Below are 482,555 nucleotides of genomic sequence, written 5' to 3'. Positions count from 1 at the left end.
CACCATGTACAGAATTTGGCCCATAGTGCCTATTCACAAGGCATACACACAGGACTTTTGTGTGTAATTTAGAGAATACTGCGAGTTGCACGCATATCTGCTGCACTTAGGTGCTTGCATTTACACCAGCTCTATGGCTGGAATAAGTGAGAGCACCTAAATATAATGAGGCTGCAATTTTAATTTTGTTTCCTTATGGAAGTGGAAATAAGAAATGGGAACTGAAGAGAATTACTTCCTTAGTGTGAAGCCCTGACCAAAATACGCACTTTTTAAAAATCAGTGCATGCTGGTGCAAAATCAGTGGAGATTTTTTTCCATATACAGTATGTGTATTCTTATTGTAAAATGGGGAATAAACATGCAGAATTTTGGCCCATGTCTCTTTTAATCTGTGTGCACTGTGGATCGCCATGTATAAAATAGTGGCTATCTGTTCATTTTAGAATTCGATTTAAATGCGCTTGTATGATATTCAAAATTATCCATGGTCTATTTTTGCCTATAGTCCCTCTAACATGGAATTCTCTTCGATCTATTGTTTCAAGGAATTCTCAGAAGTACAAACTTTAATTTCCTTCAGTGAAAGGGATAAAACTTGTTGGTAATATCTTTCGCTCCTCTTCGTATAGGTTTAAAACAATTTGGAATGAAATTCCTAGTTATATTAGCACTCTTTTCTCTCTCCAGATTTTTCATAAATCGATTAAAACAATACTATTTCAAGTTTTGGGGAAATGGTACTAAGGAGTGTTAATTGTCTTTTGTTTAGTAATTCACATATTATTTAAACTGATTCCCTGTTTATTGAAGTCTTATGTAAACCGAGTAAAGCCCCTGCTTCAGGAGATACAGTATATAAATCTAAGGATTAGATTAGAATTACACGGGTAAGCAATCTACTCATGCAAATAACCTCCCTAGTATTCTGAAATCTGGGATATACACATGAAAATCTTAATCAGATATGCTGTGACTGGATGAAGGCTCTACTATTACTAATGTTAACCTAACTTTATGAAAAACACTTTGTAATCATCGCCACTTTCAAGGTTGAACTTTTGCTGTCATGAGCTGCATCACACATGAAATTTGATCAAAGATTCTATCCTAATGATAATAAAATGAGAGAATAACAAAGCCCCATTATGTATAAGATAATGAAAGAAGAATTAGGACATTCAGGATGGGTATTCAAAGTTCAATAACAGTGCAGTATTCAAAACCATTTATTTAAATCAGGGGTATGCGAGCTGCTTGTTGAGGGTACGCAGCACTGCATGGGTCTCCCGCTCCCTTCCTTCATAATGGCTGCCACCACCGAGGATCCCATGCCCTCCTTATTGCCTGCCCGCCTCCCTTCGCTGAAGCCAACCCAGAAAGCTTCCCTCCAATATTAGAGCTGATGGAGGAAAGCCTTCTGGGTCAGCAGGGGATCCCAGTTATCTCCTTCCAGCTGGGCTGTTCCTTCCTGCCTTCAGCAGCACTTGTAGCAGGGACACATCAGCGGCTCTCTCACGCTGCACGTGGCTGACTGGTAAACCTCTCCGAAGTCAGAGGGAAGGCTTGTGTGGGTCAGCCACATGCAGTATGTGAACCGCTGCCCGCGTGTCCCTGCAATAAGTACCACTAAAGATAGAAGAAGCAACCCAGCTGGACGGCCCTGAAGGAAGCAAGTGCGGCCCTGGAGTGAGCAAGTAAGGGAAAGAGGGGACATGATCTGGGACAAAGGGAGAAAGGAGGAGCACAATTTTGGGACAAAGGCTGGAAAGCAGGGAGGAGGCATGAAATCGAGACACAGATGGAAGGGAGAGGGCACTAACTTGGGACATAGGGAGGGAATAGAAAGAATTGGGCATGAGTGTGTGAGTGAGAGGGAAAGAGATGGTGCATGTGGGGAAAGGAAGAAAGGAAAATTGGGCATAGAGAGAGAGGAGTGAGGTAGTGATGCTTATGGAAAAGAAGGATGAGGGAGAAATGGGTATGGTGGTGGAGAGGGAACAGAAGGACAGATTGAAGGAGATGCAAGGGGGAGAAATGTTGGACATAGGGATGGAGGGATGAAGGGAGAGATGTGGCATTGTGCTGGAGAGGGGTGATAGGAGAAATGGGGCTGAAGGGCAGTGGTGAAAAATGCTGCACATGATCCGGGGGAGAAATGTTGGCAGTAGAGGAGGTGGAAGAGATGCACCTTGGATCTCTCTCTTTCTCCACTCCCTTTGCAGCAAGGGAGGGAATGAGAGAAAGACAGTGAGAGTGAGAGATGTTGCCAATAGGGGTGAAGGAGAGAGGAAGAAAAGTTGGACTCATGGAGGACAGATATGTTGGTTGGGGAAGGGAATGAGGTCCAGAGGAAAAGCATGCAGAAGGCAGAAAGAAAGGAATGTTGGATGCACAGTCAGAAGGAAGTGCAACCATAGACTAATAAAATCACCAGACAACAAAGGTAGGGAAAATTATTTTAAATTTAGTGATCGAAATGTGTCAGTTTTGAGAATTTATATCTGCTGTCTATTTTGCACTATATTTTTCTATAGTTGTTACTGAGGTGACATTGCATATTTTAAAGTCATCTGCCTTGACCTTTTTGAACCCCCTCCCCGGCAAATATAAATGATAATTAACATTATCCCAGGACAAGCAGGCAGCTTATTCTCACATATGGGTGACATCATCAGCGGAGCCCGGATGCGGAAGCTCGCAAGCAGACTTGCTTGAAGAAACTAGAAGTTTTGAGTCGACTGCACTGCACATGTGTGATTGCCTTCCCGCCCAGCGTAGGGCGCGTCTCCTCAGTTCTCAGTTTCCGCGGAGCCAAGAAGTTCGTCTTTGACTCTCTACTTTTAACTTTGTTACTTCGTGCCTTCTCTACACTGCGGTTTGTGTACTTTTCTTCACAAATCGCTGTTTTTCTTTTATTTCTTTAAAAAAAAAATTTTACTTTCTTTCATTCGGCCGCTGGGGCAGGCCGTTCGGCCGCAGCCCAAGAGTTTCGATTTTGCGGTGGCTATTTTTCCTCCTTGTCCCAGCCAACAACGGGCTTCAAGAAGTGTAGCCAATGCCAGCGTGCGATTTCCCTCGGACCCACACCATTGGTGCCTCAAGTGTCTTGGGCTGGACCATCAACCGAAGTCGTGCGAGCACTGTGCTACTCTTAAACCTCGAGCCCTTAAACGTCGCATTTTGGTGCAGAAGCTGTTCAGAATGAATTCTTACTCTGATCATCGAATTCGAAGGCGGCCTCGACCTCACCTTTGACCGAGATTCATCCTGCTTCTACTGCTTCGACCTTGAGCCTCATCAGATCTTTTTCATTTGCAACGGCTCTCTCCTCAACAACTCCTGCTGTATCTTCCCCTGTATCCTCAGGTCAGATAGCTCAGAAGAAAGTTCCAGCAGTGGTGCTTAAGGTGCCTAAGACTTCCAAGTCGAAGCACATTTCCACTGCCTTTGTGGAACCTCCAGCCAAAACAGATGATCCGGTTTCAGACACGGATCCATCCTTGTCGGCTTCTTTCCAGACCATGTTGGAAAAGCAATTCATTCAGTTCCTTACTAATAAGGGACCGAAGCTTCTTCCTCTTAACCAGCCTGGGCATTCTGCAGACTCCCACGAGGTCGAGCCTCTCCCTTTGCCTCAGTCTAAGCTTGCACATTCTTTGCAGGGAGCAGAGTCTCAGCGAGTGTCTGGTCTGGCATCTAAGCACGTGAAGCAAGGAGCAGAATCCTTGCAAGTGCCTCAGCAGGAATCCTCACACTCTATCCAAGGAGCAGAGTCTTTGGGAGTGCATCGAGGTTCCTCCACCAAGCCTCTGGAACTTTGATCCACAGCCTTCCAGTCCATTCCAGTCCTCCCAGACCGCTCTGCTTCGTCTCCATGCCATTGAACCAGTTCCTTTGGCACAGCAGAACAGGGGGTTTTACTCCCGTTACTTCCTTGTTCCGAAGAAGACTAGCGATCTGCAGCCCATTCTGGATCTCAGGGCTCTCAACCAATTTTTGGTCAAAGAAAAATTTTGAATGTTGTTCCTGGCATCCCTTTATCCCCGTCTCGAGCAGAATGACTGGTTATGCTCTCTGGATCCCAAAGAGGCCTCCCGTCAATATTTTCAATACAGAGTGCTGCCCTTTGGTATGGCTTCATCTCACAGAGTGTTCACCAAGTGCCTGGTAGTGGTAGCAGCAGCTCTAAGGAACCATAGTCTTCAGGTATTTCCCTACCTCGACGACTGGCTCATCAAAGATTCAACATCTCAGGGGGTTATTGTAGGGACCTAATGGACTATGTGGTTCCTACAAAGTTTGGGATTCGAAATCAACTTTCCGAAATCCCAACTTCAGCCCTCTCAGAATCTACAGTTCAAGCTGTTCTGGATACTATCCAACTCAGAGAATTCCTTCCGCAACAACGTCTGGAGGCTCTTCTTTATCTCTGTCATGCAGTGTCTTCCCGCTCTTCAATCTCAGCGAGACACATGATGGTACTATTAGGTCACATGGCCTCCACAGTACACGTGACTCCTTTTGCCAGACTTCACCTCAGAATTTCTCAGTGGATCCTGGAATCTCAATGGATGCAGGTTTGCGATCCACTTTCTCAACACATAACAGTCACTCCGTCATTGCAGCAGTCTCTCCATTGGTGGATGCTCTCTTCCAATCTTTCCAGAGGTTTGCTTTTTCAAACGCCCCCCCCCCAATCAGAAAGTCCTCACGACAGATTCTTCGACCTACGCTTGGGGCGCTCATCTCGATGGTCTCCGTACTCAAGGCCTCTGGTCCAGTACCGATCGTCAGTGTCATATCAATCTGTTGGAACTCAGCGATCCTCAAAGCTCTCAATGCTTTTCAACATCTTCTTCACAACCAGGTAGTCCTCATTTGGATGGACAACCAAGTCGCCATGTATTATGTCAACAAACAGGGAGGGACAGGATCTGCTTCCCTTTGTCAAGAAGCTCTGAAGATTTGGGACTGGACAATCCGAAACAACACCTTCCTCAAAGCTGTCTACATACAAGGGGCGAAGAATTGCTTGAGTCGTCTTCTGCAACCTCACGAATGGACACTCCATTCCTCGCCTCTTCATCACATTTTTTCCCAATGGGAAACGCCTCAGATAGACTTCTTTGCAGCTCCCCACAACTACAAACTGCCTCAGTTCTGCTCCAGGATATACTCTCCTCATCGCCTCGAGGCAGATGCTTTTCTTCTAGAATAGACAAATGCATTCCCTCCATTCCCTCTTATTCTCAAGACTCTGGTCAAGTTGAAGAACGATCATGCCACCATGATTCTGACTGCTCCTTGGTGGCCGAGACAACCTTGGTACTCCCTTCTACTTCAACTCAGCAGCAGGGAGCCATACATTCTACCAGTTTTTCCATCTCTGCTTACACAGAGTCAAGGGTCTCTCCTTCATCCCAACCTGCAGTTGCTACACCTGACAGCTTGGTATCTCTCAACATGACTCCTCTTCAGTTTTCTCAATCTGTATGAGACATTTTAGAGGCTTCTAGGAAGACTACCACTAGACAATGCTATCACCAAAAATGGACTAGATTTTCTACGTGGTGTTTTTCTCATGATAAGGAACCTCCTTATCTTTTGTTTTGGATTCTCTTTTGCACTTATCCACTTCTGGCCTCAAGTCTACATCTATCCGAGTCCATCTCAGTGCAATTGCAGCTTTCCATCAGCCTCCATAGCCCCAGGTACGTTAGATAGATTGTGAGCCCACCAGGACAGACAGGGAAAATGCTTGAGTACCTGATTGTAAAACCGCTTAGATAACCTTGATAGGCGGTATATAAAATCCTAATAAAACTTGAATAATAATAAAACTTGAACTATTGAAGGGAAACCACTCTCTGCTATTCTGGTGGTTTCCAGATTCATGAAAGGACTTTTCAATATCAAACCTCCTCTCAAGCCGCCTCCTGAGGTTTGGTACATCAATGTTCTTGCTCAATTGATGAAGCCTCCTTTTGAACCAATAGATTCGGCTCATCTAAAGTATCTCACTTGGAAAGTGGTGTTTCTCATTGCCCTCACTTCTGCTCGAAGAGTCAGTGAGATGCAAGCTTTAGTTACTGATCCACCTTTCATTGTCTTCCATCATGACAAGGTGGTTCTCCGTACGCATCCTAAATTCCTACCTAAAGTGATTTCAGAATTTCATCTCAACCAATCCATTGTTCTTCCAGTGTTTTTTCCTAAGCCTCATTCTCATCCTGGAGAATCAGCTCTTCATACTCTGGACTGTAAACGTGCTTTGGCCTTCTATTTGGAACGCACCAAACCACACAAGTTGGGACATCCCATCTCTAAGCGTACCATCTCCAACTGGATGGCTGCTTGCATCTCTTTCTGCTATGCCCAGGCTGGATTACCCCTACACAGTAGAGTCACAGCCCATAAAATCAGAGCAATGGCAGCTTCAATAGCTTTCATCAGATCTACGCCTATTAAGGAAATTTGCAAGGCTCTACTTGGTCCTCGGTTCATACTTTCACTTCTCACTATTGTCTGGATGTTTTCTCCAGATGGGATGGCCAGTTTGGCCAGACAGTATTACAAAATTATTCTCCTGAATTGCCAACACTCCCACCATCCCATTCTGGTTAGATTGGAGGTCATCCATATGTGAAAATAGGCTGCCTGCTAGTCCTGAGATAAAGCACAGTTACTAACCGTAACTAACACCAGGGACATCAGGCAGCTATTCTCACAACCCACCCACCTCCCCTGGTTGGCTTCTCTGCTAGCTATCTGAACTGAGGAGACGCGCCCTACGCTGGGCGGGAAGGCACTCGCGCATGTGCGGTGCGGTCGACTTGAAAATTCTAGTTTCTTCAAGCAAATCTGCTTGCGAGCTTCTGCATCCGGGCTCCACTGATGACATCACCCATATGTGAGAATAGCTGCCTGCTGCCCTGGATAGCACCTGTTACGATAAGTAACTGTGCTTTTTCTCTGCATTCAGTGTGGTTTGTGTTTTTTAATTTGTGGTTACCATTATGAATTAATAAGAAAAATGGATGGAAGAAATTACATTACAATTAGTACTATTATTATGGGGGTGGGTCTGGGGCGGAGCTTGGGCTTGATATTTGTTATACTTAGGGGGTACTTGGCTTGTAGAAGTTGAGAAACACTGATCTAAATAACAGTCACTTAGCTGGATGCACTAAAAACAGTCGTTAAGACCGTGTGGGTCAATGTGGAATGATTTTTGGGCCAATTTCAAATCGGCGATTGATGTTCAAATGGCTTCCCATGCATATGAGTTTTGTGGAGATCTGCCGTAATCCCATCCTATTGATCTTTCAGAAAGTGACTCAAATGTGTGCAGAGCTGGCATGGGGAGCCCGAATAACTAAGCGTCAGTGGAAGCCCCAAAAAAGCCTACCACTCAGCTGTTCAGGGCTTTTTTTATATGGCACAGATGTGCGTGTGTTAGACATGCACAGTACTCGTCATAAAAAAAGTGCCAGCCCCCCCCCCCCCCGATGATGACTGCCCTTTCCCAAATACAGCCGCCCCCCCAAAAAATATTGCAGCAGGAGGGATGCCTACTCCCTTCTGCCACTGGGTGCTCTCCTCCTGCTGAACCGACATCCTCATGCCAGGACCCCCCTCCCCTTCCCCACTTACTGTACTTAGAAAAAAATTTGCAGGATAGATGCTCACTCCCTCCTGCCTCTGGGTGCTCTCCACCCACGTGGATAGATGCTCACTCCCTCCTGCCTCTGGGTGCTCTCCACCCACGTTGATCCAAGCCCCTCCATGCCAGGGCCCCCCTTCCCCACTTTCTGTACTTAGACTCCTGCCTCCAGCTGTCCCCCCCCCTCCTCCCGCTGATCTGACCCCTTCCATGCCAGGACCTCCCTCCTTCCCCCCTCCCCATACTTAGAAAAAAAATTGGCGGGGCCAGCACAACTTTTTTTTTTTATGGGGCAGATATTGTGCATATTTTACACACACACATCTTTGCCTATAGGAAAAAATATGGCAGACCTGTTGTTTTTTCAGTCGGTATTAGCCATCACTAAATTCAGTGCATGCTTTTACCATGTTAGGCAATCGATCAGATGGCTTGTTTTAATATTAATGACCTTATTTTAATGTTATTGAGGTCATTTGCATGGCAGAGTTGGAGAATATACGAATGCACAGAAAACCACCCAGTGAGACATTTGGAACATCAGGTCAGAAAATTAGGTCATCGCTAAACTATCCAAACTGGTTTTGCGATAATTGTTAGATGATTGGCAATTTTGTGCATCCAGCCCACTATTATCTGAATAAATGGCTTAGTTGGGCCTAGCCACTGATATGCACAGCAGCACTATCTGGAGAATGCTGCTGAATTTCCTCGCAATCTTCCTTGACACTATATGGATAATGCCAAGTTGATCTGATGGTGTACCTTGGGAGGAAATAGGCAAGATTGGCATCTATATGTGCAGTTTCCAGGGCTTACACAAGCTGCCAAGTGATGCCACTCATTTTATTTGAACATCTAAGTTTATGAAATAGCTGTTGCCATTGGACATTGCCATTGGACATTCCTGTGTATTTATTAATGTCCTTATATCAATTTAAATATTTTACAAAAGACTGTGATCAGTGGAGCCATTTATAAATACACACAGATCAACATGTCTGTTCTGGTTTAATTATATTGCCTTTTTTGTGAAACAAGTCAAGGTAGTGTATAATCTAAAACTGTTACTAAGCCAAAACTTGCAAGGAATTTAAAACTAGTACAAGTCTAATCAAGCAAAATATATATGGCCTCTGTACTAAGAAGTTTTCTCCTAGACACAAAATGGGAAAAATCATTAAAACACTGAGCTCACAGACAGACTCAATCAAAAAATCAAACATTCTAAAGTTATTCGATGCCACTATCTGGATAGTGGTGAGTTTTGAATATCCAGATTCAGTGTCTCTGGTGCCCATATCTGGATAGCAGCGATATTTGAGACTGCTTTCTTGATAGCAAACCTTAGACAAAGTTAGAAAAGCCTTTTTGCTGTTCTACCTTTATAAATATAGTCCACCGACCCAATAACTATCACTACAAATCAGATAACACCTGCCTCCACTTGAGTTACACTATCAAATCACCTCAACACTATCAAGACAATGTCAAGTCAGTCTATACAGAAATTCAGAGGTATCATCCAAATAGTGCTGCTAAATATCTGTGGCTAGGCCCTACTAAGTAATTTATTCAGATAATGGTGGCCATTATATGGATAAATAGATTTAAATTTTGTGCTGTTAATGAATTGTGAATGATCCATTCTGGATATCCTTGTTCTAACCTCATTATCCTATACAAAATCAGATTTTGTTGTTCTCTCATTTTATTATCATAATAATGGAATCTTTGATGATGAAATCTTGTATGTGATGCAGGTCATAATAGCAAACATTTCAAGTGGCAATGATTATAAAGTGTTTTTCAGAAAGGTTAAAAATAGTAATACTGGGGCCTTTGTTCAGTCATGGCATATCTGGTTAAGCTTTAACCAGATATTCAAAAATGTTTTAGATTTATTTAAGTCTCTGCCATTGGATACACCTGATTTAAAGTTAACCAGATATTTTATCCAGTTAACTTTAGGTCAAGTGTTTGTGTGGCTCACTGTAACCAGATAACTTAAATGGCCAGACCTTCCCCATAACAAAATCCTTAAAAATTCTAGGAGTGACCCTCGACCGCAGCCTTACCCTCGAAACACACACTGACCTGGTCAAAAAAGGCTTCTCCACCCTATGGAAGCTAAGATCCATTAGAAAGTACTTTGATACTTCCTCATTCCGCATACTTGTGCAAGCCTCCATCTTAAGTCTACTCGATTACTGCAATATCATCTACCTGGGATCCTTCAAAAAAACCACTCAAAGATTACGAATCATCCAGAACTCGGCAATCCGACTGATCTTTGGCCTAAAAAAATGGGAACACTTAACTCCCTATTATCAAAAACTCCATTGGCTACCCTTGGAAGCAAGAGTGCAATTCAAGTTCGCCTGTTTTTGTTTCAAATCCATCCTTGGTTTAGCCCCTCTATTCTTGGTACCCCATTTTATTCTAGACCGTCCATCCAAACTCACGCGCAGAACCCATCTGTTTAGCCATCCAACCCTAAAGGCCTGCCGGTACAAAATATATATGAATAGAACTATCGCCTTCCAAGCAGGTCAGCTTAACAATTGGTTAGCCAACATTATCCCTCGCGCTTCATCCTACCTAAACTTCAGGAAACTACTAAAAACTAACCTATTCTCTCAATTTACACCCTAAGACCTCTATGCCCTTCCTTCGTCCCCTTTTATCTCACCTTGTCCTTCTTACTCATTTAAATTCTCCTTCTGCCAATCGTTCCCCCCGTTATTCCCCTCTACCCTTTTTCTCAAACTGTACCCTTCACATTACCTTCTTCTTGGTTCTAACCGTACACAAACTGTCTAGCCCCTCTTTGTTGTACCTATCTTTTGCTCTGATTTACCACTTTCTCTGATTGTACCATTCGCTGATTGTTCCTATTTTTGCTCTGATTGTACCATACCCCTGATTGTACCATTCGCTGATTGTCCAGCCCTTCTTTGTTGTAAACCACCTCGAACTACTATTGGCTTTGGCGGTATATAAGAAATAAATTATTATTATTATTATTAAAACCACATAACCCTGAATATCGTCAACTGCTACCCCCCCACCACCACCACCACCACTTCACATAAATAAATATCCTTTTCCCATCTTACATTTAACTGGTTAACTTTTCCAGATAAAAGTTATAGGTCTGAGGTCCAAAAGTTTAAAATGTAATATTTATCCTAGCAAGCAGGCACATTCTCACATATGGGTGACATCATCCATAGAGTCCGATATAGACAGCATGAAAAGTGTACTGTCATTTTAAGATTTAAGAAACCGACTGCCCGCATGTGCAAGTACCTTCTTGCCCAACGCTCGCTCGTGGTACTTCAGTTCTTTGTTTTCCGCAGAGCGAATTTATCTGTTTTGACTGAACTCTGTTCAGCCAACATTGCCTTCCCACTTTGCGATTTTTCCTTTTTCCAAATTGTCTACTTTTTCTTTTGGTTTTTCTTTTATTTGTAAAAAAAAAAAAAAAGAAATAGAAATATATTTCTGTTTATTTTTCTCAACCTCGGGCTTTGGCCTCGAGGTTCTTCCTCTGACAGGACTTACTTCAACCATTGAGTTCAATCTCACCGATGAGATTTTTCCCATGTCAAAACCTACAAAGGGGTTTAAAAAGTGCTACAGGTGCCAGAGGCCCATTTCCATAACCGATATACATAATTGGTGTCATCAGTGTTTGGGCCCTGATCATCAAATTGAATCATGTGTTAAGTGTTCCACCTTACAAAAGTGTTCCATTGAAGCCCATCATATCCAACAGGAGAAGCTATTTGGCTCTGCTATGGACATCAGAAAAACTTCAGAGCCGTCGCCTTTGAAAACTCCTACATCGACATCGGGAAATCTAGCCTCAGGGGAAGCCAGTTTCTGAACAATCTACTTCCCAGCAAGCATTGCAGGGCTCTACAGAATCGAGTCTTTTGATGCAGACCATGCATCGAAGCCATCGATCTAAAGATCTGCAGGTTCTCTCCTCCTAGGTGTGCATCCTCGTCGAGGTCACCCTCTCAGAGACAACCTGCTGCACCTATAGTACCGGCTGGTGAGCCTTCAGTACTGGTACATGCTGTTCAGTAGGCATCACAAGCCTTGACGTCACTGAGTCTCTTGATGCAGGCCAAAAGATGTCATTCATCGTTCTACTAAGCTGCAGGTTGTTTCTCCCATATGGGGTATGTCTTCTGCCAAGTCACCCATACCGAAAAAACCTGCTGCACCAATAGTACCGGCTGTTGAGCAATCGCTACTGGTGCACTCTTTTCGAGAGAAGCTCGATGAATTATTTCACAGGAAGATTGCCACTGTTTTTAGGTCGCATTGCATGCATCTCCTACACACAGCAACCTTGGTATCAGCCCATCCTGCTCACACCACTGAGAGGCATCCAGGTACTGATAACACCAATCCATTGGAGCATCGAAATACTGCTCAGGGATCTTCTATGAAGGGTCATGATTCTTTCTCTCGGCACTGATCTTTCTCCAGGCATAATTCTTCGCATCAAAGTTCAGCTTCTCAACAATGCTCTCCTTCGAGACTTAGAGATGCTACTTCAGCCCGTTAGTCCTCATCTTTTGTGAGGCGCTCCAGGCCAAGACATCAGAGTTCCTCTTCTAGTCCAGGATCCACTTCTGCCTCTTCATCGGGCCGGTACTGAAAACATCGTAGAACCTCTTCTAGACATTTTTTCCCATAAATTTTCTTTGATTCAAAGTCTGATTCTGAGTATGGTTTTTCCCTTTCTGAACCTGAGGCTGCTGGTGCAACTATTCCCTAAAGAAGATCTATTCCTGAAGAATTCTCCTTTGCCACTTATATTAACTAATTATGCAAAGATTTGTCTCTTTCAGTGGAGGCTGATGCCTCATTTAATGCTGAATTCCACAATATATTGAACTTTCGTGTACCTTCCAAAGAGCTCTTTAAATTGCCATTGCATAAACTGTTGTTTTTTTGTGTGTGTAATTTTTTATTAAGATTTTCGATGAGTTACATACAAAACACAACAACAAAACAATCAAACAATAGCAGAACCAGTAAGGTCTTCCGTGTTAATCCTTTATGAAGACCTAAAGAATCCAAACCCCTCACCAAAAGACCCCCACCCCAGCATTCCAGTGTCAAAAGTTCAAAAGAGAACTTCTAGCTCTATGGGACAGACCCTACCAAACAGGAGCCCAGATTCTCCTAAATTTCCTCCACGGACCAGGACCACCCCGTCGAACATCCAGATATTCAAATTTTAACAAGGTAAACATTTAATTTCTCCACATAGTAATGGTGGGCGCCTCAGCTTGATGCCACAACAAGAGAATACATTTCTAAGCCAGTAAGGAGGCTTTTTGCAGTAACAAATTTCCCCCTCTAGACAAACCCAGAGTAACAACCTGAGAAAAGAGTAGAACATCTGCCCTCAAAGGAATCTGCTTATGCAGAACAGTTTGTAAATACAGTGCAACAAAAGACCAAATTGTTTGAATGCAGTCACATGACCAGAACATGTAAAGCAAGCCTGCAGTGGTGGACTGGCACATAGGACACTGAGCATGAGAGGCATATCTTGAGACATAAGCCTGGTAAGGAGACACATGCAGCCGTAGAAGAAACTTAAACTGCTGCTTTTTCAAAGCAATGTAACGAGTCAGCCGAGGAAGATGTTTCATAAGACTAACTCCATCCTGCGTAACCTGTTCTGAAGGGGAGAGATCCTGGTTCCACACAGTTGCCATGACCTCATAGTCCCATGGAGCATTGAAACTTCCCAAACTGACTTGATGAAAAGATAAACTGATCCTAGTCAGGCGGGATAAAGTCAAGGTCTCACACACCGCGTCCGCCATGTCTTCATTCAAAGTAGCAGCATTTAAAGAGAAAAGATAATGAAACACTTGATGGTAGAAAAGCCAATCTCTGGCCTCCAGGCAATCCTCCGCCTGTAAGACCTGGGCACACCCTCCGCAGACACCATATCTCGTACATAGCAAAGGCCCCAAGCACTCCATCCCTGCAAATAAAGTTTAGAAGCGTCAGGATCCAGGTCTCGGTTACCTCGCAGAAGCAGCAGAACTGTGGAGGTAAAAGGCAGATACATGCATTTACACAACCATTGCCAACATTGTCTCATGGATCTCGGCAAAGGATGAGTCCTGGTAGGAAAAATCCGATGAGTGCACTTAGCACGAAGATAATAAAGCAGATGGAGTAGGAGCCATCAACTGTTGTTCAAGAGAGACAGGAGTGTAATGCTGGGTGTTCTTGATCCAATCCACCAGGTGTCTAAGAAGGCAAGCTATGTTGTATCTCCTCAGATCCAGAAATGCCAGTCCCCCACGCCCCACAGGTAGAGATAATTGAGCAAGAGTAATGCGGGGTTTTCTATTATTCCAAAGAAATTTACATAATACAGTTTGATACATAACAAGATCCTTATTAGTAATATACATGGGAAAAGTCTGCATCACTGTACTGAGTAGTGCTGCCCGATTCACGATTCAAATTGATTCACTGATTCACTTCAGGTGAATCGATTCAAATCGATTTAAAAACAAAAAAAAATCGGCCTCTCCCTTTTGGGGACTGACACTCCCCCCTCACCCCCTAAAGCAGGAGCGGCAGCTCTGCCTCTTGCTGGCTGGCTGCTTCCGCTTCTGCTTTAGAGGGTGAGAGGGGAGGGTCAGTTGGTAAGTGCTGGTGTCCGGCTTCCTCCCTGGCCTCCCGCTGGTGTCCATTTACCTAATTCTGGTAGTGGAGCAGCCTGCAGAGCGGATCGCCAGTACTTTAGCAATCCTTGCAGTTTGCCATCGGCCTCCAGAGCTGTTTCCTCTGCCAGGATCCTGCCTCTGATGTCAGAGAAGGGGCGGGACTGCAGCAGAGGGAAGACAGCTCCGAAGGCCTATGGCAATCTGCAAGTGTCGCTAAAGTACCGGTGATCCTCTCTGCAGGCTGTTCCGCTGCTGAAATTAGGTAAATGGTTGGTGGGGAACACACAAGCCTTTGGGAGGGTGCAGTCCGGGAGGGACAGACCTTCAGGGGTGGTGTTACAGGCCTTCAGGGGGAGGTGCAGGCCTTCGGGGGGAAGGCCTTCAATGGGGGAGAGGCCTTCAGGAGTGATGGTACAGGACTTCAGGGGTAGGGTGCAGGCCTTTGGGGGAGGGGGGCCTGGTGTTGAAGTACACAGAGGGAGAGGGAAGGGGGAGTTCAAAGAGACGTGCATATGCCGGACTTTGGGGGGGAAGAAATAATGGGTCTAAAAAAGAGGAGAGAGAGAGAGATGGACAATGGGATTTAGAAAGGGAAGGAACAGAAAGGGGAAGAAGTTGGACACAAGGGATGGTGTGGAGGGGGGATAGAGATACTGGATAGGAGGATAGTTGGGAAGAGAAAGGGAGAGATGGTGGACCCTGGGGTGGTGGGGAAGGAGGGAGAGATACTGGATGAAATGGTAGTTGAGAAAAGGTGGATCTGGGGATGGAGACGAAAAAAAGGAAAGATGCCAGACCTCCGGATGAGGGAAGGGAAACGGTAGGGAAGGACAGAGATAGAAGATGGATGATTAGCACAGAGAAAGAAGAAAGAAGGAGACCCTGGCAAGCAGGTTATCAGAAGGAAACCAGAGCCTTGGACCAACAAGATCTGAATAATGACCAGACAACAAAAGGTAGAAAAACTAATTTTATTTTCTATTTTGTGATTACAATATGTCAGATTTGAAATGTGTCTCCTGCCAGAGGTGGTGTTAGACCTCTAATATGAGCTAGGATTTAACAGAGAGAGGAAAAGTCTTTTTTGTTTATTCTGTTTACATCACAGTGCCAGTATGGATAGGAGAGGCTATAAAAAGGGTGAAGAGGCTATAAAATAAACCCACCAGGATATTTGAAAAAAACACCCATTTGGGCAGGAAAATCGAATCAAATCGAAATTTTTTTTCCTGAATCGGGCAGCACTAGTACTGAGAGATTCATGTAAAGTTCAGGTATCAAAGAGAAGGTTTTTCAGTTTCTTCTAGAATATGGTGTAGCTAGGCTCCGTTCTGGTTGTTTCTGCGAGGTCATTCCAAGTTTTCACTCTCAGGAAGGTTAGCATGGAGTGAAAAATACACTTGTACTGGAGATTTTTTGTATTTGGGAGATTTATTTGTATCCTGTTGAGGGTTCTGCGAGAGGTAGACCATGCCATTGAGAAGAGTTGGATGAGTGGAGCTGCTGAATTTCCATGGAGTATGTGTAATGTAATGTAATTTATTTCTTATATACCGCTACATCCGTTAGGTTCTAAGCGGTTTGAAGAAAATATACATTAAGATTATAAATGAGAAGTAAGAAGGTACTTAAAAAATTCCCTTACTGTCCCGAAGGCTCACAATCTAACTAAAGTACCTGGAAATTAATAAAGAAGAGAAAATAAAGATGGTTGAAAAAAGAAAAATTCTATGTGAACTTATAGGATGGAAATTAAACTGACAGTGAAGAACTGTATGAAAAATACATATGGAATGCAGTTAGAGAGGGTAGGTTACAATCTATTTATGGTATTTGTTTAATTGGAAGGTGTTAAGGTGGGTAATTTGGGGGAAGGTTATCTGAAGGTAGGTGAATCTTCTGGAGGTAAAAGAGGAGGGGTTAAGATATTTGGATGAATTTTTTGAAAAGCAGGGTTTTAATTTCTTTTCTGAATGTTTTGAAGTTGTCTGATATTGTCATAAGATTGGAGATGGAATGGTTGATTTTTGCTGCTTGTGTTGCCAGAAGGTTGTCAAACATTTTCTTGCGTTGTGTGCCTTTGAGTGGGGGGAAGGCGAAAGGGTTCGAGGTTCTTCTGTGTCTTGAGGTGGAGATTTGGTTTAAGCGGTTGTTTAGATAGGAGGGGGAAGAGCCGTGTAATGCTTTGAATATCAGGCAGTGGAATTTGAATTGGATTCGTGCTTGTATGGGTAGCCAGTGAGAGTCTAAGAAGGCAGTTGTTATGTGATCATATTTTTTGAGTAAGTAGATCGATCTGAGGGCGGTGTTTTGTATGGTCTGGAGTTGTTTTATCATAGTGGCTGGACAAGGAAGATATAGGGAGTTGCAATAATCCAGCAGACCTAAGACTAGGGATTGGACGATTAGTCTAAATTGTGCTTGGTCAAAGAATTTTCTGATTTTACGGAGATTTCTCATGGTTAGAAAAGCTTTCTGGGTTGTTTTGTTGATCTGGGGCTGCATTGTGCAACATCTGTCTATCGTAACTCCTAGGAGTTTTAGTTCGGGTTGTATTGGGTATTTGGTATTTTTGATTTTCAGTTCAGTGATGGTAGGAGTTTGGGCTTTTTCGAGCAAAAGGAATTTTGTTTTTTCAGAATTTAGTTTTAGTTTGTGATCCATCATCCATTTTTCTACTGTGTCTAAGGTTGTTTCTAGCTTTGTTGTGGTGGTGGTCTCTGATGGGTCGAAGGGGAGGATTATGGTGATGTCATCAGCATAGCTGAAAGATGTGACATCTAGGGTATCTAAAGTGGCTCCTAGGGAGGAGATAAAGAGGTTGAAGAGTGTAGGTGAGAGAGGTGATCCTTGTGGAACTCCGCAGGGATTTGTCCATGGTTCTGATTTGATATCATTGTATTTTACCCTGTAGGTTCTAGATTTGAGGAACCCCTGAAACCATTTGTAGACCTTGCCTGAGATTCTTATGGCGTCGAGAATTTGTAGTAATAAGGTGTGGTCAACTAGGTCAAATGCTGCGGAGAGGTCTAATTGTATTAATATCATTTTTTTTCCTTTACTGATGTGTTGTCGGGCTGTATCTAGTAATGTGATAAGTAGTGTTTCTGTACTATGGTTAGTTCGGAATCCTGATTGTGAGGGGTGGAGTAGGTTATGTTTTTCCAGATATTCGGTGAGGTATTGTGCCACTAGGCCTTCTATTATTTTAACGTACAATGGTATTGAAGCGATAGGTCTGTAGTTGGAGGGGCTATTTATTGGGCCTTTGTGATCCTTTATGATTGGAGTGATTAAGATCTCTCCTAGGTCCTGTGGGAATTGGCCTTCTGTCAATGTGGTTTGAATCCATAGCATGAAGTTGGTTTTGAATGTGGTGGAGGCGTTTGATAATATGTAGGTGGGGCAATTATTTAGGTCACTGGAAGCATGGCTGTATTTATTGTAGAGTCGGTTCATATCCGACCAGACTAGAATTGGGAAATCGGACCAGCTTCTGTCTGCTACGATGGCTTTGCTAGTTGATGGGTTTGTTGTTATCTTTTCTAGATGGGTGTGTGTGTTGATGAATGTAGATCTGATATTGGTGATCTTGTTTTTGAAATGGTCTGCTAGATGGATGGCTGTTGGTGGGTGGATACCTTGGGTGGAGAGGTAAGGTTTGGTATCTGTGAGGTTCTTTACTAGATTAAATAGCTTTTTTGTGTCTGGGGGTTTTTTGCCTATCATATTGGAGTAGTAGGCTTTTCGTTTTTCCTTGAGTTTGGTTTTGTATTGATTAATTTGGTATCTCCATGCAGTTTTAGTGTGTTCTAAACTCTTGTTTTTTTTCCAGACTCTTTCTAGTTGTCTGCAGAGCTTTTTAGATTGGAGAAGTTCGGCGTCGAACCATTTATCAGAAGGTCTGCATATTTTGAATTTTAGTTTTTCTGGGGCTAGCTCATTTAGAATGGTTTCGCTTATGGATCTCCATTGGGATATAAATTCATTGGGAGCTATGTTGGTGGTGGCGTGGTCTGCTTTATCCCAGAATATGGAGGGTTCGATTTTTTGGCGTGTTTTGAAGGAGGTTTTTATTGGAGGTTGTTTGTTAAAGCTTTGAGGCCAGTTGATGTCAAAGGTGTATTTATAGTGATCTGACCAAAGGGAGGGGTGCCATGCCCCATTAGAGATATTGATTTTGGGTTTGTGAGGATGTTGGGTCATATAAGCAGCAAGATCTAATTGGTGTCCTTTTTCGTGTGTGGATTGGGGATTGAGGATCTGGTAGTTTAGTGCATTGAGGTATGAGAGTAAATTTATTACTTGTTTTGAGGTGTGATCTTCTAGATGGAGGTTTATGTCTCCTAGGAGAAGGTTATGAGGTGATGTTAGGGAGTTCTGGTAAATAAATTCTTCAAGCGCTTGTTTGTTGTCATTCCATTTTCTTGGTGTTGAGTAACAGAGGATGCATGTTAGAGTTTCTATGAGAGAATCATCGGATAGTTGACAGGCTAGGAGATCTAGGTGGGGAGTGGAATGTTTGTCTAGGGTCTTTATATTGATGTTGTTTTTGAGTATGATGGCTAGGCCTCCACCACGTTTTTTTTTCCTGCAGATTAATTCAATTTTATAACCCATTGGGCAGAGTTCTGTGATGGAGGGATCGGATTCTGAGGTTAACCAGGTTTCGGATAGGAATAAGCAGCTTAGTTGTTTTTTAATTATCCAGTCCTTAATAAGGTCTGCTTTTGTGCTTATTGATCTGATGTTCATATATGCACAGGATAATGTAGTGTTAAGTGTTTGGGGAGTGGGTGAGCAGTTTGGGTGGAGGAGATTTTCTTTGGTTAGTGGGTGATAGTTGTGGTTTACCGATTTTGGTTTTAGGGTTGGTCTATTTCTCCAGTTGGTTGGTATGCTGATATGGTTGAGTGAGGAGCAGTCTATCAAGTTTCTGGGCGAGTATAGTTTTCTGGTAGGTGGAGGGAATCTATGGGATTTTGTTAAGGTTGGGATAGAGGATGTATGATATCCTTCTGCTTTTCTGTTGGTTAGGAGTAGGAAGAATATTAAATGTAGGAGTGTGATTGTAGATAAATTGGGAGGCATAGTGATTTTTGTTTAGGGAGTTAGAGAGTCTGGAGTTAGGTACTTGGTGTGCGGTTATCAATATTATGTAGGGTACTGCTGGTTCATGGGGAGCTAATAGTGTTAAGTAGGATTAAGGAGATCTATCAGTGGGATATAAGAGTATCGACAGTAGCAATTTGTCTATGCTTGTCAGGTAGTTTTGGAGATAAACAGTACTATCAATTTAACAGGATCTATGAGGTTATGCAGAAATACAGTACTATCAGCTTGACAGGCTATATAAAGATATATGATTATTTAGAGGATATCTAGTATTAATAGCTATCAGGCTCTAAGAGTGTATGTAGGTTCTTTTGGAGATAAATAGTATTATCATTTATCAATCTATATGTAGATTTATAGGTTATTAAACAGTATTATCACTTATTAATCTATATGTAGAAATACAAGTTAGTTAAGTAATACTATCACTTATCTAGCTATATGAAGAAATACATCTAGTAATTGTATGTCTCTAATGGAAATATATGCTTAACAGTTATTTATGTAGGAAGGCAGTTTTATTTTCAAGTCTATGGGCTCCTGGTAGTAGCGGCTGGACCCGCTGCTGCTTAGGTGTATAAGCAATTGATTTCCCACTGCTGCTGATGTTTAAAGGCAGGCAGATTGATCTCTCCAACGGATTGCATGGGGAGGAGCTCACATGCCTAGCTGTATCGTGGTAAAGGGCTCCCGGTAGTGGCGGCTGGTCTTGCTGCTGCTTAGGTGTAAAAGCAGTTGATCTTCTTAGCGGATTGCAGGGGGGGAAGAGTTCACACTCTTGGTAGGATCGGGTCTGTGGGCTCTTGGTGGTTGTGGCTGGTCTCGTTGCTGCTTAGGTGTAAAAGCAGTTGATCTCCACTGCTGCTGATATTTAAAAGCAGGCAGATTGATCTCTCCAATGGACTGCAGGGGGAGGAGTTCACACTCCTGACAGGATCGGGTCTGTGGGCTCTTGGTGGTTGCGGTAGGTCTCGCTGCTGCTTGGATGTAAAAGCAGTTGTTTTTCTACTGCTGCTGATATTTAAAGCAGGTAGATTGATCTCTTAAACGGGATATAGGGGGAGGAGCTCACATGCCTGGCTGGATCGGGGCAAGGGCTCCTATTATAGGCAGCTGGTCTTGCTGCTACTTAGGTGTTAAAGCAGTTGATCTTCCTAGCGGACTGCAGGAGGTGTGGAGCTCACACTCCTGTCATGATCTGGTCTATGGGCTCTTGGTAGTTGCGGTTGGTCCCAATGCTGCTTAGGTGTAAAAGCAGTTGTTCTCCCACTGCTGCTGATATTTAAAAGCAGGTAGATTGATCTATCCAATGGACTGCTGGGGGAAGATCTTATATGTCTGGCTGGATCGTGGCAAAGGGTTCCCGGTAGTGGCGGCTGGTCTTATTGCTGCTTAGGTGTAAAAACAGTTGATCTTCTTATCGGATTGTAGGAGGGGCAGATCTCACATTCCTGGCAGGTTCGGGTCTGTGGGTTCTTGGTGGTTGCGGATGGACCCGCTGCTGCTTAGGTGTAAAAGCAGTTGTTTTCCCAATGCTGCTGATATTTAAAAGCAGGCAGATTGATCTCTCCAACGAATTGTATGGTGAAGAGCATACACGTCTGGCTGGATTGGGACAAAAGCTCTCGATAGTGGCGGCTGGTCTTGATGCTGCTTAGGTGTAAAAGCAGTTGATCTCCTACTTCTGATGATATTTAAAAGCAAGCATATTGATTTTTCCAACGGAATGCTGGGGGAAGAGCTTACTTGTCTGGCTGGATCAGGGCAAAGGGCTCTCGGTAGTGGTGGCTGGTCCTGTTGCTGCTTAGATGTAAAAAACAGTTGATCTTCCTAGTGGACTGCAGGGGGAGGTGGAGCTCACACTCTTGGCTGGATCGGGTCTGTGGGCTCTTGGTAGTTGCGGATAGTTCCGCTGCTGCTGAGGTGTAAAAGCAGTTGATTTCCCACTGTTGCTGATATTTAAAAGCAGGTAGATTGATCTCTCCAATGGACTGCAGAGGGAGGAGCTCACATGCCTGGCTGGATCGGGGCAAAGGGCTCTTGGTAGTGGTGGCTGGTCCTGCTGCTGCTTAGGTGTAAAAGCAGTTGATTTTCCTAGCGGACTGCAGGGAGGGTGGAGCTCATATTTTTGCAGGATCGGGACTGTGGGTTTTTGGTGGGTTGGTCCCGTTGCTGCTTAGGTGTAAAAGCAATTGATCTCCCACTGCTTCTGATATTTAAAAGCAGGCAGATTGTCCAGGGAGAGGAGCTCTGCACTCAAACTGCCATCCTCCTCGCCTCCAAGTGATGAATGATATATGATATTTTGAATTTTATTCACGATAGGATGGGTAACTAATGCAGTTTCTTGATGAAGGCTGAAACTGAGTTGTATTTTTTCAGGTATAAAATTAGTCTTACAGCTGTGCTTTGAATATGCTTCATTTTGTAGACTAGAGTAGTGTTGATTCCCATGTAGGCAGAGTTACAGTAGTCCAGTTGTGGTAGAATCATCTGTACAATTAGGGCACAATGGTGCCAATGAAAGTATGGTCTGATGAGACTTAATTGTGTCATGGTGAAGAGGGATTTCTTCCGGAAATTGAAGATTTGTGGTTCCATAGTACGTGTGGAGTCTCTTGAATGCAGCCTAGGATTTTGAAGGTTTTATCTACTGTGAGGATGTTGCCCGATTGAAGAGTGATGCTTGTCAGTGCCGTCTGCTGGGCAATATGGAAGTATAGAACTTTGGTTTTGGTGGCATTTAACTTTAACTTGTTAATTGTTGCCCAATTTTGGATTTTTTCAATGTTGACTGAGATTTTGTTGGTAATGTCTGAGTGGTTGTTGGTTGTAGGAAAAAGGAGAAGAATGTCATCTGCATAGGACATTATGCTTTTATCTTAAAATCTGATGTTTCCAAGAGAACTCATGAAAAGGTTAACTAGAATGGAGAGCGGAGAGCCTTGTGGAACTCACAGGGGTTGGACATCTCTCCATCCTTTTTGACAATGTATTCTCTATTCTGAAGGAAGTCGGTGAACCATTTTAGCACTGTACCTGTTATTCCAATCTCTGACAGTTTTGTTAGGAGTAGGTGGTGTTCCATGGAATCGAAGGCTGCAGAAATGTCGAATTGAAGGAGTATTGCCTGACGGCCCGTATTGAGTAATTGTTTGGTTTTAGTGATTAAGGTGAGGATGTGAAGTTCTGTGCTGTTTTGTCGGAATCCGAACTAGGATGGATGAAGGCTTGAATGCTACTCAATGTAAGTTGCTTACGTGGGTTTCAGGGAGTTTGGTAAGAATGGGAATGTCGACAATAGGCCTGTAGTTTGAGGCTGCAGAAAGATCTGCCTTTGATGTTTTTGGTATAGGGGTGAGTGCTATTTTTTTCCATTATTTCTGGTAAATGGCCTTGGTTTAGGGAGCCATTTAGGAGGTTGGTGATCCAGATGATGATTCGTTCAGTTGCGGCCGTGAGGAGATATGAGGGGCAGTTGTCCAGGGGGCTGCAGTGTGTGGATAGTTTGGATATTAGTTTGGACTTCTCCTTTATCAAAACTCTATGCTGTTGAGCAGAATCCTTAATTACATTTTCCACATGTCCTTGTATCTTCTACAACATGTTCAATGGTTGACCGACTTTGAGCAATACATTCTTTCAGAGCATCTTCTGAAATTTCAGCAGACTACCGTATTTTCACTCATATACTGCGCACCTGTGTAAAACGCACACACGGGTATAGCGCACGGGAAACTGTAATTTATGTAAGAAATTTTTATATACCGCGCATGCCGCCCCGACTCTCCCGTCACCGCCCGACTCGCCTTTCGCCCGCCCCGATTCTCCTCTGGCCACCCCGACTCTCCTTTCGCCCGCCCCGACTCTCCTCTGGCCGCCCCGACTCTCCTTTCACCCGCCCCGACTCTCCTCTGGCCGCCCCGACTCTCCTTTCGCCCGCCCCGACTCTTCTCTCCCCCTTGAAGTCCTGTCCCCACCCTGAAAGCCTGATGCCCCCCCGACGTCCGATTCACCCACCCCGAAGGACCGCTCGCACCCCCACAGCCTCCCCACCCCCCCATCATGGAGAAGCTCCTACCGTTGTCCTGCTGCTTCCTCTGCCGGTGGTCTCGCCCCTTCTGTGAGCCCTGCGTCTGCGCTGCTTCCTCTTCTGGCTGTCCCGCCCTTTCTCTGATGTCAGTGAAAGGGCGGGACCGCCGGAAGAGGAAGCAGCGCAGGCGCAGGGCTCACAGAAGAGCTGGGACCGCCGGCAGAGGAAGCAGCAGGACAACGGTAGGAGCTTCTCCATGATGGGGGGGAGGCTGTGGGGGTGCGTGCGGTCCTTCGGGGTGGGGGTGCGAGCGATCCTGTGGGGTAAATCGGACGTCGGGGGGGGGGAACTATGTAAAAAAAAGTTGTAAAACGCGCTCACGCGTATAACGCGCATGGTTATGCACGGTTTGTAAAACCGTGTATAACGCGTGCGTTATATGCGTGAAAATACGGTAGTCATACTCTGTCACAGACCGCGACGTATCTTCCAAGATCACTCTCTGATGCTTTTCAACTGTCTTCCAGAGCATCTGCTATGTCAGTAGCTATGAGACACCTAGCTTGGCTCAGACTTTCTGATATAGACCTCAATCTTCAAAATAGATTGGCCAATATTCCATGCATAGGGAAGGAGCTTTTTAGCAAGCCCATCGAGGTTGCTGCACAAAAATTAGCTCAACATGAGCAGACTTAGAATATTTTAAATGAAGCAGTCAGCTTTTCACTAAATTACTGGCAAACCGCCTTGCTCGGGTTCTTCATCGGTTGATTGCGGACCCATAGGTGGGCTTTGTTATAGGTCGGACTATACCACGGAATCTTCATACTATCTTGACGTCTCTAGAGTAGGTAGAAAGGGAGAGTATCCCCTCCTTGGTCAGTTTTGATGCCAACAAGGCATTTGATAGGGTGGAGTGGGCCTTCTTATTTAGTACCTTACAGCATTATGGCTTGGGATTTTTTAGCAAGCAGTGGAGGCGTTATATAGTCAGCCTCAGATGACAGTTCATGTAAATGGAGTCCCCTCTTCGGTCTTCCCTATACTGCAGGGCACGCGGCAGGGCTGCCCTCTTTCACCCCTTCTGTTTGTGTTATCTTTAGATCCGTTGATACGCAACATTATTTCTAATCCAGAGGTTAGGGAAGTGCGACTTAGGGGTCATGAATTTAAAATCTCAGCCTTTGCGGATGATTTACTTGTTCATCTAACTACGCCCTGGGACTCCTTTCCAATTCTTTTATTGCTTTTCAAGGAATATGGTGATTACTCTGGCTTTCAGCTTAACTATGATAAATCTTTAGCTATGGCACCTGAGGCATCAGTTTGTTTGGAATGGCCAGGGGATTTTCTATTATGCTGGGTTGAGGGCTCGTTTCATTATTTGGAGGTATTACTTGTTCTGTCCGGACTCTTTATGACTCCAATGTCACTGCTTTGTTGGCTTCGACTTCCCAATGTTTGGAGAGGTAGATGAATCTTCCTCTTTCTTTTTATGGTAGAGCTCAGTTATATAAAATGATCATCTTTCCCAGATGTCTTTACATGCTTCAGCTTTTGCCTCTTCGTCTCAAGTGGGTGGATGTTCAGCAGCTCCATCGGCGGTTGGCCCGGTTACTTTGGCAGGGGAAAAAGTCTAAAATTTCTATAAAATTTTTGTTTGGCCCGTGGCGTGTGTGTGGGGGGGGTATGGGTCTCCCTCATATCGCTGAATGCAATGTGGCTTGCTTGCTTCGTTATCTGGGGACTGGTATTTGGTCACTGAGGATTTTCTTTCTAGGGATTTTGAATCTGCTTTGTTCTGTCTGTGGCATCTTTCTTCTTTGCTTCAGGTCCCGGCGCGGCTGATACCCTCGGTAATGAAATCAAGTGTTCTTTTACACTCATGGCGTTCTAGCTGGAAGGTCCCAAGTGCATCACCACTTTAAGAACTTTAGAAAGTTCATGACCGACTGCACTGCACAACGTAGGAGCTTGGCGGGGATTTTCGGGAGTTTGATCAGTTATCTATTCAGGGTAATCCTCAATTTCTTCCTGGACTTGATAACCTTAATTTTGCACTCTGGACTCGGAAGGGTTTGCTCCTTCTTGAACATCTCCTGGATGGGGAGGGTAGAATTAAACCTTGGGTAGATTTTCCTGCTTTCAACCACTCTGGTCTGGGAGTATGTTTGCTTATAAGCAGATACAACACTATGTGGATTCCTTATCGTTAACTTGACTGCAGTTTTGTTTGGGCCATAAAATTCGTACTTTCTTTGCTCAGTTTTCAGAGGTTGGGGTGTCGGTGTCTACGTTGCATGGTGCCTTGACTATCTTGGGCCCTTCTAAGACCGATGGGACGCTGGGCCAGTGATGGGGAAGAGATATAGGGGTACCTGTGGATTCCCTTGATTTTTCTTCCCTCATTAATCGTATCTCAGGGATCTCTCTTAGTGCTGAACTTAGGGCGTGCCAGTTCCGGGTGCTTCACAGAGCATATTTTTCCCAGGAACAGGTCCACAGGGTGGGTGGGGTTCTATTCCATTATGCCCTAAATGTCATCAGGGGGTTAACTCCTTTTTTCACGCTTTTTGGGCTTGCCCAAAGGTTAAGGCATTTTGGAGGGCTATTCTTTGTTTCTTGGAGAGGCTCTTTGGCTATTCTTTACCGCTATCCCCCGGAGGCCTCCTCCTGGATCATTATGAATCTTTTTGTATTCCCAACAGGAAGCATCGGTTGCTGATGCGGAAGGCTGCTGTGATGGGGAAAAAAATAATTATTACTGTATAGATGTTGGAGACAGCACCTGCTTTTTGGGCCTGGTGTAATCGTTTTCACGGATTGATGTTACTGGATCAACGACATGCCCATCTCACTTTTAAACGTAAGTTACTCTTTTTGCAAATTTGGGATGCCTACATACAGATTTTGTCTCCTAGAGCTTGGAGCCTAGTTTTTAATTCCTTTTAAGTTTGTTTTTCTCTTCTTTCCTTTTTTCTCTTTTTCTTTTGCTTGTGGTACTGTAGTAAGATTTACTACAGTACTCTGGGGTGTGATTCGGGGAGGGGGGGTGAGGATAGTGGGTATGGCTGTGGGAATGCTTGGTTTCTTAACGGGGGTTGGTTAAAAGGGGAGTGGATCCATTGGTGGAGGGGTTTCTCTCAGGGGGATTGGGGAGTTCATTGATTGTCGGGGAGTATCAGAGTACAGCTCGCCGACAACTGTGCCTGTTGGTTTTCTCGATTGCTGGGGGAGTGAGGGATCTGTGGTTTTTTTTTGTGGGGGGGCAAGGGAGGCGTTTTGGGGGGTGTTGTAGGTGGGATGGGGGCACTCACCATATGAAAATTCTTGATGATTATCTCTTTGTTGACTAACATTAGTTGCTTGTTCTCTTTGTATTTGGAAGTGTGGTTCCGGCTTTGTTTGGTTCTGTTATGGATATGTCTTCAATAAAATAATATTTGACATAAAAAAATAAAGCAAAGTCTCTGTCTTTTTCTTCAAGGAGATCTACTAAACAACTTCCTTCACATTGGAGACATTCTCCTTCTATGCCTTCTGGTTCTGGGCAGCCTCTGAAAGAGCAGCAGATATGTTAAAGGCCTTGAACTGATTCAGTATAACTTGTTCATAACTCTGCCTAGTTCTTCTAGATCCATCAGGGCTTGCCTTACTATACCATCAACATTGGTCTCTCATATCAACCAACCTATGACTTTTCATAGTCCTTATTGAGGAAGGAAGGGAAAAAAGGCCTATACAGGTGCGTACAGGTAAAGATTTTAAGATCTCCATGATACTGAAGGTGAAGACAGACCCCCTTGAAATCCTAAGATTAATAGAAAAATGACAATACATTTTACAGGCCTGAAAAACACCCTGAGACTGTCAGCTCTCACATAATCTCTGTGTTTGCTAAAATAAGCAAGTCAAGCGAAACTTATCCTACACACATAAACTAACATCTGCTGAGTATCATAATAATAAAAGAAGTTTATTTTGTGAGAATGAAAATTACTGACATTAAGACAGAAGGGGATTACCACATATCTTAATTAAGGATATAAAATTGACTACTGAGCAAATATATTTTTGAAATTGACAGGCCTTGCTTGGAAATTGATTACCTTGATATTAAAATGGCATATGTCGTGAATTAGTGGACTTTTTAGTAAACAGGACATCACGTGCAATATGACTTAGAAAAGTAAAAATATTGTCCAATCAATGAACTGATAAGTGAAATGGCAATTGTAAGTAACTAATAAAAACTAGAAACGTAATATGTACTAACGTGATCTCAGGCTGTCAAAAATGTATAAAAAGACAGGCTTTTTGATAACTCAGGAGGACAGATTCCAGGTTTTCTCAAGCCGGCTTGACGTACCTATGCTCTGTTGACTCTTTATGCTGAAAGACTTGTTCTTGTAAGCTGTTATTGATTATTAATAAAAATATATATTACTTATACCAGCATATTGAGTGTTGTGAGGTCATTCAGTGAAGGCCTAGTAACAGGGTGGTCTTCACTTATGGAAGGTTTCGCTTTTCTTTTTATACCATAACTGCCTAAAAAAATCTTCAGTTGATTGCAACATGGATTCTATCTCAAGTTTCTTGATTTCCATCAGTATTTATAATTCATATTCCTATGAGCTCCGCTGCGAAAACTCACATTAGTAGGAAATCCACCATGGGTGTATTGCCTGTAAAGTGATTTTTTTTTTTTCCTATTACCTGGACTCTATTCCACTAAGAGGGGAATCTAACATGAGTGTAGAGTCTATAAAGTTGGATTCCTCTATAGGTTTTCAACAAGAATAATATAAATTTGCATGAATCAATCAAGCTGTAGTTGCTTTGAGATTCTACCATGGGGTGTAGAGCCTGTAAGATGGTTATTTTTCTGGTTGCTGGGATAAATGAGTATAAGGTTATGACAGGATCCAACAGAGGTGTAGAGCCTGTAAGTTAGATCCCTCCCATATCAGAACTTACCACTGCTTTGTTTTTGAAGCAAGACCAACCAAGTTTTTCTTGAAACATGTCTTCCACTGTACCATCAATGTTTATACAGTACCTTCCAAAAGACATCTATTTACTTCAACTATTTTCCCCTACACCTGTTCATTCTCGAACATTCCCCACAAAACTTTTTACTCCATCTCCTTTTGAATCCAAAAGGCCCAGAGGTTTGGGAGTGGCTGTAGGGGAGAGGGGGCTACTACATCCTTTTTAGGGTGTTTTTCTTTTTGCTCCAGTTTATCTCAGTCATAGTCTCTGGACTGACGGTTTCTTCTTTATAGTCTACAATTAGATGCTTATGCATTCTGGAGTCAGTATGTGCATTACAATCTTGTTCCTACTGGGATTCCCCTAAAGGTCTCTTACATTTCTTTCACTTTTGCTTTATGCACACATATTTTCTGTTCTCGGACATACTTCATCTCAACTTATCCTTGTTGCTGAGTCGTTCAAGTTGCACTTTACTGTATACTTCATAAGAACATAAGAATTGCCGCTGCTGGGTCAGATCAGTGGTCCATCGTGCTCAGCAGTCCGCTCACGTGGTGGCCTTCTGATCAAAGACTGAGATTAGCCCTACCTGCGTACATTCCGGTTCTTGTCTAACTTTGTCTTGAATCCCTGGAGGGTGTTTTCCCCTATGGCAGACTCCGGAAGAGCGTTCCAGTTTTCTACCACTCTCTGGGTGAAGAACTTCCTTACGTTCGTACGAAATCTATCCCCTTTCAATTTTAGAGAGTGCCCTCTCATTCTCTTTACCTTGGAGAGGGTGAACAACCTGTCCTTATCTACTAAGTCTATTCCCTTCAGTACCTTGAATGTTTCGATCATGTCCCCTCTCAATCTCCTCTATTCGAGGGAGAAGAGGCCCAGTTTCTCTAATCTTTCGCTGTACGGCAACTCCTCCAGTCCCTTAACCATCTTAGTCGCTCTTCTCTGGACCCTTTTGTGTCCTTCTTTATGTACGGCGACCAGTGCTGGATGCAGTACTCCAGGTGAGGGCTCATCATGGCCCGGTACAGCGGCATGATAATCTTTTCCGATCTGTCCTTGATCCCCTTCTTTATCATTCCAAGCATTCTGTTCACCCTTTTTGCCGTCGCCACACATTGCGCGGACGGCTTCATCAACTTGTCGATCAGAATTCCCAAGTCTTTTTCCTGGGAGGTCTCTCCAAGTACCGCCCCCAGACATCCTGTATTTGTGCATGAGATTTTTGTTACCGACATGCATCACTTTACACTTATCCACATTGAACCTCATCTGCCATGTTGATGCCCATTCCTCAAGCCTGATTATGTCACGTTGCAGATCTTCGCAATCCCCCTGTGTCTTCACTACTCTGAATAACTTTGTATCATCCACAAATTTAATCACCTCACTCGTACCTTGTCCATATCGTTTATAAGATGTTGAAGAGCACGGAAGAGCTGGAGATTCTAGTTCTCGGGTTCTCTGTCAGCGGTCCGAGAATATCTTGCTCTAGGAAAGTATTTGACATACATCTTTCAATCACAAATTACTATTTTGTTCTAGACCAGGGGTGGGCAACTCCGGTCCTCGAGGGCCGTAATCCAATCGGATTTTCAGGATTTCCCCAATGAATATGTATTGAAAGCAGTGCATGCAAATAGATCTCATGCATATTCATTGGGGAAATCCTGAAAACCTCACTGGATTCCAGCCCTCGAGGACCGGAGTTGCCCACCCCTGTTCTAGGTAATCTTCGCCTCATTGTCTAGCAATAGTGGCCTTTCTCCTGGATGGAACGTACTAATCCCTCTATGCGTTTCCTCCAATTCCTCTCTTGCTCAATTAGCTAATTCAGCTTAGACAGGAATCGGCCTTCAGGCTTCTTGAAGCCCCTAGTGGGCCATAATACTACTTTTTATTCTAGCCATAGACAAAAGTTTTTTCTCTCAGGAGTCGGAAGTCTGTTTCACCTTTTAGCTCCGTTTGAGGTGACCTCAGCAAACACTTGTTTTTTTCTCATTCATCCAGACTTTTTTTTTAGCTGCATCCAGACAACCTTCTTGTAGCAGCCCTCTCCTTCTCGCGTGGTCAGAAAAGCAAAAAAAGAATACGAAGAGAGACTAGCCAGGGAAGCATGAAATTATAAACCGTTCTTCCGATATGAGAAAGGAAAGCAGCTGGCAAGGGAGGAGGTGGGACCTCTGGATGAGGGAGACAGGAAGGGAGTGGTGAAGGAGGAAAAAGAGGTGGCAGACAGACTAAACATGTTCTTCTCGTCGGTCTTTACAAGAGAGGACACATCCAACGTGCCGGAACCAGAAAAAATCTTCAAGGGAGATCAAGAGGAAAAATTATCATGCATGGAGGTAAGCCTCGAAGACGTACTCAAACAGATTAAAAACTGACAAATCTCCAGGCCCAGACGGAATCCACCCGAGAATAATGAAAGAGCTCGGAGACGAAACAGCGGAGTTACTGCAGTAGATTTATAACCTATCCTTGAAAACAGGGGTAATCCCAGAGGAGTGGAGAATAGCGAATGTTACACCTATCTTCAAAAAAGGATCAAGAGGCAACCCGGGGAACTACAGACCGGTGAGCTTGACCTCAGTTCCGGGGAAGATGGCCGAATCATTGATCAAGGACAGTATCAATGAGCATATAGAAAAAAATAAACTGATGAGAACAAGCCAGCATGGTTTTTGTAAAGGAAGATCATGCCAAACGAACCTACTGCACTTCTTTGAGGGGATAAGCGAACAATTGGACAAAGGTGGCCCCATAGACATCGTATATCTGGATTTCCAAAAAGCCTTCGATAAGGTACCCCATGAGCGCCTACTAAGGAAACTGTGGAGCCACAGGGTGGAAAGGGATGTGCACAGATGGATCAAAAATTGGCTGGTGGACAGGAAACAGGGTAGGGGTAAAGGACACTACTCTGACTGCAAAAGGGGTCACGATTGGTGTCCCACAGGGGTCAATACTGGGACCACTGCTGTTCAATATATTCATTAATGACCTGGAAACAGGGATGAAGTGCGAAGTTATAAAATTCGCGGATGACACAAAACTCTCCAGTAGGGTTAGAACTGTTGAGGAATGTAAAGAACTACAAAGAAACCTGAACAAACTGAGTGAGTGGGCAAAAAAATGGCAGATGAGCTTCAATGTAGAGAAATGTAAAGTCTTGCACATAGGGAAAGGGAACCTGATGTATAGCTATACGATGGGAGGGATGGTACTGAGGGAAGGCAACCTAGAAAAGGACTTGGGGGTATTGGTGGATATAACAATGAAGCCGGCGGCACAATGCGCAGCGGCCTCAAAGAAGGCGAACAGAATGTTGGGCATTATCAAAAAAGGTATCACGACTAGAACGAAGGAAGTTATCCTGCCACTGTATTGGGCGATGGTGCGCCCGCATCTGGAGTACTGCATCCAATACTGGTCGCCATACCTTAAGAAGGATAGGGCGATACTCGAGAGGGTCCAGAGAAGAGCAACAAGGATGATTAAAGGCATGGAAAATCTTTCATATGCTGAAAGGCTAGAGAAGCTGGGGCTCTTTTCCCTGGAAAAGCGGAGACTTAGAAGGGACATGATAGAGACTTATAAGATCATGAAAGGCATAGAGAAGGTGGAGAGGGACAGATTCTTTAGACTAGCGGGGACAACAAAAACAAGAGGGCATTCAGAAAAATTGAAAGGAGACAGATTCAGAACAAATGCTAGGAAGTTCTTCTTCACTCATAGGGTGGTAGACACCTGGAATGCGCTTCCAGAAGAGGTGATAGGACAGAGTACGATATTGGGTTTCAAAAAGGGATTGGATGATTTCCTGAAGGAGAAGGGATTGAAGGGTATAGATAGAAGGTTATTATACAGGATATTAAATGATTAGGGAATAAAAGGTTTAGGTAAAGGATCACTTACTGGTCATGGACCTGGAGGGCCGCTGTGGGAGCGGACTGCTGGGCACGATGGACTCCTGGTCTGACCTGGCAGAGGCAATGCTTATGTTCTTATGGCTCTTGACTTCATTTCAGTCAGAGTTTTCCTTAGGGTTATAAGTATTTTCCATGTTCAGGTCAACAAATTGTTCATCCTCTGATTTCCATCTTTGCACAAGTCTTGTTGACCTCCACCGGTCTCTAGTAATTTGGGATCCTCAACTTGTTCTCACTTCACTGTTGCTCCCTTCTTTTGAGTTGTACAGTTTTTGCACCATGATACAGTAGTTTCGCTGTACCCCTCCTTTTTGTCTAGACATCAGAGGTCAGGAGGTGACATATACATCTCATCATGGTGCTTCTATTTTTATGTAAAGCCCCATTCTCACCCTGGAGAAATGGCTCTTCATCCCTTGGACTGCAAAACTGTGGTTATTTACCGTAACAGGTGTTATCAGGAGACAACAGGCAGATATTCTCACATATGGGCAACGTCATCCACGGAGCCTGGTACAGACAGCATGGAAAGTGTACTGTCACTTTAAGTTTTAAGAAACTGTGACTGCCCACACTGCGCATTCTTGTGTGCCTTTCTACCTGATGCTCGCTTGTGGTATCTCAGTTCCATAAGCAAGCTAAGAAGCCAATCTGGAGGGGTGGGGAGGTTGTGAGAATATCTGCTTCCTGTCTCCGGATAACACCTGTTATAGTAAGTAACTGTGCTTTATCCTAGGACCAGCAGGCAGCATATTCTCACAGATGGGACTCCCTAGCTTATTAGAATAGGATGGAGGGAGAGTTGGCCAAAGAAGTAAAGAAATTTTGTAGAAAACTACTTGGCCAAAGCGACCCTCTCTTAAGGAAAAGGTTCCAGACAGGAGAGGTGCATGAATAAGTAGACTGAGGACCAAGTAGTTGTATTGCAGAGTGCACCTGTAGAAGAGGAACGTAATAATACAACTGAAGCCACAATGGCTGAGATCTTACGTGCTATCAGAGATGCTCCAAGTTGGAGTATAGCCTAAACATGGCATAAAAGATACAGATTGTGAATTAATAAGTAGAACTAACCCTTGGAAAGGAAGGGGATGAACCAGAGAGAAGAGGTTCTGTAGAGCATAGTTATTTGTAAAACTGTGCTTTATCTGTATAACTTGGAAAATTATTGTATGTATTTATTTATTTTTACAAAAATATCACTCCAAAACAAAAGTATCACACAAGTTTGTGCGAAAGTTTTTTGTCTATGATGCTTTGGTGGAAGAGTGTGGGTACACCTCTCCGTTTGTCTGAGGCTTTTCTTTCGCTTAAGTAATAAGCTGGCTTTCTTGGCTTGTGTGGTGCTTTTGTTTTGGAGTGATATTTTTGAATTTTTGTACTATACTGTACTTCCCTCCATTTCTCCCTGTTTTTTGTGTTAATTTATTTATTTTATTCAAATCAATTACTTCACACTATCTACAATTCTAGGTGGTTTACAAAAAAAAAACCCCATACACAATAAATAGTATATATTGACCTCAAAGTAATTGTAAGAGTTATCATTAATGTCATCTAGATTTTATCACCAAATTATTTTATGAAACCTTTTTCGTGTATAAAGCCTTTTTACATGTCAAAAAGGGCTTTTATAAAATTGTATATACTTATATGCATAACATATAGACCTTCCTAGGGGTGTAGTTTAGATAAAGCAGGGGTAGAGTTACAATGCAGATATGCAGGCAAACAGAGAACACGTACACATTTATACCTTCGTCAGAGCTGGTACAAGTTTACATATGAGTATTTGCATACCATGGGGCAGATTCTGTAACCTGTGCCATGATTACTAAGTACAATTAATCATCTGAGAGAAGAGAGAACTACCCAGGAGGAATAGATTAAAAACATCAAAAATAGAAAGTTGCAGGCAGGGGATGCCAGAAAGTGAGAGAGACCTTGGCAGGATAAGAATGATCATTTCAACGTTCCAGACAGGGGGCTGGAGAGAGGAGACTCAGAAACTGGTGGCCACACAAGGTCAAGAAGCCAACTGTGGAGGAGACGGGAGCAAATGAGCACTTGCTAAGAAGGATGTGAGAAACTGACATATTAAAGTACCTTATATATTTTTTTCTTAGGTCTACTCTGCCTTCCAGATTTCTGCCTGAATCTCATTCCAGGGCTGGGCTGTGATCACCCAACTAGAAGATAAGATGATGCCATACTGCTTCAGACTAATGGTCCATCTAGCCCAATATCCTGATTCTAACAGTGACCGATCCTGTTTATAAGTATCCAGGAGAAATCCAAATAGTATTGTGAGAAATATATTTTCTAATGGTGTTAATTGTTGCAAAAATAATACAAAGATGTGAACATATAGGATATAACACTTACATATAATACATTTAACCAGATGTGATAAACCAAAAGCAGAGAAACTACAAACTAAAAGATATTACTAATACTGTACATATAATTTTAATAAGGCAGACAACATCCTAATTGTCTTTCAGCATTGTTCTTCATGCAGTAAATTAAACTAAATCTTAAATTTATAGACCGAGTCATCTTTATGAGAATAAAGCTCAACTCAGTTTACAGCATTTGATGTAAGGAGAAAAAACAGAACAAGCAAGATTTACAATTTAGTAAATAACCAGGTTTTTAGACATTTACGGAAGAGTTGAAGGGAACCCAATACTCTCAGCCACAGAGCAATATAATTCCAAAATTCAGTTAAATTGAAGGAGAGGGACTTCCCCAGTTTACTAGTTGACACTATGCCTTTCAGAGAAGGAAATGATCATTTAAGTTTATGCATAGTTCTAGCCTGTCCAAATTTTTTTGAGATCCAAGACAGAGGAATTAATAAAGGACAAATGCATCTCAAGGAAGCAGTGCATGCAAATCCATCTCACATGTATTAATTGTGGATATCCTGAAAACCTGACCTGCCTGTGACTCGAGCAGTGGCATACCAAGGGGGAGGGGGGACGGTCCGCTCCGGGTGCACACCTTGGGGGGGGTGCACAGCCAGCCAGGTTTTGAAGGTGACATTGGACGCTTAGCTGTCCTGTTTTCACTGCCTCTAACGCCGGCCCTGCAGCTCTGGACTTCCCCACACCTGCTCCCCCCCGGATTGCTATTATTTTAAATGTTATGGCAGCCGCGGCACTGTATCCATCAGAGGAGACTTCTAACCTCGGCCTGCCCCGGAACTCTTCCTGCAACAGTGACTTCCTGTTCCTGCCTAGGCGGGTGGCTGCTGCAGGAAAAGTTCCGGGGCAAGCCGAGGTTAGAAGTCTCCTCTGATGGATACAGTGCCGCTGCTGCCATAACATTTAAAATAATAGCGATCTGAGAGGGGGGAGCAGGTGTGGGGGGAAGTCCGGAGCTGCAGGGCCGGCGTTAGAGGGAGTAAGAGCTGATGGTGCCGTAGGGTCCCGCGGGGGGAGGGAGGAAGGAAGAAGAGGAACCGAAGCATGGCAATTTTGGGGGAGCAGATGTGGGGAAGTCCAGAGCTGCAGGGGAGAGTGTTGCTGTACCCAGATGGAGAGAGAAGGAAGATGAGGGAGGGAATGAAAGGAGATGCCAGGGCTTGGAGGAAGGTATGCCAGACTAAGGGAAGAGGAAGGGGGAGATGTCAGAGCATGGAGGGGGAGGGAAAGATGGAAGAAAAAAAAAGGAGAAGCCAGAGAATCAGGGAAGGGAAGATACCAGACTGTGGGGTGTGAAGGAAAGAAAGGAGAAGAGAGAGATGCCAGAGCATAGGGGATGGGGTGGTGACAGAGAGAAAAAAATGGAGAGGTGGCAGAGCTGAAATCAATCATGTACAAAGGAGAGAAGGGGCACAGGATAGATAGTTATGAAAGGAGCTTAGAAAGAAGGAAGATGTCATATGGGAGAGAGAGAGAGAGAGAGAGAGGGAAGGCAGACATTGGATGGAAAGGGCAGAGAGGGCAGTGACTGGAAGGGGTGAGACAGAAGGTGAACAGTAGATGGAAGGGGTAGAGAGAGGGACAGACACTGAATGGAAGTGTGGGGGAGAGGAGGGACAGCCACTGAATGGAAGTATGAGGGAGAGGGGGATCAGACGCTGAAAGAAAGTGGGGAGAAAGAAAAAAGGGCACATGCTGGATTGAGGGACAAGGATAGAGTTAGATACTGGAAGGAGTGAGGGAAAGAGGTGGCAAGCTATAGGTAGACACAGTGAAAGAGGGAAATTGAGGACTGAATAATAAAAAAGAATTTAGACAGAGACAGAAAATAAATTGAGAAGGAAGATCAGGGAAGAATGGGAGAAAGGGAACGGAGAGAGAGATGCCAGAGCAGGGGGGAAGGGGAGGAGACAGATACCAGACCTAGGAGGAGGAAAAGAGGAAGGAGACAGATACTGGATCTGAGGGGGGGAAAGGAGGAGATATGCTAAAATCTGTTGGAAGGGAGGAAGGAAATGAGAGAAAGAGGCAGAGAAAAGGGGGGGGGGTGTTGTAAGCAGATTAGAAAGACCACAGAAAGGCCTGGATGAAAGGGGAAAGACAGGAAAATGCAGGACTATGGGAGGTTTAGACAGAGAGGGAGGGAGAGAGAGGGAGACCTGGAACAACGGTACAAAGGAGAACTGACACTGGATTTGGGGAGGGTAATAGAAGGAAAAGAGAGAGAGATCTGGACCCAAAGGCTGGATTGTGAAAGAAATGTTGGATGCAAAAGAAAGAAAGATTGGATGCAGTCAGAAGGAAGTGCAACCAAGAGACTCATGAAATCACCAGACAACAAAGGTAGGAAAAATGATTTTATTTTCAATTTAGTGATCAAAATGTGTCTGTTTTGAAAATTTATATCTGCTGTCTATATTTTGCACTATATATGTCTATTTTTCTATAGTTACTGAGGTGACATTGCATATTTTAAAGTAATCTGTTTATATTATCTAAAATCTCAGCTTTATTAATTTTTCTTTGTTAAAAATTTTGAAACTCGAATCGGGGGGTAGAAGAAAACCAAAGGAGTCATGTTTACAGCACCATAACACTTTTTGCACAAGTTCACTTTCATTGTATGTCCAGTGGTTACGACAAAAATCCAACCTAAGGAGAGACTACAGATAAGTAGAATATATACATTTTTTACTATCTGGTAGGAGGTTGGTAATGGGGTAGTAAAGTCTATGATGGCCCCAGATTAACCACTGCAGCATGTTATCATTGCACTAATGGTTACACGGACTGAGCACTTTACTAATTTATAAGTACTTTAATAACTGTATTGTTAAACAAAGAAAAATTAATAAAGCTGAGATTTTAGATAATATAAGTATATATTATCCAGCAGTATAAGTGATAACTCTCATTGTGTGACATATAAAGTAATCTGTTTGACATCTTTGAAAAAATCCCTGAAACTCATAAATGATAATTAACATTTTCTCTGTGTACCGTGTGCTTTTTTAATATATTTGTTTACCATTATGAATTAATAAGATATTGTGTGTACATGAAAATGAATGGAAGAAATTGGTGGCAGGGCTGGAGGGTGGGGCTAGGGCGGGACTGAATATTAATAGATGTCCTGTTTTGATGACGTTGGAGAGGACGTTCTGGACCAGCCAATCACTGCCTGGCTGGCCCGGAACGTCCTCTCCGACATCAGAAATGACGTCGGAAAGAAGACTTCTTGTCGGCGATTAGCAGCAGCAGTGGGGCGGTAAGACTGCAGCAGCGCGGACCGGGGGAAAGGAAGGAGAGGCTTTTTTTTTTCCATGGCAGGGAGGGAAGGATGTAGGCAGGCAAGCTGGCTGGCTTTAGCGCGGCAGGGAGGGAGGGAGATAGGCAGGCAGGCAGGCTGGCTGGCTTTAGGTGTGGACAAAATCTGGAAGGCAGTGGGGGACATAAGAAGGAGGCACTGGGGGCACTATGGACACGGACGGAGGCACTGGGGGTACTATGGACACGGGACGGAGGCACTGGGGGTACTATGGACATGGGACGGAGGCACTGGGGGCACTATGGACATGGGAAGGAAGGAGGGAGAGAGGGAAGGAATAGAAAGGGACAATTGTTGGGCCTGAGTGCAGAAAGAAAAGAAAGGATACAAAGTCAATAGATGTCCCCTTTTGATGAAAAAATAAATGGTCACGTTACCTCTGACTTACTTTCTCTTCAGCAGTCGGCAGCCGTGCTGAGGTGCAGGAAGGTCCCGCAATGACTTGTCTACTGGCTCTGCTCTGGAAAAAGTAAGTTACGTCAGAAGGGGTGGACCCGGCAGATGCAGTCATTGTGGGACTTTGCCACAACTCCCTGCGTCTGTCGGGTCCACCCCCTCTGACATAACTTACTTCTTCCGGAGCAGAGCCAGCAGAATAGTCATCGTGGGACCTTCCAGCATGCGGCTGCCGAGTCCACTCCAGAGCAAGTACGTCGGAGTGGGGTGGACTGGCAGCCAGCAGCTACAGTCATCGCGGGACCTTGCTGCATGAAGGGAGAGAAAGGAGCAGGACTGCTGGAATGGAAGAGTGGTGGAGGGAAAGAAAGGGGGCAGGGTGGTATGGAAGGGTGGTGCTGATGGAATTGATGTACAAAGAAAGGGGAGAGACTTAAGGGGGGAAGGATATTGGAGGGAAAGAAAGGGGGCAGATGCTGATTGAAGAGGGGTGGATGGAGAGAGAAAGGGAAGACATTGGATGGTAGTGGGGAGCCTATGCTGGATGGAAGTGCAGATGGGAGAGATAAGGGAGCAAATGCAGGAAGGAAATGGGAGGAGAGAAAGAGGGGAGCAGACACTAGATGGAAGTGGACAGAGAGAGAAGGTACTAGATGGAAGGGTTGGAGAAAGAGGGTACATGATGGAAAGAGGGGATAAATAAAAGGAGGGCACATGATGGGGAGAAAAGGATTGAGTTAGGGAAACACTGGAGGGGTGAGGGAAAGAGGTGACAAGCTTTAGGTAGACAGTAAAAAAGGACATTGATGAGAGGGTAGTAAGAACGTAATCTAGACAGATGCAGAAAATAAATTGAAAAAGAAAATGAGGGGAAAAAGGGAGAGGGATTGCAGAGGAGAGGTGTGGGAGAGGGAAGGAGAGGAGAGAGATGCCAGACTAATGGGGGTGAAAGGAGGGATGGAAGGGGAGGCATACAGTTTCTGGAAGGAGCATAGAAGGAGAGAAGATGCCATATAGGGGAAGAGAGACGGCATATAGTGGATGGAAGGAAGAGAGTTACAAGAAGATGAGGAAAGCAGAAACCACAGAAGACAAAGGTAGAAAAAAAAATTTCTATTTATTTATTGCTTTAAGAGACATGTGTCACTGTTTCTGTGGAGCATTGTATGCAGAGTCCAGCTTCTTGCTGGTTCAATTTAACCTTTGTCTATGTATTTTTATTTTATCCCCCCTTTTACAAAACTGTGGAGCGTTTTTTAGCATCAGCCATGGTGGTAGCAGCTCTGACGCTCAGAATTCTATGAGCGTTAGAGCTGTTACCTCCATAGCTAAAATCCACACTACAGTTTTGTAAAAGACGGAGGGGTTAGTTTGTGATTACATATTCCATACTAGGCGAAGGTGTTTTCTGTGTTCTGTGTGTTCAAAAGACATGGTTTTCTGTTAGGATTGACTGCAGGATTGATCTGTACTAGTCTGGCTTGTTTAATTTTACAATGGGTGTATTGATGTTGTACTGCTCATTGCAGTATGTATGATGCTGCCTTTTCCTAGGTACTCATGTGTGATGTGTGGATTGTTACTAAAAATCATGTTTTCATACAGATGGGGGGTGTCAAAAAATGATGGGTCCTGGGTGTCACATATGCTAGGTACGCCACTGCTCTCGAGAACCAGATGGCTTGGTTTTTGGGTTAAAAACACCCTCCTAGAGCCCTTGGATAGTGACTCAGCAGATTTGGTGAAGCACAGGTGCACAGATGCCGCTGGGCTCATGAGGAGATAAGGTAAGTCCCTTCAGGAGTCTTTGGGGCATCCTGTACAGGGCTTTACTCCTGATTTTGTTGAGTTTAATGTTCACATCCTATCTGAATTATCAAGGTCTTCCTGCACCATCTGCGGTCATGTCAGAGTTTGCAGGGAGGGTGTGTGTGTGTGTGTGTGTGGAGAGAGCACAGAGTGTAATTCCCCTGGTTAAGGTTCACCACAGGAACCAGAGGCTGGGATGTCAGGTTCAATGTTCATCTTATTACATTGTGTGTGACCGTTAGTTTTACGGCCTAACGGCTTCAACAGCAATCTACTTATCTTTTGCCGGGTGATAGGGAGCAGAGATGGGGAGATCTCTGCGCAGCTTGCCAGTGTGAGAGCGGAACATTGTGCGCCAGCAGAGGAGGCAGCCCTTGGTGACATTCAGCTGCCGGGGAGGGCACATTTATTCTGCTTCAGATCCAGCTCTCTGGATTTCGGACTTCTTCTGCTATGCAGTGGCCTGCTCTGATTCTCTTGGTCTCTGCCTGGTGGTGTGGTTTGGCAGGGATTGGGATGGTGGCATTGGATCCTTTCCGCTGGCTTCACCCCCTACCTAATGTTGAAGAACTGCAGGTGGAGACGAAAACGGGATAGCGGAGGCAAAGCATCACATGGCTGTAGATCCCGACTAATTGGCTCTGTTGGGAACAGCTGATCGTTGGGCCCTCTTCCATTGGCGATGGCAATTTTGTCATCTGATGTGTGCTGGCCTGTCCTGTCCATTGGGGCAGATGGTTTGCTGGATTCTACAGGGCTTGGCATCTGGAGGTCATCTGTGGGCAGCCTGCTCTCCTGTCCTTGTAGATTAGATGATGGTCACTTTACATAGACTGAACTAAGCCTTTATTTTTCTCTTTCTCTGAAAGTATTTCTTTTTACTACCTGTTTTATTTTTTTTCCACATTTGTTTTTATTATTACTATTTTTTATTCATTTTATTTATATAGTTTTTCTTTTTTCATTAATTTATTTGGTTATGTTAGTATGTTAATAAATGTTTAATATGGTGCTTTAGTTAGATTGTGAGCCTTTTTGGACAGATAGAAAAGTTTTTAGCACCTGGTGCCTATTACTATAACCCGTTCTGGGCTCCTGTGGAGGACGGGCTATAAAAATGAATAAATAAATAAATGTCTTTAATTCTTCAGTCTGAATCCTCAGTTTTGGAGGATTCAGTATCACAGAGGCTACCAGCCAGGAGTTTGTGGAAGCCTGGACAAGAGGGAGGACCAACAGTGTGTCGCTTTTTTAAGCCGGTGGCTTTGCTAGAGGTCATTACGGAATTTTGAGGGAATTGAAACTTGAAGCCCTACAGACCTCTGATACTCAGTTTTCAGTCATGAAAAGCTCAGGCTCAAACGATATTTTTCCCTTTGCATTGTGATATTGCAAAATGCTGACAGAGCATTGGGAGATTGCATTGGGAGATTCCTGAGGGCCCTCTGCAGGTGACTAGGACTATGATGAAGTTATATCTAATGGCTCCTGATTTTCAGCAGCTGTTTATCCAGCTCAATGTGATTTTAAAGGATGCACAAGTCTGAAGAGTGGCTTTAGTCCTTAAAAGGTAGTCGAGGCCTTGGCTTTGGGACTAAAAGTAGCAGTTGCACTTACTTTGGTTATTTTATGTCTGCCTGTAGAATGCTCCGATTGCACACGCCTGCCATACCAGATTGTGTTGGGCTCCATTGACGGAGGATGACGCCTACCCTTAGTTGCTGCTTTTGGGGGTGAATTATATAGCAGATGCTTGCTTGTTGTCAGAGTCATGAACAAGGTTTCTGCTGTCTACCTGTAGAATGCTCTGGATCAGGCAATGGGGTTTTCAAGGCCATTTTGAGCAGGCTTAATTTTCTAGAGTCAAATACTCTTTGGTAAGGGGGATGGACGACCTTATGGTCAGTGTGGCAGTTCGTTGTCCTAAGTATTTGCCACATAATAGACCATGTACCCCTGGGGAGTCAGGTTATAGTACCTTTCATGGTTCTAGACATTATGTCAGTCCTCAGCGGGGACTTCTGCTCATATAATGTTTCAAGATTGTGGCAGCTTTGGAGGTTCCAGGCAGTCATCCCTCTGGGTCGTACCCCGCAGCAGCCTCCAAGAAGTCACAATGACACCATGCCAGCTGCTGAAGCCCCTCAGACAGGAGGCAGGTTGTCTTACTGGGAGGCCTGGGTGAGAATTTATTTGGTTCTGGATACTGGATATCATTCGAGAAGCTTGTAGCCTACAAGCTTGAGCTTTTTCATCCTCTACTGGACCTCTTTGTGGACTTGCTGACCAGACAACCAGAAAAGGAGTTCAATATCCAAGCAAAAATACATCAGCTACTGGATATTCGGGCTACAGAAACCATACTGACTTGGGCAAATACTCTATACTTTATTATGCGCAAGAAGGACTTAAGACAACTAGAAATCAATTGTGGATCTGGTCTGTTAATGCAGCGCTGAAAGCGCTCTGACTCTGGCTTGAGACCATTCATTCAGTTATAGCTGGGTTGGTCTAGTTTAGATATATTCTCTTATCTTCAACTCAAATATTATGTAACTTCTCTGCCTTAATCAGCTTTACTTCTTAAAGTTTCTGAATGTTTATTAGATGTTTATTGGTTGGAAGCTCAGCTCATAGTGCCTCTTAAATATTTTTGTCATTCAATGTTGAATTTTTCCTCCGTTTCTCATTATGACAAAATAGCCCAGGATTGGAATGCTGAATTACATATTAATCTACAGGGATCTCATATTCAGCACTTTATACAAATACTTCATGGTTTGTTACCTGCTATTACTGATTTTGAAATGGGATATAAATTTATTTGTCGCCTATATATAGCACCTTGGCGTGCATAAGTACGGTCATCCTAAGGCTACCCTGGCCCACATGGTCTGGATTTGTTCTAGGGTAAATTATTTTTGATTTGTGTTTTTTTTTTTTTTCTAAGGTTAGTGGAATGTGGAACATCAACTGGTACTGTAATAGCTATAGTCAATTTTAGCTTTTTGATATTTCTCATCCTAAATCTCGAGGACTAAAAGGTTTTCTTTGTAGAGTGATTGTAGTAGGCCTGAAGGTTATACTATCCCTTTGGATAGGATCTCTGAGTCCAGAATATAATCAATGGCGATTGAGTATGATTCATTTATTGACTATGGAAAGTATGCGATTGTCTGAATGGGATGCCAAACAGGGACAAATGTTGCTTACAATTTGGCAACCTATTTTGACACTGTAACTTCCCATACTGAGCTTGTCCTGTGCCTTAAGTAGACCTGAGGAGGGCCAGCTTGGTTTACCTGGACAGGTGGATGTGGTGAAATGAGCAAACATGGAGTAAAAATTCAGCCATTACACTTTCTCACATTGCACCAGGATTTACTAGTTAGAAAAACCTGTTGATAAGGCTTAATCCAAGAGCAGGTGAGAATGTGCTATTAGTGGCTATATTCACTAGTTAAATGAAACTAGAACATATTGGATAAGCCAGAATATTACATTCAGAGAAGCAAAGCAAAAGGGCATAATGCTAGTGCAGACTAGAGCTAGGAGCAAGATTACAAAAGAACAAGAAGAGAATAGGCGATTGCTCCTAGATGGCGTAACAGAGGAAGAAATTCAGCAATGGAAAAATTTACAGTGTAAGTGCATAGAAGGTATATGGTATAACTCGTCAGGTTTGCCATGTATGGCACAGGTACCTCTGGTGATAATGATCCAACAAATGCACAATGCCTTAATGAAAGTGCAGCTACTTTGATTAGTCAATTGTCACAGCAGATCTGGCATCCTAATTTAGGAAAATTAGTAAGGCAGACTGTATCACGCTGTGCTGTATGTGTTAAAACTAATCCTAGGTGTACTTGTGTCGCACCAGGCACTCTACCTATCCCGCAGGGACCTTTTCAGAAGTGGCATGTGGATTTTACGGACATGATTACACCATGAAGAGGTATCTTTTACTTTGTGTTTGTTTTTTTTAGGGCTGGATTGAAGCCTACCCCTGTAGAAAAGCGGGAGAAGTGGCAAAAGTATTCTTAAATGAAATTATTGCAAGGCATGGAATTCCTTATGAGATAGCCACAGATAATGCCAGCCACTTCAAAAATGCATTATTACAAGAATTGGCAAATTCACTATTGATTAAGCACAAATTTATAATAGTTTACCATCCTGAATCAAATAGTTTTGTTGAAAAATTGAATGATTTAATAAAAACTGCGTTGCGTAAAATTATGCCATTGGAGTCTAAAGACTGGCTGAAATATTTGCCAGCAGCACTCTATGTAGTGCGCAATAGGCATATGCCTAGATTTGCTTTGACTCCTTTCCAAATTGCCACTGGAAGGATGCCCCTTGCTTTTGTGAAACCTGGGAATTGTACTAATGATGCTTTATTTTCTGATTATATTGTAGCATTACAGACAGCTATAGCAGAGATCTATTCTCGACGGACTCCGAGTAGCATGGATCAAGCACTTCCAGTTTACAAGTTCTACCAGGATCAGTGGGTGTATAAAAGGTTACATACAAGAAATATATGGACTCAGCCATACTTTTATGGACCTTTTCAAGTGGAAATGGTGTTCCCTTATGCAGTGAAATTAAAAGGGTATACACCATTGGTACACGTGAGACATTAAACCAGCACCCATTGCTAAAACCTGATTACCTGAGCATATCTATTGTTCCTGTAAGGAAATCAAGGACTAGAGACACTATTAGTACTTCATCTCATTGCTATTATTATATTTGCATATTTTTGATACTGTTTATCTTTTTGTTATACTGAATAGGTGCTAATTTTAGTCATGTTACTTATTTGGTGTTCTCCATTTCTGTTCTTTGCTTTCTTCCCCCACACTTTTGCAGAATGGAACCTTTTCCTACCTACAGTGGGTCAGGGAAATTCCTACGAACAAAAGAAATTTTGTGTAGCTAGGTATGCTAATGTAAGCAATTGCTGGGTTTGTGCCCAGCTTCCACAGCACTCTGGTGGGTTACCTCTTCGACCTATTGCATGGAATGTTTCTGATCTTTGTTATTATTCTCTTTACCTTATGGCACGCAGTGGATTAGTTGCACCTCAGTTTAGTCACGAGGGAAATTGTTCCTCTATGGTTCAATATTCTCTTCTTCAGACATTATCTTGTTATGTTTTTAGTTTTGACCCAAATACACCACCAGCCCCAGTTTTAGTTAGACCCATGCAAGGATTTCTTTACCATTCTAAAAGGACAGATAAAACCACCTGGTATGCTGTAAAGAGTTCATGTCAATATTGTTTTTTCTGATGGTCCAAATATTTCTCTTTCACTGGGAAATATTACTGTTTCTACCTATTTTACTGACAGGCAACAATTTGCCTGCTTAGTGGTGTTAGTAATTATTTATTACCTTCTTATGCTAACTGCTGGTGGATTTGTGGCCCATATGCATACAGATGGCTTCACGAGAGTTGGTATGGGACCTGCTATATCGGGTTCCTATTACTCCCTGTGAGAATCCTTTCTGACTTGCCTCCTACCTGACCAAAAAGAAACACTCCTCTCATTTCTGAAGGGGAAAGGTTTGGTATGATCCTCCTACCTGCTTATGGAGTAGGTAAATTAGTCCAAATTGTAAAACAATTATCCACCCTTATTGAAACTATGGGTAATGAAACAACAGCAGTTACTCAATCTCTTTCACTAGAGCTCAGACAAACATGTATTGTAACTCTTCAAAATAGGATGGCACTTGATTATCTTCTTGCGGCCCAGGGGGATACATGCGCCATCATTGGGCAGGAGTGTTGCACTTATATTCCTGACTCCTTCTCTGACCAGCAAGCACATATCACATCTCTGGACAAGGCATTGCAGAATTGAGAACAATTTAAGGTAGAGGATAAAGGTTGGGTTGATTGGCTAACTGTAGGGATGCCTAACATATCATGGGTAAAAGGCCTATTGGTTATTTTAATAGGCCTGGCATTTGTCTTTCTGGTTGTGTGTTGTAGTTTATCCTGTATAATTGGCACTGGAAAAACATGTTTGCAGAAAGTGACTCCCAATCTTACGCTGATCCAGAGGACAAGTCATACCCAAAGCAACCTCAGAGTAGAGCAAGGTAAGGCCACTAAAGCCCCAGGTGTGGGTCCTGGAGTGGTAAACCAATCCAGGCCCCAAGGGGGGGCTGAGCTTGTTCTGTGCCTTAAGTAGACCTGAGGAGGGCCAGCTTGGTTTACCTGGACAGGTGGATGTGGTGAAATGAGCAAACATGGAGTAAAAATTCAGTCATTACACTTTCTCACATTGCACCAGGATTTACTAGTTAGATAGGGCCTAATCCAAGAGCAGGTGAGAATGTGTTATTAGTGGCTATATTCACTAGATGAAACTAGAACATATTGAATAAGCCAGAATATTACAATCAGAGAGGCAAAGCAAAAAATGGGAATCTTAACATATTGATTTGACACGTGTTATGTGCTTGAGGGTACAGGAAGGCAGACTGGGACAATAACATGATTGATAAGCACCATAGCAAATTTACCCCAGATGGCAAAGCTTAAGTTTTATAAAGCTTCTTTGTTCTGAAGAGTGCCCAGCCTGGACTAGGCTGGTCCTCAGGGAAGTTATAGGCAGACAGGAGTTGGCCTCTGACCTGGTTGCCTGCATTCCAAGGGGCTCTGATTTTGCAGTGAGAAAACAAATCGAGTCCATATGTGTATCATTGTATGTATAGATCCAGAATTAAGTTTTAGTAAGTCAGTAAGTCACTAAAACTACACAATAGGAATTTACTTATGTAGCTATAGGTAACAAGTGTAGATTAGAATACATTTTACTTTGATTTCATATATTTGAAATCTGAGGAAATTCTGAGAAGACTACATCTGGTATTTAACCTCTGACCTTAAGCAGCTTTTTTCTACTCTGTGAAACTCTGATGGGAGGGGGGATTAATCTCTCTTTCCCTCCTCCTCTCCTCTAGTTTTAGTTAGACAAAGTAACATGCTTATGCTTATTTTAGGGGTGTTAGATGCCTTAAGGAAGAGTTGGATGTTAGGGGAGGGTAATGCAAGGAGGTAGAGTGATGCTGCACGATCAGGGTATACAAACAGATTGGGGAGCAGCAATCATATAAAGCTGGGTTGCACAGTTTTCTTGTCCCATGGATAACTTTTTTTTAATCATTTTTAATTACATTTAAAGATAAAAGTGCGGTGAGTGAGTTGCAGTGAAGCGTGTAAGAAGATCGGGACGTTTTGCCGGACGTTTGCAGGAGTATTTTCCTCTTACCTCTCTTTTGAGTGCAATGCCGCCGAAAAGGAAAGGGGTGTTGAGGGCTGTTTCCTCGCCAGCCCTCTCTTCGACACCCATGCAGCAAACTATTCAGCAATCGCTGGAACGCTTCTTCACGACTCAATCGACGGCAACCCGAGTTAACGGAGGTGGTGACCCGGTTTTGGGAGAAGGCGGTGGAGAGCTTTTCTCCCTTTCGGGGAGTGAAATATCTCTGTCCCCTCCGGATCCTTTCGTCCCCGGGTGTCCTGCTATAGCCGGGATTCAGCAGCGGGAGAAACATGACCCCGGAAGGGAAACCATGGAGCTGCCTGGTGAGGGCGCTGGACCGGAACGAGCAAGTGCAGGGAAGCTGAAAGAACCAACAATCAGCATATCTACACCAACATCATCGGAGGCTTCCTTGGGAGATATCTGGGTGCTTCTACAACGTATGGAGGCTTCTATGGCTAAAAATACTGTGGAGGTAACAAATATTAACTCTAAAATTGATACTTTAACTAAATCTATTGACTCAGTTAAGCTGGATTTCTCAAACCAAAACAAACAGATACAGGAGGATATACAACAGCTTCAAATGTTTAAAACAGCAATAATTAAAGATAATTCCTCTATACATAGGAAATTAGAGCAATTTGAAAATTATAATAGGAGATTGAATCTTCGTATATTGAATTTCCCAATTTCACCTGGTATTCCGCCTATTGATTTCTTCAAAAGATATTTGATTGAAAAATTGGGAATTTCTCCTGAAAATATTCCTCCTTTAAATAAGATTTATTATTTGCCAAACAAAAAATTTCCCCAGGAAAAAAATGTTGAACAAGAGAAAAATAATGGACAAGAGGAACAGATTGACTTTGCCAATGTTACTGCTCTTTTGGAACAAACCTTGAATCCAGATACTGCAAGATCTACACTTCTAATATCTTTTGTTTTTGAGCAAGATTTAAATATGATCTTAAGATTATACTTTAAAAATTCTCAAAAATTATTTGGGGCACAACGTATTTGGATTTATCCAGATGTTTCTAAAGTGACTCAGGAGCGAAGGAAAGAATTTCTTTCCCTACGACAAGAAACTCTAAAATTGGGTGCTACATTTCTTTTAGCATACCCCTGTAAATGTTTGGTAAGGTATTTGGGAGTCAAATATGTTTTCTTTTCATCAGAACATTTAAAGGAGTTTCTAAAAGTTAAAAAGATTACCAAGAGCTAAAGGATTACCAAGGTATGATGTAGAAAGGAATAAAATAATTGGAGGGTAGCCGTGCCTCATTAAGCCTTTTCCTTTAAATTAAATTCTTAAATTTATGTCTCCAACTAGTATATGATTATCACAACCCTCTTTAGTGGTCTAAGGAAGGGATAAAAATGTATTTTTTTTAATTTTTCAATTTGAATTGTTTTGTTCAAATTTGATATATTACTTTGGTGGAACTTGCTTTCTTTCTCTGTATTTCATGGAACAAGATTATGCTTGTGAATTGTTGTTTTGAAAAATTTAAATAAAGAATTAAAAAAAAAAAATAAAGATAAAAGTACAATCAAATTGAGTAAACAAAACATGAATCATTCAAGAAAATTCTCAGTACAGAGATAATACCAGGAAGAGATTTTAAAAGCTGTATGTGGACATTAGTTTGGTGAGTACATTACAATATCTATGTATTTCTTTTTTATAAAATACGTAAGCTTAATATGAGAATGTAACATTTTAGGTATAAGAATGTAATTTTTAGGAATGCTTTTGTGACACGCCCATATGACAAAATAGAAGTCAGCCTTATAGGGAAGCAAATAATTTGGACCAATTGTAGCAAAGGAATGTCATCATTTAGGATATATATGGATGTGTAACTAGTAAAACGTTGGAATTTGTTACTAGCAAGGCCAGCTTTTGGCTTCTGTAATAATTCTCATGATGCAATTACCTTATGATTAACCATACCTGATAATGAATAAAAAATAATTTTCTTTTGGAAAATATTTGCATCATTTTCATTATTCATATTTACAAATCTAGAGTAAAGCTACAAGTGCGCTTGTGTGCAATTACCCTGGTCAATACTTATAGTCATGTATTCCTTGGTCATCTCTAATATAAATAGAAATTTGGAGGGGGGATATTCTTTTGTATTGTAGTTCTAAGATGGATTAGGATGGAAAGGGGAGGTTTTAGTTGGGTGGGATTGTTTTTTGTATAATTGTTTTATCTAATTGTATTAATTTTGAGATTTATTTTCTTGAATGATTCATGTTTTGTTTACTCAATTTGATTGTACTTTCATCTTTAAATGTAATTAAAAATGATAAAAAAGTTATCCATGGGATAAGAAAACTGTGCAACCCAGCTTTATATGATTGCTGCTCCCCAATCTGTTTGTATACCCTGATCGTGCAGCATCACTCTACCTACCTGCATTACCCTCCCCTAACATCCAAATCTTCCTTAAGGCATCTAACACCCCTAAAATAAGCATAAGCCTGACCCCTAAAACCCTGCACTGCTTCCAATGACCCTGGGGAGATCACTTAATCCTTCACTGCCAGGTACATTAGATTGTGAGACCATCAAGACAGATTGGGCTTGAAGCACCTGTCTGTCAACCACTTTGAGTGTGGTTGTAAAACTACAAAAAGGCGGTATACAAGTCCCTATCCCTAATAGAACAAGGGGCAGGTCAGGTGAGCCATTCTGAAACCTGTGTCAAAAAGAGCAAGAGCAACTGGAGGTTGCTTCTAATTACATTAGATTCCAAGTAGGGTTGGGAGGGTTTAAATATTATGATTTAAGTTAAATTGATAGAGAATCAAGTGATATTGTATAAGTTTAAATGTTATTTTATGATACACTTGTTGTAAGATGTAAAATGAATAAAGAATTAAAAAAAACAAAACAAGATTCCAAGGATCATGGTAATGCCGGGGATGCAGTCAGGGGTCTTAGGGTGGAAGTGGAGAATAAGAATGGCCTCATTAGCCATTACACTTATTCGTGCTTCAGAGCAGGTGCAAAGGCTGCCCCTTGTAAGAAAGGGAATCTATGGCCATAAAAGACCCACCTTAACCCCTCCCTTTCCAAGCCTCCAGGAAAGCTAAACAGCATGTGCATTATTGCGTGTAAATAGCCTCTTTACTAGAATGACATTAAGATTGGCATAATCTACAACTGTAAATGCTGTTACTCATAAAGATGCTTTTAAATAATATCCTAAATCAATTAGTAACAAACTGGTTGGTCTTTTTAGACAGCTGGGTGAGAAGAACTTATGTGATCCAGTCTGAAAAACACCAGTCCAAACTTGCACTGCATAACCTTCCTGACCAGTAGTGACTTTTGTGATATGATATGCCACTCAGTTATTTGCTAATGCTGACATAGGGGAGAGGGGGGGAAGGTCAAGAACTCTCAAACTGAAAGATAGCAAACAGCAGAACCTCAAGCATAGAAACAAAGAGGAGACAAGTGATATTAGAAGTTGTCACCTTCTGACCATTTTACATTTAAAACACTTTGCATCCATATTATTCTTTGTACAAAGCTGCATCCTGCCTACATACTGGGCTGTATTCACATGAAAGCACAACTCAGGTTTTTTCTTCTCTAACCCAGTCAATAAACTGAGCAGAAACCTGATATATTACATTACATTGGTGTCTTCTATCCCACCAATACCTTTCAATTCTAGGCGGTTTACAACAAGAAATTAGTCTGGACATTCCTGGGGAAATTACAAGGTTGATATCTATAGTTTGCCTCAGGATCTGGGAAGGGTCGATACAGTTTGGTTAGATCATTTGACAAATTTCTTGAATAGTATTGTTTTCAGTTCTTTTCCATAAGGCTCCAGTGCTGTCAGGAGAACTTGGAGGTGCTCTGTGAAGACAAAGTGAATTTTTTCATCATTTGGTGACTAGAGATGAGACTTGGTCTATCACAAAGATCCTAAGTCCAAAATGGAGTCAATGCAGTGGAAGCACAAGTCATCCCCCACCCTAAAAAAATTCAAGACAGAAAAATCTGCAGGTAAAGTCATGGAAACGGTCTTGTGGGATGATGGACACATGTTGCTGGAGTTCATACTACAAAAGACAACCACAATTGGAGAGAGTTACACCAACACAATGATCGCTTTGCGGTAGTCAATCAAGAAGAGACAAGGAAAACTCATGTGTGTGTGTGTGTGTGTGTGCATATCCTATAAAAAGGACTGAAAAAATGATTTCAACAAGTCACCATCAACAATCCAATTGTTAGGGTGGCAATTTTTAAACTATCTCATTGGTATTTTTTAACCCTTGAGCTTTGTATTGATTTGGAATAAGGAAGTACGATATATGCATAAATTCACTATGGTGGATTTTATCGCAGGCAGTGTTCAAAACGCAGTTAAAAGCCCACCTCTTATAAAGTGCTTTTGATGCCTAACTCCTCTCACCTTGAGTTCTGCATCCCCCAACCCTCAGTCATGTCTGTCTGCCCAAGTTAGAATGTAAGCTCTTCCGAGCAAGGACCATCTATAAATATCCTTTCAGCGTTATATAAGTAGTAGTAGTAGTAGTAGTTTTGAAACTTCTTGTTGCTACATACCTGTAGCCTTTTGCTACTCCTGGATGTGTACAAACCTGAAAATATACTCCCTTACATTATTTCCATCATCCCTTCTTGGATAAATGTTGAATAACAATGCTCCTACTTTAAATGCAGACAGGAAAGGCATTTTCCAATCTACACACATAAAGTATAATTTACCAGCACAAATGGCTTGCAATTGTAGCCCCTGCATTTTGTACAGGACTCTGGCATTACAGATGCTATTTCTTCTATTAATTTAATTAAACTCTTCTTTAGGGATATCTGCATCACATATACACTATTATTCATCACATGAAGCAGTGGTTCTTAAACCTGTCCTGGGGGACCTCCAGCCAGTCAGATTTTCAAGATTTCCCTAATGAATATACATGAGCAAGATTTGCCTATAAAGTAGGTAGTAGGCATGTAAATTTCTCTCATACATATTCATTGGGTCTTCAAGAAATCCTTATCTGGCTAGGGGGCCACAGGACAGGTTTAAGACCCACTGCTATGAAAAATGGCACTTCAGTTTCCTTAGGCTTCCAACTATTGCTCTCTCACTCTGATTCCTGTCAAGGGTCTAGTTGGCAAACAATAAAGGGATGGGCAGGCTATAAGTGCAGGAAAACTCATACCAGCTAAAAATCTTAGTTGTGGTCTTTTGTTTTGCTCTCTAAAGATAAAAGGAAACAACAAAATTGATCTAGCACTGCCATATATGTAAAGAAATATAAACCCTTTTGTGAAACAGCTGCAATGGTAGTAAGTCTAGAGCTACAGCCTTTTGCCAAGGTCATTACACCAGTAATATGATAGACAGCCTAGCCACTGCTCGATAGAGTTGTAGGTGAACACTATAGCGAACGGAAGCTATCGTCTTTGCTCCTGCTATGGAAAATGGGCTGCAGCCTTCCACAGCATTTGTGTACATACATGGCACACTTTCCTGGTATGTGAAAAAAAAAATTGTTGATAACATTTTACTTCAGTTTATTTAACAAAGGTAAGTTAAAATCTACCATTCCTACATATAAAATACATTTAGTTTGTCAGTAGTGTTAGAAAAAGCCAAACTATTTTTAATGACTTCAACAGATTGTGCCTATATGTGCTGAATAGGGGGGAAGTTAGGACTTTGTTGTGTCTGCAAACTACAAATACTAACTTAGTGTTATCATGCTCACCACCACCAAGTTTAATAGCACCGTGTGGGTACATTAGACCTAGTTCTGCTGTTTTTCAAACCATGCACTGTGAGACTCTTCCCTTCCACACACTCCTCTTATACATGATCCAGACTCATGCTTCCATATATTCATGTACAAATGGAGTATGCTATTCTGTGATCCCCATGACAGTAAACTGGTTCTTGGATGAAACAGTTAGGACAACAGAAAGGATGTGTAAATTATAAGATAAAACATGGTCTGAATGCAAGGAAATCAAATCAGCCTCCAAATTATTAGCAGTGTCGTTAAATAACAACTATGTCCCTCTGTCACTCCTTTACAAAATATCCAATAATAATTTTTAAAAAATTTTCCTAGTGTATCACAAACTGGAAGCTAAGAGTGATACTGATAGCTTAGCCGAACCGTGCAAATCAATAAAAATCTCTCACTATGCAGATTATATGTTCTGTCGCCAACAAAAAATATATTTGGGTCATTATTTGTTACTTAGTTAAAGGCAAAGGATACCCAAGAGTCAAGTAAAAGGCAGTAATATAGACCAAGTTCACAGCTGAAGTCTTTCAGCAGTAAGACACAGCAGAGCTGTTCCTTTGGGCTCATCTAGTTGTGGGTTACTAACAGACACCTTCCCCCGAAACAATCTAACAAGTGTTCTATTAGAAACAAAAAATAAAGGCATGAAGAAGCTCAGTGCCAACCGATTCTGGCAAAAGACAATTTATACTGTGCTTTCAAAGGCTTGAAACTGAATTCAACAACATTATTTATGGTTTTATTACTGCTGTGAGAACATATTTGTTATGACCAAGTCACAGAAAAAAAAACAAGACACGGAAGAAATAAAGCTTGCTACCATCACACTCAAACAGTACCCCCCAAAAATAAAAAAGTCACAGAACTTGAGGTCCAGGCTATTTGTAGAAATGCACATTCTCAGCTCACTTTGTATTAAATGTTTAACGAAGACCCAGGTTTAAGTAGCTGCCTGAAATGTACAAAATACATCTTGCTGTACCTTGATCTGAAATGGAGATGTTTATTATGGAAGCTGAGTTAACAGTACAGTGTTGAACGCTACATTGCAAATGCATCTGAAAGAAAACATGTCCAGTTTGTAATATATGTCTCCTGAGGCTCCTCAACACACACTAGGTGACTAGTGAATGTCTTTTTGCCAGTCATCTTAAGATAGGAACAGTGAGACACGTTTTACATAGTAAATGACAGCAGACCTGAACAGTCCATCCAGCCTGCCCATTAGTTATACCCATTAAAAATACATGATTAAATTTAACTTGTCCCTTCTTTGATATTTCTGGGCATAGACAGTAAAGTCCACCTGGTATTGTCCTAGGTTTCAAATGCTGAAGTTGCCGTCCAAGCTCACTCCAGCCTATTCTACCATCCTGTTTGCAGGATATCTACCATAAAGTCTGGCCAATAACATCCTCATGTTCCAAGTTAGTGGAGTTCCTACTTATGCCCTCCCCAGCCGATCATACATCACATATGGGACACAGACTGTACAAGTCTGTCCAGTACTGGCCTTAGTTATTTAATTTACATCCTTCATTTTCTAATTAAAGATTTTCTATGTTTATCCCATGCTTTTTGAATTCCATCACCGCTTTCATATCAACCACTTCCCTCGGGAGGACATTCCAGGTATCTATCACCCTCTCTGCATCTTCCTCCCTGCAACATCAAATTATGTCCTCTAGTTATACCATTTTTCTCTTCTTTGGAAAAGATTTGGTTCTATATTAATACCTTTCAAGTATTTAAACTTCTGCATCATATCTCCCCATCCCTCCTCCAGAGTATACATATTTAGGTCTTCCAGTCTGTTCTCATACTTCTTTTGGTCAAACCCCTTACCATTTTCTTTGCCTTCCTCTGGACTGCTTTAAGTCTTTTTATATTATATCCTTCACCAGATATGGCCTCCAAAACTGAACACAATACTCCATTTGCTGCCTCACCAGGGGAACACCTCCCTTCTTCTGCTGGTTATTCCTGTCTATACAGCCTAGCATCCTTCTGGCTACAGCCATCGCCTTATCACATTGTTGCCTTTAGATCATCAAACACAATCACCCCAAGGTCCCTCTCTCAGTCAGGGTTTATCAGCCCATATGATTCCCTCGGATTTCTACCCCCCAAATGCATCACTCTGCACTTCACATTGAATTTTAGTTGCCAGACATTAGACCATTCTTCTAAGTTTTGCAGATCTTTTTTCATGTTTTCCACTTCCTCTGGGGTGTCCGTTGTTACAAATCTTGGTATCATACGCAAAAAGGATAACCTTACCTTCTAACCTTTTAGCAATATCACTCACAAACATATTGAACAGAATCGGTCCCCGAGGCACTCCACTACTCACCTTTCCCTCCTCTGAGTGAATTCCATTAACTACCGCCCTCTGGTGTCTGTCCATCAACCAGCTTCTAATCCAGTTCACCACTTTGGGGCCTAACTTCAGCCCATGGAGCCTCCTATAAGGAATCGCATCAAAGGCTTTGCTGAAATCTAAGTAAATAACATCTAGTGCACGTTGATCCAATTCTCTAGTCACCCAATCAAAGAATTCAATCAGATTTGTTTGGCATGATTTACCTTTAGTAAACCCATGTTGTCTCGCATCTTGTAATCCATTAGATTCTAAGTATTTCACTATCCTTCAGCAACATTTCCATTATTTTTCCACTAACTGAAGTGAGGCTTACTGGCCTGCAGTTTGCCGCTTCATCTCTGCAACCACTTTTGTGAAGAGGGACTACACCCGCTCTTCTCCAGTCCTGTCTGTAAAGATTTATTGAACAAATCTTTAACAGGACTCACCAGAATCTTTTGGAGCTCCCTCAATATCCAGTCTCATAGCTTTATCCACTTTCAGTTTTTCACATTGTTCATAAACACTTTCTTCTGTGAACGATGCATAGCCATTCCATTCTCAGGTGTAACCTAATTGTGGTCCTTCTCCATGTTTTTCTTCTTTGAATACTTAACAGAAGTATTTGTTTCGCACATTTACTTTGTCCTCATCACTCTCCACATAACGGTTTATACCTTCTTTCAGTCTTGTAATTCCATTTTTTGTCTTTCTCCATTAACTAATATACCTGAAAATATTTGTGTCTCCCTTTTTTATATTTATAGCCATTTGCTCTTCCACTTTCGCCAGACGTACCTCTCTTGACTTCTTTCAGTTTCATCTGATGTTCCTTTCTGTACTCCTCTTCTTGAGTTTTTTTTATATCTCATGAATGCCAATTCCTTTGTCTTTATTTTTTCTACCACTAGTTTGGAGAACCATATCGGTTTCCTTTTTCTCTTATTTTTATTTATTTTCTTCACATAAAGGTCAGTAGCTCTTTTTACTGCACCTTTCAACTTGAACCACTATTTTTCCACTTCTCTTATGTCTTCCCATCCAATCAGTTCTATCTTTAGGTATTCTCCCATGCTACTAAAGTCCATACCTGGCAGCAAAATGCATAGAGTTCCATATTTTCTCCTTTTTTTTCAGTTCCACTACTCCCATACTACCTGCAGTTTCTGGTCAACATTCACTGACTTCCAGTGAGAGAGAGCAAAAGAACCATCACCATTTGTGGAAGGACTGAGGCTATAGGCACCAAGAGAAACAGTCAGTGGCAAACTGGGTATTTAGGAAGAAAGATATGCATTTTACAAAAATATAAGAAAATAAAGTACAGGATGTTGTTGAAATACAATAATTCCGGTCAACCATGCTATTACATTTTGATATGCAAACGAATGAGCTTTCCTCCTGAACCCTATAGCTTTCTCCTGATTCTATGAGCTTCTAGTTCCATCAGAACCAGTTCCCACCTTTCACCTCTACTATCCTCTTACAGGCTAGTCCAGTCATAATGGTTAAGTCTTTTTGGCATGGACCTGGTCAAAAGATTACACTTAGGCAGCCCATGCACATCACTGAGTTCAGAATGATCGGGCACTTTCCCCTTTCCTAGGAGTCTGTGAATACTAGTGAATTGCTAAATTCAAACCAGGCACATATGCTACATACATAAAATGGCTAAGTGGTACAAGTCCTACCTTGTACTTCAGTCCCTAACATGAGTTACAGAAACATACTTTTTATGAAGCAACTGTCAAAGTAAATGATTAAAAAATATGGCTAAGCATACTCAAACCATATTAGTTTTCTGCAGATATTATGTGCCACTTAATAATGCCTTTTAAAAGGCTTCACATCCTTGTACATTTTCTATATTCTGCATTAAAGCAGGAGTTTGTTTCACTGTTCTATACTTTCAATATGAAAGAATAATTATAGCAGTACTCAAAAAGTAGTTAATAATAATAAATAAAAAAAATGCTCGATTGTATACGTCTTCATCGAAAACCCAAACTAGATCTGGTTCCAAAAATTGCTTTAACAAGACCCTTAATAAGTTAAACAGAGCTTATCTGTGCCAAGTTGATTTGAATACTCCTATATGAAGAATTAAGTTACTAGTTCTGTTTGAAATAAATTTGAAACAAAGGCTAAATATGTTGAACACAGAGTTACTGAAAGAACTTGGGAATAAAAAGCTATTCAAAAGGTTCATATTAAGGAACACTCTAAAATAAGTTTCAAACTATTTAGCATCACTTGGGCACAGTCAGATCCAACAGTGTAAAGTAGAATTAGTCTAGCATCAAAAAATCAGTGGCCACTAGAAGCGATCACCCCATTAAACACTAACCTTTCATATTTTTCATAATATGAGGATGGAAATTTTAAAAAATGCTTTAAAAAACTTTTTCAATCACCTGTAATGCATTTTTCTTTTTGTGAATAGTATAGCATGTGTTGTATATTGAATATGCCTAGTCATGTCCTTGAAACATTTCTATAATTAAACAGGTGGGTGGCTACCTTTGCTAAAGATGAGATCACTAAGAGGCAGATTCTCAAAACTAAAATCTGCCTTTAATGTGCTCACTAAACTAATTCCAGCTGGTTTATCATTCAAGTATTTTAGCAGTGGATTATCCAAACGGTTTACTGAGGTCTTTACTGAGTTTTCTCGCAGTCTCCGATACTGCCATACAAAGGTAGTACAAGGTCATTAATATTAAAATGATCACTCCCCCAGGGCTTTGTAACGCTACATCTTTTATTTACATAGGGGTCTCATCTCAGGGAAGGGTGATGGGATAGATGTTCCAATTGTTTTGGTTACACCAGATGATAATTATCTTGCCATGATCATATTATAGATCCATGATTTGTTTTCTATGTGTAGCTTCTGTACATTATATTGATCTTTCAGGTTGTACTGTTTGCATGTTCATCGATTAAATTGTTTGCAAGGCAGCAGATAGCACATTAAGGGAGGAGTAAGTAAATATTGGAATATGCATGTTTTAATATTTTCTGTTTTGATGTACATTTACACAATCACCTATAACATTGTTCACTGTTAAGTGAGAGGGGGTAGGGAGTTTATGCAAGATATTGGAAAATGGATGACATGTGATGGCTTGTATTCTGTTTCCGGTTGTACTTTTGTGTTGTCATCAATAAAACCTGTTAAAAGTAAAATGATCACTCTTAAGTGATTCTAATCTCAGTGGAGCCATGCTGTCCTATGGCGCTTTTAGAAAAGAAATCAAGACAATATTATTTGATAAATTTATCTCTTAATCTGTGATTTCATTTTTAACATAATTAATTTTATTCCATTAATGTTAAATTTTTAATGTCTTTTTAATACAATAGGTTGTATTCATTTTTTACTATTTTGTATTTCACTGATTGTCCAGTTTTTTCTCTTTTGTGGAAACTGCCTAGAATTCTTTTGATTAAGACGGTATAGAAAAATAAAGTTATGTTATGTTATGTATGTTGTGCCACATTTGCAGCCAAAATTTACTGACAAATCTGAGCTGTCATTGTCTTACTTTCTTATCAGTGCCTGAGCACTGATTGGCTCAGGCACTGACAGGTTTGACAGCTCACAACCCCCACGCCCAAAAAAAAAAATAATTTTAATAATAATTTTAAAAAAACACAAACTGAAGATAGGCAGGAGAGATGCCTACTCTCTGCTGCTGGGTTGCACAATTATCCAACATTAATAACTGCCCCACTACACCGTCCTCGGCAGCAGGAGAGATGCCCACCACCTCCCATTGTCAATCAATGCTCCCCCACCCACTACCAAGTGATGCCCACTCTCTCCCACAGCCACTTAACCTCCCCCCTATGCCTCCGATGACCCCCGCCCTGTCCCCCTTATCTTACTTAGATGGCTGGTCAGAGGGATGCCTACTTCCATTGGTCAGCTGGCCTGCCTCTTTAAAAGGGCGAGCCCTCCCTTTCCCGGTGCATCCTCCTATGGGAAGGGCCCATTAGAGCCTTAGGCCCCTCCCCAGATACACCGGGGAGAAGACCAAGGCTCAAAATGGCCAAGACACCTAAGGCCCTACCCATAGGAGGGGCTTTAAACAACCTGGGCCAATCAGAGCCTTAGGCCCCTTCCCGGCGCATCTGGGGAGGGGCCAATGGGAGCCTTAAACAACCTGGACCAATCAGAGCCTCAGTCCCCTCCCTGGTGCATCCAAGGATGCACTTGGGAGGGGAAGGTCCACCATTTTGAAGAGGTGAGCCTGCTGGCTGGAGGGAGTAGGCATCCCTCTGGCCAACCATCTTAAGAAAGGTAAAGGATAGAGGGCGGGGGTCAGAGGCATAGTGGGGGGTTGCGTGGAGGCGGAAGAGAGTGGGCATCTCTTCCACTGCCGAGGAGGCTGTTGTTTGGCGATGGGAGAGAGTGGGCATCTCTCCTGCTGTCGGGTGAAGAGTTGCTTAACTTCGGCGGCTCAATTTGCTGAGGTTTGGTGTTTTTTTTGGGGGGAGGGGGGTTGCATTTATTCTGCACATGTGCCCATTGCCATCACCAACGATGGGCACATGCAAATTTAGCAAATCTTTGCTACTCTCTGCCAACCTCATTTGCATGAGCATTTGGGGGAGAATGACTCGCTTTTTTAAAATTGCTATTATAACAGCTGCGATAGCGGCTCGTCAGTTTTAATGCAAATTTTTTAGAATCTAGCCCTAAATAAACACAGGGTAGGAAATTTTCATAGGTTGGTGCTCCATCCAGTGCTTTACCAATCAAAATGTGCACATTTTGTTCAATGTGAGTAAAAATATGCACATATAGCCTTAAGACACATAAGAGGGCTGAATGAAAAATAATGAGACTGCCTGTATTTTTCTTTCCAAAGTAGACATGGCAATGCTGTGCTGGTTCTTGTGAAGCTCATATATCAACGTTTCTGAACCTGCAGTTGGACTGCCGTAGTCTTCATTGTTGGGTCACAGTGAGAGGAAGAACTTCATATGTTTCATCTTGGCAGATGAGGAAGACATGTCTGTGAGAATACGCAGCACAGCCAATTGTTTCACCACCATATCTTTGCCGTACCATTTCAAGAGTTTCATTACCATTCGTTCCAAGTTTAACACAAAATTCAAATCACACACTTGTGGTATACTCTCACAGACCTGTTTTCCTCATCTGCCATGACAAAATATACAAAGTTCTTCTTGCTGTGACTCAACAATGAAGACTATGGCAGTCCAACTGAAGATTCAGAAATGACGTATGAGCCTCACAAGAAAAACAGAAACAGTCATTATTTTTCAATCAATCAGCCCTCGTACATTTACTCAGAACAGAGGTGTTCGCGAGAGGAGGGATTTTGCCTATGCAAAGGCTTTTGAAAATTCAGGCAGTCCCCAGGTTAAGATTGAGTTACATTTTTAAAGATGCTCTTAAGTTGGATTTATATGTAACTCAGAACTTGTAGATTTTAAGATTCTTGCTGCTTACCTCTGCTCCCAGGTGACAAAAGGGCCAACTGCCCCTACCAATGTAGCCTCTAACGTACAGCATACACAACCACACACTGTTCTTAATGTGGCAATGCATCATTCCTGAATCTGCTATAGAAGTGTAGGAGTCTATTCCACTGGAAATACTGCTCAGTGAAATCAAATGAAGCTGCGACCGAATTCTTAAGTACGAGCTGTACTTAAGTCAAACGTCTAACTTGGGGACTGCCTGTATCTGTATATAAACAAACTTACAAAATGTGTGTGCCCTGGAGAGCATATGTAAATGTGAGCATTTAAATGGGTAAAAAGAGCTCCTATTTTTATAAGTGCTGCTCACAAAGACTGTACCCAGATGTTCAGTGGCAGTATCTGGATAAAGCCACTGAAAAGCTTTATTGACTACCCTGCTGCTATCTGGGTAGGGCAGTGGTTCTTAAACCTGTCCTGGGGGACCTCCAGTCAATCAGGGTTTTCAAGATATCCTTAATTAATATGCATGAGGCAGATATGCATATGATAGAGGTGACAGGCATGCACATCTGCCTCATGCATACTCATTAAAAATATCTTGAAAACCCGACTGGCTAGGGGTCCCCCAAGACAGGTTTAGGAACCACTTGTCTAGGGGAAATTGGATGTTATTTGAATTTTAATACTAAACATTGATGGTACCTGGATAACCTTTGGTGGTCAAAACTGGTATTCAACATTGGTATCCAGATATTAGCCAGTGCTCAATATTTAGGTATAGATTTAAATACCACAGTCAGTATTTAAATCCCATGGTAACTGCAGTGTTTAAATATCAGGAAATAATTTTTTCTAGGATTGATTTTCAAAAGTACATTCCCAAATCCTGCAAAGAGAAAAATATGCATATACAGTATGTTTACCCATGTGCAGTTACAAACAGACCTCCAAAATGAACTTTGGTCAGTGGTTGAAATACCAAGAAACAATTAACAAAATAGAAAATTTGGGAACAGTCAAGAATTTCTTGGAGATATTGGCATTTCTCTATATTTTTCTTCTAAATGTTTTCTCAATTTTAGTCTCTTTCAAAATTTTGCTCTCACCCACCCTCCTCTTTTCTGACCCTGATTTTCTCTCTCTCATCTCTTCCCCTTCCTTTAACTATTTTTCTCAATGTGGTGGCTCCTCTGCCCAGGATAGTTTTTCTTGGTTAGGGCTTGGTCCCAAATCCTCCTGGAATATTTCCAGCCCCGTTCATCACTCTTTCTTTTCTGTGCATACATTAAAACAAAAAAACTAAAAATAGTCACAATCATTCAATAATAAAAATATATTAGCCTTGTAATATGGGACACTGATCTTCACAAGAAATACAATTCTAAGTTTTTCAGGAATATAAATCTATCAATCACAATTCCCTCCACTTGGACCAGTGTTTTTTTTTTTATTCTAGAATTAAAATAGCAGCCTAAAGTTGACATACGTTTTGGCACACTTCACTCCAACATGAGAAAAACTGGGTTCTATATATTCATTTCACCACGTGATGTACCGTAAAGTCCATAAGGGTCAAAATCCTACATCCAAAGTCATTTGCTCAAAAAAAATGTGCACTTCACTTTATATGAAATGACTTACTTTAAAAGAACGCAAGCTTTATTTCTTTCGCTCTATTTAAAAAATAAAAGGTAAAACACTACCTTTCCAGATTTTATATGAAGTAATTTCCATATATTTTTAATGCTTCCTCAAGGCATATTATTCAGAGGGCAAGGAACCACTTTGTTTGCTAGACAAAATGTTCAAACCAGAATACAATATAATAATGCATACTTAGCAACCAGTCAGATGATTCCCTCAGTCCAAGTCATGGAAGAATACCTTTTACTTGACTCATTTGCACCTATTTTCCTTGAAGTTGTTCAGTGAATACTATCCGTTTGCACTGAGAGTCCACGCATGTGCTCATAAGGCCCATTTAACAAGGCCTCATGCCAAAGCACCATAGGGACTGCTTGTTTTCACTCTTCTCCCAGCAGTACCACACTAACTAAGGAGAACTGGGAAAAGGCCTATTAAATGAGGAGACAGGCCACTCTTTTGTTATAGTTTGCAGTTTTCTCTCCCAGTACATTTTCTTTTTATTTAGCACTTCCATTTTTATCCGGTGTTGTTCTTCCGCCATCTCACACTCTCTCTCTATTTGCTGCATCTTGGCCACGTGCACTTCATTCATCTGTATCAGTTGCAGCTGTAAAATGGACATCTGCTGCTGATGCTCCTCTTCATGCATTTTTTTTACAACACCCTCCTGGGCCACTTTACTTCTGTAGTTTTTGTTACCTGTTGTTCTAGCAGCTGAACATGAGGGCTCAGGCTGGGAGGTGCCTTCACAAACTGGCAAGTTTGTCATCTCTTTATCTTCATCACACAGTTCTCTGTCTGACACATGCGACTCTAAAACAATCCCAGAAAGATAGTTATGTTAAAAAAACCCCAAATACTCAACATGCATCCAACATTTTCATTTCTCTACTAGACAGATATACATTCAAACCCACTTGCTCATTTTTTTTGCCTGAACACTACCATTGAGACTTGTATGTTAGATTTACAAAGGGCCAATGCAAACAACTGGGTAAATAATATACAAAAAATATTTGTGCCGGATCATCGCTACATGGACATTTAAGTTAAGTTTTTGGTTTCACTATTTTTGGAGTCTCAAGTTGTTTGGACATTTAATTTTTGGACATTTAACTTTTGTATTGCATATCACTACATTCACTATGAAGTATTTTTAATCACCTTTCTACTACAAAAGTTGGTGCAATGATAGATTCAGTGAAAGACTCTATAGGGGCTTGTCCCCCGTTTTGAGAATTTCCATTCCATTCTTGGATTCTGAGCACCATCTTGGTTTAAAAGGTATTAAAAGTCTTTTTTTGTTCCTTTTTGTTTTTTGTAGATTTACAAAGGGCACATACTTCAGCTCAAGCTTTTTTTTTTAATCTTATATTTTAACATTCAATATGAAATCAGGCCTCATTTTTAATCTTTCTCCCTTTTTCATTATTCTTAATTTTTTGCCCCCTCCCCCGATGTGTTACCCATATATGTTCTCTTTTTTCTTTAATTATTGTAGTTCATCCCACCCTTCCTTTTGTACCTATATTGAATTTTTGTATGTATACAGTGGTGCCTCACACAACGAACTTAATTGGTTCCAGGAGCAAGTTTGTTATGCGAAACGTTCGTTATGTGAAACGCGTTTTCCCATAAGAATACATGTAAAAAAAAATAATTCGTTCTGCAGCATTAAATATGCTAAGATGACATAAAAAAAGATAAATTTTTGGTTATTATTTTTATTTAGATACATCTAAAAACATAATTGTTTTTTAAAACAACACACATTTTTTAAATTTAAAGACAGACTAAGTAGAGTCTAATTTTACAGTGAGAGAGGGCAGAGTCTCAGCGGCAAAAACTGGGACTTAACTGTTCATTTTTTTTTTTTTTCTACCGTGTTTCCCCGATGATAAGGCAGGGCCATCAAATAAGACAGCCCCCCCTTTTTAGAAAAAAATGTAAAATAAGGCACCCCCCCCCCCGCAAATAAGCCACCCACCGATACCTGCGCTTACCCGAATCGGGTGGTACGGTGGGTGACTCCGTGTGGTCCCTGGCACCCCCGACACGATCGGGGCAAGAGGGGGCCCAAGCCCTCTTGCCCCCCCGACTCCCCGACACGATCGGGGCAAGAGGGAGCCCAAGCCCTCTTGCCCCCCGACTCCCCGACACGATCGGGGCAAGAGGGAGCCCAAGCCCTCTTGCCCCCCCGACTCCCCGACACGATCGGGGCAAGAGGGAGCCCAAGCCCTCTTGCCCCCCCCCCCCCGACTCCCCGACACGATCGGGGCAAGAGGGAGCCCAAGCCCTCTTGCCCCCCCGACTCCCCGACACGATCGGGGCAAGAGGGAGCCCAAGCCCTCTTGCCCCGCCGATTCCCCAACTCCCCGACAATATCGGGCCAGGAGGGAGCCCAAGTCCTCCTGGCCACGGCGACCCCCTAACCCCACCCTGCACTACATTACGGGCAGGAGGGATCCCAGGCCCTCCTGCCCTCGACGCAAACCCCCCCTCCCCCCAACGACCGCCCCCCCAAGAACCTCCGACCGCCCCCCCAGCCGACCCGCGACCCCCCTGGCCGACCCCCACGACACCCCCAACCCCCTTCCCCGTACCTTTCTGTAGTTGGCCGGACAGACGGGAGCCAAACCCGCCTGTCCGGCAGGCAGCCAACGACGGAATGAGGCCGGATTGGCCCATCCGTCCCAAAGCTCCGCCTACTGGTGGGGCCTAAGGCGCCTGGGCCAATCAGAATAGGCCCGGGAGCCTTAGGTCCCTCCTGTGGGCAGGGCCTGAGGCACATGGTCGGGTTGGGCCCATGTGCCTCAGGCCCCGCCCCCAGGAGGGACCTAAGGCTCCCGGGCCTATTCTGATTGGCCCAGGCGCCTTAGGCCCCACCAGTAGGCGGAGCTTTGGGACGGATGGGCCAATCCGGCCTCATTCCGTCGTTGGCTGCCTGCCGGACAGGCGGGTTTGGCTCCCGTCTGTCCGGCCAACTACAGAAAGGTACGGGGAAGGGGGTTGGGGGTGTCGTGGGGGTCGGCCAGGGGGGTCGCGGGTCGGCTGGGGGGCGGTCGGAGGTTCTTGGGGGGGGCGGTCGTTGGGGGGAGGGGGGGTTTGCGTCGAGGGCAGGAGGGCCTAGGATCCCTCCTGCCCGTAATGTAGTGCAGGGTGGGGTTAGGGGGTCGCCGTGGCCAGGAGGACTTGGGCTCCCTCCTGGCCCGATCGTGTCGGGGAGTCGGGGGGGCAAGAGGGCTTGAGCTCCCTCTTGCCCCGATCGTGTCGGGGAGTCGGGGGGGCAAGAGGGCTTGGGCTCCCTCTTGCCCCGATCGTGTCGGGGAGTCGGGGGGGCAAGAGGGCTTGAGCTCCCTCTTGCCCCGATCGTGTCGGGGAGTCGGGGGGGCAAGAGGGCTTGGGCTCCCTCTTGCCCCGATCGTGTCGGGGAGTCGGGGGGGCAAGAGGGCTTGGGCTCCCTCTTGCCCCGATCGTGTCGGGGAGTCGGGGGGGGCAAGAGGGAGCCAGGCGGAGAGAGGGCAGTTAAGCGCAGTGCCTGCGCGGAAGGATGCAGCTCGGGCGACTTCGTTGTGTGAAACGAAGTTCGTTGTACGAATCAAGACATAAAGTTCGTTGTGCGCAGCGTTCGCTGTGCGAGGCGTCCGTTATGCGAGGCACCACTGTATATTGGTTTGTACTTATCTACTACAATGTTATTCCCCCATTTTAAAATCTGTAATACGCTTTGAAATATTTGATAATGCGTGCACATCAAATTTTTAATAAAAACTTGAAACTTTTCTTTTTGTCTGCTGATTTCTATAAAGTATAGATTTTTCAACCCAGTCTTTGGTACACAGGGGTCAGGGGTTTTCAGGATAACCACAATGAATTTGTTTGAGATTGGTATGACTACATCCATTTTATGCAGATCTATTTATTTTGTGCATATTCTGTGAATATCTTGAAAAACTTATCTGACTACTGTGTGTCCTGAGTTGAGAACCCCCTGTCATAAAGAATAAAACACACTCAACTGTGCATCTACTCATAACCTCTTTACTCATAACCATTATTGCTATGGTTCTCATTTCCAAACCTGTCCTGAGGATCCCACAGCCAGTTGGGTTTTAGGATATCCTGCATTATTAGTCATTAAATAAATCTGCATATGTTGGGTTTCCAACAATGGTTCTCACACACACATATTCTTTAGATCCTTAGTGGCTCTAAGGTCCCCAGAAAAAGTCTGGAATGACAGTGCAGCTTGCACAAAAATCCCAGTAAGTTGTCCAAAGAGCCTTATGACACGAGTCTACTGAACTCAAGAATGACTATCTCCCACCCACTAGGGTGATCTAGCTTTCAATTCCTGTTTAGTCAAGAACCCTCAAATTTTATGTACATTTACCATAGAGTTCTTAGTTCTTTTTTCAGAGGGAAGGGTTAGAATCGTTTGTGTTATCTTAACTCTTTCAGAACAAACATTTGGTGGCACTTGTATATTTTGGTATTTCATCCAAAACTGAAAATGAGTTTTCAAAAATTGCTTTAAAAAATATATATTTGAAACCTCTGAAATGCTTTTATTCAACAGTTTAAGACATATTCCAGTACAATAGGTGAGACATTCTAGACAGTAGGGTTATCAAAAGATTAGGTTATTTACCTCTGCTAATCTTTCTTGTAAATATCCTCTGGAAGCTTCACAATAGGGTTGTGTATTTCTTTCAGTCTTGAACTGCAGGGAACTAAAAATCAAATTCTAGCCCCTCCCTCTGTGGTCATATCCCTGTACTCACCCCTGGAACTCCAGTTGGTACCAAAGCCAGGCAGATCTAGTACAAACAGGAAATGCAAGAAAAGACAGAGAGGGGGTGCGGGGACTTCCCGCTACTTATCAATTCTGCTCATGAGAAACAAATTTAAAACAATTAGCACCAAAAGGCTAAACTTGGCTTATCATCAAATTTTTATCATCAAACAATTTGAAAACAGTATAAATTTGGATAAAGGAGACACAGCCATAGGTTGTAGAAAGGGCCACCACCCGAGGAACCCTCTAACCTACCATTATTTTCAGTGAAACTGGTCAAAGACAGAAATCCAGCTTACCAGTTAGGCAGAATAGACAGGTGTGATGCTTCCAGAAGATATTTACAAGAAAGAAGATTAGCAGAGGTAAATATCTTTCATTCTTGTATAACCACCTCTGGAAGCTTCACGATAGGCAGAAGTGGCCGCAACAAGGAAAACTGTCTTGATGGTAAGATCCTTCAGAGAGATCCCATCCAGGGGTTCATAGGGCGGACGTGCCAGCGAGTGGAGAACCAAGTTCAAATTCCACATCGGACAAAGCAGTCACAAGGGAGGTCTCAGTCTCCCTGCCCCCAGCAAGAAGTGGACAACATCCAGATGAGACACCAAGGAACCTGAGAACAGCGGGATCCAAACACGAGAGTCCCACAATCTGAACTTGAAGTGAGGAAACCACAAGACCCTTCCTGAGGCCAGCCTGCAAAGAATCCAGCACATCTGCCACGGAAGGAACTGAGGGATCTACCTGAAACCCCCTCACACCAAGCCTGGAAGCATTTCCAGGTCTTGGCATAGGCTGACACAATGGATTTCCGTTTACTCTGAAGGAGCGTAGTGACAATCACAGATAAGTAGCCCCTAGCTGTCAATGCTGCACACTCAAGCATCAAGCTGTAAGACCAATGCGATCAGGATCTTGGATCACTATGGGGCCCTGTGTGAGCAGCCACCGATGGCAGGGGAGGCACAGACCCCTCTCCATGCTCAACCTCACCAGGTCTGCATACCAGTCCGGGGCCACCAGAAACACCTGACCCGCGTGAGAGGCCACCCGGCGCAGAACACGCCCTATCATGGGCCACGGGGGGAGACAGAGAAGTTCTCCCTCGGGCCAAGGTTGTACCAGGGCATCCAGCCCTTCACTGCCGACTTCTCTGCGGCAGCTGAAGAATCTGTCTGCCTTCCATTTCTTAGCTGATGCCATCAGATCGCATGATGGATGGCCCCACTGCCAGACTATGGACTCAAACGCTAGCCTGGATCCAGAATCTGTCATAGAAACATAGAAATAGACGGCAGATAAGAGCCACGACCCATCAAGTCTACCCACTCCAATGACCCTCCCTATCTATCTTTGCGGATAGATCACACATGTTTGTCCCATTTGGCCTTAAAATCTGGCACGCTTCTGGCCTCAATAACCTGAAGTGGAAGACTATTCCAGCGATCAACCACCCTTTCGGTGAAGAAGAACTTCCTAGTGTCACCGTGCAGTTTCCCGCCCCTGATTTTCCACTGATGCCCCCTTGTTGCTGCGGGACCCTTGAAAAAGATATCCTCTTCCACCTCGATGCGACCTGTGAGGTACTTGAATGTCTCGATCATATCTCCCCTCTCTCTACGTTCCTTGAGTGAGTAGAGCTGCAACTTCCCTAACCGCTCCTCGTATGGGAGCTCCTTGAGTCCCGAGACCATCCTGGTGGCCATTCTCTGGACCGATTCCAGTCTCAGCACATCCTTGCGGTAATGTGGCTTCCAAAATTGCACACAGTACTCCAGGTGCGGTCTCACCATGGATCTATACAGTGGCATAATGACTTCAAGTTTACGGCTGACGAAACTCCTGCGTATGCAACCTATGATTTGCCTTGCTTTGGATGAAGCTTGCTCAACTTGATTTGCAGACTTCATGTTTTCCCTGACAATCACCCCTAAGTCTCTTTCTGCTTCAGTTTTTGTCAAAATCTCGCCATTTAGGGTGTAAATCTTGCATGGATTTCGGCTTCCCAGGTGCATGACTTTGCATTTTTTGGCATTGAAACTGAGTTGCCAGGACCTAGACCAGTGCTCCAGTAGAGGTAGGTCATGCATCATATCATCTGCCATTGAATTATTGTCTGTTGTGCTCTTGTTCACTACATTGCTTAGCTTGGCATCATCGGCGAATAATGTTATTCTTCCTCGGAGCCCTTCTGTCAAGTCTCTTATGTAGATGTTGAACAAGATTGGGCCCAGGACGGAGCCCTGTGGCACTCCACTTATCACCTCTGACATTTCGGAGGGGGTGCCATTCACCACTACCCTCTGAAGCCTACCTCCAAGCCAGTTCCCAACCCAATTTGTCAATGTGTCGCCCAAACCTAAAGAACTCATCTTGCTTAGCAACCTGCGGTGTGGTACACTATCAAATGCTTTGCTGAAATCCAGGTAGACGATGTCCAGGGACTCACCAGCATCCAGCTTCCTCGTCACCCAGTCAAAGAAGCTGATCAGGTTGGATTGCCAGGATCTCCCCTTAGTAAATCCATGCTGGTGGGGATCCCGTAGTTTCTCCTCGTCCATGATTCTATCCAATTGGTGTTTGATTAGGGTTTCCATTAGTTTGCTCACTATCGATGTGAGACTCACTGGTCTGTAATTTGCCATCTCCATCTTGGAGCCTTTCTTGTGGAGTGGGATGACGTTAGCTGTCTTCCAGTCCATCGGGACGTTACCTGTACTAAGGGAGAGATTGAAGAGCGCGGATAGCGGTTCCGCTAGGACATCACCCAACTCCCTGAGCACCCTAGGGTGTAGGTTGTCAGGCCCCATTGCCTTGTTGACCTTGATTTTTGACAGCTCGCAATAGACGCTGCTAGGTGTAAACTTGAAATTACTAAACGGGTCAACTGATTTAACCCTTGTCTGTGGCTGAGGGCCGATTCCCGGCGCCTCGCGGATGAAGACTGAGCAGAAGTATTTATTTAACAGTTGGGCTTTTTCCGAGTCCGTTTCTACATAGTCTCCGTCTGGTTTTCTGAGACGTACTATCCCGCCCGAGTTCTTATTTCTGTCACTGATATACCTGAAGAAAGATGTATCTCCTTTCTGGATGTTCTTTGCTAGAGACTCCTCCATGCGGAATTTGGCCTCCCTAACTGCTGCTTTGATGGCCCTTGACTTGGCCAGATATTTTACTCTAGAGTCCTGTGTCCCTGATTGTCGACTTAGAAAGTCTGCCTGAACGTTGTCTATGCCTGCCACATGGGCCATGGATAAAGCCACCAAATGATTTTCCGCCCAGGAAAAGAATCCAGGCCTCCAGACTCAGCAGGGGACCCTTTGTGCACTGTCTGAAAAAACTCAAACAGCCTTCCAATGGAGACACTGTTGAAACCACAACAAGGCCAAACAGATTGCTCAAAGTTCCAGGCGATTGATCGACCAAGTGCTCTCCAGCACAGACCACCAACCTTGAGCCAGGACAGATCTACAGACTGCCCCCAACTGGACAGACTTGCATCCGTTGTAAGGGTCACCCAGTTCAAGACTCGCAGAGGAAGCCCTCTGTCCAGAGTCACAGGATTCAACCACCACATCATGCTGCTGCAGGCCTCCGCCATCCAAGGCAGCTTCACACCCAGCGAATCCCGCTGGGGATTTCATCGAGTCAGGAGGGACAGCTGAAGAGGTCGGAGTCGTCTCTGACCCATGGAATCACATCTATGATCGAAACCATGAGACACAGTACCTGTAGGTACTGCCAGGCCATCAGAGCCTGAACCTCCAACATGTTCCGAATGGCACTCCGAAAATTGAGCTTCATGGAGTCAGACAGAAACACTTGGTTCCTGCCCATGTGGAACTGGACTCCCAGATACTCCAGGTCCTCGTTGGCTCGAGGTGACTCTTCTTCAGACTGATCACCCAGCCGAGACACTCCAGCAGATGCACCATCTGGAGAACCGCCCTGCGGCCTTCCTCCAGCGAGGGAGCTCTGATCAGCCAGTCGCCCAGGTACGGATGAACTAGCACAGCCTGTGAGCGCAGGTGGGCAGCAACGACCACCATGACCTTGGTGAAGGATCTGGGCACTGATGCCAGTCCGAAGAGCAGAGCCACGAATTGGAAGTGCCACCTGAGCGCATGGAATCTCAGTTTGGAATGTGGAGGTACGCTTCCGTGAGATCCAAGGAAGCCAAGAATTCCCCGGTCGCCACTGCTGCTACAAAGGAACGCACTGTTTCCATCCAGAAACACGGAACTCGCAGAAAAGCATTCACTGCCTTTAGGTCTCCAATCTTCGGAGTCTTTCTTTGGCACGATGAAGTATATCGAGTATCTCTCTAAGCCCAAGTCGCCTTTTGGTACAGGTTCTATGGCTGCTAGATCTAGCAGTCTGCGAATCGCCTAGAATGTAGATTAGGCGATTAATCAAACTATATAATAAACTTGGAAACTTGGAACCGTGGACTGCACGCGCCGGGTCCTTTTTGGATTTCCCATGGAAGAAGTCGGGAAGAAATCCGAAGTGGGTTGGAAAAATTGTAGACGAAGACCTCCGAGTACTTTGAGGACCCACTGGTCCAAAGTCACCCTCTGCCTCTCTGCACCCTCTGCCACTCTGGTAGGAAGGCCAAAAGGCGGCCCTCAATCTGAGGGAGAGGCGCCAGAGACCTGGCGTCAGAACTTTCTTGGGTGGGGCAGGAGGACAGTTGTTTGAAGACTGTTGTCGGACTAGATCTCCAAAGCGAGGTCTGGAAGGGGCTCCAAACCTTTGCCCCATCACCAGGGGGCCTGTCATACTGGTGGGGTCTCCTGTAGGGATGAAAATTCAGCCATCCTGAACCCTGAGTCGGGCGAGATTTTGACCTGGGAAGCACCTTACGCTTACGATTCTGAACACTGGCCATGAGGTCATCCAGACCTTGGCCAAACAAGAGCAACCCTTGAAAGGCAACCAGCTCAACGTAGCTTTAGAAGAGTCACCCTACCAATGGCGAATTCAGAGCATTTGCTGGGCTGAGACAGAATAAGCTCCAAGCTTAGCAAAAACCTTCATCATGTTATAGAGGGCATCCGCCAAATAATTCACCCACAAGACTAGGAAGTCAAGGTTCCGCAGGACCTGGCGGAGCTTGGTGTGACACGCCTGGGCCACAAAGGAAGTGGCTACCGTAGCTCTCACTCCTGCTGCCGCGGAATCAAAAAGGCATTTGAGTACAAAATCCACCTGCTGTCCTGAACATCTTTCAGGCAACTCCTCCATCAGAGGGTAAGGAAATGCGTTTAGTGACCTGAGCAACAGCTGAATCCACCTTCGGTGGCACAAATTGTTTGGTGAAATCCGGGTCCATGGGATACAATCGCGCCATGGCCCTAGTACATTAAATGGACACTCCGGGGATTCCCAGACCTCTAAAAGAATCCAAGCCAAATCCGGATAGGAAGCAGAGAGCAGATGCTGATCACTCATAATGGAACATTCTGCCTGTTCCACACAGTCTGAATTAAGGTTCAGTGCCCTTAGGAACTCAGAAATAATGTCAGGCAGGTGGCTAGTCTTAAAAAGCCTATGCACTGCCGGGTTATCCCCCAAATCTCTGTGCCCACTTTCCTGGGGATCACTAAGATCTGCTAGGTTAGCCACATCTGTGGACTCCGCCGAAGAAATATGTGAGACAGCAAAGACACAGAAACCGAAGCAGAAGCAATGTCGGGAACCGCCCATCTACTTTCTGGAGTCCTAGAAACATGCTGGAATTCAGAGGAAGAGTAGACCCCATCTGCTGCACTGGATTCTGAGTGGAAGTAGCAGGCATAGACCTTTTATGCATAAAAGCCTGATACATCATATCTACAAATTCTGGGAGAAAATATCCAGGCCTCAGATTTTGAATGCTTAGCAGACTTATGAAACTTTTCCCCGGAATTGAGCTTGCATTTTGTGGGAGCACCCTCCACGCCCAATTTAGGCGCCCTGGACACAGCAACTGCATCTCCGGTGGAATTGAAGGAAAGCAGGGCCTCTTCGGAGGAAGTGTGAAAACTGGGCATCGGAGGAAGTGTGAAAACTGGGCATGCTTCACCCTCTTCATGGGCCGCGGCACACGTAATACATGACTGCGAATCTGGAAGCCATCCACTGCAAAGATGGCATGAATCTGTGCTATCCTGTCCTGAGGAGGCCATCTGTGAAGTTTGAAGCAAAAACGAAGCTCCTAATGTAAAAAAAAAAAAATACACTTTAAAAAGTTTTAATAAAAATCTAAGATGGCTCCGTGGATGCTGATTTTGCCCTAAAACAGCCCGGGAAAATCACAGGGAACCTGGAAAAACAGCAATTTTTCAATTTTACAAGTGTGGGCATGCAGGGAAACTACCCCAAAACCCGATATTAGAACCCCCCCCCCCCAAAATCGCCAAACTTGAGGGCACACAGACACCACAGAGACATGTGTTGTAATAGAAATCAATGGCAGCCAGCTAAACACAGAGCAAGGAGATCAGTACCTCAGGAGCAGAGAAAACTGTTATTTCAGATCTTCTGACCACCTCACCTTCCCAGTCACCCCAGACAGCGACTACCAGGACCTCTAAGGAAAATAAGGGAAGCCACGCGGTCCGGTTCCGATCTCGGCGCACCTCCACAGAACTGAGCAGCCTGTGCTCTACCCCTTAGTGGACGAACCCAGGGTGAGATGGCTCCCAATCCTGGAGACCGGATCTGACCTGCAGGCTGTCCAGGGGGCTTACTGCAGGTTAGCTAACAGGTAACCCCCCCAGAAGCAGGTAATATTAAAGCACAAGTCTGCGATCTCCCACCAAAGGATGGCCCCGCAGGGTGAATCCACAGCACTAGGGCAAGACCCGGTCAAAAAACAAACTGAAGTGACAAGAGGTAAGTACCCTCACTGCTAAAGGTTCACTAGAAGACACTTTGAGTCAGACAAGAATCTCTCTACAGGGATTTAACAAACGCACAGAGTGGAGAGCTATGTATGTTAACGCACATAGTTTAGGGAATAAAATTTTAGAACTGGAAACAGAAATTGTGAATGCCGACTTAGACGTGGTGGCTATATCAGAAACATGGTTCACGGACTCCCATGGGTGGGATACAACTATACCAGGATACAACCTGATTCGACAAGACAGGGAGGGTAAGCTAGGAGGAGGGGTAGCACTTTACATCAAAGAGAACATCAAAATAACCAGGATCACAGATGTTAAGTACACCGGGGAATCCATCTGGGTTAACCTGGCCAGAGGTGGAGAAAAGTGCCTGTACCTTGGTGTGGTATACAGACCTCCAAGACAAACAGAGGACAAGGATAACGAATTGACTGAAGACATTGAAAATATTACTCTACGGGAAGGACACCGTTCTGCTAGGGGACTTCAACATGCCCGATGTAGACTGGAACACACTCTCAGCAACAACTTGTGGTAGCAGGAGGATTTTGACGTCCATGATGGGAGTACAGCTCAAACAAATGGTACTAGAGCCCACTAGGGCCGAGGCCATCCTAGACCTCGTACTTACAAACGGCGAGAGTGTCTCGGAGGTCTCAGTGGGAGAAAAGCTAGCTACCAGTGACCATAACATGGTATGGTTCAACCTCAGGAAAGGTTTCCCTAAATCACAAACTAAAACGAGGGTACTCAATTTCCGGGGAGCTGATTTCGCACGTATGGGAAATTTCGTCCAGCAGACGCTGCAGGATCAAGAAGCAACTGATAATGTGGAAACCATGTGGTCAAACCTGAAATTGACCCTACACGAGGCAACTATCCGCTACATAAAATTGGTACATAAACAACAAAGACACAAAAAACCCCAATGGTTCACTGAAGAGGTCTCGCACCTCGTCAGGGAGAAAAAAAGAGCATTTCTTTCATACAAACGCACGGGAACAGATGAAGCTAACATTGAATATAGGACCAGGTCTGCAGCAGTCAAAACAGCAGTCAGGGAGGCCAAGCTCGCAGTGGAAGAAACTCTAGCAAAGAACATTAAGAAAGGGGACAAATCCTTCTTCAGGTACATTAGTGACAGGAAAAAAAACACAAACGGGATAGTACGCCTCAAAACTCTGGATGGGAATTACGCGGAAACAGATCCCGATAAAGCCAAACTGCTGAATGAATACTTCTGCTCGGTTTTTACCTGCGAGGCTCCAGGGAATGGGCCACATCTGGAAGCAACGTCAAGCGTGGAAGACCCATTTCAGAATTTTGAGATCACACCAGCTGATGTCTACAGCGAATTGTCAAGACTCAAGGTGAGCAAAGCCATGGGTCCAGACGAATTGCACCCAAGAGTGCTCAGAGAGCTGTGCGAGGTCCTGGCGGAACCATTAGCCATGCTCTTCAATCTCTCCCTAGAGAAGGGGAGAGTCCCCCTGGATTGGAAAACAGCGAACGTTGTTCCTCTGCATAAAAAGGGATGTAGGGCAGAGGCAGCAAATTACCGACCAGTGAGTCTCACATCGATCGTATGTAAACTCATGGAAACACTAATTAAACGTAAGTTGGACACTATCTTGGATGAGGGGAATCTTAGGGATCCTAGTCAACATGGATTCACTAAGGGTAGGTCGTGTCAATCCAACCTCATCAGCTTCTTTGATTGGGTAACAGGAAAGTTGGACTCAGGAGAGTCTCTGGACATAGTGTATTTGGATTTCAGCAAAGCTTTTGACAGCGTCCCACACTGCAGGTTACTAAACAAGATGAAATCAATGGGGTTGGGTGAGACGATAACTGCATGGGTCAATGATTGGCTGAGTGGTAGACTTCAGAGGGTGATGGTCAACGGTACCCTCTCTGAAACATCAGAGGTGACCAGCGGAGTGCCACAGGGCTCGGTCCTGGGTCCTCTCCTTTTTAATATATTCATAAGGGACTTGACACGAGGGCTGCAGGGTAAAGTGACATTATTCGCCGACGACGCAAAACTGTGCAACATAGTAAGTGATGGCGTTTTACATGATAGTATGACACAGGACCTTCGTATGTTGGAAATCTGGTCCTCGACATGGCAGCTAGGCTTCAATGCTACGAAGTGTAAGGTCATGCACCTCGGTAGCAGAAATCCGTGCAGAACTTACACCTTAAATGGAGTAACATTAGCTAGAACCTCAGTAGAAAGAGATTTGGGAGTAGTCATCAGTGCAGACATGAAGGCTGCCAAGCAGGTAGAGAAAGCCACATCCAAGGCAAGGCAAATGATGGGATGTATCAATAGAAGCTCCGTCAGTCGGAAACCAGGAGTCATAATACCGCTGTACAAGACCATGGTGAGACCTCATCTGGAATACTGTGTGCAATTCTGGAGACCACATTACCGTAAGGACGTGCTTAGAGTCGAGTCGGTTCAGAGGATGGCCACTAGGACGATCTTGGGATTCAAGGGTCTCTCGTACGAAGAGAGACTGAGCAGACTGCGGCTCTACACTCTTGAGGAGCGCAGGGAGAGGGGGGACATGATTGAGACATTTAAATACATCACAGGACGTGTCGAGGTGGAAGATGACATCCTCTTCCCCAGGGGACCCTCGACCACAAGAGGGCATCCGCTTAAACTCAAAGGGGGGAAATTTAGGGGTGACACCAGGAAGTATTTTTTCACGGAAAGGGTGGTAGATCACTGGAATAAGCTTCCGGTGCAGGTAGTCAAGGCCACAGGCGTGCTTGACTTTAAGAGCAAATGGGACATGTACGTGGGATCCCTACGTAAGACGATTCACTAGCATCTAGACTTATTGGGGTGGGTCAGTAGTGTGGGCAGACTTGATGGGCTATGGCCCTTTTCTGCCGTCATCTTTCTATGTTTCTATGTTTCTATGAAATTGCAAATCAATCACGAGCAGAAGAGACAAGACCCTGCAGCTAAGGCTTCAGAGAACAAGACTGGGATTCTAGGGGTGAGTACAGGGATATGACCACAGAGGGAGGGGCTAGAATTTGATTTTTAGTTCCCTGCAGTTTAAAGGCTGAAATAGATACACAACCCTATTGTGAAGCTTCCAGAGGTTATTGTACAAGAATTCCCTTAGTCACATGGTTGCAGAAGGAATCCACTCTGGATTTTTCACTCTGCCTCTATAGTACTTCACTGATCAGTTTAGTGCCCTCTACAGTTTTTTCCTTCTGCACGCATAGATGCAGTTGTATGTGTTCTATTTTTCCCATTTTATTGTTTAAATTCAATGTAATTTTGTATCCCTTTGCTAGGCTGGCCTGCCTCCGATCATACAACTTCCTCTTTCATCGGAGGTAGGCCAGCCTAGCAAAGATCCCGAGGCTGCCTGATGGAACCGCGGCTAAACTAACGCTAGCGGCAGCTGTGTGGGGAAGTTAAAAGCACGCAGTGAGTTGCCACTAGGGAGAGGAGAGGTACTGCTGAGCCGGCCCACTTCTGATGATGCAACTTTCTTTTTCGTCGGAGGCGGGCCAAGGCTGCCTGATGGAATCACTGCCAAAACTAACACTAGCGGCAGCTGTGTGGAGAATTTAAAAGCACACAGTGAGCTGATGATCCAGGGTGGGGGTGGCTGGGAAGAGAAGACGAGGAAGGCAGGAGATACACGACGGCATAAGGAAGTTGGGAAACATACAGCACTGCTGCCATGTATCCACTGGGGTACATGTATTGAGAAATACTGCATTAGATATTGCACCTAAGATGACCCTTATGATCTACACTGTGATGCCATTTTCTTGAATAAATCAAGTATGCGTAAAAAGACCTTTCAGTACTTAAAATAAAAACAAAGTAGACAGAAGGCAGACATCCATGATTCTGGAAACAGTATAAATGAACAGTACCTCTTGGGGCTTTCTATTAAATTTTATCATAAATACAGCACATCCTAATTTTTTGTTTCGTACAGCTTTTTGATCTCTTTCATTCCTATATGCTTTTTCTGTCCTTCGGTTAGCCAACATTTTTTTATAGTGTATCCCTTTTTTCTGCAATCCTCGTCTAAAACATCGTTCACTTGAGATACCTTTAATCAAAGATCTTGGAGGGGAGTTTCCATCAAATAACACCGAGTTGGTCGCAGGTGATCTCCTAAATGATTTGGTTTGGATCTTGCCTTTTTCATCAATAAATAGTTCCAGATCTAAGACATTTTTCTTGCAGTCGAGATCTAAAATTAAAAAAAGATGAAATCAAGAATTTAAACAGCACCATATGCAGTTGTCAAACTGCTCTTAATCTAAATAATTATTTATATAGGTGGTATTGGTAACTTTCTATAAATTGCCTAAAGTTAGGTACCAGGATGATGTGTGCTGGGATGCAAATTCTATATTGACAATTGCATGCACAATTGTTTTTATAGTATACTAGTACAAGTCTACAATTACGCACTTGACTTTAGGCACAAGCATTTACGACAGCTGAATGGCTGGTGCATATATTCGTAACTACTGGTATTCTATCTTGCACACCCCTAAACAACCCATACCACCTTACAAATTAGGCACTTTGGATTTTGCACATAGTTTATAGAATACCAGCTCAGAGCAGTTACATGCATAACTAGCAATTAGAACCATTTAGCCCAATTGACACCAAATATAGGCAATTGGTTATTAATGACAATTAGCTCATCAATCAACTTACACATAGTTCTGACAAATGTTCTATAACTTACAAACACAACTTTGCGCATTAAGCATAAAGCTGTATTCACAAGTTTATAGAATTAGGGGGAAAAGCTTTAAATATTCAACACTAGCATTTAAAGCAATAATTCCAGAAACTATCATCAACCTGCCACTCTGTTCCAAAACAATTAGGCAGGCCAAACATTCTACTTTTATTGATTACTCAATGTTTACTTCAAGTCCAAAATATAATGTCTTGAGCAATAACATTTTAAAACACACAGGGCTAGATCTACCAATGTACAAAGGGCATTCAAAAATTTATCTACCTCAGTAGGAAAGAAAAGCGTTTTCAAAAATGTTAGCTTTATTTTTCAGTATAGTGCCATACACTTCATCCACTTTTTCTGCAATGGTTTTAACCGCTTTGAAAAGAATTATTCTGTTTCACCTTGAAACCAGGACGTCACAGCTTCCTTGACTTCTTCATCACTTGAAAACCGCTGTCCACCAAGAGATTCTTCAAAACTCAGAAGAGGAAATAATCTGAGGGAGATCAGGACTGTAGGGTGGATGGTTCAGCTGAAACCCACATTCTCAGATGGCAGCCTATGATTGTTGTGACTTGTGCACCAGCACAATGTCTGAAGCAGCAGCAAGCCTGCTATGAGTTTTCCTTGTCTTTTCTTCTTGATTAACTACTGTAAAGCTATCATTGTGTGGTTATGGTTGTCTTCTGTGGCATGAACCCTAGAAGCAAAAGTCCTTCATCATCCCAGAAGACAGTTGCCATGATTTTGCCTGCAGATGTTTCTGTCTTGAACTTTTATGGGGTGGGGAATGATTTGTGCCTCCCCTGCAATGACTCAGGATCTCTTCTGATAGACCAAAGTCTCATCTCCATTCACCAAATGATGAAAAAAATTCACTTGTTCTTCACAAAGCATCTCCAAGTTCTCCTGACAACACTGGAGCCTCGTGGCCTTGTGACATGGTATCAGTATTCTTGGAACCCATCTTGCACTAACCTTGGACATGCCCAAAGTTTCATTAATTGATTTCCAAACTGTACATGTTGAGATGCCCATTTCTTCAACTATTCGTGAAACTAATTCTTCTGTCTAACAAAAATCCTTGAATTTCTAACACATTTCTGTGGAAGTTGCTTCCATAGATTGTCCATAGAAACATGATGGCAGATAAAGGCCAAATGGCCCATCTAGTCTGCTCATCTGCAGTAACCACTATTTACGAAGCTTATGGAAGGATTAGTAAATGTTGAACTAGTAAACTATCTGGATAAATTTGAAGTTCTCCATTGTTTTCAATCAGGATTCCATTCAGGATTTATCAAAGAAATGATATTGGCCTCATTGATTGATTGATCATCTTAATGGCCTATTTAGTTTGGTGGACTAGTGCACTGATTCTTCAGATGCATTTAAGTGATGCTTTTGACTTGGTAGACCATGAGATTTTACTAAATTGCCTGGATTCAATTGGAATCTCGGGAAATGGTTCCAAGGTTTCTTGAAAAATCGATTATATCAAGTATTTAGTGCTGATGAATATTTATCTTCGTAGAGTAACCCGTGTGGTATACCACAAGGTTCACCACATTTGCCAACACTATTTAATTTCTATCTAGAATCATTGGGAAATCTACTACACAGCTCGCAGGTCAAATTTTACATCTATGCCGATGATATAACAATACTTATTCCTTTAACATCATTCATGACTGAAGTAAAAAATCAGATCTCATTTATCCAGGCACAAATAAAAAAATAGAACACTAAATTTAAATTGTAGGGGTTTTAGTGAGGTTTTTAATAAAATTTGAAGCCCATTGACTAAATTTGTAAAAATATAATAATGTATTTTCATCATATCTTTCCTTTGGTTTAGTTATCTTTACACATCCAGGGGGGTGGGGGGTTGGAGGGAGGGGAGTAAATATTGATAGGGATAAGGTTATATTGTGCTATAATTATATGCAAGAAAATGAAATTATTGAATGATATTTATGTTACCTATACAGATATTAGTGTAATGTATTTAATACCTATTGTTCTTTCTTTTGTATGACACTGTTTTTGATTAAAAATCAATAAAAAATTTAAATTGAAGCTTAATCCGGAAAAAACAAAGTTTTTTTTTTCTTGCTAGTCCTAATGAAAATGTACTCCATTTAAATGGTCAAAATTATTCAGTAGCTACTAAGATTAAAATATTAGGCGTTACGCTAGATCGATTGTTATCTTTTAACGACCATACTGATGTATTTATCTGTACTATTAAAAATATTTTAGCTTACTGGTTCAGTCATCAATTTTGTCTATTCTGGACTACTGTAATATTGTTTATCTGGGATCTTATTAAAAAAAACAACCAACAACCTTAATAGACTCAGAATAATACAGAATGCAGCAATCTGTCTGATTTTTGGCCTTAAAAAATATGACCATATAAGCCCCTATTATCTAAAGCGTCACTGGTTGCCATTCGAGGCTAGAGTTTTGTTTTAATTTGGCTGTATCTGTTTTAAAGTTTTATTTGGATCGACTCCAACCTACCTCTCTTCCCACTTTGAATTTTACAATTCAAATAAGAATACACGAAAAACCTATTGGTTTATGTTCCCACTGGTAAAAGCATGTTGCAGCAAAAGATTCTTAGGAAAACCTTTTGCATTCCAGGCTAGTGCAATGAATTCATGTTGGAATGTTCTTATTCTCCAAGCTCAGTCTTACTATTTATTCAGAAAAATTCTTAAAACTTACCTGTTTGATAAACATTGACTTAATTACCATTTGTATTTTCTGAGAAATATTTTATATGCTCATATATGTAATTCACTGTTTGTACAGCACCTTCTTGTTATGAATCGCCTTGAACTGACGGTTTGGCGGCATATAAGAATAAATTATCTCTTTCTCTCTCCAAGAGATCCCACGTGCCTATCCCAGGCCCTTTTGAATTCAGACACACTCTGTCTCTACCACCTCTTCTGGGAGACTGTTCCATGCATCTACACCCTTTCTGTTAAAAAGTATTTCCTTAGATTACTCCGGAGCCTACCACCTCTTAACTTCATCCTATGCCCTCTCGTTGCAGAGTTTCCTTTTAAATTAAAGAGATTCAACTCATGCGCATTTACATTACGTAGGTATTTAAGTGTCTCTATCATATCTCCCCTCTCCCGCCTTTCCTCCAAAGTATACAGATTGAGATCTTTAAGTCTGTCCCCATACGCCTTATGATGAAGACCACATACCATTTTAGTAGCCTTCCTCTGGACCGACTCCATCCTTTTTATATCTTTTTGAAGGTGCGGCCTACAGAATTGTACACAATATTCTAAATGAGGTCTCACTAAAGTTTTATACAAGGGCAGCAATACCTCCTTTTTCCTACTAGCCATACCTCTCCCTATGCAACCTAGCATCCTTCTAGCTTTCACCATCACCTTTTCAACCTGTTCGGTCACCTTAAGATCACATACAGTCACACCCAAGTCCCGCTCTTCTGTCGTGCACATAAGCTCTTCACTCCCTAATCTATACCATTCCCTCGGGTTTTTGCAGCCCAAATGCATGACCTTGCATTTCTTAGCATTAAATTTTAGCTGCCAAATTTCAGACCATTCTTCAAGCTTCACCAGGTCTTTCTTCATGTTATTCACAATAACCGGCGTGTCTACTCTATTGCAGATTTTGGTATTATCTGCAAAGAGACAAATCAGTTTGAGGGTCATCTTCAATTGACTCTCTACAAGAGAGCTGCATGGGAATGGGGATGACGGGAATCCCATGGGGGTCACGGGGATCCCGCGGGGTTAGAAGTACCTCGAGAGGCTTGAATAGCTTAGTGCATCTCCTTTTCCAATCCTCCATCTGCACTCACTACTCTCCAAAGCAGCATACAGTGCTCCCAGCATGCCATCCATAGCTGACCTGGAAGCCTTCCTCCGATGTCAGAGCCGAAGTCAGAAGGAAGGTTTCGGGTCAGCCACATGCAGCGCCTGCGCCCCTGTGAAGTTTGTGAACTCATCCTAGAAAAAGTACTACACATCTCATAAATTACTGAGCACCCTCATGTCTAAAGCCTCACTGATTTGAGTCCATTAACTCAAAATGCTTTAAATACAAGGGGCGTTCAATAATTTATCTACCTGAGGCAAACATGTTATGCATGTTGTGACATGTCTCAAGGTTGCAGCTCAGGCGAGTCTAGCATTCCAAGAGACAGGATGTCAGAAGCATCCTCTTGTGAATCAAGGAAGAAGCTGCTAGATCTGGATAAAATTTCTCACAAAAGGAGGGGAAAAAGTCAAAGGAGACTCAAAATGATCCAGAACACCACTGTCCGCCTCATATTCAGCCTGAAAAAATGGGAACACATCACCCCTTTCTACCACAAACTCCACTGGCTACCATTAGAATCCAGAGTCCTATTCAAATTCGCCTGCTTCTGCTATAAAACAGTATTTGGTTTATCCCCAAGCTACATCATCCCTCACTTCTCCCTGAATCACAGCATCAAGAACTCCCGCAGAATCCAACTCTTCGCCTACCCCTCCCTAAAACTTTGCCACTCTAAAAAATTCCTTGACAAAACCTTCGCCTTCCAAGCCACCAAGCCCTCACGGCCCCCAACTACCTTGGCTTTAGAAAACTACTCAAAACCCACCTCTTCCAAGACCAGGATCCTAATGCCCCTTCCTAACTAAATAATCCTCTCCCCTCTACTTCCTCTCCCTCACCCCCCCTGGCAACTTTGATCAATTTGATATTGAACCGCTTGTAACCCCGCTCAATTGATGTAAACCACTTGTAACTCTGTTTAATTGATGTGAACCGCCTAGAACTCTTCTGGGTATGGCGGTATACAAAAATAAAGTTATTATTATTATTACTAGTCTTTAAGCCCGTTAGATTAACGGGTGCTAGAACATATGTGTGTGTGTCTGTCTTTTTTTCTCTCTCTCTCCTTAGCCGCTTTCTTTCTTTCTGCCTTTCTTTTTCTTTGGCTGTCCATCACCACCCCTTGCCTGCTCCCCCTGTCCATTTTCCCTTCCTTTTACCTCCACTGTGTCCACCACCACCCCTTCACTGCTCTCCTTATGCAGCAGCAGCCCTTCTCCCTTTGTTTTACCTCCCCCCTGTCCAGCAGCACCTCTTTCCTTCTCCCCCTGTCCAACATTAGTCCTCCGTTATTTTTTCTTCACCTCCCCTGTCCATCAGCATCTCTTTCCTTCTCCCCCTGTCCAGCAGTAGGCATCCCTTCCTTTTTTATCCTCCCTCCTCCTTCTTATCCCTATGATACTCTTACCTTGCTCTGCCCCTGATCAGAGGTTCCCGACAGCTGCCCAGTTGCACCCATTGGAAAAGTTCCCACTGCCGCATCCCGCACCCCTCCTGACGCGGCTCCCGCTGTCCTTTCTGTCTGTCTCTGTCCCTGGCCCCCTTTGCCTGTCTGTCTTTCTGTGTATCTCCCTGACCCTGTGTCTTTCTTCTTTCCTTTCTGTCTCCCTTCCTCCCTCTGTCTGTCTGTCCAAAGCAGCATTCCATCCCCCTCCCCCCACACCAGTTCCCTGTGCACCTGCCCCTGTGTCTTTCTTATTTTCTTTGTGTTTCCCTTCCTCTCTCTGTCTGTCCAAAGCAGCATTCCATCCCCCTCCATTTCCCTCCCCCCACACCAGTTCCCTGAGCACCTGCCCCTGTGTATTTCTTATTTTCTTTGTGTTTCCCTTCCTCTCTCTGTCTGTCCGTCCAAAGCAGCATTCCCTTCCCCTCCCCCCCCCCACCAGTTCCCTGTGCAGCAGCATTAGCGTTTCCTCTACCCGCCCCTGTCCCTTCCCCTTCCCCTTCCCGCGGGCCGGACTACAAAGGTGGTGATTCCAGCAGCGCTTTTATCAGTCTCCACACGCTGCTTCGGGCCCTTCTGCCCTGATTTACTCTGGCACGTCCCTGATGACATCATCAGAGACGCGGCAGAGCAAATCAGGGCAGTAGAAGGGCCCGAAGCAGCGTGTGGAGACTGATAAAAGCGCTGCTTGAATCGCCATTCGGACCCGCGGGAAGAGAAGGGGGTGGGCGGCAAAGGAGAAACGGAGATCAGCGGCGGCGACAGGAGAAACGGATAACGTCGTCTGGCTGCGGTCCGGCTTGTGGAGGCGATCGGGTGGTGACGTATTCGCGCGCATGCGCACTCCTTCGGCCACAGACCTACAGCGCACGGAACACGAAAATAGGACTGCGCATGCGCGAGTTAGCCTTTTATTATATAGGATAATAATGTCCAAGGTTAGTGTTCCAAGAATACTGATGCCATGTCAGAAGGCCACGAAGCTCCAGTGCTGACAGGAGAACTTGCTCTGTGAAGACCAAGTGAATTTTTTTCATCATTTGGTGACTAGAGATGAGACTTGGGTCTATCACAGAGATCCCTAGTCAAACATGGAGTCAATTCAATAGAAGTACAAGTCATCCCCCACCCCAAAAAAGTTCAAGACAGAAAAGACTGAGGGCAAAGTCATGGCAACTGTCTTCTGGGATGAAGGACTTTTGCTTCTGGAGTTCATGCCGCACAAGACAACCATAACCGTGGAGAGTTACGCCCACATGATTGCTTTGCAGGAGTCAATCAAGGAGAAAAGACAATGAAATCTCACAGCAGGCATGCTGCTTCTTCACGACAATTCGCCGGTGCATATGTTACGACAATCACAGGCTGCCTTCTGAGAATATGGATTTCAGCAGCTGAACCATCCACCCCTACAGTTTTGACCTGGTACTCTTGGATTATTTCCTGTTCCGAGTTTTAAAGAAATCTCTCTGTGGACAGAGGTTTTCAAGTGATGAAGACATCAAGGAAGCTGCGACATCCTGGTTTGAAGGTCAAACAGAATTCTTTTAAAAAGGGTTTAAATCATTGCAAGAAAAGTGGATGAAGTGTATGGAGCTATCAGGGGACTATACTGAAAAATAAAACAAACATTTTTTGAAAACTCTTTTTCTTTACTACTGAGGTAGATAAATCATTGAATGCCCTTTGTACCTCTGCAATTAAGAGGCTACAACTGCTTCGACATCTTAGCAAACCAGGGATATTGAACTATTCTGTCTAAACCATTTGACCTCAGCTACCTGATCTACAACATTGGACAATTAGAAGTTCTAATCATTTACTATTTTTAACTTTTTAGAATGTCTAAAGATTGGACAAACAAGCTGAGCAAAACAAAATCTTTGTCTATCTTTCCCTTCCTTATTTCCTGAGCCCTTAGTTTTTTGACATTTAAAACTCTCTGAAGACAAAAAAAAATTCAACAAATTAAAATCCAACTTAAATTGGTGACCAGATCACTTGTGTAGTGGTCACGTTCGTTATCCATTAAAACTTCTTCTCATCACATTGCTGGTATCAAACAAGACATCTAAAGTTGTGTAATATATTTCATGCATTCAAAATTGAAGACATTCCTGTGGTTTTTGAAAGTCAAAATAATAAATGCTCTTGCCTGAATTTTGGCAATTTCTTCATATTTTTGAAAGAAAAAAAGTATTTCCAAATGAAAGTGACCTGAAATTTAAAACAGATTAGACCTTTTTTAAATTTACTACCACTTCAGTTTGCAACATTACAGGCATATATTAGATATAGAATTTTTTTAGGGGATCAAATGTTTATTATATAAATGGACCCTTCTTTGAATAAATCATTCAATGATATGTTTGTGGGAAGAGCAGATTTTGTATCTGTTTTAGCAGTTCACCAGCATATGTACAGCAAAGGTGAAATGGATGCAATGTTCACAAGTGGGAGACCAAGAGAGCCTGGAAAGCGCAAAGAACACTGGCTGAGAAGAACCCACAGGGGTTTGAGGAGAGAGCACAAGATACCAAAGAAAAAACAATGTAATTAACGTAGAGCAGTAAGTATCCTTATTTTAAATCAGTTATGACAGCAGGTAAAGACAACATGTCCTATCCAGCCTGCCCAGAAAGATGGCTAGGTTTGTAGAGTTGTACTTGTCACTAGGTATCCCCAATTCTCTTTTTTTCAGGTCTCTTTAGGATAAAAGGGATGGGACTTGTATACCGCTTTTTCTGTGTGGTTTTTACACATTTTAGACAAGTACTTATATCTCTACCTTTATGCCCAACAATTTTCATTTCTTCCTTTCCCCATGTGCACCATCTCTAACCCTCTCACTCACACACTCATGCCCAACAATTCTCCCTTTCTATTCCCTCCTTCCCTTGTGTCCCAAGTTCATGCCCCCTCCCTTCCTTCTTTGTCCTGAGTTCGTGTTCTCCTTCCTGTCTTTGTCCCAAATTTGTGTTCCTCCCATGTCCCGCGTTATCCCCTCTCTCCTTTACTTGTTCCCTTCAGGGCCATCCAGCTGGGCATACCCCCCTCTGCCGAAGCAGAAGGCTTCTCTCCGATGTTAGAGCTGACATCGGAGGAAAGCTTTCCGGGTCAGCCAGGTATCCAGCCAGGGATTTCTCCAGGTCAGCCACATGTAGTGTGCAAGAGCCACTGCACGTGTCCCTGCAAACAAATGTCGCTGAAGTCAGAAAGGAGCAACTCAGCTGGAAGGAAGACTATTGAGGTAACTGGGATCCCCAGCTGACCCGGAAGGCTTCCCTCTGATGTCAGCTCTGACATTGGAAGGAAGCCTTCTGGGTCAGCTTTAGTGGAGGGGGGCCTGTTTATAAATGGAATCCCTGCTGGTGGTGAATGTTTTGGGTGCGAGGAGGGGTGACTGTTCGACCCGCGAGAGGAAAGGAGGGTGGCTGCTGAACTTGCGCAAGGGGGGGGCTGCTGCTACACCCGCAATGGTGAAGGGGCTGCTCACCCGGAGGGGTGGGAGAAAGAGGCAACTTGCAGCAGATCCTTTACTGTGGGGACAAGGCCATTCACTGCTCCATGGGATGGTGAATGGCATTGTCCCCTTACCCATGGCAAGCAGTTGATTTTTTTGGCTGTTCCAGCGGGCTAGCTGCGGGTAACAGTCACCGTATCATTCTCTATATGGATACACTAGGCCATGCCAGAAGGAAAGCTTCAGAGCAGGCAGCAGGAGACATACACATGCTAGCTCCAAGATTTTATAGAAAAAGCAATATACTGTACTTAATTATAGTAATTTTATCTTCATTTTTAAGTCATTAAGATTCTCTCCAAAGTTTTAGTGAAAAATGGAGATGTGTATGTGAAAGAAGCTCAGCAGACTTCAGAGTGCATATATATTTTAAGAGCAGACTGTGCTTAATAAATAGATGCAGTATATTTTGCAGGGATATAAGATAAGTTCAGTGCCAGCTTTTTTTTAGATGTTACTGAAGGTTCAAATTATGAAGGTTTTTCCCCACATGTGAAGCCTATTTTACACATAAAAATTGGCTTTCATTAAACATACACACAATATACAGCTGTGCAATGCTTCCAAGTATATTTTGTATTTGATATACCACCCATCAGCACAGCCAAAGTATATGCACTATTGTAGGGTCAAAATGTAGGGTCATGAAATAGTTAACTGTTGTTTAAAATATTGCTCTGGCCTACATAGCTAAAAACAGTGTATAATCTATTGACTGCATCTGCCTGAAATGTATGTCCTTGCCCTACCACATTGTAAGCTGAATAGATAAGAGTTTGAGCCATGATGTGCCCTGCCCTTCTGTACATGTAGCCTTTAGACCTGTAAGATTTAGATAAGCAGAGAAATGAGCTAGTTTCCTATAGGACTATAAGTTGTATCCCTGAGCCTATCATAAGTGCTGGCTTAGGACCAATAATAATTGTAGAAAGTTATAGAAGTAACAAAAGAAAATTGTAGTTTTTGCATATATTAGTTTGCGAAAAGGGCATAAAAGTCCGTGTATTTCCTGTTTCTGACACTCTAGTAGGCAGGCTATTAACTGCACTAGAGTCCCGGCATGCTGTGAATAAAACTTGTATTTTCTTCACGCCTCTGACTTTGTGTATCCAAGTGACCTTTCATTTGGCGCCCGAACAGGGACTTGAAGGTCTCTTGACCACTGGTTACTCGATTGGTCACTTGTTTCTGGTCCTACGGCTGATATGTCTGCTTAGCCGGCTGCCTTCCTTTTGGGGGGTTGGCAGACCTCAGGACGTTGGACCACTTCAACTGACTTATCTAGTCTCAGTTTAAAGTACAAGAATCTGTATCTGTATCTGTACCTGGAGTGGCCACTATCTGGTAAGTGGGGATTGATCATCCCTATCCTGTCTCTCGTCTCCTGCCTAGTAAGCCACGTGATCTGTCGCTGAAGTCGTGGGAAAGGGATTCTAGGAACTGTTATTTTCTGGTTGAGTAACTGAACTGAAATCTGTTGTGTTTTGTGTGTTTGAGAGTGTCTGAGACGTCCTTGAGGACGAAGCGAGTGTGGACCTGTTAGTACTGCGTTTCCCTAGTCCAGAGATGGGCGGGGCCAGGAATTCAGGGAAGTGTTTTTGTCCTCCATTGCACAATGGGGGGATGTCTGTCTACCTGTGGGGATCCCTTGATATGTTAGCTAATTTTAAAAAAGGAATTTGTCTTTGATTATACTTAACAAATCAACCCTTATTTGTCTGTGCCAGTTAGAATGGCCGATATTTGGTGTGGGCTGGCCCCCTGGAAGAGGACATAACCCGTCAAGTTTTTATGCATTCGTTTGCTGTCGGTTCCTCTTCCAGTCAGCCTATTTTGCATTCCAATTGGAAAATCCTTCACCGTCCTTGCTTCAGACCTTGCCAAATTCTTCCCTTCATCTGATTCCCAAGTCCTGCAGTATCCCGGGTTTTTTATGAGTTCTGTCTGTCCAAATGTATTAGTGAAGTTTAAACTGTCAGTTGTTCACAGCATGAGAGGAGAGTACTTTTCCTTTTGTGCTGATAAGGGCCATGAAGTGTTTAGCACTTCAAATGCGGTTTCTCCTGAAACAGATAAGTAGTTTTAGATTTAAAGTTTTTGGCTATGTTATAAAATGTTTATATATATTTAGAAATGTATATAAACGAAAAATATGATTTCTGGAACTTATATTCCATGCTAAAAAGAAGTTCTTTGTCCAAATTTAGTAGTTATTTGTCTAAATTTAAAAGTTCTGAAAAGGACTACATCTGTAATTTGATCTCTTTGATCTTTATGCACTTCTCTCTCTCCTTTGTGAAATTCTGTAGGAAGGGGGAGTAAGTCTCTACTGAGACCCATGTTGATTGTAACAAAAAAAGAAAAAAATGAAGTGTTTAAACTTGTGAGTACAGTAAAACCTTGGTTTGGGAGCATAATTTGTTCCAGAAGTATGCTTGTATTCCAGGGCACTAGTGTACAAAAATATACATACTTGTATTGAAAGCCCTTGCTCGTTTGGAACAGTCACTGTATTCCTGCAGCGTCATATAGAGAGGAACCATTGGCTCAGTTGTGAAAATGTGATGCTTCTATACTGTATGTACGTGTATTGCAAGACGTTGCTGGTATAGCAAGTTAAAATTTAATCATTGCTTGTCTTATAGAACACTTGCAAACCAAGTTATTTGCAATCCAAAGTTTTACTGTATATTCCAATCTTTGTTTTGTATTTCTGTTTATAAATCATGTAAGTTTAGGTAAGAATGTAATTTTTAGGAATGCTTTTATAAGGAAGTAAATATTTTTGCCAGTCAGCTGATAGTGAAGGGACTGCTGCTTTAGAGAGCGCTTGTGTCAGACTACCCTGCTTAGTGGGTGGATCCAGAACTGCATTTTACTTAATTTTTACAAGTCAGCTCTTTGGGATAGGAACCTGATATAGAATAGGGATTGAGAACAATTCCTATGTGTTAGTAGACATCTTAAGTTCAATTATTTTGTACCTTCTCTAATCTTTTGTAAACCACATAGCTCTTCACGGTATTGCGGTATATAAACTGTTATTATTATTTATCTGAGACTTTCAGATAGTGGGTCTGACTTTTAAATTTTCCTGTGGCCATATTTACATTGATTTCAAGTATGCCTTCCTCGTGTCACCTTCCTTGGCTTTCAAATCTCCAAGGGTACCAGGTCCCTTCCTACACCGAGGTCCAGGCTGTCTGTAGTCTCCCTGTCCCTGATAACTGCAAGGCTCTGAGCACCTTTCTCAGTATTGCAGGATACTGTCCCATCTGGATCCCTGATTTCTCTACTATTGCTCGTCCTCTGTATGATTCCACCAAAGGCGCTGACTCAGCCCCTTTTGTCTGGACCCAGCTTCAGGAGCGGTCTTTTCGCTGCCTCCAAAAACTTCTGACTCAGGCCCCTGCCTTCTGGCCCTTCTGCCCAAGAAGCTGAGCTTTATGCCCTCACTTTTGCCCTGCGCCACTCTGCCTCTCAGTCTTGCAATATATATATACTGACTCCAAATATGCTTTCCTTAACTTGCATTCCCATAGGGCCATCTGGAAACATCGAGGTTTCATTATAGCCTCCGGCCGCCTGATCCATCATGCTCCCCTCATTCTTGACCTTCTTGAGGCCGTACAACTACCCTCACGTGTTTCTGTTATGCTCTGCCATGCTTACAGATGCGTGACGGACCTTGTCTCTCGTGGCAATGCCCTTGCCGACCGCACAGCCCGAGCTGCCAGTCTCTGCCCCCTCTTTCGGCCCCTCTGTATACAATCATTCCTTTTCTGGATTCCCTTACACCCCAGTACGCTTCTCAGGAACAGACTTGGGCATGCATTATTTTGGGCCAGTCTGTCCTGAAAGGGGGGTGGATACAAAATGCGCCAATTCAAGTGCCAATCCAGACCCACACACTGATACTTCAAACGCAAGCACAGCGGGTACCCTCATATTCATTCCTCAACACCTGGCCCTCATGATTGTCAAAAGATGCCATGATCTGGCACACTCTGGAGAACCCGCTATGAAAATTGACTCTCAAGAGACATTTCTTTATCAATCACCTTGATCAGCTAGTCCGGAATATGGTCCGACAGTGTGTTGTCGGTTCTAGAATAAAATTCCCAATCAGATGACTGCCACCTCTTGGATACCAACCTATTGGAACATATCCGATGCAGGTTCTGTCTGTAGATTTTACCCACATGCCCATTTCCCGTTCCCTCAGTCACTTCCTAGTCTTCACAGACACCCTGACTAGATGGGTCAAAGCCTTCCTTACTTGCACTGAACGCGCCAGAGACGTAACCAAACAACTCCTGAATAATTCCGTGCCTTGATCTCCTTGTTTTTATAGGCAGTAACAATGGCCCTGCTTTCATTGCCGATGTTGTCCAACAAATTGCTCAGGCCCTCCAAATTGAATAGAAATTATATGCTGCTTACCATCCTGAGAGCTCTGGTCAGGTCGAAAGAATAAACAGAACTCTTAAGACCCTTCTCACAAAATGAATTGAAAAAACTAATCTGTCCTGACCTGTCCTGCTGCCTTCTGTTCTTTTTCAGATTAGATGCATCCCATCTAAGCCCCATTTGAGCTCATGTTCGGCCGGCAACCACCCATTGTGAACCCAGATCCTGGTTCCTTTGCTACTCTGGGATCAGATATCCTCCAGAGTCAGGTCCAGTCTTTAGCTAAAGCCCTTCAAGAGCTCCATAAATGGGTCCTGGAAAGGGCCCCACTATCGATAGCTACACAAGTCCATGGGTAATTCCCTGGAAATACAGTATGGCTAAAACTTGGAAGTCAGACCCCCTGAAACCTAGGTGGATAGGTCCTTTTACTGTCCTAATTTCTTCTCTTACAGTTGTCAAAGGTGTCCGGACATGAAACTTGGTTCCACTACAACACGGATCTTCAGCTGAAACTTTCTAAGACCTCAAAAGATCTGAATATTTACCACTGTACTTAGCAGGTGTTCTGAATATAATTCTTTATAAGTGTTTGAGTTTAATTGACTGCCTGTGGTTCACCACTGCCTTTAGCAAGTGTCTTGAGTATAACTGTTTGAAGTTTTCTAAGTTGTGCCTGAAAGAAAAATGAGTTTCCTATGTTAGTATATATATATATATGATATTTGTGTTGCCCTCACTTATGTTTCTTTCTTCTGTATTTTGTACTTAACAAGTGCAGCCCCTTTGCCTGATGTTTGTTTGCATGAAGGAGTTAAGTACAGAAAGTGTCAAACATTTGAGGGTATTTTCTGTTTCCAACCTACTGGTGATGAAGTTTAAAAGTGGGCGGAAATCTGCATTGATAATGTTGAGGGTCCACTTATCAACTAGACTCTTATTGTAGACCCCACTCGCCCGGTGTCTTTGTATTGTGATACATGTGTGCTATTTGATGTTTCTCAAGGTCATGGTACTACCCCTAATTCAGTTTTGTGTGGCTCCCTAGATTGACAGCGTTATTATACCAAATGTGCTAAGTATTTAGGTCTGTATAACCTGATGCCTTTAAGAACTGCCCCTATGAGGAAACCTTCACTAATGGTGGAGCCTGTCCTTTATGAGAAAGAATACCCCGTCTGCCTCCCTTACTATAGGTCCTAGCTCCGGCCCCTTGTGTACTACAGGCTACTGTAATCCCATGGTTTTCACTATCACTGACCCATATAACTGGAATGCCAATGTCCAAGTCCAGAAGGCCAGAGACTGCATGGCATTGTATATTGATGGTAAAAGGTGAGACTCAGGTACTGATGTATATGTCCGAATTGTATCCCACTCATGTGCTCCTGTCTATCACTCTGTGGTGTTTCCCCAGTTTTATGAAAGTAGATACTGATATCCTGTAATCACTAGAAATCTGTTTATATAGTTTGCTGAAACTATAGGTCAGACTCTTAATGTTAGCAATTATTTTGTATGAGGAGGGACTGGTATGGGAGAACAGTGGCTATGGGAGGCAATGCAGCTGGACATGTTAAACCTGACTTCACAGACCCTCACTTTTACGTTAGGTCCACGACCTTCACGATGGGCCTTGTGAACCTCCATTGTTGCTTCCCACTGTCTTCAGCCCTTCAGACACTGCTTAATGGAACTTCCTATGAATTATGGTCAGCTCCTGATAGTTGATATTGGCTCTGTGATCCGTTTGCCTACTCTTGGTTGCCTGCTTAATGGACTGGTACATGTGTGCTTTGCATGATTCGTCCCAGCTTCTTCCCGATGGTGAACACCTGGGAGCCCCTGTATTCAACACCAGAGGTCGCCAAAAGCGGTCTACTTCCACCAATTCCCTTAAAATAGGTGAATGGGATGATGACTGGCCTGCAGGACGGATCATTGCTGCTTATGGACCTGCCACATGGACCGAGGATGACACCTGGGGCTATCGGACCCCAATCTATATGCTGAACTGCATTATTTGTCTATAAGCTGTACTTGAACTGATAACCAATGAGACCTCCCGAGCTTTGAGTACCATTGGCAGAGCGAATGCTAAAATGCGCACTGCTATTTATCAGAATCGTCTAGCTTTGGACTATTTACTAGCTGCTGTGCCTGTGATAAATTCAACCTCTCCAACTGCTGCCTTGAACTTGAGTAAAATGATCGAGGATGTTGTGGATCGTATCACCAAACTGGCTCATGTTCCCTGACGTGATCTTACTGCAGACTGGATCTCTGGTACCTTCAGCTCCTGGTTGCCCTCTGGTTCAGCATTGAATATCATCTTGCTAGTTGCCGCCCTGTCTTCTCTGCTCCTTTGCTGCCTGCCCTGTATGGTCCCCATAGCCATAAAGCTGCTCCACTGAACTATGGACTCTGTTGTCAAACGTTCCACTGCTGCATTGGCCCTCTCCCAGTATCGTCCCTTACCCACTGGGGACCCCGACTTTTCTGACCCCTAACTTTATTTTGTCAGGCTTGGCTCCTTAGGTACGCCAGCCTGAAAGGGGGGAATGTAGGGTCAAAATGTAGGGTCATGAAATAGTTAACTGTTGTTTAAAATATTGCTCTGGCCTACATAGCTAAAAACAGTGTATAATCTATTGACTGCATCTGCCTGAAATGTATGTCCTTGCCCTACCACATTGTAAGCTGAATAGATAAGAGTTTGAGCCATGATGTGCCCTGCCCTTCTGTACATGTAGCCTTTAGACCTGTAAGATTTAGATAAGCAGAGAAATGAGCTAGTTTCCTATAGGACTATAAGTTGTATCCCTGAGCCTATCATAAGTGCTGGCTTAGGACCAATAATAATTGTAGAAAGTTATAGAAGTAACAAATGAAAATTGTAGTTTTTGCATATATTAGTTTGCGAAAAGGGCATAAAAGTCCGTGTATTTCCTGTTTCTGACACTCTAGTAGGCAGGCTATTAACTGCACTAGAGTCCCGGCATGCTGTGAATAAAACTTGTATTTTCTTCACGCCTCTGACTTTGTGTATCCAAGTGACCTTTCACTATGACAGGTACTTACATGCACACTGTGCATAGGTGTATGGGGAGGGAGATGTGGAGTTAGGGTGGAGTTGTAGTTTATACCCACATTCTACAAAATACACAAATATGCACATGTAGCTCTCTACCTGCCCTGCTGCAGGTGTAAATCTGTGAGCCACTGAAGATAATCCTGGACAGCTATACAGCTGCCTTTCTGGACTTTCCACACAGGTTTCCTCTTATATGATCACCCTTAAGATGTTTTTCTCAGTTTGTATCTATGGAAAAATGCTTAGTTATAGAAGCAGGCAGATAAGAACCTTATGATGTACTGATTATGTTAATGCAATATTTTAAACAAGTATACACAACCTTTGAAAAACATAATGAATCTATTCCATGGATTCTAGTTAATTCAAAAGTCTATGTTATTGATTTAAATAATTACCACTGGAAGCTATGGCCATCCTTACACTTGGCATTGGAACAAGCAGGATACTACTATGACCCTGTAAGCACACCTACATGTTTTGCATCTCTAAACTAAATACCTTGATCAGAAGCATAGCCAGGTTTTGATGTCAGGAGGAGCAGACCTTTTTGTAAAATAAGTAACAGGGTGATGCCACAGGCCTAATCCACATAAGTGCCTTTTCATTCAAAATCTGTTTGGGGAGCAACCACTCCCCTTGCACCCCTCCTAGCTATGCCTTTGACCTTGATGATCCCAAGTGCAGCAAGAAGTGGCCATGCTTCTCATCGATAAGAATTTGTTTGATCACAAACCTACCAATTATGCATAATTTCAGGAGTTTAGAAATGTAGAACTATAGCAAGGGTCTCTTTCTCCTGAAGTGTATGCTACCTGACCAAAGAAAACCAATCTTGGAAGCAAATGATTTGGGGATGCTACAGAAGGATGAAGCTACACTGAGTGGAGATGAACACTGTTTCTTCATTTGAGCTTTCACACCAAAGTGATGCAGACATCTTTAGTGATTGGCTCAATGACCTTGAATGACAACAGAGTTGTAGATTTGGTACACCAAACCTTAGATACCATATCTTCTATTTTTCTGCTATTTGAATCTGACTCCTGCTATGTATAGTAAATCTAAGAAATTTGATTACAGAAACATGGGATATTTCTTTATGTACAAAGTTAAGACTAATAGACCACAAATATTTCAATTTTCAACAAAGAACGAAAGATTAGGTTCTTACCTCGGAAATCTGGGTTCTGTTAGGATACGCAGGAATCCATACTTGAGCTGCTGATTCCCATTTCCCGTGAACTACAGAAGGCTATCCCTTTAAGAACTTGAGAACTCTCCTTCTGCAGTGAAGCACAGCACCTTCCTCAGTTGGTAACAAAGCAATCAAACTCCACTGAAAACATAAGAAAAGAGAAGGAGAGGCAAGGGGAACTTCCCTGACAAGAAATACATCGTTCTATTTTCTAAGTTTTAGAGTACAGCAGAAACATTTAACAAGTAAACAGAGAACAAACAACACTTGCATGAGTAACTCAGATCCAACCTGCTAAAGGTAACAAGCAGGAGCTATGTGACTCTCCCAGGAAGAAAGAGAAAGGGGAACCCCCAATACTTGAAATAAATCTTTTGTCTTAGGTATAATAGCAGAGGTTCAGAGACGGACACTGACAATGTCTGAGGCAGAAATCAGGCAAATCAAAACAAGCTCACACAGGGAGGGTAGTATGGACTCTTGTGTATCCTAACAGAACCAGGATTACCGAGATAAGAACCTAATCTGTCGTTCCATTGCAGATACATAGGCGTCCATACTTGAGCTGACATACCAAAGTAGTGCAATACTTCTAGGGAGGGGCAGATGAGCCTGCCCGCAGAACTGAGGACCCAAAGGTAGCATCTTCTCAAGCCGCCACATCCACTCTGTAAAACTTTGTAAAGTGTGAAGAGTAGCCCAAGTAGCATCTCTGCAGATTTCATCAGGCGAAATGGCCTGGGATTCCGCCCAGGAGGTCACTCTAATAGAATGCACTGCCAGGGGCATAGGCAGCTGTTTCCTGGCAGAAATGTAGGAAGAAGAAATCACCATATGGATCCATCCGGCAACGGATGCTTTGGAGGCTAGCCTGTCCTGTCTCGAATTACTGTTAGTACAAAAAGATGATCAGAAAGCCTGGAGTCATTAGTCCTTTCCAGGTAGATGAGTAGGGTCCTGTGCACATATAGCTTGCGAAGAAGTTTATCTTGTGTGGCCGAACCTGTAGGCTAAAAGGTGGGCAGACGAAGTTCTTTAACAATATGGAAAGCAGAAACCGCCTTCGGAAGAAAGGAAGGAAGCGTATGCAGCAAAACACCCGACTCCATGAAACAGAGAAATGGTTCCCTGCAGGAGAGAGCCTGCAATTCTGGAATCCTTCTTGCCAAGACTATGGCAACCAAAACACTGTCTTGACCATAAGGTCTAGCAGGTTTGCCTCCAAAAGAGGCTCATAAGGAGCAGGGGCTAGGCCAGGGTCAGCAACCTTTTTACAACAAAGAGCCAATTTATCCAAAATGTTTGAACCAAGATGTACAAAGAGCCGCAAAGTGTAGCTTCTCTTCCCTCCCTCTCTTCACCAGGCTCCGACCCTTTAATTTGCCTCCCAACCCCACGATTTCCACCACCGAGGTACCTAGTGGTCCAGCAGGATCCTTTGTGGCAGGAGCATGGCCCTCTCACTCCTGCCTCCTCATGGCTGCCTTCTAAAATGTCTGCTATGATCTTTCACGGCAGCTTGTTGTACTACAAGAAATGCCACCAGCAGCTGCAAGAGGTCACGGCAGCTATTTTAGAAGGCAGCCATGAGGAGGCAGAAGCAAGAGGACTGTGCTCCTGCCACAAAGACCCCTGCTGAACCACCAGGTACCTCGATAGGCCCGGCGGAAGGGGGATTGTGGGGTTGGGAGAGAGAGATTAAAGGATTGCCACATGTGGCTCGTGAGCCGCAGGTTTCTGACCCCTGGGCTAGGCCCTTCAAGACCACATTGAGATCCCAAGATGGGAGACAGACTGTGCAATGGGGATCTCAGCCTGAGAGTCTCCCCTCAAAAACCAAGTGAAGTCCGGGTGAGAAGCAACCGACCAAAGGCCATCCTGAGCCCAAAAGCACTGGCTATCTGCATTTTGAGGGTCAAAATTGCAAGTCCCTTTTCGAAGCCAGATTGCAAGAAAGCAAAGATCACTGGAACAGGAGCTCTCTTTGGTTTCACCTGCATCTTGGTACACCATACTAGAAGGTCTTTCAAGTCTTAGCATAAACCGTAGCCATCGCAGGTTTCTTGGCCCTAAGGAGAGTTGTAACTACAACCACCAAATAACCCTTCCAAATCAAAGCCGTGCACTCAAGAGCCATGCTATAAGATCAAAGCGTTCTGGCTTCTCCGTTGGAACAGGGCCTTGACTGAGAAGCTCCGGATAGACAGACAACTTCAGGGGTCTGCTTCTCTGTAGATTCACCAGGTCTGTGTACCAAGGTCTTTGAGGCCAGTCCAGTGTCACCAAGTTCACCATATCCAGATAGATGGCTATCCTGCGGATGATCCAAGCCACCATGGCCCTTGGCGGAAATACAGAGAAGCAGATCTGTGGGCCAAGGTTGGACCAGGGCATCCAGCCCTGTGCTTCTCCGCTCAACTCTGCTACTGTAGAAGTGGACTGCTTTCAGATTCTTGGCTGTGGCCATAAGATCCATGCCTGGTTTGCCCCAAGTCTGGACTATGAGAGAAAACACCCTTTGAAACAGAGACCACTCTCTGGGGTCCAGGGTTTGCTGGTTGAGAAAGCTGGCTTGGACATTCTGTACTCCTGCCACGAGGGCTACTGAGAGGGCCTGCAAGTGAAAATCTGCCTACTGGATCAGCATCCGAGCCTCCAAGTAAAGGGCCTTGGTTCTGGTGCTCCCCTGTCTGTTCTCGTAAGACATCATAGTAGTGTTGTCTGAAAATGTCCTTTTTTCCCTGTCAGGAAAAGAATGCAATTGTAGCAAGGCCAACCAAATGGCTCTCAGTTCCAGAAGATTGATGGATCATCTGCTCTCCGAAGGGGACCACCTGCCCTGGGAGAAGGCAACTGCAGCAGAGGGCCTCCCAGTCACTGAGGTTGGTGTCAGCTGTGAGGGTCACCCATGCATCAATTCAGATTGGCTTGCCACTTACCAAATTCTCCCCTTGAAGCCACCAATGCAGGCTGCACTTTGCCTCTGCCCTCCAGGAGAGCCACATCTGCAGGGAGTGATGTTGTAGGGATCATTTGGACAGAAAGGAGAGCTTTCTTCCAGGGCACCAATTCCGAGGCTGCTATCGAGCCCAGCACCTGCAGACACTGCCAGACCATGGGGCTCAGAAGGGCCAAGACTGTGAGGATTTATGTCCTGAGCTTCTGTTTACATGGCTTATGAAGAAAAACACGGCCCTGTGATATGCCAAAAGAGGACTCCCAGATACTCCAAAACACTGAGTCGGCTGAAGATAATTTTTCTGAAAGTGGACTATCCAGCCCAGTTCTAAGAGACTCAACTCCTACTGGACCACACCCTTGCAGTCCATCAGCGAAGGGGCCCTGATCAGCCAATCATCAGGTAAGGATGCTCCTGGTCCTCCATGCAGTGAAGGTAAGCCACTACAACCACCATCACCTTGGTAAAGGTACAGGGAGCTGTGGCCAAACCGAAGGGGAACATCACAAATTGGAAGCGGCGCTGAAGCATATGAAATCTCAGATATTTCCTGTGAGCTGGAAAAATGGGGATGTGAAGATACGCCTCCATCAAATCCAGAGAAGCAAAAAATTCTCCCAGAGCCACAACTGCTATGATGGAGCAGACAGTTTCCATGCGAAAGTGGGGAACTTTCAGGGTCTCATTCATGGACTTCAAATCCAGAATGAGCCTCCAATCTTTTGTGCCTTTCTTGAGCACTATGAAGTATAAAGAGTATTTGCCTGAGCCCAATTCTTCTTCGGGAACTGGTTCTATGGCACGAATGTCTTCGAATCTTTGCAGTGTCACTTGGACTCTGATCTGCTTTTCCAGCCATCTGGCTGGGGAAATTGAGGAACAGGTCTGGAAGGGGCCAATAAAACTCGATCCTATGCCCCTCCCTGATAATGTCCAGCATCCAATGGTCAGACAAGATCTGTTTCCATTTGTCCCTGAATGCTGACAGTTGCCCTCCGATAAGAAGAGGATCTGCTGCTTCTTTGAGGCCAAACCATCATGGGAACCTGCGGATTGCTGGCGCCAATAACTGCCAAATCCCTGTCTGAACCTCTGAAAGGGCCTCTGTGAGGAATAGCTGGAGAAAAATTGGCAAGCTCTCCTGAAAGCATGAAAATTACTTCTATTGCCTCCGGCAGATCAACGGTTTCTACTATCTGGGAAGGATGTAGGGAAGCGATCCACCACACTGGCCAAGAGGTTGTCTAGCCCTTTGCCAAACAGCATCTGCCGAGAGTGGCCTTGGAGGCTGAGTTGCCCACCCTCTGTCTGGACCACAGCATCCAGTGGGCAAAAATGGAGTAAACTTAAAACCTTACCCAGGACACTGATGTCATAAAGAGCATCAGCTACATAATATATGCCCTCCTTAAACATGTGGGGACAGGAGTCCCCAAGCTCCGAGAAACTAGTCTGCAATCTGGTATGGCAGGTGCATGCCACAAAGGAGGCAGCTGCGATATCCAACACCAGCGCTTCAAACTGTCTTTTCAGGACTGCATCCACTCTGTGGTCCTGTGCATCCTTCAGCATCACTCTACCTTCACTAAGAAGGAAGGAGCGCTTGGTCACGTGCGTCACTGCAGAGTCCACCTTTGGTTGGACAGTTGCTAAAGTCTGGAGCCATAGGATAGAGACATAGCTTTGACCACCTTAAGTAAGCTTTCAGTATTCTCCCACTGGTCAGTAACCAAAGAGGTAAGATCCGGCTGAGCCGGAATAAAGCTTATCTGTGGATTAGTGCCGCACATGATGTAGCACTATGAAGTGGAAGGCTGCTGGGCAACCAGCTTCAGTATAGACAGGGAGTCAGAAATGAGATGGAAGACTGAAGCTGACCTGAAAAGGCGACACACGGAAGAATCATAATTGTGATCCACCACCGCACCTGCCCTCTGGATACTGGATCCTGAAAAGTGATCCCAAATCATCCACTGTTGCTGAAGAGCCCAGCGAAAACAAAGGCATGGAAAGGGATTTCCAATCATCCCAATCCTGCTCTGAAGGGTCACTGAAACTGGGAGCAGACATGATATGAGATGGGGACACCTGAGAGAAGAATTCCCCTTTTAAGCGGAGTAGGCATGTCCTTAGGCAGTGCATTTCCTGGTCCCATTAAATAGGCTTTCCATAAAAGTCTGATAAAATCTGAGAAGCCTTGCATTAGGGGGGGACTTGAGGCTCCTTGCATAACTTCACAATGGAGAAGAGGAGATGCATCTTCCACCACCATGTGCTTACATTTCATCCCATCGCCGCTCGGTTCATCTGAACAGGATATCTTCCCCTTCAACTGGTTCTTCTGGGATTTCAAGGGTTCCAAAGACCTTGGAGGGCTGACTGGGGGTTGAACCCAAAGCTCCCGCCCCTTTCTCCCACATCCCGTAGAACACAGCAGCTAATTAACCAGCAACTCTACACAAACGACACAGGATCTGGGACTAGAAAGGCCTAGGACATCCATCAGAGGCAGTCACTTGTAAAAATGAGCAGTTTTGAAGTAGAAAAATGGAGTTTAAAATCAGATTGCTAAGAATCCAAGATGTCTGCCGGCAAAAAATTCACGCCAAAAACTACATGCAAAAATTTAAAAAATAGCAATTTAGAGTTTTAGAGGAAGAAAACCCAAGTACTAATCACAGAAACCACTAAAACTCCAAATTTCAGACTCTCCCTGATAGATTGCGAGTCCATCGGAACAGAAAGGGAAAATGCTTTAAGTGCCTGTAAGGATCCTGCTTTGAGTGTGGTTGTAAAACTACAAAAAGGCAGTACGCAAGTCCCATTCCCTTTCTCTATATACCTGATAGCCCTTTCCAGACCAACTTTTGATTTGCCAATATGTGCCAGTGAGCTGAGGTATATCAATTTGGGATATTTTATAATCACTTTATATGTATCCTGAAAGAAAAAAAAAAAAGTTTAAAGGATGCTCCCGGTCAAAGGAAAAGGCGCCACCTTTAAGATTCCTCCAACATGCATGCCTGCCTGCTGCCAAACTCCAACCTTTAATAATTCTCTGTGCATGTTAGCTGTTACAAAAGTTCTCTGACCCACAGCTTGAGCAGGCACCAAAGACAACGTGCAAGGGACACATGATGGTGGTTTATTCCAGTTTAAAAAAGGGATAATTAGCAAGTGCAGAGAGTAGCTACAGAGACACAATGATCTTTATAAACTTTTACAGGAACCTAGCTTAAACCAAAATAATTTTGTTTGCATTTTTGTTTTTTTGTCTGTCGACACTATAGTTTATACAGAAGTTTTTGTCCCCCTCTTGATTTCCCCTATTATCGCTTGTATGTCATCCTGAATGATTTTGATCTTTAACCAAATTTATTGTTAGACCAAAGGATGCTGAGCCAAAACAGAACAGTTTTTACATTCAAGTTTTTAAGTTTTATTTATACTTAATACACTGTGCCTATGGCAATCCTTCAGGATGGTTTACAATAACTTATGTAAAATCCAGGAGAGAATCAGAAAGAAATAACATATTGACAGGATAGAATGAGAATGATAGAAAGGGGAAGGGTAATGGATTACAGATTCATCAAACACACTGGAATGGTCTTGATTAGCTACCAAGGTACTTGTGTAGTTCAGAAGGAAAAATTATGTTCTTACCTGTTAATCAGTTTCTCTATCTCCGCCTGCTGAAAATTAACAGGTGGTCCTATTGGCTGGCACTCCTCCTGTTTATCTAGTATAGCTCCTTGCCCAAGCATCCGTAACCATCAATAGCATGTAAAAAACTTCTTTCCCATAACAAATCTCAAAATGCAATAATACAGAAAACAACCTGCCATAATAACAAACTGCGAAAGTTGCAAAAGAAAAAACCGAGAGACAATATCCAGAAAGGGTGGGGCTCTGGATTCATCTGCTGCGTCTAAGGGAAAGAAAATTAACAGGTAAGAACATAATTTTTCCTTCCCTAGCAACAGCAGCAGATGAATCCAGAGACCAATGGGATGTAGCAAAGCAATCCTCAATCTGGGTGGGAAGCAAACGCCGCCTCCGCAACAACCGAAGCACAAAACGCCCCTACCGCATGCGCTCCCACATCCAAGCAGAAATGCGGAGAGAAAGCACTCTTGGAAGACCAATTAGCCGCGAGACAAATCTCCTCCAAGGAAAAAAACCTCTGGGCCGAGCCCAAGAAGTAGCCATCGCTCCGGCGGAATGGTCATGAAGTTCTTTCGCCACCCGCTTCCCTGCCAGCAAGCAAGCATAAAGAATGTCCTCCTGGACCCATTGAGCGATGGAGGCTTCGAACGCCGCCATACGTTTGAGGCGTCCCTTGACGAATACAAAAAGGAGATATAAACAACTAAAAGTCGTTAGAAACCGAGCTCGCGGAGAACGCTACGTACGTATCAAAACATGCAGTGAATAAAAGCACTGCTCCCAATTTCTCATCCCAGGAAGAAGGAAGGAAAAGCGAGCATGACATAAAAGAAAGGATGACACCCCCCTAGAAAGAAATAGTGGTACCATCCGAACTGATATCCCATATTTCGGAAATCAGAAATAGGAATCCCCGTTGCACAAGGCCTACAACATAGAAAACTGCAGAGCTGAAGCCATGGCCACAAGAAACCCCATGTTCAACGGCATAGCCCTTTAGAATCCCAAAAGACAAGGATGAAATGAAGCCTTCGGTAAACTTAGAAGAAGTACGTGAAGATTGTACTCCAAACCGGGCTTTCTAAGAGGCGCATGAATATACCACACTCTGTTTAGGAACTGAACTACATGAAGCTGAGAAGTAAGGTAAGAGCAATATACCTAGCCATTGTAACAAGCCAAGAATGGCACCAGAAGCTGAAGGGAATTGAACGCTAAGCCCTCGGCAATACACTTGTGCCAAAAAGGAACTCTTCAAACGTTAAGAAGCACCCAAGAAAGGAAAAACCTCCAAAAGGAAGCAGAAGCCACAGGAGAAGACATCCGTAGCACCTGGATAAGAGAAGAAACAACCTGCTTCGCATAACCCTTACACGTCAGCCAAGATTTTTCAAAAAACTAGGTCGTAATACTAAAGTAGTACAAATATCCATGTTGATCGGACCCTAGGCGAGCAAAGCCGGAGATACCCGGAAACTTCTTAGTCCGGCTGTCGAAAGACTCATCAAATCCGTATAGTAAAGGATGGCGCCGCCAATCCAGAGATTCTACAAATACTGTGCCCGGAAAGCAAGCTCGAGATGGCAAATCCAAGCCATCATCAGCCAGCGGAAAACACTGAAAAAGAGAAAGCAGAGGCGAGAAAGGAGCCATGCAGCTACCCCCTCTAACTCCCACTCCCTGGGCCCGCCGAAGAAGCTAGGAAGCTTAGAATTGAGAGACGAGACCATGAGGTCTAGGTCAAGGAGATCTCACGTTCATAAAAGGAGCTAGAACGCCTGAGCCACAAATCTCCAGGATGCAGAAGATTACACTATTACTAACATGCACACTTTCCAGAGCGTACACAGCGCTGTACACTGTAACATACAAGAAATGGGCCATGCTCAGATTCCGCCGAGAGAAAGTCTATCCAAACTCTTATCCTGATCCATAAAAGGATCTGCCAACAGAAGACGAAGATGAGAGTCCACCCATTGAAGCAGACCAACTTCACCTGCCAACTGAGTACAACACCTACTGCCCAAGCTGTAGAGAAATACCCCCATCCTAATACTGACCAAAAGGACCCTCAGCGGCAATCCGGAAGAATGATCTGAAGCTCCAGAAAGGTAGCCTGACCCTGCTTAAGAGTAGAAGAATGAACAAGTACCGAGTCGCCTCTGAAGACCAGAATCCTGGAGCTGAGGATGGAAGCCACCGAGCCCCCCAACCCGACAGCCCGGGATGGTCGGTGGTCATGAGCTAGTCCAGCAAAGACCGAGACATGCCTTGAAAAGAGAAATCGCGCTGAGCCACCAAATCATACAGAGCGATGCAGGAGGAGCATACCAAATAATTGGAGCCCTGAGATACCGGGAACCACCGGAACAAAAGCGACTGCTGTAGCGTAAGAAGGGGAAAGCAAGCCGAAGTTCCCAGTGGAGTCAGCAATATGGATCCCAGAAACTGTACAGAATCCCATACTCTTGGTCATGGTAAGCGAAGAAGAATACCAATCTGAGACCGAGACCCCACGCCCCAATCTCCGGAAAGAAACACGTCTCTCCTATATGAATAAAAACATTACCCCGATATACCTATAAATAGTACAGGAGAAAAGAGCGCTGTGCAAATTCGAAGATGCACGTGTAAAGAACTGAGGAAAAAATACCACCCTTTTCGTGTCAGTCAAATGGCCCGACTGGAAGTCATCCGAATCAAGCAGGCAGTCAAGAAGAAATTAGATGAATTGCCTGGTAGCGCCAAAACGGTACCACCACCCACATCACCTAAAACGTTAGTGAAGCCTTGGGTAGACGAAATGGCATGTGCCAAAACCGAAAGCGCTGCTCCAAGAGAGGCAGGCAAACCAAGTGCCGATTCGGAGTCCATAGAGAAAATGTAAATATACTCCCAGGTTGTCTACAGAAATGTGTAACCCCCGAGAAACTAATTCAGCAGAATGGGATCCAGCCTGCCCAATGCCCCCGTCTCGGGCACCATGCAGTAAGTGGAACAACGTCCTTTAGTTCCCGAAGAACTACAAGAACTGTCCTGAGCACCAGTAACACTGATAAGGGAAACACAAAACAGAGACTCCAAGAACGAACTGGAAAACCTGAGGAGAATGCAAAGATGCAAGCATCCTGAAAAATCTTCACAGCCCTCTGACCTGACATTATAGTGTCTTCTCCCTCATGAGAAAGCCTGAAGAATCATTGGAAGAAGTCAAGATCCCCTCAGAATGAAGTGCAGAAGGTCAGGGAATGGCAGAATGAGACTGTAGGATCTGCAAGAAGATTCTCCTAGGAAAAATCAAGTTTCACAATGTAAAGAGGAATATACTGGAACCATGAACAGTACTAACCCCATGCAACATGAGCGAAATATGTATGTCCTTTAAAGTGAATACGTACTAGACTCAATCAAGATGCTGCATCTACCGCCCCGTGAAAAACAACAGCATCCTTACAGGTATCGGACAAAGCTCACATCGTTAATGAGAGCTTCAGGGATGAGGCTAACAGCCACATAGTGCGTGATCCTCCACAGGTTTGATAGAATAGGTAACTGGCTCCTGGTTAAAAGGAGCTGTACAACCCTTTCTGTCTGGTCAGGGGGCCCGTCTAGCATGTGCCATGAGAAAATGGTGACAGGAGAAACCAGCTTGATAAGCATGGAAATCTGAAGTCCAGGCCCCCTCAGAAATAGAGAAAGAGAGTCCTGGCCGCAGGAAGATGCGCAGTGTCATTATGCCCATAGAGACAGCCCGAACTTGGAAACTGCTTGTACTACCTTTAGGCATAAATATCCTGTGCCACTATAAGACACATGCAGCTCAGCACAGAGGCCCAAATAAGGACAGTTACCAATAGACAAAGGCTCAATCTGCAGGGACCCCAAGAGAGACAATGAGATACCTGTGTGAAATACAGGGCACTATCTTACTGCTGATCTCACTGTGCCGTGAGTTGCCGTATGTCGCCCCAATCTGGAGACAAACCGAGACTGGGTGACCTAGCACAGGTCAGAGTCTCTCTGGTAAACCCCTTGAGTGCTAACCCCAGAGTCCGATTAAACAAGCAGCTTCCTTCAAGGGAGTACAGCAGGAACACAGACATAGACATATAAAGCTGCCCAAGCTTGTCCCAAAGCTGGTGAAACACATACAACTTGTCTGAACCGGAAAGGAGAGAAGCCCTGGCATACCCTGACCAAAGTCAGCTGGAAACAAACTACCGGAACGCTGCAGCTCTCCCGCCATCGCCGGAGACCCATGCGCACGCCTGATTCTCGCTGACACGTGGCCACTGCATCAACGCTCCTAGAAACATAGTCGGATTCGAGCCCCGCAAAATTTACCCTGCCGCGGCTTGCATAGAAAGAAAATCAGACTCGGGGAATAACCAGAAGAACGGCCCACAGCGCCGGAAAAAAACATATCCCATCTCATGCGCGCTGCTATAAACCGGCACCTGCACAATCAGCTGCACATGGCCGTGACAAACACTGATGAAAGAGAGCCTCAGAATAAACAGGACTACTGCTGCACTGAAACCCAACAATGAGAACAAGTACGAGCATGAAATCGCATCGCTACTGCTGCGCTGTAACCAACAAGGAAACAAAGCGCGTGCATGCAAAGGGCGGGAAGTCCCAGCTCCCTCCACGGATTTCTAGTCATAAAACTTAGCCTCAATAAAATATCCATACCTTAAATGTATGATGACCGAACCCACAGTACTAAGACTCCCAAACAGAACCTGAAGTTCAAACAACCGTAAAAGCCAGACATACTCACAAGCTAGTTGTTAGGGCCAGTTGAAGCCAGTTTGCAGCAAAAGCATGGCAGAATGTAACAACTGCGGTCTCTTTTTTTTTTTTTTTTTTACAGAGAAGGGAAAGAAGAAAAAAATTGAGACCCAGTCAGTCCCTCTAGCAATGGAGGGAGGGTGAGGCAGGGACAAGGGGGGGCCCAAGTGTAACCTCTAAAGCCGGCACCATTCAGCCGGACACCCCTGTCTCACTGAAGAGAGACCTCAACAGGAGAAAATAAAGTTCCAGCCACAACTAGAATTCAGGAGCTAGTTGAATAGCGACATTTTCCTGCTGGGAGATAGAGAATACTAGATAAACAGGAGGAGTGCCAGCCAATAGGACCAACTGTTAATCAGTTTCTCTATCTCCGCCTGCTGGTAGATGTGAGCTATCCCATTGGTCTCTGGATTCATCTGCTGCTGTTGCTAGGGAAAAGCCTCCGTGAACGTAAGAGTCTTCAGATTTGATTTAAAGCGCTTAAGAGAATACTCCAAACAAAGATGCAAAGAATGTAGAATAGGCGATTAATCAAATTGCATAATAAACTTGATAAACTTGATAAAGGGAGAGTATTTCACAACATGAGTCCAATGACATTGAAGATTTTGTTACAGATGGAGTCTTGGTACAGGTGGTGACAAGAGGATGGTGAGATAATTGTACTGCACCAAATAGAGAGATCTAGGGGGCGAACATGGTATTAGGACTCGCAACAATACACGAGAACATAAGAATACTGGGTCAGACAAATGGTCCATCAAGCCCAGTAGTCCATTCTCACGGTGGCCAATTCAGGTCACTAGAACCTGGCCAAAACCCAAGGAACAGCAATATTCCATGCTACCGGCCAGATACATGTTGATGGTCGGTATATTAAACACAATAAAACTTGAAACTACCGATCCAGGGCAAGCAGTGGCTTCCCCCTATGTCTGTTGTATTTTATAAGTCAGAAAATGATCTTTTAGGTCAGCGGTCTCAAACATGCGGCTCTCCAGGTGTTATTTTGTGGCCCGCAGTCTGGACGCGATGATCAACTGCTTCCTTGCTGCAGTTGATTGTTCCGGTTAAAGCTGCGGCCGGTGGCGGCTCCTCGCGCCATCCACACCAGCATTTCTCTTCCCCCTTCCCTTCCTTCTGGAGCAGCAGCATGTTTGGCTGGTTCCCTCGCTCAGTCGATCGTTCCGTTCAAAGCCGCGGGTGGCGGCTCCTCGCGCTATCCACTCCTGCATCGGAAGCCTCTCTGATGTCACAACATCAGAGAGGCTTCTGACTCAGGCGCGGATCTCGCGAGGAGCCCCCACCCACGGCTTTAAACGGAACGATCGACTGAGTAAGGGAGCCAGCCAGACATGCTGCTGCTCCACAAGGAAGAGAAGGGGAGGGGAAAGAGAAATGCTTCTGCTGCATAGGAAAGGAGGACCCTAGGGAAATGCTGCTGCTGCACAGGGAAAGGGAGAGAGAGGGAAGGGGGAAGAGAAATGCCTCTCCTGCACAGGAAAGGGGGGAGGGAAATGCTGCTTCTGCTGCATAGGGAAAGGGAGGGGGAGGGAAAGAGGAAGAGAAATGCTTCTGCTGCATAGGAAAGGGGGAAGGGAAATGCTGCTTCTGTTGCTGCTGCACCCAATTGGGGAAAGAGAGGGAAGGAAGGAGAAGGAAGAGGAACAAGAAATGCCAAATTCATGGGAGGGAGGGAAGGAAAGGAAATATCAGACCATAGAGGGGGAGGGAGAGATGCCAGGGCATTGGGGGAGGTTAGGAGACAGATGCCAGACCAGGGGAAAGGAAGGAAAGAGATGTCAGACCATGGAAATAGGACGGAAGAAGAGAGAGATAGGAAGGGAAGGTAAGACATGGAAACGTAGATTTTGAAAAGAAAGCAGAAAAATTGAATATTAAGTTAATGCCAAAGATGGATGAAAGGCAGAAAGTGAAGACGGAGAGAAAAACAGTTAAAGGACAAGAAGGCCCTGGAAACATAGTTAAAAGCACAGAAAAATAAAGTCACCAGCCAACAAAGGTAGGGAAAATGATTTTATTTTCAATATAGTGATTGAAATGTGTCAGTTTTGAGAAAGAAAAGATATTAAACTTTAAATGTGAGGTCTGCAGAAAAAAATAGAGTACTTGGAGGGCCGCAGAAAAAATAGTTAATGTCTTATTAAAGAAATGACAATTTTGCATAAGGTAAAACTCTTTATAGTTTATATATCTTTCCTTTTAACTGTTAAAGGAAAGTTTTATAAACTATAAAGAGTTTTACCTCATGCAAAATTGTCATTTCTTTAATAAGACATTAACTATTTTTTCTGCAGCCCTCCAAGTACCTACAAATCCAAAATGTAGTCCCACAAAGGGTTTGAGTTTGAGACCACTGTTTTAGGTGATGCTGCATGATATCTGTTCAAAGGAAGCGAAATGTAATCAAACTTCTGGGAGTCAGTAATTAAATGCAGTGCTTGTTCCGCCTATGCACAGGAACTAACTATACTGGAGGCATGCAAATGAAAGGACATACTGATACCAAATGATACTCCTAAAACCTTTGATGTGTGCGACAGACAAATGCATAAGCCTACTGTGGTGATAGCAGAGGAGAGAGATGTGTTGCTTGTACAACTTATGATTAATACCTTGGACTTTTTGGGGTTCAGTTTCAATCTGTGAGTTTGAAGCCTCTCAGCAATCTGGTTTAGAACTAAGGGCACAAATTTCTGAAAGACTGTCACCAGATAAGAGATATTTTCAGTATTTGTGCTGGCCTACCCAGAGTGTCAGCAATGCTTCTGGGGATAGTTCCCATTCTCCCAGACTCAAGGTAGTGTGGCTGAGAAAGTCTGTATGGATGTTGGACATCCCCTGTATACAGGCCACTGATATGAGAGAAACATGAGCTTCTACCCACTGGAATAGAAGTTGCAACTCCTGTGCCAGGCAAGTACTTCGTATTCCGCCCTACCAGTTGATATAAGCCACTGTGGCAACGTTGTCAGAGAGTACTCGAATGGGCCGCTCCTCCAGGAGAGAATGAAAGGCTAAGAGAGCTAGCTGAATTGCCCGTAGTTCTAGGCAGTTGATGGGCCAGAAAACTTCTGCCGAATTCCACTTGCCCTGAGCATTGTGGTGAAGGCGATGGGCGCCAGAATCTCTTTGAATGGCATCCGTGACTACCACCATCCTTTCGGGGACTGCGAGTGACATCCCTTTAGCTAGATTGGCAGACCAAAGCCACCAGCGCATACTGGTTTGGACAGTTCATGCCCAAGGGAGATGATAGGCATAATCCTGAGATCTAAGAGACCAATGAGCCAAGAGCAACCACTGAAGTAGTCGCATATGCGCTATTGCCCAGGGAACTACTTCTAACGAGAGCACCATGGACTCTAGGATCTGGGTGTAGTCCCATGCCATTGGGTTAGGAACACATAATAAGGCTCAAACTCGATTTTGTAATGTGACTCGAGACACCCTTTCAATGTGGGTATCAAAGCATGTTCCCAAATACTCTAAGGTGTGTAAGAGAGCAACCATATTCTTGGAAAGGTTGAGAACCCGATGACTCTGGCTGTGGCCTGCCGACCTTCTGCTTCAGAAGAAGCTCTGATAAGCCAATTGTCAAGATACAGATGCACTCTGATAAGCCAATTGTCAAGATACAGATGCACTCTGATGTCTTGTTCGTGAAAGAATGCGGCAACCACCACCATCACCTTGGTGAAGGTTCATGGGTCCGTGGCCAGACCGAAGGGCATAGCTCAAAACTGGAAGTGCTGACCAACTCCGCAAAGCATAAGAAATGCTGATGGGTATGTGAAGATATGCTTTCTTCAGGTCAAGTAGTTAAAAACTCTCCTGATTGTACTGCCCGCTATGAAAGAGCGCAGAGTTTCCATCTGAAACCTGAGGATTTCCAGAAAGCGATCGACTCCTTTGAGGTCCAGTACAGGGTGGAAGGAGCCCCCTTTCTTCTCTAACATGAAATAGATGGAATATCTGTCGAGGCCTTGCTCGGCTCTTAGAACCAGGATGAGAGCCTGCAGCTGGAGAAGGCCTTATAATGTGAATAACATTGCCATTAAAGCAGAGGGAACCCTGAGCCAAAAATGAGGGGGCCCAAACCCCCCTAAGGCTAAGCTACTGCTCTTGAATATCAGCGGTTTGCATCTTGCTACTCTCCTATGAATCCCATTTTTGCCCAGTATCTCTCTTATTCTGGCTACAGAGACCTGCAGCTCTTTGGACAATATTACATTACATTACATTAGGAATTTCTATTCCGCCATTACCTTGCGGTTCAAGGCGGATTACAAAAGGTTAATTTAAAAAGAACAGAGTTACAATGATTAGCTAGAGAGGTAAATTTTAGATCTTATGGACATTTTGCGGGTTGTTGAGGGTGAGGTGGTTTGTAAAAGAGTTAATAGGTGGTCATAGTGGAGATTCTTTTGTTATTATTAGTGCAGTAATGGGTAGATCAAATGTCAGTTTTAGAGTTACTAAGATGTCGTGGTGTTATTGCTGTTTCAGGAATTTCTTGAAAAGTGTGGTTTTTATTTCTTTTCTGAACGTCCTATAGTCTGGGGTGGTCATCAGAAGGTTGGAGATCTGGTTGTCCAGCCTTGCGGCTTGAGTGGCTAGGAGGCCGTCGTGTAGTTTTGTTCTTTTTACTTCCTTGATTGGGGGGGGGTATGAATGGGGAGTGCGTTTTTCTGTGTCTGGTAGTGGGTGCTTGGATGAGGCGATTGTTCAAGTATGATGGGCTGTCTCCGTGTAGGGTTTTAAATAATATGCAGTAGAATTTGAATTGGATTCTTTCTTGGATTGGAAGCCAATGTGAGTTGATGAAGGCTTCAGTGATGTGGTCATGTTTTTTCAATGAGTAGATGAGTCTCAGAGCTGTATTTTGGATTGTTTGGAGTTGTCTTATCGTAGTTGCAGGGCAAGGAAGGAAGAGGATGTTACAGTAGTCCAATATACCTAGTATTAGGGATTGTACTATAAGTTGGAATTGTGTTCTTTCAAAGAATTTTCGGACTTGTCTCAGATTTCTCATGATTGCGAATGATTTCTGAATTGTTTTATTTATTTGCGGTTGCATAGTGCAGCATCTGTCTATGGTCATGCCAAGTAGTTTTATGGTGGTTTGGATGGGATATTTGATTGCGTTTATATCTAAGTTGGTTGTGGTTTGGACCTTGTCATTTTCGAGGAGGATGAATTTGGTTTTGTCTTGGTTGAGTTTAAGTTTGTGATTTTTCATCCAGGTTGTGACTGTTTCAAGTGTTTGGTGAATTTTGTCTATCATGGTAGGTTTAGAATGATCGTATGGGATGAGGATGGTGATGTCATCAGCATAACTATAGGTGGTTATGTCCAGATTGTCCAGATGCGTTCCTAGAGAAGCAGTGTAGAGATTGAAGAGGGTAGGGGATAGTGGAGATCCTTGTGGTACGCCGCAGGGGTTTGACCAGGATTCTGACTTTTCTTTGTTTGATTTTACACTATAGGTTCTGAGTTTTAAGAATCCTTCAAACCAAGAGTATACTTTATCTGAGATGCCTATTGCGTCTAAGATCTGTAGAAGGATGTTGTGGTCCACTAAGTCGAATGCCGCAGTTAGGTCCAGTTGTATGAGAAGCATTTTTTTCCCTGTACTAAGTTGTTGTCTGACGGTATCCATAAGGGAGCCTAGTAGTGTCTCTGTACTGAAGTTTGTTCTGAAGCCTGATTGCATGGGGTGGAGTAGGTTGTGGTCATCTATGTAATCGGTGAGGAGTTTGGCTACTAGGCCTTCTATAATTTTGACATATAGAGGAATTGAGGCTATAGGTCTAAAGTTAGATGGGTGGTTTTGTGGTGCTTTTGGGTCTTTTTGGATTGGGGTGATGACGATTTCGCTGAGGTCAGCAGGGAATGTGCCTTCTGTGAGCGTGAATTGAATCCATTGTAGAATTTTGGTGCGGAATTTTACACTAGAGGTGGTAAGAAGATATGAGGGGCAATGGTTGAGGTCACAGGAGGCATGGCTGTATTTTTTATAGAATTTGTTGAATTCTGACCATTGTATGTTGGGGAATTGAGTCCAAATTCTGTCTGCTGCGGTTGCCTCTTTTCCTGTAGGGTGGATTGTGATTGGGTTTTGATGGGATGGGTTAAGTATGAGAGTGGCTCTGGTGTTGGTAATTTTGTTCTTTTAGTGTTCTGCTAAGAGGGTGGGTGATGGTGGAGGGGTGTTTGTGATGGTAGTGTATGGTTTGGTGTCTGTTAATTCTTTCAGGATTTGGAATATTTTTTTGGAATCTTGGGTTTCCGTGCCTATGAGATTGGTATAGTAGCTTTTCCTTTTATCCCTTAGTAGAGTTTTGTATTGTTTGTTGATTTTTTTCCAGTCGGTTTTTGTTTGATCTTGGTTCTTTTTTCTCCATTTTCTTTCTAATCTTCTACACTGTCTTTTGAGTTGGAGTAATTCATTATCAAACCATTGGTCTGATTTCCTGCTGGTTCTGGTTTTGGTTTGTAGGGGGGCCAGATCATCAAGGATGTTGGTGGACACATTTTTCCAGTGGAGGATGAAGTTTTTTGGGTCGCAGTCTTGGATAGTTTCGTCTACATTTGACCAAAAAATGGTTGGGTCGATATGTTTGCGTGTGGTATATGTGGTTTTTTTTGATTGAGGTGTGTGTTTGGTCTTGGTCCAATTGATGTTGAAGTTGTATGTGTAGTGATCTGACCATAGGGATGGGGACCATGTTCCGTTAGGAGTTTGGATTGCTGGATTGGATGGTTGGTGAGTCATGAATGCAGCAATGTCCAGTTGATGACCTTTTTCATGTGTGGTTTGTGGGTTTAGGATCTGGAAGGATAAGGCATTGAGGAAGGATAGACAGTTATTTGCTGGTGTGGAGGTTGTGTCTTCTAGGTGTAGGTTTAGGTCTCCTGGGATGACTTATGATGTCCTAGATCAGAGGTGCCCACACTTTTTGGCTTGCGAGCTACTTTTAAAATGGCCAAGACTAAATGATCTACCAACAATAAAATAAAAAAAAAACCACAAAGCACACTGTATACAGAGAAAATGTTAATTATCAATTGTATTCGGGGATTTTTCAGAGGTCAAGGCAGATGACTTTAAAACATGCAATGTCACCTCAGTAACAACTATACAAAAATAGGCAAATATACCCTCTCCCCTTTTACTAAACCGCAATAGCGGTTTTTAGTGCAAGGAGCTGCACTGAATGCCCCTCGCAGCTCCTGACGCTCACAGGCTCCCTGCGCTAAAAACCACTATCGCAGTTTAGTAAAAGGGGGCCATAGTGCAAAATATAGACAGCAGATATAAATTCTCAAAACGGACACATTTTGATCACTAAATTAAAAATAAAATCATTTTTCCTACCTTTTTGTCTGGTGATTTCATGAGTCTCTGGTTGCACTTCCTTCTGTAAATCCAATATTTCTTTCTTTCTGCCTTCCTTTCTTTCTGTCCCCTCCCCTTTTCTTTCTGTCTCTCTCCACCCTGCCCCCCCTCTTTATTTCTGTCTTTCTCTCTCCCCCTGCCCCCTCTTTATTTCTATCTTTCTCTCTCCCCTGCCCCCTCTTTAATTGTCTTCCTCTCTCCCCCTGCCTGCCTTTCTTTCTTTCTCCCCCTGCCCCCCCAAGCCATCGCGCTTTCTCCACTTCCCCAATTCTTTCTCTCTCCCTGCCCCCCCAAGCCATCGCGCCAATTTCTCCGCTTCCTTGTTTCTTTCTCTCTCCCCCTGCACCCCCCCCCAAGCCACCACGCTGATTTTTCCCTGCTTCCCCGAGCCAGGCCTGACACGTACAAGCACCGGCTGGCCCAGAACTTCCTCTCTGACGTCAGAATTGACGTTAGAGGTGAAGGCTTGTGGGTCTGGTGCTTGTACGCGCCTGGCCTGGCTCGGGGAGGCAGGAAGATCGCAAAGGCAATGCGATCAACTCAAGTTGCCTTTGTGATCGACCCACGTTGCCTTTGCGATTGACCATTTGGGCATCCCTGCCCTAGATGAATTGTTGCTACCCTCTTGGAGTAATTTGGACAGGCCACCCACTCCTTGGAAGATTCACCACTGTTTCAAGTCTTCTCCATTTGGAGATAATGGTTCTCACTGTGGTTCACAGAGGAATTCCAGAACATTAAAATAACTCTGTAACCCTTTATAGACTGATTTATTTTCTTCTAGAATTTCCTTTGATAGTGGCATAGCATTCTTCTAGAAACTTTGAGGGAACTACTTCACTCATGTTAAGGTTCAATATAGAGTCAAGTTTAGATTCAACTGGGCTGGCTGAAATCAAACCTGGTTGTTTTCAATCAGCTGAATCTAATTATTAATTAAATGCTGTCAGTGGTCAGTGCACCAATTTAGTCAATTGGTTGCTTGAGGAAGGAGTGGCCTAGTGGTTAAAGCTACAGCCGCAGCACCCTCAGGCTGTGGGTTCAAGCCCAACACTGCTCCCTGTGCTGTGACCCTGGGCAAGTCACTTAATCCTCTATTGCCCTAGGTACTCTAAGTAGATTGTGAGCCTGCTGTGACAGATTGAGAAAAATGCTTGAGTATCTGAATGTAAAACCACTTAAGACAACCTGGTATATAAACAATTAATAAACTTGGAATCTAGGAACTGAGGCCTAGATTCTCAAAACAAACAAAAAAAACCAGGCATTTAACGCAGTCACTAAACCAGTTCCAGCCGGTTTAGCCTGCATGCATTTTAGCGATGTATTATCAAAATGGCTTATGACAGTCTTTTCTGAGCTTAATAGCAGTCTCCGACACTGCCATGCAAATGGGCTTTTCAGTATTCAAGTGAGCACTCCGGTGGATTCTTAAACATCGCCAAGCCATTCTCCAAGAGCAGCAACAAAAATCATCAACTGGTCCGGGGGTGCCAAGCGTGCATTTGACTGTGGCTAATGACCAAAAAAAATTACAGTTTTTTTTAGTGGGAGTAGTAAAAGCATACTTCTTGAGCGCGTGCATTATAGCCCCCCCCCTCGGCAGTGGGAGATGCCCACTCTCTCACTTTGCCAACTGACACACCCCTCTGGCAGCAAGAGAGATGCCTAATCTCTCCCGCCGCTGACACAACCTCCTTGGCAGTGGGAGAGATGCTCACGCTCTCCCGCCACCATGCTATATCTGCCCCCCCCGTGCTTCCAACTACTCCCGCCCTCTCCCCTTACCTTTCTTTAGATAGCAGGCTGGAGGGATGCCTATTCCCTCCAGCCAGCTGGCCTGCCTCTTCAAAATGGGCCTTCCCCTCCCCAGTGCATCCTGGGATGCACTGGGGTGGGGCGGCTCTGATTGGCCCAGGTTGTTTAAGGCCCTTCCTATGGGTGAGGCTTTAGGCGTCCGGGCCAATCGGAGCCTTAGGCTCCTCGCCGATGCATCTGGGGAGGGGCCTAAGGCTCTGACTGGCCTAGATTGTTTAAGGCCCCTCCCATAGGAGGGGCCTTAAACAATCTGGGCCAGAGCCTCAGGATGCACCAGGGAAGGATAGGCTATTTTGACGTGGCAGGCCAGCTGGCCGGGGTAGGCATCCCTCCGGCCAGTCATTTAAAGAAAGGTAAGGGAGAGAGAAAGGGGATCCTTGGAGGAACCGGGGGGGAGGGGGGGTGTAGCATGACAGCAGGACAGCGTGGGCATCTCTTCCTCTGCCTAGGAGGGTTGGGGATTGAGCTGGTTGGCCGATGCTGAGGAGAGTTGGGGGTTGGGTCGGTTGACAGTGGGAAAGATTGGGCATCTCTTCTGCTGTCGGAGCGGTGTGTCAGTTGGTGGCGGGATTGGGCATCTCTCTTGCTGCCGGGGGGGGAGGGGTGTTGCTTGGTGGCAGGAGAGGATTACTTGCGGCTTGATTTTTTGTCATTTTTACTTTTTTGCCTTTATTCTGCACATATGCCCATAGCTATCATCAGTGATAGGCACATACAAATTTAGCAAATCTTCACTACTGTCCGCCAACCTCATTTACATGAGCAATTTTTTTAAGAATGATTCGCATTTTTAAAATCTCTACAAGAACGCCTGCGACAGCACCCTGTCAGTATTTAACACCAATTTTTGAGAATCTGGCCCTAAGAGCAGTTACTTTTTTACATGGGTGATAAGGGTGCTAGATAATTGTGTTCCTTAAATAAATAAAATTGTGTTAATATGTTTACTCAGGTCCCTTTGTTTAATATTACATTTTGTTTCAAAATCAGAAACTATTCAGTGTGACACATTATAAGCAATAATAGGGGAAATCAGGAGGGGAACAAAAGTTTTTCAAATCACCATATTTCTTTTTTCTTTTATTTTAAACAAGGAGTCCTTATTGAACCAATCAAAAAGGACAAAAATCACCATATTTCTATAAAACTTATAAAGCCTTTGTCCTAAACATCTTATTACTACATAACAACCTAAAATCTTGGACTGGTAATTAGGTAAAGGTTGTACTAATTCTTACAATATTATTATATTATCTACATATTATATTATCTACAGAATGCAGTGTGTTGATAACTTAAATAGATGCTAGGGAAAATTCCATTCTTTGTAGATCCTAATGCTTCATCAAATGCTTTGAGAGTCTAAAATCCACATTGTACTGCACAGGCTTTCATCATCAATCATTTTAGGCAGCATGGCTTGCTACTCACTTTACCAAAACAGCACAATAGTAAGAACCCTAAATGGATAGAAGCCAATAATATCCAAAAAACAAAAATAACACTAAAGAATTGGCTCACACACCTGGTCCTTGGAAGAAAAAAGTCTAGAGGAGTGAGGCAAATCTATAAATTTATAAACAATGGACATCAGTATGAGCCCTTAATGAATCAACGTAAACCTCTGGCTCAGGCAATATCTCAAAAGGTGACCAGCACCAGACCGCAGTCTAAATGAGAATAGCCTCATACATCACATAGTCTATAATAAATTGGTGAAAATGCAAATCAAATCACATTCCCAGGAAGAAAATAGACTTTTACACCAAGGAAAAGGGGTTATAAAGGCATAATAAATACATACACTCCCTGAAAACACACCTAGTGAATAAGAACCTACCTAATGAATAAAACAATAACAATAATAATAAATAGGTTAATACTATAAAAATAGTAGACCTTACAATGAACATATGATGAGACAATACCTATGTATAAAGTGCAAGAGATGAGAGAGAAATGCCTTACAAATACAGTGGAACCTTGGTTTACGAGCATAATTCGTTCCAGAAGCATGCTCGTAAACCAAATTGCTCGTATATCAAACCAAGTTTCCCCATAGGAAGTAAGGGAAACTGCTTTGATTGGTTCCACCTCCTCCCCGCCCCCCCACGAGGCTACCGGCACTGCTCCATTCTCCCTCCCCCCCTTGAGGAATCCGATGCTGTTCCAAACCCCTCCCCGCGATCCAGCTTCCCCCCCGCTCGCGTTGTCCCCCCTCCACCGCGATCCTACTTTCCCCCCTCCCGAGCAGTCAATGACACCCTTTACCCGACTTGGCACCAGTGCCGGTGCCCGAAGATCCTCCCTCTTCTGGCGCGGCTAGGCGGTGCGTCGGAGATCCTCCTTCTTCTGGGCTGGGCTGGGCTGGACTGGCTTTGAGCATTTGCGCATGCTCAAAGCCTTCTAGTCTCGCTCTCTCCGAGATTGAGAGTGAGATCAGAAGGCTTTGAGCATGCGCAAATGCTCAAAGCCAGTCCAGCCCAGCCCAGCCCAGAAGAAGGAGGATCTCCGATGCACAGCCCAGCCCAGGCCGCGCCAGAAGAGGGAGGATCTTCGGGCGCCGGCACTGGAGCCAAGTCGGATAAAGGGTGTCATTGACTGCTCGGGGGGGGGGGGGGGGTAGTAGGATCGCGGTGGAGGGGGGGGCAACGCGAGCGGGGGGATGCCGGATCGCGGGGGGGGGGGGCGCTCATACAGCGAGGCAAGCTCGGTTTACGAGGCACCAAGTTTGCAAATGTTTTGCTCGTCTTGCAAAACACTCGCAAACTGGTGCACTCGTAAACCGAGGTACCACTGTAATTCTAAAGAGAAATATAAGTGCAAAGTGCCTATTAATAATTCATAAAGTGCAAATATGTATATGTCAATAGGATATAACAAGGCAAAGGACAATATATATTGGCTCACCAGGTGTGTGAGCCAATTCTTTAGTGTTATTGTTACTCACTTAACATTTTTGATCTTCATTATAACTCTGTATTCTATCTACATCAGTGGTCTCAAACTCAAACCCTTTGCAGGGCCACATTTTAGACTTGGAGGTACTTGGAAGGCCTCAGAAAAAATAGTTAATGTCTTATTAAAGAAATGACAATTTTGCATGAGGTAAAAACTCTTTATAGTTTATTAATCTTTCCTTTTAGCTAAGTCTTATAATAATATTGTAATTTATAGCTAGAGACATATGATCAAGAAACTGTTTTATTTTACTTTTGCGATTATGATAAACATACCGAGGGCCTCAAAATAGTACCTGGAGGGCCGCAAGTTTGAGACCACTGATCTACATGGTTAAGTTTCTCCCCTCCCCTGATTCAAAATGTCTCTAAAATCTACCTTTCCAGATTGCAAGATTTTGCAATAAGTACCTGGCCTTAAAATAAATCTAGAATTCATCAGAATTGTTGATTCAAGAGCCACCTTGATAGCTAAGTGCTGTGTGCTACCATGCAGAGAATCTGGGTTTGATTTGCAGCCTGGCTCAGGTTAATGTGGAAGCAGCATTCAGAGTTCCTGGGGAAGAAGGAGTTTCAGCCATAGTTTAACAACTATACCTAGAGGCCAGGCTGAAAAGGCCAGTTAAGCTGAATTCTGAAGGGTACCACAAGGCTGGATTTATGGCATGCTAGCACACATTAACACATTTATTGATGGCTCCATTTTTAGCAATGGGACCTACAGTATTTATTACTAGTGCATATCAATGATGGAAGTACACTACTGCAATGCAATAGCAAACTTTAGTAATTCTAGCCTACGGTGTGGTCCCTGGATGTTTGCAGTGATGTCTAGGTTGAGGTGGGAAAGGGAATAAACCATGAATAGTTGTAAATGAAAGGTCATGACACAATCCCCAACAGATGCCAGTTCTGACTGAACAGGAACACTTGCTGAGCCAACCCTTCCCTAACAAAACACATATACAATTATTGATTCATAGACTATATGCCTCTCTCCCTCACACTACCAAAGCATTTTTTTATTACTACCGATTGTTGTTGCTCATTTTAATATTAAACAAAAGAAGTATCTTACTTTTACTTTCCCTATGCAAATCTGTGATAAACAGAAGAAAATCTGAAGAGTGATAAACACCTCTTTTGGCATTACCTCTGCCATTGGAAACCTAAGAGCTGACTCCCACCTGTGCGCACACACACGTGCAGCTGCGTTTATACCTTGGTTAGAAGTATCCTGCTGGAACTCAGAATCTTCCTCCTGGGGATTCTGCAAAAAGTAAATCTGCTCCGGAATCATGCTGGCAACTCTCTCTTTCAGCGACTCATGACTGTTCATAGCTGGGCCAACACTCCACTTGACCTTTTCTCTTCTCTCGTGCGCCATGATTTTTTTGGTCCTTGCTTTGATATTCTCCCAGCATTTTTTCAGCTGCTTGAAATCTCTCAATGACACACTAGGCTGAGAATTATATTCATAGGCAAGTGCTTGCCAGGTGCGCTGTTTCAGTGCAATGGTTCTCGCGTCACTCTTTTTACACTCAAGAACATATTTGTACTTCTCGACTAGCGCAAGTAGCACACTCTTCTCTAGTTCCGAGAAGTATTTGGCAGGCTTCAGTATTTCGTTATTTTGCATTTTCCACTATGTTTTGCCAGCAAGACAAAATTCCTGAAAAAGAAAAGAAATGTGTGCATCTTAACTTTAAAGCCTTTCGGATCTGGGGCTCAGTTCATACACTGGAAGAATGTGCACACCAGGGGCATAGCCACAGCTTGGCCTGGGTGCATCATGGCATCACTAGTTTGGAGCCAGTTGCATGAATCTCAGGCCAATGAGCAGAGAACTGAAGGCGGTGTCAACATCCACACTACCTAGTGTCTTCCAGGTTAATTTCAGGCCCCACCAAAAAGTCAATCCTGTCTATGCCACTGGTGCACACCCTCCTCAACAGAGAGATATTTATTGTGTAAAGCCAAAATTTGCATCACAAAGGCCATGAACCACATTTTCATGTTGACTGTACAATGTCTACACTTATAAGAGAGCGTGGTGGGGAGGGGGGGGGAAAGAAGAACCAGTGATAACAAAGAGCAAAATATGGAGACTGAGGATGAAACAAGAGGAATAGAAATGACAGCTGCTATGAAAGAAAAAATAATAATAAAAGGCCCAGATGGACCAAAAACTTCATTTTTTTTTGTCCTGTAAAGAAATCCCTACCTTCTGAAATCCCAGTCCTTGCCCATATTCAAATAATGCACAGTGTTTGTGTTTTGAATCGTGCAGTAAACAGAGGCAATTATGTTGAAATTATGATGCCTTTCTAAAAATGACTTTCCTTTGCTTATATCAAATCATATGTAACTATGTTTGCACCCATCAATCTTTTAAAAATACTGCTATCCCGGAACATATACTACTTCCCTATAACCTCAGTGATATGGAACTGGAAGCCACTGATGGCCTCAGAAACAATCCTATCATTACCAAAGAAACAAGCCATAGTTACCACAGGCTACACAAGATAGGCAAAGAGACAATTCTTTAACACATTTTACAAGTTCCTTCATACCTCATGGAGTAATACTAGAAGAAAACTACAGGTAGTCCCCGGGTTAAGAACAAGTTACATTTTTAAAGCTGTCTTTAAGTCAGATTTGTATGCAACTCAGAACTTGTAGATTTTTAAGATTCTCACTGCTTATCTCTGCTCCCAGCTGACAAAAGGGCCAGTACAGAGCACATGACCACAGTGCTCTTAATGTGGCCATGCATCATTTCTGAATCTACTACAGGAGAAGTGTAGGAGTCTATGCCACTGGAAATACTGATCAGTGAAATCAAATGAAGCTGTAACCGCGTTCTTAAGTACGAGTTATACTTAAGTCGGGCATCTGTAACTTGGAGACTCCCTGTATAGTCTCCTGAAATGATTTCTATTGGTGTGCACCAAAGAATTAAACTTGACACAGGCCATGAGTCTTGACCAAGTATTTTCTACCTATTACCCAAAATACAAAGACACCTACTGGTTCTAGCATTACCACCACCACATTAAGAATGTCTGGCTACATGGACTCTATCCTCAGACCCTATGTTGTCAGCACTCCCAGTTACCTATATGACACCATTAATTTCCAAAGAAAACTACTACTGCTAATTTATCATTTCTATAGCACTGAAAGGCATATGCAGCCAGGGAAGGATTAATTCTTCGAGGGCCCCTAGGGAACACAAGTACTCTGGGCCCCCTAGCCCACCCATGCCCCACCCCCATTTATCTATCTGTTTTCTTATTTACTTCTTTATTTCCACTTGTATTTCTTTTATTATAAAATTCAAAACAAAGATTACCTTACCAGTGCCAGTGTAATTTTAATTCTATGCAAGCCCCAAACATCTCTGAACAAATCCCCCCTTCCTTCCCTTCCCACCTACTTGCCCAAGACTTTAACTCTGAACCTTTCCATACGTATATAAAAGTGTTCAAATGCATTGTACATCAGTAATACTATCCGAAACATAAGTCTATATTAATAACAAAGTTCGTAACTCCTCTTAACTGCCTCACTCTATGTCATCCAATTTTAACCCATATGTATGTATAAACAACCAAATCTGTAGCTCCACTCCATGTATGTTAATTTGTAACAAAACAACAAGGCAAGCGGTCCACCAAAAAAATCCAACATGGAACAAAAGAAGATCAGCAGACAATAAGGAGATTCAAATCAGATTTATTCAAGGTGCTCCGAGGAACCATGCCTGTTGCATTTCACCAAACAAGGCTGGTCAACGCTAACAGAAAACCTCACCCAGTATGGAATAAGTAATCATAAGCACAGAAAAGATTTTTAGCACTGACTGGCGGGCTGAACGTTCTGCGCTGTTCTGATGATCATAGAAATTCTATGACCATCGGAGCAGTGCAGAGCATTCAGCATGCTGGCTTGTGCTACAAACCAAAGGAACAGTACAGTTTAGGGGGTGAAGAAACAGTGGTGCATATCCCCCAATACTAAACGTCTGGGACACTGTGCTACCGGGATACAAACTATATCGCAGAGACAGAGTGGCTCAAAAAGGTGGGGGCATTGCCATATATGTCAAAGAGGGAATTGAATCTACTGGAGAGAACACGCCACAACTGACGGATAAGTTAGAGTCTCTATGGGTCAAAATTTCAGGAACAAATGGCCTGGAAATGAAGATCGGCATCTACTACCGACCTCCAGGGCAGTCCGAAGAAATTGACGGAGAAATGACGGACGAGATTAAACACAACTGCAAGGGAGGCAACACAGTTATCAAGAGTGACTTCAACTATCCGGGAATAGACTGGAACCTAGGCACCTCTGACTGCGTAAGAGAGACCAAGTTCTTGGATTCTGTAGGCGATTGCTTCCTGGAACAATTTGTCAAGGAAAATACTAGAAGAAATGCAATTCTGGACTTAATTCTAAATGGTCCGCTTCGATCTGGATGCAGGGGAGAAACATTGGTCCAAAACGATAGCCACGGCACTGAACTTCTGAAAAGGGAATTATGAAGGGAAAAGACTCAAGGTAGGGAAGAAGATCAAGAAGAGGATTAAGCATTGTAAAAATGCTACAGCAAGCTTGGTCCCTCTTTTTAAGGACACAGTCACCGAGGCGCAAAATCTATATATAACGCGTATCAAGAAGGGATCCAAGAGGAAAAAGAACAAGGAACCGGTGTGGCTCAGTGTAGAAGTGAGGGAAGCGATCAGAGACAAGAAAGCTTTGTTTAAGGAATGGAAAAGGTCAAAAACGGATGAAAACTGGAGCAAGCACAAACAACATCAACGCAGGTGCCATAAGGCGGTAAAAGGGGCCAAAAGAGACTACGAGGAAAAAATAGCCAAGGAGGCAAAGAACTTCAAGCCATTCTTTTGATATATTAAGGGGAAACGACCCACGAAGGAAGCAGTGGGACCACTGAATGACCATGGAATAAAGGGAGCGCTAAAGAAGGACAAAGCAATCGCTGACAAACTGAACACATTTTTTGCATCTGTATTTACCGAAGAAGATCTACACAGCATACCGGAACCCATCAGGCTATATGCTGGAAACGAAGACGGAAAGCTGACAGGATTGACAGTCAGTCTAGAGGAGGTGTGTAGGCAGATTGATAGGCTTAAGAGCGATAAATCCCCAGGACCGGATGGCATCCATCCGAGGGTCATCAAGTAAGTGAAAGGGACCATAGCTGAACTGCTTCAACTAATAGCCAATCTGTCAATCAAATCGGGAAAGATTCCGGAAGACTGGAAGGTGGTGAATGTTACACCAATGTTCAAGAAAGGTTCGAAGGGAGATCCGGGAAACTACAGACCGGTGAGTCTGACTTCGGTACCGGGAAAGATGGTAGAGTCACTGATAAAGGACTGCATCATTGATCATCTTGATGGACACAGGCTGATGAGGACCAGTCAGCATGGTTTTAGCAAAGGCAGATCGTGTTTGATGAACTTGCTGCACTTCTTTGAAGGAGTAAACAGACAGATAGACATGGTCGACATTATATATCTGGATTTCTAGAAGGCGTTTGACAAGGTTCTGCATGAACGACTACTTCGGAAAATTGTGAGCCATGGAATCGAGGGTGAAACACTCACGTGGATTAAAAACTGGCTGGAGCATAAGAAACAGAGAGTGGGGGTAAATGGGCAATACTCGGACTGGAAGAGCGTCACCAGTGGGGTGCCGCAGGGCTCAGTGGTTGGACCTGTGCTCTTTAACACCATTATAAATGATCTGGACATTGGTACGATGAGTGAGGTGATTAAATTTGTGGACAATACAAAGTTATTCAGAGTAGTGAAGACACAGGGGGATTGCGAAGATCTGCAAAGTGACATAATCAGGCTCGAGGAATGGGCATCAACATGGCAGATGAGGTTCAATGTGGATAAATATAAAGTGATGCATGTAGGTAACAAAAATCTCATGCATAAATACAGGATGTCCGGGGCGGTACTTGGAGAGGCCTCCCAGGAAAGAGACTTGGGAGTTATGATCAACAAGTCGATGAAGCCATCCACGCAATGTGTGGCGGCGGTGAAAAGGGCGAACAGAATGCTAGGAATGATGAAGAAGAGGATCATGAACAGATCAGAGAAGGTTATCATGCCACTGTACCCGGCCATGGTGCGCCCTCACCTGGAGTACTGTGTCCAGCACTAGTCGCCGTACATGAAGAAGGACACGGTACTACTCGAAAGGGTCCAGAGAAGAGTGACTAAGATGGTTAAGGGGCTGGAGGAGTTGCCATACAGTGAAAGATTAGAGAGGGGACATGATCAAAACATTCAAGGTACTGAAGGGAATAGACTTAGTAGAAAAGGACAGGTTGTTCACCCTCTCCAAGGTAGGGAGAACGAGAAGGCACTCTCTAAAATTGAAAGGGGATAGATTCCGTACGAACCTAAGGAAGTTCTTCTTCACCCAGAGAGTGGTAAAAAACTGGAACGCTCTTCCAGAGTCTGACATAAGGGAAAACACCCTCCAGGGATTCAAGACAAAGTTAGACAAGTTCCTGATGAACCGGAACATGCTCAGGTAGGGCTAGTTTCAGGGTACTGATCTTTGATCAGAGGGCCGCCGCGTGAGCGGACTGCTGGGCATGATGGACCACTGGTCTGACCCAGCGGCGGCAATTCTTATGTTCTTAAACAAAATATAAAGATAGATGTAAATTTGAAAAAAAAGAGAAACAACAAATCACTTTATAAATTAACAAATAAAAATAAAACAAAAAATGGTAAAAGATAATACCATTTTATTGGACTAATACATTTTTTAAAAATCTTTATTCATTTTTAAAACTCACAATAAGTGTAACATAAAATACATACATTTTATACTTTAACATCACTTAATATATCTTCAAATTCTAACTCATGTCAATTATTCCCCCTCCCAACAATTATTCATAAGCGAAAGAAATCATAAAATATTCCCACCCACCCTCACCCTGGATGTGTATGAAAAGGAAAAAGAATGTAATATTTATTCTATGCTGTAATTTCAATCTTTACAGTATCTTGTTAATTGCTCCCAAATATCCTGAAATTTCTTAAAATTTCCCTGCTGCATGGCAATTATCCTTTCCATTTTAAATATGTGATACAAAGAGTTCCACCAAAAGCTATAATTCAGCCTATCCCAATTTTTCCAATTATTCGTTGTCTGTTGTAAGCAGTGGCGTACCAAGGGGGGGGCGGGGGGGCGGTGCGCCCCGGGTGCCAGCCCTAAGGGGGTGTTCCCGGCCTTGCCGTTCAGTCCCCCGCCACCCCCGAAGGACCGCTCGCCCCACTGACCTTCCTGCACCACCTGTGAAGCAGCCCGCAGCAGGATCGCGAAGTCAGCGTCAGCGATCCCTGCGCCGCGATCCCGCCCCTTCTCTGACGTCAGAGGAGGGGCGGGAACGTAGCGCAGGGATCGCTGACGCTGACTTCGCGATCCTGCTGCGGCTGCTTCATAGGTGGTGCGGGGAGGCCAGGGGGGCGAGCGGTCCTTCGGGGTGGGTCGGGGCATCAGGCCTTCAGGGTGGGGCGGGCGGGCAGGCAAGCAGGCTTTCAAGGGGGATGGGGTGACAGGCAGGCAGGCAGGCCTTCAAGGGGGGACAGGCCTTGGGGGGGGGTGCAGACCTTCAAGGGGTGCAGGCCTTTAAGGGGGGGACAGGCCTACAAGGGGGGGACAGGCCTACAAGGGGGTGGGACAGGCCTTCAATGGGGGGTGCAGGCCTTCAAGGGGTGCAGGCCTTCAAGGGGGGGACAGGCCTACAAGGGGGTGGGACAGGCCTTCAAGGGGGGGTGCAGGCCTTCAAGGGGGGGTGCAGGCCTTCAAGGGGGGGTGCAGGCCTTCAAGGGGGAGACAGCCCTTCAAGGGGGGGAAAGGCAGGCAGGCAGGCCTTAAAGGGGGGACAGGCCTACAAGGGGGGGACAGGCCTACAAGGGGGTGGGACAGGCCTTCAAGGGGGGGGACAGGCCTTCAAGGGGGGGGAGAGGCCTTCGGGGGGGGTGCAGACCTTCAAGGGAGTGCAGGCCTTCGGGGGGGGGGAGTGCAGGCCTTCGGGGGGGGGTGCAGGCCTTCAAGGGGGGCAGGCAGGCCTTCAGGGGGGGTGCAGGCCTTCAAGGGGGGGAACAGGCCTTCAAGGGGGGAAAGGCAGGCAGGCCTTCAAGGGGGGAAAGGCAGGCAGGCCTTCAAGGGGGGGACAGGCCTACAAGGGGGGGACAGGCCTTCAAGGGGGGGTGCAGGCCTTCAAGGGGGGGGTGCAGGCCTTCAAGGGGGGGTGCAGGCCTTCAAGGGGGGGAAAGGCAGGCAGGCAGGCCTTAAAGGGGGGACAGGCCTACAAGGGGGGGACAGGCCTACAAGGGGGTGAGACAGGCCTTCAAGGGGGGGACAGGCCTTCGGGGGGGGTGCAGACCTTCAAGGGAGTGCAGGCCTTCGGGGGGGTGCAGGCCTTCAAGGGGGTGCAGGCCTTCAAGGGGGTGCAGGCCTTCAAGGGGGGGAAAGGCAGGCAGGCAGGCCTTCAAGGGGGGGGCAGGCCTACAAGGGGGGGAGAAGCTACAAGGTGGTGGGACAGGCCTTCAAGTGGGGGACAGGCCTTCGGGGGGGAGGGTGCAGACCTTCAAGGGAGTGCAGGCCTTCGAGGGGGGGGTGCAGGCCTTCAAGGGAGTGCAGGCCTTCGAGGGGGGGTGCAGGCCTTCAGGGGGGGTGCAGGCCTACAAGGGGGTGGGACAGGCCTTCAAGGGGGGACAGGCCTTTGGAGGGGACCATGATTTAGAAGTACACGGAGGGAAGGAGGTGTTCAAAGAGACGTGCATATGCCAAACTTTGGGGGGGGGAAGAAATAATGGGTCTGAAAATAGAGGAGAGGGAGAGAGATGATGGACCATGGGATTTAGGGAGGGAAGGAACAGAAAGGGAGAGAAATTGGACACAAGGGATGGTGTGGAGGAGGGATAGAGATACTGGATAGGAGGGTAATTAGGAAAAGAAAGGGAGAGATGGTGGACTCTGGGATGGTGGGGAAGGAGGGAGAGATGCCGGATGAAAGGGTATTTAAGAAAAAGTGGATCTGTGGAGGGAGATGAAAAAATGGAAAGATACCAGACTTCCTGGGAAGGGAAGGGAAATGGAAAGGGAGGACAGAGTTGGCAGATGGATGGTTAGCATGCAGAAAGAAGGAGACCCTGGCAAGCAAGTTATCAGAAGAAAACCAGAGCCTTGGACCAACAAGATTTGAAATATAACCAGACAACAAAAGGTAGAAAAATTAATTTTATTTTCTGTTTTGTGATTATAATATGTCAGATTTGAAATGTGTATCCTGCCAGAGCTGGTGTTGGACTGCAAACGTGAGCTAGGATTTAACAGAGAGAGGAAAAGTCCTTTTTGTTTCTTTATTTTATTTACACCACAGCGCCAGTGTGGTTAGGAGAAGCCAAAGGGGGTGAAAAAACTATAAAACCCACCAGGAGTTTTGAAAAAAATCACTCAACTGGGCAGGAAAATCGAATTGAAAAACCAATTCAATAGGGCTGAATCGAATCAAAATTTTTTTTTCCTGTATCTGGCAGCATTAGTTTGCGCTACTGTCTTAGACTTTAGGACCTGGGATTGGGAAGAGATGGCATCCTCAGTACTTTATAATGCAAGTGAAACGAGGATTTGGTCAGACTTTTAAAGGGTCTGCAGAAAAAAAATATTGTATAGGCCGGGGACATGAGACAGCAGGAAATGGGAACTTTTCTTCCTTCTATTTTTGTGAATGGAAAGGCTGAGGATGTCAGAGAGTTCAGTTAAAATATGTGCTTTATAAGAAAATATAATAATGTGTTTTATAAAGTTTATAGCATAGCTGGCCTACCCAGTGAGGTGTTCCTAGTGGTGATGGTGGCAGCGTGTCAATGTGTTGAGAGGAAGAGGTGGTCTGGGAAATTCTGCTGAGCAAACTCCGGGCCCATTTCCACCCCCCAGTTAGTCCACTCCACTCAACTGGTTCACACACTGAGTGGGTCTTTGGGTGTTGTTTTGGGATCTCTTCCAGTGGTTTATCTCCTTCTGGTCCAAGGAAGGAAACTTTGTTATCCTTAGCATTGACCTACAGAATATGTTTGTAACAGTGCTGCTTGTGTGGCATTAGGCTATGTAGTGATCGAAAGAAAAAAACAGACCTTTGCACATTTTTGCACTATATGGTGAGTGTATGAGGAGATTCACATTTCCTGCACAGCTAAGTCCATGTGAAGTTACCTTGTGCTGTATTTGACATCTAGCAAGGTCTCTGTTTGAAAGGAAAGATCTAAACTTAAAAATGAAGTGGCCAGAAGTTATGGTAAAAGCAGATAGTGTAGCTGGTTTTAAGAAAGATTTGGACAAATTCCTGGAGGAAAAGTCCATAATCTGTTATTAAGACATGGGGGAAGTGTCTGCTTGCCCTGGATCGGTAGCATGGAATGTTGCTACTCTTTGGGTTTTGACCAGGTATTAGTGTCCTGGATTGGCTACCATGAGAATGGGCTACTGGGCATGATGGACCATTGGTCTGACCCAGTTAGGCTATTCTTATGTTATGTTCTCATCTGTAGGGGCCTTTGTTTTCACTTCTTATTTTAATGTATTTTTTTTCTGGGAACTTATCAGTGTTTTTTATAATGGGAACAAAAATGGAAGAGAATTAATGTGTGTGGGATGAGGGGGTAACTAATTTCTTCAGCTAAATAATTCAATCCACCTCAACCAGACATAGGAGAACTCACGCACCATTCACACACCCTCCAACCAAAAACGTCAAAAGAAAAAAACTGTTCGACAACCTCCTAGCCATTCGAGCTGCAACACTCGACCCCCAACTCTACAACCAATTGACATCGACCACAGACTGCAAAACCTTCAAAAAGAAATAAAAACCCTTCTATTCAAAAAACACATAAAACCGAACTAACACAATCAGAACTGTCCCAAGCATCACCTGCAACTACTCCATATGTACTTCTCATGTCATGACAATTCAGACATAATTTATGTTATGTTATGTTTGGAATATAAGAAAATTTTCACTGCCTGTTTCTATTCTGACCATTTATTCTGTTTCATGGTCATTACAAAAAATATTTTTTTACATAGGGGGGGGTATCAAAAAATGATGGGCCCCGGGTGCCACATACCCTAGGTACGCCACTGGTTGTAAGGCAACCCCTGTCATAATGAGTAGAAGCTTATTATTATTAGAGGATATTTGGCTCTTAGCCCTCATTGACATGCCAAACAATAAGGTGTCATAGGATTATCTAACAAACTATTTATTTGACCCCATATTGATTTCCAAAAAGCAAGTATCAATGGACAGTAGAATAACAAATGATCTAAATGTCCCAGCTACAAGATCAAAAAACTATACCAAAAAATATATAAATGGATACCAATATACGTAACAATACAACTATGAAAAATTGGTATCTCACATGAAAATCACTCCTGGAATGCCCCTGGGGATAATGCACGTGTGTACAAGAGTGTGAATACACCCTAACTCAAATGAAAAAAACCTTAATTAAATTAAATTAAATTAAATGGATCAAAGGGATCAATCAGTACGGGCCCGATGCCCTTATTTCAACCATTGGCCCCAGGCGGAGTTTATACAGTGATAAACACTTAGAAATAAATCTAAATAAACCCAGCCTCGTACATCACATTGTCCCTTTGAAACCTACAAAAATATTTAAAAGGTCCACACATGAAACAAGGCTACTAAAATCCCCAGGTGCAGACCCCAGAAGAGAAAGTCATGAGACAAAAAATCTCTCTGAAACCTCCCTTACAAAAAACAAAAATGTGAAAAAATATAATAATAATAAGAAATGAGAATCCAAGGTCTAACAAAAAATTATTATAAATGCTACCAAAAAAATTCAAAAGTGAAAGAAAAATCCTCAATGCATATAAACGAAAAAGTAAATGTATCAAAAGGTGAAACTCAAACGTGACAAGATAAAAAATGTGCAAACATGTACTTAGCTCTGTAATTCCACATCGAGATGAACTTCCGAGATATCCAATGACGACTCTGTAATGTTCTTTGTTAGAAAAGTCCCGCTCGTCTAAAGCGTATTCATTAAGGGAATAAAGTTGTCAATGCAATGTTCTCTTAAGTTCTCATTCAGTTCACTCGCCAGCAATGCGGTACAAAGTTCATGAAGGTAAAGTTCCAATCAGAAAAGCTATTCAATAAAAGTCCATAAAGCTTTTCACTCACTCCATACACAATCAAAAGTTTCACTCATTCTGCTCACTCGACAGGTCCTGTTTCAATTTCCTCATCAGGAGGGAGCAAAAGATTTAGTTAGATGACTGAAGAATTTGTCAAAAACACCACAATCTCAAAAATATAGAGACCGAAATGACTCTTGGCAGCGGCACAATCAGGCTGCACTGGCAAATGAATGCCTGAAACAGAGAGTTCTTATAATACAATTTAAAGAGCTCCACCTGGGTATACGCAAGCGTCATGACGGGAGCGTCATGACGTGAGAAAACGTCAAAAAAAATAAAAAAGATGTTAATGAGTCAAAAAGAATTATAAGAAGACAAAACACACTAATAAGTGTCAATCTTTATGTGAAACATTTGTCAACGTTCTCATTGAGACCAAAAGGAGAGGATGCTCGTAAAGTGAAAATCCAGAAATTTTCTCTAACCAGAAGATGACTTTGTTTATCTCCCTTGTAGGTGCTGGGGATTTGTTCCAACACGCACCACCTGAGTTGGACAAATGTATGGTGGTGTTTCAAATTATGAGCCACCATAGGAGCCGTTAGTTTTTCAGTCTTTAGGCAACTACGATGTTCAATTATTCTTGCTCTGATAGCCCGGGTAGTACAACCCACATAATATAATCCACATGGGCAGGAAATCACATAAACAACGTATGATGAAGCACACGATGTCACAGCTCGCAATTGATACCTCCGTAAAGTTTTGGGATGTATCCAAAAAGATCCTTGATACGAGGTAGAACACACAGAACAACGGCCACACGGGCCGTGACTGCCTGTCATTATCTGGGAGGAATGATGTACAGTAAAGTCCGAAGAGACCAAATGTTCGGATAAATTTCTGCCTCTGGTGAATGCAATGCAAGGATGTTCTTTAAAAATTGGATGTAACTGTAAAACATGCCAGTGTTTATGTAAGCTTTGGGCTATCAGAGCAGATTGATTAGAATGGGAGATAACACAAATTTGATTTGTGGATGTTTCTTTCTTTCTTTGAGCAAGAAGTAAATCCCTGTTCGCATAACGAGCGCGTAAATAAGCCTTTCGTATAACAGATTCAGGATAGCCCCTACTAAGGAATTTCTCTCTTAGATTTTTTGCTTCCATTTGAAAATCATGAAGATTAGTGCAAATCCTTCGTGCCCGTAAGTATTGGCCTATCGGGATTGCCGTTTTAAGGCGTCTGGGATGGCAACTAGCATAGGATAACAGATTGTTTTTTTCAGTATGTTTATGATGCATCCTCGTAGAAAGAATGCCATTCTCACAGATGACCTCAGTATCTAAAAACGAGATACTATGAGTATGACAGGTATGAGTGAATTTAAGGTTTATTGTAAGAGAGTTGATCCAGGAAATAAACAACTGTAAAGACTCCCCTGATGATGTCCAGATGAAAAAGATATCATCTATAAACCTAAACCAACATACCATGTGTTGGAAATAAGGATGAACATACAAGTGTTGTTCTTCAAATTTGGTCATGTATAAATTAGCTATGCTAGGAGCCGCCGTAGTACCCATGGCCACCCCTTGATTTTGTTGGAAAAAATCTTGGTCAAACTTAAAGTAGTTCCTAGTGAGAACTAAAGTGGCTAGATCCACCAGGAACTTAGTGGAAACTCTATCTAGAACATCCCGTCGGTTCAAGGTGGACTCCACAACTTGAAGAGCTTCATTCTGTGGTATACTCGTATATAGGGACACTACGTCCAGGGTCACCATAATGCTGTCAATAGGAAGGAGACCAATCTGTTCAATGTTTCGAAGGAAGTCCGAGGTATCTTTGATGTAGGATTTGGCCTGGCGTACAAAGGGTTGCAAAAAGTGATCCAGAAATTGGGACAAGGGCTCTAGTATAGAATTTTTTAACGAGACAATAGGTCTGCCTGGAGGCATAGTAAGAGACTTGTGAATTTTGGGGACAGTGTAAAAAACAGGGGTTCTAGGACGACTAGGTAATAAGAAACGTTTTTCAGCTTTTGTAATCATCCCCTGTGTCCATGCAGCGTCAACTAATTGAGTTATAATTTCTTGTAAACCCTTAATGGGATCACCACAGAGACGACTGTAGTTAACAGTATCCCCTAATTGTCTGAGAACCTCCCTTGAATATTGGTCCCTATTCTGAATCACTATTGAGCCCCCCTTATCGGCAGGTTTGAATATAAGGTGAGAATTCAGCTACAAGATGACAGTGCCAGCATCTATTACTAATACATTTTTTAATTAGCTTTCAGAGGTCAAAACCTCTTTCCTTAGGTCAGTAAAATATACTGCTGTTAAGAGTATCCTGTCCTGACCTGAGGAAGGAGAATTTGGTCTCTGAAAGTTAGTCAAAAATGTATTAAAATTAGTCCCATAAAATGATCACCGTATTTCCATTTTCTATTTGTAAACATTTATCAACACAGCTACAATACTACTTTATCCTAAAGCAAAAAATTATAATTTTTTTCTACCTTTGTCATGTGATTTCTGTTTTCCTCATCTTCTTGACATTCTCTTCCTTCCATCCACAGTCTGCCCCTTCCAGAAACTGTCTGTCTACCCCTGCCATCTCTCCCCCTGCCCCCCCCCCTTGGTCTGGAATCCATCATCTTCCCTCTGTTTTCCTCATGGTCTGGCATATCTCTCCTTTCCTCCCCCCTGTGGTTTTTAACATCTCTCTCTTCTCGTTTCCTCCACTCAGATCTGATATCTCTGTCTCCTTCCCTGTTCTCTGGCATCTTTCTCTCCTCTCTTCCCTTTCCTTCTCTGATCTTCCTTCTTTATTTTCTGCCTCTGTCTAAATTAAATTCTTTCTTACTATTCAGCCCTCAGTTTCTCTCTTTTCACTGCGTCTACTCACAGCTTGCCATCCCTTTCTTCACCCCTCCACTATCTCACTAACTCTTATCTTTTTCCCCCCATCCAGCATGTGGGAAAGCAGCAGCAGTGTGAGGTGGGAGGGCTGGGCACAAGTTCTCCCCACTTCCATCATCTGCCCTGCTCCATTCTGTCTCCCTTATCCCCACTTCCATCTTCTGCCCTGCCCTTTTCTTCCCACATCCATCATCTGCCCTGCCCCCTTCTCTCTCTTCCTCCACCCCAGGCCCATCTCACTACTCACCTTTCACTCCGATTTTTTTCAAACGGCGAAGGCCCCCCCAGCATCGATCGGCAATGGACCCCCCCAGTCAACAGAAAGTAAGATAAGCAAGCAATGCAGGTAAGAAAGGCAACAGCAACTGTAATTTTGCAAGTGGTGCTAAGCCCAAAGCTTCCCCTCCGACGCAGCTTCCTGTTTCTGCCTGGGTGTGTCAGAGGGAAGCTTTGGGCAAGCAGCACCGCTTGCAAAATTTCAGCTGCCATTGCCAATCTTACCCGCGTTGCTTGCTGATTTTACGTTACATTGAAGGGGGGGCTCGCGTTGCCAATCAGTCCGTCGATGGGGGGGGGGGGGGGGGCATGTTGCCAATCAATGCTGAGAGGGCCCCGTCGGTGTTTGGAAAAAAAATTTGCATTGATACCCTCCTTCATCGGGCCCCCTTGACCATTTTGGGCTCTAGGTACATGCTTACTGGGCCTATCCTTTAATCCAGCCCTGTATGCAGCTCTTTACATTTAACATGTTTCTATCAGTATTCAAATCCAAGCTAAAAGCCCATTTCTTTGAGGCTGCTTTCAACTCCTAACTCACATTTGCCATAAGATACCTATGCCCATCCTATCATTCTCTCTGCAAGGAAACTTCATTCTATTGACTCCACCTGATCCCTTCCATTCTGGCAACCATGGATTCTGAATCCCTTGTCCACCAAGAGGAAACTATAAGCCAACAGGAATATCATCCCAGATAATGCTTTAGCCAATTTAAACACCAAATTCTACTACTCTGTCCACAACTACTTTAAGAGTACTTTATTGTCAATGGGGAAACCCACATGGCTCCAACATGTTCATTGTTGACTCATAACACTTTCTCTGCTCCTACACCTAAAAAAACCTCATGACAATACTGTATACCAAATGATATCCCCATCATCAGGGCTAAAAACTTGAACCACTAAAGAAATTCCACCTCACCCACCATCAACCTGAGGCTAGAACAGTCCAACACAGCATGTTCATGTTATATGATACCAGTGAGGGACACAAGAGCCACATTTTAAATGGAAACCTGTTGACTGCTACACAAACCTGCTTGCTTGCTGCTTCTATCCATCATCTATGGAATTGGTGGACTGGGGACTGATGGGACTTGGGATAGTTGAAAAACACATAAAACTCCCAGTCTGCATAGACGGGCTACAACTACTGCTAGATACAGTAGTACCTCGGAATCCGAACGCCCCAGAACTCAAACAACTTGGAATCTGAACTATTTTTTTTTAATTAAATTTTGCCCCGGAATCTGAACACTGCTTTGGAATCCGAACGTATGGGAACTGCAAGCAGTGCTCAACCCAAAAGCTTTCCCTCTGATGCTGCTTCTTGTTTTTGCCTGGTAGGTTTGCATCAGAGGAAAGCTTTGGGCTGAGCACCGTTTACAGTTGCTGATCTTGCTGTCTATGCCGGTTGGGGTGCCCGATCTTGCCGTCTATGATACAGCGCATTGTTCCTGCATAGCCCTGCCGTCTATGATACAGCGCATTGTTCCTGCACAGCCCTCAGGCTATTTATATTAGCCATATGTCTAGCGGAAAATTTATTTGAAAATCTGAGTTTGTGGGACCAAGGAACGGATTAGTCCAGTTTCTATTATTTTCAATGGTAAAAATTGCCATGGAACTTGTTCTGGAATGGATTAAGTTTGGATTCTGAGATATCATTGTATTTAGTAAAGACCCTGGGAGCTGATGCGAGACCAAAGGGTAAAATGTAATACTGGAAGTGATGTGTTCCCCACCTAAAATCTGATACACTTTCCAGGCCACAGGAAGTATCAAGATACATGTATACTGACACACGCAGGACTTTGCACCAGAGGGCAGGGCTACCAGGACATCAGGGAAGCTCCCCAGCAAACCATGGAGCAGGCTTCCTCAGGCAGATTAACTCAGCAATACCAGTTTAATTTTTCCACATTTTAGGTACAACAGAGGACATCTGACCAAGTTACAGTTCAAACTTCAAACAGGGTTTTAAACATAATGCAGTCCTCGAAAAGTTCAGCAAATAGCTATTGCACTGTGCCTGCTGGGAGTTCAGACTAGGTAAAAACAGCCTGTGTTTTATCACATTCAGTTCAATTCAGACAAAAAGCAAAACCTGCGCAACTCAGTTCAAAGGAAACCCCTCCCAACTTAAAAGCAAACCATTCCAAGGTCTACTGCCCCTCCAGGAGTGAGCCTAAGGGTCCACCTTTCCAGGCAAAAATACAGTAAACAAGCACAGTCCAGCCTTCCGGCTAAAACTAAACTAAACTAAACCTTAGGCTTATATACCGCATCTTCTCTATAAAAAAAGAGCTTGGCATGGTTTACAAAAATTAGAAAAGAGAACAAGTACAATATGAATTTGGAATAGTATGGAGAGGAACGGAATTTACAACTTTGAAAATAGCCAAGTTTTCAGATGTTTTCGAAATAGTTGGACAGAAAAATTATTCCACAACTCAATAATTTTGAAAAGTAGAGATTTCTTTAGTTTATCAATGCAGATAATGCCTTTCGATGTTGGAAAGGACAATTTAAATTTTTGAGTAGATCTGGTGATATCAGATCTTACAGGACAGGGGAATTAAAGGGGGAAGGATGCTATGCAAGATCTTGAATGTTAAGCAGGTGCATTTAAAAGAAACCCTGGAAATTATTGGAAGCCAATGAAGTTTTCGCAGAAGCGGAGAGACATGATCAAATTTACTTTTTGCAAAGATGGCCTGGCTGTAGCATTCTGGATCATTTGAAGTCTTTTCTTGGTCAGGCTTAAATAGACCGAATTACAATAGCCCAGCCTCAAAAGAATGATTAATTGAATAAGGACAGTAAAATGTTGTTGATGGAAACAGGATCTCACTTTCCTGAACATATGGGAAACAAACACTTGCCCTATTTGGGAACACCTATGCCAAAAGTTCTCCAGCTTCTGTCAGCATAGCACAGCAAAATAATACTTCAAATTAGGGAAACGAAGCCTGCCAAAAGGACCATGGACCTTGCAAACAGGTTGCTGTGGAACAATGCACCCCCCCCCCCACTCACTCTTCAGATCTTTTTCTCTCTGCTAACCACATTAGGCAAGAGACCCACCCCCCAAGGTGCAACCAGCCATATCAGCTATATTCAGACCCAAACCCACAAACCAAACCTGCTTAAAAAGGCAACATTCACAGGAAGCAAGGAACCTTTCTCATAGGTCTCCATTTCAAAATGGGGTGCAAGCAGAGACTTCCATTTGTCTCCTCCTGTCTAACTAGGCTACTCTTAAACAAGATTCCAAATCAGTCACAGCTGGAACTTGGGAACACTTCTAAGCTCTGGAATTGAACATGTATGGATCCTCCACCCCCAGGGACTAACTGGGTTTGTCCCTCAACAGTGGATCCAAAACTCCACTCTAGCTTTTAGTTTCACCCCACCAAGGACTGCACTCTCTTCACTCTCCTCCCAGGGAACTCAGCTTTCTATGTCAATTCTCAGGAAGAGTAGATAATCCAAAGTTGCTTCTTACAGAGTCGGGGCTAATGGAATGGGTTGGGGAAAGAAAAATGGGATTTGTATACCACTTTTTTGTGGTTACAAATTCAAAGTGGTTTACTTATATACAGGTACTTATTTGTAACCGGGGAAAAGGAGGATTAAATGACTTGCCCAGGGTCTCAAGGAGCAGCACTGGGATTCGATCCCACAACCTTAGGGTACTGAGGCAGCAGCTCTACCACTAGGCCACCTCACCTCCAACAGCATCATAGTGTCCATGTCGGAAACCTACAACACCTATTTATATGGACAGGGATATCTGCTCCAAAGAACACCCACACTGCAATTCACCACAGCACAGACAACAGAAACAAGGGGTAACCTTCCCCAAGCTGTCTCATCACAGCACAAGTGTAAGCTCCTCCTATACACACCAATTCACCAAGGAATGGGCAGCAGAACTAAAGGTACCGTAACCTTCCTAAGCTATCTTGAACCAGAACCATGGGTCCACAAACTGCTTTGCCACATACACATACCTTATTCCAGCCTCCTAGGGCACCATATAGGCTACTAAGCCACTTCTCATTAGGAAGGATCTTTCTCAGGTTTTCTAGAGCATCCCTATCCTTATACAGCCACTCACCAGGCATTCTGGGACTCGTAGTTCCAAATATATTTTGTATCTGATATAACACCCACCAGCATAGCCATCTGAGCACTTCACAATTGTTTCTGGATCTTCCTGCTGCCATTTCAAGCCATAGCTGCATGCTTGTCACAATAGGTATCCTTTAAGTCTAGAGAGCATAGCCATTATATTCCTGACTTACTGGGAGAAGGGAGCCAAAGGAAACCATCCTGAACTTTTCTTTGACAAAATATTTATTCAGGTCTAGGACTGGATGCATCCCATCTTCTTTGGAACAAGTAAGTGTTTGGAACAGCATCTCAGCCCTTCCTCCCCTTGTAGAATGGGTTTGATTACATTGGCCTTTGAAGGACAGAAGGCTAGATGCACAAAACATGGTCATTAAGAGTGTGTGAATCACTCTTGGCCAATTTTTTGGGCAACTCTGGAACAGCGATTGATGCACCAAAAAACCTCCATGGAAAATATTGGGGTTTGGAAGCTTCCACAGAAACCACCTTTAAGCCACTCTCTGGCTCTAAGGCTCCCAAAAGATCTGAGGGGAGGGGTACGATCTAGGGCGCTTAATGAAGTCCCAGATATTGACCCACTTCTATAGGACCTATCTATTGGTATTGCTGAAAAAGTCAAGTGTCTATCCATTGGTCCTGAAATTACTAAGGTTGAGACTCTAGATTTACCCTTTCACTTCACCATATTTCAATGCTCTTCTTGTCTCTTTGTGGCTCTAAAGGGGCTCTCAAGGGGCATGACCTGCCCCTCAGGGCATGCCCCTCCGGCCACGCCCTGTGGCTGCATGCCACAGGAGTGATTGCATCTTATCTCCCAGGACCCGACATTAAGTGCCTGTTGGCAATTAGGCACTACAATCTCAGGGGAGCCCTCTTGGAGAAAAGCAGGAAAAGTAATTGAAAGTAAGTAATATCAGAGCCACAACTCCCCAACTCACTGCGCTCTTGCCATAACACTTCTTCCAAAGACTCCAGGAGTGTCTTATCTCCTGGGCTCAGGACCCAAGCATCTCAATATTAATGTCCGTATTTCCATGGCCGGACTGGAGAATGAGCTATCATGCAGAAAACTACGCTGTGAGCCGTTTTCTGCATCGGGTCAGCAAATTTCTCTAGCAGTATTGCCTTGTTTTAAGAGCTGTATTAAGTTACTTCTGGGGGACAATTTGGTGGTTTCTGTTAGCAATGAAGAGTATAACCAAAATGGACTATTTGTAAAACCCACTGGTCAGAGCTTACAAGGGGACACCTATCTTGGAAAAAAATTCAGCCTCCCTCCTACTGGTAGGTCATCGGAACAGTTACTTTTTCAGTGACTATGCACTGCTGGAGCTGGTCAAAAATCCATCCCCTATTTTGATTGGGGAGCCAGTTGGGGCTTCTGCACACACTATTGATGAGAACGAGCACACTGGGGCTGACCCTGTTGAGTAGGCGAGATTAAGGAGGGTACTTACATCTCTGACAGTAGTAAGGCCCCCCTCTTCGACTTGCCCAAAAAACTCTTAAAAAAGGAAGATGCAAAAGGTTTTCACCAAGAAAGTGTTGATGGTTATCGGTATACTTTGTGATAAGGTCCACGACTTCCTCAACTTCTGGATCCAAGTCAGACACATGCAGCCAGAGATCCTGGATGCCACATCTAAAGTTATCATATGTGCCTCTGGCCAGAAACTTTCTACATGCCTCCTGCAGATCCCCAGCCTTGGAATACTCGAAGGAGGCTGAGTCCGAGGCTCCTGCCCCTCCCCCACGTTTGGTACATGGCAATTCCTCAGATGGCCAGCATAAACCTGGCATGATATAGGGGTACCAAGGCCTGAGGAGTCCATCCCAGTTGATTTTGAGCAAAATCAAGGTTTTTTTTTTTGAGCCAGATGGAGGCTAGAGAAAAAAAAAAGATAGTTTAAAATTCAAAATGGCCACCATCAGAAAAATTACAACAAAAATGGCCTGTGTAAATCTCCCCGAAGGAAATAAATCACAAAGAAAGGTATTTTAGAGATGGGAGACCTAGACTCTGGGGCCAGAAACCTTTAAATACAAATTTTGGGGAACAACCCCCCCCCCCCTCCAAATGGAACCCAAACAGAGTACTAGGCATAGCTTTGGGTTCTGGCCCAGAAATAGCTAAGAAAAAGGAAAATTTAAATTAAATCAGTAATTTAAAGAGAGGATAAGGTTAGGCAGACCAGATGGGCCATTCGGGTCTTTATCTGCCATCATTTACTATGCTACTATTCACCTACTGTCACTACTCATGTGCCCCTTTTCCAGAAAGAATATCATCGAGGTAAGTACCAATCTTCCCATATAGAAACTTTCTATAGTAATTTTGTTTACAGTTCTAAGGATTCAAACTGTCAGCTCACATGCACTTTGTGTTTTGCTTCTGCTTTTAATTCCTAGGCTTTGGTACAATTCAGTCCCGTGACCCAGTTTGCACAAGTGAATAAAGCTATCACTTGATTATATAATCATCTCATTAACACCCAAGTGGCAACTGGAAGCTAGTCATGTTACAGTCAGACAAATATCTAGTTTCCTTCTGCTGTAAAATAATTTTTTTTTTTGTTCAAAAATTTTTATTGGGTGTTCAAAATTTTTTATTAACATGGAACCTGCATACCAAGAATACAGTTCATTCTCAAATTCTTCATTTGCCTATCAGAAACATAGACATGAGGATCACACAAACTACCTTCAGAAATCACCAAAATGCCATGAATGGTACCGACTTTTCAACACTTCATAGCAATGGAAGCACACTCATGTTATCTTCCTGAAGAAGTCACCTCTGCCCTACAACAGGCTTGGTGAAACCCTGCCAAACTATTTGGTTGACTCTTGATTTAAGCTGTTTTATCTTTGGCAAGTATTCTAATATTATTTCATTTCAATAACTAGCATCAAGTAACATCTCATTAGTGCAAAATCACAGCTATTAATCTTAATTCTATTAAGATATATTCATGGAGTTTAAAATCTATTGTTCCACAGCCACAACAATCAATAAATCCAATATTGGCTTCCAGTCCCAAATCTAGAATAAGCTGTTCATTATTTAATGAGAATATAAATCCATTAGTTATAGACATTACACGCCAATATAATCTATTAAACTAAACTAAGGCTGAGAGTGTGCAAATTGTTAATGAAAGAAGTGAAACAAGCAGATACAAGAGTGCAAAAAAAACATTACATACAGAAAGCACTGCAATTTAACAGATTAAAAAACCAATTCACTTGAAATGTTATGGGATCAATATATGTGTCAGTACAATATTATAGCACTCTGCATTCATTATAGGATTGCTTCTGGAAAAGATATGAAGAAAAGCTTTCAAGAAAAGAGCTCATCTGTTAACAAGTTGGGTGTATTTCTGTGTTAAGACCTAAGGGATCTTTTACTAACACTTAATATGCATTAACACCGTTTTAAGTGTTACATTTTGCAAAGTCCATTGCCTGCCCTCCCCCACCATACACAAATTAAGTCTTGAGGTCTGCCCTCTATAGAATAAATGGAAAAGCATGAACATGGAATTTTTTCCAGCTCCATGTGTGTGCATGCACACTACTATGTGTGTTGCCTCAATATGAGTCTCTGATTCAGGGGTATCTAAATGGGGGACTACCCACACATTCCATTGGTTTGAAAAGAATAAAACCAAGTGTGACAATATATCTAACCATTAGATGTCACTGTCAACAAATTTCAACGCATAGGTTTTGCAGGGTGTCACTGTTACATTACATTAGTATTTACAATTTAGAAGAGCCTCGCCTTATCCAGGGATTACATTATTTCATAAGGATTCATGACGCAGATAATTTGGTTTATGTTCATGTAGGTGTATGCTTATGGTTTGGAGAGATTACCGATTATATCTGGTGTTGTAGTCTTGATATTACGTGTTCTGGTATGGATGACCTTTTCATGGTTTGTGGGGTGATGGCTAAGTAGAGAGCTTGATCATGTATCAAGGTAGGGGAGGTGATTTATGTCTTTTTGGTTTCTGGTGATTGTAGCCTGTTTGGGGGGGGGGGAGGAGTAATGTATTTTCCAAATAGGTTTTGAGACTTTTACAAAGGTTCTGATAGGAGGGGGTGTTCCTTAACTGTGCTGCCAGGTATGGGAAGGTTGTAGAGTGAATGGTTTTGAATTTAAATTCCTCTAGGATTTGGGAATCTTATTCTTATATGGTTGCTGATCAGGTTGTATTTGTCTTTGAGTGATATTTCTATTAACTCCAACATGGTGTTTCACCATGGAAGATTAAAAAGATCAGTGTACATAAGATTAAAAACACACCTTGCTTCAAAGGGGAGCCAATGTAGTTCGAGGTAAAGGGATGTTACTTCATCATATTTACTTGCTGAGAAAATGTGCTTCTCCACCACTAAACAGCTGTACACATAGCAACCTGCATTAAACTATACTTCTGAGGGAATTTTGCAATTGCTGTGCAGAATTCAACACAAGAGCTGCTGGAGAGCGATGTCCGTGCAAGTATTGCTGAGTGGTTCCACATTGATCCCATAGTTTATTTTTACTGGGCATCAGGGCCTTTATTGGCAAGATCTGCATAGCCTTAGCCAATCATCGATCACGCAACTGACAGAAAAGTAAGGCTACAACAGCTCAGACCTAAGTTTGCATAAGAAACAATGTGTTTCCCTGCTGTGCATTAAGCACAGTTACTTACCGTAATAGTTGTTATCCAGGGACAGCAGGCAGATATAATCAACATCTGGGTGACATCATCCTTAGAGCCCTGTAGCGGACAGCCTCACAAGCAGACTTGCTTGAAGAACTTTCAGAAAGTTCACGAATGATGCACCGCGTATGTGCGAGTGCCTTCCCGTCAAACGTAGGTTGTGCGTCTCCTGTGAGGTACCTCAGTTCAGATAGCTAGCTAAGAAGCCCACCAGGTGGAGGTGAGTGGGTTGTGAGAATATCTGCCTGCTGTCTCTGGATAACAATTGTTACGGTAAGTAACTGTGCTTTATCCCAGGACGAGCAGGAAGCATATTCTCAACATGTGGTTGACCCCCATGATAACCAGAATGGGATGGTGGGAGTGTTGGCAATTTAGGAGAATAAATGTTATAAAACTGCCTGGCCAAAATGGCCATCCCATCTGGAGAAAGTATCCAGGTAATAATGAGAGGTGAATGCATGAAGCAAGGACCAAGTGGCAGCCTTGCAGATATCCTCAATAGGAGTTGATCTGAGGAAAGCTACAGACGCCGCCATAGCTCACACTTTAAGGCCCCTGACTTGACCTTGCAGAGGGAGACCAGCCTTTGAGCATAGCAGAAAGAGATGCAAGCAGCCATCCAGTTGGAGATGGTTCGCTTGGAAACAGGATGCCCCAACTTATTTGGAACGAATGAGATAAAAAGTTGAGGAGCTGTTCTGTGAAGTTGAGTGTGTTGCAACTAGAAAGTCAAAGCACATTGACAGTCCAGAGTATGAAGAGATGTTTCTCCAGGATGAGAATGAGGCTTTGGAAAAAACACTGGAAGAACAATGGATTGATTAAGATGAAATTCTGAAAACACTTTAGGTAAGAATTTAGGATGAGTACGGAGAACCATCTTGTCATGATGGAATACTGTGAAAGGTGGATCTACCACTAGAGCTTGTAGCTGACTGACTCATCTAGCAGAGGTGAATGCAATGAGAAAAACCACTTTCCATGTGAGATATTTAAGATGAGCCGAATCTATTGGTTTGAAAAGAGGCTTCATCAATTGAGCAAGAACAACATTGAGATCCCACACCACTGGAGGTGGCTTGAAAGGTGGCTTGGCATTGAAAAGTCCTTTCATAAATCTGGAAACCACAGGATGAGCAGACAGGGGTTTCCCTTCGATAGGCTGATGAAAAGCAGCAATTGCACTTAGGTAGACTCGAATGGATGTGGATTTGAGGCCAGATTGAGATAAGTGCAGCAAGTAATCCAAAACCGAAGACAAGGAGGTAGATTGCGGGTTCTTGTGATAAACAGTACACCAAGCAGAGAATCTAGTCCATTTCTGGGTGTAACACTGCCTAGTGGACGGCTTCCTGGAAGCCTCTAGAATGTCCTGTACAGATTGAGAGAACTCTTCATACTCTATAGTGGCAGTTAGGTTGAGAGGTACCAAGCTATTAGGTGTAAAGACTGTAGGTTTGGACAAAGCAGAGACCCTTGACCCTTTGTAAGCAGAGAGGTAGAATTAGAGGCTCCCTGGTGCTGAGTTGAAGTAGAAGGGAGCACCATGGTTGTCTGGGCCACCGAGGAGCTATCAGAATCATGATGGCATGCTCCATCTTGAGTTTGACAAGTCTTGAGAATCATAGGGAATGGAGGGAACGCATAGAGAAACTGTTTCGCCCATTCCAGAAGAAACATCTGCCTCGAGGTGGTGAGGAAAGTATATCCTGGAGCAGAACTGGGGCAGTTTGTTTTGTGGGGAGATGTAAAGAGGTCTATCTGAGAAGTTCCCCATTGAACAAAAATGTGATGTAGAGGTGAGGAATTGAGTGTCCATTCATGAGGTTGTAGATGACGACTCAATTTGTCTGCCAGACATTTTGCTGCCCTTGGATGTAGACAGCTCTCAGGAAAGTGTTGTGAAGTATTGTCCAATTCCAAAGCTTCAGAGCTTCCTGGCAAAGAGGGAGAGATCCTGTTCCTCCCTGCTTGTTCACATAATACATAGCGACTTGATTGTCTGTTCGAATGAGGAAAACTGTGTTGTGGAAAAAATGCCGAAAAGCTTTGAGAGCATAGAAAATAGCTCTGAGTTCCAACAGACTGATATGAAATCGACAATCTACGCTGGACCAGTGACCTTGACTACGGAGACCATCTAGGTGCGCCCTCCAAGCGTAGGTCGAGGAATCTGTCCTGAGAATCTTCTGATGAAGGGGCGTGTGAAATAGCAAACCTCTGGAAAGCCTGGAAGAGAGCATCCACCAGTGGAGACACTGTCTCAACGAAGGAGTCACTGTAATATGTTGAGAGAGTGGGTCACAAGCTTGCTGCCACTGAGATTCCAGGGTCCACTGAGGAATTCAGAGGTGACGTCTGGCAAAAGGAGTCACGTGAACTGTAGAGGCCATGTGACCGAGAAGAACCATCATGTGTCCTGCCGAGATTGACATGAGGGAAGACACTTGTTGACAAAGGTGAATGAGAGCATCTTGATGTGGTTGAGGCAAGAATGCTCCAAGTTGAACAGTGTCCAGTATGGCTCCAATAAACTGTAGAGTTTGGGAGAGACGTAACTGGGATTTTGGAAAATTGATTTTGAACCCAAGACTTTGAAGAAACAATATAGTCCGTTGGGTTGCTACAACAACCTCCTGTTGAGATGATGCTTTGATGAGCCAGTCGTCCAGATATGGAAAGACTTGAAGACCCTGCATCTGCAGGGCTGCAGCCACCACCAGGCATTTTGTGAAGATTCTGGGAGATGAGGTGAGGCCGAAAGGAAGGACTCGGTACTGAAGATGATGGTTCCCCGCCCGAAATCTTAGGAATCTGCGAGAGGCTGGATGAATTGGAATGAGTATAAGCCTCTTTGAGATCTAGGGAGCATAACCAATCTCCTTGATCCATCAGGGGATACAGAATTGGAAGAGAGAGCATCCAAAACTTCTTTGATAAGAAATTTGTTGAGAGCTCTGAGGTCCAGGATAGGTCACAAATCCCCCGTCTTCTTAGGAACCAGAAAATAACGGGAATAAAACCCCATGTCCTGTTGGGTCAAGGGAACCTCCTCGACAGCACGGAGGTGAAGAAGAGCCTGAGCCTCCCGAAGAAGAAGAGGAAGTTGCGACATGTTGGAAGGAAACTCTTTTGGAGGGAGATCTGGTGGAATTTAAGAAATTGAAGCGAGTAACCCTCTCTGACGATAGTGAGAACCCAGAGGTCTGATGTATTCTGCTCCCACTGTTGGTAAAAGTGATAGGAGACGACTTCCTATGGGGAAGGACAGAAGACTGATGGACGGAGATGGACGTTTATGCTCAGATTCAAATTATCAAAAAGACTGTGCAGGCTTAGCTACAGCAGGAGTGTGGGGTTTTTGTTGACGCTGCTGCTGTGGCTGTTTTCTAGATGGAGGCCTGGAGAAAGCCGGAGTAGATTTCTGAGGATAGTGATGTGGAGGTGGCCTATAAGGCTTAGAAGCTGGAGGCTTAGCTTTAGGTCGAATCAAAGAGGCAAAGGACCGCTCATGCTCTGACAGACGCTTAGTGGCAGCCTCAATGGAGTCGAACAGCGCATTACCTTGGCATGGTATATTGACTAGACGATCTTGCAGGTTAGGATCCATGTCCACAATGCGTAGCCAAGCCAGACGTTGCATTGCCACACAAAAAGCAGTGACTCGAGATGACATTTCAAATGCATCATAAGTCACTTGAAGCATAAAGAGACGTATTTGTGATAGAGTATGGTGGAGTTGTTGAAACTCAGGGAACCGATGCTCAGGTAAATCGAAGAAGCAGGGCATGGTCTTTATGCAGTACTTCAGATAAGATGTGAACATGAAGTTGTAATTCAAAATCCTGTTTGCCATCATTGAATTTTGATACAGACGGCATCCAAATTTATCCATTGTCCGTCCTTCTCTGCCTGGAGGGACTGCCGCATAAACCTTGGTGGGATTAGATTTTTTGAGAGATGATTCTACCACCAAAGATTGGCGAGACAATTGCGGCTTCTCAAACCCTTTACAAGGAACCGTACGGTAACGAGATTCCATTTTTGAGGGTATAGCCGGAATTGAATAAGGAGTCTCGAGATTTCTTAAAAAAAGTTTGCTTCAAAACAGGATTCGTGGGAAGTCTCATGGTGTCCTTTGACGGGTGGGGCAATTCCATCTCAGCCAAATATTCAGGAGTATACTTAGACTCAGATTGAAGATCAACTTGAAGAGCTTTACTCATGTCAAATATGAATCTTGAAAAAAAAAAATGTGTATTTCGAAAATGAAGAGCCCTCGGGAGAAAAAGTGGAACGAGACCGAGGCGTTGCTGAATAAGAAGGAGAAGCCTCCCTGGAGTACTTGGAAGGGACGTCTGTATCCAACATAAGAGTCACAGAAGAAGCTCTGCTGTGTGATATAGGCGGAGTCAGAGAGTGCTTACATTTGAGATGTCTCGATGGAGAGGTCCCAGGAGTATGAGGAACTGAATGTCTTGATTCGTGCCTTGTAGAAACAGGCAAACGAGGATCCCTCGTAGTATGCCTCGACAGAGGAGTCCGGTTACCTGGATGAGCCTCAAGATGGAGAAGCATTGAAAGCTTCGGAGTTCGAGACCTATGCCTGGTTTGTGAAGGGGTCTCGATGGGCCTCCAAAAACGAGGTAGAGAAGACTCCTTATCCTTTTTTGAAGCCAGGTGCCTCGATGACGAGGAATGCTTCGAGTGGGGTCTCGATCAAGGCTTCTCCTCCACCACTCAAATAGGTTGAGTAGCCGGAGACCCGGACCTGGAAGGACGAGGCGAGGAGTCACTGGAGGACAAAGGCTGAGACCTAACAGGTTTTGCTTGTTGTGCCTCGACAGTATGCTCGTTGTGCCTCGACAGGGTCGAGGCAGGGGCAAGCTTGGCAAAAACAGAGCTGAGCTGCCTGATCAATATGGCTATAAAATAAGAAACTGACTATAATGGTAATAATTGCCAGTGAGGAGAGAGCTAATGACTCTTAGAAAAATGCTCAGAGAAGTGAAACTCTGAAGAGGAGGTGTAAGGGGGCATAACCCGTGCGGACACTGCAGAATGTGCCAGCACTGTGTTTCATTACAAGAAATGAATCTTACCACCAAAAAGAAATTCATTTCAACAACTTCAGATTGCAACACAAAACACGTGGTGTATATAATACAGTGCCCGTGCGGGCTACGATATGTGGGTTGCACTATCCGTAGTGTCAAAACTCGGATAGATGAACATATCAGCAGAATTCTATCAGGTATCCAAGAAGCCCCCCTAGTGCAACACTGGACTCAACAGCAACATAATATAGTGGATCTGAAATTTTCAGTGTTGGATTCAGTAACCACTACCAGAGGGGGTGACATACCTAAATTGCTCTGGCGCAAAGAACAAAAGTGGATTTATTAATTAAACACGCTCCACCCCCATGGGTTAAACAATGAGATAGAGTGGGTTGCCTTCCTGTAAAATCTCAAAAAATGCTTTTCTCAAAAGATTTTTTCCATTTTTTAATTTTTAACAGCCTTTATTTACAGTGACAGTGGATCACTCGCTACAATAACCTTTATTGACGTTATGATGTCATCACGTTCCGTCGGAGGTCACCCTTCCCCCTTCCTCCTCACTGTAGTATAAATTTGGTGAGGCGGATAGCGGTCTCCGTCGTTTGGAATCTCCGAATTTCGTGACCGGTATGTGATTTTTCAGTGCCTTCTTTCTTCTCCTTTTTGCCAATAAGTAGCTAAGTTTCCTCACAACGCAGTTTGTTTGAGTTTTCTTCTGCGCTGTGAGAGATATTGATTAAGATTTGTTGTATTTCAGATCATCTCTTGGAAAGAAATTACAGAGGGTTAAAAAGTGTGTAGAACATTGTTTCTGGGTGTCCTGAAGCAGACATTTGAAACGGGGCCGCGTTGAGACCCCTAAGAGCCCTAACAACTACAAACCTTAAGAATTATAAGAGTTTGCTACAGATAAGTGTACAGCATCATTTTTCCAATGAGAGAGAGATCTTGGTGCATGAGAACTTTTTGAATATGAACATTTTTTGAACATTTTATGTCGATTTTGCAAGTACTTTTCAAATAATTAAGACCTTTTGCCAGTGGTCAGAGAGCGATGTTTCACAAGTTAATGCAATGACTGGACGGTAAACTCTTTTCCTCAAGAGGAGGTATCCACCTCCTCTTCAGAGTTTCACTTCTCTGAGCATTTTTCTAAGAGTCATTAGCTCTCTCCTCACTGGCAATTATTACCATTATAGTCAGTTTCTTATTTTATTATCAAACTACTTCACTGACTAGTGTTTATATATGAGTCCCTGTATGTCTTCTTAACGAAGTTGTGATCAATATGGCTAGCAGCATTTCCTCGAAAGCAGGCACAGAGACCAATGACTCTGGTCTAGAAGATGCAGCAGTGCGCACCACAGAGGGCGACCTTGTGGATGAGTATTCCCTATTTTTGGAGGCACGCTTTGAAGGAGGTCTCATAGAGGCTGGCACGACTGCACTCGTTGCCTGGACTGCCTGAGACTCAGCTGGAGGCTTCTTAGCTAGCGTACCTGTGGAGGGAAGAGCAGACTTGCCTGAGGACAAGACCTTAAGAAGCACAGCAGACGAGGCCTTCACGGACAAGGGCGACTTGGTCGAGGACTTGCCGACGAGGCCACCACCGAGATCGAGGCCTGTTTTGCAGATGGCTCCATGGAACCAAAGAGATGCTGGATCTGACACGACGTCTCCGGTGAGCTCTCTTTTGAAGGGTAGCACAGCGCGGGCAAGACTCAGAACAATGTTCGGGTCCCAAGTACTTAATACACCAATGGTGCGGGTCGGTGAGAGAAATCGCCCGGTTACACTGGCTACACTTTTTGAAACTCGTAAGAGGACGGGACACAGAAAAAAATACAGCCGCAGCCAAACGAGAGTCAGAAGCAGGGCCTGAGCCCAAGCCCCCCTCCGGATGAGAACCGACAAAAAAATAAAGAAAACTTTTTTTTAAAGAGATGAGCTACACAGCGACTATTAAAAATAAACAATTAAACATAGGAGATAAAAAAAGCCTAACGCGGTTTCATAAAAGGGGGGGTATATGTAACGTATAAAACGATATTTGTAAATTATGTTATAAGTTTTTACAAGGGTGAATAAAAAAATAAAGGCAATTGTTAAATTACGTGATAACTGGAACATAGTAGTAAATAACCCTATGCTTCCCCCCTCCCCCCTCCGTGATCTCTGCTCATTGGGCAAGCCCCTATCATCTGTACACTTTTCTTCCACTGCAATTCCAGACTCCATCCCTTCTTTCTTGCGGCGCAGTATGCCTGAACAGGCTGCCTGAATCAATATAATGTGCTCCGTCCCTGGAAGTGTTCAAATCCAAGCTAAAGGCCCACTTTTTTGAAACTGCTTTCAACTCTTAACCCTCCCTCACTGCTGTCAGATACCTATACCCACTATAACCTCCCCAACCCTGAAATGTCCTGTCTAAATTAGCTTGTAAGCTCTTCTGAGCAGGAACTGTCTATTGTATGTTAAAATGTACAGTGATGTGTACGCCTTTCAGTGCTATAGAAATAATAAATAGTAATAGCTAGCGAAATGCAACATATTTATTCATACATTGCCTGTTGAATAGTTCATCCATGCAGAGTGCAGCGCTCAGTCTTTAGTCAGGTGGCAGCCACAAGCTCAGAAACATGGATGCTCCATTGCAAGATTGCATCATTGAAGACAGTGTGCAGTAGTGCGCTCTCTTTGGGCAGAGGGAGTGAAACCTGTAAAAATTCACCATTGGATATTGACTCAGTATGAATCAATGAAAATTATGAATGGGTAAAAAGTTTTAAAGCGGTAAGATTAGATGTAACTGACAAGGGTCATTCTGGTCACCCATAAACATCATGCACACAAGAGCACATTGACAGGGCGGATGCCTTGATTAGAGACCGACAGATAACGGTGTCTCAATTGGTTGCATATTTGGATATCAGCTATGGATTTGTATTTGTCATAATGCATGATGACTTGGGATACAGGAAAGTCTGCGCACGATGGGCTCTCAAACAGCTTACTGATCTGCACAACCATCAGTGTGCAGAGGTTGTGATCAGCTATTTTTCATCATGTGTGACCTCAATGAGCAGTGCTTCAGCGTGAAGTTCTGTTTTTAATTGGGTAAGACCACAACAGAAACTTATGAAATGTTGAAAGTGGCTTATGGGGGAACATGTCATGAGTTGTGGAAGGTGTTTTGAATGGCATTCACACTTCAAAAGTGGTTGTGAATCACTAGAAGACGATTTGCAAACTGGAAGACCATCAATGTCAACTAATGATGATCATATTGATCAAATGAGTATTCTTGTGCAGCTAATCGTCATTTCATTTTAGAGAATTGGCAGAGGAATGCTGCATCTCCATTGGTTCATGCCACAACATTTTAACAGAGAAGTTATGGATGTCTTGCGTTGCAGCAAAGTTTGTTCTACAGTTGATGACCTAAGACCAGAAGAACAACCACAAAAAATGCGATGACAGTTCTTCCCCAGCTACCTTACTCTCCTGACTTAGCCCCTGCTGACTTCTCATTTCCTAAACAAATCCACACTGAAAGGAAAGCAATTTGACACCATTGAAGATATACAGCAAAATTTGATGCAGCAACTTTTGGCGATTCCTGAAGATGCGTTTACGGACTGTTTCCAGAAGTGGAAACGACGTTGGGAAAAGTGTATAAGTAGGAAAGGTGAGTACTTTGAAGGGGACCCAATGGAATAAGTTGTAAGACTGTTAATACATTTTTATAAAATCAGTCTTGGAACTTTTTAAACAGACCTTGTAAGGGAAGAGGTGCTCACCTGGATTTGAGAGCAGCCAAAAAACTTCTCTGCAGGAATGCAGAAGATAGTTGAATGATACAACAAATTGTCATCTTGCAAGGGGACTATGTGGAAAAGTGATATGTTCAATTGCTCACAGTTACTTTTATTAAAGCTGTTAAATGTATTTTGCCTTTATTTTTTTATTTATCCTCGTATTATGAAACTGGAGTTCAGTTAGTATATATTTACCAACCAGTAACAAATAAAGGAGTACAATTAAAACCCTCTCTTGTCAATACAACTGCATAAACTACCATGTAAGGGGTTTAATAACCCACATTAGGCTTTTTCATGAGCGTCGGAGCTAATGCTACCATGGCTGGCGATAAAAAAGCCTAACATGGCCTCATAAAAGGAGTGTGAGGTAATTTTTTTTAACAATATGAGTACTAAGAACCCAAACCTTCCTGCAATGGTGCCGCCTTGATTGCCTGCTTGTATATGACAGAATTGAAGAACAGTATATACAGTATATGTGTCTCAATAAAGTCATCATATCAAATTATGGAAGCAGTTCATTAATGGTGTTATGTTTTAGAGTGGGAGTATTAAGTTTTTTGCAAGAATTTACACCATGGGTCAATGAGATTAATGAGATAAACAATATCATGTTTACATCACATTCGTACAAGATTATGATTTTAGACATTCAGTTTGAAAAAAACATTATAAATTAAGCACTACTATACATCGTAAAAGTACAGATATAAATACCTTACTTCATTACTCAAGCTCCCACCCCAGATCATTAGGTTAAGCAGATTATGTTCAAATGTTAGTGAATATAAAAACCAAGCAAAAGATATGTATCAAACATTTATAGAACAGGGATACCCCAGCAAAAACGCCTATAAACAAGCATTATATTGTCATCAAGATTGTTGTTTTGGTCGATCGCCTAGTACAGTGGTTCCCAAACCTGTCCTGGGGGACCCCCAGCCAGTCAGGTTTTCAAGATATCCCTAATGAATATGCATGAGAGAGATTTGCATACCTGTCACTTCCATTATATGCAAATCTCTCTCATGAATATTCATTAGGGATATCTTGAAAACCTGACTGGCTGGGGGTCCCCCAGGACAGGTTTGGGAACCACTGGCCTAGTAGCTAATCTCAAGATTTAGTTCATGTGTTGCCTTTCTTTCCTCAGATACATAAAATTATAAAGATTTTGTAGCGGTATTGGCCAATTTAGGTGTGTACCCTAGATTAAAAATGTTTCCAAAGGTGGCACCGCAGACAAAAAATATCAGGGAGTTATTTATGTATCAACATTCCCAGCACAATTTTCAGTCCCCTTGGGGTCACTCTAAATGTGGATGGTGTATTTATGGTGGCTATATGATGGAGACCATTGTGGTAGCAATACTTCATAGTAACAGGTGGTTTCAGTTGTGGGCTCATACAGACTAACACTATTAAGGTAATATATTGAATAGTTTGCCCATGTGGACTTTTGCATTGGCCACACTAAGAGACCTTTCAAAATCAGAATTGGAGAGCATATAAGTTGTTTTAAACATCAATGGCAGCAGGCTCCACTGAGTGAACATTGGACTGAAAAGGGACATCCCTAAAATGATTTAAGAGCATTGCTGTTTCAGATCACGTCACGATATGAGGAGATTGTCTCTCAGGCTATGTTACAAAGGGAGCAGTGATTAGTATATGAATGGGACACAGTGGCCATGTAGGGACTTAATAAGAATGTAGGGTGGTATAATTTGTAAAGGAAAGGTGGCATTGAGATAGATTGTCACTCTGGTTGAAGACAGGTAGACCAATGGTAATGCACACCCCATGAGGTGTGCATGGCATATTTTCGATGGTGCTTTTGACCCTTCACCGTTTTCGATAGGTATAAATTCAAACGTCAGGGAAGTCTTCTGATGAACGTGTTGGCATTTTATGTTCATTGAGCACAGGGTTATCTCAGACTCCTTGCTGGTGAGTGAAAGAGTTTAGTTATATATTAAAATGTAAGGTTATGATGTTAATTTATTGATTAGGTTTTGTTTGATTTGTTCATTTAGTCACTCATCCTAAGAAAGCAGTAGAGAAACCCAGCTTGGGTTGAGGAGCAATTTTGTTGAACATTTATATTTATGCGTTACTGATTTTTCCCTGGTTGACTATATGAGGTGTATCAGTGGGATTATTGATTTGACCACAGTCCACCATGCAACTACAAGATAAGTGATTCATTTTTTAGTACTAAAGAAAGGTTCATTTCTTGTATGTGGCTGGTGGTATTATCAAGGGAACTTGATGTTGCTATGATGGTTCCCATTCTCCCATGACAAATCGTTGCAGGAAGGTTCAGATTCTGAGCACATCAATAAAAAAATTTAATTTTGGTTTTGTATTTAACCGCTTATATGATATTTTTACCAACTCCAGCTCTACACCCCTGCTAAAATATAAGCAGGCTTTTGGTTTTGTGAATCAAAAATTTTAGGCTCAGCTTTACAGGAAAGCATGCTGAAATTATGCTTTCAAATTGTCAATCATTTGTATTAGAATAGCATTTTGATTAAAATTGAAAGCACTTAATTTTCAATCATGAATATTCACACAATTAAAGGTATTTTATTGCCTATTGCACCTCCTTGCGATTCTAGGCAAGTCATTTAACCCTCCATTGCTAAGGTATAAAATAAGTACCTGTATATAATGCTCTTTTCTTTCATTACAATCAAAGTAGTTTACCTATCTAATCTCATCCTCTTTCCCAGAGGACTAATAATCTCCTTCCCTCCTACACCTAGATCCATCATCTCTCCCTCCCTCTTCTCTTCCCCCAGGTCCATTATCTCTTTCTTTTCTTTTCACTTGTACCCTCCCTCCTTCCCCTTCATCTCCTTCAACAGCAACAAGCTCTTCTCCTGGCTACTTGAGCTCACTATCTCAGCATAGCTTCCACCGATGGTATCTCCAGCTCTACTTGGGGGTCTGTAGCTCCCTCTCCCCAACCAAGGTTTGGCAGCTACCCCTCTCAATTCTCCTCCCACACACAGTCTATATAAAAGATGATCTTCTGTTGGTCCCCAGGTCAGGTCAGAGAGAAAGCAGTTTGGATCAGGCTACAGGAAACATATGTGCAATAATGCCATTGACCGAGACCAACAGAAGTCCACATTAAGATAGACCAGCGTAAGGGGGTGAATCTGCCAGATTACACCAAGGACAGAGGTTGGGAGTAAAAATAGAGATGAGATTTTGGAGGACACGTCACAATGTGATTATTTTAATCACATTTAATAATTAATGCATTAAGCAAAGAGTTAACTATGATCAACTTGCAACCCTAATTTTTTTCCAAAGAAAAGAAAACTACATAAAAAGGTTCCAGAATGTGTAGTTACTGCTTTACACAAAACAATCCATTCTTCTCCCCTCCAAGTGAGATGCATCAGGAAACAAAACAAAGAATCCCATGAGCCTCGAAATGCATGCTCTCCCCTCTTGTTAATATCATTATAAAAGATTTTTCATACTACCGGTAACTTTTCATAGTAGAAACACACACAATTTCCCTTTTATCACTGTGCAAAGTTAAACAAATGAATCCTAAGCCTTGCTTCAAAAATACACCTAAGCTTCTAAGTATACTTATATTTATGGACAGAAACAGTGAACCTGTGGCTCAGGTATCTTAGCTGACAGTGACAATCTTGAAATAGAGCCACTTACTGAAAAAGAATAAAGTTGCATTAATTCCTGTATTCAAACTATTAATACTACATGACTGGGTTTTATGGTACCTGAGTATCCCCAAGCTAGGGTGCTTTTCAAATACAACACACATTTAATCACATTTTTCTTGTGGGAAAAAAAATCCCATATTAAGAGACCCTTACCTACAAAACTGCTCTTGTATCCTGAAAATGAAGAGGACTTATCATTACAGGATTAGCATTACAGATCTGAATCAAAATCCTTTGTCAATCAAAGGAAAATGGGGTGTGTTCAGGCCCAGAGAGGAAGATATCTGGGGCCTAGAGACAACCCCTGCCAAAGGCTGAGGTGGGGGTACCCCTTGGACAACACAGCTCTGGGGCCAGCGAGGGTTCCCTAGAAACACTACAGCAATGTACAGCATTTCATCTGGGGTGGGTGATAACTGAAGAAGGAGGGTGAAAAAGAAAGCAATAAAAATTACTGTGAATTAATTTAATGATCATATAAAATTAGTAATTAAGAAATTCAGTTAAAAAATGCATATAAAAATACTGCATAGGCATTAAAACCTTCTAGGTGGTGAAGCCCTGCCACGGCATCTAACTCTTTGATTGAAACTTGTTGCTAGCCCAGCATTTCCCAGCTAATTTAATACTAGCGCTAAACTGTTAAATTAGAGAACTGATTAAGTTCTACAACCTGGCATGTTCCCAACTATCTCATCTGTGGTGGAGCAGGTCTACATTCTTGAGGTGTCTCTGGAGATCTCACACAGAGAAGAAACACGTTTAGTAAAAATAGTCTTTGCATCAGGGCACGTTTTCCTAGCTCTCACCTAACAACAGCTTTAGGCTGTAGTATACACTGTTGATTGCACAATTAAAATCAATCAAAAGCGAACTTGTAAAATCTGCTCACATCCCAGTGCTAGTCCTCCAGCCTTTGCCGAATGCCAGCTATACACTATAGTATACACTTACTGATTATACAATTAAAATCGCCATACACTAAACTTAAAAAAAAGTAAAAGCAGTTCTAGTGGGAGGAGGAGAAGGGAGGAAGGAAGGGAGGGGGAAAAGGAGGAGGTGATCACTATTTCAAAGTGTACACTTGGATCCCGACCACAGCGCAAATCTGAACGGATCCTACCGGGCTCTGGTGCATGGGGCCGGGGCTCGGGCAGGCTCCCGGCTGCTACAGCAGCGGAAGGCAGGAGCTGGGACAAAGGCAAGAGCGCGGGCACCGGCGAGGAAGAGGAGGAGCAGGAGCACGGGGTGCCCCCGCCACAGCCTTTCGCCGCTTTTATCCTACAAAATCGCTGTTTCCCCCTCCTGCCCAAACAAAGGCCAACTCAACACATTCCTCCCACAGCAGCTCCTGACATGCTCGGCTCTTCAATCAAGTGCATGCCGAGGGGCCTTCCTCCCCAGAGCAAGCTGAGCCGCTTACAAAGCCCGGCCTGGATCGCACCACTGCGGCCCGGGAGGAAGTGGCTTGTGTTTCCGGTTCATGCACAGACACATATATGCATGAATGGAGGTGAGAAGGAACCTCATATCACCTAGAGCAGTGATTCGCTTCCAATGCTAACGCGTGCTTGGAGCTATTATTCTCTGCTAGCTGTGGATTAGAGAGGGCACTGCGGAGTATACAATTAAAATCGCTGAAACCTTTGCATTTTAATAAGTAAAAGCAGACCTAGGAGAAGTGGTGGATATGTTAGAGGAGGTGCAGGCGTGGGTCCGGGCTGCAGTGAATCTGCACAGATGTCGGCCAATGGTGGCCAGTCTTTATTAAGAGTGTTTCACATGCAGTTTGAGGCTTAGTCTCATACTCTTGAGCACAGGGGGAACCTCAGCGCCAGTTTACTGATCCTGATCACGTCCAGGGAGGAGTAATTTCCATTTTGAAAAGTTGACTTCATGATGTGTATAATTTTAGCTACTGAAAAGGAGGGTAACATTTAGACTGGATAATTTACCCAGCTAACGGGGTAATATAGTTTCAGAGTGGAATTAGATGATTCATCATGGTTATTTCAGTGCAGATCATGTCAACATGGCCGCATTGAAACATCTACAGTGAATTGTCCTCTCCATGTCACTGTTGGTGCTTTTCCACCTCTCCGCCCCAATGGCATAGTAAGGGGGTGTAGGCCATGCCCCTTGGTAACGGCTTGCTGGGGGTCTGTCACCATATGCCTTTTGACGAAGACCAGGCACCATTTTATAAGCCTTCCTCTGGACCGACTACATCCTTTTAATATCTTTTTGAAGGTGTAGCCTCCAGAATTGTACACAATATTCTAAATGAGATTTCACCAGAGTCTTATACAGGGGCATCAATACCTCCTTTTTCCTACTGGCCATACCTTTTCCTATGCACCATCCTAGCATCCTTCTAGCTTTCGCCGTCACCTTTTCAACCGGTTTGGCTACCTTAACATCACACGAATATTAGGACCAGCAATTTGGATATTTTTATGCATTCTGTTTAACAACTTTTTGCCTAATTAAAATTCCTGTACATCTTCCTGCAGTTTTGTTTGCTTATTGTGTACCTGTACTGCAGGTTTTGTTGGTTCTCTTTTGCTTTACAATCATCATCACATACAATCACACCCAAGTCCTGCTCTTCTCTCGTGCACATAAGTTCTTCACTCCCTAAACTGTACCCTTCCTTCGGGGTTTTGCGGCCAAAATGTATGACCTTACATATTTTAACTGCCAAATTTCAGACCATTCTTCAAGCTCCGCCAGGTTTTTCTTCATGTTATTCACACCATCCGTGGTGTCTACTTTATTGCTGATTTTCATATCATCCGCAAAGAGATTAATCTTATCCGACAGCCCTTCAGCAGTATTACTTATACAAATGTTAAAAAGAACAGAACCTTCAGGCACACCCCTGGTAACATCCCATTCCTAAGTATGATCTCCATTGACCACTACCCTCTGTTGTCTTCTACTCAACCAGTTTCTGACCCAGCTCACTTTGGGACCCATCCCGAGGGCACTCAGTTTATTTATTAGACAGCTGTGTGGAACACTCAAAGGGTTTGCAAAAATCTAAATATACACACTCCCTCTATCCAATTCTCTGGTCACACAGTCAAAGAAATTAATCAGATTTGTTGCCTCTGGTCCTGTAATCCACAGAATTCCAGAAACTTCACCATTCTCTGATTTAAAAGCGTTCCCTTTAATTTGCTTACCAGAAGTCAGACTTCTTTCTTGCTTCTACTTTTGTGTAGAGGGACCACATCCGCCCTTCTCCAGTCCTCCAGTACCACTCCCGACTCTAAAGAAGCATTGAAAAAGTCAGTCAGTGGAGCCACCAGAACTTCCCTAAGTTCTTGGATATCTATCATCCAGATCCATTACTTTGTCTATCCTTAATTTAGCTAGCTCCTCAAGAACACAATCCTCTGAAAATTGATCATCCCTATTCGTGTTTGTCTTCTGTGGTGCTGCTCCCGGTGCTTTAGCCATGAAAACAGAAATATTTGTTAAGCAATTCAGCCTTTTCTTTATCAGCTACTACATATTTTTCCCTTTCACTTCTGAGTTTCACAATGCCACTTTTGCACTTCTTCCTATCACTGATATATCTAAAAAATGTCTTGTCTCCCTGTTTTACCATATTGGCTATTTTTCTTCCATTTGTAACTTTGCTTTCCTTACTATTCGACCAGCCTCTCTTAACTGTTCCAGATAGGTTTGCTTGTCTTCCTCTTTCTGCGATCTTTTGTAGTTTATGAAAGCTAACCTCTTCTTATTCCTTATCTTCTCAGCTACTACATTTGAGAACCAAAGAAGCCTTCTTTTCCTCTTACTTTTACTTACTTGCCTTACAAAAAGCTCCATTGCCCTTACAATAACTCCTTTCAGTTTTGCCCACTGCATTTCTACTCCTTCCAGATGTTCCCATCCAGACAATTCCTTGATGTAATCCCCATCCGAATATAGTTTTTTAAAAAGTCTAGAACCTTTACTTTTGAATGAACCCTCTCTATACCCGTCTCAATATTAAACCTTACCATGCAGTGATCACTGGATGCCAGATGAACACTTTCCCCGTTTTGTAAGCACCATGTGGGTTCCATTACCAACTGCTGGAACAGTTCTCCTTGAAGAGAATCCAGGATCTCCCTACTTCTAGAAGACCCCATAATAGGGATACCCCAATCAGCATTCGGTATGTTAAAATCACCTATTAGTAAAACTTCCCATTTTTTTAGATATATTCTGAATGTCTACTATTAAATTTCTGTCCATTTCTTCCATCTGTGAAGAAGGCCTTTATATCATACCAATGTAAATATATTTACTATTCACTCTTTCCAAATTGATCCACAGTGCTTCTTCCTTGCCCTGCAGATCTTACAATTGTGTGGCTTTAATATGATACAATTGTGTGGCTTTAATATGATCTTTAACATATAACGCTACTCCCCTTCCTTTTCTCCTACCCTGTCTTTCCTGAACAGATTATAACTCAGTATAACTTATGATGAAGTTATGCTACATCCCAGTCGTAGTTTTCTGTGAATGTCTCCGTGATCACCACTATATCCTACTCATCTTCTTCCATCACAGCTTTTAGATCCAGAATCTTGTTTCCCTTACTTTGAGCATTAGTATATACTGCTTTCCAGACATTGCCCCCTTTTCCCATCCATGTAGAGGTATTCAGTGATTTATTCACCCGGAGGCTTTGATTACCCTGCCCCATCACTTCTAGTTTAAAACCCTCTTCAGTAGATTAGCAAGCTTGCTGCTGATGACACTTCTTCCATTCTTTGATAGCTGGATACCATCCCTGCTCAGCAGCCCTTGGAAAATCATCCCACGGTCCAGGAAGCCAAAACGTTCTCAACGGCATCATTTCTGTAGCCACACATTCATCTCCAGGATGCATGCTTCTCTGATCTAGCCATTACCCTCAACAGGGAGGATGGATGAGAATACCACCTGCACACTTGACTGCTTCACCTTCCCTCCCAGAGCCACAAAGTCACTTTTGATACATTTGCAGAGGTACCTGGTAGTATCAGTATCAACGTGGATGAGCAGCATCAGATAACAGTCATCAGCCTTGATGAGTCTTGGCAATCTTTCCATATCATTTTGGCACCAGGCAGACAGCATACCTCCCAGGACATCATGTCTGGTCTACATCATGTCTGGTCTGTACCCCTCAGAAAGGAATCACCAACTACCACTACCTTATGCCTCCTAGTGGTCATAGATCCAGTAATTTTTGGGATTTCAAGCTTTGGTTCTTCCTCTCCTTGGGATGCTCTCATCTCCTCCACTTCCAGGACAGTATACCTGTTCTTCAGTTCAAGGGCGGGGGAGTCACAGTCCCAATCTTGCAGTGTTCCATAATGTGAGTCCAGCTATCTTCCTTCAGCACAGCCTCTTCTTCCCCACTGCTGGAAATCTTTGAACATAAGAATTGCCGCTGCTGGGTCAGACTAGGCCCAGCAGTCCGCTCCCACGGTGGCCCTTAGGTCAAAGACCAGTGCCCTGAGACTAGCCTTACCTGCGTACATTCTGATTCAGCAGGAACTTGTCTAACTTTGTCTTGAATCCTTGGAAGGCGTTTTCCCCAATAACAGCCTCTGGAAGAGCGTTCCAGTTTTCTACCACTCTGTGGGTGAAGAAGAACTTCCTTACGTTTGTACGGAATCTATCCCCTTTTAACTTTAGAGAGTGCCCTCTCGTTCTCTCTACCTTGAAAAGGGTGAACAACCTGTCTTTATCTACTAAGTCTATTCCCTTCATTATCTTGAATGTTTCGATCATGTCCCCTCTCAGTTTCCTCTTTTCAAGGGAGAAGAGGCCCAGTTTCTCTAATCTCTCACTGTACAGCAACTCCTCCAGCCCCTTAACCATTTTAGTTGCTCTTCTCTGGACCCTTTCAAGTAGTACTGTATCCTTCTTCATGACGTCATCATAGACAGCCAGTATTCCAGGTGGGGGCGTACCATGGCCCGGTACAGATGCATGATAATCTTCTCCAATCTGTTCGTGATCCCCTTCTAAATCATTCCTAGCATTCTTTTCACCGCCATTGTGCATTGCGTGGTCAGCTTCATTGACTTGTCGACCAGTACTCCCAAGTCTCTTTCCTGGGGGGTCTCTCTGAGTACTGCACCGGACATCCTGTATTTGTGTATAAGATTTTTCGTTCTGACATGCATCACCTTACACTTATCCACATTAAATCTCATTTGCTATGTTGCGGCCCATTTCTTGAGTGTGTTTATGTCACATTGCAGGTCTTCGCAAGCCTTCTGTGTCTTCACTACTCTGAATAACTTCGTATCGTTTGCAAATTTAATCACCTCGCTCGTTGTATCAATTTCCAGGTCGTTTATAAATATATTGAAGAGCACGGGTCCAAGCACCGAACCCTGCGGTACTCCACTCGTGATACTTTTCCAGTCCGAATATTGTCCATTTACCCCCACTCTCGGTTTCCTATCCACCAGCTAGTTTTTATGTTCAAACAATTTTATTGATGAAAACCACAAATCAACAGAAGCAGACAGATGATATCAACATCAAGAAAAGAACACAGGAACAATATCCACAACATAAGAACAGATATCAACATTTTGTTGTCCATTGGGACATAATACACATCTCCTACCTACCATATTCCCCAACAGATGTAGTTCCAAAAACACAACACAAACCAGGGCCCTGGACTCTGATGAGCCCTGGAGCAATCCATCCATCATCCACCTCCCACCAAACCCAGAAAGTGTCCTGGAACGAAACGTGGAAACTGTATACCCCTCTCCCCCACCCACACTCCCAATCCAAATGCAACAACCAAAAAGACCCTACCCCCCACCTATCCCTCCCCCACCTAAAACTCTCCACCCCTGGAATTGCAAACTGCCCAAATTAGGACAACCATCTTAATGTATTACGGCCCTTTGGGTTCAAGGACTGCAAATAGGGTTCCCAGATGTTCAGGAACAAAAGCTTCCTTTTCCTTGACCCCCTCCCCCTGCATCCCTTGCCTCCCAAGTAGCCAACTGATGCAATTGGTTCCACCAATGCCAAACACCAGAGGGTCCTGAACCGTCCAGTATTGAAGGATACATTTACGGGCCAGACTCATCTTCCTACATAAAGTCAATTGGCCCCGGGGCAAACGGCCATAAGCCTCTGGTAAATCCAGAACCATATGGGCCGGTGTGCTCCGCAGTACTCTCCCTATCAAGCCTGACATGTAAGAGATGATACGGCTCCAGAAGCGCTGTAGTATAGGGCAGGACCAGAATGCATGTCCTAAGGTGTACTCCCCCGGTCCACACTTATGACATATTGGTGTAGGGTGACTCCCACTGTAATATAATTGTGTGCGAGTATAAATATGCTCTTAATGTCACCCTATAATGGTTTTCCACAACCATGCGCACAGTGTTACCCCTGTTGTCACCCTGAGAGTGCGGGCAACATCCCAATGTCCCAAAGCAACCTGTAACTCCTGTTCCCAGTGACCCTTAACCGATTGGTAGTCTTTATCGGGCTGTAAATCCTGCAAACTGGTATGTATGCTCGAAACTGAAAGAGGGGTCCCCTCCTCCCTAAAGAAAAACCTCCGCAAACTAGCCCCCATATGTTTCACCAGCTAGTTTTTAATCCACGTGACTATATCATCCTCGATTCTGTGGCTTGCAATTTTTCAAAGTAGTCGTTCATACGAAACTTTGTCGAATGCCTACTGAAAATCCAGATATACAATGCCAACCGGGTCACAATTGTCTATCTGACTGTTTACTCCCTCAAAGAAGTGCAGCAAGTTCATCAAGCAAGATCTTCCTTTGCTGAAGCCGTGCTGGCTGGTCCTCATCAGATTGTGTCCGTCAAGGTGCCTCTACCATCTTTACCGGTACCGAGGTCAGACTCACTAGTCTGTAGTTTCCTAGATCTCCCCTCGAACCTTTCTTTTTTTTTTTTTACTTTTTTTCTTTATTGAATTTTCACTTCAGTTCACAAGAATAATCTTGTTCCATGCAACACAGAGAAAGAAACAATTTTTTCTAATTATGCAAATACAAAGTTATCCCCTCCTTAAACCACAATATAGGGGGTGTGATAATCAAATAATATTGGAGACATTAATTTAAAAATAAATTCAAAGGCCCATCACCCCTAAAGAACTACATAAGGCTATCCACAATCAACAAAATTTTTCGGCTCCAGGGCCGGATGGCTTTACGGAAGAATTTTATAAACTGCTCTCAGGGCAGCTTAGTCCTTTTTTAAGGGACTATTACTCCCAGGTAATCCAGGATGAACATTTCCCTGGAGAAGCGAATGAGGCTTTAATCACGTTGATATTGAAGCCTGGCAAAGACAGTTCTGCTCCCGAGTCCTATCGCCCAATTTCTTTGCTGAATGTAGACATCAAAATTCTGTCCAAAATCTTAGCTGATAGATTAGCGACCCTTCTCCCCGATGTGATTGCATCCACACAAGTCGGCTTTGTACAGGGTAGACAAGCAGTACACAACGTAAGTAAAGCATTGATAGGCTTAGTGCACACGCAATTCCATCACACTCCTATGCTTCTACTCAGTTTGGATGCGGCACAGGCATTCGACCAGGTCAATTGGACGTACCTCTTTGAAGTGTTAAATTGTATGGGGATATCTGGCTGGTTCGCCTTGGCATTACGCACTTTATATTCCACTCCAACAGCAATGACATTATTACTGACCCAATACCTATTGAGAGGGGAACTCGACAGGACTGTCCCCTGTCACCCCTCTTATTTCTAATGTACCTCGAACTCTTTCTTCGCACAGTGTCTCAGGAACCCGACATAGTGGGTGTGGACTTCGGGACTCATTCACTCAAAGTGTTGGCCTTTGCAGATGACCTATTATTTTTGCTAACTGACCCCGCTCACTCTGTTCAATATTTATTGCAAGCGCTTGACGAATTCAAATTTTATTCGGGATTTACGTTGAACTACCAGAAATCTATGGCCCTAGCTAGCCCCATGACACTACAACAGACATGGAGCGGTCACTTCCCATTTACGTGGGCTCAGACTTCAATTCGCTATTTGGGGATACAGATCCCCCGAGACCTTACGACCCTGTATACCAGCAATATCACACCATTGCTTCAAGACACCTCACAACATCTACAGAATTGGTCCACTTTTCCCTTATCGGTGGCGGGCCAGGTAGCCCTTTTTAATATGGTGCTCTTTCCCAAATGGTTATATCGCTTTCAGGTTTTACCTCTGCTGCTGTCCCATGCCCATAACATTCATTTAACGAAAGAGCTACAGCGTTTTCTATGGGGTGGTAAGTGACCACGTATGCCCTTGCTACGGATGTGTCTGCCCAGGGATAGGGGGGCTATGGTTTATTAAATGTACGTTGGTATGCTATGGCTTGTCAGATGAAACATATTGATTGGTTTAGAGGAACATCTGATTTTTCTGCTATACCACTGGAGTTATCTTTGCTGGCTCTGTTCCATGTGAGCTATTTTCTACATGTGGCAGATCCGAGGATGCGTCCTTTGGTGTCTCACTACCCCATTTTTACGCCGGCCAGAAGGACATGGAGATGGGTCTGTAAAACAGCCAAATTGTCTTCTAGGGTGTCTTTATATTTTCCTATACAGGGCAATGGAGCTTTCCAGCCAGGCATGCAAAATGCCACCTTTCTTAGGTGGCAAGCACAAGGTCTACAATATCTTTTTCACCTGTTTTCGGAGGAGGGGAGCCTGGTCACATTTGCCGAGCTGCAATGAACTTTTGACCTACAGGCTAATGATCTCTTCGTCTATTACCAGATCCGTCACTATGTTCAGTCCCTCCCAGTGGCTGCCCTTACTGAAGTTTGCAGGGAGGCGCTTTCGGAACTCTTCAGCCTTTCAGCCCAACAGAGGATTCCTCTAAGATTTCATATTGTGGGGATCCGGGATTGCCAACCAATTACGAATCTCTACCGTATCCTGTAACATACTTGAATCTTTGTTATGTAATTCTCTCGGAAATGTCCAGATATCTTCTAATTTGTAATCCGCTTAGAACCGCAAGGCACAGGCGGAATAGAAATCACTAATGTAATGTAATGTAATATATTAGTGACAGCGTGGGCTGAGGACTTGCATTGCCAGTTGACTGCTCAACAGGACAACGGGTCCTGAACATTCAAAAGGTGTCACCCAATATTACTCACTGGGAAATGCAATTGAAAATTGTTCTTACACTTTACATTCCACCGAAACGTGCAGCCCGGATGGGGATTACTGAGTCGCATTCTTACCCGAAATGCAATCAGGCTCACGCATCACTGAGTCACATGTTTTGGGCCTGCCCCGCAATCCAACAGTTTTGGAGACATCTTGGCCTATATACCATATCGCTTTGGGGAAGGCGATGGCTTCCGCAACCGAGGGCGTTATTTGGATTTTATAATATAGCCTCGCCCAAACCCAGGGGAATGTCAGCATTTATCTCCAGAGCCCTTTTGGTGGGAAAAAAGCTATCCTCACCAACTGGCTCTCCCGTGATCCCCCGTCATATGCACAATGGAGATCCCTAATGATAGTGCACGCAACACTGGAGAGACGCATGGTGGGACACTTGACTCTTGGCTCGGGTCGCAAATTTTGTCAGGTGTGGGAGGACCTCACACCGCGTGCTCGCAGTAGACTTTTGAATCTTTAAGATTTTATTCCCACTCTCAGCTGTTGGACTGGCCATGGATTCTTGGGGAGGGGGGGATGGGTGGGAAACTGATTATATTGTTGAAAATGTTATTTCCTGACTGGTACTACTGTTTGTATTTGCTTCTTACTACTGGAATAATAAAAATCATTTAAACATAAAAATAAATTCAAAGGAAAAAGCTTAGTGTGGCACGGCTACCATCTAATTTTAATCCATTCTTAATCAGTCCTTAATGATCTTTTTGACTTTTAGGAATTCCTTCAAGTGGTCTGGAGAAAAAAATACGTACTTAATTCCCAAATACCTCACCAGACATTTACAGGGATAAGCTAATAGGAACGTAGTCCCCAATTTAAGAGTTTCTTGACATAGGGAAAGGAAATCTTTCCTTCGCTCTTGAGTAACTTTTGAAACATCTGGATAGATCCAAATCTGTTGTTCTCCAAATAGTTTTTGAGAATTCTTAAAGTATAGTCTTAAAATCATATTTAGATCTTGCTCAAAAATAGAAGATGTTAGAAGCGTAGCTCTTTCAGTGTCTGAATTCAAAGATTGTTCCAAAAGAGCAGTAACATTACCAAAATCAATCTGTTTCTCTCGTCCATTATTTTTCTCCGTTTCTTTATGAGGAATCTTTTTATTCGGTAGGTAATAAATCTTGTTTAAAGGAGGAATATTGTCAGGGGAAATTTCCAAATTCTCCATCAGGTATCTTTTGAAAAAAATCTATAGGCGGAGTTCCAGGTGAAATTGGGAAATTCAATATGCGAAGATTTAATCTCTTATTATGATTTTCAATTTGTTTTAATTTTCTATATATCAAGGAATTATCTTTGATTGTTGCTATTTTAAATAGTTGCAGCTGCTGTATATCATCCTGCATCTGTTTGGTTTGGTTTGAGAAATCCATTTTTACTGAGTCGACAGTTTTAGTAAGCGTGTCAATCTTAGAGTTAATATCTGTTACCTCCTCAGTAGTTTTGGCCATTTCAGTCTCCAGCCATTGTAGGAGTAACCAAATGTCTCCTAAGGACATCTCTGTGAAAGCAGGGTTAATTCCCTCTCTCTCTGTTGGTTTCTTCAGCTGCCCTGCCATTGCTGGCTCAGCACCCTCACTAGGAAACCCTGTTGATTCCCTTCCGGGATCATAGCTCCCCTGCAACTGAGTCCCGGCAGAGGCTGGACACACGGGGTTAGATGAAACCAGAGGGGATAAGGATATTTCGAGCCCCGAAAGGGGAAAAGGCTCTCCACCACCTTCCCCCAAAGCCGGGTCACTTCCTCTGGTAGCTTGAGTAGCCGTCGGCAGAGCCACAAAGAAGCAGTTGACGGTTTGCTGGATGGGTGTTGAAGAAAGGGCCGGTGAAGGTACAGCCCTTATCACCCCCTTCTGCTTTGAATGTGGCATCAGGAAAGCAAAGCAAGGTAAAACGTGTCAGTGGAAGGTGCCTGCGACCGTCAGATCTTCTCACTGCTCCGTAGCGATTCTCACACCGCCGCTATCTTGTCACACCCCCTCAACCAGCCCTTGAACCTTTCTTGAAGATCGGAGTAACATTCGCCACTTTCCAGTCTTCCGGAATCCTTCCTGATTTGATCGACAGATTGGCTATTAGTTGAAGCAGTTCAGCTACAGCCCCTTTCAGTTCTTTGCTCATCCCTTGCACCCCAAGGTTTGTTGACGGAGCCCTCAGCAATAGTGCAGCAAGGGCTACTGAAGGAAGCTTTGGGAAAGATGTCACTAGATTCATCTGAGGTACCAGTACCAACAAAGTGGGGAAAATTAGAAGCTGCTTCCTCTTTATGGGATAGAAAGTTAGGCCAAGAAGGAAAAGCTGTTTTCACCTTGCAGAAGTCTTCTGAAGTTACTTTAGACTCCATTTGGCAAGTTCTCTTTACAAAGTTATTTTTGCAGTCCTACCTGCAGTTCTTCAGAATTCTGATCAGATACAAAAACTGGAGACAAACTTTGATGCATCATCTGCATAAAAGGAAAGAGAGAGAATTTGTACGTGTATGTTCCTTTGGCTGAAATAGGAAGAAGAGGACATTGTCTCCAAAGTCACCTACTTATATCACCATGCATGTAAAGATGATTACATAGCCTTTATGAAAAATCAAGGGATATGTCCTTTTGCTCCTGCTAGAATTCTTCTCTGTTACATTACTCAATTATCAATAACTAGTTAACATGGACACATTTAATCTAAAGGCAGATAAGCTCTTCTTGCCAGGGAGGCTCAAGCCCTGCCAGACATATCTGTCTCTTTCAATTTTTATTTATTACTACACATCACTGTTCTTAAATATTCAAATCTTGCTTGAGTTACTACCGCCTTATGATTATTCCAAATTAAGTTTGCGCTGGTCAGCAGATTTAGAGGTGCCTTTCTTGATCGTGCAGATTCAGCGCTATTTTCGATGGATGTCTCAGCTTCGTCTACCTATGACCCTTTGGGAAATTGCTTATAAATTGGTGATATGTCATATATCGCTGAGCTGGGCAATGCTCATGACTTTGCAAGCAGATTCTGTTTGTCTTAAATGTGGTGGCTCTGGCGCAACTTTGGGCCATATGCTATACCACTGTCCAGTGATTTATTATTTTTGAAGATTGTGCAACATATATCCCAACTCTGGCATGCCTGCTGTTTATTAACATCTTTAATTCTTTTTGCTCAGAGTCCCATAGTCACCCTGGGAGAAGGGCTACTGCTGGACAGGGGGAGTAGGCAAGGGGTGGTGGTGGACAACCGAGGAAAAAGAGACAAAAAGACAGACAGAAAGCGGCCAAGGAGAAAGAGAGAAAGAAAGACAGACACACACATCTATTCTAGCACCTATTAATGTAACGGGCTTAAAGACTCGTATATACTATATTGTGATTGGGCCTAGCGAGCACTACCCGGCCCCTCTCCACTCCCCAGGACAACTCTGTTCTGGACACTGTTCTAACACCTACATGACCTCCCTGGTTTCTTGGCCCACCTCTTCACTGGTCTATCTGGTCACCACTGGTCACTCACTCTCAGGCCATCTCTCTAGATTATCAGGCTGCTTCCTAGGGGGTCCTATGACAGCTTCCTGTACCATTTATCGGTCTCTCTGCCGGTGTATGATGACATCATCAGTACACAGATGGCCCCATCAAGAAGGCCGTGAAGCAGCCTGTGAGTGCTGCTGGCCCGAAGCTCCTCTGCAGCAGGGTATTTATGGTCGCAGTCGGCGGGGATCGGGTGGGAGGGAAGGATGGAGGGTCATCGGCGGTTCGGCTGCACGGCGGGGAGCGGCAGGTGCTCAAGGATTCTGCACGATGAAAGCTGGGCAAGGGTTCTGCTGCATAAGGTAATGGGAGGGATAGACAGATGCTGCAGAGGGAAGGCACAAGGGGATGGATGAGAGGGGAGGAAAGATGTTGCACATGTGGGGAAAAGCAAAGAGGAAGAATTGGGGTGAAAGAGGAAGGGAGAGATGATCATTAGAGAATGACACGGGGAGCGATCCCCGCAGCGAACCGCTGCGTGGCTGCGGTTTGGCTGCGGGTTATGGTGACCTCATTAGCAAATCGCCGCAGACGCGGGGACAAATCCTTTCACCGCCCGCAAAAACGGTGAATAGATTTGTCCCCGCAGGCCAATGTCCCCCCTTCTAGGAACCGCTATTTACCTGTGTTTCACCGTGTTCGTGACCGGGTGTTAGATGTCTCCGCCATGTTGTCTGTCTCCTCCAACTTTCGATCCAACTCGCACGTTGCCGCATTTACTCTCGATCCAACTTGCATTTGTCAGATCAACCCTTCCTGCCAATAGAACCCGCCCCCCCCCGACGATCGCCGGCAGGAAGGTGCTCAGCCCTTCATGCCGACAGAACCAGCCCTCCCCAACGATCGCGGCAGGAGGATATCCAACCCCTCCTGCCAGCTCCCCAACAGCCCCCCTATGATCACTGATAGGAGGGTGCCCAACCCCTCCTGCCGGCCCCCCCAACGGCCCCCTATATCGCCAATAGGAGGGTGCCCAACCCCTCCTGCCGGACCCTCCCCCAACAAACCCCGCCATCCCGAAAAACCACCCTTAGTCTTACTTTCCAAGTTGGACCGGACAGCTCCTCGCTCGTCTGGCCAGGCCTGCCTCCGTCCAAATGAGGCGGGCCCGCCCCTCCTCTCCCCTGCCTAACCCACAGGATCCTAGGGCCTGATTGGCCCAAGCACCTAAGGCCCCTCCTATAGCGGGAGTGGCTTTAGGTGCCTAGACCAATCAGGCCCTAGGATCCTGTGGGTTGGGCAGGGTAGGGGCGAGCCCGCCTCATTTGGACGGAGGTAAGCCTGCTGGCCATACGTGTGAGGAGCCGTCCGGTCCAACTTGGAAAGTAAGACTAAGGGGGTTCCGGGGTGGGAGGGTTCGTTGGGGGGGTCCAGCAGGAGGGGTTAGGTACCCTCCTGCCGGCGATCTTAGGGGAGGCCATTGGGAGGACCGGAAGGAGGGGTTGGGTACCCTTCTGCTGCGATTGTCGGGAGGGCCTTTGGGGGGGGTCTACAGGAATACACAGTCTAGTACCCGAACTCGCAATCTGGGCAACTGCAACTGGGCAACCTGATCCCGAAATCTGAGCAACTGCCTGCTGCCGTCGCGTATGCTGGGACTCCTGCCTTCGTGTATCTGCCGGATACGCAAAGGCAGAAGTCCCGGCATACGCGACGGCAGCAGGCAGTTGCAAATCAGCTGACGCTGGCGCAATCTTGCACACTGGGAAAGAAGAGAATCTCCGGCGTCAGCTGACTAGCAACCCCCCATCGTATGGGACACCTGCCTTCGCATATCTGCGGATACACGAAGACAGGAGTCCCAGCAAAAGATGCAGCTGCAGAAGTTGCTAGTCAGCTGACGCTGATGCCGGAGCTTCTCTTCCTGCCCAGTGTACACCAGGTACTGCTGGACAAGGGGAGGAGGGGAAGAAGGAAGGGAGAAAGGATACTGTTGGACAGGAGGGAAGGGGTACTGCTGGACAATGGGAACAGGGAAGGGAGAAGGGGTACTGCTGGACAAGGGGGAAGTAAAAGGAAGGGAGAAGAGGTACTGCTGAACCTGGCAGAAAAGGAGGGAAAGGAAAGGTGCTACACACTGGAGGGGAAGGTGAGATGGTGCATGGGGAGAGAGCATGTTGGGTTGTGGGGTGCGAAGGAGGGATACCACTGAGGGAAGAGGCAAGGACAGAGAGAGAAAGTGTGCAGGAGGCAGAAAGTGTTGGACTCATGGAGAGGGCAAGAGCGCAGAGAGTGAAAAGTTGGACTCATGGAGGGAGAGAGAGAGATGCTTGGTTGAGGGAAGGAGGATCAGAGGAGAAGCATACAGGAGGGGTTGGGTGCCCTCCTGTCGTGATCGCTGGGGGGAGGGGAGACTTGCAGCCGTAGCCGCGGTCACTATGCTAATCACGGCAGGGAGATCTTTGCCACGATTAGGTACAGCGGCCGCGTCTACTTACCATGTAGGCTAACATTGTAAGCATTAAAAGTACATGTCGTGTTTGTTTTTGTATAGTTATTAACTAATATTTAACTAAGTTTTAAAGTTTTAAAGAATGTTTCCTTTATACGTAAATAAAGAAAAGTATATAAAATCGTACCCGTTTGAGGCTTTTATGTATGCAGCGGTGACGGTGACGGGGCGGTGAATGGGGTTGCAGTGGCGGTGACGGGGCGGTGAATGGGGTGGCAGTGGCGGTGACGGGGCGGTGAAGGGAATGGCGGTGACGGGGCGGTGCAGAGGATGGTGAGACGGGGACGGGGACCAATTTTTTCACCGTGTCATTCTCTAATGATCATGTACATGAAAAAATAAGCCCTTCCCGAAAATAAGACCTAGTGCCTTTTTTGGGCCCCAAATTAATATAAGACACTCTTTATTTTCGGGGAAGCACAGTATATATTGATAGGTAGATAGATACAGATAAAGAGCTCCTTACAAAGCCGCTCTAGCAATTCCCACACAGCAAGCGTGATGAAGTGCTTAGAGAGTTGTGTGATGACCTGGCAGAACCGTTATCCGTGCTCTTCAATCTTTCCCTGAGTACAGGAAGAGTCCCGTTGAATTGGAAGACAGCTAACGTCATTCCACTCCACAAAAAGGGTTGCAGGACGGAGGCTGCGAATTACAGATCGGCGAGTCAATAGTGGAAACACTAATTAAGCATAAATTAGAAACGATCCTGAACGAGGAGCATCTACGGGATCCCCATCAACATGGATTTACAAAGGGAAGGTCCTGCCAATCCAATCTAATCAGCTTCTTTGACTGGGTAACAAGAAAGCTGGATATGGGGGAGTCCCTGGACGTCATGTACTTGGACTTCAGTAAAGCTTTTGATAGCAGGTTATTGAGCAAGATGAATTAGATGGGTTTAGGAGAAACATTAACTGCATGGGTCAATGACTGGCTAAGCGGTAGACTTCAGAGGGTGGTGGTTAACGGTACCCTCTCCGAAACGTCAAAGGTGACCAGTGGAATGCCGCAGTGCTCGGTCTTGGGCCCAATCCTCTTTAACATATTCATAGGAGATCTGACTCGGGGGCTTCAAGGTAAAATAACATTATTCGCCGATGATGCCAAACTATGCAACATAGTAGGTAAAAGCACTTTGCCCCGACAGTATGATGCGGGACCTACTCTTACTGGAACATTGGTCCTCGACTTGGCAGCTAAGCTTCAATGCTAAAAAATGTAAGGTCATGCACCTTGGCAGCAGAAATCCGTGCAGAACTTACACCCTAAATGGTGAGACCTTAGCTAGGACTACAGCAGAACGAGATTTAGGAGTGAGCATTAGTGAAGATATGAAAACTGCCAATCAAGTGGAGAAGGCTTCATCCAAGGCTAGACAAATGATGGGTTGTACCCGCAGAAGTTTCGTCAGCTGGAAGCCCGAAGTCATAATGCCGTTGTACAGATCCATGGTGAGACCTCATCTGGAATATTGTGTACAATTCTGGAGGCCACATTACCAAAAAGATGTGCTGAGAGTTGAGTCGGTTCAACAAATGGCCACCAGGATGGTCTCGGGACTCAAGGATCTCCCATATGAGGAAAGGCTGAGTAAATTGCAGCTATATTCACTCGAGGAACCTAGAGAGAGAGGAGACATGATTGAGACGTTTAAATATATCATGGGCCGTATCAAGGTGGAAGATGATATCTTCTTTCTTAAAGGTCCCATGGCCACAAGAGGGCATCCGCTGAAAATCAGGGGCAGTAAATTTCATGGTGACATCAGGAAGTATTTCTTCACCGAAAGGGTGGTTGATCATTAGAATGAACTTCCATGCAGGTGATTGAGGCCAGCAGCATGCCAGATTTTAAGCAAAAATGGGTTAGGCATGTGGGATCTCTTGGGGGGTGAAGTTGGGGTGTGGGTCATTAGAGTGGGCAGACTTGATGGACCCTTTTCTGCCGTCATTTTCTATATTTCTAAGTTCATAGGAACTGAATGGACTTTGTTGCATTTGCCATGTGGGAATCACTAAGCGGGGCTTTGTAAAAGAAGCCTATAGTATTAGAGGAAAGTTGCAGCCTAGCTTTTTAAAAAATATTTACCATTTATAATTTGCTAAAAGTCAAAGTCAGATCATTAGCAATGTATTTCTCCTTCAATTTCTTTCTTGTATAGTGTTTCCTGAATTTATTTGGAAATCTGTTTAAATCATTTTTATTAAACATTTCCATTTCAACTTCCAACAATATGCAATAAAAAAACACAACAAAAACAATCCTGTCAACCAACCCAGCCCACTCCTCAACCTATCCCCCCATCCCCCAACTCTCCCTCCCACTCCACCATCCCATCTACCCAGGGAACAACAGCTTAATCAGTATATGGGACTGAAACCTGAAAGTGTAATAGCACTCAAACATTCAATGCCATATTTTCCCTCTGATATATATGGTTAACGTCACACAAAATGGAGTCCAACAATGGTCAAATAGGCACCCCTCTCGTGTGTCCATATCTGGAATGGCTTGCCTCTCAAGTAACACCTGTTGTATCATCAAAGTTCTCCAAAGCTGAAATGTAGGCGGCTTTGCAGATAGCCAGCAATGCAAAATGCTTTTTCTACCCATAACGATAGTGCATCGGAGAAAGGCTTTACAACCAGGTCTAATTGGGTGTAGACGGACAGCCAATGTAAAAAGAAAACTAGGGTGCAGTCGCCAAATGCAGCCCCAAAGGCCTGCCTTGTATGCTATAAGGTGAGTCCAGAACTGAGAGATATAAGGACAAAGCCAAAACATGTGGCCAAGAGTACATTACATTACAGATTTCTATTCCGCCATTTCCTTTCGGTTCAAAGCAGATTACATTAAGAGTTGTGGAGGGAAGGGTTACAAAGTTAGATCAGAGGTCGTTTCTGAGAGACGGTAAGGTAGGATCAGGGGTAGGGGAGAGGGAGGTATTCGTGGTATTAGGCTTTATTCAGGGATTTCTTGAAGAGTATAGTTTTTATTTCCTTTCTGAACATCTTGTAGTCAGGGGTTGATATCAATAGGTTGGAGATTTGGTTATCTAGTTTTGCTGTTTGAGTGGCTAGTAGTGAAATGATAGCAAGCGGCAGTAGTGAAATGAAAAAAAAGTTTACTCTTAATCTTTGTTCCCCCGACCTTGAAAAAGAAATGCGAAACGCGTCGGGAAGGGGAACCGATGATAAAAGATAAAAAGATAAGTTATTCTAATTTATAACAAAAAGTTTTATAAAAAAAGATTAATAATTCTAATATAAAGATGGAATGATGAAGAGTACCACATAACATCACCAATTCTATTATGAAAAGGTGGATTCTGAATGTCCATTGATAAAGTATTAGTCCATTCAACAGTATCTGGTTGAGTGTGGAGTTGAAAGTGGGGAAAGATTTAATTATTGTATGGTGAATCAGCTAATTGTGGTAGAGTTGTAACTGGCATATTAAGGGGAACAGACCCATGGTTGTTTTCAATGTGTCCAGCCATTTGATTGCAGGTCACCCTCTTCAGCTGGTTCCTTCAATCTTCCCAAACATGATGTCTTTCTTCAGTGATCTCTCTCTTCTGATGGTGTGACCAAAATAAGACAGTCATCATTTGGACTTTGACACAGCCAATTTGATCTCTTCCAGAATCGATTTGTTAGTTCTTCTAGCGATCCACAGCATGCCTACAATCCTTCTCATGCACCAAAGCTCAAATGAGTCAATCTTCTTTCTGTCTTATTTCCATAGTGTCTACCAAAATAATTAATCGAAAGCTCAGAAGATGCTCTCATGGCCTTCACGCAACTGTGTCAATGTGTTTGGAAGGAAAAAACATGTACAACCAATTGGAGAAGATAATTGTTCATACTTATACTGAAGAAAGGCAATGCCAAGAACTGTAACAACTACAGAATGATTGGATTAATTCTACATGCCAGCATAATTTGCTGAAAATGATACAATGAAGGATATAATCATACATTGAGCAAGAACAACCCGAATTTCAGGCTGGTGTCAGAAAAGGTCAAGGAATAAGAAACATTATTATCAATATTAGATGGATATTGGAGAAGATCAAAGAATATCAAAAGCCCCTATACTTTTGCTTCATTGACTACAGCAAAGCTTTTGACTGTGTGGATCATGATGAACTATGGGTATTCCAATTTGTTTGGAGAACTCAGCTGATAAAGAGCTTCTACGAAAATCAAGAAGCTGTAGTAAGAACAGAATATGGCAACAATGATTGTTTCCAATAAATGTGGCATCAGGCAAAGATGCATCTTGTCATCTTACCTGTTCAACTTTTATGGCGAAGCCATCTTAAAAAAGTAAATTTGGAAGAAGAGTGTTGGTTTCAAAGTTGGTGGTTGAAATATAAACAACCTGTGCTATGCAGATGATACAATGCTCATCACCAGCAGCAACGAAGGCTTGCTGTATGTACTGAGAAAAGTCAAAGCCGAAAGTCATAACATGGGATTGGAACTGAACATAAACAAGACAAAGATCATGAGCATGGAAAATGATGAATATTTTGAGCTCGAAGGCAATAGAATAGAAGTTGTAAAGGATTTCAATCTCATGGTCTCTTTTGTAAATAAATAAGTAACAAGCAGGGAAGAAATACTCCACAGAATAGCACTTGGTTGCTCTTCAATGAAGGCTCTCAACAAAGAATTCAAAAGCAAGGAAATAACACTCCAAATGAAGATCAGACTTGTCCGCGTACTCATTGACTCGGTGGTCAGTTATGGATGTGAAAGCTGGACACTACAGAAACAAGAGAGAAAGACTGACTCATTTGAGCTTTAGTGTTGGAGAAGGATTTTATGCGTGCCATGGACCACTATAAAAACAAAGTCATGGTTTCAGCAAAGGCAGATCTTGTTTGACGAACTTGCCGCACTTCTTCAAGGGAGTAAACAGGCAGATAGACAAGGGCGACCCGGTCGACATTGTATATCTGGATTTTCAGAAGGTGTTCGACAAGGTTCCACATGAATGACTACTTCGGAAAATTGCGAGCCATGGAATCGAGGGTGAAATACTCACGTGGATTAAAAACTAGCTGGAGCATAGGAAATAGAAAGTGGGGGGTAAATGGACAATAATGGAGTGGAAGAGCGTCACCAGTAGAGAGCTGCACGGGAACGGGGATGACGGGAATCCCGCGGGACCCGCGGGTTCCCCCTTCGGGTCACAGGGATCCCGTGGCGACGCCCCCTAGGGTCGTGGGAATCCCATGGGGACACCCCCTAGGGTCGCGGGGTTCCTGCGGGGCTGGATGTACTAAGTCGCGTGTATTTTCTCCCTACCTGCTCTGCCTGCAGCACAGAGCCGAACGGAAGTCTTCCCGACGTCAGCGCTGACGTCAGGAAGACTTCCGTTCGGCTCTGTGCTGCAGGCAGGGTAGGTAAGGAGGAGTAGCCTCGCGGCTCCAGTGGCTACCAAGGGAGGGAGCGGTCCGCCCCGCCCTGGGTACAGCACAGCCGGCCAGGTCCCCTTACTTTTGTGGCGCTTTCCCGACCGACCGACAACAGCTCTGGTCCGACAAACCTCCCTGCCCTTAACCACAGCAGCTGTAAGAAGGAAATTTAGATTCGCGTTTAAGGGCAGGGAGGTTTGTCAGACCGGGGCTGTTGTCAGTCGGTCGGTCGGGAAAGCGCCACAAAAGTAAGGGGACCTGGCCGGCTGTGCTGCACCCGGGGCGGGAGAGGAGGAGGGGGGAGAAGGACGCTGAAAGCACTGGGGAAGACAAAAGGGTGGAGAAGGACGCTGAAAAGCCATGGGGAAGACAGAGGGGGGAGAAGGACACTGAAAGGACATGGGGAAAACAGAGGGGGGAGAAGGACGCTGACAGGACATGGGGAAGATAGGGGAGGAGAAGGACGCTGAAAGGAAATTGGGAAGAGAGAGTGGGGAGAAGACGCTGGCAGGGAAGAAGACAGAGATGCCAGACTATGGGGGGAGCGGAGGGAAGAAGATGGGTGCCAGACTAATTTGGAAGGGGGGAGAAAGGGAGAGGCACAGCAACAGAGCAAATGGAAGACGCAGAAGGAAGAGAGACAGTGGATGGAAGGAACTGAATGAGAACATGAGGAAAGCAGAAACCAGGCAACAAAGGTAGGAAAAGAATTCTATTTCTTTTTTTTTTTTTTGCTTCAGGATAAAGTAGTATATTAGTTGTGTTGATAAAAATTTATAAACAAAAGAGGCTCTGGTAGAAACCCATTTACAAAGTATGTATTCTTCCTAATTAATATTTCCAAATTGATAAATTCTTTTTGCTTATTTGTAAATGGGTTTCTACCAGAGCCTTTAATTCAGTAGCATAATTAAATGAAATAACTATTTCTGAAGTTTATAGGGACGGTCGGGGACGGAGGGAATTCCTCACGGGGACGGAGGGGATTCCTCGCGGGGACGGAGGGGATTCCTCATGGGGACGGGTGGGATTTCTGTCCCCGCGCAACTCTCTAGTCACCAGTGGGGTGCCACAGGGCTCGTTGCTTGGACCTGTGCTCTTTAACATCTTTATAAACGATCTGGACATAGGTATAACGAGCGAGGTTATTAAATTTGCGGACAATATGAAGTTATTCAGAGTAGTGAAGACGCAGGGAGATTGCGAAGATCTGCAATGTGATATAATTAGGCTCGAGGAATGGGCATCGACATTGCAGATGAGATTCATCGTGGATAAGTGTAAAGTGATGCATGTCGGTAACAAAAATCTCATGCATGAATACAGGATGTCCAGGGCGGTACTTGGAGAGGCCTCCCAGAAAGTTCTGATCGACAAGTCGATGAAGCTGTCCGCGCAATGTGTGTTGGCAGCGAAAAGGGCGAATAGAATGCTAGGAATGATAAAGAAGGGGATCACGAACAGATTGGAGAGGTTATCATGCCGCTGTACCGGGCCATGGTGCGCCCTCACCTGGAGTACTGTGTACAGCACTGGTCGCCGTACATGAAGAAGGACACGGTACTACTCGAAAGGGTCCAGAAAAGAGCGACTAAGATGGTTAAGGGGTTGGAGGAGCTGCCGTACAGTGAAAGATTAGAGAAATTGGGCCTCTTCTCCCTCGAACAGAGGGGACATGATCGAAACATTCAAGGTACTGAAGGGGTAGACTTAGTAAAGGACAGGCTGTTCACCCTCTCAAGGTAGGGAAAATGAGAGGGCACTCTCTAAAGTTGAAAGGGGACAGATTCCATACAAACATAAGGAAGTTCTTCACCCAGAGTGGTAGAAAACTGGAATGCTCTTCCGGAGTCTGTTATAGGGGATAACACCCTCCAGGGATTCAAGACATAGTTGGACAAGTTCCTGCTAAATTGGAACGTACGCAAGTGAGGCTGGACTCATTTAGAGCACTGGTTTTTGACCTGGGGGCCGCCGCGTGAGAGGACTGCTGGACACGATGGACCACTGGTCTGATCCAGCAGCGGCAATTCTTATGTTCTTAGTTTGTCATTTAGCCAGTTGGAAATTTGTGAAGAGGAACCACATCCGCTTTTCTCCAATTACATGGAACCACTTCCGTCTCCAGGGATTTATTGAACAAACCTTTAAGTGAAGCCACCTGAACCACTCTAAATTCCCTCAATATCCTAAGATGGATCTCATCTGGTCCCATAGCTTTGTCCACCTTCAATTTTTCAAGTTGTTCAAAAAACACTTTCATCTGTGAATGGCGTGGTATCCACTCCATTCTCACTTGTAATTTTGCCTGCCAATCATGGTCCTTCTCCAGGATTTTCCTCCTTGAACAGTAGAAGTATTTGTTTAGCACATTTGCTTTTTCCTGATGAGTCTCCACATAGCAGTTCATAGCATCTTTCAGTCAGCATCCAGCAAGTTGAAATCACCCAGCAACAGTACCTCTCCTTTCTTCCCCAGCTTTTGGATATCTGCAACAAGATCTTCATCAGTTTGCTGCTCTTGAGTCGGAGGTCTGTAGACAACATCCATGAAGATAAAAGTTACATCTTCTCTTTTCAAAGCTATCCATATTGCTTCTTCTTTTGCCTAGGCCCCCTGCATTTCAGCTGCTTGGATATCGGTCTTCACATAGAGGGCTACTCCTCCACATTTTTGACCATCTCTGTCCTTCCTTAAAAGAATTATAGCCCGGTATGTTTGCATCCCATCCATGGGAATCACTGAACCCATGTCCTTCCTAAAAAGAATTATAGCCCGGTACGTTTACATTCCATCACTGAACCATGTCTCTGTGATCGCTACGATATCCAAGTCTGCTTCCAACATTAAGGCTTGCACAGAACAGAAGCACAGTTCAACTCGCACCAATGGCAGGCATAGTAAGGGTGAGTGGCTCCCTGCCCCCTACCACACCCCCTATTCCCCCATACCTTTAACTTCTCTGGAGTGAGCATGCCTACATCGGTGTCCAATCACCCTTTGACATCACTTCCTAAGCGCAGGTCCCAGAAGTGACATCAGAGAGAGCGCTGATACCAAAGTGGGCAGCAACCGCGTGCCGGGGAAGTAAAAAAGGTACAGGAGAAGGCAAGGGGCACGCGCAGAGAGGAGGAAGGGTGCTGCACCCTTAGGAAGACCGCCCCCACCTTACTATGCCACTGACTCACAGTACTTGTGATCTTGGGCTAATCATTTAACCCTTCACAGCCTCAGATACAAAATAGAACTTTAAATTTAATTTAATGCACTGTCATATCTTAATGCACTGCTAAATCTTCCAAAGGATTTGGAGTGGAGGTACTTTTAATTTCCTTCTCTGTCCCAACAGGCTCACAATCTAACTACAGTATCTATGAAATAAATAATTACTTACATTTACCTATATAAAGAGAAGGAAGAAGGAATAGATAATATAATAAATTCAATACTATAGATGCGCGAAAGACTCAACAGAAGGGAAAACTTCAATATCAAAGAACCCCAAAGAAAAATCCTAAAAATAAAAGCAGGAAAAAATAGCAAAATTAAACAAGTTGAATAAAAATAAACCCCAGTCATTTTCAGCTTCTAATTCCATGTCCCCAATCGAGCCAGGCTGGCCTGGGCCAGTACCACAAAGGTGACTCGTCCGCTTCAATTTCCCTGCTCCCGAAAAGCTGGAACCAAACACTCAAGCTCTGCCAGCCTGTTCCGAGATAGCAGAACTAAGAAAGTTGGACCGTCCTCCCATGGAACTCTAGAAGAAGTCATGGGTTCGGAGCTAAATACAAGCAGAGGCTCTGGACTGAAAGCTGGCTGTAAGAAGCATTCTCCATGCCACAATCTTTTTGTTTGTATACCGCCAATACGTCGTAGAAGCTCACCGTGATTTATAGATATTAAAATAAAAATAGATAGGTACTATTAAACTTCCCTCACTGTCCCAATAACGGGCTCCCACTCTAACTTTTAGAGTGTAAGTAAGCCTGCAAAGGGAAGAATACCACTCGCACCTGTTGTCCTACTATCTTAAAATTCAAATAAATTAAATAATAACTAACGAGCCTCATGCCAGTCTGTTTGTGAGGCCCCACCCCACGGATAAACAAAACTCTCCAAGAGCATAAGTCTTACACCTCGCTCCCTCCGAAGAAGTCCACAAGGAAAAACCTGACTACGGAAGCGCCAAGAGCTATTTCTAGAAAAGTACGACAGCCGAACCGGAAGGAGCACTGGTGGCGCATGCGCAGAAGCGTGTAGCTTTCGACTCACGTTTCCCGTCGTTGGCTGTGGCCAGAGAAAAAGGGTAAAGCGTGAAAACGGCTCACCGGAGAATGTCTCTGTGTCCTTATTCACGTTAGTTCAGCAGTCTCGCTCTTCCAAGCTCAGCGCACAGGTATTCGTGCGCATCGTTTTCGAGGTGAGGTCGCAGGGAGGCAGGAAAACTGCTCGCCCCTGAGAATAGATGTTAGTGCGTAGTGAGGGGGTTGTTAGGCGCGTTGCGTTAAGTAGAGTCGCTGCGATCGCCTGCGCTTTCCTCATAGGTCGCAGCCACAGGCTAAAAGTTGTTGGGCCTACCCCCCCCCCCCCCTTTTTTTTTTTTTTTACAAAACCGCGATAGTCTTTTTTTTTTAGCGCAGGCCGGCGCGCTGAATGCGGCTGTATTAAGGCAAACTGTATCTCGCGCTCCTTTGTATAGGATTTAATCGGAGGCGCTGTCCAGCAGCAGGCTCAGGCGCTCTGCTTTTTCCATTATTTCACCTCACTGGGCTGATGGTTTACGCTGGAGTTGATGCCGTGAAAAGCTCTTTGCAGGTTGGGTGAGCGGATGGTTCTTAACTGGAAGACCCCAAAGTAGGACGGAACGGCAATGTTGAAATTCTGTGGGTTAGAAGGTGGGTGGAAGGGAGACTTTAAACAGTCGGCGTTTAAAAACTCCCCCTTCCACTAAAGCTTAAAAGAGCGGAGAGGTAATCTCTCCAGAGATCTTAAGGAAATATTTTAGAAATTTTTGTATCTGGGCAAAGAAAATTTAAATAACTTTACATGCCACTGCAATTGACTGATCAAAGCCAGCATTCTGACTTCCTCAAAGCTGCTGTTAGCAGTAAGATACACTCTATTGATAACTAATCACATTTTCATTTAATTTGACGTTTAATTCGATCATGTTATTTTTTTAGATTTAACAGCTATTTGTTTTCCAAATAATTTGTTGTTGTTGTTTTAACTTTTCTTCTCAGCAGATCCTGGAAGATTTTTTTTATATTGTTGACCTAGAATAAGAAATTGCTAGGTTGAGTATATAACTTGCTCAATATAATCAGCATGGATGAAGAGTCGAATGTGAGACACCCAAATCTGAATCCTTATTGGTGTAATGTGAGTAACACCTTGTCTGATTTTTTTTTTTAAACAATCGTATGTATTTGAATAATGAGCTGGAAAACACATCAGGCACCTAAAATTAATTTTAGGTTCTTTATGCTGGGCCCAAGGGTTGCTTTTGGAATTTGGTTGGGCTTAGGTCAGAGGAGTCTACTGGGCTGCAGAAGAAGAAAGGAATGGGGGGCAGAGGTTGAAGAAAGAGGGAAAGGAGGGAAAAAGTGGAAGGGCAAATAAAATCTCTCCCCCTACTGCTATAAACTACTCCCTCCACAGCTCTTAGCAGTTTTGGGTGGTAACTTAAGTTTTCTCAAAAATTTCTACTCTGGTTGCATGTATGAGCACCTGTGTATGTGTAACAGCAATTCAACAAAATAAGCAAAATGTCCACCAATATGTTTCTCACAATTTTCTTCATAATATTCTACACAGGATCTTTACTTTAACCTTTATAGGCGGTAGTCTAATTTTAGATGTATTGGGGAACACAGACTGTTTCAAAAGAGATTTGGAGATGGTTCGTAGAGGTAGTGAATTTTTGAAGTAAAGGGTCATAGATTTGATAATACTGCTTTTCTGTAATACTTCCAAAGCAGTTTACATATACGAGGGGAAGCTGAAATGTTCTTAGTTCAACCAAGAAGAGTGACGTGGAGCCATGAAACTTACAAGTTATTTCACACTTTTCTTAACACTTTTCGTTTCATTTCATATTATTGAAACGAAAAGTGTAAAAAAAAAAGTGTGGCATAACTTGTAAATTTCATGGCTCCACATCACTCTCTTCTTGGTTGGGCTGAGAACTTTACAGTGGCCCGTCATATGTGCAGGTACTTTTTCTGTCCCTAATAGGCTCACTGTCTAAGGACTCCTTTTACAAAGCTGTGATAGCAATTCCCCCGGGGCAAATGCACCAAATCCCATTCAGTTCCTATGGGCTTCGGTGCATTTGTCATGGAAGAATCGCTACTGTAGCTTTGTAAAAGGGGCCCTAAGTTTTTGTATCTGGGGTAACGGAGGATTAAATGACTTGCCTAGTCACAGAGAGAGAATCAAACCCAGTTCCCCAGGTTCCATTAAGCTACTCCTTCACTCCAGGTCTTGTATTCTTGAAAAGATGTATGTGACTCCTAAATATCTAACCAAGCATTTGCAGGGATATGCTAAAAGAAACATGGCTCCTAATTTATTAGTTAGAGATAAATTATTTCCTCCATTCTTGAGTGGTCTTAGCGACATCCGGATAAATCCATATTTTCTGTTCCCCAAATAATTTTTGGGAATTTTTGAAATACAATTTCAGAATCATGTTAACATCTTGCTCAAATACAAATGATACTAAGAGCGTTGCTTTATCAGTGTCTGCTGTTATTGTTTGTTCAAGGAGAGCAGTTGCGTTAGCAAAGTCTCTAAAATCCTATTTTCATGTTTTTGCAGAATTAGTTTTGTTCCCATGGGCTGTTTTTTTTAGTGCCATAAAGCACCTGCAGCGGCCATCTTGGATTTTCCTATTTTATTTTAAGATTAGTCTTTAAGCCCGTTACATTAATGGGTGCTAGAATAGATCTGTCTTTCTGTGTTTCTTTATCTCTCTCTCCTTGGCCGCTGTCTGTATCCTTCTGTCTCTCTCCCCCCCCCCCCCCCCCGAGCACAGCTGTCTGCCCCCAGGACACACCTCCCCCCCAAAGCAGCCCCCTTTCCCTCTCCCTGTCTCTCCATGGCCCCTTCTGTCTTCTCCCCCAGAGCAAAGCTGGCTGTCCCCAGCACACCTCCCCCCAAAGTAGCCCCCTTTCCCTCTTCCTATCTCTCCATGGCCCCTTCTGTCTCCTCCCAGAGCAAAGCTGGCCCCAGCACACCTCCCCCCCAAAGCAGCCCCCTTTCCCTTTCCCTCTCCATGGCCCCTTCTGTCTCCCCCCAGCACAACCCTCCCCCCCCCCAAAGCAGCCCTCTTTCCCTTTCCCTCTGGCTCCCAGTATTGATCCCCTTCTTATCCTCCCCTCCATCCCGGCGTCTTCTGGCCTGCTCCTCTTCAAAGCAGCCTGCGATCTTGGTGGCCGGCTTTAGCGAACCTAGCAGGCCGCTCTCCAACTAGGTAGCACGTTCCCTCTGACGCGATCCCGTGCGTCAGAGGGAGCGTGCTACTGAGGTTGAAGAGCGGCCTGCGAGGTTCTTTAAAGCCGGCCACGATCGCAGGTTGCTCTGAAGAGGAGGATCAGAGGCGGCGGCGAGTGAGGTGACACGGCGAGGACGCGGGCAGGCAGCGAGTGAGAGGCAGCGGCGAGTGAGGGCGGGCGATGACGCGCCGAGGACAGGGAGAGAGCACAGTCGCGTGCCTTCAGCCCCCGCATGCGCCGTGAGGTTAGAATGTTGCCACAGAAGCACACCTCACGGCGCCACACCTCACAAATTTTCGAGAGCGCATGCGTGCTCTAGCGTTTTATTATTATTGAAGCCTATATCTGCTTCAAAATACCTTGATTTTGGTTTAAATGAATTATAATGGACTCATCAAAGTGGTTTGACCCTTATTTCATGCCAAGAATGTGCTGGATGGTTGCATGAGAAGCATCCATATACCGTATATCACGGGGGGTGGGAACTGTGGGCGTAGCTCCCTCTGGCCCCTCCATGAGTTTGGAGTTGCTGAAGCCTCCAGAGCTGGGCAATAAAGCCCTGCTAGAGCTGTGTAGGGGTGACTCTGTTGCCTCGGACCTTGTACAGAGGTATGTGGTAGACCGCCAGAGGTCCGTGGAAGATCCAGGTCAGGTCTGTGACCCTGATTTTGTGACCTTGATGTATGTAGCATACCTGAATTATAAACGGTGGTCTGCACCCTTGGGGTGCCAGCCAGTAAGTGCTCAGAGGGATTTCGCTTCTCAAAGAGATCCTAGGGCAGCTGGTAGTACGGCAGGACCAGGAGGTCCAGTCTGAAGGGGATTGGGATGATTTAGGGTCGGATTCCATTCCACTGCTCTCCACAAAGATGACATTGGTGGATGAGTCTGAGTTTCGGTTGAGTAAGACAAACATTTTTGGCAAATTTTGTCTCCATACTGCTGCTGGTAGGTAAGTCAGCTGAGGGTACAACTTTACCAGCAGACATGTACCATGAGGTACTTCCAAGATTTGCAATATGAGCTTTTTTTTTTTTTAATTATTATTTTTATTTAAACTTTTTATTAAAGGTTTAGAAAAGTACAAAACAGCATAAAAGGGATAACAGTACACCAGTAAATACAATATACAATGTTAATAAACAAGCGACAAATCTGAAAAACTCAATATACAGCGCTTAGAACCCCACCCTGTACCAAGATATCCACTCGCAAATAGTACAAAACATGTCCAACAGATAGCCCCCAGTTGTTTCTTCAGGGGACTACCCAAACAGCTCCATGGCCCTCCCCCCACCCCTGCTGCCCTACTGGTAAACTTAAGTTAGCGATTCCACTTTAGCCATAATCAAGGACCAAGTATGGGCATGAGAATCATAGTGTCCATGACTTTTTGCTATTGAAAGTTCCATGGAGGGGCATAATTGAAAGGGACTTCTAAGTCCATTTACATCCATCTTGCAAGTCGTCCAAAGTTAAAAAGATCTTAAGACACATTTTCGAAAGATACGTCAAACTTTTTTTTTACTTTCGAAAATCGTCTAATTATATGTCCTGCCGATCTGATCGTCCAAGCCGCTAAATCGTCCATCTTTATACCACATTTCCGTCCAACTTTCCGTCCAAGTCCAAAACACCTAAATCAAGCCCTGTTGGACGTGGGAGGGGTCTACAAAGTGATGGACTGCACACCCAGACATGCCACCTAAATAGTGGGGTACCTTACAGGGCACTGCTATGAATGTCACAAAAAGGGTGCCATGGCTTCTCCTCACTACAGCTCCCTTATAGGTGATGGTGAGACCTCCAAACCACCTCCAGAATTCCCTAGACCCACTTATCTACCACCCCAATAGCCCTTATGGCAGCAGGTGCCACTTATATGCCAGTAAAAAGTTTCAAGTTTCAAGTTTAATGATTTTTTGATTAATCGCTTAATCATAATTCAAAGCAATGTACAATTTAAAATACATTCAGAGGGAAACAATACAATACAAACTTTAAAAAAGATTATACATATAATACAAATCAAACTTGAATAATAACATAATATTAGAAGTTCAACATATTCGTAACAAAAGGTAAAAAGGGGAAGTGAAATACAATTCATGATAGAAAAGTAGAACAAACAAAGGAAAAAAACATTGGGAAGGTATGTAACAGTAAAATTTAAGATTTAAAACAACAGTTTAAAAATTAATAAATCAAATGCCAAATGCATCTTTAAAAAGAAATGTTTTTAGATTACTTTTAAATTTTCCCAGATCATGCTCATTTCGTAGATAGATTGGGAGGAAGTTCCAAATCTGTGGAGCAGTTACTGAAAAAATGAATTGCTGTCTTGTATTAATGATTTTGAGTGAAGGAATGGTTAGTAAATTTTGCTCATTGGACCTTAATGTTCTAGTCGGATTGTATGGGATTAATAATTTATAGATAAAAGCTGGAGTTTTATTGAGTAAAGCCTTGAAGGTGAGTAGACAGAGTTTATAAGTTATTCGATGAGTGACTGGGAGCCAATGTGGGGGTGAATAGGGGAGTGCACATGTTTCAGTATCAATGCAATGATTACAGGGGCTTATGGGCATGGGTCCTCCTCTCTATGGGTCCCTAACCCACCCCCAAGATGACTTCAGCTGCCTCTGGGCTGGACGATTAGACTTTCCAATGCCAGATGATGATGGTCTGGTGGCTAAAATTTAAAGTTGTGAATAACATTTTTATGGGGGGGGGTTCGTGATCACAGGGGTAGTGTGTGGGGGTCTGTTTTATGTGTTTGCAGTGCTTTTCTGGTGAATTTAGGTGGGTGTTTGTGACTTAGACCAGTGTTCTTCAACCTTTTTACACCTATGGACCGGCGGAAATAAAATAATTATTTCGTGGACCAGCAAACTACTAAGACTGAAATTTTTTTTAAAAAACCATCGCCGCCCCGTCCCCGCGAGGTCGGTCCCACAAACCATCTGATCCCATCCGCACAAGCCTCAAATAGTTATGATTTTATATTGAACATATTTTATTAAAGTATAAAAAGAAACAATATTCTATACAATTGTCATTTTATAAATACAAATAATACAGGGCAAAGATCAACAAAACCCCTGTCTCCCCTCCCCTTCACATATATCCCCTCTACTATCAAGAAAACTGAATAAGCCAAATTATTACAGAATGCTACACAAATATCAAGTAACAATACCACAGTCACACATGACAGGAATGGTGTTAGGGGAGTGGAACTAGGGCAACTGCCCCCTGGTCAGAGAGAGCCCTAAGCCAGCTGGAAGCTAAAGAAGCACTGCCTGGGCTTTGCACTCCCCAGTTATGTCTAGCAAGATACATATTTCAAATCTGATATATTTGAATCACAAGATAGAAATAAAATTATTTTTTTCTACCTTTTGTCGTCTCTGGTTTCTGCTTTCATTGCCTTTTCACTCTCTTCCAGCCAGTGTCTGCCCTAAGAACATAAGAATTGCCACTGCTGGGTCAGACCAGAGGTCCATCATGACCAGCAGTCCGCTCATGCGGCGGCCCTCTGGTCTAAGACCAGCACCCTAACTGAGATTAGCCCTATCAGCGCACGTTCTTGTTCAGCAGGAACTTGTCTAACTTTGTCTTGAATCCTTGGAGGGTGTTTTCCCCTATAACATCCTCTGGAAGAGCGTTCCAGCTTTCTACCACTGAACTTCCTTACGTTTGTACGGAATCTATCCCCTTTCAACTTTAGAGAGTGCCCTCTCGTTTTCCCTGCCTTGCAGAGGGTGAACAACCTGTCCTTAGCTACTAAGTCTATTCCCTTCAGTACCTTGAATGTTTCTATCATGTCCCCTCTCAATCTCCTCTGCTCAAGGGAGAAGAGGCCTAGTTTCTCTAATCTTTCGCTGTACGGCAACTCCTCCAGCCCCTTAACCATTTTAGTCGCTCTTCTCTGGACCCTTTCGAGTAGTACCGTGTCCTTCTTCATGTACGGTGACCAGTGCTGGACGCAGTACTCCAGGTGAGGGCATACCATGGCCCAGTACAGCAGCATGATAACCTTCTCTTTCTCTTCAGTCCAGCATCTGCCCCTTCCATTCACTGTCTGTTTTTCCCTGCCATCTTTCCTCCTGCCCCCCCCCCCCCCCCCAATTTGGTCTGGCATCCATCATCTTCCTTCTGTTCCCCTCATGGTCTGGCATCTCTGTCCTTCCCTCCCCCCTGTGGTTTTTAGCATCTCTCTCTTCTCATTTCCTCCACTCAGATCTGATATCGTTCTGTGCTCTCTCTTCCCTTTTCTTCTCTGGTCTTCCTTCTCTATTTTCTGCCTCCATCTAAATTAAATTCTTTCTTACTATTTAGTCCTGTTTCCCTCTTTTCACCATGTCTACCCACAGCTTGTCACCCCTTTCCCTCACCCCTCCATTATCTTACTATTTTCTTCCCCCTTTATTTATCTCCTCCTTCCATCCAGTATGTGTTCTTTCCCCACTTCCATTCAGCATCTGCTCTTCCCTCTCAACTGACATCCATCTGCCTTCTGCTCTCTCTCCCTTCTTCTCACTTCCATCATCTGTCCCCTTCTCTCTCTCATCTCCTCCATTCCATCATCTGCCCCTTCTCTCTCTCTCTCTCCCCCCCCCCAACTTCCATCATCTGCCCCCTTCCCCTCACCTTTGTGGGTCACTTTCTTTCCCCTAAGGGTGGCTCATGTCAGAGGGGAAGCTTTGGCCGAGCAGAACCGCTTGCAAGGAACAGTGGAACTTACTTGATTGATGTCGATGCTGAGGCCCGTTGCCGCTTGAAGGAAAAAAAAAAAGGGACCTGCAAAGGCGAGAGGAAGGGAAACCACCAGGACAGCTGCTCTTTGCCCTCCTTCAGCGGCCCAAGAGTCCAGACCATCAGCGGCAGCTCTGTGTACTTTTAACTTCGGCACAGAGCTGCCCCTAAGCAGTAGTTTAGCACGGTTTCATGAGGCAGCCTCGGGGCCTTTGCTAGGCCGGCTCGCTTAGATGATGCGATGTGGGCCGGCCTAGCAAAGGCCCCGAGGCTGCCTCATGAAACTGCGCTAAACTACTGCTTAGGGGCAGCTCTATGCTAAAGTTAAAAGTACACAGAGCTGCCGCTGCTGGTCTGGAGGTGCGGAGACAAGGCAGGAGGCAAACGCGGTGGAAGGCAGGAGTCCCAACACAGCGACTGCAACAAGAAGTTGCAAGTCAGCTGACGCCGGCCTTTCGTTGCGGCGGGGACCGAATCCTTTGCGGACCGGCACCGGTCCGCGGACCGGCGGTTGAAGAACTGTGACTTAGACCATGTTTTACATGGTCTAAGTCACAACGTCCAAGTTCCGTCTAGGCTCTGTCTAAGCCGGCCCGCGTCCCGCCCAACTCCCGCCCTCAACACGCCTCCCGAAATGCCCCTTTTAGCTTTGGACGTTGAGCGGCACTATGAAGACCTAGGTCATTTAGAAATACGTCCAAATCCTGGTTTTATTATCGGCGCTTGGACGTTTTTGAGAAATGTTCGTCCAAGTGCTGACTTAGGCCGGTTTTTGGACCTTTTTCTCTTTTGATTATGAGCCCCATAGCGCATATTGTTTGTAGTTTCAAAAGGCCATTCCAGGTGCTCATTATGCAGCTGGGATCCCATATCCCACCCACGGGATTGTAGAAAATGCCGGATTTGGAAATACAGTGTTTCCCCGGTCGTCCGTGGTCCCGGTCATTCGTGGTATTTTCCGACCGCGAAGGGGAAGCTGGGGGCAGCTGGAACACAAGCGAGTGAAGGAAATCACTCGCGGTATGCTCCAACCGCCTCTTCCCCACAAAATGCTGCTCCATCCTAACCCCCAATTTATGATCCGCAATCTCCCAGTCGAACAGAAACCTTAGCTGTGCCGCCCTATAGTACCAAAACAAATAAGGAAGAGTGCGACCAGGGGGGCGTGGCTTAGCGCACACACAAAATGGACGTGTGATCGCGGCGCTCCTCTTACCTAGGTAACGGTTGACAAAAAAAGATTTCCCCTTTAAACCGATTTCGATGAAAAATATCGGAGAGAAGAGCGGGAGCATGGCGAGCACCCGACAGAACAAAAGTGAAACTGGTGGGGCGGCGAAAAGGCAAGATCAAATTACCCCGAGTAAGGTTCCGCTTCCTGCTGAAGAGTCTGAGGAGTTAAGCAAAGCCTAAGTTATGGAGGAACTGAGGCAAATTAAACAAATGCTGAAAGAAAATGTGAGTAATATGGCAGAAATGAAGGAAGAAATACTGAACATCCACAGACAAATGGAAGTAACTAACAAAAGAACAACAGAGTTAGAAGCTAAAATGGAGGGTTTAGAATGTGAAGGAAAAAGATGTAAAAATGACAGTTTGGAAATTATTCAATTGAAAAATCAGCTGGAAGATTACGAAAACCGTGGAAGAAGAAAGAATATAAAACTTTTTGGAATACAGGAAAATTTGGAAGGGAAAAATGCCATACAGTTTTTAGAAAATCTAATTCCTAAAATACTGCAGTTGGATTTCAAACAGCCTTTGGAAATAGAAAGGGTGCACAGGATTCCAATAAAAAATATGGAAAATCAAGGGAGACCAAGACCATTAATATTCAAGATGTTAAGATACCAGCAAGCAATAGAAATTTTAAATGCTGCCAAAAAAGATAAAAATTTAAACTATAAAGGGTCCAAAATATGGTTTTTACCAGACTTTGCAAAAAATACAGCAAATATTAGGAAGAAATTCCTTGAACTGAGACCTCAATTAAAGGAAAAAGGATATAAGTATGGGTTATATTACCCAGCAAAAATGAGAGTATCTAGTGGGGAAAAATCCTTGTATTTTGTTGACCCAGAAAAGCTAAAGACCTTTCTTTCAAAGTCAGAACCTATGTCATTTTAGCACAATGGTGGTTGAAATGAAGGGATAAATATTAGGACTGGATTGATGGATATTGAACAAAAAATTTAATATAAGGAGCTATGGGACTTTTGTTTGTTGGAGAAAGAGAAATATACAATAAAGAACAGGAAATAAAAATGGACAAGTGAAAAAGACAAAAAAAGAATGTAAAGAAGCAAGAAGAATGGACTGGAAAGTTTATTAAGTGAAGTTATTTGACTGAACTTTAGGAGAATGAAGGATGGATGGCTGGAGTAAAGAATGAACAGGAAGGAAGAATGGATTTGACAAATTAACAAAAGGGGAAAAGTGAAGAATGGACAAGAAAATAAATAGATGTTAAGAAGAAAAAGCAGGATTGATAGACTAAAAGGATATTAAAAAAAAAGACAACTGGCAGTGAAGAGAGGATGGATGTAGCTAAGAAATAAATATAAAAGTTCAATTAATGTAATAAGTCAGTAAAGGAGAAAGTACAGAATGAAAGGACAACAAGAAGAAGAATGCAGAAAGGACTAATTATAGACAGGACAAGTTATATGACATTTTGATGAAAGGAAAGGAAATTGAATAATATATAAAGAAAGATACAAAATAAGAATTTATTGGTAGCTGTAGGGGATGAATAAAGGATCAAATGTAAAGATTGATTTTGTGATATTTTAGCTTTAAAAAAAAAAAAGGGAAAATTTTATTTTTGAAAATGAAATAAAAATGTTTATATATAAATAGAAGATAAAAACTTATAAAATTGAAAACAATTTTTAAAGAAATATATGAAGATATGGATATTGGTTGTTGGGTATTAAAAGGATGATAGGGGTTGATGGATTGGATAGTATGTGATATAGGGAAAATGATACTCATTTATTAAATATATGTTTATGATAAAATTTTGTTGAATGAAATAAATACTGGGGGAATGAATTAGAGATTGGTGAGAAGATAAAGATGCATTAAAGGAATGTTAGGATTTAATTATGTGACCAAAGGTTAAATAACAGAGAAATTAAATACTTTAAAATGGTAAAAAAAAAGGGTTTATGATCAGAAGAGAGTGATAAGTAGTTACATTGAAGAGGGTTAGTGAGATTGTCTTAATAAATGATAAAGGGGATATTAATAAATATTGGTTGCCTGGGCGGAGGGGGAAAGTTGGGAATACTGGTCCAATGTGTGTCCTTAAGCAGTCATTATATTGGGGGGGGAGGGGGGGGAAGGAGATGGGCATTAAAGGTATTACTAGAATGATTAAGGAAATGACTAATAAGGGATTGGGTAATTTAGGGGTAATAATGTGTGCCATAGGGAGAAGTTCTTTAAATCTTAAATATGAAAGAAGGGAAGAAGAGGATTATGATGAGGAGTTTAAAATATATTATGTCTTAAGATATTTTCTATTAATGTCAATGGCCTGAATCATGTAATCAAAAGGAAAAAGGTATTATCATTTTTAAAAAAGCAAAATGTGGATGTTTATTGTTTGCAAGAGACTCATCTGAATATAAAGGAATCACAGAAACTAGTGGGTGGGTGGGTGGGTGAAGGAATGTTTTTTTGCTCCAGCAGCAGGTAAAAAAGCAGGGGTAGCAGTTCTTATAAATAAAAAATGTATGGCCAATTTTAAGGTAATAAATTCGGATCCACATGGAAGATGGTTACATGTCGATATGAGAATGGGAAATAATACCCTGACGTTGTTCAATATATATGCCCCTAATTCGAATCAATCAGAATTTTTTAAAAAGTTGCAGAGTATGTTGTTACCACTGGCTGCTTCTAATTTAGTGGTGGCTGGAGATTTTAATGCTGTAATGGATCCATTAATGGATAAAAAACCAGGTAAAAGTATAAAATCTTTAGGCTTAGATAATTTGGTTCAATCATGTGATTTGAAGGATATATGGCGTATTCTTCATTTTAATGATCAGGAATTTTCATTTTGTTCACAGGTTCATAAATCATTTTCAAGAATAGATTATATTTTTATTTCATCACATAAGGTGCAACAAGTGATTAAGGCTTCCATTGATTCCATTATTATTTTGGATCATGCGGGAGTATGGATAGAATTACAATTAGATCAATTAGAGAATAGAAGACCTCTTTGGAGATTTGATAATGCATTGCTTGTGGATGACAAATTTTTGGAAGATTTTAAAACACAAATTAGTGATTTCTTTCAAATTAATTTAGTGGAGGATACATCTATTGAAAATGTATGGGACGCATTTAAAGCGGCTGAGAGGTCATATATCTTATTCGGCTTTTGTTAGGAAACAGATTAAAATACAGTATATAGAGTTAGAAAAAGAAATTAAAGTACTAGAAACTAAATTGGTAAGTAAATGGGAACATGAGGTATTGCAAGCTCTTTTGAAAGCAAAAGGTAAATATAATGAATTAGCTTCAAAAATGATAAGAGATTTGTTTTCCAAACAGACAATGTATTATGGAAATTCTAATAAGGCGGGAAGATTATTGGCAAATTATCTTAAAGCAAAAAAAAGAAGAACTAACATTAATGGGATAAAAGATGATAATGGTATAATAACCAATCAAACGGATATAATTTTAAAACAATTTCTAAAATTTTATAAGGACCTGTATTCTTCTGAGCCTTATTTGGAGAGGCAAAAAGATGGTAAAAATTTTGTAGATTTAATTAATGGACCTAAGGTTCCTGATCATATAAAACTGAGTTTAGATGAACCTATATCATTAAAAGAATTAGAAACAGCATTGAGATCTCTTAGAGTTGGATCCGCTCCAGGTGGTGATGGTTATACAGTAGAATTTTATAAAACATTTCAAAATGTCCTTTCCCCATATTTATTAAATTTATATCAGACACAACTTATAAAAGGTGATATTAAAGGTACTATGGCTGAATCAGTAGTAATTGTTTTGCCTAAGCCAAATAAAGATCCTACTTTGGTTTCGAACTACAGGCCTATATCTTTAATAAATGTGGATAATAAACTTTTGGCGAAAATTTTGGCTTTGAGATTAGCCAAAGCTCTCCCACATATTATAGACAAGCATCAGACTGGTTTTGTTGCTAAAAGGCATTCTTCTAATAACTCTAGATTATTGTTTCATATGTTAAATTTATCAAAAAAAATGGATGAACCGGCTTTTACAGTTTCATTGGATGCAGAAAAAGCGTTTGATAGGGTAGAATGGAATTTTATGTATCAGGCTTTAGAATGGTTTGGTATAGGTTCTGGATTTATACAAATGGTAAAAACATTGTATAGCTTCCCGATTGCAAGATTAAATATTAACAATATGTTATCTGAAGGTTTTAAATTACAGAGGGGAGTTAGACAAGGTTGTCCTTTATCTCCTTTGTTATTTGATGTTTTATTAGAACCCTTATTGTTAGCAATACAGCAAGCAAGGAGGATACAGGGTATTCCATATTCTGATATGGAATATAAAATTTCGGCATATGCGGATGATATTTTACTTTATTTGAGAAATCCAGAGTCTACCTTATCTTGTCTATTGGAATTAATTGATATGTTTGGTAAATTTTCAGGATATAAAATTAACTGGAGTAAGTCTGAATTTATACCTTTAAATGTTCATTGTGTAAAAGGTCTATTTGACGCTTTTCCGTTCATATGGAAGGAAGAAGGATTTAAATATCTTGGCATTCAAGTTAAAAATACAATTGAAGATACAGTAAAAGAAAGTGAAAAATTTGTATTAAAAAAAGTTACGGAGTTATGTGAGCAATGGAACCCTTTACATCTCTCTTGGTGGGGGAGAGTTCAAACTATTAAAATGATGATGTTGCCTGTAGTTTGCTACCAAATGAGTATGATACCTATTTATTTTCAGGGGTCCTTTTATAAAAAGCTTAATAGCATTTTAACGAAATTTCTTTGGCTTGGTAAAATACCTAGAATAGCTTTAGTAACTTTGCAAAAATCAATTAAGGAGGGAGGGGTAAATTTTCCAAATTTTTATAGGTATCATCAAGCCTATATTTTACGTCAGGGTATGTATTGGATCCTCCCAGAACTTATAGATAATGCACCGGATTGGTTATATTTGGAATGACGCCTTATGTTTCCCCTAAATTTAGTTCATCTTCCAAGTATCAACATGCCTAGAAGATACAAGGAAAATAAGATATTAATGGATACTTGGAAAACATTGAGGTTTATTAGTAAATTAACACCTATCCCAATAAACAAGTCAACTAATCAGTCTTTATGGATAAACTCCAAGATTAAAATTGGCGGAGCTCAAATCCTTTGGAAGAACTGGATTATTGCAGGCATTCAGTCTCTAAATGATGTTATTTCAGAAGGTAAACTGCTGGAGTTTTCACAATTGCAACATAGATTTGGTCTTAGTAAAACACAAAGTTTTAAATGGTTGCAAAATTGAAGCAGGCCATTCAGGTTGGGTTCCCTGAATGGAAAACATTGAATAATCAATATAGTTTAGAGTTCTTATGTTTCCAAGCAGATTTCCAAGGGCATCAAGCCGCTTTGTGGTATAAATTAATATCTGGATATTTGAATAAAAAACCAAAAAATGGTCTAAGAGACATTTGGAGCATTGAGATTAAGCACCAAATTACTGCATCTCAATGGCCACTAATTTGGTCTTGGAGAATGAGATGTACAGTGTCAGCATCTATGGGACAAACTTGGTTATTTTTGTTACATAGAGTGTTTTGGACCCCTACACGTTTGCAAAAATTAGATAGTTCCAAGTCCAATAAATGCTGGCACTGTAATCTGGAACCTGGGACATTGGATCATTTACTGCAGGGGTGCCCAACGCGTCGATCGCGATCGACCAGTAGCTCAGGAAGGCAACGCGAGTCGATCGCGGAGCCTATCCCGGGCTCTGTGATAGACTCGTGTTGCCGTCCTGATCTACGGGCCGATCAGCCTTCCTCTCCAGTTTTCTTTCTCCCTAGGGCCTTTTAGCTGGGCGATCCGCCCAGCTGTCATCTGCCGCTGCTGAACAAAAAACCGGGTCCTGCCTTCGCGGAAACAGAAAGTAGGCAGGACCCGGCAGGAAGAAGAACAAATGCTTGTCTCCCGCATTAGCCCGTAGCGAACGCTTGCTTCAGGGCTCTCAACATGTGCGTGCCGGCTTCTCTTCTCTTCCCTCCGAAACCGGAAGTTATGTCCGGGGGGGGGAGGGGAGAAGGGAAGCCGGCGCGCACATGTTGAGAGCCCTGAAGCAAGCGTTCGCTACGGGCTAATGCGGGAGACAAGCATTTGTTCTTCTTCCTGCCGGGTCCTGCCTACTTTCTGTTTCCGCGAAGGCAGGACCCGGCAGCATTTCCCCTAATAGGTCGATCGCGATCTTGGGCTGATCAGCCTTCCTCTTCCCGATGGCAGAATTGACGTCAGGGAGAGGAATGCTGGTTGGCCGAAGCAGGGAGAGCTTGGGGCCTGTTATTGGTGGCGTTTGGGTCCTGGTCCCCGATGGCAATGGCAGTGGCAGTGGCTTGGGGGAGGGCAGGGAGAAAGAAAGAAAAATGGCAGGCAGGGAGACAGAAGGAAAGAAGAGAAACAGAAAAAAATGAAAGGGAGGCAGAGAGAAAGAAAGGGCAGGGAAGAGGAAGGAAAAGTTGGGGGAAGAAATGAGGTCTGGAGGAGAAGAAGCATACAGGCTAAAAGAAGGGAAGAAAGATTGTATGCACAGTCAGAAGAAGAAAGTGCAACCAGAGACTCATGAAATCACCAGACAAGGTAGGGAAAATGATTTTATTTTAAATTTTGTGATCAAAATGTGTCTGAATTTATATCTGCTGTCTATATTTTACACTAAGGTCCCCTTTTACTAAACCGCAATAGAGGTTTTTAGCGCAGGGAGCCTAGGAGTGTCGAGAGCAGCGCTGGGCATTCAGCGCAGCTCCCTGCGCTAAAAACTGCTAACGTGGTTTAGTAAAAAGGGAGGGAGTATATTTGTCTATTTTTGTATGGTTGTTACTGAAGTGATAGTGCATAGAGTCATCTGCTTTGACCTCTTTGAAAACCCTGGAATAGGAATAATGATTAACATTTTCTATGCGTACAGTGTGCGTTGTGTTTTTTTAAAATTTTATTGTTGGTAGGCACCCCTGATTTACTGTGTCATTGTCCCCACATTAAAAGTTTTTGGAATGCAATTTGACCACAAATTAATACATTGATGGAAAACCATGTAGCCCTATCATATGATACTGTGTTATTTGGAATGATGATGAGGAAAAAAAGTCAAATTTCACCAGAAAATAACAAGCTTTTATTAGTCATGACAGGGGTTGCCATTCAGCATATAACCAACAATTGGAAGAATCATAGTAACCTTAATTATACATTTTGGTGGAATACAATATGTCATATATTCAAAATGGAAAGAGCAATAGCAATACAAAGAGGGACATATACTAAATTTATAAAAATATGGGGGCCATTGACAAAATATTGTAATGAATGAATAGTAGGATTTCTCTTCTTCTTTTCTTTTTTCGTTGTCTTCTTTATGGCACATATGGAGGGGTGGGTAATGAAAATAATTGTACATAACATGTTATAATATGGTATATAATGTGTATAAGGTGATTGGAAAGTACTTGAAGGGTGGGGGGTGGGAGAAGGGATAAAAATATGCTTAGAATTTTATGTAGTAGATATAAAAGTGATATTGTGTATTCATTTGTTGTAATTCAATATTTTGTGCACTTGATGTAAAATATGAAAATGAATAAAGAATTAAAAAAAAAAAAAAAAAAGAAGAGTGCGACCCCAATCCGACCTGGCGGCCCGTACGCCCTGTCGGGAGATACATGGAGGTCTCCCCTGCCAAATAAATGGAAAAAAAAAAAAAAGAATCTAATTGATGCAGTATCAAAGATGGGACAGGAATTGGTAAAGTTTGAAACAAAAAGAGTAAGCGGGGTAAAACATTCTTTTTGAGAACAGCTGTTCTGCCCCTCCAAGACACCCATAGCCCATTCCACTACTGTAAATCACCTCGAATCTGCTGAACTATTTTGGCATAATTCAAATCCTATAATTGGGATAGGTCACTTGATAATCAGATCCCCAAATATCGTATGGCCCCAGAAACCCAGTGGAATGGGTAAAGCGCAGTTAGCTGTTGAACAACATCATCACCCAAGGTAACCCTCAACATCTCCGACTTGTCCATATTTACTTTGAATCCCGACACTTCCCCAAACCTCAATAAAAGCTCAATTAAAATAGATAGAGACCTCCAGATCCCACATATATAGTAAAATATCCGATGGTCCACATCCCCCCACCCAAACCCTCCCGCAAGTCCAAATGCTCCCGTATCCAAATAGCTAAAGGTTCCATTGAGATGGCAAAGAGAAGGGGGGGATAGTGGACAGCCTTGCCAAGTTCCCCGAGCAATAGTGAAAAAATCCATATAGCCCCCATTAATGCGAATAGTCGCTCGAGGTGCCCTATAAAATGCCTGCACCCAAGCAAGAAAATAAAGAACCCAAACCCATCCCCTCCATCACCTGTCAAAGAAACTCTCAACCCACCCGGTCGAACGCTTTCTCTGCATCTATAGTCAAGAAAGCAGTCTTGTCCGAGGACTGGCTCACCGCTCATAACAAGTGCAACGTCTGCCTAATGTTATCATGAACCTGACAATGTTGGATAAATCCAGATTGATCCATATGAACTAAAGTAGGTAACATCTTGCCCAATCAAAAAGCTAACACTTTTGCTAGAATTTTTGCATCAGTGTTCAAGAGCGATATGGGCCAATATGCTCCACAACCCAGTGGGTCCTTCCCAGGCTTAAGTAAGATAGAAATATCCACTTCTCCCATGGACGAATGCAAAGAGTTACCCCCCTTGCACGCCATTGGCTACCTGCACAAGCAAAGGAGCTAAGATATCACAAAACTATTTATAAAACTGGCTGGTGTACCCATCTAGTCCCAGTGATTTCCCAGCCTTCACATACCAGACAACCCCCACAACTTCTCCCAGTGAAATGGGCTCATTAAGGAGCTCTGAATCTGAAGGAGACAGCCTAGGAAGATGTACCACGTCCTAATAAGACAACAGGGGACGAGCTCAGCTCATATGAGTGTTGCTATAAAGTTCAGAATAGTAAGACAGAAACTTCTGTCAAATAGCCCTACCTGTATGATTTTCCAACCCAGCTGAGTCCCGAATACGTAATAGCCGTCCGAGCTTACCAAAGCTTAATAAACCGAGCCAATCTCAAACCCATTCTATTATTATACTCGTACATCGTTTGGAGGGATCTAGATCATAGAAAATCCAATTCTTCCATCTGTAAAATAGAGAGCTTGGCTCCCAGCTTTAAAAGTTGCTCATAAATATGAGGATCCTGGTGTCTCTGATGTAAGCTCCCCAGGTTCGACAATTTCTCTCTCAAGGACAAAGATAGCTGCATTCGCTCCCGCTTACGATGAGCTCCCCATTTAACAAATAACTCTCCGGATCACCACCTTCAGAGCATCCCATAATATGGGATCTCTGTTTCGTTATCATTATACTGAAGATACTGGTCAAAAGCCGCCCCCACCTCTTTACAATATGAGCTTTTACAGTCAAGCGAAGCTGAAGATATGACCATACCCCCAAAATGGCTTTATGCATTTTTGCAAATTTTCACTGTTTTACAGATTCAAATATCTCTGTGTCGTTTTTTGTTGTTTGTTTGTTTTTTAAAATATCATTTGAAAGAGCATGTTTTTTGCTAAAGAAGCTATCCCGCGGGGACAGTTCTGGTTTTTAGTACACTGCTTATAAATGGTTTATAAATGTAGCAAATAATTATTTCTAAAAATATTGCTTTAAAATGAGGATGACTATAATAAACTGTTTTCAATTAAAAGTAAAGTTGAATTGTATGTCCTTGAAGTAAAGATTAAACTGTAGTGTGTCTTTTTTTATTTAGATTTGCAAAATATCCTGTGCATCTGCATTAAATTTGCAAACCCACTTCCTTGGATTTAAACACAAGAAGGTAAACTAATTTTTATGAATTCAAGGGTCATGTTTAGAAAATTATTTCAGTATTATTCTGAACTTTTACTCCTGGTGAAATTCTGCAAGTGCAGAATTCCTCACTCCCTCAGGATGCGTTGAGGGGCATAATAAAAAAACTAAGTCCCCTTTTGGCCTAGGCACTAAACTATGAAAGTAGAAGCAGGAAAATGTCCATTCTAAAAAAAAAAAAAAACGTCCAAAAGGAGTTTAAAAAAAAAAATAATGGCCTACCTCTACGTTCAGCTGTTTAAACGCCCAGACCACCACTACATCTACACTTACAACATATAATAAACCAAAAATAAGCCTAACTCCTGAACGCCCAAAGCCAGGCCTTTTAGGTGAAGGAGGAGCCAGTCTTTCGCCTAAAAGCTGGATTCTATAACCAGTGTCTGCCAAAATCAACACTGGTTATACAATACACCCCCCCAGCAATGATCGCGGCAGGAGAGATGGCTTATCTCCCCTGCTGCGATAGCGATACTATGAAGTGCCACTAAATGTGGCACTTGGGATCGCTATTGCAGCAGGAGAGATAGCCAATCTCTCCTGCGATCTAAACCCCCCCCCCCCCCCCGGTCAAGATCGGGCAGGAGGGAGCTCAACCCTTCCTGCTCCAACGCAGCCTTGCGATTGGCTGGGGCAGGAGGGAGCCCAACCCCTCCTGCCTGGCGTCCACCCCCCTGCCCGAAATGATGTGGGCAGAAGGGAGCCCAACCCCTCCTGCCCTGGTGCCCCCCCTACCCCTTGTCCCCACTAAGATACAGGCAGGAGGGCTCCTAAGCCCTCCTGCCCCGACGCAGCCCCCCCCCCCCCCCCGACTGCCCCCTGTGGTCACCACTTTAACCTAGCATAGGCTAGGCAAAGATACAGGTGACTACAAACACAGTTCACTTTTCGTGTGACCCGACATGGAGTCATCCTGCAGGCTGGACTGGAGTTAATATTCAAAATAAAAAAAAACTTAACCAAACGGGTGAAACAACATTCAGCTTTACTATGGTTCAATATACAGGTAAGCAGTTCATCAGCAGTGATATCAATGTCAGCAGCCAAAGGAACAGTCCAGGAAAAAGATCCGAAAAAAATAGGACAAAATAAAGTTCAACATAAACTCAGGCTGAAAATTCAGCTTCTCTTGGTCAGTCTCAAAATTCACTCAAGTCATTTGGGTAGTAGACCAAAACACAGTCCAATGCACTGTTTAACAATACTACAGTGTTTCAAACAAAAATCAAGCCTCTGGCAGGTTTGTGACAACTGCCAGGAAATAGGGAGAAAGCCCTAGGTTTTGCAATTTAAAGCCCAAAAAAACAGCTTTACAAATTTCCCTCCCAGCTGGAAGCAAAACCTCTCCCTGCTTCTCCAAGCTTTTCCACAATAATTCCAACTAGTGATTTAGAGAACAAAACCAAAACACTACCCAACCATTTCACTGGAAATCTCACTCACAGTTTGTGGCAACCGGCTAAGTCCACCTGCATTCTTTCAGGGTAATCAATTCCCACATCAGCACAGACTTCTTCAAACTCCATAGGCTCTTCACTGAGCCTGGATAAGTCCTCGGCTGTGTCAGTCTCACTCCATTCCATAGGGACAGGACAATTGACCCTGTTTGGCTTGGGAAGAACCCTAGGGAGGCAAGGCTCAAACTTCCTCCCTAACCTGTTGCTTTGTTTGAAAGCCACTGTTGGCTTTTCTACTCTCGGGGCGTGGCCTGACCTAGCAGTGTCAGCTGACGACCAGGGACCTCTAGAGCTCCCCTGGTGGCGATTCATATTATCTTCCTCACCTTCATCTTTCAAGATCCTGGACTTTCCCTGCCGGGTTTCTAGTTTAACCCTGGAGGTTTTTACTTTCTCTAGAGCTTTGGTCGGGCTTACAACTGCTGGGTCACACCCCGAGAACCTGATCGGCCCCCCAAACACCTGCAAGACCTCCTGCCAACCCCGCAACACCCCACCCCTCCCGCAACACCCCCTTTTACCTTAAAAAACTTGGATGGATGGACGGGTCCCAAGCCCATCCGTCCAGCAGGCCTTCAATCCTGAGAATGGCGGGCCTTAGGGCCTAATTGGCCCAGGCACCTTAAACCCCACCCGCAGGAGAGACCTTAGGCACCTGAGCAAACCGGAATTGGCCCAGTTTCCTTAGGCCCCTCCTGTGGGTGGGGCCTTAGGCACATGGGCTGGGATAGGCCCATGTGGGGGCCTAAGGAAACTGGGCATATTCCGGTTGGTCCAGGTGCCTAAGGCTCCTGTGTGCGGGGCTTGAGGTGCCTGGGCCAATCAGGCCCTAAGGTCCGCCATTCTGAGGATGGCCGGCCTGCCAGGCTTGGGACCCATCTGTCCGGCCAACTTCGTTTCTAGTTGCATCAGAGGAGTACTTTCCAGCAGCTGCAAGCAACTTCAAGGCTCGCCTCCGGCTGTTTGTTAAAGAGAAAATTATGGAGTAAACGCACGAGCTGCCTGCTGCCACTTTGTAGCATGTTTTTCTCCCACCCCTTTCCACACTGGTCACTTGCCCAATGACAGCCGTCAGTGCTCAGGAGCTGCGTGCGCAGCAGCTGGATGTAGATATTGTATAATGTCACCGCTGCCGCCACCTGAATCAATATTGGTGACAAACAAAACTATAATTCTATTTGTATAATAAGTTGATCATTTAATTAAAAAAAATGCAACTGGAAATAAAGCCTCTTTAAAAAATAAACACCTTCAACCTTTGTATGCCTAGAAAGTCTAGCTAAGTTTGGAATTATGGGTCTCATTAAAATATATGTGTGGACGGGGACCGAGCTTGCGATGACAGAACAGGGATGATTACAAGCTGATTGGGTAGAGACGGGGACAAATTATTTCTCCGTGTCATTCTCTACTTCAGGCTATATACACACAATGATCCCAAGACTTGTGGAGTATTCTGTCCAAAAGGTTTTACTTTTTTCATTTTTGCTGCTTGCTCCTCGCTCCTCCCTCCTCACACTTAACTCCTTGTGATGATATATAAACAGTACTTAAGAGGTTATGGTTTGATTTTGTGTACATAGATTTGCAAAGGAACAATGGGGCTAAGATCTTTTTCTCAACTTTGTATATTTTATAACATTTTTGCTGTTAAGAAGCATGTTATCTCTCCAGACTCAGATTCACGTTTTTGAGAAATGCAAAACCAAGCATCTGTGATATCTTCTTGATGAAAAAATTGCCTGTGACATTATGAATAGATTAATGGAATTCGTTTACCAAAAAATTTAAACATTGCATGAATATACAGCCTCATGCTTCATAATTAAAAACTAATCCTTGTTTATTGATGAATATCTTTTGGACTATGATGTTTCTTAAATAGAAAAAAACTCTTTAGATAAGTTTTCTCAAAAAAAGCATTTAATTTAAAAATATCCAATTTAAATTAAAAAAAATTATATTAAAATAAAAACCCATTTTTAAAAAGAAAGCATTGATTTTTATACACCCTGTTTCTAACCATTCCTTGGGACATATTTAGCTTAGTCAGTTTTTTAGGATATCCAAAATGAATATGTATGTGACAAATTTGTATGCAGTACCCCCATTGTGTGCAACTGTATCATGCATATTCATTGTGGGTGTCTTGAAAAACCTGACTATGTGAGTGCCAAAGACTTTGTTGAGAACCAGTGTTCCAAAGGAAAATTTATATTTCATCATTTAGCAACCAGTAGAATAACTTCCATGAAGAAATATTTGTGACCTCATATTACCCAGGAGCTACATCTTTTTGGAGAGGGACATTTTTTAGAGCAGAAGTTTAATTTTATGTGTATACCTGTCCTGAGACAGTGTTTATGCAACAGCATTGCCTACTAAAATTTACTGAGAAAGTGCCAGTATGTGTGTTTTATACTGGAAATGCCTGCACAGGGATTGCCCATTCTAGTCAGGTTTTGGTGGATGCAAGTGTTTATATTATGAATGAAGATTAACACTTACTCTTCTTTTTAATTTCTTTCCCCATATTTTTCTTCCTGTGGAAAAAATTGTCATGATCAAACCAGGTTGAAGAAGCCCTTAAAGCCCATGGCATTGGTAAGTTCTGAGTTAACGTTTAAGACAGACACTGGTCAGAGAGTTTATAAACCTAGATTTCAGCTCAATAGACATTGATTTTATATATAGCATTGAGATTCTTGTCACATTTGTAAATTTGTTTCACAGTTGTAATTGCTAGAGACTTCATTGCTCAGAGCCAGTGTGGAGGGCACCTAATGAGCTAAAGGCAGTTACTATGAACATAGTTTTCTCCAAAGATAAACAGGATATCAAGTCTTCACAAATGAGTGATATAATCCAATAAAACCCATGCAAGAAAAAGCCTCTTCAGCTAAAAAAATGTTGTGGAACAGTTGAAAGGCCCTATCACACATGCATGCAAGTTCTTATCTTGTGTAGTTGTATAGGAACAGGGTTTTTTTTTTTTCTGCAGACCTGGTCAGACATATTCATATTCATCTTTCTCTCTCTCTCATGGAGATATAAGTGTATTTTAAGTTTGGTTTTGTTGGGTTGGGTTTAAAAAAAAAAATTCTTATTTGCTTTTTCTTTTTTGGAAGCTTTATGATCCTAGCTTGAGCCTTTTTTTTTTTTTAATCAAATTGTTTTTAATTTCACTTAGTATGTTCATAAAAAGGTTTCAAGTAACTTAAAAAAAATTGCTGTCAGTGTGGCAAGATCATATAGATACCCACAATTGTATAGATGGTGGACAGAAGATAGCTTTGCATTGACATCATCACTGCTGATAAGAGCTGTGTCATTAGGTATCTTGCTAGTTTGTCCTGTCTCCAGAAGATAGTGGTATGTGCTGGTCTAGTCAAGCAGTTTTGAGCTCCCTGGTTCTCCTTCTAGGGCAGTGGCTTGCAAGGCATCTCCGTGGTTAAAATCTGAAATGAAGTTGTTTAATGTTGGGCTGAGGGATTGGTGAGTCTCCTATTTCCTCCAGGGTTTTGTTGGGGAGCAGTTGTAGGTGGTACATTGGGACCCTAGCTGAACTGGACATGGAAGGCAGCTTGCTTAACTTTCACTGCTGTTCTTCTCTGTGTGATGTTGTGTGAGTGAGTAGGCCCCCTATATCACTAAGACTTAAATATCCAAAAAGCTTTTGTACATTTTAAAAGGTGCAACTGGTGTGCCAAGACTGTATTGAAAACCAGTACCCATAATTGGTGTTTGACATGCTTGGGGTCACAGTCATGTTGCCGCTGTTTTGCTATTGGGGAAACACTGCCTGTCATAAGATGTCCAAGAGAAAAATCGAGTTGAGAGCAGCATAAAAGTGTTTTTGGTGCTGAGAAGTCTGGTTCATCAATTTTGGCATTAAAAGAATCTGTCCCCATGGCCCTGAGAGCTGCAGACACGGGGATGCTTTGACATTCAGGAGGTCTCTGCCTGCCTCGACATCGAGTGTCGGCAGCACCCATCAGAGCTGATCATCCTTGAATCCAGCACTGAGGACTCATTGAGATTTGACATAATCCTTATTTGTTTTGAGGTAGTCTGATGTGGTGCGTTGGACAGAGACCAAGAAGCACCAACATTGGCTCACTTTGAGGCACAGTGCAAGGAGCACTAGGGCATTGGCATCACCAACACCAAAGAGGTTCTCACATTGTAAATAGTGTGGCAGAATTTGTGTACAGCCTACCACCTGAGAAGACTGCAGTTAGTAGCCAAGCAGCAGGAGTGTTAAGAACGTAAGAGTTGCCATACTGGGACAGACCAAAGGTCCATCAAGTCCAGTATTCTGTTTCCAACAGTGGCCATACTGACAAGAGCCCGAGGAGTAAAACAGATTTTTTGCTGCTTATTATAGGAATAAGCAGTGGATTTCCCCACCCCATCTCAATAATTACTTATGAACTTTTGTTTTAGTAAATTATTCAAACGTTTTTTAAACTCTGCTAAGCTAACTGCTTTCACCACATTCTCCTCAATGAAGTCCAGAGTTTAATTACATATTGAGTGAAGAAATATTTTCCCTCCAAGTTCATTGTGCAGCGGCAGCTAAGAAAGCAAATAGAATGTTGGGAATTAATCAAGAAAGGAATGGAAAAGATGAGTGTTTTAATGCCCCTGTATCGTTCCATTGTATGGCTGCACCTTGAATATTGTGTGTAATTCTGGTCGCTACATCTCAAAAAAGATATAACTGAATTAGAAAAGGTCCAGAGAAGGGCGACAAAAATGATAAAGGAAATGGGATGACTTCCCTATGAGGACAGGCTAAAGCGGTTAGGGCTCTTGAGCCTGAAGAAGATATGTCAGGGGAGATATGTTAGAGATCTAAATACTAAGTGGATAAGATAATTCTGGATTGTGACCAGCTGCTGCATCATCACATTCCTCATGCTGATTCTTACTCACTAAACCACTTTTGTGTACATGTTCCGTAATTTTATTTTTTATAATAGTTTCCACTATCTTGCCCAGAATTGAAGTCAGGCTTAACCGGTCTGTAATTACCTGGATCATCTCTTGAACCCTTTTTAAAAATTGGCTTTACTTTGACCACCCTCCAATCTTCAGGGAATGTGGATGATTTTAATGACAGGTTACAATCACTAGCAGCAGATCAGCAGTTTCATATTTGAGTTATTTCAGTGCCATGGGGTGTGTACCTTCCTGTCCAGGTGATTTAATACTCTAACTCAGGGGTGTCAAACCCAATCACATAAGGGGCCAAAATCTAAAACACAGGCTAAGTCGCGGGTCAAATTTGTATTAAGATACTTAGTAGAAGTATAGATCCTTCCTCACCCTCAGACACCTGTGTTGTGTTTGGGCACTGTGTGGTGCACCCTGCTCCAACCTAGCTTTTACACTGGGTCTGGGTCCTTCTGCCTGCAAATGGATACCGAGACAGCGTGGTGAAGGGCTTGGAGCATCGCTGGAATGGAAAAGATGAGTCTTTTAATGCCCCTGTATCGTTCCACTGTATGGCTGCACCTTGAATATTGTGGGTAATTCTGGTCGCCACATCTCAAAAAAGACATAACAGAATTAGAAAAGGTACAGGTGCTTGGAGCGCCACTGGGACTGGGGCTGAATGGTCAGATTCGGCCCCCAGGCCTTATGTTTGACATGTGTGCACTAACTTGTCAGTTTGGCTCAGTACATCTTTCAAGTTCACAGAGTTTTTTCTTTCACTTCCTTTGCATCGTCACCCTTGAAAACCATTTCTTTTAAGACCGAAGCAAAGAATTCATTTAGTCTCTCTGCTATGGCCTTATCCTCTTACAGTGTCCCTTCTGCTCCTTGGTGATCTAAAAATCACACAGATTCCCTCAAAGTCACTGGTTTTTGTCTATGACAAGTTTCTCTTCATAGTCTCTTTTAGCTGCCTTTATCAGTGCTTTGCATCTAACTTGCCAGTGCTTATGTTGCTTCTTGTTTTCTTCATTCGGATAATTTTTCCATTCTTTGATGATATTAATGATATGATTTGCTTCACGCCAGATCATTTATGCAAAATTTATGCTAACTTTTGTGAAGTGGACTTTCATGAAGTTTACTACTGTGAAATGTACTGTTTTGTAAAGAGACTGCAAAAATATGCATTTTACAAAAAAAAAAAAAAAGCGCAGAACATCTAAAAATGGCCAAAAACAATTTTAATGTTTTTGCACTATTTTTTATATAGTCACTTTGCATTATAGTGCATAAGGATTTGTCTCCAGTTTAGAAGTAGAGTATGACATGGGGACAAGTAGAGAATGACATGGGGACAAATTTTTTCTCATCCCCATCCCATCTCCATGTGTTCTGTCCTCAACTAGGGATAGGGACAGAACTTGCGATAATGGGGATGGGAACAGATTAGTCCCTGTGTCATTTTCTAGTTTACAGCTCCCATGTGGTTTGGGAAATCCCACTCTGGTCTCTCAAGACTCAAGATCTTAAGACCACTGCTTGCACTGCACTGCTCAAACTTGTGGATCATTTGTTCAGGGAAGAAACAAACCACTAGATGAGGGAGGGATGAGAGAAGGGACTTTAGGGAGCTCCTGGTGGCTGGAAGTTTAGAAGGGTAACTGATCTTTAGGTGGATAGGGAGTTGGAGTTTTTAGTATCTAGGAATAAAGGGTGGACTGGTGGATTAGGTGGATGAGAGAATAAAGACAATGGAATTGAGAGAGGGAGACTTGGGGATAGATGAGGATGAAAGATTGAAGACGCTGTGATTGGGTATGAGAGAATCTCGTTGAGGTCAAGGTGGGAGATCAAAAAGACCGATTTGGTTGAAGGTTGTTGACTGTGTGCTGTTGTAGCATCATGCGATGGTGTATTAAGAGGCCTCAAAAACAAGGAAAACAACTGTGGAACCGATGATCTTAATAGTCTTTAATTCAACCAATTGTAGTATACACAATGCAGTACATAGGCAACACAGTAAAAGAATTGTGGTATGGACCCAACACGGCCCGTGTTAGCCCAGGACAAGCAGGCAGGTATTCTCACAAGTGGGTGACATGATCCAACAGAGCCCCAATGCGGACGCCTCACAAGCAGACTTGCTTGAAGAAACTCAAAGTTTCAAGTCGCCCGCACCGCGCATGCGCGAGTGCCTTCCCGCCCAGCACAGGGCATGTCTCCTCAGTTCTTACTTTTCCGCGGAGCCAAGAAGTCCATCTTCAACTCTCTATGTGAAGTGTTTTCACTTGTGCCTTCTTTTGTCCGCGGTTTTGGGTTATTTTTTCTCAGAAACGCAGTGTTTCATCGTTATTTTCTTGTTTAAAAAAAAAAAAAAAAAAATTATTCCGTTCGTTCGACCGGGCAGGCCACGTGGCCGCAACCCTGCGGCTTCGATCTTGCGGCGGAGCTTTTTCAGCCTATGTCCTGGCCTGAAACTGGTTTTAAAAAGTGTTCCAAGTGCCAGCGCGCAATTTCTCTGATGGACCCTCATTGATGCTGTCTTCGGTGTCTCGGGCCTCAACATCTCCCAAAATCGTGCTGGCCTTGCTCAACACTTACGTCTTGTGCTTTCAAGCGTCGTTGCATCCTGTGGGAGCAGCTTTTCAGCATGGAGTCTTCGATGGAGCTTTCGTCCTTGAAGGGTGCTTCGCCCTCGACATCATCCAATGCTCTCCAGGCTTCCACAGTTTCTGCTCCGAGCCTCATCAAACTTGCCTCGTTTGTACTGGCTATGTCTTCGACGCCTGCTGTGGTGCCTTCCTCTGTCTCTTCATGTCAGCTAGCACAGCAGCCCATTCCCCCGTGGTGTTTAAAGTGCCCAAGGCTTCTAAGTCCAAGCACTCTCATACTGCCTCGAGGGAGAACGAAGCCCGTGCAGGTGGTCCCTTTGGAGATGCGGATCCATCCTTGCCAACTTCGTTCCAGACCTTATTGGAGAAGCAATTCATTCAGCTCTTTACTACCATGGGGCCGAAGCCTCTCTCACAAATCCAGCCTGGGCATGCGGAGGTCTCCCGCGAGGTCGAGCCGCCTCCTGTGCCTCAGTCGTACGTACACTCTCTACAGGGAGCAGAGTCTCTGCGAGTGTCTGGTCTGGCATCGCGGCATGCATCGCAAGGAGCAGAGTCTTTGCCCATGCCTTCATTGGAACCCGTATACTCGATGCAAGGAGCAGAGTCTTTGCGAGTACCTCGAGGTTCTTCCACTCAGCCTCCTCTGCTTTGTTCCACAGCCTCCAGCCCTATCCATTCTCTGGGGGCTTTGGCGGGGACATACTCTCCTCGATTGTCGAGGCCTGCTTCGAGGCACAGCTCGCTTCATCGATCGAGGCATTCTTCGAAGCATTCATCCAGGCATGCCTCGCCTCATCGGAAGCAGCCTTTTCTTCAATATTTCCCACCGCCTGCTTCGACCCTTCCGCTTATGGATCTCGAAGACCCGGTGAGTTCTTTTTCTCCATCCAGGTCTCCTTCTTCATTGGAGCAAGCCGCCTCGACATCCTCGAGTCCCTCTCGAGGCCAGGCTATGGTAGATCAGCTGTCTTTTTCATCTTTTCTGCGTCAGATGGCAGCTGATTTGGATATTCAACTTGACACTGGATCTAAGTTTTCCAAGGAGTATCTCGAGACCATGCATCTTCCTTAACCTCCTGCTGAATCCCTCAAGCTTCCTCTCCACAAGCTTTTGGATCAAACCTTTGTTTGCTGTCTGGAAACTCCTTATTCCATTCCAGCTGTTCCAGGCAAATTGGATTCCAGATACAGGACTGTTCATCACAAGAGGTTTGACAGTGCTCAATTGTCTCATCAATCCCTTCTGGTTGAGTCTTCTTTAAAAAGATCTCATCCTTCCCAGGTGTATGCCACTGTTCCTCCGGGCAGGGAAGGCAAAACGATGGACAGATTTGGTCGTCGCATCTACCAAAACTCCATGATGACCTCCAGAGTCCTCAACTATAATTTTCATTTCATCACCTATTTTGAGTTCTTTCTCTCCATCCTTCAAAAGTTCATGCCTTATCTGGATTCTCATGCGCATTTTGAATATCAGGAAGACCTTGCATCCTTGTCCCAACTTCGGCTGCAGCTTCTTCAGTCCTCCTATGATGCTTTTGAGCTGTCTGCTCGAGCTAGTGCTTGCTCGGTGGCCACGCGGCGTCTGGCGTGGCTCCGTACCATTGACATGGATCCTAACTTGCAGGACCGGCTAGCTAATGTTCCTTGCGCTGGCAATGACCTCTTTGATGACTCTATAGAGGCTGCAACCAAGAAGCTTTCGGACCACGAGAAGTCTTTTTGCATCCATTCTCCGCCCGAAGCCGGCTCCTCCTCGCCCTCCTCTGATTTACCAATGGCGTTTCCCACCGAAGCAGACTCCTTCCATTTGTCAGCCTGTCAAGAGGCAACATCCTCAGAAGCAGCAGAAGCCTCAGCCACCTGCTGTACCCAAGGCTCTTCACCCTTTTTGACTGTCTAGTAGAAAGCATAACTTCAGTCATTCTGCCTTTTCCCGTTTTTCCTCCTATCGGAGGTCGTCTCCATCATTTTTACCACCGATGGACGACTATTACCACCGACCTCTGGGTCCTTTCCATCGTCAGGGAGGGCTACTCTCTTCAGTTCCATCAAGTTCCTCCGGAACATCCTCCAAGAGAGTATCCTTCCAATTCTGCCCAGACCGCCCTTCTTCTTCAGGAAGCTCAGACTTTGCTTCAGCTCCGAGCTATCGAGCCTGTTCCTCTGGCTCAGCAGAACAAGGGATTTTACTCCCGGTACTTCCTTGTTCCGAAGAAGACGGGCGATCTGCGTCCTATTTTGGATCTCGGGGTGCTCAACAAATTTCTGGTCAGAGAAAAATTTCGTATGTTGACCCTAGCATCTTTGTATCCCCTTCTCGAGCAGAACGACTGGTTATGCTCACTAAATCTCAAGGAGGCCTACACGCATATTCCCATCCATCCGGCCTCCCGTCAATACCTCAGATTTCAGGTGGGAAATCTTCATTATCAATACAGTGTGCTCCCTTTCGACCTGGCCTCGTCACACAGATTCTTCACCAATTGCCTGGTAGTGGTGGCCGCTGCGCTCAGGAACCATGGTCTTCAGGTGTTTCCATACCTGGACGACTGGCTCATCAAGGATTCAACGTCTCAAGGAGTTGTCCTAGCTACCCAGCGAACTATCTGGTTCCTGCAGAGTCTGGGATTCGAAATCAACTTTACGAAATCCCATCTCCAGCCTTCTCAGACTCTTCCATTCATCGGAGCTGTTCTGGATACTGTCCAACTCAGAGCGTTCCTTCCTCAACAACGTCTGGAGGCTCTTCTCCATCTTTGTCATTCGGTCTCCTCTCGCCCGACCATCTTGGCGAGACACATGATGGTTCTTCTGGGTCACATGGCTTCCACAGTACATGTGACTCCTTTTGCCAGACTTCACCTCAGAATTCCTCAGTGGACCCTGGCATCTCAATGGACGCAGGTTTCCGACCCTCTGACTAGACACATCCAGGTCACTCCTGCTTCGACACAGTCGCTTCGGTGGTGGATGCTCTCTTCCAATATATCCAGAGGCTTACTTTTTCACACGCCCCCCCCCATCAGAAGGTTCTCATGACCGATTCTTCAACTTACGCTTGGGGGGCTCATCTAGATGGTCTCCGTGCTCAAGGATATTGGACCAGTACGGATTGTCAGTGTCACATCAATCTCCTGGAACTCAGGGCGATTTTCAGTGCTCTCAATGCTTTTCAGCATATGCTTCACGACCGTGTAGTCCTCATTCACATGGACAATCAAGTCGCAATGTATTATGTCAACAAACAGGGAGGCAAGGGATCTGCCTTAGCAGACAACTTGAGTTGTCTTCTACAACCTCACGAATGGACTCTCCATTCCACGCCCCTTCATCATGTCTTCTCTCAGTGTGGCACGCCTCAGATAGATCTCTTTGCAGCCCCTCCCCCCCCAACTTCAAACTGCCTCAGTTCTGCTCCAGGATCTACACTCCTCATTGCCTCGAGGCGGATGCTTTTCTTCTGGACTGGACGAATCTCTTTCTATATGCGTTTCCTCCGTTTCCTCTCATTCAAAAGACACTGGTCAAGCTGAAGTCCGACCATGCCACCATGATTCTGGTTGCTCCTCGGTGGTGCAGACAACCCTGGTACTCCCTTCTACTTCAACTCAGCAGCAGGGAGCCATACCTTCTACCAGTTTTTCCCTCTCTACTTTCACAGCATCAGGGATCTCTGCTTCATGCCAACCTACAGTCTACACCTGACAGCTTGGTTCCTCTCAACATAGCTCCTCTCCAGTTTTCTCAATCTGTGAGGGATGTTTTGGAAGCTTCACGAAAGCCTACTACTAGACAATGCTATCACCAAAAATGGACTAGATTTTCTACTTGGTGTTTTTCTCATCATAAGGAGCCTCAACATTCCTCCTTATCTTCAGTTTTGGACTATCTTTTGCACCTTTCTCATTCTGGCCTCAAGTCTACATCGATACGAGTCCATCTTAGTGCAAATGCTGCTTTCCATCAGCCTATTGAAGGGAAACCTCTCTCTGCTCATCTTGTGGTTTCCAGATTCATGAAAGGACTTTTCAATGTCAAACCTCCTCCTGTGGTTTTGGACCTCAATATTGTTCTTACTCAGCTGATAAAACCTTCATTTGAACCAATGGACAAAGCTCATCTGAAGAATCTCACTTGGAAAGTGGTATTTCTTATTGACCTCACTTCCGCTCGACGAGTCAGTGAGCTCCAAGCGTTAATTGCGGATCCACCTTTTACAGTGTTCCATCATGACAAGGTGGTTCTTCGCACTGATCCGAAATTCCTTCCTAAAGTGGTCTCTGAATTTCATCTCAACCAATCCATTGTTCTTCCAGTATTCTTTCCAAAGCCTCATTCTCATCCTGGAGAATCAGCTCTTCATACTCTGGACTGTAAACATGCTTTGGCTTTCTATTTGGAACGCACCAAACCACACAGAACTGCTCCTCAACTTTTTGTCTCCTTTGATCCGAACAAGTTGGGATGTCCTATTTCTAAGCGTACCATCTCCAATTGGATGGCGGCTTGCATCTCTTTCTGCTATGCCCAGGCTGCAGTACCCCTTCACCGTAAAGTCACAGCCCATAAGGTCAGAGCAATGGCAGCTTCAGTAGCTTTCTTCAGATCCACTCCTATTGAGGAAATTTGTAGAACTGCTACTTGGTCCTCGGTTCATACCTTCACTTTTCACTATTGTCTGGATACTTTTTCCAGACGGGATGGACAGTTTGGCCAAACAGTATTGCAAAATTTATTCTCCTAAGTTGCCAACTCTCCCACCATCCCACTTTGGTGAGCTTGGAGGTCACCCACTTGTGAGAATACCTGCCTGCTTGTCCTGGGATAAAGCACAGTTACTTACCGTAACAGTTGTTATCCCAGGACAAGCAGGCAGCATATTCTTGACTGATGGGTGACGGCACCGACGGAGCCCCGGTACGGACAATTTTAGAGTGATTGCACTCTAAGAACTTGGAAAGTTCTAGTAGGCCGCACCGCGCACGCGCGAGTGCCTTCCCGCCCAACAGAGGCGCGCGGTCCCCAGTTTCTTAGTTTCCACGGAGCTAAGAAGACGCATGTTTCAACGGCTGTTGAAAACTTTTGTTCCTTTCGCCTTCCCGCTCGCGTAAACTTGGTTGGAAATATTGTTTCCTTCTTTTTCTTTTCTTTTCTTTGTTAAAAAAAAAAAACTAATTTGTGTTTTCTTTTCTTTTTGTTTCGGTTTCGCCCCGGCGGGGCCTGTTGCCACCATTGAGGCCTCGGCCTTCGATTTGGCAGAAGCCGTTTTTACCTTCATGCCCCCTCAACCCGGGTTTAAGGAGTGCCAGCGGTGCGCTCGACCAATTTCACTCACAGACCCACACAACTGATGTCTGCAATGTCTTGGTCCTGACCATCGAGCGTCTACCTGCACCCGCTGTGCGACTTTAAAAAAGAGAACTCTTAAAAACCGCCAGATCCAACAGCGGTTATTATTTGGCGCCGAGATGTCTGATTCCGCAGCACTGGCACCGACATCGGCCCCATCTCAGTCGGCACCTACTTCATCGACACCGCGCCGGCGTCGCACCCCGCAGGTAAGCCGGCTAAGAAGCCTTCCCCGTTGGAGCGTCCTCCGGTCTCAGTAGCAGCGAGTCCAGTCCTGCCAGCCTCAAGGCGCCCACGGAAGCGCTCCGCTCCTATCGAGGTGAGCCCCTCGACATCGGGTTCCTCATCCTCGGAGCGTAGAGCGGCACCACAGGTACCGCAGAAGAAAAAGGCGGTACCGGTGCCTTCACTGGACGAGCGGATTGCTGCTGTCCTGCAAGTGCAACTTAAGGAGCAGTTACAACAACTCCTTCCCGCACTTTTGACACCGAACCTTCCAGTCCCGGTCCGGTCTGAGCCACCGTTACCGACAGTGGAGCGCCCTCTTTTATCGGCATCCACTTTGTCGGTACCGGTCCACACTGCTTCATCTACTTCGATGCCAATTTTAGCACCGGAACCGAGAGCTCAGCACCAGGCGGTGCAGACTTTGTTGCCGATGCAACATGTCACATCTCCCGGTACCGTGTCTATGAGATCGGGTAAGTCAGCGCGCAAAACCCGACACCTGGAACCCTCCACTCCGGAATCTCGAGACCGTGGCTCTCATATTAGGGATCCTGATTTGTGGGGTGACTCTGAAGACCCTTTTCTGTCTGAGGGCGACTGTTCCTCTGACGAAGAGGATCACCTTATTGCAGATCCCTCTTCTAAACAAGATTCCACATCCTTTACCTCTTTCTTAAAAGAGATGTGTGAATCTCTTTCGATTCCCTTGGAGGCTGAGTCTAAGAAATCCAAGGCATTCCTTGATGCTCTGGACTTTGACCAGCCTCCAAGGGAATTTCTCAAACTTCCTCTCCATGACATCTTACGAGAGACGTTTTATAAAAATCTAGAGACTCCCCTGACTGTACCAGGAGTTCCTCGTAAACTGGACTCCTTATACAGGGTTATTCCCATTCCTGGTTTTGACAAACCTCAGCTCCCGCATGAGTCTCTTTTGGTAGAATCCACACTAAAGAAATCAGTGGGAGCTAGTGTGTATGCCTCAGTCCCTCCTGGCAGAGAAGGAAAGTCAATGGACAAATTTGGCAAACGTTTATATCAAAATGCCATGTTAGCCAATAGGTCAGGAAACTATGCTTTTCATTTTTCATTTTATTTAAAGCACCTCATTCAACACATGGCTGCTTTTGAAAAGTACCTCCCTGACCGCAAGAAATCTGCTTTTCATGCCTGTTCTTCCTCTCTTCTCCAGTTGCGAAAGTTCCTAGTTCGGTCAATTTATGACACTTTTGAATTGACTTCTAGGGCCACGGCTATGTCTGTTGCCATGCGTCGGTTGGCATGGCTCAGAGTCTCAGAGCTCGATGTAAATCATCAGGACCGCCTAGCAAATGCTCCCTGCTTAGGTGATGAGCTCTTCGGAGAGTCCATGGATTCCACTACACAAAAGCTATCTGCCCATGAGACTCGGTGGGATACTCTCCTGAAGACTAAGAAAAAGACTCCACCTGCTCGGCCTTTTTGCCAACAATCCGCCTACCAGCGCCGCTATGCTGCCCGTCCCTTGCCACCGGCTACTCAACAGCCTAGACGTCAGCGCCAGCAACAGCGACATCCACCTAGGCCAGCCCAGCAGCAACAGGTGAAACCTCCTCCACCACAAAAGTCTACCCAACCCTTTTGACGTGGTTCTCCAAAGCATAGCCAGTATTCCACCATCTGCTCTTCTCCCTCGACCCATAGGAGGACGTCTTTCTTGTTACATCAGCCGTTGGGAGAACATCACATCGGATCAGTGGGTCCTCAACATCATCCACCATGGCTACTCTCTCAACTTTCAGACACGTCCTGCACAAAGTCTGCCGAGAGAGTCTGCTTTGAACACCTCTCAGTCTTCTCTCCTTCTTCAAGAGGTTCAATCCCTCCTCCTCCTGAACGCCATAGAGGAAGTTCCTCTAGATCAGAAGGGGCAGGGATTCTACTCCCGTTATTTTCTGGTCCCCAAAAAAACAGGGGATCTCAGACCCATCCTAGATCTTCGCGATCTCAACAAATGCTTGGTCAAGAAGAAATTCAAGATGCTTTCTCTGGCAACTCTTTATCCTCTTCTCCATCAAGACGACTGGCTATGCTCCCTCGATCTCAAAGAGGCATACACTCATGTACCCGTCAATCTGGCCTCCAGACAGTACCTCTGCTTCATGATCAATCATTGTCATTACCAATACAAGGTGCTGCCCTTCGGTCTTGCCTCCTCTCCGAGAGTGTTCACCAAATGTCTGATTGTGGTGGCTGCCTTTCTACGTTCCCACCACCTTCAGGTGTTTCCTTATCTGGACGATTGGTTAATCAAGGCCAATTCATCTCAAACAGTACTCCTGGCCACCAAACAAACCATCCTGTTTCTACAACTTCTGGGGTTCGAGACCAATCTACCCAAATCTCATCTCATCCCCTCTCAGAGACTTCAATTCATTGGAGCGGTGCTGGACACAGTCCTCATGAGATCATTCCTGCCGTCCAACCGTCTTCAAACTCTTCAATCTCTATGTCAGCAGGTACTTCCACAACGTTCCATCTCTGCCAAGCAAATGATGATACTCTTGGGTCACATGGCCTCCACAGTCCATGTCACACCCTTCGCACGTCTTCACCTGCGCACTCCTCAATGGACCCTAGCTACCCAGTGGTCCCAAGCAACGGATCCTTGCTCACGACACATATCTGTGACATCATCTCTTCGTCAGTCTCTACAATGGTGGTTGATATCCTCAAATCTCTCCAGAGGTCTTCTGTTCCATCTACCTCCTCATCAACTTGTCATCACCACCGACGCCTCCCCTTATGCCTGGGGAGCTCATTTGAACGAATTCCAAACTCAAGGACTTTGGACAGGCCAGGAAATGAAACATCACATCAATTTCCTGGAACTCAGAGCGATGTTTTATGCCCTCAAGGCCTTCCAACATCTTCTCTTTCCTCAAGTCCTCCTGCTGTGCACAGACAATCAAGTTGCAATGTACTACATCAACAAGCAGGGTGAGACAGGCTCTCGCCTCTTGTGCCAGGAAGCCCAGAAGATTTGGGCTTGGGCAACAAATCACCAACTATTCCTGAAAGCTATCTACATTCAGGGAGAACAGAATTCCTTAGCGGACAAGCTCAGCAGAATTCTCCAGCCTCACGAGTGGACACTCGATCCTTTAACTCTACAGTCCATCTTCGCTCAATGGGGCACTCCTCAGATAGACCTCTTTGCAGCTCCTCACAATCACCAGCTGCCCCTCTTCTGCTCCAGACTCTACTCTCCTCACCGTCTGGCAGCGGATGCATTTCTCGATTGGTCCAATCTGTTCCTGTACGCTTTCCCTCCTCTGCCTCTCATGTTAAGAACCTTGTTCAAGCTCAAGAGGGAACGAGCCACCATGAGTCTGATTGCTCCACGGTGGCCCAGGCAACATTGGTTCTCCCTTCTACTTCAACTCAGTTCCAGGGAGCCTTTTCTTCTTCCACTGTTTCCTTCTCTGCTTACGCAACATCAGGAGACCCTTCTGCATCCCAACCTTCCGTCTCTGCACCTGACAGCTTGGTTTCTCTCGGGCTGACTTCTCATGATACTCTTTTGTCTCAGCCCGTTCGTTCCATTCTGGATGCCTCCAGGAAACCGGCCACTCTGCAATGTTACCATCAGAAGTGGACACGGTTTTCTTCCTGGTGTCTTCTTCATCATCATGATCCCTCTTCCCTTGCAGTGGAGACCTTGTTAGATTATCTTCTTTCTTTGTCTGACTCTGGCCTCAAGTCTACTTCCATCAGAGTCCACCTCAGTGCTATTGCTGCTTTTCATGAGCCAGTCCATGGAAAAATTCTCTCGGCTCATCCCTTGGTGTCCAGATTCATGCGGGGTCTTTTCAATATGAAACCACCTCTCAAAGCCCCTCCTGTGATCTGGGATCTCAATGTGGTTCTTTCCGCCTTAATGAAGCCTCCATTTGAACCTTTGGCTACCGCTCCTTTCAAGTTTCTTACTTGGAAGGTACTTTTTCTTATTGCTCTTACCTCTGCCAGAAGGGTCAGTGAGCTACATGCACTAGTTGCTGATCCACCGTTTACAGTCTTTCATCATGACAAGGTGGTTCTGCGTACACATCCAAAGTTTCTCCCTAAGGTTGTCTCGGAATTCCATCTCAACCAATCCATTGTTCTGCCTGTCTTCTTTCCGAAACCTCACTCTCATTCTGGAGAACAGGCTCTGCATACTTTGGACTGTAAGAGGGCTCTAGCTTACTATTTAGAGCGTACTAAGCCCCACAGATCAGCTCCCCAACTATTTCTGTCCTTTGATCCGAATAAATTGGGACGTCCTGTTATGCTCAGACCGGACTGACACTGGAAGGTTCTGTCACGGCCCATAGAGTTCGAGCTATGGCAGCATCTGTAGCTTTCCTCCGTTCCACTCCTATTGAGGAAATCTGCAAGGCTGCTACTTGGTCCTCAGTTCATACTTTTACATCTCACTATTGTCTGGATGCTTTCTCCAGACGGGATGGACACTTCGGCCAATCTGTTTTGCAAAATTTGTTTTCCTAATGGCCAAACTTCCCTCCATCCCTCTTTTTGTTAGCTTGGAGGTCACCCATCAGTCAAGAATATGCTGCCTGCTTGTCCTGGGATAAAGCACAGTTACTTACCGTAACAGGTGTTATCCAGGGACAGCAGGCAGATATTCTTGCGTCCCACCCACCTCCCCGGGTTGGCTTCTTAGCTGGCTTATCCTAACTGGGGACAGCGCGCCTCTGTCGGGCGGGAAGGCACTCGCGCGTCCGCGTGCGGCCTACTAGAACTTTCCAAGTTCTTAGAGTGCAATCACTCTAAAATTGTCCGTACCGGGGCTCCGTCGGTGCTGTCACCCATCAGTCAAGAATATCTGCCTGCTGTCCCTGGATAACACCTGTTACGGTAAGTAACTGTGCTTTATCCAGAGACAGCAGGCAGCTATCCTCACATCTCACCCACCTCCCCGGGTTGGCTTCTCTGCTGGTTATCTGAACTGAGGAGACGCGCCCTGCGCTGGGTGGGAAGGCACTCGCGCATGCGTGGTGCGGGCGACTCGAAAGTTCGAGTTTCTTCAAGCAAGTCTGCTTGTGAGGCATCCGCATCGAGGCTCTGTCGGATAACGTCACCCACTTGTGAGAATAGCTGCCTGCTGTCCCTGGATAACAACTGTTACTAAACTAAACTAAACCTTAGGTTTGTAAACCGCACCATCTCCGCATGCGCAGAGCTCGGCACGGTTTACAGAGGTTGAGAGGAAAGGAACTACAAAGAAGGGATATAGGAGAGGGACTGAGAAGATAGAGAGGGGCAGGGTACTAGAGAACGGGAGGTGATTAGATTTTTGAGAAGAGCCAAGTTTTCAAGCATTTACGGAAGGATTGGAAGGAGCTAGAATTTCTGAGCGGGGATGAGAGTTTGTTCCAGAGTTCCGTGGTTCTGAAGGGGAGGGATGTTCCAAGTTTTCCTGTGCGGGATATACCTTTTATAGATGGGAAAGATAGTTTCAGTTTTTGGGAGGGTCTAGAAGAGAGCGGGTTTGAGGAATTCCAAAAGAGTGGGATAACGGGAGGAAGGACGCCATGTAGAATCTTGAAGGCTAAGCAGGCACATTTATAGAGGACTCTGGAGTATACTGGGAGCCAGTGAAGCCTGGAGAGGAGTGGGGAAACGTGATCGAACTTGCCTTTTGCGAAAATAAGCTTGGCCGTGGCGTTCTGAATTAGCTGAAGTCTATAGAGGTTTTTCTTAGTTAGGCTTATATAGATGGAGTTGCAGTAGTCTAGTCTAGAGAGGATGGTGGATTGAACGAGGATGGCGAAATGAGAATGATGAAAGCAAGATCTTACTTTCCTCAACATATGGAGGCTAAAGAAGCATTTTTGTACCAGGGAGTTGAGGTGATCGTTGAAGGAGAGAGAGGAGTCTAAGATGATGCTTAGGACTTTGCTTGAAAACTCAAGCTGAAGAGTGGGGCCGGAAGGTAGAGGGATGGAGGTGGGTAAATGATCTGAAATTGGGCCGAGCCAAAGTAGTTTGGTTTTGGACTCATTCAGTTTCATTTGTACAGATTGGGCCCAGGATTGGAGGTTCGTAATACATGTGGAGATGTTCTCAGCGAGGTTCGAGAGGTTCGCGTCGGTTTCGAGGAGGATGAGGATGTCGTCAGCATAGGAGTAGAGAGTTTCTAGGGGGGATAGATGAAGGAGTTTCAGAGAGGACATGTAGAAGTTGAAAAGGATAGGGGAGAGGGGTGAGCCTTGCGGGACTCCACATTTCGGCTTCCAGGCAGGGGATGAGGAACCGTTTGTGTTAACGGTGTAGGAGCGGAAGCGTAGGAATTTCGAGAACCAATCAAGGACTGTGGAGCTTATGCCTATTTAGGAGAGTTGGAAGATTAGGATGTCGTGGTGAATGACATCGAAGGCTGTGGAGAGGTCGAATTGAAGAAGAACAGCGAATTTGTTGCGAGAATGGAGTTGTTGTACCTTAGAGATTAGTGAGGCCAAGAGGGATTCGGTGCTGAAGTTGGGTCTGAAGCCGAATTGGTGGGGTAGGAGGATAGAGAATCGTTCTAGGTAGGATGAGAGTTGGGTGGATATGATGGATTCTAATAACTTGGTTAGGAGAGGGATATTTGCTATATACGGTAAGTAACCTGTGCTATATACCATGTGCAGAAAAATGTTGCCAACCAAGTGATATGCCGGATAACATGAGAAGGCATTATTAAGAGGCCTGCCTTACTAGACATTTTTCCTAGACACAATGAAATAGATTTACACTATGCACTAACCAGCAATCTAATTTTAAGATTTTCAAAAAGACCTATCTATTTTAAGAATTTGTTATTAATAATTCCTTACTATTGTATTACTATTTAATAATTTGTATCTTAATTATTTATATAAACCTCTGTGAATTTCATGGAGGTATTGGCAGTATATAAATAAAAATTGTATTAATACATTTTATTTACTGCAGGTCCCATATTCACTAATAATTTGCATTAATGGTATTTATGCACATCAGTAAGTCTAGCCCAACTTTAGTACAACAATATTTGAACAGAATTTCCCCTCCCTTTGGCCTGGCTCATGCATTCTAAAAAAAAAAAATAGAGTCAAGATCTAAACATAGGTACTAGTACTTCCAGATTTCTGACTCGAATCAGGTTCCAACAGAATTTTTTTTTTTTTTTTTTAACCGGCTTCCCCAATTTTAAATCGGCCTCCCTAAAGCAGGAGCAGCAGCACTGAATCTTGTTGGCTTGCTGCTGCTGCTTTAGGGGGCGAGGGGGGAGGTTCAGTCAGGAAGTGCTGTCTTGGCCCTTTGCAGCTTCCCCCCTGGCCTCCCTACTCTTACCTAAAGATAATCGGCAGCTTGCAGGGAGGATCGCGGTGCTGTAGTGATGTTTGCAGGCTGCCATCATCCTCAGCACCTTGTTGACTCTGCTGCGATCCTGCCCCTGATGTCAGAGGAGGGGCAGGACTGCGGTAGAGCGAACGTGGTGCTGAGGATGATGGCAGCTTGCAAAGATTGCTACAGCAACACGATCCTCTCTGCAGGCTGCCAATTATCTTAAGATAAGAGCGAGAGGCCAGGGGGAAACATGCAAGCCTTCAGCGGGGATTCAGGCCTTCAGAGGGGGTGCAGACTTTCAGGGGGTCAGGCCTTCGGAGGAGGGGTCCCTGGTGTAGAAGTACATGGAGGGAGGGAGGGAAGGGGGGTTCAAAGAGACGTGCATATACCAGACTAGGGGGGAGGGGAAGAAATAATTGGTCTAAAAACAGAGAGAGATGGTGTATAATGAGATTTAGGGAGGGAAGGAACAGAAAGGGAGAGAAGGGCACAAGGGATGGTATGGAGGGGGGTGGGGGATTGAGATACTGGATAGGAGGGTAGTTGGGACGAGAAAGGGAGAGCTGGTGAACCCTGGGGTGATGGGGAAGGAGAGAGAGATACTGGATGAAGGGTAGTTGAGTGGATCTGGGTTTGGTGGGTCCATCGCTGCAGCTGTGGGGATGGAGATGGAAAAAAGGAAAGATGCCAGGCCTCCGGGTGAGGGAAGGGAAACAGAAGGGGAAGACAAAGATGAAAGGTGGATGTTTAGCAAGAAGAAGAAGGAGTCCCTGATCAGAAGACAACCAGAGCCTGGGACTAACATGACCAGACAACAAAAGATAGAGAAAATTATTTTATTTTCTGTTTTGTGATTACAATAAACCCAAAAGAATAACTTGAGGGCAGTATTTATTTGTGTTCCTGATTATTAAGCCTTGTCGTTACAAGAGATTCTTTGATAAATTGCTTGGTTTTCAGGCAGGTAAAATGGATTCATGGTTAAGTTCTATTATTTCTCAGGCCTATTCATACATGTCTTTTAGGAAACTATTGAAAACTGATTTATTTGAGAAATTTGTAAATTGATGTTTCAGAATATTGATGGGAAATTTGCACATCGATTTTATAGTTGAACATTTTTAAGGAATATCTATCCATTTTCGCAAATGCATTTTATTTAATTATTGTATAATCTTAGTCGTTCTTAGGTTTTAAATTTTTATTCACTGTTTATATACTTTTAGTACTGTATGTGAATCGCCTAGAACAGTGGTTCCCAACCCTATCCTGGAGGACCACCAGGCCAATCGGGTTTTCAGGCTTGCCCTAATGAATATGCATGAGAGAGATTTGCATATAATGGAAGTAACAGGCATGCAAATCTGCTCCTTGCATATTCATTAGGGCTATGCAGAAAACCCAATTGGCCTGGTGGTCCTCCAGGACAGTGTTGGGACCACTGGCCTAGAACTATGTGGTAGGACGGTATATAAAAATAAAATTATTATATGTTAGATTTGAAATGGGTATCCTGCCAGAGCTGGTGTTAGACCATGAACGTGAGCTAGGATTTAACAGAGAGAGGAAAAGTCTTTTTTGTTTATTTTGTTTACACCACAGCGCCAGTGTGAGTAGGAGAGGGCAAAGGGGGTGAAGAGGTTATAAAATAACCAACCAGGATGTTTGAAAAAACACGCTATTGGGCAGAAAAGTTGAATCAAAAAATCGATTCAATAGGCTGAATCGAATTGAATATTTTTTTCCTGAATCAGGTGTACTTGTGGTGGTCCTGCATTCAGGTGCTAAATACTTTTTACTTTTTTGTAGTTCCATGCTTATTGCACAGAAGGAAAGGTTTTTTTTAAATTTTTAGCTTCTAAAAAACAGTAAGTACTGTATTTAGATATGTTACTTATCTTGAATAAAATTATTACTGTATATATGAATTTATTTTATTTTATTTTTAGTTAAGTCCATTAACCCACTGAATGAAGAACCTATAAAGGAAGCTTCAGAGGAGGGTAAGCTTATTTTCCTTTGGTTATTTATAAATTAATCCCTATTTTTTTATTGATTATGTATAATTATAAACCACTTGCCCCCTCTTCTATTAAACTGCGATAGCAGTTTTTAGTGCAGAGAGCCACGCTGAATGGCTCACACTGCTCCCAATGCTCATAGGAACTCTATGAGCGTCGGGAGCAGCGCGAGCCATTCAATGTGGCTCACCATGCTAAAAACTGCTATCACAGTTTTATAGAAGAGGGGGTTGGTTTTCCACCTGATAGAGCAGGAAGTGAATCTTTCGTTTGGAGTGTGACCATCTTCAAGCTATACCTACAATTGTAGTCATAGGTTTATATACCTCTGGCACAATTTGTAAGATGTACACCATTTGTGGAAAATATGAGTGATCCTTTAATTTAGGAATATTGGTCAGGTGACACTACCATGTTTTGCTTTTACTGGCGAGGTAATGCTATCTGCATTGAATGTTGCTACTTTCAAATTAACCATAATCACTCAAAATGAACTATGATCCATAGCAAAGGCTGAAATACATTGTTGGTTGATCCCCCAGCTAGACCCACCCCCACAAATCCAGGCTGCTCAATCCACCACCCCTGCTCAACACACCACTGCTCCCATCTCCCCACCAAGCAAACACTAAACACCAATCCATCAGTCATCTCCTCAGATGCTACACCCCTATCCCATCCCCCGATGTACAACCAGGCTTTCCCCACCCATCCCCCCATCCTGCCTTCCCCTATAGTCCCCCCTACGTCTCAAAAGCCCCAGATCTACTGCCATCTCCCCTCTCTCAACTCAACCACAGTACAATCACCAGCCTTCCACCACTGCAGGTAATCCATGTCTTCACACTACCAGCCCTATGCAAGCAGAACGAGAATTCCTGAGGAACAGTGCTGCCAAGTCCACCTCTGCTCAGTGGAAACAACGCAACGTCCTCACCCCACAATTTAGTGTAAAATGAAGAAAAAGTATATGTTCAAAGCAAAATGTCCCTGGAGATCAAATCCAACTGAAAAAGTAAAACAACCGCTGCTTCTGCTTTGGGTGTAAACCAACTATGGTCTTAGTATGGTATCCCACAAACTGTTTTCTCAATAGATCCCATAGTAGTCAAACTGGAAAAATCCACAAGGCCTCCAATATCCAGCTCTCAGTAGATTACTGCAGCTGAGCCAGGAAATCTTTTAACTCTGATTTTGTTAGAATCAAGGTATGATTTTCAGGAGTAACTAGCACCTGAGCCAGGAACTGCAAGACAAACTTAATTTTCTTTTGAAATAACCAAGTACAATATGGGGCTAAAGCCCTCCTCTGTTCAGAGATCTTAACAGACTAGTCCTGAAAAAGCAATACTTTGTGATCTCTAGACAGCAGATCTCTCTTATTTTTATAAAGGCTCATAACATGATGCTTATCGGAGTAGTTCAGTATCTGGGTGATGACAGCTCTCGGGCATTTATCATTTGCTCTGTGGCTTCCCATGTGGTGCACTTGTTCCACTTGTACTGTCCGCTTTCCTTCACCTTTCCCCAGTGCAGTTAAAAGCCACATGGTGACCAAGTCCCAAAGCTCTCTCTCCATTATCATTTCAGGGAGCCCAGTTAGTCGAGCGTTATTTCTGCGGCTCTGATTTTCTTGGTCCTCAGTCCGCTCCTCCAACAGGTGACATTTCTCCTCTCCTGCTTGCAAAGCAGTTTCCATCATTCCAGCCCAGTCCTCCTGGTGAGAAATGCGATTCTTGGCATGCTGAAGTTGAGAAGCCTACATTTCCAAAGTGTCCTTAATCTCATCAACAGATGATTGGAGCTTGGTCGACCGGTCAACCAATACTGCCTCCAAATGTTTTTTTCAATTCTTGGACAGCCTTGTCATGTAAGTGAGTCAAGGGCCTGCCTGCCATCGGATTAGGTTACGCCATCTTGTGTCCTGTGGAGCTGATATTAGATTTGCTCACCCATGGCGTGTGGGTCAGCATACCGGTGCCACAGCTGCCGAAAGTGTATCTTTCCATTCGGTGGCCAATTCCCATTTAGTCCAGGACTTCCAAAGATTGCAGTATACATAGTAACATAGTAAATGACGGCAGATAAAGACCATTATCCCAGGACAAGCAGGCATGATATTCTCACATGTGGTTGCTCTCTATCACCGATCCACACCGGTGGTGCTTGCTCTGCCTGGGCCCTGAGCATCCTACGGAGTCCTGCGATAGGTGCTCGACTTTTCAGTCTCGAGCGCTCCGCAGACGCCGTGCCCGATTGGCAGAGCTCTTTGCTGCGGACGCGGCGGCAAAGGCCTCGACGTCGGCCTCGGCTTCGGCCCCGGCCTTGACCTCGGCCTCGGGTACCTCGACCTCGCCGCGACCTTCGACTTCATCTAAGCCTGCTGCCTCGACGAAGCCTGCCCAGGGTAAGTCCTCGCTTCCTTCCTCGACTCCAGGGTCTGTGAAGAAGCCATCCTCGGGCTCCTCGACGGCGGATGGGTCGTCCTCGGCCCCGCCCCGAGTGTCGAAGTCGGGTACCCCGAGGGAATACTCGAGACCGAGGTCGCCCTCCAGGGAGCACCCGACGGCCCCGGACCTACCCGCCATGATGGGGGTTCCGGTCTTCCAGGACCTGCTCCGAGCGCTGATTGCCTCGGAGCTGTCCGGGGCCCTTGCATACCTGCAGCCGGCTTCGGCCTCGACTGCCTCGTCCTCGACTGCTCCAGCATCAGCAGCCTCAGCCTCAGTCCCCTCGGCTTCGGCCCCCGGGGTTCTCCCGGCCTCGACCCCGACCTTGCCCTCGGCCTCGGTTGACCAACCTGAGCGGAGCGTGCGGCCTCGGGACAAGGTGCGTCGAGTTAGGAGGATCTCTTCTTCTTCCTCTTCCTCGAGGTCCTCCCGGGGCTCCTCGCCCTTGGGCCGGCCTCGGGCGAGGCATCGGCCGAGGAAGCCCAAGCGTTCTTGGGGTTCTTCTCGGAGACGCGGTCGCTCCTCGCCGACCGGGGGTGAGATGTTGCGGGTCTCGGAGCTCCGCCTCGACAACCCGAGGCTTTTCCGTTCATCTGAGGGCAGGGGTTCGAGAGGCTCATCGCCGAGACGGAGGGGGCGTGCCTCGGTGCCTCGTACCCCGGGGACTTCTCCCAAGGGCTCCTCGGGGCATAGGCGATCCCCGACCCTTTCAAGGTCCCTGGATGTGGCCTCCTGGGGGTCGAGGTCTAGTAGGGAACCTCAGTATTCCCGTGAGGTTTCCCCCTCCTTTTTGGCGGCGCGAGCTTCTCGAACTCCTTCCCCGCCTTCCAGGCCCTCCTCATTCTCCAGATTCGTGCAGGATATGGCAAGTGCTTTGGACCTGGACTTACTCGAGGGTTCTCAATTTACGAAAGAGTTTTTGGAGGAGCAAGACTTGCCCACTCCCCAGAGAGAAATTCCTCGGCTGCCTCTCAGTAAGGTCCTCCACCAAACCTTCCTGAGAAATTTGGAATCCCCTCTTACAGTCACAGCGGTGCCGTCTAAGATGGAGTCCAAGTACCGGACCATCCCATGTAAGGGCTTCGAGAAGACACAACTGTCTCACCAGTCGTTACTTGTCGAGTCGGCGCTGAAGAAATCGCAGCCCTCGAGGGTTTCGGCGGCAGCTCCTCCCGGACGGGAAGGGCGGACCCTGGACAAGTTTGGTCGCCGCCTCTATTCCAATTCATTGATGGCTACAAGGGTCCTCAATTATGCCTTTACATTTTCCTCCTATCTTCGACACATGGTGAAAGACTTGCCCCGTTATCATGGGGTCATGCCAGATTCCCATAAGGAGGGGTTTGCTACTTTCATGGCCAATTTGTCTCAATTGCGTCTGTACCTGTTCCACGCTGTTTACGACGCATTTGAACTGGCCTCGAGGGTCTCCGCCTTTGCGGTGGCGATGCGCCGGCTGGCATGGCTCCGGACAGTTGATATGGACCCGAACTTGCAGGAGCATCTGGCCAATCTACCGTGTGTTGGATCGGAATTATTCGACGAGTCCCTGGAGGCGGCGACCAAACGACTGTCGGAACATGAGCGCTCCATCGCCTCCTTGGTCCGTCCTAAACCCCGGGTCCCGCCGCTGAAGCCATTCAGACCTCCCCCGCGGCGATACCCGCAAAAGTCCACGCCGGCTTTCTCGAGGCCCCCGCCCCGGCGCCCCCCGTGACAGGGTAGAGCGGGCCAACCAAAACCTCAGGCCCAGGGGGTGTCCAAGCCGGCGCCGTCTTTTTGACGTGATGTGCGGAAGGGGGCGGGCCCCCTCCGCACTCTCGCCGGACCCCCTTCCCATCGGGGGTCGGCTGCGGGCCTTTTATGCGGCCTGGACCGGGATCACCTCAGACACTTGGGTGCTTCGGATCATCTCCGAGGGCTACTCGCTAAATTTCTTAGCCACGCTGCCGGAACATCCGCCGGAGGCTTCTCCGTGCAATCGTGCCCAGCTTCCTCTACTCCTCGCGGAAGCCAGGGCCTTGTTGAGCCTTCGGGCGGTGGAGCGGGTTCCCCCCGAACAGCGGGGGCGGGGGTTTTACTCCCGCTACTTTTTGGTCCCAAAGAAGACCGGGGACTTACGCCCCATTTCGGACCTCCGGAAGCTCAACAAGTTCCTGGTCCGGGAGAAGTTCCGTATGTTGTCGCTTCCGGTTTTATACCCTCTTTTGGAGGAAGGGGACTGGATGTGCTCCCTGGACTTGAAGGAAGCATATACTCATGTCCCGGTGCATCCAGCCTTCCGCAAGTTCCTACTGTTTCAGGTGGGGGAGTTGCACCTTCAATATCGGGTCCTCCCCTTCGGACTAGCTTCGTCCCCTCGAGTCTTCACGAAGTGTATGGTGGTGGTCGCTGCAGCCCTGAGATCTCGGGGGGCTACAGGTCTTTCCCTACCTGGACGATTGGCTGATCAAGGCGCCGACCAGGGAGGGGGTTATCTCAGCGACCCAACAGACTATCATCTTCCTTCAACGTCTGGGGTTCAAAGTGAACTTCCCCAAGTCTCAATTGTGCCCGACTCAATCCTTTCAGTTTATTGGGGCCGTGCTGGACACGGTTCGCCTCCGTTCGTTCCTCCCCCCCCCTCGGTTGGAGGCCCTACTTCAATTGAGTCGCCAGGTTTCGCTGATGCCTGTAGTATCGGCTCAGCGCATGATGGTTCTTCTGGGTCACATGGCATCGACGGTCCACATTACTCCGTTCGCCCGCTTGCATCTGAGGCTTCCTCAGTGGACCTTGGCCTCGCAGTGGCGTCAAGATCGCGATCCAGTCTCTTGTCCAATAACGGTGACTCCTTCTTTGAGACGCTCGCTCCGTTGGTGGACCAACTCTTCCAATCTTTCCGGGGGGTTTGCTCTTTCTCGTTCCTCCGCATCGCAAGGTCCTGACCACGGACTCCTCGGAGTACGCGTGGGGGGCTCATCTCGACGGTCTGCGGACTCAGGGTCTATGGTCGGCAGAGGACCGTCTTTGTCACATCAATGTGTTGGAGCTTCGGGCCATTTTTCTGGCGGCTCGAGCGTTCTGCCACTTGCTACACGATCAGGTAGTCCTCGTACGGACGGACAACCAGGTGGCAATGTATTATGTGAACAAACAGGGAGGAACGGGCTCTTGGTCCCTGTGCCGGGAAGCCCTGCGCCTTTGGGAATGGGCGGTCTCCCAGAACATTTTCCTACGTGCGGTTTACATTCAGGGAGAGAGGAACTGTCTGGCAGACAAACTCAGTCGTCTTCTCCAGCCGCACGAGTGGTCGCTGAACTCCCGGGTTCTACGCGAGGTCTTCGACCGCTGGGGGACTCCTCAGGTGGATCTGTTTGCCTCCCCGGAGACTCACAAACTGCCCCTCTATTGTTCTCGGATGTACTCCCGGGACCGTCTCGAGGCCGATGCCTTCCTTCTCGACTGGGGGGGGAGGTTCCTTTATGCGTTCCCTCCTTTTCCTCTGATCTTGAGAACCTTGGTACATCTCAAATCGACCAGGGCCACTATGATTCTCATTGCGCCTCGTTGGCCTCGTCAGCACTGGTTCTCCCTGCTCCTTCAACTCAGTGCCAGGGAGCCTCTACTTCTGCCTGTTTTTCCCTCTCTGCTGTCTCAGAGTCGGGGTTCGCTGTTGCATCCCAATCTTCAGTCCTTACATCTGACCGCTTGGTTCCTTTCCCCTTGACTTCGGTTTCTGTTTCTCAGTCGGTGAGGGAGATTTTGGAAGCCTTGCGCAAGGTCTCGACTAGGCTTTGTTATTCCCAGAAGTGGACCAGATTTTCTTCCTGGTGCTCCTCGAACCATCTGGACCCGAGTTCGGTTCCGGTGTCTTCGGTGCTGGAATATTTGTTGCATCTGTCTAAGTCTGGGCTGAAGACGACTTCCATTCGGGTGCATCTTAGCGCCATTGCGGCGTTCCATCGGCATCTCGAGGGTCGGTCTCTTTCTCTTCATCCTCTGGTGACTCGTTTCATGAGGGGTCTCGTGAATGTTCACCCTCCTCTGAAACCTCCTCCTGTAGTTCGGGATCTTAATGTGGTCTTAGCTCAACTGATGAAGCCTCCTTTTGAGCCTATCGACAAATCTCATCTTAAGTTTCTCACTTGGAAGGTGGTTTTTTTGCTTGCGCTCACGTCCGCTCGTCGGATTAGTGAGCTGCAGGCTTTGGTTGCGGATCCACCTTTTACTGTGTTTCATCATGACAAGGTGGTTCTACGCACCCATCCTAAATTTCTGCCTAAGGTTGTGTCTGATTTCCACCTCAATCAGTCCATTGTCCTTCCGGTGTTCTTCCCGAAGCCCCACTCCCATCCTGGTGAGGCGGCGCTTCACACGCTTTACTGTAAGAGGGCGTTGGCCTTTTATCTTCAAAGTACCAAGTCTCATCGGAAGGTTCCTCAATTGTTTTTGTCCTTTGATCCTAATCGGTTGGGACGTCCTGTTTCCAAGCGCACCTTGTCCAACTGGTTGGCTGCTTGTATCTCTTTTTGCTACGCTCAGGCTGGTCTCACGCTCCATGGTCGAGTCACGGGGCATAAGGTCAGGGCTATGGCAGCTTCTGTTGCTTTCCTCCGGTCTACTCCTGTGGAGGACATATGTAAAGCTGCCACTTGGTCTTCGGTTCATACGTTCACCTCCCACTACTGTCTGGACACTTTGTCCAGAAGCGACGGCCGGTTTGGCCAGTCGGTGTTACGTAACCTGTTTTCCTAATTGCCATCCTCCCACCTGCCCTTTTTTGGTTAGCTTGGAGGTCACCCACATGTGAGAATATCATGCCTGCTTGTCCTGGGATAAAGCAGAGTTACTTACCATAACAGGTATCCAGGGACAGCAGGCATATATTCTCACAACCCGCCCTCCTCCCCGGGGATGGCTTCTTTGCTGGTTATGGAACTGAGGACCACGAGGTGGGGATGCGCCCTCTAGTGGGCAAGAAGGCATGCACATGCGTGGTGCAGTGTAGCAAACTTGAAACTTCAATCAAGTTTGCTTGAAAAGCTGTCCGCGCTGGGGCTCCGTAGATGACGTCACCCACATGTGAGAATATATGCCTGCTGTCCCTGGATAACACCTGTTACGGTAAGTAACTGTGCTGAATGGTCCATCCAGTCTGCCCCAACCGTACACGCTCAATAAATTAATCATTTAATTTAAATGGTCCTTAGATATTTCTGGGCCAGAAACCCAGAGCTCTGCCTGGTAGTGTGCTTAGGTTCTATCTACTGGCGTCTCTGTCAATTCACTCCAGCCCATCTAAACCATCTCAGCCATTGAAGCCCTTTGTAGCCTGTCCTCAACTGAATGTCCATATACAGGACACAGACCATGCAAGTCTGCCCAGTATTGGCCTTAGTTCCTTCAATATATACTCATTATTTTCTGGTTAGAGATCTTCTGTGTTCATACCACGTTTGTTTGAACTCTGTCACTGTTTCCCTCTCCACCACTTCCCTTGGGAGCACATTTTGTGCATCAGTCACCCTCTCCGTAAAGAAGAATTTCCTAACATTATTCTTGAGTCTACCACCCCTCAACCTGAAATTATGCCCTCTGGTATTACCATTTTCCTTTCTCTGGAAAAGATTTTGTTCTACGTATTTGAACATCTGAATCATATCTCCCCTGTTCCTCCTTTTCTCTAGGGCAGGGGTGTCCAATGTTGGTCCTCGAGGGCCGCAATCCAGTCGGGTTTTTAGGATTTCCCCAATGAATATGCATGAGATCTATGTGCTTGCACTGCTTTCAATGCATATTCAGTGGGGAAATCCTGAAAACCCGACTGGATTGCGGCCCTCGAGGACCGACATTGGACACCCCTGCTCTAGGGTATACATATTCAGGGCTTCCTTATGTGTCTTTTGGTGCAAACCTACCATTTTCATCACCTTCCTCTGGACTGCTTCAAGTTGTCTTATGTCCTTTGCCAGATACGGTCTCCAAAATTGAACACAATATTCCAAGTGGGACCTCACCAATGATCTGTACAGGGGCATCAACACCTTCCTTCTTCCGTGGTTTCGGAGGAAGAAGTATGGTTGATGAAGCAGAATTATAGGGGCTTTTGGTATTCTTTGCTCTTCTCCAATATCCATCTAACATTGGCAATAATATCTCTTGTTCCTTGACCTTTTCTGAAACCAGCCTGAACTTCAGGTAGTTTTAGCTGAATGTATGATTGCAGCCTTTGTTGTATTTTCAGCAATATTTTGGTGGTGTGGAATTAATGTAATTGTTCTATAATTGTTATAGTCCTTGGCATCCCCTTTCTTCAGTATAGGTATGAACAATGATATTTTCCAATCGTTGGCCATTTTTTTGTTTCCAGATTTGTTGAGTCAAGTGAGGGCCAAGATAGTACCTTCTGAGCCTTTGATTAATTCAGTTGAAATACTGTCGATGCCAAGTGATTTGTTTTTCGATAAAGCTTTAATTATCCCAGGACAAGCAGGCAGCTATTCTTGACTGATGGGTGACGGCACCGACGGAGCCCCGGTACGGACAATTTTAGAGTGATTGCACTCTAAGAACTTGGAAAGTTCTGGCATGCCGCACCGCGCACGCGCGAGTGCCTTCCCGCCCGACAGAGGCGCGCGGTCCCCAGTTTCTTAGTTTCCGCGGAGCTAAGAAGATGCGTTTTTTCAACGGCTGTTGAAAATTTTTTGAACTTGCCTTCCCGCTCGCGTAAACCTTTTTGGCTTTTGCCTCTTTCTTTTTCTTTCATTATTTTCAAAAAAAAAAACAACTTTTGTTTTTTCATTCAATTTGGCTTTTCCCCTGCGGGGCCCTCTGCCACCATCGAAGCCTCGGCCTTCGATTTGGCTGAAGCGGTGTTCACGTTCATGCCCCCTCAGCCAGGTTTTAAAAAGTGCCAGCGGTGTGCTCGGCCCATATCTCTCACGGACCCACACAACTGGTGCTTACAGTGTTTGGGTCCTGAGCATCAGGCCTCCACCTGCACCCGCTGTGCCACACTGAAAAAGAGAACATTAAAAAATCGCCAAATACAACAGCGATTACTTTTCGGTGCCGAGATGTCCGATCCCGTTCCATCGACTCCGACTTCGGCACCGGTTCAGTCGGCACCCTCTTCTTCGACGCCGCGAGATTCCGCACCGGCGTCCCAACATGCAGGTAAGCCGGCTAAGAAGCCTTCCCCGCTGGAACGTCCTCCGGTCTCGAGTGCAGTGAGTCCAATCCTGCCGACTGTGAGGCGCCAGCGGAAGCGCTCCGCCCCTATTGAGGTGAGTCCCTCGACATCGGGCTCCTCATCTCCGGGGCGTCGAGCGGCACCGCAGGCACCGCAGAAGAAAAAAGCGGTACCGGTGCCATCCCTTGATGACCGTATTACGGCCATTCTCCAGGAACAGCTCAAGCAGCAATTGCAACAGCTCCTTCCATTGATCCTGGCACCGAACCTTCCGGTGCCGGTCCGCACTGAGCCGGTACCGATAGTGGAGCAACCTATATTGTCGGTATCCACTCCCTCGGTACCGATTCACTCCACCTCATCGACATCGATGCCAGTCCTTGCGCCGGAGCCGAGAGCTCAGCATCAATCGGTGCAAACTTCGGCTCCGGTACAACCGATTACATCGCCTGGGTCGATGTCGATGAGATCGGGTAAGTCGGTGCGCAAGACCCGGCATGCAGACCCAACTACCCCTGAGTCTCGAGATCGTTCTCCCCATGTCAGGGATCCTGATCTGTGGGGAGATTCAGAAGAGCCTTTTCTCTCTGAAGGAGAATGTTCCTCAGATGAGGAGGAGTCTGCTGTACATGACCCGTCCTCTAAGCATGACACTTCATCTTTCTCCAGTTTCCTGAAAGATATGTGTGATTCTCTGTCTATTCCTTTGGAGGCTGAATCCAAAAAGTCTAAAGCTTTTCTGGACACCCTGGACTTTGACCAACCTCCAAAGGAATATTTGAAGCTCCCTCTTCACGATATCTTGAGGGAGACTTTTTACAAGAATTTAGAGACTCCCTTAACGGTTCCAGGGGCCCCACGTAAGTTAGACTCTCTGTACAAAGTAATTCCCATTCCTGGGTTCGACAAACCACAACTTCCTCATGAATCTTTACTTGTCGAATCCACCCTTAAAAAATCTGCAGGAGCCAGTGTATATGCTTCTGTTCCTCCTGGCAGAGAGGGCAAAGCCATGGATAAATTTGGTAAGAGGCTCTACCAAAATGCAATGTTGGCAAATAGAGCTGGAAATTATGGCTTTCATTTTTCTTTCTATTTGAAACATCTCCTTACCACCATGGCTTCCTTTGAAAAATACCTTCCTCAACGGAAACAACAATCTTTCCACCATTGCTTGTCTTCTCTGTTTCAGTTGCGTAAGTTCATGGTTAGATCCATTTATGACACCTTCGAACTTACATCCAGAGCGACAGCAATGTCTGTGGCAATGCGTCGCCTGGCCTGGCTTCGGGTATCTGAACTTGATGTTAATCATCAAGATCGGTTAGCCAACACCCCATGCCTAGGGGATGAGCTTTTCGGTGAATCCATGGATTCGACTACTCAAAAGCTGTCGGCTCATGAAACACGTTGGGATACCCTTCTTAAAAATAAGAAAAAGCCTCCCCCAACAAGGCCTTTTAGACAACAGTCAGCCTATCAACGCCGTTTCACAGCTCGGCCATTGCCAACAACTGCTCAGCAACCCAGGCGTCAACGGCAGCAACAGCGTCAGCCTCCCAGGCAACAACAGCAACAGCAGCCTGTTAAGCCAACTCCACAGCAGAAGACACAACCCTTTTGACTTACTTCTCCAAAGTATAGCCAGTACTCCTATATCTGCTCTCCTGCCTCAACCTATAGGAGGTCGTCTCTCTCTATTCTTCAGCCGGTGGGAAGTTATCACTTCGGACCAATGGGTCCTCAACATCATCCGCCACGGCTACTCTCTCAACTTTCAGACTCTTCCATCCCAAAACCTGCCAAAAGAGTCTGCTTTGAACAGTCCTCAATCTGCCCTCCTCATTCAGGAAGTTCAATCCCTCCTTCTTCTAAACGCTATAGAAGAAGTGCCTCTAGATCAAAAGGGTCAGGGATTCTACTCCCGTTATTTTCTAGTCCCCAAAAAAACAGGAGATCTCAGACCAATTCTAGATCTTCGCGATCTCAACAAACATCTGGTAAAGGAAAAATTCAAGATGCTTTCCTTAGCCATTCTTTATCCTCTTCTCAACCAAGACGACTGGCTATGCTCTCTCGATCTCAAAGAAGCATACACTCACATTCCAATCAATGTAACCTCCAGACAGTATCTCCGTTTCATGATCAATCAGTGTCATTACCAGTACAAGTGCTGCCCTTCGGTCTTGCTTCCTCTCCAAGGGTGTTCACCAAATGTCTCATCGTGGTAGCTGCTTTTCTGCGCGCTCACCACCTTCAGGTATTTCCTTACCTGGACGACTGGTTAATCAAGGCCACATCCGCTCCAGCAGTTCTCCTGGCCACCAACCAAACCATCCAGTTTCTTCAAATATTAGGATTCGAGATCAATCTACCCAAGTCTCATCTCATTCCCACTCAAAGACTCCAATTCATTGGAGCAATATTGGACACACTCCTCATGAGAGCATTTCTACCATCCAACCGTCTTCAGACTCTTCAGTCTCTATGTCAGCAGGTACTTCCACAACATTCCATCTCTGCCAAACAAATGATGATACTCTTGGGTCACATGGCATCCACAGTTCATGTCGCACCCCTCGTACGTCTTCACCTGCGAACTCCTCAATGGACCCTTGCTACTCAGTGGTCCCAAGCGACGGATCCTTGCTCACGACACATCTCTGTGACATCATCTCTTCGTCAATCTCTACAATGGTGGTTGGTATCCTCAAATCTATCCAGAGGTCTTCTGTTCCATCAGCCTCCTCATCAACTAGTCATCACCACCGACGCCTCTCCTTATGCATGGGGAGCTCATTTGAACGAGTTCCAGACTCAAGGTCTTTGGACAGCCCAGGAAAAGAAACATCACATCAATTTCCTGGAACTCAGAGCGATGTTTTATGCCCTCAAGGCCTTCCAACATCTTCTCTTTCCTCAGGTCCTTCTGCTGTGCACGGACAATCAAGTGGCCATGTACTACATCAACAAGCAAGGGGGGACAGGTTCTCGCCTCTTGTGCCAGGAAGCACAGAAGATCTGGACTTGGGCCATAGATCACCATCTCTTCCTGAAAGCTATCTACATTCAGGGAGAACAGAATTCCTTAGCGGACAAGCTCAGCAGAATTCTCCAACCTCACGAGTGGACACTCGATCCTGTAACTCTACAGTCTATCTTCGCTCAATGGGGCACTCCTCAGATAGACCTCTTTGCAGCTCCTCACAATCACCAGCTGCCCCTATTCTGCTCCAGACTCTACTCTCCTCACCATCTGGCAGCGGATGCATTTCTCCTCGATTGGTCAAATCTGTTCCTGTACGCTTTCCCTCCTCTGCCTCTCATGTTGAGAACCTTATTCAAGCTCAAGAGGGAACGAGCCACCATGATTCTGATTGCTCCGAGGTGGCCCAGACAACATTGGTTCTCCCTTCTACTTCAACTCAGTTCCAGGGAACCTTTTCTTCTTCCACTGTATCCTTCTCTGCTTACACAGCATCAGGAGACCCTTCTACATCCCAACCTCCAGTCTCTGCACCTGACGGCTTGGTATCTCTCGGGCTGACTTCTCATGATACGCTTTTGTCTCAGCCCGTTCGTTCCATTCTAGATGCCTCCAGGAAGCCAGCCACTCTGCAATGTTACCATCAGAAGTGGACGAGATTTTCTTCCTGGTGTCTTCTTCATCATCTTGATCCAACTTCCCTGGCAGTGGAGACGTTGTTGGATTATTTGCTTTCTTTGTCTGACTCTGGCCTTAAGTCTTCCATCAGAGTCCACCTCAGTGCCATTGCTGCTTTTCATGAGCCGATCCATGGAAAACTTCTATCAGCTCATCCCCTGGTGTCCAGGTTCATGCGGGGTCTTTTTAATGTGAAACCACCTCTTAAAGCCCCTCCTGTTATCTGGGATCTCAATGTGGTTCTTTCCGCCTTGATGAAGCCTCCATTCGAACCTTTGGCTACCGCTTCTTTCAAGTTTCTCACTTGGAAGGTACTTTTTCTTATTGCTCTTACCTCTGCCAGGAGGGTCAGTGAGCTTCATGCACTGGTTGCAGATCCACCTTTTACGGTCTTTCACCATGACAAGGTGGTTCTGCGTACGCATCCAAAGTTTTTCCCTAAGGTTGTCTCTGAATTCCATCTCAACCAATCCATTGTTTTGCCTGTTTTCTTTCCAAAACCTCATTCTCATTCTGGGGAACAAGCTCTGCATACTTTGGATTGTAAGAGGGCTCTAGCTTACTATCTAGAGCGTACGAAACCCCACAGATCAGTTCCCCAACTCTTTCTGTCCTTTGATCCGAATAAATTGGGACGTCCTGTTTCTAAACGTACGTTGTCTAATTGACTGGCAGCGTGCATTTCATTTTGTTATGCTCAGACCGGACTGACACTGGAAGGTTCTGTCACGGCCCATAAAGTCCGAGCTATGGCAGCATCTGTAGCTTTCCTCCGTTCCACTCCTATTGAGGAAATCTGCAAGGCTGCTACTTGGTCCTCAGTTCATACTTTTACATCTCATTATTGTCTGGATGCTTTCTCCAGACGGGATGGACACTTCGGCCAATCTGTTTTGCAAAATTTGTTTTCATAATGGCCAACCTTCCCTCCATCCCTCTTTTTGTTAGCTTGGAGGTCACCCATCAGTCAAGAATAGCTGCCTGCTTGTCCTGGGATAAAGCACAGTTACTTACCGTAACAGGTGTTATCCAGGGACAGCAGGCAGATATTCTTGCGTCCCTCCCACCTCCCTGGGTTGGCTTCTTAGCTGGCTTATCTTAACTGGGGACCCGCGCGCCTCTGTCGGGCGGGAAGGCACTCGCGCGTGCGCGGTGCGGCATGCCAGAACTTTCCAAGTTCTTAGAGTGCAATCACTCTAAAATTGTCCGTACCGGGGCTCCGTCGGTGCCGTCACCCATCAGTCAAGAATATCTGCCTGCTGTCCCTGGATAACACCTGTTACGGTAAGTAACTGTGCTTTGTTGCTATGACTTCTTTAAAATATCTTTTTCTTATTCAGCATCTGTTTGCAGTTCAGTTTCCCATTGTTATCCTCATTGCCTTTTTTGTATAGATTTTCTGTATATTCTTTCCATCTCTTGAATGCTTTTTGAATCATTCAATATGATTCCATTGGCTTCTTTAAGCATCCTCAATCATTTCTGCCGCAATCTCTTAACATCCTGATAATGCTAATCTGTTTTTTGCATTTACGTTTCTGACAAATATCCTTGAGATACCATTCTTTGTCTTGCCAAACTTAACGTTGAAACACTCGGTTCATTTGTGTTTTTAATCACCGGAAAATTTTGCTTGTCTTTGTTCTGCTACTTTTTCTGGTTTCTTCCGAGATCCAAGGCGATTTTTTGGATTTCTTTCTCTTCTGGAGTGGATTGGTTTTTTGGGTTTTGTTTGTTTTTTGCTTCATCACTTATGGTTTTTATGTCATTCCATAACTTTTTGGGCTTTCTATCTCCTGTATCAAGAAAGGCAAATCTGTTGTCTATTTTTATCCAATAGTCTGCTGGAATATTTTCAATCTCATATTTTGAGAGGTATCTAATGATCATCTTCTTGTGAAGCTTTACCTTGATCTTGCATGTCAAAATCCCTTGCTCACTTCCACAATCAGCTCCTGGTTTAGTTCTTGCAATCAAAACTGTAGCTTTCCATCTCTGTTCTATGCAGATTTAGTCAATTTGATTTTGATACATGCCATTTGGAGAGATGTATGTGTACTGGCAACATTTGTGGTGTTGAACATGTGTATTCATGACTGACAGAGTCAGTTTATTTTGCAAAACTAAGTTATCGCCTGCTTCATTTCTTTCTCATCTCCTATGCCGTGCTTTCCAACCACTGCATTTTTAGTGTACGTCTACTTTTGCATTGAATTCCTCCAGAATGATCAGTAGATCTTGTTTCGGCACTTGATCTATTAAATTTTGAAGTTGTTTGTAGAACAACTCTACATCCTCATCTTCGTGTCTTTTATTGGAGCATATACTTGGATCAAGGTGACATTGATTGGCTTTCCCTGTAGACAGATTGACATGACTCTTGTCACTGATAACTTTGTATTTTAGTACTGTCTTCGAAAACTTATTGGTCAGGCTGAATGCTATTCCATTTTTCCTGTGCATTTCATGACCAGAGTAGCAGATCCAATGCTCATTTGATTGAAAATGGCCCTGTCCTGTCCATTTCAGTTCACTGATCCCTTTCAAATTGCTTTTGTTTTTTTTCCATTTGATCTTAAACAATTTCCAATTATCTGAGCAAGCTTCATGCTTCGTACATTCCATGTTCCTAGATTGAGAATATCTTTACAGCTTCTGTTCTCCCTTTCTGTCTAGCAACATCAGCATCAGTATGTCCTGGTGGCTTTGATCCGTCAGCTTCTCAAACACTGGGCATACTCTGAGTGATGATCAGCTCTTCTCTAGTAGCATGGTGAGTGCCTTCCAACCTAGGGGATCATCTTCCAGCATTATACATCGATTCTTTGTCTCGTCATCATCAAGTTTTCTTGGCAGAAGACAGAACTAGATTGCCGGTCCTTCTGCGCAGTATAAATTCAATGATGTCGCATCAAATGTGATCCTCCGCCTCTAACACTACCCATCTGCTGCTGCCCAGATGGGTGGTATATCGTTAGAGTGAGATCTCTGCTGAAACCTGTCCACCTTTGAGGCCCTGCTAGAAGTGAAACTACCAGCGGCATAGCTTTCAGCTTCTCTGAGAGGCACAAGCCCCAGTTGCATGACAAGCCCATGTACCATGACTGGAGGTGATTTAGGAGTGATCATTAGCGACGATATGAAGGATGTCAATCAGGTGGAGAAGGCTTCGTCCAGGGCAAGACAAATGATGGGCTGCATCCGTAGGGGTTTTGTCAGCAGAAAACCTGAAGTCATAATGCCACTGTACAGATCCATGGTGAGACCTCATCTCGAGTATTGTGTTCAATTCTGGAGACCACACTACCGGAAAGATGTGTTGAGAATTGAATCGGTTCAGCGAATGGCTACCAGGATGGTCTTGGGGCTCAGGGATCTCACGTATGAAGAAAGGCTAAAAAAACTGCGGATGTACTCACTGGAGGAGCGAAGAGAGAGGGGGGACATGATTGAGACCTTTAAGTATATCACGGGGCATATAGAGGTGAAAGATGATATCTTCAGTCTTACAGGGCCCTCGGTAACCAGAGGACACTCGATGAAAATCAGGGGAGGGAAATTTCAAGGTGATGCTAGGAAGTACTTCTTCACCGAAAGGGTGGTCGATCATTGGAACGAGCTGCCTCAGCAGGTGATTGAGGCCAACAGCGTGTCAGATTTTAAGAGAAAATGGGATATTCACGTGGGATCTATAGGGGAGTAAAAGTCAGGGAGTGGGTCATTGGTATGGGCAGACTCGATGGGCTATAGCCCTTTTCTGCCGTCAATTTCTATGTTTCTATGAGGTGTAAGCTAAATCTAATAATATATTTTTCTCTTTGGCTCCAATTGTTACCACCTCAATTTTATAATTCTCCCAAAGATGCACGTTCCCACTGGGTTCAGTATGTGAAATGACTGGTTGCCACTGTTGAGAGGGTGATTTGGTTTCTTACCTCCATGAAGTGTCAGAACCTGGGTTATAGTGTGATGGAGATAAATTTCTTAATTTGTTTATGGAAAATACAATATACTAGTTTAGTGAAACTATGGATGGCTTAGCTTTCAGCTTCTCAGAAGTGCACAAGCTCCAGTGGCACAAAAAGCTCATGTACCATGGCTTGAGGTAATGGACATTAGCATGCTCTAAATGCTGCACATCCTATTTTATACCTGTGAACCACATGGAATGTAGGTTCTGACTCTGGAAATGGCGCTTGCCATGTGTCAATCACAGACAGGAGCCACTTCCAGAATCACGGTGAGTGGGGACCCTAGGTGCTAGAAACATAGACCACAGTTTAACAGGCCTATATTCCCAGCGTCTTTGGTCCTGTCAGAATTGCAGCATAGTGACACCAAAGTCCAGTGCCACACCTAAACGCCCACTTCCAGGTTTTGGAGTCACTATGTGCTGCTAGTCGCCAGGGACCTAGGTGCTGGTCCTGGAGGTCACGTAGCAGCGGCTATTTTTTTAAATCGAGGGTTTAATGGCATGATCAATTATTGTATAATATTGTGATCACAGCTATAATCTATTATTAATAATGTTATTTTCATTGATTTATTTTAAATATTATTGTGAAGTGCTCAGACCAAGTAACCCAAGATATAGTGAAATAACTACAATGAGGTTAACAAGAAGACCATCATCGCCTTCACCTGTCCCCTGCTCTCCCTACATGACCAAAAACTATTACAGATCAACTTGATGTACTTATCTGAATAGGGGGGTAGTTGGTTTTGTTAATTCTCATTGATGACTGTATGCTAGTAAAATTTGTGTGCTCCGTTAAAATCCTAGAACTGTTCGTTCATTCTTCCAATCCCGTCCCGTCCATGATCAATTATTGTACCACTTCAACCCAATTAAACCACTCACGTTAGGCACCGTGAATCCAGGTCTTAGCGCATGCCAATATCCACTATTGTGCACTGAGCTTTAATAATTAGGGTCCCAAAATAAAGAGATGGGAGCTGTGCCAGTATCCACTCTCCAGTTCCCACTCTCATCAGTGATGCAGTGGCATAGTGAAGGCCCCAGCGGGGAAGGCAGCAAAGCAGCCTGTTCAGTGCTACCACCGCTGCTGTTTGGAACGGAGGTATGTTAGCCTCGCGGTGGGAGGGGTTCTGCTGTGCGGGATGGAAAGATGTTGCGCAAGGGGATCTCTCACGGCCGCAGTCCGCTAGTGGGCCGCGGACCGGGGGTTTGGGACCCCCTGCCCTAGAGTACCAGGATTTATTTCTATAACAGATTCTTTTGTGACTCTCCTAGTTTGTTAGAAAATAATCAACATTTTTCTTTTCAGAAGTTGAAATTGAGACTCCTAAACATGAGTCTCGGACTTTGGATGAATGGTTTGCATCCTGCAAAGGAACAGAACCTGCTCTTGGTAAGTTGTTTGGAGGGGGGGGGGGGGGTTTCCTGTAGATATTAAAGTGGAACAATTATAATATTTTTATATTTCATAGAAAGATAGCATTGTTGCTTTGGCTTTGTTTTGTGATTTTTGCCTACATGAATGTGCAGTCACATGCATGGCTTAAGGAAATGGAACAAAGTTTTCAGTAGCTACATTTGATCATTTGGAATGCAAAATTGTATTCATCCTTCAAAAAGAATGCACAATGAGCCAGAATCTCAAAACTCGCAGTAAAATCAGGCGAGTTGTTGTAGTGCCTGTAGTGGGAGTGACTTTTATTTTATGGGCAATTCTTAGCATAACAGCATGCAAATTATATGCACACTGTTTGAGTAGAGAATCACCGGTAAAGAGCAGGAGGAACTGCCTGGCACAGCTCCTCCTTCCTGTCAAAGTTACTCTCCTGCCCCAATCAACTGAGCCACAGGGAGCCCTCCACCCGTCACCCACCACTGTGAGAAGGTTGCTCAACATTCAGGCCATAAAGCTGGTGTCGCTGAACTCTCAGGCGGATTCTTTTTATACTTTATCGTACCGAAGTAAGGCTTGAAGATTTTCTTGGACCTTACTCAAGTCAATGCAGCGCTCACATTTCTGCGCTTTTACATGGAAATGATTCAGTTTGTCATAGCGGCCGTCCGCAGGGGTGGAGGTCCAGTCAGACATGGAATCTGACTGGCATCCCGAAGATCAGTTTCATGGAGATATTCCAAGCATCAGGCAGTGGTTCTCTGATTCCAGCTATTGTAAGAGAGCCATGGCAGGCTGCAGCACATTTCCAGCATTTCAGCACAGGTCACAGTGAGTAAAGGCTGTCGCAGCCTGTGAGGTGATTTGGGGGGGGGGTGCAGTTTTGAAGGTTTCTGCTTGTCCCCTGTGTTCCCCCACTTAAAAAATCATAAAATCGCTGTTTTAAGGTTTGTTTTACATGAAAAAAATTGTAATTTTGGTGTGAATTTAGTGGCAGCCATCTTGGATTTTTTGTGATCTTTTTTTCAAAAGCTCCCTACTTCTCTCTAAAACTACAAATTTTTCCTCCAAACCTTGGGCTCTCCTGATGTGGAGTCATGCCAGGATTGCACAAATTGGGCGCTTTTGGTGCATTTTTATGCCACATATTGCGTGGCGCAGTCGGGAGTGGCAGCAGCGTAAGGCTTAGCCTCTTCCCTGGTTCAGCAGATGACTAAATACTTGGCTAGCCTGTCGGGGCAACTTCTTTTGTGATCGGAGCTAGGCACAGCTGTTGGTTCCTTGCAGAAGGCTGCGGACACTCTGCAGTCTCCGAACCGCATTCTTCTGTCATTTTAAAAAAACTTCTGAAAACACATCTATGTGATAAATTTTTACAAAATTAGAACTGGATAATTTGTGAATCTGTATTTCCTGAGATTGTCTCAGCTTCTTCTAGCTGTAAATTGCATAGAACTGCAAGGTTATACAGTATATAAACAACAATGTAATATAATCTGAGGAGCTGGAGTCCTTCGCAGACTTTATGGTATATTTACGGAATGCATCTTGCAGCAGGCATTCTTCCCTGTGCAGTCCTACTTCATCTCTGCTCTGTCTGTAAGTGGCATTGCTTCTATGAGCGTATTTTCCTCTCAATTTGCCGCTGTTTCAGCGCTACTTGATCCTGTTCTGGGTGATCCTTCAGATGATGACCAGCTCGCTGGCCCTTTATGCGCCAGCACAGCGCTTCAGGGCACGGGAGTTCAGGGACTATTCTGGCTCCTCAGTTGGGAGCAGCTTTGCCAGATCTTATGTCTGCGTCTCTGCAGGAGTTGAATTTGGTCTCTTAGCTGGCTCTCCACTTTTTATTCCTGGCTTTGTGGAGTGTGCTCCCAGTCTTCCGCTTTTCCCTATTATGATCTTGTTAATCTCAGAGCAGTATGTCTTTTGGGAAGTGTGGGGAGGGTGATGTTCCAAGCTTCGGGTTCCAGAGAGAGAGAGAAAGAGGGGTGTTGCAGAGAGGAGGCATTTATATTTTGGAATCTTATTCTAAATATAGAAACTATTGTATTTCCCAGTATCTTTCTGTTTATAATTTGTAAACTATTTGAAACAATGGTTAGTTTAATTGATAAGGAAGGTGTGACACTTGTAAGCATGGTAGATGGGATTAGTCTCTGGCTTCTTTGTCCCATTCAAATAGCCTATCTTCTAGATAAACAATCTAGTCTTCCTGGATGCTTAATGTATGTGAATTCTGTGCAGGAGCATTTAGGGTCTATCTGCATCAACATTCCAGAGTCAGATTGATATAATGTCCCATAGGCCTTTGCTGACATTGGTTAGGCCAACTGAAAATGCTGACTGATAGCAATGCTAGGCTGAGAGGAAGGAGCTCTTATGATAGCGTGGACAGTGTCTCAGTTTTATCCACGAGCACAGGAATGCCAGCAGCTTCTGAGTCGGCTTAGGGTAGATTTTTTTAGTTGTGCAGGTGTCCTCCAGCATCTCTTTTTCCCATGGCAGGTGGTGTATGATTACAGATATGCAGGACAGCCAGGTTGGATGTTGTCCTCCAGAGACTTTTGCTGCAGCTGCTTTAAGCATTAAGGCTGCTTCAGCAGCATCCTTTGTCACTCGCATCTGTTTGTCATGGAGACTGAGACTGTGGCGCTTCATCCTCGCCTTCTTTTGCCTTCTTATGTGAGTACTAGCTAAGGTGCTGGCATATTCTGTTTTTGCTTGCTGGATGCTCTTGATCTGACAATGAGTTGCTCATTCCATTTACAAGGCTCCTTTGGATAACTTTCCTTTAAGAAGCGGTTTTGGTTTGGCAGGGGACTGGATGACCTCATGAATTCTGTTGTAGACCATTGCCCTATGTCCTTGCCTGAAAGCATGCCCAGATTCTTCAGAGATTCTGGTCACTCTTATTGTTTGTGGCTCCATGGGATTCTGCCCGTATATGACTGCCAAGTCTCAAGAGATTTTCCCAGAGTTCCCGGCAATGGTACTCCAACTGCAGGTGCTTCCAGCCATCTGCCTCCTGTTTTGCACACAAAGGTGCAATGACGCCAGGCTGAGGTATGCCCCTCTACAGATAGGGGGAAGACTATCAGTTGCCTGCTGGCCTTGGCTCACCTTTCATCCAACCTATGAGTCTTGGACATTCTAGGGTCAAGCTTCATTTTGGACTTGCCTGTCTTCTGATGGATTGGTTTGTGGATTCTCTCGCAGGTCGACCTGCCACAGCACTCATGGTGCAAAGTCACTGTACAATGTTTGCTGGATATTCAAGCTACAGTCATGTGAAAAAATTAGGACACCCCATGAAATATTCAAGATCTTTCTTACAGCACCTCAAATATGGAACTCGTTACCAGCTTATATTAGGGAAGAAAGGATCCTCAATAGATTCAAAGGAGCACTAAAATATGATTCTATAAAGATATGGAGAAAGCCACTGCTTGCCCTGGATCGGTAGCATGGAATATTGCTGCTCCTTGGGTTTTGGCCAGGTACTAGTGACCTGAATTGGCCACTGTGAGAATAGGCTACTGGGCTTGATGGACCATTGGTCTGACTCAATAAGGCTAATCTTATGTTCTTAAGATGCATTTGAAACTTTCACGAGGCTAGCTTAATTTTAATGAATAAAGTTACCCCTTCCTTTTTGTTTTAACCTTTTTTTTTCTCTCTTTTCTTTAATTTAATTTGCAGTTCCACCCATTTTCCCTTTTGTACTTGTCTGTTTTGTCCATGTCTGTTTTGTACATCACTTTGAAATATGAAACTGCAATTAAATCAAACTTTTAATTAAACTTGAAATTTGATATCGATGTCAAATCTTTTTTTGTTTGTTTGTTTAAATCTCTGGAAAAGAAAGTGATGTAATTGCAGGTAAACAACAAAAATTTTCCTTGATTTACTCATGAAACAAGATATCCACAAAAATGTGTATTCTAACTGAGGAATTAATTAGGACACCCCCACATATCTTTCCACTTAAAGTAGCTCTCAAATCACACACAGGTGTATCACATCAGGTGCACATGATTAGAACATCGTTACTCAGTATTTTGAAGGAGATTTGCTCTACTTAACTTCAGACATTTAATTTGGTGTGCTTATGACTGCTGCGGTGAGAGTGAACACTATGTTGAGATCAAAAGAGTTGTCTGAGGCCTTCAGAAAGAAGATTGTAGCAGCTTATAAGTTTGGTGAGGGATTTAAAAATATCTCGCAAGAATTTGACATTAGCCATTTCATGGTCTGGAAAATAGTGTACAAGTAGAGGACTTTCCAAACAGCCAACATGCCCAGGTCTGGATGTCCAAGCAAGTTGACCCCCAGAGTAGACCGCAAGATGCTCTACCATCTTGAACTGAAAAGGTATGACGGGTTATAAATAAAGCTTTATTATTCAAAGAAACCTCCCAAAACCCTAAAATGTCATCACAGGAACTTATGCACTAAATGGTGAGACCCTGGTTACGACCACGGCAGAACGTGATCTAGGGGTGATCATTAGTGATGACCTGAAGGCTGCCAATCAGGTGGAGAAAGCTTCCTCCAGGGCAAGACAAATGATGGGTTGTATCCGTAGAGGTTTTGTCAGCAGGAGACCTGAAGTCATCATGCCGCTGTACAGATCCATGGTGAGGCCTCACTTGGAGTACTGTGTTCAGTTTTGGAAACCACACTACCGAAAAGACGTGATGAGGATCGAGTCGGTTCAGCGAACGGCCACCAGGATGGTCTTGGGGCTCAAGGATCTAACATATGAAGAAAGACTAAAAAAATTGCGGCTGTACTCACTTGAGGAACGAAGAGAGAGGGGAGACATGATTGAAACGTTTAAGTACATCACGGGACGCAACGAGTCGGAAGATAATATCTTCTGTCTTGTGGGACCCTCGACCACCAGAGGTCATCCGCTGAAAATCAGGGGAGGGAAGTTTCATAGCGACTCCAGAAAGTACTTCTTCACCGAAAGAGTGGTGGATCAGTGGAACAGACTCCCACTGCAGGTGATTGAGGCCAGCAACGTGACAGATTTTAAGAGAAAATGGGATGCTCACGTGGGATCTTTAAGGGAATAAATTCAGGGGGGCGGATACTTGGCAGCGGCAGACTCGATGGGCTATGGCCCTTTTCTGCCACCATTTTCTATGTTTCTATGAACTACAACAGGCTCTTGCTACTGGTGATGTGAAAGTGCATGCCTCTACAATCAGAAAGAGACTGCACAAATTTAACTTGCATGGGAGGTATACAAGGAGGAAACCTTTGCTCTCCAAGAGAAACATCAAGGCCAGATTGAAGTTTGTCAGACAGAATATAGACAAACACCAGGACTACTGGAATAATGTTCTATGGACAGATGAGTCTAAAAGTGAATTATTTGGAACCAGAAAAGAGGACATGTTTGGCGTACACCAAATACAGCATTTCAGGAAAATAACCTCATTCCAACTGTGAAGTATGGAGGTGGAAGTGTCATGGTTTGGGGATGCTTTGCTGCAGCAGGACCTGGCCAGCTCACCATCATAGAATCCACCATAAATTCTACCATGTATCAGAGGCTGCTTCAGGAACATATGAGACCATCTGTAAGAAAATTAAAGCTGAAGCGAAACTAGACCCTGCAACACGACAATGACCCAAAACATACCAGTAAATCCAACAAGGACTGGCTAAGAAATGGAGAGTCTTAGAGTGGCCGAGTCAAAGCCCTGATCTTAATCCCATTGAGATGCTGTGGGGTGATTTTAAACGGGCTGTACATGCAAGAAACCCCTCAAACATCTCACAGCTGAAAGAATTCTGCATTGAGGAGTGGGCCAAACTTTCCTTAGACCAATGTCAGAGACTGGTAGATGGCTACAAAAAGCATCTCGCTGCTGTTATTTCAGTCAAAGGGGGTAACACTAGCTATTAGGGTGTAGGGGGGTCCTAATTTATTCCTCTTTCAGATTGCCTTCCTTTAAAGTAATAACATGGATAGTTCTCATCCTCCAAAGACACTTTGATAGGATGTCTAACTATGAGTTTGGATGTTTTGGGAAAGACACCCAGAAATCCAGTAGAGAAAAATGTCCATTTTCATAACAGTAAGACGTCTTATTATTATTTTTTTTAATGACCTATTTAGACGTGTTGGCCCTTAGTATATCTGTCTTTTATGACTATTTTTCATTACAAAGATGTCCAAATAAAAAACACACAAACATAAACTATTGGAACTAGAGAATGATAAGGGGGGGGGGAAATTTGTCCCCGTCCTTGTGGACTCTGTTCCCATTCTTGCCTCATCCTCACGGACTCTGTCCCCATTCCTGCCCTGTCTCCATGGACTCTATTTGATCCCATCCACACAAGTCTTGAATAGCTATTTTATATTGAAATCATTTTATTAAAGTATAAAAAAGGAACAATATGCTGTACAACTGTAATTTTATAAATCACAAATACAGAAAAAGGATAGAACACAAATGCCAAATACATAATAACTGACCAAAATCCCAAGAAGCCACACCTTCCATATAGTACAACACCAAATAAATAAGAAGATTCATTTTCTTCTATACTGTGCAAAAAATAAAGATCACACATGCCAGGGATGGTGTTAGACTAATGAGTGCAATTAGGGCAACTGCTCCCTGGCTAGAGAAAGCCACTAAGCCTGTTGGAAGCTGAAGATGGCAGGGGCTAGTAGAGGGCTTTGGGGTTCCCTCCCAAATTTCTGCCCTGGGCCTTACCCATGTTTAACACCAGCAGGATAAACATTTCAGTTCTCATATATGCTAATCACAAAATAGAAGATAAAATTATTTTTTACCTTTTGTTGTCTGGTCATTTTATTTTTCAGACAATGTTGGTTGCAAGCTCTAATTTCTATTTCCCTCTGTTATCGCTTAACTCACTCGCCAGGGTCATTTGACATTTCTTCTTCTCTGTGCTCACCATCAATCTTCCATCTCTATGTATCTATTTTTCCCTTCTCTGGGTCCCCTATAACCTCCTTGTCCAGCATCTCCCCTCTGCCCATTTCCCTGTATTTATCATCACTTTCCTGCATTATTCATCTCCCTTCTGTATTCCTATTATCCCAGGACAAGCAGGCAGCATATTCTTTACGCATGGGTGACGTCACCGACGGAGCCCTCGGTACGGACCTTTTTAACTAGAAAGTTCTAGTTGGCCGCACCGCGCGTGCGCGAGTGCCTTCCCGCCCGACGGAGGAGTGCGTGGTCCCCAGTTTCTTCGTTTCCGCGGAGCGAAGAAGACGCGTGTGTTTTTTCAACGGCCGTTGAAATCACTTTTTGCCTTCCCGCTCGCGATTTTTTCCATTTTTTTCTTCTTTTTTGCCTTCGGGTTTCTTTTTTCTTTGATTTGTAAAAAAAAAAAAACTTATATTTTTTTTCCCTTTTTTCGACTTTGCCCCGGCGGGGCCTGTTGCCATTATACAGGCCTCGGGGTTCGATTTTGCGGAGGCTGTTTTCCCCTTCATGCCCCCGCAAGTCGGTTTTAAGAAGTGCCAGCGGTGTGCACGCCCGATCTCCCTCACTGACCCACACAATTGGTGTTTACAGTGTTTGGGTCCGGAGCATCGGGCGGACTCCTGCACCCGCTGTGCCACTCTTAAAAAGCGGACGCTTAAAAACCGACAAATCCAACAAAATCTTTTGTTCGGCACCGGGTCAACGATGGACTCCTCGGCATCGACAGCGGTACCACAGAAATCGGCACCGTCTACTTCGACGACGCCCGACCCCACATCGGCGTCTCTGGCGCCAGGTAAGCTGGCTAAGAAGCCTCCCTCTTCCCTCGAGCGTCCACCAGCCACAGTGGCGACACCGACCTTGCCGGCCTCGCGCCGACCCCGCAAGCGCTCCGCCCCGATTTCGGTGAGTGCCTCATCATCGGCCTCCTCATCGCCGGGGCGTGGAGCGGCACCTAAGGAACCGAAGCAAAAGAAAGCGGTTCCGGTGCCACACCTGGATGACCGTATTACGGCCATCCTCCAAGTTCAACTCCAGGAACAGTTGCAGCGTCAGCTCGAGCACCTGTTACCCACTATCCTGGCACTGCTCCTTTCGGTACCAGACCGGCCCGAGCCCCCGGTATCCACCCCATCGGTACCTATCAACACCTCCATGCCGATTCTTTCGGCTGAGCAACTTCATGCCCATCCGGTGGTTCACTCCCATACCACGACGGATCCTCCTCGGGACCGGGCAGGGCACCATACTTCCCGGGACCGGGATCGACGCCGGTCCTCTTCTCCCGGTACCGTTTCGGTGCGCTCTGGAAAATCTTTATCCAAGACTCACCATACCGCACCTTCCACCCCGGTGTCTCGGCATGCACACCCAGAGGTCCGGGACCCAGACTTAAGGGAAGAGTCCCCCCCCCGGTACCGAGGAGGATCTCTCCTCATCTGATGAGGATCCATCGGCACCCGATGCCACCTCCAAACCTGAGCAGTCCTCCTTTTCAAAGTTCCTCAGGGAGATGTCTGCAGCCTTATCCCTTCCTCTGGAATCAGACTCTAAAAAATCTCAAGCCTTCCTCGAGGCTTTAGATTTTGAACAACCTCCTAAGGAGTTCCTCAAGCTCCCCGTACATGACATCCTACGGGAGACCTTTTACAAAAATTGGGAGAACCCCCTTACGGTACCGGGGGCCCCCCGTAAACTGGACAACCTCTATCGTGTCATCCCTATTCCAGGGTTCGACAAGTCTCAATTGCCCCATGAGTCCCTTCTTGTTGAATCCACCTTAAAAAAGACTCAGGGCTCCAGTGTCTATGCCTCTACCCCTCCTGGCAGAGAGGGTAAGACCATGGACAAGTTTGGCAAGAGGCTCTACCAGAATGCCATGCTGGCCAACAGGGCGAACAATTATTCATTCCATTTTTCATTTTACATGAAACATTTGGTTCAGCAGCTGTCCGCCCTCCAAAAATACCTCCCGGAGCGCAAGGTTCCACTTTTTCAGCAACACATCTCTGGCCTCCTTCAGTTGCGAAAATTTATGGTCCGCTCGATATACGATTCATTCGAGCTCACCTCCCGTGCCTCTGCCATGGCCGTAGCCATGCGCCGCCTGGCCTGGCTGAGAGTCTCAGACTTGGACATCAACCACCAGGATCGTCTGGCCAACGCCCCCTGTCTCGGGGATGAACTTTTTGGAGAGTCCCTGGATTCCACCACCCAGGAACTCTCGGCCCATGAAACCAGGTGGGACACCCTGATTAAGCCGAAGAAAAAGGCTCCACCTGCCCGACCTTATAGACCTCAATCCTCTTATCAGCGCAGGTTCTCAGCCAGGCCACTCAATCCGCCTTCTCAACAACCTCGGCGGCCCCGTCAGCAACAACACCATGCCCAGGCTCGTTCTCAGCCCAATCAACCCAACAAGCCTCTTCAACCTGCAAAGCCTTCTCAGCCCTTTTGACTCTTCTCTCCAGGGCATAGCCAGTCTTCCGCCTTCGCTACCTCTTCCACAACCAATCGGAGGTCGTCTCAGCATATTCTTCAGCCGTTGGGAGGTCATCACATCGGATCAGTGGGTCCTCAACATCATCCACCACGGCTACTCTCTCAACTTCCAGACTCTTCCACCGGACAACCCTCCCGTAGAGTCTGCTTCACACTCATCTCAAACCCCCCTCCTCCTGAGGGAGGTTCAATCCCTCCTCCTTCTCTATGCCATCGAAGAAGTACCTCCAGAACAAAGGGGTCAGGGATTCTACTCCCGCTACTTCCTGGTACCCAAAAAGACGGGAGACCTCCGTCCCATTCTCGATCTCAGGGACCTCAACAAGTGTCTGGTCAAGGAGAAGTTCAGAATGCTCTCCCTTGCCACGCTCTACCCTCTTCTTTCTCAACACGACTGGCTATGTTCCCTGGACCTCAAGGAGGCCTACACTCACATCTCCATCAATCCGAATTCTCGCCGCTACCTGCGTTTCCAGGTACTACACCGCCACTATCAGTACAAGGTGCTACCGTTTGGCCTCGCTTCCTCACCCAGGGTATTCACCAAGTACCTTATAGTAGTAGCAGCCTTCCTCAGGTCTCACAACCTCCAGGTGTTCCCCTACTTGGACGATTGGTTGGTGAAAGCACCTACGTCTCAACTTGTGCTACGGGCTACTCATCACACCATCTCTCTCCTCCACCTCCTGGGGTTCGAGATCAACTACCCCAAGTCGCATCTACTTCCCACCCAGCGACTTCAATTCATCGGAGCTGTTCTGGACACCACACTAATGAGGGCTTTTCTTCCCTCCGATCGTCAGTGGACTCTGCTCCATCTCTGTCGTCAAGTCCTCAGGCATCTTTCCATTCCTGCCCGATAGATGATGGTCCTCCTGGGGCACATGGCCTCGACAGTACATGTCCTTCCTCTGGCACGTCTCCACCTCCGCACACCTCAATGGACTCTCGCCAACCAATGGTCACAGACTACGGATCTTCTTTCTCATCCCATCTCTGTGACATCATCTCTTCAGCAATCTCTCCAATGGTGGTTGAACTCCTCAAATCTTTCCAGGGGTCTACTCTTTCATCTGCCCCCTCACTCTATGATCATCACCACGGATGTATCCCCCTATGCGTGGGGAGCTCACCTAGGAGATCTACGCACCCAGGGACTTTGGACCCCACAGGAGCGTCAACATCACATCAATTTCCTGGAACTCAGAGCCATGTTCTACGCCCTCAAGGCTTTCCAGCACCTTCTCTGTCCTCAGGTTCTTCTCCTGTGCACAGACAATCAAGTCGCCATGTACTACATAAACAAGCAAGGCGGCACCGGATCTCGCCTCCTTTGTTTGGAGGCTCTACGCATCTGGACCTGGGCCACGGCCCGCAATCTCTTCCTCAAGGCTGTCTATATCCAAGGCGAACAGAACTCCCTGGCCGACAATCTCAGCCGCATCCTTCAACCTCACGAGTGGACGCTGGACCCTCCAACACTCCACTCCATCTTTGCTCGCTGGGGCACTCCGCAGGTGGACCTCTTTGCAGCACCTCACAATCATCAGCTGCCCCAATTCTGTTCCAGACTCTTCTCTCCTCATCGTCTGGCCCCAGATGCATTCCTGCTCGATTGGAGAGATCGGTTCCTGTATGCCTTCCCTCCACTTCCTCTGATGTTGCGGACCTTGTCCAAACTCCGCAAGGACAGGGCCACCATGATTCTCTTCGCCCCTCGGTGGCCTCGACAACACTGGTTCTCCCTCCTGCTCCAACTCAGCTCCAGGGAGCCCATTCCTCTTCCTGTGTTTCCTACTCTACTTACGCAGCAGCATCAATCTCTACTGCATCCCAATCTGTCTTCGCTCCACCTGACAGCTTGGTTTCTCTCGGGCTGACCTCTCCAGAGAATCTATCTCAGCCTGTCCATCTCATTTTGGACGCCTCCAGGAAACCGGCCACCCTCCAATGTTACCATCAGAAGTGGACCAGGTTCTCCTCGTGGTGTCTACGGCATCATCATGAACCCACCTCTTTAGCGGTGGAAACTGTACTGGAATATTTGCTCTCGCTATCCAATGCTGGCCTCAAATCTACCTCCATCAGAGTCCACCTCAGTGCCATCACTGCGTTTCACGAGCCTATCCTCGGAAAACCTCTCAAGGCTCATCCACTGGTTTCCCGGTTCATGAGAGGTCTCTTCAATGTCAAACCACCTCTGAAGCCTCCTCCTGTCGTGTGGGACCTAAATGTGGTTTTATCAGCACTCATGAAACCTCCGTTTGAGCCTCTTGCCACAACTTCGCTCAATCTTCTTACCTGGAAGGTGCTTTTCCTAATTGCCATCACCTCTGCCAGGAGGGTTAGCGAACTGCATGCACTGGTCGCTGATCCACCTTTCACTGTTTTTCACCATGACAAGGTGGTCCTGCGTACCCATCCCAAATTCCTTCCTAAGGTGGTCTCAGCTTTTCACCTCAACCAGTCCATTGTGTTGCCCGTCTTTTTCCCTAAACCTCATTCTCATCCTGGGGAACAGGCGCTGCACACGCTGGATTGTAAGCGTGCCCTTGCCTACTACCTTGACCGTACCAGGGCTCACCGCTCATCGCCTCAGCTCTTTTTGTCATTCGACCCGAACCGTCTAGGTCGTCCTGTCTCCAAACGGACGCTTTCCAATTGGCTTGCTGCCTGTATTGCGTTCTGTTATGCTCGGGCCGGTCTCTCACTGGAAGGTGCTGTCACGGCCCACAGAGTCCGAGCTATGGCTGCTTCTGTGGCTTTCCTCCGTTCCACGCCCATCGAGGAAATCTGCAAGGCAGCCACTTGGTCCTCAGTTCACACGTTCACTACTCACTACTGTCTGGATGCCTTCTCCAGACGGGATGGACACTTCGGCCAATCTGTGTTACAAAATTTATTTTCCTAATGGCCAACCATCCCCCCTCCCTCTTTGTTAGCTTGGAGGTCACCCATGCGTAAAGAATATGCTGCCTGCTTGTCCTGGGATAAAGCACAGTTACTTACCGTAACAGGTGTTATCCAGGGACAGCAGGCAGATATTCTTACGTCCCACCCACCTCCCCGGGTTGGCTTCTTAGCTGGCTTATCCTAACTGGGGACCACGCACTCCTCCGTCGGGCGGGAAGGCACTCGCGCACGCGCGGTGCGGCCAACTAGAACTTTCTAGTTAAAAAGGTCCGTACCGAGGGCTCCGTCGGTGACGTCACCCATGCGTAAAGAATATCTGCCTGCTGTCCCTGGATAACACCTGTTACGGTAAGTAACTGTGCTTTCTCTCCTACTGTACATATAGCACTTTCCCTCTGTGTCTATATACCCCCTCCCATGTCTGGCATTATCCCTCTCTTCCATGTACCATTCCCATGCAGCATATGCCTTTATGTCCCTATCCCTATTCTCCTCTCCATGCCCATTATTTTCCCTCTTTCTGGTAACTCCGTGTCTCTCCCTCTCTCTGTTGTGTTTAGTATTTCATTCCCTATTCCTTCATTCGCTTAATATAGCATTTTGTTTTCCCTTCAGCCCCTTCACCAACACATCCAGCACCTCTTCCCCATCCCTCCAGCTCCCCTCCTGCAGATCCTGTAGCTCTCTCCCTTCCCTTCAGCTTCAGCCCTCCCCTCCATAGATAAGCACCTCTCACTGCCTTACCCTTCAGCTCCAGCCCCACTCCTGTGCCCTTTCATCCAGCCCCAACCCCTCTCCTGGTCCAATTCCTCCTACTTTGCCTTACATTTTCATCGGGGCCGACGGCTCCAGCTTCCTCACTCACTCATGGGTCCAGACAGCTTCCCTCCCTGCCGCTGACACACACCTTGCAGAGTGAGCCAATCTCTACACAGGCTTGCTTCATAGTGGTTTGCGGCCTTTCCTCTTACAGGCTCCTCTGTATGATGCAACTTACTGTGTTTGCAAAAAAAAAAAAAAAAGGGAAGTTGCGTCATAAGGAGAAGCCCAGCAGGGGGAAGGTCACGAGCAGTGTCGAGCAGGCCTGGCTAGAGAATGGCTTGTAACGCAAGGTGTGTGCTATAAAATTTAGCCCCCCAAATGTAAGGTTTGGAGGGGTAATGTTGAGGTGGCCTTAAAATACGCCAGGTCCCAGGTTCAATACCCTCACAGAAGATTCATTAGGAAGTAAAATCAAATGACAAGCACAGCCAGAAGTGATTACATGGAGAATATATATATTGTGCAGAAATAAGCTTAATATTACAGCTTAATATTATAAAGCTTAATATTATAAAGATACATCAAGCATTACAATTGTAGAAATAAATTTTCTGTCCTCTTGTGGATGAGAGACAAAGAAAGAGAGAGGGGGGGTGATGTTCCAGACAGAGAAGAAATATTGCAGAGAGGGCCAGAGGGGTTGATGTTGAGAGGGGGCTTTTATAGATTGGAGTCTTATTCTAAAAAAAATAGAATCTATTGAACTTCAATAGAATCTACTGAAGTTAAGTACCCCTATCTTTTGTAAACTGTTTGAAACAATGGTTAGTTTCATTGATAAGGAAGGTGAGTGAGGTGTGAGACTGGAGAAAAATATAGGGAGAACCTGTTTCTTACAGACTGGAGTCAAATGTAATTTCCAGTATGCCTCTGACAGTGGTTTCTGATTAATCTTAGATATCTGTGTACCTGGACTTATCCCAGGACAAGCAGGCAGCATATTCTCACATGTGGGTGACGTCATCCACGGAGCCCCGACGCGGACAGCTTTTCAAGCAAACTTGATTGAAGCTTTCAAGTTTGCTAGTGCTGCACCACGCATGTGTGTGCCTTCCTGATCCACTAGAGGGCGCATACCCTCCTCATGGTCCTCAGTTCTTAGTTTTCCGCGGAGCCAGAAAGCCCTGTCTCTCTTCTCTCCGTTCTTCTATGTGCCTTTCTAGCACCGCGGCTTCTTTATTTTGTTAGGGTGTCGCTGTGCGTGGTTACTTGATCGTGTATTTCTTTGTTTTACAAAAAAAATAAAAATAATTAAAACGGACTTTTTATTGTGTTTCTACCGGCAGGCCCTTTTTGGGCCTTAGCCATGCGGCTAGGCCTCGTTGGCTGTAGCTGTATTTTCTTCTTCCCTGGCCTCTCTCGGCTCACCTCGTGTGAGCAGGATGGCCGGGACCCGGGTTTCTTCGTTGGAATCGGACTGAGTAACTTCGATCCCTGGTAAGTCTTCTTTCTTCCTTTTGTTTTTAGCTGCATTACCTCGGTAATGCCATCGGCTGAGTCTCAGGCATTCCAGGCACCTTCAAAGCGTGCCTCCTCCCATGGGAATACTCAGATCGAGGTTGCCCTTATGGAGCGCACTGCTGCACCTTTCTTACCAGTTCATTGGTACGGTGCTGACTTCGGAACCTCGATGTGCCTCGACGTCGCCGGGAGCTTCGTGCCTCGATGTCGACTGGAGCTTCGGGCCTCGATGTCAACGAGGGCTTCTTGCCTCGACGTCGACTGAGGCTTCGTGCCTAGACGTCGACGAGGGCTTCGTGCCTCGACCTCGACGGAGGCTTCGTGCCTCGCCCTCGACTGAGGCTTTGTGCCTCGACGTCGACTGAGGCTTCGTGCCTCGCCCTCGACTGAGGCTTCGTGCCTTGACCTAGACTGAGGCTTCGTGGGAAGGAGGCACTGGGGCACTAAAGACATGGGAAGGAGGCACTGGGGGCACTAAAGACAGAAAGGGGCACTAAGGACATGGGAAGGAGGCACTGGGGCACTAAAGACATGGGAAGGAGGCACTGGGGGCACTAAAGACAAAAAGGGGCACTAAGGACATGGGAAGGAGGCACTGGGGCACTAAAGACATGGGAAGGAGGCACTGGGGGCACTAAAGACTGGAAGGAGGCACTAAGGACATGGGAAGAAGGCACTGGGGGCACTAAAGACATGGGGAGGAGGCACTGGGGGCACTAAAGACTGGAAGGAGGCACTAAGACATGGGAAGGTGGCACTGGGGCACTAAAGACAGGAAGGGGCACTAAGGACATGGGAAGGAGGCACCGGGGGCACTAAGGACATAGGAAGGAAAGAGGGAGGGAATAGAAAGGGACAATGCTTGGGCCTGAGTGCAGAAAGAAAGAAATGAAAGAAAGGATACACAGACAGAAGGAAACGCAACCAGAGACTCATGAAATCAATCACCAGACAGCAAAGGTAGGAAAAATGATTTTATTTTCAATTCAGTGATCAAAATGTGTCAATTTTGAGAAGTTATATCTGCTGTCTATATTTTGCACTATATTTGTCTATTTTTCTATAGTTACTGAGGTGACCGAGCTTGCGGAGATGGGGCGGAAACAGGCTTTTAAAATTTTAGTCCTAGTAGTTTGCCGGTCCACAAAATAATTATTTTATTTCTGCCGGTTCACGGGTGTAAAAAGGTTGAAAAACACTGATGTAGAGTATGCCGGCTTTCTTTTTCGCCCAGCCGCATGCGTTCAAAAAGCCACGCTTGCGCGGCTGCTCGAGTTGATCAATCTTCTCCTCTCTTACAACTTCCTGTTTCCGGTTGCGTCAGAGGAGAATATTGAACAAATGAGCCCGCACGTGCGGCTGGGCAAAAAAGAAAGCCGGCATACTAAGGTGAGATGGAGGGAGAGAGATGGCGGAACACTGCAATCGGTCGGGTGTCTGCTGTTTTTGTATTACTGCCTGCCTGCGCTCACGTTCCAGATCCTCCTGCATTTTTAGTGTGCACAATTGATCTGATTCGAGCTATAGGTGAACATGGGGGACACGTCATTGCAAGGGAGGACAAGTCAATTGATTTATTTTATGTTCTGTTTTTACTACAGGGCAGATTCTCAGTGCAATAGTAGTAGTGGCAGGACTCTCTTCTGTCTTCATGGTGTTTTGCAGTACTGAGGCTTATATGGATGCTGCGGGGACGGTGACGGGATGGTGAATGGGATGGCAGTGGTGGTGACGGGGTGGTGAAGGGAACGGCGGTGACGGGGTGGTGCAGAGGATGGTGGGCCGGGGACGGTGCAGTGACGGGGACAGATTTTTTCCCCGTGTCATTCTCTAATGGGTGGTCAACCTTTCCAAGAGTCAGTTGGTCCCATCTCAGTGTCTGGAGTACCTTGGGGTTCTGTTCAACACCTCCTTTGGGAAGGTCTTCCTTCCAGAGGCCCGGGTAAGCAATTTGCAATCTCAGATTCGCCTGCTTATGGCGTCCCGGTGTCCTCGGACGCAGGATTTCCTTCAAGTCTTGGGGTTGATGGCAGCTTCCCTAGACATGGTAAGGTGGGCGCAAGTCCACATGTGTCCTCTTCAGTATGCTCTGCTTCGGAGGTGGTCGCCGCAGAAGCACAGTTTGGATCTCCTTGTTCCTTTGAGAGGCTTAGTGCACTGCAGTCTTCGTTGGTGGCTCCAGACCTCTCATCTTTTTCAAGGGATGAGTCTGGATCAGCCACAATGGACGGTGCTTCTCACGGATGCCAGTCTGCTCGGTTGGGGAGCTCAGTGTCTAGGTCACTCAGCTCAGGGCACCTGGTCCACAGAGGAGGCATCCTGGTCAATCAATGTGCTGGAGACCAGAGCCATCTGGCTGACCCTGTTAACCTTCCGCTCCTTGTCGGGCAAGTCAGAATTTTGTCAGACAATGCCACGGCGGTGGCCTATGTCAATCGTCAGGGGGACACCAAGAGCACTAAGGTAACGCAGGAGGCGGCTCTGCTCATGGTTTGGGCAGAGTCCCACCTTCAGGATATCTCAGCCTCTCAAATAGCTGTTGTGGAGAATGTTCAAGCAGACTTCCTCAGTCGTCATGTGCTGGATCCCGGAGAGTGGTGTCTAAGCCCTGTGGCCTTTCAGTTGATAGTGCAGTCTTGGGGTCAGCTGCTGATGGCTACAAGTGTCAACACAAAAATGTTCCGCGTTTTCAGTCATCGCAGAGACGGTCAGGTGTTCCCTCCGTGGCCATTAGTGGTATAATATACAGCATTTTTCGCTCCATAAGACACACTTTCTTTCCACCCAAAAGTGGGTGGAAATCTCCGTGCATCTTATGAAGCGAAGGTAAAAATAATTTAAATCCCCCGCATAGCTGTAAATTATACGAGTGTGTGTGTATATATATATATTTTTAATGTAGTGTGATGGGGATCTGATGCACGCAATTGCAGCAGGCTGTTTCAGACCTTGAGTCCTTGGAATTCAAAGGTGGACTCAAATAGTTTTTTCCAGCAAATATATACAGGAGATGGAAAGGTCAGTTCATGCTGCTGTGTAGATTTTGAATTGTTGAAAGAGCATGTTCCCTTTTATTGTCCATCACAACGATAAGATCCATAAGATCGATGGATAAGTTATGTTTGTAAATGCCATCTTTGAGTATGGTGAAACTTTCTGGTCACCGTAAAACCATGCTTGCAGTATGGGGCCAAGTGGTCCCATACCTTGCCTCTTGAGATAAGGCAGTCTGGTATTTTGCAGTTCAGAAAAATGGTTAAAACTAGGCTATTTGAGCTAAGTTTCTCATAATTTTGGGGTTTTAGCCTATGGTTTTGTATTCTTACTGAGAGTTGTAGTTTGACTTACTACATTTTTGTTTTAATGATTCTTTTAGTATTATTTTTAGTTTGGTTATATGTTTGTAAGTTATTTTATTATGTATGTTATTCTGTTAACTGCCTAGAATTGTAGGATAGGCGGGTTATAAATTTTCTCCATATATTGCCTTGTAGGCCATACAAGCAGTCTTAAAATTGTGTTCTTTTTCTCATTTGCAACCAGTGGAGTTCTTGCAGCAGTGGACTAGCCTTTTCAAATCGGCTTACTTGAAAGATTAGCCTGGCTGCAGTGTTCTGGAGCAGTTGTGATTGTTTAGGTTCCTTTTCTATAATACTGGAATATAAAGTGGATAGAGGAGAGCCTTGTGGTACCTCACAGAAGGCGCTCCACTTTTGGGAACTCTTGAACTTTTTCTTGCTTCATATGTTCTCTTTTTTTTTTTTTTTTTAGGAATTCTACAAACCATTTGACTGCCGCATTGAAGAAGTGACTTGTTTGTTTTCACCTTGTTATGTATGGCAAATGGTTAAGTTTTGTTTCATCTGGTATATGTTAATGATATGAGCAGAACCGATACGTTTATTGGGGAGAGTCTCCTTACCCCTCCCTATTCTATTTCCTATCCAAGGCTGACCATCTGCTTTGGTACGAACTAAGGAATTGGAGGACAGCCCAGACGGATGGGAGGTGGAGCAAAAGAATGCTAATGAGGCTCTCTACAAGAATTCTTGCAGGAAGGTTCTGTAATAAAGTGTCTGTCTATTAGAAATAAGATTACCAAAATAAGAACCTAATCTTTCCAAATGACAAAATTCTGCCTAAGCACCATTCAGTAAATGCATACATCTCTTGCCATAGTATGTATTTTACAGGTGAGCATACACATGAACAGAATCTGGGTAGGACTTCCACACCATTTAGGCACAAGCATCTACACTGACTTTATGGGTGGTGTGTTTGTCATTTATTCTATGAATGTAGGGTTTTATCAAACATCAAGTTACAGATTTGCCTCTATATTGTCCTTAGAATGAAAACACTATTTATGTACACATGCGAAAAAAGCAGCAATACTGGATCTGTACTGATATCAAGTTTAAGGGAACTTCTTGTAAAATTGGGAGCTGACATGATGTCATGGTTAACATTGATCAAGGTGAAAAGTATGGAGTAAGCATCACAAAAGAGTATATTTCAGGGTTAATGCTGATTTATTTTAAAGCAATCACTTGATAAATCTTAACCAATTGTTAGTGTAGTCCTTAGTCACTTCTCTCTAAATCACTAACTGTTCTCTGTCCTCTTTTAAATCTCTAATCTAATAAAACTGTATGGTGCCTATTTACATATTGCGGCACCATATACACTGTAAAGAAGAAAGACTGCACATATTCGATTGTTCTCCTCGACCCTGAAGAAAAATCTTGTTTGAAACATGCATGTCGGGAGAGGTGGCATTGATGAATATTTGAGAGCTAACCTCGAAGCTAAGTAGCTAAGTAATAAGATTAAATTAGAAGAAAAAGATATTAAGTAAGGAAGTGAAGTGAACTAAAATGAAATACAATGAAGAAATATTTATGGAGTTATGAAATTAAGAATAAGTATGAAACTAAATGAATTTTAGAGTTTTGAGTAAATAAACAATAAAGTGGACTGATGAAGACAAGAGATTGCTGGGCATTACTCATGATCCAGTTGATATCTGAAGGTCCATACAAATGAAAAAGTGAAGAATTTATATATATATATATATATATATAAATTCTTCACAGTGTTCTCCCCAGAAATTTTTTCCAGCCGGGTGGCATGAAAAAGTAGCCGGGTGGGGCGGGACGGGGAAATTTGGTGGTGGGGAAAATTAAGGGCTCCTTTTACTAAGCTGCAATAGCGTTTTTAGCGCATGCAGAATTGCCGCGCTACACGGCTAGAACTAACGCCAGCTCAATGCTGGCATTAGTGTTTAGCACGTGCGGCAATTCTGCGCGAGCTAAACGCGTGGTAAAACTGCTAGCGCAGCTTAGTAAAAAGAGCCCTAAATGTGTACTATTTGTATTAGTTAATTATTATTAGTTATTTTCCAATGCTCAGTATGACTGCCTTTCTTAAGGTTTGACACTTGTTCCATAATTTTTTATTAAATTTAAGAAGTATGCAATTCTAGAAGTGAATAATTAGATATTTGCGCTCTTTCAAATGGTATAGAGTAGCGCGTCTCAAACTTTTTTAACTCCGGCACACTAAACAGAGCAAATGTTTTTTGTGGCATTTAAATGCAGCAAATAGTTTTCATGGCTGGAAAAAATTTCTGGGAAGAACACTGTTGCCATTAGTTTTCAAGGTCCAATCACGTCAAAGAATGATGCTTATCTGAGCAGTTGTATAATAAAAAGAATGGATAAGATAACATGAGAAGTGAAATTGTCATGAATCAGAGGGATACATACCCTGTAGGTCCTAAAAGCAGGTTTGTGGATTAGATATAAACTATGAAGGCAGTGGTGTACTTAGCATATGTGACACCCAAGGCCCATCATTTTTTTACACCCCCCCATCTGTATGAAAAACATGATTTTTAGTAACAATCCACACATCACACAAGAGTGTACCTAGGAAAAAGCAGCATCTTTCATACTGCACTGAGCAGTACAAAATCAATGCACCCATTGTAAAACTAAACAAGCCAGACTAGTACAGATCAATCCTACACAGTGAATACTAACTGAAAACCATGTCTTTCGAACACACAGAACACAGAAAACACCTTCGCCTAGTATGGAATATGTAATCACAACTAACCCCTCTCCCTTTTACAAAACTAAACAATTTTAGCCATGGATTTTAGCCATGGTGGTAACAGCTCAGACTCTCATAGAATTCTGAGCAATTACCACCATGGCCGGTGCTAAAAAAAACCCTCTACAGTTTTGTAAAAGGGGGGATAAAATAGAAAAACGTAGACAAAGGTTAAATTGAACCACCATGAAGCTGGACTCTGTATACAATGCAATACCACAGAAACAGCGATGCATCTCCCCTAAAGCAAAAAAAATAAATATAATTTTTTTCTACATTTGTCTTCTCTGGTTTCTGCTTTCCTCATAGTCTTGTCACTCTCTTCCTTTCATCCACTGTCTACCCTCTGCCCCTTCTATATGGCATCTTCTCTCCTTGTATTCCCCTTCCATCTCTCCCTTCACCCCTATTATTCTGGCATCCATCTTCTTCCCTTCCCTCCTCCAATGGTCTGGCATCTCTCTCCTGTTCTTCCCTTCCCTCTCCCACACGCCCATTGTCTGGCATTTCACTCTCTCCTCTCCCTTCCCCCCACTTCCATCAGCATCTGCCCCCTTTCTTTCCCTCCAACCCAATTCCATCCAGTATCCTTCTCCCTTATGTCTCTCTCTCCTTTCCCTGCACACCAATTCCATCAGCATCTGCCCCCTTTCTCTCCCTCCACCACCATTCCATACCACCCTGACCCCCTTTTTCTCCCTCTAACACCCTTCTATGCTCCTCTCTCCCTCCAAACCAGCAAGGTCCCATGATGACTGCTTCTGTTGCCTCTGCCTCTGGAAGATGTAAGTGATGTTGGATGGCGTGGGCCGGCAGACACAGGGAGTTGTGGCAAGGTTCCGCAATAACTGCAGCTGCCAGTCCACCCCTTCCGACGCCACTTACGTCTTCCGGAGGCAGAGGCGGCAAATGCAGTCATCGCAGGACCTTCCTGCACTTCAGTGTGGCTGCCGACTATGCTTCGGAATAAGTACGGCAGCCGCGCTGAGGCGCAGGTGCTGTTTAGAGCAGCTCGGAAGTTCTGGATCCAGCCAGCTGTGTACCCCTCTAAGGCTGGCACCCGGGGCGGTCTGCCACTGTATGAGGGGACAAAAAATAATAAAAAGAATGGATAACTTGACCGAATTAGACATGCCATACAATTATAACCACAAAAATATGTCATAAAATGTAATTCTAAACTCAAAAGACTCCAGACGAAAAGCAGACTATAGAAAGGAAACCAGAAAAGACCGGGTAGATGAAAAGTGAAACCTGGGAAAGATCTAAATTATTGTTCAAATGAGCTTCTATTAAAACCAAAGAATAAAACCACAGCACTCAGAAAAGTAAAAAAGGGAGAGTAAAATGGACTTACCGAAAAGGTCTCTGCACTGATGAGATAAACTCGTACGCAGAATAAATGTGAACATGTGACAGTGGAGCAATGATGTTTGATCTGTTGAAAGAGGCGCCAAAACAGTGTCGGCAGTGGATTGAATGCACACTGATAGGGGAGGGGCATCAGGCTGTTAAAAAAGGCTGCTTTAATAAATAAATACTGGTGAAAAACTAAATAAAAAACCAAAACCATGATAAAATGCCGAACCTGACTGCAAGTGGTAGTGAAAGTAGCATAAGGCACCCGTAGTACTGTTAGTGCCAGAGCTGCTTAGAATAAAGAACCGTGCTGTACATGAGGAGAAAAAAGAAAGAATGAGGTGATAAGATGTAAAGTGCTGGCCCCTCACTGAACCACTTGATAAAACTAAGGAGTGATGTTCTAGAGCAGGGGTGCCCACACTTTTTGGGCTTGCGAGCTACTTTTAAAATGACCAAGTCAAAATGATCTACCAACAATAAAATTAAAAAAAAAACACAAAGCACACTGTACGCATAGAAAATGTTAATTATCATTCCTATTCCAGGGTTTTTCAAAGAGGTCAAAGCAGATGACTCTATGCATTGTCACCTCAGTAACAACCATACAAAAATAGACAAATATACCCCCTCCCTTTTTACTAAACCACGATAGCAGTTTTTAGCGCAGGGAGCTGCGCTGAATGCCCAGCACTGCTCTCGACACTCATAGGCTCCCTGCGCTAAAAACCTCTATTGTGGTTTAGTAAAAGGGGACCTTAGTGTAAAATATAGACAGCTGATATAAATTCAGACACATTTTGGTCACTAAATTTAAAATAAAATCATTTTTCCTACCTTGTCTGGTTATTTCATGATTCTCTGGTTGCATTTTCTTCTTCTGACTGTGCATCCAATCTTTCTTCCCTTTTAGCCTACATGCTTCCTCTCCTCCAGACCTCATTCCCTCCCCCAAACTTTCCTTCCTCTCTCCCTGCCCTTTCTTTCTCTCTGCCTCCCTTTCTTTTTTTTCTGTTTCTCTTCTTTCCTTCTGTCTCCCTGCCTGCCCTTTTTCTTTCTTTCTCCCTGCCCTCCCCCAAGCCACTGCCACTGCCATCGGGGACCAGGACCCAAACCGCCACCAATAACAGGCCCGAAATCCGACGCTGCCCCATGCTCTCCCTGCTTCGGCCGACCAGTATTCCTCTCCCCGAAGTCAATTCTGCAGTCGGACTTCGGGGAGAGGAAGGCTGATTGGCTCAAGATCACGATCCACCTATTGGGGGAAATGCTGTTGGGTCCTGCCTTCCCGGAAACAGAAAGTAGGCAGGACCCGGCAGCAAGAAGAGCAAATGCTTCACTAACCTGTCTCCCGCCTTAGCCTGTAGCGAACGCTTGCTTCAGGGCTCTCAACATGTGCGTGCCGGCTTCCCTTCTCCCCCCCCCCCCCGAACATAACTTCCGGTTTTGGAGGGAAGAGAAGGGAAGCCGGCACGAATATGTTGAGAGCCCTGAAGCAAACGTTCGCTACGGGCTAAGGCGGGAGATAGGTTAGTGAAGCATTTGCTCTTCTTGCTGCCGGGTCCTGCCTACTTTCTGTTTCCGTGAAGGCAGGACCCGGCAGCATTTCCCCCAATAGAGCCCCGGAGCATAAGTTAGCTACGGGCTGAAATCTCCAAGCTGGGTTTTTTTTTTTTGTTTTTTTTTTTAATGTTCAGCAGCGGCGGAGGCAGCAGATGATAGCCGGGCGCTGGTCTAAATTAGCTGGGCGAACCGCCCAGCTAAAAGGTCCTAGATAGAACACTGTATGTGTATATATATATATATATATATATATATATACATACATATATATATACATACATACATACAGACCGCCAGTAATTTAAAAAACTGGTTGATTTTTCACTTCACACCCAGTTTTACAGTTGTATTCACACATTTATGAAAAATGTAATTATGCCACAAATATAGCTTTCTGGATGTAGATTATTTTAAGGCATTCATTCTGTTTGTCTGTTTTACAGGTCTTGAGTACATAGTTGAATATCGATCACAGAACAATATTCCTATAATATATGAATGCAAGCTGTGTGAATGTGAGGCAGGATTGACCAATATGTTCATGCATGTTGGTGGCGTTAAACACAGACTGGCATACCTGGTAAGTCACTGGAGTCTGAGAGATACTTGACAGATTTTTGTGGACTTACTTGAAAGGGAGAGGGGATTGGCCAGTTGCCAGTTTATAGTAATTTACAGTTTTTCCCCAGGTTTGGAAAAAACTTTTATTCATTGGGAAAAATAAATATATTTGGTTGAGCACATGATGACAGGGCTCCTGTGAATCTTCAACATAGATTAACAATTCAATGGGGAGATCAAATGCTTATTGTCAAATCAGGCATTATATGCAATTTTAACACCATTATTAGTAGATAGATTATCTATTTCTTTTATACATAAAACATTACAATCATTGGGAGGATTGAAGGATTTTATTGGGTTAAAGGCCAAATGGGTGCTGGATGTGGGGGTTACATTGGAATCTTGGAATTTGGGAGCACACATCAACAGAATATTCCAATTTATAAACAGTGCAGATCTTAGAAAGTGTTACTTAGGACACTTGGAGAGTGTTACTTGTCCTGAGTGTTACTCAGGACAAGCAGGCAATCAATATATTCTTATATGTAGGTGATTGTCATCCAAGGATCCCCAGTATGGACAGCTTTAAAAGTGCATCGCCACTTTAAGAACTTAAGAAAGTTCATGAATTGCTCACACCGTGCATGGGCGAGTGCCTTCTCACCCGACGCAGGCTCGCAGCTCCTCAGTTCTTAGTTTTCCATGGAGCCAAGAAGTCGTGCCTCTGAATGTTCAGTATTTTGCCATTTGTCTTCCCGCTCACGCATTTTTTTCTTAATTTATTTTTAAGTTTACTTCTTTTAAAAGGAAAAGAGAAACATTTTTTCCTCAGGGGGCTTTGGCCACCGAGACTTTCATTTTTCATTAGCCATCAATTTGGCTGACGCAGTCTTTTCAACCTTTTTGCAGGCCATTAATGGGCTAAAAAATAAAAAAATGTTGCAGATGCCCAACGCACTCTCGCTTCCTGACAGTTGGTGCTTCAAGTCCCTTTGCCCAGAACACCCAGTGGAACTTATGCCCGGTGTACTACCCTGTAGAAAGGTTCGATAATCAGCTGGAAACTTCAGTAGAAAAGATTGTTCAGGACTGGCATGTGCATCGATTAGAAACCTTCATTGTCGAAAACATTTACATCGACACCGGTGTCGGGAGACATCGTTCCGTCTGGTAAGCCAGTTCAGAGGCCGCCAACTTCCCAGTCGACTTCGTTGGTCACTTTGCATCAAGTCTAATGCTGACCAAGCAGTAACGACCACCTTCCGGCTTGCCTCACCTCAAGGTGTGCAGTCTCATTGAGGTCACCCTCTTCGGGGCAAGCCATGGCACCAATGGTACTGGCAGATAAGCCAGAGGTACCAGTGCTTTTCTTCTGGGTACAGCTTGATGCGCTGTTCTGAAGGGATTTGGATGATGCATGTAAACTGCTTACCACAGTATCTACTCCCTTGGTATCGGTCTAACCTAAGTACATTGCTACCAGATCCTACGGTACTGCAGCTGGTTTCTCCAGCGCGACATCGACGTTCCACTCTCACCACTGGTCTAGTTCTTTATCGACAATTCAGTAAGCATTGTTCCTCCTTGCATGCTTCGAAGAGAAATTGCTCTATCACGTTCTTCGAAGAGAACTGCTTCGCATCATACCTCTTTCTACTCAGTGGACCGGTACTGGATTCGATGTAAGCATCGATCTTCTCGACGCATTTCTTTGCAGAGGCCTTCATATCCCTCAGGTTTATAGTCTGATTCAGTTGAGGACTTCTCTGGGTCTACAACAGTCTCCACTCAAGTGTCCATCAGGGGCTTAAGCTTCTACTGAAAGACTTTTTGTCACTGTATTTATAAGGCAATTGGGGAAAGAGCTACCACTCGAGCTAGAAGCTGATTCTGTCTACAGTGCTGAATACTTGAAGGACTTAGATTATGATCAACCTCCTAAAAGAATTTCTCTGCTGTTCCTCTTTCTCAGCCTCTTCCTCAACCAATCAGAGCTCCAACTGTATTATCTGAGTTGCATTTTTTTTACTTTCTCCATGTTCCTTTGGAGGCTTGGTGCCCAGAGGTTCACATTTTTTGGGACCTCTGCCTGAGAGAAGACGCAGATCCATATAGCAAAGGTCAGCCCTTGGAGACGCTTAGCTAGCCAGCCTGCTTTTATATTTTTTGAGCTCAAGGGCTGTCCCCAGTTAGCTGCTCACATCCTTGATTTAATCAGGAGCTTCAGTGCAGGCTGTTTGGCTCCTTCCTGGCTCGGCTGAGATTTATAGTGGACCAGCTGCGTTTTTTTGGAGGTTGAGGCTTTCTCCAATTGGCAGTCAGAAGATCAGGTTTTTCAGTGAATCTGTGAGGCAGATTTCTTCTCCATTGATGCCAGCTAAAATCCTATACTGAACTAGGTAGGCACTACATAAGGATATTGAAGCCTATGGGAAAAATCGAGAGGGGGTGGTCTCTGAAAGTTCTGAACCCAGAGCCTTTCCCTGTAATTTTTTTTTTCCCTTCAAGGAGGTCTCCACAGTCCATTGAATTGGCCAAGTGCAGTTGTGTCGGTGCCTCAAACCCCAGGAGGACTGGCAGGGGATCCCTGCCAGGGTTGGCGAGACCCCCAGCATAAGGCTTCACCCTGGATTTTGTGAGCCTTATGTGCAATGCCTATTTGAACTGCTAAGAACATAAGAATAGCCTTACTGGGTCAGACCAATGGTCCATCTTGCCCAGTAGCCTGTCTTTATGGTAGCCAATCCAGATTCGGAGAGAGTGGGAGCCAGAAGGCCTTGAGCATGCGCAGATGCTCAAGGCCCAGCCCAGGCAAGAGGCAGGATATTTGGGAACCGGCATGTCCTGTGGGTTGGTGCTGCGTGCCGGTGCCAGATCGAGGTAAGGGTTTGTGTTTGGGTGGGCGGGGGATGCCGGTTCATGAGGGGGAGGGGGGGGGGTGGAAGCGCACCAGTGGCCTCGGTGGTGGGGGTGAGGTGGAGCAGTGCCCGTGGCCTTGGGGGGGGAATCAAGCGAGATTACCTTACTTCCTATGGGAAACTCGCTTTGATATATGAGCACTTTGGTTTACGAGTATGCTTCTGGAACAAATTATGTTCGTAAACCAAAGTTCTACTGTAGTAGCAACATTCCATGCTACAGGTCCAGGGCAAGCAGTGGCTTCCCTCATGTCTGTCTCAATAACAGATAATGGACTTTTTCTTCAGAAAATTGTCCAAACCTTTCTTAAAACCATCTACGTTAATCGCTCTTACCACAACCTCTGGCAACGTGTTCCAGAGCTTAACTCTTCTCTTGAGTGAAAAAAATATTTCCTCATAACTTCAAGTGTCCCTTAGTCTTTGTAAAAAAATTGATTAACTTGTACCTGTTGTACAGCAGTCAGGATTTTGTAGACTTAATCATATCTCCCCTTAGCCATCTCTCTTCCAAGCTAAAGAACCCTAACCTTTTTAGTCTTTCCTCATATGAGATGAGTTCCATCCCCTTTATCATCTTGGTCGCTCTTCTTTGAACCTTTTTTAATGCTGCTATATCTTTCTTGAGATAAGGTGACCAGAATTGAGCGCAATGCTCTAGGTGAGGTTATATCATGGAGTGATACAGACCTCGGCGGCGTTTGAACTCACTTTTTCTGAGCTTTTTCTTGCAGCAGGAGAGCAGACCGGGAGGCAGAGGGGAGAAAGGAAGCCGGGCCTGCAAGGGAGAAACAGAGGGGCGGAAGCCAGTAAGGAGGGGCGGAAGGTTGATCGGGGTAGCGGCGAGAGGAAGCTCCGCCCACCCCCACCGCGTCAGAGGTCGTCTCGGCGCCCGGGCTCCCCCTTAAGAGGAAGGGAGCCGGAGCACGAGGCAGACCTCGGCGGCGTTTGAACTCACGTTTTCTGAGCTTTTTCTTGCAGCAGGAGAGCAGACCGGGAGGCAGAGGGGAGAAAGGAAGCCGGGCCTGCAAGGGAGAAACAGAGGGGCGGAAGCCAGTAAGGAAGGGGCGGAAGGTTGATCAGGGTAGCGGCGAGAGGAAGCTCCGCCCTTAAGAGGAAGGGAGCCAACGGCGCACGGCCGTTCGGCGCGCGGTAAAGGCGCTCGCCTTAGCGAGAGCGCCTTTGCGAAGGAGCCTTGGAAGGAGCCCAGACAGCCCAGCAGCAAATTCTAACTTCTAACTCAACTCAATAAAAAAAAAAAATACTTTTCTTCTGTTCTCATTCTTCTCATCTCTCTCTTTTTTAAGCTAGCAGCACGCCGAGCACCACTTCTACACACCAAGTGACTTCAGGTACGAGAAAGGAGAAATGGAGGCTACAGGAACCCAGCGAAGCTATCCAGTATACTGCACCGAGTGTCATATGTATGACTACCTCCCCTCCGGGAGGCAGGCGTACATATGCGGTCGATGTCAGGAACTGGATAGCCTGAAGAAGGAGATCGGGAGACTACAGGTGAAGGTCCAGGAGCTGGAGGGACTCCGCACCGTAGAGGAACCAGGCTGGGTAACTGAGGATACCACCAGAGAGTGCCACATCAATGAGCAGGTTAGAGAGCTCGAAATATTCATTGAGGAGGCCTGCAGGATGGTGGAGGCGCACGATCACCAACAAGTCGGAAGGGAACCAACAGTTGGAAGACGGAATCCACCAGATGCCGGGGGACAGGAACCAATATATGGAAGACAGATTCTACCAGATTCCAGAAGAGAAGGACAGATTCTACCAGATTCCAGGAGGGAAGGACGGATTCCAACAGGACCTTGCGGAGGAACTGAGCAGACAGAGGAGGCGGAGGCCCAACAGAATCTGGAGGAAGGATTGGCGGATCGAGCCACTGACATAGACCTGAGACCCAGGAGGAAACTGAGAAAGGGGAAATCCGCAATCATAGTGGGAGACTCAATCCTGAGAGAGGTGGACAGTCACATAGCAGGAGGCAGAGATGACCGACTAGTGATATGTCTCCCAGGGGCGAGAACTAAGGACATCACAGACAGAATCACAGACACAAAAAGAAAAAAGGAGACTACAGATAATTCAGAACACGGCCATAAAATTAATTTACAATGCGAAAAAATATGACCACGTTTCCCCACTATTAATAGATGCTCACTGGTTACCGATTGGTCACAGGATTTTGTTTAAAATAATGCTTCTCACTTTTAAGACCTTAGCATCTGGCGAACCACAATTTATTTCAAGGACACTAATCCCATATAAAACCCAACACTTACTGCGATCATCAGATCAAAATTTACTGTCAGTACCTTCTTTGAAAATCATAGGAACAAGAAGATTGGATATGTTCACAGTGACGGGACCCCAATGGTGGAATGCCCTCCCCCAGTATATTAGATCTGAACACGATATCGTAACATTTAAAAAACTTTAAAAAACATATTTATTTAAAGATGCTTTTAATTCTTGAAACTTTTACTTGTTTTAGAGATACTCCTTGAATTGTGCTTTTGTAATTTGTACCCTTTCCTCTTGTTTTTCCCTTTTTTTTTTTTTTTTAGTTCCATACCCAACATTGTAACTTTTTAACTCCTTTCCTAACCCCTTCTGTACGTTTTTATTGAAATTATATTGTTAATGTGTTAGTTTCTTTATTTTCTCTGCTTAGACTATGTACGTCGCCTAGCAATTTTAATAGGCGATTCATCAAATACTAAAATAAACTTGAAACTTGAATCGAGAGAATCCTGGAAGGAGCTGAGACGGAAGAAACAGCAGTGATAATCCACGTTGGAACCAACGTCGTTAGCAGAAGGAACTACAACAGGACAACACTGACCGAACAGTTCAAGATACTGGGGAGGAAACTGAAGCTGAGGACAAGGAAGATAGCTTTCTCAGAGATCTTGCCAGTACCGAGGGCGGATGCAAGGAGGCAGACCGAGCTGCAAGCAATTAACGGTTGGCTGAGGAGGTGGTGCGAAGAGGAAGGTTTTCACTTTGTACGGAACAGGACAACTTTCCTGGGAAAGAACAAGCTCTACAGGAGGGACGGACTGCACCTGAGCACCGATGGGACGAGGAGGCTGGCGCACAACATCTAGAACAACATAGACATGGCTTTAAACTGAGGAAAAGGGGAAAGCCGATAGTCGATCTGACATCGACACATCGGACTAGTGTATCAAAAAAGGATACTGGACCAGGAAAAGGCAATAGAGGGATCGAGACTTGAGTGGACATTTTTTGATAAAAAATCCAAGGACGCAAAGCAGGGACCCAGGGAACTAATGAAACCAAAGAATAGGAAATGGAGGAAACAGCCGGAGGAACATCCAAAAATGGGGAAGCAGGCTGAGGACGAGATAAACACACCACAGGAGGGAGATGAGGACGAGATAAACACACCACAGGAGGGAGATGAGGATGACATAGACACATCACAGGAGGAGGATAAACAAAACGAGGCCCAGGGACTGGCAGCCCATGAGGGGGTAGGCAGGAACACCAAACCACGAGGAAAACCAACAAGGAAGGTAAGCAACCGTGACTTAAATTGCCTATACACTAATGCTAGGAGCCTAAGAGCCAAAATGGGGGAGCTAGAAGTCATAGCCAGAAAGAAGGACATAGACATAATTGAAGTCACTGAAACATGGTGGTCCGAGGACAACAAATGGGATGTGGTCATACCAGGGTACAAACTTTACAGGAGAGACAGGACATACAAGAAGGGTGGAGGAATAGCGCTATACATAAAGGACTCCATTCTTTCAACCAGGATGGAAACAGCAATAGGGGTGGACAACTTGGAATTACTATGGGTTAAGCTACCAGGAGGAAATGAAGCAGACATTAAATTAGGACTGTACTATCGCCCACCAGGACAACCGGAAGCAAACGACCAGGACTTAGAGGCTGAATTAAGGCAGGTAAGCAAAAGCGGAAGTGTGGTGGTGATGGGGGATTTCAACTACTCTGGCATAGACTGGAAAATTGGATACTCAAGCTGCACAAGGGAAACAAAATTGCTGGAGGCTATAAGGGACTGCTTCATGGAACAGCTGGTCATGGAACCAACAAGAGGAGAAGCCACTCTTGATCTAATCCTCAACGGGCTAGGGGGACCCGCAAAGGAGGTGGTAGTACTAGAGCCACTAGGAAACAGCGACCACAACATGATCCAGTGCAAGCTAGAAATAGGAACACCAAAAGTGAAGAGAACCACAACGACAGCACTCAATTACAGAAAAGGGAACTACGAGGCCATGAGGAAATTGGTGGGAAAGAAACTCAGCAGCAGCTCAGGGAAGATGGAGACCGTAGAAAAAGCCTGGTCCCTGCTCAAGGGCACGATGCACGAAGCACAGAACCTGTACGTCCCCAGGTTTAGGAAAGGGTGCAAAAAGAATAGAACAAAAAACCCGGTGTGGATAACAAATGCAGTGAGAAAGGCGATAAGTGACAAGAAAGCATCGTTCAGAAAATGGAAAAAGGACCAAACCAAGGACAACCAGGATGAACACAAAAGGCACCAAAAGGAATGTCACCGAGTGGTAAGGAAAGCAAAAAGAGAATATGAGGAAAGACTGGCAGAGAAAGCAGGAAACTTCAAACCATTCTTCAAGTATGTGAAGGGGAGACAACCGGCCAGGGAGGAAGTGGGACCCTTGGATGATGGAGACAGGAAGGGAGTGGTAAAGGAGGAAACAGAGATAGCTGACAGGTTAAACAAGTTCTTCTCGTCAGTCTTCACGAGGGAGGACACATCCAATATTCCAGAACCTGAGGAGATCTTACATGGAGACCGGGATGGGAAGCTAGTCAAACTAGAGGTAAGCCGGGAGGATGTCCTCCGTCAGATAGACAGACTAAAGAGCGACAAATCACCAGGTCCGGACGGCATCCACCCAAGGGAACTAAAAGAGCTGAGGAACGAAATAGCAGAAACATTTCGCCAAATATGTAACCTTTCCTTAGAAACAGGGGAGATCCCAGAGGACTGGAAAATAGCAAATGTCACGCCCATCTTCAAGAAGGGATCAAGGGGTGACCCGGGAAACTACAGGCCGGTGAGTTTGACCTCAGTTCCGGGAAAGATGATGGAAGCACTGATTAAGGACACCATCTGCGATCACATAGTAAACAATGGGCAGCTGAAGGCAAGCCAGCACAGCTTCTGCAAGGGAAGGTCATGCCTCACAAACTTGCTGTACTTCTTTGAGGGAATAAACAGCCAGATGGATAAAGGGAAATCCATAGACATCATTTACCTTGACTTCCAAAAAGCCTTTGACAAGGTACCCCATGAACGGTTGCTTAAGAAGCTGTGGAACCACGGGGTGCAAGGGGATATCCACCGATGGATCAAACACTGGCTGGCAGGCAAGAAACAAAGGGTTGGAGTAAAGGGCCATTACTCAGAATGGCAATGGGTCACGAGTGGAATCCCACAGGGGTCGGTGCTGGAACCGCTCCTGTTCAATATATTTATTAACGACTTGGAGACAGGGACAAACTGTGAGGTTATTAAATTTGCGGACGACACCAAACTCTACAGCAGGGTTAGAACCAAGGAAGACTGTGAATGCCTGCAAAGGGACTTAACAAGGTTAGAAGACTGGGCAAGAAAATGGCAAATGAGTTTTTACACTGAGAAATGCAAAGTCATGCACGTAGGGAAAAAGAACCCGATGTTCGACTATAAAATGGGGGGATCATTGCTGGGGGTGAGCAACCTTGAAAGAGACCTGGGAGTGATGGTGGACACAACATTGAAAGCATCAGCACAGTGTGCAACAGCCTCAAAGAAAGCGAACAGAATGTTGGGTATCCAGGACGAAGGAAGTCATTTTGCCGCTGTATCGGGCAATGGTGCGCCCACATCTGGAGTACTGTATCCAGTACTGGTCGCCGTACCTCAAGAAGGACATGGCGGTACTTGAGGGAGTCCAGAGAAGAGCGACAAAACTGATAAAAGGTATGGAAAACTTCTCATACGCTGACAGATTGGAAATGCTGGGGCTATTCTCCCTGGAAAAGCAGAGACTTAGAGGAGACATGATAGAAACCTTCAAAATCATGAAGGGCATAGAGAAGGTAGACAGGGACAAATTCTTCAAGCTATGGGGAGCCACAAGTACAAGGGGGCACTCGGATAAATTGAAAAAGGACAGGTTTAGAACAAATGCTAGGAAGTTCTTTTTCACTCAGAGGGTGGTGGACACATGGAACGCGCTCCCGGAGGCTGTGATAGGCCAGAGCACGCTACAGGGGTTCAAGGAGGGTCTAGATAGGTTCCTAAAAGAAAAGGGGATTGAGGGCTACAGATAGAAGTAGAGATAGCTTATAGGAATAGTCAGAAACCACGTCGCAGGTCATGGACCTGATGGGCCGCCGTGGGAGGGGACCGCTGGGCACGATGGACCTCTGGTCTGACCCAGTGGAGGCAACTTCTTATGTTCTTAGAGGCATTAAAACATTCTTAGTCTTGTTAACCATCCCTTTTTTAATAATTCTTAGCATTTTGTTTGCTTTTTTTGGCCGCCACTGCACATTGGGCTGTAATTACACTACTCCTCAAAAAAACGTTCACCAGACCATACCTGCATGTCCGACATTGTTGCCTAGATGTCTCACCACCACTTAAAACTGAACTTGATCAAGACTGAGCTAGTTATCCTTACACCTAAACCTACCTCTCTTCTCTGCCCACTCTTTTTTTTTTTTTAATTAATTTTCCTTTATTAAATAATTCAAATGAATTTTAAAAACATCCAACATATATAATCAGACATAAAGCAATACATTAAGTCATGGTACACCCAGTTTCTTGGTACATACTAAAAGTGTCAATTATCTATAAACCTTCTATAATCCAGCCCTCCCATCCCCCCAAACCACCCCCCCTCCTGCCCCGGTGGAAGGATGTGTGCAGAAGAATCATGAAATATAAAGTAGAAGTTTAGAATTCAGAAATCAATAGCATTACCCGCTTGGGAGCTGGTTCAAGCATCATATGCACCCCAAATGGTATTGTAACTGTGTATCCGATTTCTCTGGAGAACAGTCAATTTAGACATCTTTTGTATAAATTGTACTTTGGTCAACAATACTCGAAGCGCTGGAAGATCTGGTTGTTTCCAAGCAGATGCCAAAACAAGTTGACCTGCTGTCAGTATCTGATGTATCCATTTCTTCTGTCTGGTAGGCAAAACAGCAGGCCCCACAATCAATAAGCAACACTCTATAGTCTTGGGTATTGAAATGCCCAACACTGCCTCAATAAAGGCAATCACTCTGTCCAAATAAGTCTGAGCTTTTATACAATGCCAACAGATATGTTCAAAAGTACCCACTTCCCCACATCCTCTCCAGTATTCATCCGGTCCTTCCCCATATATAGCTTGTAATCACGCTGGAGTGTAGTACCAACAAAAAAACATCTTATAACCATTTTCTATCATATTACTAGAAATAGAGCCATGGAGAAGGGAATGAAATATTATAGCCCATTCTTTTAACATTTGCCAATGATCTTTTTTTTTCCCAACATCGTCTATATTTCAGATGAGGATGAAGATGCTCCGATTGTGCATTATATAATCTAGTGATACTACCCCTCCCACTCTTTCATCAGAGCCCTCCCCAAAGACAGGTGTTTAAGGTAATTCTCTGCCCACTCTCTATCTTTGTGGATATCTCCCTTAACCTCTCTCTCTTTCTCTGCACAAATCCAACAACCACCAAAACCTGTCGTTTCTTTCTCTATAATATCTCCAAAATCCAACTCTTCCTCCCTGAGCACACTACCAAAACCCTTACCTACAACCTTATCACCTCTCACCTGGAATACTGCATTTTGCTTCTCACAGATCTTCATGTATCCATCTCTCTCCCTTTCAATCCATTCAAAATTCTGTTGCATGACATATTTTGACAGAATTGCTATGCTCACATCACCCCTATCCTCAAGTCACTTCATTGGCTCCCTATCCATTTCCAAATACAATTCAAACTCCTCTTATTGACTTACAAATGCATTTACTCTGCAGCTTCTCAATATCTCTCCTCTCTTATCTTTTCAATACTCCTCCCTGAGATCTCTGTTTATAGGGAAAGTGTCTCTACAGATAAGAGACTCTGTACCCTTCTCCTCTACTGCCAACTCCAGACTATGTTCCTTCTCTTTTGGTGCACCATACGCTTGGAACAGACTGTCTGAGTCAGTATGTCAAGTTCCGTCCCTGACAGTATTCAAATCCAGGCTAAAAGCCCACTTTTTCAAAGTTGCTTTTAACTCGTAACCCCCACTCGCTTGTGAAGTACCCATGACTGAGAAACGCCCTAACCCCCTACTTGTCTTGTTTCACTATTAGATTAGATTGTAAACTCTACTAAGCAGGGATTGTCTCTCTTGAATATTTTAATGTACAGCGCTTCATACATCTAGCAACATTATAGAAATTAGTAGCAGTAGTATAATGATGACATTGTGTACAATTATATATAACACATCACAGGAGATTGTCCAAAGACTGAACAAAAAGAGGAACTGAAGAGAGTAAAGGAAATAATAAATAAAAATGAACTATTAGAATCAAAGAGACAAATGGACAAAACTATGTGCTGAAAAATTGAGAAGCCTATGTATGATAATGGCCATGAGATAGAGAAGTTAGGAGGAAGTCTGCAAAATGGGAAAATCAGCCAAGGACAGGTTCTAAGAAAAACAGTAGATGGTTTTGGGCCCAACAAGACTGTGTAAGAGTGTAACTGTCTAAAATCATAATGTATTGCTCAGCATAATCTAAAAACTGGATCTGGGGACCAAACGGTAGCCTTAAGGTTTATAAGGTTAGATTCAGTAAATGGTACCAAGAATTACGTGCTGGTAAAAATCAGTGTTCAGCACTATTTCATAAAGAACACTCTGGGGTGAGTACTCTTTATAGAATCGTGTAGAGCAGTGTTCTTCAACCTTTTTACACCTATGGACCGGCAGAAATAAAATAATTATTTGGTGGACCGGCATTGGTCTGCGGACTGGTGGTTGAAGAACACTGAGCTAAGTTGTGGGCCATCTGGAAGCCTTCCCTCTGATGTTGCGACATCAGAGAGAAGGCTTCCAGTTCAGGGGCAGGAAGTGCGAAGGAGCCACTGCCCGTGGCTTTGTGCACTGAGTCAGTGAGGAAGAGGGAGCCAGCCCAAAGATAACACCGCATCAGTCGCACCGCGAACCAGCGATTGAAGAACACTGTTTTGGGCCTGATGCACATGCCGGCCCTGTGGACCGGCAGGAAATTTCTATGGACCGGCACTGGTCCATGGACCGGTAGTTGAAGAACACTGGTGTAGAGCACTATTTCCCATGCCCAATGTTGGTCATGAGGATTTACACTACATCAGCTGAAACCTAGTATAAATTCTGGTGCATACGCTGTGCTTCCACTGAATTCCATAACTCAGCACTGAAATTTTTGGAATGCTTCTGACCCACCCACACCCCTCCTATGGCCATTACTTCATTGGGTTACGCAGAATTGAATTTGTGTGATCTATGTTACAGAATAGTATGCAGCAAGCTGCATGCACAAATCCCAATTTATGCGAATTGTTATCCAATTATTGAATGTTAATTGCCTGTTAACCACTGTGTTGTGTATGCAATTCAAGATCATGCCTAATTTTTGGTGTGCAAATTTCAGCAACCGTTAAAGAATCTGAGAGATAATGTGTACTTTAAGCTGGAAGATGGATACTGGTCTATCAGTCACCCAGTTTCTCACTTGTAAACATCATATTCTATAATAATAAAAAAGATTTTCTTACCTGCAGTGCTGGCTCAAAGGATTACGGTACCCTGAGCCAATTTTGATGGAGGTACCCCTGACCCAGCCCCCAAAGCTTAAGCTTTCTCCCCTTATCTCTCCAGTCCAGCATCGCTCCTTCCCTTCTCCCCCCACAGCCCTCCAAACATTACCTTCCTTTTTGGCAGCAACAGCATGCAGAGCAAGCAACCCTTAACCAGCCCTGGATCTTCTCTCCTCTAAGTCCCGACGACAGGAAATTGCAGGAAAATGTCCAAGCCTTTCTTCAAACCAGCTATACTATCCGCTCTTACCACAACCTCTGGCAATGCATTCCAGAGCTTAACTATTTTCTGAGTGAAAAAATATTTCCTCCTATTGGTTTTAAAAGTATTTCCCTGTAATTTTGAGTGTTCCCTAATCTTAGTAATTTTTAATGGAGTGAAAAATCGATCCACTTGTACCAGTTCTACTCCACTCAGGATTTTGTAGACTTCAATCATATCTCCAATTAGCCATCTCTTTTTCAAGCTGAACAGCCCTAACCTTTTTTTAGTCTTTCCTCATACGAGAGGAGTACCATCCCTTTTATCATCTTGGTCACATTTCCTTGAACCTTTATGAGTACCAGTATATCTTTCTTGAGATAAGGAGACCAGAATTGAACGCAATACACCAGGTGAAGTTGCACTATGGAGCGATACAGAGGCATTAAAACATTCTTTAGCACTCTCCAGACCGGTAGAGGTTAATCTTACAAGTGGGTATATATCTCATCATGACCAGCAGGTGGCGACTGAAACAAAACTGTGGAATAGTACATAAGAGGTACCTTCCCCTATTCCTATCAGTCTTCTTTCAGTCTCCAGCAGGTTCGTGAGTGAGCTGTACCCATCTCCCTTGGTAGGGCTGTTGGAATTTGTTTAGGGTTTCTAGTCCCCGTTTTGGGCCGAATTGAGCTTGGGTGGGTCCTGTTTGGGGGTCCAACTGACCTCGGGGGTGTCAAACCTGGCGGGTCTCGTGCTGGGTCCCTCCCCCCGTTTCCTCCACCTCCCCACATTTTTTTAGAGGAGCCTTAGCAGTAAGCCTCACACCCTAATTCAAGCAAGGCATATTGCTTTGAGAGTCTATGGAGTCTCCTCTATTTAAAAAAAAAAAATCCTGAGGTGGTGTCAGTCTGAAGGGTTGCTGTCCCTTTAACTTTGCTGTATTTTACTGTATTTTTTTTTTTGCTAACCGGCACTTTTTGTTTAGCTAGGTTACATATGGAACAGAGGAAAAAATGCTCATTGTGCTCCAGATGCAAGGCACTCACAGCTGGAATGTGCAAGCAGTGTTCAAGCCAGTGCGGTAGTGGAGCTCCGTTGGCAGCGGCTACAGGCGCACAGAGCTCCCCGCCGCTAGTGCCTCACGAGTCGACTGGAAGCGGTGGAGAAGCCCAGTCTTCCTTCACCGCCCACGGAGGGTTTTCCTCAACCGCCGACAGTAGGGGTACAAAGGATTCTTTTTTCTGCCGGTTCGGCTCAGGACTCCCTCTCAGATTATTTTTTTAACAGCTGATTCTGGCTTGCCTTCTTTAGCGGCTGGGATAGTTCAGGCTTCCCAGCAGCTACAGGCCCTGGAGGGGTTGTTTATGGCTGGAACTTCGCCATTTTCTCAGTCTGGCCCCTCCATTTGGTCTGCAATCTCAGGTGACCTTCTCCCTGTATTGGAAAACAGGGGCAGGTTTCATCTGGGTCCCCTGCTGTGGCAAGGAGTTCCTTGGGACCCCTGGAGGGTTTTTCCCCTGATTTAATTTTTGCATTGTGCAGAGCCTATTTTCAGGCGACTGGGGGTCCCACGTGCTTTCAGGAGGGGGTTTCCTCCGCACTCCCAGTGGCTTTGGCACCCTCTTCTTTTTTGACGTCCCCTCTTCCTCCTCCCTCGTCCAAGCGCCTGAGGGTGGCTTGGGATGAGGATTGGTGGTCCGAGGAGTGTGGCGGCCTGGATGAGGATCTGGACCCTTTTGAGGAATTCCAGGATCCTCTCGAGGTGGAGGCGGGTTTCCCGCCTTCTGGCGAAGAGGTGTCTGTGGTGCGCCTTTTTCAGAGGGATGAGCTTCCAGACCTGATTCAGCAGGTCTCCTTGGTGCTGCGTATTGAAGAAGTGCCACTGGAGACCCTGTGTGTGGGGGACCCTCTTAGGGGCATCCATATGGTTTCCCGTTCTTTTCCTATGCATCAGAATATTTGGGATATTGTACTGGCGTAGTGGAATACACCAGAGGCGCTGTTTCTGTTAGCACGCGCCATGGCTCGTTTGTATCCCATCCTGGAGGAGGATAGGGCTACTTTATGTTCAAATATGTTTTATTGAGCTCAGCAAAAACACCAGTGAACAAAACTAATTACAGACAAGCTCAACATTTTAGGTAACAGAATCCAGCCCCCACAGATCACTGCCCCCCGAGCAACCCCACCCCAAACAAACCCTCCTAAAATACCCCCCCCCCCCCCCCCGGGTCCTTCTTCCAAATACAACATGACCATGGAAAAAACATAAAAGGAACAGGCATACCAAGTGCAACAGAATGGGACAGAAAACAAGGATTCAACAGTTAAGCAAACGGCTTCGAGCCATCGGAGTCATAGTTGTCTAAAATGGTTCCCAAGTGCGTTGAAAGATGTGGCCTGGGAGAGAGGAAAGGTCCGGTACATCCCTCCTTGCCCAACATCAAGAGAGTAATCATCCGACAGCGCCAAAGAGAGTAATCCGGAGCAGCATCCTCAAGCCAGTGCAACAAAATACATTTCAGGGCCACGAGGACAGTCCACTTAAGGAAAGCAGCAGCCCCCCTTATACGAGGGAAATAGTGGGGAACAGCGCCAAATAAGAACAAAGGGGAGCGGCGAATGGTAATTTTTCAAATGTGCTCCACAAAAACAGCATTCCAAAAAGCTTAAACATTAGGGCAAGTCCAAAACATGTGTCCTAAGCCCGCTTCTGGAGCTTGGCATCGGAGACAGGCAGCGGTTTCACGAAGTCCGGATAAATAAGCCCTCTTTGGAGAGATGAACAAACGGAAAACCAACTTATAGTATTGTTCCCAAAAGGTGGTATACTTTCGAAAGGCAGGCAACCTACGGGACAGCCTGCAAATGCACATCCTCTGGCAACTCCACTGCAAGGTCACGAGCCCAAGCATCCCGTAATTTAGAATGGTGATAGGGCTACTTTAAAATCGCCAGTGGTGGACGTGGTGGTGTCGGCTATTTCTAAGCCAATATAAACGACTGGGGAAAATTCAAAAGAAACAGGAAACAGAAAAATCACTTTTTGAATCAGGACATTCACTGCATTGAACTTTTCCAGCAATTTAGCGGGTTCTCTGAGGAAGCCAGGGCGGCGAAACGCGTCAGAACCCAGCTGAACTTACGCTGTTGATATTTTTCAAGCTAAGTCTACCTTTGAAATTATAATTCTTATAGTTGGACATTACGTTTCTTTATGGACTAGTGAATCATGAACACTTTTCAAATAGCACTTTAAACCACCTTTAACCATTATATGGTGCAATGATAGATACCATAAGAATTTCTACAGGGGCTTGTCCCCATATTGAGTTCTTACGATCCATCTTTGGAGTCTGAGCACTTCTCAAGGTTAAAAGGCATTTAAAGTAGCTTTATTGTTCCTTTATCAGTGTCAGGCTATTTCTAAGCGGCATACCGTGCCTGTTGAGGGCGGTTTCACCTTACGGGACTCTGAGGAGCATAAGTTAGAGACCATTCTTAAGCAGAATTTTGATGTCTCTGCATTGGGGGTACAGGTGGCTATTTGTGGGGGCTAGTGGCTCGCGCCCTGTTTCGGTAGGCCAAGCGCATCCTGGATCGTTAGTCTGATGACTGGTCTTTAGTGTATCAGGTGGTGGCAAAGATTGAGATGGCTGCCTTGTTCCTCTCAGATGCTCTCTATGACTTGGTGCGGACATCAGCTAAGTCTATGGCGTTTGGAGTGGCCGCGCAACATACCTTGTGGCTTCGCGCTTGGTCGGCAGATGCCGTGTCCAAAACTAAACTTACCAAATTTCCCTTTCGGGGGTCTTTTTTGTTTGGAGAGGACTTGGATAAGTTGGTTCAGACTCTGACAGACTCTAAGGTGCCCCACCTGCCTGAGGACCATGCTCGCCCGGCATCTCGGGGTGGCACTGCTCGCGGGCATCTGTGGGAGTTCTGCAAGTATCGCCCTGTGTGTGGGGCTGCTGCTTTTCAGGCTTTGGGGTTTTCCCAGGTTCGGTTTTATCAGCGCATGCAGTCCTTTTGGGGGTCCATCGGGGGCTGGGAATTCCTCCGCCAGTTCCCCCCGCTGCCCATCTTGCCCAATGACTCTTTGCCAGCCCCCCTCTTTGGTTCCGGTGAGTGCTCGTCTGCACAAATATTTTCCCAAGTGGACCGATATCACGTCCGTTCAGTGGGTCCTGGAGGTGGTGCGGAACAGTTATGCTCTGGAGTTTGCCAGATCAGTTTCTAGCCTCTCCATGTCAGGCGGCATGGAAAATGCAGACCTTTCGCCAGACCCATCGGCGCTTACTAGATCTGAAAGCAGTTGTTCTAGTGCCCCCCTCAGGAGTACACCAGTTGTTCCAGTGCACCATCAAGTACTCGATTTACTTTGTGGTGCCCAATAAGGAAGGGACCTTTTGGTCCATCCTAGATTTAAAAGGGGTCAACGGGGCTCTCAGAATTCCCTCTTTTCACATGGAAACACTGAGGTCTGTCATTCTGGCGATTCAGTCGGGGGAGTTCCTGACTTCACTTGATATGACGGAGGCCTACTTGCATGTTTTCATTCGGGCCTCCCTTAAGCGCTTCCTTCACTTTGCGATTCTTGGCCTGGCCACGGCTCCCTGGACGTTCACCAAGGTTATGGTGGTCATCGTGGCAGCCTTGCAGTCAGAGGGCGTTCTGGTACATCCCTACCTGGACAACTGTTTGATTCGAGTGAAGTTGTTGCAGGAGAGCACCCAGGTTACAGCTCGGGTGGTGGAGTTTCTCCAGTCACTGGGATGAGTGGTCAACCTTTCCAAAAGTCAGTTGGTCCTGTCTCAGTGTCTGGAGTACCTTGGGGTTCTGTTTGACACCTCCTTGAGGAAGGTCTTCCTTCCAGAGGCCTGGGTAAGCAAATTGCAATCTCAGATTCGCCTCCTTATGGCATCCCAGTGTACTCGGGCACAGGATTTCCTCTAAGTCTTGGGGGTCGATGGTGGCTTTCCTAGATGTAGTGCGGTGGGCGCAGACCCACATGCGTCCTTTTCAGTTTGCTCTGCTCCGGAGGTGGTCGTCTCGGAGGCACAGCTTGGATCTCCCTGTTCCTCTGCAAGGCTTGGCGCACTGCAGTCTTCGATGGTGGCTCCAGACCTCTCATCTCGTTCAGGGGACGAGTCTGGATCAACCACAGTGGACGGTCCTTCGCAAGGATGCCAGTCTCCTCGGTTGGGAAGCTCAGTGTCTAGGTCACTCAGCTCAGGACACCTGGTCCATAGAGGAGGTGTCCTGGTCGATCACTGTGTGTCAAGTTTCAAGTTTCTTTATTTTTGATATACTGTCTATAAAAATACATGTCTAGACGGTGTTTGAGACCAGAGCCGTCCATCTGGTGCTGTTAGCCTTCCGCTCCTTCTTGTCGGACAAGTCAGTCAGAGTTCTGTCGGACAGTGCCACGGTGGTGGCTTACATCAATCATCAGGGAGGCACCAAGAGCACTCAGCGCAGGAGGCGGCTCTACATCTCGGCCTCTCACATAGCCGGTGTGGAGAATGTTCAGGTGGACTTCCTCAGTCGTCACGTGCTGGATCCCAGAGAGTGGTGTCTAAGCCCTGTCGCCTTTTAGTTGATAGTGCAGCCTTGGGGTCAGCCCCTCATGGACCTGATGGCCATGAGTGTCAATGTCAAACTGATGTGATTCGCTTCTTGCAGGCGGCCAAATTGCTCAAACCTCACGTACAACCCTCTGTTGCATCTTGGGATCTGAATCTGGCTCTTTCAGTGCTAGTGCGCTCTCCTTTTGAACCGTTGGGCGACTGCTCTTTGAAGGACCTTACTCTTAAAGCGGTCTTCTTGGAGGCCATTACTTCAGCTAGGCGTGTTTCTGATGCTGCAGGCTTTCTCTTGTAGGGCTCCCTTCTTGGAGTTTTCTAGGGAGTGGGTTGTCTTAAGGCCTGTTTCTTCCTTTCTGCCTAAGGTAGTTTCTCCTTTTCATGTCAATCGGGCAGTGGTCCTCCCAGTGTTGGGTAGTCGGGAGGGATCTTCTGAGCAGAAGCAGTTGTGAAGGACCCAGGAGATCCGGAAATCAGATAATCTCTTTGTCCTTCTAGCAGGACCTTGTCAGGGGGATGGCTCTTCTAAGGCTACTATTGCGTGCTGGATCAAGGAGACTATTGCTTCCGCTTATCTTTTGAAGAAGAAACCTGTTCCAGAATTTCTCAAGGCTCATTTCACTAGGGGTCAGGCAGCTTCTTGGGTTGAATCTTTGCTAGGGCCTCCAGTGGACATTTGTAAGGTTGTGGTTTGGTCTTCCTTGCATTCCTTTGTCAGACTCTACTGGGTAGACTTTTAGGCACGTCGGGATGCAGTGTTAGTTGAGCGTGTTCTATGGGGTCCCACCCATGATGAGGACTGCTTTGGTATGCCCCACTTGTAAGATTAACCTCTACTAGTCTGGAGAGTGCTAAAAAAGGAGAAATTAGGTTCTTACCTGCTAATTTACTTTCTTTTAGCTTCTCCAGGCTAGTAGAGGTCCCCACCATGTCTATTGTTGTATTGTCGTGTTGTTGTGGCTGTTGCGTGGGCAGTTTTTGTTTTTTGCTGCGGGTTCTAGTATTTTTCTAGGGCTGGGAAGAATTGAAGAACAGCAGCTGTGGCTCGGCTGGCGAGCTGTGGGGACGGTTTTCTTTCTGGGATCTCTCCTCTGCATTTTCCAACAGCATTTGGGTATAAGAACATAAGAAAAGCCTTCACCGGATCAGACCGAGGTCCATCCAGTCTGGTGATCCGCACACGCGGCGGCCCATTTAGGTACTCCTGATTGGAGTCCCAGATATACCGTAGCCCTCAATATGATTTGCAAGAAGGTGTGCATCCAACTTGCGCTTGAATCCCAGAACAGTAATCTCTGTCACAACATCCTCTGGGAGAGCATTCCAAATTCCCAGCACTCGCTGTGTGAAAAAGAACTTCCTGACATTCGTCCTGAACCTGCTGCCTCTCAGTTTCAGTCTGTGACCTCTTGTCCGTGTCACCTCCGAAAAAGTTAGTAAAGCTTTATCTTGGTCCATTTTATCAAATCCCTTTATTAATTTAAAAGTCTCTATTAGATCCCCTCTCAGTCTTCTCTGCTCGAGGGTAAACAGTCCCAATTTCATAAGGCGCTCTTTGTAGCTCAAATTCTCCAATCCCTTGACAAGTTTCGTGGCTCTCCTCTGTACCCTCTCCAGCAGAATTATATCTTTCTTGAGGTATGGAGACCAGTGTTGTACACAGTACTCCAATTGCGGTCTAACCATTGCTCTATAAAGTGACATTATTACATCTTCCAATCTACTCATGATCCCCTTCTTAATCATGCCCAACATCCGGTTTGCTTTCTTCGCCGCTGCCACGCATTGTGCCGTAGGCTTTAGGGTTCTGTCAATCAGTACCCCCAAATCTCTTTCTTGTTCGCATTTTGCTAATGTCGCCCCCAGCATCTTATATTCGTGTTCTTTGTTTTTTTTCCTAGATGCATCACCTTGCATTTGTTTATGTTAAAATTCATCTGCCACTTTGATGCCCATGCTTCCAGCTTGTTCAGATCCTTCTGGAGTTCCTCGCAGTCCCTTTGAGAGTCAACCGCCCGACATAGTTTTGTATCGTCTGCAAACTTTATTATATGTGCGGCGGCGGCGAAGAAAGCAAACAGGATGTTAGGCGTAATTAAGAAGGGGATCACAAGTAGATCGGAAGATGTCATAATGCCACTTTATAAAACAATGGTCAGACCGCATTTAGAATATTGTGTCCAACACTGGTCTTCATACCACAAGAGGGATATAACTCTGTTGGAGAAAGTGCAGAGGCGAGCCATGAAACTTGTCAAAGGAATGGAGCATTTGAGCTATAAAGAATGACTCAGGAAACTGGGATTGTTTACCCTCGAGAAGAGAAGACTGAGAGGGGATTTGATAGAGACTTTTAAAATATTAAAAGGATTTGATATAATAGACCAAGAAGCAGCATTGCTAACATTTTCTGATGTGACATGGACAAGAGGTCATAGCCTGAAACTGAGTGGCAGCAGGTTCAGGACAAATGTCAGGAAGTTTTGTTTCACACAGCGAGTGGTGGGTGCTTGGAATGCACTCCCGGAGGAGGTTGTGGCGGAGACTACTGTACTGGGATTCAAGCGCAGGTTGGATGCACACCTTCTTGCATATCATATTGAGGGATACGGTAATGTCGGGTCTCCAAAAAGGAGTACCTAAATGGGCCGCCGCGAGTGCGGAGCACCGGACTAGATGGACCTCGGTCTGATCCGGTGAAGGCGTTTCTTATGTTCTTATGTAAGAAACTAATTTCTCCTTAGACTTGTTAACCACTCCATTTTTAATAATTCCTAGCATCTTGTTTGCTTTTTTCACCACCACCACACATTGGGTGGAAGGTTTCATTGTATTGTCTACAATGACATCCAGATCTTTTTCATGGGTGCTAACCCCCAAGGTGAACCCTAGCATCCGGTAACTGTGATTTGGGTTATTCTTTCCAATGTGCATTACTTTGCATTTGTCCACATTAAATTTCATCTGCCACTTGGACACTCAGGCCCAGATTCTCTAAAATTGCGTCCCGATTTTAGGCAGCTGTAGGCGTCAGCCAATCGGGATGCACTAATCAGCCAATCGGGATGCACGTTTTTTAAAAAAAAATGCTCCCCAGGCAGGCCGCCTATATTGAAGGCGAGGCCCGCAAGACACCTAGGCCCTGATTCTGTATAGGACGCCCGGGAGAGGCGTCCTATTCAGAATCGGCCTAAACTAAACCCCGATTCTGTAACCGGCGTCCATGTTACAGACACGGGTTAGAGAATCGGGTTAGATTAGACACGGCCCGCTACACTTATCGCGGCAAGGGATCTCTCTGCCGCTATAAATATAGCGGGCCGTGGCCCCCTGACTGATCACTGGCAGGAGGGTGCCCAAACCCTCCTGGCCGAAGACGCACCCCCCTCCCCGACACTACCGACCGCCCCCCCCCCCCCCCGACACTACCGATCCCCCCCCCCCCCCGACATTACCGATCTCCCCCCCCGACAATATCGGTCGCTGGCAGGAGGGTGCCCAATCCCTCCTGCCTGAAGACGCACCCCCCCCCCCCGGCGCTAACAACCCCCACTCCACCAAACCTGTTCTTACAGATGGGTCTTGCACGTCGAGCAAGCAGGCACGCCTCGTCGAAATGAGGCGGGCCCGCCCCTTCCCGGCCCATCCCGCCGAAGCCTAAGGTCTGATTGGCCCAGGCTCTAGAAGCCTGGACCAATCAGGCCTTAGGAATAGCGGGTCCGCCCATCCCTACTAAGTCTAAGGTCTGATTGGCCAATCAGGCCTTAGATTAAGTGGGGATGGGCGGACCCGCTATGCCTAAGGCCTGATTGGTCCAGGCTTCTAGAGCCTGGGCCAATCAGGCCTTAGGCTTCGGCAGGATAGGCCGGGAAGGGGCGGGCCCGCCTCATTTCGACGAGGCGTGCCTGCTTGCTCGACGTGCAAGACCCATCTGTAAGAACAGGTTTGGTGGAGTGGGGGTTGTTAGCGCCGGGGGGGGTGCGTCTTTGGGCAGGAGGGATTGGGCACCCTCCTGCCAGCGACTGATATTGTTGGGGGGGGGGATCGGTAATGTCGGGGGGGGGGGGCGGTCGGTAGTGTCAGGGGGGGGGGCGGTTGGTAGTGTCGGGGGGGGGGTGCGTCTTCGGGCAGGAGGGTTTGGGCACCTTCCTGCCAGTGATCGGTCAGGGGCCACGGCCCGCTATACTTATAGCGGCAGAGAGATCCCTTGCCGCGATAAGTATAGCGGCCGCGTTTACTTACAATGTAGACCAGCATTTTGCTGGCCTACATTTTTAAGCTTCTCATCTACTAGGGAGACGCGTAGGGCCACCTAGGTTCAGCCTAAGGCCCTTAGACGAGCTTAGGCATCTTGCGGGTCTCCCTAGGCTCCCGGAGATGCCTTCAGGCCTGCCTGGGGAGCATTTTTTTTTTTTAAAACGTGCATCCTGATTGGCTGATTAGACAGCTGTAGGACGCCTACTGCTGCCTAAAATCGGGACACACTTTTAGAGAATCTGGGCCTCAGTCTTCCAATTTCCTAAGGTCTTCCTGCAATTTTTCACAATCTGCATGCATTTTAACTACTTTGAACAGTTTAGTGTCATCTGCAAATTTAATCACCTCACTCCGTTGTTCCAATTTCCAAATCATTTATAATTAAATTAAATAGCACCACTCCACTGTTTACTCTCCTCCATTGAGAAAATGGACCATTTAACCCTACTCTCTGTTTTGTATCCAATAACCAATTCATTTTCCACAATTTAACTTTGCCACCTTTCCTATGATACTTTAATTTTCTCTGGAGCCTCTCATGAGGAACTTGTCAAAAGCTTTCTGAAAATCTAGATACACTATATCAACCAGCTCACCTTCATCCACATGTTTATTCACACCTTCAAAGAAGTCAAATGGTGAAGCATGATGTCCCTCGTCTGAACCCATGCTGACTCTGTCCCATTAAATCATGTTTGTCTATGTGTTTCACAATTTTATTTTTTTATAATTGTTTCCACCATTTTGCCTGGCATTCCAAGTTTCCAAATTTTATTTACATTTGATATATTGCATTGGTAATAATATCTATGCAGTTTATATATTAAAATTAAATTATAATTTCCCAGATCTCCCTTGGAACCCTTTTAAAAATTGGCATAACATTGGCTACCCTCCATTCTTCAGGTACTACAGATAATTTCAGCAACAGATTACTAAAAGCAGGTCAGTAATTTCATGTTTGCGTTCTTTTAGTACCCTGCGGTGTATACTATCTGGTCCAGGTGATTTATCACTTTTTAATTTGTCAGTTTGACTTAGTAAATCTTCCAGATTCACCAAGATTTCTTTTGGTTCCTCCACATCACACTTGAAAACCATTTCCAGTTCAGGTAGACCTCTTACATCGTCTTTGATAAAGATTGAAGCAAGAATTAATTCAGTCTCACCGCTATGACCTTATCTTCCCTGAGTTTTCCTTTTGCTCCTTGATCATTCAACAGTCCCATAGGTTCTCTCACAGGTTTTCTGCTTCTGGTGTACCTAATAAAAACAGTTATTAGTTTTTGCTTATTTGGCAAGTTTCTCTTCATATTTTTCTTAGCTTTCTTTATCAATGCTTCACATCTAACTTGTCATTGCTTGTGTATTTTCTTATATTCTTCATTCGGAATCCATTATTATACTGTTGCTTAATTTGGCAGCTTTTCTAATCTTTGAAAACATTTCTTCATATGTCTGCTCATTATGTCCCGGGGGATGGTAGTATAACCTTATCTTTATATTCCTTCCCTTCACACACATGATTTCTATTTATATGGATTCCAAACTGCTATCTATGTCATGTAGAATGTTTGTTTTATTTGATTCAGTTCCCTCTTTAACATATAGCACAACTCCCCCTCCAATTTGATCCACTCTATCCTTGCAATATAATTTGTACCCAGGTAATACAATGTTGCATTGATTGTCCTCCTTTCACCAGGTCTCTGAGATGCCTGTTATATCTACCTCATCATTCAATGCTATATTCTCTAACTCTGCTATTTTAATTTTTAGGTTTCTAGCATTTGTATACAGACACTTCAAATTGTGTTTTTTCCTTGTATATACAGGCTGCTGAGAAGATGACAGGGATAAATTGACATCTTTACCCTTCTTTCCTCTTAAGCACTCTTGGCTTTCTTTCACTATTTTTGAAACCTCTATTGGGACTCCCTAAATGTTCCGATTCAACAGTATCCTTCAAGGATACTCGATACCGAACCATCTGCTCCTGGGCTACTGTCTAAGGTTTTCTGGATGCAGCTATAATGGCTTGAACTGGGGCAAAGAGATTAAATTATGCTGGAATGAAGTTGAGAGAGGTATCAAGCTGTTAGGTGTAGAGACTGCAGGTGGGATGTAAAAGAGAACCTTGACTCAGAGATAGAAAAAAAGATCTGTAATGAATTGGATTCTTGTCATTCATTTGAAGTAGAAGGGAGAACCAAGGCTGCCTGGGCCACTGATTCACTATGTGAATCATGGTGGCTGATTCTCGTTTGAGTTTGACTAACGTCTTCAGAACTAGAGGGATTGCTGGAAACACATATAGGAACTTTTGTGACCAATCAAGAAGAAATGCATCTGATTGAGGGTAGACACAAACAGGTCTGTGAGGAGTCCCCCAAAGTGAGAAAATGTGGCTCAAGGCTTTGGAGTTGAGGATCCACTCGTGCAGCTGAAGATATCTGCTGAGCTTGTTGGCCAGAGCATTTTGCTTCCCTTGCACATATAACGCCTTGAGAAATATATTTTGAGAAATTGCCCATTTCCAAATATGAAGCTTTTCCTGAGAGAGCCCGCTCCCCCTTATTTGTTGATATAGTACATTGCAACTTGATTGTCTGTTCTGACAAGGAGAACTTGGTTGAGAAGACGACCCTGAAATATTTTTAGAGCTTTGTGAACTGCCAGAAGCTCTAACAGGATCATGAAGGGCATAGAGAGGGTGGAAAGGGACAGATTCTTCAGATTATTGGGAACCACAAGCACAAGGGGGCACTCAGAGAAGCTGAAAGGGGACAATTTTAGAACCAATGCTAGGAAGTTCTTTTTTACACAGAGGGTGGTGGACACCTGGAATGCGCTTCCGGAGGTTGTGATAGGATAGAGTACACTACGGGGGTTCAAGGAAGGATTGGATAAATTCCTGAACGATAGGGGGATTGAAGGATTCAGATAGAGGTAGAGATAGGTTTTAGACAGAGTATGGATAGAAGGATAAAAGGGATTAGAGAAGGATCACATTACAGGTCATGGGCCTGATGGGCCGCCACGGGTGCGGACTGCTGGGCATGATGGACCTCGGGTCTGACCCAGAGGAGGCAACTTTTATGTTCTTATGTTGATGTGGCATGCTCTCCCCCATTCCCTGAGTCCACAGACCATCTGGGTGAGCTCCCCATGCATACATTGTAAGTACTCTCTGATGTGGAGGGATGTGAAACAGAAAACCTTTGGATAGGTTTGTCAGTTGTAACCACCATTGGAGAGAATGTTGAATAGGGCAACGAGACTTTAATCTGCTGGGATAATGGATCCATGGCTTGAGACCACTGAGACATTAGGTTCCATTGAGCTGATCTAAGATGGAGTTGGGCGAAGGGGGTGACATGTATTGACATGTGACCCATGAGACACATCATTTGTCTTACTGAAATTTTCTGCAGAGTAGATACATGATTGCAAAGTTTGAAGCAAGGTGTTTTGTTTCTGCTGGGGCAAGAAAGCTTGTAAAAGATTTGTGTTGAGTACGGCTCCTAGAAACTCCGTGATGGTTAAAGATGAGATTTTGGATAATTGAACTTGAATCCTAGAAGCTCCAAAAGAGTTATTGTCGCCCATGTAGCTGACTGGACTGCTTGAGGCGAGGTAACTTTGATCAACCAATCATCCAGATAAGAAAACACTTGAAACCTGGAACCGATGGCAGAAGTGAAAGATCTCCTGCATGAAATTAGAACTGACCTTAAATCGGTGCGGGAAGAGTTCTCCATTGCTGGCGGCTGATCTCAGAGTTGAGTTAGCAGAGTCTCCTCCCATACCATGCATAACTGCATGTCAAATACTATAACTTGGGTCATGTGGCTTTGACAGTTCGTGTCACTCCGTTCTCATGTTTACACCTCTGAGTTCCCCAATGGACTTTTTCGACCCAGTGGTCACAAGACACCGAATCTTTGTCTGCACTAATACAAGTGACTTCAGATATTCATTACTCCCTTCAGTGGTGGATGCTTCTGTCCATCTTTATCGGCCTTCCCTTCCAGCCTCCTCCACACCAGAAGCTACTTGTCACAGACATTTCTATTCTAGGCTACTAAGCCCATCTCTATGGTCTCCATACTCAGGAAGTCTGGACTCTTCATGAGAAAACTCTCCATATCAATCTCCTGGAGCTTTGAGTAATTTGCACAGCCCTATGCATCTTCCAGGATTGCTCGCAGAACCAGATAGTCCTCATACACATTCACAACAGATATGGGGGTCTCCCCTCTGCAAGGAAGCAATTGAAATTTGGACTTGGGCAATTCCTCACAACATACTTCTCAGAGCAGTTTATCTAGCAGGGAAGCAGAAAGTCTTAGACAACCATGCAGACTCCTTCAACCTCATGAGTGGTCTCTTAACACATATATCTTACATTAGATCTTCTCCGATTGGGGAACCTCCAAAATTAGGCCTCTTTGCTTCCCCCAAACAACAAACTTCTGCTTTTCTACTCCAGACTGTATTCTCCCAGTCGCCTAGTTGAATGCCTTTCTGGTGGACTGGAGAAACAAGTTGTTATATGAATTCCATCCAATACCTCTCATGGGGAAAACTCAACTCAAACTTTGCCAAGATCAGGGCACCATGATTCTCATCGCATCCCATTGGCCATGTCAACCATGGTTCCCTCTCCTACAGCTCGCTCTTTGGGATCCAATCATACTTCATCTATTTACAGTGTTATTCACACAGAATGAAGGATCTCTCCTCCCATCACAATCTGCACTCATTAGCATTCATAACATTGTATCTCCAAACAGGTAAAAATGTCGTTACCCTGTCTGCTTCGGTATCTAATATCATTGAAGTTTCTAGAAAACCATCCACACAATGATTTTATTGTTTCAAGTGGACTTGCTTCACTGTATGGTGCGACTTCCACTCTCTGGACCCCATCACTTCTCCTCTTCCATCTGTTTTGGTATACTTTCTTCACCTTTCCAATTCTGGGCCTAAAGACTAACTAGTTTGGGTTTATCTCTGTGCCATCAGTGCTTTCCATTTTCCATTAGAAAAGAAACCATCATCTGCACATACCTTGGTTTCCAGATTCATAAAAGGACTTTACCATACCAATTCGCCTGCTATTGCCCAGGACTTCAGTATCATTCTCTCTGTACTGATGAAATCTCCCTTTGAGGCTCTTTCAACGTGCTCACTCAAAACACCTTACTTGGAAAGTGGTATTCCATAGCTCTTTCATCTGCACACCGGGTTAGTGAACTACAAGCATTTGTTTCGGATGCACCCTACAAAAGATTTTACCATAATAGTTGTTTTCTGAATATATCTGAAATGCCTCCTGAAAGTCATCTTGAGTTTCATCTCAACCAGTCCATAGTTCTTCCTATCTTCTTCCCAAAGTCGCATTTCTGCTTATCTGCCCTGCCTGCAGCACAGAGCCGAACGGAAGTCTTCCCGACGTCAGCACTGACGTCGGAGGGAGGGAGGGCTTTGTTTAAGCCCTCCCTCCCTTCCGACGTCAGCGCTGACATTGGGAAGACTTCCATTCGGCTCTGTGCTGCAAGCAGAGCAGGTAGGGAGAAGAAGAGCCGCGCGACTGAGTACATCCAGCCCCGCAGGAACCCCACGACCCTCGGAGGCGTCCCCAAGGGATCCCTGCGACCCTAGGGGGCGTCCCCACGGGATTCCTGTGACCCTAGAGGCATCCCCACGGGATCCTCGTGACCCGAAGGGGGAACCCGCGGGATGCCCGTCGTCCCCGTTCCCGTGCAGCTCTCTATTATTGAACTGTATTGTCAGGTGAGAAGGCAGCAGCACGCGCATAGTACAGGCAGTGTCTTAACATTTAAAGTGACAATACACTTAGGGCTCCTTTTAGTAAGCTGCGCTAGACACTAACGCCTCCATAGAGCTGGCGTTAGTTTTCCGCATAGCGCATGGGTTAGTGTGCGCTAATCTTCAGCACACGCTAAAAACGCTACCGCAGCTTAGTAAAAGGAGCCCTTAGTATCTGTCCATACAGGGTTCCATGGATGATGTCACCCGCATATTATATACCTGTTGTCCTTGGAAAGCATCTGTTCTACAAGTAACTTTGCTTTTCTTGAACCCCAAACTCTAGTGGCAGTGTAACTACCTAATTGGCTAGCATCCTGTATCCAGTACTGATATGAGCAGACTGGTGTTCCTCAAACTACTGCTCCCATTGATTCTTGAAATATTTGCAGAACACTTGACTGATCACAACTGCATTTCACATTGTTACCTGGATAAGTCTTCAGTAAGAGTACTGAGATTACTGAGTAATCTGTCTTAATTTACTCAATTTATCATTTGACTTGTTTGCTCCCCAACACTGAGAAGGTTATTTGGGAACTGGACTGGCCAACTCTAAACTTGGAAGTGACCAACTTTCCTGATTTGATTCTGTTTGCCAATTTAGAAATTAAAATTGCTTACCTATAACAAGCACATAATTCTAACTACATTTGTAAGAATAAAAATCTTAGTAAATGAGGCCCAACGTAACAGCTGTGAGATGAAGAGGAAGAAAGTCAGATAAGTAAACATTCTTCTACAACTTCCAGTATCTTCTAAAATTATAATGTGGACTATGATAAAGACAATTATGCTGCAGCATAAAATATTCATAATTATGCTGCAGCATAAAATATTCTTTAGTCAACAAATGCATTAGGTTTAATAAGAAGGCATCTTGTTTTACATGTTCTGTGAGAAAATATTTCATGAAACAATTTCAAGTTTTTCAGAAATTTCTTTTTCATTTCCTCTTCCTAATTATCACTTTTCTTTACAAAAAAAATGTTATATTTCAGAAAAAACATCATCCTGTTATTGCAAATTCTAGTGCAATTCGAGGTAAGGGATCAGAACTGAGTAAGCGACTTAGTCAGATTGCAATGGAAATTGAAAAGAAGGAAGGACGGAAAAAAATAGAGGTAATTTTCTCTTTCACCTTATGTTTTATGTTTGGTTTATTAAAACTTCATAGACTGCTTAAACTTATTCAGCACACAGCAATTTACAATAATATACAATATAAAAGGATACCATCCAAAAAAGGAACTCCAAAATTTATTAAAAGAAAACTTATAGATCCAGTCATTCAAAATCATCAAATGAAACTATAATAAAATTGTCATGCAGATTCACTAATGTATCTGACCATCTGCATCCAGATCAAGACAAATGGCTTGTCTAAAGAAATATAATGGCCTCATTACCATTCAATATAACTTGTACCAAATAGAATTATATAGATCAGACCTTAATCTGAATCTAGAAACCAGGTCCAAAGGAAGGGGTAAAAGAATAGCCCAGTATCTCCTTCTCAAATCTACTCATTTCCAGTAATTTTTCCTGTTTCTCAGTGTTCCTTTTTTTTTACCAGCACTCATTCTATTATTTCCCCTCCCCAAGCCATCTTATTCTCAGCAATTTTCCTTTCACTCAGTCCCCACATAATTCTGAGTAGTATCTCCTTCCCCCACTGTCCCCTCTGGGTCAGTGCAGTAAACTACCACATGGTTTTATGCACATATTATTGAGTGCACAATGCACATTGGCGTACAGCTCAGACGTTAACTTGCACAGTTTATGTGGGCATATTAAAATGAATGGTACTGAGGCCATAAGGCAGTGGTTCCCAACCCTGTCCTGGAGGAACACCAGGCCAATTGGGTTTTCAGGCTAGCCCTAATGAATATGCATGAAGCAAATTTGCATGCCTATCACTTCCATCATATGCAAATCTCTCTCATGCATATTCATTAGGGCTAGCCTGAAAACCCGATTGACCTGGTGTTCCTCCAGGACAGGGTTGGGAATCACTGCCATAAGGTATTTCTCTGAAATGGGGGATTTTAATCCGCACAATGCTAGAAATTTGACACCAGGTCCTGGGCAGTATAGAACGGTTAGTTGAAAAAATTTAGTGCCAGTATTTGGGATTTACTGCCAGTTTATTTTTTGTTTTTGGTATTTTATTGTGACCATAGCCAAATACCTGCAACTTTAAAAGACAAAATTGGGGATAATAGCACGCTCTTCATGTCTGAAGAAAAAAAATGTACCAGCACACATTTGCATGTGAGCTGGAATTTTGTTCTTTACATAAATATTAGCCTTGTAAATATTTAAATGCAATAAATTTTTGTAAGACTAACATTTGCAAAACAGTATTCTGGTTCATGTACAGTTGTGTGCTGGCACTTTGCACATTGAAGCTGTCTTTATCTGAAAATCTTTGAGCTCATGTGCCTTACATGTTTTCCCAGATTAGCATGCAACTTCTGCACCCTATGCATTTGCATCTTATTAGCATTGTTGTGGAATATTTTCTCATTAATCACACATTAGAAGCTGTGCACTCAGCTTCATACCCCATCCCTAATGATATTTCCAGTACAATAGGTGAGACATTCTAGACAAAAGGGTTATTTCCCCATATTTGCATGGACTGCAGAAGGAATCCACTCTGGATTTTTCACTCTTCCTCCAGTGTACTTCACAGATCAACTTAGAACCTTTTAGCAGTCTTTATTTCTGCACACATGGCTGCAGCTGTGTGTGTTCTGCTCTCCTCATTTTTTTAATTAATTAATTCATTAATTTATTTATTTATTTATAGATTTTAAATTTACATTCAAGTAGTCACTTGTACAGAAAGTAGGATAGTGGAGATATGACATAACCAATATAAATCACAATCAACATATTTAAATTTTTTTAAAAAAAGGAAAATTCTGATGTTTTTAAGATTTCAGAAACATGTAATAGTGTTTGGTTCGATATTTTAGACTGCAATTGAGCCCCATCTTTATTTGGCAAGTAATACACTTGAGTAAATGGTGGTAAAGTTTCCTCAGAAACTTGCAATATTTCAATCAGGTATGTCCTAAGCATTTCCCTAGGAGTAACCATGGTTAATCTAGGAGAATCCAGGCTCCCTTATGCCCTAGGAAAGCTGTCTTCAGAGAGAACCCAGCTGGGAGAATGAGAGTTCCTAAAGCTAAGGGGTGCAGAGAGTGGGGGATAGGTTTTGAAGCCCTGCAGAACCACGGCTTAACCCCACAGGCAGGAAGCAGGGAGGAACTGGCTGGAGCTGACTGTTTGATGGAATTAGAAATAGATGAAGCAGTCTTCAGTGACCCAGAACAGTGTATGGAATGGCTGGATACAGAGGGAAACAGTCTGAATAAAGGTATAGATGAATAAAGCCTCATTGAGTGAAAACTATTGTTTGCAAGTAAATAAGGAAGTTGGTTCTAAAATATAGAATGGGCTCTGAATAGGAGTAAAATTTCCCTGGGTGTGAAAGGGAATAAAGTGTGTTACTACTTAAGTGAATACAGCCCCAGGAAAGGACAGGGTGTGGAGAGATGGGAAAATTGTCCTTGTTCTAGGCTAGCTAAAACACTTGTATGGGGACTTGGGAGGGCATTGAGCCAGCTAATTACTTGGGTGCAATGTCCCCTGCATTCTGGTCCCATTTAAAACCGGCCAGTAGTGCTATAGCCCAGGATGGGCACATGTGCTGTTCAGAATTTTCCAGTGTGCTAAGCTCTGGCATGTGCCAGAAGGAAATTTTTTTTTTTTAAATTTTTTTAAAAACCCTTATAAAGCATGGAAATATAAAAAGAGAAGCAGTGTACTAACCCAAAAGGCAGGGCCCCTCCCACCAGAGGGGACAGGAAGGGGACTGCTGAAACTGCGCTGAATAAGGCTGCCCAATTAGCCAAGGGATTACCAGTTTAACTAAGACTGTGTTATCACTGGTTTGTGGAGATTATTGTTTTGCCTTTTTGCAAGTTCCTCTGACTGTTGGAAACTGTGCTAAGTATAATTTGTGGAATCTTTCTCTAAGGAAGAGGGTTTTGACAGAAAATAAAGAGTTTTTCTTTGATACTGTGAAGACTGGGAGCTTTTTGTTTAGTGGCTTCAGGAGCCTGAGTACCACTGGCACTCCCAGGGAGGCGCAAGATCAACAGTATGGGGTGGGAGCCGTAGACTGTTCTCAAGCACCCACGGCCCTGCTACAACATCCAACAAGAGAAGATCTTCAGCTTGGCCATGGACTCTGGGTTGTTCTGAGCCTTCGGTACCGGCGACACCAGCATCGACATCGGAAGTTATTCCAGCATCGGGGAAGCCTGCTCAGAAACCATCCTTTTCCCAGCAAGTGTTGCAGGCCTCTATTGTTTTGAGTCCCTTGATGCAGGCCAAGCATGAATGCCAACTCTCTCCTTCAGTAGAGGGCGTGCATTCTTTTTGAGGTCACCCACCCCTCGACACCCTACTGCACTGATGGTACCAGCTATTGACCAAAGGGTGCAAATTTTCAAGGAACTCAATGAGTTTATGCAGAGGGAGATCATCAATATGTTCAAATTGCACTCGACATTGACTCCCTCGGTACCGGCCCAGCTTCAGGGTAGATTCCAGGTCTACACCGACACGTCGCTCTGCTTCCTATCAGCACTCCTCCAGTAGACAACGATGCTATCCATTTAGGCACTATTCCGTCTCTTCAACGCATCATCGATATGCATCGAAATCTCAAAGATCACCATCAAAGCACCGACGCTCTTCAACAAAACATCAAAGTTCTTCATTGAAGCATCGTCGCTCTCCTGTATGTCCAGGTATAGAAGATCTTACATAGTAACATAGTAAATGATGGCAGATAAAGACCTGAATGGTCCAACCAGTCTGCCCAACCCTACATGCTCCATAAAAATCAATCATTTAATTAAAATTGTCCTTTTTCTTAGTTATTTCTGGGCCAGAGACCCAGAGGCCTGCCCGGTAGTGTGCTTAGTTTCCATCAAAGCTCACCCCAGCCCGTCTTAATCATTTCAGCCATCAAAGCCCTCCCCAGCCTGTCCTCAACTGAATGTGGACACATACCATACTAGACTGCCCAGCACCAACCCTAGTTCCTTCAATGTATACCCATTGTTTTCTGATTAGAAATCCTCTGTGTTCATCTCACGCTCATTTGAACTCTCTCACCATTTTCTTCTCCACCACCTCCCTCGGGAGCGCATTCCACGGATCAACCACCCTCTCCATAAAGAATAATTTCCTAACATTACTCTTGAATCTACCACCGCTCAACCACAAATGCCCTCTGGTTTTACCATTTTCCTTTCTCCGGAATAGATTTTGTTCTTCGTTAATACCTTTGAAGTATTTGAATGTCTGAATCATATCTCCCCTATTCCTTCTTTCCTCTAGAGTATACATATTCAGGGCTTCCACTCTCCTCATACGTTTTCTGTCACAAACCTACCATTTTCGTCACCTTCCTCTGGATTGCTTCAAGTCTTTTTATGTCCTTCGCCAGATACGGTCTCCAAAATTGAACACAGTACTCCAAGTGGGGCCTCACCATCAACCTGTACAGGGGCATCAACACCTTCTTTCTTCTACTGCTCATGCCTCTCTCTCTATACAGCCTAGCATCCTTCTGGCAACAGCCACCGCCTTGTCACACTGTTTCTTCGCCTTTAGATCTTCAGACATTATCACCCCAAGGTCCCTCTCCCCATCCGTGCACATCAGCCTCTCACCTCCCAGCACATACGACTCCTTCCGATTTCTAAACCCCAAATGCATTACTCTTCACTTCTTTGCGTTGAATTTTAGTTGGCAGATATTGGACCATTCCTCTAACTTTTGCAGATCCTTTTTCATGTTTTCCACTCCCTCCTCGGTGCCTACTCTGTTACAAATCTTGTTATCATCTGCAAAAAGGCAAACTTTTCCTTCTAACCCTTCGGCAATGTCGTTCACAAACATATTGAACAGGATCGGCCCCAGCACCGATCCCTGAGGGACTCCACTACTCACCATTCCCTCCGAGCAAATTCCATTAACCACCACCCTCTGACGTCTCCCCATCAACCAGTTTCTAATCCAATTCACCACTTTGGGTCTTAACTTCAGCCCATCAAGTTTGTTCAAGAGCCTTCTATGAGGAACCGTGTCAAAAGCTTTGCTGAAATCTAAGTAAATTACATTTAGCACATGCCCTTGATCTTTTTTTTATTTTTTTTAGCATTTATATACCATTTATAGCCTGAGTGGTTTACATTCAATCAAAAAATTCAATCAGATTCGTTTGGCACAACTTACCTTTAGTAAAACCATTTGACTCAAGGAATTTCACTATCCTTTCAGCAACGCTTCCATTATTTTTCCAATAACCGAAGTGAGGCTTTATCACTGTGAACACTTTTGTAAATCGGCATCACATTTTTTTTCACATTTGCTCTTCTCCAATCCCCAGGAACCATTCCCGTCTCCATAGATTTGTTGAATAAATCTTTTAATAGGATCCGCCAGAACCTCTCTGAGCTCCCTCAATATCCTGGGATGGATCCCGTACGGTCCCATTGCTTTGTCCACCTTCAATTTTTCAAGTTGTTCATAAATACTTTCTTCCATGAACAGCATGGTATCTACTCCATTCTCATGTGTAACTTTGCCAAACAATCTTGGTCCTTCTCCAGGATCTTCTTCTGTGAACACAGAACAGAAGTATTTGTTTAACATGTTTGATTTTTCCTCATCGCTCTCCACATATTGATACATATCATCTTTTAGTCTCGCAATTCCATTTTTCATCTTCTTCCTTTCTCTAATATATCTGAAAAAAATTTTGTTTCCCTTTTTTACATTTCTACCATTTGCTCTTCTGCTTGTGCTTTCACCAGACGTTTCTCTTTCTTGACTTCTTTCAGTTTCACCCAGTAGTCCTTTCTCTACTCCTCTTCTTGGGTATTTTAATATTTCACAAATGCAGGTCTTTTGCCACAAATGCAGGTCTTTTGCCTTTATTTTTCTTCACCACAAGTTTAAAGAACCATTTCGGTTTCCTTTTTCTCTTGTTTTTATTTATTTTCTTCGTATTATAATAATAATAATAATAATAATTTTATTCTTATATACCGCCAAAGCCATGGTAGTTCAAGGCGGTTTACAACAAGAAGAGCTGGACAATTAGCGCAAATAATTACAATGACATCGTCAAGTACTAGTAGAGAGGGCGGATACAAGTTGAGTGGGAGTAAGTAGGAGTGATAGATACAGTAGAGGCGTCGCGTAAATGTAGGAAGCATACATGGTAAGGCATTAAGAGTTCTTGGTTACAAATCGGTTGAACAGGTTTGTTTTAACTAGTTTTCTAAAGTTAAGGTAGGATGAGGCATGCTTAATGATGTTACCCAGCCAACCGTTCTGTTGGCCTGCCTGGAAGGCAAGAGTTCTGCCCAGATATCTCTTGAATCGGCAGGCCTTTAATGTTGGGTGGCTAAACATGTGTACCTGTTAGTAGGCCTGGTGGAACAGTCCAAGTTGAAGTGAGAAACCAGATAAATAGGGGCCAAACCTTGAATGGATTTGAAACATAGACAGGCACATTTGAACAGTACTCTTACTTCCAGGGGCAGCCAGTGAAGATTTTGGTAGTAGAGGGTTATATGTTCCCATTTTTTATACCAAAAATCAATCGAACTGCTGAATTTTGTATGATTCAGAATCTTTGGATGGTTTTCTTGAAGGACCCTAGATAAATGATGTTGCAATAGTTAAGCAGGCTTAAAATGGAAGATTGCACCAGTAAGCGGAATGATGCTGCATCAAAGTACTTTCTGATGGTTCTTAGTTTCCACAATGTCGAGAAGCCTTTTCTAACCAGTAACTCAGTGTGAACATCTAGAGTGAGGTAGTGGTCCAGCATCACTCCCAGAATTTTTATGGTGTCAGCAATAGGAAAAATCTGACCATTCAAGGAAATTAAGGTATCTTTTATTTTGTCATTCGTACTCGCCAGGAAGAATTTGTTTTTTTCTGAGTTGAGTTTGAGTTTGAATTCGGCCATCCATGATTCGATTTGTTTTTTTCTGAGTTGAGTTTGAGTTTGAATTTGGCCATCCATGATTTGATTTGCTTTAAAGTTGATGACAGGTGATTCTTGGTCTCAGAAGTCAGGCTTGTTAGGGGAAGAATTATGGTGATGTCGTCAGCATAGATATAGAATTTGACTTTTAAGCTTTGCAGCAGATTTCCCAAAGGGGCTAGGTAAATGTTAAACAGAGTGGTGGATAGGGGGGAGCCCTGTGGGACTACCCAGCTGGTGGATAGATTATTATCGCTATAGACTCGGTACGAACGTGTAGTCAAGAAACCTCGAAACCATTTTAATACATTACCTGAGAGACCAATAGACTCCAAACAGTCAATTAGGATGGTATGATCGACTAAGTCGAAGGCGCTACTCAAGTCTAGCTGCAGGATTAGTGCGCTTGTAACCTGGCTGAATAAGTTCAGGAGGGAATCTAGCAATGAGGCAGTAACTGTTTCCAAGCTGAACCCAGATCGAAAACCTGATTGGTTGTCATGTAATATGTTGTGTTTGTCCAGGTACGTTGCTGAGTTCTGGTTTACCAAACCTTCCATCAGCTTTACAAATAAGGGAATGCTCGCAATGGGTCTGTAATTCGATGTCAGCTTGATAGATTCTTTGGGGGGTTTTACAATTGGTGTGATTAAGATCTGACCTGACTCCTCGGGGAAGGTGCCTGACAGTAAAAGAGAAGAGAGCCAATCGTGTAACCTGGCTTTGAAGGTGACTGGGGCGGCTTTCATGATGTTTGGAGGGCAACAGTCTAATCTGCAGTGGGAATCAACATATTTTGAGTAGAATTTGCAGAATTATTGCCAGGTGGGGATAGAAAATTTGTTCCAGGACATGTCTACCCGAGGTTCGACTATGTGTTGAGCCACTGGGTAGTTCAGGTGGTTGTGTGTAGTGACTGGTAGGTTGGATCTTAGGACGTTAATTTTGTTATTGAAGAATACAGCCAGAGCATCAGCCGATGGTGGGGAGTCTGTGGTGGGGCGGGAGAAGGACTGTATGTCATTGAGATTGTTAACTAATTTAAAGAGATTTCTAATATTGGTGTTGGGAGAGTCAATTTTTTGCACATAAAAATTAGTGCGTTTTGTAGTTATTCGTTTTTTGTATTCTTTTAGTTTGAGTCTCCAGTTTGCTCTCCCTTTGCTATCTCCGGATTTCAGCCATTGTCTTTCAAGTTTACGCAGCTCTCGTTTCACTGAGCCTAGCTTGGCATCAAACCAGCCATCCAGGTTTTTATTTCTTGTTTTTCTTAATTTGATGGGGGCATTGTGTTTAGTATCTGTGTGCTCGTATTGGTCCAGGAGTCTACTGAGAGGGAATTGGAGTTTGCGGTGGAAGTAATGTCATAGTGTGACCAGAATTCCACTGGATTTACTAAGCCTCTGGTGGCTATCATTTTCCTGTTCCTTTTTGCCTCCTTGGGTTTGGTTGGGGAGTGTCTGGCTTACCAGCTAAGTTGGAGGTTGCATAATCGGTGGTCCGACCATAAAGAATCAGTCCAAGTGGGTTGGTGCCAGCGTATTTTGAGATGGGCTAGCTCTTTGGAAGAAAAGAACTAGATGTAACTGGTGTCCTTTTTGGTGAGTCTTTTCTGAGGGTGGCATAGGGAAGAGATGAAGGTTAGTAGTTCTATGGCATCACCCTGATCATATAAAGGTCAGTAGCCATTTATATTGCTCCTTTCAGCTTAGACCACTATTTTTCCACTTCCTTAATGTCCTCCCATCCTAACAGCTTTCTTCAGGTACTCTCCCATTTTATTAAAGTCTGTACGTTTGAAATATAAGACTTTGAGTTTTGTGTGGCCGTCCTCCACTTTAGCCATTATATCAAACCAAACCGTTTGGTGATCGCTATTTCCTAGGTGGGCACCCACTCGAACATTAGAGATACTCTCCCCATTTGTGAGGACCAAATCCAGTATCGCTTTTTCCCTCATGGGTTCTGTCACCATTTGTCTGTGCAGAGCCTCTTGAAAGGCATCCACAATCTCCCTACTTCTTTCCAATTCCGCAGATGGAACATTCTAGTCTGCATACGGCAGATTGAAGTCACCCAACAGCAGCACCTCCTCTTTCTTTCCGAACTTTTGGATATCAGATCCTTGTCAATTTGCTGCAATTGAGTCGGAGGTCTATAAACTTATACCCACATAGATAGAAGTTTGTGATCCATATCGCTTCTTCCTCTCAAGTTTCAAGTTTATTAATACATTTGATGAATCGCCTATTAAAATTTACTAAGCGATGTACAAAATCCAAGTAAAGAATAATAAAGAGAAACTAACATTTTAACAATACAATTACACAAGATACAAACATGAGTCGGGAGGGAAAAAGTAAAAGTTACAATTTTCAATTTTTGGTAGAAAAAAGGAAAAAACAAGAAGGTAAGGGGTAGTTAAAACCATAGCACGATTAGAAACCTCTCTAAAAAATTTAAAAAGTTTTAGATATTAAAAGCATCTTTAAACAAGTAGGTTTTTAAAGATTTTTTACATTTTGTGACGTCATTTTCAATTCTAATATATTGAGGCAGAGCGTTCCACCATTGAGGTCCCATCACAGTGAACATATAATAATAATAATAACTTTATTTTGTATACCACCATACCCAGAGAGTTCTAGGCGGTTCACAGCAATTAATAATATTACAAAAGAAAATAACATTGGGAATTAACATTTTTTGGAATGAACATGTCATTTAAGTTGACAAGAATTAACATTTTTTGGGGTGTACAGGTCAATGAAGTTGACAGAATATACAATGGAGTACAATAGGAATATACAAGCGTGTACAATAGGAGGGAAAAATACCGGTCAGTGAAGTTAGTTGGTTTGGAGGGTACATTAGGAGGGGAAGGTGGAGGTTCATGTGTATTGAAGGGAGTAGAAGGAGCGAGTGGGAGTGTTAGGGATTCTGTCCATGGAATAAGTGAGTTTTGAGTTTTTTTCTGAAGTCCAGGTAAGTGGGGGCATCAAGTATAATTTGGGCAAGCCATGAGTTTAGTTTGGCTGCCTGGAAGGAGAAGGTTTTGTCGACGAATCGTTTGAGTTGACATAGTTTTAGGGAGGAGAAGGCGAATAGATGAATTCTGCGAGAGTTCTTATTGTTGTGATCTAATTTAAAGTGGGGGATGAGGTAGCTTGGGAATAGACCAAACACCGTTTTGTAGCTGAGGCATGCAAACTTGAACAGTACTCTGGATTCGATATCAGATCTTCTTGTTCCTATAATTTTCAGAGAGGGAACTGAAAGGAGATTTTGACCAGATGAACGAAGTGGGCAACAGAAATGCAGATTCCCTGCATTTCTGTTGCTTGGATCTCAATCTTTGCATAGAGAGCTACTTCTTCACCCCTTTGACCATCTGTGTCCTTCCTAAAAAGATTATATACTGGTATGTTTGCATCCCATCCATGGGAGTTACTAAACCATGTCTCTGTGATAGCAATGATATCCAGGTCTGCCTGCAGATTGTGAACTTTGTTGCTTAGACTGTGAGCGTTTGTGGTCATCGCTTTCCAGCTATCTTTCAGTGGTAAACTCATAGGTTTATGTTTAGTTTCATTTCCTGTTAGATTGCTAAGAAGCGAGTTGCTGATATTGTTTACGTTGCTATCTGTACTGCTATCACATCTTGTCTTTTGCTGGGGGGTGGCTTCCAAAATTGTATTTCATACATCTGCCACCCCCACCTTCTAGTTTTAATGTCTAGAAACATATTGTCTAAATTTCTCAGCAATGATTCTTTTTCCTGACATAGTAAGATGTTCATCCTCATTGGATCGGTACTGACATCGAGGACGTTCTTCTCGCCGTTCCCATATGTCACCTGAAACTTACGACTCTGATCTTTCTCATGACCACTCTGATTCTGAATGTGAGCCTACTTTATCAGCTCCTGAATCTTATGGTTGTCTTTCAGATCAGTCTCCTCTTCCTCCTAGAGCAGTGGTCTCAAACTCGTAGCCCGGGGGGGCCACATGCAGCTCGCCAGGTACTATTTTGAGGCCCTTGGTATGTTTATCATAATCACAAAAGTGAAATAAAACAGTTTCTTGATCATATGTCTCTTTAGCTATAAATTACAATTAATAAATTATTATAAATTAATAAATTATTATTAAGACTTAGCCAAAAGGAAAGATTTATAAACTGTTGACAATTTTGCATGAGGTAAAACTCTTATTTCTTTACTAAGACATTAACTATTTTTTCTGAGGCCCTCCAAATACCTACAAATCCAAAATGTGGCCCTGCAAAGGGTTTGAGTTTGAGACCACTGTCCTAGAAGGTCTCTACCTGAAGAACTGTCTTTCACTAAATATATTAGACAGTTGGGAAAGGTGCTCTCTGTCAAGTTGGAGGCTGACATTGAACCCAGAGCAGAACTTCTGGATGCTTTAGATTTTAATGAGCCTCCTAAGGAGCTACTTAAGTTTTGCTTACATGGTCTCCTCAAGGACGTCTTCTTAAAAATTGGGAAACTCTTTTTTTCTGTCACTATTTCTCCAAGAAAAATTAATTCCCTCTAGAGAATAATATCCTGTTTGGGTTTTGACAAGCCACAACTTCAGTCCTTGCTTGTATAATTAACCTTTAAAAAAGCCAACTCTAGGGTTTATGCCTCAGTACCACTGGGAGGGGAAGACTATGGATAAATTTGGTCATCGCCTTTACCAGAATTTTATGTTGACCAACAGAGTTTTAAATTATAACTTCTACATGTCCTTTTATCTTAAACATCTGACATGACATTTGTCTGAGTATCAACAACATCTTCCCTCGGATTGTCTGGAGGATTTTCAGAACACAGTTAACAATATCCTACAAACCAGAAAGTATATAGCAAGAACTACATTTGATGCATTTGAGCTAACATCCAGAGCTTTGACCATGTCTGTGACTGAGGCATCTTGCTTGGTTTGGGTTGGGTTGGCTCAGTTGACCCGTTTAGTATCTTTGAGTTTACGCCCAGCAGTGTCTACGGTGAGCTGTCAAAGCTCAAGGTTAACAAAGCAATGGGGCCGGACAACCTGCACCCCAGGGTGCTTAGGGAGCTGAGTGATGTCTTGGCAGAGCCACTGTCCGCGCTCTTCAACCTCTCCCTTAGTACAGGCAGCGTCCCGTTGGACTGGAGGACGGCTAACGTCATTCCACTCCACAAGAAAGGCTCAAAGATGGAGACAGCAAACTACAGACCAGTGAGTCTAACATCGATAGTGAGCAAACTAATGGAAACTCTAATCAAACACCAATTAGATAAGATCCTGGATGAGGAGAATCTACGGGATCCCCGACAACATGGATTTACTAAGGGGAGATCCTGCCAATCCAACCTGATCAGCTTCTTTGACTGGGTAACGGGGAAGCTGGATATTGGGGAGTCCCTGGACATCGTGTACCTGGACTTTAGCAAAGCATTCGATAGCGTACCACACCGCAGGTTACTGAGCAAGATGAGTTCTATAGGATTAGGTAACACATTGACGAAATGGGTTGGGAGCTGGCTTGGAGGTAGGCTCCAAAGGGTGGTGGTGAACGGCACCCCCTCCGAAATGACGGAGGTGATTAGTGGAGTACCACAGGGCTCAGTCTTGGGCCCAATCCTATTCAACATCTTTATAAGAGACTTGGCAGAAGGGCTATAACATTATTCGCCGATGACGCCAAACTGAGTAATGTAGTGGGCAAATGCACAACAGACGAAGATTCAGTGCCCGACAACATGATGCATGACCTACTCCTACTGGAGCGATGGTCTAGGACATGGCAACTCAACTTCAATGCCAAAAAATGCAAAGTTATGCACCTGGGCAGCCAGAATCCATGCAAGTCTTATACCCTTAATGGCGAGATCCTAGCAAAAACGGTAGCAGAACGAGACTTGGGGGTAATCGTCAGTGAGGACATGAAGTCTGCCAATCAAGTGGAGCAGGCTTCGTCCAAGGCAAGACAAATCATGGGCTGCATACGAAGGGGTTTCGTCAGTCGTAAGGCGGAAGTCATTATGCCATTGTATAGATCCATGGTGAGGCCCCACCTGGAATACTGTGTGCAATTCTGGAGGCCGCATTATCGCAAGGATGTGCTGAGACTGGAGTCGGTGCAAAGAATGGCCACCCGGATGGTCTCGGGACTCAAGGATCTACCATACGAAAAACGGCTTGACAAATTACAGCTATACTCGCTCGAGGAGCGCAGAGAGAGGGGGGACATGATCGAGACGTTCAAGTATCTTACGGGCCGCATCGAGGCGGAGGAAGATATCTTCTTTTTCAAGGGTCCCACGACAACAAGAGGGCATCTGTTGAAAATCAGGGGCGGGAAACTACGAGGTGATACCAGGAAATTCTTTTTCACTGAAAGAGTGGTTGATCGCTGGAATAGTCTTCCACTACAGGTGATTGAGGCCAGCAGCGTGCCTGATTTTAAGGCCAAATGGGATCGGCACATGGGATCTATTCACAGGGCAAAGGTAGGGGAGGGACATTAAGGTGGGCAGACTAGATGGGCCATGGGCCCTTATCTGCCGTCTATTTCTATGTTTCTATGCTTAGCCAACATTCCATGTCTGGGTGAAGAGCTCTTTGGTGACCGGATAGAGTCAGCTACTCAAAAGCTTACTCAGCATCAGCAAAACTGGAACTCTTTAAACAGATCTAAAGCTAAAGCTCAACAGTCTAAGACTGCTGCAAAATCTACTTCTTATTCCTACAAAAGGAAATATCCAGCATCCTCTTTTTCTAAGCGTCCACCACAGAAGAGGCAAAAACAGCAGAGGCCTGAAAAGTCTCAGCCTTCGGCCCAGCAAAAACCAGCTGTCTTTTTGACGTGTTTTTAGAGAACATGGCCAAGATGCCTTCTCTTCAATCTCTTCTCCAACTAATCGGAGGTCGTCTTCAATTGTTTCATCAGCATTGGACTCTCATCACAATGGACTCTTGGGTCCTCAAAGCCATCAAGGAAGGTTACTTGCTCAATTTCGTTATCACTCCCCCAAGCAACCCTTCTAGAGAGTCTTCTTTCACATATCAGCAGATGTCTCTTCTTCAGGAAATTGAAGCTCTTCTTCAACTAAATGCCATAGAAGTGGTTCCCCCTTCTCAGAAAAATCAGGGGTTTTACTCCAAAGAAGATGGGAGGTGTTCGTCCAATTCTCAATCTCCGAGACTTTAACAAATATCTAGTCAAAGAGAAGTTTCACATTCTGTCTTCAGGGTTTTTATACCCTCTCCTAAAACAAAACAACTGGCTGTGCTCTCTAGACCTCAAAGATGCTTACACACACACATCCATACATCCCCTTCACAGAAAATTCCTGTGCTTTCAGATAGCTCATCAACACTTTCAATACAAAGTTCTGCTGTTTGGCCTGGCTTCATATCTAAGAGTATTCACCAAGTGCCTAGTGGTCATGGGAGCAACTCTTTGTACTGGCTGATAAAGGCTGCATCTCCTCCAGCAGTCAATGTACAAGGAAAGCTGAATGCTCTAGCCAACATACTAAGCAGATTTCTTTAGCCACATGAATGGACTCTCAACTCCAAAGTCTTACACTGCATCTTCTTACTATTCTCAAATAGACCTGTTTGCATCTCCCCACAATTACAAATTGCCTCAATTCTGCTTGCAACAGTACTCTTCTCATTGTCTCGAGTTTCAAAGAATGTCCATCTGCACCTTACAATTTCTGCAGATTCTGAATCAACTCCATTGCTAACCACATTTTTGCCAAGGTACTTGTCAAGATGATGTGACAGACATTTCACTTCAATTGCTGTTATTCAGAAAGAACTCTTACAGCATGACATCTCTTCCTAAGGGTACCAGCTGGCTTCATGTTCTCAGAATAGCTTAATCTAAACCTTGTTCAAGTTTCAAGTTTTTATTAAAATTTGATGTGCATGCATTGTCAATTATTTCAAAGCATATTACAAATTTAAAAATGGGGGAAAAACAATATAGTACATTAATATAAAATAATATATACGTACAAAATTCAATACAGGTACAAAAGGAGAAGGGGATGAACTACAATAATTAAAGCAAAGAGAGAACATATATGGGTAACACATTGGGGCAGGGGCAAAAAGTGAAAAGAAATAAAAAAGGGGGGAAGATAAAAAATTGAATCCTGCAAATGAAGACTGATTAGAAATTGGAAATTAAAATATAAAATTTTAAACATAGAATGATCGTTTACTCCACTGGTTACTATAAACTTGTTGTTCCACAAGGATATGAGAAATGCCATGCTGAATCAGACAAAAGTCCAAATCTCAAGTACTGTATTGTAACACTATAACACTGTATTGTAACACTAGTTCTTTGCTAGGTCTCTTCAGCTTGGAGAAGAGATGGCTCAGGGGTGATATGATAGAAGTCTATATAATAATGAGTGAGAAGGGTAAATGTGAATCACTTGTTCACTCTTTCCAAAAATACTAGGACTACAGGGCATGTGATGAAGCTACTAAGTAGTAGATTTAAAACAAGCCAGAGAACATATTTCTTCATACAACGTGTAATTAAACTCTGGAATTCATTGCAGTAGAATGTGGTGAAATCAGTTAGCTTTAATAAAGGTTTAATAAAGGGATTTAATAAAGGTTTGGATAATTTCCTAAAAGAGAAGTCCATAGGCCGTTATTGAGATGGCTTGGGGAAATCCACAGCTTATTCCTAGGATAAGCAGCATAAACTCTGTTTACTTGGGATCTAGCTAGGTATTTAGGACCTGGATTGGCTACTGTTGGAAACAGGATACTGGACTAGATGAACCTTAGGTCTGTCCCAGAATGGCAATTCTTATGTACATTAGCTGCCCATAACTGCAAGGATCAAGTTTAAATTAGGCATCACTGCCTTCAAGATCCTGAGAAGGAATGCTCCCGACTACCTAACAAAGTTGGCCATCTTACTCCAGGGTGCCTCCACCAAAAAACCTTTCCACTTAAAATTCCCAGCATGCAACACTATAAAATCTACCAGGCAAATTATCTTATCCATCCAATACCAATTAGCAAAATGTTAGAACCAACTACCACTTAACACTATGATCTTGTGACTACTATCTCAGGTTCAGAAAACTTTTAAAAGCATCTCTGTACCAAGTCAGGGAGCCAACCCTGAAGTAACTGAAATGGTAATTGTGAAAGTTCATTTCTAAACTGTCTAATGTAACTCCTGGAACATAACGATGAGCCAACGATGACTTTATTTAACTTGTAACTATGTATTTGTAACTATGACCTAACTGTACTAATCTACCTGAATTGGCAACTCTATTGAATGTCCGTGTAAATTGTTCATTGTAACTTCCTGGATAACTGACCCAATCTCTTGTAATGTAATCTGACTTTGAACTCGATAGATAAAGATAGAATAGAAAACCTGATTAACATAAAATACCCCATACTTCTCAAAAAGCAGATCTATTTCACATAGAGCCAGATTTAATAAATGGCTCCCAAAATTAGATGCTGTGATGATCCTTGTTAGGTGGCCTTTACTGAATACTATCTTAATTTTGGGCATGAACACTTATGCCTGCCAAAAGTTTATGTAAATGATCGTGCCCAACTTGTTTGGTGTTCAAATGCAGGTATTCTATAACACTGTGTCTAAATTCTGAGAACACCCCTGACCTACTCATGGCCACACCCCTTTTTGAGTTCCACGCTATCTTAGTTGTTCATAGGACATAGGGCAGATCTGCATATAACTCCTAATTTCTGCCAATTAAATGCTAGGCTAGTTAACTCTAATAATTGTTAGTATCTAACTGACTCATTTGCTTACATGAAGATCTGAGATCCGTGCCCAAATTTGGGTGACTTATACAGAAGAGCTCTTCCAAGACTATGTGATTAATACATTTTATGGGCTTCTCCCCCCTCTCCCCCCCCAAAAAAAAAGAACTTGTTCAAATCTCTTTTTAATCCTGCAAGGTTAGTTCCTTTGACTACATTTTCTACTAACTCAAGGGTGGGCAACCTCAGTCCTCAAAGGCCTCTCTACTCAGTTGGGTTTTAAGGATTTCCCCAATGATTATGCTTGATATTTTCAGTATTTTCATGTAGTGCCTGTATGCAAATAGATCTCATGCATTGTCTTTGGAGAAATCCTGATAACTGAACTGGGCTGTGACCCTTGAGGACTGAGATTGCCCATCCCTGTGCTAATTAATTTAATTTCTTCAAATAGCTGCTTTGAAGGGATGAATACTGTCCCCTATTTAACTGTTTTACCACTTCATGATTTTATTACATTACATTAATGGCTTATATTCCGCCTGTACCTTGCAGTTCTAAGCGGATTACATCAAAAAGATAACTGGACATTTCCAGGAAGAGAAATACAATTAAAGAAGTTGGACCTAGTACAACAAAAAAGATAGCTGAACTTTTCCAGTAAGAGGAATACAATTAAAGGCGTAAGGTCTAAAACAATTTTGATATGAGGATTCTAAGAGGGGGCGAGAGGGGAAAAGGAAGGGGTTAGGACGTTTGGGTGAATTTCTTGAATAGTAGGGTCTTGATTTCTTTGCGGAAAGCCTTGAGGTCAGTTGAAGCTGTCAGTAGGTTGGTGATGGTGGGATCCAATTTAGCTGCATGTGTTGCTAGAAAGTTGTCATACATCTTTTTGCGTTTAGTTCCTTTAAAAGGGGGGTAGGAGAAAGGGGATTGGGTTCTCCTCTGTCTAGTTGAGAGGTTCCTGTTTAGACGGTTGTTTAGGTGGGTAGGTGCCGTTCCGTTTAATGTTTTGAATAACATGCAGTATAGTTTGAATTGGATGCGGGCTTGTATTGTAAGCCAATGTGAGTCTAGGAAGGCGTTGGTGATGTGGTCAAATTTTCCAAGGGAATAGATCATTCTGAGGGCAGTGTTCTGCACAGTCTGTAGTTGTTTTATTAGGTAGGTGGGACAAGAAAGGTAGAGGATATTGCAATAATCCAATAGACTTAGGACTAGGTATTGGACTATGAGTCTGAATTGTTCTTTTTCAAAGAATTTTCTGATTTTGCGAAGGTTGCGCATGGTGAAGAATGCTTTTTGTGTGATTTTGTTGATTTGCACCTGAAGAGTGCAACCTCTGTCTACTGTTACTCCAAGGAGTTTGAGAGTGGGTTGTATGGGATATTTGGTGGTTTTTATTTCTAGTTCAGTTAAAGAAGGGGTTTTGTCCTTTTCAAGCAGTAGAAATTTAGTTTTATCTGGGTTGAGCTTCAGTTTGTGTTCTGTCATCCAATTTTCCACTGCTTCTAGAGTTTTTTCCAGGATGTCTGATGTGGTGGGGTCTTGTGTGTCAAAGGGGAGGAGTATGGTGATATCGTCTGCATAGCTGAATGAAGTTACTTTGAGTTTGTCTAACAGGGTACCGAGGGAGGAAATGAAAAGATTGAAGAGCATGGGTGACAGTGGGGAACCTTGGGGTACTCCTCAGGGATTGGTCCAAGGTTCCGATATAAGATCCTTTGTTTTTATTCTGTATGTTCTTGTTTTAAGGAATCCTTGAAACCAGTTGTATACTTCGCCTGAGATCCCTATTGCTTCTAATATCTGAAGAAGTATAGTGTGGTCGACCAGGTCAAATGCGGCAGAGAGGTCGAGTTGAATTATCAGCATCCTTCTTCCTTTGCTAAGGTGCTGTCTGGCTATATCTAGAAGGGAAACTAGCAGTGTCTCGGTGCTGTGGTTAGATCTGAAATTTCTATCGTATCCCCTCTTAGTTGTCTCTTCAAAGTTGAAGAGCCCAAATCTGTTTAGTCTTACTTCATCAAGGAGAGTTCTATCCCCACTATTTAATTTTTTTTTTGCTCCTTTTCTCCATTTATCCAATTCTGGGCTAAAAACCACTTCGGTCAGAGTTCATTGCAGTGCTATTAGTGCTTTTCATATTCCTGTCAACCATAAATTTCTGGCCACTCATCCACTTGTTTCCAGGTTTCCAAACTCTGGTCAAACCACCTCCAGTTGTCTGGGATCTAAATGTAGTTCTCACCGGTTTGATGAAGCCACCATTTGAACCTCTGTCATCTACTCATCTTCTCACTTGGAAAATGGTCTTCTTGAGTTTGTTCTCTTCTGCTCGTCGAGTGAGTGAACTTCAAGCATAAGTCTCCAAGCCACCGTACACAGTATTTCATCAAGATAAGGTGGTTCTCTGGACCCAACCTAAATTCCTTCCAAAAGTAGTCTTGGAATTTCACCTTAATCCATTGTACTTCTGGTCTTCCCAAACCAGTCTTCTTCCCGAAGCCTCATTCTCATCCTGGAGAAACAGCTCTTCATACATTGGACTTTAAGCGTGCCTTGGCTTACTACATATAATGGACTAAGCTATAAAGGACTTCATCTCAACTGTTCATTTCTTTTGATCCTAATAGAGTAGGCCAGCCTGTAACTATTTTCCACATGGTTAGCGGTCTGTATTTCCTTCTGCTATTCTCAGTCTGGGCTGCAGTTGGTGGGACGCATTATAGCACACAAGGCTATGGCAACCTCAGTGACTTTTTTATGTTCCACTCCCACTGATGAAATTTGCAAAGCAGCTACTTGGTCCTCAATTCACATATTCACATCTCACTACTGTCTGGATTCCTGTTCCAGGCGAGATGGTCATTTCAGCCAAGTAGTATTACAGAATTTATTTTCTTCTTAATGGCCAACTCTATTCAGCTAGGAAGTCCCACATGTGAGAATATGCTGCCTGCTTGTCTTAGGATAAAGTACAGTTACTTAACAGCTGTTATCCGGGGTCAGCAGGCAGATATTCTCATATCCCTCCCACCTTCCCTGGTTGGCTTCTAAGCTTGCTTACGGAACTGAGGTACCATGAGCTGGCATCAGGCAGCATTCGCGAAGTTTCTAAAAACTTAGTGGCAATACTCTTTTACCAGTGACGGGACAAAAGCGCATGAGACAATCAAGTGCCAACAATACGGAGGAGACAATCGCACGCAGGACATCAGCACACCGGAATTAAACTTAATTTTAAAGTGCTCTGAGGGGATGTGTGTAGGGGTACCCCCCACTTAAGTTAGCACTGTTGCCACTGCCGTTGAGGGGGGTGTGGGGGGGAACCCCCACACATTACAGAGAAATTGACTGTTTTCCCTAAAAAAAGGGAAAAACGCCTCCTCTCTATAATGGGGGGTTCTCCTTCCAACAGCCCCACCCAACGGCAGTGCAAACAATACTAACTTAACTGCGGGGGTTCCCTCTCCAAACCCCCACTCGGAGCACTTTAAAATTAAATTTAAGTCCGGCGCGCTGATGTCCTGCGTGTGATTGTCTGCTCTGTATTGTTGGCACTCGATTGTCTTGTGCGTTTTTGACTATGAACCTTACGGTGACAGGACAAAAGTGTGCGAGACATACTGTGCTCCTTGGATGACTTCACCCACATGTGAGAATATCAGTCTCCTGAACCCGGATAACACCTTTAAGGTAAGTAAATGTGCTTTTTATGCCTTTGTCCTAGGAATAAGCAGTGGATTTTCACAAGTCCATCTTAATCATGGCTTATGAATTTTTAGGAAATTATCCAAACCTCTTTTAAACCCTGCTAATCTGCTTTCACTACATTCTCTGGCAATAAATTTCAGAGTTTAATTATATGTTGAGTGAAGAAATATTTTCTCCTGTTTTAATTCTATTCCTAAGTAGTTTTAATTTCATGCCCCCTAGTTCTAGTGTTTTGGGAAAGAATAAACAAGCAATTCGGGTCTACCCATTCCACCTTACTCAGTGTTTTATAGACCTCTATCATATCTCCCCTGAGCCGTCTCTTCTCCAGGCTGTAGAGTTCTAGCCGATTTAGCCTTTCCACGTAGGGAAGTTGTCCCATCCCATTTATCATTTTTTTCACCCTTCTCTATACTTTTTCTAATTCTGCTGTATCTTTATTTGAAATTTGGCGACTAGAATTAAAGGCATTATATAACTAGTATTAATTAAAGGCATTATATAACATTCTCATCTTTGTTTACCGTTCCATTCCTGATAATTCCTAACATTCTAGTTGCTTTCTTAGGCACTGGACACTGAGCTAAGGGTTTCAGTGTGTCATCAACAATGATACCTAGATTGTTTTCCTGGGCGTTGGATCCTAATGAGGAACCCTGCATCACATAGCTATAGTTCAGGTTCCTCTTTCCCACGTGTATCACTTTGTACTTACTCACATTAAATATCATCTTTTACTTTGATGCCTAGTCTCACAAAGTCCTCTTGTAATTTTTCACAATCGTTTTGCGATTTAACAACTTTAACAAGCTTGTGTCATCAGCTTACATTAAAAAGCAGCAGTCCCAGCACAGACCTCTGGGGAACCCCACTATTTATCCTTCTTCATTGAGAGTATTGACCATGATACTTAATCCCAGATCTACCTTAATAATTGTTAATAGACTTTTCCTTCAGGAATTTTTCCAATCCTTTTTTTTTTTTTTAACCAAGCTATATTGAATGTTTTACCATTTGCTCTGGCAACAAGTTCCAGAACTTAACTGTATATTAACCCCCCTCCTTTACAAAGTCATAGAATTCCTATGAGCGTCCGTGCTGTGTATCAAAACAAGAGAACCTGATGGATAACAACTGAATAAAAACTGGAAACAACCGTGAATAGCGCAAGAGCACTAATGGTTGTTTCCAGTTTTTATTCAGTTGTTATCCATCAGGTTCTATTGTTTTGATACACATTAGGACCCCTGAGGAAAAAGTGTTTCTTTGAAACATGGACTGTGTCGGGTCCGGTCTCATCCATCCTTTTGGAAACACTGTTTTATGTTTTTTATGATTGTTTATTAAAGACTTGACGTCCTGTACATCATCACTGCAGTTTCTGCTTTTGTTCTTCCACTCCGATTAGAAACATGTGAAACCTCCACTGAACAGAGAGATGCCTTAATAAGCTTTATGCATCTGCATGGCCCAGCAAGTTCCTTTTATTGGTCTTCAAGAAGTGATACTTGTTGGGTTCTAGAGCAGCATATCATTGCAGTTGCTCCATCAGTGACATCATCTAGTCGGCAGTATAGTTTTCCTGAAATTAATCAACTGCAGATTAATGAAGCCTCACAAAAGTTCAAGTAGTCCAGATAATGCAGGCTTAAGATCCTAAGTGAGACCCACAATCAGGCTTTGGAATACTGTGGTAAAGAAACCCACAAATAGGCTTTGGAAATTGCAGAAAAGAAACCCATCCGTGGCTTTTGTTGCATGGCTATTGGGCGTGGCCCCTATGGAGATGGGGGATACTGGTTACCTTGAGGCCATGGACCAACACAACACCTATTTCATATACATTTTCTAGCCTTGTTATATGTGTATATCAAGGGCCGTGCTGTGCACACAAAATATCCCACACTATTAAGCAAATTTATATTTCAATAAGGGTTACATTGCAAAACAAATATAAATCTTGTAGAGTAATATTTACTTTTTCAGATGGTACAAGTTAGAAAAAGATTCAGGCAGACACTGAAAATTGACAAAATTCAACCCTTGTGTCAATGGTGCAAAATTTGAAGGAATGTTCTGATGCAGCTATTAATACTGAATTGCTTGAGATTTGACAGTGTAGTTTTCAGTGCAAGGATAATCTATGATAAAAATTTGAAGTCTGTATCTACTTTTGCTCTGGAGCTATAGCAGCTGATAAATTGGTCAAAATCAGTTGCAACAAACTGCAAAATTTGAGCAAGATTTTAAAGTGGACTTTTGCATCCATGATGCTCATACTAGCATCGCTGAAACTAGCATAAAAAGTTGTGCTGGTCTTCCAAAAAATTAGTATTTTCCATCAATTATTGTCAGCTTTATGAGCAGCTAAAAATGACATTTTATTCACTGCTGTGCATGATGCTACCAGCATCCAGTAAAACAGTCACTATTGCAACCAAGGATCTGATATTTTGAACAAAATCTGAGGTATAATGGTGGGGAGCTTTTTTTTTTAAATTTTGGACCACCTGATATGGAATATCCACGTGTATAACTTAACACATTCAGATTTTTCATTAGCCTAGGATTTTTCTTATTTGGAATCTTAGCTGAGAACCTGAGGATCTGGGTTCAATTCCCACTGCAGCTCTTTGCAACTCTGGTCAAGTCACTTAACCCTCTAGGTACAAAAACACATTGTGAGTCCAATAGGGACAGAGAAAGTAATTGCATATGATAATGTAAACTGCTTCAATTAAGAACATAAGAAGTTGCCTCCGCTGGGTCAGACCAGAGGTCCATCCCGCCCAGCGGTCCGCTCCCGCGGCGGCCCATCAGGCCTATCACCTGTGCAGTGGTCCCTGACTATTCCTATCCCTGACCTCAACTCCTATCTGTACCCCTCAATCCCCTTATCCTCTAGGAACCTATCCAAACCTTCTTTGAAGCCCTGTAGCGTTCTCTGGCTTATCATGGCCTCCGGAAGCGCGTTCCATGTGTCCACCACCCTCTGGGTAAAAAAAGAACTTCCTAGCGTTTGTTCTAAACCTGTCCCCTTTTAATTTCTCTGAGTGCCCCCTTGTACTTGTGGTTCCCCACAGTGTGAAGAATCTGTCCCTGTCTACCTTTTCAATGCCCTTCAGGATTTTGAACCATAGAAAAGCGGTATATCAAATCTTGTTACCCTTTACCTCTTCACCTGACTGTTAACAGCATAAATTTCTTGCTGATAGCTTTGGCAACTAAATGGATCGGCATAATGTAAATCTCTGGGCTGCAGGGATAACCTTACTAGGAGAATCTAGGGTAGTCATCAAGGGCACTGGAATTTAAGGGAGGGATGGAAAGCAGCCAACAGTGTAGAGCAGCATGATTGGCAGAGTTTCCACATCCTGCCAGCCAAAACCAGAATTGTTTAGGCCAGGCAGGGCGGTGGGAGCTTATATTATGGCTTCCCACCACTCTTCTTAAGGCTTGCACTGTGAACGCATTCAAGAACAAGTAGTCAAGGGTTCAGCACTTCCTGATGCTGATGTCATGCATTGCAATATTAATATCAGAAAGACATAGCCTTGTGACTTTGTTTGATCATAGTTGTGATGCCTGTCTTGAGGAAGAGCAGCAAGCAAGTTTGGGCTAGCAGGTCAGGCACAAGGCTGATTTGCCTTGTGCCTGATTTGCCCAATACCCTTGCTCTCATGGACTGCAGCTTTTGGCTGTTTTAGGAGCTGCACTTACCTTGCCCCAAAAACACAAAGTTTGAATTATAGTTAATTTTAATCAAATAAGAATTATCTAATATTTGGTTATATTTATATTCATATTCTAGTTACTTAATTAAAGGTTTTTGTTTACTTAATAGATTGTAATGGACTACCCAGGACGAAAGCGAAAATATGAAGAAGGTAAGTGCTAAAAGATGCCCTATTAATTCATTTTGCTATAAAAATAATGGCCTTGATATTCAAAAGGAATTATCAAGATAGTGGCAACTGTTTTTCCCCTAACCAGTGCGCGCTCATGAATTTTCACCAGTACAAATCTGTATTTGGGGTTAATTCTATAAATTGGGCACTAATTATTGAAAAACTATTAAAAAAAGGGGGGGTAGTCTATCACAGAAACCCCCCCAAAAACAGGGGGACAGAGAAACAAAAGACAAATCGGGGAACTGTGAGAGAGAAGATGAACTGGAACTTTTTCTCTCTTCATCAAACAGTGCGGGCTTTAGGACCGCAAAGAAACTAAAATTTACTCTTCACAGCTGACATGACATCATAGACAGTAGCTTGCTCAGTGCCGCTTTGTGCTGAAACAGCGAAGAAAACTTCGAAGCCGCTGACTTCATCATTAGCTCCCCCCTCAAGGATTCTGACGGGGGAGGAAAGCTCACTGCCATCAATGCCAACAGAAAAGAAAAAAACGGCAACGGTGGCAGCTCACAAAAAGAAACTCCCGGTGTTAGAGATCTAATCCTCCCTCTCCACCGGCATCAGCAGTAACGATATGTCCCTCATAGAAAGATACGGGGACTATTTTGTTAAATATGGATACTTTAGAGAAGGCTCCCATGGATCCAGTTTTGGCCTCGCGATCCTCTCCTGGCATCATTCTTCAGGATTTACCTTCGATTTCAGGAACCTCATCAAAACAGGCAAAATCCCAGGCTAAGACCAAATGTCCCAGTCAATAATGAGTATGTTAAATGTCCTCCCCTTTTTATATTTATATTATAAAACGCTTAGAATTATGATTATCGTTTCATCAAATTTTAATAAACTTGAAGCTTTCTAGATGTTTATTTGGATAAAGTTAAAACTGCAAAAAAAAAAAAATTAAAAGATTGTTTCAGGTACTGTATTTTGAAACTGGAGTGGAAGGTGGATTGTCACACACACGGAAATTAACCTAGCTGTTCTTTTAATACAATCAAATTCAGAACTAATGTACCCTTCAGCTGTTCCTCCTCCCTCGTGTAGGCTACAAAATTTCCTAGCAAATCAAGAACATAAGAATTGCCATACTGGGACAGACCAAAGGCTTTCAAGCCCAGTATCCAGAATTATGTTAGCCTGCTAGTAGCGGTGCTTCATCTCTCTGCAGACCCACAATCAGTGTCCCAATGTCTATATTGCAAGAGTAAACCTCATTATCTCATTGCTTCCTTAAATAGTAATAATAATAATAATAGCTTTATTTATATCCCGTCATACCTTTTCAGTTCAAGACAAAAGTACAAAAGTTGCAGACACCATAGATACTGATTTAGGAGCCTATGGTACTTATAATGGTCTTAGGTTAACATATGCTGCTGTGAGCATATAGTAACATAGTAGATGATGGCAGATAAAGACTCGAATGGTCCATCCAGTCTGCCCAACTTGATTCAATTTAAATTTTTTTAAATTTTTTCTTCTTAGCTATTTCTGGGCAAGAATCCAAAGCTCTACCTGGTACTGTGCTTGGGTTCCAACTGCCGAAATCTCCGTCAAAACCTACTCCAACCCATATACACCCTCCCAGCCATTGAAGCCCTCTCCAGCTTATCCTCTCCCAAATTGCCATATACAGACACACAGACCATGCAAGTCTGCCCAGTATTGGCCTTAGTTCAATATTTAATATTATTTTCTGATTTAGATCCTCTGTGTTCATCCTATGCTTCTTTGAACTCAGTCACCGTTTTCCTCTTCACCACCTCTCTCGTGAGTGCATTCCAGGCATCCACCACCCTCTCCATAAAGTAGAATTTCCTAACATTGCTCTTGAATCTACCACTCCTCTACTGGTTTTACCATTTTCCTTTCTCTGGAAAAGATTTTGTTCTACGTTAATACCCTTCAACTACAACTGACCCACTCATCTTCTTTCTCCTCCATAGTGATTCCTCTGTTCTATTAATCTCTTTCTTCTCAACAACGCATTTCCGGTCCTATTAACTCTCCTCTTCCCCCCTCTTAAATTCAATCAATTTGTACCTCGCTTAATCTATTGTAAACCGCATAGAACTTAACGGTATTGCGGTATATAAACTGTTATTATTATTATTCAAGTATTTGAATGTCTGAATCATATCTCCCCTGTCCCTCCTTTCATCTAGGGTGTACATATTAAGGGCTTCCAGTCTCTCCTGAGTCGTGGCGCATGGCGCGTGGCTCGTGGCCAGCGTGCTGTTTATGGTACGATGCAATGGATGTCAGAAGCATGATAGTGCAGTATTTTTGTAGCGCCAGTCTTTCGTATGATTCTGGGTAATTCTAGTTAGACAAACATCTGTGTTAGTTAAGGACTGCGCCCAAATAGAAGCGTACGGAAAAACAGGTGAATAAAACATTTAAATATAATGTAGCTAAGGCCAGAGAAAAATATACTAAGGATTAATATAAGGGAAAGCATAATAATATCTGTGTATGTACTTTGCTGTTGAGCCAAATCATGGTGGAAATCAGGATTACATGGAATCCATTTTAGGTTCTTTGTATGTACTATGACTGTCCTGTCTTAGGCCAGCATCTTGTGCCAGTGAATAGTTTCTGTTCTTTGTTCAGCTTCCCGCCTTTAGCCTCGTGGTTCTAATTGAAAACAGATGTGCTCAGGCTAGTTAGAAAAAAGCATATTAGATTCCTTATTCCAAACTGAGATATAAAATGTATGAAGTATGAATGGCCAAGATATGAATGAAATTATGAATGTTTGGGGCCCATGGATGTGATATGTGGAAATATAAATGGTTTTATAAGCATAAACATTAAGAAAAAATCTTGAGCACAACATCTGGAAGTGATTAGAGTCAGTCTCAAGAATAGGGAAAAGGGGGGCATTGGAAGCCCATGCTTCAGGAAGAGGAGAGGGGGATTTAACCCCCCCTTTTTCTCCTGAGTAAGATTTCTGTGTAAGGCTGTGCAATTTGAATCTGTCAGCTTAGGAGTTTTTTTTCCTTTAAGGCTCAGAACTTGTCAGCATGGAAGGACTGAGAATTTACCATGTTAATAATTGTGAATTCTCTTGAATGTTATAATGTTAATTCAGAAATCAAAAGTAATTTTCTGAAAACTTTGTATAACTTTTAAACATGGAGGAATGTTTCTTTGTCTAAACTTTAAGACCACCCATAGAAATGTTATTGGTCGTCAAACTTGATGATGTCACTAAACCAAAAGTTATATAATAGACTGTAATGAGATAGAAAGACGAGACCATTGTGAGAAGGCCAGTCTTTGGCCACGATGATGATCTCCCATGAGCGCAACGTAAGCAATTATGCTATTCTTTTGATCTAATAATGGGAAAATAGAACCAATCCTGGTTATAATTTTAAAACCTTGCGCTGGTGTCATTTTGCATGTAGAATTATTTTCAAACCTGAAGCTTTCACAAATGGCGTCAATGCCCCATGCTCACTCCTCATACGTCTTCTGGCGCAAGCCTCCTATCATTTTCGTCGCCCTCCTCTGGACTGCTTCAAATCTTCTTACGTCCTTCTCCAGATACGGTCTCCAAAACTGAACACAATACTCCAAGTGGGGCCTCACCAATGACCTGTACAGGGGCATCAACACCTTCTTCCTTCTACTGGCTATGCCTCTCTTTATTGCGTTAGGTGCTATGTATTAGGTGTTTGCACTATTTTTTCTGGACCTGCCCTGGCAAGGGTGGCACTCACATTCTGTTAGTTTCTGGCAACATACTTGGGAAGGGCTAGACTTCAGCAGTTGGAGTGGAGCAGGAGAAAGGAAAACATTGTAACAACTTAGGAGCAGATCAGAAAATCACCCAGGTAAAACCAGGTGCAGGTGAGGAGCAAGAACCAGAAACAAGAATTGCCGTAGCAATCATGAACTTAAGATCGCAGCAAGGCTAGGTGTACATCGTATGCACAGGACAACTTCACTGGAAGAGGACACAACCTGACTTGAGCCAGTGAGGACTTTTGGGAGTATGTTTTTTCTGCAGACCTAGATGTCCTAATCTATAGCATATATGTGGGTGTGTTAAATTTTAAAACAATTGTATATGCATGATGCTAAAATAGCATGTTGGTAACCTAATTAGTCATACAGTGCTCTTAATATGCTCTTTGATTGTAGTAGTCCAAAGTTGTAGTAAACTGCCATCAAGCCAAGTTGAACTGTTTAAAAGATGGGGATACAGTGCCCTGAGCATTTTACTTACTTGCCTCATCTATTACAAAAGTTAAACTTAAACTATTACATTTATGCAGATGACATTTCTTCTTAATTCCCTTAAGTTGAATCAATTTTTATTTTTCAAACAACAAAAATCCAACCAACAAAGGCTAACAGTAGAAACACTGGACAAATCCCAATACAAAGCATCAGATCCAACTATCCCACCCCAAACCTCCCAATCCAAAAACCAAGAAAAACCGTACAGCAGTAGGTTTGGACTCTTATAACCCACTGAGAAGAACTAGGAAGAAAACTCCAATACTGAAGAGAAGAAGAAAAAAAAAAAAAAAAGAAGAAATAAGGTACAGGGACTCCCACGCACCCCTGGCGCCCCAGCAAGAACGCTAAAGAGAGCTCAGACCTCGGAGAGGTTCACAAGGAATTCAAAATGTCACTTCGAGCCCTTGACGATAGAGAATGGAGATAAGAATCCCAAATCCGAAGAAACTGTCGCTTTCTTCGCAAGCTATGATATACATCCTTCCTTTCCAACAGCAGCAGAGCATGCAAACGATTCCTCCAAGCCCAAAAGGATGGCAAAGCGTCTCCAATCCAGACAGACAGAATCACCTTCTTCCCCAAGGTACCCACCCGCCGCATAAACTGATGCTGACCCGGATCAGGCAAGCAGAAGGCTTCATATTTATCCAGCAAAAGACCAGCTGCAGAAAAAGGAAGCGTACAACCCAAAACACCCTCCAAGTAAGATAAAAACTGCCTCCAAAAATGTTTAATTTTCACACAGGACCAAAAAGCATGGATAAACGAATGGGGCTGCATGAGACACTTAGGGCACAAAGGGGAATCCGCGTAACCCGAGTAACATAACTGACTCTTCGTAAAATAGCCACGATAAAGTACCCAAAATTGACATTCACGCAGATCAGCGTTAACTTAATTCCCTTAAATAACATAACAAATGAAATTCTAGACCACATCTCTCACCGAAATTGAAAAATGGATAATCAACTTCAAACTGAAACTAAACACAGAAAAGACAAAAGTCTTTTTGGCAAGCCCCAAATTTAAAATTACCAGAACATCGTTACAATTAAACGGCCACGAATACCCAATTTCCCAAACCATAAAAATACTGGGAATCACACTAGACACACATCTAACCATGGCTGACCACACGAACTTAGTGGTGAAGAAATGCTTTTGTACACTGTGGAAACTAAGGACCATCAAAAAATACTTTGATGCTACATCCTTTAGATTACTGGTGCAGTCTCTGATCCTATCAATTCTGGACTACTGCAACATGGTTATCTAGGTATCCCAAAGAAAACAGTACAAAAATTAAGAATAGTGCAAAACACCGCGGTTCGCTTGATCTTCGGATTGAGGAAAAATGACCACATTAGCCCTTACTACAGAAGGTTGCACTGGTTGCCAATGGAGGCGGGAATAATGTTCAAGTTTGCCTGTATTTGTTTCAAGCAGGTCTGGGGACTAGTACCTTCTTACCTACTACCACATTTCGTACTACACAACCCCACACAGTCAACCAGAAACTGTAACATATTTACATCCCCCTATTTACCAAAATAGCGGAAGGGTTGGTAAAGACGGAACTTTCCGCATACCTTGAAAAATTCAACATTCTATGTGACAACCAATCAGGATTTCGCGCGGACCACAGCACTGAAACCATCATAGCCTCCCTTCTCGACTACCTCCACACGCTCTTCAGTCAGGGCTCAAGTGCCCTGATCATACAATTCGACCTGAGCAGTGCTTTTGACCTGGTCGACCACACCATTCTCCTTGAATGCCTAGCTCACATTGGCATCTCAGACCAGGTCCTCAATTGGTTTCAGGGGTTCCTACAAAATAGATCATACAAGGTACTCAAGAATAACTCTTTCTCTTACTGCTGGGACAACACCTGTGGGGTCCCGCAGGGCTCCCCCTTATCCCCCATCCTCTTCAACATATACCTAGCCTCCCTAGGTAAACTCTTACACAACCTAAATCTCAAATTCTTCATTTATGCAGACTATATCACAATAGCCATCCCACTAACCAACTTCTCACAAGAACTACTCGACCACATCACAAACATTCTCAACCAGATAGAACTCTGGATGCTATCATTCAGACTGAAATTAAACCCCGACAAATCAAAATTTTTCCTAGCCTCCCCCAAAGATAAAATCAAGGAAATCACAATTCAACTAAAAGGAGTGACCTTCCCCCTCGATCCGACCATAAAAATTCTGGGAGTCACGCTGGACAAAAACCTATCCCTAAATAACCATACTGACCTCATCGTTAGGAAAAGCTTCTCGGTACTTTGGAAACTTCGCACCATAAAAAAATACTTCAATGACACTGCATTCCGTCTACTTGTACAATCCTCCATCCTCAGCATTCTCGACTACTGCAATATCATCTTCCTCAACGCCACAAAGAAAACTACCAGGAGACTAAAAATAATCCAAAATACCGCAGTGCGCCTCATCTTTGGCCTAAAGAAATGGGAACATGTCACCCCTTTCTATCACCAACTACACTGGCTACCATTTGAATCTAGAGTTCTTTTTAAATTCGCATGCTTCTGCTACAAATCGATTAACGGCTCTTCTCCAAGTTACATAAATACCCACTTTAACCTTTACTGCAATAACAGGACATCACGCAGAATTCAACTGTTCACCTTCCCTTCGCCAAAACACTGTCCTCTCAAAAGATTCCTCGATAGAACTTTCGCCTTCCAAGCAGCCAAGTCGAACCCATGGCTAGCCCAGATGATACTCGAGGCCCCCACTTACCTTGCCTTCAGAAAACTACTAAAAACTTACCTATTCAGAAAACACAACCCTTAATATTCCGTTCACCCCACATAACACTTACCCCACCCCTGCCCCCTTCCTCCTTCACCAGACCCTCCCGTCCACACTCTCTACTTCCCTTATCTAGTTCGACCAAACCTACAATTTCTGTTATACTGATGTAAATCTTCCCCTCATTGCAGACAGTTGTAAATCGCTGTAATTTCACTGCTGACTACTGTAAATCGTTGTAATTTATCGTAAATCTGCTTGTAATTTGTTGTAAATCTGCTTCAAATTTTGTTGTAAATCTGCTTGTCAATGCAGATCATTTGCTAATTGATGTAAACCGCCTAGAACTCACTGGGTATGGCGGTATATAAGAATAAAGAATAATAATAATAATACATACCCAAAGATCATAGGCTGCTAATACAAATACTTTTTGGACAGGTCCTTCATGTTCCAAGTAAGTAAACAGCAGTCCTGGCTGGGTAATTACATCAATGGAGCCAGGCTGACCTACGGCGCCTTCCAGAGAGCAATTAAAACCGTACTGTTTGACAAATTCATCTCCTAAACAGTAGCCTCACTACCTACAAAGTTATATTTTCCTTCTGTCAAATTCTGTGTAATATGTTCCCTCACTTTCTGCATTTTGTAATTCGCTGATTGTCCAGCATTACTCCTTGGGTTGCATTCATGAGACCTAAATTACATACTTAAGATTCATATTTCCCTTTTAACTATTTCTTGTTAATAAGTTGTACCCTTACTACCGTATTTTCACGTAGATAACGCGCACCCGTGTAAAACGCGCACACGGTTATAGCGCGCGGGGAACACAAATTTATGTAAAGAAATTTTTATATACCGCGCATGCCGCCCCGACTCCGTTCGCTGCCCCGACTCTCCTCTGGCTGCCCCGACTCTCCTTTCACCCGCTCCGACTTTCCATTCACTGCCCCGACTCTCCGTTCGCTGCCCCGACTTTCCGTTCGCTGCCCCGACTCTCCGTTCGCTGCCCCGACTCTCCTTTCGCCCGCCCTGCTCTGCTCCCAGCTCTGTAAGCATGTGCAATGGTCTGAGCATGCTTGCCACTCAGTTTTCTGCGCCGGGTTGTGGGGGCGCGCTTTTGACCTGTCACCAAGGCAGTTTTTCTGGCGGTGTGCTTTTCACCACGTGGCTGTGGCCCCCCTCTATCTGGCCTTGTAATTTGCCCAGTGAATACTATTTTGACTATACAACAGCATCTCAGCCTTTGGGTAAGCCTATAAAAGATTAATGCTGCATGTAGAGCCCACATTTTAATTTGATCTCTTCAGATTGGTATTCTGCATTTATCTACCCGGTAGTAGAGTTTATCAATTAAATTTAAATTTACCGCCATAATGGCAGGAATGAGACGAAAGTCATATACAGCGGACTTTAAGCTTCAAGTCGTTGCGAAAGCTGAGGAAATAGGCAACTGGGCCACAGAGAGAGAGTTTGATGTTGGAGAAACATTGGTGCGTGAATGGAGAAAAGATAAGAAGGAACTGGGGAAATGCAATCTGCGAAAACGGGCACGTCGTGGGGCCAAACCAAAATGGCCTCAGCTGGAGGATGACTTGAAGCAGTGGATTCTGGCGAGAAGGGAGCAAAATCAATCAGTCTCTACTGTTGCGATTCAGATGAAGGCAAAACTACTTGCCAATGGAAGAGGAATACCCAACTTCAAAGCTGGTTTCACATGGATCTCAAAATTTATGAAAAGGAACGGACTATCAGTTAGAATGAGAACAACTGTTGGCCAGCGACTTCCGGATGACTGGCAGCAAAAATTGATTGATTTCCGTGACTTTGTCGCCAAAGAAATATCTGAACTTGGCATCACTGCAAAGGACGTCATCAACATGGATGAAATTCCAATGGCATTCGACATTCCAGCGACAAGAACCGAAGCCCCCCCCCCTGGTACTAAATCTGTTGCCATCACCACAACTGGGCATAAAAAAACGTGTTTTACAGTCGTTCTTGGTTGCTCAGCTAGCGGGGTTAAATTAAAGCCCATGCTCATTTTCAAAAGGGTCACTATGCCCCGTGAAAAGCTGCCCACCAGTGTGGTTGTGCACTGCAACAAGAAGGGATGGATGGACTGCAACGTAATGAGATTGTGGGTAGATAAATGCTTTAGGGCAAGACAGGGTGGATTCTTTGCAAAAAAATCCTTGTTAATTTTTGATGCCATGGCTGCCCACAAAGAAAAAAATGTTCAGACCTACATTAATTCTACTCGTGCCCACATCGCTGTGATACCTGGAGGCCTGACGTGTAAGCTGCAGCCACTTGACATCGCAGTGAATCATCCATTCAAGACTTTTATTAGAAAGGAGTGGGAGGAGTGGATGCAGAGCAGCACGCACGAATACACACCCGCGGGGCGGTTGAAGCGGGCAACTTTCACAGAAGTCTGCAAGTGGGTGGCTTCAGCATGGGACAAAATAACACCAGATACCATTCGAAACGGATTTAGAAAAGCGGGCATTGTTTATGAAACCAATGACACTACGGGTACTACCAGTGCAGCGGAAGGAGGCAACAACACGGATATCAGCGATGATGATGACGATATCACTTCGGAAATAAACGAGGATCGTCTGCAGGCCGTGCTCACTTTATTTAATGACGATGATGACAGTTCGGATTTTGATGGATTCAAGAATTCAGATGACTGTGATGATGATGACTGAATAAACCTGTAAACTTTGTTTATTTACAACTTTACCATAACTACGGTAACTGTATTTAGATTATTTTGTCCTCGATACTTCGTTTGATCTACCGGTTAATGTTATAGTTTATAAGAATGAACATGTGATTTCTGTTCTTGTTGCTGAATTCATACTCACTAACTCTAGATTAAAAGTTATACGGTTGTTTATAAGAATGAACAGTTTTTTTTCTTTTCACGTGTTTGGTTGGAGGGTGTGTGAATGGTGCATGAGTTCTCCTATGTCTTGTTGAGGTGGATTGAATTACCGGTATTTAGCTGAAGAAATTATGGTAGTTAACCCCCCCCCATTCCACACACATTACGGTAATTCTCTTCCATTTTTGTTCCCATTATAAAAAACACTGATAAGTTCCCAAAAAAAAATACATTAAAATAAGAAGTGAAAACAAAAGCCCCTACAGATGAGAACTTAACATAAGAATAGCCTAACTGGGTCAGTCCAATGGTCCATCATGCCCAGTAGCCCATTCTCATGGTAGCCAATCCAGGTCACTAATACCTGGTCAAAACCCAAAGAATAGCAACCATTCCATGCTACAGATCCAGGGCAAGCAGACGCTTCCCCCATGTCTTAATAACAGACTATGGACTTTTCCTCCAGGAATTTGTCCAAATCTTTTTAAAACCAGCAACGCTATCTGCTTTTACCATAACTTAAATCTTTCCTTCCAAACAGAGACCTTGCTAGTTGTCAAATACAGAAAAAACAAGGTAACTTCACAAGGACTTAGCTGTGCAGGAAATGTGAATCTCCTCATACACCCACCATATACCGTACCTAGTGCAAAAATGTGCAAAGGTCTGTTTTTTTCTTTCGATCACTACATAGCCTAATGCCACACACATATATTCTGAAGGTCAATGCTAAGGTTAACAAAGTTTCCTTCCTTGGACCACAAGGAGATACTGACAAACCACTAGAAGAGATCCCAAAACAACTACGCAGGCACAACACCACTCAGTGTGTGAACCAGTTCAGTGGAGTGGACTAAGGTAACTGGGGGGTGGAAATGGACCCGGAGTTTTCTCAGCAGAATTTCCCAAAACATCTCTTATCCCAGGACAAGCAGGCAGCATATTCTTAACGTATGGGTGACGTCACCGACGGAGCCCCGGTACGGACCTTTTAACTAGAAAGTTCTAGTTGGCCGCACCGCGCATGCGCGGGTGCCTTCCCGCTCGACGGAGGAGAGCGTGGTCTCCAGTTTCTTCGTTTCCGCGGAGCGAAGAAGACGCATGTGCTTTCAACGGCCGTTGAAAACTCTATTTTTGCCTTCCCGCTCGCGATTTTTTGATTCCTTTTGATTTTATATTTTGTCTTTCGACTTTAATTGCCTTAAAAAAAAAAAAAAATAAACTCGTGTCTTTTTCTTTTGCTTTTTGCTGCCGGCCCCGGCGGGGCCTGTTGTAATCATACAAGCCTCCGGGTTTGATTTCGCGGAGGCCGTGTTTCCCTTCATGCCCCCCCAACCGGGCTTCAAGAAGTGCCAGCAGTGTGCACACCCGATCTCTCTAACTGACCCACACAATTGGTGCCTTCAGTGTTTGGGTCCAGAGCATCGGGCTGACACCTGCACCCGCTGTGCAACTCTAAAGAAACGCACTCTTAAGAACCGGCAAATCCAACAGAATATCCTTTTCGGCACCGGTTCTGCCATGGATCAGGCCCCGACGTCGACGGCACCGCCTAAATCGGCACCGACCACATCGACACCGCCTGATCCTTCTTCGGGGTCGATAGCGCCAGGTAAGCCGGCTAAGAAGCCTTCCACTTCCCTAGAGCGCCCTCCAACTACAGCGGCGACTCCGGTCCTTCCGGCGTCCCGCCGATCCCGCAAGCGCTCCGCTCCGATCTCGGTGAGTGCCTCGTCATCGGCCTCCTCATCGCCGGAGCGTCGAGCAGCACCTATGGTACCGAAGAAAACTAAAACGGTACCGGTGCCCCCATTGGAAGACCGCATCTCGGCCATCCTCCAGGACAAATTACAGGAGCAGCTACAAAAGCAACTCCAACAGCTCCTTCCGACTATACTGGCACCGCTCCTTACGGTACCAGACTGGCCCGAGCCTCGCACCATTCCTTCGGTGTCCACCCCCTCGGTACCGATGAACACTTCCATGCCGGTCTTATCTGCACAACCTGAACTCCAGACTTGTTCTGCAGAGGACCCTTCCCGGGCCCAAGATCGACGCCGGTCGTCTCGGGACCGGGATCGGCACCATTCCTCCCGGGACAGGGATCGACACCGGTCTTCATCCCCCGGCACCGTATCCATGCGATCTGGCAAGTCCCTTTCTAAAACCCACCATACTGAGCCGGCTATCAGGGACCCAGACTTATGGGAGCAATCCCCACTCGGTACCGAGGAGGATGCCTCTTCTACTGATGAGGAACCCTCCATGGCTGAAACCACTTCCAAGCCTGAGCAATCCTCCTTCACGAAATTCCTTCAGGAGATGTCTGCGGCTCTCTCAATACCACTTGAGTCCGACTCTAAGAAGTCCCAGGCCTTTTTAGATGCCTTGGACTTCGACCAACCTCCCAAGGAATTTCTTAAACTACCCGTACATGATATCCTACGGGAAACGTTTTATAAAAATTTGGAAAATCCCCTTACTGTTCCGGGTGCCCCCAAAAAACTGGACAATTTATACCGGGTCATCCCTATTCCGGGATTTGACAAACCCCAATTGCCCCATGAGAGCCTCCTCGTAGAGTCCACTCTCAAAAAATCCCAGGGTTCCAGTGTCTATGCCTCCACCCCTCCTGGCAGAGAAGGGAAGACAATGGACAAATTTGGAAAGCGCCTGTACCAGAATGCCATGCTGGCCAACAGGGCGAACAATTACACCTTCCATTTTTCATTTTATATGAAATACCTGGTCCAACAACTTTCTGCTCTACAAAAATATGTTCCTGAGCGTAAGGTCCCACTCTTCCAACAACAGATTTCCAACCTCCTCCAGCTCAGGAAATTCATGGTGCGCTCGATTTACGATTCCTTCGAGCTCACTTCTCGAGCTTCCGCACTGGCAGTGGCCATGCGACGCCTAGCCTGGCTGAGAGTGTCTGACCTTGATGTGAACCACCAAGACCGCCTCGCCAACGCACCCTGCCTTGGGGATGAACTTTTTGGGGAGTCTCTAGACTCCACAACACAGAAGCTTTCGGCTCATGAGACCAGATGGGACACCCTCATTAAGCCTAAGAAAAAGACTCCACCTGCGCGACCATACAGGCCTCAGTCCTCTTATCAACGTCGATTCTCTGCCAGACCGCTGAATCCTCCTCAGCAGCAATCTCGCCGTCCTCGCCAACAACAGCACACTCAGGCTCGCTCTCAGTCTCACCAAGCGACCAAGCCTCTCCATCAGACTAAACCGCCTCAGCCCTTTTGACTCCTTTCTCCAGGGCATAGCCAGTCTCCACCCTTCGATGCCTCTTCCTCAACCTATCGGAGGCCGCCTCACCATCTTTCTCCAACGCTGGGAGGCCATCACATCAGACCTGTGGGTTCTCAACATCATCCGTCACGGATACTCACTAAGGTTCCAGACTCTTCCCATAGATCATCCTCCCGTAGAGTCTGCTTCTCACTCCTCCCAAACTCCACTCCTCCTCAGGGAGGTCCAATCCCTTCTCCTCCTCAATGCCATCGAAGAAGTTCCACTGGACCAAAGAGGTCAGGGGTTTTACTCCCGCTACTTCCTGGTACCCAAGAAAACGGGAGATCTTCGTCCTATCCTCGACCTCAGGAACCTCAACAAGTGTTTGGTCAAGGAGAAGTTCAGAATGCTCTCCCTTGCCACACTTTATCCTCTTCTATCTCAGCACGACTGGCTATGTTCCCTGGACCTCAAAGAGGCCTACACTCACATTCCAATCCATCAGGTTTCACGTCGCTACCTCCGATTCCAGATACAGAATCACCACTATCAGTACAAAGTGCTGCCCTTTGGTCTCGCATCATCACCCAGGGTGTTCACCAAGTGCCTGATTGTGGTAGCAGCCTTTCTCAGGTCCCACAACCTACAAGTGTTCCCCTACTTGGACGACTGGTTGGTGAAAGCAACTACGTCCCCACTTGTACTGCAAGCCACTCATCACACCATCTCTTTCCTCCATCTCTTGGGGTTCGAGATCAATTATCCAAAGTCACATCTGCTTCCCACGCAGCGCCTTCAGTTCATCGGAGCAGTTCTCGATACCAATCAGATGAGGGCGTTCCTCCCTGCCGATCGGCACCGGACTCTGCTTCACCTCTGCCGGCAGGTGCTCCTCCATCCATCCATCCCTGCTCGCCAGATGATGGTCCTTCTGGGCCACATGGCCTCGACAGTCCATGTGATTCCTCTGGCACGACTTCACCTCAGGATACCTCAATGGACCCTTGCCAACCAATGGTCCCAAACCACGAATCTTCTTTCTCATCCCATCTCTGTTACATCGTCTCTTCAGCAATCTCTTCAATGGTGGTTGAACTCCTCAAATCTTTCCAAGGGCCTCCTCTTTCATCCGCCCCCTCATTCCATGATCATAACCACAGATGCCTCCCCCTATGCATGGGGGGCTCACATGGGGGATCTCCGCACCCAGGGACTCTGGACCCCTCAGGCGCGTCAACATCACATCAATTTCCTGGAGCTCAGAGCCATGTTTTACGCCCTGAAGGCCTTCCAGCACCTCCTCTACCCTCAGGTTCTTCTCCTCTGCACGGACAACCAAGTCGCCATGTACTACATAAACAAACAAGGCGGCACCGGATCTCGTCTCCTTTGTCAGGAGGCCCTCCGTATCTGGACCTGGGCCACGGCCCGCAATCTTTACCTCAAGGCTGTCTATATCCAGGGCGAACAGAACTCCCTGGCCGACCAACTCAGCCGCATCCTTCAACCTCACGAGTGGAGCCTGGACCCCCCCCACACTCCACTCCGTCTTTGCTCGCTGGGGCACTCCGCAGGTGGATCTCTTTGCAGCTCCTCACAACCATCAGCTGCCCCAGTTCTGCTCCAGACTCTTCTCTCCGCATCGTCTGGCCCCGGATGCATTCCTGCTCGACTGGACGGATCGGTTCCTCTATGCCTTTCCTCCACTGCCTCTAATGTTGCGGACCTTATTCAAACTCCGCAAGGACAGGGCCACCATGATTCTCATCGCTCCCCGGTGGCCCCGACAACACTGGTTCTCCCTCCTGCTTCAGCTCAGCTCCAGGGAGCCCATTCCTCTTCCTGTGTTTCCTACTCTACTTACACAGCAGCATCAGTCTCTACTACATCCCAATCTGTCTTCACTCCACCTGACAGCTTGGTTTCTCTCGGGCTGACCTCTCCAGGGAATCTGTCTCAGCCTGTCCGTCGCATTTTGGATGCCTCCAGGAAACCTGCCACTCTCCAATGTTACCATCAGAAGTAGACCCGGTTTTCCTCTTGGTGCCTCCTGCACCATCACAATCCCACCTCATTGGCGGTGGAGACCGTACTGGACTATTTGCTCTCTCTATCCAATGCTGGCCTCAAGTCTACCTCAATCAGAGTTCACCTCAGTGCCATCACTGCTTTTCATGAGCCTATCCTCGGAAAACCTCTCACGGCTCATCCTCTGGTTTCCCGATTCATGAGAGGCCTCTTCAACATCAAACCACCCCTACAGCCTCCTCCTGTCGTCTGGGACCTAAATGTGGTTTTGTCAGCCCTCATGAAACCTCCCTTTGAGCCTCTTGCTACTACTTCGCTCAAATTTCTCACATGGAAGGTACTTTTCCTCATTGCCATCACCTCTGCCAGGAGGGTCAGTGAACTGCATGCACTGGTCGCTGATCCACCGTTCACTGTTTTTCACCATGACAAGGTGGTTCTGCGTACCCATCCTAAATTCCTTCCCAAGGTGGTTTCGGCTTTCCACCTCAACCAATCTATTGTATTGCCTGTCTTCTTCCCGAAACCCCATTCTCATCCCGGAGAACAGGCGTTACACACACTGGATTGTAAACGTGCCCTTGCTTACTACCTTGACCGTACCAGGGCTCACCGTTCCTCCCCTCAACTTTTTCTGACCTTCGATCCCAACCGCCTGGGTCGTCCTGTCTCTAAACGAACGCTGTCCAATTGGCTTGCTGCCTGTATTGCGTTCTGTTATGCTCGGGCCGGCCTGTCGCTGGAAGGAGCTGTCACGGCCCACAGTGACAGAGCCATGGCTGCTTCTGTGGCTTTCCTCCGTTCCACGCCTATTGAGGAAATCTGCAAGGCGGCCACTTGGTCTTCAGTTCACACGTTCACTACTCACTACTGTTTGGATACCTTCTCCAGACGGGATGGACACTTCGGCCAATCTGTGTTACAAAATTTATTTTCCTAATGGCCAACCATCCCCCCTCCCTCTCTGTTAGCTTGGAGGTCACCCATACGTTAAGAATATGCTGCCTGCTTGTCCTGGGATAAAGCACAGTTACTTACCGTAACAGGTGTTATCCAGGGACAGCAGGCAGATATTCTTACGACCCACCCTCCTCCCCGGGTTGGCTTCTTAGCTGGCTTATCTTAACTGGAGACCACGCTCTCCTCCGTCGAGCGGGAAGGCACCCGCGCATGCGCGGTGCGGCCAACTAGAACTTTCTAGTTAAAAGGTCCGTACCGGGGCTCCGTCGGTGACGTCACCCATACGTTAAGAATATCTGCCTGCTGTCCCTGGATAACACCTGTTACGGTAAGTAACTGTGCTTTCCTCTCAATACATTGACACGCTGGTGGGTTTATTTTATAGCTTTTTCACCCCCTTCGGTCTGCCTGTCCTCCCTTGAAGTCCTGTCCCCCGTTGAAGGTCTGCCTGTCCCCCCTTGAAGTCCTGCCCCCGTTGAAGTCCTGTCCCCCCCTTGAAGGTCTGCCTGTCCCCCCCTTGAAGTCCTGTCCCCATCCTGAAAGCCTGATGCCACCCCCCCGACGCCCAATTCATCATCCGGAAGGACCGCTCGCACCCCCACCGCTCGCACTCCCACCCCGATGGACCGCTCGCACTCCCACCCGAAGGACCGCTCGCACCCCCACAGCCTCCCCCCCTCCCCCATGGTGAAGCTGTCTACCTTGTTTCCGGATGCCAGTGAGCCCAGCTGCTTCCTCTGCCGGCGGTCCCGCCTATTCTCTGAGCCCTGCGCTACGCTGCTTCCTCTTCCGGCGGTCCCGCCCTTTCTCTGACATCAGAGAAAGGGTGGGACCGCCGGAAGAGGAAGCAGCGCAGCAGGGCTCAGAGAAGGGGCAGGACCACCGGCAGAGGAAGCAGCTGGGCTCACTGGCATCCGGAAACAAGGTAGACAGCTTCTCCATGGGGGAGGGGGGGAGGCTGTGTGGGTGCGAGCGGTTCCTCAAGTGGGAGGTGCGAGCGGTCCATCGGGGGTGGGAGTGCGAGCGGTCCTTCCGGATGATGAATCGGGCGTCGGGGGGGGTGGGAACTATGTAAAAAAAATTTTATATAGCGCGCTCACGCGTATAACGCGCAAGGTTATGCACGGTTTGTAAAATCGTGTATAACGCGCACGTTATATGCGTGAAAATATGGTACTTGTATCCTGTAATTCGCTTATCCAGTAATTTGCTTTATCCTGTAATCCGCCTTATTCTGTAACTCACTTTATTCTGTAATTCACTTCATTCTGCAATTCGCCTCATTGTCCAGCTCTATTCTAAATTTCGCAGATTGATTAGCTTTATTCCTTGGGTTGCATACATGAGATCTATACCACATACTTAAGATTCATATTTTCCTTTTATCTATTTTTTATATAATAAATTGTACTCGCACTTCTTGCATTCTATAATTTGCTGATTGTCCAGCCTTCTTCGATGTGAACCGCCTAGAAGTCATTGGACTGTGGCGGTATAGAAGAATAAAGTTATTATTATTCTAATTATTTTCCTGCCCACACCCTTTCCCAGACTAGCTGGCAGAAGGATAATCTCTTACTTTCTGGTGGCTTATCCCCCATTGTTAGTCTGGCACTATAAAATTTGAATCACATGCAGATGTTTTGGGGGTTTTTTATACCATACATTTTGCTATGGAGACCCATTAATCATCAACTGGCATCTACTTTGTAAATGATTACATAACACCCATTAATGAGTCATGCCCAAGATGGCGGCAATAGAAGCTTGGTGTCCGAAGTTCTTAATTTTTTTCTCAGCTATTTTTTCAGTGGGGAAAAAGGATGGTTAGGAGATGGGTCTTCACTGAAGCCCCGGTATCTTTACCTTTGAGTGATCTGACATCCAAGCATGTCTGCTATTTCTGCTCCAGTGCCAGTGCTGGGAGACTTGATGGGAAAAAGTTTATTCATCTCTTCCCTGAATGACTAGACATCTTCTTTGAGTTCGGATTAGTGGACTTGGACAGATCAGCCAGATCAGCAGAGTGAGGCAGTGTCCTTTCTGAGAGTACCACAGTTGGATGGCCTCAATCCCTTGCTCAGTGTGGGGAATGGAGCTACTTCCATGACACCCATTGAAATACTCCAGCAATGCGGAGACACTGTGAAGCTGGCTGACTACAGATGTATTGTCATGAAAGCTGTGAAAGATAAGCTGAAAGGAATGAACTTCCCTCAGATTTTCTTTAAACTTGAGAAGCCAACTCAGATAAGTTTGTAGGTATTTCTGTTGGTTTTGGTTAAATATGAGACCCTTTCCTTAGAAAATATTTGGGAAGCTGTTATCAGATTAGATTGCATTCTTTCAATAAATATCTGATATATCTGATAAACTGATATGCTTGGAAAAAGATAAATGTGTAGGTGACTTGAAGGTTATGTAGTATAATATATATGCCTTTAACTGTTTTGTCAGCATTAAGAATTTACCATCCTGTTATATCTTTACACTCAGTGGAGAAGTTCCTTTTAGAGATACTTTCCTTTTCATCAGATTAGGCTGAAAGAATGTAGGATCTCTATTTTCTATGTTGCAGGACCCAAGGTGTAGAATGTCCAACTGTGTTTCATTCAGGAAGCTGTTTAAAGTCCATAAGAACACAACCAAGGATAGCTATTTGATTGAGAGGCTTATTATGAATCCAGCATGGCAAAGAATTAGATGCATTAATAATCTTATAATAATGGTTTGTAGATGAATTTTGTGTTGTAATTTAATAATTGAAGTATTTTGTTATTATCTTTACTTTTATGCATGTTTTACTGTAACCTGCCTAGGATTTCAGACAGTGGCGGCTACAAATACATAAATAACTAACTACAGGTGTGAGCTAAATCATTTGTGTATGTATATTGTAGGGAGTGCTCAGCAGCCAGGAAAAAAACCAACATTTCTAGGTAAACCAACAGACTTTACATTCTTCACTTACAGGAGTACTTATTTTCCTCACTTTCATAGTCAGAGTGCATGAATAACAAGTTCAAAACTTTGCAGTAGCACAGTCACTTTCTACTACTGGATTGGCACTCTAATCTGTCTTTTTGTTATGTCTCTTCCGGAATCAATACAAAAGGTGTTTCACTTCAACCTGTGAACTGGGACTTGCAGAAATACACACATTCTTTTCTCTATTGCTCCTCCCACTTAGCTGAGGAATAGAGAGCCCCCTGTAATTTTCATTTGTGCAGTCGAACCATGCAGAAGTCTTTCTGATCTGCTCTGCTTCTTTTCTTGTTTTTCTTCGCTAAAGTCCATCTCTTTCGGTGACATCGGTGCCTTGAGACCTCTTTGGAGGGGTTCTCTGCCTGGGAAAGAAAATAGTTCCAGAGAACCAGACTGCTGCTCCACAGGGCAAGCTTTGTGTGAACTTGTGGAGTCAGCCTGCTGTGTACTGCCTTCAGAGCTCAGGGGTCCATCCTCCTGGGACTGTGCTTCCCTGGTGACCCTGTCGGAGGTTTAAGCACAGGCTGTTTGTGCCCTGATTAAGATTCCTTGGGGTATCAGGGTGAAGGCTGCATTTTTCTCGCCCCTGGTCAAGTGAGGAGGTTCCTTGGGGGTAGAGGTCAAGGTCGGGGGTCTGTCTGACTGGCAGGATGAAGAGCCTGAAGATTCTGTGAGTTGGAGAAATTCTGAAGCACTTCGCTTCAGTTACACAGACAGAACTGACAGGCAGGCAGGCACAGTGGAGACTGTAAGTACAGTCCCATTACTTCTATGGGAGATTCGGAGGGTTTGCAGCTATTTCTAGGGATAGAGATCAGGTCTTCTTCAGAAGCTCAATTGGTAGATCAGAAGACTGTAGATTTGTACTCATTGCTGATATCCTTAGGTCACTGGTTCGATTCTGATCTGAAGGAGTTTGTGTTTTTAGGCCTCACCTCCTCTGGTCCTCTAGGGCTGGGGTACCTGATTGGGTCTGGGAAATGAGCAGAAAATCTCACCCAGTGCCGTTTTCAGGCAGGGATGCAAAGCCTAGGTGTATGGAGTCTGGGGACCTTTCGCAGTCCTTCTCTTGACCTCGCAGGGAGCCGATGGCTTTTCCCCAGAATTTGTGCAGCTCATGTGGAGAGCATATCTTACCAACCTGACCCACGCAGTGCAGCCTTTGGGTGCTGTACAAGCCTTTTAGGTAGGGCCTTCCAATGCAGAGGTACCTGTTCAGGCCCCTGGTGCCCCTGTTCATTCAGACCTGGCCATCTTTCCCTGGCGCACTGAGTCTATGGATACTGCATCCACCTTAGATAACCTGGATACTGTATACGATACGGTAATTCAAGTGTTTTCTGTGAGCCCTGATGTGGGTGATGACCCCTCTGTCTGTCAGCAATTTAAGTCAGCCATCGTTCACTGTTATAGTGAGGATACTATTAAGGAGCTGAAGCTGGAAGCTCAGCCCTCCACTTCTTGGTGTACTGTCTTGAGTCGTACTAATACTCTTTTTTATTCTATCGCATCTAGATCTCACAGCTCTGGTTTCTGAACATTGGGAGACTCTGGAGCAGGGGTGCCCACACTTTTTGGGCTTGCGAGCTACTTTTTAAATGACCAAGTCAAAATGATCTACCAACAATAAAATTTAAAAAAAAAACACAAAGCACACTGTACGCATAGAAAATGTTAATTATCATTCCTATTCCAGGGTTTTTCAAAGAGGTCAAAGCAGATGACTCTATGCACTATCACCTCAGTAACAACCATACAAAAATAGACAAATATACCCCCCTCCCTTTTTACTAAACCACGATAGCAGTTTTTAGCGCAGGGAGCTACGCTGAATGCTCAGCGCTGCTCTCGACACTCATAGGCTCCCTGCGCTAAAAACCTCTATTGCGGTTTAGTAAAAGGGGACCTTAGTGTAAAATATAGACAGCAGATATAAATTCAGACACATTTTGATCACTAAATTTAAAATAAAATCATTTTTCCTACCTTGTTTGGTGATTTCATGAGTCTCTGGTTGCACTTTCTTCTTCTGACTGTGCATACAATCTTTCTTCCCTTCTTTTAGCCTGTATGCTTCCTCTCCTCCAGACCTCATTCCTTCCCCAAACTTTTCCTTCCTCTTCCCTGCCCTTTCTTTCTCTCTGCCTCCCTTTATTTTTTTTCTGTTTCTCTTCTTTCCTTCTGTCTCCCTGCCTGCCCTTTTTCTTTCTTTCTCCCTGCCCTCCCCCAAGCCACTGCCATTAACATCGGGGACCAGGACCCAAACGCCACCAATAACAGGCCCCAAGCTCTCCCTGCTTCGGCCAACCAGCATTCCTCTCCCCGACGTCAATTCTGCCGTCGGGAAGAGGAAGGCTGATCAGCCCAAGATCGTGATCAACCTATTGGGGGAAAGCAAGCGTTCGCTACGGGCTAATGCGGGAGACAGATTAGTGAAGCATTTGTTCTTCTTCCTGCCGGGTCCTGCCTTCGCGGAAACAGAAAGTAGGCAGGACCCGGCAGGAAGAAGAGGAAATGCTTCACTAACCTGTCTCCCGCATTAGCCCGTAGCGAACGCTTGCTTCAGGGCTCTAAACATGTGCGTGCCAGCTTCCCTTCTCCCCCCCCCCCCTCCCGGGATATAACTTCCGGTTTCGGAGGGAAGAGAAGAGAAGCCGGCACACACACGTTAGAGCCCGGAGCATAAGTTCGCTATGGGCTGAAATCTCCAAGCCGGTTTTTTTGGGGGGGTTTTTAATGTTCAGCAGCGGCAGATAACAGCTGGGCGGACTGTCCAGCTAAAAGGCCCTAGGGAGAACACTGGAGAGGAAGGCTGATTGGCCCGTAGATCAGGATGGCAACACGAGTCTATCACGGAGCCCGGGATGGGCTCCGCGATCGACTCGCGTTGCCTTCCTGAGCTACTGGTCGATCGCGATCGACATATTGGGTACCCCTGCTCTGGAGAGTTAGACTGACCAAGACCATGGCTAAGCTTTATCCTATGGCACTAGATTCCCACCTGCTATTTGATCAGCCGAAGGTGGATTCGGAAGTAGCACAGATGACCAAGCGCACAGCCTTCCCAAATGAAGGAGGAGTGATGCTGAAAGATTCTCAAGACCCGCAGGGTAGACATGGTCTTGAAGAAGTTTTTTGAAGTGGCTTCTTCAGGTATTAAGGCAGCAACAGCTGCCTCCTTTGCAGCACATAATTGTCACACGAGGTTGCTCCGAGATCCTTCAGTGAAAGATGACTCCAGCCTCCAACTGATGCTTGAGGGGGTCAATTATGTGGCAGCTGCCTTTTATGACCTTATTCGGGTTCTAGGCAAGGTTTCAGCTTATGCTGTTTCTGCCTGCAGAACACTTTGGATCTACCACTGGACTTGAGGATTCATCCTCCAATGCGACTCTCAGCAGAATCCCCTTTAACGTTCAGATGCTGTTTGGCAAATGAATGGATTAACTTATGGCCAGTATGGCTGACCATCATCCTAAATACCTCCCAGATAACAGGCCTTGGCTTACTCTGGGAGGAAGTTGCAGCAATTTTCACCCCTCACAAATGTTTTGCCAAAATTCTTTGGGCTCGTCTAGCCAGAGATATTCCAAGATGTCTAAACAGTTCTATAATAATCCCAGGTGCCAGCAGCTTTCTGGTTCTTGCACAAGCAACACTTCTAAGAAGTCCCAATAATGCCAGGGACTCGGCTGCGCTTCCATGCACTTATCTCTAGTATACATCTTGTCTGAATTAGCAGAAGAGAAAGACATAGGGCTCCTTTTACGAAGGTGCGCTAGCATTTTTAGCGCACGGACCAGATTAGTGCGCGCTCTAGCTGAAAAATTACCGCCTGCTCAAGAGTAGGCGGTAGCTGCTAGCGCACGCGGCATTTTAGCGCGCGCTATTCTGCGCATTAAGGCTCTAACGAGCCTTCGTAAAAGGAGCCCATAGTGCCTCCACTTTGATCCTAGTTCTTGATTTAAGAAATACCAATTTACAATGTAGTACCAATTTACAAAGCAAGACAAAAGAACAAAATATAAGCAACAATTATTACTGCAAATATCTCATGTTTTGCCTCTGTACTATTTCTGTTTGTAATTCAGGTGGATCCTATAATCCAGATAATAAATTAGCAAAAATAGATTTCACTAGTGATGATGTAGATGGAAGTTTCACTGAGAAGTGTGATCCTGCTACTCCTGCTTCTACTAAAGAGTCCCCATCAAATCCATCTTTTCAAGGTGAGCTAAAATACTATACTAAAAAAACCCAAATATACCCTCTAATTTTCAGCCCAGAGGAGATCGCTGGTAATCTCCTGCGGTCTACAACAAACTCAGAAATTCAGAGCTGGTGCTGCAACCGGCATTGAATTTGTGGTCTTATTCTTGGCCGGCCAAGACATAACTGGCTAGACCAGTATTCAGGGGCTAGCTGGCAATGTCTTGGTGGCCAAACATAGAACTGCCTAATAGGGTGTTGTATCTGGCCATCGACTTTAGCCAGTGAGCTGCTGAATTGGTGGTCACTGGCCAATTCACTAACCAGATATTCAGCAAGAGATAGGTGGCTATGTGCTATTTAGCTGGCTGGGAGTGTGTGGTACCCTGAGGTTGTGGGTTTGAATCCCACACTGCCCCAGGTACATTAGACAGAATGGGAGCCCGCCAGGGCTGTTAGGGAAAAACGCTTGCGTACCTGAATAATTTGTAATCCGCATAGAATTGTAGGATATGTGGAATATAAATTATAAATAAATAGCGTTGAATATCAGCCTCATAGAATTAAATTCTGTGGACACAGATTTATGTATTTAATTTATTCAAATTCATTTACACTTAAATACACTCAAGACTTGGTACAAGACAGCAAACAAGTCTAATATTGTTAGGGACTTTCATCATTTTTTCACGTATTGTTCTTGTGGTTTCCATCTATATATTTATTGTCAAATATATTTTATTGAGCCCAACAGGGTAAGGTACAAAAGCATCAGGAAACATATAAAACAAGCTTGCTTTTAGTTAACAAGAAACATCACTTTGCAATCACCCCTACCCACAATACCCCACTTACCCCTTAGTATCTTCAACATTGATAGAAAGTAAGACAGACCAATAACGAGCAACAAGATTCAGTAAACAACAAAGGTAGCTCAAGACAAAGTCAAATTATGTCGTCCCCCACCCCACCCTCTTCCCCAGTCCTCCTTCGAGTCCAACCCAGAATATCCAAACAAGAGAAGAAAGCATATATATCCAAAACAATCAACAGGTTTGGGAAGTCATTCAAAGCAATAAATCAGCAATTCAGGAGGCGGCTACATTCCACCGGAGTCATAGTGTTCCAAAAGGGCTCCCAGGTATGTTGAAAAGTGCGTCCCAAGAGTGAGGAGAAGTCCTGTACATCTCTACGTTCCCACATCAACAGGGGATCAGGCGATATCGCCAAAGGGAATAATCAGGTCCCTCCCTCTCCAGCCACTTGAGGGTGATCACCACAGTCCACCTAAGAAATGCAGCAGTACCTGGTCGTTGAGGTGAAAAATGTAGGCGAACACCAAAAAGAAGCAAGGGGACAACAACATTCCAAATACTTTCCACAAAAAGAAAAATAGCTTCCCAAAAGGACTGGATAATTCCAGAACATATGTCCCAAACCTGCTTCAGGAGCGTCACAGCGGGGACAAGCAGCAGAGACTCAGAACCCTGAAAGGTGAGCCCTTTTAGGAGAGCTATACAAACGTAAAACCACTTTGCAATGTTGTTCCCAAAAGGTAGTATATTTGCGAAAAGCAGGCAGTTTGCGTACAGCGCAAAGAATAACATCATCAGGCAATACCACAAAGAGATCACGATCCCAAGTGTCTCTCAGTTTGACATGGTCAAGCAAGGGGGATTCATCCTTCAAATGTCTATGATGAAATTTAAGGGAAACAGAGAGCTGAGATCCAAGGGTAAAAGCCATAGACAGTAGCTCCTGACAAGAGGATGTCAGATGGCAGGGTGGCAAAGAAGCAATATAATGATGATGGAGTTGTAAGTAAGCAAAGCCATCAGTACGAGGGATGTTAAATTCTAGATATAACGTGTCAAAAGACTTAATCTTCCCCTCATCATCCACCAATTGAAACAAATAATGAATCCCCCTCGCTTCTCAGCGAACAAAACTGACCCCATCCACCCCAGATAGGAAATTCCCATTAAAGCGGAGAGGCAAGAAGGGGGAGATAGTAGAGCTGAGAGAGTGAAATTTACAAGCCCATTGCCAAGCCTTCCGCAAAGGGTAGTGTAAAACCATAAGAGGAAGGGGAAGAGATTCAGGTTGAGCCAAAGGCACAGAATGAAGATTGGCACTAAAGTGGGTTTTAGTAAAACAAGAAAGCTCCAAAGAACTGTTAGTGAAATGGGCAGTACCCCTAAAGAGATCATTTATGTGACGCATACTGCAACCAACAGTCAGATGGTGAAGATTCAGTAAGTCTAAACCCCCCTTATACCAGGGGGTAGCCGCCAGGCGATAGGGCAAACAGACATGCTTACCCACCCAAAGAAATCGCTTAACCAGCCGCTCCAATCGTTTCTCATCCCTAGAAGTCAAGTAAAGTGGGAGGACCTGAAAAACATACAACCAGCATGGAACAACAAGCATATTATATAAACTTACTCTGCCCAGAAGCGATAATGGAAGTCCTTGCATAGCTGCAAATGAGGTATAAGAGCCTGAAACAATGGCTCCACATTCAAAGAATATAAACGAGAGAGGTCAAGTGGAATGAAAACACCCAAGAATTTCACCCCAGTCTCCGCCCACCGAAGAGGAAACGAACCCCTCCACTTCGTACGAACCGCAGGGCAAGAAGGGAGGGCCATCGACTTGTCTAAATTAAGCGAAAGGCTGGTGTAAAACCCATATTCAGAGACCTCCGGGCAAGTAAGAATGAGAAACATATCATCAGCAAAAGCCAAGGTCTTCAAGTCCCTACCCAATATACTGAGGCCCCGTACATCGTGGAAAAGACGTAAGGTGCAAAGCAAAGGTTCCAAAGAAAGGAGAACGAGGACAACCTTGTCTGGTGCCCCTAAGGATGGGAAAGGAGTCTGTACGGGTGCCATTAACCAGCAAGGACGTCCGAGGATTAGAATATAAGGAACGAATAGCCCTAAGGAAAAATCCCGGAAGCCCAACAAACTCAAGAGTACGAAATAGAAAGGACCAATGCACACTATCAAATGCTTTGGAAGCATCTAAACTAACAAATAAAGCAGGGATCTGGTGATGTTGACAATGGGCAACCGCAAATAGGACCTTTCAAACATTGCAAACCGATTGGCAGCCACTAACAAAACCCACTTGGTTCTCATGGATTATGGCAGGAAGATGAGGAGTCAAACGGTCGGCCAGCATACGGGACAGAAGCTTAAGATCAACGTTTATCAGGGAGATCGGGCGATAGGACCCAGGATCATCTGCTTCTTTACCTGGTTTTTAACAACAAGGTGATAAGCGCCTCATTCGCAAAACAGGGAAAGGACCCACGGTCAATAGCAGTATTAAATTAAACCAACAAAGGACCACACAAGTGAGGGGAGAGAAGTTTATAGAATTCACCAGAGAAGCAGTCCGGTCCCGGGGCTCGTCCAGAGCATAAAGTCTTGATGGCAGACTGCAATTCACTCACCTGGAATGGATGATCAAGTGCAGTCACAGCATCCTCGGAGAGGCGTGGCATCCCAGACGAGTGAAGATAATCCATCAAGAGCTCCGGGGGGGCATCATCCGGAGCAGCATATAACCTATTCACCTTCCCCCCTCATAAAGATACCCGACGTAAGAAACTTTACGACAGCCTTCTAGCGACACAGGCAGCGAAAATTGACCCCACCATCACCAATCTGATGATCAATACAACAGACATCAAAGTATTTCGAAAAGAAATCAAAACATTCCTATTCAAAAAAACACGTCCTTACTTACTAAGCTCCTCCCTAATCGCACACGCTCTCTCCCCCGTGAATAACACATCAGTCAACTCCTCGAACTTCACCAGCCAAAAATATTAGATTCCCAAATAAGCATCACCCATCGCTATCCAACAATCCTATCACTTCAAGTAAGGTAACTTTCTTCTGTTACCTGAATATATTGTTATTCTCCACTGTATCCTGTAATTACTGAATCTAGCTAAGTAATTCTATCGGAAAAACTCCAGATATCCTCTAATTTGTAATTCTCTACCACAATATGTAAACTACTTGTTTCGTTGTTATGTAATTCTCTCGGTAATGTCCAGATCTCTTCTAATTGTAATCCGCCTAGAACCGCAAGGCACAGGCGGAATAGAAATCACTAATGTAATGTAATGTAATAAGCGTTCAAAGAAATTGAGGAGCACCACAGATATTTCAGTAGTACGAGACACCCTGCCCCCCCACCCCCCGGAGCCCGAAATGTCAAAATCGGTTTCCTAGATGTCTTGATGTCAATCAGGCGCGCTAGCAAGCAGCCAAGTTTACCTCCAAATCTTTGGAGGCGATGTTTATGGTAAGCTGTCCATCGCTTATAGCGAGAATGAAGCAGAGTTGAGGGCTTCCTGAGTAGAGAGATAGCGCCCCCTCGTCGACTGAAGGGGCAGAGGAAAAAGCCTTCTTAGCAGCCCGTAATCCAATGATCGACCACCCTCTCAGTGAAGAAATACTTTCTGGAGTCACCATGAAATTTCCCTCCCCTGATTTTCAGTGGATGCCCTCTGGTGGAAGAAGGTCCTATAAGACGGAAGATATCCTCTTCCACCTCGATACGACCCGTGATATATTTAAATGTCTCGATCATGTCCCCTCTCTCTCTTCGTTCTTCAAGTGAGTACAGCTGCAATTTATTCAGCCTTACTTCATACGGAAGATCTTTGAGCCCCGAGACCATCCTGGTGGCCATCCGCTGAACTGACTCCATTCTCAGCACATCTTTCCAGTAATGTGGTCTCCAGAATTGAACACAATATTCCAAATGAGGTCTCGCCATGGATCTGTACAGTGGCATTATGACCTCTGGCATCCTGCTGATAAAACCTCAGCGCTTTCATAATCGGCAGGGCCAACCTGGTCAGCTCTCCTGCATAGGAGTTTACTGCTCTTCCTATCTAACGCTGTGCCAAAGCTAGAAAGAGATCTAGATTTGTCACAATATAGATATATATATATAGAGAGAGAGAACATAGTCTGTTTTACATCTCAGCATGACATGCGAGTAGCTACAAGCTCTATATATGATTAGTGCTGGTTGCACAGTTTTTGTACTTGTTTTGATCAGTTACTTAAATGTTAATGCATATGTTTGTTAAAGAGCAGAACTGAATTGTAGTGTTGTGGATTTGTCCCCATTAGAGAATGACACGGTGAAAAAATTGGTCCCCGTCACCGCCCCGTCCCCGTCTCACCATCCCCGTCACCGCCCCGTCCCCGTCTCACCATCCCCGTCACCGCCCCGTCCCCGTCTCACCATCCTCTTCACCGCCCCGTCACCGCCACTGCCACCCCATTCACCGCCCCGTCACCGCCACTGCAATCCCACTCACTTTTCTTTATTTACGTATAAAGGAAACATTCTTTAAAACTTTAAAACTTAGTTAAATATTAGTTAATAACTATACAAAAACAAAACACGCAGAGAAAAAATTAATTAATATAAATTCCCTGACTTCCCTGCACTGTCCCCCCTTGAAGGTCTGTCCCCATCCTGAAAGCCTGATGCCCCTCCCCCCGACGTCCGATACATCCCTCCCCCCGAAGGACCGCCGACTCCCCAACAATATCGGGCCAGGAGGGAGCCCAAATCCTCCTGGCCACGGCGACCCCCTAACCCCACCCCGCACTACATTACGGGCAGGAGGGATCCCAGGCCCTCCTGCCCTCGACGCAAACCCCCCTCCCCCCAACGACCGCCCCCCCCCAGCCGACCCGCGACCCCCCTGGCGACCCCCACGACCCCCCCCACCCCCCTTCCCCGTACCTTTGGTAGTTGGCCGGACAGACGGGAGCCAAAACCGCCTGTCCGGCAGGCAGCCAACGAAGGAATGAGGCCGGATTGGCCCATCCATCCTAAAGCTCCGCCTACTGGTGGGGCCTAAGGCGCGTGGGCCAATCAGAATAGGCCCTGGAGCCTTAGGTCCCACCTGGGGGCGCGGCCTGAGGCACATGGTCGGGTTGGGCCCATGTGCCTCAGGCCGCGCCCCCAGGTGGGACCTAAGGCTCCAGGGCCTATTCTGATTGGCCCACGCGCCTTAGGCCCCACCAGTAGGCGGAGCTTTAGGATGGATGGGCCAATCCGGCCTCATTCCTTCGTTGGCTGCCTGCCGGACAGGCGGGTTTGGCTCCCGTCTGTCCGGCCAACTACCAAAGGTACGGGGAAGGGGGGGGGGGGGGTCGTGGGGGTCACCAGGGGGATCGCGGGTCGGCTGGGGGGGCGGTCGGAGGTTCTTGGGGGGGGCGGTCGTTGGGGGGGAGGGGGGTTTGCGTCGAGGGCAGGAGGGCCTGGGATCCCTCCTGCCCGTAATGTAGTGCGGGGTGGGGTTAGGGGGTCGCCGTGGCCAGGAGGGTTTGGGCTCCCTTCTGGCCCGATATTGTCGGGAAGTCGGCGGTCCTTCGGGGTGGGGGTGCGAGTGGTCCTGCCGGGGGGGGGATGTATCGGACGTCGGGGAGTCGGCCGGGCAAGAGGGCTTGGGCTCCCTCTTGCTCCGATCGCGGGTGCGGGTGGGAGCGCGTGCGAGCGGTCGTTCGGGGTGGGGGTGCGAGCGGTCCTGCTGGGGGGGTGAATCGGGCGTCGGGCGGTAAATAGCGGTTCCTAGAAGGGGGTACATTGGCCCGCGGGGACAAACCTGTTCACCGTTTCCGCGGTCGGTGAATGGCCTTGTCCCCGTCACCGCAGCGACTGCTAGTTTTCTTCCCCGTTTTCGGCGGTGACCCGCGGCTTAAATGCGGTGGCCGCGGGTAAACCGTCACCGTGTCATTCTCTAGTCCCCATTTCCCGCCTTCCAGTTGTATATCTTATTTACAGTCAACTTGCGGGTTCAGATGCAAATAAGAATCACTAGGCATGTCTACAAGAAAGAAGATTATCGAATTAATAACCTAATCGTTCTTTCATTGTTTTCTGTGTAGATTTAAAGAAAGCTTATTCTGAAATCGTAAAGCTACTACCAGATCAAAGAGTTGAACCCATAGAGATCAGGTAAGTTTGAATTGCATTTATTTCCAGTATGCATTTTTAGGTGTTTTTCTGCATAAAAATGTCTGATGTCCTGTTCTCTCACTACTGTGGAGTGTGCTTGTTGAGGGCACTATCAGTAGGAACACTGAGCCTGAATAAAAAATTTTTCATTAATTGAAGTTAAGGTAATTCTGCATGTCATCTCAGTAAGTTGTTTTTTTTTGTTTGTTTTTTGTTTTTAAGTTAAGCAAATTCTATACATAAAAGGATAGTGTTTGAAAGAGTTTTCCAAAGGATTCACTCCTGTGATAAGGTCTAAGAACAATGTTACTATAAAGTAATGCTCTTTGATAGATTTTTCCCATCTTCCCAGTTCCTACACTCCAGGTATGTACTGTGTTAGGCTATTACTCTGGTTAGGAAGTGAGAGAGAGGTTATTTTGATTTGATTTGGTTTTTGTATATAGCAAGAGTATGTCAGGGATATTTTGATCAAAGGGTGAGAGATCCGGCCCTTATCAGTAGTGTTTTCCAGGTCCTTTGTGTAACTAACCTAAAGACATCAAATTTAAAGGACTTCACAATAGATTAAACATTAAAGTCAATGGGAATATAAAACTTTACTTCGCTGCCAGAGAGAGTTTGTGTTATAGGGGAAGTTAAAAAAAAAATTGCACTAAGTTTAGCCTTGGGTGTGCCGCCTTCCAGAATTGGAGAGGAGAAGGGAGTCTTCTGTACATGCTTACTCCTTTTCTGCTCCTAGTGAAGATACCCAAAACTCAAGCAGGGTCGGGTGATTCTCAGAGCTCTCTTTTGGCCAGTGCGTGTTTGAATTTCCTCCTCTTTTGTGAGTTATCCATAAGCCCAAACTAGGGAATTCTATGTTGATCACACTGCCATAGGGAAAAGTGTTGCATCAATTCTTTCCCTCACAGCCTGGATGTTGAGAGAATAAACCATAGCTGTTCTATATCTGCCTGATGGCTTATCTCAAATGCTTTGGTCTTCTAAAATTCCGCTACCATATATACTCGAATATAAACTGATCCAAATATAAACCAAGTATCCTTTTTTGCCCTCCAAAAAGGTGGGGAAGAAAGATTGACTTGAATATAAACCAAGGTTAGAAATTTGGGTCATGGTGAGCCAATCTATAAAGACTGTTCAACCTCCCTCCCCATCAGCTATCTCATAAGTCACTAACATAATACAAATATCTGTGATGAATATATCCCAAAGCTAACATATTCACATCAAGGCCCCTACATAAGAAAACGCAACTACAAGCAACCATAAACTTAAATAAATGTAGACAAAAATCAAACTTAAACCTCAAGAAGCCTTATGCAGTTTAACACCAGAGAAAGAGAAACAGCACTCTACACTTTGGAATATAAAAAGAAAGCAATGTAAATTTACAGTAAAACTGCATTTTCTGTTCATGTAATTAAAAATAAAATTATTTTTTTCTAACTTTGTTGTCTGGCCATTTTATTCATATTTATCCAAGTTTCTGCTTTCTTCTGTCTACCTCCTAAGCTTAAATTCAATCCTGTCATTAGGCACTCCTTTGAACAACTAACTCATTTATCAGAGAGAGCTCTATTAATACATGAAGACTTTACAGGTGTCCATAGAGCCCTGTGTAGTGTAAAATAGAGTGATTGGCATGTAGAGGCTAATCTGGAGGACTTAAACAGGTTATGCCACAGACAGTGCCAAGAATCGTCAGAAATATCTTGACCGATATCTAGGGACCACTGTTTTTGAAGGCCTATTAGATTGGAGGAGAGGGTGAGCTTAAAGTATTTATAAAGCTTTAAAGCCATATGACCACCCACGAACAAAGTGGTAGAAAGGTGATAAATATCTGGAAGTTAAAAATGAGACGAAATTGAGATGGAACTTTTATGAATTGCTGATCTTAGTTGGAGCCAAACGAAGAATTGGGAAGCAGGTAAAAGAAATTCAGATTGAACTTGAGAAAAGGATTTCTATTGGGCAGTGGAAGGATATATAAAGGCATTAAGATCCCATATGTTAGCCTTCTGCCATATTTGCCAAGAAACAGTCTTTTTGTCAATAAGTATGAGTGGATTATACCAGAGAGGAATATAAAAGATGGCAGAAATAGGAGATTTCTGTAAGGAGTCAAAATTAGTTAGTTGTTCAAAGGAGTGCCTTAATGACAGGATTGAATTTAAGCTTAGGAGGTAGAGTCATTCCAAGTAGTCTGGAGGGAGGAATGGGAAACATCAAGTTGTGTTCAAGGGATAGCCAACGAGGGACATCCGCAGAGTCGGTGGGGTTGAGCCAAAGGGGACTGACGAAGAATGAAAGCCTTATGGATAAGAAAGAGATCAGGGAAATTGACACCTCCAAGGGATTTGGGGAGTTTTAATTTCTTCAAAGAGATCCTGGAATTCTTATCTTTCCATAGGAATCCTGAAAGGATGCGCTCCACTGTGGTATAAAAAGCTTTAGGGAACAGGATTAGAAACATTCTTAACAGGTATGTTATTTTGGGAACAATCATCATTTTAAGTGAGTCTAATCGTCCCCACCAAGAGAGGTGAAGCGGTGACCAGGGGGAAATGGACTGTTTAATTCTAGCGATAATGGATTCCCTATTAATGGCAGAGGTGATAAGCAAATCTCTATCGAAAAGAACCCCTATATATTTGATAGAGGTGGGGACCCACTTAAGAGAGAAGTTAGAAATGGAAAACAGGTGGCAAAGATCGGAGAAGCGGAGAAGCATATAATAAATGCAACATGAGTGGATCAAGTGACAGAATAATCTGGAGTTATCAGATCCGTACCTATTCTTAACGAAACCTTGCGAGAAGGAATATTCAGTTCTAACCTTTTACATAGGATTTTCGCATATAATTTATAGTCCACATTCAGCAGAGATATAGGTCTGTAGTTTTTAACCTGCTGAGTGTCTTTTTTTTTTTTAAATTAGATTTAATGCATTTACAATATCATAATGATATCAAGGAAAAAAATTTTCAATACAACAAATAATACAAAAAACAATCCTTTACAAGCCCACTAAAAGGGGAAACATATTGCTTATATCAACTAAGTTTTAAGGAAAAACAAGGAAATGAATTGAGTTCCAATGAACCCAATCATTCCCAACTAAATTAGGACATTTTGGACATTCCTACCCTAATTCCTCATCGATAAATGAAAAAAAGAAAAGAAATCTCATTTCTGTTCACGAGCTACCAAAAATTGTTGCAATTGAATGGGATCCCAAAAAACAAATTCAGTATCTTAACCAAACATTTACAAGGAAACTTCAAATAAAATGATGCCTCAAGTGCCAGTACTCTAGATCTCAATTTCAAAAATTCTTTTCTTCTAAACTGGGTAGCTCTTGAGACATCTGGAAACATACTAACCAAATCCCCACAGAACTTGGTCAGTCTATTTTTAAAGTAAAGTTTCATTAACAACATTTTATCTATCTCACTCATACATGTTAGAATCATTGTGGACCGAGTCTGAATAACATCTTGAGAATCTTCTAAAAACTCTGTCAAATTAACATCATCTGTTACCAGATGGTCCACATCCTGTACAGTTTCCTTTTTCTTCTGGGGAATATGATAGCAATTATTTATTGGAAAACTATCCGCATTGGGTAATCCCAGTATTTCCTTAAAATATTTTCTTAATAATATTTCTGGTAGTAACAAATGAGTCACTGGGAAATTAACCAAGCGGAGGTTCTTCCCTCGATGCATATTTTCTAACATTTCAATTTTTAAATGCAATGACGTAGAATCTTTTACAGCAGATAGTGAGACAGCTTGCAATGTGTTACTTTGCATTTCAATCACACCTAATCTAGTTTCCAGACAATTTAAATTTGCATCCACATTCTCAAACTTTTGAACCACAGGCTGTGAGTAATCAGATGTTTGTTTCATTGATTCTCTGAGAAACCCCTCAACTCTAGAAATACCTAACCATAGATCCTTTAAGGTGATATCCTGTTTTTCCACAGCTAGTGGTTGTTCATCCGCTACTCTGGTAAACTCAAGTGGTTTAGGTATATCAGTAAAAATCAATTTACTAGTTGAAGTGGATGATACCACAAGACCTGTGGAACTAGTGGGAGTTATGTTCCCACTTACACCGGATATTGGATGAAGGGGAGGGGTGTCCTTTGTAGAGGACTCATCGATGCTCCGGATATGGGAGAATTCAAATCAGATACATTTTGTGCTGGAGAGTCTAAGGAAAAAGTCAAATGTCTATCCATAGGACCTAATACAAGAGGTGTCGAACTTTTAGATTTGACTTTCCTTTTCCCCATGATCAATTAGCTTATACGACCTGGTATCCTGCTCCACGGTGCTCCAAGGGGCGGCCACGCCCTGCGGCCACCTCCGCGGCAGCAGGCAGCAATTTAAAGCAGAAGCCCGAGGCACAGAAGACGGACCCGGTGACGTTAGGGGTCCATCCTCAGGGTTGCCTGTCCGATTTTTCAAACAACTGCTGCTACAGAGGGCTGGTCGGGGCAACGAAAACGATCCTCCGGCATCCCAGGTAGTAACAACAACTAGCTCCCGGTCTCTACGCAGCAGCAGGCAGCAATTTAAAGCAGAAGCCCGAGGCACAGAAGACGGATCCGGTGACGTCAGGGGTCCGTCCTCAGGGTTGCCTGTCCGATTTTTCAAACAACTGCTGCTACAGAGGGCTGGTCGGGGCAACGAAAACGATCCTCCGGCGTCCCAGGTAGTAACAACAACTACCCTGTTTCCCCGATGGTAAGACACTGTCTTATTTTTTTTGGAAGGCCAAAATATGCTCTAGGGCTTATTTTCGGGGGGATGCCTTATTTACCCATGAAGAAGACTACAGTACACAGTTATTGTTGAAAAAAAACAGAATTTTATTACGTTCGCGATAGGTACGTTCGCAATGCGTTCGTTGGAGGAAGAAAACGGTCGGCTGAATAATCGGTCGGCCAAAAAATCGTACCGTGTATGGCCAGCTTTATCCATCATACCATATATTGTACCATTTAATGTCCCCAATGTTCTCCATCAGGGAAACACAGTAAAGAGATTATTCTGTAGTGCAGCATCAGAGGGGACTTGACAATGTGAAACCATTGTTTATATACCGTATGCATTTTAAACAGGCTTTATATACAGTAAGTGGTATTGCTCACAGCAAAAGAAACCTGTCTGCGTGTCTCACTTTTGGATGTTCTGGCCGTGAACAAACTCCTGCAGTCTCCGTTAGGGAGGGATGAGGGAAGCTGCCTGTGTTTCCTTGCGCGGAGTCACGTGCGCGCGCTGCAGTCCTGACACTTCCTCCTCTTCACTTCATGACTAGGCGCGGCACGCAGCCATGGAGGCAAATACGGTAGACGGAGGGACCACACGGAGTCACCTAGAGAGTTGCGCGGGGACAGAAATCCCACCCGTCCCCGCCAAAGTCCCACCCGTCCCCGTGAGGAATCCCACCCGTCCCCGTGAGGAATCCCTCCGTCCCCACCCGTCCCCGTGAGGAATCCCTCCGTCCCCACCCGTCCCCGCGAGGAATCCCCTCCGTCCCCACCCGTCCCCGCGAGGAATCCCCTCCGTCCCCGCCCGTCCATATAAACTTCAGAAATAGTTATTTCATTTAATTATGCTACTGAATTAAAGGCTCTGGTAGAAACCCATTTACAAATAAGCAAAAAGACTTTATTAATTTGAAAATATTAATTGGGAAGAATACATACTTTGCAAATGGGTTTCTACCAGAGCCTCTAATGTTTATAAATTTTTATCAACACAACTAATATACTACTTTATCCTGAAGCAAAATTAAAAAAAAGAAATATAATTCTTTTCCTACCTTTGTTGCCTGGTTTCTGCTTTCCTCATGTTCTCATTCAATTCCTTCCATCCATCCACTGTCTCTCTTCCTTCTGCATCTTCCATTTGCTCTATTACTGTGCCTCTCCCTTTCTTCCCCCTTCCAAATTGGTCTGGCACCCATCTTCTTCTCTCCGCTCCCCCCATAGTCTGGCATCTGTCTTCTTCCCTGCCAGCGTCTTCTCCCTACTCTCTCTTCCCCATTTCCTTTCAGCGTCCTTCTCCCCCCATCTTCCCCATGTCCTGTCAGCGTCCTTCTCCCCCCTCTGTCTTCCACATGTGCTTTCAGTGTCCTTCTCCCCCCTCTGCTTCCCCATGTCCTTTCAGCGTCCTTCTCCACCCCTTTGTCTTCCCCATGTGCTTTCAGCATCCTTCTCCCCCCCTCTGTCTTCCACAAGTGCTTTCAGAGTCCTTCCCCCCCCCGCCCTTCCCATGGCCTTTCAGCGTCCTTCTCCACCCCTTTGTCTTCCCCATGTCCTTTCAGCGTCCTTCTCCACCCCTTTGTCTTCCCCATGTGCTTTCAGCATCCTTCTCCCCCCTCTGTCTTCCACAAGTGCTTTCAGAGTCCTTCCCCCCCCCGCCCTTCCCATGGCCTTTCAGCGTCCTTCTCCACCCCTTTGTCTTCCCCATGTCCTTTCAGCATCCTTCTCCACCCCTTTGTCTTCCCCATGTGCTTTCAGCATCCTTCTCCCACCTCTGTCTTCCACAAGTGCTTTCAGAGTCTTTCCCCCCCCCCCCCCCACCCTTCCCATGGCCTTTCAGCGTCCTTCTCCACCCCTTTGTATTCCCCATGTGCTTTCAGCGTCCTTCTCCCTCCTCTGTCTTCAAGTGCTTTCAGAGTCCTTCCCCCCCTCCTCCCGTCTTCCCCATGGCCTTTCAGCGTCCTTCTCCCCACTCCTCTACCGCCCCGTGTGCAGCACAGCCGGCCAGGTCCCCTTACTTTTGTGGCACTTCCCCGACCGACTGACAACAGCCCCGGTCCGACAAACCTCCCTGCCCTTAACTGCGAATCTAAATTACCTTATTACAGCTGCTGTAAGAAGATAATTTAGATTCGCGGCTACAGGGCAGGGAGGATTGTCGGACCGGGGCTGTTGTCGGTCGGTCGGGGAAGTGCCACAAAAGTAAGGGGACCTGGCCGGCTGTGCTGCAACCGGGGCGGGGTGTGGCGGGGCGGACCGCCCCCTCCCTTGGTAGCCACTCGAACCGCGAGGCTACTCTCCTCCTTACCTGCACTGCCTGCAACACAGAGCCAAACGGAAGTCTTCCCGACGTCAGCGCTGACGTCGGAGGGAGGGAGGGCTTTGTTTAAGCCCTCCCTCCCCTCCGACGTCAGCGCTGACTTCGGGAAGACTTCCGTTCGGCTCTGTGCTGCAAGCAGAGAAGGTAGGGAGAAGAGCCGCGCGACTGAGTACATCCAGCCCCGCAGGAACCCCGCGACCCTCGGAGGCGTCCCCATGGGATCCCCGCGACCCTAGGGGCGTCCCCACGGGATCCCCGTGACCCAAAGGGTAAGCGCAGGTATCGGTGGGTGGCTTATTTGCGGGGGGGTGCCTTATTTTACATTTTTTTCTAAAAAGGGGGGGCTGTCTTATTTGATGGCCCTGCCTTATCATCGGGGAAACACGGTAGCTCCCTGCTGAGTGTCTTTTAAGTATCTTTTAAGGAAATATCACCCTCAGGAACATCTTGAGTAGAGACCATGTCAACTGTATCAAAACTGACCAGTTGCATTTTAGCTAATTTATCAGTCCCTTGAGATGCTACAGTGGGATTTTGCACTATGTATTTGCACTACGTATGTCCTGCAACCATTAGGTACGAACTCCATCTGAATATTTACATCTGCAGGCAGGGGTGGAGGAGATCTAGTGTTGGGACTCGGAGAAAATCCATCCAGAGAGAGAGGGTGAAAAAGTACTTGCTGTTTGAGTAATTCCAATCAAATGTTTGTCCATAGGACCTTTTAATAACAGGTGTAAATGCAGCAAGTTTTTTCACATATCCCCTTTGTTTCCCCATAACTTACGCAGTGGCTAATATACCTCACACTTTCCAGAATCTCCTGTCCTCAAACTCTCTGACCTCACTCTGAAACAGAGCTAGCTGATATACTGGGAGAGAGGGGTGGAGTCTTTAAATACTGCAGGCAGAGATGGAAGGTTCTTTTCTCAATTCCAGCACTTTCTAGAACTTCCTGTCCTCAAACTCTCTCTTTGAAGCTGCTTTTAATTCCTATCCCATGTCTGTTTTATCATTCCCTCTGAGAAATTCCCTAACCACTATTTGTCCTGTTTGTTTATTTTAATTAGATTGTAAGTTCTTTTGAGCAGGGATTGTCTCTAACATGTTTAATGTATAGCACTGCATATGTTTTATAAATTATAAGTTGTAGTAGTAGAATCTTCACTATAGCTAAGTACATTACTGGTATATATTCAAATTCTGTCATTACAGTCGTCCTGGTGCATCAACAGCAGAGATCAGCCATTCATTGATTTTATGTAGCATCTATCAGTAGCACAGATATAGCACAAAGCTTATCTGGCTCTCAATTTCAGCTCCAGTCTTCTGTGCAGTAACTACTGAAGCAACCTCCAAGATCTCCAATTCTATTTCCACTTCTACACTGTAGGAATGGAAACTCATCTCTGGCATATTGGTTGACCTTTTCCAAAGCATCCTTCCACACACAACAGTCAGCATCTTATATCCAGCTCATGAACAAAACTGGTGCTTTGTTAACCAATTAAGTATAATTTCATCAGACCAGAGCCACTGGATCTACCATAGCTTTCTAAAGTGTACTTCACTGTATTCTAAATGCAAAGTAGCGACTTAGTTCTTGCTTCTTATTTCAGCTACATACTACTGCTTTGATCAGTCCAATCAGAAACTGCATTCTGTTAAGCTGTGCTGGCCAAATGGTCTAACATTAACAATTTGCACTTTTCTGGCAATCGGGCTACACCTGAGCAATGGACAGTTCATAATGAGATGAGCAGCCCTGAGGTTGGGAGTAGAGTTGCGCGGGGACAGAAATCCCGCCCGTCCCCACCAGGATCCTTTCTGACCCCGCCCATCCCCATAAAAACAGCAATTACTTCTGACAGGATCATCAATTCCACAGTTTCTTTTGTGTTTGCGCTGCTGTTTTCCTTGTGGAATCTCTTTGGTGGAACCCTTTTTTTGTTTTCTGTTCAGGTAATTAACTAATATTCCCCCTCTTTTACTAAGGAGTGCTAGCCAATTTAGCGTGCGCTAAATGCTAACGTGCCCATATAATATAATGGACACGTCAGCATTTAGCACGCACTAAATCGGCTATCATGCCTTAAGGTTTATAAGTTAATTACCTGAACAGAAAACAAAAAAAGGGTTCCGCCAAAGAGATTCCACAAGGAAAACAGCAGCGCAAACACAACAGAAACTGTGGAATTGATGATCCTGATGAAATCTTTATTTGAAAAAGGTGCAGATAAATTAAAAAATAAAACACAATATGAAAATATAAAACACAGTAAAAGATTTCATCAAGATTATCAGTGCCACAGTTTCTTTTATGTTTAAGTTAATTACCTGCCTTCCAGCTGCCGAATCCTCCTGCTTCTCTGAAGCACCTCCTCCTGCCCGCTGGCTGCTGAATCCTCCTGCTTCTCTGAAGACATATTGGATAATGGGTGTGAAGGGGAGGACAGCAGGGAAGATGGAAGGGAGGAAAGAGATGGGACAAAAAGATGTTGGTGGGTGAAGGGGAAGAAATAAGGAAAAGTAAAGCTACTAGAGAAGGAGTGAGGAGAAGTGGAAATGGTAGAACTATGTGGTTATTGGGGGAATAGAAAGGACATGAGTGAGAGGAAGATAGCAAACACAAGTGGTAGAAATGAGGTAATGGGGAATAGGAGACCAAGTAAAAGTGAAACAGGATATGGGAGAATTGGAGCATGAGCTAAAGAGAAGGAAAATTGATAAGCAGCACCTCCTCCTGCCTGCTGTGCTCACTGCTGCTCCGTCCTCAGCTCGGGTCTGAAAAAGAATTGCTCTATTCCATGTCTCCTGCCTCAGGTCACCCTCTTCAAGTTCGAGTCTCGCCATTATCAGGCCTTCAGGGTGCCTCAGTAAGTTGAACCCTGCTTCCATCCCTGTGGGAGTCCCGTGGGCCAGAGGGGGATACCCGCGGGATTCCCGCGATCCCCATTCCCATGCAGATCTCTAGTTGGGAGTGACCTTTGTGCATGCCTAAATCAATGCTGCTTGCTTTATTTGATGGGCTATGAAACTGAGGAGACTGTTGTGCTTAGAAAGGGCTACATAGTTTTAGAACATTCTGTGTTCCAGAAGAGTTGTTAGGACCTGGCAGCGTAAAATGATGCCATCTCCATGTGTCCAGATCATTCCTGCATTAAACAACAACAAAAAATTAACAGTTAAGAAACAATGCATTCACTTTTATTGTGCTAATGTTACATTAATGGAAATAAATCACTATGAGTTTTCATACTTAAGTACCAGGTTTCAGTGAAAGGAACATTTTAAGTAATATTGAAATACTTTTGATTGTTATTTATTTTTCTAATCTTTTTTTTTTAATGGCAAACAGTCGTAAGAATGCTACAATGAGAAAAAGTGGGGACCTGTCAGATGAGGTGAGTAGTGGTCTGTTAACTGATTACAACTCTAGCTTTTAAGACACTAATTTAATTTCAGGTCTAGCTGTGCTGGGGTTTTTAAGTCATAAAATATTTTTAGCCTCTAGGTGCTAATAGAAGTTTCCCAGATACCAGTGTTGAAGAATGAAACACATTCTCATCTCAATCTTTAAAATTGTTTTAAAAACTCAGCCAGCATTTAAAGTATACTATGTTCTCTGGGAGCCCATTGTGAGCAACGATTGGAATCTTGAAGTGTTTGCACCACAGGTTGAATCATTTCATGATAAAGTTGTTTAGAATTTTTCCCCCAAAATCATTTCTTGACAGAGAAGTTTTGATTTTTTTCCCCTGAATCAGGCATTTTGGGCCGGATTCTGTAACCGGTGCCTATGTCGGTGGCCACCTAAAAAGCGGCCACCGATTGTGTGTCAATTACTCAACAGTGCCGGTTACAGAATTGCGCTTAAATTCAGCCAAGATAGGCGGCTAAAATGTAGGCCCAGAAAACCCTGGCTTACAGATCAGCCACTTACCTGTGCTGCCGTGGGATCCTAAAATCAGGCCGCAGCAGCTGTTAAGCTGATTGCAGCAGGGGAAGTTATCCCCAATCAGCTGAGCCAGCAGTGCTCCCCAAAGCCATGGCTTCAAAGAGTTCTGTCTGCTCAGCTGATCGGGGGAGAAATAACCCTGCCACAATCAGTTGAGCGGCAGGGGACCCCCTTTGACATTGGCAAGAGGGGTGCCCACTTGCTCCGGCCCTCAGGCCCCACGCCCCCCCTGGTATCTTTTGCTGTAAGGCCAACCAGCAGGCCCACCTCTTCACAACGGCAGGCCTTCCTTTTCCTGGTACATTCTGGGATGCACTGGGGAGTGGCCTAAGGCCCTGATTGGTCCAGATGCTTAAGGTCCTTTCCATAGTAACCTTGAAAGAGACCTGGGAGTGATGGTAGACAAAACACTGAAGGCGTCGGTGCAGTGCACCACAGCCTCAAGGAAAGCAAACAAAATGTTGGGTATCATTAAGGGTATCACGACCAGGACAAAGGAAGTCATCCTGCCACTGTATCGTGCAATGGTGCAGCCGCATCTGGAGTACTGTGTCCAGTACTGGTCGCCGTACCTCAAGAAGGACATGGCGGTACTTGAGGGAGTCCAGCGAAGAGCAACTAAAGTGATAAAGGGTATGGAAAATCTCCCATATACTGACAGATTGAAACAGTTAGAGCTTTTCTCCCTGGAGAAGCGGAGACTTAGAGGAGACATGATAGAAACCTTCAAGATCCTGAAGGGCATAGAAAAAGACAGGGACAGATTTTTCAAATTATGGGGAACCACAAGTACAAGGGGGCACTCAGAGAAATTGAAAGGGGACAGGTTTAGAACAAACGCTAGGAAGTTCTTTTTCACTCAGAGGGTGGTGGATACATGGAACGCGCTTCCAGAGGCTGTGGTAGACAGGAGCACGTTAAATGGCTTCAAAGAAGGTTTGGATAGATTCCTAGAAGACAAAGGGATTGAGGGGTATAGATAGGTATAGACCACTACTCAGGCAATGGGCCTGAGGGGCCGCCATGGGAGCGGACCGCTGGGCGAGATGGACCTCTGGTCTGCCTCAGCGGAGGCAACTTCTTATGTTCTTATGTTCTTTAGGCACCTGGGCCAATCGGAATCTCAAGCCTGCATTCTGGGATGCACTGGGAGTGACCTAAGACTCCGATTGGCCAGATACCTAAGGCCCATAGTGAGGGTCATCAGTTCAGAGGAGGGAGAGCTTGCAGGCAGGAAGGAGTGAGCATCCCTCCTGCCTATCGTAGTTGGAAGGGGGTGTTTCAGGGGTTCCGGCAGGAGGGAGTAGGCATCCCTCCTGTCTCGGGACTTCAAAGGGTGGTTTGGGGGTTCCAGCAGCAGGGAGTGGACATCACTCTTGCCAATGTCAGGGGAGAGGGTCCCCAGCTGCTCAGCTGATTACAGCAGAATTATTCTTCTCACCCCCCTCCCCAATCAGCTGAGCCAGTTGGGGATAACTATATCTACTGTGGCCTGACTTTAGGATCCCGTGGCGGCATAGATAGGTGGCTGAAATATAGGCCAGGTTTTTCCGGGCCTACATTTCAGCCACCTATTTTGCTATGAATCGCAGCTAGGTAGCCGCTTTAGCCCACCTAACACCACTTCTAGAATTGGCTAGGCCTACTTTGGCATTCCACAGCCTAAAACGGCTACCTAGCCACGATGCTAACTGCCTTTTATTTAGGTGACAGTAGGCACTTAAACACTGCCGATTTTTATTCGTTTTTTCAGTTTTCTATACCGTGCTCCTAGGGGAGCTCAGAAGGTTTACATGAATTTATTCAGGTTCTCAAGCATTTTTTTTAAGAACATAAAAATTGCCTTACTGGGTCAGACCAATGGTTCATCAAGGCCAGTAGCCCATTCTCCTTAGTACCTGGCCAAAACCCAAGGAGTAGCAACATTCCATGCAGTGGCTTCCCCCGTGTCTTTCTCAATAACAGACTATGGACGTTTTCTCCAGGAAATTGTCCAAACTCTTCTTAAAACCAGCTATGTTATCTGCTTTTACCACATCCTATGGCAATGCGTTCCAGAGCTTAACTATTATTTGAGTGAAAAAATAGTTCCTCCTGTTGGTTTTAAAAGTATCTCCTTGTAACTTCGACTGTCCCCTAATCTTTGCAATTTTTGATGGAGTGAAAAATCGATCGACTTTTACCCGTTTTCTACTCAGGATTTTATAGACTTCAATCATATCTTCCCTCAGCCATTTCTCTGCCAAGCTGAAGAGCCCTAACCTTTTTAGTCTTTCCTCATACGAGAGGCGTTCCATACCCTTTATCATCTTGGTCGCTTTTCTTTGAACCTTTTCTAGTGCCACTGCAGTACTTCCCCGAAATTCACGGGGTTCCGTTCAGGAATCCCTACGAATTTCAAAAAACCGCAAATGCGGTTTTTTGCATGTCAAAAGGCAGGAGAGGGCAGCTGGAGCTCTGGCTGGTGAAGAAAATCACTTGCGGTCTTCTCCGACCGCCTCTTTCTGTAGTAAAGTGGGGCTATACCAATCAGGAGCTACTTTGACATGCAGCTCCTGATTGGTGTAGCCTGAATTTACTTCAGGAAGAGGTGGTCGGAGCATACCGTGAATCCACAGTTTATCCCAGGACAAGCAGGCAGCATATTCATAACTGATGGGTGACGGCACCGACGGAGCCCCGGTATGGACAATTTTAGAGTGATTACACTCCAAGAACTTTGAAAGTTCTAGTAGGCCACACCGCACATGCGCGAGTGCCTTCCCGCCCGACGGAGGCGCGCGGTCCCCAGTTTCTTAGTTTCTGCGGAGTTAAGAAGACGCATTTTTCAACGACTGTTGAAACTTTTTTTCACTTGCCTTCCCGCTCGCGCGAAATTTTCTTCACGGAAGTTCTCTTCCTTTTTTTCTATTTCTATTTAAAAAAAAAAAAAAAAACATAATAATTTGTACTTTTCTTTCTTTTTTCGGATTCGCCCCAGCGGGGCCTGTTGCCATCATCGAAGCCTCCGCCTTAGATTTAGCGGAGGCCGTTTTTACATTCATGCCCCCTCAGCCTGGTTTTAAAAATTGCCAACGGTACGCACGCCCAATTTCTCTGACCGACCCGCACAATTGGTGTCTTCAGTGCCTGGGTCCGGATCACAGGGCTTCCACCTGCACCCGTTGTACTACACTTAAAAAAACGTACCTTAAAAAATCGCCAAATCCAACAGAAATTTCTGTTCGGTACCGCGATGGCTGAAACCTCGGCGTCCACACCGGCGTCGATGACATCTAAGCCGGCACCCAATTCATCGACACCGCGGCGGCGTCACACCCCTCAGGTAAGCCGGCTAAGAAGCCTTCCTCACTGGAGCGCCCTCCGGTCGCTGTGACAGAGAGTCCAATCCTGCCGACCGCGAGGCGCCCTCGTAAACGCTCCGCCCCTATAGAGGTGAGTGCATCCTCCTCGGCCTCCTCATCCTCTGGGCGTCGAGCAGCACCCCAGGTACCACAGTAAAAGAAAGCGGTACCGGTGCCCTCCTTGGACGACCGTATTGCGGCCGTCCTTCAGGTGCAGCTTAAAGAGTAGTTGCAACAGCTCCTTCCTGCTCTCTTAGCACCGAGCCTTCCAGTCCCAGTCCGGTCTGAGCCACCGGTACCAGCCGTGGAGCAGCCTTTATTGTCGGCTTCTGCTCTGTCGGTACCGTTTTCTTCTTCTGCTTCAGCCTCCATGCCGGTATTGTCTGCTGAGCCGAGAGGTCTCCATCGTGCGGTCCAAACAACTGACCCCACACCGGTGTCTGATTCTTCTCGACACCGCCAACCTCTCACTTCCCCAGGTACCGCTTCACTGCGCTCCGGTAAGTCAGCACGCAAAACTAGACATACTGAGCCTTCTACACCGGAGTCCCGGGGTCGTGCCTCCCAAGTCAGAGATTCTGATCTTTGGGACGACTCCGAAGAACCTTTGTTGTCTGAAGAAGAGGTGTCCTCCCCTGAGGAAGACCCCGCTGGCCGAGATCCTTCTGCCAAGCATGATTCTTCCTCCTTTACGTCTTTCTTAAAGGAGATGTGTGAGTCTCTCTCTATTCCTTTGGAGGCTGAATCTAAAAAGTCTAAAGCTTTTCTTGAAGCTTTGGATTTTGATCAGCCACCAAAGGAATTTCTCAAGCTGCCCTTGCATGATATTTTACGAGAGACTTTCTATAAAAATCTGGAGACACCCTTGACCATCACAGGTGCTCCTCGGAAATTAGACACCTTATACAAAGTGATTCCCATCCCGGGTTTTGACAAACCTCAGCTTCCACACGAATCATTGCTGGTAGAATCCACCTTGAAAAAGTCTACAGGCGCTAGTGTCTATGCATCTGTCCCTCCTGGCAGAGAGGGCAAAGCTGTGGATAAGTTTGGCAAGCGTCTCTATCAAAACGCTATGCTAGCTAACCGCTCAGGTAATTATGCCTTTCATTTTTCATTTTACCTGAAGCATCTTATCCAGCAGCTTTCCTCTTTTCATAAATATCTTCCTGATCGAAAACTCCCTTTATTTCAACAATACACTTCTAGTCTGTTGCAACTTCGTAAGTTCATGGTGCGTTTAATTTACGACACCTTCGAGCTCACTTCTAGGGCCACGGCCATGGCGGTTGCAATGAGACGTCTAGCTTGGCTTAGAGTCTCTGAACTTGACGTGAACCACCAGGACCGCCTTGCCAACGCTCCATGTTTGGGGGACGAGCTGTTTGAAGACTTTTTGGATTCTACCACTCAGAAGCTTTATGCCCATGAGACTCGCTGGGACACACTCTTAAAGAACAAGAAGAAGCCTCCACCTTCTCGTTCTTTTCGCCAGCAAGCCTCCTACCAACGTCGCTACTCAGCTCGTCCTCTTCCTCCAGCTCAACAACAACTGCGGCGTCCACGTCAATCACAACGCCAACAACCTAGAGCTCAGCAACAACAGGTGGTAAAACAACCTGTACCACCTAAACCAACTCAACCCTTTTGACTTTCTTCTCCAGGACATAGAAACATAGAAATAGACGGCAGATAAGGGCCACGGCCCATCTAGTCTGCCCACCCTAATGTCCCTCCCCTACCTTTGCCCTGTGAATAGATCCCATGTGCCGATCCCATTTGGCCTTAAAATCAGGCATGCTGCTGGCCTCAATCACCTGCAGTGGAAGATTATTCCAGCGATCAACTACCCTTTCAGTGAAAAAGAGTTTCCGGGTGTCACCTTGTAGTTTCCCGCCCCTGAGGGAACATAGCCAGTCTTCCTCCGTCCTCTCTACTGCCCCAGCCTATCAGAGGTCGTCTATCCTTTTTTCTCAGCCGTTGGGAGATCACCTCAGACCAGTGGGTTCTCAACATCATTCGCCATGGCTACTCTCTCAGTTTTCAGACTCTTCCCATTCCATGTCCTCCAAAAGAGTCTGCTTTGAACATATCTCAGTCCTCTCTTCTCCTTCAAGAGATCCAATCCCTTCTTCTTCTGAACGCCATAGAAGAAGTTCCTCTAGATCAGAAGGGGCAGGGATTCTACTCTCGATATTTTCTGGTTCCCAAAAAAACCAGAGACCTCAGACCCATTCTAGATCTCAACAAATGCTTGGTCAAAGAAAAGTTCAAAATGCTTTCTCTGGCCACACTTTATCCTCTTCTCACTCAGGGCGACTGGCTATGTTCCCTCGATCTCAAAGAGGCCTATACGCACATCCCGGTCAATCTGGCCTCCAGACATTATCTCCATTTCATGATCAATCGCTGCCATTACCAGTACAAGGTGTTACCCTTCGGCCTTGCCTCCTCTCCCAGGGTCTTCACAAAGTGTCTCATCGTGGTGGCTGCTTTTCTACGTTCCCACCATCTTCAGGTCTTCCCTTATCTAGACGACTGGTTAATCAAGGCTCCTTCCTCTCAGGCAGTGCTTCATGCCACCAACCAGACCATCCTCTTTCTCCAACTTCTGGGTTTCGAGATCAATCTGCCCAAATCACATCTCATCCCCACTCAGAGACTTCAGTTCATAGGAGCAATCCTGGACACGGTCCTCATGAGGGCGTTTCTTCCATCCAACCACCTTCAGACTCTTCATCATCTCTGTCAGCAGGTGCTTCCACAGCTCTCCATCTCTGCCAAGCAAATGATGATACTCTTGGGTCACATGGCCTCGACAGTTCATGTCACCCCCTTCGCACGTCTTCACCTGCGCACTCCTCAATGGACCCTAGCTACCCAGTGGTCCCAGGTGACGGATCCTTGCTCACGGCACATATCTGTGACATCATCTCTTTATCAATCTCTACAATGGTGGTTGAAATCTTACAATCTCTCCAGAGGCTTCCTGTTCCATCTGCCTCCTCATCATCTGGTCATCACCACAGACGCCTCCCCCTATGCCTGGGGAGCTCACTTGAACGAATTCCAAACTCAGGGTCTTTGGACTGCCCAGGAAAAGAAACATCACATCAATTTCCTGGAACTCCGAGCGATATTTTATGCCCTCAAGGCTTTCCAGCATCTCCTCTCTCCTCAAGTTCTACTATTTTGCACAGACAATCAAATTGCAATGTACTACATCAACAAACAGGGTGGGACAGGCTCTCACCTGTTGTGTCAGGAGGCCCAAAAGATTTGGTCTTGGGCGACAGCTCACCATTTATTCCTAAAGGCTGTCTACATTCAGGGAGAGCAGAATTCCTTAGCAGACAATCTCAGCAGAATTCTCCAACCCCACGAATGGACTCTCGATCCCATGACTCTCCAGTCCATTTTCGCTCAATGGGGCACTCCTCAAGTGGACCTTTTTGCAGCTCCTCACAATCATCAGCTGCCCCACTTTTGCTCCAGACTCTATTCCCCTCACTGTCTGGCACCAGATGCGTTTCTCCTGGATTGGACCAATCTATTCCTTTATGCTTTTCCTCCTCTACCTCTCATGTTGCGGACCTTGTTCAAACTCAAGAGGGAACAAGCCACCATGATTCTCATCACTCCACAGTGGCCCAGGCAACATTGGTTCTCCCTTCTACTTCAACTCAGTTCCAGGGAGCCCATACTTCTACCACTGTTTCCTTCTCTGCTTACTCAGCCTCAGCAGTCCCTCCTTCATCCCAACCTACAATCTCTGCACCTGACAGCTTGGTATCTCTCGGGCTGACCTCAGCTCATTCATTTCTTTCCCAGCCTGTCCGATCTATTCTTGATGCTTCCAGGAAACCGGCCACTCTTCAATGTTATCACCAGAAGTGGTCTCGATTTTCTTCCTGGTGCCTTCTGCATCATCATGATCCAACTTCTCTAGCAGTAGAACTAGTGTTGGATTATCTCCTTTCTCTGTCTAACTCTGGTCTCAAATCTACTTCTATCAGAGTCCACCTCAGTGCCATTACTGCTTTTCATGAGCCAGTTCACGGAAAACCTCTTACTGCTCATCCTTTGGTTTCCAGATTCATGCGGGGACTTTTCAATGTGAAACCACCTCTTAAACCCCCTCCTGTGGTCTGGGATCTTAATGTGGTTCTTTCCGCCTTAATGAAGCCTCCTTTTGAACCTTTGGCCACGACTCATTTCAAATTTCTCACTTGGAAAGTGGTCTTCCTTATTGCTCTCACCTCTGCCAGGAGGGTCAGTGAGTTGCATGCACTAGTTGCTGATCCCCCTTTCACAATTTTTCATCATGACAAGGTGGTTTTGCGTACACATCCAAAGTTTCTCCCTAAGGTTGTTTCTGACTTTCATCTTAATCAATCTATTGTCCTGCCTGTTTTAATAATAATAATAATAATTTTATTCTTATATACCGCCATACCCAGCGAGTTCTAGGCGGTTTACATTAAATTAGATCCCGAAACCTCATTCCCATCCTGGGGAACAGGCGTTGCATACTTTGGACTGTAAGCGTGCTTTGGCTTAATATCTCGAGCGCACTAAGCCCCACAGATTGTCTCCCCAACTTTTTCTCTCCTTTGATCCAAATAAGTTGGGACATCCTGTATCTAAACGTACATTATCCAATTGGCTGGCTGCTTGCATCTCGTTCTGTTATGCTCAGGCCGGACGGCCACTGGAAGGTTCTTTCACGGCCCATAGGGTCAGAGCTATGGCAGCGTCTGTAGCTTTCCTTCGATCAACTCCTATTGAGGAAATCTGTAAAGCTGCTACTTGGTCCTCAGTTCATACTTTCACATCTCATTATTGTCTAGATGCATTCTCCAGACGGGATGGACATTTCGGCCAATCTGTTTTACAAAATTTATTTTCCTAATGGCCAACCATCCTTCCATCCCTCTTTTTGTTAGCTTGGAGGTCACCCATCAGTTAAGAATATGCTGCCTGCTTGTCCTGGGATAAAGCACAGTTACTTACCGTAACAGGTGTTATCCAGGGACAGCAGGCAGATATTCTTACGTCCCACCCACCTCTCCAGGTTGGCTTCTTAGCTGGCTTATCCTAACTGGGGACCGCGCGCCTCCGTCGGGCGGGAAGGCACTCGCGCATGCGCGGTTAGGCCTACTAGAACTTTCCAAGTTCTTAGAGTGCAATCACTCTAAAATTGTCCGTACCGGGGCTCCGTCGGTGCCGTCACCCATCAGTTAAGAATATCTGCCTGCTGTCCCTGAATAACACCTGTTATGGTAAGTAACTGTGCTTCGCGGGAGAACACTGTATATCTTTCTTGAGATAAGGAGACCAGAATTGAATGCAATATTCCAGATGAGGTCGCACCATGGAGTGATACAGGGGCTTTATAACATTCTTAGTCTTGTTAACCATCCCTTTTTTAATAATTCCTAGCACAGTGGTATAAATTATCTGGATTTATGAATAAAAAACCAAAAAAATGGTCTTAGAGACATTTGGAGCATTGAGATTAAGCATCAAATTTTTGCATCTCAATGGCCACGAATTTGGTCTTAGAGAATGAGATGTCCAGTGTCTGTGTCTATGAGACAAACTTGGTTCTTTTTGTTACATAGAGCATTTTGGACCCCAGTTAGATTACAAAAGTTGGATAGCTTTAAGTCTAATAGATGCTGGCATTGTAATCTAGAAGCAGGGACTCTAGATCATTTACTTTATTTTTGTCCCTGTATTATGGCCTTTTGGAAATCAATTTGGTCTCAAATTAATTGTTTATTAGAAAACCATGTAGCTCTTATCATATGATACAATTCTATTCACTCGGCAGTCTTTTCAGCGCGTCACTAACGTCGCAGTTTCCACAGTGTGTCACCAGCGGTTTTAGTTCCTACAGCGTGTCACTTTTACCGGACCCCTGATGAAGATTATACGAAACATGGACCGTGTTGGGTCCCTTGCCTAGAAAGAGGTTTTTAATTAATGATTTACTTGTTATAAATAAAGTCTGCCTGCATCGTGTACAAGGTCTGCAGTCTTCTGTTTTGTTTGCTTTGGATTGTTTTTTACTGCAGACAGTTGGACCTCTGACTCCTATTTTTGGTTGTGTTTACAATTCTATTTGGGACATCTATGAGAATAAAAAGTCAAATTTCATCAAGAAAATGTGCCAAAACTGAACTGGAAACCCCAAAACAAACTGAGCAAGTACTTAATTTTGTACTAAACACAACTGGTGACATAACCATGAGAGGGGGCTGGACCTCCCACTTTGAGCTTAACCCCCCTCAAAATGAACATCTCCCTTGCTGTAGTTGGTGGGACATTTTTTTTTCCATGAACCAGAGTGGAATTGTCCAGATAAGAATGATGTGCGACAAAAAAGTGGTCCTCCGATTTGTCTGGTTATACGAATATCTTTATTGTTCAAACATCAAAATGACACATTCACCAACTCAATGACTTGACTTCACATGTACATGTTTCGGCCATCACGCCTCCCTCAGGAGTCTTAGAAATTGCAAATGAAAACATACAAATTATACTGGCTCTCAGACAGATTTGACCGAAAACAAAAATGGAGTGTCATCTAATTGTATGAAAAACTGCTGATGATACAAATGCTGAATCATCAAATGTGCTCTTATTAGGCATACTTAAGAAATCTATGCCTGTGGTCACCCCCTCAATGTCTGGGCCATCCGTGGGGACTTCACCTTCGCTCGGCTCGAGTCTTTCGCTTGGTTCCCCGGTGGGGATCCTAGAGTGTAAAAGGTTGATGCCCACAATTGCGTCGGGCACTCTCAATCCTGCTATCGCTGGGAGATTCGGCGGTGTCCACTGATGCAGCAAATTTGGCGGCGCTCCACAATCAGGATCTGTGTGGGTCTTAGAGCGTTTCTTTTCTTTATCTCTCTCTCCTTGTCCCACTGGTCCATCTTGTCCCCCCAGTCCGCTGTAAGATAAGAAAGCAATATAAGTCATTGTTTCTAATGCGCATCTTGCTACACACTTCATTGTAGTCATTGAATGTACAACACAAAGAATAACGATTTATGAAACAAGGTTTGTATGAGTAGACTCTGAATAAGCAGGTGAATAAGAAGCGAGGAGGTTTTTAAGCCGATGAGGTGCTTTCCCTATAAGAACATAAGAATTGCCGCTGCTGGGTCAGACCAGTGGTCCATCGTGCCCAGCAGTCTGCTCACACGACGGCCCTCTGGTCAAATCCCAGCGCCCTAACTGAGACTAGCCCTACCTGCGTACGTTCTGGTTCAGCAGGAACTTGTCTAACTTTGTCTTGAATCCCTGGAGGGTGTTTCCCCTATGACAGACTCCATAAGAGCGTTCCAGTTTTCTACCACTCTCTGGGTGAAAAAGAACTTCCTTACGTTCGTACGGAATCTATCCCCTTTCAATTTTAGAGAGTGCCCTCTTATTCTCCCTAACTTGGAGAGGCTGAACAACTAAGTCTATTCCCTTCAGTACTTTGAATGTTTCGAACATGTCCCCTCTCAATCTCCTCTGTTCGAGGGAGAAGAGGCCCAGTTTCTGTAATCTTTCACTGTATGGCAACTTCTCCAGCCCCTTAACCATCTTAGTCGCTCTTCTCTGGACCCTTTCGAGTAGTACCGTGCCCTTCTCCATGTACGGCGACCAGTGCTGGACGCAGTACTCCAGGTGAGGGCACACCATGGCCCAGTACAGTGGCATGATAACCTTCTCTGATCTGTTCGTGATCCCCTTCTTTATCATTCCTAGCATTCTGTTCGCCCTTTTCACCGCTGCTGCGCATTGCGCGGACAGCTTCATCGACTTGTCGATCAGAACCCCCAAGTCTCTTTCCTGGGAGGTTTCTCCAAGTACCGCCCCGGATATCCTGTATTCGTGCATGAGATTTTTGTTACCTACATGCATCGCTTTACACTTATCCACGTTGAACCTCATCTGCCATGTTGATGCCTATTCTTCGAGCCTGATTATGTCACGTTGCAGATCTTCGCAATCCCCCTGTGTCTTCACTACTCTGAATAACTTCATATCATCCACAAATTTAATCATCTCACTCGTCATACCAGTGTCCAGATCGTTTATAAAGATGTTGAAGAGCAAGGGTCCAAGCACCGAGCCTTGCAGCACCCCACTGGTGACGCTCTTCCATTCAGAGTATTGTCCATTTACCTCGACTCTCTGTTTCCTATGTTCCAGCCAGTTTTTAATCCACGTGAGTATTTCACCCTCAATTCCATGGCTCGCAATTTTCCGAAGTAGTCGTTCAAGCGGAGCCTTGTCAAACGCCTTCTGAAAATCCAGATATACAATGTCGACCGGATCGCCCTTGTCTGTCTATGTGTTTACGCCCTCAAAGAAGTGTTGCAATTTTGTCAAACATGATCTGCCTTTGCTAAAATCGTGCTGACTGGTCCTCATCAGCCCATGTCCGTCAAGGTGATCAATGATGCGGTCCTTTATCAGCGACTCTACCATCTTTCCCAGTACCGAGGTCAGACTCACCGGTCTGTAGTTTTCCAGATCTCCCCTCGAACCTTTCTTGAAGATCGGTTTAACATTTGCTACCTTCCAGTCTTCCGGAATCTTTCCCGATTTGATCAACAGCTTGGCTATTAGTTGAAGCAGTTCAGCTAAGGTCCCTTTCAGTTCCTTGATGACCCTCGAATGGATTCCATCCGGTCCTGGGGTTTTATCGCTCTTAAGCCTATCAATCTGCCTACACACCTCCTCTAGACTGACCGTCAATCCTGTCATCTTTCCGTCTTCATTTCCAGCATATAGCCTGATGGGTTCCGGTATGCTGTGGATATCATCTTCGGTAAATACAGATGCAAAAAATGTGTTCAGTTTGTCGGCGATTGCTTTGTCCTCCTTTAGCACTCCCTTTATTCCATGGTCATCCAACCGTCCCACTGCTTCATTTCGCAGGTCGTTTCCCCTTAATATATCGAAAGAACGGCTTGAAATTCTTCGCCTCCTTGGCTATTTTTTCCTCGTAGTCTCTTTTGGCCTCTTTTACTGCCTTATGGCACCTGCGTTGATGTTGTTTGTGCTTGTTCTAGTTTTCATCCGTTTTTGACCTTTTCCATTCCTTAAATAAAGTTTTCTTGTCTTTGATCGCTTCCTTCACCTCTACAGTGAGCCATGCCGGTTCTTTGTTCTTTTCCTCTTTGATCCCTTGTTGATACGCGGTATATATAGATTTTGCGTCTCGGTGACTGTTTCCTTAAAAAGGGTCCAAGCTTGCTCTAGCGTTTTTACTGCCTGCAAGTATTTAACTGGCCAATTCAAGATTATGGTGAAGTGGGAAAATTTAATTATTAAAGTGCAAAAAAACTCCACTTGTAAGGCTAAGAGTCCCAATCCAACGGAAGAAAAAGCCTCAGGTCTTACTGGTAGAGCTCATTGGTCAAACTACCTCCGCCCACATCATCGGCAAAAAAACTTCCGTTAGAAGTGGCTATATGCCATAGCAGTCATCTTTTAAGGGACAGATTCTAAACAGCGTTATGAAAAACTGTGTCTAAAAATATAAATTAGAGGAGTCCTGCTTTTAGCCAACGTTTCACAGAGTCAAGTCATTTCTTCAGGGCTTATGAACTTCTACTATATCCATACAGTTCTGTGAAGGTAATTAAAAATGATATGTAATGTATCATTCTATTATTCCATCTTTCAGTCTCTTAACATGAGAAATTTAACATTAATCACTGAGCAGTTGTTCTCACGGTCTCTTCATCGTCCTGCTATAACTGCGGCATCTCAGCTGTCTTAAAGAGAGAATAGCCAGTCCTTACCTGTCATGTCAGTTCTAGGGAAAGTGCTGGCCTCTCTTCATTGGATGTCTAACTCGGCCATTACAATACCAGGTTTGTTCTCTGAATTAGTGGTAAATTTGAAATTCAAGTTACTGTGAAACTACCAGTCTATACTCGCATTTAACCCTTTCGGAGTGCAATCTCTAATTCATAGATCCAGCGTTGTTCTCTTTGATAAAGACACATCTGTCTGTTACCTCCATGGATGTCCAATTCTATGTGATCTATCACAGTGTTCTTCAACCTTTTTACACCTATGGACCAGTGGAAATAAAAGAATTATTTTGTGGACCGGCAAACTACTAGAACTGAAATTTTAAAACCCCGTTTCTGCCCCGTCTCCGCAAGTCTGCAAACCACCTGATCCCATCCACACAAGCCTCAGTTATGATTTTATATTGAATGTATTTTATTAAAGTATAAAAAAAACAATATTCTGTACAATTGTCATTTTATAAATACAAATAATATAGAACAAAGATCAACAAAACCCCTGTCTTCCCTCCTTTCACATATATCCCCACTACTATCAAGAAAACTTAATAAGCCAAATTATTACAGAATTCTTAACAGAATACCGCAGTCACACATGACAGGAATAATGTTAGGGGAGTGCAACTAGGGCAACTACCTCCTGGTCAGAGAGAGCCCTAAGCCAGCTGGAAGCTAAAGAAGCACTGCCTGGGCTTTGCAGTCCCCAGTTATATCTAACACCAGCTCTAGCAGGATATATATTTCAAATCTGATATATTCTAATCACAAAATAGAAATAAAATTATTTTTTCTACCTTTTTTATCTCTGGTTTCTGCTTTCATCTTCTTTTCACTCTCTTCCTTCCAGCGTCTGCCCCTTCCATCCACTGTCTGCCCTCTCCCCCTTCCATATGGTATCTGTCTTCTTTCTATGCCCCTCTCCTCTTTCCATCCAGCCTGCGCCCCATCTCCTTTTTACATGATTCATTCCAGCTTCACTGCTCTCTTCATTTTTATTACCTACACCAGATCTAGCATCTTTGTCCCTCTCTGCTTATTTCTTTGCTGACCCCCTTCCCATCAATAATCTCTCTACTTTTTCATTCCTGTCTCTCCCCTTCCCCTTCTCTAATCTCCCTGCCAGCTGTTTCCTTCCTTTTTTCCTTCTCCCTTCCCTCCTCCTGTCCAGTAATAACTCTCTTCCCTTCCCTTTCCCTCCTCCCCTCCCAGCAGCATCTCTCCTTCTCCTTTCCTCCAGGTCCAGTAGTAGCTGTCCCTTTATTTTCCCTTGTCCAGCAGCTTCCCAGACTTCTTTCCCTCCTCCCCTCCCAGCAGCATCTCTCTTCCTTCCCTCCAAGTCCAGTAGCAGCTGTCCCTTTTTCCCCCTTGTCCAGCAGTTTCCCAGCCTTCAACAGTGGTTTTCTCTCCTCCCAGCAGCTCTCCGTACTTGCCAGCGCAGATCATCTTTCACAGCATATCTCTGTCACATTATCTCTTCTGCAGTCGCTTTAATGGTGGATGACCTCCAATCTATCCAGAGGTCTCCTTTTCTACTTGCCTTCTCATCTCAGGGTGATCATGATAGATGCATCTCCTTATGCTTAGGGAGCATATATAGACGGCCTTCAAACCCAGGGTCACTGGTCCACCAGAGAATGGAAATTTCACATCAATTTCTTAGAACTCAGAGCAATGTATTATTCCCTCAAGGCTTTTCAACATCTTCTGTGGCCTCAAGCCCTCCTCCATTGCACAGACATCCAAGTAGCAATGTACTACATAAACAAGCAAGGAGGTATGGGCTGTCTCCTCCTATGCCAAGAAGCCCAGAAAATCTGGTTTTGGGTGACAGCTCGCAATCTTCTTAAAGACTGTCTACATTCAAGGGGAGAAGAATTCCCTAGCAGACAACCTCAGCAGAATTCTTCAACCTCACAAATGGACTCTCAACTCTGCAGCTCTTCATCCAATATTTGCTCAATGGGGCACTCCTCAAGTAGACTTATTTGCAGCTCCCCACAATCACAAGCTGCCCTAGTTCTGCTCCAGACTATACTTTCCTCATCATCTGGAAGCAGATGTATTTCTTCTGGATTGGACATGTTTCTCTATGCATTTCCACCCACTTGTCTCGTACTCAAAACTCTGTTCAAACTCAAACGAGAGTCAGCCACAATAATTCTCATTGCTCTACGATGGCCCAGGCAGCATTGGTTCTCCCTTCCCTTCTACTTCAACTCAGCTCCAGGGGCCAATACCTCTGCAAATTTTTCCTACTCTGTTCTACATCCCAACCTGCACTCATTACACCTATCAGTTTGGTTTCTCTTGGGCTGAATACATCTCAGTTACTTCTCTCTCAGCCTGTACGCAATATTGAGGCGTACTTTGTCCTATCTCTATGGAGTGTCATGGCTCTATCCACATAGTCTTGGGCTGGAGCTAGAAGTCATATAAGTATTACCAATTCGTATACAGCACTGGTACACAATAATCTATTCTATTGACGCCTCCAAGAAACCAACCACTCAACAATGTTATCAACAGAAGTGCACTCGGTTTTCTTCCTGGTGTCGTCTTCATCATCACAATCCAACTTCCTTGTCAGTGGAATTGTTGTTGGATTATCTTCTTCATCTGTAGGACTCTGGCCTCAAGTCTACATCTGTCAGAGTCCATATCAGTGCTATTACAGCTTTTCACATGCCAGTCGAGGGAAAACCTCTTACTGCTTATCCTTTGGTCTCCAGATTCATGAAAGGACTTTTCAATGCGAAACTATCTCAAGCCTTCTCCTGAAGTCTGGGACCTTAATGTAGTTCTTTCCAGGTTGATGAAGCCACCATTTGAACCAGTGGCCTCAGCTCATCTCAAATTTAATTACCTGGAAAGTTGTTTTTCTTAGCTCGCTCAATTCTGCCAGGAGGATCAGTGAGTTACAAGCGTTGGTGGCAGATCCACCCTTCACAGTTTTTCACCATGATAAAGTGGTTCTATGCCCACATCCAAAGTTTCTACTGAAAGTTGTCACGGAGTTTCATCTCAATCAGTTGATTGCTCTTCCAGTTTTTTTTCCCTAAGCCTCATTCTCATGCTGGTGAAACGGTGCTGCAAGCGTGTTTTGGTCTATTAAATCGAAAGGACAAAGCCACATAGAACATCTCCCCAACTTTTCATCTCCCCAACTTTTCATCTCATTTGATCCTAACAAGTTGGGGCATCCTGTTTCCAAGAAAACGATTTCCAACTGGATAGCAGCCTGTATATCATTCTGCTATGCTCAGACTGGTCTGCACCTGGAAAGTCGCGTCACAGCTCACAAAGTGGCAGCTTCTGTAGCTTTCCTTAGATCTACTCCTATTGAGGAAATCTGTAAAGCTACCACCTGGTCCTCACATTATTGTCTGGAGTCTTTCTCCAGACGGGTTGGGCACTTCAGCCAGTCAATATTACAAAATTTATTTTCTTAAAGGCCAACTCTCCCACCATCCCATTCTAGTTAGCTTGGAGGTCACCCATGTGTGAGAATATGCTGCCTGCTTGTCCTGGGATAAAGCACAGTTACTTACCATAACAGGTGTTATCCAGGGATAGCAGGCAAATATTTTCACAACCCACCCACCTCCCCTGGTTGGTTTCTTAGCTGGCTTATCCTAACTAAGGGACTGTGCGCCTACATTGGGCGGGAAGGCACTTGCGCATGCGCGGTGCGGACTGATCACAAACTTTCTAAAACTTAAAGTTGCAATTCACTTTTTAAGTGTCCATACTGAGGTTCCGTCGGTGACGTCACCCACATATGGGAATATCTGCCTGCTGTCCCTGGATAAGAACATAATAACATAAGAATTGCCGCTGCTGGGTCAGACCAATGGTCCATCGTGCCCAGCAGTCCGCTCACGCAGCGGCCCTTAGGTCAAAGACCAGTGCCCTATTTGAGTCTAGCCTTACCTGCATACGTTCTGGTTCCGCAGGAACTTATCTAACCTTTTCTTGAATCCCTGGAATGTGCTTTCCCTTATTTATTTATTTTTAATTACATTACATTACATTAGGGATTTCTATTCCGCCATTACCTTGCGGATCAAGGCGGATTACAAAAGATTAATAAAAACGGTGTTACAATGGGAAAACTATTGATTAGCTAGAGAGGTAAGTAGTAGATCTTTTAAACATTTCACGGGTTGTTAAGGATAAGGCGGTTTGCAAAAGAATTAAGAAGGGGGTCACAATGGAAGTTCTGTTGTTATTACTAGTGAAGTAAAGGGTAGATCAATTGTCAGTTTTAGAGTTATTAAGAGTACGTGGTGTTATGGTTGCTTCAGGAATTTCTTGAAAAGTATAGTTTTTATTTATTTTCTGAATGTCTTGTAGTCTGGGGTGGTCGTCGGAAGGTTGGAAATCTGGTTGTCCAGCCTTGCGGCTTGAGTGGCTAGGAGGCCGTCATGTAGTTTTGTTCGTTTTACTTCCTTGATTGGGGGAGGTACGAATGGGGAGTGAGTTTTTCTGTGTCTGGTAGTGGGTGCTTGGATGAGACGATTGTTCAAGTAAGATGGGCTGTCTCTGTTTAGGGTTTTAAATAACATGCAGTAGAATTTAAATTGGATTCTTTCTTGGATTGGAAGCCAATGTGAGTTGATGTAGGATTCTGTGATATGGTCATATTTTCTCAATGAGTAGATGAGTCTCAAAGCTGTATTTTGGATTGTTTGAAGTTGTCTAATCATAGTAACAGGGCAAGGAAGGAAGAGGATGCTGCAGTAGTCCAGTAGACCTAATATTAGGGATTGAACTATAAGTTGGAATTGTGTTCTTTCAAAGAATTTCCGGACTAGTCTCAGATTTCTCATGATTGCGAAGGATTTCTGAATTGTTTTGTTTATTTGCGGTTGCATGGTGCAGCATCTGTCTATGGTCATGCCAAGTAGTTTTATGGTGGTTTGGATGGGATAGTTGATTGCGTTGAGTTCTAAGTTGGTTGTGGTTTGGACCTTGTCATTTTCGAGAAGGATGAATTTGGTTTTGTCTGGGTTGAGTTTAAGTTTGTGATCTTTCATCCAGGTTGTGACTGTTTCAAGTGTTCGGTGAAGTGTGTCTGTCATGGTAGGTTTAGAATGATCATATGGGATGAGGATGGTGATGTCATCTGCATAACTATAGGTGGTTATGCCTAGATTGTCCAGATGTGTTCCTAGAGAAGTAGTGTAAAGGTTGAAGAGAGTAGGGGATAGTGGAGATCCTTGTGGTACGCCACAGGGGTTTGACCAAGGTTCTGATTTTTCTTTGTTTGATTTTACACTGTAGGTTCTGGATTTTAGGAAGCCTTCAAACCAAGAGTATACTTTATCTGAGATGTCTATTGCATCTATGATCTGTAGAAGGATATTGTGATCTACTAAGTCGAATGCAGAAGTTAGGTCCAGTTGTATGAGAAGCATTTTTTTCCCTGTACTAAGATGTTGTCTGACAGTGTCCATAAGGGAGCCTAGTAGTGTCTCTGTGCTGAAGTTGGTTCAAGAACATCAAGAACAAAAAACACTTTGATAAAGGAAATTAAATATACATTGAAGAAATTATTATCAAAACAGAAGAAAAGGGGTGAAACCTTCACTCCTATTACCAATACCATGATCATAGTCCACATTTAGGTGAGGTAGAGCCATACCCAGTCAAGGGGATTTGACTTTAAGAAATCAATCACGGTCATATTAACACATGTCCTTCAGAAATGCAGGGTTCTTTTGGATATTTACATTTAGGCCTGAGTGGCAGAAATTACGGAGGGGTCTGGAGCCTTAATGGCAGCCTTTCCTTCCAAAAAAAATTGCAATTGTTCTGGTTCATAGAAGATATATTTGTTTGCCTGATAAGTAATGCAACATTTACAAGGAAATCTAAGCTGATAGGTTGCTCCCAAACCCAGAACTAACTGACGGAACGTCAGAAATTTCTTACATCTAGCCTGCGTCCACTTTGAAACATCAGGAAAAATAGCAATCTTGTGATCATAAAATTCAACATTTTCAGTTCTGTAAAAAAGATGGAGAACAGCTTCTTTGTCTTGCAAGAAAACAGAGGTCACAAGCAGAGTTCTGTTGCTGAAATTTCAAACTGTGAGAATTTCAACATCCCGGTAAAATCCAATTCTCCAGGATGCGGAGATGACTTATCTTTTTCCTCTTTCGAAATGTTAAGATAGTACAATTTCTGCAGCGGAGGCATATTAGTCTCTGAAAATTTTAATACTGAAGTCAGGAAAGAATGGAAAACAATCTAGGAGATTGTATTCTAGATACAGGAAAATTTAGAAGTCTCAAATTCAAATTCCTATTAGCATTTTCTAAATTTTCAATTTTCCTGATTAATAGATTTTTATCTTTCATCTGAAAATTAGATGCAGCTTTTAATTCTAAGACTGTTTTCTCTACTTGATCCAGTCTACCTGATTGTAGTTGAATTTTTCCTTCACAGTTTTTAATTTGAATTGCAGTTTGTTGAGTCGACAACTGACCTGTTCTTCTCCCTCGTACTCACTCACTCTTTCCGCTCTTAAGTCCAATTATTCTGTACCTTCTCTAATCTTTTGTAAACCGCATAGAACTTCACTGTATTGCGGTATATAAACTGTTGTTATTATTACTAGTCTTATAGCCCGTTACATTAACGGGTGCTAGAATATGTGTGTGTGTCTGTCTTTATTTCTTTTTCTCTCTCCTTAGCGCTTTCTGCATTCTACTCCCCGTCCATTATCCTTTCCTTTTACCTCCCCTGTGTCCTCCACCATCCCATCACTGCTCACCTTATCCAGCAGCAGCTCTTCTCCCTTTGTTTTACCTCCCCCCTGTCTTTCTTTCTGTCTGTCTCTCTGGCCCCATCTGTCATTGTTTCTCTCTGCCTCAGCACTGTGAGGTTCTAGAGAATGACACGGTGACAGATTCCGTCACTGCCACCGTCCCCACACATAACCGTGGGAAACCATCCCATGCTATTCTTTAGTGTTTATGTCAACTTCAGTCTTTTTACACCAGCATTCTTCAATGCAAGGCTTGAGGGTTAGTGGTTGTGTCCATTCATACTCTTGATTCTTCCCTCTCTCCTGAAAGAGTGCAGATGGTTTATAGCGGTTATCCGCAGGGATGGGGACAAATTCTGTCACCGTGTCATTCTCTAGAACCTCACAGTGCTGAGGCAGCAGCTTTAACCACATCAAATTTGGTACCTTTCCATTATATTTTCAGAGAATAGTTTTGCCCCCAGTTATCCAGTCACTGGTCTGTTTTTCTTCCCCCAACCTAACTAAAGCAAATTAGCTCTGACATTCCTGCATCTGAGGCATATGACTCCTGCCATTGAAAGGCAATGTTTCAAGAAACAGATTGATCTTACAAAAGTTAACACCAGCCTTTTTGTGAGGGGGAGGAGTTGGGGGGGTGATGATTTGGATAACCAAGTCTACTTCTACCTTTGTAGTTACCCTGGAAGACTGTTTATAAGCATCTTAAATAAAGTAAAACCCACAGGCAAAGCCAGGATCTCTCTCTGTTAACAGGCTACTTCGGTGTGTTTGTAGAGTGCTAGGAAGCCTCTGTCAATAATTTGAAGGTGGGCTGTCTAGGACCTCCACAGGGCTCCCTCACCGCGGGGAAAGTGCCTCCGGGTGGGTTATTTGGTCACGCCTTACCATCACTCCGTACTTGAGCGCGATGCCCTGCAGCGTATCGCCGTCGCCAACCCGGTGCGCCACGTATCTCTCGGCCAGAGGCGCCCTCACGCCAGCCGTACTGCCGTAGGAGCGCGCAGACCTCCATCAAGCAAAAACAGCACTACCGGCCAAAGTTTATTTTAAAGTTTAAAGCCGCTGCGGCAGCTCCTCACACTATCACTGCCTGCGTTGGAAGCCTCATGAGAGGAGCCGCTGCAGTGGCTTTAAACTTTAAAATAAACTTTGGGCAGTAGTGCTGTTTTTGCTTGATGGAGGTCTGCGCGAGCAGAGAGGCGGTGTGGGGCCATTTATTTTTAATTTTGAAGGCGGCACAAGCTGACTCGGAATCGGGGCCTTCCGCTGTTGCAGGAGTGGAGCGGGCTTCTGGAGGCGATCAGCGGGTGGCTGCGGTCCCGTGCTGAAGTCCTCTATCCCAACTGTCTGGCAGACGCGGTAAGAGCTGAGAGGGCCGGCGGAATAAATATTTAGCCTTCCCCCCTCCAGCGCGGTGTCAGAACTGGTTCAGTGTCATCCACCTCGGGGGAGGGAGAGAGATAGTTTCACGCGCATGCGCACTTCCTATGTGTCGCTACAGCTCACAGAAAACCGGCGCACACATAGGAAATGCGCATGCGCGGCCTAGCGTTTTATTATATTAGATTATTATTAAATTGGGAGCATACCTGATGAAGGCTCTCCATGGCTCCCCACAACGCCTCCATATCCTCCACTTCTTGGTTAATCAGGGGTTACAGAGGCCGAATTGGAGAAACTACTCCATTTTCTGCACTCGTCACTCCCTGAGTGCCTCCTTCTCCCCCTGCCACTTGTTGGTAACCCGGCAAAGATCGAACCACCTCCGGGGTCAAAGGCAACACCATCGACTCTGACGGAGACTCGCTTCCCGTTGAGTAGAGGGACTGCCCAACATCATCCCAGGACGGGTAGGCATTACAGGCCCGAGCGGGCTCAATGAGAAATCACTGTCTAGCTCCGAGGTCTGCCCCCCTCGGAGAGCAGATCCGCCCGATCCAAAAGGGACAGCATAAACTGTAATAGCTGTCTGACGTGTGACTGAAGAGGCAGAGGAGGCCGGGAGATCTCTCCTCTGTTTCCCCCTACGTTTCAGCATTCCAAAAATCAAATTCCGCTATTAAAGCAGGTAAGAAAGTCTTCACAAAAAGAAAAAAAACGCCGCAAGTAGGGGAGCCTCTTACAACACGTCTCTCCCTGACGCCATCTTGGCTCCAACCATGTGTGCTTTCCCTTATAGCAGCCTAAGTAACTGTGCTTTCTCTCCGGACGTGCTTCCATTTCTGCCACATCTGCCAATTAAAGCTATTTAAAGGCTCTTAATTAAAGGGTCTACTAGAGTCGGTGGAAACCAGGTGGAATGAGGTCTAAAATTAGTAATTTCTGTTATTTCTGTTGTCTCATCTACCACTTAAGATGTAGTATTCTAATAAATTTCTCAATGTCTACTTGTGTTTGAAAGGAATCATGTTTATAGGTGTTAACAAAGGACAAACCTTTCTGTAAAGCTTGTTGTTATGCGCTTGTGAGTGTTTGTTGAGATCAATTAATGACCACATCATTTTCAAAAAGGGATTGGACGACTTCCTGGAGGAAAAGGGGATTGAAGGGTATAATTAGAGGGATACTATACAGGACAAAATGTTTTAAGAGGATGATCACTTATAGGTCATTGACCTGGGGGGCCGTCGCGGGAGCAGACTGCTGGGCATGATGGACCTATGGTCTGACTTGGCAGAGGCGATGCTTATGTTCTTATGTGTTAAGTTTGTTTTTGAGACTGCATCTGTATTCCTCGGAACATTGCTCTTTTCCTTTCTCTTCTGGTACCATGCTGTAAAAAAGCCTTCTGTCTCATCTTCGGAGGTCTATCCACTTCCTACAGAACTTGTGGATCCACTAAAAACTACTTTTTTATTGCTTTCATTGCTCGAGACACCTACTGGTTGTTTTTTCTTCCAGGAATACACTTAACAGTTTTGTAGTCTTCTTCGTCCTCCTTGTATTTTCTCAACTTCATTCTTTGTATATCTAATTGAAATTGCTCTAGTTTCTTCTTGGTTTCACTCAGTTGCATTTCAAAATGATCTAATCCTAGTGTTCTCATTTTTTTCAACTTCTTTTCTAATATCATCTACCTCCTTTGTTCTTTGTATTAACACCATTAGATCCAATGAACATTTGTTCAGGATTTGGTGCCATTTCACTACAAATTCTTCATCATCGCTGAATAATCTGGGTTCAAGGTTTACTCTTAACCCCCTCGGGATATATTCTTGTTTATAATATTCTCTTAATGTTGCCCCGTGCAAATCATCTTTAATGAGGCGTTTGCTGTTACTTATAAAGTTAGCCCACTGATCTCCAGAGAACTGATTTTCTGTATACTGTTTTAAAGACATTCCTTTGAGTGCATCTGCCACTAATTCTGAAGAGAAGCTTCAACCGGATTGCCATGACTGGCTAGCCATCGTCACCATTATTTGTAGTGAAACTAATCAATTCAAGATTATGGTGAAGTGGGTCCTGTGGCAGATAACGTGCTAATCTTTAGTAAAAGATCCCATTCGATAGCTACAAAATATGTAATATTCAGCTGGACTTTCATAATCATTTAACCAGTTTATATATACATACCTTTTGTCACAAAAATGATAGTAACTCATTTTCTGCCTTATTATTTTCTTATGTTGTCTGCATTGTAGGAAATAAAGGAAATAAATTCATCCTCTTCCGATTTTACTTGCAACAAAGATTTACTTGATTATGTGGTGAGTATCGTATTTTATTTTTACATATTGTATTATGCTAAAGATGAAAGCAACATCCTGGGTGGGCGGAGTCAGAGAGAAAGGCCCAGCGTAGGCCACAGGCAGCCTTTGAGTATGGCTGTTGCTGTTGTTGCAGGGCCGAAGACTAGCTGCAAAGGTACACCGGGTGTAAGGGACTTGAGAGAGAAAGCCAGTTGGTTGAATGGCCGACTGTTTTTACAAAAAATTACTGTTGCAGTAAAAATATTTTAGAACTGCATCTTGGTCTGAGAGTTCCAAAATGCCACCAGGAAAATAAGATGATGTGGACAACTAAAGGCATATTTCTTCTCCTTGGCTTTCTGTTCTTAATCTTCTAGGTAACCTTTCTCTAATGTTCCATCTTTGGCTTTATCTCAACTAATGTGGACAGAAGTATCTTCAGTTTTTTTCCTAACCATATTGTTCATTTCTTCCCTTTCCCCAACCTTTTTTTGTTTATTGTAACCTACCGACTCCATCCTTTCTTCATATTTCCTAGTTGGTTTGATTGATTAACTGTATTTTATGTTCCTTACCCTATTTAATTTTTATATTTACTTATTTACAATTTTTATTGTAAACCGCTTAGATTTACCCTTGGTTTTATATTTGCGGTATATTAAATAAACTAGTTTTATAGCCCGTTACATTAACGGGTGCTAGAATATGTGTGTGTGTGTCTGTCTTTATTTCTTTCTCTCTCTGTCTCCTTAGCCGCTTTCTGTATTTCTGTCATTCTTTCTTTTGGCTGTCCACCACCACCCCTTGCATGCTCCCCCTGTCCATTCTCCCTTCTTTATACCTCCCCTGTGTCCACCACCACCCCTTCACTGCTCCCCTTATCCAGCAGCAGCCCTTCTCCCGTTGTTCTAACTCCCCCCTATCCATCAGCACCTCTTCCTGCTACCCCTGTCCAGCAGTAGGCCTCCCTTCCTTTTTTCCCCCCCTGTCCATCAGCACCTTTTCCTGCTCCCCCTGTCCAGCAGTAGGCCTCCCTTCCTTTTTTCCCCACCCTGTCCATCAGCACCTCTTTGTGCTCCCCCTGTCCAGCAGTAGGCCTCCCTTTCTTTCCCCCCCTCCCCGTCCATCAGCACCTCTTCGTGCTCCCCCTGTCCAGCAGTAGGCCTCCCTTTCTTTTTCCCCCCATGTCCATCAGCACCTCTTCCTGCTCTTCCTGTCCAGCAGTAGGCCTCCCTTTCTTTTCCCCCCTGTCCATCAGCACTTCTTCCTGCTACCCCTGTCCAGCAGTAGGCCTCCCTTCCTTTTCCCCCCCCCCCATCCAGCAGCACCTCTTCCTGCTCCCTCTGTCCAGCAGTAGGCCTCCCTTCCTTTTTTCCTCCCCTGTCCATCAACACCTCTTCCTGCTCTTCCTGTCCAGCAGTAGGCCTCCCTTTCTTTCCCCCCCTGTCCATCAGCACTTCTTCCTGCTACCCCTGTCCAGCAGTAGGCCTCCCTTCCTTTTCCCCCCCCCCCCATCCAGCAGCACCTCTTCCTGCTCCCTCTGTCCAGCAGTAGGCCTCCCTTCCTTTTTCCCCCCCTTTCTCTATCCCCCAACAGTCCAGCATCTCCCTTCTCTCTGTCTCCTCCTGTCAGCCGCTGCCATTTGCCATCTGGTCGAGCCGCTGCCGACAGGCGGTGTCCAGCTCCGGCGCGTTGCTCAAAGGCACAGCAGCGGGAGCAGCACCACCAGCAGCAGCGCTGCCATCTCCGCTTCCGGACACTGCGGGAGCCCTTCTCAAGGGGGCGGGACAGGCTGCTGAGGAGCTTCGGGGGCTGCTGCTGTTAGCCCTGGCAGAGACGGAGTGGCCAAGCTGAGCTGGCGGCAGTGCCAGCACCGCTCTCCCTCTCGCCGGGCCAGAAAAGGAGGAGAGTTACGGTTGGGTGCAGTCCGTCTGTTATATGGTGACGTATAAGCGCGCATGCGCACTCTTGTGGCCACATCGCAACGGATCAGGGAACTCGGCTTTAGAGTGCGCATGCGCGCTTACCATTTTATTATTATAGATTGAACTGCTGTTGTGAATTATTCATCTGTAAACTTTTCTTGCTATGGAATCGCTCCTATTCAGTTAAATACACAGTCAAGTCACATTATTATGTCCACCTGCTATTATCCAGAATAACTGCCTCTAGCAGCACAGACGGCAGCCTGACACCGTGGGAGGACTCAGTAAGATTCTGGGTGGTTGCTAGAGGTATCTGGAGTTATGCAGACTGCAGTGCTTCCGACAGTTAGTGACAGGTACATGGTGGTGGATCCAGTCATCGAACATGTTGATCGAGGTGGTCCCAATTGTGCTCAATTGGGTTAAGGGCTGAGCAATTCGGAGGCCAGGGAAGTAGCTGGAAGTCTTGGTAGTGCTCTGTGAACCACTCACAAACAATTCTGACAGTATGACATGTCACATTGTCCTGTTAAAAGATTCCATAGGAAAGACATGTATGGGTAAGGATGGAGAGATACCCATATCGGTTGGGAGTGCCTTCCAGAGCTATCAAGGGACCCAGACCATACCAAGAAAACATTCCCCAGACCATAGCGCTGCCGCCACTAGCTTGTGTACATCCAACAGTGTTTGGTAGTGGTTCTCGGCGGTTTCACACTTGACATGCCAAAATCCATCTGTTCCATGGAGCTCAATTAGTGACTCATTGGAGAAGGCAACCATCTGCCACCAATGTCGGTACTCCTGTGCAAATTGCAGCTGTTTTTTGCAATGAACCCTCGTGAGCATGTGTGCAGTCACCAGGCATCTGCTCCAGAGCCCCATTCGCAACAGGATTTGTTTCACTGCTACAGTTGCAATATTATCAACTTGCTAACATCCCACCTTATATACCCACAAAACCTGAGCGCGACACTTGCATTCGTTCATTGACTATGCGTCCTTGACGTCAGAGGTAGGCAGTAGCGCTGCCCGATTCAATATTCAAATCAATTCACTGATTCACTTCGGGTGAATCGATTCAAATCGATTTACCACGACAAAAAATCGGCCTCCCGATTTGTTGACTGACCCTCGCCCCTAAAGCTGCCTCTTGCTGGCCTGCCGCTCCTGCTTTAGAGTGCGAGTGGGGAGGGTCAGTCGGGAAATGGCTTCCCCGCTGGTGGCCGGCTTCCCCGCATCAATTTACCTAATTTCAGCAGCCTGCCCTGCATAAGATCGCTGACTCTAGTGATCTTTGCAATCTGCCATACGTCGTCCGAGTTGTCTTCTCTCTGCCATGGTCCCGCCCCTTCTCTGAAGTCAGAGGAGAGGTGGGACCGCGGCAGAGAGAAGACAACTCGGATGACGTATGGCAGCTTGCAAAGATCGCTAGTGCCAGCGATCTTATGCAGGGCAGGCTGCTGAAATTAGGTAAATTGAACAAGCAGGCCTTCCGGGGGGAGGTGTAGTCCTTCAGGGGGGGGGGTGCAGGCCTTCCGGGGGGGGAGTTGCAGCCTTCCGTGGGTACAGGCTTCAGAAGGGACAGGTCTTCAGGAGGGGACATGCAGGCCTTCAGGGGGGAACATGCAAGCCTTCAGGGGTGGAGTATAGGCCTTCAGGGGAGGCATGCAGACCTTCAGGAGTGGGGTGTAGGCCTTCAGGGGGGGTGCAGGCCTTCAGGGGTGGGGGGTGCAGGCCTTCAGGGGGAACATGCAGGTCTTCAGGGGGGACATGTAGGCCTTCAGGGGGTTACAGGTCTTCAGGAGGGACAGGCTGGCCTTTAGGGGTGGTGTATAGGCCTTCAGGGGTGGGGTATAGGCCTTCATGGGGGTGCAGACATTCAGGGTAGGGGGCCCTGGTGTAGAAGTACACGGAGGGAGGGAGGGAAGGGGGGGTTCAAAGAGACGAGCATATGCCGGACTTTGGGGAGAAGAAATAATGGGTCTAAAATCAGAGGAGAGGTAGAGAGATGGTGGACAATGGGATTTAGGGATGAAAGGAACAGAAAGGGAGAGATGGTGGACCCTGGGGTGTTGGGAAAGGAGAGTAGTTGAGAAAAGGTAGATCTGTAGATGGAGATGAAAAAAAGGAAAGATGCCAGACCTCCAGGGGAGGGAAGGGAAACAGAAAGGGAGGACAGAGATGGCAGATGGATGGTTAGCATGGAGAAAGAAGAAAGAAGGAGACCCTGGCAAGCAAGTTATCAGAAGACAACCAGAGCCTGGGACCAACAAGATGTGAATAATGACCAGACAACAAAAGGTAGAAAAGCTAATTTTATTTTCTGTTTTGTGATTACAATATGTCAGATTTGAAATGTGTATCCTGCCAGAGCTGGTGTTAGACTGCAAATGTGAGCTAGGATTTAACAGAGAGAGGAAAAATCTTTTTGTTTGTTTGTTTTGTTTACACCACAGCGCCAGTGTGGTTAGGAGAAGGCAAAGGGGGTGAAGAGGCTATAAAATAACCCGCCAGGATGTTTTAAAAAAACACCCAATTGGGAAGGAAAATAGAATCGAAAAATCAATTCAATAGGCTGAATTGAATCAAAATTTTTTTTCCTGAATCGGGCCGCACTAGTAGGCAGTGGTCATAATAATGTGGTATGTCTCAATCAGTTTTAAATTTTTTTCTATCTGCTCAGTCTACTCATACTATTGTAAAGCTCCCAATAAGATAATATAGTTATCCCAACACTCTGAAGACCAACATTTTTAACTAACCCCAACATGAGTATAGTTCTGGATTTATCTTATCCAAAAATGTGGAGTATACCATGTGGGACCTCACCTTCTTCGACTTGCTTATGATCTGAGTTTTTCATTTTTTCAGCTCCATCTTGCTAGTGTTATTATCTGTTCTGTTCTTTCTATCATTGACTTCTGTGGTAGACTTCTATGTTCACTGGAGGCTTAAGCAGATCTCAGGTGGTTGTTTTTTGAGGGGTTTTTTTTTTATAAGAATGGAAGAAAAGGAGGATCTCCACAAAAGTTGCCATTAGTGACCAATACAGTTTCATCTTTTCTCTGGGAAAATAAACATGAAATTTGATTGGTCACTATGGGTAAGTTCTCTCACACACATCCCACCTACCACTCTGTCTTTCTCTCTCTCTCTCTTACACACACATCCCACCTGCCACTCTGCCTCTCTCTCGCTCTTCTTATGTGTGAAAAAATGCACTGTAAATATTACACCAGGAACTAGAACATTTAGTGAGAAAACAAGACAATGGGACTGCTGCAAGATTTCTATGCTGAAATATTCCAATAAACAAATTTAGAATTAAATTCTTTTCTCAGAGGACTAGCAGACATAATATTCTCACATCTTGGTGACAACATCCATTGAACCTGGCACGGACAGTTCTTAGTTTTCTGTAGAGCTGAAAAGCCGTGTCTCAAAGCATGTCCAATTTTAGCCTTATTGTGTCCTCCCTTTGATGTTTTTCTTCAGTTTTCTCAATAATATTGGGGGGGGGGGTTATATTCTCTTATTTTTTGTCAAAATTTCTTTTTTCCAAATTTTGGTTTTTCAAGCTTTTGGGCACTTTTCAGCCCTTTCCCTTGCCATTAGTTTCAGTTCTACTCAACCTCTCTATGTCATTGAGCCTTTTGACTTTGCATCAGTGGTTTTTCCATCAAAGTCCCAGACACCTAGTAGCTTCAAACGGTGCACTTGGATGTAGTAGGACCATTTCAGGCACTGACCCTCACTACTGGTGTGTTCATTGCATAGGTACTGATCATCAGGATATTTCCTGCACACTCTGCTCTTATAGGCAGAAGAGGTCACTTAAAGCCAGAAAATTTTAAAGCCAGAAAATTGTAGTTTGAAAAACTTTTCAGTACAACTTTAGGGACATTAAGCATGGTTGGAGATGCTGACCACAACGCTCAATCACATTCAACTGCAGCATCGACACCAGCACCAGCTGCATCAATGACTCACTCCACTTCCTCATCTTCAACGAATCATCAGCGGAGTCTCATAAGTGAACATAAGTGTCTCCCCTATCAGACATGCATCTTCTCAGGTGTCTACTCCATCAGCATACTCCAAGCATCAACACACTGATGACCGATCACCATCTTTACAGTTGGTGTTTCCTCAGAGGTTTGTCTTGGCATCAAGGTCCCCAAAGCCTTGACACCCAACTCTACAAGCGCCTATTGTAACCTTGTCAACATAGGTACCGATGCCACTACTGTAAGAGCAGCTTTGAACGCTGCTACATCAAGAACTGGCTGGGTTACTGTATTTTTGCCTTGTACAACCTCCTGTATTGTCACTCCTGGCCTCAAACCAGTCCAAGCATCAGCCATGAAGTCCTTCAAGGCATCAATCTTAGATGCTTCGACGTTGAACTTCCATGCGCATGTGTCGTCGTCCAGGGAGTCAACGGTCTACTTCCAGAAGAGCTGACATCAAGGAATCTGACTCGTATTTGTCACCACACTCTTCTAATCATTTCCCAGAGTTTTCTGCAGATGAGTCCTATGGGATACCATCAGATCCTTCACTACCTCCTCCTCCTCGACATGGGTCCCCACCTGTAAGTGTCCTTTCCCAATTTTATTAGATAGATGGGACAAGCACTGCCTATTAGAATGGATTCTGAAGAGGAGCCTCGTGCAGAGCTCATGGGGTCTTGGACTATGAAAAGTGGCCTAAGATTTGTATCAAAGTGACATTACACAAACTCATGAAAGAAGTCCTCTTTAAAAACTGGAAAACTCCACTAACTGTCCCAGTGGTTCCATATAAATTGGACTCTTTATAGAGAATCTAGACATCCTGAATTTGATAGGCCTCAACTTCAATACCAATCTCTAATGGTTGAGTAAGCCCTGAAGCAAAGCAAACAATTCTTGTACATAGGAGGTCTGGCAATTAAGTTCACAAACTTGCCTCCGTATGCTTACATTGGCAGAACAATTCGATACACTTTGTCACCAGCCGTCTCAGGACAATGGGCCCTGAGCGACTGGGACAAGAAAACTCTTGTGGGCCGCTGCGGGCAGCACAAGGATAAGAAAGGAAAAGAAACACTGCCACACCAGGTAAGTAAGGTTTCTGGACAAACAAAACTTGGAATTTATTCTTTCATTCAAAATAAACATAAAGCTTGTCAGGATGTTTCTGCGTGCAAGGATAATCCCAAGAAATCAATAAACAAAAATATATCAGCAAACAGTCTCAAAATAGATTCGGTTCAAATATGGTTCTCAACTCCAATAAGCACAAGGCTTTCTCAAAACTGGGCTGTTCCCACAGTCAATACTCAGTTCATACATTTGCAAAGAAAAAAAAAAAAACTCCCAAAAACACAGACAGTCTTTAGGGCTGAACACTGCAGCCTTAGTCAGAGCTACAGCTATGAGTACACCAGCAGCTGGCGTGCTGGTCAGGCAGTGTGCTCCACGTGGTGACAAACTGCCAAAATAGGCCCACTATCCCACCACTGAATATGTGGGGCAAACCCCACTGCCTGGGATTGCAACAGTCTCTCTTTCACAAAGAGAAACAGCAAATGGCAAAAAAAACCCAAACTAGTTAAGTCTTTTCAGTTCTCATGAGCTTCTTCGCTCTTCAGCTTCCACAGGATTAACATAAAACCTGGAAGTAACTTAAACAGCAAGGCATCAGCTACTCACTCAGGTAATACCAGCTGCTTGCTTTTCATGCAACAAACCTCCACTGGAAGTACTTCACTCAAAGGCTCAGCAATTGGCTCCGGGTCTAGCTCCTTATCATGAGACTCTTCAGTCATACAGAAAGGGGCTTCCTCTCCAGCCTCTGTAAGCTCCATGCATTCTGGCAGTGGACCGTTATCAAGAGCTCCCAGCCCTGAGCGCTGCTGCCTGTCCTTCCCCTGTCTTTTCTCCTTCTGACTCTTTAGTAGCTTAGTCCGGTGAGCAAGCAGTCTGCAGCCCTGCCCCCAACCCTCAGGTGAAAAGGATTTCCTGTGAGCAACCTTAGGAATGTGAGGGGGCTGGGCAACCTGCACCTCTGCTCTCTGACTCCCTCTAGAGGTCAAGGAAGAAAAGTCACCTACTGGTTCAGAAAGAGGTTTAAGTGGATCAGTAGAGGGGGGACACTCCTAGCAGGCATAGGCTGCATACCACAGGTTTCATAACCTTGGTATATCAGTTTCTCATATCTGTGTTTGTGTCAATATATAGTGTTGTCTTGCTGATTGGTGTTCCAATCCGGAGGATTGGAAGATAGCCAACGTTACGCCCATCTTTAAAAAGGGATCAAGAGGTGATCCGGGAAACTACAGGCCAGTGAACCTGACTTCAGTTCCTGGGAAAATGGCAGAAACACTGATAAAAGAAAGCATTGATCAACATTTTGAAAAACACGAACTTCTGATAGCCAGCCAGCATGGTTTCTGCAAGGGAAGATTGTGCCAAACAAACTTATTGCACTTCTTCGAAGGGATTAACAAACAGAGGACAAAGGAGACCCCATTGACATCATATATCTAGATTTCCAAAAAGCCTTTGACAAGGTGCCCCATGAACGTCTACTCCGGAAACTGAAGAACCATGGGGTGGAAGGAGACATACATAGATGGATCAGAAACTGGTTGGAGGGTAGAAAACAAAGGGTAGGAGTGAAGGGCCACTACTCCGACTAGAGGAGGGTCACGAGTGGTGTCCCGCAGGGCTCGGTGCTCGGGCCGCTACTATTTAATATCTTCATAAATGATCTAGAAACAGGGACGAAGTGCGAGATAATAAAATTTGCGGATGACACTAAACTATTTAATGGAGCTCGGACTACAGAGGAATGCGAAGAATTGCAAAGGGACTTGAACAAACTAGAAGATTGGGCGACGAGATGGCAGATGAAGTTCAAAGTTGAGAAATGTAAGGTATTACATGTGGGGAGCAGAAACTCGAGGTACAACTATACAATGGGAGGGATATTATTGAATAAGAGTACCCAGGAAAGGGACTTGGGGGTACTGGTGGACATGACAATGAAGCCGACGGCACAGTGTGCAGCGGCCGCTAAGAGAGCGAATAGAATGCTTGGTATAATCAAAAAGGGTATTACAGCCAGAACGAAAGAGGTTATCCTGCCGTTGTATCGGGCAATGGTGCGCCCGCATTTGGAGTACTGCGTCCAATATTGGTCGCCGTACCTTAAGAAGGATATGGCGTTAGTTGAGAGGGTTCAGAGGAGAGCGACGCGTCTGATAAAAGGTATGGAAAACCTGTCATATGCTGAGAGATTGGAGAAGCTGGGTCTCTTTTCCCTGAAGAAGAGGAGACTTAGAGGGGATATGATAGAGACTTATAAGATCATGAAGGGCATAGAGAGAGTAGAGAGGGACAGATTCTTCAAACTTTTGAATAATAAAAGAACAAGAGGGCACTCGGAAAAGTTGATAGGAGACAGATTCAAAACAAATACTAGGAAGTTCTTTTTTACCCAACGTGTGGTGGACACCTGGAATGCGCTTCCAGAGGACGTGATTGGGCAGAGTACGGTACTGGGGTTCAAGAAAGGATTAGACAAATTCCTACTGGAAAAGAGGATAGAGGGGTATAGATAGAAGATTACTGCACAGATCCTGGACCTGCTGAGCCATCGCGTGAGCGGACTGCTAGGCACGATGGACCTCGGGTCTGACTCAGCAGAGGCATTTCTTATGTTCTTATGTTGCTTGTTTTTGTGTGCTATTGCGAGAATGTTAGAACTTGAATTAAATCAATGAACAAACATTACTTTTGTTAAACTTAGTAGGAATTGAAGTGAAATCGGGGACATGTTAGTCCAAGTTTATAGGAATAATGGCATGGAGTAAACATTTTTCTGAGGGGCGGCCAGTAACGAGCAGAACTGATAAAAGCATTGTAAAAATTTGTCAAATTGTGTGTCAAAATCATTGACTGACTGTGAGAAGCATAGCAGACCAAGTAAACATCGATAGAGAAGCAGGAAAATCTTAACTGAAAATCTTGGCATGAGAAAGATGTGTGCAAAAATGGTCCCAAAGGAGCTCGCTGATGAACAGAAGAAAAGGAGAGTCAGTTCGCCAAGACCTCTAGGCAAGATGATGTTTTGGGCCGTGTTATCTTTGGAACATTGCTGTACAAGGCTGCCCTTTGAACTTCTAAAAGCTAAGTTACTCAGCATTTCATATTCTGCTCTTTTCACTGGTTTTCAGCATTATATCTGCTTAATTTCTCTTCTCCTCCCTGTTTCTTACTAAAAAAAAATATAAAAAAGCACAAAAAAATAAATCCTTCTCTTTCCTCTGTTAAATCTTATTTCCTCTTCCTGCATTTTTGTTTAAAATACTGTGTTTTAGGTGGTATAGAGCCTATATTTCTGGTGCCTGTGGCTCAGGGTGACTAAAGTAGGGAAAATCCTGTTATAAATCCTGTGTTTTAGGGTAGCACTGATAGAACCTGCATTTTTGTTTAAAATACTGTGTTTTAGGTGGTATAGAGCCTATATTTCTGGTGCCTGTGGCTCAGGGTGACTAAAGTAGGGAAAATCCTGTTATAAATCCTGTGTTTTAGGGTAGCACTGATAGAACCTGCATTTTTGTTTAAAATACTGTGTTTTAGGTGGTATAGAGCCTATATTTCTGGTGCCTGTGGCTCAGGGTGACTAAAGTAGGGAAAATCCTGTTATAAATCCTGTGTTTTAGGGTAGCACTGATAGAACCTGCATTTTTGTTTAAAATACTGTGTTTTAGGTGGTATAGAGCCTATATTTCTGACCCACTAGTTTTTAGCCATTGTGTCTGATTAGGTGGAGAAGGGAGGGGCTCTGTTTTACTTCTAAGGTTAATTGCATTATCTTTGGGACATTGCTGTGCAAGGCTGCCCTGTGAACTTCTAAAAGCTAAGTTACTCAGCATTTCATATTCTGCTCTTTTCACTGGTTTTCAGCATTATATCTGCTTAATTTCTCTTCTCCTCCCTGTTTCTTACTAAAAAAAAAATATAAAAAAGCACAAAAAAATAAATCCTTCTCTTTCCTCTGTTAAATCTTATTTCCTCTTCCTGCATTTTTGTTTAAAATACTGTGTTTTAGGTGGTATAGAGCCTATATTTCTGGTGCCTGTGGCTCAGGGTGACTAAAGTAGGGAAAATCTGTTATAAATCCTGTGTTTTAGGGTAGCACTGATAGAACCTGCAGTTTTGTTTAAAATACTGTGTTTTAGGTGGTATAGAGCCTATATTTCTGCCTTACTTGTAGTCTTACTTATAGTCCCACCAACCCCAGGGACCACTATTCATATATAGAGACCCATATAATCAGGACTACTCAAATCAAGTCACTTCACAACCAATCAAGATGACCTTTATTCTATGCAATCACTGTGGTGCTTTAATTCCAAGACATACTATTTGGAGGCTTAAGGCTTGCCCCATCTGTCTTCAACTTGCCAGTATTAAGGAGGAGCTCTGCAAACTTAAACAGGAATTGAATACAATTAAAGCAGCTTCCATCACTCCACAAAATCATACCAACTTACCACCTCTACCTCAAAGAATAAAACAGCCCAGGAATAAATGGGTCACAGTAGGCTCAGGAAGACTGCTACATGTAACACAGAAACATCCACCTTCACTTATATTACCTCTACAGAATTCCTTTGCTCCACTAGTGCACTGCGATACTCAGGAAAACAGAAGGGAGGTGGGACTGGAACCAATGAAGGAAACTCAAGAGAACAAGAGCACCCTAAGTACAAATAAAAAAGCCAAAAACAGAAAACTATTACTGTTGGGGGATTCCATCATCAGAGGCATTAACCTTGGAATACAGGGCGAGGAGACCAAAATAGTGAAATGTCTTCCAGGATCCTCAGCTACCAGGAGTTCCAGGCAAATACTGACTATAATTAAGGAAGAAACTAAGGATTTTAACACTGATGTTGTTATCCATCTGGGAACAAATGACCTGGCCAACAACTCCACACTTGCAGCACAGAAAGCTTTTTGGGAGCTTGGTGAGGGCGTGAAACCTTTTGTAAAGACTTTAGCTTTTTCTGAAATACTGCCTGCATATGGAAAAGGAGAGCAAAGAGTGAAAAACACAGAGGACTTTAATAGATGGCTCAGAGCCTGGTGTCATCAAGAAGGCTTCAGGTACATAGGAGGATGGGGAAATACATGGAAGGACAAGAAGCTATATTGCACTGATGGGCTACATATTACTACAGCAGGAAAAAGAAACCTTGCAGAGAAATTTAGATAATATTTTTCTAGGCATTTAAACTAGAAGGTGGGGGTGGTGTATGTACGAAAGGCAATTATAGAGACCACCCCCGGCAAAAGAAAAGATGTGATAGTAGTAAAGGCTGCAACATAAGCAATATCAGCAACTCATTTCATGAAAAAGGTCATCAACTGGACATTGCAGCATTCATGACTCACCAACCAACCAATCAAGAAATCCAAACTCCTAACGGAACATGGTCCCCATCCCTATGGTCAGACCACTACGTCTTCAACTTCAACATCAACTGGACCAAAACCAAACACACACCTCAAACAAAAAAAACCACATATACCTCACGCAAACATATCGACCCAACCATCTTCTGGGCAAAGGTAGACGAAACCATCCAAGACTGCGACCCAAAAAATTTCATCTCCCACTGGAAAAATGCATCCACCAACATACTTGATAATCTGGCACCCCTACAAACCAAAACCAGAATCAGAAGGAAATCAGACCAATGGTTTGATAATGAATTACTCCAACTCAAAAGACAGTGTAGAAGATTAGAAAGAAAATGGAGAAAAAAGAATCAAGAACAAACAAAAACCGACTGGAAAAAAATCAACAAACAATACAAAAATCTACTAAAAGACAAGAGGAAAAGTTACTATACCAAGCTCATAGGCACAGAAACACAAGATTCCAAAAAAATCTTCCAAATACTAAAAGAACTAACAGACACCAAACCATACACTACCACCACCAACACACCTCCACCATCACCCACCATCTTAGCAGAACATTTCAAGAATAAAATCACCAACACCAGAGCCACACTCATACTCAACCCATCCAACCAAAATCCTATCACAATCCACCCCACAGGAAAAGAAGCAATCGCAGCAGACAGAACTTGGTCTCAATTCCCAAACATAACATGGCCAGAATTTAACAAATTATACAAAAAATACAGCCATGCCTCCTGTGACCTCAACCATTGCCCCTCATATCTCCTTACCACCTCAAGTATAAAGTTCCGCACCATAATTCTACAATGGATCCAATTCACACTCACAGAGGGCACATTCCCTGACAACCTCAGCGAAATTGTCATCACCCCAATCCAAAAAGACCCAAAGGCACCACAAAACCTCCCTTCCAACTATAGACCCATAGCCTCAATACCGCTATATGTCAAAATTACAGAAGGCCTAGTAGCCAAACTCCTCACCAATTACATAGAGGACCACAACCTACTACACCCCATGCAATCAGGATTCAGAATAAATTTCAGCACAGAGACACTACTAGGCTCCCTCATGGATACCGCCAGACAACAACTTAGTATAGGGAAAAAAATGCTACTCATACAACTGGACCTATCGGCAGCATTTGACCTAGTAGACCACAACATCCTTCTACAGATACTAGATGCAATAGGCATCTCAGACAAAGTATACGCCTGGTTCAAAGGATTCCTAAAACTCAGAACCTACAGTGTAAAATCAAACAAAGAAAAATCAGAATCCTGGTCAAACCCATGCGGCGTACCACAAGGATCTCCACTGTCCCCCACCCTCTTCAATCTATACACTGCCTCTCTAGGAACCCATCTGGATAATCAAGGCATAACATCCTATAGCTATGCAGATGACATCACCATCCTCATCCCATACGATCATTCCAAACCTACCATGACAGAGGAACTTCACCAAACACTGGAAGCGGTCACAACCTGGATGGAAAATCACAAACTTAAACTCAATCAAGACAAAACCAAATTCATCCTCCTAGAAAACGACAGGATCCAAACCACAACCATCCTAGAAATAAACACAACCAAATATCCCATCCAAACAACAATAAAACTACTAGGCATGACCATAGATAGATGCTGCACAATGCAGCCACAAATAAACAAAACAACTCAAAAATCATTCGCAATCATGAGAAACCTGAGACAAGTACGGAAATTCTTTGAAAGCACACAATTCCTACTTATAGTACAATCCCTAGTACTAGGAATACTGGACTACTGTAACATTCTCTTCCTCCCATGTCCGGCAACCACGATAAAACAACTCCAAACAATCCAAAATACAGCCTTAAGACTCGTCTATTCATTGAAAAAACACGACCACATCACTGAAGCCTACATCAACTCACACTGGCTCCCAATCCAAGAAAGAATCCAATTTAAATTTTACTGCATATTATTTAAAACACTACATGGAGACAGCCCATCATACCTGAACAATCGCCTCATCCAAGCAACCAGCACCAGACACAGAAAAACGCACTCCCCATTCATACCCCCCCCATCCAAAGAAGTGAAAAGAACAAAACTACATGACGGCCTCCTAGCCACACAAGCTGCAAGACTGGATAACCAAATCTCCAACCTTCTGATGACCACCCCAGACTATAAGACGTTCAGAAAAGAAATAAAAACCACACTTTTCAAGAAATTCCTAAAACAGAAATAACAACACGACCACTAAAAACCCTCAAGATCTTCATATTACCTCTCTAGCTATTCTCTACAATTCATATAAGTCTGTCATTCAGTAACACTGTAATTCTTTATTCATTGTAATTCTTTATTCATTGTAATTCTGTCCTTAAACTAACCTTTTGTAATCCGCCTTGAACCGCAAGGTAATGGCGGAATAGAAATCCCTGATGTAATGTAATGTAATGTAATGTAATTTCTTAGTATTGCAACGGAAAGTGAAACGACACAAAAATCCATACGAAAAAGGAGATTATCGCTGAAAAAGAGCTGGAAAGCGATGACCACAAATGCTCGCAGTCTAAGCAACAAAGTTCATGATCTGCAAGCCCTGATATTAGAGGCAGATCTAGATATTGTTGCTATCACAGAGACATGGTTCAGTGAATCACATGGATGGGATGCAAACATACCGGGATATAATCTTTTTAGGAAGGACAGAGATGGTCATAAAGGTGGAGGAGTAGCTCTCTATGTAAAGATCAATATCCAAGCGACCGAAATGCAAGGGACCTGGGGAGAGGAAGAAGCGATATGGATTGCTCTGAAAAGAGAAGATGGAACTTCTATCTACGTGGGTATAGTCTACAGACCTCCGACTCAATCGCAGCAAATTGATAAGGATCTGATTGTGGATATCCAAAAGTTTGGAAGGAAAGAGGAGGTTCTGCTGTTGGGAGATTTCAACCTGCCAGATGCGGACTGGAATGTTCCGTCTGCGGAATCGGAAAGAAGTAGGGAGATTGTGGATGCCTTTCAAGAGGCTCTGCTCAGACAAATGGTGACGGAACCCACAAGGGAAAAAGCGATATTGGATCTGGTCCTCACAAATGGAGAGAGTATCTCTAATGTTCGAGTGGGTGCTCACCTGTGTAGTAGCGATCATCAAACAGTTTGGTTTGATATAACGGCTAAAGTGGAGAGCGGCCGCACGATACTTAAAGTCCTAGATTTCAAACGTACGGACTTTAATGCAATGGGAAAGTACCTGAAGAAAGAGTTGTTAGGATGGGAGGACATAAGAGAAGTGGAAAGACAGTGGTCTAAGCTGAAAGGAGCGATAAAAATGGCTACGGACCTTTATGTGAAGAAAATCAATAAAAACAAGAGAAAAAGGAAGCCGATATGGTTTTCCAACCTAGTGGCTGAGAAAATAAAGGCGAAAGAGTTGGCGTTCATGAAATATAAAAAAACCCAAGAAGAGGAGAGCAGAAAGGACTACAGGGTGAAACTGAAAGAAGCCAAGAGAGAGATACGTTTGGCGAAGGCACAGGCGGAAGAACAAATGGCTAAAAATGTAAAAAAGGGAGATAAAAATATATTCAGATATATTAGTGAAAGGAGGAAGATAAAAAATGGAATTGCTAGGCTAAAAGATGCTGGGAACAAATATGTGGAGAGTGATGAGGAGAAAGCAAATGTGCTAAACAAATACTTCTGTTCTGTGTTCACAGAAGAAAATCCTGGAGAAGGACCGAGATTGTCTGGCAAAGTTACACGAGAAAATGGAGTAGATTCTGCGCCGTTCACGGAGGAGGGTGTTTATGAGCAACTTGAAAAAACTGAAGGTGGACAAAGCGATGGGACCAGATGGGATCCATCCCAGGATACTAAGGGAGCTCAGAGAGGTTCTGGCGAGTCCTATTAAAGACTTGTTCAACAAATCTCTGGAGACGGGAGTGATTCCTGGGGATTGGAGGAGAGCGGATGTGGTCCCTATTCATAAAAGTGGTCACAGGGATGAAGCAGGAAACTACAGGCCGGTGAGCCTCACTTCAGTTGTTGGAAAAATAATGGAAGTGTTGCTGAAAGAAAGAATAGTGTATTTCCTTGAATCTAATGGGTTACAGGATCCGAGGCAACATGGCTTTACAAAAGGTAAATCGTGCCAAACGAACCTGATTGAATTTTTTGATTGGGTGACCAGAGAGCTGGATCGAGGACATATGCTAGATGTAATTTACTTGGATTTCAGCAAAGCCTTTGATACAGTTCCTCATAGGAGGCTGTTGAACAAACTTGAAGGGCTGAAGTTAGGACCCAAAGTGGTGAACTGGGTCATAAACTGGCTGTCGGACAGACGCCAGAGAGTGGTGGTTAATGGAAGTCGCTCGAAGGAAGGAAAGGTGACTAGTGGAGTCCCTCAGGGTTCGGTGCTGGGGCCAATCCTGTTCAATATGTATGTAAGTGACATTGCTGAAGGGTTGTTTTTTTTAGTTCAATAATTTTTTATTGAAAATTTTAAGAAATATACAGATAGCAGTTCACATACATAAAATCTGAATAAGAAACATTGGTATAAAATAAGACCATGTCTACAGTCATTAGCATACAACCAGATTAATAAAAGATTGCAAGGTATGTGCAACTGCTAATAGAAAATAAAGGAAAGGCAGAGAAGCAAGAAGAGTGAATAAAAGAAAAGGAGAGAGAGAGAGAGAGAAATAAAGATAAGGAGAGAGATAGATAAATAGATAAAGAGGCAGAAGTGTCTATGGGGTAGAATGAACATATGAATCTAAGAATGACCAAGGTGATCTTTTTTTCACCATGTTCGTGGAGATTCGAGAAATCATGTTCTTCTCATATGCATAAGATTCAAATTTGTGATACATGCTTAGAGAGTTCCACCAAAAGGTGTAGTCAAGTAGCGAGGATGATTTCCAATTTTTTAGAATATGCATAAGAGCAGTTACAAACATGGCATCAATGAGCTTAGGTGGGCAGTTTGTTTGTGCAAAACAAGGGTGTTGAGAACGAAGAATTACAATGTCCAAGGAAATCTCTTCTGAGCATTTAGTTATAGATTTTATAGTGTCCCAAATACGAATCCAGAAGGAGTGAACCATAGTGCAATGAAAAAACATGTGATCAAGAGTTCCAGATTATTTTAAACAGTTCCAGCAGGTAGAATCTTGTTTTAGTTTCGCTTTCCACATGCGAAATGGGGTCCATACCGCATTCCACATAACGAAGAACATTGATTGCGATACTCTGGAAGATAGGAGAGGACGATTTGTGGAAGACCAGAAAAGTTCCCAATCTGTACCAGAAAGTGCAGTCTGCAGAATCGAGTCCCAATGGTTCATTGATTGAGGTGAAAAGGTAAAAGAGTGATCCCTTAGAATACTATAGAAAAGAGATATCGCTCTACCTTTCATTAAGGCCAGAATAGACCAGTGACGAACAGTGTGGATAGAGGTCATAAAGTCAAGACGCATATGCACTTTAGACAGTATTCTAGTAAGCATAAGCCATTGGGGATGTATAGAGACATTGCTGAAGGGTTAGAAGGAAAAGTGTGCCTTTTTGCAGATGATACTAAGATTTGTAACAGAGTAGACACCGAAGAGGGAGTGGAAAATATGAAAAAGGATCTGCAAAAGTTAGAGGAATGGTCTAATGCCTGGCAACTAAAATTCAATGCAAAGAAATGCAGAGTAATGCATTTGGGGATTAATAATAGGAAGGAACCGTATATGCTGGGAGGAGAGAAGCTGATATGCACGGACGGGGAGAGGGACCTTGGGGTGATAGTGTCCGAAGATCTAAAGGCGAAAAAACTGTGACAAGGCAGTGGCTGCTGCCAGAAGGATTCTGGGCTGTATAAAGAGAGGCGTAGTCAGTAGAAGGAAGAAGGTGTTGATGCCCCTGTACAGGTCATTGGTGAGGCCCCACTTGGAGTATTGTGTTCAGTTTTGGAGACCGTATCTGGCGAAAGATGTAAGAAGACTTGAGGCGGTCCAGAGGAGGGCGACGAAAATGATAGGAGGCTTGGAGAGACTGGAAGCCCTGAATATGTATACCCTAGAGGAAAGGAGAGACAGGGGAGATATGATTCAGACGTTCAAATACTTAAAGGGTATTAACATAGAACAAAATCTTTTCCAGAGAAAGGAAAATGGTAAAACCAGAGGACATAATTTGAGGTTGAGGGGTGGTAGATTCAGGGGCAATGTTAGGAAATTCTACTTTACGGAGAGAGTGGTGGATGCCTGGAATGCGCTCCCGAGAGAGGTGGTGGAGAGTAAAACTGTGACTGAGTTCAAAGAAGCGTGGGATGAACACAGAAGATTTAGAATCAGAAAATAATATTAAAGATTGAACTAGGCCAGTTACTGGGCAGACTTGTACGGTCTGTGTCTGTGTATGGCCGTTTGGAGGAGGATGGGCAGGGAAGGGCTTCAATGGCTGGGAGGGTGTAGATGGGCTGGAGTAAGTCTTAACAGAGATTTCGGCAGTTGGAACCCAAGCACAGTACCGGGTAAAGCTTTGGATTCTCGCCCAGAAATAGCTAAGAAGAAAAAAAAAAATTAAATTGAATCAGGTTGGGCAGACTGGATGGACCATTCGGGTCTTTATCTGCCGTCATCTACTATGTTACTATGTGATGAAACATGGGTGTACCAATGCAACCCTGAAACACAGTATCAAAGTGCATAGTGGAAGTCAGCCAATTTTCCATGGCCAAAAATTTCCATCAGTCTAAATCAAGAGTCAAAATGATGTTGCTAGCATTTTTTTTTTATCAGAGGGATTGTTCATTATTGTTCATTTTGAATTTTTGTACCAACTGGATAAACAGTTAACCAAGTTTACTATTTAAAAGTACTGAAAAGGCTGCGTGAAGAAGTTAGACGACATGACCTGAATTTTTCTCCAACAGCTCATGGCTCTTGCATCATGACAATACACCAGCCCACATGGCACCATCTGTGAGGGAGTTTTTAGCCAGAAAACAATTAACTATTTTTTGCACAGAATTCCACCAGGAGTAATCAATGCAGAAAATCAAACACATTAGAGATTTTAAAAAATGCTAATTAGACTTGAGAAATAAAACTTGAAGTGTTTCAGAGAAAGGTGACATAAATGGTATAGTGCATGCACTAAAAAATGTATGAGAAAAGACTTGATGCCCTGAATATGCATACACTAGAGAAGGAGGGATAAGAGAGAAATGAAACAGACATTTAAATAGTTGGAAGGAATGAATATAGAACATTTTTCCAGAGAAAGGGGAAACAGAAGACATGAGATTAGATTTCAGTGCAGTAAACTTAGTATGAACATCAGGAAATTCTTCACTGAGAAGGTGGTGGTGTATGCCTTGAATTTCTTCTCGGCAGAAATGGCAGAGGTAAAAACAGTAACAGAATTCAACACAGAGGATCCATATTATAGAAGGAGAATGGAATCACAACAAAAAACAGCCTTAGACTGCAACTCTAGTAGTTAAAAAGTAAAGCCTGTGCCAGACAGATCTCTACATTATGTGTCAAAAATTACAGTCAAAGCAGGAATTGTTATTCATCTCTTATTTCATATTATCCCAGGACAAGCAGGCAGCATATTCTCATGTATGGGTGACAAAGTTTCAAGTTTATTATGGATTTGATTAATCGCTTATTCAAAATGGAGCCCCAGTATGGACCACTTTAAAGGTGCATCGCTACTTTAGAAAGTTTGCGATAGCCTGAACTTCCCATGCGCGAATGCCTTCCTGCCTGACATTGGGCGCGCAGTCCCTCAGTTTCTTAGTTTCCGCGGAACTAAGAAGACATGTCTTGTCAACGGCTGTTTATCTTTTTTTTGCCGCCTTCCCAGTTTTTGTTTTCTTTTGTTCCTTTATTCTTTCCACAGTAACAACAAAAAAATTTTTTTACTTTTTCGCTTTCGCGGGTTCAGCCCGGCAGGGTCTGTTCCACCCCCACAGCCTCGGACTTCGATTTTGCCAAGGCTGTATTTCCCTCAATGTCCTGTCCGCAAACGGGTTTTGAAAACTGCGGACGCTGTGCTTGCCCCATTTCCATCACTGACCCGCACCACTGGTGTCTCCAGTGTTTGGGTCCTCAGCACCAGCCTGAATCTTGTACCCATTGTACCTCCTTCCAGAAGCGGACTCTTAAAAATCATTTGATTCAGCAGCGCCTCATCTTCGGCATCGCAATGGAGGATGAGTCAACCCTGTTATCAATGTTGGCGGCACCAATTAAATCAACACCGCATCATATGACATCCCCCACCCCTTCGGGTCCTCAGGTCAAACCGGCAGTGAGCCAAGTCCTGTCGACCTCGATGAGACCCAAGAAACGCTCGGCTCCGATTTTGGTGATTGCCTCAACATTGGCCTCCTCATCACCGGAGCGCAGAGCGGCAAAAAATCCAGCGGTACTGGTGCATTCTCTTAAGCAGCAGATTAAAGAAGTCCTGCAGGAGGAGTTAAAAAAGCAGTTACAACTGTTCCTTCCCATCATGTCGACACCAGTTTCTCTGGTGCCAGTCACATCTGAGCCCCCAACACAGGCAGCGACCTTTTGTGAGTCTCCATCGGTACCGCTTCACCTTCCTAAGGAACTGGTATCGGGAACGACCTGACACCGCTTACCTTCATAGACATCTCCTGATATGGTGTTGGTACGATCAGGCAAGGCTTTGCAGAAAATGAAGCATCTCGAGCCTTTGACACCCAGTGCTTGACACTGATCTCGAACAACTCAAGATTCAGATCTTTGGGGATATTCTGACCAAGAACCCCTTTTATCTGATGAAGAGGGTTCTTCAGAAGAAGATTCTCATTTACACTCTTCTCAAGAGCCTAATCTCAAGTCTGATAAGTTATCTTTTTCCAGAATTTTACAGGAAATGTCTGAGACTCTTTCTATCCTTCTAGAAGCTGACTCCAAGAAATCTAAATAATTTTTAGATGCTTTGGATTATGACCAGCCGCCCAAGGAGTTTCTCAAACTTCCCCTCCTTGACATTTTGAGGGAGACTTTTTACAAAAACGTAGAAACTCCCACTACCTTCCCTATGGCTCCTCACAAGCTCGTTTCACTCTATAGGGTGGTTCCCATTCCAGGGTTTGACAAATCTCAGCTCCCCCATGAATCCCTCCTGGTGGAGTCAACCTCTAATGAGCTGCTCCATGAAGCAATCTTGTGTAGCCTCCAGAAATTCTGTCTCCCTAGCGCATCTTGAGCTTCCAAGACTCCAGTCTATCCCGGGGTAGTTGAAGTCTCCCATAATAACCGTGTTACCGCTTTTGCATTCTCGCTTCATCTCGGCTTCCATTTCTTCCTCGATATCTCTGGTTTGCCCGGGTAGACGATAATATAGGCCCATCTTTATTTCAGGTCCTTTTCTTCCCGTATTTTAACCCATAGCGATTCCAGTTTATTAGTCGTCTCTGCTGTGTCCATTCTTTTCGATTGTATGCTTTCTTTTATGTATAGTGCTATTCCACCTCTTTTCTGTCCTGACCTATCCTGGCGATAGAGCTTGTATCCCGGCAGTGCTGTATCCCATTTGCTTTCCTCATTCCACCATATTTCAGAGATTCCAATGATTTCTATGTCCTCTGCATTGGCCATGGCCTCTAATTCCCCCATTTTGTTTCTTAGGCTCCTTGCATTAGTATATATGCAATTTAGATTCTGGTATTTTGTTGTCTTCATTTTCTTTCCCTGTGCTTCGGTCTTTAATGTCTTCTCATTTGCCACAATCCTTCTATCCTCCTCTTCTGGGTTAGTTGACTCCTGTAATTTGTCTCTTGTTTCCCCTTAGTATCTCCATGGGATACCTTCTTCCGAATCATCGACGCTTGGTCGACTGTCAACTTTCCCCTTCCTCTTAGTTTAAAGCCTGTTCTATTCCTCTCGACGTTGTTTGCTAGAAGTCTGGTTCCCGCCGCACTCAGATGTTGTCCATCCCTCCTGTAGTGCTTGCTCTTGCCCCAGAACGTTGTCCAGTTCCTCATGAAGTGGAATCCTTCTTCCTCACACCATTTCCTCATCCACGCATTTATTGATTGTAGTTCCTCCTGTCACTTTGGCAAACGACTGTTCCAGAATGCCATGCTGGCCAATCAATCTGGCAACTACACTTTTCAGTTTTCTTTTTACCTAAAGCACTTAGTCAACCAAGTTACCACCTTTCAAAAATATTTACCTGACCGTAAAATTTCGTCTCTGACTTACTGCAGCTTCGTAAATACATGGTCCTCTCTATTTATGATACCTTTGAGCTCACCTCACATGCGGTGGCTATGTCAGTGGCTATGCGGCGCCTTGATGTCAATCATCAGGATAGGTTGGCTAATGCCCCTTGTTTGGGGGACAAACTTTTTGGTGCATCTTTGGATACGACTACTCAGAAGTTATCGGCACATGAGACCAGGTGGGATACTCTGGTGAGGCCCAAAAAGAAACCTTCACCTTCTCGTCCTTTCAGACAATAATCCTCATATCAATGACAATTTACAGCAAAGCCTATGCCCCCACCTCAGTCTAAACCTCGGAGACAGAGACAGCAGCAACCACATCAACAACAACAGGCTGCACCTCCAAAGTTGACACAGCCTTTTTGACATGTTTCTTCGGAGTATAGTCAATGTCACCATTTTACAACCTATGCCTCAACTCATCGGAGGCTGTGTTCAGTTTTTTATCAGCTGTTGGGAACTCATAACATCATACCTCTGGGTCCTCAACATTATTCGTCAGGGTTACTCTCAATTTTCACACCCTACCATCTTCTAAGAGAGTGCTTTGAACCCTGCACAGTCCTCCCTTCTTCTGCAGGAGGTTCAATCCCTTCTGCTGAATGCCATCGAGGAAGTTCCCCTCAATCAGCAGAAGCAGGGATTTTACTCCCGTTACTTTTTAGTTCTCAAGAAGACGGGGGGACTGAGACCCATCCTGGATCTCAGAACTCTCAACAAATTTCTGGTCAAGGAAAAATTCAGGATGCTGTCCCTCACCCTGCTTTATCCTCTTCTCAATCAGAGCGACTGGCTATGCTCCCTAGATCTCAAGGAAGCCTACACCCATATTCCAATTCATCTGGCATCCAAAAAGTATCTTCATTTCCAGATCAATCACTGTCATTACCAGTACAAGGTACTTCCATTCAGCCTGACATCTTCTCCCAGGGTCTTCATGAAGTCCCTTGTTGTAGTGGCCGCATCTCTCCGTTCCCACGGCCTTCAAGTCTTCCCTTACCTGGACGACTGGTTGATCAAAGCTATTTCATCTCAGGAAGTGGTCCAAGCAACATCTCAGACCATTTCTTTTCTTCAGATACGAGGATTTTAAGTCAACTGCGCGCAGGACCGGACCTTGTGGCAGTAGATACCTTGCAGTGGTGGATTGTTTTTGTCCCGGACTTGGCGGTGGAGGATACTGTTTTTGTCCTGGAACGATCCCACTACTTTCGTTCTCCGGCAGCCCTTCACCCATAACACAATTTCTCTCCCGCTGAGGCGTCCCGCCTTGCCGGAAACAGGAACTGGCGTCAAAGGAGGGCAGGTCACCGGACAAGAAAGTGGTGGGGCGTGTCGTGGACGAGCAGCACTAAGGGTCAGTTGATTGACTGGCACATGCCTGTGGCAAACTCCACCTGAAGCCAGATGCTACTTGTAGCAGTCACTAGCCACACCCAAGTGCAAAAAATAGCTGATGACTTTTCATGTTGCTGCATCAGTCTGGGCAGAGATACAATACCGAGATGAAAGCCGGGCACTCGCCTAAATTAGCCAGGCGGAGTGCCCGGCTAAAACGCGCTAGGGAGAGCACTGAAGGTGTTAAAAGTTATGAAAGAAATAGCAGTGGGAAATGAAAATAAAGCTCAAATTGACCCTATTTTCACATCAGTGCTGAATGCTGTTCTAAGTTTAAAAAAAAAAAAAAAAAGGTCCAAATTAGAGCTGGGTGAAAATCCATTGATATTTTATTTAAACTGTTTTGAAGGAAGTGGGGAGATATGTTGCACCATGATAGGGGAAGGGGGTGCAGGACTATTAACCTTTACTCTAAGCATCCTCAAACTATGGCCCCAGAACCTCACCCTTCTGCATGGGGCTGCATGATAGGAGATAGGAGAAAGAACCATTTTTCTGAAGAGAACCCCTCCCCCCCAGGAGAGGAATCAGAAGGAGAGTTACTGTCACATGTGCACTCAAAAGGGAGGGTTATTGATGTTTGGGATGAGGGGTGTGTCCTTAAATTTTGCACTTGCCTTTCATGCAGACCTTTATGCATGCCTTAGGGCAGATATGTGAAACTCTGGCCCGCGGGCCAAATCTGGCCAGTGGGGTAATGAAATATGGCCCATCAGACAATTTCCAATTTCCCCTAAAGCTGGCCCTCCGGTACAAGCGCCACATCATTTGTAGATTCAAGCCGCATCATCTGTAGGTTCATGTGGCCTGCAGAGGATCGCTGGTCGGCAGTAGCGATCCTAGCAGGCTGCCATAGCCTCAACTGCATGTTCCCTCTGGCATTGTCCCGCCCTTCCTCTGACGTACGGGACCGCGCCAGAGGGAACATGCAGCTGAGACTACGGTGGCCTGCTAGGATTGCTACTGCCGACCAGCGATCCTCTGCAGGCCATGTAAACCTACAGATGATGCAGCATGAAAGCCCAACCTACTGGAATAACTGACTAAATCAATCCTCCTCAACCAGACACAGAAGAACCCACTCACTATTCTCTCATCCATCATCCAAAAATGTCAAACGAAAAAAACTTTATGACAACCTAATAGCCTCCAAAGCAGCTAAACTGGACAGACAAATCACCACCCTGTTATCTTCAACTACAAACTACAACACCTTCAAGAGAGATACTAAAACCATACTCTTCAAAAAACACATAAAACCTATCCAGCAGGACTAATCCCAACCCAACATCCAACACTCTCTATACCCTTAGTACTCTCTAATATTCTTGCATTGCAGCAAGGGGAAGCTAGGAGGTGCTGTGCTGAACTGCAACCCAAACCACGAGGCAGGCAGGCAGTGGAGGAAGCTGCGGGGTTTGAGGAATCGGAAAGCGGGCAGAGAGAGGAGAATAGAGGGCTGAGAACGGTGCAGACTGAGGCAGGTGGCCAGAGAGCGGAGCGGACAGAGAGAGGAGGTTAAAAGCAGTCAAGAGAGAGGAGACAGAGAGCGGAGCGGACAGAGACCAGAGCGGACAGAGTGAGAGGGTTAAAAACAGGCGACCGGAAAGCGGAGCTGAAAGCAGGGGAGGAGAGCCAAGGGGCGAAACCATACAAAGCGGAGCCAAGGGGAGGAGGCGAGAGATAGCTCCGCCCACCCCCGATGTCACCAGCCGAACTCCCCCATAAAAGGGGAGGAGCCAACGGCGCGCGGCGAAGGCAAGCGGCAAAGGCACTCGCCTTAGCGAGAGCGCCTTTGCGAAGGAGCCTTGAGAAGGAGGCAGGAGACCGGGCAGCCCAGCATCGACATCTAACTTCTTGAAAATAAACCACAGGTACCTCTTCTATACTCATTTCTCTCTTCTCTCTCTACTCTTTCAGCTAGCTGCGCACCAGGCACCACCATACACACGTGGGACATAGGAACGAGAAAGAAGTAATGGAGGCTGTAGGAACACAGCAGAGCTACCCAGTATACTGCATCGAATGTCATATGTATGACTACCTCCCCTCCGGGAGGCGGGCATACATATGCAGTCGATGCCAGGAACTGGATAGCCTGAAGAAGGAGGTCGGGAGATTGCAGGTTCGAGTACAGGAGCTGGAGGGACTCTGCACCATAGAGGAACAATGCTGGGCAACGGAGGACACCGCCAGAGTGGAGCACATCACAGAACAAGTTAGAGAGTTCGAGAATTTCATCGAGGAGGCCTGGAGGATGGTGGAGGCACGGGACCACCAGCTCATCAGGAGGGAACCAACGGGCGGACAACAGAATCCACCAGACACCATGGGAGTAGGACCTTGCGGAGAATATGGACAGGCAGATGAGGAGGAGACCCAACAGAACCCGGAGGAGGGAATTGAGGACTGCGCCACTGACACAGACCTGAGACCAGAGAGACAGTTGAGGAAGGTGAGATCTGCTATCGTAGTGGGAGATCAATCCTGAGAGGAGTGGACAGTCACATAGCTGGAGGGAGAGAGGACCGTCTAATGACATGTCTCCCGGGGGCAAGAACAAAGGACATCATGGACAGAGTTGAGAGGATCCTGGAAGGGGCCCAGACGGAGGAGACAGCTGTAGTAATCCATGTTGGAACCAACGACGTCAGCAGGAGGGACTACAACAGGACTGCACTAACTGATCAGTTCAGGATCCTGGGGAGGAAACTGAAACTGAGGGCAAGGAAGATAGCCTTCTCGGAGATCCTGCCAGTACCGAGAGTGGACGCAAGGAGGCAGAGCGAACTACAAGCAATAAACGGTTGGCTCAGGAGATGGTGCGAAGAGGAGGGTTTCCTTTTTGCACGGAACTGGACAACTTTCTTGGGAAAGAATAAGCTCTACAGGAGAGATGGACTGCACCTGAGCACGACGGGGACGAGGATGCTGGCACACAACGCACAGAGCGTCATAGATTTGGCTTTAAACTGAGGAAGAGGGGAAAGCCGACAGTCGATCTGACACATCGGACAAAAGTATCAAGTAAGGATACTGAGCAAGGACATTGTAAAAGAGGGCTCGGGACTGAATGGAAATTTTTGGAACAAGGGCCTAAGGATGCATTACAGGGGCCCAGAGCCATGGACATGGAGCAAGGACATTGTAAAAATGGGATCGGGACTGAGAGGGAATTTTTGGAAAAAGAACCTAAGGACGCAATGCAGGGGACATGGGCCAAAGATATTGAGCAATGACACTGTAAAAGAGGGCTCAGGACTGAGTGGGAACTTTTTGAAAAAGGACCTAAGGGAGAAATGCAGGGGTATAGTGCACGAATAAAACTGGCAAGCAGCACTAATAGAGAACAACGGAATCCAGAGGGACAACCAAAAACAGGGAAACAAGCTGAGGACGAAACAGACACACCACAGGAGGAGGATGACCGAGACAAGGCTTGGGGTCTGGCTACTCACGAGGGGGACGCCAGGAGCGCCAAACCACGAGGAAAAACAGCAAGAAAGGCGAACAAACAGGACTTACTTTGCTTATACACTAATGCTAGGAGCCTAAGGGCTAAAATGGGAGAGCTGGAAGTCCTAGCCAGCAAAAAGGGACTAGACATAATTGGAGTCACAGAAACGTGGTGGACTGATGAAAATGAATGGGATGTGGCTTTACCAGGTTTCAAACTCTACAAGAGAGATAGGTCACACAAAAAGGGTGGAGGAATAGCGTTATACATAAAAGAATTCATACCTTTAACCAGGATGGAAACAGCAGTAAGGGCGGGCGACTTGGAATCACTATGGGTTAAGCTACCAGGAGGAACTGGAGCAGACACAAAATTGGGTCTGTACTATCGCCCACCTGGACAAACGGAAGAAATCGACCAGGATCTGGAGGCTGAACTGAGGCAGGTATGCAAAAGCGGAAGTGTGGTGGTGATGGGAGACTTCAACTTCCCGGGAATTGGGCACTCAAACTGCATGAGGGAGACCAAATTCCTGGAGGTCACGAGGGATTGTTTCATGGAACAGCTGGTCACGGAACCAACACGGGGTGATGTCACTCTTGACCTCAACAGACTAGGGGGACCCGCTAAGGAGGTGGTGGTACTAGCCCCACTAGGAAACAGCGATCACAACACGATCCAGTACAGGCTAGAAATTGGATCATCAAAGGTAAAAAGAACTACAACGACTGCACTTAACTTCAAAAAAGGGAATTATGATGCCATGAGGAGAATGGTGAGAAAGAAACTCAACGACAGCGCAAGGAAGATGGACTCCGTAGAAAATGCCTGGACCCTACTCAAGGGCACAGTACACGAAGCACAGAACCTGTGCATTCCCAAGTACAGGAAAGGGTGCAAAAAAAATAGAACAAAAAACCCAGTGTGGATAACAAATGCAGTGAAAAAGGCGATAAGAGACAAGAAAGCATCATTCAAAAAATGGAAAAAGGACAAAACAGAGGAGAACCAAAAGGAGCATAAAAAACACCAAAAGAAATGTCACCGAGTGGTTAGGAAAGCAAAAAGAGAATATGAAGAGAGACTGGCGGGGGAAGCAACAAACTTCAAATCATTCTTCAGGTACATTAAGGGGAAGCAACCAGAAAGGGAGGAAGTGGGACCCTTGGATGATGGGGACAGAAAGGGAGTGGTAAAAGAGGAAAAGGAGATAGCTGACAGGCTAAATAAGTTCTTCACGTCAGTCTTCACGAGGGAGGACACAACCAACATTCCGGAACCTGTGGAGATCGTAATGGGGGAGCAGGATGCAAATCTGGTCCAACTAGAGGTAAGCAAGGTGGATGTCCTCCGGCAGATAGACAGGCTAAAGAGCGACAAATCGCCAGGTTCGGATGGCATTCACCCAAGGGTACTCAAGGAACTAAGGAACGAAATAGCTGAACCACTTAGACAAATATGCAACCTATCCTTAAAAACTGGAGAGATTCCGGAAGACTGGAAAATAGCAAATGTCACACCCATCTTCAAGAAAGGCTCAAGGGGAGACCCAGGAAACTACAGGCCGGTGAGCTTGACCTCGGTCCCGGGAAAGATGATGGAAGCACTGATTAAAGACAGCATCTGGGAACACATCGACAACTATGGGCAGCTAAAGTCGAGCCAGCATGGCTTCTGCAAAGGCAGGTCATGCCTCATGAACTTACTATACTTCTTTGAGGGGGTAACCAGCCAGATGGATAAAGGGGAATCCATAGATATCATTTACCTTGACTTCCAAAAAGCCTTCGACAAGGTGCCACATGAAAGACTACTAAGGAAGCTATGGAACCACGGGGTGCAAGGGGAGGTCCACCGATGGATCAAAAACTGGTTGGCGGACAGGAAACAGAGGGTTGGAGTAAAGGGCCATTACTCAGACTGGCAATGGGTCACTAGCGGAGTTCCACAGGGGTCGGTGCTGGGACCGCTACTTTTCAACATATTCATTAACGACCTGGAGGCAGGAACAAAATGTGAGGTTATTAAATTTGCGGATGACACCAAACTATATCGCAAGGTAAATAACATGGAGGACTGCGAAGATCTCCAAAAAGATCTGACAACACTGGAAGAATGGGCCAAAAAATGGCAAATGAGTTTCAACATAGGGAAGTGCAAAGTCATACATATTGGGGAAAAAAACCCGATGTTCACTTACAAAATGGGGGGATCAGCGTTAGGGGTGAGCGACCTTGAAAGAGACCTGGGAGTGATGGTAGACACAACATTGAAGGTGTCAGCGCAGTGTGCAACAGCCTCAAGGAAAGCAAACAAAATGTTGGGTATCATTAAGAAGGGTATCACGACCAGGAAGAAGAAAGTCATCCTGCCACTGTATCGTGCTATGGTGCGCCCGCACCTGGAGTACTGTGTTCAATTCTGGTCGCCGTACCTCATGAAGGACATGGAGGTACTTGAGAGAGTCCAGAGAAGAGCAACTAAGCTAATAAAGGGCATGGAGGACCTCTCATATACTGACAGACTGAAAAGGCTAGGGCTTTTCTCCCTGGAAAAGCGGAGACTTAGAGGAGACATGATAGAAACCTTCAAGATCATGAAGGGAATAGAAAAAATAGACAGGGACAGATTTTTCAAATTAAGGGGATCAACAAGTACAAGGGGGCACTCAGAGAAATTGAAAGGGGAGAAGTTTAGAACAAACGCTAGGAAGTTCTTTTTCACACAGAGGGTGGTAGATACATGGAACGCGCTACCGGAGGATGTGATAAACAGGAGCACGCTACAGGTGTTCAAAGAAGCTTTGGATAGGTACTTGGAAGACAAAGGGATTGAGGGGTACAGGTAAGAGTAGAGGTAGATTATAGGGATGGGATTAGAGGTAAAATTATAAAATTAATCAGGGATCACTGTTCAGGCACTAGGCCTGATGGGCCGCCGCGGGAGCGGACCGCTGAGCAAGATGGACCTCTGGTCTGACTCAGCGGGGGCAACTTCTTATGTTCTAACCTAATGTCATCTAAAACCACATAATTCACCCCATTCTTATCTCCTAAAGACTTCTACTTCCAGTTGGTAACTCTTTACCCAATTTTTTTTTTTTTTTTATTACCTTAAAAATTTTATATCATCGCTTATTCTATTCTTTAAAATTTTGCATGTAATTCTTGTTTTTAGTTTGAATGTAATCCGCCTTGAACCGCAAGGTAATAGCGGAATAGAAATCACTAATGTAATGTAATGTAACCTGCAGAGTCAGGTCCCAAGCAGACCTGCAGCTGAGGAAAGGTATTTTGGGGCTGATGTTCTTAGGAAGATATAATTTAGTCAGGCAAAAATCATAACAAAATTATATATAACTATTCAATATAAAAGCATTAGAGGTATCATATTAAATAAGCTTGACATATTTCATGTGCTCCCACCATTAATTAAGCACAAGTTTTTTCATCATTTACTCCAAAGTAAGTGAATAATTATGCAACATTAAATAATACACTTATCTGAGCTCAGTTAACAATCTTGATACTGGTGTTTCAGAAACAGCACAACTTTGTCTTTTTAATTTATTTTGTTTGCATCAAAGAACTGATGTGGGGATGGAAAGGTTGAACCCTATACTTCTACTAAGACTAAGGGGTCCTTTTATTAACGTGCACATTTAGTGTGCGCTAAATTGGTTAGCGTACCTTAATAAAAGGACCCATAAGTTTCTTTAAAAAAAAATTCTGGCCGTGACTTAGCCTTTTTTCAGTTTTCGGCCCCTTATGTGATTGTTTGACACCCCTGCCTTAGGGCATGTGTAAATGCCAGCGTATAAATGTTTCCATATCCATATATATTCCCCTTATAAAATGGTGAATACTTGGCAGTATGTCAGACTTACCTAAACTACTCCCTCTTCATGCCCTAGCCACACCTCTTTGCGAACTTTTATGGATTGCACATGTGGTTAACAGCTTTCTAAAATCTCTTTGCACATGTGGACAATTTACACTTTTAAGTGTCACTATTTACATGTGAAGATGCTTCTAAAATAAGGGCCTTAGGGCCTGATTATATATATATATAGGGTTACCATATGGCTCCGGAAAAAAGAGGACAGATTGAGATATCCGAGTTTTACTTCATTTGAAAGCAATGGTAGTAAGGAAGATGGATAGAGACATCTGGGTTTTACTTCCATTGATGTCTCAATCCGTCCTCCTTTTTCTGGAGCCATATGGTAACCCTATGTATATAGCATCTAAAAATTGGTATTGATCATAACAGCATAATTCTATAAAAGGCACATGCCATATATAGAATCATGCTTTGTGGCCATATATGGCATAACATTTATATGCACCCATTTAAGCCATGGCCTACATAACTGCACCTAAGTTGTGCATGGATTAGATATATTCTATAACAGGGCACATAACTTTTAGGAACACTCATGATTCTCCCATGCTCTTCCCTGGCCATACCCCTTTATGAGATTTGCATACTAGAACTGACCACTGCGCATAACTTCTAATTAGTATCAATTTTGAGGTTAATTGCCAATTTTAGGTGATGATAGGTCTTAAGTTATGCACGCAAATTGGTTGTGGACACGGATTTGAATGCACAAATTAAGGCGCTGAATAAAGAATTTGGGCCTTAGTGTCTAAAATTTATAAGCTAGTAATATTTGAAAAAAATTTCATCTTTTTAAACAAAATAACACATTTTTCTAATGCAATTTGTCTAGTAGTCCTGAGCGGTTGGGTTTTGTCCCTGAGCCCACAATTTGCTGCAGAAAGATGTTACACATATTTCAACTCTGCCTCCTTCCCAGAGAGCTGTGTCATGCTCCCTCAGTTTTTCCTTCTGAAAGCCTTTCTGATCTGCTCTGTGTTTTTTTATTTTCTGGTGCTTTTCACATCCGAAGTTCAAGGCTTTCATGCTCAGAGGTTCCCACGTGGTTGGATCTCTGCCTAAGAGAAGATGCAGACTCATGCAGTGGAAGTCTGCTGCTAGCAGGATCAGCCCTCGGGGTCACTTACCTAGCCAGCCTGCTTTAATATTTTTGGAACTTGGTGCCTGTTCCCCAACAGCTTGTTTGCATCCCTGATTTATCAGAGCTTGAGTGCAGGTTGTTTGTCTCTATGTCCGGCTGTTTGGGCTTTATCAGAGCCAGATGGTTTTTTTCTACTTTCATCCCCATGATGCGAGGGGTGTAGGGGGTTGAGTCTCTGTCCGACATTGGTCAGACTGGCAGCCAGAAGATCACACTTTCTGTGTAGAATTTAAGGCACAGTCTTCTCCAGCTTCCCAGCTGCAGGATCTGAGTTGACAATGACAGGCTCCACATGGCACTGTAAGTAAGGCTACTATAACCTAAAGGGGAAAATAAGGGGAGGTGAATTTTGTAGTTTTTGAGCTTTCTGGGACCAGGGATAGGGTCCCCTACCTTCAAAAAACCTTTTCTGACATTTTTTGATTTTTCAATTTTCTCTCCTGTGCTGTTTCTGGCACCAGACTCACTGCTGGGGCAGCCATCTTGGATTTCTCAATTATCTTTTAAAAGCATCTATTTACCTCAAACCCCCTCAGTTTTGCTTAAAATCAACCAGGATGGACTTCTCAGGCTTTTCTACCCTTATATCATGCCAGGTTTGCGCTGGTTGGTCAGCTAAGGAGCATCTGTGTACCATGTAAGGGGGGGAACAATGTACTGAGCCATCGCTGAGTCCTCTAGGGCAGGGGATCCGCAGGAGGCTCATTTTTCAGGGAAGAGACCCCTTCTGGAGCCATCTGATTATGAATTGGCAAACAACAGTCCCATATTTGCCACAGAGCCCACAAGGAGGAAGAATGGGTCTCTCCAAGGGTCCTTTGACCTGTCCAGTCAGGGGTTCACTCCTGATTTTGTGAGTCTGATATGGAGTGCATATTTAAATTGTTGGGGTTGGCCCGTTTTCTCTGCAGGCATGTCCCAGGTGGAGTACTTTCACTCAGGTGGCTCCCTGATTACAGGCAGACCTGTCATCGGACCTGGAGGCCCAGTCTGTCAAAAACTGGAACAGATGAGGTTCTGGCTCCATGCCCTTATTATCCCAGAGAACTACTTATCTCCTGGAAGATTTTGGCTCTCAGCATGAGGCTGGCAGGCAGGAGGCAGTGGTCACCCTGGACCAAGGAGAGGATTTGATGGTTGGCACCTATTTAAGGCAACAGCGCTTTCTGGTCTTATTGTGGATTTGTTGCGTGAATTGAAACTGGAATGCCCGCAAGTCTCCACTTCTCAGTGCTCAGTTATGTGCAGCTTCATAGCTCAGATGATGCACTTTCCCTCACATCCAGATATTATGATCATCACAGATTATTGGGAGGCCCTGGAGGGATCCCTGAGGGTAGCAAGGTCTAAGCTCTACCCATTGATTCCTGATTTCCAGCAGAAGTTTGATCAGCCTAAGGTGAATTTGCTGGTAGCCTAAATTACCAAGCGGATCTCATTACCCAGTGAAGGGGGTGTGATAATAAAGGACACACAGGATCATAAGGTGGAGGCCCAGGAGCAAATATCCTCAAATCACTGAATCCTAGAGATCATTTGAAAAGGTTACAAGATCACCCTCCTCTCTTGAACCTTTTTGTAGATTCGCCAGTCAGCCAGAAAAGGCAAGCAGAGTATGAGCAATGGTGTATCTCTTGGATATTCGTGCCATAGAGCCCTTACCAGACAAAGAATTGAACTTGGGCAGATACTCCATATAAATTCATTGTACCCAAGAAAGGCTCAGACGATTGGAGACCAAAACTATATCTGAAATCCATCAATGTAGTGCTGAAACTGCCTAGTTTTCACATGGAGACAGTTCAGTCAGTCATTGCAGTGGTGACCCTGGGGGGAATTCTTAGCCTCCTTGAATTTAGCGGAGGCCTACCTTCATAATCTCATCTGTTCAGCCCACAGAAAGTACTTAAGATTTTGTGCCTTGGAACAACATTCCCAGTTTTCCACACTGCTGTTTAGACTAGCCACGGCACCATGTACCTGTATGAATGTGATGGAAGTGGTGGCCACTCATCTCTGCAAGACAGGGATCCAGGTGCACTTGTACTTGTACAACTGGCTGATCCAAGCCCCATCCGAAAAGGAAAACAGGCAGTGATGCAAGTGGTCCATATTTTGGAGGACCTGAGCTGCTGGAAAGTCATTTTCAAGAAGTCATATGGTTCCAACCCAACTGGGAGTTTGGGAGTTTGGTTCGACACTGCAGTGGGCCATGTTTTTCTGCAAGAACCACACAAACAGAAGCTCCAACAGCAAATAATGGAGCTACTGGTGAGGCCAGCGCCTACTGTGTGGCATTACCTCCAGGTTCTAGAGTCAATGGCGATGACTGTAAAGGTGGCACCATGGGCGAAGGCTCATATGCGTTTCCTGTAGGACTCCCTACTGTCTCGCTGGTTGCCCCAGTCAGACTCACTCCATTAGTAACTTCTGTGGCAGACAAAGGCTAGGAGCAGCTTGCGATAATGGCATTCACCAGCCTCTCTCTCGAAGGGCATGCCGCTCCGCTTAAACTCGTGGGTCATCCTAATGACAGATGCTAGCCTTTACAGCTGGGGTGGTCATTGCAACAGGCATCTGGTTCAAGTTCATTGATCTTCCTCTCATAGAAAATGGTCCATCAATCTCCTGAAGCTGTGAGCCATTCAGTTGGTATTGCAGACAATAGCAGCTTCCTTGGAAGGGAAGGCAGTCAAAGTCTCTTCGAACAACAGTACAGCGGTGGCTTATGTCATATGACAGGGGCACACCAAGAGTGCTCTGCTATGGCTAGAGGTTCATCTCCTGTTTAGATGGGCAGAGGACATCTGCAGATGATCTCTGCAGCCAACGTAGCAGGAGTGGAGAACATTCAAGTCAACTTCCTCAGCTGGCAGACGCTGGACCTGGGAGGTTTAGTCACTGTCTCCACAGATGTTTGACTGCATTGTTCAGTAGTGGGGTCATCCGCAGATAGAACTCAGGGCCTCAGCAGTGGGAAAAAAGGCAGATTGCTACTACAGCCGAAGGTTTGAGCCTGGGGGCTCAGGGTTGGACGCATTAGTTCAACCATGGCTGAGAACAGGAATCTTTGTATGTGTTTCCCCCATGGCCCATGATAGGGCAGGTCATTCGCAGGATTGTGAGTCACCCGGGCCTGGTGGTTCTTGTGGCACCAGACTGGACCCACAGGCCTTAGTACGCAGACCTGGTTCATCTGCAAAGGGACAAGAGTCTCAGGTTGCTAGTCCACATTGATTTGTTGACTCAGGGCCCAGTACTCGGAGATAATCCAGAATGTTATGGGCTTATGGCATGCCTCTTGAACAGGCAGCCCTAGTGAGGAAAGGTTACTCGGAGGTGGTCATAGTCACTCTCCTTAGAACTAAAAAGCTTTCAACCGTTGTGGCCTGGAAACTTTCAGCACTGGTGTGCCATAGACAACATGGAGCCTTTGAAAGCTCTAATTTCAGAGATTTTCACGTTCTTATAGGCAGGCCTTGAGAAGGGCCTTGTAGTTGCTTTGTTGAAAATTCAGGTTGCAGCTCTCTCATGCTTCAGAGCTCGTGGGAACAAAGTCTCTCTGGCCTCGCATCCAGATATTATAAGAGAGCTCTTTGCATCCTCTGGTGAGATCGCCCTTCCCATCCTGGAGTCTTAATTTGGTCCTTAAAGGGCTCAGTAATGCTACCTTTGAATCTTTGCAGGAGGCTTCTCTTCTGGACCTCAGATTCAAGACGGTGTTTCTGGTAGCTTTCACATCTGCTAGAAAACTCTCAGAATTGCAGGCTCTCTCATGCAGGGAGCCATTCCTTAAGATTACAAAAGTATGGCTTTCTTTATGCACAGTTCCTTCATTTTTGCCCAAGGTTGTTTCGGCCTTCCATGTCAACCAAGAAGTCCGATTACCCAGGTTTCATCCCACAGGGTCGAAGAAAAAGGATCAGGTGATGAAACTCCTGGACGTTCAGAGAACTCGTCTCCTTTATCTGGAAGTGACTAATGACTTTTGGGTCTCAGATCACCTCTTTGTTCTCACTAGTCAGGCCAAGCATGGTAAGATGGCATCTAAGATGTCTATTTCCAGATGGATCAAACTGGCAATCTCTTCAGCATATGTTGGCTATGGTAAATAGTAGTGCTACCCGATTTGCGATTTGAATCGATTCACTTCAGGTAAATCAATTCGAACCGATCTTGTTTTTGTAAAAAAATCAAACTCACCGATTCGTCGGCCCCCTTGCTAGAGATCCGTTTGGGCTTTTCCTCTGCCACTGGAATCCTTCCATCTAATGTAACTTCCAGTTTTGCGAAACCAGAAGTTACATCAGAAGCAAGGACTCCGGTGGCAGAGGGAAAGCCGAGCGGACCTCTACATGCAGATCGGCGGCATCAAGGTGATTTTTAATTGTTTGGCTGGCAACCGATGCCCATGCCTCATCTTCCCGCATGCACGCTCATGCTTCCCCCATAGCCCGGCAAACGCTCTGATCCGCCATCTACATGCACCACTCTTGCTGCTGCTGCTCCTTAGTGGCACACCTGCTCTCCTGGGCCCTGCCAGTGGCTGGCTTTTCATTGGCCGCCACATGATGGCCAGAGCCCCGCACACCGAGCGCTGGGTGACGTGATGGCGCACAGGGGCTTGCGAGGAGTGACGCAAGCTGTTGGCTTTTGCAAGGCTGCACCTTCTGCTCATGGGAAAAGCGTTTATCCACTGTGCGAAGTGCCCGGAGCTCTTGGTAGGAGCCACAATACATGAGTGTTGCCCTGTGCCAGTCAAATACTGGGCTTCTTTGTTGGGAGTCAGCTGGGGGAGAGGGACGACTGGAGAAGGAGAGATGGGGAGAAGATGGATAGGAGAGAGGAACTAGGTAGGGGGGAGATGGATGGTGGAGGAGGGCGATCATGGAGAGGGGAGATGGACTTGGGGGAGAGGGAGAGATGGACGGGGGAGTTGGTGGACTGGAGAGGTAGAGATGGGGAGGAGATGGATGGGAGAGATGAACTTGGTGGAGGGGGAAAATGGATGGTAATGGGGGGATGGACTTGGGGGAGGCAGAGAAGAACTTGGGGGGGGATCATGGAGAGGAGAGATGGTGGAGGGATAGAAGAAATAATGGATCTAAAAACAGGAGAGGGAGAGAGATGGTAGATAATGGGATTTAGGGAGGGAAGGAACAGAAAGGGAAAGAAGCAGTACACAAGGGATGGTGTGGGGGGGATAGAGATACTGGATAGGAGGGTAGTTGGGAAGAGATAGGGAGAGCTGGTGGAACCTGGGATGGTGGGGAAGGAGGGAGAGATGCTGAAAGGGTAGTTGAGAAAAGGAGAGATAGTGGATCTGGGGATGGTGGGGTCCATTGCTGCAGCTATGGGAATAGAGATGAAAGAAAGGAAAGATGCCAGACCTCCGGGGGAGGGAAGGGGAGGACAGAGATGGAAGATGGATGGTTATCACAGAGAAAGAAGAAAACGACAAATAGGCAAGAGACCCTGGCAAGTGAGTTATCAGAAAATGTTTATCACAGAGCCTGAGACCAACATGATTTGAATAATGACCAGACAACAAAAGGTAGAAAAAATAATTTTATTTTCTATTTTGTGATTACAATATGTCAGATTTGAAATGTGTATCCTGCCAGAGCTGGTGTTGGACTGTGAACGTGAGCTAGAATTTAACAGAGAGGAAAAGTCTTTTTTGTTTGTTTATTTTGTTTACACCACAGCGCTAGTGTGGGTAGGAAAGGGCAAAGTGGTGGGTGAAGAGGCTATAAAATAAACCCACCAGGATGTTTGGGAAAAATTACCCAATTGGGCAGAAAATCGAATCAAAAAATCGATTTAATAGGCTGAATTGAATCAAAATATTTTTTCCTCAATCGGGCAGCACTAGTAAAAAGCCATCTATTTTGGTTTGAGCACATTCTACCAGAAATGTAGCTGCTTCATGGGCGAAGTCTCAGCGGTCTCGCCTGAGGAGATTTTAGGGCAGCCACATTGTTGCAAGCTTCATACTTTCATTAAGTTTAATAGAGTGGACATGGCATCCAGGAAGGATGCCGCCTTTGGGTGTTCTGTACTGAAGGCAGGCTTAGCAGTCCCACCCTAGATTCAGAGGGACTGCTTTTTTTATGTCCATAGTGTCTAGTATTTCTAAGGCCTCATCCTGTCATTGTTTTGAGCCTGCTTTCTGACTGAGTCAAAGTGTGTGTTGAGACTGAAATATGCTTCTGCCACTCAGCTAGGATGAATCTTTTAAAATAATAAAACAGGTATTTTTACCTGTGAAATAGTTATGTGAGTAGCTACGAGCTGCAAAAATGTTAATGCTGGTTGCATGCCATTTCTATTTTGAACTTTGTTAAACTTGTTACAGAGCAGAACAGAATTGGACAGTTGGGGATATTTCCCATACCCTTCTTTATGTCTTCCTTTAAGAGTATTTTGCACTGATTTGGGACGAACTGAGAGAGCATGGCTCAGCCCTCTGGGAAGGATGTGAAGTTGAAAGATGTGCGACATCCTTCCACAGCAACTTATGGGATCAGGGACAAAATCACCATTTAGGACTTTTAGTCACATCTACAAGAAAGATGATTATTGAAGTAAGAATCTAATCTTTCTTTATGCCTTTTTTTTTTTTTTTTAAGCAAAACTTTAAGATACTGTCCAGTGAAGATGCAGTGTTCATCCTAAAGGTTACCCAGAAGTTTACAGAAGCATTAGTTAAGTATCGGAAAGACATTAACACACAGGTAAGCTTTATATTGGTACAAATAATTTGTTTGTGTGTAGCATGTGAAGTATACCAGCATCTTGCCATTTGTTTTCAAACCTATCCACTGGAATTTGCTGAAAACTGCCAGTACAGAAAATTATTATTTCCAGTGCAATAGGTAAGACATTCTAGACATGTGCCATATGCAGAAGGAATCCACTCCAGATTTTTTCTGTGACTCTCCTCTACTTCACTGAAGCTCTAGCACAGGGGTAGGGAACTCCGGTCCTCGAGAGCCGTATTCCAGTCGGGTTTTCAGGATTTCCCCAATGAATATGCATGAGATCTATTTGCATGCACTGTTTCAATGCATATTCATTAGGGAAATCCTGAAAACCTGACTGGAATACGGCTCTCGAGGACCGGAGTTCCCTACCCCTGCTCTAGCACTACCTGCAGTTTTTCCCTTCTGAACACATGCCTAAAGGAGTGTTTCTGTTCTGCTCTCCTTTTTTTCTTATTTTCTTCAATGTTTTTGTCCCTTTTTGGGGATTTCTTTGTGCTCTGGTGATTCTTCAGCTCTGCCTGCATAGAGAGCACACAGACTTCTGTCTGCAGCTGATAGATTAGTCCTTGGTGGAACCTGTTAGGCAGCCTGCCTTTGTTTCTTAGGAGCTTTGGGCCATCCACGCTTTTTTCTCTCCTACTGCCAAATAAGTGTTCGAGCACAGGCTGTTTGCAATACCTAAGACTCAGCGGTGTTTTGCAGGGTGCTGGTTGCATTTTTTCGCCTCTGCCCTTCCCTGAGCGCATCCACCAGTACACGGGGTGGAGATACGGTCAGGCACTGTGTCTGACTGGCAGCCCGAAGATCAGCATCGCAAAGGCATCCCCAACATGACACAATAATTCTTTGATCCAGTTACTGTAAGAGGGCTAAGGCAGGCTGCAGCACATTTCCAGCACAGGTCACAGTAAGTAAAGGCTGTCACAGCCTGTGAAGTGAATCGGGAGGGGGGGGTCTGAATTTCAATGTTTTGGAGATTTCTACTTGTTCCCCTTTGTTCCAACACCTCTAAAATTGCCATTTTGGGGCTTTGCTGGATATTAAAAATATCGCAATTTTAGCATGAATTTCTTAGCAGTAGCCATCTTGGAATTTTAGCATCTTTTTTCAAAAGTTTCCTGCTCTCCCAAATCTGCAAATTTTGCCTAAAAACTTGTTGGGATGGAGTCCTTAAGCTCTCCTAATGTGGATACTTGCCAGGATTGCACAAATTTAGTGCCTCAGAAGCATCCTTGCGCCATGTGGCACAGCTGGGAGAGACGTCAATGCAAAGCTTAGCCTCTCCTTTGACTAAGCAGGTGCTAAAATGCTTGGCTAGCCCTTTGGGGTGACCTTCCTTATTTTGGGGGCTTGGCACAGCTGCAAGTTCCGTGCACAAGGCTGCAGACCCAACACAGCCCAAGAAATGCAAGGTGAAATCATCACAGGGTGATTCTACGCCGCAGTGGCCGGAGGCCTTTGCAGAATTTATGAAATATTTGTAGAATACGTTTCAGAATAGCCATATTTCCCCTACACAGTCCCACTTCACCTCAGACTTGTCTCTCAGCGGTTTTGCCTCTTTAGGCATGTCCTCTTCTCAGTCTGCCGCTGTTCCTGAGTTAGCTGACCTTGATCTGGGATGCTTATAATGATGTAATCAAACCGTCACTTCAAAAACACTTGTGAAACACACTAGACCAGGGGTCTCAAAGTCCCTCCTTGAGGGCCGCAATCCAGTCGGGTTTTCAGGATTTCCCCAATGAATATGCATAAGATCTATGTGCATGCACTGCTTTCAATGCATATTCATTGGGGAAATCCTGAAAACCTGACTGGATTGCGGCCTTCAAGGAGGGACTTTGAGATCCCTGCACTAGACCCTTCCAAAAAGGACTGTTGTTAGACCCAAAAAATTCATACACTTACTTTGATTTAAATTGAATATATTTGATGAAATAGGATCTCAAGCGCTCGCAGTCTACAAGCTAACAGAGCTAGTCTTGGCATGTGACTATTTCGCGAGCTATCATCGGTCCTTATATCTTCTTTATTCAATTTAAAGTGTATGACTTGTATTATTAATTAAATTAATTTTTCCTTATTTCAATTTTATAATGTAGTATAAATATAATAATACTTAGCTCAGGTGTATTCTTTCATATCCGGCTCTCTGACCACAATAGCAATAATGACAGAAGATCTCCGTTTCACTCTCATTTATGTTAAGAGAGCTTCATCAGGACCAGAGTGGTAAGTGAATTAACACTATAAAACAAAAACAATGTCCCTTGCTTTTGCATGGAGACAATGCAGTCTGTCATAGTAGCGGTGGCCCCAGGAGAGTTCCTTACCTCTCTAGATCTCACAGAGGCTTACTTACATATTCCCATTTATCAGGTGCACCGGAAATTCCTCCAGTTTCATTTTTCTGGAAAACCATTACCAGTTTTCAACTCTGCCTTTTGGCCTGGCCTTTTGGCCTAGTGGTCATGGCAGCTCACTTGAGGAAGATGGGACTGCAGGTGCACCCATACTTAGATGATTGGCTGATCAGAGCCCCTTCATTTGCCAAGGGTCAGCGCACGGTGAATCAGGTGATCCAGTTCCTGGGAAGCCTGGGTTGGATTGTGAACTACAGGAAAAGCAATTTGACCCTGATGCAGTCCTTGGAATATCTAGGGGTCTTGTTTGACACAGCAGCTAGCCGAGTTTATCTTGTAGAAGCACGCAGACAGAAACTGTGCTCTCAGATTTCTTGTCTTCTGGACAGAGTAACTCCGTCTACGTGGGACTATCTCCAGGTCCATGGCAGCCTCCATAAATGTTTTTCCTTGGGCAAGGACACATATGCATCTTCTACAGCACGCATTGCTCTCTTGCTGGGCTCTGCAAACAGAAACTTTGCATATTGCTCTTCCTTGAACTCTGGAGGCCCGGGCCAGCATAAATTGGTGGCTCCTTCTGCAGTCCCTCTCCAGGGACATGCCACTGCGGATTTTGTCTTGGGTGGTTGTGATTGATGAGGGGAGAGTGTGGCGCAGTGGTTAAAGTTGCAGCCTCAGCACCCTGAGGTTGTGGGTTCAAACCCACGCTGCTCCTTGTGACCTGGGCAAGTCACTTAATCCCCCCATTGCCCCAGGTACGTTAGATAGATTGTGAGCCTGCCAAGACACAAAGGGAAAACTGCTTGAGTACCTGAATAAATGTATGTAAACTGTTCTGAGCTCCCCTGGGAGAATTGTATAGAAAATTGAATTAAAAAAAAAAGATGCCGGTCTCCGTGCCTGGGGTGCCCATTGCAACAGTCATCCCATTCAAGGGTGTTGGAAACCTCTCGAAAGGAAATGGTTCATCAACCGATTGGAATTGCGGACCATTCGCTTAGCACTGGTGACATTGCAGACAACTCTGGAAGATCAAGCGGTCCAAGTATTCTCTGACAATGCAACAGCAGTAAAATATGTCAATCGCTAGGGTGGAACCAAGAGTTCTTCTCTGCCTCAGGAAGCCCACCTGCTCTTTCTCTGGGCAGAGCGTCATCTCCAGGCCCTTTCGTCAGGACATGCGACGGGAGTCGACAATGTTCAAGCAGACAAATCTTGGATCCGGGCAAGTGGGTACTGTCCTTGACAGCACTTCAAGCCATTGTGTGACGCTGGTGTTGGCCTCACTTCGACCTCATGGCCGCCCAATTCTTCAGTTGAATATCCAAGTCCGGAAGCAAGGGCCTAGATGCTCTAGTACAGCCATGGCTGCTGGGAGTTCTACTGGATGTTTTTCCTCCTGGGCCTACAATAGGTCGGGTCCTTCGCCGTATTGAGACTCATCAGAGAAGGGTAATTTTGGTGGCTCCAGATTGGCTTCACAGACTGTGATACACAGATCTGATGCATCTAAGCATGGGGTCGTGACCTTCAGCTGCAGGCTCTTCCAGATCACCTCTCTCAGGGTCCAGTATACATGGAGGATCCCAATCGCTTTGCTCTTACGGCATAGCTATTGAGTATGAAGCGTTACAACACAAAGGATATTCTGATGTCATTTCTACTCTTCTGAAATTTAAGAAGTTGACTACTGTTTGCCCTCACTAAGGCATGGAAGACTTTCCAACATTGTTGTGACCAGGAAGGTGTGGAACTGTATTCTGCTTGTGGTGCTTGCCTTTCTTCATTTGGGTCTTCACAAGGACCTCACCATGGCTTCCCTTCATCAAACTTCATTAGACTTCAGCCATCAAACGTCATAAACCCAAAACAATTACATTCCCAGATTATAACAAATTAGATACTCCATCCATCTCTTCAAACTTTCAGATGAAAAAAGACGACCAATCTAACCTCTCAATAGACGATCAAATCAAGGAATGGGATATATCAATATGCAAACATTTAGACAAACTTGCACTGCTCACCTCCCACACTATCTCATCATGTTGCATTAGGAACCACTGATACACTGCTGAATATCACTAATTAAAAACAATTAAGCTCACTAGAAAGGAAATGGAGACCCGAAAAAAACTCTTACTACCCTAAATAAATACAAGGAACAAGCAAACTACTACAAGCTCAAGATTAGCCAAGCTAAAAAGAAATACTATACTAAATGCTTATCAAAACAAAAAAAAATTCATCCGCTCTATGCTCAATTGTAAAATCTCTAATAAACAACAAAATCCAACACCAGAAAACAACCTCTCAGCTGAAGAACTCGCAAGATATTTTACAGATAAAATAAAAAACATAAGAAAAGAACTTATACCATGTTCCCCTGAAAATAAGACCTACCCCGAAAATAAGCCCTAGCATGATTTTCGAGGTAGGTCTTAATATAAGCTCTAGCCCCAAAAATAAGACCTAGTCGCTGGCAGCAGCGCAGCCCCCGCCTCCCGCTGACCCTTCCATCTCTCCCTCCCATCCAAACCCCAACCGCAAGCCGAAATACCTGGTAACAAATGGCAACGACGGCAGCACAGGCTGCATCACGGCCCGCCCTTCTCACACCCGGCCATTCCATGCCATGTTACTGATGACATCATCAGTTATGCGACAGAGGAACACCCGGAAGTGAGAAGAGCAGGCCACAATGCAGCCTTTGCTGCTGTTTGTTTCCAGATATTTTGGCTCACGGTGAGGTTCGAACGGCAGAGAGAGATGAAAGGGTCAGCGGGGGGTACGGGGTGCGCAGCGGTGGGGAGGGAGAATGGGAGGGGTAGAAAAATACTGCACGGGGGGATGGGAGGAAGGGAGGGATAGAAGCTTCAAGGGTTCTGCTGCACAAGGGATGGGAGGGATAGATCCTGCAAGGGTTCTGCTGCACAAAGGATGGGAGGGATAGAAGCTGCAAGGATTCTGCTGCACATGGGGATGGGAGGGCGGGATAGAAAGATACTGCACAAAGAGATGGGTGAGAGGGGAGGAAAGATGCTGCACATGTGGGGAGAGAAAGGAAATAGGAAGAATTGGGGTGGAGGAGCGTAAGGAAGAAATGATCATTGTACATGGAAAAAAATAAAACCTAGTGCCTTTTTTGGGCCCAAAATTAATATAAGACAATGCCTTATTTTCAGAGAAACACGGTACAACATTCCTTTAACAACTCCCACATCCCCAACAGACGATTATACTAACCTGCCTTTCTCTAAATGTTCTCACTTCTCCATTTCCTCGTTGGCTGATATACAGCATATAATTCAATCTTTGAACCTTATCTTCCTCAGACTCAATCCCCCCATTCATCTTAAGGCAATATTTTTCAATCTTTGGCACCTACATCCACCAAATGATCCCAACCAGCTTAACATCAGGGACACTGCCAAAAGCTTGGAAGCAGGCAACAATCTACTCCAAAATTAAACACCATAAGGACAAACTATCTGACAAATCCAACTATCGACCCGATAGCAAAGATAACAAAAAAATAGTCTTCAACCAGAGCTCAGAATTCATAGAAAAAACAAAAGTCCTACACCCAAATCAGACAGGATTCAGATAAAAGCATTCCATAGTAACATAGTAGACGATGGCAAATAAAGACCCAAATGGTCCATCCAGTCTGCCCAACCTTACTCACTCTTTAATTACTGAATCAATTTAAATTTTTTTTCTTCTTCTTAGCTATTTTTGGGCAAGAATCCAAAGCTCTGCCTGGTACTGTGCTTAGGTTTCATCTACTGAAGTCTCCATCAAAGCTCACTCCAGCCCATCCCACCTATCAAAGCCTTCCCCAGTCCATCCTCAACCGAGCGGCCATATACTGACACAGACCGTGCAAGTCTGCCTAGTACTGGCCTTAGTTCTTCAATATTTACTATTATTTTCTGATTCGAGATCCTCTGTGTGCATCCCATGTTTCTTTGAACTCCGTCACCATTTTCCTCTTGGAAGCGCATTCCAGGCATCTACCACCCTCTCCATAAAGTAGAATTTCCTAACATTGCTCTTGAATCTACCACCCCTCAACCTCAAATTATGTCCTCTGGTTTTACCATTTTCCTTTCTCTGGAAAATATTTTATTTTACGTTAATACCTTTTAAATATTTGTATGTCTGAATCATATCTCCCCTGTCCCTCATTTCCTCTAGGGTATACATATTCAGGGCTTCCAGTCTCTCCTCATATGTCTTTTGGCGCAAACCTCCTATCATTTTCCTCTGGACAGCTTCAAGTCGTCTTATGTCCTTCGTCAAATACGATCTCCAAAACTGAACACAATACTCCAAGTGGGGCTTCACCAAAGACCTGTACAGGGGCATCAACACCTTTCTTCTACTGGTTATGCCTCTCTATACAGCCCTTGTTCAACATGCAAAAGTATGGAAGGTCTCAAAACTTTTTCAAAGTAAACAATAACTTGTATCTCACGGACCTCAGTAGTACCAACTGCATGCCACTAAACTTTAGAACATGCAGAATCAATGGCACCCCTAATCGTCATTGGTCCCTTGTAAGTTTTATCATTTTTAGAAATAATTTTGAAACAAAATTATTTCTAAAAATGATAAAACTTACAAGGGACCAATGACGATTAGGGGTGCCATTGATTCTGCATGTTCTAAAGTTTAGTGGCATGCAGTTGGTACTACTGAGGTCCGTGAGATACAAGTTATTGTTTACTTTGAAAAAGTTTTGAGACCTTCCATACTTTTGCATGTTGAACAAGATATTATAAAGGAAGGCTTTAAGAGTGTTATAGCCATAGTTGAAAATTTGTATTCTCTATACAGCCCAGCATCCTTCTGGCAAGAGCCACTGCCTTATCGCACTGTTTTTTCGCCTTTAGATCTTCGGACACTATCACCCTAAGGTTCCTCTCCCCATCCATACATATCAGCCTTTCACCTCACAGCACATATAGCTCCTTCCGATTATTAATCCCAAAATGCATTACTCTGAATTTCTTTGCATTGAATTTTAGTTGCCAGATATTAGACCATTTCTGTAACTTTTGTAGATCCTTTTTCATGTTTTCCACTCCCTCCTTGGTGTCTACTCTGTTACAAATCTTGGTATCATCCGCAAAAAAGCAAACCTTTTCTTCTAACCCTTCAGCAATATCATTCACAAGCATATTGAACAGGATCAGTCCCAGCACCGAACCCTGAGGGACTCCACTACTCATCTTTTCTTCCTTCGAGTGACTTCCATTAACCACCACCCTCAGGCGTCTATCCGCCAACCAGTTTCTAATCCATTTTACTACTTTGGGTCCTAACTTCAGCCCGTCAAGTTTTAACAATAGCCTGCCCATCCTAGTGACAGCACATTGGATACCTTGGACTGCAAAAGAACATATGAACATAAGAATAACTTTACTAGGTCAGACCAATGGTCCATCTAGCCTAGTAGCCCATTTTCAGTGTGGTCAATCCAGGTCATTAGTACCTGACCAAAATCCAAATAGTAGCAACATTCCTTATTACCAATCCAGGGAAAGCAGTGGCTTCCCCCATGTATGTTTCAATAACAGACTATGGACTTTTCCTCCAGGAACTTGTCCAAACCTTTCTTAAAACCAGCTATGTTAACCGCTCTGACAATGTGTTCCAGAGTTTTAACTATTCTCTATTCTCTTGAGTGAAAAAATGTTTCCTCCTATTGGTTTTAAAAGTATTTTCCTGTTTATTGAGTGTTCCTTAATCTTTGTAATTTTTGATGGTTTAAAAAATCAATCCACTTGTACCCATTCTACACCACTCAGGATTTTGTAGACTTCAATCATATGTCCCCTCATCCGTCTCTTTTCCAATCTGAAGAGCCCTAACCTCTTTAGTCTTTCCTCATACGAAAGGAATTCCATCCCCTTTATCATCTTGGTCGCTGTTCTTTAAACCTTTTCTAGTTACACTATATCTTTTTTGACCAGAATTGAATACAATACTCATGGCACACTCTCCACCACTTTATCATCCCTCCGTTCATCAACTATGTCATTCAAGACTGTCGACAAAGCCATCTTCTCCTATAACACCATTCTCTCCTCTGATCTAGATACCCTCACTCCTCCCATCTCACATCCTGTAAAGTGCACCAAACCCCCAACCCTGGCTGACCTCCAACATCCGCTACATGCACTCCTGTGTCCGATCTCTTGAACATCTTTGGCTTAAGTCCTGCATATATGCTGTCTTCATGCACTTCAAATTCCTGCTAACATCCTTCCATTCTGCCCCCCTCACTTACTAAACAAGAATACTGTGTCCATTTAACTAAATCTCTTACCTCTAATCCTCGCAGTCTTTGCTACACTGAACTCTCGACTCAGCATGCCCTTACTTCCAATCCCCCTTCACTTCCCCTCAGACGATGGCCAAGTTCTTCTACAACAAATTTCAGAAAAATTCACGTTGATTTATCAACCAGGTCACACACACACCCTTCCTTCCATCTGTCCCCCTTGCCAAACTTTCCTCAACCCCTCCCACCTTTTCCTCCTTTTCTGACATTACTGACAAGGAAACTGCACTTTTCTTCTCCAAACCCACTACCTGCTCCTCTGATCCAATTCCCACCAACCTTCTTAGCACTCTCTCTCCCACTGTCAACCCTCCTATCTGTCACATCCTCAATCTTATCACTCTCCAGTGCAACTATTCCCATTATCTTCAAATATGCTGTAGTTATACCTCTCCTCAAAAAAAACCCCACTAGACCACATATGCTCCTCAAATTATCACCTCATCTCCCCCCTTCTTATCCAAACTACTTGAACATTCTGTTCACCAACACTGCCAGGACTTCTGCTGTTTGGACATCTGCCCAGCCAATATGCTACAACATACACCTACGATTTCTCCAGTGGCTGACAAATTTTGCTAACATATGCTTGAGTAGTAGTATGTACCCTAGAACAATATCTTCCATCACCCTGAACCCCATACCTAAGGCACTGGGATTAGATCTATCCAGAGTTGAAAACTTTAGGCTGGTTGCAGGGATACCGTGACCTGCAAAACTATTAGAATTCTGTGTCAATATACAACTGACTGACGTCTTAAATCTGACAGATGGATTCCACAGTTCACAGCCTGGTTTCAGGGAGTTGCACAGTACAGAATCATTACTGCTTGAATTGATGTCAAAGGCAAAATCATGTTTATGCAGGGGTAGACAATCCGTGTTGCTATAGTTTGGCATTTCTGCTGCATTTGACGTGGTAGACCACTCACTGCTCCTAAAATTGAATGAATTGGGCATATATGGATTTGTCCTTAAATGGTTTTGCTGAATTTCTAGGAAACAGGACCTACGAGGTAAGAAAGGGAAATAAGAGGTCCCAAAAATGGGCTGCAGCTTGCAGAGAGTCACAGGGATCTCCGCTGTCTCCTTCCCTGATCAACATCTACTAAGAGCCTTCGTGCAAAGATTCTCCTCCCCTCATATCTAATCTAATCCTTAGGTTTGTATACCGCATCATCTCCACGTTCGTAGAGCTCGACGCGGTTTACAGTAGGAAAAATAGGAAAGAACTACAACAGAGGGTTAGAGGTAGAAGTGTGAAGAAAATTTAGAGGACTTGGGATGCCAAGATATAAGAGTTTCCTTGATTCCTAAGTTGGAGGGAGACTTACATTTTTTGAGAAAAGCCAGGTTTTCAGATGTTTGCGGAAAACTTGGAGAGAGCTCAAGTTCCGAAGAGGGGAGGTAAGGTTGTTCCAGAGCTCAGTGATTTTGAAGTGGAGGGAGGTCCCTAGCTTTCCTGTGTGGGAAATGCCTTTTAGAGAGGGAAAGGATAGTTTTAATTTGTGGGAGGATCTGGTGGTATTAGGGTTTGAGGAATTCCAAGAAAGAGGGATAAAGGGAGAGAGGATACCATATAGGATTTTGAAAGTTAAACAGGCGCATTTATAGTAGACCCTGGCAATTATCGGAAGCCAGTGGAGCTTGGCCAGGAGCGGGGAGACATGGTCAAATTTACTTTTAGCGAAGATGAACTTGGCCGCGGCATTCTGAATCCGTTGGAGTCTGTGGAGGTTTTTCTTAGTTAGGCTTAAGTAGATAGAATTGCAATCTGGAGAGGATGATGGATTGGACAAGGAGGGTAAAATGTTTTTGATGGAAGCAGGATCTAACTTTCCTCAGCATGTGAAGGCTGAAAAAGCATTTTTTTTACCAAGGATTGGAGGTGGTCATTGAAGGACAATGTGGAATCAATGATGATGCCCAAGACCTTGCTCGAGAACTCAAGCTGCAGAGAGGAGCCAGAAGATGCTTTTGAGGCTACCCTACAATACCTAAGTAGCATGGATCTGAATATAAGGACACAAAAGAACTTCCTCAAACTTAACAGAAGACCAAAGTAGAGAGTTGCGCAGGGACAGAAATCAAACCCGTCCCCGCTGGAATCAAATCCACGTCCATCCGTCCCTGCTGGAATCAATTCTTTCCCCACCTGTCCCTACAAACTTCAGAAGTAGTTATTCATTTAATTATGCTACTGAATTAAAGGCTCTGGTAGAGACCCATTTACAAATAAGCAAAGACACTTTATTAATTTGGAAATATTAATTGGGAAGAATACATACTTTGCAAAAGGGCTTCTGCCAGAGCCTCTAATGTAAATATAAAATACTCAGCTGATGAGGTCCCCCAAGCTGTCAGCTGAGGACTTCTTCTGCAGTTGGCCGGGGGTCCATTTTGCCAAGCTTGGCAGGCAGCAGTAGCGTCCCTGAATCACAGATGCTGGCACCTCAGTGGCTTATGGATGCTGCCAGCAACTGCTGCACTTGGTGGAGGGGAGTTCTGGCCGTCTCTAGATGAGGTCCTCTGCTGGCGGTGCTTGGGGATACCCATCAGCCACAGCAAGGGTCGTCAGCAAGTAATTCAACACTATAGAAATAAAATCAGAAATGCATTTCCTTTTCTTTTGAACACAATACAAAGACATCTGCTATAAACATTTCCCAAAGCCAACATATTTTAGTCAATAAATTCTGATTTTTACCTTTGATGTCTGGAGACTTATTTTTCCATCAAGTTGGTCCCAGCTTCTTTTTTCCGCTTTCCCATCTTCTGTAAATTCTTCTGTTGCTGTCCATTGGTCTCTCCTACCCTGGTCCAGCATTTATCCCTCTCTCATCAGCCGGACCATGTGCAGCATCTTTCACTCCTGCCAACCAGCCCCATGCCCAACATTTTTCCAACATTTTTCCTTCTATCACCCCTCTCCAGCACCATGCCACATCTCTCCCTCCATTCCCTTCACCACTATGTCCAACATTTCTCCCTTTTGCATCCCTTTCAATCTGTCCCACTGTTACCTTTCCACCACAACATTTCTCCCTCACCTTTCTCTTCCCTATCATCTGTACCTCACTCCCTCCCTATGACCAAAAATTCTCCTCTTTTTTCCATTCCCCGTGTACACAACCATCTCTCTTCCCCTCTCACTGACACACCCATTCCCAATTCTCCCTTTCTATTCCCTCCCCACCTCAGCATCTTTCCCTTTATCCTCTCTCCCAAGTTCATGTCTTCTGTGTCCAAAAATGCACTCCCTCTCTCCCCCCTCCCTTCTGTGTCCCGTGTTGACCTCCCACATTCAAGTCCAGATAACAGCAGGGATTGGAGGCAGCTCGAGCCGAGATGCTCGTCTTTTTTTCCTGCCTGCAGCACGTCATACGACCCAGAAGTCTTCCTCTGACGTCGGAGAGAAGGCTTCGAGTCAGTCACGTGCAGCGAAACTTGGGATCACCAAAGATGAAACTTCAAAACCTTTTTCTGGGTCAGACCATATTCTAAAACTGTGCAATCAATGCACAGCATAGCTATCAGTAACTTATTTCTTTGGTTCTTGATGTATAGAAATTCTACCCAACCCCATAAGGAGCAGCATTGAGTGGAGGGAGTTTCATACTGAAGGAGATAGCAGAGAGGTAGATTTGAGGAGGTGGAGCGCTCCTTCTCTGTACTAGCACTTTGCCCTCTCCTCGAGCATAAAACTCCGCCCACTCAATGCAGTTTCTAATGACAATGACCATAGCAACAGAATTGAAAGGTAGGCGGCCCTGGGCAATTAGCCAGGTTCGCTCTGTTATAGCTACACCCCTTTGTACAAACCTTGTGAAATTGGAAAATATTGATTTGAAGACTCTCTCAAAGTCTATGCCCCCTTTTCTAGTAGTAGCAGCAGCTGACTCCACCAAGGAAGTGACATTATTAAAAACCTGCACGGCAGAGAGCTTGTCATATGTTTTCTTTCACAGGGAACCTACCGCATCACATACTACTCCGATCAATGCATTCTGTACTAATAATAACAGGGGGGGTTCTACTCTCTGTCTTTTTTACCTGCTGCCAGAACTTTCAACTGCTACATTAGAGAAAAATTGTGCAGGTCCGCCAAGTCGTAAAGCTTAGCAGTGTCGACATTCTGCCCTGCACGCTGCACGTGACTGACACGAAGCCTTCCCTCCGATGTCAGGGGAAACGTCTGGGTCAGCTACGTGTGGCGTGCTGCAGGCAGGAAAAGATGAGCCTTTCGGCTCGAGCTGTCTCCAACCCCACAGGATCCCCTAGACCACAAGGGGGATCCCGATGGGATCCCTGTGACCCAAGGGGGATCCCCAAGGTATCCTGGTCCACCCTTACTTGAACGACTGGCTCATCAGAGCGCCCTCGCAGGAGGAAGTGGAAAGAGTGGTTCAGACCACCTTGACAACACATCAAGGTCTGGGATGGATTGTCAATCTGAAGAAGAGCCAGTTGCAGGCCATCCAGTCCATAGAGTATCTGGGTGTCCGATTCAACACAGAGAACAAACGTGTGTTCCTTCCAGAGGTATGCAGACTGAAACTTGGGAACCAAATCTCAGCTCTCTTGGCACAGCCAGTTCCATCGACCTGGGATAAACTTCAGGTCCTGGGCTTGATGGCGGCCACAATGGAAGTGGTTACTTGGGTGAGAGCACATATATGCCCCCTACAGCATTCCCTTCTCTCTCACTGGTCTCTGCAGAGGGATCTTCTGCATGTTTGACTGCCCTGGACGACAGAGGCCTACTACAGCATGACCTGGTGGCTTCGTCCTCAGTCGCTGTCTAGGATTGACTTGTGGACCACACTGACGACAGATGACAGCCTCCTGGGCAGGGGAGTGCATTGCGAGGATCGCCCAGTGCAAGGGCAATGTCCCTATCACAGTGCTGATGGTCCTTCAACAGGCTGGAACTCCAAGCCATCCAGTTGGCACTGATTCATTTTCAGCCCTGGCTATCAAACTAAGTGGTCAGAGTTTTTTCTGACAATGCAACAGTAGTAGCTTACGTCAACAGGCAAGGAGGCACCAGGAGCGTCGTCCCCCAGAAGGACGCAAAAGCTGTCTTCCTTTGGGCAGAGATTCATCTTCTGGTCATTACTGCAGCTTACGTTGCTAGAATACTAAACACGCTGGCGGACTTTATCAGCAGGCAAACTCTGGATCTGGGAGAGTGGTCCTTCTCAAACCAGGCATATCAGAGCATTGTAAAATGTTGGAGCAGCCCTGCATTCAATCTCATGGCAATGGCAAGCAATAAGAAAGCAGTGTGATTCTTCAGCTGCAGATACGGACAAAGAAGTGCTGGGATCAATGCACTGGTACAAATTTGGCCAGTGGACAAACTCTTGTTTGTGTTTCCTCCCTGGCCTATAGTAGGAAGGGTCCTGAGAAGAGTGGCCAGACATCAAGGACAGGTTATCCTAGTGACCCCGATACCCATGGTATGTGGACCTGGTGCATCTTCAGATTGGCCACCCTCTGAGACTTCAGCCATTCTGGGGATTTCTCTCATAAGGTCCAATCATCCTGCAAGATCTGGAGCACTTTGGTCTCACAGCAAGGCTCTTGAACACGCAAATAAGCCAGAAAAGCTGCTTGAATCCAGTTGTGTGCACTCTCTTGAGATCCAAGAATCCTGCCATTTTTGTGGCCTATGCCAAGGCACGGGATACCTTCCATCATTGCTGTAGCAAGGATCAACTGGATCTTGCCACGGCTTCAGTATCGGCTGTTCTGTAATTTCTTCAAGAAGGCCTGGATATGGGGCTGGCGGTTTCCTCTCTGAAAGTTCAAATGGCTGGAGTTTCCTGTTTCAGGTCTCAGGGTGCCAGAGGTTCTCTCTATGCATCTGGATGTTGTCAGATTCTTTCGGGGAACTCTGAGGTGACCACCTCTGGTTTTCCAGCCCTTTCCGTCCTGGAACCTGACATTGTGTTGGAAGGGTTCTCAAGGTCTCCATTTGAGCCCTTGCAGGATGCCACCCTCATGGACCTGACTATCAAGCAGTGTTTCTAGTTGCCATCACTTCTGAGAGACATGTTTCTGAACTGCAAGCCTTGTCATGCAGGGACGCTTACCTATGTATCACAGAGATCAAAGGTGGTTTCAGCATTTCACATCAACCAGGAAGTTCAACTTCCAGCTTTCCAGCCCTTGGGATCTAAGAAGAAGGTCAAAGTCTAGAAAGTGCTTGTTTGCTCTGCTCACCTCTGCCGCCGCAAAGCGGCGGCACGCCGGACTCCTCCCCCCAATCAGGTCAGCGCATGTGCTATTTAACAAGACCCTTTGCGGCGCACGCCGAAGGAGCGCGCAAAAGGAGCAGGGCCTGCTCCTTTGTTCGCTCCTTCGGTCGCCTCCCGAGGGCGCCTCCAAAAACCATCGCTCTAGTATCTCTTCAATACGGCCAACTCTTAATATCACACACATTACTCACACAGCTCTGATATTTCTTTTCCTCTCTTTTCATATTTCAAAGCTTCTCATTCAAACAAAAGAACCCATAAATATGAATCATCAACAAATTCAAGTTCAATTAAATAATAGACCTACTTTTTATAAACCCCCCAGATCAATCCCATGTACAATCCTACCTATTCCTACCTTCTTTCCTCTTTCAACTGATTTAACGCTAAAAACTATCCTATCTCCTCAAACATTCAACCATACCAAATCCTCAAATTTAAAATTAGGATTAATCAACACAAGATCACTCAAATCCAAATATCATCTCATTAAAGTTGCCATTCTCCAACAAAACTTACATATTCTTTGTATTACTGAAACATGGTTATCTGACAGAGAGAGGAAGCCTATCTTTCTTTTTGCTGTCCCCCTAATTATGATTTTATATGGAACCACCGCCATAAACGTAAGGGCGGTGGACTAGCCATAATCTTTCTTAAAGATCTAATTAAACCTCAGGATCAATCTGTTATTAATTCCACTATTGAATACCTCCATGTCAAAATAAATTCTACAAAAAATGACCTTCTTCTACTATATATCCCCCCTCCAATAGACTACTCAAAATTATCATTATTTCATAACTTACTCTTTGAATTCTGCTCAACCACCAATTGTCCAATCATACTGGGTGATTTTAATATCCATTTTGATAATTACAATAACCCACAAACCTTAGATACTATCAAGCTTTTCAACGATCTAGACCTGCAAATATTGATACACGAACCTACTCACCAAGCCAAACATATACTAGATATGATTCTAATTTCTTCCTCTCAATCGATATCCCACTCTATCCCAAATATTCTCTCAGTTCCTTGGTCTGATCATTGTCTGATCTCATTAAATCTACACTTCCCCCAGCAACTGATATCAAACCATTCTTCCAAAACTAAAACATTCTCATACAGGGATTTTTCTCAATTAGAAAGTTCTGATATTTCGTCTAAATTCAGCCCTTCCATCACTATTCCGTCATTTGAAACTATCGACGATCAACTTCAATATTGGAACTCAAACTTAGAATCCATATTAAACACTAAGATACCATTAATCACTAAAACAATAATCACCAGAAAACTAAAAAATCCGTGGTATTCTAAAAAACTATCTCTAATAAAAACTCAACTCCGAGCTGCAGAAAGGAAATGGCGTTCTTCTAAAACCCCTACCAATCTCCAAAAATTTAAGGATACTTCTCTTTATTATAAAAAGGAAATTACTCAGGCAAAAAAATCTTACTATAATAACAAAATCCAAAAAGCCAAAAATATTAATATTCTAAAATTGGTAAATCCGGAAAAAAATAAAAATACATCTAAGCAAAAATCATTATTAAAATCACAAGATTTCGCAGATTTTTTCTGCCAAAAGATAGCCAAAATAAGACAAAAATTCTCAATTAACACATCTATCTCATCGGCTTTTGAAATCTCAACCACTAACAACTTTATTCCAACAGCCAAATGTACAAACTTCAGAATTCCAACCATAAACGACATCGAAAGACATCTTAAATCTATCAACTTAAAAGGTTCTTCTACAGAACTTATTCCGCCGTTTTATCTAAAAAAAATTTTCTCTTATTTTGGTCCTTTTATTCAATCGATCATACAAAAAAGTTTCTCTTCTGCTACTGTCCCTACCATTTGGAAAACCTCTATTGTCACACCATTATTAAAAAACTTCAAATCAAGTCCAGATGACTCATCCAATTACCGCCCCATTTCAAACTTACCATTCCTAATGAAACTGACTGAAAAACTAGTTTTTGAACAGCTCTCAGAATTCATCGAATCCTCTAACGCATTACATCCCAACCAAACAGGCTTTCGAAAACATCATAGCACTGAATATTCTATGATCGGTCTCGTCACAAATATTCACTACTTTCTTGACCATCATAAATCTGTAGCTCTCTTTTCTCTAGACCTATCCGCAGCTTTCGATACCATAGATCATGAAATTCTTCTCAATCGTCTGCAATCATTAAGGATAGAAGGTCAAGTCTTACAATGGTTAACATCTTTTCTGTCAGATCGTACCTCGCGAGTCAAATTCAATGATTCCTATTCTCAAAACTTCTCTTTATCTTCTGGAGTTCCACAAGGATCAATATTATCTCCACTTCTATTTAACATTTTTCTATCCCCGCTTATCACCATGTCACAGTCACTAGGATTTACAACTTTTTCATACGCTGATGACATTCAGCTCATGCACCCTTTCAACCCAGAAAACGCAGAAGAAATAAAAATTATCAATGATAAATTAGAAAAAATGAATAACTGGTTAAACAATAACAAACTGGTCTTGAACATCCAAAAAACAAAAACTATGCTTTTCACTTGGAAGGGAGATATATTTCAAAACATACCATTCATACTTGATAACACTCCTATAGAATCGGTATCAAAGCTGAAAATCCTTGGTGTAATAATAGATGTAGATCTATCATTTCATGACCATATCAGCGAAATAGTTAAATCATGCTTTTACAGATTACGGCTCTTACGTTCAATTTCTACTTTCTTAGATGCTAAATCACTCAATATTTTAGTTCACTCTCTTATCATCTCTAAATTGGACTACTGTAATTCTCTCCTAATCAACATAACTCAAAAAGAAAATAGACGTCTCCAAATCATCCAAAATACATCAGTCAAATTAATTCACAATGCAAAGAAATTTGACCATGTTACCCCTTTATTAATCAAATCACATTGGCTTCCCATAACTCATCGAATTACCTTTAAAATTTTATTTTTGGTTTACAAAACGCTGACCTTCAACGAACCCCAATATATTGCAAAAATGATTGTCCCATACAAATCCTCTCGTTCGTTAAGATCCTCTTCATTACAATTGCTTTCAATCCCTTCGCTAAGAATCATAGGTACAAGACGAAATGATATGTTTTCTGTGAAAGCCCCTACATTGTGGAACTCCCTTCCTAATTATATTAAAAACGAAACAGACCTTGTCACGTTTAAGAAAATTTTAAAAACATATCTATTTCAAGACGCATTCGATTCATAAAACATAACATTTTAAGTTTTCACATTCTTCTTATATCATCTTAACCCATTACTACCCAATGTGCTTCCCTTTTGATGTTAATTTCTAACATAAAACAAAATTGTAACTTTTCCCCTTCCTTCCCACCCCTTCTTGTTAGTCCAATATTGTCTGTCTTTTAATTGACTTTTGTAAACTAAATGTATTACCACAATCTGATGGTTTTTATACTGTACATCGCTTAGATATTGTTATAAGCGATTCATCAAATAAAGATTAAACTTGAAACTTCAAACTTGATGTCCGGAGGGCTATATTATGTTACCTGAAAGTTACGAATGATTTTCGTCTCTCGGACTATCTCTTTCTGTTGACAGATCTGGCTAAGAAGGAGAGGCTGACTACCAAGGCTACCATTTCAAGATGGATCAGGTTAGCTATTTCATCCTACTACGTTGTCTGCGGTAGGCAGCCTCCCTTTGCTCTTCGAGCACATTTGACAAGAGACATTGCTTCTTCCTGGACTGAAGCCAGGACAGTTTCTCCTGATAAGATTTACTAGGCTGCAACTTGGTCAGTTGTCCCTTCACACTTTCACCAAATTTTGTAGGGTGAATGTAGCAGCTTGAGAGAATTTCTCCTTTGGAGCATCAGTTTTGATTGCAGACATATCTTTCCCATCCGGAGTTTCTGGGACTGCTTAGGTTCGTCTCTTGGTTCAGCATACCATCCATATTGTACTGGAAAAAGAGGTTAGGCTCTTACCTTGATAATATCTTTTCCAGTAAATAGGGCTGGTATGCTGAGACCCTCTGCCCATCATTGTCGATGTGCCTACCGGGACCTCCTGCTACATGAAAACTGCGTCTCTGACCTTTCTGCCAGTTATTATAAGTTGGAAGATGTTATATATTGAATGTATATAATTACTTGGGATTTCCTCCGAGTTCCACAGTTTATTACGTTTTTTTGCTAAGATTATTTGTTCCTTTCCTCTCCATGTGTTGAGTTATGTGTTTAGATTTATGAGAAGATCAAAGTGTTGTGGGGGGGGGTCTCCCTGTTCTCCTTATGTTTTCTCCTGTAGGGCTGCTGCTGGCTTTGAAACTAACTGACTGGGGGCAGCAGAGAGCAGGGAGAAGGAGGAAATACTGAAAACAGTAATAAGTATCTCCTGTGACGGACTCAGGGAATGGATGCAAGACCTTTGGTTCAGCATACCATCCCTATCTACTAGAGAATACAGTGGTACCTTGGATTACGAGCATAATCCGTTCCAGGAGCATGCTCGTAATACAAAATGCTCGTTTATCAAAGCGAGTTTCCCCATAGGAAATAATGGAAACTCACTTTGATAGGTTCCCATCTCCCCCCCCCGAGGCCAGCAGCGCTACTCCCCCCCCCTGAGAACCGGCATTGCTCCCCCCCGTGAACCGGCACCCCCCCCCCCCCCGCGATCCGCACCCCCGCCGCCGCCATCATCAGGCACCCCCTCCCCCCGCCGTTACCTGAGGTCCCCCCAACCCACCCGAACCCTCTTCTTACTTTGCTGTAGCCTCCGCAGTGGCACCGGCACCAGCATGTCCTGTGCGTGGTGCCGGTGCTTGAAGATCTGCTTCCTGTGCTGGGCCTTGAGAGTTCACGTTCGACGTGAGAGTTCACGTTCGACGTGAACTCTCAGGCCTTGAGCATGCGCACATGCTCAAGGCCCAGCACAGGAAGCAGATCTTCAGGCACCAGCACCATCCACAGGACATGCTGGTGCCGGTGCCGCTGCGGAGGCTACAGCAAAGTAAGAAGATGGTTCGAGGGGGTTGGGGGGAACTCAGGTCGCGGCGGGGGGGTGCCCGATGGCAGCGGGGGGTGCCGGATCGCGGGGGGAGGGTGCCGGTTCGCAGGGGGGGGTGCTCGCAAATCGAAGCGCGCTCAGTTTCTGAGGCGCCGATTTTGCGAATGTTTTGCTCGTCTTGCAAAACACTCGCAAACCGGTGTACTCGTAAACCGAGGTACCACTGTATATTATCAAGGTAAGGACCTAATCTCTTTGTTCCAGCCTATGTACATCTGTTTTGTTGTTGGTTTTTTTTTTTGGTGGGGCGGTAAATGTAAATATAGCATTTACTGCACTAAGCATCTTGAAAACTTGAAACAGAGAAGCTCAAGTCCATACTTGTATATTTTTTGTCACCACGACTCACATTGGCTCCCAATACAAGCAAGAATACACTTCAAATTTTACTGCCTACTATTTAAAGCAATAAACGGAGACAGCCCAGCCTATTGGAGCAATCGACTAGTTCAGTACACCTCAACCAGACATGGGAGAACCCACACACCCTCCAACCAAAAATGTCAGAAGAAAAAAACTGTACAACAACCTCCTAGCCACTTGAGCTGCAACACTCGACCCCCAACTCTACAACCTATTGACCTCGACCACAACCTTCAAAAAAGAAGTAAAAACCCTTCTATTCATAAAACACATAAAATTGAACTAACTCAATCAGAAATGTCCCAAGCATCACCTGCAACTACTCCATATGTACTTCTAATACCATGACAATTCAAATGTAATCCTTAGCAACTCAAAGAAATGTACAAACTACTCCCTAAATACTTCTAATATCTGGACAATCCATTTGTAATCCGCCTTGAACCGCAAGGTAATGGCGGAATAGAAATCCCTAATGTAATGTAATATAATGTAATGTAATTCAAGAATAACTTTGATTTCTAGTTCACAGAGATTTTAATAATCTGAAACTGAACTGACTATAGTGAATCACAAATGTTTGTATTTCTTTAGGTACCAAATCCTAAACCAGTTCAGAAGAAGGCTGGGAAGAAAAAAAAAAAAAAACAGCAACAGCAGCAGCAGCAGCAGCAACAACAACAACAACAATCATCTGCTCCAATCGTATATTGTGGTAAAAATAGCCTTTAAAAATTAGCAATTATCATATTTCCCAATCCCACCCCACCTATATCTTATATAAAACAAGGTGTTTAAGGTGTCTGATCATTAGAATATGTAATCAATGGCCCCCAAATCTTTTTAAAATTGTGATAATTTCCTTGCTGTATAGCAAACACCCTCTCCATTTTATAAATATGGCATACTGAATTTCACCAAAAGGTATAATTAAGTTTAGTATAATCTTTCCAGTTTTCAGTAATATGTTGAATGGCAACCCCGGTCAATATTAATAAAAGTTTATTATTATTTGCTGAAATTGGGCTCTTAAATCTCATAGATGTACCAAATAATATAGTATCGTATGAAAGGGCAACATGATTTTCTAACAATGAATTAATTTGGCCCCAAATTAACTTCCAAAAGGCAGCACTTTAGGTTCCCTGGCTGGTGTTAAAAAATAGAAGAAGAAAACCCCCCAACTCCGACGGCCCGGAGGTCCCGCGCATGCTCAGACCATCTACAGATGGCCTGCGCATGCGCGGGGATCGCTATAGTGCGATCCGTGCCTGTAGATGGGGGCGTTCCTCCGATCGCCTCATGTGCATGTTAGAGTTTGCAGAATTCGTCGGACCTGCCAGGATCGGGCCCGGATCAGGCCCGATCAGGCAGGTTAGTGAATCCTGGCCTATGATGGCAATTCTATAAGTGAGTACCTCACAGAAGGCACTCCAATGCTGCATGGTGAGTGCCCATTCTGTAATGGCTTCTGGGCATCCAGATTCCATTACAAAATACTAGCATTAGCCGGCCCTAACCTAATATCGGCGCACCTTACATTTAGGCATCCACAGTTACACCAACCATTGACTTGGTGTACAATAGTGTAGCAAGAGTGTTTGTAACTGACAGTATTCTGTAAATTACAAGTGTAATTGGGAGCCCTACCCATGCTGCTCCATGCCCATCTCTTGCATTTGTGTTCTATTGCATTTGCACATGCCTTTATAGATAGCACTTAGGGCACTAATACCTATAAATGATACTTTTTGTGCACTGGCATACACAAAGGATTGCCTATCTGCAGGCACTTCGTTCTAGAATTGCCATTCATATGTTATAGAAATGTTTTTTAAGCAGTTGTTAGTGGGTCTGGAGGCTACAGAGTTTGTGGGTGTGGTGGATGGTTAATGATCCTCTCTATAGAACTATAAACTGACTTCATATAGGTTATCTTTTCTTAGTTTGTTGTAATTTGGTTTGTTTGTTTTTTAATGGTTTTACTTTACCCTTCTCTTTAGTAGGGACTAGGCTCAAACATAATGAACTTGATACATAATTTAATGCCTGCATTGTTTTCCTTAATGTTAATTTTGTTTGTTTATAATGTACTTTGTAAATATTTGTGATATGTCAGAAAAAAGCACTATTAGTAAAATTGTATATCATTTTCCTTTTCATACTTAAAATCTTTGTATATCATTTGGTCTTTACAGGGCAGCCAGTAAAGTACAACATCAACCAGCAGGCTCAACCACCACAGAAAACAGCCACCATCCCTAGTACAAAGGCTAGTACATCAGAAATGAATAAAAATACCCTTTCTTCAGTCTTTAGTGCTGCTTCAAATAAACCTCTGGGTCAACAATTCCAAAAACCTGCTGGGCAGCCATTCTCTTTGTCACCTTCTCAGGGTCTTTTCTCCAGACAGAATCCAGTCACATCTTTTCACACAGATGTTCCAGGGAACATTCCGTTTGCCTTTCCAAATGCATCAAAGGACAAGAGCGAAGCCATGTTTGAATTCTTTAATAGCATCAAAGACATGGAGGTTTCTGAAGTGACCGCTACACTTAATCAAATTGCTTCCACAAATCCAGCTTTCAGAGGTAATCTAACTACATATAAAGCTGCTTACCCCAGATGACCAGCTTTTTGGGGGGAGGGGGGTGGGGGTGGAAGGGATAGCTCATTCTTAGACATGAGCCCTCCTTTGGATTTCTTTTTGTTGCCTACAAATAGATAAGGCCTAGGAAAATCAAGATTTATTATATGGTAAAACTTGGAAATTACTGACAAGCATGATGATTGGTTTGCTATGCTGCAGAGAGCAAACAGAAGTAGTCACACCAGGCAGTTAAGAGGCTTGTTAGTTTTCAAATACTACAAAGTAATCCCCTTTTCAAGTGCAATAGGTGAGACATTCTAGACAGATGAGTTATATCACTTTAGCCATGTGCCTCTGCAGAAGGATTCCCCTCCAGATTTTTCACTTTGCCTCTGCTGTAGATCACTGGGCTCCTTAACTCTACCAACAGTTCTTCTGCATGTGTGCCTGCAGGAGTGTTTGTTCTATTCTCCCCATTTTATTATTTTATTCAGTGTATTTTTGTCCCTTTTTGGAGGATTCTGGTGCTTGGAGCATTTCTTCAGCTCTGCCTGCTTTGAGAATATCAGTCTGTAGCTGACAGGCCGATCCCACTGGATATCTGTTAGTTTTTACTGAAGCTCAGGGTTGTCCCTGACGTGGTTTCACCTACTGTTAAGCAGGGTCGAGTGCAGGTTGTGGGGTGCCCTTAGGAGACTCGGCAGCATCTGCAGGGTGCCAGCTGCATCTTTTCATCTCCACCCGTGTCTATGCGCATCTGCTGATCGCAGGGCTGGAGGTAAAGTCAGGCATGCAGTCTGATTGGCAACTCGAAGATCAGCTTTGCCGAAGCATTCCCAGCATTGAGACAGAGAATTTCTCATCCAGCTATTGTGAGAGAGCTGAGGCAGGCTATAGCACAGATTTTCAGACAGGTCACAGTGAATACAGGCTGTCAGCCTGTGAGGTGAATCAGGGGAGGTTGGAAAAGCTGGGTTTTAAGTGTTTCTGCATGTTCCCCTGTGTTCCCTCTTCTAAAATAAATCCTAAAATTGCCGGTTTTTGCCTTTGGAAAATGTGAAAAAAAAATCACAATTTTTGCATTAATTTCATGACAGCGGCCATCTTGAATTTTATAGTGACCTTTTTTTTCTAAAACTCCTTATCCAAAGCTGCAAATTTTACCTAGAAACTTGTTGGGATGGAGTCCTTGGGCTCTCATCATATGGATTCTTGCATTCATTATTGGAGCTCCAATCAACATTCACTTCATATTTCACAGATTCAATAAATATAATTATTATAAGAAGGCTTTAGAGAAAGCTAAAGACAGGAAAACTCTGTTTAGTACTAGGACTAGAAAAAAAAGGGGGGAGGAAGAGCAGCCCACTTAGCCAGAACAAAGAAAAAGTATTTAAATTTTTTATCTCTACAAAGAAAATTTTTAATACATTTAAGGCTCCTTTTACGAAGATGCGCTAGCGTTTTTAGCGCATGCACCGGATTAGCGCACGCTAGCCGAAAAACTACCACCTGCTCAAGAGGAGGCGGTAGCGGCTAACGTGCATGGCATTTTAGCACGCATTATTCCGCACATTAAGGCCCTAACGCGCCTTCTTAAAAGGAGCCCTTAGTCTTTCCTAAATCCTGCTTAACCAGCAAATCACATAATTATATATAAATTATTTTCCTTCTCTAATATTGTCTTCCTGGTCCTCTGTTAACAATATCCTTCTTATTTATTCAACTTTCTTTTTGTCCCAGGGCAGTTTTAACATAAGCCACTTACTCCATTCAAGATTTTTTTCTTAACTTTTCTGATAGGCACTTTTCTATCTAGTATACCTGGAAAGGAGTAGAAATTCATGTAACTGTATGTAAAAAGATCCACATTAGCCTAGGCCTTATATGCCAAGACCTGGTTTTCCTGGGACACTGTTCTCTGCCATGTTAGCCAGAGCAACATCTCAGGGTATGCTTTGCTCTCACTGGGCTCTGCACAAGGATGCCTTACAAGTCTGTCTTCCTTGGACTCTGGAAGCTCGAGCATGCATGGACTGGTGGCTTCTTCCGCAAGAGCATACCATGAAACATTGCCTTCTGGATTGTAGTGATAACAGATGCCAGCCTTCAAAGTTGAGGAGCCCACTGCAATCATTGAACCTGCAGCCGGCAAAGTTCGCAGTCTTTGGGCCGGTTCTTCCACAGAACCTCTGCAGGCACCCACAGCTGCAATCGGCAGCAAACTCAGCTCGGGGACGGCTCCTCCACGGAGTCTCCAGCGAAACTGCCCCTTCCAATCTGGGCATGTGAGCCAGCTCTGCTCCCCCATTGGCGAAACCAATGGCGCGCAGCCGTTCGGCGCGCCTGCTAAGGCGCATGGCAAAGGCACGTGCGCCTTAGCACGCGCCTTTGTGAAGCGTCCGTGTGAAACGTCCAAAACCAGAACAAACAATAAGTACTCCTTTATTGTATAATTTACAGTTAAGAGTCTGCTTGTATAAACTGCACGCATAGCCAGCTTGTACAGCCTGATAACGCATGTATAGCTTAAGTCCGCATGTATAACCTGTTACTGCATGAACAGCCTGCAACCGCATGTACAACCTGTTACTGCATGAACATCCTGCGACTGCATGTATAACCTGTTACCGCATATATTATCAGTTACAACCTGTTTACCGTATATTTAACCTGTCACAACCTGTGTACTGGATGTTTAACCAGGTATAATCTTTTACTGCATATATACCGTATGTTTACCTTATGCTTAACCTGCTACCTCAATTATAACCTATTACTGCACGTATAACATACACCTCCTGCACTTACAGTCCGTAAGTCAACCTGTTTCTGACTGTCTCCGACTGTTACCACCTGCAACCAGTAAGCTCAACCCTCTAATGTCAACCAAACATTCACCAAATTTAACCCATCTCTCCCAACTACACATTCCCATAAGTAGAGTCCTGTCGATCCCCGTCCCTACCTTCTATACGATTCGTATCTCAAATCTCATCACACAACACGGCAATCTTTAACAAACACCAACTACTACTACTAGGGATACTGTACCTAATATGCTCTAAATGCTGGGGCACTGAAGACAACCCTCCCCAATCTATTCACACTTATCCCTCTTGGCACAGGCCAGTTGAACCAACTAAATCTACCAACACCCTCCAACTCCTACAATACCATCCAGAACAAGGCCCACATCAAATCACAGTGCTGAACAACACCGCAAACCATACAGGAACAAGACCAACAAAAGAAACCTAAAAAAGCTAACATATTCCGAAACTCCAACCCCAAACAGCTACAAAAAGATTAAGGGATACTACCTAAATACCCACTCCGTGAAAAACAAAGCACACATAATAAACGACTGGATACTGCAAACAAAGCCAGATCTCCTGTTTCTGACAGAAACATGGATGATGTCTGACAGACATTATCAAGTCCTACCACAGGAATACAAAATAATCCCACTATCAAGAAGCTGGAAAAAAGGAGGAGGCCTAGCGATTATTCTAAAAGAACACCTTGACTACATCAAGACTGACTCCAAAACTTCAGAAAACCTTGAAATACTAACTTGCAAAATCACTAACGCCCAGTTAGAAGAATCACTAACTACAACTCTATTCTATATCCCACCCAAAAAATGGTCAAATGCAAATTCGAATTCCTAACCATAACTACCCTAAAAGGATCATACAACCTACTTCTGGGGGACATAAACATACACCTAGAACAAAAGACAAAACCAGAAGTAACTGAAATCGCCAACTTACTAATGTCACTCGACTTTCCAAATCCTGACGCAGAAATAACTCATGAAAAGGACATAAACTAGACATAATCACCTTCTCCCACAAAGAAACAATAGACCCTAAGATACAATACTACACAGGGTCCTGGGATAAATACATCTGGTCAGATCACTATATTGGCAAGTTCAGCCTACGCTGGCAAAAACAGAGTACACAACCAAAACACAAAAGCGACAACACGAAGACAATAACCAGTCGTGGTACTATAAACCCAACCGAATTCTGGGCTCACTATGAGCTATGTCCCACAACCAAAGAAATTCAAGACTTCCCAACAAGATGGGAAAATTTCAGCAAAGGACTTTTAGACCAAATAGCCCCATACCAAACATACATAAAAAAAGATAGACCACAAAATGAATGGTTTGACTCAGAACTACTAACCACCAAACAGGAACTAAGAAAATTGGAGAGAATCTGGCAAAAAACAAAGAAACAGACAAGACATACTGGAAACAAAAAATGAAAATATACAAAAATCTGATCAAAGAAAAACGCACAAAGCACTATGCACAAAAAATAGGTACTACAAAAATAAACAGTAAAGAATTGTTCAAACTAGTAAAAACGCTAACAGATACAACACGAATCCTGAAAAAGGACAATGAGTGCACCCCATCTTACCAAATCCTAGCCAACTTTTTAAAAAATAAAATCACAGACCTAAGAGCAACTCTACCCACACCCACAACAAATACACTTCACTACCTCGAACCCCATAACCAAGACTCCAGAGCAGACATGATCTGGGACCACTTCGAGTTCCCAAACTGGCATCAGTTCCTAATCAAACTGTCTACTTGACGCATGTCCCCCAAAATCATGACAGTTGCCCCACCAGACTTCAAAAAGGATCTATTTATATGGCTAACAACTGCCCTTACAAACAGAACATTAAACAAGGACATGGGACACATACTGATTACTCCTATCCCCAAAGATCAGAAAACCTCTACAGCACTGACATCCAATTACAGACCCATAGCAAGTATTCCCCTTTTCACAAAGATACAGGAAGGATTGGTCAATCTACAACTAGTAAAATACCTAGACAAATTTAACATCCTTAGTGAACACCAATCAGGATTCAGGAAAGGATACAACACAGAAACTGTCATAGCCTCCATACTAAACCACCTTTATAATCTTTTTAGCAAAGGTAAAAAGTGCACTGATCCTACAACTAGATCTCAGCAGTGCGTTTAACTTGGTAGACCATGAGATCATGCTACTGTGCCTTGATGCAATGGGAATTTCGGGAAAGGTAAAGAAATGGTTCCAAGAATTCCTAACAAACAGATCCTACCAAGTAACCAGCAATGGACATTACTCCAATCCATGGAATAACCCGTCGAGCATGCCCAAAGGCTCCCACTGTTCAACATCTACGTCGCATCCTTAGGTCACCTCCTACAAAAACTAAATTTAAAGCACTACATATACACAGACGACATATCCATTTTAATCCCTTTAACTGACATCACAAATGAAATTATAGACGACCTCTCAAACACAATGACAGAAATCAAAAAATGGACCACCACCTTCAAACTGAAACTAAACACAGAGAAAACAAAAGTCTTTTTGGCAAGCCCCAATGACAAAATTATGAGAAAATCGTTAAAAATAAACAACCACGAATATCCAATACCATAAAAATACTGGGTATCACTCTAGATACACACCTAACCATGGCTGACCATACAAACTTACTGGTGAAAAAATGTTTTTACACGCTGTGGAAGCTAAGGACCATTAAAAAATACTTCGACCCAACATCCTTCAGGTTCCTGGTGCAGCCGCTGATGCTATCCATCCTTGACTACTGCAACATCATCTACCTGGGTATCCCACAAAAAAAACAATAAAAATTGAGATTAGTACAAAACACCGCTGTTCGCTTAATCTTCGGACTGAGAAAAAAAGACCACATTAGCCCCTACTATAAAAAACTGCACTGGCTACCAATAGAAGTGCGAATACTATTCAAATTTACAAGTCTGGGGACTAGCACCTTCCTACCTGCAAACTCACTTCATTCTGCATAACCCCTCACGAACAATCAGAAACAAAAATATTTTTGCATACCCAAAGATCTCAGGCTTCAGATACAAATGCTTCCTGGATAGAACCTTCATGTTCCAAGCGAATAGACAGCAAGTCTGGCTGAGAAACTGCATAAATGAACCCAAACTGACTTACAATGCATTCAGAAAATTAATTAAAACCGCCCTATTCGACAAATTCATTGACTAAAACAGACCATCCTCTCTCTCTATGATATTCCCCTCTGTACACGCTATTACAATCTCTCAGGAAGCTCCAATTTTCATGTATTCTTTACCCATAGAACTTAAATTACATAAGAACATAAGCAATGCCTCTGCCGGGTCAGACCCGAGGTCCATCGTGCCCAGCAGTCCGCTCACGCGGCAGCCCAACAGGTCCAGGACCTGTGCAGTAATCCTCTATCTATACCCCTCTATCCCCTTTTCCAACAGGAAATTGTCCAATCCTTTCTTAAACCCCAGTACCGTACTCTGCCCTATTACGTCCTCTGGAAGCGCATTCCAGGTATCCACCACCCGCTGAGTAAAGAAAAACTTCCTAGCATTTGTTTTGAATCTATCCCCTTCCAATTTTTCCGAATGCCCTCTTGTTCTTTTATGTTTTGAAAATTTGAAGAATCTATCTCTCTCTACTTTCTCTATGCCCTTCATGATCTTGTAGGTTTCTATCATGTCTCCTCTGAGTCTCCGCTTTTCCAGGGAGAAGAGCTCCAGCCTCTCCAATCTTTCAGTGTATGAAAGGTTTTCCATGCCCTTAATCATTCGTGTCGCTCTCCTCTGGACCCTCTCAAGTATTGCCATATCCTTCTTAAGGTACGGTGACCAATACTGAACACAGTACTCCAGGTGCGGGCGCACCATTGCCCGATACAACGGCAGGATGACTTCTTTCGTTCTGGTCGTAATACCATTTTTAATAATACCCAACATTCTGTTTGCCTTCTTCGCGGCTGCTGCGCATTGCGCCGTTGACTTCATTTTTGTATCCACCAGTACACCCAAATCTCTTTCAAGGTTACTTTCCTCTAATACTAATCCCCCCATTTGGTAGCTGAACATCGGGTTTTTTCTCCCTATATGCATGACTTTGCATTTCCCTACATTGAATTTCATCTGCCATTTATTCGCCCACTCCTCCAGTTTGTTTAGGTCCCTTTGTAGGTCCTCACACTCTTCCGTAGTTCTAACCCTTCTACAGAGTTTAGTGTCGTCCGCAAATTTTATAACTTCACAATTTGTCCCCGTTTCCAGGTCATTTATAAATATATTGAACAGCAGCGGTCCAAGTACAGACCCCTGCGGAACTCCGCTCGTGACTTTCCTCCAGCCCGAGTAGTGACCCTTCACTCCAACCCTCTGTCTCCTGCCTGCCAACCAGTGTTTGATCCATCTGTGTACGTCCCCTTCCACCCCGTGGTTCCACAGCTTCCTAAGTAGCCGCTCATGGGGTACCTTGTCAAAGGCCTTTTGGAAGTCAAGGTAAATGATGTCTACAGGTTCCCCTTTGTCCAACTGGCTGTTTACCCCCTCAAAGAAGTGCAGTAAGTTTGTTTGGCACGATCTTCCCTTGCAGAAGCCATGTTGGCTCGCTTTCATCAGCCCATTTTTTTCGATGTGCTCACAGATGCTGTCCTTTATCAGTGCTTCCACCATCTTGCCCGGAACCGATGTCAAACTTACCGGCCTATAGTTTCCCGGGTCTCCTCTTGACCCCTTTGTAAAGATAGGTGTAACATTTGCTATCTTCCAGTCCTCCGGAATCTCTCCAGTTTTCAAGGATAGGTTGCAAACTCGTTGGAGTATGTAACTTTTCTATTTTAGGCTTCTTGTTATTCGCTGACTGTCCAGTCTTCTTTCATTGTGAACCGCCTAGAAGTCGCTTGACTATGGCGGTATAGAAAAATATTATTATACTTATTATTATTATATTATCTAAAATAATAAAACGCTAGCCGCGCATGCGCACTCAACTGTGTGCTTCTGTAATCCCTGTTCCGTGAGATGTAGGTCCGTGGCTTTGCAGGAGTGTGCATGCGCGAGTCCCCAGCCTTACTTAAGTTTCCAGCACCTACAACTCACTGCTATCGCTGGACTTCCTGCTCTCCGTGTCGGCTCCTCTCACCCTACCTCGGACTTAAACTGCTGTTGTGAATGTCAGGCGGGGATCGACAGAGGAGCCGCGGCACCTTTTCAAACCCTCCCCAGCACTGCCGCCATCGTTGCTAAGTTTTTAAAGTCCGGAAAAGCCGTTGGTAGCATACTTCACGGCCGATGGCTTTTCAAACCGCCCCCCCCTCCCCCCCTCCAGCACCGCCGCCATCGTTGGTAAGTTTTTTTTGTTTGTTTTTTTTTAAACCTGTAAGTCCAGCAGTATCCCTACCTCGCTCTCGCGGCTGCCAATGCTGGAGGGAGCTTCGTTGTTAAGGCCTGGCTTCTTCGGGCAGCAGCAGCATTTAAAATTCGCTGCTGTTGCCGACTTCAGGCCTTACTCTCTGGCGGGTCCTGCCTACTTCCTGTTTTCATGAAGACAGGACCGGCCAGAGAGGAAGACCTGAAGCCTGGCAACAGCAATGAATTATAAATGCTGCTGCTGCCCGATGAAGTTCAAGAAGGAAAGGGAGCAGAGGGGGAGAGAATGGCTTAGAGGGAAGAAGACATGGCAGGGCATGCAGGGAAGGAGGAAGGTATGCCACACCAAGTGAAAAGGAAGGGGGAAAGGAAGGAGGAGATGCCATATGGAACAGAGAGAGACAGAAGGCGGACACTGGATGGAAAGAGAAGAGAAGGCAGTGAATGGAAGGGGAAAAACAAGAGGGTGAACAGTAGATAAAAGGGGTGAGAGAGGGAGACAGACACTGCATGGAAGTGTGGGGGAGAGGAGGGATATCCGCTGAATGGAAGTCTGAGGGACAGGGGGAGCAGACGTTGGAAAGAAGTGGGGAGAGAAAGAAAGACAGATAGTGGGAGGGAGGGAGACAGAAAGGAAAGAAAAAAGAGACAGCGGCAGGGAGAGAGACAGAAAGAAAGAAAGACAGCAGCAGAGAGAGACAGAAATAAAGAAAGACAGACAAACATATATTCTAGCACCCGTTAATGTAACGGGCTTAAAGACTAGTTATATATATATATTATATTATTATATATATTATTATACTTTTCAAGAAATTCCTGAAGCAGCCCTAACTTCACGTTCTCTTAATAACTCTAAATTTGACAAACGTGCTTCCATTGTTACCCCCTTTCAAATCTTTTGTAAGCCGCCTTACTCTTAACAACCCAAGAAATGTCAAAAGATCCACCATTTACCACTCTAGTAAATCAATAATTCTCCCAATGTAACCCCCGTTTATAAATCTTTTGTAAGCCGCCTTGAACCGCAAGGTAATGGCGGAATAGAAATCCGTAATGTAATGTAATGTAATTGTTCTCTTCAGGGGTGTTGAACACCCTCTCAGCAGAAATGGACATTCAACCGGTTGGAGCTCAGATCCATCTGGCTGGCTCTGATGCGATTGCAGAAGACTCTGGAGGGCTAGACAGTCACAGTCTTCTCCGACAATGTGACGGCAGTAGTTAGTTGCCAGGGAGGGACCAAGAGCACCCCTCTGGCTCAAGAATCCCACCTTCTTTTTCTTTGGATGGAACGTCATTTCCAAGCTCTATCAGCGGCACATTTGGCTGGAGTCGACAATATTCAAGCAGACTTCCTCAGCAGACAGACTGGATCCGGGTGAGTGGGTCCTGTTTGCAGCGGCATGCCAAGCCACAGTGCAATGCTGGGGTCAGCCTCGCTTCAAATTCATGGCCACAGCAAGAAACAAGAAAGCAGATTGCTTCTTCAGTTGAAGAGCCGAGCCTGGAAGCAAGGTGCTCGATGCTCTAGTGCAGCTGTGTCCTCTGGAGATTCTCCTGTATGTCTTTTCTCCTTGGCCAGTGATAAGTTGGATCATTTAGCGGATCGTGGTCCATCCGGGTCGCGTCATTCTGGTGGTTCCAGATTGGTCTCACAGACCGTGGTATACAGATCTGATGCATCTGCGCAGGGGTTGCAGCTTTCAGCTGAGCATCCATCCAGACCTATTCACGCACAGTCTAGTCTGCATGAAGGATCCGGTCACTTTGCTCTTACGGTATGGCTCTCGATCGAGCAGCCTTAAAGCACAAGGGATATTCTCCTAAGGTGATTGATACTCTTCTCAAGTCTAAGAAGTTGTCCACAGTTTCTGCTTATGCTAAGGTGTGGAAGGCCTTCCAACATTGATGTGCCCAGGACCAGGTGGACTCTTATTTAACTCCAACTTCGCTGATTCTCACCTTTTTTCAGGCTGGCCTGGATAACGGCCTCACTGTGGCATTTCTTCGGGTTCAGGTGGTCAGGCTGTCTTGTTTTAGATCCCAGGATTGTTGGTCCTCATTTGCGTCTCATCCTAATGTCACTAGATTTCTGAAGGTGGCTCTTCATGTCAAACTGCCAGTTAAGCAACCTTTCCCTTCCTGGGACTTTAACCTGGTGCTGTCTAGCCTTAGCAAGGTTTCTCTCTTGGACTTGACACTCAGGACTGTTTTTTCTGGTTGCCATTACTTCGACACGATGTGTCAGAACTACAGGCTCTTTCTCGCAGAGAATTGTTTCTCCTTATCTCAAGAGACTGGAATTCTCTATGGATGGTTCCTTCCCTCCTGCTGAAAGTGGTTTCAGCTTTCCATGTTAATCAGGAAGTGCGTTGGACTGCCTTTCAACCTACTGGTTCTAGAACTCAAGATCGCCTGTTAAAGAAACTGGATGTGCGCAGAGTGCTTCTGCGTTATCTAGAGGTCACTAACAAGTTTTGCGTCTCTGACCATTTGTTTGTGCTGACTCATTCGGTTAGGCGGAGTACTTCCGCTTCCAAGGCCACGATTTCCAGATGGATCTGTGGGGCCATTTCATCAGCCTACATTCTTTCTGGGAAACAGTCCCCTGTTTCCGTCAAGGCACATTCTACCAGGAATGTGGCTTCTTTGTGGGCTGCAGCTGGAGCTGTCTTCCCTGCGGTGATTTACAGGGTGGCAAATTGGTCTTCTCATCACAAACAATAGAATAGGTGAGACATTCTAGACAGATCTGTCTAGAATGTCTCACCTATTGCACTGGAAAAAGAGATTATGTACTTAACCTGGTAAGCTCTTTTCCAGTAGATAGGTGAGACATTCTAGACTCTCGCCCAGTCCTTCCTGCTCTTGTCTACTGTTTCAATCTGTTTATGCTTCTGCAAGTTGATTCTTGGATGCCCGTCCCTTGGGGGCTGGGAGGACTACTGTATATATGTTTCCGTTTTATATGGAGTAATTCTGAGCTCCTTTCAAGTCTTTGTTGGCAGTTGACATTACTATCAGATTTACTTCTTGAGCAGAGCAGTTTGTTGCTAAGCCTGTTGCTACAGGTGCCTCTACTTCACGTATATTGGATGGCTCTCAGTACTTGGGTACTAACTGAAGGTGGAGCCAAGAAGTACAATGAAGTACAGCAGAGGCAAAGTGAAAAATCCAGAGTGAATTCCTTCTGCAGATGCATGCTGAATTACTCATCTGTCTACAATGTCTCATTTATCTACTGGAAAAGAGCTTACCAGGGTAAGTACATAATCTCTTTTTCTCTAAAATCTAATCATAAAGCATATATTATACATCAGTGTTATGCCAATTATAAAAATGGCAATTTTGACAAAACATTCTCTTTGTGGTGAGTGTAAGATGGCATGTGCCTGCAGAATTTTTACAGATGAAAATTTTGCAGAGCAGCAGTTGTCTATTAAGAGTTACAAGGAAAACAATATTTTAAGTGGGCTTATGTTATAGTATCTTCTATATGTTACAACTAGGGTCTGCTCAAATTCTAAGTGTGAAAAATTTGTTTGCCACAGGCAAGTTTTACAATAAAATATTACTTGGATAAAATTGGCAGCTGTAAATCACCCTTCCCCACTGGGTGTAAAATGTATTCTTCAAAGGTTGGAGGCAGACGTGCAGGGCCAGCAAGCAGTATCCTGAAATTTCATTTTGAAATACAGTGGAACCTTGGTATGCGAGCATAATTCGTTCTAGAAGCATGCTCGTAAACCAAAGTGCTCGTATATCAAAGCAACTTTCTCTATAGGAATTAATGGAAACGCGGACGATTCGTTCCATATCCCAAAAACTTACCATTAGCGACACCTCCACTGCTGTTCATGTAGCTCTGGGAACCGGAGAGGGGGCTGTAATGCAGGGCGCTCATGTCGTAACGGTGCATGTTGTAACGATGGTATGTGTGATGATGGTGCGCCCTGGCTCCAGGGTGCTGGCTGCACTTCTTGTATCATGGCCGCTGCTGCCAACCCCAGATAGCACCGTTGGCCCAGTTCTTGTGTGCATAGCCCTCGGACACCACTGCTGCCCCGCCAGAACTCTCCAGGCACTGGCCTACCCCTGCTGGATTCACCCCGACTCCCATGCTGACCGTGGGGCCTCCGTGCCAGCTGCCAGCAGCCCACCAGCCTTGCTCATATGTCAAGAACCCAGTCTGCCATTGCATCCATGTTGTCGTCAAGCTCCACCCCCTTTTGATTGCACTTCCTGTTTCCATTGGAGCTGGATGTGGCATGGGCAAGGCAATGGTGTCCACTGGAGGTAAGGGTTTGGGGGTGGGCCGCGCTCAATGGTGGTGTCTGCTGGAGGTAAGAGTTTGGGGGTGGCCACGCTCGCTTATCGAGTCAACACTCGTTTTGCGAGTTAAAGTTTGCTCGAGTGTTTTGTCCGTCTTGCAAAACACTCGCAAACCGCATTACTCGCAAACCGAGGTTTGACTGTACTCTCATATCCTTTACAGCACTGATATTGCAACTGCAGAGCTCTGGAGGTGTATAATTGCTTGACAGCCCATGTCTTTTCAGTGAGAAACTCTGCAGAGAGTTTCCTTTCTAAAGTTAATTGCAGACCTATGGCTGCAAAATACTACAGTGATTTTTTTAAATGATTCCTTCACCCTCAAGGAATCTATTCTAAAATTTATTTATTTAGTTTTATATCCTGTCTTCCCAGAAAGCTCAGAATGGGTTACAAGTAAAATGTACAAGTACAAAGCAGCAAACTGGAAGGGATATGGTTACATACTGGCTTTATTTACATTGTAAAAAAAATGATAAAACATAGTACTGTAAAATTTGCTCTTTGATACATAAATTAGGATAAAATCCATTAAATAATTTCACTTTCTAAAACCTTTGGCATCATAAACTGTTTTAGTTGTATTTAGTCTAAAAGAGTAATATTAGTACAGTATGTCAGAAATTATGAATAATTTGCCTTCCCCCTCTCTTTGTTTCCCCCCGTAAAGGAATTGATGTCTCAAATGTGATCAGGATCCTAGTTGAAAGTGGAAGACTGAAATCAACAGGTGGAATACTGTAAATTAATTCTGGAAAAGAGAAAGAGAACTTGTGCATTCAGTTTTATGTGGAACTGTGCTTTTAGTTTTGTCAAAGAAGTTGATTTTATTGTAAACAAGAAATCAGCGGTTTTGTTTAATATCAGTAGGCATAGATTGCTTTACATGGTCTGTTCCTGCAGTAATCTCGTTCTTTTCATTTTATTTTTTCTGGTTATAAAAGTGCTTATTTAGCTTAAATTTATGCAGTTTAAAGAAAAGCTGACTGAGGAAAAAAAATCTGTAACCAGTGATTGTATATAATACTGCACTGTTCTTACTTACACTTTTGTGGAGCCCTTTTGAAATATAGTATTGCATGAAATGGAATAAACCAAACTTTGTGAAACAACTGTTTTGGATTCTTCTTTTAATCTGCCTCCACTTTTTTCCTAGCCCATTCTGGCCTTATGACATAAGTCCTCTCTACCAAAAGATGCATCACTTATTGCAGTGGTTTCCAAACCTGGTCTTGGAGGCACCCCATAGATTTGCATGCACTGCTTCTACTGCATGCAGATCTGTCTCATGAATATTCATTGTGGATATCCTGGAACCTGACTGGCTGGGGTGCCTCCAGGACCAGGTTTGGGAACAACTGCATTATTGTAATAAAGATTTTCTCCTACTGCTCTTAGTATGGTCCCTTCTGCAGTGATTGTGAGGCTGGAACACATGTTGTGTTGCATTTATATTCAGGTACAAGATCTTTTATCCAAAATCCTTGGGACCAGGCATATTTTGGGGTTTTTGAACTTTTTGGATTTTGGAATGATAATGTTAAGTCAGAAAAAGACAGACTATAAAATAGCCACCAGACTTTTATAAGCTAATATTGGACGATTGTGGAGAATGGTATATAGTGACTAACAAGTATAGAAGTTATAATGGGGAACAGCAGGTATGGGTGTTTGGCACCGATTAAAGAATGTAAAAGAGAAATTCCTGGTGTAACAAGCTATTTAACAGAAATAAAACTATTTTCGTGTCAAGAGTTACAGTCCAGGATTTGTAAATATTGATATAGTGAAACTAAATAATGCAAAATTGGTGAAGTGGAAAAATATAAATATTAAAGTGCTGAGACTCAACTCTTAACGGAAGAAAAAGCCTCAGATCTTTTTGGTAGAGCCCAATGCTCAAACCACCTTCGCCCACATCATTGGCCAAAAAACTTCCGTTGAAAGTGACTATATGCCACCATAGTTATTCTTCAAGGGACTGAGATAAGAACATAAGAATTGCCGCTCCTGGGTCTGATCAGTGGTCTATCGTGCCCAGCAGTCCGCTCACGCGGCAGCCCTTAGTTCAAAGACCAGTGCACTGAGTTTAGCCTTACCTGCGGACGTTCTGTTCCAATAGGAACCTTTTCTTGAATCCCTGAAGGGTGCTTTCCTCTATAACAGCCTCCGGAAGAGCGTTCCAGATTTCTGCCACTCTCTGGGTGAAGAAGAACTTCCTTACGTTTGTGCGGAATCTTTTCCCTTCTAACTTTAACAAGTACCATTTTGTTCTCTTCACCTTGGAGAGGGTGAACAATCTCTCTTTCTCTACTAAGTCAATTCCCTTCAATATCTTGAATGTTTCGATCTTGTCCCCTCTCAGTCTCCTCTTTTCAAGGGAGAAGAGGCCCAGTTTCTCTAGCCTCTCATTGTACGGCAACTCACCCAGTCCCTTAACCATTTTTGTCGCTCTTCTCTGTACTCTTTCGAGTAGTACTATGTCATTTTTCATGTACTGCGACCAGTGTTAGATGCAGTATTCCAGGTGGCGGTGTATCATGGCCCAGTACAACGGCATGATAACCTTTTCAGATCTGTTTGTGATCCCCTTCTTAATCATTCCTAGCATTCTGTTAGCCCTTTTTGCCGCTGCCGCTGCACATTGCACGGACAGTTTCATTGACTTGTCTAAAGTACTCCCAAGTCTCTTTCCTGGGGGCTCTCTCCGAGTATAGTACTGGACATTCTCTATTTGTGCACTTTTCCACGTTGAACCTCATTTGCCATTTCACAGCCCATTCCTCGAGTGTATCTATGTCTCTCTGTAGGTCTTCGCAATCCTTCTGTGTCCTCACTACTCTGAATAACTTTGTATCGTCTGCAAATTTAATCACCTCACTCGTCATGCTAATTTCTAGGTCGTTTATAAATATGTTGAAGAGCACAGACCCGAGCACCAAACCCCGCGGCACTCCACTCGCAACGCTTTTCCAATCCAAGTATTGTCCATTTACCCCCCACTCTCTGTTTTCTATCTGAGAACCAGTTTTTAATCCATGCTAGTATATCACCCTCGATTCCATGGCTCGCAATTTTTCGAAGTAGACGTTCATGCGGGACCTTTTCGAACGCCTTCTGAAAATCTAGATATACAGTGTCGACTGGGTCACCCTTGTCTATCTGCCCATTTACTCCTTCGAAGAAGTGCAGTAAGTTTGTCAAGCAAGATCTTCCTTTGCTGAAGCCGTGCTGGCTGGTCCTCATCAGTTTGTGTCCGTCAAGGTGATCGATGATGCGGTTCTTTATTAGCGCCTCTACCATCTTTCCCGGTACCGAAGTTAGACTCGCTGATCTGTAGTTTCCCGGATCTCCCTTTGAACCCTTCTTGAAGATTGGCATAACATTCGCCACTTTCCAGTCTTCCAGAATCTTTCCTGATTTGATCTACAAATTGGCTATTAGTTGAACCAGGTCAGCTATAACCCCTTTCAGTTCCTTGATTACCCTCGGATGGATGCTGTTCGGTCCCTGGGATTTATCATTTTTAAGCCTATCAATCTGTCTGCATACCTTTTCTAGACTGACCATCAGTTTCCCATCTTCATTTCTTGTGTATAGCCTGTTGGCTTCTGATATATTGTATATATCGTTTTCGGTAAATACAGACGCAAAACATATGTTAAGTTTGTCTGCAATGGCTTTGTCTTCATTTAGTACTCCCTTTATTCCATGGTCATCTAACAGCCCCACTGCTTCCTTCGCGGGTCATTTCCCCTTAATATATCGAAAGAACGGCTTAAAGTTTTTGGCCTCCTTGGCTATTTTTTCTCGTAGTCTCTTTTGGCCCCTCTTACCGCCTTATGGCATTTGCTTTGATGATGTTTGTGCTTTTTCCAGTTTTCATCTGGTTTTGTCCTTTTCTTAAACGAAGTCTTCTTGTCTCTGATTGCTTCTTTCATTGCTACAGTGAGCCACACCGGTTCCTTGTTCTTCCTCTTGGAACCCTTGTTGATATGCGGTATATATGGATTTTGCGCCTCTGTGACTGTGTCCTTAAAAAGGGACCATGCTTGCTCTAACGTATTTACAGTGCTTATCCTCTTCCTAATCTTCTTCCTCACCATGACTCTCATCCCTTAGTAGTTCCCTTTTCGGAAGTTCAGTGCTGTGGCCATTGTTCTGGATCAATTTTTTGTTCCTGTGTCTAGGTTGAAGTGGATCATGTTGTGATCAGTTTTCCTGCATCCCTTCTACTTCTATATCTTGTGCCGGTCCTCGTAGTCCATTTAGAATTAAGTCCAGAATTGCAGAGAGGTCACGTGGTGTCATGAGCGCGTGAGGACGTCTCCTCGCTCGCTCCGGGGCTGCCCTGCCGAATTTTCACTGAAAACGGACAAACGAACCCCACTCGTTGCGCGCACGCCGCGGATTAGGCTAGCGCTAGTGCATGGAAAAATATTTGACCAGATCCAGAGATCTAATGCAGGCAAAATCGGCGCGCAAGGACCGAGATCGGGTACGGCCTGGTGACTCCAAGATGGCGGCGAGTCCCGCGGCGGCGGTCTCGAGCCTGACAGAAGCCGCGTTGGGCGACATAAAGGAAGCCCTTGCCCAGGTCTTGGGGCCGAAATTGGAGGTGCTAACGGCGCAGATAGCTAACATCGAGACGCTACTGGAAACAGCGTCGGCTCGCACAACAGAGCTTGAGCAACGGGTTTCCTCCCTGGAGGACGCAGGTACTACCCAGAGTGCTGACCTCCTTGCATTGCAGGCGCAGGTTCGAGCCCAAGCTGACAAGTTGGATGACCTGGAGAACCGGTCCCGTCACTCGAACCTGCGCCTGATGGGTGTCCCGGAAACGCTCTCGGATCGCTCGCTGCCGGAGTTGCTGGAGGGGTGGCTGCGAGAGGAGCTGCCGATCTCTTCTGCTGCGGGGCCTGTGCGCATTGAAAAAGCGCATCGTTTGGGCCCTCGCCCTGGCCTGGAAGCCAGACCACGTGTGGTCATATTAAAGCTCCTGAACTTTAGACACAAAGTGGAGATACTACAACTGTACAGAACCAAGAAAGACACCTTGAAATATGATGGCTCACCGATTCGCATTAGCCAAGATTACTCCATGGCCCTGCAGGAGAGGAGGAAGCCTTTTTATCCTCTGTGTGCGCAGTTATCGGAGCTCAAGCAAAGATTCCAATTCAACTACCCAGCTATATTGAGGATCCAGCGGAATAATAATAATAATAATAATAACTTTATTCTTGTATACCGCAATACCATGGAAGTTCTATGCGGTTAACAATAGAAGAGACTGTACATTTACAGCGAAATTACATTTACAGCGTTGTTACATTTACAGCGAAGTTACATAAATGGCAGTGAAAATTAACAGCGAAGTTACATACATTTACAGTGAAGTTACATATTACAGCGTTTTTACAATTACAGCGATGTTGCATATATGGCAGTGAAAAGGCATGTGCTAAGAAGAGGCTGTACATTTACAGCGATGTTACAAATTATAACGGTGTTACATTTACAGCGTTGTTGAATATAAGGCCGTGAAAAGGCATATGCTATGGAGGCCTGAGGGGCCTTTAGATCAAAACTGAGATTGGGTAAGAGGGTCATATCGAGGTAGGGAGGGAGCAGGGAAGGAGGGAAGGCAGAGTTAGCGGAATTTGTCGAAGAGGAAGGTTTTTAGTGACTTCCTGAACAGGTGATAAGGCGGGGAGTTGGAGATGAGGTCAGTTAGGCAATTGTTCCATTTGCCCGCTTGGAATGCTAGGGTTCTATCAATGAATCTCTTATAGAGGCAGCCTTTTAGGGAGGGAAAGGTGAATAAATGAGTGTTTCGTGTGCGAGAGGGGCCTGCTATTTCAAGATGCTCAGACAGGTAGATTGGGGAGGAGCCAGTTAGAGTTTTGAAACAAAGGCAGGCGAACTTAAAGATGATCCTTGCCTCAACTGGGAGCCAGTGGAGTTTGGTGTAGTAGGGGCTGACATGGTCATATTTTTTGAGATCGTAAATGAGGCGGACAGCTGCATTTTGGACTATTCTTAGACGTTTGATGGTGTTTTTATAGGTTCCGAGGTAAATAATGTTGCAGTAGTCTAATATGCTTAGCACCAGAGATTGAACGAGTAGTCGGAAGGCTTGGTGGTCGAAGTAACGTTTGATGGTGCGCAGTTTCCAGAGGGTGCAGAAACATTTTTTCACCTGGGCACTGGTATGGTCATCGAAGGTTAGAGTGCGGTCCAGGATGACTCCGAGGATTTTTATGGTGGGTAGGATAGGGTAATCTAGTCCATTCAGTTTGAGGGAGGTGTTTGTTAATTTATGGTTTGGACTCGCTAGGAAAATTTTGGTTTTTTCAGGGTTCAGTTTTAATTTGAATTTGGAGGTCCATATTTCTAACTTGGTGAGGATGGAAGAGATGAGTTGTTCCGTTTCTAGAGTGAGTGAGGTGATGGGAATAATGATGGTGATGTCGTCTGCATATATGAACGATTTTAGGTTTGAGTCGGCTAGGGATCGTGCCAGAGGGGCCAGGTAAATATTGAATAGGGAGGGGGAAAGAGGGGAGCCTTGTGGGACTCCACAAGGGTTACGCCAGTGGTGGGAGAAGGCTCCATTACTATGGACCTGGTAGGTACGGTTAGTTAGGAAACCTGTGAACCAGTTTATTACTTGGCCAGAGATGCCGATGGAGTCAAGGCACCAGAGCATAATGTCGTGGTCGACTAGGTCGAAGGCGCTGCTCAGATCGAATTGGAGTATCAGGGCGCTTTTGCCCAGTGAGAACAGGTGGAGGAGGTAATTTGTCAGGGCAGTTAAGATTGTTTCTGTGCTATGGTTTTGTCTGAAACCGGACTGGGAGTCGTGAAGAATGTTGTACTTGTCAAGGTATTTCGTGAGGTCGTTGTTGACAAGGCCTTCCATGAGTTTTTGGAAGAGTGGTATTTTGGCGATGGGTCTGTAGTTGGTGATGGAAGAGATTGGTTCCTTGGGGTGTTTAGGGATAGGGGAGATGAGGATGTGGCCAAGTTCAGTCGGGAAGTGTCCAGTGGATAGGCATAGAGATACCCAGTTGAATAGTTCTGCTTTGAATGAGGGGGGGGCGGATTTCATGATGGTGGGAGGACAGGTGTCTAATAGGCAGTTGGAGTTGGCGTATTTAGAATAAAGTTTGAGGAATAGGTTCCAGTCAGGATTTTCAAAGGAGGTCCAGGACATGTCGGCTCTTGAACCTTCAGTATCTGTTGTAGGTAGGTTGGGTGGAGGTTCGGGGCTGGGAGTTATAAGAGACAGTTTTAGAGTGTGGATTTTGTTGGCGAAGTGGTCGGCTAGAGTGGTAGCGGAGGGCGGGAGGACGGAGATGGGGCGTTTGTGAGAGTCTGGAAATCCTTTCATTCACCGGATGAGGCGGCTGCATTTATCAAGCTTCTTGGTAACCCAGATCTGGGAGCAGACTGATTGAACTGACATTCATCATGCAATGTGGTTTGTTTGTGACATTTGCTAGTTTTGGTTAATTGGTAGGGGGACTTTGTCTTTTGGGCCCTTAGGGGCGCACATTCTGATGGGGCGGGGCGGGGCGGCCCTGGACGGGGCATCTCTGGTGACCTCCTAGCTCCCACATGTGGGGGAAGATTGGGGCTGTTGGGGGGATTTGGGGAGAGGGGGGGGTCCTGGGTGGCAGCAGCAATGTTATTAGTTTATTTTGTTTTTCTTTTTCAGGGTTGTCGTGGGTCATTTTTCTTTCAGATTGGTGAGAATGTCTGCATGGCGTGTGTGTGTGAGTCTTGGGGTGGGGCTGGGCACCCTCGGACTCTGTTTACAGAATCCTTTGCTAGCTGTGGTGAGTCTGGTGTTGGCCCCTGATGGGTGACCGGAAGTTGCGTATACTTTCCTGGAATGTATCGGGCATTACTTCCCCTGCCAAGCGCACAAAAATTTTGTCTCAACTGAAACATCACTCGGCAGACATAGCCTGTCTGCAAGAGACTAGACTTACAGATGTAGAACACCAGAAATTGCGCCGGGGTTGGGTTGGAGACCTGCATTACGCCTCTTCCCCTGGAAAAAGGGCGGGGGTGGCGATTCTATTTAGGAAGGGCCTGCAGTGTACAGTCCAGGTTCTGAGGCGTGACTCGCAGGGTCGTTACCTTTTGGTGAGGGTGGTTGGACCTGGGGGGCCCTTTCGGCTTTTGGTGGGATATGGCCCTAACAAATATCAACATTCCTTTTTTCAAAACTTGGTTAATATTTGTTTGAAAGACTCGGACTGTCCCCTGATAGTAGTGGGGGATTTGAATCAGGTGATGGACCCGGGCATGGATCGCTCTGGAGGTTCAGGGACACCGTCTGGGAGGCAGACCAGGGGACTTCCTTATCTCTGTCGAGCTCTGGGACTGGTGGATCCTTGGCGGTTACTACACCCCACGGAGAGAGATTACACTCACCAGTCCAGAGCCCATGGTTCTTTCTCCAGGATTGATTATGCGCTTTTATCTGAGACGCTGTTTGCTCGAGTCTCGGAGGCTACCATTGGCCCCCTTGAGGTGTCAGATCACCATATGATCTGGCTTGATGTTGCAGTGGGGGGCCCTGGGGGCTCGGGGATGGGTTGGAGATTTCCTGCGTACTTGCAGGAAGACCTTCATTTTCGGGAATTTCTAATGCACAAATGGGATGATTATTGCTCTTTCAACGCGCAACACATAGAACAACCTATTTTATTTTGGGATACTGCTAAAGCGGTGTTGCGTGGAGATATTATAGCTTACATTGCCTCTAGGACCAGACGCATCGCACATCGTATAGTACAACTTGAGCGTCATTCGCAGCAGTTGAAACGCGAACTGCTGGATTCCCCGTCGGTGGCCATTAATGACATGTATAAAACTGTTTTGGCTGAGTTGAATACCCTTATCCATGAACGCACAAAAAAACTGTTATTTTATAGAAAGTTTCGATTCTATAAGCACGGAAATAAGGCGGGGAAGTTGCTAGCATCTGTAACTAAGAGCTGGTCGGGTTCTAGATATATTCCTATGATCCGAGAGACCTTGGGGAATATGTTGACCTCGGCAGTGGCGATTGCAGATTGTTTCAAAAATTATTTTGAGGCCTTTTATGCTTCCCCGGGTCCATATATGGGTCCTGATGTGAATGATTATTTAGAGGATGCGGGGATGCCTAAATTATCGCCAGCTCAGAAATCCCGATTAGATAGGCCCTTACACACACAAGAGGTGTTGCGAGCGATACAAACATTGAAGACTTGCACGGCTCCGCGACCGGATGGCTATTCTCCGGAGTTCTATAAGATCTTATCATCGGTCCTGGGGGAGCCCCTGCTGAATTATTATTCGGCAGTTCGCGACTGCGGTGCATTTCCCTGCTATGCGAATGACGCTCTCATCACATTGATTCCAAAGCCATCTAAACCGCCCACCGAGATCGAATCCTACCGGCCGATTTCGCTCCTGAACGTTGACATAAAAATCTTAGCTAGAGTGCTAGCAGATAGGTTAGCACCTTTGTTGCCTTCCATCATAGTGCCTGAGCAGGTGGGTTTTGTTCGGGAGCGGCACTCGGTTTTAAATGTTCGGAGAGTATTGATGGCGTTCTCGCGGGCACAACATACCCAATGTCCGGGTCTGCTAGTTGGATTGGACGCGGCAAAGGCCTTTGACAAGGTTCAGTGGCAGTTTCTATTTCAGGTATTACAGTATATCGGACTTCCGGACAGTTACTTGGCTTTGCTCCGACCGCTCTACTCAGCTCCCACGGCCTCGATAATGGTTAATGGGGTGCGCTCCAAGGGTTTCCTTGTGGGTAGGGGGACACGACAGGGATGTCCGCTCTCTCCACTGCTTTTCTTGTTGTATTTGGACCCTTCGTTGCGTACTCTCCAGAGAGATGATGAGATTGTAGGATTGTCTGAGGGTTCTGCCCAGCTGCGGGTGTTGGCATTTGCGGATGACCTTTTACTCACTCTGGGGGACCCTCATCGATCCCTGTCTCGTGCGTTGGACATCCTTGACGAATTTCACCTTTACTCTGGCTTGACCCTTAACAAGCAGAAATCCCTGGCATTGCCAACCTCAGAGGCAGTACGTCAGGGTTGGCAAGGGGAGTTTCCATTACAATGGGCTTCTTCTTCCTTGCGTTACTTGGGGGTGGTTATACCTCGGGACCTGGATAGGCTGTACACTGCAAACATCTTACCTCTGCTCCGTCGCACGGAGTCTACTCTTTCTAACTGGAGGCGATTTCCCTTGTCCCTTTCGGGTCGTATTGCCCTTTACAACATGATGATCCTGCCCCAATGGCTTTATGTACTACAGATGCTCCCCGTCATGCTCTCCCCCGCTCATGTATCTCAACACAACTCACACCTGACTGCATATCTCTGGCAGGGGAAGCGGGCTAGGATTTCTCTATTTAAGTTGATGTTACCTCATAGGAAAGGGGGGTTGGGTCTCCTGAGTGTTTCTAGATTTAACCTTGCTTGCCAGCTACGACATATCCATGATTGGTTTTGTGATACTAAATATTTTTCTCTACCGGAGATTGAATGTTTTTGCTTTAAACCCTACCATTTTAGCTATTTATTACATGCTCTCCACTTGCCGGATTTGCCACAGCTTCGCTCCCATCCACTTCTACCGGCCATGCGCAGGGCTTGGAAATCCCTGTGCAGACTGTTGAAGATCAATTCCAGGGTGACGTCTTGCTTGCCCATTGCTGGCAATGGAGATTTTTCACCTGGCTTGGATTCTGGACCGTTTCACCGATGGACTTCAGTGGGGCTTCAGTACATCTCGCAGGCCATACAACACACGGGACTTCCTATCTCCTTTACAGACCTAACCACACAGTTCCACTTCTCCACAGCTGATTGGTTTGCATACAGACAATTGCAGCATTATTTGCGGAACCTGACACCGGCGGTGCTGTGTGAGGAGAACTACACTAAACTGCACGAAGTTCTTGGACTGACGGCACAGGACCTGATACCCCTGAAAATGTATCATGGGTTGCTTCTGGACTGCTTGGGAGATATTGATTTTCCGACCTTGGCCAGGAAATGGACGGTGGATTTGCAGGTGCCCATCACAGCAGACATGATTCGAAAAGGACTGTGCGTGGGGAACGCCCCACGCTTGTCTTCCATGGAGTGGGAACGCAATTATAAATTTCTTTTGCGAGCCTTCTATCCCCCCAAGAGAGCTCATGTAATGGGGATTAGTGCGGAGCACGGCTGTGGTAAATGCGAACAACCCATGGCGTCTTTTGGACATATGTTTTGGACCTGCCCACTGGTGTCTGCCTTTTGGTTGCAATTGGTGTCTGCTGTGGCCCAGCTATGGGGGTGCTCCTGGAGACTCCACCCGAGTTTCCTCATTACTCTACAGATTCGTTTCCACCCGCCCAAGCCGGGCTGTTCGGCCTTTATTAAGAGGACTATCCTGCTGGGGAGGAAGTGTGTTCTGTTGCAGTGGCTTTCTTCTCAACCCCCGACCATTCAACAGTGGAGAGCATTAATGCTACAGCAAATGTTGCTGGAGCGCAGAGACATCGTGGACATGTCAGCCAAGTCAGGCAGACTTTTTCGTCAATGTTGGTATTCTTTTAGTTTGACCTTTACTCCCTATGTTCGTAGACAGCTCTGGGATGCTTAAGATGCTTCTTGTTTATCTCTCACATAGGTTCTAGTTGCTGCCGCCTGGGTGGGGTGGGAGGGGGGATGGGGGGGATTGGGAACTGTGATGGTATGGTGAAAATGTTTGGATTCACTGTATGATGCTTTTCCTTTCTTGTTCAATAAACATATTTACACATAAGTCCAGAATTGCATTTCCTCTTGTATTTTCCATAACAAGCTGTTCCAGGAAGCAATCGCCTATAGCATACAGGAACTTGGTCTGTCTACTGCAGCTGGAGTTGCCTAGGTTCCATTCTATCCCTGGATAATTGAAGTCACCCATGATAACTTTGTTGCCTCCCTTGCATTCGTGTTTAATCTCGTTCGTCATTTCTCCATCAGTCTCTTCGGACTGCCTTGGAGGTCAGTAGTAGATGCTGATCTTTGTATCCGTTCCATTTGTTCCCGGTATTTTGGCCCATAGAGACTCTATCTTATTGTTCGTTTCCGACGTGTTCTCTCTGGTAGACTCAATTCCCTCTTATGTATAGGGCAATACCCCCCACCTTTTTGTCCTACTCTGTCTCTGCGGTATAGCTTGTATCCCAGTAATACAGTGTCTCAGACGTTGTCCTCATTCCACCATGTGTCCATGATGTCTAAGTTATCTTTTTGTGCCATAGCTTCCAATTTCCCCATTTTATTCCTTAGGCTCCTTGCGTTTGTGTACATACACTTAAATTTGCGGCCTTTTACTTTCTTGCACTTTCTTCCTCTTTCTGTCTCCCTCGCTTCTGTCCCTTTCGATCCGTTGGGATTTCTATCTTGCCTATGATCCGGTGAGTCTTCCTTGCAATCTTCTTGCCTGGTATCCTCTGGGTATACCGTTTCCCGAACCATCGACTCTTGATCAACTGTCGGCTTTCCCCTTCTTAGTTTAAAAACTTCTCAATTTCTCACTTGATGTTGCTCGCAAGTAGTCTCGTTCTGTCTCCACTGAGGTGAATTCCATCCTTCCTGTATAGCTTGCTCTTCCCCCAAAACTTCGTTCAGTTGCGCACCAAGTGGAATCCTTCTTCCTCACACCAGAGTCTCATCCATGCGTTGACTGCTTGCAGTTCCATCTGCCTCTTCCTGTCAGTCCTGGGTACCGATAAGATCTCCAAGAACGCTTCCATTGGCATTTTGATCTTCAGCTTCCTTCCTAGCATCCAAACTGGTCTCAGTGTTTCCCTGCTGTAGTTCCTGTTGCTCATGTCATTTTTCCCAACATGGATCACCACCACCGTATCTCTCCCTTCTGCACTGTCGATGATCCTGTTGATACTATATCCTCTACCTTGGCTCCTGTCAGGCAGGTCACCTGTCGATCCTTTCTTCCTCCTGCTATGTGGCTGTCGACTTGTCGAATGATGGAGTCGTCGTCCCCTCCCCCCCCCCCCCGACGATTACTGTCTTCTATTGTCTCTGTAGCCACAGGTCCGTGTCCTCGGTGTACGTCCATCTCTCGAGCTGCAGGTCTGTGTCCTCGGTGCATTTCCATCTTTCCTCCTCTCGGTGTTGGCCTGCACTAGACTCGTCTTCCTATGGGTTCCCCCCACTGTTTCCAGGTCCTGCTGCTGTGTCATATAGTCCTTTCTTGTGATTATCCTCCAGGTGGTCCTCACTCTCTGTGGGTGTATCTTGGCAGTTCCTCTGTTGGTGGTGATGTTCCACGGCCTCTCTCTATGCCTCCTCGATGAACTTCTCTAACTCCCTGACTACTACTTCAATGTTTCAAGTTTATTTAAAAATTTTATAAACCGCCCAATCGGCCTTCTAGGCGGTGAACATTATGTTAAAAATATATATGGGATAACTATACATCCTTTAAAACAGGGGTGTCCAACCTGTGGCCCAGTGAAGTATTTTGTGTGGCCCCGGTCAAAGGCAATGCAGTGTTTTCCTCTGCTGCGCCCGGGTGTTTACCGTCTTTCCGGCTCCCTCCTCTGTCTCGCTGCAGCGTTTGCACGTTTGTGGAGCCCCAGAAACATTTTTTTCGACCAATGCAGCCCAGGGAAGCCAAAAGGTTGGACACCCCTGCTTTAAAACAATAATCATTATTAAAAACAATACAAAAACAAACAAACAAAAAAGGGAAGATGGGTAGAACTACAATTTATCAAGTAAGAAAGAGAATATATAAGGAAAGAACAAAAGGGAGGATGTCTAAAAGTAGAATAAAACTATGTAGCCCTAAAAAGGGCATTTAGGTCTCGAAAGCATCAAGAAAAAAAATTGTTTTTAAATTCGTCTTAAAATGATGAAGAGTTGATTCTTCCCGTAAGTGAACCGGGATATTATTCCAAAGAGATGGAGCGTTGACAGAGAAAATGGTAGACCTCATTGTGTTGATAAACTTCAGAGATGGAACAGATAAAAAAAGATTTTTAGAAGATCTTAGAGTCTTAGAAGAACTATAGGGAATAAGAAGGTTATTGATAAATTCTGGTTGACTATTTTGTCTAGTTTTAAAGGTTAGTAAAATAATTTTGTATGTGATTCTATGTTCTACCGGCAACCAATGAGCTTTATAAAGGAGGGGAATAACATGGTCTAACTTCTTTGCATTAAATATGATCTTCATTGCAGTGTTCAGTATAATTTGGAGTCTTATTTCTTTTTTAGTTATGCCCTTATAGAGCACATTGCAGTAATCAATACAGGAAATCATGAGGGAGTGGATCAAGATATTCAGAGAAGTAGGCTCTAACAATTTGGATATAGATCTAATTATTTGTAGCCGGTAAAAACAGCGCTGAACCACTGTGCTGATATGAAGGTGATAATTGAATTTACTGTCGAAAGTGATTCCTAATAATTTTAAAGAAGGCACAACTTGAAGAGATTGAGTTTTAAATGTAATGGGAGTTAAAAGGGAAAGTCTTTTGTTGGGAAAAATCATTAATTTGGACTTTTCGATGTTCAAAGAGAGCATGTGTAAGTCTAACCAAGAGTTGAATTTTTTTCCACTCAGCTGCTGCATTGCCAGGTTTAATCTTCAAAAATGGTAAATTTGAAATTCAAATAAATATAGAGCTATAAGAGGACTTTAATTCAGTAGTAATAGAACCAATCAATGCTCATGTTTAATCCTTTCAGAGTCACAGTCTCCAGTTCGTAGATCCAGCGTTGTTCTCTTTGCTGGAGACACAGCTGTCTATTGCCCCCATGAATGTCACATAACATTTTAGTTGAAAAAAATAATGATTAAAATACAAACAATGTTATACCATTGGTGCTTGTAGGTTCTTTCTACCCAACACACTTCTGTGCTCATTAAGGCGCACTCGCAGTTGTCTAGAAGTCTGACCCACATACAGTTTCAAGTATGGGCATATGACACAGTACACTACAAAATCAGTTGTACATGATGTCATGATACAGTCACTCTTCCACACGAAGAAGATGTCATCTATAGACCTAGACCAATGGACAAAATTATCTTTAAAGGGGTTGTTCAGGATTCATTTGGCTTCAAATTTAGATATGAACAGGCTTGTCTAAAAAGGTTACTTTTGCTGTATCACATTGCATCACAAACCCAAATGTTAGGATGGCAATTATTCAACCACTCCAAAAATCTCTCTAATCAAATACGGTCACTCTTCCACACGAAGAAGTTATCTGTAGACCTAGACCAGTGGTAGGCAAACTCATTAGTCAAAAGAGCCAAAGATCAGCAGTACAATGATTAAGATTTCTTCTGAGATCCAAATTTCGTTTCAAGAACCAAGAACCATGTTTTTAAGAGTTGGTTTAAACTAGGTACTAACATTAAGAGCTCCTTTTACGAAGGTGCGCTAGGGTTTTTATCGCACGTACAAAATTATCGTGTGGTAGCTGAAAATCTACCACCTCCTAAAAAGGAGGCGGTAGTGGCTATTGCACTCGGGAATTTAACGCGTGCTATTGCGCGCATTAAGGCCCTAGCGCACCTTTGAAAAAAGAGCCCTAAATATGCTTCAAGCTAGTCTGGGGACTAGCTCCTACATACTTGCTATCTCACTTCATATTATACAGTCCCATAAGACAAACCAGAAACTGCAATCTATTTGCATATCCAAGCATTACCGGCTGTAAATACAAAACCTTTCTGGATAGAACTTTTATGTACCAAGCAAATAACAACACTGGCTAGACAACTACATTAATGGAGCTAGACTGATCTACGTCACTTTTAGAAAAGTCATAAAAACTGCCTTATTCGACAGATATATCACCTAAACATTAATGTAATGTAATGTAATTTATTTCTTATATACCGCTACATCCGTTAGGTTCTAAGCGGTTTACAGAAAATATACATTAAGATTAGAAATAGGAAAGGTACTTGAAAAATTAACTACTCCAAACACTAATTCCAATTCTTTTTTTTCTATGTCCCCTCTGAAAATTCTTAACAAATTGTATTCTGTAATTCGCTACTTTTTTCTAAAAGGGCCCCTCTGAAATTCTAAACAAACTGTATATTGTAATTCGCTGCATTTTTAAGATTCTGCATCCTGTAATTTCACTGACTATCTATATATTGTAACTCGCTGATTGTCCAGCTCTCTTTGATGTGATCCGCCTAGAAGTCGCACGATTGTGGCGGTATAGAAGAATAAAGTTATTATTAATAATAATCTTATTTATTGACAAATCTTTTTCTACCTTTTGTCATTTCTGCTTTAATCATCTTATCTTCAATCACTTTTTTCTAGCCAGCATCTCTCCTCTCTCTTGTCTTCCATGCAGCATCAGCTCCTTCCATGTCTGCCCTCTCTCTGCCCCTGCCATCCACTGTCCACCCTCTCCTTGTTCCATATGGCATCTTCCTTCTTTCTATGCTCGTTCCATAAACTTGTGCCCCTTCTCTCCTTTGTTCATGATTCATTTCAGCTCTGCCACCTCTCCATTTTTCTCTGTCACCACCCCCTCCCCTATGCTCTCTTCTCCTTTCCTTCCCACCCCAAGGTCTGGCATCTGTCTCCTTTCCTTCCTTGATTCCCTGGCATCTCTCTCCTTTCCTTTCATCTCTCCCTTCCCATGCATGTTCTGACATCTCCTTCCTTTTCCCTTGATCTGGCATACCTTCCTCCTTCCCTCCATGTCTTGGCATATCTCCCTCCCTCTCTTCCACCATGCCCTGGCATCTCTTCCTTCCTCCCTCTCTTCCCTCCATGCCCTGGCATCTCTTCCTTCCTCCCTCTCTTCCCTCCATGCCCTGGCATCTCTTCCTCCGTAATCTCCAACTACAGACCCATCGCCAATATTCCTCTCTTCCAAAAAATCATGGAAGGACTGGTCAATCACTACCTCACATCATACCTAGAGAAATTTAACATCCTCCACGAATCCCAGTCTGGATTCCGCACCAATTACAGTACGGAAACCGTTCTAGCCTCACTAACCAATCACCTCCTCCAACTATTCTCACTGGGAAACAGCGCACTGCTACTACAGTTCGACCTCAGCAGTGCCTTCGACCTAGTAGACCATGACATTCTGATTAACTGCCTCGACTCCATAGGCATCGCCGGACAAGTACTAACCTGGCTCACAGGCTTCCTAAAAAACCGAACCTACCAAGTCCATAATGACGGAACCTTCTCCCACACATGGAGCAACCCCTGCGGAGTCCCCCAGGGCTCCCCCCTTTCCCCGTCACTATTCAATATCTACATGGCATCACTGGGACACATGCTATCGAACCGTAACCTGAAATCCTATATATACGCGGATGACATTACAATCATCATACCCATCACCTCACTGTCAAATGAGACTGAACAATTCATCTCAACTGTCCTCACCATGGTAGAAAACTGGACCACTCGCTTCAAACTGAAACTAAACCCAGAAAAAACCAAGTTCTTCCTTGCAAGTCCCAACCACAAACTAACATCCACCACCCTGCATCTTAATGGCATAACATATCCAATCAACTCTACTATAAAAATCCTCGGAGTCATCTTGGACCGATGCCTCACCTTAGAACAACACACTAACACCCAGGTCAAAAAATGTTTTTCCACCCTGTGGAAACTCCGCTCCATCAAACATTACTTTGATTTTCCCACCTTCAGATTGCTGGTCCAATCCCTAATTCTAAACTCCCTGGATTACTGCAATATCATATATCTGGGCTCCTACAAGAAAACCATTAAACGACTACGACTTATTCAGAATACCGCAGTCCGCCTCATCTACGGGCTCAAAAAATCAGACCACATCAGCCCTTTCTACAGGAAACTTCACTGGCTACCGTTCGAAGCAAGGATCATCTTCAAATTCGCCTGCCTCTGCTTCAAAACCCTAACTGGCTCAGCCCCGATATATCTTTCACGCCACTTCACCTTCCCAGGCTCTAACCGTACACGCAATGCACACCTGTTTGCCTACCCCTCCCCAAAAGGATGCATCCACAAAAGATTCTTCGATAAAACCCTCTCTTTCCAAGCTGGCAAATGGAATGACTGCCTGTCCACTCTCATCTCTCTTGCCCCAACTTATCAATCCTTCAGGAAATCTCTAAAAACATACCTCTTTGATAAATTCCTCTAACCCCCGTCCCCCCGACCAAACTAATAATCCCTTGCCTCCCTCCCTACCCTTCCCCTCTCCCCATGCAACAATTATTGGATCTTTTTGTAATTGTCACTGGTTTATGCCATATAATTGTTAACCAATTCTCTGCACCTACATTGTTTAAATCGCTCTGAACTGTTTTTCGATATGCTGTAACCTCGATGTAACTTCGCTATAACTAAGCTGTAACTTCGCTGTAAATGTACAGTCTCTTATCCTGTAAACCGCTCTGAACTGTTTTGTGGTACTGCGGTATAAAAAAATAAAGTTATTAGTTATTATTATTATTCCTTCCTCCCTCCATCTCTTTCCTCCATGCCCTGGCATCTCTTCCTTCCTCCCTCCCTCTCTTCCCTCCATGACCTGGCATCTCTTCCTCCCTCACTTCCCTCCAAGCCCTGGCATCTCCTTTCAATCATTCCTTTCCCTCCAGTTGGGTGCAGCAATTCTCTCCCCCTCTGCTCCCTTTCCTCCTCCTATCACCTCATCCCCGGTCGGCAGTGCAGCCCCTAAGTGGGCGTCATGAACTTCTTCAGGTAGCAGCAGCATTCACAATTTGCTGCTGTTTCCATCTTTGGGCCTTCT

At 44.4% G+C, this 482,555-nt stretch overlaps 2 protein-coding genes across 14 annotated transcripts; one reads left to right on the top strand and one right to left on the bottom strand.

The window, feature by feature from the left end:
* Nucleotides 1-51,089: 51,089 nt before the first annotated feature.
* MSANTD3 (Myb/SANT DNA binding domain containing 3) lies at nucleotides 51,090-183,326 on the bottom strand. Of its 9 annotated transcripts, none has more exons than XM_033929626.1 (6): nucleotides 183,294-183,319; nucleotides 160,726-160,811; nucleotides 121,841-122,291; nucleotides 78,792-78,935; nucleotides 63,697-63,810; nucleotides 51,090-51,600 (listed from the first exon to the last, which is right to left on the bottom strand). In XM_033929626.1, exons 3-6 carry the CDS (start codon nucleotides 122,256-122,258, stop codon nucleotides 51,518-51,520), a joined length of 759 nt encoding a protein of 252 aa, XP_033785517.1. In that variant the 5' UTR covers nucleotides 122,259-122,291; nucleotides 160,726-160,811; nucleotides 183,294-183,319; the 3' UTR covers nucleotides 51,090-51,517. The 9 variants fall into 9 exon arrangements, with proteins under 9 accessions (XP_033785517.1, XP_033785518.1, XP_033785509.1 ...); XM_033929627.1 differs by lacking the exon at nucleotides 51,090-51,600 and adding an exon at nucleotides 51,657-51,806 and having other exon boundaries at nucleotides 183,294-183,322; XM_033929618.1 differs by lacking the exon at nucleotides 51,090-51,600 and having other exon boundaries at nucleotides 61,972-63,810; nucleotides 183,294-183,315.
* Nucleotides 183,327-183,393: 67 nt separating this feature from the next.
* On the top strand, nucleotides 183,394-464,481 carry LOC117353556 (nuclear factor of activated T-cells 5-like). Of its 5 annotated transcripts, none has more exons than XM_033929614.1 (17): nucleotides 183,394-183,579; nucleotides 184,403-184,541; nucleotides 202,478-202,546; nucleotides 206,609-206,639; nucleotides 226,480-226,533; nucleotides 245,128-245,211; nucleotides 269,378-269,514; nucleotides 299,194-299,316; nucleotides 323,622-323,664; nucleotides 346,953-347,090; nucleotides 354,006-354,075; nucleotides 364,543-364,588; nucleotides 388,736-388,801; nucleotides 427,996-428,100; nucleotides 449,159-449,279; nucleotides 450,763-451,155; nucleotides 464,393-464,481. In XM_033929614.1, the coding sequence occupies exons 2-17, from the start codon at nucleotides 184,488-184,490 to the stop codon at nucleotides 464,464-464,466; spliced, it is 1,608 nt and encodes a 535-aa protein (XP_033785505.1). In that variant the 5' UTR covers nucleotides 183,394-183,579; nucleotides 184,403-184,487; the 3' UTR covers nucleotides 464,467-464,481. The 5 variants fall into 5 exon arrangements, with proteins under 5 accessions (XP_033785505.1, XP_033785504.1, XP_033785506.1 ...); XM_033929613.1 differs by having other exon boundaries at nucleotides 183,395-183,579; nucleotides 184,406-184,541; XM_033929615.1 differs by having other exon boundaries at nucleotides 183,399-183,555; nucleotides 184,406-184,541.
* The last annotated feature ends 18,074 nt before the right edge of the window (nucleotides 464,482-482,555 follow it).

This window comes from Geotrypetes seraphini, chromosome 2 (genome assembly GCF_902459505.1).
Source record: "Geotrypetes seraphini chromosome 2, aGeoSer1.1, whole genome shotgun sequence".
NCBI classification, from domain to species: domain Eukaryota; kingdom Metazoa; phylum Chordata; class Amphibia; order Gymnophiona; family Dermophiidae; genus Geotrypetes; species Geotrypetes seraphini.
Note: the sequence above shows the minus strand (reverse complement) of the source record. Positions and strands in the feature narration are given on the sequence as shown.

Excerpts from the sequence above, each read along its gene's own strand:
- MSANTD3 (XM_033929624.1), bottom strand. The coding sequence starts at position 122,258 with ATGCAAAATAACGAAATACTGAAGCCTGCCAAATACTTCTCGGAACTA. Across the intron at positions 78,936-121,840 it reads GCAGGATACTTCTAACCAAG|ATCTCGACTGCAAGAAAAAT; the intron begins GTATAAACGCAG and ends TTTTAATTTTAG. Across the intron at positions 63,811-78,791 it reads TCCAAGATCTTTGATTAAAG|AGTCGCATGTGTCAGACAGA; the intron begins GTATCTCAAGTG and ends GGATTGTTTTAG.
- LOC117353556 (XM_033929614.1), top strand. The coding sequence starts at position 184,488 with ATGGATGAAGAGTCGAATGTGAGACACCCAAATCTGAATCCTTATTGG. Across the intron at positions 269,515-299,193 it reads AACACAGACTGGCATACCTG|AAAAAACATCATCCTGTTAT; the intron begins GTAAGTCACTGG and ends GTTATATTTCAG. Across the intron at positions 451,156-464,392 it reads CACAAATCCAGCTTTCAGAG|GAATTGATGTCTCAAATGTG; the intron begins GTAATCTAACTA and ends CCCCCCGTAAAG.